Source organism: Leucoraja erinacea, chromosome 3, assembly GCF_028641065.1.
Source record: "Leucoraja erinacea ecotype New England chromosome 3, Leri_hhj_1, whole genome shotgun sequence".
NCBI classification, from domain to species: Eukaryota; Metazoa; Chordata; class Chondrichthyes; order Rajiformes; family Rajidae; genus Leucoraja; species Leucoraja erinaceus.
In genome coordinates, this window is record NC_073379.1 from 73722497 (window position 1) to 74299212 (window position 576716).

Sequence of the window (576716 nt, forward strand, 5' to 3'; positions counted from 1 at the left end):
CAACAGTGGTTCATAGATTAAGTACATACATTAATACATACATATAGCCCTCCCTCAGGTCCAGAAATGCTTGAGAGTAAAGATGAGTTTTAAGTCTCGACTTAAAAGAGTCGATGGAGGGGGCAGTTCTGATGGGAAGAGGGGATGCTGTTCCACAGTCTAGGAGCTGCAACCGCAAAGGCGCGGTCGCCCCTGAGCTTATGCCTAGACCGTGGGATGGTCAGTAACTCCAAGTCAGTCGATCTGAGGGACCTGGAAGTGGTGTGGTGGGTAAGCAGACTTTTGATGTAGGTGGGGGCAAGCCCATTAACGGCTTTGTAAACATAAAGAAGGATCTTGAAATTTATTCGGAACCGCACAGGGAGCCAGTGGACAGAGGCCATAATCGGGGAGTTGTGGTCCCTTTTTCGGGTGCCCGTCAGTGCCCGCCCGTTTTGGACCTGTTGCAGATGGAAGATTGGCCAGTGTGAAGGGAGTTGCAGTAATCAATGCGGGAGGAGATAAATGTGTGGATGATCTTTTCGAGGTCGTCAGACTGGAGGAATTATTTTATTTTAGCTATCGTCCGAAGCTGGAAGAAGCTAGCTTTTACCACGGCATTGACTTGTTTGTCAAATTTCAATGCTGAGTCAAATATCATGCCAAGGTTTTTGACGTGAGGTTTGAGTAATGGGGTAAGGCTTCCAAGGCTGCCCGCAATTGTTTTGATTGAGTCCAAGGGCCCTAGAAGGATGACCTCAGACTTACTCTCGTTTAGTTGGAGGAAATTCTGGGCCATCCAACACTTTATATCCTCGAGGCAGTGGATAAGGTTAAGCAGATTTGATCGGTTGTTGGGCTTCAGGGGGACATAGAGTTGTGTATCGTTTGCGTAGCAATGGAAAAAATGCCGTGCCTTTGAATGACTTGGCCTAAGGGGAGCATATACAGGGCGAAGGGAATGGGGCCAAGGATGGAACCTTGTGGAACCCCGCAGCAGAGGGTAGCTGGGGAGGAGAAAGAGTTGTCTATGCTAGTAGAGAAACTCCTTTGAGGTAGGAGATGAACCAGCTCAGGGCAGTGCCATTGATACCAACCCCGTACCGGAGACGGTCAATTAGGATGGTGTGGTCAACTGTATCAAATGCTGCGCTGAGGTCGAGATGGGGCAGGATTGCACAGTCGCCGGAGTCAATGGTGAGAAGTAGGTCATTATGTACCTTCAACAAGGTAGACACTGTGCTGTGGTGGGCCCTGAAACCTGATTGGAAAGTTTTCAAGATAGTATTTTGGTGAAGGTAAGGCATAATTTGACTTAAAATTACCTTTTCAAGGACTTTTGAAAGGAATGGCAATTTTGAAATAGGTCTGTAGTTGCTCGGCAAGGTGGGGTCAAGGTTAGGATTTTTCAGGAGGGCCTGGACCATCGCATGCTTGAAGCAGTTAGGAACAGTGTCAGTGGCCAGATAACTGATGACGATGATGCTGGGACCGGCTATAGTAATGACATCCTTCAGAAGATTAGTTCATTCTTCGTTAAATTTTCCTCAAATATATGTTAAATTAAAAACTAAACTATGGTAGCAATGCACAGTATTCATGTCTAAAGCTGGCACTTCTGCATCAATGTAGGTATGTATGCACTCAGGTCTCTCGCTTAACTTTTTCTCCCTGTTGCCAGCCGGGCAACCATGGCAGCTTTTTAGGTTGCCAAATGACAATTTAGGTGGTCATTTAAGATGGCTTGCATGACGCGTGCTCGGACGAAGTGCATAGTTACCAGTCAGAATTATGCTCAATGAAACATTCACATATTATTTGTGATTCAAATAAAGTCACAAACTAACATATTCACCAATCAAGACATGATATATACCACAACGACATGCAGCAAAATTATAATACAGTATCTCAACTCTTTTTACACATTGCAATTAATTCAATTTTTATTATTTCTTTCCACTTCCAAACAAAAATGTGGTTGGATTATTCAGTGTATGATCAACCTGTGTCAATAAATCCTGGACCTTGATAACATATATGCTTAACCATGCACACTACAGATTGATGCAAGCATGTTTTCCGTGAAGGACTGAAAATTATCATGACATGGCCATAGCATAGGTCGTTATTGCTATTGGTACAGAAACACTCTCGCTTCCCACATAATTTATCCACGTAATTTATCCAAGGAAATTTCTAAAGGCATTTTATGATAATAGCGGTTAAAACTGACTATACCCATCTGACAGGTTAAACATTACACTAACTAACAAGAGATGGCCAAAGGACATAAATGCAGCAAATGTTCTTTTGGCAATATATTGAAAGGTGTCAAAACGCCACATTACCGGACATTCAGATTAGATGTATGTGTTGTGAACAGCAATGAAGATACCCAGTTTGTAAGCAACAATTTAAAAAAAAATTGTTGATAAATGCTTATTCCATCATACCCACTTCAGAATCAATGTTAAATTGACCAAATTTGACCAAATTTGTGATGTATATGACTGACTGTAGAAGTAAAACCTGGATAAATCCAAGGCTATCATAACTACAGTACTGATACTCCATATTAAGAGCATTGATTTGTCATTAAAATGAATTTTGTAATAACGTGTCAACGGTAGCAGTGACAATCGAACACTGCAGTTTTAATGTTTCACGTGTTCACAATTTAATTAATCCATCTTTTTGGATTAAAACAAATAATAACATTGGGAATTAAAACATATTTGATTGAAATTCAATTTTATTGTCAACAGTACAGAGTCAATGTTAGCTCTGAAAACACAGGGCGTCGCATTTCCAGCACAATAGGTTGGGATGGGGAGGGGGGGGTCTTGCCCAAGGTGAATCAGTATGCTGATTTGAACCGGCTATAGACTCTTAGCCCATTGTGCTATCTGTCGGGGGGGGCTTGAAGAAGGCAATCGGTTCGGATTGAATGTATTGATCACAGCTGGAATTAGTGCGTGTTGGTTGGAGTAGGTAAAATTGAGAGGGGAGATTGGGTATTGTGACAGTGGGGATGAATTGCGTGTTGGTTGGGGGGATCTGTGAGAGCGCGGGGGATGACAGTGGGGGGGAATTGGGGGTGCTGTGCAGGATTGAGGGGATGAGCAGTGCAGGATGGATGGGAAAGGGGGGTCAGTACAGGATGAATTGGGGGACCAGTGTAGGATTGATGGGGAGTGCAGGAGAATCAATGCGAGGTGAATACGGAGATCAGTGCAGGATGAATATGGGGATGGGGGGGGGGGGGGGGGGGGGGGGGGGGGGGGGAGTAGATGAGGAGGGGAGCACAGGGGATGTCAGTGAGGACTGAATAGATGCAGGAATGGGGATCAGTGCAGGATGGAGAAGAGGGGTCTCAGGATAAGAGGATTGGAGGGGGGCGTACAAGAGAGAGAGAGAGAGAGGGGAAGGGGCAGAGGAGGTGGGAAGGAAGGCCAGCGCTCCTCGGACAACACCGGCATCATCGCTGCCTTGGCCGTCCCTGTCAGGCACAGAAATCGCTATCAAAATATGGAGGGGACCGGGGGACAGAATATCTTGGCAGCCGCGCGCGAATGCGCACACTCACACACACACGCGAGGCTTCTGAGGCCCTGTGAATGGTAATTTCAGCTCAATCCAGCGCTAAATGCAGCTCAACTCTGCCAGTCTCGCCCGGTCTCAATCCAGACAGGGCTGTAGGTTAACCTGGCGGGACAGGCAAAGCTGAGCTGGGCTAAGCGCTGCTTCTCTGCGCTGGCTGTGGGCCTGGAGGCACCACTCCCGCCTGACTCATGACGTCTCTGGCCACCCCCGGGGGGGGGGGGGGATGGTCCAGTGGCGGTTCGGCAGCGATTGTAGCGCCGGAGACCAGGATCGGTCCTGGCCAAAGATACTAGAAGAACTCGGCTCTATAATCTTTGATCTTGGCTGCGGTGAAGGTCTGCCGAGAGCGTTTTGGCACATCTCCCTTCTCCAATCACCGCGCTCTATCCTAAGTCATCCCCCCCCCTCCCCTCACTTCCGCCTCTGACCGACACCTCCCTCCTCCAAGGGTTTGTTTTGAAAGCACCGTTGGCGGAGTGGCAAGCCGCGGCCGTTATCAGGCCCGGCGGGGTGCGGGAGGAGGAGATGGAGCCACTGCCGCCACCACCGCTGCTTTCTCCAGAGATGCTGCCGGACCCGCGGAATTACTCTAGTTTTTTGTGTCTGTCTTCGGTATAAACCAGTATCTGCGTGCCAAGCCGGGCAAAATGACTCGGCGTTTAAGTTGCCCGGCGGCACTTTGGGTGGTCAGTGGCACCCGGGCAACCGCTAATTTCGAGCCCTGACACTACATTTCATGACACTAATATAGAATGAAAAAATATCTTGCCATGTGTTCATTGATATTTTATTCACAATATTATTAGGGCGGGAGAGAGGGAGAGGGAGGGGGGAGAGAGAAGGGAGAGAGGGAGAGAGAGAGAGAGAGAGAGTGTGTGGGTGGCGGGGACTCGAGCGAGGCATAGAGCGATCCGAGGAGCAAAGATGCAAAAGCGCTAACAGGCTTTTTGCTGAACTGCCAAAAGCAGTGGACGATCGTGGCTTCCGCCAGCGTTACAGACGTTCGGGCCGTGGACATGGAGAGGAGATGGTCCCCTGTGACGGAGAGAGAGAGGGGAGAGAGGGGGTGAGAAGAGGAGGGGGGGGAGTGGAGGAGATCCGGGCGGCAGCAGCCGTTATCATCGCACAGGGCATGCGATGAGAAGGTGGCCCTGGCGGCCATTACTCCCTCTGGATCTTTGGTCCGCAGCACAGCGGGAGGCGAAAAAATGACTGAGTGGGGGGGTGTGGAAAGGGGGGGGGGAGAGAGGGAGGTGGAAAGTGTGCCTGCGCGTTGAGAGCATCTGCTTTAATCGAGAGGGGGGGGGGAGGTGCCGCGAGCAAGGACATTGTAGCAGTTTGAAAAAATGTCCGTTTTGTGAACAACTTTATTAAAAATCTGGGGAAATAATTGATAATTGAGGAGTCGATTTCCGAAATAATAAGTTAAATCGCTACCGAAATATGTAAAAATCTCTGCGTTTTTGCATTTGGTTTTCGAGAAAATACGTTTCAAAGGCAAAATGACACACCCCCACACACATACACACACAGAGTTTACTTTGAAACAAATAATAGGATAGAGAAGAGATATTCTCTTTCCTTTCACTGGTTTCTGCATTGGCAACGATGTACAAAGGTCCAAAGGTTCAAAGGTTCTTCAAAGGTTCTTTATTAGTCACATACACCAATTGGTGTAGTGAAATGCCATTGCAATGTATAGCCATTGCAGCACATAAAAAAAAGAATACAACATAACATAAAGTCGGCACGGACTTGTGGGGCCGAGATGGCCTGTTTCCGTGCTGTAATTGTTATATGGTTATATGGTTATATGTTAATGAAGAAATTTAAACATAAAAAAACATCCCCCCACAATGATTCCCATTATGAGAGAAGGCACAATGTCCAGTCCCCATCACCATGTCCACCCATAGTCAGGCCTATTGAGGCCTCCGCAGTCGCCTTACGAAGTAGTACAAAACAAAGAAATGATTCATGTAACATTTCGTTCTTACTGTCTCATCCGTGTCGTGTCGAATACAAATTAGTCTTGTTGCAATAATCATGTGTCTTGTAGTCGTGTGGTAAGAAACTGCTGTCTTCACCATCCCTCAAGGCTAAAAACTAAACTCCCAATCTATGTGTCTGTGCTAGCCTCCTCAGATGTAGACATGCCCCTCTAATATCAAATCCTACCTACAAGCATACAAGATAAAACTGGAAATATCTAGACTTGGCTATAATATACTAACAGTAACTAACTAAGCATAAATGACTCCTACAGAAACATAGAACAAGTAGGTGCAGTAGGCCATTCGGCCCTTCGAGCCATTCAATATGATCATCTAAATTCAGTACCACGTTCCTGCTTTTCCCCATATCCCTTGATTATTTTATCCCTAAAAGCTAAATCTAACTCTCTCTTGAAAACATCCAGTGAATTGGCCTCCACTGCCTTCTGTGACAGAGAATTCCACAGATCCACAACTCTCTGGGTGAAAAGGTTTTTCCTTATCTCAGTCCTAAAAGGCCTACGCCTTATTTGTAAACTGTGACCCCTGGTTTTACCCAACATGGGGAACATTTTTCCTGCATCTAACCTGTCCAATCCTTTAAGAATGTTATATGTTTCTATAGGAACACCTCTCATCCTTCTAAATTCCAATGAATACAAGCCCAGTCAACCCATTCTTTCATCATATGTCAGTCCCACCCTCCTGGGAATTAACCTGGTGAACCTATGCTGCACTCACTTAATAGCAATACTGTCCTTCCTCAAATTAGGAGACCCAAATTGCACATAATACTCCAGGTGTGGTCTCACCAGGGTCCTGTGCAACTGCAGTAGGACTGAAAGAGTTTTAGAACTGAAAGGGCTAGGGGTGTATGGGCAGAGCAGCTCTTGCAAGAAATATGTGGAAACAGGATAAGATGCCCAATTACCAAGTAAAACTGCAGAGAAAAGCAAGTCTGTTCCAGGCACGAGAAGAACCTTTGCTTTAAACGTGCTGATAATGATGGAATGTAACCTCCCTACGGGCAGTGGCGGACTGCGTCTAAAAATATTGGTTGCCAGGAGATAAAGGGGGCCCACCCACAACTACAATGCTATCATTAGCAATGTTACAAAACTTTGAGATTTAAAAAATCAAGTCTGCAATTTATCCCATCAGATAAAGCATAAAAAGAAGTTTAATTTGACACCTAATTCACTTTCATATCTCAAGTAATAAAAAAGTTATGGCCATTTTCATACTCGGAAATTAGCATCTTGTTCCCTATTGATTTTCTATGGACATAACAAAAAAGCTGTGATCATGGACAGTCAAAAGCCCATAACCTTCTTAAAAATTAAGAGGACTGAATTAAATTTTCAGTTATCATAGACTGAACCATTCTGAAACAAATATAAAATAATCTTACTTGGATGACCTGAAATTAAAGCATATAATTAGTTAGTTACCCAATTGTAGCTAATTTCAAACTTCAATTACTAGATCTAAACATCTATCCATTTCTTAATAAATGATTAACATTTTTAAATAGCCTAAGTGTCCAAATAATATTCACAAATAATTCACAATAAAACATGATTTTTAAATCTCATTTACATCAATTTATAGGCCAAATGGAAGGAATTTAGTGTTCAATTGCTGTAAATTAAAGTCCATTTTAAATCAGCTTTCTAGTGGGTTCCTGTGAACGCGCTGGTTTAGAACGTTCACATTGCGCTGGATTTGTGCCCTCAAATGCCCAGAAAAATACTGCGGGATATAAAGAGCCCAAAATGAACTACTCGCTATAGTAAACTTTGTATAAAGGGGTCTTAAGAAGCCCCTTTTAATGTAAAAATAAGGTACATACCTTTAATTGTTTGCTTTATAAAACCCTGGGGCTGCGAGAGGTCGCGGGTTGAGAGAGTGATTTTAAAACTATTATAACTATTATTCGAGGCCTATAAAACTAATAATACCTTTTGCGACGGGGTCTTTCAGCGATTTTTCGTTAATGATTTACTAGGCTGAACATCTTCGATTGGAACAGCCTAGTAAAAATCGCGTTTTAAACCCGCCCCCTCTAAACAGCGCCAAAATCGCGCACACGGGCTGGGGCAGATTCTCAGCGACGATTCAGGTAGGTTTTGCAACATACCTACTATCATTTAACAGGTGCCCACTAGCCACCACTTGCTATCACTTCATCAGGGGCCCACTTGCTATCGGGCAAGCTGACACCCTGGCCAGTCCGGCACTGCCTACGGGTTTATAGGTATGGCTTTTGTATCGGACCTTTTAGTAGGACCGCGAGGGTCATCGAGTATGCAACCATACTCGGGGTTGATCTCCGACTCCCGCATGCGTAATAAAGAGGAATTGTTACCTTCTTAAAGTGACTAATGTGGTTTGTTGTCTGATAGCGCGGATAGAACTTTAACAGGACCTCCTTGCTCTTAGACTCAAATCCTCTCGCAATGAAGGCCAACATGCCATTACCTTTCTACACAGCCTGCTATACCTGCATGCTTACTTTCAGTGACTGATGTACAAGGACACCCAGGTCTCGTTGCACCTCCCCATTTCCTAATCTGACACCATTCAGGTAATAATCTGCTTTCCTGTTCTTGCCACCAAAGTGGATAACCTCACATTTATCCACATTATACTGCATCTGCCCACTCATCCAACCTATCCAAGTCGCCCTGCAACCTCATAGCATCCTCCTCACATCTCACACTGTACTCAGCTTTGTCATCCACAAACTTGGAGATGTTACATTTAATTCCCTTTTCTAAATCCTTAATATATATTGTAAATAACAAGGGTCCCCCAGCACTGAGCCTTGTGGCACCCCACTAGTCACTGCCTGCCATTCTGAAAAGGATTGTTAATTCCCACTCTTTGCTTCCTGCCTGCCAACCAGTTCTCTATCCATGTCAATTCCCTACCCCCAATACCATGTGCTCTAATTTTGCACTAATCTCTTGTGTGGGGCCTTGTCCAAGGCTTTTTGAAAGTTCAGATACACCAGATCCACTGGCTCTCTCTTAGCCATTCTACTTGTTACAATATCAAAGAATTCTGGAAGATTTGTCAAGCATTATTTCCCCTACATAAATCCATGCTGACTTTGGTAGAATTAAAGGGAAAGCGAGTACAGGAAAAGTTACAAAAGACTCCCAAATTAATAGGAAGGAAAGTTAGAGAAGGAATAGGAGAATAAAGTCAGGGCCAATAGTGACCGGTGTGAGAGAGGAGGTGAATTCCGAAGTTAAAGTGTTGTATATGAATGCGAAGTATAAGAAATAAAGTGGACTAGCTTGAGGCTCAGTTAGAAATTGGCAAGTATGATGTTATGGGAATCACAGAGACATGGCTGCATGAGGACCAGGGCTAGGAATTCAAGGGTATACATTGTATCGAAAAGACAGGCAGGTGGGCAGAGGTGGTAGGTTAGCTCTGTTGGTGAGGAATGAAATTCAGTCCCTTGCGGGGGGTGACATAGAATCAGGAGATGTAGAGTCCGTATGGATAGAACTGAGGAATTGTCTACAGGCCCCCAAACAGTAGCGTGGATATAGGGTGCAAATTGAATCAAGTTAAAATTGGCATGTCGTAAAGGTAATACTATTGTTGTTATGGTTGATTTCAACGCAGCTAAACTTGGTAAATCAGGTTGGTACTGGATCCCAAGAAAGGGAGTTTGTGGAGTGCCTCCTTGATGGATTCTCAGAGCAGCTTGCACTGGAGCCCACCAGGGAGAAGGCAATTCTGGATTTAGTGTTGTGTAATGAACTGGATTTGATAAGGGAACTTGAGGTTAAGGAGCCATTAGGAGGTAATGACCATAATATGATAAGTTTTAATCTACAATTTGAAAGGGAGAAGGGTAAATCGGAGATATCAGTATTACAGTTGAACAAAGGGGACTATGGAGCCATGAGGGAGGAGCTGGCCAAAGTTGACTGGAAAGATACCCTAGCAGGGATGACAGTGGAACGACAATGGCAGGTATTTCTGGGAATAATACAGAAGGTGCAGGATCAGTTCATTCCAAAGAGGAAGAAAGATTCCAACGGGAGTAAGGGGCGACCATGGCTGACAAGGGAAGTCAGGGACAGTATAAAAATAAAAGGGAAGTACAACATAGCAAAGATGAGTGGGAAGCCAGAGGATTGGATAATGTTTAAAGAACAACAGTAGATAACTATAAAGGCAATACAGGGAGAAAATATGAGGTACGAAGGTAAGCTAGCCAAGAATATAAAGGAGGATAGTAAAAGCTTCTGTCAGGTCTCGGGTTTGATCTAGTTTCTGTTTCTTATTGTTTTTTTTAGTATTAGAGTGTGCATTCTTGTTTTATTTTGGTGTCTCGCATCTCCTCTTGTTTCAGGTCCCATTTCCTATCAGGTCGTTTACCCTCATGTGATTATTGGCCCCGCCCTGATGTGTTTCACCTGTGTCTCGTTATCCCCTGCTAGTCTGTATTTAAGCCCTTTGTGTTTTAGTGCTCATTGCCAGTTCGTCGTGTATGCTACTTGGTATCACCTCGTTCCAGCTCTAGAAATCTTGTGACCTCGACCATTGCCTGTTTTTCGACTTCTGTTTTTTGCCTGCTCCTAGATTGTACTGTTGCCTCTGTTTTGCTTACCTGTGTACCGACTTGGACCGATTAAACTCTGAAGACTGATCTGCCCTGTGTCTGAGCCTGCATTTGTGTCCTCCTCCTTGTTCAGTTCTGATAGCTTCTTTAGGTATGTGAAGAGGAAAAAATTAGTTAAGACCAAGGTTGGACCCTTGAAGACTGAAAAGAGTGAATTTATGGGGAACAGCCTTCAGTAAGGAGGACACAAACAATCTTCCTGATGTACTAGTGGCCAAAGGATCTGGGGTGAAGGAGAAACTGAAGGATATCCACATTAGGCAGGGAATGGGGTTGGGTAAACTGATGGGACTGAAGACTGATAAATCCCCAGGGCCTGATGGTCTGCATCGCAGGATACTTAAAGAAGTGGCTCTAGAAATCGTGGATGCATTGGTGATCATTTTCCAATGTTCTATAGATTCAGGATCAGTTCCTGTGGATTAGAGGGTAGCTAATGTTATCCTGCTTTTTAAGAAAGGCGGGAGAGAGAAAACAGGGAATTATAGGCCAGTTAACCTGACATCGGTGGTGGGGAAGATGCTGGAGTCAATTATAAAAGATGATATAGCGATTTGGATATCAGTAACAGGATCGGTCCGAGTCAGCATGGATTTACGAAGAAATAATCATGCTTGACTAATTTTTTTGAATTTTTTAAGGATGTAACTAGGAAAAAGGACAAGTGAGAGCCAGTGGATGTTGTGTAGCTGGACTTTCAGAAAGCATTCGATAATGTTCCACATTGGAGATTAGTGGGCAAAATGAGGGCACATGGTATTAGGGGTAGAGTGCTGACGGATAAAAAACTGGTTGGCAGACAGGAAACAAAGAGTAGGGATCAACGTGTCCCTTTCAGAATGGCAGGCAGTGACCAGTGGGGTACCGTAAGGCTTGGTGCTGGGACTGCAGCTATTTACAATATATGTTAAGAATTTAGATGAAGGGATTACAGGTAGCATTAGCAAATTTGCAGATGACACAAAGCTGGGTGGCAGTGAGAACTGTGAGGAGGATGCTATGAGAATGCAGGGTGATTTGGACAGATTGGGTGAGTGGGCAGATGCATGGCAGACAGTTTAATGTGGATAAATGTGAGGTTATCCAATTTGGTAACAAAAACAGGAAGGCAGATTATTATCTAAATGGTGTCAAGTTAGGAAAAAGGGAAGTACAACGGGATCAGGGGGTCTTTGCTCATTAGTCAATGAAAGTAAGCATACACGTACAGCAGGCATGTTGGCGTTCACAACATAGAAACATAGAAAATAGGTGCAGGAGTAGGCCATTCGGTCCTTTGAGCCTGCACTGCCATTCAATATGATCATGGCTGATCATCCAACTCAGTATCCTGTACCTGCCTTCTCTCCATGCCCCCTGATCCCTTTAGCCACAAGGGGCACATCTAACTCCCTCTTAAATATAGCCAATTAACTGGCCTCAACTAATCAATCAATCAATCAATCAATCAATCAACCTTTATTGTCATCTTGCAAGCAACAAGTACAGTGCAAAATGAAAAGACGTTTCCCAGTGAATAGCGGAGCCTCGCACATGAAATTTAAAACACTTCTCACATAATAACACTAAAAAAAAACAATCCAGTCCCTGATGGAACAGAATAAATAGTTAAAATCAGGTAAAAAAAACACAATGTTAAAAACAGTAAACCAATCATAAAAAAATGTCCGGGGCCGCTGATTTGAGTGGCCAGTGCCAGTTATTAAAGTGTCCGTGCCAGCCGCAGAGTCAAGTCAAGTGACTGTGAGTGCAGAGTGACTGTTTAGCAGCCTCACAGCCTGTGGTAGGAAGCTGTTTAGCAGCCTCGTAGTCCGGGCTTTGATGCTTCGATATCTCTTGCCTGATGGCAAGAGATCCAGGTGTGTGTGGAGGGGGTGCAGTTTGTCCTTGGCAATTCTCTGTGCTTTCTTCAGACAGCGGCTCTGGAACAGTTCTTGTACCGAGGGTAGGGAGACGCCAATAATCCTCTCTGCTCCCCTCACTACCCTCTGCAGAGCCTTCCTGTCCGAGCAGTTGCAGGTGCAGTACCACGTATTGATGCAGTACGTGAGTACAGACTCCACCGTGCCCCTGTAGAAAGTCCTGAGGATGTTGGTGGGGAGTGAGGCCTGTTTTAGTTTCCTCAGGAAGTGCAGTCGCTGATGGGCCCGTTTGACGGTCCCAGTGGTGTTTCTGGACCAGGTGAGGTTGTCCGTTATCTGCACACCGAGGAACTTTATGCTCTCCACTCTCTCCACTGCAGTGCCACTAATGTTGAGCGGTGTATGCTCTGGCTGCGCCCTCCTGAAGTCGACAACCATCTCCTTAGTTTTTTCGACATTCAATTCCAGGTTATTTTTGCCGCACCAGTCCACCAGTTGTTCTACTTCCTCCCTGTACCTTGTTTCGTCATCTCCACTGATGAGTCCCACCACTGTAGTGTCGTCCGCGAACTTTATGATTTTATTGTCCCTGAATCTGGCAGCACAGTCATGTGTGAGCAGTGTGAACAACAGCGGGCTGAGCACACAGCCTTGAGGGGAGCCGGTGCTCAGCGTGATCGAGCCTGAAGTGTTCTTGCCAACACGGACTGACTGCGGTCTCTCTGTGAGAAAGTCCAAGATCCAGTGACACAGGGTGGTGTTGAGGCCCAGCAGGGTTAGTTTCTCCACAAGTCTCTGTGGGATGATGGTATTAAACGCTGAGCTAAAGTCAATGTACAGGATTCTGGCGTATGTGTTCTTGTGTTCCAGATGCGCGATTACTGTGTGCAGCGTGGTGGAGATGGCATCCTCTGTAGAGCGGTTGGGGCGATAGGCAAACTGTAGGGGGTCTAACGATGAGGGGAGGCTGGCAGTAATGTGGGGTTTCACCAGGCGTTCAAAACACTTCATTATTATTGGGGTCAAGGCGACAGGGCGGTAGTCATTTAGGCAGGCAACCACTGGTTTCTTCGCTATGGGGATTATCGTGGAAGTTTTGAGGCATGTGGGGACAATGGCCTGACTAAGGGAGATGTTAAAGATGTCTGTTAGCACATCTGCTAACTCCTCAGCACATTCCTTTAGCACACGTCCTGGGATGTTGTCGGGTCCGACTGCTTTCCACGGGTTGACCTTAGACAGGATTCTCCGTGTGTCCATTTTGTCTATGGTCAGGACTGGCTGGTCGGTTTGTAGGCAGGGGCTGGCTCTCCTCTTGGGTGTGGTGTTTGCTGCATACCTTCTGTGGCAGAGAATTCCACAGATTCACCACTCTCTGTGTAAAAAAATGTTTTCCTCATCTCAGTCCTAAAAGATTTCCACCTTATCCTTAAACTGTGACCCCTTGTTCTGGACTTCCCCAACATCGGGAACAATCTTCCTACATCTAGCCTGTCCAACCCCTTAACAAGATGAGTATAGGAACAAAGAGGTCCTTCTGCAGTTGTACAGGGCCCTAGTGAGACCACACCTGGGGTATTGTGTGCAGTTTTGGTCTCCGAATTTGAGGAAGGACATTCTTGCTATTGAGGGAGTGCAGGGTAGGTTCACAAGGTTAATTCTTTTGATGACGGCACTGTCATATGCTGAGAGAATGGAGCAGCTGGGCTTGTACACGCTGGAATTTAAAAGGTGAGAGGGGATCTTATTGAAACATATAAGATTATTGAGGGTTTGAACATGCTAGAGGCAGGAAACATGTTCCCGATGTTGGGGTAGTCCAGACCAAGGGCCACAGTTTAAGAATAAGTGGTAAGCCATTTAGAACGGAGATGAGGAAACATTTTTTCACACAGAGAGTTGTGAGTCTGTGGAATTCTCTGCCTTGGAGGGCAGGGGAGGCCGGTTCTCTGGATACTTTCACGAGAGAGTTAGATAGGGCTCTTAAAGATAACGGAGTCAGGGGATATGGGGAGAAGGCCGGAACGGGGTACTGATTGTGGATGATCTGCTATGATCACATTGATTGGCAGTGCTGACTCGAAGGGTCGAATGGCCTACACCTGCACCTATTGTCTATTGACCGATCCTGTCACTGCTTTCCTACTGCACTGCTATTACATCTTTAATAATTGACTCAAGCATCTTCTCCACTATCGATGTAAGGCTAAATGGTCTATAATTCCCGTTTTATCCCACCCTCCTTTCTTAAAAAGTGGAGTTAAGTTAGCCACTCTCCAGTCCACAGGAACTGATCCAGAGTCTATAGAACATTGGAAAATGATCACCAATGCATCCACGATTTCTCGCGCCACCTCCTTCAGTACTCTGAGATGCAGAGCATCAGGCCCTGGGGATTTATCAGCCTTCAGTCTCAGCAGTTTACCTAACACCATTTACTGACTAATATAGATTCCCTTCAGTTCCTCCCTTCCACTAGATCCTTGGTCCCCTAGTATTTCTTGGAGATCGTTTGTGTCTTCCTTAATGAAAACAGAACCAAAGTACTAATTTAACTGTTCTGGCATTTTCTAGTTTCCCATTATAAATTCACCTGTCGCTGATTGTAAGGGACCTACATTTATCTTCACAAATTGGCTATTAGATAGAAAAACAAAGAGTGTGAATAAATCTTTTTTCAGATTGGCATGCTGTGATTACACTGGGGTACCACTAAGAACTGGGGCCCAGTTATTTAAGAATTGTATCAATTATATTGCTGCGGGTATGAAATGTAATTCTTCCAAGTTTGCCGATGATGCCAATTTAGGTGGGATTGAGAATACAGAGGGGACATTGACAAACTAAGTGAATGTGCAGGAACATGGCAAATCAAATATAACATAGGAAATTGTGAGATCATCCACACAAGAGGAGTGCGGTTTTTAGTCGATGAGAAATTGGTAATGTTTATGTTCAAAAGGACCTGCGTATATGTTCACATGCCACTGATAGTCAGCTTGCAAGTCCAGCAAGCAATCAGGTGAGCAAGTAGTTAACCTTTATTACCAGAGAGGTTTTATTACAGGATTAAGGAAGTTTAGGGCTCAGTGAAAGCACACTGGGAGCAAGTGGACTATTTTGATCACCTTATTGAAGAAATTATGTGCTTGCTGGAAATGGAAGGCTTCAAAGAAGCACTAAATTGGTCCAAAGGGTGGCAGGCTTGCTATGTAAGAAGATATTAAATAAATCTTCAGCCCAATGTGCCCATGCCGACCAAGATGCCCCATCTACACTATTCCCACCTGCCCTTTATGGGTAATACCCTTTCCGATCCATGAACTTGTCCAAATGTCTTAAATGTTATCTCAACTCCCTCTTCTGGCAGATCATTCCATATACCCACCACCCAGGTGTGGGTATATGGTGGTACTGCTGACAGGTAAAACGAGGGATGAGGCAGAAAGAGTCCTGCAGATTGAGTTTAGGTACGAGGTTAAAAAGCATGAAATCTGGGATCATAATTTTAGGATTACTCCCTGTTCCTGCCATTAACTGTATACTATATATTGGAAGCATTACCTCAAAAATACACCTAATATCATTATCCTGGCCACATTGATCTCATTACTACTATCAGGAAGAAGATACAGGAGCTTAAAAACCATGTTCTCCAGGTTCAAAAACAGTTTCTTCTCCTCAGCCATCAGGTTCTTGAGCCATACTGCACAACCCTATCTCTGCAATGATATGCTGTCGACATGCTATATGTTGCAATGCATATTTTGGTTTGCACTAGTCAAGTCAAGTCAAGTCAAGTTTTATTTGTCACATACACATACGAGATGTGTGAAATGAAAGTGGCAATGCTCGCGGACTTTTGTGCAAAAGACAAACAACAAAACAACCAAACAAATTATAAACACAATCATAACACACATATTCTTTTACATAATAAATAATGGAAGGAAAAACGTTCTGTAGAGTTAGTCCCTGGTGAGATAGGCGTTTACAGTCCGAATTGCCTCTGGGAAGAAACTCCTTCTCAACCTCTCCGTTCTCACCGCATGGCAACGGAGGCGTTTGCCTGACCGTAGCAGCTGGAACAGTCCATTGCAGGGGTGGAAGGGGTCTCCCATGATTTTATTTGTTCTGGAGTTGCACCTCCTGTTGTATAGTTCCTGCAGGGGGGTGAGTGAAGTTCCCATAGTGCGTTCGGCCGAATGCACTACTCTCTGCAGAGCCTTCTTGTCCTTGGCAGAGCAATTCCCAAACCAGATGGTAATGTTCCCGGACAAGATGCTTTCCACCGCCGCTGCGTAGAAGCACTGGAGGATCCTCGGAGACACTCTGAATTTCCTCAATTGCCTGAGGTGGTAAAGGCGCTGCCTTGCCTTACTCACGAGTGCTGAGGCGTGTGATGCCCATGTCATATCCTCAGAGATGTGGACTCCCAGATATTTAAAACAGTTCACCCTATCCACAGGATCCCCATTTATCCTCAATGGAGTGTACGTCCTCGGATGATGTGCCCTCCTAAAGTCCATGATCAGCTCCTTCATTTTTTTGATGTTCAAGAGGAGGCTGTTATCCTGGCACCAGAGTGCTAGATCAGCCACCTCCTCCCGGTAGGCCTTCTCATCGTTGTCTGAGATCAGGCCCACCACCACAGTGTCATCAGCAAACTTAATTATTGAATTGGAGCTGAACCTAGCCACACAGTCATGTGTGTACAGGGAGTACAATAGGGGGCTGAGGACGCAACCCTGGGGCGATCCTGTGCTCAAGGTGATGGACTCCGATGTATTCCCTCCCATCATGACTACCTGGGGCCTGGCGGTGAGAAAGTCCAGGACCCAGGCACACAGGGAGGTGTTGAGCCTCAATTCCAGCAGCTTCTCGGCCAGTCTGGTGGGGACTATCGTGTTGAAGGCTGAACTGTAGTCTATGAACAGCATCCTCACGTAGCCCCCCTTCTGGCTGTCCAGATGGGAGAGAGCGGTGTGCAAGACCTGGGAGACCGCATCGTCCGTGGACCTGTTCGGACGGTATGCGAACTGCAATGGGTCCATGTTCTGAGGGAGGAAGGCGCAGATGTGATTCTTCACCAGCCTCTCAAAGCATTTCATGACTACCGAGGTAAGGGCCACCGGACGGTAGTCATTCAGACAGGCTGGGGAGGCATTTTTTGGTACCGGTACAATGATGGATTTTTTGAAGCAGGCAGGGACCACGGACTTGTAATGGTCTGCTTATCTTTTAATATTGATAATTTATAATTCATGATTGTATATTCATTTATTGTGTGTTCCATAAATGTGCCTGTAGAACTGCAGAGTAAGAATGGTATTGTTCTGTTGCTGGTGCAAGTGGCAATTAAATACTCATGTCTGTTGAGAGCCCTTATGTCTGACTGCCCAAAGTGCAAAACTACACTTGCTGAGATTAAAGTTATTTGCTATTTCTCCTCACATCTGTAACAGATCTATATCCTGCTGTATCCTTTCACAGCCATCTTCATTGTCTGCAACCCCACCAATTTGTGGTGTCATATCAACCAATATACATTTTCATCCAAGGTAGACAAAAATGCTAGAGAAACTCAGCGGGTGAGGTAGCATCTATGGAGCGAAGGAAATAGGCTACGTTTCGGGTCGAGACCTTCAGACTTTCCTTCGCTCCATAGATGCTGCCTCACCCGCTGAGTTTCTCCAGCATTTTTGTCTATCTTCGATTTTCCAGCATCTGCTGTTTCTTCTTAAACACATTTTCATCCGTCAGTTATACATGGATGGACAGAGATCTATGAAGACCAAAGGTTTTCCACTGTTTCCAGGGACAATGATAAACTAATGCCAACACCAATGATCCCAGATCTCCAGAGTAACCACAAAGGTATGATCTCAATAAATATAATTGGGAATGCAAACAAGCGCAAATAATGGCAGAGATCCCGTAGATTGTGAATTGCTCTATTCCTGTGTGATTTGCATTGATTCACCTTTAGCCTCAAAACAAAAAATCAATCTCATTGTTAAATGGTAATAGAATCGCACTCTTATGTTTGCTACCCTTAATCATGCTCAGAATGTGATAGCTGGTCAGTTTTTTAATTGTTTTTTTTTGAACACCAATGGAGGAGGTTTGTTGCAGGTTGACCATGTCTGGTGGGTCCGTCAATAATTTTCAAAATGTTTTTCTTGAATGTTAATTGTAGAGCTTGTGGTCGCTTAGTTAGGGCCGACTTCGGGAGCTCCAACCGCAGGAGCTTCGATCGCCGGCTGCGGGAGCTTCGATCGCCTTGACTGCGGATGGTTCAACTGCCCCGACCGCGGGAGAAAAGGAGAGAAGAAGATAATACATTATTGCCTTCCATCACAGTGTATTGTGGTGGATGTTTATGTTAATTTTTATGTAGTTGTGTGTCTTGTTGCTTTTTTGGTATGACTGTATGACAAATCAAATTTCTTGTATGTTTTTACTTACTTGGCTAATAAGTTACAATTACAATTATTATTTTTAGATAATTTTGGATTAACGTCAATAGTGGTAAACCAATCCCATCTGGAAAACTGCTCCTAGTCACTCGTCAGCAAAAGTAATGTCCGTCTTAAACTTCAGTTGCATTTAGAACTATTTTAAACACGGAGTAACCCACTATGAGAACTTGTTTCATGATATTAAGTACTGAATTGGGTGGGCTGTTCGCACCGTGCGCCTACGACAGCAGAACGAGGAGGAATGCATTTGATTTACACTTTGTATATCAATTCCAGTTTTCGTGTTTATATTTTCCGCGACCCTTTGACAGCAGAAACAACCTGCTGTAGCGCATCTCCATTGGGGACAAGGGGAGGTGACGGGCGCGATGACGCGGGGCGACGGTCCGCAGGTGCACGGTTCGGATCCGCCTTCACTCCGCATATATCCGCCACGGAGCGCGCTCGTCGTATCATCCGATACTGGCCTTCACCGCTGTTGCCCGCCCGCCCGTCAGCTGTGGTTCACTTTCTTTCCGGTGGCTGCCAGCTCCGATCCATTCTATCTAAGATTTGCTGTTCAAATAGATTTGGATTCGGTATAATTTCATTACATTTCTCTTACCTTTGGCCAGACCCCGTTGCCGAGCTTCCCCCGTTGCCGTTGGCGCCGCTGCCGGCGGCTGATGGTGGGCCTGGGCCTGGGCAGCGGGCGGCGCAGCGCGCGCTCCACGCCGCCGTTGCTGCTCGTGCTGCTGCTGGCGCTGAGTGCGTGCATGGCCTTCCTCGTCCTCACCTACTGGCTGTCGAGCGCGCGCAGCTCCGAGCTGCAGGCACGCGTCGCCGTCCTCAACACCGAGATGCGGCGCGTGGCGTCTGATGTCGGCGTCGCCGAGCTGGCCAAGTATCAGCTGCAGGTGCAGCTGCAGGGCCAGCGGGAGGAAGCGGAGCGGCAAGCGCAGCTGCACCAGCAGTATCTTCAGTCGGAGATCCGCGCTTGTCACGATGTAAAGGTGAGGCTCAAAAGGACATAAAGCGCCGGAGAAACTCAGTGGGTCAGGCAGCATAGAAGATAGATCCAAAGTGTTGGAGTAACTCGGCGGGTCAGGTAGCATCTCTGGAGAAAGGGAATTGGTGAAGTGTCGTGTCGAGACACTTCAGACCGCATTAGACAGCATTTCTGGAGAACATAAGTAAGCGATGTTTAGTGTCTTCCTCAGACTCTTGAAGCATCCCGACCCGAAATGTTGCCCGTTAATGTCCTTCAGAGGTGTTGCCTGACTCGCTGAGTTACTCCAACACTTTTGTGTTTTACGCAAGGCCCTTCATTGATTATTTGTGGGACTAAAGATTTGGAAGGAGAAAACTAAAGGGAAGAAGTAAACGTCACGTCACGAATGTTATTGAATGAAAACAGAAAATGAATAAAAGCAAACAATGTCCATCAGGCCAGGCAGCATCTGTGGAGAGAGAAACGGTCGAAATTTAAGTTTGATCAAAACAAAGTGCTGGAGTAATGCAGCATTTCATTCTTTCCTTTCGGTACATATCTCTATAATACTAAAACTCTTCATCTTGTTTGTGGATATGTGTGTCAATTGGGTTAATTTTCCTATTTTCCAATTTTCTTTCAAATGCTAGGCCACAGCTTTCCCATTTCACACATTCTATTCACATTTTTCACGTCAAGGCGATAAACATCTGCCCGTCGCATTCCTACCTGTATTTCTGAACTTTTTAATCATTTAAAGTTTTAAAACCAGCCCGAAAACTCACCCATTTCGGAAAAAACCTGAGTGATGTCACAATGCACTCGCAAGGCAGGACGGGACACTCCAGGAGGGAGAGGCACACCAGCGCTCGCGTGGCGGTGGCTGACGACGTTGACGGGAAGGGTGGTGCTGGAGCTGGAGTGAGGGCCGAGCCCGGGGTTTCGGTTGGGACCAGGGCCGAGAAAGAAGCCGCTGGTGGAAACAAGGATGAACTTGGGTCCAGGGTCAGGAACGGTGAAGTCAGAACCTGCACTGTAGCCCAGGCGACGGCCGAGCTGATGGCTGGAGGCTGCCGCTGGAACCAAGAACGAGCCTGGGTCTACAGTCAGGCCTGGGTCGAGTACGAGAACCAGGCCCAGTTCCAGGCCCTGGTGCTGCTCTACGACCTGGGTAGTTCCTGAGGGAGTGAGGGGAGGAGGATGGAGATGGGGTCGGGTCTCTACCCCCCTCCCTCTCTGCCCCTCTCCATCTCTACCCCCTCCCACTCTCTCTACTCCTCTCCCTCTACCCTCCCTCTCTACTCCCCTCCCTCTCTCTACCCCCTCCTCCTCCACCCCCTCCCTCCGTCTCTACCCCTATCCCTCTCTGCCTCCCCTCTCTCTACCCCTATCCCTCTCTGCCACCCCTCTCTCTACCCCCTCCCTCTCTAGGGAGTGGTGAGTGATGAAATATTGTGTTCGGGGACCAGCCCTCCCCTGTGACGCCGTGCTCCCCCCCCCCCCCCGGATTGGGGGACGATACAATTAAACGTTCGTGACATGTAATTGTGATTCTGGGTAAGTATAATTGTCCAGTTCCAATAAATAGAATTTGGCCTGAAATGATTACTCTGGTTCTCTTTCTGCAGATGCTGTCAAAAAGTGTTTCCAGGATTTAATGTTATTTATAAAACTTCAGAGTTTATCTTGCTGCAAATTATAGTTAACAAAATGGGCAGATTTTTGTGCATAATTTCAATATAATTTGCTAATGAAATCTCCACAAAATTTTGGATATTTAACTATTACTATTTATCGCCACTTGGATACAAAAAATATAATTGCCCTGACGTCAACTCAACTGTCCATCCTACCTTTGGGGAGTTAATCTGGAGTGCTAACCTTTTTGTTACTCATTAGTTAACTCTGGATAGTCAAAACATTTGCATCTTTTCCTTTTTGTACACAAATATATGTTGATGACATCCTAAAATGGCATTTTAGTACAATGTCTCGGTGAGTCATCATCTATTAATATTCATGTCTAACCTGATTTACAAATGATAGATATCTGATGGATAGTACTGTATTGTTATTGCTGGTGAAAGTATTTTTGTTGCTGTGTATCAATAAGAATAATGTATTATGATTTTTAAAAAAGTACACAAGTGCTGGAATAACTCTGCAGGTCGGGCAGCATCTCTGGAGGACATGGATAGGGACGTTTTTTGTCGAGGTCCTTCTGTTGACCCATTGCCCTAACCCGAAATGGTGCCTATTCATCCTAAAATGCTGCCTGATCTGCTGAGTAACTTCAGCATTTTGTTTTTTTTTTGTAAACGAGGATTAGACCTTGTGTCTAATGTGTCATATGAATGGCTTAATATACAAAATGCACCACACCCTGTAAAACAGTGATCTACGGATCTGTGGAATTCAGTGCGTAACTGAACGTAAATAGAGGGTTGGACTCGTTTTCCAGGCCACCTTCACAAAGTTGGTCTTTACTCGAGATGGCAATGTAACCGAAATAGTGCGCTAAAAATATATTTTAAACAAACTCACTTGATTGTACAATCCCATGACAGTCGAGAACAAGATAGTTAACCATTGCACAACTTCCTCTTGATTTCTATTTTTTTGCTCCCAGAACATCTTGAAAGCTTTTGTCAAGGAAGCAGTTAATAAATTTTGCCCTCAGAGAATTGGCATGCTGTTCTTCAGTACCAGTGGTGCTGTATATGTGGAGTTCACACGTCTTCCTGTGACTGGCTGGATTCTCTCTGGGTCTCCCATTTCCAAGGGGTTGAAGGGTTGGTAAGTTAATCGGCAACTCAGAATTGCACCCAATATATACGTGGTAGAACATGATACAAGAGCATAATAGATATATGTTGCATCTTTCTAATCTTGAAACCATCCTAAAGTGTACATAACCAACCAAATACATGCAAGATCCCTATGTTAGGACTGAGATGAGGAAACATTTTTTCACCCAGAGTTGTGAATCTGGAATTCTCTGCCACAAGGCAGTGGAGGCCAATTCACTGGATGTTTTCAAGAGAGTTAGATTTAGCTCTTAGGGCTAAGGGAATCGAGGGATATTGGGATAAAGCAGGAACGGGATACTGATTTTAGATGATCAGCCATGATCATATTGAATAGCGGTGCTGGCTCAGGCCTGTTTCTATGTCTGGTAATTATTGTAGTATGTTTCTATGTCTGGTAATTATTGTAGTACAAACAAGCAATTTTAGTTTAGTTTTGAGATATAGCGCGGAAACAGGCCCTTCGGCCCACCGAGTCCGCACCGCACATTAACACTATCCTACACACACTAGGGACAATTTACACTTATACCAAGCCAATTTACCTACATACCTGTATGTCTTTGGAGTCTTGGAGAAAACCCATGCGATCACTGTGAGAATGTACAAACTCCGTACAGACAGCACCCGCACTCAGAATCAAACCCAGGTCTCCGGTACTGCAAGCGCTGTAAGACAGCAACTACTTCTGCGCCACCATGCTGTCCTGTGCATGTGTGCATGCTTTCACTGTTGTTGACCCAAGGTTAGATGCTAATTAGAACAGCTGGAAATACTGGATTTCTATGATTATGTAATATTGAGAAAAAAGCCCCATCCAAATCCCAATCATAAAATGTGTACAAATATTTTCCTCAAATTGGGGGTTGAGCAGCACAATGGCATGGTACAGCTGTACCATCCAGCTCCAGCAACCCAGGTTTAATTCTGACTGTCTCAGTTTCCTCTGGACATTTTGGTTGCAGCCCATGTCAAAGATGTTTGGATTGGAAGATTTAATGGCCATTGTAGATTGTTTAGGATAGAAAACAAGGACAACTTACTGTTTAACGTTAAAAGAGGACTACAAAGAGCTAATTAGAGAGTCAGTATAGGGCCATTCTTTGGAAAGCTAACCAAAATGTCACACATGTGACCAGATGTCATCACATAAAGTAATGCATTAAAAATGATTGTAAGTGATTAATCTTATTCATTGCTATTTTCCTACCCACAGAACTATAATGTATGTCTTCTAAAGATATGAAAATTCTAGCTTTTTAAAATTCAGTTTGTAACATAAAACTGTTATGAAAGAAATGCTTCCGTGTGAAATCACACATGTGACCAGTCATATTTGACCTCTGGCCCGAAACAAACATTGTCAGCATAAAATAAAAAATTCACTTGATAAACTTTGAAAAAATATGAATCATATATACAGTACAAAACAATATACCTGTAATGCTTTCAGAATTAGGAGAGATGTATTCCACAATTTTTCATATATTTGGTCACACACATGACTAAGAATAGGGCCCATTGCTTTTTGCAGAGCAAATTGTGTCATGGGCACGAGAATTAGTTTGTTTTGAGGTGACCAAGATGATTGAGGGTAGTAGATGTTCTTTGCATGGACTTTAAGGCATTTGACAAAATACTTCATGCTAGGGTTTCAAACGTTTCAAAGGTCTTTTATTGTCACGTGTGATGAAGCCGAATTTTAGTTAAAAATATAAGAAGATATTAAATTGGCTTCTGGGCTAGCTTGCATCTTATATTTAGTCTCAAATTAGGTTTGCCTCGGGTTGCGGCGTGTGAGATAATAAATCTTATAACATTGTCTCCCAAGTGACAAGCAGAGAGGAGAAGCTAGAGAGATCCCTTTGATGTAAGATGTCATAAACCAAATGACCAATGTTTATGAGGGCGAAGTGACAGGAACCAGGGAAGTGGAAAGATAAGATGCCATAAACCAAAGCAAGTGACAGAGAGGAAGCAGCGAAAGAGCTAGGATGATCTCTTTGGAGATAAAATGACCTAAAACAAATGGCCAATGTTTTTAGTATATCTTGTACCATGTAAACAAAATGCCTTTGATGTGATGCATTCTGTGGAAACCTTTTCCTGTACCTCTGACCATGACTAATGTCTGTGGAATGTGCTAAGGGGACAAAAAAACCCTATTTAAGGCAATGTAATTCTGTTGTTCAGAGAAGGGGACCGAGGACAGTCGAGTGTCTACATTGGTCACTTAGCTGGAATTCTTGCTCCCTTCCATCGGCCGATGTTAAGTAAAGTTTTGAACTGGTCTACCAAACAGTTTGTGTGGTGTCTGTTTATTAAGAAGCGAACTGGTTTAGTAGTTAAGAAAAGTAGCTTTTTCATTGGCGTTTTTTTGGCAGGCCTCGCTGGGACCACATCAACGGCTGACTATGCAAGAGGTTGCAGAGGTTGCCGGGATTGGAGGGGAGATAACTGAGCTCTATCGGCCCCCTTGTAAGACCGACTCCCTAGAAACTCCCGGGAACGTCTGTGATCCTTCATCAGACATTGAATTGGTTCCCTGCCGAGGTTCTTAGAAACAGACAAAGGTAAGACCAGTTGGGCTTTATATTTTTTTTTTTAAGAAGGGATTGTGTATGTATTTTTAAGACGGAATTGTGTATGTATTTTTAAGAAGGAATTGTGTATATTTTTAAGGACTTGAGCGGTTTCTCTTTCTCTTTTTCTCTCTCTGTCTATCTCTCTTTTTCTCTCTACTAAGGGCTCATCAGCCTCGTTGAGCCATCCGTGATTTGTCGGGTTGAGATACGGGGGTTGAGATGTGCGTCTGGCTTATTGAGACATCCAAAGAGTTGTCGGATTCAGAAATAATTGGCAATGTATATTAAAGAATTAAGAAGTCTGCCAGGTTGAGAAACGGGGGTCCCGGTTAGCGGGTCTGCTTCGTTGAGATACTTGGGTCGTATATTAAAGAGTTAAAGTCAGCCAAATTGAGAAACTGGGGTCTCATTTAGTGGGTCAGCCTGGTTGAAATATTTGGAATTAAGAAGTCTGTTTTCTCTCTCTCTATCTATCTATGGGGAATGCTCTGGATACCAGTCCAATATATGTGTTATTTGAATCCTAAGTATAAGAAATTTAGAATGTTAAGTTGCAAGTTGACCAAACGGTTGGGGGATGAATCCTGGCCAGTAGGGGGCACATGGAATGTAGAGACATTTATATGGGAAAGGAAGGCAGGAAAGAAATGGAAGAAAGGAATTAAAACATGGAAAGCAGAAGCAGAGAAGAGAAGCATGAGGAGAGTTCGAAGTTGGATGGATACTGCGTGTAAACAAGGGATAGAGTTACGAAATAAGGATGGAACTATGAAAGGATGGAAAGTATTGCAACTAGAATGCCAGTGGGCAGAGGAACAAGAGAAAATAATTAAAAGACAGACAGGAGGTGATAAACAGGTGATGGTTAGTAAAAATAAACCCAGTACTGGTAAATCCTCTGGAGGAGACTTCATGTCTGGCTCGACGACCCTATTTGGTAATGAAGATGAGGAGTTAGATAATCTTGTGAGATGTCCACCTCCCTATGCCCTACCAATAGCAGTGGCATCCTTACCTGGGACAGTTCCGTCAGTAATATCCCTATTCCTTGAAGTTCTGACCTTACAAAGCTCCCCAGGATTGGGAGCACGGGAATGCCTTTCTGTGCGTAATTTGTTTAAGGCATTGATGCTACCAGAACAGCTGGTTATTATTAAATGTACTGCACACACTGGTGCTGGGGACCCTATAGCAAAAGGTAATGAATTTGCCGATAGTGTATCCAAACAGTGCAGCCTGTACATCCAAATGCGTAGTGACAGCAAATAGAACAGTCCTGCCAAACATGAGGGAGGTATGTACATTACAGAGGGACGCCTCTTATATATAATAATAACTATGGAAACAAGAGGGCTGTGCCATTGATACAGCACACCCCACTTGGACAAGTTGGTGTATACGATACATTTTTACCCGTCTTACCCATGCTGGTAAGGAGGGAATGATAGGATAACAAAGGAAATGTGGTGGCAGGCCTCTGAATGTAAAATTTGCCAATGAAGTAATCCAGGCAAACCAATTAAGATACACTCAGGGGTGACGCCAATGCCTTCACGATCGTTTGAATGCATACAGGTAGATTTTATTGAAATGCCAAGGGCCCAGTGTTATAAATATTGCTTAGTGATTTTAGATTTATTTAGCAGGTGGAGTGAAGCTCTACCAACCACTATTAATAAGGAAAAATGTGCACATTTTAATATCAGACAGCAATTCACTGTGTACACCACCCACAGGCATCTGGGATGGTGGAAAGAGTCAATGGGGATTGCAAAACAAAATTACCCCGGAGGTAAATCCTTTTTCTGACAAGCAACTATGTTATAAAAAAATTGGGGATGAAGGAAAATTCAATGGAGAAATGAGGATAGGGTAGGGAGACTGAAAAGTCAAGGGGAGTCTGACTATTCATGATCTGCATCAATGTCCAATTAGGGTTAGGTAACCAGGATTTTGGTAAACATAAGTCTTGTCAAAAAAAGGGAAAGTAAATTACAAAGAGATGTCTTTGAAGATGAAATATTATATACTGCTGGTAAACCAATGTTTTTGTATATGTACTGCTTGTAAAGCAATGTTTTTTGTATGTGGAATGTGTGAAATTCGAAGCAATGAGCAAAGTTGTGTGTCGCTTTAAGAAGTTTGTCCTTTAAAATGCAAATGGACAAAGTTTATGGTGTGCTCCATTAAGAAACAGGCATGAATGGGGGGGGCAGAGCTATACTCGAATGATAAAATGTGTTGGTTGATTATAAATCTTTTGAACCAAGTTTTAAAAAAAAAAAAAAAGACTCATCCCGATTAAAGTGTTAAATGAGATTGGAAATGTCAAAATTACAGAGAAAAAGAAAATGTATTATTGATTACTGATTCTGAGTGAGTTCTTTTGGGAAAGATTGTTTTGATATGATAACAGAGGTTGTCTTTTAAAATGCAAATGAAGCAAGATTACTGTTTTCAAGCAAACAAAAAGATGTTGAAACATGTGCTGTGTGAGGGAAATGAAGGTACCTGTACATGAAAAATTGTCTTATGACTTACAAAAGGGGGTTTGAGGGAACTTACAATGAGGGATGAAAGGTGAGAAGATAAAGTAGATTGGGGAAGAGAACATATTTGGAGAATTGAATATTCAGGTGGAGAGAGCCTCTTCGGATATAATCGGATTAAAGAATAAGTTCACAGGGAAGGGTTAGGAAGGAACTGGAGATACTGGAGGATCAAAGGTAGACAAAAGTGCTGGAGAAACTCAGCTGGTGAACAAGATTTACAACTTTTTATTGATGCAGGAAAAGCTGCTGTGTCCACCCCCTGGAGAGTGGGGGGAAGCCACCTACAGGCCCTGGGCAATTAACTAATTATGTATGGACGGCAATTAAACCATGTCTTGCCAGATCTACATTCCCAGGTTGGAGGAGCTTTGCTGGAAGCCATAAAAGCTATACGATGACGGGAGTGCTGGGACAAGAAGAAATTGAGATTGTGTTGAAAAGAACAACCAAGTGTTGCTAACAACATGAACTGCTGTAAAGATTGAAGATCATCGTCGCTGGATACATTTGATTGACAGTGAACAGTTTGTGGAAACAAGGACAATGGGCTATTGACGCTCCCTTTATTCTGGGGTGGCCCAGCCCACATGGACTGAACTTTCTTCAGAATGGCAAGCTTGCGGACTAACCCACATTTAAAGGATGGTACACACCTCCTTTTAAACAAGATTGAAGTCAAACATGAAAAGCGCAGCAAAGATACCCTGACTACAGTCTGTAAGAAGTCTGCAAAGGCCAGTTAAATCTACCTTTTTTTGCCACAACCAAGGCACTGGTGTATTTTTAGGAAACAGTATATTTGTGACAGGGCATTGTTATGTTGCAAATGCAGTGCCACACAAGAGAAGCATGAACCAGTTACACCAGTACACGGGGAATTCCAAGTGAAGCCGAATAAAGGCTGAGCAATTTTTATGATCCTTTTCCTGTCCTATGGTAGTATATTAGTGTCACATCCGGGGGAGGTTGGTGGCCATTTAAAATGTTTGGAGGGACTTGTGAAACGATTGTCCACTATGAATTGATTGTGTTTCTGGTGTACTATTAATTTGTCTGATGCGATGCTTATGGTCTTTCCTATGTACTCAGCAAGGACTGTAGTTATCAAAATTTTGATAAAAGGATGGAATGATGAAGCCGAATTTTAGTTAAAAATATGAGAAATTAAATTGGCTTCTGGGCTAGCTTACATCTTATATTTAGTCTCAAATTAGGTTTGCCTCGGGTTGCGGTGTGTGAGATAATAAATCCTATAATATTGTCTCCCAAGTGACAAGCAGAGAGGAGAAGCTAGAGAGATCCCTTTGATGTAAGATGTCATAAACTAAATGACCAATGCTTATGTGGGGCGAATTGACGAGAGAGGAACCAGGGAAGTGGAAAGATAAGATGCCATAAACCAAATGGCCTATGTTTATGAGGGACCAAGTGACAGAGAGGAAGCAGCGAAAGAGCTAGGATGATCTCTTTGGAGATAAAATGACCTAAAACAAATGGCCAATGTTTTTAGTATATCTTGTACCATGTAAACAAAATGCCTTTGATGTGATGCATTCTGTGGAAACCTTTTCCTGTACCTCTGACCATGACTAATGTCTGTGGAATGTGCTAAGGGGACAAAAAAACCCTATTTAAGGCAATGTGATTCCGTTGTTCAGAGAAGGGGACCGAGGACAGTCGAGTGTCTACATTGGTCATTTAGCTGGAATTCTTGCTCCCTTCCATCGGCCGATGTTAAGTAAAGTTTTGAACTGGTCTACCAAACAGTTTGTGTGGTGTTTAAGAAGGAACTGCAGATGCTGGAGAATCGAAGGTTACACAAGGTCTGAAGAAGGTTACACAATGTCTGAAAGTTACACAAGGTCTGAAAGTTACACAAGGTTACACAAGGTCTGAAGAAGGGTTTCGGCCCGAAACGTTGCCTATTTCCTTCGCTCCATAGATGCTGCTGCACCCGCTGAGTTTCTCCAGCTTGTTTGTGTGGTGTCTGTTTATTAAGAAGCGAACCTGGTTTAGTAGTTAAGAAAAGTAGCTTTTTCACGTGTACCAATTAAGGTTCAGTGACTAACCATATAATAACCATATAACCATATAACATGCATAGGATTGATGGTGACTTTGTAGTTCGTCTTCAGAACTGGCTTACCCATAGAAGTCAGAGGGTAGTGGTGGTAGTGTATTATTCAGTGGAGTTCCACAGGTATCTGTCCTGCAAACCTCTGTTTCTTGTGATATAAACAAATGACTTGAACATAAATGTAGATGAGTGGGTTAGTAGGTTTGCAATCGACACAAAAGTTAATGGCATTGTGGACAGTGAAGAAGGCTGTCAAAGGATACAGCAGGATATAGATCAGTTACAGATATGCCTGGAGAAATCGCAGATGGAGTTTAATCTGAGCAAGGGAGAGGTGTTGCACATTGAGAACTTAAATGTAAAGGGGTACTATACAGTTAGTGGCATCAGCCTTAGCAACTTTTTGGTACAAGGGGGCCTTGGAATTAAAGTCCATAGCTTCCTGAAAACTGCTACACTAGTAGATAAAATAGTAAACGAGTTGTATGGTACGCTCTCCCTCGTCAGTTTGGCCCCTGAATACAAGAGCCAGGAACTCATGTTTCAGCTTTATAGAATTTTGATGAGGCTTCATTTGGAGTATCGTGCGCAGTTCTGGTTGTCCATTTGCAGCAAGGATGTGGAAGCCTTGGAGTGTATACAGAAGAGCTTTACCACAATGCTGCCTGGATTAGCAAGGACTTGGACTTATTTTCTAATTGCATTTTGTGCTGATGTCTTATTTCAACAGTGTTTTCTGCTGTGTTTGATTTGTGTGTGATTTGTTTTGGGTGTTGTTTGAATCGATGTGCCTGTGTTGCTGCTACAAGTAGAATTTTCATTGTACTTATACCCCGCTAGACCCGTTCATGTGACAATAAACTGAACTTGACTTGAGATTGGGGAGATAAAAAAAGAGGAATTTATCAACACCGTAAATCAGATTTATTTGAAGCTTAAAGTGGTTTTCATTTGATTTTTATGGCCTATTGCTTTGTTTTATGTTCCTTCCTGCTCTGATGTCAGGTTATATTTATTTATCTTTTATTATTTGTGCTATAAGAATGACTGATTCTGAAATATACAGGACTAAATATAAAATAACACAGTCTATATCTATCTCCAGAGTTGAAAAGAAGCATGGAAGTAGATAAAGAAACTTAAGAACTGTTGTTCTCTGATGTTAATTTCATTATTTTCCTTACAAAAGGACATTAGCTAATTAATGTCTTTTATATGGAAAACGAAAAAGATCAGAGATGCAAGAAATTTGAAATGCTGGGAACACATGGCAAGTCTGGTAGCATTTGTGGAAAGAAACAGTAAATGGTTCAGGGTGAAGACAGAATATATTGTTTTTTGTTTCATTGGCTCGTGTTAGAGTCCGCTGTGGTTCAGATGGTATCATTGCTGGAATGGAGTCTGACTTGATTGTGGGTTCAAGTCTCGCAGTTTTCATTCTAGTACAATATTTATGAAATGGTGGTGCTACTGCCTTTGGATGAAATTTTAAACCAAGGCTGTGTCTGGACCACCATTTCTTCTTGACCCCCCCCCCGGTAAAATATCCCACGGCATCATGTCAAAAGGAGTAAGCAGAGTTCCTCCCCATGTCAAATTGCAGCCAAAAAAAAATATTTTGTTGATTAGTAAGTATGCAGATGATACTAAGATAGGTGGGGTTGCGGGTAATGAAGTAGAGTTTCAAAGTCTACAGAGAGATTTATGCCAGTTGGAAGAGTGGGCTGAAAGATGGCAGATGGAGTTTAATGCTGATAAGTGTGAGGTGCTACATCTTGGCAGGACAAATCAAAATAGGACGTACATGGTAAATGGTAGGGAATTGAAGAATGTAGGTGAACAGAGGGATCTGGGAATAACTGTGCACAGTTCCCTGAAAGTGGAATCTCGTGTAGATAGGGTGGTAAAGAAAGATTTTGGTGTGCTGGCCTTTATAAATCAGAGCATTGAGTATAGAAGTTGGGATGTAATGTTAAAATTGTACAAGGCATTGGTGAGGCCAATTCTGGAGTATGGTGTACAATTTTGGTCGCCTAATTATAGGAAGGATGTCAACAAAATAGAGAGAGTACAGAGGAGATTTACTAGAATGTTGCCTGGGTTTCAGCAACTAAGTTACAGAGAAAGGTTGAACAAGTTAGGGCTTTATTCTTTGGAGCGCAGAAGGTTAAGGGGGGGACGATAGAGGTTTTTAAAATGATGAGAGGGATAGACGGAGTTGACGTGGAAAAGCTTTTCCCACTGAGAGTAGGGAAGATTCAAACAAGGGGACATGACTTGAGAATTAAGGGACTGAAGTTTAGGGGTAACATGAGGGGGAACTTCTTTACTCAGAGAGTGGTAGCTGTGTGGAATGAGCTTCCAGTGAAGGTGGTGGAGGCAGGTTCATTTTTATCATTTAAAAATAAATTGGATAGTTATATGGATGGGAAGGGAATGGAGGGTTATGGTCTGAGCGCAGGTATATGGGACTAGGGGAGATTATGTGTTCGGCACGGACTAGAAGGGTTGAGATGGCCTGTTTCCGTGCTGTAATTGTTATATGGTTATATGATTGAAGGATATGTGTTTTGAACAAATTTGTTTCTGTGTTTCCCACAATATGTTTCAAATGTATTTAACTGGTCATAACGCAGTTAACAATTCGAGAATGCTAAATAGGTTGAGTAAAAGCAAGATTTTGGCGTATGTCAATGGAGGTGTTCACAGCACATATTCCAATGCATGGTGTTGTAAAAATGTTCAGAAGTAGTCATTCACGGTCTTGCAGAAGAAGAGATGGAGAGAATACAAGAAATGTCTGCAATAGAGTCGACATCAATTTGTCCAGGTGACACAATGTTTGGTGCTGGTTGAGGGTGGGGAATGATGCAAGTTAATTATCAATTGGGAGGCTTGTAAATAGAGGAAGATGAATGAATGAGGAGATTAAAGAAAAATGCTGGTACAGGTGCACAACCTTTAATCCGAATATCCAAATAACGAAAAGCTCCGAATAGCGGCCATTTTTTCAGTCCTTGAAGAAAGGTCCTTGAAGACGTTCACCGAGGGCGGCCTGCAGAGGTGACAGCGGAACCTCCCGTCGGTCCTCGAAGAAAGGGGAACTAAATCCCCATTAATAAAAGAGGTGAGGGTATATTGCGCGGGAGGGTTAATAATTGACAATCTGCTGCTGCCTGCCCGCTGAGTTTAAAAAGTTCCCACGGTAGACTCACGATACACAGTGTATCGTGAGTCTTGCGTGGGAACGTTTTAACTCTGAGGGCAGGCAGCAGCAGATTGTCGCTCCCTTCAGTTTCACCCCACCTACACCCCTCTGCTTCCCGGCCATGTGTGTGACCCCCTTCCATCCCCTCTCCAGTTCCCCGCCCATTGCACCGGCGCGGGGGCTTTGCACTGTCTTCACGTCGGCGATGCCAGCAGGTCAGTGCCAGTCACCGGAGGCGTCAGGACCAACGGGACACCGACCCCCAGGCCCACTGCAAGCACGGAGATCCCAGAGACCCACAGCCAGCAGCAGCCCAGCCCCGTTCCAATTCCAGAGGAACACGCTTCCCGTAGGGGCAGAAGCTGATGGTGTGCAAGGTACGCCTTGTTCTTGGGGTTGCAGATGAGGGGGCGCAGCTCGGGCTTTGACGTCTCCGGCCACCCTCCTGTACAGGAGCTGAGACTGGGAACTGTACCGCCCTTGCAGGTGAGTGGGGTTGTTTGCAGTTGCAGAGGGAGGGGGCAAGGGCGGTACAGTTCCCAGTCTCGGCTCCTGTCCAGGGGGGTGGCCGGAGACGTCAGGACCAACAGGAACCCCCTCCCCGATGGGCCGCTACAGCGACAAGTGGCAGTTCGCCACAGCCCGAGCTGCGCCCCCTCATCCGCAACTCTGGTTCCTCTGGAGTTGGAACGGGGCTGGGCTAGAGTTGCTGCTGTCTGTGAGTCTCCGTGATGTCCGTGCTTTCAGTCGGTGTCCCGTTGGTCCTGACGTCTCCGGCCACCCCCCTGGACAGGAGCTGAGACTGAACTGTACTGCCCTTGCCCCCTCCCTCTGCAACTGCAAACAACCCCACTCTCCTGCTCACCTGCAAGGGCGGTACAGTTCCCAGTCTCAGCTCCTGTACAGGGGGGTGGCCGAAGACGTCAGGACCATCAGAATCCGCTCCCCGATGGGCCGCTACGGCGACTAGTGGCAGTTCGCCCACATCCCGAGCTGCGCCCCCTCATCGGGACACCGACCCCCAGGTGCACTGCAAGCACGGAGATCCCAGATCAGCAACTCCAGCCCAGCCCCGCTCCAACTCCAGAGGAACACACTCCCCGTAGGGGCAGAAGCTGATGGTGTGCAAGGTACGTTTTGTTCTTGGGGTGGCGCAGCTCGGGCTGTGGGCGAACTGCCACTTGTCGCCGTAGCGTCCCATCGGGGAGCGGATTCCTCTGGAGTTGGAGGGACAGGGAGACACAGCGGCTTTTGAGAATGGTGGGCAATCACTTCCAAAGTTCTGCCCACACAGTCAGTACACCTCTCCTATACTTGTCTCCCGCACTAAGATTATCTCGCAGAGAATGATCCCAGCCTAACCCTCCCTATTCTCTCCTATTCTGCAAGAAAAAACTACATTGAAGACTCAAACTCGCGATCGAGTAACTGCCTGGATCGAGGCGCAAATTCGCGACCTTGCGGATATGAGCCGAGCACTCTACCACTGAGCCAGCCGTTAAAATCTACGCTAAAAATCTTCCAATCTGAAAGCCGAAACATTCCGAATTACGAAAAGTGTCTGGTCCCAAGGCTTTCGGATAAAAGGTTGTGCACCTGTACTGTGAAATGCAGAACACAGCAGCTGGTAATATTCATAAACCTGTTGGGTGGGGTGTCTTGGTTCTGTTCAGTATGTAGGGCAGCATTTCTCAACCTCTTTACCCTTGCGGAACTCTTGAAATAATTTTCATGTCTTAGGGAACCCCGGAGTTGGGGGTTGCCGGGCCCATTGCCATTTTGAGATCAACATTTTGACTCGCGTCACAATGGCAATCTTTGGCGCCACAATGGGGACCCGTCAGCCGCGCCTGTACTGTTGGGGGAGGATTGCCGGGCCGTGATCACAATTTTAACATCCAGCGTTGTGTATAGGTGAGTGCTACTGGGGGAATTTTGCTTTCGGGGAGGGGGACCCAACAGGTCCACGCTTGGTCTAGTTCAGGGGTGTCAAACTCATTTTAGGTCACTCATTTGGGCAAAATATGACCATGCGGGCCGGATCAGTTGTGCACGCGTACGTCCGTGCTCCCACAGTTTTTGTCACCTTCGTTTTTTCAATCTGCTCTCATGTGTCTCAGTCTCTGCTATAACTACAAAGTGTTTCACTTTATGAATTTTGTTTCTTATGAAGAAGATTGCCTAACAAGCATTACTTTTATGATTGATATTAACTTAGTCGTAGGCTACAAGAAAGTGGTGATGAGGGAGAGAAAAAACAATGCTATTTTGGCTAAGATTGTTTTGGGGGCCACAACCTTCCTATTAATAAACCATTTGAAATCGAACATTAGCAGACACAAATGTAGACCTAACAAAACAAATTGTTGTTTTGTTAGGTCTACTTCTCCATCACCATTTTAGTGCTGGCATCCAAGAGAGACTCCGGGTTGTGGCCTCTCCCGGTCAGTGTGGGTTTCTGGGACGATCGGGAGACTGGGAAGGGCCTAGAACAGAGACGTTTTGCGGTCGGCTGTGCTCTCTCCTCCGCCATGCTGATCCACACAGTGTAAAGAGAAAAGTATCCACCACACAGCCCGCACCGCAATAATGTTTGTTTTTCCTCACAGCATAAGCGAGTTCGGTATTCCGATAAACGCAAGGAATCGTGGGATTTGTCAAAGGTCATTTACCATGAAGAAAAAGCTAATGAAGCGCTAGCTGAAGAAACTGTATACATTCTTATCTTTATTCATAATTTGTGTAAAAATATATTTAATCTGAGGAACGGGGTGCCGTGTGGTCACATTATTGGAAAATTAATGTATTCCAGACTGGAACACAACAATGATAGTTTCTGAGTCGAATTTCAATATTCTGCTCATTTCAAGGCAATGGAATTCTTCAGCCAACCCCAACCGGGCCAACCGACAGCCCCGGACCAGCGGCCCCAGGCCTACAGCCAGCGCGGAGAAGAAGCGCTACTCCCGCCAGGCCAACCGACAGACACGGACCGACGACACCAGTGGCCCCAGGCCCACAGCCAGCGCAGGGAGGAAGTGCCAACTGAAGCCCAACCTCACTCCCCGACAGGCCGGGGACCGCCAGCCAACCCCCCCCCTCTATCTCGGCGCTGGTGAAAGCTGAGCACCATACACACAAAGTGCTGCAGCAACTCTGCCTTCTCCCGGCCCAACACCTCCTGCCGCCCCCCAGACGGACAGGCCACTCGGGAGGGGACGGGGACGGCCCAGCAGCAACTCAACAGCGTCCTCAGACCCGGGTCCGATCTCACTCACCAAAGCATAAAGTAATAAAGATGACAAAATAATCTTAGCTTTTATCAAAGGAACAATAATACAACTATTTCATAGTTTGAAAACAGTATTTACGTACCTAGAAGAATCAAAGGTGGAAAAAATGGAAGAAATGAAGGTGTATGTACATAGCTCCACTGCTTTCCAGCAATGTTTATGCATAGTGACTTTTGACCTGGGCATGCGCAGTCGGAATACCAAATTCGCTTATTCGAACCCAGCACCCAGCCGCTTTGCACCATGCAACCTAACCCCGCTCAGCGCCCGTCCCCTTCCTTCTCATTGGCCACAGCTGACTGCCCAGACGACAGTCCCTTCTTGTATTGGGCCAGCCTGGGGTCAGACGGCCAGCCCGTTTGTCTGGTTCTTGTTGCGTTCGGACCCGCCCCCCTGAGCGGCATCTGCGATTCGATTGGTTGAGTCCGGTGTCAGTCAAGGCGTCATCGCAATTCTGGCAGTGCGCAGCCACGGCCTCTCACGCCATATGAGGAGTGCGCGGCTGACTAGGGAGGCGGTCACACCCACGAGCAGCGGTTAGGGGAGCCCGGACGTCCCGGCACCGGGGGTATCTGCCGTCCGATCCGGCACGGCGGACAGCTGCAGCCCGTTCTGGCATTGGGGAAATCATCCCGTCGGCCAGATTGGACCCCTTCGCGGGCCGCATCCAGCTCGCGGGCCAGTAGTTTGACACAATAGACAATAGGTGCAGGAGTAGGCCATTTGGCCCTTTGAGCCAGCACCGCCATTCAATGTGATCATGGCTGATCATCCCCAATCAGTACCCCGTTCCTGTCTTCTCCCCATATCCCCTGACTCTGCTATTTTTAAGAGCCCTATCTAACTCTCATGAAAGCATCCAGAGAACCTGCCTCCACCGCCCTCCGAGGCAGAGAATTCCACAGACTCACCACTCTCTGTGAGAAAATGTGTATCCTAGTCTCTGTTCTAATTGGCTTACTTCTTATTCTTAAACTGTGGCCCCTGGTTCTGGACTCCCCCAACATCGGGAACATGTTTTCTGCCTCTAGTGTGTCCAAGCCCTTAACAATCTTATATGTTTCAATGAGATTCCCTCTCATCCTTCCAAACTCCAGAGTGTACAAGCCCAGCTGCTCCATTCTCTCAGCATCCCGGGAATTAACCTTGTAAACCTACGCTGCACTGCCTCAATAGCAAGAATGTCCTTCCTCAAATTAGGGGACCAAAACTGCACACAATACTCCAGGTGTGGTCTCACTAAGCTCTGTACAACTGCAGAAGGACCTCTTTGCTCCTATATTCGATTCCTCTTGTTATAAAGGCCAAAATGCCATTCGCTTTCTTCACTGCCTGCTGTACCTGCATGCTTATTTTCATAGACTGATGTACAAGGACCCACCAGATCCCGTTGTACTTCCCCTTTTCCCAACAACGCTATTTAGATAGTAGCCATTTCGACACTCCTGGTCTAGTTCATCACTATTTCTCGCGGGACCCCTAACGACCTCTTGCGGAACCCTGGCGTTCCGGGGAATCCAGGTTGAGAAATGCTGATGTAGAGCAACAGTGTTGCAGCAGATGCAATGACTCGGGTTCTTCCTGTCTTCCTGACTTACAGTGCTGTTTGTGTGGACTTTGTATGTTCTCACTGTGATCATGCTGTTTTTCTCAAAAGTGCTCCAGTTTCCTCCCATATCCCAAGATATGATGGTTGGAAAGTTAGACTTTTACTCTTTTTCAGACTTTAGAGATACAGTGTGGAAATAGGCTTTTTGGCCCACTGAATCCACGTCCAGTATTCAGTATTTCTTTAATATCATTTTCACTGAGTACTCGCATACACAGAGGAAACGAAAAAACGTTGCTCGATCAGTTTCCATTCGGTGTAGTTAATAAAAAAGGATAAATACATAGAGCTTTAAAAACAAATTAAAATTACCATGTCTAAAAACAGAAAGTAGGCCTAAAATGTACAATAGAATAAAAACAGACATTCCGACCGACAGCTTTACTTTGACAGGTGCCTAACTGTCAAAGTATGGACGAGGTTGAATGTGTTGGTGAACGATATTTGGGTAGGGGACAAAGTCCGTTAATCAGTCTTATTGCCTGTGGGAAGAAGCTGTGGAGCATCCTGCTGGTTTTGCAGCTGATGCTCCTGTATCTCTTCCCAGATGGCAGAATGGAGAAGATGTGGTGTGATGGGTGGTAGGGGTCCTGGATGATGGAGATGGCTCTACTGATGCTCTGCTTCTTGTATATCTCCAACAGTCCACCAGCGATCACCCCTTACACTAGCATTATCCTACACAGGAGGGACAATTTACAATTTTTATCAAAGCTAATTAACCTACAAACTTGTATGTCGATGGAATGTGGGAGAGAACTGGAGCACCCGGAGAGAAAACCCATGCGGTCACGGAAAATGTGCAAACTCTGTACAGACAGTACCTGTAGTCGGGATCAAACCAGGGTCTCTGGTGCTGTAATTCTGCAACTCTACCGCTAACCACGGTGCCACCCTGGCTACTGTAAATATTTGCCCCTGATGTGGGTGCGTGGTAGGAGAACTGGGGTGGAGATGATGGGTATGTTAGAGAATAGAATACGGAAATTTGATTGATGGGATTGTTTTGGTGACCAGCAGAGATTTGATGGGTGGAATATTGTCTTCCTCCCACTTCACAGTTTTAGCATGAGATCAGAATGAACATACTATTGTGTTAATTTAAATAACAAATAACAAATAGCAAATAGCATTTCAAATATCTAATTTTTTACTTTTTTTTAAAAAGGAGAATCTGAATAAGAACATTACGAGTAGCACAAAGATTATACAAACACTGCAAGGTAAATCTATTTCTTGTATGTAAATTATGAATGAGAAAGATAATGAAACAATTGGGGACAAAGTAATAACTTTATGGAAAAAATGTTCAGTTTGATTGAAGCTGATTTGAGTGCTGTCTGGCATTTAATTAGTAGTGTTAGGATTTTATGGTTGAAATACATTTTTAGGTTTATTTTAAATGGATTGTGTTGGTAGGTAGCAGCAAAGCTAATTAAGTAGGTGAACATCATGTACTTCAAAACACGAAAAATGCTCAAATTTAAGATGAGTAGATAAGCAATTTTACAAGAAATGTATGCAACAATACATCACTTTTTCAAAATGTCACCTTTTCTGATTTGTCACTGAGCTGCCCAATGAAAAGTTCTTTTATAGTCCGAGCTGCTTAATTTGATGTTGTTCTGTGTTCTTTTATTATACTGATTAAAGGAGTTTTATATTCAATGATTATGGCGCTAGGTGAAACACTTGTCATACATAGTTTGCAACAATTTCAAAAAGTTGGAAGTTTGTGATTTAGCTATTTTTTGGTAAACTTTGGCACTTTGACCAAGGAAGAAGTCTATGGCTTTGAGTTATCATTTGTACGTAAAGTTTGTAATTAATCATTCCTATCAGAACAGCTTTAAATAGGTCTGCTGCATAGTTTGAAATCAATATACATTAGTTGAAGTCCTTACTCAAGCAGTCATTGTGCCTTTATTAATATTGGATTAAGCTATCTACTATTTTATGATCCCATTGTTTACTTACATTTATGGATGTGTGCAAGAAAATGTACCTGTAAGGGGAACTGTTAACTCACTTTTGATAACTGTTTTTCATCCAAGAACAATTTCAACAATTGCAAAGGGGGTATGGCCAAATAAATCAAAAGTTGCAGGATCTGCAGAAAAAGTTAACCTATGATATGTAAGTATATAAATCCTCTTGCACAAAAAAATATTGTGATGAAGCAGCAAAATCAAAAACATTTGTGTACTACCTTCAGTATGGATAATATCCTGAATCTCTGTATAGAAAGCTGATGGGAAATTGATGTGCAACTTTAATCGGTCTTGTGTTTGCTCCTTTATTGATTTTGGTGCTTGCTATATGCTGCATTAAGCAGGCTAATGATGCACACGTAAAAAGCTCAGGCTAAGAAACCATTACCACGGTTTGTTCAAAATTATGGAATGATCCCCCAAACACTGAAGAAATATAAAATATAAAGCACCTTTGCAGATGTAGTCTTATGAAGAAAGACTGGATAGACTTGGTTTATACTCTCTAGAATTTAGAAGATTGAGAGGGGATCTTATAGAAACTTACAAAATTCTTAAAGGGTTGGACAGGCTAGATGCAGGAAGATTGTTCCCGATGTTAGGGAAGTCCAGGACAAGGGATCACAGCTTAAGGATAAAGGGGCAAATCCTTTAAAACAGAGATGAGAAGAACTTTTTTCACACAGAGAGTGGTGAATCTCTGGAACTCTCTGCCACAGAGGGTAGTTGAGGCCAGTTCATTGGCTATATTTAAGAGGGAGTTAGATGTGGCCCTTGTGGCTAAGGGGATCAGGGGGTATGGAGAGAAGGCAGGTACGGGATACTGAGTTGGATGATCAGCCATGATCATATTGAATGGCGGTGCAGGCTCGAAGGGCCGAATGGCCTACTCCTGCACCTAATTTCTATGTTTCTATGTACCACTCACTTTTACCCCCCGCCCTACCCAAAGTTATAAATGGTGCTTATTATCTTGGAAGTATGATGTATGGCCCAATGAAATTAGGGATTACTAGACTTGGTGGAACCCATCGGGTTCCAGTCACACGGGAGGCCTGGTCCTCCAACGTAACCCATTCCCAAACACAATATTCCATCACTCACCCGTTCCCCCAACACAACCGGTTCCCCAATGCAATATTCCACCACTCACCCATAGCCCCTAACTGCGTAGGAGCGGCTAATTTCTCCTCAGGGGGATGTGTGTGGGCGTGGGGTTGTAGGAGGAGGGGGGAAGAGGGTGTGAGGGAGGGGGGGGGGGGGGGTGTGGGAGCGTAAGCGTGAAAGGGGTTTGTGGGAGGAGACTTCTGTTCCCTCCGAAATTTGTGTCCGGTTGGAGACCTCTTCTGGCCATCCATAGTGTTCCTCAGCTCCAGTAAAGATGCGATGGCACAGGAAGGGGTGGACCGTTCCGGGGAGTTACAGGAGAAGGGACCAATCCACGCAGTGCTGACTGGCAGGAGAGGAGATCGATCTGTGCACGCACAGTTTTTAAGATTTTTAAACCTCGCTAACATACAAAATTCCACAAAACCTGTTGCACTTGCAGCACAGGCGAACGGTGAGTGAGCTTGCAAAAAATCGTAGCGCTATCTTGTACCGTTTTTGCGCAAATAGAAAAAACGCACAAACAGGAAGAGCAGAAGATCAGAGTTTTAATTATGTATAGATTTATTTCCAAGGGAATATATTACTTAAATAGAATTTGGTAATTACTACAAGTAAAATTAATGATTTTCTTTTTATTTGACCATTTAGTACTCAGTGCAGTAATCAGATAAATGATCAAAAAGAGTTGTATGAAGAACAGATTAAGGTGCTAAACAGGAGACTTGCTGATGCCACAAAGCTCCAGACTGGAAACAGAGACACTGAATCAACTGATCAGACCAAGTTATTGGTAAATACATCACTATATATCTTTTGACTATATCCTTGCCTATCTATGTTTTGGGGCAAGATGCAGAATGGTGGTTCTCTACATTTTCCTTACCTAACTGCTTTTTTGTAAATAAAGGGTAAAGTGGTAAACTGCAGAGTTATTACATAATCTAAGTTGAATTATAGTGGTATGTTTAGTGTCAAAAGATCTGTTGACACTACTGCTGAAAACTGAGGTGCCCATAAATGTTTTTATTAAAACATTGGGTGCTAGGTAGTGGTCTACTTTCCTGTAACTGTAAATACGCTCCTAAAGCTCCCTTAGTCTAGTTCAGATAAAACACTGAGTCAAGAACTGGAACAATTAAACTTTATTTTTGGTCGAACAACAAATCCCCCTAAATGATATCTAAACCACCGTGGGTTTGATCCTTGTCTCTGCCCTTCAGCCTTATGCAAGCAGACACTACCAAAACGTTATGCAGTCCCAAGCGCCTTTCCAGAAGATTGACACCAATCTAAATTGGGGCTACCTTTTATAGGTCAACTAACCTTGAGGGGCCGAACTATATAGGGGTGGTTCCCCTTACAAACTAATCATACATATCTATTGCATCAAAGTATTATTACAAAGAGTCCCAAACAATGTTTCTTACAGAATCTTCTGGAAGGAAGTCAGTTTAACTGACTAATGCAACATTTACCCTGGAACATAAACAATTCAGCCAGTGCTTCACACTCTGGCTAATCAACAAACAGCAGGATAACTGTCTTGCAACATTATTTACATTATTTACAATTCATTTGCAGTAATCCAATCAAACTCGTGCATTTACAATACCTTAGAGTTTCTCTCCAAAGTTCTCATACATACTATCAATTGCAAAGATATTTGGACATTCCTTATCTGTGGTATTGATCTCGGAACTAGACTTCCCGGCACCAGCTCGCAGCCTGTGGCTTCTTACACAGAAAGGGCTAACAGTCCTTGTAAATGCATGAATCCTCTGCATTATTTTGGCCAGGATTTACATAGCCTTCTGCAATTGTTTTGCCAGTCCCTCTTGATCACTTTTGGGATTGCAATGTGATAAGAAGCCAAGGCCCAGGTGAATTTTCTGTCCCATGTCAATGTTCTGTCAGAGATGCCAGGCACTACAATTTAGTACTAAGATTAAAGCAATATTCACCATGAGCAAGTTTATAATTATTAACTCTTCAGACTTGAACCGTTAACTGTGTGTACTTAATGGTTGCCCAGACTAATACCCAAATATTATTACTATTCCTGCAGTTTGGAGCAATTTTGATTTTCTTTCTAACCCTTTGCTAAGCAAATTAATAACCCTGATAAAAGGTTAGTTCATCTCATTCAGTTTTGTATTTGGAACTGAAGATTTTTTTTTTAAATCAATCTTTTTAATTTCGTTTTCAGGACATAAATAAAAAAACAACTTATGCTAACATATAACAAAACAACAACAATAAAAGAAAAATGAGATACCAAAAATAATAATCCCTCCCCAGTCACTGCCAGTGAGCATATGCAAATATCAGCCTGTCACAACAATAATCCAAGATAAATGAATGGGTAGACTGTTAAGCTGTTAAACTGTACTTGATGACCAAGCATTTATAAAGCCTGGAATGCATTTAAAAAAGCTCCCCGCGCTTTCTGAAACCTTCCATTTGAATGTTGAAGTGAGTACCTGATTTTCTCGAGCTTTAGGCAGGACATAATATCTGTCAGCCATTGAGTATGAGTGGGCGGGGTAGGTTCCGTCCACCTGAGCAGGATTGTTCCTCGAGCCAGAAGAGAAGCAAAAGATATAGTGTGGCGTTTATCTGCAGTTAATCTAATCTCACCAGTGACCCCAAAAAGAGCGATTAGAGGCTTTGGTTCCAATTTGATGTTTAACACCTGGGATAATGTATGAAAGACCTCTAGCCAGAACTTGTTAAGGCTGGGGCATGACCAATACATATGGATAAGAGAGGCTTCAGAAATTTTACATTTAACACAGAATGGACTAACCTCAGGGTAAAAAGTAGATAATTTGGCTTTTGAGATATGAGCCCTATGTACCACTTTGAATTGAATCAGACAGTGACGAGCACATAGAGAGATGGAATTAACCAGTTTAAGAATGGAACTCCATGTATCTTCTGAGAGAGAGAAGCCCAAGTCTTCCTCCCATGCTGCCTTGAGCTTGTCCATGGGGGCACGCCTTAGATCCAACATCCTGCCATATAAAGCTTAGACAAGTCTATTCTGAGATGGGTTTAAAGAAAGAACTGTATCAACAAGGGTTGTGTCTGTTGGTATAGAATAACTGGGCAGTTTATAGAACACATAATGTCTTGTTTGCAGGCATCAAAAAATATCTGACTTTGGAAGATTTAATTTGTTGCTTAATTGTTCAAATGATGCTACAGTGTTAACCATCCACAGGTCCTTGAAGCGCACAATACCCTTCCTATGCCATTCTTTAAAGGAAGGGTCCTGAGTTAAAATGGTTTAAAAAGATGGTTTGATGCAATAGGGCTCAGTAGAGAAAAGTTATGCAACCCAAAACATTTCCTGAATTGAACCCATATCCTCAAAAGAGTGTTTAACCACTGGATTTTTTACAGATTTAATTGAGGGGAGTGGAAGTGAGGAACCAAGTAGTGCAGGTATGGACATATTATCATCTGTGTGTAATTCCATGGCTACCCAGTCAGGGCAATTGGGCTGGCTGTGAAAGAAAGACCAAAATGCAAGGCAGTGCAGGTTAGCAGCCCAATAATAAAAGCATATTAAATGTTAATTGAAGAATGTTAAACAAGTCGTTAAAACTTGGCATATTGAGATGAAATCTCCAAAACTGGAAGTAGTCTCATTTTTTCCATGGGTGATGGTGAACAGTTGTAGGGAGAATAACAATGGAATTGGGGATCATTCAACAAATTATAAGCTGATGAGCCTCACATCAGCGGCAGGGAAGCTTTTGAAGAGGATTCTTAGGGATAAAATTTACTAATCAGAGATGGCAAGGCTTTGAGTGCGTTTGTTCATATTTTTCTAGTTTTTTGAGGAGCTGATGAAGGTGATTGCGCATATGGCTGTGTATGTTGTCTACATGAACTGTAAGGCATTTGACAAAATTCCTCAATGTTGGCTGATCCAGAAGATTAAGATGCATGGGATCCACATTAACTTGGTAGTTTGCATTCAGAATTGGCTTACTCATAGAAGATAGGGTGGTGGTGGAACAGTGTAATTCTGGTTGTAGGTCAGTAAACAGTGATGTTCCAAGGACTCATGATGCAGATGACACAACAATTGGTGGAATTGCATTCTATGAGGAAGGTTGTCAAACAATACAACAGAATATAGATCATTTGAAGAAATGGGCAGAGGAATGGCTGATTGAGTTTAATTCGGGCAATTATACACGTTGGGAGTTCAAATGTAAGAGGAAAGTATACTGTTAATGGCAGCACCCTTAAGTTGAGTTTATAGGACTTGATACTATAATTGGCACCTTCTTAATATCTTGAGTGGGGGTAGGGGTAAAGACTTAATTGGGGTCATCGGGTGGGCACCCTCCTTCCTTGGTGTTTTGTTGATAGGCCCATTACACCTCCAGAGTGCTCAACAGCAACACCTGGCATCCCAGGTGCGCTCCCCTCTGTTTTACCCCTCTTGCTGGTCATTTTGCAGCCCAGTTGGAGTCCTTCCTCTTCAGCCATAGCCAGTTGTTCCTTCGCTCGGCAGCCTCTGACAGCGACCTGACGGCTTGCCGGAAGGCCTGTCCTCGAACTCCCAGTCCATTCAGGAGTCTGGTTGTTGACATGGCCACAAACCCTCTACAACCAGCCTCTACAGGGAGCATCCGGGTATGCCAGCCGTGTTGTTCTGCCTCGGCTGCTAAGTCTGAATAGAAACTGAAAATATTTCAGAGGCCATTTCGAGTTTGCGCATTCAATATCATGGCTGATCATCCAACTCAGTATCCTGTACCTGCCTTCTCTCCATACCCCCTGTTCCCTTTAGCCACAAGGGCCACATGTACTCCCTCTTAAATATAGGGACATTTTCTGTGAGGGCTAAATCAACGATGTATTCAGAGACTTCTGTGAGGTCCACAAGATCAGGTCCGGCCTGAGATTAGTTGTGATGATCTCTGGTGGAAGGATGAGCTTCTGGTCTCGATCAGACTGCATTTTCCAGTCCCCGGGCAGCGTCTAGGAGGGTCGGTTCCTTCTTTGCAAATGGCTTTTCTGGAAGTTGTCCTGCCTTTATAAAAGGGATGGTGTTCGAGAAACCAGGCGTTGGGGAAGGTAGGGCATTGGTGGTAGTTCTCCTTCCTTCCAAGGTAATTACCAGTTGTCGCAGGACCTGATTGTGCCTCCAGGTGTAGCAGCCTTGTGAAAGACTGGTTTTGCAGCCAGTGAGGACATGCCTTAATGTTGCTGGGGTTTGACAGAGAGAACATGATGGATCTTCTCCAAGCCACTGGTTTAGGTTCTTGGGTGTGGGAAGAACATCGTAGGTGGCTCTGATGATGAAGCTAAGACGGCTTCCTTCCATCTCCCACAGATCCTTCCAGGTAAGCTTACGATGTTCCAGGTTTGCAGAATATAGACCAGTTGGGAGGTCAAATGTAAGAGGAAAGTATACTGTTAATGGCAGCACCCTTAAGAGCATTGCTGTACAAAGATACATTGGGGTCCAAGTCCATATTTCCCTGGAAGGATGCGGAGGCTTTGTGGCAGGTGCTGAAGCATTCTTCTAGGATGCTGCCCGGTAGAGGTTAGCTATAAGGAGAATCGGTAGTAAGGAAGGCAAACGCGATGCCAGCATTTATTTCGAGAGGGCTAGAATACAAAATTAGGGATGTAATGCTGAGGCTCTAAGGTGTTGGTCAGGCCGTATTTGGAGTATTGTGACCAATTTTGGGCACCATATCCCAGGAAGGATGTGCTGGCTCTGGAGAGTGTCCATAGGAGGTTTACAAGAATGATAAAGAATATCAAATAATAAAGGGCATAGCTTTAAGGTGGAGAGTTTAAATGGTTTATGTGGGGCGAGTTTGTTAACACCTAGTGTTAGGTGCCTGGAATATATTGCCAGGAGTGGTGGTGGAAGCATATACGATAATTAGATTTAAGAATCTTGTGTACAGTCTCAGAAATATGCAACAAATGGAGTGATATGGTTAATATCTAGGCAAAAAAAAAAGTTTCATTTGACACCATGTTCGGCACAGATATTGTGGGTCAAAGTGTCTGTCCAGTGCTTTGCTGCTCTATGTTCTGGAAATTAATTAATTGGAGTGAAGGTACATAAGATGTTGTACCTACTAAGAATTGACCATGAATTCTGGCTAGTATACCGTTGGCTAGTTTTCATTACTGATACTTGTTTGTACTTTTGCAGTGCTGTTCCAGCTTGTTGGTTCATGTCGAGTCAGGCTGAGAGGTAACATGATAGGGGTATATAACATTGAGAGGCATATACGTTCCCCTTGGTTGCAGATCACTAACGCTAGAGGGCATAAGTTTAATATGGGAGGGAGGATGTTTAAAGGGATTCAAAGGGGGAATTGATAGAGCAGTTGGCACTTGGAAAGAGATGTCAGATGAGATGGCAGAGGCCGGCACAGTAACATTTACAAGACAATTTAATAGTTACTTGCTTCCACATGGAGGGAAATGGAATTAATGTAGGCAAGTGGCGATTAATATAAATAGGCATGATGGTCAGCATAGATGTAGTAGACCAAAAGGCCTGTTTTTGTGCTGTACAACTTTGACTTCCTATGCTTACTAAACATCAGTGTGATCAGAATTGAAACTGGAACACAGCTTTAACTAAATGGCATAACGTGCCTGCTTTCATACTCTTGTAGAGCCAAGGACCCATATTCCACGTAATGGTTTTTCCAATGTGCCACACATTCTTGATGTTAGTGTGTGATTTTCAGAATGCATATATTTGTTATATTTCAGATTAATTTTCTTAAAGAAAACACCGTTAAAGTAATCCAAGTATTCCAAATTTCCAAGTAAAGTATTCCAAATTTGTATTCAGAATTTCAAAACATATTGATTTTGTGTAAATTATTGCATTGGCAATACTGTGTCATTATAAGATTTGGGCCTGTTTTCTAAGAATAGAACATTTCAAATTCTGCTTTCTCGTGACTTCTAATGTCTATAAAAAAGACTTCATGATACAATTGTGAAAGTTGCTGATTTCAATTAACCGTCTGATCTTCTTATTGTTAAGCCGAAAGAGTACAAGCCAACAGATAAACAAGAAACCAATGATCCACATCAAGAACTCCAGTCTCCAAAAGAAGATAATGATCCCACCAGTCAGTTAGAAGTTAAAACAAATGAAGTTGATATTATGACAAAGATTGTATCTGAAAAGGAAAATAAGCTACATGATTCAAGTAAGAATTTTCAAACGTGTTCAAATACCCCTTGATTCCATTTAATGCTGTAAAATTGCATGTTTAGATTATGTTGGATTGAAATGCATTGGCTTTGACTATATTTTAAAATATTGATTACAATGCTGTTGAGTGAAACTTTTGACTTTGTTTATTCCCCTGATTATTTGATCAGTTTACATAAAAGTGCAAGAAAAAACATTTTAAAAGTATCATGTGATAAAGTGCAATTCTCAAAACAGTTTTATGTATTTGGCGCACACTTGTCATGCAATGGGAACAGTTGTCAACACATCTGCTAATGAACGGGATTTCACTTTTCAGGTTAGTTGAGCCTTTCAGTTTTCCACATTACTGTATTTTAACTGATTTGGCACTGACAAATAAGTCTCTTTTCCTTCACAATAGTGATCATATTATAGCAAATTTGCATTTGTCGGCAAGTGTTGATAATTATGTTAACACTAGTCTCTTTTACAGATGCCCTTGAAGTGAATGGAACTATTGTTAAAAATGAAATAATCACCAAAGATGCAGGTTCAGTATAAGCATCCATTTTGTACAGTATTTGACCCAAATTCTGGATAAAATTACAATGAGGAAGTGACCATCTATTAGTAACTTTGTATTTATATATCTACACACACACACACACACACACACACACACACACACACACACACACACACACACACACACACACAAACACACACACACACACACACACACACAATAATGCCTTTCATACTGGTCAAGCCTCATTTTAATTTTAATTGGATGTATTTTTGAAATTATCAAGGCTTTTAGCAATGTCGCTTTTTACTCAGAAGGCTGTGGGTTTAGGCATACGGGTGTTTCCGTAAATAAGGGTAAATCACTGGATGGATTCAAGAGTTAGATAGAGATCTAGGGGCTAGTGGGATCAAGGGATATGGGGAGAAGGCAGGCACGGGTTATTGATTGGGGACGATCAGCCATGATCACAATTTATGGTGATGCTGGCTCGAAGGGCCGAATGGCCTCCTCCTCCACTTATTTTCTAACCTGTGACATGGGTGGACAAATTTGAAGTTACTAGATCTAAAACACAAATGGTTCATTATGAAGCTTAATGCGTATATTTCATGAAATCAATCGGGATTTAAGTTTGAATTCATGCTTTTCACTTTTTGAGTATCGTGCAATATGAACAACCATGGTTTATCGTGTAAGTGGAGAACCAAACTGAATCACTGTTGATAGGATAACATTTTGACAGAGTTATAACAATGCAAGGACTATTTTCGCAATGCTACAAGATGTCAATCAGAAAAAGCAACATCTAAAAAAACCTGCTTTAGACTCTTGTGGATATTACAGTCCTTGCGCGAATCGTTTTGTGATTATTTAGTGCAGAATCACACAAATTTGCTGTTCTTTTACGCTGTTTCTGTTTGGGAGCAATCACAAATGAAGGAGGTGGCAATCTCTGCTAGAAGCAACGTCATAAGTTCCTCCAGCACTCTGTTTTTTGTTTGGCTCTGGAGTTGAAGGTGGACGGGGGGGGGGTGCTGGGGTGGCTCAGTGGGACGGGCGGCGGCTCTGATGAGTGGGTGGCGTTTCGGGTCAAGACCCTTCTTCAGAAAATCACAAGTACTCTCACCGCCGAGAGTTCAGTTCAGTCTGAAGAAGGGCCTTCTCTCCAGAGTCGCTGCTCCAGCTTTATGTCTATCTTCAATTTCAGAGTTAAATAAAAAACAGTGCTGGAGGAATTCAGCGGGCTAGGCAGCATCTGTGGAGGGGATGAATTAGGAGTTGTTTCGGGCCAGGGTTCTTCTTTAATAGGAAGGAACTGTAGATCAGGCATGATATTCTTCTGATTTAAATCGGAATTCCTATTTGTTTTCCTATTTGTCAATTTTTTGTGCCCGATTATTTGGTGGCCAATCAACTGCTGTCTCCAAGGGGGTTACGTCCAATCGCCGACCAGCTTCCCTTAAAATTCCCGTCCAATCAACAAATCAGTCTCCTTCTGTCCAATCAGCCGCTGTCCAAGGGCATTGTGTCCAATAACAATGTGCTGGTCACTCGGCAGCCAATCAGACGCAGTCTCCAAGGGGCGTTGCGACCAATCACGGACCTGCTTTCCTCACCGAAGCAGACGATGGCTGTAGCCAACACAGAGAGAGAGAGAGAGAGAGGTGCAAGAAAGCAGCTATGACGTAATACACAATAAACTGTATTACAAATACACAATAAACAAATTATGCATTCTTGTACTCTTACATGGGTATGACCGCACATAATTTTTTTTCAGCAAAATTGCGCCGCGTAAAAATACTGAATTTCAGATACTAGAATACTGAAATGCTCTGACAAAACTTGGCAGCTCTGGTGCTTGTCTTCTCAATGGTAGTTGTCTCCCTCATCGCGGTTGTCTTCTCCATGGTAGAATCAGAATCAGAATCAATTTATTTGTTGTCGACCTCATCGTGGTTGGTCTCGAGCAAAAGGGAATTAATCTTGGGCAATGTTAAAATTAAATCTTCCTCGGCCACTGCTTATTTCTGAAACTTCTTGCGCCTTCAACGCATCACCGGTTCCTCGCTCCCCTCCATTGAGTCTGTCCAAAGCAAGCGCTGTCTGCGGAGGGCGCTCAGCATCGCCAAGGACTGCTCTCACCCCAACCATGGACTGTTTACCCTCCTACCATCCGGGAGGCGCTACAGATCTCTCCGTTGCCGAACCAGCAGGACGAGGAACAGCTTCTTTCCGGCGGCTGTCACTCTACTCAACAACGTACCTCGGTGACTGCCCCCCCCCCCCCCCGGACACTTATTATTATTTATTCAAATCGTTTGCTATGTCGCTCTTCAATGGAGATGCTAAATGCATTTCGTTGTCTCTGTACTGTACACTGACAATGACAATTAAAATTGAATCTGTATCTGAATCTGGACTTTCCGAAGCGGTTGTGAATAAATTGTATGTGGAATTATGACTGATTTGGGATGGATGTTCGCTCTGTGCTGATTAATTTAAACGCAGTACTTCATGATTGTCAGCTGAACCCTGAAATTGACTTTTAATCATTGTTGGGTATGTTTAACACGATATTCACTGTGAGTTAACCAGGTTTTATAATATATATTTTTTCTTTGATTTCGGCTCATCTGCATCGATGACTGTCCATTCTTCATGGTTTTCGGTGCAAAGACGATCAGGGGATGGTTAATGAAATAATTTAAAACATTTAAGAAACTTGTTTTATATATTGATACTGTGTGAAACAGTAGATGGGGGATAAGAACACATGTTACATGATACAAGAGAATATTAGTTGGTGGTTTAGTCTATAAAAATAAACATTGCCAATTTCTAATAAAAGTACTAATTTGATCTAATCTAGAAAAGCTTTAAGGACCTGTCCCACTTAGGTGATTTTTTTAGGTGACTGATGGTGACTGTCATAGTCATAGCAGGTCTCCGTAAAATCGGCGACTGGATCCTCCCCACGACAAAGTCTACGACAAGCTACAACAACCTACCACCTCGTTGACGTCAAGCTACGGCACGCAACCGGCGGCCCATTAGGACGTCCACCTACGACCGAAGTTAAACTACGTCCATCCACGACAAGCTACGACCCTGTCGGCGACAACTGAAGACAGCATCTATGCCAGGAGAAGTCAAGCAACGCTCATTGGCGTCAACCCACTGTCGCCAAAAATTTTGAACATGCTGAAAATCCAGCAGCAACCAGAAAGACGCTACGACTCTTTGGGCGACTGAGGAGACTACTCACGACCATACATGCGACGCCCCGTCGACCATGTGACGACAGCCTGGTCGCCTGTAGTCGCTTAAAAAATAGCCTAAGTGGGACAGGCCCATTACTCTCCTTGGTTATCTGCCATCCATTTTCCTTATATTCTGGGGAAAGAATTGCTCTGTTTATCTCCTAGAGTTGTCATAGAGGGATACAGCGTGGAAACAGGCTTTTCAGCACAATTTACCTTCTCCATGGTAGTTGTCTCCTTCATCCTGGCATTTTCCATTGTGGCTCTCCTTGTCATCATGATCATCTTATTCATCAGTAAGGTTGACTTCTTTCTAACCATCAACATACACGGAGTTGTTGCATGGTTGTCCATTTCCCTGTAGACAAGGGTCTCACACACACAGGTGAGAGTTCTTCTTTCTATCATGCCTCCTGTCACAGTTCTAAGTGTTTACCTGTCGTGTTCCTTTGATGGTCTTCACACCTGTTCATCCTCTCTTGGTCCACCTCCTCAATTGGCACAGAATGTGGTTCTGAGGAAAGATTCACAGCAGTGTCCAGGTTTTATGTCTCTAGTAAGGTTGTCTTTGGTGATTGTCCCTTTGATTTAACATTTGATGGAGTTCTCTCTGAGGAGTCCTCTCTGATGGACTTTTCTTTGAACGAGCATTGTTTGAATAAGACATTTGAGCTAATTCATGTACAATCAGATACATTAAATAAACATTTAAAAAAATAAGGAAAGATTTTTTTTCCCACAATGGTGACACTTGTTTCTCTTGTAGCTGATCTGTAACTGCAATCCCCGAGTGATTTTGTTATCTTTATTTTTTTAATATTATGAATGCTGGCCACTTTCTTCCTTTTTAAAAAATAAGAATTATAGCAAAAAATACCACAGCATTAATAATGGGCCTGCCTATGATCCTTTTGAGCTAAATTGGGATCAACATTTGACCAAAATTTTATACAAAGCTTGCTTTGAAAATCTGAAAAGGAACGAGAAATTAAAAACAAAATCTTTCTACATTTTTTTAATACATAGAAGAGTAAAAATATAGAAACATTTCATCAAATTTGATGTAAATTTACTAGAAATTTGCTTAAAACAAAAAGCATCTGTGTAGACAGGAGCATACTTTCAAAGATACATGGCATTATCTAGAACCCGATCACTTTTGATTCCCTTCACTACAGTGAACACACTTTACAACAACATAGCAACAAGCAATAAAAGTTTAAGGGAATTTAAATATTTCTATATTAGGGGTACTAAATTAAGGGTAAACAGGCGAGAAACTGCAAAATTTCAAGGTACAATTATCAAAAAAAATCTGCATAAAGGGGGTGCTGCCCCCTTTTACCCCTTGGAATCCTACTGGATCCCCATCTCTCTTTCTCTTTTTTCAGTTTTTTTGTTTAATCCCTTTTTATGTATAATTAGGCTGACAATTTGTTCAATCCCTTTTTGAGGAACCTATGGAATATTTTATCTTTACATGCACAATATCCAAAAATTTAAGGTACCGAACTTTATGAATAATGGATTTGTAGTTTCACGGTAAGAAGCTTTATGTATTATTCTAATAGCTCTTTTCTGGAGTTTAATTATAGGGTCTATATTGTTTTATAAACATTTCCCCAAACTTCAACACAATATGACATATATAGCATTATAAGCGAGCAACACAATGTATACAAACACTTCTTATTCAACAGATCCTTTGTTTTGTAAAGAATAGCAATGGATTTAGATAATTTCCATTTGATGTATTCTATATGTGGCTTCCAACAAAGTTTAGTATCTATAATCACCCCCAGGAATTTTGTTTGATATACTCTTTTAATTTCAACTCCACTTAAATTACATTTTATTTCACAATTAACCCTGTCACCACCAAATACCATAAATTTCATTTTATTTTCATTTAGGATTAATTTATTAATATCAAACCTTTTTTTTAGCACTATCAATTCTTTCGGCTGTTTTCAGTAGTTCTTTTATATCATTCCCTGAACAAAATACATTTGTATAATCTGCAAATGTAACAAACTTCAACGTATTGGATACTTTACAAATATAATTTAAATAAAGTATAAATAACTTAGGTCCCAATACCGAACCTTGTGGAACACCACAGGTCACTCTTCTAAGCTGTGATTCAGTATTTTTAATTTGACTGAAACCTATTACTTAAATAACTTCCCAAACAATTTTGGGTGACACCTCTTATACCATGACGTTCCAATTTCTGCAAAAGTAAGGAATGATCAATTGTATCAAATGCTTTACGTAAATCAATAAATACACCTACAGTGTGTAGTTTCTTATCTATTGCTGTTGCTATATTTTCTACAAAATCCATCGCGGCTAAAGATGTCGATCGATTACTCCTAAACCCATATTGATGATCACTCAATAACTCGTATTTCTCAATGAAATCATCGTCTATTCACAAATGGCTTGTCAAGCATTTTAGAAAATTGAGGTAGCAAAGACACAGGTCTATAATTTGATACAATATGTTTGTCACCATTTTTATAGATTGGAACCAGCTTAGCCATTTTCATTTTATTGGGAAAAACACCTTTTAGAAAGGATTTATTGCATATATAGATAAAGGGCTCGAGGACACAATCAATTACTTCTTTTATAAGTGACATATCAATGGTGTTGCCATCAGTTGATTTTTTTTTATCCTTAAACTTTCGGACTACTTCTAACACATCACTGTCACAAACTCCAACAAGGAACATTGAATTGCTGTTTGATTCAAAATCAAAATTGATGTTTTCATCTCTAGGCAGGTTAATTTCCTTTGCCAAATTTGGGCTTACATTAACAAAAAAATCATTCAACATTAGCAACGTTCTCTGTATTTTCAATAATTGAATTGTCATTTTTTACAAAATATGTTGAAAAATCAATTTTACTATTTTTAATTATATCAATAAGTACACTCCAAGTAGCCTTAATATTATTTTTATGTTTTTGCAACATTTGATCATAATAATCTTTTTTTTGTGATCTCATAATTAATGTCAGTCTGTTTTTATGTTTTTGTACTTGTCCTCCTTTTCCTTTGTTTGATATTTAATAAATTCCCTATAAAGCCTATTTTTCTTTTTACAAGCTTTTTCCAACCCCTTTGTTATCCATGGTTTCACCCTCCTTTTCGAATTGTGTCTATACTCTTTCAATAGACAATGTCGGTCATAAATTGTCAAGAATGTCTCTAAAAATGCTTCATATGATTCAAGAGGTGTGCCTTAAAAGCTACAATTGCCTCTGGTGATTTTATTCTAACCTATTTATTTTGTCCCTTTGTTCTTAATTTTGACATTGTTAACCTCCAACACTATAAAAACAGGCAAATGATCACATATCAGAAATATAATTCGAAAATTAAAATATACATTAGAAATACTTTTCCGAGTTAGGAATAAAAGCCTTTCTGTTAGTATTCAATAAAAAAAAATTAAGAGAAGGACATTATAATTTAAGAGGGTTGTGTATTTTTGAAACATGTAAAGTGAGAAGCAATGTAAAATATAGATGTGTCTCAGTTTTGGGAGTCAAATTATGGAACGGGCTCAGTGATGAGTTGACATTTTGTAGCTCTCTGAGTTTCAAAAAAGCCTTAATGTAAAATAATTAAGGATTATAATGTAAAATGATTCAAATGTAAAATAAGTAAGGATTACAATTTAGAATATTTGTTTTTTTTCTTTCCTTTGTAATAATAATATTCTGGATTATTTTATGGATTGTATAGGATAGGCAAAAATAAGTTGTGGCTTCAGCCTATTCCTTTTTCGGTCATTGATTATGTGAACGTTGTGTGAAATGGATACAGTGTTGGTTCATATTCACAGATTGTAAAGTTTTGTTCTTTTTAATGTATGACCGAAATAAACTCTTCATTCATTTATTAATTCATTCAATGTGCCCATCCTGTAAACAAATCTAGATAGATCCTGTAAACAAATCTAGATAGATTTTTCCAACTTTTAGAAACATTGAAATTAGGTGCAGGAGTAGGCCATTCGGCCCTTCGAGCCTGCACCGCCATTCAATATGATCATGGCTGATCATCCAACTCAGTATCCCGTACCTGCCTTCTCTCCATACCCCCTGATCCCCTTAGCCACAAGGGCCACATCTAACTCCCTCTTAAATATAGCCAATGAACTGGCCTCAACTACCCTCTGTGGCAGAGAGTTCCAGAGATTCGCCACTCTCTGTGTGAAAACAGTTCTTCTCATCTCGGTTTTAAAGGATTTCCCCCTTATCCTTAAGCTGTGACCGATTGTCCTGGACTTCCCTAACATCGGGAACAATCTTCCTGCATCTAGCCTGTCCAACCCCTTAAGAATTTTGTAAGTTTCTATAAGATCCCCTCTCAATCTCCTAAATGCTAGAGAGTATAAACCAAGTCTATCCAGTCTTTCTTCATAAGACAGTCCTGACATCCCAGGAATCAGTCTGGTGAACCTTCTCTGCACTCCCTCTATGGCAATAATGCCCTTCCTCAGATTTGGAGACCAAAACTGTACGCAATACTCCAGGTGTGGTCTCACCAAGATCCTGTACAACTGCAGTAGAACCTCCCTGCTCCTATACTCAAATCCTTTTGCAATGAAAGCTAACATACCATTCACTTTCTTTACTGCCTGCTGCACCTGCATGCCTACCTTCAATGACTGGTGTACCATGACACCCAGGTCTCGCTGCATCTCCCCCTTTCCCAATCGGCCACCATTTAGATAATAGTCTGCTTTCCCGTTTTTGCCACCAACATGGATAACCTCACATTTATCCACATTATACTGCATCTGCCAAACATTTGCCCACTCACCCAGCCTATCCAAGTCACCTTGCAGTCTCCTAGCATCCTCCTCACAGCTAACACTGCCCCCCAGCTTAGTGTCATCCCACAAACTTGGAGATATTGCCTTCAATTCCCTCATCCAGATCATTAATATATATTGTAAATAGCTGGGGTCCCAGCACTGAGCCTTGCGGTACCCCACTAGTCACTGCCTGCCATTGTGAAAAGGACCCGTTTACTCCTACTCTTTGCTTCCTGTTTGCCAGCCATTTCTCTATCCACATCAATACTGATTTTGGTTGTTTGTAAAGTGTACAAAGTTCCTTGTGTTGTGAGGGGGTTTTCAGTTCAGCCATTCTAAGAACCTTTCCATTTGCAGGAAGTAACTAAGGATTTATTCTTCCTTCCTGAATATTCTTGAATATAGTGCTTTTTAATATGTACACTGAATTAAGTAAAGTTATGCATGATTTAATCCTTTGCTTGTACTCTTATTGTGAATCTCCTTTCCATATTGACATTTAACTGTGAAAACGAGCTCGGAGGAAGATCAATCTCCAGAAGACTACATGGACAGATTAAACAGATAGAGTATGATGTTGAGAAGCATGAGGTTATGCATTTTGGTAGGAAAATAAAGTATTATTTAAACCGTGGGAAGCCAGCACAGAGTGGCCCATTGATAGGTTTTGTTGCACTACTTCATGAGAAGTGGCAAATAAAATGCAGGCACAGCAAGCACTTGGGAAATAAAATTGTTTGCTTTTATTGCAAGGCAGGAGCATTACACTGAAAGGAAATCACACTGATATTGTGCATGACTTTGGCAAGGCCTTATTTGGTATAATCAGCATTTAAAAAAAATATTTCTAAGAATATACTTGCAATAAGTTGATTGCAATTAATTCATGGGATTGATTCTGAAGATGTAGCAGAGCTGCAAAGTAGTACGGATTTTCCGTATTTTGTACGGAAATGCGATTAGAATATGGATGTACGGAGAGGATGGAAGGAGAGAGGGAGGAAGGGAATAGGAGGGAGAATAAGAGGGAGGGAGAAAAAAGGAAAAAGGAAGAAGGAGGGAGAGGGTGGGAGGGAGTGCGAGAGGGAGAGGGAGGCTTCCAAAATGGCTTCTACATCATCTGGTGCTAAAAGCAGCAGCTGTTCAAACAGCAGTATACAAAGAGATGGCAATGAATGCACTGTCAAGTAAGGTGCGTAGAAGACATGTCAATTGGTAGCAAAGTTATGCATTCTTGTACTCTTACATGGGTATGACCGCACATAAAAAATAAAATTTCTTTCAGCAAAATTGCATCACGTAAAAATACTGATTTCCTCAGCAAAATACTGATTTTCAAGTACTAGAATACTGAAATGCTCTGACAAAATTTGGCAGCTCTGATGTAGGGCTTGTTCTATGAGAAGGTTTAAAATTGATTGATTTTCAGCGGAAATTGATGAAAGATATATTGTCTGAGAGGATGGAGTAGATATTGAAGTTAGAGATTCTAGTGTCTGAGAGGATTGTGGTTAGATCTAAGAAATAGAGCAACATCTTTATGCAGAGAGTTGAATTGTTGGATTCCCTACCACAGAAGGTTGTGTGTGCTTCGACACACATAATATTGGATGATGGGTGCAGGCCCAAACCTTTTATGTTCCTATAGCTAACCTATTGCAATTTGATTGTGGTTCTGACATGGTATATTTACAATGTGTTCTGAACAAAGTTGCCCATGGATATAGCTTTTACCAGAATATACAGAAACTGTCCATTCTGCGTACACTCAATATTGTGGATCGATAGAGGAGTAGATTGTCTTATGTGGAGAAGATCGTATCTTCACAAGACCAGAAGAATGAGGTGATCTTATTGAAACATAATTCCTATAGGGCATGATGGGTAATGCAGGATAATGTTGCCAAATATCAGGTTGCCCAATGGAGGCACAGTTTCTGCTTGTATTCAGATGGAGATCAATAGATTGTTGGATATTAAGGGAATTGAGTAAGGCATAGTACAAGAAAGTAGGAATACATTTCAAGAGTTGAGAGTGAAATTGTCATAAGTACAGACAATAGAACAATTCAATTCTTACTTGTAGTAGCTAAACAGGCCCGTAAACACAATACACAGATAATATATAATAGTCAGAAAAACTCAATAAATTAGAAACCTTATTACAAGTGTAAAAACCTCTGTCCTTAGTACAACCAAAGACAGTCAATAACATTTCATAATTACCGAGGTTAGTGTAGTGTTTAAGAACCCGATGGCTGTTGGGAAGAAGCTATTCTTAAACCCGGTGTTCAAAAATGTTGGGCTCCTGTATTACCTCCTTGATGGTAGTAGCAAAATGAAAGTGGCCAGGGTGATGGGGGATTTTGATGATACTGCCTGTCTTTTTGAGGCAGTGCCTCCTTTGATGGTGGGGAGGTCAATCCCTGTGATTGAGCAGGCAATGTCCACACTCTCTGTGATCTCCTTTGTTCCTGGGTCAACCGGGTCATAGTACAACCAGTGTCTATGTGCAGCTGCTCTCTACTGTGCAACTGTAAATGTTTAATAAAATATTTGTCGTTGTCCTCAAATGTACTGAATCAGTTCAATCATCTGAGGAAGTGGCGGGGTTGATGAGCTTTCCTAGTTATTGCATCAAGGGCCTGTCCCACTTTCACGACCTCTGCCGAGTTTGCCCTTGACTCGTACTCGCAGCATGGTCGTCACGAGGTCATGATGCTAGTCGTAGGTACTCGTGGCATCAAGTAGGTCGAGGCTTTTTTCTAGCATGATGTATAATGTCCACAAGTAAAAAAGGTTGTGAAAGTGGGACAGGCCCTTCAGTTTGCTGGACCCAGTACACATCTTCAGATATATGCATAGTCAGCAACTTGAAGCTGTTGATTCTCATGACTGCCATCCCTTTGATGTAGACGGGTTCATGGATCCTCTGCTCCCCTCCTGGTCAACATTCAGCCGTTTCATCAGTCAGGTCTTTTTGATGATAAAACAGAGGAAAGAAAGTGCTGAATGATCTACCGCTTCAGTTTGAAGTGCAGTTCCTAGCAATAATAAACTTTATGTCCGAAGTATTTTATCAATTTGATATCTTGTCTTTAAATTAAATTTCAGTTTACATTTTCTCTTTGTCAAATTTAAGGTGTAGGTGAAAATAATCAACATCACTTGGATACATCGCAACAGGGAAACACTGATCACAGAAGGAATCCTGGTGAAGTTATGGAAGATGACAAGAAATAAATGGTACCTCATTAAAGGATTTTTTTTTTAAGTGCATAATATGAAATAATTCTCTATGAATAAGTACTGAGTAAATGTCTTCTCCAGACAATATTCGCCATTGGCATTGTTTGAGAACCACAGCTCATTCTCCTGTCACTAGTGGCTCTTCATGCCCTCAACATTCTTGTTGTCCTTAGAAGCTTATTATCTATCAATTGAATAGATGTAACTGTCTTAGCATATTTCCCATCCCACGTACTCCTTACCATAATTTGTTTTTATTTCACTATCAGCAGCCATGTTCTTAATTCCATATTGTTTTCCTTGGAGTTAATTCATTCCAAGTCTTCAGCTAACATTCTTGACTCTTGGCAATTTGGTCACAAGGTTGGTCAAAAAAATCAGTGTTGCCATATGTTGAATTCATATCCTCCAATTTGTCTTTTCCATTGGAAATCTATGACTTCCTGAATTAATCTCACCAAAACTCTTGATCAGCATATTGGCTAATTGGCTAATGGGAGTTTAAGTAGTCATCGGTAGAGCTGTCATTTGTAATATGACCTTGCTAAACGATTGCTCTTAAAGATAGTGGAGTCGGGGGATATGGGGAGAAGGCAGGAACGGGTACTGATTGGGGATGATCAGCCATGATCACATTGAATGGCGGTGCAGGCTCGAAGGGCCGAATGTGGTTTACATTAATGAAACCTGGAAACAAAATATAGTAAAAGAGATGCTTTAGAAAATGTGTTGCATTGTTTGTTTAATTTTATAATAGAACTGTAATTCCAAAGATAGAATAAGTGTAGGATGGGTGGAGAAGAGCAACCACATATTTTGACCGTTACTACATAATTTATCTTACGAATTCTTATTGAATGGTCTTGCTGATTTTTCTATTAACTATTCTGGTTGTTTTGTTAGTTTCCAGTTATAGTTTATATTAATCCTGTGTATTTTAAAAATTTAGTGGGACATAAAGAAGCTGAAAATATTTCTTGTGAAAAATGAAGATCAGAACATGAAACAAACACTGTTTACGAAACTGGTTGAAATAAGTGGATTGAGTAGCTTTATTTGTTGATATTGCACTTTCTTAGCTGACTACAGTGAGATTTAATCAGTATTGCTTGGAGCTATATATCAAGGACCATTAGTGGCCTGCAGTTTAAAAAGTATTGGGTACGAGCAATTTCTGATTCATTCAAAATTAAATGAACAATTGAGTAACTCTAACTTTAATTCATACTGGAAATTTCACTAAGTTCTATAATTGAAACTGGATGTTGTAATATTAGCTGTTTTAAATGCTGATTCTAATTGCATCTTAATGATTTCTTAAGTCAGACACTATTATCACACTTATAAGTAGCAGACTCTCTGTGGAATGCAATTGTTTATGCATATCTTTTTCAATTCTGCCGTTAATACAGACATTTAAGGAAGCTTATTTTTTAAAACTAAGTTCTGAAAGGTAAAGAAGAGGTGCCCAAAGTCTGTACTGATTTCCATTGAATTAGTGTGGTTAGTCTGTCTCTTTGTGTTAGTGGGTTTGAGGGAAAAAAACTTTTAATATATTTTTTTAATCCTTTACCTTAATAGCATATTTAACATGTAACAAAATATATAATTACACATTCTGAAAAGTGAAGTTAATGTAAACTGGATTTAGTTTTGATATGTCCCTCCATTCTGGTGTGCTGAAATATTACGTGAGATTGGGCATCTTCTGAATCGCCTCTACATCTGTACTCCAAATTAAATTTGTCATCTAAAATAAAAATGCAACTTAATTGCTTAGGCTGAATCTACTTGGCTAAAAAGGTTGCATTCTTTTATGTCCTCTGTCTAACCTTTCTCATTGAGAACTGTGTTTATTTCAAAATAAAATAATTATTGTTTCATTTGATATTTTTCACTTGTTTTAATTTTAAAAAATGGTGAGACAGCACACTGGCATTACAAAAGCCCAAAATATTATATTTTCCCCTCAGAAGCACATTTTCTGTTTTAAATACAAAAATGTATCAATTTCAAACATTGATTATACATTGATGGTGCAGGTGAATGAAACTTTTTGGTGCCAAGAATTGTTAAGACACATTTAAAAAGTTAGACTTTTATTCAGGTCACAGTATTAACACAGTACAGCAGCATATACAAAGAACGTGCCTCATGGCTCTGTATTATAACCTCTTTCCTGTATCTGGAACACTCAAGCCACAGCTGGAACAATACATCTCAATCAGTTCATGACACAGGAACCATTGGAGTTAGATTAACTAACTTGACCACAGGAAAATATTTGTGAACAGAAAAATCAAATTCTGGAGGAACCTGAAAATGAAAAAAAAGCCAACTTATTCCAATGTGAATTGTCATCGTTACATGTTCACACTCTAGAATTGCTTTGTATGCTTGGATTTCCTTTTTCACATCCTCTAGACTTCAGCCAATGCAACCCATTCATCATGTGGTGCTGCTTCAGTTACCTTGCTCACCTTTCTGCTATCCCACACCATTTTTAAATCTTCAGACTAAATCAAAGGCAGAATTCAGCAGGTCAGGCAGCATCTGGAGGGAATGGACAAGTGACATTTGGATCGGTCTGAAGAAGGGTTCCAACCCAAGGTTGCTGCCTGACTTGCTGAATTCCTTTTGTTTTACTCAAGATACTAGCATCTGCAGTTCCTTGGGTCTCCCATTAGATCACAGGCACTGATTTAAGGTAGACAAAAGTGCTGGAGAAACTCAGTGGGTGAGACTATCTATGGAGCGAAGGAAATAACCCAATGTTTCGGCCCGACACGTTGTCTATTTCCTTCGCTCCATGGATGGTGCCTCACCCGCTGAGTTTCTCCAGCACTTTTGTCTACCTTCGATTTTCCAGCATCTGCAGTTCCTTCTTCAACACTGATTAGCAATGAGGAACTGATTGATTATCTCAAACAACTGCTGTCTGTCTATTGTATGAGTCAGCCAGTTTGATGGCACTAGAGTTATCTATGTTCCTGCTGATTTTGATCTGGAAAAGGTGACCAGATAAAGGCAGCTGGTGTCATACCAAAAGGAGAAGAGTGAATGCTGTTTGACAATTACATAACTTAAGCCTTGTAGCACAAACTGCAATGGCTGAAACTGGAACCTGTTTTTAGATCTTCAATCTAGGGTCCTAGATTTAGTCCATTGATTTAGCCAGAACAATTTTGTTTACAAATACGGATTTTGGAATTAAAAAAACTCCTGTCTGCTGTACCCATGCATCAGTTTGTGTACAATTTATGTCTATTGCAATGGAAACCGCCTTGAGGGATTAGAATACATTTGTCCATTACGATTGCCACAAGTTGAGAAGAAAGTGTTTTCATGTTATATCCCGAAGTTGCTGTCTCTGTTCATCAGGACTAACCATTTTCCAGAAAAGTTGTTTTGGATGTGATCCTTGACAAATTTAGAACTATCCATGTCCAATGGGTACTGTGGACAGAAAAAACCTCCAGCCTGTCATTTCCACCCACAAGTCGCCTCTTGTTTAGCAAATATAGTAATGCAACATTAACTTTTTTCTCACAGGTTTCCAGTATGTCAGTGCGGCAACTTTGTTCACGCAAGAATTTTCTGATCAAGCGTGTATGAAAAGCTCACTAATTTCTGCATGTTCTTGGTCATTGTCCAACAAAATTTACAGATTCTAAATGAGTATCTAAATGCAGGGGATTCCCACTGGGATCACCAGCAAGCTCGATTTGGCCCATTGAAATCTCTCAATTCAGAGTTTGATGGAATTCAAATATTCAAGTTTGTTTAATTAATCTTAGTAATCTACAATGCATACTTTTCATTTTGAAATACTTTAAAATGTTATCACCTAAGCAGAGTCAATATACAACTGATAATATTGGCAATCTATGACTGATATACATGAAATGTTTTTATTATATGTACTTGCTTCTAATAAAAATATTAATTAAAAAAAAAAAATGTTATCTGACCTAACAAAAGCACCTCCTCACTCTCCCAGCACTTAAGGTTAAGATATATGGAAAACATTCTGAATCCAGACAATGAGCATAAGGCCAAAATTGCTAATCAGTTTATTAATAGCTGTTAATGCAGAGCTGCTGTTTTCATTCCTAACAATTCAATTTTCCCCATTTGGAATTCATTATCTTCGATGTTTGGAAGATGTGATGGTAACCAGGAGACAGCAGTGCTGCTATGGCATTCCAACCACAAGAATAACTATATGCTTGCATATATGCTTGCATATAGTGCTTAAAGAGTGCTTAGAGTTGTTTCTAAGGAAGATATGACCAAGTGAATCATATGCAAGAATCTGGTCTAGAACACCCTTCTAAGGCAGGACTTTGGTTGCCAAAGTCACATGCATAGCAGGAAGCTGACGGCAGTGGAACTGCCATTAGGTGTCACGCATGCAGGTACATTAAGGAAGACAAACATGATTTTGTTAGGGCAAGCAATTCCATCTGCTTGAGTTTTGTGACAGGCAGCAAAAAAACACCACTCGCTGCATTGACGGTTTCCCTCAGACCTTTGAGGCCTTTTGGTAAAAAAGTAATAGAACATAGGAATTGTGGCATGGTACTTTAAAGGCTGATTCTGTAATACACTGCTGGAATGAATTGGGAATCTTCTGATTTTTCTGCCTTTGTGCCTCCCTTTCAACACCATAAGGAAATCAAGGAAACAGCAAGACAAAACTGATCATGTCATGGTCACCTAATATGCATGGAACTGCTCAGAAAAGGATGAATTTTTCCTGCACGTACAGAAATTGGAATGGATACAGATGGCTGAAGATTGTGTATGACATCATTATATTGAGCATTTATAAAGTCTTTCAACTTGATAAACTTTAAGTCAAAAAGACAAAGATTAAGTGTTAAGTCAAACAACCTTAACAAACGGATCAATTCAAAACGAGTAAGCAATAAACAGTAAGATCTGATAAGTGATCAGGAATTCCACAATCTATACTTCACCAACCTTATGAGGGCCAAGGTCAATAGTAGCATCTCACCTTTCATACTACTTAAATAAATAATGCTGGCAGCATCTGTGGAAAGAGAAAAAAAGTTAAGGTTTCAGTTCAATGACTTTGACCTGAAACCTTACTTTTGTTTCTTTTCACAGATGCTGTTCGAATTGATGAGCGTTTCCAGACTTTTCTGTTTTTACTTAATTTTATTTTCCAGTTTTTTTTAAATCTCAACACAGCACAGAACATAAATCAATCCCTGAGACCAGCTGCAGTAATAATGTTGCTTCAATTTAAAGGGAATTTATGAAATTAATAAATAAATGTTTCTTTAAAGGTTTGACTAATTCTCTATGTCTTTATCATACTATTGTTCGTATTTACCTGAGATTCTTTCTTGTGCCCTCCTGCAAGCAACTTCATCACCACAATGTTAGGTTTTGCAACCGTTAGAATTTTTTTTACCTGAAAAGTAAAATTACGTAATCACATAAAAAAATAATCAAACATGGATGGAAGAATTAGCAGGCACAACCAACCAAAATGAAATATAAAATATGTTGAGCATTTGTAGCCCATATATCAAACAACAAGATAAACTGAGACATGAAGATAGACACAAAATTCTGGAATAACTCAGATAGAAGGAATGTGTGACACTTCGGGTCGAGGCCCTTCTTCAGACTGAGAGTCGGGAGAGGGAGGCAGATAAGGAAGGGCAAGGTGTTTAAAGGAGATGCGGTTCAAGGAAAATGTAGAATTGATCATTGTTAGCTAGGAGAAGCTGACAACAAAGCATACAGAGATATAATTTAATCGGGGACAGTCACACTGGTCGGAGAACTAGGAAGGGGGAGATCGGAAGATGTAGCTAGTGGTGGGATCCCGTTTGAGGGAAAGCAAGGGCATGAAGTTAATATTCATACCGCTGGCGTGTAAGCTGCCCAAACAAAATAGGAGGAGTTGTTCCTCCACTTTGCACTGGGAGTGGAGAAGGCCCAGGACAGAAAGGTCAGTATGGGAATGGGACAGGGAGTTAGAAGTGTTTAGCAACCGGTAGATCAGGTAGGGTTAGGCGGACTGAGGGGAGGCGTTCAGCGAAATGATCGCCAATATATAGGGAGTCCTCACGTGGAACAGCGGATACAGTAGGTGGGTGGAGGAAGTGCAAGTGAACCTCTGCCTCGCCTGAAAACACTGTCGGGGTTCTTGAACGGAGTCGAGGGAGGAGGTATGGGGACAGGTGTTGCATCTCCTGCGTTGCTGGGGAGGGACGAATTAACCAGGGAGTTTCAGAGGTCTCTGCGGAAAGTAGAAAGGGTTGGAGATCGGAAGATGTAGCTAGTTGTGGGATCCCGTTTGAGGTAGCGTAAATCATGGAGTATTATGTGCTGTTTTTTCAACGGCTGATGGGGTGAAAGGTGAGGACTAGGGCGACTGTCCCTATTGCAACGAGGGGAAGCAAGAGCAGAGCTGTGGGATAGAGGTGACCCTTGTGAGGGCCTCACCATCATGGCCTAGTGCAAATTGGAGGAACAGCAACTCATATTTCGCTAGGGCAGCTCACACACCAGTGGTATGAACATTGACTTCTCTAACTGAGTAACCCTTGCCTTTCCTCTCTCTTCATCCCTCCCCATTCCTAGTTCTCCGATCAGTCTGACTGTCCCCGATTAAATTTTATCACTGCTTCGTTGTCACCTTCTCCTAGCTAATGATAATCTATTCTACATTTTCCTTGATCCTCGCTCCTTTGATGTCAGAAGAAGGGCCTCGACCTGAAACGTCACCAATTCATTCTATCGAGAGATGCTGCCTGTCCCGCTGAGTTACTCCAGCATTTTGCGTCTACGGTGTAAACCTGCATCTGTAGTTCTTTCCTACACAAACGTAAGACTTTTTTTGCAGACTCTACAACATATTAATTTAGCAGTTAAACATATTTTACATTCAAAGCATCAATACCTCATTTAGAAAATATATTCCGCAGTGTCCCATACCTCATTGTCTGGATTCGGGATGTTTTCCAGTATCATCTTGGCCTGTTGGAAGTGTTTGCTGGCTGCTATGTACAAGTCAGAAGATTGAGGAGGTGGAGTGTATTTGTTTAGGTCAGACATTTCCTGTTTGATGTAATTTTACAATATTACATAATGAAGACAGGTTAATGAACATTAATCGTGTTAATCTTTACGATCTTAAGTTTGGTAGCCCCGGAAATTTGGAAGAGATGAAGTAAATATTTTTAAAATATTCATAAAACATACAGCCCTTGAATATTTTTGTTAATTAATTATTTTAATGAATAAATGTTGTTTTGCAATCAGACCAGATCAGAGGCATTCTAAAGTCTTACAATGCTTCATTCATGTCGATTGAAGGCAAGCTCTGCACCCCTCCCCTCTCCCTGACCCTGACCCAACCTGACCTCATGTCAGCATGTTCCAGGGGCAGAGCTACAGCAGTGGGTTGCTGTAGCCTAAATTAATGTTAAGGCATCACTACATGGCTCCAGGAGACTAACCGTGGGCCCATGTCCCCATACAAAGTTGTGAATAGAACCTGGGGATGAGGTGCATATATGAGCCACCATGCAGAAGATTACCCAAGATGAATTATATTCCGCCATCACATGTGCACCTTTTCATCACAGGAATCGTGAATGACATAGAGCAATAAAAGAACTATGAGGGATTAGAAAAAAAAAGAAAATCCACATAAAACGGTGGACAAAATTATTTATTTAAAAACCAAGTTAATTGAATTGAATAGATTTTACAGGCCAAGTATGTATAAATACAAGGAATTTGCCTTGCTGCTTTGCTCGCAAGCATAACACGATATACAATTAACAATTAAAAATAAAATATAATTTAAACATGCGAAGAATAAAATAAAATACCAGAGCAAAAGGAGGCTACAGACTTTTGGCAGTCGAGTAGAGCTACGGCTCATGGAAAAAAGCTGTTTTTATGTCTGGCTGTGGCAGCTATGACAGTCCGGAGTCGCCTCCCAGAGGGAAGTACAAAATAATGGGGCCAGGGTGAGAGAGTTCAGAGATTATTTTACTCGCTCGCTTCCTGGCCCTTGCAGTGTACAGTTCATCAATGGGGGGGGGCAGGTTGCAGCCAACAACCTTCTTGGCTGATCCAACGATGTGCTGCAGCCTCCGGATGTCATGCTTGGTGGCCGAGCCAAATCAGACCATGATGGAAACGTTGAGGACAGACTCTATGATGGCAGTATAAAACTGAACCATCATTGCCTGTGGCAGATTGTGTTTTCTCAGCTGCCGCAGGAAGTACATCCTCTGTTGGGCCTTTTTGACTGGAGTCGATGATGGCCTCCCATTTAAGGTCCCTGGAGATGATGGTCGAAGGAACTTAAATTACTATGGTGTCGCTGATGATGAGTAGGGACCTCTCCTAAAGTCTACAATCAATTCCACTGTCTTGAGAGCATTGAGCTCCACGTTGTTGCGAAGGCACCAGGACGCCAGCTGTGTCACTTCCTGTCTGTAGGCAGATTCCTCAAAGGTTCAAAGGTTCTTTATTAGTCATATACACCAATTGGTGCAGTGAAATGCTTATTGCCATTGCAGCACATAAAACAATACAGACATAACAATAATAAGAAATTCAAACATAAAAAACATCCCCCCACAATGGTTCCCATTATGAGGGAAGGCACAATGTCCAGTCCCCATCCCATGTCCACCCTATTTTGTCAGGCCTATTTTGGCCTCCGCAGCCGCCTTTACGATGGCCCGATGTTCCAGGCCTTTCTCGCCAGATGATGGTGCTCCGGCGTCGGGAGAATCCTCTCAGCAGCTTGGGATACTTGGAACGGCCGCTTCCTTACTCGAGACCGCGGCTTCTGAAGCCGACAGGCCGCACTGGATGGAGCTCCACCATTGGTGATCTCAGTGTGAGATCCCAGGCTCCAAATGTTAAGTTCAGCGCAGCCACCCACAGCTGGCCGTTCCACAAACCCACAGCTCCGCGATGTTTTTTACCGGCGGTCTCAGTTCACCGGAGTTCCAGCGCGGCGACCCAGGCAAGGCATCGCCCGGTCCACGATAGCGCCCCGGTGCTGTGCCGCCGCCGAAGACAAGGTTCTGGCCGGTCCCGTCAGGAAACGCCGCTCCAGGCCCGCTGGTAGGCCGCGAGGACAGGTCGAAGTTGCTGCCCGGAGAAAAGCCTCCTCTCCGACCAGGTAGGGACCCTGAAAAGCAGTTACCCCCTTCCCCCCACCCCCCACATAAAAAAGACTAGAGCTCCGAAACAAAACACTTTAGCTCACAATAAATAAAAATGAGATGAAAATAAGGACAGCTGCAGGCTGGGCAGCCATACCATACAGGACAACGCCCCACATCCTTGATCAGTCCAATCAGGGTTGTATTGTAGCAAACTTGAGAAGCTTGACAGAGGAGTCAGTGGAGGTGCAGTCGTTGGTGTAGAGAGAATAAAGACGTGGAGAGAATACGCCTTTGCTCCTATGCTGAGGGTCAGCAGGTCCAAGATGAGCTTTCCCAGCCTCACATGCTGTTTCCTGTCTGTCAGGAAGTTGGTGATCCACTGACAGAGGGGTTCAGGCACACAGCTTTAAAATTATATCTTTTAGTAGTGCTTCTTAATTAATAACTGAGCCAAACAATCTTATTTCCACAATTAAAATGCAGATTATGTAATAAACTACTGTGAAACTCTTAACTTTTGTACTCACCTTAAACTGTAGATAGTGCACTGGTGGTGGAGTAAGAACACCATTGAAAGGAGCAAATCTATGCTCATATCGAACCTGTTCACTATCTAGCTCAAATTTTGGCTTTCTCACTTTTCCATCCATATCAAAGGCTATCATTGTCTGCACAAAAAAGGAAAAATATAAATAATTACAATTCAAAATTGATATTGAACATAACCAATTGTCATAACTATAGAAAACAAGGGAAATAAATGACATATTGAATGCATTAATATGAGGTTCTGGGATCTGAGAGCTGAATCCTCAGCCCGTTCTTGGAGATTTCAGCTAAACTGGTACGAGTTTCGGAAATGGCCAGTTTCAGCAATCTCTTTCTGCAGCACTGAGTGACCAAAATTCAAACCAACTGTGTTAACAATGTTATAGCAAGACAGAACCATTGCCAATACTTTACCAGCTCAAGCTAAAGGTTGTCTCTAGCTATTCATATTCTGGCATTTGGTCCAACAGTTTCTATGGCAGAGCGATTGCCCTTGCTAATATTTTCAGGCAAGGAGGACTGTCGGAAATATTTTCTTCTCTTTATCGGTTCTTCTTGTTCTTTCTAATCTATATTTGTGTGACTCTTCTTGCTTTAGTGACCTTTAAAGCTTGGGGAATTCTGTTTGCTCTCTGTCATAGTAACCTAACATATGTAAAAAATGTCCTTACCTTATACATTCCAGCACACATATTATGATAAGCCTGGCTCAAAGTGATTTCTTTACTTAATGGTCGAACTGTATTTAAGACAAAGAAAGACCAATTAACAGTAATTAAAATGCAATTCTTCAGGTCTTATTCTCAGAAGTAAATTAAGCTTGCACTACTTTAACAAGCTTGCTACAAATGCCATTAAAATTATATTATTACCAAGATATTACCAATAAAGCCAAGCCCACCTTAGCATTAACCCACTGCAGTACTGTGCCCAAATGAAAGGCATAATTACAGTTTATTTTAAACACCTTTCTTCTTTTTCTTTGTCTTCTTGCTGCTCCTCCCTTTCTGTTGTTCTTCCATGATCCGTTCTTCTGCCATTTGAGAGGAATCAGCACGGCTCAGTGTGGATATTAACCAAGCATACAGGAATTCTGAAAGGTACCTGCAGAGCAGTATGAAACATTTTTAATATATATTTTATAAAAACAGGATGCATACTGGGAAGAACTTTTGGATATTTAGTCAAACTAAGCAACATTCAATGGATTTTCACAAAGTACTCAACAAAAAGATAAATGAGCAAATAAAAAATAGCAAATTGTACTAAATCAGCTAATATTGCGCATATTTTATATTTTTATTACCTATTATTTTTTTTTTTTATTTATTACATTACATGTCATTTGAACCTCAATGAGGCTCAAACGAAACTCCGTTTCCACAGCCATACAAGCAAAGACAATTTCCTACAGACATACACATAATTCAATTTACAAAAACATCCATCACAGTGAACCCACTGTGATGGAAGGCAAAGTCTTTTTTCTCTCCCCTGTTCTCCATTTCTCTCCCGATGTCGAAGCCCCAGGTGGGCGATGATAAGTCCCACGGTCATTTTTGAGCGATATACGGGGCGATATACGGCCCCGCTCCCGTTCTAAATGTCACGAAGTTGGAGCCCCCGGCGGGCGCTGAAATGTCCCACGGCCATGAAGCTGCGCTGGGCGATGTACGGTCCCGCTCCGGGTCGTTCCAACCCCGCAACATGGGCTAGAAAAGTCGCGTTGCGGGAGCTCCAGAAAACGGTCTCTCCACCTGGACCCGCGAGCTCCTGATGTCCCAGTCCACCGGACCTGCGGCTGCAGCTAGAGCCTCCGAGCTACGTGGTCGGGCCACAGCAGCGAGTCACCACCGCTCCCCACGCTCCGATACCGGCCAGCCCCACGATGGTAAGTCCGCAGCTCCAAAGGCTCCGTGACTGGAGCCTCCAGGTCGTTCAGGCTGGAGACCGCTCCACGGCGCTAGGCCCCAACGACAACGGAGACCTGACAGGAAAAAGGTCGGGTCTACCGTACAGGGAAGGGATTTTTACAAAGTTTCCCCCTCCCCCCCCCGCCCCCCCCACATATACACAGTCAAAAACACTATTAAAAAATACATTTAACTACATTTAACTAGACAAAAAAAAAAAGACAGACAGGCTGTAGGGGCCGCTGCAACAGTGAGTCGCGCCACCACCCGAAAATAGAAAATAGACTTTACTCAAGTCATAATAGCTGATAAAAATATAAAATATGCGCAATATTAGCTGATTTAGTACAATTTGCTATTTATGCGAGATACAAATTATGCGAGATACAAAAAGGACAAAAAGAACAAGTGGAAACTACAATTGACTGGAATGAATTTTGACCAAAATTCGGTGTTTATATTTCAATTTTGTAATCTTTGTTTACCTGTGCTTCGGTCATTATGGATATTGAATGCAAGAAATTTATTTTCCAAAATGTGATCAATGGGATCAACGTCAATTAAAATTTTTGATGAGATTTAGTTTAGTTTATAGGTACAGTGCAGACACATGTCCTACGGCCCACTGGGTTCTTGCCGATCAGCGATCCCCGCACATTAACGCTATCCTGCACATACCAGGGACAATTTATTTACATTTACCAAGCCAATTTACCTACATACCTGTACGTCTGAAGTGCGGGAGGAAACCGAAGATTTCAGAGAAAACCCACGTGGTCATGGGGAGGACACAAACTCTGTACAGACAGCACACATAGTCTGTATTGAACACCGGGTCGCGGCGCTGTAAGGCAGCAACTCTGCCACCGTGACGCCCAAGATATTTAAGAAAGTTATGGCATATTCCATGGCAGTGTACTGACTACTCTGTATCAACTGAAATATTGTAGACATTTATTCAAAACAAACTGGTTTGAATTGGGCATGCTTGGATTAAAAAGAAAAATAATGAAGGAGCATGTCCTTGGATCCTTCATACTGTTCTTCCATGTACATGAATGTAAGGGGAGCACAATGTTATACAATATGAAATATTCTGAAGGTTTAAAGCCATTATCAAATCTGTAGATAATAATCAGATTGTGTTTGCCAAATCCATCTTAGTTACCTGCATAAATTAGTTTGCACACATCTCAGTCCCTCAAAAAAACTTGAAACAGTTAAAGTAATTTATACAAACGACAGAGATTTTAAAATATTTATCATGCTTTTATTTTATATATAGTTCTCTGCCACATTTCACTCTTTAAGTCACATGAGGAATTTCAGAATCAAATTAACCATAGATTGTAATAGTAATTCTATTAAAACTTAAAAACATTTTACTTAAATAAAAATAATACTGAAACTGTACCATTGGAGCAAAATTCACCCCATTTTTCTTAATTGTGCAATGCAATATTTTACTACTTTAATTGTTCACAACTAAGCAGGGTGAAAATCAAATCTATAGCCATAAACATTTTTTATCTGAAGCTCTAAGTACCTCAAAGTAATTGTGCAAAATAAAAACACCTGCAATTATATACTTTGATGGTAGTTAATTTTTCATACCAGTACACATAGTAGTACTCATGCATGCTGTAAAGTTCCAATTCAAAGCCACTCAACAGGTATTGGATCATGATCCGAAGGTTATGGTAGAGAATCCAGGTGCCCAAACATGCAAGATGTTGCCTTTGTGGTTCCTGTTTCAGTAACATGCTATGGAGTGCTGCATCCACCTTCTCTGCCTGCAAGCAAGAGTAGATTTTCAAATTAAGTGATAAGTCGGTACCTTGACTGATATATTCCTCATTTTACATGATGTCATCACTAAGCCAATTCCCAAATATATCGGACAACCTAATAGAATCATAAAGTGATACAGTGGAAACAGGCCCTTCGGCCCAACATGCGCACACTGGCCAACATGTCCCCAGCTACACTAGTCCCACCTGCCTGCGCTTGGTCCATATCCCTCCAAACCCGTCCTGTCCATGTATCTATCTAACTCTTAAACGCTGGGATAGTCCCAGCCTCAACTACTTCATCTGGCAGCTTGTTCCATACACCCACCACCCTTTGTGTGAAATAGTTACCCCTCAGATTCCTCTAAAACCTTTTCCCCATCACCTTGAACCTATGTCCTCTGCTCCTTGATTCCCCTACTCTGGGCTAAAGAATCTGTGCATCTACCCAATTTATTCCTCTCATAATTTTATACACCTTTATAAGATCACTCCTCATCCTCCTGCGCTCTAAGGAATAGAGACCCAGCCTACTAGTCCTGGCAACATCTTCGTAAATCTTTTCTGAACCCTTTCAAGCTTGACAATATCTTTCCTATAACATGGTGCCCAGAACTGAACACAATATTCTAAATGCGGTCTCACCAACGTCTTATACAACTGCAACATGACCTCCCAACTTCTATTCTTAATGCTCTGACTGATGAAGGCCAATGTGCCAAAAGCCTTTTTGACCTCATCTACCTGCAACTTCAAGGAACCATGCACCTGCACTCCTAGATCCCTCTGCTCTACAACATTCCCCAGAGGTCTACCCTTCACTGTGTAGGTCCTGCCCTTGTTAGACGTCCCAAAATGCAACACCTCACACTTCTCTGTATTAAATTCCATCAACCGTTCCTCAGCCCACCTGACCAATCGATACAGATCCTGCTGCAATCTTTCACAACCATCTTCACTATCTGCAAAACCACCCACTTTTGTATCATCAGCAAACTTGTTAATCTTGCCCTGTATGTTATCCAAATCATTGATGTAGATGGTAAAAAGTAACGGGCCCAGCACCGAAGCCTGAGGCACACCACTAGTCACAGGCCCCCAGTCCGGGAAGCAACCTTCCACCATCACCCTCTACTTCCTTCCATGGAGCCAATTTGCTATCTATTCAGTTATCTCGCCTTGTGTCTATGATTATCGGAAAGAATTTTATTAGCTTATTAAAAAGCTTTTTCCCTTCTCTTAGCACTGTTCTACTTTCCCATCTGTTTTCTATATTCTCCATGTTTTTATATGTGAGGAGATTGTTTTCACTCTTGTTTGGTTAACAATTACATCTAATGTTTACGTGCTAAAGACACTAATTAGCACACCACATGAAAGTACTGCACAGTTCAGACAACTCTGAATGACTTTGGAAGTTTTACTATGTGATTACAATATTTCACAAATGTGTGTACTTTCAGATCCCTGCCCTGTGCTTCCTGTATTTGTAGCTTCTTAGGGTGGGGCCTTTCTGAGGTAGTGATCGAGACTGTCTTGGAATAGCAGAGGCAAATTTTAAATAAATAATTCTCACGTAAAAGTCAGCCTGTCTGTTCAGAAAGAGAGGTGAACCATTGATCTGTCTGGCTGGGTGTATGGTCCGGTCCCAGAAGTACGTCTGATCTTGCACCGAGTGGCTTATCACAAATATAGGGGCAAACATTGATAGGGCAATTGTCCTCTGCAAATAGAGTCAGACAGCATGGAAACAGGCCATTTGGCCCAAATCAAGATGCCCCATCTAAGCTAGTTGCCCATCCATTGGTCCATGATTGGGCCATATCCCTCTGCACTTAAAAACTCTGTCACCTTAACTATTCCCCTCATGATTTTATACACCTCTTTAAAATCGCCCATCAACTTCCTGCATTCCAAGGAACAAAGTCCTCGCCTGCCCAATATCTCCCTATAGTTCAGCCCCTCATATTCTGGCAACATCCTTGTAAATCTTCTTTACATTCTTTCCAGCTTAATGACTTCCTTCCTATAGCAGAGTGACCAAAACTAAACACTGTTCTCCAAGTGTGGCCTTACCAACGTCTTGCACAACTGTAACATAATGTCCCAACTTCTATACTCAAGAGAGAAACCAGGAACTGCAGGTGCTGGTTTATAAACAAAACCAACAACTGTAGCTCCTTGTTTCTCCATTTTACTGCTCCACTGCCAAATCTCCTCAAGATATCCCTACATTGAAGTTCTCCTCCTCTGACGAATTGTCCTGTCTCTACAGTTTGCTCTGAAATATCCAGAGGTCATAAAAGGTAACGAAAGACCTCTTAATTTTGTTTTTTGTGGATATTACCTCATCTTGGAGAGTGGCAAATTCCTCCAGAATGTGACCGAGTTTATCTCTTTGCCGAGCTCTGTTATGTCCATGAATCTGGATTAAACTGCAAAACGGCTGCAAACATATAAAAACAGTAAATAGTTTTACTGTTATAAAATCCTCAACTACTGGAATCAGTGCATTTGAGATTCCAGTAACCAGCAGAGGCTTTCTCTCTTAATCCACATTTTAAAAAAATATATATATATATAAATTATAATTGTACTTTTAGACTTTATACTCTGTTGATTAAATTTCTCTTCCTCCCAAAATCACCTCTATCCAAGAGATGGGAAGAACAAAAACCTGGAACTCCAATGATATAATCCAAGTGCAAGTCATTTTTTCTTCTTATTCAGTATAGCTTATTGTCTTATCTTTGTTTAGTTAATTGTAGCAAATGACAAATGAAAAATTGTTTTACTGAAAATCACAAGCAAGAACTAAAATGTGATTACTCTAACACAGAAGACAATGTAGCTTCTGTGGCAGAGAATTCCAGAGATTCACCACTCTCTGTTTGAAACATTTTTTACACAGAGAGTGGTGAATCTCTGGAATTCTCTGCCACAGAAGGTAGTCGAGGCCAGTTCATTGGCTATATTTAAGAGGGAGTTAGATGTGGCCCTTGTGGCTAAAGGGATCAGGGGGTATGGAGAGAAGGCGGGTACAGGATACCGAGTTGGATGATCAGCCATGATCATATTGAATGGCGGTGCAGGCTCGAAGGGCCGAATGGCCTACTCCTGCACCTATTTTCTATGTTTCTATGTAGCCTTCGGTTTTTGATGCAACGCTATTTGCCATCAAACAGGGTGCCTTGATTTCCAAAAGTACCAAACCAGTACTAATCTCTATATAAAAAACTCTTACATACAGATGTCAAGACAGAAAATAAAATTTGAGAATATTCTAATTTATAAAAATACTCATGAGACATTCCTATATTTTTGAATACCTATGTACATAAACATCATAATCTAGAAACAAAGCAACTCATATATATTCTCTTTCCATAGTAATACTAAAAAGTGTGTGTTTGATTTAACTGCTCATAAAAATTGATAATGTTCTGAAGAAAACAGATTTACCAAATGTTATTAAATGGAAATTGATTTTTTTTATGAAGAACACAAAATGCTGAAGTAACTAAGCAGGTCAGGCAGCATCTCTCAAGCACATGGGTAGGCGAAGTTTTGGGTCGAGATCCCTCTTCAGACTGATTTTTTTTGTTGGACTCTGTCAAACAATTTCACTCGATATTAATGCCACATGTTTTAAATGAAATAAAAATGACAGCTAACTAGGTTAGCTTTACAAGTTAATGCTGAGCACAGGTCAAATGTTTCAAACTTAATATCTGATCCATTCCAATTATATAATTCTATTCAGTCCAGCAGAATGGCCAGTTCCTGCTTCTCATACTTAGCTAGATTCCTACTGGAAAACCGTGTAAAATTTGGATTACAGAATGGGAGTGATTCTAACCTCCCACCACGCTCCTCTGTCCTTGCATATCAGACACATAAACAAACATGTGTGTGCTTGCCCGTACACTTGCCCAATAAAACAGTTCATTGACATTCATTTTTTAATCGTGTACATGAAGAAAGTTGCTTAGGCTGCTTAAGCAAAAGCCTGTCCATGTCCAAGAAATATTTAAGAAACAATTTGGAAGGAGACACCAGAAGCAACAGAAGGAATTTTTAATGATCATTGTGAACAGTATGAACTTAAAAAAAGTCTGTTACCACAATATTTGAAGAAAATGTATTATTAAACATTGAATGAAATGATTAATAAAGAACCATTCTCTAATAAAACCATTGATGATTACTTACCCTTACACAGTGAGTAACAAACGAGTCAATGTAATCTTTAGCTTGATGATTATTATAAAGGCAACACCTGAAATGACCAAAGATGAATGATTAGTGTCACTCTATTTTTACAATTCAAGATTCAAGTTCATATGGTAGTGGTTCAAAGTTCACAAACACCTTACTTGATGTGGTTGTTAAACTAACTATTATTTTCTTAATATAAAGTTACATATCCAAAAATAAAAAGCTGCTGGAAAATTCCAAAATGTAATCATTGCTGATATTGTATAGCTGATCTTTTAATATCCAAAGATAGTTGAGAAACATTGTCTTATATCATCTCACATCACATGTTAATAAACAAACAACAGTTGTCTTCTCAATTTAGATTTTGAATCAACAAAACGGTCTGACTAGCTAAATACTTCTTGAGTAGGGACTTGTTTGAACAGTGTATGTATACTATCAAGGTATTTGATGTGTACTATTGCTTTAGTAAAACACCACTTTATCATAATGAGAACCATTGTTCTATAATATAATAAAAAGCTTTCCCTTTCCTCTACTTGAAGATGATAACTGGTTGGGGCTTCAGTTGCGCAGTACCTCCAAGTTGGATTTGTCAAGTGGAAGTCCACACACCAAAGCCAATATGTTTTCTGGGGTGGATGACAAGAGGGTGGAGTTTCAAGCAAGTGTTACCAGGCTTTGGTAGGTTTGCTGGATGGATGTCAGTGCAATTGAAAGCATGGCTTCCAATTGGATAGGGAGCACCCTGTTAAGAGGCAAATGGACCAGATAGTTCTGGCGCATAATCTCAGGGTAGGGAGTGGTTCAAAGGTACAGGAGCTGGGTTTACTGTGCAGGGTGGGAAGAAGGATTCCGGCTCATCCTGGCTCACAAGGAATTCTATGAGGCACTTACCTTCTCCCCACATTGTTCTTGCCTCAATGCAGCTGCTGGCTTCCCCAAGGCCTAGGAAATTCTGCTGTGCACAGTAAATCTGCAATGCAGATCAAATCAGAGTCCTCCAACCTAATTAAATATAGTTAACATGCCAACTCATTATCTGAGAGTGCCCCCAACCACCCTCGCCATTACCACACCCTTGTTCCACCTCTATTGAATCAAAATTTCCAGGTTGAGCCCATCTTCTGGTCATGCCCAGATTCACTCATTTAATTCCAAATCAAACTCCACTTTCATTCTAAAACTCCAGCAGCTCCTTTCAGAGTTTGATAGCCCCTTCCATAACTGATGATGTCACTCCTGCACTCAACATAACCTCACATTTGGAAAGGTCTTGAATAAGGGCAATAAGTTATTCTCCTCCCTTGTTGTTGAGGAGGAACTCAGTGATTAATGACAGTTCCCCAGGTCCAGTCAGGTTAGCACAGTGGATTTTGAAGGTAGAGGGTCAATATTTGTGTCAGTGAATGGCAGGTTCTTAGCCCCAAGTACTATTTCTCTTTAGTGGACTAGGCTTATGCCTATTGGTAGAATTTCAAAATCTACTAATCATGCCAAATCTTTATACCAAGCATTAGTAATTAATGGGCAGCACGGTGGCGCTGCGGTAGAGTTGCTGCCTTACAGCAAATGCAGCGCCGGAGACCCAGGTTCGAGCCCGACTACGGGTGCTGTCTGTACGTTCTCTCCGTGACCTACATGGGTTTTCTCAGAGATCTTCAGTTTCCTCCCACAACTCCACAGACGTACAGGTGTGCAGGTTAATTGGCTTGGTAAATGTAAAAATTGTCCCTAGTAGGCGTAGGACAGGATTAATATGCGGGGATTGCTGGTCGGCGTGGACCTGGTGGGCCGAAGGGCCTGTTTCTGCGCTACATCTCTAAACTAAATTAAACTAATAGAAAATTAACAAATCCTGTTAGAAGAAAATGTCGGATTTAGTTGACTCCAGTGACTAGTTACATCAATACCTGGAACAATAATACTGCCCAGCTTGAGTAGCCTTGAACAATATCCTTATTACCTACTGCTATAGCAAATAAAACAATTGTGACAGAATCCAGCTGTGCAATCCAGTAATATACCAACGGCTGCTAACCATCAAATAAAATAGTGAAATATATATGAAGATAAAATTCTTCCAAGAATCAATCAAAATGTCACAAATAAAAAACTTAGCTATGCAGCAGAAAATTCACATTCTACACAAAATTCCAACAAATGCAGTGTTAAGAAATTTGTGTAGATATACATTTGTTTGCATATTTATATCCAGCTCTATTTAACCTTGGAAAATGATAAAAGGCAAAAAGGAATAGTATTACTAGAATGCATTCCAAGATAATATCATTACCAAGCTAGCTATGATTGGGCTTTCAACACTTAAAAAACATATGGTGTCACAATTTATATGTTAACACATCACGTATTCTAGTTGTTAGGAGGCAATATTGAAGTAATAATTTTCTCTGATGGAATTAGGAAAATGAAATATGAAAAATGGCGGCTTTGATGAAATTTTTTAACCCATATGGAAGAGATGCTAAGCAGAATGTCAAAAGCATATACTGGAAATATGAAAGAAAACCAGAAAATGCTGAAATAATCAGCAGCTCATGCATTATCTACAAAGAGAGTTTAATATTTAACTCAATAACCTATCATAAAACTAGCCAGAATTGAGAGTGAACCTGCCTGCATACCAAGGATCAAAATTAATCTGTTTTTTTAAATGTAAGACGACAAGCAAGAAATTAAAAATAACTGTAGATACTGGAAATATGAAAAAGCTAAGCATCCTGGCAAATCTTTCACCTAAAATGTTGAAAGATTTTCTTTCCACAAAAGCTTCTTGACCTGCTGTCAGGCACGTGCCATGAGTAATTACTCAGGGTAGGCAGTCAGCTGCTTTTAAAAAATCTTAAACCGCGTATGCGCAGATTGTTTTCCTCTCCATAAGCTGTCAGTCGACTTTTATAAAGTAATTTGTCTTCAAAAGCCATATCTCTTAATAAAGTACCGTATTTCCCGGCAATGAAGATGCACCTGCGTCGAAGACGCACCCCCATTTTGAGATGCTAAATTTTGATAAAAGGCTGGCGGGACATAGAATTTCTCACGCTCAAAAAAATAAATAAATAAAAATAAAGAAAGTAACAATTCAATTTGCCCAAGGCTTCCAAACCTCCTCCATTCTGAATTACTGAATGGGTGGGGGGGGGGGTGGAGGGTGACGGCAGGTGGAGGGAGATGGTGGGAAAAACGGGAGCACACCAGGACAAATTGAATCAGTTGTGATCTTATTGAATGACAATACTAGTTCAAGGGACCAATTGGGGGAGATTTCCTTTCACAGCGTGTGGGGTCTGGCCCAGTACAGCACGGGCAGGAGCGTTGAGAAGGAGGGGGTCAGGGATCATACCAACAACTCACTCACCGCTGCCGTGGTGCTCCGGGCGCGGAGCCACTGCATTGTGGCTGGGGTGGGAAGTCGCTCAGGTGGGTGCGAGCGGCCGCCGGGACCTCAGTGCCTTCTGCCGGCCCGCTCACCTCTGGCCGTGCTCTCTGTCTGAACACCTCTCTTGCCGCTCACCGGTCTCGCTCATGTCAGCCGCTTCTCGCAAATCCTTAAAATCCGACTGCCGCCGGGAGCAGGACATGGCCTCACTTGCCGCGCTGGGTGATACTGCATGGCATTCACTGCCCGGTTGGTCCGTGTCTTTCAATGTAGACCAGATCAAGAGCGGGTCAGCGGGCGATAGATAACAGGACAGCGGGTGATGGAGCTTACTCCTGTGTCAGCGCGATCAAAGGACCAATAGAGGTTACTCGCGCTGATACAGGAGTAAGCTCCATCGTCCGCTGACCAGCTCTTGAGCTGGTCCCCTCACTGTCCGGCCTACATTGGAAGACACGGACGGGGCATTGAATGCCATGCAGTATCATCCAGCGCAGCAAGTAAAGCCAGGTCCTGCTCCTGGCAGCAGTCGGAATTTAAGGATTTGTGGGAAGCGGCTGACATGAGCAAGGCTGGCGAGCGGCAGGAGAGAGGTTTTCAGACGGAGAGCACTGAGAGATGAGCGGGCCGGCAGAAGGCGCTGAGTTGGCGGCCGGTTCCGCTGTCCGGTCCCGGCGGCTACTCTCAGCCACCCCCCTCCCCGGCCACAATACTGTGAGTGCAGCGGCAAGTGAGTTGCTGGCATGATCCCTGATCCTCTCCTTCTCAACGCTCCTGCCCTCCATGCAACTTTACCTCTGGCCACTCCCCACACGCTCCCCCCCACCCCCCCTGCGGCACTGTCTGTTTACAGCCGCTTCCCACTTTACAGTCGCTTCCCATCAGCTGCCAGCAATGAGGGATAGACTTGGCTATTTCTCAGTACAGCAACATCGTTCTTGATGTTGCTGTACTAGGGGTTAGCCAAGTCTATCTTTCTTGGCTGACAACCTAACCTTCGACCTCCAAAGTAAATGCGGGTAAATTTTCATGCCTTATTTTTGGGTAAAAAAAATAACATCTTCATTGCCGGGAAATACGGTATTTATAAACATATAGCTCAAAGAAATTTACGTACCACATTTTTTGTACACAAATTCCATTCTTCTCTCTTTGTTTCTTTAGATACGCTTAAGATAATGACAATCCATGTTTGAAAAACCCGCCAAGAAACTTGCGCTGCGCGTGCACAGTAGGCTGCTGCGAAGCACATGCACGCAGTCCACGGTGCAAAGGCAGAATTTCAGCTGCCTTCTGCTTCGCTTGTGGTGAAGGCTTGAAGCAGCATCGATGGCACGCGAGCTGCACATACTTTCGCGTATTACATGTACTGCAGATGAAAGACACGGGAGATTTATGCCTACCCAAGAGATAGATCTCTTATGTAGGCATAATTCTCCCGTGCCTTTACTATTTATATTTAATAATTACCATTTTATAATTTTAGCCAGGGTAGGCACTGCCTACCTTGCCTACCCTGATGGCATGTGCCTGCCTGCTTTGCACTTCCAGCACTTTCTGGCTTCAAGTATAGATTATACAATAACGTATTGCATTTTTGAAATCAATCTGCGATGGAACAGTTTAATACAAAAAAGTATTTGTCCATAATGCAGCTCATGCTAGAAAATGGGAAGAATACTGCTCTTTAGAAAGGTTACTATATTTTATTTACTCACTTGGATGAAAGCACAGGAGGACTGACAAAGTATTTCAAAGCATCTTTTATCATGTCCTGCATCAAATGTGTACCAAATACCTTCTTATTATCCACCAAGAATGTTGCCTGTAAAATAAATATTGTGACTATACCCTCTCTGCTACTAACAACTATATCTATTCTTAGTTTTAAGGATGTTTATTCAAAATGAAAAATTTGCTTTGAAAATGTGCAAATAATCTAATAGTTTAAATGTATCTCAAATATGTCAAATGAAAACAGTTAAGTATTATATGCTTAACTTTTAACATTTAAAAAATATTAATATGCTTGTTTTTGATAATGGGTAATAAGCAACTATAAAGAATAAAATCATTAGGACAGTCCAAACTGAACAAAAGCATACATACATACCTGCAACAAAGATCTCGAGAGGACACAAGGTGACTGTTCACTAAATTCACAGAAGAAGTCCTACAAAATAAAGCTTTTTTTAAAAATTACTAACATCCTGATATAGTGTCCCTTTAAAAAAAAAACCCATCTTAATATATTAATAGCATAACTTTTATGGCATGTCTTTCTGAATATTGCAAAATTCTTAAAATAACTTTGGAGATATTATTTCCATTTGTTTTAAAACAGCATTGTTTATCAAACAAAATGTAGGGAAAATTGACGAGGTCATTCAGTAAATGTGAAGAGAAAAGTTATTAATTTAACAGTAAACATTCTTAAAGAGTGCAATTTAAACTAGCATTGGCTGTGTATCCAATCTATAATTACTATGTTGTTGTGCAGTCTGTGAACCACTATTACCAAATAAATGAAAAATAAATCGCAGTTATCTGAACATAATAGAAATCTTGCACTTACCAAAATATTATGCAAATTTGTCAAGTTCACAACCTCACAGACCATTTTTATTCGCTCTATAAGTTTAGCAAAATAGTTGACCATATCTTCCCGTTTTATAATTTTTGCATAGCGAGGAAACGTCGGAGGAAGCAATCTTTGATTGACTAGAGGTTCAAATCCCATCATTATCGGGTGATCTAGCAAACAAAAGTGTACGATCATTGTCTTAGCTTCATATATTCGTAGTTCGAAAACATAATTGAAAGCTTAAAACTGAAAATAGTAAGATATTATTCTCATGTACTAACCTAGGAAGCTTTAGGTAAACAGGAACACTTCACATTTAGGATCAACAGACCAAGATAAATGCACGTTCCAAACAGTCATTGAGTTCATTAGCCAAATTACACCATGATATGACACAGTACACACTGAGGAAGTAATTTTACACCCAAAATCATGAGCCAATAATTTGCCCCAAAAAAAGCAAATTAGTTGCATGTTTTGGATAATTTTCTTAAAGTAGCACAGTTTTATTATTCAGGTAATGAAAATGGGCATGATTGGTTCAATATTATTTCATTCTTGATATTGAAATACCTATCGAAAACAAAATAGAAAAAAAATAGCACTTTCCCTTCTCTTGATATGCTAGCATTTTCAACATCCTTTTTAGTCAAAGAGAAGAGTTCTTAAAAATATGATACACAATTATAGTGTGCAAAATATTTATTACCTCCTTTTGTAGTATCATTTTGGGCCTGAATACCATGGTGGATAGAATTTTGTATAGCAGGTAAAAGATCTGCAGCTTGGGTCATAAGTTTCTGAGCTTCACTCACCGCACTCATCTATTACATTAATAAAAAAACAAATGAACAAAATTCAGTTACAATCTTTATTTTCCTTTCAAGCGTTGCTTACGATACCACTGATCTTTCCGAAAAGAAACACCGTGCAATGCACCAACACCAATGAAAGACTATAGATTCTATCGGAATTCTCAATCCATGCTATCAAAGTTATTCTACCATGCTATTATGCAGCTAATTGGCAAGTAGTAAATTACACACAATGTGGGGGATCATTTTCCATCCTCTACATAGTCAAGACTCAAGAGTGTTTTATTGTCATGTATCCTGGACGGGACAATGAAATTCTTACTTGCTGCAGCACAACAGAATATGTGAATATGTAAACATTGTATATAACGGGGAAAAAAAGAAAATGTTCAATAAATAACAAATATAGTACAAATAATAATAGTCTTTTGCAGTTCAGAGCTCATAGCTTATTCGTTGTGTTTAATAGCATGATGGCTGTGGGGAATTAGCTGTTTCTGAACCTGGCATTATAGTCTTCAGGCTCCTGTACCTTCTTCCTGATGGCAGTGGTGAGATAAGTGTGTGGCCAGGATGGTGTTGTTCCTTGATGATTTTGGCTGCCTTTTTGAGGCAGCGAATACGATAGATCCTTTCGACGGTGCAGAGGTCAAAGCCGATGATGGACTGGGCAGTGGTCACAACCTTTTTAGTCTTTTTCGCTCCTGGAAGTCTTTTTTTTTTTCGCTCCTGGAAGTTCAAGTTGCCGAACCAGGCCACGATGCAACCGGTCAGAATGCTCTCTACCGTGCACCTGTAGAAGTTTGGGCAAATCCTCTTCGACATGCCGAATCTCCGTAATCTTCTCAAGAAGTAGAGTCGCTGATGTGCCTTCTTTATAATTGCATCGGTGTGCTGGGTCCAGGAAAGATCTTCTGATATATGCACGCCCGGGAATTTGAAGTTGTTGACCATCTCCACCATCGTCCCATTGATATAAACAGGATTGTGTTTCCTCATCATTCCCCAATAAAGTCCACAATCAGTTCCTTGGTCTTACTGATATTGAGAGCCAGGTTGTTGTGCTGGCACCATTTGGTCAGTCGGTCAATCTCACTTCTATAATCTGACTCGTCCCCATCTGTGATTCATCCAACCACTGTGGTGTCATCGGCGAACTTGGAGTTTGCACTATGACCGGCTACGCAGTTATGGGTATAGAGTGAGAAAAGCAGGGGGCTGAGCACACAGCCTTGAGGTGCTCCCTAATTGTTACTGAGGATGAAGTGGTTCCTCCTATTCGAACAGACTGTGGTCTGTGGATGAGGAAGTCGAGGATCCAATTGCAGAGGGATGCGCAGAGGCCCAGTTCCATGAGCTTGGCAACCAGCTTGGAAGGGAAGATGGTATTAAACGCCAAGCTGTAGTCTATTAACAACAGCCTGGCGTAGGTGTTTTTATTGTCCAAGCGGTCCAGCGCAAAGTGGAGAGCCTGTGAAATTGCATCTACCATTGACCTGTTGTGGCAGTATGCGTACTGTAATTGGTCGAGGTTCTTGTTGAGGTAGTAGTTGATGTGCACCATAACCAACCTCTCAAAGCACTTCATCACCACAGACATTAGTGCCACTGGTCGATAGTCATTGAGGCACGTCACCTTACTCTTGTTGGGCACTGGTATTATTGATGCCCTCTTAAAGCAGGTGGGAACCTCAGACCTCAGAAGTGAGAGGTTGAAAATGTCTGCAAAAACTCCCGCCAGTTGGTCTGCACAGGTCTTGAGAACTCGACCGGGTATATCAGGTCCAGGCGCTTTCCGAGGGTTCACCCCCCTGAAGGATCTTCAGAGGTCGGCCTCTGTGACTATGACTGTAACACCGTCAGGGTGAATAGGGGCTCAGGAAGGCACATAGAAACATAGACATAGAAACATAGAAAATAGGTGCAGGAGTAGGCCATTTGGCCCTTCGAGCCTGATCCGCCATTCAATATGATCATGGCTGATCATCCAACTCAGTATCCTGTACCTGCCTTCTCTCCATACCCCCTGATCCCTTTAGCCACAAGGGCCACATCTAACTCCCTCTTAAATATAGCCAATGAACTGGCCTAAACTACCTTCTGTGGCAGAGAATTCCAGAGATTCACCACTCTCTGTGTGAAAAATGTTTTCCTCATCTCGGTCCTAAAAGATTTCCCCCTTATCCTTAAACTATGATCTCTTGTTCTGGACTTCCCCAACATCGGGAACAATCTTCCTGCATCTAGCCTGTCCAACCCCTTAAGAATTTTGTAAGTTTCTATAACATCCCCCTAAATCTTCTAAATTCTAGCGAGTACAAGCCGAGTCAATCCAGTCTTTCTTCATATGAAAGTCCTGACATCCCAGGAATCAGTCTGGTGAACTTTCTCTGTACTCCCTCTATGGCAAGAATGTCTTTCCTCGGATTAGGAGACCAAAACTGTACGCAATACTCCAGGTATAGTCTCACCAAAACCCTGTACAACTGCTGTAGAACCTCCCTGCTCCTATACTCAAATCCTTTTGCTATGAATGCTAACATACCATTCGGTTTCTTCACTGCCTGCTGCACCTGCATGCCTACTTTTAATGACTGGTGTACCATGACACCCAGGTCTCCTTGCATCTCCCCTTTTCCTAATCGGCCACCATTCAGATAATAGTCTACTTTCCTGTTTTTGCCACCAAAGTGGATAACCTCACATTTATCCACATTATATTGCATCTGCCATGTATTTGCCCACTCACCCAGCCTATCCAAGTCACCTTGCAGCCTCCTAGCATCCTCCTCACAGCTAACACTGCCCCCCAGCTTCGTGTCATCTGCAAACTTGGAGATGTTGCATTCAATTCCCTCGTCCAAATCATTAATACATATTGTAAATAGCTGGGGTCCCAGCACTGAGCCTTGCCCCCACTAGTCACTGCCTGCCATTGTGAAAAGGACCCATTTACTCATACTCTTTGCGTCCTGTCAGCCAGCCAGTTTTCTATCCACATCATTACTGAACCCCCAATACCGTGTGCTTTAAGTTTGTATACTAATCTCTTATGTGGGAACTGTTGAAAGCCTTCTGAAAGTCCAGATATAACACATCCACTGGTTCTCCCTTATCCACTCTACTAGTTACATCCTCGAAAAATTCTATAAGATTCGTCAGACACGATTTACCTTTCATATTCCATGCTGACTTTGTCCAATGATTTCACCACTTTCCAAATGTGCTGCTATCCCATCTTTAATAACTGATTCTAGCAGTTTCTCCACTACCGATGTTAGTCTAACTGGTCTGTAATTCCCCGTTTTCTCTCTCCCTCTCTTTTTAAAAAGTGGGGTTACATTAGCTACCCTCCAATCCTCAGGAACTACTCCAGAATCTAAAGAGTTTTGAAAAATTATCACTGATGCATCCACTATTTCTGGGGCTACTTCCTTAAGTACTCTGGGATGCAGCCTATCTGGCCCTGGGGATTTATCGGCCTTTAATCCATTCAATTTACCTAACACCACTTCCCGGCTAACCTGGATTTCACTCAGTTCCTCCATCTCATTTGACCCCCGGTCCCCTGCTATTTCCGGCAGATTATTTATGTCTTCCTTAGTGAAGACAGAACCAAAGTAGTTATTCAATTGGTCTGCCATGTCCTTGTTCCCCATGATCAATTCACCTGTTTCTGACTGCAAGGGACCTACATTTGTTTTAACTAATCTTTTGCTCTTCACATATCTATAAAAACTTTTGCAGTCAGTTTTTATGTTCCCTGCCAGTTTTCTTTCATAATCTATTTTCTCTTTCCTAATTAAGCCCTTTGTCCACCTCTGCTGGACTCTGAATTTCTCCCAGTCCTTTGGTAGGCTGCTAGTAGTAGAATCCGTGTTCTCTCTATCAAACCGTGCATAGAACGCATTGAGCTCGTCAGGGAGTGATGCTTCGCTGTTGTTTGAGCCGCCTCCTGATTTTGCCTTGTAGGAGGTGATGGCACAGTTGCCCTGCCACAGTTTCTGAACATCCGTCTCATCCTCCAAAACAACACACAAACTTTTCATAAACTAACATAATGTTGAAACCAAATCGTACATCTCATAATATCCCAACTTCTATACTCAACAGCCTGATTGATGATTTCAATGTACCAAAGGCTACTTGATCACCCCATCCATGGCACCACTTTTAGGGTACTATTTACCTGCACTCCTAAACCCCTCTGCTTCACAACACTCCCCATGGCTCTGGCATTATTAATTAAGGTCTTGGCCTGGTTTGACTTCCCAAAATGCAACACCTCACACTTATCTGTATTAAACTCCATTAACCATTCCCCAGCCCCACTACTCAGCTGATCAAGATCCTACAATAATTTTTGATAACTATCTTTGCAATGTATCATCCCACCCACTTTAGTGTCATTTGCACATTTACTAGTCATGCCTTCTATATTCTCATCCAAACCATTGGTATAAACGACAAACAGCAATGGGCCCAGCACTGATCCCTGAGCATACTACTAGTCACAGGCCTCCAGTCAACCTTCCACAACCACCCTCTGCTTCCTTCCTTGAAGCAAATTCTCTACCCAGCGAGCTCTCTCTGGATCCCATACAATCTGACCTTCCAGGGCAGCCTACCACATGGAACCTTATCAAATGTCTTCCTGAAATCCATATAGACAATGTCTACAACTTTGCCATCGTCAACCTTCTTGGTTACTTAAAAAAACAATCAAGTTTTACTTGCATTTTCGAAATGTTCTAAAGCAAACACTGAATTTTGAAACAATTTGTATTATCTGTGTCATCAAATATTGATTATAACGTAAAATCTGCATCAAAATTTCCAAAGAAATCTTTCACTGCTACACAAACATGTCTTTGTCAATTTCAATAATATATTTCTTACTAATAACCAGCATTAATCTGGGAAAATCATGCTAGAAGCGGGTATTTTGTTCCTGTTGGTTATGTTGAATAACTTCAACAAGGGATGTATCTTACCTCTTTCTTTGTGAAAGCAATCAGAGCAGTCAGTAACAACCGAGTAAATTTCATTCTGCCGAACACTGCTGTGCACTGTTGATGCTGAAATATTAAACGGAAATGACATTACATTAGAAAGCAACAACAACAGTGTTTTATGTGGTACCTTCTTTTAAAAGTATACACTAAATTATAGTAAGCATGCAGGTACAGCAAGCAGTGAAGAAAGCTAATGGTATGTTGGCCTTCAAGGCAAAAGGATTTGAGTTTAGGAGCAAGGAGGTCCTCCTGTAGTTGTGAGACCGCACCTGGAGTATTGAGTGCAATTTTGGTCTCCTAATTTGAGGAAGGACATTATTTCTATCGAGGGAGTGCAGCGTAGGTTCACCATATTAATTCCCGAGATGGCGGGGCTGACATATGAGGAAAGAATGGGTTGACTGGGCTTGTATTCACTGGAATTTATAAGGATGAGAGGATATGTTATAGAAACATATATAATTCTTAAAGGATTGGACAGGCTAGATGCAGGAAAAATGTTCCCGATGTTGGGGGTGTCCAGAGTGAGGGGGTCACAGTTTAAGAATAAGGGGTAGGCCATATAGGACTGAGATGAGGAAAAACCTCTTTACCCAGAGAATTGTGAATCCGTGGAATTATCTGCCACAGAAGGCAGTGGAGGCCAATTCACTGCAGTTAGATTTAGCTCTTAGGGCTAAAGGAATCAAGGGACATAGGGAAAAGCAGGAACAGAGTACTGATTTTAGATGATCAGCCATGATCATATTGAATGGCTCGAAGGGCCGAATGGCCTACTCCTGCACCTATTTTTCTATGTTTTCTATTAATGAACAAGTTTGCAAGCAAATAATTATTTCATAGAACATACATCTAGAAGTAAAATTTGTACAATAGATTCTATGTCGATCTTCCAGGGAGATGCTAACTGCATTTCGTTGTCTCTGTACTGTACACTGACAATGACAATTAAAGTTGAATCTGAATCTGAATGAATCTTCTTTAAATTTCACCTTGAGTGGAATGCCTTTCAATTGGTTGTAAATCAATAAATCACAATGTAGCAAAACATGATTTCATTTTAAGAATGTGAAAGAACGGGCATTAGCTTGGTGATTAAAGTACTTTGGTTGCTTCTTAAATGTTATGAAAGTATACTGCCACCTTCAGGCAGCACATTCCTAGCTCCACCCACCCTCTGTGTGAAAAAAAAAATCCTCCTCAATCTTCTTCCCTTTCATCTTAAATACCTGCCCTTGTCTTAGACAACTCTACCACAGGAAAAATATTTCTATCTACTCTATCTATCCCCAGCATAATTTTACACATCTCCATCAGGTTACCTCTCAGATTCGAAAACAAAACACTTCTTATCCACTCTTTTCTTACAAGTGAGACACTCCATCCCAGGCAACATACTGGTTAATTTCCTCTGCACCATCTCCAGTACATCACAGCCTTCCTATAATGGGGTGACCACAACTGCAAAAAATACTCTAGGTGTGGCATAGTAAAAGCTGCAACATGAAGACACAGCTCTTATATTCTTCGCCACAATGAATGAAGGCCTCTCATTTACCCTCTTCATCACCTTAAACAACTGTTTCATCATTTTTGTGGATCAATGGACTTGCACCCCAAGTCCATCTGATCATCAATGCTCCCTTTTCCCATGTATGTCTTAGCCTTGTTTGTCCTCCGAAAATGCCTCAAGTCAAGTCAACTTTGTCACATACACATACAAGATGCACAGTGAAATGAAAGTGGCAATGCCTGCGGGATTGTGCAAAAAAACAACAGAACAGAACCAGTATTTACATTAAAAAAAGACACAACAATAATTACGCCCTGATGAGATCAGAGTTTACAGTCCTAATGGCCTGTGGGAAGAAACTCCGTCTCATCCTCTGTTTTCGCAGCGTGACAGCAGAGGCGCTTGCCTGACCTTAGCAGCAGGAACAGTCCGTTGCTTGGGTGGTAGGGGTCCTTCATGATCTTGTTGGCTCTGGGTCTGCATCACCTGGTGTGTAGGTCCTACCGGGGGGTGGGGAGTGTAGTTCCCATGGAGCGTTGAGTCAAACGCACTACTCTCTGCAGAGCCTGGGCAGAGCTTTTGCCAAACCAGATCAAGATGTTTCTGGTCAGGATGCTTTCTACTGCACCAGTAGAAAGATTGAAGGATCCTCCGAGAGACTCTGAATTTCCTCAGCTGCCTGAGGTGGTAAAGGCTCTGCCTTGCCTTTCTCACCAGTGCGGCAGTGCGTGTTCTCCATGTCAGATCCTCTGTGATGTGGTCTCCCAGGTATTTAAAGCTGCTCACCCTATCCACAGTAGTCCGATTTATCCCCAGTGGCGTGTATGTCCTCGGATGTTGTGCCCTTCTAAAGTCCACAATCAGCTCCTTAGTTTTAGTGACATTCAAGAGGAGGCTGTTGTTCTGACACCAGAGTGCCAGGTCAGCCATCTCCTCCAGGTAGGCCTTCTCATCGTTATCGGAGATCAGGCCCACCACCACAGTGTCATCAGCAAACTTGATGATGGAGTTGGAGCTGAACCTGGCCACACAGTCATGTGTGTACAGGGAGTACAGTAGGGGGCTGAGGACGCAACCCTAGGGGGATCCTGTGTTCAGGGTGAGAGGGATGGAGGTACGTCTCCCCATCTTGACCACCTGGGGCCTGGAGGTGTGAAAGTCCAGGACCCAGGCACACAGGGGAATGCACACATCAGGTACTTGGCAGGATTATATTTCATTTGCCATTGCTCCACCCAACTTTGTCATACTGTAGTGTTAGACAACCTTATTCATTATCTGTGACACCACCAATTTTTATATAATCCATAAATTAACTTATCATAATTCCTGTGTTCACATCCACATCATTAACAGATATCACAAACATGTTACTTGTCACAGTCTTTCATTTGGAAAAGCAATCCTCTACAACAACTCTCTGCTTCCTGCTGTTAAGAGATCCATCATGGCATTTGATTCTTGCTTCCATTCCAAAAGACAAATACATGGCTTTTCGTCCTTCTCACTGCCTGAAAAAGCCTTAATGGGAAAGCTTTGAAACGCTTTCCACTCACTCTCGGTGCCTGAAAAAAGTTCTAATATGTTTTAAGGAAGTGCTCCAGTATTTTCGTAAGTCAGTAATGATTTTGTTCACCATCAAGTCAAGGAAAATATTTTAAAAATTCTAAGGTTATGTGATCAGAAATTACAGAACATTTTGCTGCAAAAGCGCTCAAATTCTATGCAATGCCTTTCACTTGGTTATGATCCAGAATACTACCTGGTGCACAAAAATTATATATTGAATTTATCTTGACATATGCTTACTTCAAGTTCAACCTCTGGATTGCGCTCTTCTCCTTGTCGACTCCTAGTGCTCTAACAAAAAAAAACAGAAACATTAATTATAGTGCAAAACATGAGAAACCATTTTATAAAACATCTGTATCCCCAACAAAGGTGTCCCACAATTTCTGAAATCTGCCGTTTCAGAATATTATATTCTTCACCAAATTGTCATTATATTATGTTAAATCACAAATTTTGGATGTGGTTACACAATATTCTATTCTTAGAAAGTAGTTTATGTTGATGAGCACATTCTTAGATCAAATGTTACCAGTGGTTTTACATAAATATTTAATTATAGAAGAATTCACTTTTGAGATAAACGAACACATTAGATAGACAACTTCAATATTCAAATTTCCTGTGGTAGAATAGGCTGGTTGTGAGCACTACAATAGGTGCGGTTGATGGAATCTTAACTTCCAATTTCCCCATCCTTTCTGAAATACACAGTCTTCGTTCTGACCACCCCACCTGAGACATATTCTACAGAGTGCAATAGACAATAGACAATAGGTGCAGGCAGCACCGCCATTCAATGTGATCATGGCTGATCATCCCCAATCATTATCCCGTTCCTGCCTTCTCCCATATCGCCTGACCGCTATTTTTATGAACCCTATCTAACTCTCTTGAAAGCATCCAGAGAACCTGCCTCCACCGCGCTCTGAGGCAGAGAATTCCACAGACTCACCACTCTCTGTGAGAAAAAGTGTTTCCTCATCTCCGTTCCAAATGGCTTACTCCTTATTCTTGCACTGTGGCCCCTGGTTCTGGACGCCCCCAACATCGGGAACATGTTTCCTGCCTCTAACGTGTCCAAGCCCTTAACAATCTTATATGTTTCAATGAGGTACCCTCTCATCCTTCTAAACTCCAGAGTGTACAAGCCCAGCTGCTCCATTCTCTCAGCATATGACAGCCCCGCCATCCCGGAAATTAACCTTGCACATTATTAATTTTTGATATCCTTTGCCGATTTCTAAAACATTCACCATTCTGGATATTATTACTCTGCTTGGCAAAATTATTATTCTTTACTCTGTGATACCGATCTTTAATTTATTTTGGTCATCAACTGAATCATCTAATATGTTGAGATTTTATTTCACAATAAAATATATTTATTGAAAATTACAAATTATGCTTGCTTGCTTTAGCATTAATCATATTCTTAATCTACCCAATTATGTATTATATATGAATGTTGAATTAAAATGGATGCTTAACACACTGAAATGATAAATTACCTTCACTCTTCTTTGCAAATCATCTTCCACATCTTTCAACATGCCTAGAGATAGAATTTAATAAATGCTGAAAAATATTAGTTCATCCAATATATGAACAGACCAAAAAGCTTCAGTCACAAATTATGTATCAATAGTCCTACATGGATTGATGGCACCTTAAAAGTACTTTTTCCACATATATTTTGCCTCCTCTAGTTCATTAGTAGAGGCACATAACATATATCAATTTGTTTCAATAATTAATAATACAATTAAATTAATTGCTATGGTTTTATTTTCTAAATATTATACCTAGTTAGAGTAATTTCAAAACAGTTGGATCACATTGATTTTGCTGCCATTTCCAATACATATTGTACTCTTCTCCATTATATATTTACATTCATTAATCACTGTAAAAGCTGGTATAGGTGTGTTAAAAATATTTTTCTATGTCTTCTGCTTGTTCTATATTCTCTCTATTCTGTCTCACTTTGTAAATGTCATGATTATCCTCTTTTGATTTTCAAACCATTTCCAACTAAGGGTTTATCAGTCTTTTTGGTATTGGTTTATTTGTCTCAAGTACCAAGATGCGGTGAAAAACTTTGTTTGTGTTGTCCAGTCAAATCAGTACAATCAAGCCATACACAAGTACATGAGGCAGTGCAAAAATAAAAATACTAGAGTGCAAAATATGATAATAGTGTTACAGTTAGAAAAAGTGAAGATTGTTTTTTAAAAAGTGTAAGCTGATTTTCTTCAGAACAGCAAAAAAAATAATAATAGTGGATAATAAAATAGTTAGAGTTGAGAAATCTGAATTTTTCAGTGCATTTATAGAGTATTGGATATGCACCTAATCTAGCACAACCCTAACGTTAAAGATTAAAAACTAGGAAGTGAGATTAGGCAGGACACCTTTCTTGGACATGATGGACAAAACAGTCTCCTCTCCAGTAAAGTTCAAAGATTTTCATAGGTTAACATTGTACACAATTTAAAATATATTTAAAGGATCTTTAATTTGTTTAGCTATTGCAAATTAGTTATCAATCTAATTCCTTTGACAAAACAGGCATTAAGTAGGAAATACAAAACAAGTTGTAGAAATTATGCCAACAATATTTTAAAAACTCACCTGTAACCCTTAGATCTGTGACATTATTGGCCATTTTGAAACCATAAGTCATCGACTGAAAATCCTCCTGAAAATACAAATAAAGGTATAGCTCCAAGTGATTGATTCCAGCAATATGTATGGGTCTACTTTTCACCTCCTGTGGATTACTATCTTCACTACATTCTTCTCCCATCAGAGAGGATCCCTTCATGAGGGGGAAATCGCCACTTAATTAACTGTTAGAACAATAGAATAAAACCAGTAAATATAGAAAGCACTCAGCAGCAACTGTGGAAGTAAATAGTTTAATGTTGTTTCAAGTTAATTACCTCTCGTCAGAAATGGGAAAAGTAAGAAATAAAGGATGCTTTAATTTGCGTTATAAAAAGGGGAAGAATAAAAAGGGAGACCATGAGTGAGAGAATTACATAAGTGGTGGTGTTGACTAAAAGAGGGCAGTAAAGCCATGAATAACAAGAGTTATGTTTGTGGGAGGTATGAATATGAAAATAATTGAAATTACCAATAAAAAGAGGTAAAATAAAATTGAATAATACAAAATATACATGGTATATAACTACCTGAAATGTTTCAAATTTATGATGGGCTCATAAAGTAAGTTGCAATGTGCATGATTATAAGACGAGTTACAGATCCTTCATTGATCTAGGACGCCAAAGATAGAGATTAAACTAGGAATGGATTAGAAAACTAGAGAGATAGGTAATTGGAAGCTCAAGATCACTCCACATTCAGTGTGCAGTGATCTAAATTAATCTTCTATATCTTAATGGGGTGTGGGCGGGAAGATTGTTAAATACACGAAGAAAAGTTATTCCACCGACTTCAAATTAAACAAATAAACATGATAAGATTCAACGGGCAGTAGATATTTATAGACCAATAAGGTGTTTGTCACTGAAGGTGAACTTCTGGACAACCAGTTTTCAATTCATTGTGTTTCTGCTAGCATAATGCAAAGTTGTGTTGTTATTATAAAAAAAGAAAAACTAAAGTAATAACTTTGTCCAAAGTACATTAACATGGAATATGGTATTTTGTTAGAAAATATAGTGTAAGACACTTTATTCTGCTCACAAAACAAGATAGATTCACTTTCAAGATAAAGAGGAAAAATATACCACCAATTTATATTTATGTCACTAATGCCTAATCGTAAGAAAACATGCTCAAATGTTAATTATTGAATTAGCTCTTAACATGAAAAGAGCTGTGTCCTCTTTTGTAAACTTTTGTATCTATTGTAAACTTTTGTATCTTGTTTCTACATTTCTAACAATTCACACTTTATTTTCTTCCACTGGCCTGGAAAAGGCTTTATTGATATCAAAAGTCAACGGGCGAAGGAGAAAGAGAACCGATTCACTGTCTCTCACTACTATTTGTTCAACATGTTGGGCATACTCTAAAACAGGAAAACATAATGTGCCTGCTACTGAGAGATTACTGGCTACGAGAATGTGACATTTTATTGGATGTTGCTGTTTCTTCTGTCATTGCTTTCAATTTTCCGAGTAAATTAACCATTTGCGGTGCAAAAACCATAATTTAAAACCATCTATCATTTTCTTTTGATCTCCTGTTTATCAATTCCAGATTTTATACAAATATTATTTGTTGTATTTGTCGATATCCAGTATTAAAGTGACAAAGCAAACATATTTATTTTCATCTCAAAGTTTAAACTAATTTTTACCCATGGGCAAAAATCCATTTCAACGTGTGCTCAAATTAATGGCAAATATTTCTGCTCTTACCTCTTCAAAAACAGCTGCTTTATTAACTTTTTCTCTGGCAATGTCACAGATCTTTAAAATGCCGAGAGCAAAGGCTTTCATCGCCGAATCCTCAATTAAGTCTGGATTGTGAACGTAAAGGCACGTGAAGACTGTCTGGGCCAAAGAATGTCCTTCTAACCAAGTTATCTGTTAGAAGAAACTATGAGTTAAGATTTCAATTTTAACCGATATTTACTGCTTCCAACAATAAATAAAATTTCATAAAATAGATTCTATCCTTGTAGAAAAAGTAAACATCACATGCATAAAAATCACACTCGTCTTTCAAACCAATTGACCTGTGTAATATTCAACAAGTGATTGTCAAAGGAAAAGAACACAACTTCAAAAGTCCAAAATAAATACAGATCAATAAAAAGTATTCCTACCTCTGTCCCTTGAGCCCAATTCCAACAAGCTAAACATATGCGAATAAACCAAATACTGCTTTTTGAAAAAAATACTAGCTTATTGTGTAATAATTTATTGCCAATTTGATCAGCTTGAAGAGCACAATTGAAAATGCAAAGAACTTGGGAAAATTGTTGAAGACTTAAAAGCGTCAATATTAATTGGTTTGCAGAAATAGTAAAGATTTAGTACATATTTTGAGGAGCTAGACAAAGGCAATGCACCTCGTAACTACGTGGTTAGGAGTTAAAGCTCTACAAAGCAGGAAGGGGGGGTGGGGGACCCTAATTTTACATGTGTTTACTGTGAAGACCAGAGGAATAGGACAACTGATCCAGGAGTACCACCACAGAAGGAAGACTCCAAGTCTCGACCTGAAATGTCACCCATTCCTTCTGCAGAGATGCTGCCTGTCCCACTGCGTTACTCCAGCATTTTGTGTCTATCTTCGATTTAAACCAGCATCTGCAGTTCTTTCCTAAAGATTTTGTTTACTTCCAGTGGTCTTCTCTTGAGGTCCAAACTTGGAGTCTTCCTTCCATGGTGGTATTCCTGGATAGTTGCATCCACCATTTTGGGTCCACCACTGGAAGTAAGCTGGACAGTCCATATCAAGGTATGGTGTCAAGGTACAAACCATGAGTTTTGAGATGCAATGTAACAAGCAACAAGCTAGAATATTGAATTAAAGACAAAGTCAATAAGAGTTACACGATATAATTGAATGCCTGTACTTTGAATCCTATATTAATAAAGACTGAGTTGTAATAGAGTTTATTTTGTGTATTTCTTTGTCTGCCACATTAGTTAACAACCTGCAGTGAGATGCGTCAACAACCTTACTAAATGAAATCAGAGCAGCTGGTGAGCACTGGTGTTTAACTGCATTAATATAAAAGTAGGTGATTATGATACTTAATTTGGCTGCAGGTCATACTGTCTGCAGGTATAGGTAACATTTTATTTTTATGTTAGTTATGAAAGCAGATTTGAAAATTCTTTCATTGGTGGACTGAAAGCTAAGAAGAGAACGTTAAGAACAGAGAGACGCAAGGGCAGAGGCGCTTAGTTCCTTGAAAGCAGTGAAAACAGTGTGGTGAAGAAGGTGCCTTCATCAGTCAGGGTACTGAATGCAGGAATTAGGACATCATGTTGCAGCTATTCAAGTCAGCAGCTGAATATGCCTGCCCAGTCTGGAAACGCAGCATGCAGAACCATCTCTGGTTGCCCCAAACCCACACAAGTTGACGACCTGTACCCGGTGTTGACGACCTGTACCTCAAAAGTGGAACACACCAAGCAGGAGGATGACCCTTATCACCCACTCTTCCAACATGTCCAGGCACCAAAGAGGTTAAAATCCAGAAATTGCTTCCTACATGCAGTTCAATCCCTGAATGATAACCCCCGCACCTGTAGGATAGATGTTTGGGTGACAAACCTACAATCAAAACACCACACTGACAATATACCCTGAGGAGTCCCTTCCATTGGGAGCGAAAGAGACATGGCCAATCTGGCTCTGCCTCAATCACCTCAGAACATGGGTCGGATGGTGCAAAGTCCTCGTGCAGAAGTGGGGGTACAATAATGATGGACCAACCAAATGTGACTGCAGGGAGGCAACCCAAACTATGGAGCACTTACTTTCCTGCCCCCTCCTCCCAGAGCCCTGTAAACCAGAAGATCTCAAGGTCTTCTGTGCCATGTGCCAGAGCCCACACCATGCAGTGGCTTGGAAAAGTGTAGTGACACAACAAGAAAAAGCTGTACAAGTTGTTAATGTCCATATTTGGAATACAATGTACAGTTCCAGTCATCCTACTAACTGGAAAGGGCACAAAAAAGGTTGATGAAGATGTTACCAGGTCTGGAAGGATTAAGTTATAAGGAGATGCTAGATAGGCTGAGGAGTGACCTTATAGAGATTTATAAAAGTCCTGAGGGACATAGGCAATATGAATGGACAATCTTTTCCTCAGGATAGGAAAGTCTAAAACTAGAAGGCATGGGTTTAAGATAAAAGGGGAACGATTTAAAAGGGACCCAAGTGGCATCTTTTTCAAACAGAGGGCAATGTGTGTATGGAACAAACAACCAGGTGAAGTGTACAATTATGATATTTAAAAAGACACTTAGACAGGTACATGGATAGGAAAGATTCGGAAGGACTGGGCCGGGTGCAGGCATGGGGCATTAGCTTGGTTAGCATTGATGAGTTGAGCTGAAGGGCCTGTTTCTATGCCATATAGCCCTATGATTGAAACTTAAATTGATTGAAAATCTTAAAGATGTAGGTAAATTACTAGAATCCATTAGGTAGCAATAATGTAACTTATTTTCTATAAATCACAAATATTTAAAGGAATTAACTGTAAAAGAGAATAGAATAGTTACTTGAAAAATGTTAAAGGCATAGGACAAAAACAATTCCATTAAAACCATTAGACAAAAACCACAAACTCACCAAGCAACAGAAGCATGTGTCTATTATACCTATAAGTTCAGGCATGGTTAGACCCTTGATTGTAATAGTTCCATCCTTTAGAAAGAAACAAAAGTAAACATTACTACTCAAAAAACTCGGCATTTAAAAAATGGTGGATCAACAATATAAACTTCACCCATTGCAATAAGTACGATTTCAAGTTTTTAAATACAACCAGATTGAAATGGATGAACATTCAGTTTCAAAATTACTGAAGAAACGGTTACAGTTATTTACATGTTTATAATGTGCTAAAGAATTGAGAAGTGTGAGCATACAAGTTTAAACATTAATATCCTGGAGCAAATGGAACCATGGGTTGTGTAAAAATAAGCAACTGACTTTAATGGATTCTGCAAAGTGATAATGAGAAGAAGTGAGAAGAGAAGTTGGAAGGTGGAAATACAGATCAAGTAAGGAAATGCAATAAAATACTTACCCTGGCAGTTAAAAGTTACATTGTAGGAATTAACAATTAAAAAAAAATATAAAGCACACACAATCACAGTGCAAGTAACACAACATAATTTTCACCTGAACTGATTAGATGTTTCATTAAGCCATCATCATTTAAAATGGTCAATTTACAGGTCTGGAATGTTGCTAGAATTCAAATTTTTGTGGAAAAAAAGCTTTAAAAATATATTTTTCCATTCCTGTGAATTACATAAACTTAGTCTGATATTTCCTCTGATTTTAACCACATGTCCCTGCCACAACAAATTAATTACCCAAAATGTTCAAGTCACTTACAGGATTTAAAAAAAACCCCTTGATTTTTTAAAAATCTGCATCAATTCATATCCTTTACAGAAGTTTATTCAGACATAAATTTGAAACTCTTTTATACATCTTTATTTTTTTCTCATTTAGGTGAGCAGGTCTGATCTTTGTCAATAACAAACAGAAATCTTGCATCCAATTTGTATCTTGCTATCAGGAAGGAGGTGAAACGTGTATCATATAAATTGACAGTAGCAACTGTAAGAATGGCATAAAAACATAAAAATGCTGGAAATATGCAGGTTAGGTAGCATTTGTGGAAAAAAAATATCAGAATCAACATTTCCCCCTATCTATTGATCGGTTCCAGCATCTTACATGTAGTTATGGCAGATTGCTGGCATCTGCACTTAAAAAAAAAAAATCATTTACATGATAACTACATAAATTGTCTTGGCTAAAATTATGGATTTTTTAATTAAACAATGAATGTGCCAAACCTTGACTGCCTGTTCAAAGTTGAACACTTTACGGTTAACTTGATTACCAATCATTCCTGCATCCATCTTTGGGTCCATCATCTCGATCGCTGACATAGCTTCAAACAGACCAAAGCTGGAAGAATAATTTTAAATACATTAAATTACAATTTTGTACATCAATTACTGTCAACTACTTACACTACAGAGTAGGAGTAATTTCCAGTGAACGGGAGCAAGCAAAAAAGTATTTATAGAATTTTGAAAGCAATGTTATGACTGGAAGATTAACTGAGAAGTTCCAAAGAATTCAAATTATATCCAATGAAAACGCTGTCATACTCACAGTTTGTCATGAAGTAATTCACCCAGCTTAAGTTCTAAAATAAAACAGATTTGAAATTATTCTTTGTTACTATATCTCACTCATTGATCTAATATAGACAAGTTAAGCATAGCTTCACAAATATTACAATACATTATAAACATAATTACATAAATAACCACTTGCCAATACATTGTGATGTTAGTGCACATGATAATATTATGCTTAACATCAACCATTTATGTTGCTGCATAATCTAGCAATGTTACAACATTTTGAGATTTTAAAAATCTAGTCTGTAATTTATCCCATCAGATAAAGCATAAAAAGTTTAATTTGATACTTAATTCACTTTCATATCTTAGTATTAAAAAAGTTATGGCCATTTTCATACTCGGAAATTAGCATCTTGTTCACTATTGCTTTTCAAATGACTTAACACAAAAGATGTGATCGAGGAGTCAAACGCCCGTAACTTTTAAAAAAATTAAGAGAACTGAATTAAATTTTCAGTTATTATAGATTGAAGCATTCTGAAACAAATATGAGCCATCTTACTTGGATGACCTGAAATTAAAGCATATAATTAGTTAATTACCTAATTGTAGCTAATTACAAAATTGACCGTTGTGACGTAAATAGTAATAAACATCCAGACTGCCTTGAAAATTCAAAAATTTGATATTCTCAAGATCAGAACTTTAATATTATTGTATTATATGCTGCAAGTCCGTGACAGTTAGGTAAATAAATTACAATTTCAAGCAATAGACCAAGTCTTTATGGAGATGATCAGTTGCTAGCTGGTACATTGGCATATCATAATCAGTAGCATCATCATACTCCTCAGATTGTAACCAATAAGCAACTCTGTACACTTTGTTTTTCTTCAACTTTTCAATTTTGGCATTGTAAACTACAAGTTTTTGCTCTTCAAACCACACATGACATGCCTTTCTGCCCACTACTTTCCCATTAAGAATGTCCTGTAGACATCACATTTGGAGTAGTCCAAATTCGGATAATCTTTTCGAATGCTGTCCAAATCAGTCTCTTTTGCTGGGCATTTGAATGGACAATTTTGCATTTCTTCTTCGGAAAAATCTGTTTAAAATGTAAAGGAAAAAAAAGCACTGAACAGCATTAACAGAAACAAGTTATTATTTGTAGTTTTAGAAAAAAGGTAGAAATGATAAAGTTAAACGCTAAAACAAATAGTAAATACGCAACTAAAAATTCATATTCATCAGTTTCATCAAATCAATTAAATTCATCTAATCAATTAAATTCATATAAATTCAATTACTAGATCTAAACATTTCTTAAGAAAAGGTCTAAACATTTCTTAAGAAAAGAATATATATTTTTTAATAGCCTAAGTATCCAAATAACAAACTAATCCCATTCACACGAGAATTCATAATATAACATGATTTTTAAATCCCACTGTCATTAACTTATATGCCAGATGGAAGGAATTTAATGTTTAATTCCCATAAATTAATCTAGAAACATCCACTCTCAATATAATCAAAATTATTATTTTTTGCACAATACATGTGGCTAAAACTGTTGTGGATATTTAGTATAAAAATATTGACTATAGATAGAAAATTACACAAAATATAGACGATTTATGACATGATTGTCCAAAAAAAAGAGGATTTAAATCATCTTGCGAGTGGATGTTTCTGGAATGCGATCGATTGGAATGTTGCCGATGCCATGAATTTTAATGGCAGGAAACTGCTGGTTCGTATAGGGGACCAAATAACATTTTTGCGTCGTAAAATTAGATTAAAGCCACCCTAATAAGCAAGATTATGTGTGAAATAAATGACTTACCTTTTATTTTGTCCTGATATTACGATCCATCACATTGTAGGCGTTGAGGGCATTCGGTCGCTTTTTAACTTTAATCCAACTATTAAATTGTCCAGCGATTTTTTAATTAAAAAAAAATGGGAACGGAAGTCCGATCGATTTTTCTTCATCGACTAGCAGCCCGAGGAAATCCCTCTCCGACAAGCGATACAAACCTACATTTTAATCCCGCCCCCCCACCAAAGGCGCAAAGTCGTGCACACGGCCAGTGGCAGAACTGCAGCGCTGCTGAAGGTAGGTTTTGTAACATCGCTACATAATCAATGTAGAATCAACTGGTCTTACTTCACATAAATACTGTTATGGTGGTGTGAAATCAGCACAAATCCACTTTCAAGACCCATCCTGACACCAGAACAAGCAGAATGATGCTCAATATAGGCTTCTTAATCCGTCAGAAATGACTGTATTTAATAAAAGATTTTTGATATTCAAATTTAGCTTTGCCGTGAAGATTAATCAATTTTAGTTGACACAAAGCTTTGTGCAAAATGAATGCTAAGCGTAATATTTGCGCGTTATGAATGATAGGCTGACATTTTAACAGAAATCTCAAAGGAGATTTAACATTCAATTAGGTGGCCTTTCATTCTTCTAAATGTTAAAGAATAGAAACTCAATATAACCTACTCAATCTTCCCTCTTATGACACACTTGACATCTTGGATACAGTACATCTGTACTTTAAATGTGAAATTAACCTAATAATAAATTCAAAGTTGGAACTTTATCCTAATTGTATTTAAACAGTGATCAAATAAAAACTATTTAAGGTATCGTATTTCAAGACAGGACAAGAGTGTTTTATTGCCATATGTCCCGGACGGGACAATGAAATTCTTACTTGTTGCAGCACAACCAGAATATGCGAATATGTAAACATTGTATATAACGGAGGAAAAAAGGAAAAGTTCAATAAATAACAAATATAGTGCAAATGACAAATAATAACGTTTGCAGTTCAGAGCTCATGGCTTATTCGTTGTGTTTAATAGCCTGATGGCCGAGGGGAAGTAGCGGTTACTGAACCTGGCATTATAGTCTTCAGGCTCCTGTACCTTCTTCCTGATGGCAGTGGTTAGATAAGTGTGTGGCCAGGATGGTGTGGGTCCTTGATGCTTTTGGTTGCCTTTGAGGCAGCGACTACGATAGATCCCTTCGACGGTGGGGAGGTCAAAGCCGGTGATGGACTGCGCAGTGGTCACAACTTTTTGTAGTCTTTTTCGCTCCTGGATGGACAAGTTGCTGAACCAGGCCATGATGTACCCAGTCAGAATGCTCTCTACCGTGCACCTGTAGAGGTTTAGGAGAATCCTCTTCGACATGTCGAATCTCCGTAATCTTCTCAGGAAGTAGAGTCGCTGATGTGCCTTCTGTATAATTGCATCAGTGTGCTGGGTCCAGGAAAGATCTTGTGATCTTTCCTGGACCCAGGAATTTGAAGTTATTGAACCCTCTCCTCCATCATCCCGTTGATATAAACAGGATTGCGGGCCCTCATCCTTCCCCTACCAAAGTCCACAATCAGTTCCTTGGTCTCACTGATGTTGAGAGCCAGGTTGTGGTGCTGGCACCATTTGGTAAGTCGGTCACTCTCACTTCTATACTCTGACTCGTCCCCATCTGTGATTCGTCCAACCACAGTGGTGTCATCGGCGAACTTGATGATGGAGTTCGCACTATGACTAGCTACACAGTCATGGGTATAGAGTGAGTAAATCAGGGGGCTGAGCACGCAGCCTTGAGGTGCTCCCATACTAATTGTTACTGAGGATGAAGTGGTTCCTCCAATTTGAACAGACTGTGGTCTGTGGATGAGGAAGTCGAGGATCCAATTGCAGAGGGATGTGCAGAGGCCCAGTTCCGTGAGCTTGGTAACCAGCTTGGAAGGAACGATGGTATTAAACGCTGAGCTGTAGTCTATAAACAACAGCCTGACGTAGGTGTTTTTATTGTCCAAGTGGTCCAGTGCGGAGTGGAGAGCCAGTGAAATTGCATCTACCGTTGACCTGTTGTGCCGGTATGCGAACTGTAGTTGGTCGAGGTTCTTGTCGAGGTAGGAGTTGATGTGCACCATAACCAACCTCTCAAAGCACTTCATCACCACAGACGTTAATGCCGCCGGTCGATAGTAATTGAGACACATCACCATACTCTTCTTGGGCACCGGTATTATTGATGCCCTCTTAAAGCAGGTGGGAACCTCAGACCTCAGAAGTGAGAGGTTGAAAATGTCTGCAAAAAATCCCGCACAGGTTTTGAGAACTCGACCAGGTATGCCATCAGGTCCAGGCGCTTTCCGAGGGTTCATCCCCCTGAAGGATCTTCTGATGTTGGCCTCTATGACTATGACTAGTCAGGGCGAATAGGGGCTCGGGAAGGCACATCAGTGTTCTCCCTATCGAACCGTGCGTAGAATGCATTGAGCTCGTCAGGGAGTGATGCTTCGCTGTCGTTTGAGCCGCTTCTGATTTCGCCTTGGTGATGGCATTCAAGCTCTGTCACAGTTCCAGCTTGGAGCAGGTCCCTTTTGGCCTTTTTGATCGCCTTACCAAGGTCGTATCTGGACTTCTTATAGACCTCTGCATTGCCAGATGAATGCCCAGGTTCTGGACTTCAGAAGAGTGCGGATCTCATGGTTCATCCAAGGCTTCTGGTTAGGAAACACTCGGAAGGTTTTTGTGGGAACGCAGTCCTCCACACATTTCCTTATGAAGTCTGTAACGACTGTGAAGTATTCATTCAGGTCCGTTGCTGAGTCCCTGAACATTGCCCAGTCTAGACTCCAAGCAGTCCTGGAGTTGTTCCTCTGCCTCCCTAGCCACCGACCAGCTCTGTACCTCTGTGGGTGCTTTCTTCAGTTGTTGCTTGTATGTTGGAAGAAGCAGCATCGTCGAAGTGAGGGCAAGGGATAGAGCGATAGGCATCTTTGATGGTCGTGCAGCAGTGGTCAAGGGTGTTTGATCCTCAGGTTCTGCAGGAGACATGTTGGTGGAAGTTAGGGAGCGATTTCTTCAGGTTGGCTTTGTTGAAGTCCCCAGCTACGGTGGTAAATGCCTCGGGGTAAGCTGTCTGGTGCTCGTTGACCACGGTGTGCAGCTTCTCTATTGCGCAGACGGACATCTGCCTGGGCTGGGATGTAGACCACGGTCAGGATTATGGAGTTGAATTCCCTCGGTAGGTAGAAGGGGCGGCACTTCACCACCAGGTGTTCGAGGTGTGGAGAGCAGGAGTTGGATAGGACTGCCATGTATGAGCACCATGAAGAGTTGACCATGATGCAGACGCCCCATCCTCTCCCTTTCCCAGATGCCTGCGTATGGTCTATACGGTGGATGGAGAAACCTTCAGGCTGGACCGCCGAGTCTGGGGAGCTGGGGGTGAGCCATGTCTCTGTGAAACAGAACACAGAGCATTCCCTCGGCTCCTTTTGATAAAGCAGCTTTGACCTTAAGTCCTCCATTTTGTTTTCTAGTGACTGTACGTTGGCCAGTAGGATGGTAGGGAGAGGGGGCCGAAGTCCCCGACGCTTCAGTCTTACTTGTAGTCCTGCCCGATGACCACGTTTCCGTACTCTAGGCAGCCCTCGGTGTTTAAAGGTACAGTACTTGCGAGTCTTCGCGAGGTCGGGGATTCCCCTCCGATCGGGGATTCCCTTAGTCGCTATCTTCGGGAGTTCGCAGTAGAGCTAATGCATTTAAATGCATTAGCAGTTCGCTACTTACATCGTTGATTTCTGCAGATTCTTTGATACAGGTGAGCTCAGAAATACTATATTTGGAGATTTTCTGTTGTGCCGCTGGCAAAATGTCACCGCAGGTAGGCGCTATCTTAGGTACATGCTCGTAGGTACATGCTTGTTGGTACATGCTCGTTGGTACATGCTCAGCCATGCAACGGATTCTCTACACTATTGAACCTTCAAAGTGCAAAAGGGTGATTTTTCTGTGGATATGATTGATAACATCCCAATTTATCCAGTTGGAACTGTGCCCAAACTGGCCACAGATTTCAAGGAGCAATTGAACAATCGATGAGACAAGACTACTATCTTATTAAACTTTTAGTAATATTATAGCAATTTATCACAGGACCAGAGGCAAATTCATGTATATATTATTTTTAAAGTACTTTCAAAGCATCGTGCACACGTTAAAAGTAAGCCTTACCATATACATCTATGGGCAGATTTTAACAAAATGATTACACTCCTTTCTGAATACCAACATAATAAGAAAGTAGACTAAAAAGTTCTAGAAATTTATAACTGAACAAACTAATTTACCTATAAAAACCCAACAATGAGTGGGATTGCTTTTATCCTATGCTTTTTGAAAGAGGAAGGAGAAAAAACTAAATAAAATGAGACAGTCCAATATTTAATATCATGGCATCTAATCTTTCTGTATCATTATGCCTTTTTGCAAAAAGATGCAAGGCAATGTATTTATTTTGTAAATTAGAACTTTTGGTTGGACTAACAACACAGAAGATTGATAATGTTTTCGGAAAGAGGAATACTAAAATAGTGTTTTGTTACACTTTTCATATTACAGGAAACATTTACATTTTATTACAGGTCCCTTAAGCTAGAAGCACATTTTACCTTTACAGCAATCCTTGAATTCCTTTGTCACATCTACCCAGTTTGCATTACTCTTTTCCATCTTTTCTGAGATGCCAAGCCCCCAACCAACATCGTCTTCATCCAAAGATGCTTTTGTGACCATGGTAACCTGGAGATCAAATTATACAAAATGGTGTTCAAAAGACTTTGTTCCCATTTCCTCCGAATACCCCATTCAGTTGAAGATTAATTATTTGCATGCCAAGTGAAAAGTAGGACTTTTTTTAAGACTTCCAGACAGAGGCATTGTCAATTATGAAGATAAACAATATCATAATTTTATAAAAATAATAGCAAAATAAATAATATTTAATTGTAAATCTTTATGGAAGTGATGCAGGAAACCAGCACTATTCTTCCAAGTCCCGGCCATGGTTCTGAATCCAGGCTAGATGAGGTAGGAATAATAACAGAAAATACTGGGAACACTCAGCAGGCCAGGCAGTACCTATGGCGAAAGAATGGAGTTAATGTTTCAGGTCTGAAAACTTTCATCAGAACTGAAGAGAGAGGAAACAAGTTAATTGTCAGTAGTGCAGAAGATAGTCTCTGAAAGGTGGAGACCAAATTTTTTTTTTTGGCATTAGTATCAGATTATGGTTCTTTGTTTGAGTTATGTCTTCCTAATAACCAGGCTGCGGGAAATGCCCAGCAGTCCAAAAAATATTAATGGAAAGGGTAAATGGCGTCAATATACAAATTGATAGCTGGCAAAAAAAAGCCATTACAGATACTGACAGAAAGAGACAGCAAATTACCTAATGTTGGATAACTTAATATTGAGTCCAGAGGCTGCAATATGCCTAGACATAAGATATGTTGTTCTTCCTCAAGCTTCAATAGTCAATAGTCAATAGTCTATTTATTTGTCATTTGGACCCCTGGAGGTCCAAATGAAATGCCGTTTCTGCAGCCATACATTACACACAAATAGACCCCAGACACAACACAATTACATTTTACATAAACATCCATCACATAGCTGTGATGGAAGGCCAAAAAAACTTATCTCTCCACTGCACTCTCCCCCCCCCCGATGTCAGAGTCAAAGTCAAAGCCCCCGGCTGGCGATGGCGATTGTCCCGCGGCCATTAAAGCCACGCCGGGTGGTGCGAGGTCGCACACCGGGTCTTGGGTGTTAAAGACCCCGGCGTGCGCTCGCACAGTCCCGCGGCCGTTCCAAGCCGCGCGGGGCAGTGGTGCTAGGCCCCGCTCCAGGAGCTCTTCGACCCCACAACTCGGGCGGGGAGAAGTCGCCGTTGCAGGAGCCCCGAAAAGCGGGGTCTCCCTCCAGGGAGCCCGCGGGCTCCCGGGTGCCGCCGTCCGCAGACCCGCAGCAGCAGCCTCCCAATCTCCGGAGGTCGGGCAGCAGCAGCAGCAGCAAGCGGCAGCGCTCCTCCACCGCTCCACCCGCTCTGGTCTCGGCCAGCTCCGCGACAGTGAGGTGAGTCGGCACCTGAGTCCCCGGCTTTTCTTCCTGTTGGAGGCCGCTCCTCGTTGCGGCCTCAACGACAAACCGAGACCCGACGACGAGAAAAGGTCGGGTCTCCAGTGCTGGGAGAGATTTAAAAGTTTCCCCCCCCTCCCACCCCACCCCACCCCCGCCCCCCACACACACACACACCCCAACATAAAATAACAAAAACTACATTAAAACACAGACTAAAAATAATAAAAAACGCGGACAGGCTGCAGAGGCCGCTGCTGACCAGAGTCGCGCCGCCTACCGGAGTCTTTGGGTCTTTGTAACAGTGCTTTGGGTCTCGTAACAGTGCAGAAGACCACAGATGTGTCAGTATGGGAATAGGATGGGAAATTAAAGTGGCAGGTGACAGGAAACTGAAGATCATTGCTGTAGACTGAACAAAGATGATCTGCAAATAATCACCAATTTGCATTTGGTTTCCCAAATGCATAAAGATCACATACTAATTACAATACACTAAACTAGAAGTGCAAGTGAATCACTGCTTTTTGTGTAGACATTGTTTAGGTCCCTGAAACGTGGGAAGGGAAGAGGTCACCTGCAGCACAGAAGGATAATCTGATTCTAACAGCTATGTTGATTTATTTGGTTTTATTCTAATAGTGACATTCTTTTTATTCTAACCATCCCTCTCCATCTTCAATGCTCTCTTTTCCAGTGTTTTCTGTTTTCATTGCAGATTGGAAGCATTTACAGTATTTTAAAAAAAAAATTGTTGAGACCATTCCTAAATTCAAACATTTACTATGTGAAACAGAATGAGCTTTCTGAGGGCTCAATGATTGGTGCACTCAGCTGGGCAAGTAGGCTGAGGAATGGTTTATGGAGTTTAATGCAGATAAGTCTGAGGTTTTGCATTTTGTAAAGTCAAACCAGGACGGGACCTTTATAGTGAATGGCAGGGTCATGAGGAGTGTTGTAGAGCAGAGGGATCTAGGAGTGCATGTACAAAATTCTGGAAAATGGCGTCACTTTAGATAGGGGGTCAGGTGGTTTTTGGTATATTAGCCTTCATCAGTCAGGGTATTGAGTAATGCTGGATAACTCAACGGGACAGGCAGGATCTTTGGAGAGAAGGAATGGGTGACGTGGAGGTGGTGAAAATGTTGGAGGATTATATGCTGTATCCTCGATATCCCGCAGCTCCGTTCTTGCTCCCTCCCCCTCCCCGCATTCGTAACAAGGACAGAGTCCCCCTTGTCCTCACCTTCCACCCCCTCTGCCATGGCATACAGCATATAATTCTCCAACATTTTCACCACCTCCACGTCACCCATTCCTTCTCTCCAAAGACCCTGCCTGTCCCGTTGAGTTATCCAGCATTACTCAATACCCTGAATGATGAAGGCTAATATACCAAAAACCACCTGACCCCCTATCTAAAGTGACTCAATTTTCCAGAATTTTGTACATGCACTCCTAGATCCCTCTGCTCTACAACGGGATCCCACTGCTGGCCACATCTTCCCACCTCCACCCCTTTCTGCTTTCCGCAAAGACTGATCCCTCCGCAACTCCCTGGTGAACCCGTCCCTTCCCACCCAGACTACATCCTCCCCAGGTACTTTCCCCTGCAACCACAGAAGATGCAACACCTGCCCCTATACCTCCCCCCCTTGACTCCATCCAAGGACCCAGGCAGTCTTTTCATGCGAGGCAGAAGTTCACTTGCACCTCCTCCAACCTCATCTACTGTAAACGCTATTCCAGGTGTCAACTGCTTTGCATCGGCGAGACCAAGCGCAGGCTCGGCGATCGCTTCGCTGAACACTTATGCTCAGTCTGCTTTAACCCACTTCATATTTCACTTGGGTAGCTTAAACCCCAGCAGTATGAACATTGACTTCTCTAACTTCAAGTAGCCCTAGCTTTCCCTCTCTCTCCATCCCCTCCCCCTTCCCAGTCCTCCCACCAGTCTTAGTCTCCGACTACATTCTATCTGTGTCCCGCCGACTCCCCTGACATCAGTCTGAAGAAGGGTTTTGACCCGAAACGTTGCCCATTTCCTTCGCTCCATAGGTGCTGCCTCACCCGCTGAGATTCTCCAGCATTTTTGTCTACCCATTCCTTCTGTTGTCTGTCCCGCTGAGTTACTCCAGTATTTTGTGTCTACCTTCGATTTGAACCAGTATCTGCAGTTCTTTCCTACACATATTGAGTATAGAGGTTGGGATGTTCTGTTACAGTTGCACAAGATGTTGGTGCGACTGCATTTGGAGTATTGTGTTCAGTTTTGGTTACCCTACTGTATGAAGGATGCTGTTGAGCTGGAAAACGGGCAGAGAAGATTTACAAGAATATTGCTCACAATTGAGGGCCTGAGTTATAGGGAGAGATTCGACAGGCTAGAAATTTATTCCTTCGAACGCAACAGAATGAAGGTTGATCATATAGAAGATCATGGGGTGGGGGATTAGATAGGGTAAATGCACAGTCTTTTACCCAGAGTTAAGGGGAACTGAGAACTAGCAGTAACGGGCCTAGCACCGAACCCTCAGGCACACTACCAGTCACAGGCCTCCAGTCCGAGAAGCAACCTTCCATCATCATCCTCTGCTTCCTTCCATGGAGCCAATTTGCTATCCATTCAACTATCTCTCCTTGGATCCCATGCGATCTAACCTTCCAGAGCAGCCCCTCATGCGGAACCTTGTAGAATATCTTACTGAAATCCATGTACACAACATCTACAGCTCTGCCCTGATATAATAGTATGCAGTCCAAATTCTGAAACCACTCTAAGACTGCTTTGGGCGCCCGGGCGGGAGATGGCCAGCCCTGCTGGCAGTCTGTTCGTTTTTTTCATCTTTTGTTATTTTTAGTGTTTGATAAAAGTTTGATTTAATGTACTTTGGTTTGTTTTATGTGGGGGGGTGGGGATCGGGGGAATCTTTTTTTCAAGCTCTTACCTTCCCGGAGATGTGATCATTTTTCGGATCATATTCTCCGGGCTCTGCGGCCGACCATCGCTGGAGCTGGAAGCCGCCTCGGACTGTCGTGAACCCCACCGCGGGGCGCGGACTTAACCGGAGCGGATCCCTTGCCTGGGATCGCTCCCACCGCGGCCTGCGGACTTACCATCAAGGGCTCGCAGTCTCGGGAGAGTCAAGTCGGGAGCTGCAATGCCGCGGAAGGCTCGACCAGCACCTTCATAGAAATTGCAGCTGTGTTTATACATAGTTCCCCCACTTCAGGACACCATAATGTTTGGGACACAGGGCTTCATAGGCGTTTGCAATTGCTTAGGTGTGTTTAATTGCCTCCTTAATAAGAGAGCTATCAGCACCTAGTCTTTCATCCAGTCTTTCCATCACCTTTGGAAACTTTTAATGCTGTTTTTCAACATGAGAACCAAAGTTGTGCCAATGAATTTCAAAGAAGCCATTATGAGACTGGGAAACAAGAATACAACTGTTGGAGACATCAGGCAAACCTTAGGCTTACCAAAATCAACTGTTTGGAACATCATTATGAAGAAAGAGAGCACTGGTGAGCTTACAAATCGCTAAGGGACTGGCAAGCCAAGGAAGACCTACACAGCTGGTAGACAATAGACAATAGGTGCAGGAGTAGGCTATTTGGCCCTTCGAGTGATCATGGCTGATCATCCCCAATCAGGACCCCGTTCCTGCCTTCTCCCCATATTCCCTGACTCCGCTATTTATAAGAGCCCTATCTAGCTCCACCGCCCTCTGAGGCAGAGAATTCCACACTCACCACTCTCTGTGAGAAAAAGTGTTTCCTTGTCTCCGTTCTAAATGGCTTACTCCTTATTCTTAAACTGTGGGCCCTGGTTCTGGACTCCCCCAACATCGGGAACATATTTCCTGCCTCTAGCGTGTCCAAGCCCTTAACAATCTTATATGTTTCAATGAGATATCCTCTCAGGCTTCTAAACTCCAGAGTGTACAAGCCCAGCTGCTCCATTCTCTCAGCATATGACAATCCCACCATCCCGGGAATTAACCTTGTAAACCTACGTTGCACTCCCTCAATAGCAAGAATGTCCTTCCTCAAATTAGGGGACCAAAACTGCACACAATACTCCAGGTGTGGTCTCACTAGGGCTCTGTACAATTGCAGAAGAACCTCTTTGCTCCTATATTCGATTCCTCTTGTTAGAAAGGCCAACATGCCATTCACTTTCTTCACTGTCTGCTGTACCTGCATGCTTACTTTCATAGACTGATGTACAAGGACCCCCCAGATCCTGTTGTACGTCCCTTTTTCCCCAACTTCACGCCATTCAGATAGCCAAAGTGGATAACCTCACATTTATCCGCATTAAACTTCATCTGCTATGCATCTGCCCACTCCCCCAACCTGTCCAAGTCACCCTGCATTCTCATAGCATCCTCCTCACAGTTCACACTGACACCCAGCTTTGTGTCATCTGCAAATTTGCTACTGTTACTTTGAATCCCTTCATCCAAATCATTGATGTATATTGTAAATAACTGCGGTCCCAGCACCGAGCCTTGCGGTACCCCACTAGGCACTGCCTGCCATTCTGAAAGGGACGTGTTAATCCCTACTCTTTGTTTCCTGTCTGCCAACCACTTCTCTATCCATCTCAGCACTCTACCCCCAATACCATGTGCCCTAATTTTGCCCACTAATCTCCTTATCAAATGCTTTCTGAAAGTCCAGGTACACTACATCCACTGGCTCAACCGTGTCCATTTATCTGGTTACATCTTCAAAAAATACCAGAAGATTAGTAAAGCATGATTTCCCCTTCGTAAATCCATGCTGACTCGGACCGATCCTGTTACCGCCATCCAAATGTGCGGCTATCTCCTCATTCTGATGACAGAAGAATTCTTTGTATAATAAAGAAAAATCCCCACACACCTGTCCGACAGATCAGAAACGCTCTTCAGGAGTCAGGTGTGGATTTATCAATGACCCCTGCCGCAGAAGACTTCATGAACAGAAATACAGAGGCTACACTGCTAGATGCAAACAACTGGTTAACTGCAAAAATGGAATGGCCAGGTTAGTTTGCCAAGAAGTACTTAAAAGAGTAACCACAGTTTTGGAAAAAGGTCTTGTGGACAGATGAGACGAAGATTAACTTACATCAGAGTGATGGCAAGAGCAAAGTAGGAAGGAAGAGAGAAGGAACTGGCCAAGATCCAAAGCATCTGTGAAATATGGTGGTGAGGGTCAAGTCAAGTCAGATTTATTCGTCACGTGCACAATAAAGTGCAGTGAAATGAACTTGCCAGGAGCGGTACAATTAAAAAAAAACACACCATAAAAATGTAACACAAAAATCCACCACAGCATTCATCACTGTGGTGGAAGGCACAAAGTTTAGTCAGTCCTCCTCCATTTTCCCCCGTGGTCGGGACCACAACACCTCCGCAGTCGCTGTTGCGGGCGGCCAGATGTGCAGACAAGGTAAGTCCTGAATCGGCACTTCCCTACCGGAGACCGCGGCTTCAAGATGGTGTAGGCCGCAGGCTGGCGGTCGAAGAGCTAAAGTCCCCGACGCGCCACAGTTAGAAGCACCACAGACTGCAGGGCTGGCGGTCAGAGCTCTGCTCCAGGGATCCCCGGCGAGGGATCCTGCTCCCGATGCTAAGTCCCCGCCGCGCCCGCGGTTAGAAGTAGGCCACAGGCTGGCGGTTGGAACTCTTCTCCTCTGGGGTCCCCAACAAGGGATCCCAGGCTCCGGACGCCACGCCAGCTGGAGTTCCACAGACCTCGGCTTCAGGCTGCCACGGGCCAGCGAACGGAGTGCTCTCTTCTGGAGACCCCCGGCGAGTGGTCGCCCACTCCGCGATGAAAAAGTCTACGCTGGTGTTATGGATTGGGCATGTATGGCTTCTGAAGGAACTGGCTCATTTATCTTGATTGATGATATAACTGTTGATGCTAGTAGCATAATGAATTCTGAAGTGAATAGACACATCCTATCTCGTTCAAACAAATGCCTGAAAACTCATTGGTCGGCGGTTCATTCTACAGCAAGACAATGATCCAAAATATACTGCTAAAGCAACGAAGGAGTTTTACAAAGCTACAAAATGGTCAATTCTTAAGTGGCCGTCAATCACCCGATCTGAACCTAATTGAGTATGACTTTTATATGCTGAAGTGAAAACTGAAGGGGACTAGCCCCCAAAACAAGCATAAGCTAAAGATGGCTGCAATATATAGGCTATAGACTATGTATAAACGCTGCTGTAATTTTTACATGGTGAAACCAAAATGTATAAAAATGGCCTTTTAAATTCTGGCAATGTACACTTTAACCACATGTGATTTTTTCTATTACAAATCTCAAATTGTGGAGTACAGAGGCAAATAAATAAATGATAGGTCTTTGTCCCAAATATTATAGAGGGCACTGCATGCATGTGGCAGCCATTTCTTTATTTTCCTTTATAACTTCTCCTGTCTCTACTTCCAAAAGAACAATGTTTATATATGCAAATCCTCTCCTTTTTACACATTCATTAAATTATTTGACCTTACTCTCATTTGATTTTCTATCTCTATTTGAAATCTCTCATATCTCTTGGTCGTTATTTTTTAATTATAAAAAATTAATATCCTTGGCTTATTAGTCACTCTTGTATATTACACATTTGTTATGGTTGCATGATGTTTCTAATAGCATTTTATCTCTGATTGGTATCGTAGGCAAATGCATTTTTATCATAAAATGTTATGCTTAGAATATATTATACTTAAACTGAGGAATACACAAATGATTTGTTGTTTTCAAAGACAGGTAACTTACACAATATAATATTTGTATTGGTCCAATCATCGAGCGCAAGTCATAAAGCGTGAAAATAGGAACTTTGACCTAACTTGCCTATGTCAACCAACGTGCCCATCTGCGCCAGTCCCACTGTCTGCCTTTGGTCCATATCCATCTAAACCTATCCTATGCACCAGCAGGTCCTATAAACCTATCCATGTACCTGCTTAAATGTTTCTTAAACATTGCGATAGTACCTGCCTCAACGACCTCCTCCGGCAACTAGTTCCATACACCCACTGGATGTGGAGAGGATGCTTCCACGTGGGAGAGTCTTTTTTGGAAGGAGATGAGGAGAAATTCATTTAGTCAGATGGTAGTGAATCTGTGGAATTGTTTTGCCACAGAAGGCTGTGGAAGCCAAGTCAGTGGATATTTTTAAGGCAGAGATAGATAGATTCTTGATTAATACAGGTGTCACATCAGAGGTTATGGGGAGAAGGCAGGAGAATGGGGTTAGAATGGAGAGATAGATCAGCCATGATTGAATGGCGGAGTAGACTTGATGGGCCAAATTCTACTCCTATTCCTTATGACATAACCCTACCAAAAAAACGACCCCTCAAGTTTATATTAAATCTTTCCCCCTCACCTTAAACCTATGAATTCTATGTTATTACAAATGTTATTGCACTTGGGTATTGTGCACATTTTTGGTCACCTTACTCAAAGGAGTAGACTGCAGATTTGCCAGAAAATGGTTCCTGGAATAGCAACCAGGGTCACCTTTAAGAGTATAGAAGAAATAGGCATGCTCATTGATAGCTATAGGAGGATATTTCCATTGTCTCAAGAGTCTAGAACAATGGAGGACAAAAGTCGTGGGATTTTACAGATTCAAAGTAAGGTGCTGGTAAGAGGAGGAATGGAACAAGGAGAAGTGAGGTGTATTTACTGGAATGCTCCACTCCAGAGGCGGTTGTGAAAAATTCAGTGGTTGCATTCCGAACGGAGTTGATAGATTTCTGGATGTTAGAGAAATAAAGGGATAGGTGTGTAAGGCAAAGATTTGGACGTTGAGATTCACCCAATTTGTGTTGAATAATATTGTGTTGCAAGGTCAAGGTTCCTGTTCAAATACATTGATAAATTGATGAATCCAGAGGCAATCTTTTGATAAAACTGCGGTGCATGCTCATAAATGATGTTGTTACAGGCATATTATATTTGAAAATCATTAAGTGAAAGTTAGAACATTAAGCCATTTATAAGCGAAAATAGACCCAAAATGCTGGAGTAGCTCAGCGGGACAGGCAGCATCTGTGGAAAGGAATGGGTGACGTTTCGGGTCGAGACCCTCCACTACTTACATAGGCCTGAGAGTAAAGTTGCCGGCGATTGAGCAAATCACAAGCCAGTTAAATGTCCGTGCAGTGCACATCTCTCTCGGGAGAGATGGCTGAACAATTTCAAGCCGCACGCCAAAAACAGCCATTCAAACTGACATTACCTTCCAGTGAAGCAGCTTTCAGTTTAACAGCATGTACGATCAGCTGAAGCCATGTTGAGGTCAGCCCACCCCGTCCTGCGAGCGGCCGTGGCGCATTGTTTGCCGGGAACTGTAGTCTTCCACTGAGCATCGCTCCTTGTTCTCACATCCGGACAACACCAATTGAACTGCAAATCCCAGCAGCCCATTCAGTTGCCGGGAGTGCGCGGCGGCAATGATCGCGAGGTTTGAGCGGCCGGCTGGGTCGGGTCGGGTCGGCTATTGGGCTATAGGATGTTTGGTGCCGGGTGGGGGAGCCGGGCCAATGATCCTATTGCAGCTGCTTCCTGTGGCAACGGAAGGCGTTGCTGCAGAGAGGCGACGAGGTCGGTCAATATACACTCTATACTTCCTTTCAATGCCTTCTTTTATGTGGGAAATTGATGGAGACATTCTTCGTTGAGATACTTGTTCAATGGCATGACCGTGTGGGAAAAACAAACGGCGATTTTTATGGCCCCCCGGTGTCTTCTATAGGATCCTATAGGATCTTTGGTCTTCACAGCCGCGGATGTTTGCGATAACAGCAGCGGCTTGTGGTTTATCGACATGCGAGAGCCCACTACTGGGCTCCAGCTGCCAGGCATTATTTGTGCCTGACCATTGAAATAGTCTAGCCTCAACCCTGCTTTACTGTTGGTATTTGAGTCCCAAATACACTTTAAATGTTCATATGGCATTATTCACAGACCTACAAGTAGCAATATCCACAGGTAGCCGGTGTTATGAGCGGAAAGGAGGGACGATTTCCTTTGTTTTAGTGCTACCATTGACCTCTGTAACCTTTACATCGATACATAGAAAATAGGTGCAGGAGTAGGCCATTCGGCCCTTTGAGCCTGCACCGCTATTTAATATGATCATGGCTGATCATCCAACTCAGTATCCCGTACCAGCCTTCTCTCCATACCCCCTGATCCCTTTATCCACAAGGGCCACATCTAACTCCCTCTTAAATATAGTCAATGAATTGGCCTCAACTACCCTCTGTGACAGAGAGTTCCAGAGATTCACCACTCTCTGTGTGAAAAAAGTTTTTCTCATCTCGGTCTTAAAGGATTTCCCCCTTATCCTTAAGCTGTGACCACTTGTCCTGGACTTCCCCAACATCGGGAACAATTTTCCTGCATCTAGCCTTTCCAACCCCTTAAGAATTTTGTAAGTTGTAAGTTTAGTTATGCTATAATCGGTTACTGTTATATATCGGATCATAGAAGTATTGAAATGTATTGATCAGAAGGAGATAATTCAGCCCATTGTGTCGATTTGGAACTACGTTTATGTAATTCACTGATAATTGTTTTTAATACGAGACCTTTGGATATGATATATATCTAGTTTGTTGTCAAAATGCCTCTAGCCCATTCCGTGGCAAAGTGCTAGGGTTATATTGTGGGTCATGATATCTCTGCAGCAATGTAAATGTACCTATTTTTGTGAATATGCAATTTCTGAGTTCAATTAATATTGAACAGTACATTTTGATCTGTTGTGGCACTTCGTACAGTGTGGTCACCTTAGGTTGTAGAACAATGAGATCTTGTTTGTATTATTACAAAGGACCAAATGTAATGATTGATTATTTTACATAGTTACTCTTTTTTGAGAGCGAATACTGAGCCAGGAGGAAAATAACAACCATCGTAATCTGAAACAACATCTTAAATTTATGACAACTGCTTATATGAATTGTAGCTAAATTACAAGAACCCTATGGAAATCAATGCATCAAATACTTGCTGAAGTGCCAATGATGGATTACAATGTGTAACACAATATCTTCATCATTTAATCATGACAAATAATTAAACCGATCATATCAAGTAGTATGCGTTCTGCAGTAGTTAATTTAAAATATAGCTTAATTACCTTGATTAAATTTCAGGATAATGGAGATGCAAGGTACAGCAGGTGCATCCAAATATAGTGGATTATGGTTTTAGTAAGTCTTTTGATAAGGCCCCTCATGGTAGGCTTATCCCGAAGATTAAAATGTACGGGATTCACGATGACTTAGTTGGATGGATTCGGAACTTGCTTAATCATGGAAGACGGATGGTTGAGGTGGAAGGTAGATATTCTGGCTGGACGTCTGTTCCGCAGGGATCTGTGTTGGGACCTTTGGTGTCTGTGATATATATAAATGCATCACACTTAAATGTGGGGTGGGAGATTGCAACCTTCACATGGTCCGCCCTGTTTTGACAAATCCAATCAACCTTGCTTGCACAATCAGGTAAGATCAAATATCTTGAATTTTTTGAAGAGGTTACTAGGGAAATTGACGAGGGTAGAGCAATGGATGTTGTCTATATGGACTTTAGTAAGGCCTTTGACAAGGTTCCTCATGGAAGGTTGGTTAAGAAGGTTCAACTGTTGGGTATAAATGCAGGAATAGCATGATGGATTCAACAGTGGCTGCATGGGAGAAGCCAGAGGGTAATGGTGGATGGCTGTTTATCGGGTTGGAGGCAGGTGACTAGTGGGGTGCCTCAGGGATCTGTGTTGGGTTCTTTGTTGTTTGTCATGTACATCAATGATCTGGATGAAGGTGTGGTAAATTGGATTAGTAAGTATGCAGATGATACCAAGATAGGGGGTGTTGTGGATAATGAAGAGGATTTCCAAAGTCTACAGAGTGATTTAGGCCATTTGGAAAAATGGGCTGAAAGATGGCAGATGGAGTTTAATGCTGATAAATGTGAGGTGCTACACCTTGGCAGGACAAATCAAAATAGGACGTACATGGTAAATGGTAGGGCATTGAAGAATACAGTTGAACAGAGGGATCTGGGAATAACTGTGCATAGTTCCTTGAAGGTGGAATCTCATATAGATAGGGTGGTAAAGAAAGCTTTTGGTATGCTAGCCTTTATAAATCAGAGCATTGAGTATAGAAGCTGGGATGTAATGTTAAAATTGTACAAGGCATTGGTGAGACCAAATCTGGAGTATGGTGTACAATTTTGGTCGCCCAATTATAGGAAGGATGTCAACAAAATAGAGAGAGTACAGAGGAGATTTACTAGAATGTTGCCTGGGTTTCAACAACTAAGTTAGGTCTTTATTCTCTGGAGCGCAGAAGGTTAAGGGGGGACTTGATAGAGGTCTTTAAAATGATGAGAGGGATAGACAGAGTTGATGTGGACAAGCTTTTCCCTTTGAGAATGGGGAAGATTCAAACAAGGGGACATGACTTCAGAATTAAGGGACAGAAGTTTAGGGGTAACATGAGGGGGAACTTCTTTACTCAGAGTGGTAGCGGTGGGGAATGAGCTTCTAGTGGAAGTGGTGGCGGCAGGTTCGTTGGTATCATTTAAAAATAAATTGGATAGGTATATGGATGAGAAGGGAATGGAGGGTTATGGTATGAGTGCAGGCAGGTGGGACTAAGGGGAAAAACTTGTTCGGCACGGACTTGTAGGGCCGAGATGGCCTGTTTCCGTGCTGTAATTGTTATATGGTTATATGGTTAAATAGAACAAGTTGTCCTACAACTTTAGGCTGTGCACGCCATAGTCAAGAAGAAGAGATACTTAAATGTATATAGATGGGCTGGTGAGTAAGATTGCTGACAACACCAACATTGGAGGAGTTGAAGACAGTGAGGAATGAAGTCAGAAGATACTGCAGGATATAGATTAGCTGCAGACACAGGCGGAGAAATGACAGATAGATTTTAACCCCCGATCAAGTGTGAGATGTTGCACTTCGAGAGGGTGAATGTAAGAAGAGAGTAGTTAATAACATGACCTTTAACAACATTGATGTGCAGAGGGATCTTGGAGTCCAAGTTAATAGCTCACAAAAGGTGGCAACACAATGGTGGTCAAGAAGACATATGGAATGCTTGCCTTCATTGTTAGGGGCATTCAGTACAAGAGTTGGGAAGTCATGATGCAGCTCTATAGGACTTTGGTTAGACTGCATTTGGAATATTGCATGCAGTTCTGGTCGCCCCATTACAGGAAAGATGTGGAAGCTGTAGAGAGGGTGCGAAGGCAGTTTACCACAATGCTGCCTGCATTACTGAGTTTCATCTTCAGGGAGAGGTTGGATAAATTTGGATTGTTTCCTCCAGAACATCGGAGGTTGAGGGGAGACTTGATAGAAGTATACAAATTCATCCTATTAAATATTGTCACAAGCTCCATTTCCTGTGCATAGTCTTTACCATTCATCCTGTCAATTATATGAAGTTGAATGATTATTTGTAGTTGAATGACTATTTGTAATGTCTGTTTGTAATGGCATTATATTGACTCTGAGGTCAACTTCCAACTTTAAGCTTCATCAAAATCTTTACATTAATTTTTTTTAACTCGTGTTACTGATACAAATATAATCTCTGTGGCCTGATTGACGAGTTATCAATGGAAAGAATTTGGAAAGAATTGTCGAAACCTTTTTAAAAAAAAAGTCTGAATTCAAAAGAGAACATTTGCAGAATCTGAACGACTGCGTTTGAAAGTGTAAGGAAGGCACTTTCTTTCCACTGAGCAATTTTCAGAGGGTGAAACTAATGAATTAATAATAAGATGTAAGGAAATGGCAGAGTGTGTATTTTGCCTTTGACTTTCCATTGAAATAATAACGGTAAAACTTAGGCGAAATGAAGGGTGGAACTCAAAGAATTACTTTCAGAAAGGAAAGCAATACTTGGTAGCCTATGCAACTGAAGGCTGGCAAACGCACTGGAGCTAATGACCTGGATGCTGAAATGATTAAAAAAAAAAGAAGGGTTGCAGTGATGGTGGCTGTATTAATTGTGATCTTCCAAATTTTCCTAGGTTGCAGAACAGGAGTTCCTAGGAGTTCCAGCTTATTGGAAAACTGCAAATGTAGTTCTCCCAGTTACGGTTTCGGCATGTGCACACGGCAGTCACCCAACAGTCAATCGTCTTTTCCTTCCCTACTCACTTTCACTCAGTTTGTTGACTGTCCCACCAGGGATATGAAAACATTGGCATACAGCAGGTCCAATGTTAAAGAGGTATATCAGTGAGGGGAGGGAAGCTGAATACAGAGGTGTAGTCAATGACTTTGTTGAGTGGTGTGGGGTGAATCACCTGCAGCTCAACACCGACATGACGAAGGAGTTACACCTTAGGGGTAGAGGAACACCCCTGTCCCCATCAATGGTGTGGATGTGCAGTTTACCAAAGAGTTCAAGTTCCTTGGAGTTTACCTGGACAGTAAACTGGACTGGTCCAGGAACGCTGAGGCCTTGTACCAGAAGGAACAGAGCTGTCTGTATTCTGCTCCTTCAATGTCTGCAGTAAGATGCTGCGGATGTTCTACCAATCGGTGGTGGCCAGCGCCATCTTCTTCACTGTCGTGTGCCGGGGCTGCAGGGTGAAGGCCACGGATGCCAATAGGATTAACAAGCTCATCAAGAAGACTGGCTCCACCCTGGGGGTGGAGTTGGATTCATGGGAGGTGGTATTGGAGGAGAGGATGCTCCTCAAACTATGGAGCATCTTGGACAATGCAGTTCACCCCCTCCATGACATTGGTCAACCTGGACTGGTTCCACCAAGATGCAGTACAGAACGCCACAGGAGATCATTTTCCCCTGTGGCTATCAAACTGCACAACTCCTGCCCCTTCTGTTATGGTGTAGACTGACTCCCCTCTTCCTCCCCCCACCCCCAATCTTTGCACATCCCCAATCCTTTCAATTTTGTCACTTTAATTTCATGTATCTTGTTGTGTTTTATGACTGTTAGCAGGCCAATTTCCCTCCTGGGATAAATAAAGTTGGTTCGTATCGTAATGTACCTATTCAAGAATAGAACAAGACAGAAAGCAAGAAACTTTGGCCTAACTACTCTGACATTTGTGATTGGGAAAATGATGGAAACAATTATTATTTTTTAAGTGAAGCGGTGTCAGTGTAGCTTTGAATGGGAAATTACATTTGACCAATCTCTTAGTGTTTTTGAGGATATAACAATCGGAGGAGATAAAGAAGAAAGAATCTGTAATTCATTAAGATTGCTAGATGCCATTCATATTGCTAGATGCCTTTCATAATCATCATATCATATGATAATTACTGCATGATAGCTTATGGCTTTAGGAATAATATATCAGAACGGGTATGGGTTTAACTAACTAAAGAAAACAAAATTGGGATAACAAACAGAGTAACAGTTGGCAACTAACTAGTGGAATGTCACAGGCATCAGTGCTGGGACCTCAACTATTTATTATTTATATCAATGATTGAGATGTATTGTAGCATATTTGCTGATGATACAAGAATAGTCGGGAAGAAGTTGTGAGTGTCTGTCTTCTCCTTCTTGCATATGGCGTGGACAGCCTTAAATTGTAGGACAACTTGTTCTATTTGATCTTATTTGACTGCACGCCGGGTTGATTGCATTCGTCGAAACCAGGTGGACCACGTGAAGGTTGCAATCTCCCACCCCTGATTGTAAGAGGATACAACTAGGTTAAGCTACTGGGCAGATGAAGTATAATGTGATAAAATGTTAACTACTTTGTAGGAAGAATACAAAAGCAGATATTGTTTAAATAGAGGGAGTTATTACACAATGCTTAAGTGTGGAGATAACTGGGTGTCCTCGAACATGAAGCACAAAAAGTTAATGTGCAAGTAGAAGTAATTAGGAATACAAATACAACGTTGGCCTTTATTTTGATAGGGTGGTGTATGAAAGCAGAGGAGTTTTTAATTGTCATATATACCAGCTACAGCATAATGAAATTCTTACTTGCTGCAACTTTATAGGCCTATTAAGACAAAACACATATATAAATATACTAGACTAAGTGGGACCCATTGGGTCCCGGCATCACACGGGAGGGCTGGTCCCCCAACGCAATATTCCACCTCTCCACCAATTCCAATAAAGGTTGCCGGAGGGGGGTGGGAGCTTTCTGGTGCGCTAGTATGGGAGTTGTGGGCTGAAGGGATTGGTTTCCAGAGGGCTAGTATGGAGTTTGTGGGCCGAATGGATTCTTGGGCTGGCGGCTCAGTCACTCAACCCTGTTGTGCTGGCAGCTCACTCACTCACGGCTGGTAGGCTGGCTGTTGACTCACGGCTATTCCTTGAAATTCCATTTCAAGCAGGGTGCAAGGCCACCAAATTCAAGTGCAGTTTCATACCATTTCAAGCAGGGTGCAAGGCCACTAAAGACAGCGAGTCATAACCTCTCCCTCCTCCATCTTGCAGAGACTGAGCCACACCCACACTTCTGGGTTTTATAGTCCCTCCCTCCCTGCCACCAGAAGGGGCGTGGTCTTCATGGCGTGATTGACAGGAGAGAGAGTCTCAACATTTTTTTAAACACTAATAACTCTTATTTTTCATCGATGGGAAAAATCCTCGGCACCTGATGAGCGGACGGGTACTCTGAATAAGATGGTTAAAAATCACAGCCGTATGTGGTGGCGATTTTTCTAAAAATCAATATAAAGCGCAAACAGGAAGTAGTCAAGATCAGACTTTTAATTATATAGAAGGCAAGGCAACTTTAATTAGGCAACACAGCTTTAGCTTTTCTAAACCAAAGGCAACACAGCTGTAGCATTTCCAAACCAAAGGCAATGCAGCTTTAGCATTTCCAAACCAAAGGCAACACAGCTTTAGCATTTCCAAACTATATTTTCAAACCACATTAAGGGCACTGACAGGTCAGTAAAACCACTCACAGTTTAGTAGACATGTGTTCAGTGTTATTCACAGCTCAGACTGAGAGACGTGACCCTCTCGCTCCACCATCTTGCAGAGACTGACTGAGGCACTCAACACTTCCGGGTTTTATAGTCCCTCCGGAAGGGGCGTAGCCTTCAGGAGGGAGAATCTCAACATTTTTTAAACACTAATAACTCTTTTATTTTTCATAGATGGGAAAAATCCTCTTGTCCTGCGCAGCGGAGGGGGACTCTGAGTAAGATGGCCGAAAATCACAGCCGTAAGTGGCAGCGTATTTTCTAAAATAAATATACAGAACAACAGGAAGTGGTCAAGATCAGACTTAGTAATATAAATAATAATCAATAATACAAAAAATTAATAATCAGTAATACAAGGTAGCCAGAGCACAAAAGTGCAAACCTAAAGTACGGAATGCAACCAAAAAGCATAAAGTCCATAGAAGATCATAATTGCTGAGGTTAGTTGTGCATTATTCAAGAGTCTGATGGTGGCTGGGCAGAAGCTGTTTCTGAATCTGGAGATCAGTTTTCTGGCACCTGTACCTTCTTCACAATGGTAGTAGCAAAATGAGAGTGTGGCCTGGGTGGTGTGAATCTTTGATATTTTGATAACATTTTTTGAAGCAGCATCTCCAATAGATCCCTTTGATGGTGGGGAGGTCAGTATTCATGATGGGTGGGGCAATGTCCATTACTCTCTGCAACCTCGTTTGTTACTGGCCATTTGAGTTATCAAACCAGGCTGTGATGCAACCAGTCATGAGACTTCCTTCATGCAGCTGTAGCGATTCAGTAGAGTATTTGGCAATATACCAAATCTCCTCAATCTTTTATGGAAGTTGAAGCTTTGATGAGCTCTCTTTGTGATTGCATTGAATTGCTGGGCCAGGGTAGATTGGTTTCAGAGATATATATGCCCAGGAACTTGAAGCTGTTGACTCTCCATCGCTGTCCTGCCGATGAAGGCAGGTTCCTGGGTCCCTGGGCTACACTTCCTGAAGTCAACAATCAGTTCTTTGGTCTTGCTAACATTGAGAGCAAGATTGTTGTGGCAACATTCAATCAGATTATCAGCCTTCCTTCCATACTCTGACTTATCATTGTCTGGTATTCGTCCAACAACAGTGGTATTATCAGCGAATTTAAAGGCGGTGTTGGAGCTGTGTTAGGCTACATAGTCGTGGGTATAGAGAAAGTAGAGTTGAGCAGGAAGGAGTTCTTCCGTGTTGACGATTATCAAGGAGGAAGTGTTTTTGCCAATGAGGAAGTCGAGGATACAACTGCAAAGGGACGAGCAGAGAACCAGTTCTCTTAGTTTGATAAGTAGTGAGCGGATGATGGTATTGAACTGCTGCAAGAGTTGGCAAGATCATACTTGGAGTACTGCTTACAGTTTTGAAGAGGAAACTTTGAGCAAGTTGGGTCTATAATTGGAGTTTAAAAGATTAGAAGGTCCTCCACATGAAAATGAAGATTCTGAGACGGTTTGACAAGGTAAATGTGAAGAGCTGTTTCCCTCGTGAAGAGGGTACAATATCAGAAAAACGTATCACGCATTAGATGAGGAAATCTTTGGAAATCTCTAGCACAATCATCCTGTGGAATTTGAGTTGCAAGACCAAGACAAAGATTATTTTAAAGAGAGTTGAGGATTATCTGGATCAGGTGATCTTATTGACCTATTCTTACACCTTTCAAATTTTCCTAATCACCAAACTACCTCAGTCATGAATTTTGATCTGTGCATTATTACTACAATTCAATAAAGGCTTAGAAGTCTGCATTATCACAGTGCAAGATACTGCATTGGTTTTGCCTCTGATAAAGACCTGGCGTTTGGAACCCAATTTTACTTTTTCTAGACATGTAAGGAGCATAGCTTTCCAGTGGGTAATTTTAAGAGCATTTACATAAAAACTGACTTAAAAAAGTTGGAGTGTATCTAAATTCAATTCAAAATACTCCTCCAGTATTTTCCCACATACTGTTTAAGGTTCAGAAGGCTGCAATTCAGTCCACCATCTTCATGCTGGCTCCCAGTAGAGGGATCCCATTAGTCCCTTCCGCCTACCCTCTGCAATCAATGTTCATCGTTTCCTTTTTGTGGTTTGTTTTTCACTTGCACTAATTTACAATTGTCAACTAACTTTTTAGCTCATCTTTGGGATATGGGAGTAAATTGTAACACCAAATAGAAACCCAGGTGGTCATGAGGAGGATGTGTAAACTCGACACTGACAACATCTAAGATCAGGATCAAACTCGAGCTCATGGAAACGTGAACAGCAGTTCCAACTGCTGCACTGCCAAAGATAATGAAAAACAGTAAAATATTGGTTACAGCTGGTTATGTTACCATTGACTCGTGTTAATTCATCTTTGATTGAAATCTGTTTTGGCCTCTTTCTGGTACAATGATTTGGGTGGATACAGACATCTACTGCCTTCCCCTCGTTGCCTTTGAAATGATGATGTGGAATTGCCACCTGACAGTGCTACAGTTTTTTGGATGAATGCATTCTCACAGTGAGATTATGCAAGGAATTCTAGGAATCTGTCCTGTGATGATAAAGGAATAAAGATTTTGTGTCTGTTAGATTGGTTTATGTTTGGGCAGCATGGAGCCAGTGGTGTTCCTGGGACATTCCGTTAAATCAATTCTTGGAATAACATGGGGATAGGCAAAATTGAAGGGAAAATCCCTACTAGTACAATTTCCAAAGAATAAGATATACTGTAGATAATGCGGATCAATATATGGCAAATAATCTGGTATACAGGGGAGGGTTTCAGATGTGTGAAGAAAGTGGAGCCTTTCTGCCAGGCCAGGAAAGCTGGAATACCTGTGCAAGAGAAATGAGCTGGAGAGGAACCAAAATCCTCACAGAGAGGTTTGCTAGTGCTACTTGGGATGGTTTGATCTAAAGTATCAAGGAAGCCAGAGTTGCAGGGCAGCAAATGAAGTGACTGATCGGAAGTTAGGGATTATGACAAGTAAGTATGAAAGGAAGGACACACTGAGGTAGGTTAATAAACATGGTGAGACTGATGGGCTCAATTGATGCGCTACAATGCTGAGAGCTATATTCTGCACTCTGTACTTTCCCCTTTGCTCTATCTATAGAATTTGAGTTAACTTGATACCTTGGTATACTGGACATTAATAATAAACCTAAACCTGTGTTTATTTCAATGCAAGAAGTATTATAGATAAAGCAAATTAATGTTGAGCCTAGATCAGTGCATGGAACTATGATCTGTGCCATTCTGAAACGTGGTTGTGAGTGGGACAGGACTGACAGCTCAATGTTCCAAGGTTTTGATCTTTTAGACATAGAGAGGTAAAATTAATGGAGGAGTTCCATTACTAATCAGGGATAAAGTCATAGCTATACCGAGGAGATATTGGAGGGTTCACCCTCTGAGGCAATATGGTAGAACTCAGATAGTGCAGTCACTCTAATATGATAGGCCTCCCAATAACCAGTGAGAGATTATGGAAAGACGTAAAAGCAACCGGATAGTCGTAATGGATTACTTTACCTACCCCAATATAGGCACTCCCCTACTTGCGTAATAAGCGTCTTATGTAAACTAACTTACGTAAGCAATTCTTTAACCCCACTGATCTCCGCGTCGTAGCTCCCCCATGTTCTCCATGTCAGAGCTCCCCCATGGTCTCCATGTTGAATAGTGAATTTACGCATGTGCAATAATGTTTCTATTTCCTGCTTGCATAACATCTGATTTGTGCAAGGGTCCGTAGGACATAACCGTTGCGTAAGTCGGGGGGCATCAGCATTGATTGGACTTTCTTAATGCATGAGGCTTGGACAAGGAAGAATTTGTTAAGTGTATTCAAAAGCATTTCTTCAAACAGTATGTAGATCATTCATTAAAAGTGGGAAACAAGACTGATTGGTGACTGATGTTTCAATGGGAGAGCATTTTGGGAACAGTGGTCACAACTAGATCGGTTTTAAGGAGATGAGAAATTGCAGATGCTGGAATGTTGAACTAAAAGAAAAGTGCAGGAAGAACTCCGAGTCGTGCAACACCTGTGGAGGGAATGCTATGGTGGAAATCTACAGCCATGCCTGACCCACTTAGTTTCCCCCATCACCTTTTTTCTTTAAGTTTTATGTTAGTTGCAACTTGGCCACTCCTTAGATTCTGGAGTAGTTCCTGAGGATTGGAGGGTAGCTAATGTAACCCCACTTTTTAAAAAGGGAGGGAGAGAGAAAACAGGGAATTACAGACCAGTTAGTCTAACATCGGTAGTGGGGAAACTGCAAGAGTCAGTTATTAAAGATGGTATAGCAGCACATTTGGAAAGTGGTGAAATCATTGGACAAAGTCAGCATGGATTTACGAAAGGTAAATCACGTCTGACGAATCTTATAGAATTTTTCGAGGATGTAACTAGTAGAGTGGATAAGGGAGAACCAGTGGATGTGTTATATCTGGACTTTCAGAAGGCTTTCGACAAGGTCCCACATAAGAGATTAGTATACAAACTTAAAGCATACGGTATTGGGGGTTCAGTATTGATGTGGATAGAGAACTGGCTAGCAAAGAGTAGGAGTAAACTGGTCCTTTTCAGAATGGCAGGGAGTGACTAGCAAGGCTCAGTGCTGGGACTCCAGCTATTTACAATATATATTAATGATTTGGACGAGGGAATTGAATGCAACATCTCCAAGTTCGCGGATGACACGAAGCTGGGGGGCAGTGTTAGCTGTGAGGAGGATGCTAGGAGGCTGCAAGGTGACTTGGATAGGCTGGGTGAGTGGGCAAATGCATGGCAGATGCAGTATAATGTGGATAAATGTGAGGTTATCCACTTTGGTGGCAAAAACAGGAAAGTAGACTATTATCTGAATGGTGGATGATCAGCCATGATCATATTGAATGGCGGTGCAGGCTCGAAGGGCCGAATGGCCTACTCCTGTTTCTATGAGACCCTTCTTCAGAGTGATGTGAGGGTGGGGGGGGGGACACAAAAAATAGATGAGGAGGCAGAGAAAGTAGGTTGTGGGAGAGCTGGGAATGGGAGGGGGAGAAAGCAAGGACTACCTGAAATTAGATAAGCCAATGTTCATACCGCTGAGGTGTAAACTACCCAAGCAAATATGAGGTGCTGCTCCTCCAATATACGGTGGGCCTCACTCTGGCCATAGAGGAGGCCCCCAGACAGAAAGGTCGGATTCCGAATGGGAAGGGGAGTTGAAGTGCTGAGCCACTGGGAGATCAGGTTGGTTATTGCAAACTGAGTGGAGTTGTTGTGCGAAGTGATTGCCAAGCCTGCGCTTGGTCTCACCGAGGTCGATCATATGCTGAATAATCCAACCACATTTTTGTTTGGAAGTGGAAAGAAATAATAGAAATTGCATTCATTGCAACGTGTAAAAAGAGTTGAGATATTGTATTATAATTTTGCAGCATGTCATTGTGGTATATATCATGTCTTGATTGGTAAACATGTTTAGTTTGTGACTTTATTTGAAGCGGAAATAATATGTGAATGCTTCATTGAGCATAATTCCGACTGGTAACTTAGAAGGCAGTCGGTGCAGAATGGATGGATTGAGGCAGGTGAATTAGTACGTGTTGGTTGGAGTAGGTAAAATCGTGAGGTGAGAGCACGGGGGATATCAGTGGTGTTGAATGGGGGGGGGGGGGGGGTTCAGTACAGGATAGATACGGGATAGACAAAAGTGCTGGAGAAACTCAGCGGGTGAGGCAGCATCTATGGAGCGAAGGAAATAGGCAACGTTTCTTCGAGACCCTGTTCAGACCCCCCATTCTTCTTGAATGGGAGGATCAGTACAGGATGAATGGGAGTGGGGGGGTTAGTACAGTGTGGATTGGAGGGTCTGTGCAGGCTGAATTGGGGATCACTACAGGATGAATGAGGGGAAGGTACAGGGTAAATGGAGGGTGGGTCAGTACGGGATGAATGCGTGGATTAGTACAGGATGGATGGGGGATCAGTACAGGATGGATGGAGGAGAAGTGCAGGATGGATGGGAAAGGGGTAAGTACCAGGTGAATTGGGGAACCAGTGTAGGTAGGATGGGGGGGGGGGGGGGGGGGGGGGGGGTAGTAGGAGAATCAATGCGAGGTGGATAGAGTGATCAGCGCAGGATGAATAGGGGGGGGGGGGGGAGATGGGGAGGGGAGCACAGGGGATGTCAGTGAGGACTAAATAGAGGCGGGGAAGGGGGTCAGTGCGGGATGGAGAGGAGGGTCCCAGGATAAGGGGGGGGGGGGGGGGGGGGGGTGGAGGGGGCATACAAGAGAGAGAGAGAGAAGGGGGGCGAGGTATGGAGGAAGGAGGGTCAGCGCTCCTCGACCAATATCGCCCCGCTGCCTTGGCCGTTGGGAACTCCTCGCCACCGCCTCCCTCCTCCGCCAGCCAACGTGGCCGAGCGGTGCAGCTCAAAGATCCTATAGCTATAGGATCTTTGGTGCAGCTGCTTCAGAAGGGTCGGAGCGAATGACGGGCCCCACACAGCGGCTCCATCCCCTCCTCCTCCTCCCTGACAGCGGCCGCTGCTTGCAAATCCGCTAACGGCGCTTTCAAAACAAACCCTCCCGCACGCCGAGGCTGGGAGGAGGGAGGGAGGGGGAGGCCTCGGCATGCGGGGGGGTTTGTTTTGAAAACGCCGTTAGCGGATTTGCAAGCAGCGGCCGCTATCAGGGCGGGCGGGTGCGGGAGGAGCAGGAGATGGAACCGCTGTTCGGGGCCCGTCATTCGCTCCGACCCTTCCTCACCCCGCACCCAGTATCTTTCCCACGCAATACAGCCGTCACCGCCGACACAAAATGTCGCGTTCCTTTTCTCCAGAGATGCTGCCTGACCCGCGGAGTTACTCCAGTTTTTTATGTCTATCTTCGGTACAAACCAGTATCTGGTGGCAAAATGACTCCGTGTTTAGGTTGCCCGGCGGCGCTTTGAGTGGTCAGTGGCACCCGGGCAACCGCTAATTTCGAGCCCTGTTCCAGTAACTCGACACTAGCACTGGCAATAAATAAATAAATAAAAAGCGCCGCTATCCAGCCCTTTATCCCATTGGCTTTGCTCGGCTGCAAATCGGTGTCAATCTGGTCCGCCTCTAGTCGGGGGGTGGGGGATTGGGTGGGGCCTCACAATTGGAACAGTTTAGGGCTGCTCATCATCTAAATCCGGCCCTGTCAGCATCCCAAAGACATGTGGTTTGCCCTTTAATTGGCCTCTGTAAAATTGCTCCTAATGTGTATGGAGTGGATGCGAAAATGGGATAACATATGGGATAACTAGTGTGAACTGGCGAATCGGCCCACGCATGAAGAACTCGGTGGGATGAAGCGTCTGTTTCCATGCCATATATCTAGACTGTATACAATTATTACAAAGGGTCCATTTTTTATGGGGAGGGGCGTAATTAAATCCCGATAGTGCAATAGGGAGCATACAAACAGTGATCGTTGTGAGGAAGGGTTTTGTGAGGGGGCGATGAGCTTCGGTGGCCGTGAGGATTTTGACGCAGACGCGAGGTTGACGTTCAATTAGACAGAGCTGGGAGCGTTTGTATCAAAACAGCAGCGTTCCGTCGCATACGGTGCTGTGATACAACAACTGCTCGCTGGCCAGGCAGGCTGGCGGGGAAGGAGGCAGCAACCTTTCCTTTCGATGGACGGTAGGGATTTATTTAAACAGGTGGGTTTATTTAAACAGCTTTTTCCGTTGCTTGAAAGATTATTGACGTCCGCCTGAACTTGGCGAATAGTAACATGGGGAAGTGAACGTGGTCGAGTTAAGGTCAGATGGGAACTGACTCGAGTAGAACTCAAATGTTTGCATGGACTGATTATTTGAACGATTTTTTTCGCATTCAATATTTTGTGTAATATTGACAGCCCTCTTCTGCACATCGTTGGGCAATGTTTAGAAAATGCTGACTGGAGGTCAGTACCAGGCCCCGTTTTCTCCTTTTGAGTAGTGCCCGCTCACTTACCGGAACCTTGCTGTAATGCCACAGCCTAATCCCGAGTCAATCGCACTGTAATTTATTAGTTATTGCAATAACATTTAAAATGTACGTAAACGCTAGAGATAAACGTTAGAGCTAACGTGCAATCCAATCCCTAGCCTATTTGGCTTATATTTCACATTTGTCAAAATATGTTACTGTTTATACGTTTGTGGATCGCACTGCGGGAAAAGCGTAATTGGAGTTGTATCCTCTGGGGATTGCAAGCAAGTGTAATGTGCAAATACGAACAGGATCTTACTTATATAAAAAGACCAGACTCACTGCCATTAGTATTATTTTAGCCAATTAAACCGGCACATTAATTGAGAGGATTTTATTTTCTATGGCAACGGAACAGTCGGGTTCCAGACAATGTGAATGGCTCTACTATTCTCGTTTAAAAGCTAATAAATCATGATTGCTAATGTTAACTTAAATATTGGATTTGTATGAAAGATTGCAAATAAGGAATTCTCAATCAGTTCTAGTCACATAGGATGCCATTAGCATAGAAAACGTCAAAGTGATGATTGTAAAATATTTTAAGTAAATGTAATGGCCTTCGAATGTATTTTGTAATACAGTTTGAAAGGATTGTATGAAGATTGAATTTTTATTTAGAATGCAAAAATAGTCAGCGAAACCAGCTATTTCCACAGGCACTCCTAATAGATGAAATCTGCATCTTATTGTTTGGAATGAAGTTCAAAAAAATGTTTTCATATTGAGTCCAAGATGAGAAACTTAGACAATAATAGCAGACTATTGATCCAAGTTTCCAATATATAGATTCCAAGAATGTTCATCATAGAAAGCAGCTTCTCATTCTAGTGATGGTGTTTAGGCTCTGCTTCAGCATCTTTCCTTCAGTCACCCGCTCGCCTCAATTAAAAATGCTGAGATAAAGCAACAAAATCCATTTGGTCAACAAATATTTCAAATATCATATGCAGAGTATTTTCCCTGCAGTAAATGGAATGTGATATTAGGTTTTAATCAAAATTCATAGATCTTCGATACCCGCAAGATTCGATGATTCTTATGGAGTACAATAATAGATTCTTGAAATTAAATTATGGGCGCTGACAAAAATCTACTATATGTATTACAATAAAAGTGTAAACACCGATGAGGCTTATTTTGAATTAATTGATTTGCGATCTTTGCTTTCTATACTAATATTTATTTAGGAAGTTGACGCTTTAACTATATGTTTGGCAATATAGTACTTTTTGGAAATGCCGCTTTGAAAGTTAAATCGTTTAGGTAATTGTGCATTTATCTGCAGTTTTGTGAAAGTTGCACCTCATGCGAAAGCAAAATTGATCATGAACCCTGGTCTCTGAATTTAGATTGGTGCATAGCAAAGGTGAAGTAAGCAGAGGCATGGTTTCTCTGGAAATGATCTACTTAAAAATAAAAAAGGATGCTAGAGCTCTAAAATAAAACAGGAAATGATGTAGGCCATCATTTTATTCATAGCTCTGATGGTGCTACTTTTTGGAACACTTATAGCACAAGAAGCACGCCCTTAAGTGATTTACAAGAGCTTTATCAAACAAAAAAATGATGCAACTCCACATTAAGGCTTATAACCAAAAACATGATAAAGGTTGTTGGTCTATATAGGGTTTTAAGGCAGAAAAGAGAGTATGATATGTCATGAAAGAGAATTCCACAGCAGAGTGCTTTGGCAACAGTGACTTGTAGGGCTGGAGTACTCTGCGTAGAGATGTTCAAGAGATCAGAACTTGAACAGAGCAGGAATGTTGGAGGTATAGGGTTGGGGAAGTCTACAGAGATGGTGAGAATTAAAAGAGTAGCCCACCTTGAAAACAAAGATGATTTAAAATTGGTGGAATTGCTTAACCTGGAGCCATGCAGGACAACAAACGGAGCAATGATGGGTGATGTTGGCATAGGGTTAGCAGAATGTTGGTCAACATCAAGTTTAGGAAGTGTAAAACAAAGGAACATTGCAGCAGTGTAGACAATTCTGGAGAGAATACAGACAAGGATGAAAATGTCTCCAGCAGGCAGCTTGGAGACTGGTGTTGACTCATAAATGTGAAAATGGCTGAATTTTGGTCATGTTAATGTAAGATCAAATACTCAACTTTGGGTCTGCTAGGAAGAAGGGCCTTGACCTGAAACGTCACCTATTCCTTTTCTCCAGAGATGTGCCTGACCCACTGAGTTAATTCATTAGGCTATTCGGCCCATCAAGTCTCTGCTCTGCCGTTCAATTATGGCTGATCTATTTTTCCCTCCTAACCCCATTCTACTGCCTTCTCCCCATAACATCTGAAACCTGTACAAATCAAGAACTTATCTATCTCTGTCTTAAATATCCACTGACTTGGCCTCCACAGTCTTCTGTTCTCCTGTGCTGCGAGTGCAACAAGTTTCGTTCCGATCGGTAGTATGTTGTAAAAGTTAATGAAGCTTAAAAATTGTAAAAACAGCGCATGCGCAGATCGATCTCCTCTCCTGCCAGTCAGTGCCACGCGAATTGGTCTCTTCTCCTGTCACGCCCCGGGACGGTCTGCCCCTTCCTGCACCATCGAGAGTTTAACGGAGCTGAGGGACGCTGCGGGTGGCCGGCGGAAGTCTCCAACGATTTTTGGAGGGACTGGAAGCGGCTCAAGCGTGGAGTCAGAGATGTCACCAAACGGAAAGGGGCGAGTCTGATCCCAGCGGAGGAGAGCGCCCATAGCCCGCTGTGAGTCCCAAACGCATCTCCATCGCAATGCCCTGCAGCTCCATCCCCTTCCCCTATGGTCCCCCTCGCTGGCTCCTGCCCCCCTCCCCCGTCATACACACCCCCACTTCTCCCCCATGGCTCTTCCCCCAAGCTCTCCCCAATCCCCCACACCCCCCCCCCCCCCCAGCCCACATGCCGGCGCGGCCGTAGCGGCGGGTGCTGCCGGGCCGTCGAGGATCCGAGGCCTGGCTCTAAGGGCGCAGATAGCTGATGCTCCTCCAGGGCATGCAAGAACGGAGAGGAGCGACAACCTTGAGATCCTGGGGAGGTGAGGTGGGAGTGTGGGGCAGGAGAGGGGATAGAGAGAGAGGAGGGGAGGAGGGAAGGGAGAGGAGGGGGGGGGGGGGGAGGGAGTGACAGTGTAGGGGAGAGGAGGGAGTGATTGGTGGAGGGTAGGAGGAGAGGGAAAAGAAGAGGGAAGAGGTGAGGAGGGAGAGTGGGGGAATAGAGGGAGAGGATGGGGGAGTAGAGGAGGGGGGGAGGTAGGGAGTGGGGAATAGAAGGTGAGGGTAGTAGGGGAGGTGAGGAGGGATAGTAGGGGGGGCAATAGGGGGAGTGGGGGAGGTGAGGGATAGATGGATAGGAGGGGGTAGGGAGGGAGAGGAGTTACGGAGGGAGTGACTGAGGCCATCATTTTATTCATAGCTCTGATGGTGCTACTTTTTGGAACACTTATAGCACAAGAAGCACGCCCTTAAGTGATTTACAAGAGCTTTATCAAACAAAAAAATGATGCAACTCCACATTAAGGCCTATAAGGGAGGGATTGGGGAGGAGGAGAGGGGAAAGAAAAGGGAGGGTGATGATGAGGGGGGGGGGGGGAGAGGGCAAGGGTTGAGGGGAAGTGAGCTGTGCCTGTGCAGTTGGGGACTATGGGTGAGTGGCAGACTATTGTGTTGGGGGACCAAGCCTCCTATGTGACAGGGCCCCAAAGTGTCCTAGTGTCCTACCTAAAGAACGTCCTTTAATACTGAGGGACCTCTAGTGGGGAAAAGAGGCATCCAACCAAGACTATTCTGTATGAGTGGGGATGGGGGGAGGAGAGAGGGAGGGGAAAGAAAAGGGAGGGTGACTATCCTATTGCAAGGGTTCTAGTGCCTGTGCAGTTGGGGACTATGGGTGAGTGGCAGACTATTGTGTTGGGGGACCAAGCCTCCTATGTGACAGGGACCCAAAGTGTCCTAGTGTCCTACCTAAAGAACGTCCTTTAATTCTGAGGCTATGACCTCTAGTTCTAGACTCTCCCACTAGTGGAAACATCCTATGCGCATCCACTATCCAAGCCTTTCACTATTCTGTATGTTTCAATGAGGTCCCTCTCATTCTTGTAAACTCCAGTGAGATGTACCTTTACTATCTTCTACTATGACAATGTAGTTCAGTAAGAGGGAGATTCTGACGAAGAACATCGATGAACATTTCCGTTTTCCTAAGTAGTCAAGTCACTTTTATTTCTGTAGCACATTTAAAAAACAACTCTCGTTGGCCAAAGGGCTTTATATTGCTGGAGATACTAACGTTATATAACATTGGTTCATAGATTAAGTACATACATAAATACATACATATAGCCCTCCCTCGGAGGACGTCAAGAAAGGCTTGAGAGTAAAGATGAGTTTTAAGTCTCAACTTAAAGGAGTCGAAAGAGGGATGCTGTTCCACAGTCTAGGAGCTGCAACCGCAAAGGCACGGTTGCCCCTGAGCTTGTGCCTGGATAAAAACGGGTGAGGCAGCATCTAAGGGGAAAAGGAGTAGGTGACGTTTTGGGTCGAGACCCTACTTCAGGTAGTCCTTGCTTTCTCCTTCCTTCCCCTCCCTTCCTTCCCCTCCCTTTCCCAGCCTTCCCACAGCCTACTGTCTCCGCCTCTTCTCCCCCCCCCCACCTGACATCAGTCTGAGGAAGGGTCTTGACCCGAAACGTCGCCTATTCCTTCGCTCCATAGATGCTGCCTCACCAGCTGAGCTTTTCCAGCTTTATTTTGTCTACCTTAGAAAGTGATCTCTTTCACTTTCTGAATTCATCCACTGCTCTATTATTTTGCCTGCTAACTGGTTTGCCCAGTCTCTGTGTATAATTAATGACCTGCATGATTATTGTATTGTATTACCATTGCTACATGCAATGCGATTTTCCAGATTTATGTTACACACTGCATTACCATGACTGCTTGGGTACCTATACAGAACTATATCCCCAGCTATTTCATGGGATCGATCATCCAAGCTGATACTTCTACTTGATTTGCTGACCTAAAATCCTCTGTCTTTGTTTGTTTATCCCATTGTTTAATATTAGGGCTACCCCATATACTAATTGTGGCCAGATTTTGGTCACTTAGTGAATAATGTGATATAGTTGCAATGACACCATGTTTCTTTATTGCTTATTAATGACTCCTAGTTTTGCCCATCCTGCATTCAGATAAAATATCTTATCTTTTATCTTTGAACCAGTTCCTTCTGCTTTGACACTTTTATTGGAAATATGTTCTTGCATTTTCAAGTGTCCCAACATTTTTTTGTCGCTGCTGGATTTTGAAATGTTCAAAATCTTTTGGTGACACTGATATGCTAGGAGACTGCAAGATGACTTGGATAGGCTGGGTGAGTGGGCAAATGTTTGGCAGATGCAGTATAATGTGGATAAATGTGAGGTTATCCATTTTGGTGGCAAAAACGGGAAAGCAGACTATTATCTAAATGGTGGCCGATTGGGAAAGGAGGAGATGCAGCGAGACCTGGGTGTCATGGTACACCTGTCATTGAAGGTAGGCATGCAGGTGCAGCAGGCAGTAAAGAAAGCGAATGGTATGTTGGCTTTCATACCAAAAGGATTTGAGTATAGGAGCAGGGAGGTTCTACTGATCAGCCATGATCATATTGAATGGCAGTGCAGGCTCGAAGGGCCGAATGGCCTACTCCTGCACCTAATTTCTATGTTTCTATGTTTACTGCAGTTGTACAGGGTCTTGGTGAGACCACACCTGGATGTATTGCGTACAATTTTGGTCTCCAAATCTGAGGAAGGACATTATTGCCATAGAGGGAGTGCAGAGAAGGTTCACCAGACTGATTCCTGGGATGTCAGGACTGTCTTATGAAGAAAGACTGGATAGACTTGGTTTATACTCTCTAGAATTTAGGAGATTGAGAGGGGATCTTATAGAAACTTACAAAATTCTTAAGGGGTTGGACAGGCTAGATGCAGGAAGATTGTTCCCGATGTTGGGGAAGTCCAGGACAAGGGGTCACAGCTTAAGGATAAGGGGGAAATCCTTTAAAACCGAGATGAGAAGAACTTTTTTCACACACAGTGGTGAATCTCTGGAACTCTCTGCCACAGAGGGTAGTTGAGGCCAGTTCATTGGCTATATTTAAGAGGGAGTTAGATGTGGCCCTTGTGGCTAAGGGGATCAGAGGGTATGGAGAGAAGGCAAGTACGGGACACTGAGTTGGATGATCAGCCATGATCATATTGAATGGCGGTGCAGGCTCGAAGGGCCGAATGGCCTACTCCTGCACCTAATTTCTATGTTTCTATATGATGCCAGCAGTTGCTGAAAAAAAATTGGCAAGTGGGACAGGTCCTTAACTCGCTCTAATTTTCCTGAAACTCACCCATGTTTGGGGTGGTTGACAATAAACAATTCAATTTGTAGCTTGTTTGGATGTGGAGCACCATGGGGAAACCTACACAGTCACAGAGAAAAATTGCAAAAAGTACAGAGACAGCACCCAGAGTCTGGATCAGCCTGGCAAATTTACTGCTGACCATTTATATTAAGAGGACTGGAATACAAACACAGAGATGTAATGCTGAGGCTCCATAAGGTGCTGTTCAGGCTGAATTTGGAGTCCTTTCTCCCTTTTTTATTTTTATTTTTAGTCCTGTCCGTGGGAAATTTTAATTGGAAGTCTTCTTTTATGTGGTGGGTGGGGTGGGGGGGAAGGGGGAAACTGTTTTAATCCCAGTCCTACCTGGTAGGAGATGCGGCTTTCTTCCGAACCGCTTCTTCGTCCTCTCTGTGCGGCCTACCATCGAGCTGGAGCAGCGCTGGAGCGACGATTTCCTGCCGGGACTACAGCTTCGCCGGCGGTGCAGATGCTGGGACACCAACACCGACATGGAGAGGGCGATGCCTTACCGGGTCGCCTTCGGGTAAGCTCCGGGGCACTGGGAACGCTGACTGCAACTTCGCTGAGCTGCGGCTGCAGAGCGTCCAGCCGCGGGCGGGCGGCACTGGATTTCAACACCGCGGGGCCTGGTGTCCGAGTTCGCCAGTGTCAGAGGTCCGGCCAGCGCGGCCTGAGAACTTTGGACATTGCAGTCTTCAGGGAGGAAGCGGCCGCTTCAGTCCAGGCCGCTGAAGAATGTTCACCCGACGCCGATGATCCAGCTTCGCGGCAGAGGGCCTGAGAACATCGAGTTGGCTGAGGAGGCCACATATAGACCCCGACCTCGGGTGGACTATGAGGGGGAGAACTGGATATTTTTAGTGCCTTCCCTCACAGTGAATTCTGCTGTGGGGGGACGTTTCATGTTGATTTCTATAGTGTACTGTTCTGTGTCTTTTTTTCTTTTTTGTTTTGTATGGATATATTGACATTTGATCTGTTCAATTAATTTAATCAATCTCTGTAAAGCACTTTGGTTCAAATACTGGTTTTGTTGAAAAGTGCTATATAAATAAAGATTATTATTATTACTGTGAGTAAATCTGGGCTCCATATCTGAGGAAGGATGTGCTGGCTCTGGAGAGGGTCCAGAGGAGGTTTACAAGAATGATTCCAGGACTGAGTGGGTTAGCATATGATGAGCACTTGACAGCACTGGGCCTCGACTTGCTGGAGTTTAGGTTGAGGGGGGGACCTCATTGAAACTTACTGAATAATGAAAGGAATAGATAGAGTGGATGTGGAAAAGATGGGAGAGTCTCGGACCAGTGGTCATAGCCTCAGAATTAAAGGGCGCTCTTTTAGGAAGGAGGCGAGGAGGAACTTCTTTAGTCAGAGGGTAGTTAATCTGTGGAACTCATTGTCACAGAGGGCTGTGGAGGCCAAGGCAGACTCTGATTGTTATCACTCATTTTGCTATTCTGCACCTTTTTGTGCTGTTATCTCCCTTTAACGTTCTAAGTTTCTTCTCATTAGAACCCATCACACCTTCTCCATTTCCCTATTTAAACAAAATAGTTTATCTGATTCACTATGGGACTGGTTCCAGCCAACTTCTCAGCAAGATATCTCCTCTTTTTCCAGTACTTGTGACAGTAGCCCATAAATTGTAACTATACGATCTATCACACCAATATCTGAGCCACACATTTGGTTTTCTGAACATATTTACCCCATTCCAGCTTGTACATGACACTGGTGGCCATGTAGGAATTGTGGACTTGTGGATCTACTTTTTAATTTGGACCATAGATGCTCTGCACTTTTTCAGCAGAATCCCCTTTCCTTTCCTATTTCATTGGTTTGCAGTTGGACCAATACAGATTAATCTTTCCCCATAAACTCAATACAATACAATATTTATTGTCATTTGAACCTCAGTGAGGCTCAAACAAAACTCTGTTTCTACAGCCATACAAACAAAAACGATTCCTACTAGACACACAACCAATTCACACAAACATCCATCACAGTGAACCTCCTCCTCACTGTGATGGAAGGCAAAGTCTTTTCTCTCCCCTGCTCTCCATTTTTCTCCCGATGTTGAAGCCTGATGTTGAAGCCCCAGGCGGGCAATGGTAAGTCCCACGACCATTTTAGGTTGCGCCGGGCGACGGCCCCGCTCCACGACTAAATGTCACAGTTGGAGCCCCCGGAGGGCGCTGGAATGTCCTGTGGCCATTAAAGCTGCGCCGGGCGATGCACGGCCCCGCTCCGGGTCGTTCCAACCCCGCGACACGGGCGGGAGAAGTTGCGTTGCGGGAGCTCTGGAAAGCGGTCTCCACCCGGACCCGCGAGCTCCTGATATAACAGTCCACAGAAGCTGCGTTGGTGGAGCCTCCGAGCTCTGGAGTCGGGCCGCAGCAGCGAGCCACCACCACTCCCCACGCTCCGAGGCCAGCCAGCCCCATGATGGTGAGTAGTCCGCAGCTCAGCAGGCTCCGCGACTGGAGCCCCACAGGTCGTTCCAGCTGGAGGCCGCTCTACGGTGCTAGGCCCCAACGACAACGGAGACCCGACAGGGAAAAGGTCGGGTCTCCCGTGCAGGAGATTTAAAAAAGTTACCCCCTTTCTCCCCCCCCCCCCCCCCCCCCCCCCACCCACCCATATATACACAGTTAAAACAGTATTAAAAAAAAAACACACCAACTACATTTAACTAAACAAAAAAATAAAAAAAGACAGACAAGCTGTAGGGGCCGCTGCAACAGTGTCTCGCCGCCAACCGGAAAAACACTCCAAGCTCTTCTCCAGCCCATCTTTCACACCATAGCTTCTCAAATATATCAAAAGATTGGCCAGCAAACTGCATCAACTTTTGTTTTAAGAAAGCAAACTATTTTGAATTTTAGAAATCAGAAATAAAAGCACAGAGGGTTAGAGATAATCACAAGGACAGGCAGCATCTGTGGAAAAAGAAATAAAAATAGCATTTCACGTTTCATGTTATTGATCTTTTCAGATCCGGTAAAAAAATAGAGATACAAGTTTAATCTTCTATACATACATAACTAAAGCTCTGATCTTGTGCTCTTCCAGTTTGCACGTTTTTTCTATTTGTGGAAAAATGGTACATGATAGCGCTATGATTCTTAGCCATCTTATTGACCATTCTCCTGCGCTCTAGTGCGACAAGTGTTGTTCCGATCGATGGTATATTGTAAAATTTATTAAGATTTGAAAATCTTTAAAACCACGCATGTGCAGATTGGTCTCCTTTCCTGTCCGTCGATGGCGACGTCTCTTCCTGCACCATCGTCTGTTGAAGGAGTGGTGGCGGCTGGGTGCGGAGGGTAGTGCCGCGGGCCGAGCCCGGGGACTGGGCCTGGGCTGGAGCTGAGGTGAGGGCCGAGCCCGGGGCTTGGGATGGGGCCATGACCAGGGCCGAGAAAGAAGCCGCGGCCTGGGATGGAACCAAGGACGAACCTGGGTCCGAGGTCAGGGACGAGCCCTCACACTCCCTCCCTCCCCCACTTTTCCCCCCCCCCCACCCCCTCCCTCTCCCCCCCCCCCCCCCTCTCTCCCCCCATGCCACTTCTTCCATCCCCCCCTCTCTCGTCCCTCTCTCTCTCTCCCCCTCCCCCTTTTTTTTTCCCCCTCTCCCCCTCTTCCCCCTTTCCTTTTCCTTTTTCTCCTCCTCCTGTTCGTCTCTACCCCCCTCTCCCATCTCTACCTCCCGTCTCTCCCATCTCTACCTCCCGTCTCTCCCATCTCTACCTCCCGTCTCTCCCATCTCTACCTCCCATCTCTCCCTCTCTCCCTCCACTCCCGTCTCTCCCTCCCTCCCTCCACTCTCCCTCCCCCTCTTTCTTTCCATCCCTCTCTCTCTGCCTCGCTCCCTCCTTCCATATCTCCCTCCCTCCCTCTCCCTGTGTCCCAGGTGAAAGAAGAGGGAGTGTCTAGAGGAGGGGGACAGAGTGCTGAGGGATGAGGTGCATAGGAGAGATGGTGAGGTAATGGAAATACTAAATGCAAAGCTATTAACTTTAATTTACCTTCTGCCGTTAATGCGGGACCGTCAGCCGATCATTTGCAGTTGGGGGCTATGGGCGAGTGGTGGAACATTGCGTTGGGGCACCAGGCCTCCTGTGTGACCAAGGCACCCAATGGGTCCCACTTAGTCTAGTATAGAAATAAATCGGAAGGATTAGAAAGAGCAGAAGGTGATGGGGTGAATGATACAACGATTTGAAATTAGATTTATTAGACGATAAAAATTCAAAGCTGCTTGCAAAATATGAAGAATTTACGTAATTTTATAAAGCTGTTATAGGGTCTACCACATCTGGTAATCCAGGTAAAGGTGAAAAATATTCTTCACAGAAAACCCACACCTCTGGGCAGTTTCAAGCGACATGCGATTTTATGACCAGTTGCGGGCTAATTTCATATTTATTGACATGTCTCTGTTGCAACAGCGTCCCCCAGTTTGGTGTGCTAGAGTGCGAGATTACAGCTCAGTCCTTCATGATAAACTTCTGCTGTCCTATGTGCTTTCCTGTAGCTACTTATTTTACATAATATTCAAATAACATGCATTGTTTGAGATTATTTTCAGAAAAACAAAACAATCTTTTCTGGGCTTTCCTTAACTCTGTATGCTCACTTTTAAACTAAATCACAATTATAAATGTCAACAGGGCATTGCAATTTATTTCTGTGTTCTGCATATTCAAATGGCATTTTACGAGGTTAATGTTGCTTCTCTACACAGCATTATTCACCAAGGCAAAACCAGACAGCTCACTTGGCTAGTAGATTTTGTGTATATTTGACAATAGAAACATAGAAAATAGGTGCAGGAGTAGGCCATTCGACCCTTCGAGCCTGCACAGCCATTCAATATGATCATGGCTGATCATCCAACTCGGTATCCTGTTCCTGCTTTCTCTCCATACCCCCTGATCCCTTTAGCCACAAGGGCCACATCTAACTCCCTCTTAAATATAGCCAATGGCTCGGGAGACTGCGGAGCTGCGGATCTGCAGACTCACCATCGTCGGGGGTGGCCGGCCTCGGAGCGTGGGGAGCGGCGGTGACTCGCTGCTGCGACTCGACTCCTGGGGCTCGGAGGCTCCAGCAACGCAGCCGCAGGTCCGGTGGACTGGGACATCGGGAGCTCGCGGGTCTGGGAGGAGAGAGAGAGACCGCTTCCCGGAGCTCCCGCAACGCGACTTCTCCAGCCGGTGTCACGGGGTTGGAACAACCCGGACCGGGACAGTACATCACCCGGCACGGCTTCATGGCCGTGGGACTCACCATCGCCCGTGGGGGTTCCAACCTTGGACTTCAGACCGGGAGCGGGGCCGTAAATCGCCCCGCGCGGCCTAAAATGGCCGTGGGACTCATCATCGCCCGCCTGGGGCTTGGACATCGGGAGAGACACGGAGAACAGGGGAGAGAAAAGACTTGCCTTCCATCACAGTGGCTTCACTGTGATGGATGTTTGTGTGAATTTAATTATGTGTATGTCTGTAAGACAGTGTCTTTGTTTGTATGGCTGTGGAAACAACATTTCGTTTGAGTCTCACTGGGGCTCAAATGATAATAAATTTGTATTGTATTGTATTGAACTGGCCTCAACTACATTCTGTGGCAGAGAATTCCAGAGATTCACCACTCTCTGTGTAAACAATGTTTTTCTCATCTCGGTCCTAAAAGATTTCCCCTTTATCCTTAAACTGTGACCCCTTGTTAGGACTTCCCCCACATCGGGAACAATCTATCTGCATCTAGCCTGTCCAACCCCTTAAGGATTTTGTACGTTTCTATAAGATCCCCCCTCAATCTTCTAAATTCTAGCGAGTACAAGTCGAGTCTATCCAGTCTTTCGTCATATGAAAGTCCTGACATCCCAGGAATCAGTCTGGTGAACCTTCTCTGCACTCCCTCTATGGCAAGAATGTCCTTCCTCAGATTAGGAGACCAAAACTGTACGCAATACTCCAGGTGTGGTCTCACCAAGACCCTGTACAACTGCAGTAGAATCTCCCTGCTCCTTTACTCAAATCCTTTTGTTTTGAATGCTAACATACCATTCACTTTCTTCAGATTCAGATTCAATTTTAATTGTCATTGTCAGTGTACAGTACAGAGACAACGAAATGCATTCTTCACTGCATGCCTACTTTCAATGACTGGTGTACCATGACACCCAGGTCTCGTTGCATCTCCCCTTTTCTTAATCGGCCACCATTCAGATAAGTCTACTTTCCTGTTTTTGCCAATGGATAACCTCACATTTATCCACATTACTGCATCATGCCATGCATTTGCCCACTCACCCAGCCTATCCAAGTCACCTTGCAGCCTCCTAGCATTCTCCTCACAGCTATTCTGTCAGCAAAGATCACTCGTTGGTTGTCTCTTTCCAGGAAGAAAAGAGACCCACTATTTTACTACTCGCATTTCTTGTATTATCCTTCTAATTATTTTCTGCAACCATTACAATGCGTCTGACCAGATCTGTATCTGTTCATCAAATGTGACCTTAAATTTTTCTTATGGTGTCTTGTCTTTAACAACAAGCCCAAGTGGTTAGTGTGCTTGTTTTAAGTTTTAAACCTGCATTGCTGCTTATGATGATTTGCACATTTGTATGCTACAAACCTTTGTTTCTCTGTTCTAGGCTTGTATTTGCTACTAGACCAAGTGGGACCCGTGGGGTCCCATTGTCACACAGGAGGCCTGGTTCCCCCAATGCAATATTCCACCACTCACGCATTGCCCCCAACTGCGCTGGTGGGGTCCCATTGTGACTCCCCTGATCCTCTCTCCTCCCCTCACATCCCCACCCCCCCCCACTCCGCCCCTTGCCCTTCACTCCCCCCTGCACTCATTCCATCCTCCTCAACACCTCCCACCCATCCACTCTTAGCGGTTCAGCCATTACTGCCCATTGGGTTCCCATTGTGATGTAGAACACACAGGTATTACTGCGCAGACGCAGCTGATGGGTCCGGCAAGTGGAAAAGGGATTTATTAAAGCTTAAAATGTGAATAACTCTAAAAATACAACAACAATTTAAACATTAAAGGTGAGATTTATTTAGTTCAGTTCATTCTTGTTGCGTCTCTTGTTGCGTTCTGTCAGTCTGGGGCCAATGGTTGGGGGGGGGGGGGGGGGAAGCGTCCTGCAGCCGGGGGAGGGAGATGGGCTTCAGGCAGGGGCTGGTAGGGAGGGGGGGGGGAGCGTTGCTGTGGCCTGCCGCTGCCTATGGCTGTCATGGCCTGCTGATGCCGTGGCCTATCGCTGTTGTGGCCTACCGCTACCACTCCAGGCGGGGTCCGATGGGGAGCATCATGCAGCTGCGGATAAGGAAGGCTTCAGGCGGGGGCCGGTGAGGGGGGGAGCATCCTGCAGCGGGGAGGGGGACGACCGTGGACTGCCATTGCCGTGGACAACCGCTGCTACTGCCTATCGCTGCCGTGACCTAACGCTGCTGTGGCTTATCACAGCCGTAGCCTGTCGCTGCCACACCCCACCGGCTTCAGGCGGGGACCAGTGGGTAGGGGAGCATCCTGCAGGTGGGGACAGGGACGGTTTCAGGCGGGGGGTGTCCTGTAGCCGGGGGGAGAGGATGGATTCAGGTGGCAGGGGGGGGGGGGAGGGAGGCGGGGCTTCAGGCGGGGTGCTAGTGGCGGGGGATCTTTCTGGAGGACGAGTATGGGTGTTGGGGGCTGAAGGGACTGTTTTTCCGAACGGCTGTAGCCCAGGGGGGGGGGGGGGGGGGGGGGGGGGTGTGCGAGGGGATGGGGGGGGGTGTGGGCGATGGGGGGTGTGGACAACCAACGCCCTGCCCCGCCTGCGCCTGGCCCCGCCAGCGCCCGGCTCTCTCAATCCCCCCACTCTCTCTCCTCACTTCCCCAGGATCTCGAGGTTGCAGCAGTCGGCCAGACTCTGGGCCGTTCAGCACTCCAGCTGTTCCGCACTCCAGCCACAGTGATACACAAACTTTGCTCGCTCTGCTCCTTCAGCTTTGTTGTGACAGAGTAGCCGGCAAATCAGTGCGGTGATGGTGCGCCGGAAGGGGTGCGCCGTCTCAGCCTGGGCGTTACCATCCTGGGTGACTGACAGGAGAGAAGACCAATCTCCTGACAGAAGAGGAGACCAATCTGCGCATGCACGGTTTTTAAGATTTTTAAACCTCGATAACTTTTACAAGATACCACCGATCGAAACAAAACTTTTTGCACTTGCAGCACAGGAGAACGGTGAGTAATCTGGCGATAATTGTTGCGCTGTCTCGTATCGTTGTTGCGCAGATAAAAAAAACACACAAACCGGAAGAGCACAAGATCAGAGTTTTAGTTATGTATGGATAGATAGATTTGCCAAGTAATAGGTGATCTCCTCATATTTCTTGCCAAAATGTAATGTTGTACATTAAATTATCTGGAAATTTATTTGCTGGTTACATACCTTCTCTCTTAGAAATCCTTGCAGTTCTGCATTGAACAGCCGGCAGGTATCACTGAATCTGTGATGCCATGAGAATATGAAGTCCCTTTTTTTTGCTAGCAAGGAATTTCCCAACATAATCTGGCATTGCACTCCTCATGAAGGTGAATTTGCAGTAATTATTCAGGGGGAAACCTGCCTTTAATTCACTTGCTAATTGCCTTCAATTCAGTTGGCTCAGACTTTAATTGTTTGCATCATAGTGGGTCAGAGGCCTCAAAAGATAATCAAAGATGTTTTCAGGAGCTGCCTCTTGTGGAAAGCAGACATTGATAATTGTCAGGGTAGCCTTGTGTTTATATTAGGACAAAGATATTTAAGGATGAAGTCAGCAGACAGGCACAAAATTCATGGTCAATTGGGCGGCAACAATTTCTGAATTCCTATATGATTCTGAATATTGGACAGTCAAAAGCATGTATCCCGAGACACTGGAAATACTGCCAATTGTCTGCAAAATTCCACGATTGTTGGAAAGATAAATGAACCAATGTCAGTATCATCCCCAAGGCCAATATCCCAGGATTTTTCTGGATCAACGTACCCGGCATTAAGGTCGCAGTTATGGGCCTGCCCCACTTGGGCGATTTTTCAGGCGCCTGAAAAAGCGGCAACTGGAACAGCGACTGTCAGAGTGGAACACACACAAACACATCGCAGGCAGGGGACAGGGCAAATGGGGGGGGAGCGTTGTCTGAAATTCACATGGTGCAAAGCCAAGGTGATACAGACACACACCGCGATGAACAGGAAGGTTGGCGCTGTAATTAAGACAGCGAAAGCACCGTGTACGGTACGTCCTTTAAAAGAGGCGGGAGGTAGAGGGAGAAAGAGGGAAATGGAGTGGAGACAACTTTTAAGAAGCCAGACAACTTTTAAGAAGCCAGAGATACACAGCTGTGAAGCTCGGCGGACATTTAACTTTACCGGTCGGTTATCCTTGGTTCTGAAAACTAGTGCTTACGTTTTTTTCCCCCAATGAGCCAATGATATTCACCGGTCAGCACCGAATACAACCTACAAGAACCCACGAGAACCTTCGATCTTCTGGCAACCCACTGGGACCTCCTGGCGACCCATTTACGGCACGGGAATTCTCGCTACTCTCCATGGCGGCTTCATTCTAGTCGCCGCTAATTTTTCAACATGTTGAAAAATTTGCGGCGACCATAACGAGGCCGTGACTAGTTCCCAGAAAGCGGGAACTCCTCACAATCCTGAAGGCGACTCCCCGGCAACTACCCGTGAACATGTGGCGACCCTGCAGTCGCCTAAGTGGGACAGGCCCATTACTCTTAGTTGGACACATTGCACAAATACGATGCTAGATACCAAATACAGAGATTTTATAAGTATACTAGACGTTGGGTCCCTGTCACACGGGAGCCTGGTCCCCCAATGCAACCGTTCCCCAACGCAATATTCCACCACTTGCCCGTTCCCCCAACGTAACCCGTTTCCCCAAGGATTATTCTTAGTTTAGATGTATCATCTAGTTCTTCAAAATCAGGGGTTGCTAAACTGGTCACATTAGCTACACTCGAACTCACAAAATGGGATGGAACCTCATCAATTCCAAGGGACTGCTTGGAGAAGGTGGAGATTTATCAGATGCCTTTTGGAAATTTGGCTATTTGTATAATGTATTGTTTTCTCGCTCCATCTCTTCAAGTGGCTCAAATAAATTCTATGTTCTTTATTCAATATTTTATTTTAGATTCTGTTTTTTATTTCCACATCTTTTTTATGGGGGATTTATGTTGCCTTTCCTATCATCAATATTAACCTATCTTGTCTTGAGTTCTCACAATATTTTCCATCTTAAATTGTTTGCCAAATATTGAAGTGGGAAGATAAGGATTGCCAGGCCATTGAGGGAATTGGTCAAAGTTGAGGCATTGAGAAATGGTTAAAATAATGTAAAGATTTAGATTTCAAGTAAGAGATTATACTGTGTTATACCAATTCCAAACCCTTTTGCCACCTTAAAATTATAACGAGAAACATTATGTTTGAGGTAAAATATTTTATTGTAGCTGATAAATGATTAATTAGATTGCTTTCATTGATGATAACATGAGCATGTGATTGTCAAGTACTACAGTTAATTAATCACAAGTGCAGTCATGCTCTCTTGAACCAGATTATTTTGTTTTAAACTGTCATCTTATTGTAACTGTTTACTGGAAATGCATAACTGAAATAAGCACACAAATACAATCCATGTGTTGCATGTTTAGACTTTTAAAACACATTGTTCTGGTGCCTTGCTCCACTGAATGTACACTCATCAATATTGTAGTAAAGCGCACGGGTTGTACAGAAACGTTTGTGACTTTTTATGACTTGAGCTTTCTTATAATCACCTAGATGGTGGATAATGGAAAAATAAACATGATCAGATTTATAAATTACTAGACTAAGTGGGACCCGTTGGGTCCCATGTTCACACGGGAGAGCTGGTCCCCAGACGCAATATTCCACCTCTCCGCCAATCCCAATATTGGTGTCCAGTGGGGGGGGGGGGGGGCTTTCTGGAGCACTAGTATGGGTGTTGTTGGCTGCAGGGACTACTGGTCATCAAAGGGCTAGTATGGACATTGTGGGCCAAATGGATTATTGGGCTGGCAGCTCAGTCCCTCAAGCCTGATGTGCTGGCAGCTCACTCACGGCTATTTCTTGAAATTCCATTTCAAGCAGAGTGCAAGGCCACAAAATTCAAGTGCAGTTTAATACCTCTTCGAGCAGGGTGCAAGGGCACAAAATTCAAGTGCAGTTTCATATCACTTCTAGCAGGGTGCAAGGCCACCGAATTCAAGTGCAGTTTCCAACCACTTCAAGCAGGGTGCAAGGCCACCAAATTCAAATGCAGTTTCATACTATTTCAAGCAGGGTGAAACCACCAAAAAAACCCAATAAAACCACACAAAACACCACACTCACAGTTCAGTAGACATTCAGTGTGTTCAGTTGATTCACAGCTCAGACAGTCGTGACCTCTCCCTCCCCCATCATGCAGAGACTGAGCCATACCCACACTTCCGGGTTTTATAATCCCTCCCCCTCCCACCGGAAAAGGTGTGGCCTTCATGGCGTGACAGGAGAGAGATTCTCAACATTTTTTAAACGTTAATAACACTTTTGTTTTTCATTGATGGGAAGAATCCTCTGCACCTGATGAGCGGAGGGGGACTGAGTAAGATGGCCAAAAATCACAGCCATAAGTGGTAGCGTTTTATCTAAAATCAATATAGTGCAAACAGGAAGTTGTCAGGTTTAGACAAACAACCATTTGCAGGCAGTGTCTTTTCACTTCAACCCAAACCCCCCAAGCAACCATTTGCAGGCTGCCTTTTCACTTCAACCCAAACCCCCCAAGCAACCATTTACAGGCAGTGCCTTTTCACTTCAACCCAAACCTCCCAAGCAACCATTTACAGGCAGTGCCTTTTCGCTTCAACCCAAACCCCCCAAGCAACCATTTGTAGGCAGTGCCTTTTTACTTCAAACCTACCATATTTTCATTTTCAAACCACATTAAGGGCACTCACAGTTGAGGACATGTGTTCAGTGTTATTCAGACCTCAGAGAGACATGACCCTCTGGCTTCCTCCATCTTGCAGAGACTGAGTGAGGCACACCACTTCCTGGTTTTATAGTCCCTCCCCGTCCCTCCAGCAGGGGCAGCAGAGAGAATGGCAAATTATTTAAAAACATTAATATCTCTCTGATTTTTCATCGATGGGAAAAATCCTCTGGTCCAGGAAGGTCCACCTCTGAGCAAGGTGGCCAAAAATGACAGCCGTAGGTTGCGGCGTTCTCTCAGGAATCACACCACAGCGAGCCAAAAGCGGTCAAGATCAGACTTTTAGTAATAGATAGATAGATAGATAGATAGATAGATAGATAGATAGATAGATGTAGGAAGAATTGCGAATGGCCTTTCAGAAGTTTTGACCTTTTTGTTCAATTACAAAAGAAAAAAAACAAGTGAAATCTTGTTACGTTTACTGTTCATATTAAACCTGGGATTGAGCCTGGATTCAGTGCATTCCATAAATGTAAATAAGCTAGAGAGGGTGCAGGGAAGATTCACAAAGATAATGACTAGATTGGAAGACGTGAGTTATAAGGTGAGATGGGATAGGCTGGAACTGTTTTCTCTGGAGCTTTAGGGGCTGAGGGCCAATTTTACAGAGATTAATAATAAGATGAGGGGCATAGATCGAGTAGCTAATTGGTCATTTTCCTTGGCTAAACCTACAGGATATAAATGTATGATGAGAGGGGAAGGATTTAAAGGGGATTTAAGGAGCAAGGTTATTCAAACCGAAGGTGATGCATATTGAGGAACGAGCTGCCAGATAAAGTGGAAGAGGTGGATACCATTACAATGGCTAAACACAAATGGACAAGTAGATTAATAGGAAAGGTTTAGAGGCATTATGGGCCAAATGCAGGCAAATTAATTAGCTTAGTTTGGCATCTTGGCCTGTTTTTGTGAAGTACAACTCTGAATCTATAGACTGATTTGAAGCGAGCTATAATATGAGAATAGTTGATGATTGGGTACATGTCATGGGGATATGCCTGTACCTTTTGATGTTAAAAGCCCAGTTGCAGCTACACTAAACATCAAATTTATCATGCGTAAAATCAAATTTAGCGTGAACATAATAGTTATGAGCCAGCAACTTATTTACATGTTTTTTTATTTTGACTTGACTAAAGTAAACACCTGATGTTAATGCATTTTTATTTACTATCGTGTTATGAAGTCTAAATACCTTGACACAGGAATAATATTATTTAAATATACATTCCATGCTGGAAAAAAGCCCTAAACAATGTAGTCAGCAGTTGACATCCTTTTCACTGAGTATAGTTAATCTTTTGATTACTGCTATTTCATTTTTTTTGTGCAATACTAAGTATAGAAGTTTGTCAAGAAAAACAAGCCTTCTGCAGCGAGTTTCCTGAAACAATGAAAGTTTCGTAAATCAGTCTGAAGAAGGGTCTGTAACCGAAACGTCACAAATTCCTTCTCTCCATAGATGCTGCCTCACCAGCTGTGTTTCTCAAGATTCAAGATTCAAGATAGATTTAATTGTCACATGTGCCAGATGGCACAGTGAAATGAAATTCCCATACAGCCATACAATAAAAATAAAAATAAAGGACACAACACACAATAGAATTTAACATAAAACATCCCCACACAGCAGAATCAAAGTTCCCCACTGCGTGGGAAGGCACCAAAGTCAGTCTTCTTCCTCCACTGTTCCCCGTGGTCAGGGCCTCCCTGTGCCCTCCGCAGTTGCAGCTACACGCGGTCCGATGTCCAGGACCGCTCGCTGGGATGATACAAGTCCGACGTCAGGGCTGCGGGACGTCCTCAGCGGCGTGAACACAGAGTCTGCCCCCTCCTACCAGAGTCGGCGGCTTCCAAAGTCCGTAGGCTGCGCCGGGTGGAGACTGCTGTTGTAGACCCTCTGCAAGGCGCCCCAGGACTCCTCGATGTTGTTCAGCGCCACCCGCGTTGGAAGCTCTCCGCACCAGAGCTCCACGATGTTGGAGCAACGGCCCAATGCTCCGGAGCTCCAAACGGTGACCCAGGTACGCATTGCCCGCTCCGCGGTGACTCCAGCGCTGCGCCGCCGCTGTAGCAGCCCTGGTCCGGTTCCCGGTCCCCGGCAGTAAAGGCCGCTCCAATCCAGCTGGTAGGCCGCGAGGTGGGGAGCGAGGACGCGACTCGGAGAAATAGTCGCGTCCCCGCCAGGAAGAGACTGGGAAACGGTTTCCCCCTTACCCTGCCCCCCTCCCCCACATAGAAAAGTTAAACTTTCCCCCTTAAACAGACTTTGGACTAACTGAAAATTAAAAATAAAGATAGAAATGACAGACAGGCTGTAGGTAGAGGCTGCTGCCAGTGCAGTGCTCCAGCATTTTGTGTCTACCTTCGATTTTACCAGCATCTGCAATTCTTATAGAAACTTACAAAATTCTTAAGGGGTTGGACAGGCTAGATGCAGGAAGATTGTTCCCGATGTTGGGGAAGTCCAGGACAAGTGGTCACAGCTTAAGGATAAGGGGGAAATCCTTTAAAACCGAGATGAGAAAAACTTTTGTCACACAGAGAGTGGTGAATCTCTGGAACTCTCTGCCACAGAGGGTAGTTGAGGCCAGTTCATTGGCTATATTTAAGAGGGAGTTAGATATGGCCCTTGTGGCTATAGGGATCGGGGGGTATGGAGAGAAGGCAGGTACGGGATACTGAGTTGGATGATCAGCCATGATCATATTGAATGGCGGTGCAGGCTCGAAGGGCTGAATGGCCTCCTCCTGCACCTAATTTCTATGTTTCTTAAACTCTTAATCATAAATCTTTCTCCTTGTCTGCAATGGTTTGCGAAGTGGTCCCACATATTTGAAAATTCACTAAAAAAGAAAAGATAGCAAACAAAAACAGTCTGAGATTGAGTATCGGGGATAAAGTTGAGCTCGCATAAGCTGATATCGCTGAGGATTGCTTTGCTTTATAAGACCCAGGGTTGCAACAATGACATTGATAATATATTCATATATATTAAAAAATCTAAACATGTATCAGACCATCACAAGGCACAACAGGTTAATCTGCTCATCATCCTGTCCCTCCAGCACTGAAGAAGGGGATCACTGCTGAATGATTTGTATTGACAATACCAAATAATATTCCAAATCTAGTGTTACTTTTACTTTCTGAAGAGATCCAGTGATCCGTCAGCTAACAAGACTTCATTTGAACAGATTAGGGATTGATTCTACATTATCCCTTGCTTGAATTTGTGCCTTGAAATATATATATATATATATATATATTGATAATGTAAAATGGAACGTGTCCACCTGGAAAAATGTCAGTATGAAATGTTTAATTATTTCATTTTATCCATTCCTGACACAGTGCTGAGTTACTTCACCACTTTCTAGCATCTGCAGTTCCATGTGTCTCCTTAATTATATCTGTCATCTGGTTAATAATGTGGCCACATTTCACATTTGAGACCTTAGTCACAAATTGTCAGGTGCTTGAGGATCCACATGGCAACGTGACTCCATTGAAGATAAGAGCATTAACGGAAACTGTTCAGAGCTGACTGAGTGTACAGCATTCCCTACTACAATTTATGAAGCTCAGTAGCGTCTGGCTGGTCTGATTGATCTGAAACACTTGTACCCATTGAACTTATCTGTGGCAATTTAAATGTGCAATTGACCCCACTGGATTGGTTGGGAATAGGAAGAATGTGTGCTGGCCAGGGGTATGAAAATATGATTCGATTTTTGTTAGGTAATAGATGCAGATTGCAAAAAAAACTTTAAAAAAATAGAAGGCAGGATGACTTCTGGAAAAAAAAACGATTTATCTTAAGTATTTTTAATGGTGCTTAACTCCCTCCTCTAAGTATTTTTTGTCTCATGTCCATCTTAGACATCCGTATCTGTTTGAAATAAAAGGATACTGTAAATCATTATAGTGTTTTGGTGGTATAACCTTTGAATTTTAATCTGTCAATTTTGTTGTATTACTATATATTGTATCGGTTAGATCTTCCTGTGAGCCATTTATAGTATGGGACTTGTGTTCATCCTGTTCATCATATTATGAGCCTGCTGAAGGACAAACAAGTTTTCTTGCGAAATGCCAATCATAAGCACACTTTCTGAATTGTCGACTGGATACTTGTTTTTAGGAATTTAGATATATCTGTTGTAAAAAAAAAAAACAGGAAAAGGAAATACAGAATGTTTATTTGGTTACACCACCACATTTTTGCTTGGGGATCAATAATGTGTTTGGAAGCGGGCCTCCAAATGTGACTTCTGGATTGCAAACACAATGTAACTAAGAATCAAGTTGGTGAACTTTTGTAATGCAGGGAGGGAGACATAAAGTAGCAATGTTACAAAATTTTGAGATTTAAAAAATCAAGTCTGCAATTTATCCTATCAGATAAAGCATAACAATGTTTAATTTGACACCCAATTCACTTTCATATCTCAAGTAATAAAAAAGTTATGGCCATTTTCATACTCGGAAATTAGCATTTTGTTCCCTATTGATTTTCTATGGACATAACAAAAAAGCTGTGATTGGGGACAGTCAAAAGCCCATAACCTTCTTAAAAATTAAGAGAACTGAATGAAATTTTCAGTTATCATAGATTGAAGCATTCTGAAACAAATATAAAATAATCTTACTTGGATGACCTGAAATTAAAGCATATAATTAGTTAGTTACCCAATTGTAGCTAATTTCAAACTTCAATTACTAGATCTAAACATCTATCCATTTCTTAATAAATGATTAACATTTTTAAATAGCCCAAGTGTCCAAATAATATTCACAAATAATTCACAATAAAACATGATTTTTAATCTCATTTACATCAATTTATAGGCCAAATGGAAGGAATTTAGTGTTCAATTGCTGTAAATTAAAGTCAATTTAAATCGGCTTTCTAGTGGGTTCCTGTGAACGCGCTGGTTTAGAACGTTCACATTGCGCTGGATTTGTGCCCCCAAATGCCCAGAAAAATACTGCGGGATATAAAGAGCCCAAAATGAACTACTCGCTATAGAAAACTTTATAACAGGGTTATATACAAGCCCCATTTAATGTAAAAATAAGGTACATACCTTTAATTGTTTGCTTTATAAAACCCTGGGGCTGCGAGAGGTTGCGAGTTGAGAGAGTGATTTTTAAACTACTATAAATATTATACAAGGCCATAAAAACTAATAATACCTTTTGCGACGGGGTCTTTCAGCGATTTTCCGTTAATTATTTACTAGGCTGAACATTTTCGATTGGAACAGCCTAGTAAAAATCGAGTTTTAAACCCGCCCCCTCTAAACAGCGCCAAAATCGCGCACACGGGGTAGGGCAGATGCTCAGCCACGATTCAGGTAGGTTTTGTAACATACCTACATAAAGCAGGAACCTAATGGCTAGATATCTCAACCTGTCAAAAACTTAATAAAAACACTTTGCAGGATATTTTGGAAAAATATCAAGGTAATATAGAAAAGTCAACATAGATTTGTGAAAGGAAAATCATGTTAGACCAATTTATTGGGGTTCTTTAAGGAATTGAATCGTTCTGAATTAAGGTAAATGGATGGATATACTAAGATTTCCAGAAGATAAAAACTCATGGTATGTGAAATAATGCATTGATGTGCAGAGCAGATTGGCTGACTAACAGGAAATTGTGTGGGCATAAAATTATCTTTTCTTGGGTGGCAAGATGTAATATGTTTTGTGTATTATTGTGATCAGTTTTTTGGGCCTCCACTATCAACAGTTTCATATAAATTATTTTGACAAATGCACTAAGAATATGTTTGCTAAATTTATTAATTCTGAAAAAAGTAGGAAAGTAAGTTATAGGCTCCTTGTATCCTCTTCATAGAGCAATATGGATGGATTAAGTGAGCAGGCAAACATCTGGTAAATGGTGTATATATTGTGGGAAAACATAAGCAAAAAGCATATTGACTAAATGGCAAAAGGATGCAGAGGGATCTGTGTGCCCTACTACCTGATTAAGAAATGGCTATTGTACACATTCTGCAAATAAGGAGAATCACTAAACTTATTATTTATTACCAGGGAATTGAAGGGAGGCTATGCCTCAATTATCCTGAGGATGCAGAATCATGGGTGTCTTTCAAGGCCGGGCTGGTAGATTCTTTAATGTGAATGCAGAGTTGAGATTGCAAGTGGATCAGTTGTAATTTATGAAATGGTTGAGTGGCATATCCCTGCTCCTAATTTGTGTGTTCATAAGAACATGTCTTAAACTAAACTGAAGAAAGTTGTAATGAACTTAGGTTATTATTTTTTGTTCTGATTTCTGTTTTATGAAATGATTTTCAGATTGTTTGGAATGGCAAAGTGAAAGAGGAAGTTTAGTTAAGATGAACAAAGTCAAAGGTTCAACAGAAAAAGGGTAAGTAGATTTAAGATGGACACCAAGGAGAATTTTAATAACAAAATATTGTTTAATTTGTGCTTGTAAACTGACAATTTTATAATCTTCCTTGAATTTAAAATTCAAAGGCAACAATAAGGAAAAGATTGAAAATGGTTTATGTGCTATATAAAAAAAATAAAAATAAATAGAATTAGGTGGACAGGAATTTAGAACATAAAACAATACAGCATAGCAACAAGCCGACAACCATCATGTTGGTGCTGACCTTAATGCTAATCCAACATGCATATTGTGCCTGCACATGGTTTGTATCCCTCTAAATATATAGAATATAGATATGATAATATACAAATAATAATCAAAAGTATGAATTAATCGAACCATGAGAATTAAAATCTTGTACCAGATGGATTCTGCCTAGTAAACATTTGATAAATACATTATGAAAAGATGTAATGCTGGTGAACTGGTAGAAAGGTAACATTAAACCAATATTTAAGAAAACAAAAGGAACATGTCCAACGAATAAACTCGTCCAACAAATAAACTCCTTAACATTTAATCTCCTGATCTAATTGAACATCCCGAGGCCTCTTCAGGATTCTCCTAATCCGTCATCTTAATTGAAGAAAAACTCAGTACGTCATCATAGAAAGCTCAGATTGTGATTTTTGTTTTTTATTGATTGTCCACGACCATGTAAAATAAATAGGCATTAAATGTAAGGAAACAAATTGATTTTATTATTGCAAAATGTGTGGCCCTAAGCAATAGTCTGAAGATGTTTTGTGATGTAACTTTTCTTTGTGATGTCATAACAATGGAGATTTTTACACATTTCCATTGGTCTTATTTTTCCTCAGAAGTATGATAGCTGAATTATCCTAGTCCGTTTATCTGGGGAATACTGTTGGTAGATGGAGGGCAACAGGACATCACATGATGAGATGTACAGTAAAAATTGCAGATAAATGTTGTAATTGATAAGCATGGCAATCTTACAGTTCAAAATTATAATCACTATGACTATCACAATGGAAGGAAGCCAGGGCTCTTAAAGTTGTACATGATCTCTGCACCTGAAAACTGTGGTAAACTTCCTAAATGTGTAAATCTGTGTATGGCAGCTCAATAATGCAGAATTACAAAATTGTGAATCATTTCATTTGGTTCCTTTGGAATTGCTGATGTGAATTTTAATCTTTGACTGTGGATTTGAAAAGGAAGCACCTGAATATCATTGTCACTCAACTGTAAGATCTAGAGTGCAAATTAAATACTCTTAAAGATGGTATATGTTTAAAAGGTCCTAATAACCTACTTTTCAACAAATTATTTTTGCATTGTTCTCAGGAATTCACGCATCCTTGGTCTGCTAGCCCAGTTGGAGAAGCTGACTCTGGATGGGACAGCGCATGATGTGGAGAATGGGCGTTATGTTACTTCCAAACTTCTGCATCTGGCTCAGACTCAAGGTAATATTGTTGGACTATTAATTGTGTGCTTTCTAATTTTTAAATGCTGTGCATCTAATAACGTGAGAAATGGTGCCCTTTCATGGTAAAATGCAGATATATTGCATATATACAATATGTTAGAACGTGGAAGATATTGAAAGCTATTTCAGTCATTGTACTTTGTCACGTAGATATTTTGTAAAACTCCATTAATTTTGTAAGCGTGAAGCTTGGTCGTACTATATTTTCCAGAACAATTGATTTATTTTAATGTTCCAACATTTTATATACTTTTTAAAGAAAAGTTCTGCAGTAGAGTACAGGTGCACAACCTTTCATCCGAAAGCCTTGAGACCAGACACTTTTCGTAATTTGGAATTTTTCGGCTTTCGGATTGGAAGATTTTTAGCGTAGATTTTAACGGCTGGCACAGTGGTAGAGTGCTCGGCTCATATCCGCAAGGTCGCGAATTTGCGCCTCGATCCCGGCAGTTACTCGATCGCGAGTTTGAGTCTTCAATGTAGTTTTTTCTTGCAGAATAGGAGAGAGGTATTTTGGGTTAGGCTGGGATCATTTCTCTGAATGATAATCGTGTTTGATACAAGTATAGGAGAGGTGTTTCACTTTGTGGGCAGAACTTTTGGAAGTGTGCCCACTATTCTCAACCCCGATCTATGTTTGTCCCTGCAACTCATTTTTGAAGCACGCTCCCCGATGGGCCGCTATTACAGCAAGTTTTTCATGACTGTATTCCAGCTGCGCCACTAAGAACATTTAAATTTTGTACACCATCAGCTTCTGCCCCTCGGGGAAATTGTTCCTCTGGAGTTGGAGCGGGGCGGGGCTGGGCTGGAGTTGCTGATCTGGGATCTCCGTGCTTGCAGTGGGCCTGGGGGTCGGTGTCCCGATGAGGGGGCACATCTCGGGCTGTGGGCGAACTGCCACTTGTCGCCGTAGTGGCCCATCGGGGAGCGGCTTCTGGTGGTTGATAATTCTTCGGCCACCCCCTGAAAACAGGAGCTGAGACTGGGAACTGTACCGCCCTTGCAGGTGAGCAAGAGAGTGGGGTTGTTTGCAGTTGCAGAGGGAGGGGGCAAGGGCGGTACAGTTCCCAGTCTCAGCTCCTGTCCAGGGGGGTGGCCGGAGACGTCAGGACCAACAGGATCCCACTCCCCGATGGGCCGCTACAGCGACAAGTGGCAGTTCACCCACAGCCCGAGCTGCGCCCCCTCATCTGCAACCCGGGTTCCTCTGGAGTTGGAACGGGGCTGGGCTAGAGTTGCTGCTGGCTGTGAGTCCCCGGGATGTCCATGCTTGCAGTCGGTGTCCCGTTGGTCCTGACGCCTCCGGCCACCCCCCTGGGCAGGAGCTGAGACTGTGAACTGTACCGCCCTTGCCCCCTCCCTCTGCAACTGCAAACAACCCCACTCTCCTGCTCACCTGCAAGGGCGGTACATTTCCCAGTCTCAGCTCCTGTACAGGGGGGTGGCCGGAGACGTCACAGCCCGAGCTGCGCCCCCTCATCTGCAACCCCAAGAACAAGACGTACCTTGCACACCATCAGCTTCTGTCCCTACGGGAAGCGTGTTCCTCTGGAGTTAGAACGGGGCTGGGCTGCTGCTGGCTGTGGGTCTCTGGGATCTCTGTGCTTGCAGTGGGCCTGGGGGTCGGTGTCCCGTTGGTCCTGACGTCTCCGGTGACTGGCATTGTATGCTGGCATCGCCGACGTGAAGACAGTGCAAAGCCCCCGCGCCGGTGCAATGGGCGGGGAACTGGAGAGGGGAGGGAAGGGGTCACACACATGGCCGGGAAGCAGAGGGGTGTAGGTGGGGTGAAACTGAAGGGAGCGACAATCTGCTGCTGCCTGCCTGCTGAGTTAAAACGTGTATCGTGAGTCTACTGTGGGAACTTTTTAACTCAGCGGGCAGGCAGCAGCAGATTGTCAATTATTAACCCTCCCACGCAATATACCCTCACCTCTTTTATGAATGGGGATTTAGTTCCCCTTTCTTCGAGGACCGACCGGAGGTTCCACTGTCACCTCTGCGGGCCGCCCTCGGTAAACGTCTTCAAGGACCTTTCTTCAAGGACTGAAAAAATGTCCGCTATTCGGAGCTTTTCGTTATTTGGATCTTCGGACAAAAGGTTGTGCACCTGTAATACATTTTCTAGTGAACCCAGAAAGTTTTAAGGGAGTGGGGCAAAAAAGGCTATGATATGTTTAAAGGAAGCAGAGGAAACGGATCCAGGTGCATTTCGAGGTTTTACAGGAATCAAGGAGCATAAGAACCAGGATTTGTAATAAGTCTGACAGCAGTGTATTGAACTTTTATTACATAATAGCGTTGACTTCACAGGAAAGGCAGAGGTATTTTGGGGCAGGATTGGGAAGTATTTTCATGAATGATCGGTTTGATAAAATGTTTATTGTTTCATTTTCCCTGTGTAATTTGTGGCAGAGTGTGTGCTAGTCCAACCCTGATCTATGTTTAACCTTGCAATCATTTTTGTAGCACTATTATAATGACCAGATTACAGCAAGTTTTCCACGACTGTATTCCATTAGCCAATAATGAAATTTAAATTTTGTAAAAAATTGTTGAATCAAATTGATTACATTAAATTACACAGAAACTGCATCAAAGAAACAAACGCCACTGAAACCATTGTTCTTTTGAGTTAGTGGTTCTTTATACTGTGTGCAACCTATATTTCGTGCGGTTCCCCAGAATGTGGCCAAACGAGGGTGAGAAGAGGCAAGCTGGCAATTTTTTTTAATAGCTGTTATGAAATATAATGGAGATAATTTATAATTTGTTCCAACACTTGGCTGGAAAAATCTTATCATTAGAATCTTATTACATCTAACTGCGTAATATTTTTATTCAATTTATTCAATAAAATACAAATACATCTATTGATGCTCCTGAACACCTCATCAGTTAGGTAACCTGGGGTCATTGGGTGTTTCGAGTCTTTCAACATCAGACGCCCTCGCCCAGGCGACCCAGCCGTGGTTGATCAGACCACGACTTGTGTTCAGGTGGCATTCGCTCCTCCCCATAGACCTTCTCTCCTGATCCAGAGCCATCTCGAGGCTTTCTCCGCTGCTCAGTGCACTCAAGGCTTTGTAGAGCGATTTCTCTGCAAAACCTCCGCAGCCAACCTCGATGGGCATACACATTGCCTTCCAGCCCTGCTTACGGCAGTCTATGACCAGCTCTTCAAACTTGGTCAACTTCCTCTCGTGGGCCCCCTCCAGACGGTCCTCCCACGGCACTGTCAGTTCCAACAGGTTTACCGGCCCTGCCCAAGAGCCTTTGGGCAGCAGCTCAGGATGTGTTCCAACGTCCCCTTGCCTGAGCATTGCAGGCAATCTGGAGATTCCGCTTTGCCCCAGATGAAGAGGTTCGATGGGCTGGGCAGGATATCATACACTGCCTGGACCAGGAACTTGATGCGCTGTGGTTCAGCCTGCCAGAGCTCAGTCCATGTAACTTTTCGGTCCATGGTCTGCCCCACCTTGTCCGGGTTCCCTGCTGCCTCAGCCAACCGCTCTGGTACACCTCTCCTCCTCTACCACTGTCCTCACTTCCTCCTGGACCAGCCTGCGCCTCTCCTTTCCCTTGGCCTTGTCAACCTGCGGAGTTGGGAAGATTCCCAGGCCAGCTCTTCCCCGAGTCACTGCTCCCACCAGGACTCTATGGCGTATCCGAGACTCTGCTTGCAGCACGGCTTCGCCGGCTCTCCACTTCCTCCCAGTTTTCACCTCCACCCCTGCTTGAGCCACCTTGGGGTCGCTGGAGTCCCTGTACAGCATCACCTCTCTGGCCCGAGTCACCTTAAACTCCTCCAGGGAATTCAGGGGCAGCTGGAGCTTGGTGTTATTTCCGTAAAGGGCGATGCTGCTAAGGCTCCTGGGCAGTCCCAGACACCTTCTGAGAAAGCTGCTGACTTTCCTCTCCAATCTCTCCACGATGGAAATTGGGACTTCGTAGACAAGCGGTGACCAGAGTATCCTTGGCAGGATACCATGCTGGTAAATCCATGCCTTGAACTTGCCGACAAGCCCCGACCGGTCCACTGCTCTCAACCAACTCTCCAGCTCCTTACAGGTTGCCTGGACAGATGCTCTATCCTTCAGGCTGCTGTTAAACACCTTGCCAAGTCTCTTCACTGGCCTTTCGGAGACAGTTGGGATTGGTGCCCTTTGATGCTGAAGCGGAACCTGCCCATGACTTTGCCCTTCTTCAGCACCAGTGATCTTGATTTTCCTGGCTTAAACCTCATCCTTGCCCATCCAATCAGTTTCTCCAACCCCTGCAGGATCCACCTGCCTCCTGGCACTGACTCAGTGGTGACAGTCAGGTCGTCCATGAAGGCTCTGATTGGTGGTTGGCGCACTCCTGACTTGGTCCGAGGGCCCCGGCACTCTGGCTCAGCAGCCAAGGCAAAAAGGATCACAGAGATGGTACAGCCTGTGATGACCCCAACCTCCAGTCTGTGCCACTCTGATGTTACTGACCCTGATGAGACGCTCATGCTGAACTGGTTGTAATAGTCCAGGATGAGATTTGCCACTTGGCCCGGCACATGATGCTTGGTCATGACTGTCTGGATCAGCTTGTGCGGGATTTAGCCGTAGGCGTTGGCCAGGTGAAGCCAGAGCACTGTCAGGTTTCCCTTGTTCTCCCTGGCTTCTCTGATGAGCTGGGTCACCACTCCCATGTGCTCTAGACACCCCGGCACTCCAGACAAGCCTCCCTTTTGCACCGAGCTGTTGATGTAGCCATTGCTGGAGAGAAAGTTGGTCAGCCGCCTCGCTACTATGCTGAAGAAGATCTTGCCTTCAACATTTAGCAAGGAGATGATCCTGAACTGATCGATCTTCTTGGAATCTTCTTCCTTTGGGATCCAGTCTCCTTCACCACTGATGCACCACTTTCCCTCTCTTCCAGATGACTTTCAGGATCTTCCACAGCCGTTTCAGTAACAAGGGGCAGTTCTTGTAGACCCTGTAGGGAACTCTGCTCGGGCCGGGGGCTGAACTAGATCTTGCTCTCTTTACAACGTCCTGGACTTCTTTCAGGAGTGGCTCTCTACTATCAAACTCCCTGATGGGTGGAGGTGGTTTTATCAGGATGTTGCACTGGCCCAGCTCCTGCTACCTGGGTCGCTGTATGTAGTCTGGATGTGCCGGACGATCTCCTCCTTAGAGCAAGCCAAACTCCCACTGTGCTTCTGCCCTATCAGTTGTTTGGTGAAGCCGAAGGGGTTGTCTATGAAGGATGCTCGCTTCCTGGCTCTTTCCTTCGGTGCCACTCAGCTCTATGGAGGGTCATCAGCTTCGCCCTCAGGATGGTTCGCAGCTCAGCCAAGGGGGGAACGTTGCTCTTCACTGGCCTCTTTATACTGCTTCTTGAGGGACTTCAGCTCCTGCCGGATCTTGTGGATCTTTGTTGCTCATTGGTTCATGGTGAAAGGTGTTCTGGCCGGCTTCTTCTCCACTGCTCCAAACCTTTCCACAGCTAGGCCGGCGATGATTGTCGTCATCGTCTGCAGCCTTTGGCTCACGTATCTCTTCGCAGTTGCTTCTAGCACCTTGTCGACGTCCTCATCGAACTGATGCCAGACTGCCGTCTTGCAGGCCTGAGGCCATTTGACTCGAACCTTCTCCAGAGAACTGTTCCGAGAGACAAGTTGCGCCACATGGAGGCTTCGGGCTCTATGGGGTGATTCCGGGCCCGGCTCCTCCCCCCCCCCCCCCCCCCCCCCCCCCCCCCGGCGGGGGCGCACCCCTGAGGGTATTTTACCATGTGTATTTCTGTAGCGTGATTTGAGTCTGCGGTTTGGGCTGCCAACCCACCGCACCCCGGTTGCCGTCTTTCCGAGCTGTCCACTGTCTCTCCAGTCGTCACCACCCTATTTATTCTTGGTTGTCCTATACAGCGGTTATAAACGATATCAAGAGCTGTAATTGTCCTATCCTACCACTGGGTGGTGATATCTACATCACTTACGCTATGTGGATACAAGGAACTGCAGATGCTGGCTGTTTACAATATGCTTGCCTCTATTGGACATAGGGTTTAAACAGAGTGTATGGGAAGGGAGAGTGTATAATGTGAGGTATGAAGTGCAAGGAAAATTGATTGCTATCAATTCTCATTTTAACCGGCACCTCTTCAATCTCTGCTGCACCACATTTTCCCATTGCTTTCTGCGATTCTCTTCTGCTTCTGTTTTTCTTTCTTCCCCTCCTCTTTTCATCCTCTTCCTCTTGCATGTCTTTTTCCCTCAGTTTTTGGTCTTGTGTTTCTTGCCCTTAACATCAATCTATTTAGTATTGCTTGTTGCCTTCCTTCCACAGTTAGTCTCCGATGGCTTGGGTAGCATCCAGGTAGTTTTGGCTGGCTCAGATATTGTTCGCCTCATAACCAATAGTGAACCATTGAATTTTGAGTGTTGGGGTTCATCCTAAGCCGTAAGACGTGGAGTAGTGCATTAGTGAGCTATGCATTGAATGACTATTTTGCTGTGGTCACCACTAGATGGCCATTGCCACTCTAAAGCCTGGGAACTCAAATGCACACTACTCTGAGTTCATAAACATGTGCTTTTGATGTTTTTCTTCAGAAAGATTTCATTTGAATGTGTTGGCTTTCAAGTGAAATGTGCCTGGAGTTCTGCTTCCACATGACAAGATCAGTGCCAGAATAATCAAATTGGTACAAATGCCATCAGAAGTGTCTGTTTATCCACAAAAAAGATGCCAGGTTCAGTCTTGTAGTTTCCAGAGATCCTTTAGCGGCAGAACTCTGTCCTCAAGATATGTAACATGAATATTAAATTTGGAGGAATTTTGCTGGTGGATGTGAATTTGTTCCTCCTCTTAGAACATAGAAAAGTATAGCTTAGGGTCAGACTGACCTGGCAACCATGTTTGTGCAGGTCCTGACGTCAATCTATTCCCATCTGCCTGTGCATGCTCTATATCTCTCTTTTCTGCCTGTATCTGTCCACAGGTTTTTAATGTTATTGTATCATATGTTATTGTATCTGCACCTACCACCTCCCTTGGCAGTGCATAATAATAATAATAATAATAATAATATCTTATCATTGCACATAAGTGCAACGAGATTTGGTATGCAGCTTCCATCCGATGTCATAACTTAAATTACTAATTTAGATTTAGATACCCCGAGAAACATGGTTTGTAAAAAGAACATTACAACAGTAAAACAGTTCAAACAGACTAAAGTGCAGATGTGTCTGTGCGACGTGACCATCCGAGGGAGACAGTCCATGGGGGGTGGGGGGCACTCAGCAGGGCCGGTTCAGAGCCGCTATAGCTCTGGGAATGAAGCTGTTCCTGAGACTGGAGGTTCGGGCGTAGAAGGCCTTGTAATGTCTGCCGGAGGGAAGTAGTTCGAACAGTCCATTACAAGGGTGTGAGGAGTCTTTATGGATGCTGATGGCCTTCTTGAGGCACCGTGTGTGGTAGATGCCCTCCATGGCTGGTAGCAGTGTCCCAATGACCTTCTGCGCTCTGTGGATGACGCGCTGAAGAGCTCCCCTCTCCGCGTCCGTGCAGCTGAGATACCATACAGAGATGCCATACGTTAATATGCTCTCTGTGGTGCAGTGGTAGAAGGTTGACAGCAGCTGTTGGGGCAGACCAGTCTTTTTTAATGTTCTCAGGAAGAACAGTCGATGCTGAGTCTTTTTGACCAGCGCAGCAGTGTTGGTGGACCATGTGAGGTCCTCAGAAATGTGAGTGCCCAGAAACTTAAAGCTGGACACTCTCTCCACACTGTCCCTGTAGATGGAGATTGGGGCGTATCCTGCATTAGGTGACCTCCTGAAGTCAATAATCAGCTCCTTGGTCTTGGAGGTGTTTAGTGACAAGTTGTTACGTGCGCACCACTCCGCCAGGTTCTGCACCTCCGCCCTGTATTTTGTTTCATCACCGTTGTTGATCAGCCCAATCACTGTTGTGTCGTCTGCAAACTTGACGATGGTGTTGGTGTCGAATGCAGGAACACAATCGTGTGTGAAGAGGGAGTAGAGCATTGGACTTAGTACACAGCCCTGTGGTGTGCCGGTGCTCAGGGTGATAGTGGAGGACAGGTGCGGGCCCAGTCTCACAGCCTGCGGTCGTTCCGTCAGAAAATTCAGGATCCAATCGCATATCGGCGAGCTGAGGCCTAGCTGGTGGAGTTTGGTGGTGAGCTTGGTGGGGATGACCGTATTGAATGCAGAGCTGTGGTCAATGAAGAACATCCTCATGTACGTGCCCTGGCTTTCCAGGTGAGTCGGGCATCCTCTGTTGATCTATTTGCCCTGTATGCAAATTGATTAGAGTCCAGTGAGGCAGGGATGCTGGATTTGATGTGGGAGAGGACCAGCCTTTCAAAGCACTTCATTGGTATTGGAGTTAGGGCAACCGGGCGGAAGTCATTCAGGTTGGTGACTAGACTTTTTTGGCACCGGCACTATGGTAGCTGTCTTCAGGCACTTGGGTACCGTTGCCAGAGATAGAGACAGATTGAAGATCCTCGTGAATACCTCCGCCAGCTGTACAGCACAGTCCTTTAGTACCCTTCCCTGGACTCCATCCGGGCCTGCAGCCTTGCGTGGATTGATCCTACGCAGAGCGCACTGTACCTCCTGAGTGCTCAGTGATAAGGCCTGTCCCTTCAACATGGCCGGGGTTTTTCCACTCCTGATGGTGTTGCCAGTTTTGAAGCTGGCAAAGAAGGTGTTTAGTTCGTTGGCCGTTGCGATATCACCGTGGGGGCAGGCAGGGCTGCTCTTGGTGGTGAGCTTTTAAATATTGGGAGTCCACATCTCTCCACGGTATTGAGGTGGTCTTCCACCCTTTGCCTGTGGATGTCTTTGGCCTTATTTATGCCTTTGTTCAGGTTCGACCTGGCAGCACTGTAGGCAGAAGTGTCCCTGTATTTAAAGGCATTGTTGCGTGCCCTTAGCAGATTCTGAACCTCCTTGAGTCCAGGGTTTCCGAGGATCCTACTCCCAATTCTACGCTACGCGCATCGGTTCCCAGGAAAGCATTCATGTCCAGGGAACATTACCATCAGGGTTCGGGAATTGCTCTGCCACCATAGACAAGAAGGGCTATGCATAGCAACAGTAGTCCCCATCCCCGGCCGAACGCAACAAGGGCAGAGTCCCTCTCACTCGCCTTTCCCCTGCAGCCAGCTATACAACACATAAGGTCCGCAATTCCAGCCAGCAAACAAAATCATGAGACATCTTCCCATCTCCCCCCTGCAACGGACTTCCGCAAAGACCGCTACCCTCCGCAAACCTTGTCCGTTTCCCTTCCTTCCCGAACGGAGAGGTTGAGAAGGTAGTTTCCTTGCCCACCGAAGAAATGCAACACCTGTCCCTTCAAACCCCTTTGACTCACCAGGGACTAAGCAATCTCCAGGCGAACATTTTTCCTTCTATGCATCTCCTCCAACCTCATATATGTGTGCTTATGATTGCTGATTTACATTTGTTTGACTTGTTTTGTTGTTTGTCGTTTCGCCGAACAAAAGTCTGCAATAACCGCGACCTCCCATTGCTCCACTTTCATTTCCCAATCCGACCTCTCTGTATGGGTCCTGTGACAAATGAGCAATAGCGGACTTGACTTGCACTTGACTTGACTCTTGTAGGATGGCATGTCCCTGTGAATTCTCCCAACATGCTTACTGGTGTCCCCTTCGGTAATTGAGGTGGTCTCCCACCACCCTCCTATCCGCCCGCCCTCGGGCTCCTCCTTGGCCCTTTTTCCTTCCTTCCCCCCAGGTTCGACCCCATGGCTGAAGAACTGTAGGCCGAAAGTGTCCCTATTTCCTTTAAAGGCATAGTTGCTGCTGCCCCTAGCTGAGTTTCTGAACCTCCTTTTTGTGTACCTTCGATTTTTTTCTGCAGTTTTCTTGAACATCTTTATTTGCTTGTCGACTGTGACAGTCTCCACACAGCAGTTGATGTAGGAGAGCACAGTGGATGTGTACTCCTCCAAGTCTACCTCTGTACCACTGGTAGCCTGTTGTGCAAACAGGTCCCAGTCGGTGCGATCAAAGCAGTCCTGGAGTTGTATGGTGGCGTCCTCTGGCCATATTTTGACCGTCTTTATTGCAGGTATGGTCTTGCGGATGAGGGGTTTGTATGCAGGCAGTAGAAACAGTGAGAGGTGATCGGATTGTCCCAGGGATGGGCAGGGGAGAGCTCTGTATGCGTCCTTGATGTTGGTGTACACTTTATCCAGCGTGTTTGAGCCCCTGGTAGGGCACTGCACATGCTGGTGGAATTTGCGGAGTGCAGCTCGTAGGTCGACCTGATTAAAGTCCCCTGCAACAATGAAGGCAACGTCGGGGTGAGCATCCTGCGGCTTACTGATGGCCGAGTGCAGCTGTGCTAGCGCTAGGTTGGCATTAGCCTGTGGTGGGATGTATATGGCCATGATGATAACCACAGTAAACTTCCGAGGCAGGTAAAACGGCCTCCATTTAATCACTAGGTATTCCAGGTCTGGGGAACAGGAGCTCTCTACTGCAGTGTGGTTGGTGCACCAGTCATTGTTGATGTAGATGCAGAGCCCGCCACCCTTGCTCTTACCGGAGTCCTTTGTTCTATCAGCACGATGCAGGTCCACAGCCCCATCGGTAACAAGCATGCTGAGACAGGTCTCTGTGAAGATCAGCACACAGCAGTCTTTCAGGGATTGCTGGGTGTTGATCCAGAGCCTTACCTCATCTAGCTTGTTGGTGAGTGACCGGACATTCCCCAGAAAGACGCTTGGGCGCGATGATCTTTGTGGAGCCCTCCGTAGCCTGTCCTGCACCCCCGATCGCCTTCCACGTTTCTGTTTTCTCTCCCGGCGCTTGCTCTGTCTCCTCCCTCCGGAGTGGTGATCCAGTGATTCCGAGCACTTGCCACTCTCTGTGTGTAGTGGGGCGTGGGGAACGCCTCATATATTTCTTCTCTCATCTTAAACTTATGAATTTATGCCCTCCATTTTTGACTTCCACCCCAGGCAAACAGACTCTATCTTTCCTATTAATTAAGCCTTTCATAATGTTATATTCCGATGCTCCAGAGAAAACAATCCAAGTTTGGCAAATCTCTATTATAGCTAATGCTCCTCTACAAAGCTCTTTAAAATGATTTTCTGCATTTAAAATTGGTAAATAAATATAGGCTGTAGTAGTTAGAGAAAATACAAATATATTAATTATGAATGTAAGAAAATTGTTTGGAACTGTTAAACAATATAATTTTCTGTTCATGAAATAAATATATGAGTGCCAAATGAGTGGTAAAGATGTGGTGTGGTGCCGCCTAACGGCAGCGGCTCGACTGCAGTCCGTCTGTCTTTTTTAAAATTTTTGGCTTGTTAAATGGATGTTTGATTCTAGTTTTTTTTTAGCTGTGTATATGTGGAGGGTGGGGGTTGGAGAAACCGTTAATCCCTTCCCCGTTCGGGGACCCAACTTTCTTTCCCTGTTGGGTCTCCAGTGTCATTGGGCCTAACATCGTGGAGCCGGAACCAGCCTGAGGGCTCCAGTCGCGGAGCTGGCCGACTTCGCAGTGGGAGGAACTGTGGTGGCACGTGGCTGCAACCCGACTTCGGAGCTTCGGAGACTCCGGCTGCAGGTCTGTGGACGGTAACATCGCGAGCTCGCAGGTCCCTGGTGGGAGACCGCATGTCGGTGCTCCCGCAACGACAACTTCTCCCGCTGGAATCGCGGGGTTTAAATGACTTAGAGCGGGGCCTAACATCGCCCGGCACGGCTTAACAGCCACTGGACTTACCATCGCCACCGGGGGCTTTAACATCGTGAGCCCCAGTCGCCTCAACGTTGCAGTTGAACTGCTGGACCGCGGGAGAAGAACAAGGGGAAGAGATAAGACTTTTGCCTTCCATCACAGTGAGGAGGTGTTGGAGATTCACTGTGATGGATGTTTGTGTAAATTGTGTTAAATGTGGGTCTTGTTTTTTTTTGTAATTATTAAGACTAGAAAATGCAATTTTGTTCAAACCAAGCTGTTTGAATGACAGCAAAAGGCATTCTATTCTATTCTATTCCAATGGTGTTTAGGAATTATGTTAACAGAAATTATTGAAACTCTTTCACTTTTTGGGCTGGGAAGGGGAACATGTCTGAGAGCGTGTGAATGGCGTTGGGAAGAAAATACACTTTGCTTATGTTTATATTTGTTTCTGGGAATTATTTTGACTAAGAAAAGATTGAATGCGTTTAGGAATAAAACTGCCTTTCAATGGGAAGTTACTGTGGACCAACATCTCTGATTGCCACATATGTTAGAGAACAAGATTTATCAAAAATTATATGTATGGAGTAGAGTTGCATGTTGTAAGTTTGTAAATTCCCTCATCTAATTTTACTTCACTGGTTATTTGATAGTGGCATTAGTTTATAAGGAGCAGGCTTGGCCTTTCACTTAATCTTTTCACCTTCTGCTGTTCCTGTTTTTATTTCTGAATTTGCTGGGTCAGTTTACCACAACAGTTTTTTCAAGCCTTGGAGCACTGATTACTGAAAAGATATTTTCGATAAATGGCATCATGAATATGAATAATATTAATTATGTTTGTTAATGATAGTATATCAATTAATACCTTTTTTAAAGTCCTTTTTTCTCTGCTGTCCATTTTATTTCTTACTCTTGTCTTTCTCTTTTTTCTTTCCTGCTCTATCTCTTCCATTTCCTCTATGCAGTTTTTCCTTTTCCTTCTCCTTCTGTTTCCTCTGTTAATCCCTCGGTTCTTTAAATAATGATTTACACAAGATGGCAGATGCTGGAACCTTGAGCAAAAAATAAACTGCTGAAGGAACTCAGTGGGTCAGGCAGCAAGAGTAGATAGAAATGGACAGACTGCGTTTTAAGGCAGGACCTTCATTGGACCTTCACCTTTCACTGGTGCTGCCTGACCTGTTTAGTTCCTCCAGCAGTTTGAATTTTCTTTGTATTAATTGTTGTAAAACATTGTACTAAAATATTTCAAACTGTTTATCTACCTGGAATTGCGGAGATTTGGATTGGGCTTACTGAATAAGCCCAATACTGAATAATGAAATATTAAGTTATTTTCTGATAGTGTAATATAGCTCTAAGCTTAAACATAAAAGCTAGCATGCTTATCCATCTTTTACAAAAAAAAAGTTATCTTGAAGCTTGCAATTAATATCAAGAAATCCAAAGTGTGGCATTCACTGGATACCTTATCTTTCAGTAATCAATGACTTAGCTGAAGAGCCATACAGCATGGAAACAAGGCCCTTTGGACCAACGTCCATACCACCACAGATGCCCTGTCCAAGCTGGTTCCATTTGCTGCATTTTTCCCATATTCCTCGAAACATCTCGTATCCATGTACCTGTTCAAGTATATTTTAAAGATTGCCTCTTGCCTCAACTACCTCCTCTGGCTGCTCGTTCCAGAAACCTCCCACCCTCTGTGAGGATGTTGCCCCTTGGGTTCCTATTAAATCTTTCCTCTGTCACCGTGAATTCTGAGTCTTGATTTCCCTACCTTGGATAAAAGACTCATTTACTTATCTATTCCCCTCCTGATTTTATTTGTTTCAGTGATATCACACCTCAGCTTCCTGTCCTCCAAGGAATAAAGTCCTAGCCTGCCCAACCTCCCCCTATAACTCAGGCCCTCAAATACTAGCAACATCCTTGCACTCTTACTAGCTTAAAGACCTCCTTCCTATAGTAAAACAAAATACGTTTGCTGAGTGTATGTAATATGTCAAAGTATCTGAAGCAACATGCATTGCTGATATCAGAGTGACATAGAGTCCCAGAAGGGCATTGATGTTTAAAGAATATAACCAAAATGAAATTTTGAAAAGGGTTTGAAAACTTTGAAAACCCAAAATGTAAAGGGTTCTCGGATTGTACACTGGATTTCTAACTGACTACGCCATAGGAAATGGATGATTTAATTAATCTTTTAATTGAGCACCTGTGACTGTTGGAATATCAAGGATGTTAGATTCTTACTGTTTGAAGAGTACTTTACATAGAGCCTAAAATTGGTGAGGGCATGGTATTGGATGTTGCGAAGAAAATGCTATTTCCAAAGAGTTTGTTAGGCATGGCGTGACATGGCATTTAAGATAATAATAATAATAATAAATTTTATTTATGGGCGCCTTTCAAGAGTCTCGAGGACACCTTACAAAATTTAGCAAATAGAGGCGACACGTAAATGGAGTTTTTTTTGGAATATTTCTATACAAAATAAAGTAAGTCATAAGCAGGGAATAAGTAAATGTGGGGAGATAAAAGACTGCAGATGCTGGAGCAAAATATAAACTGCTGGAAGATCTCAGCTAGATCATTTTAGCAAGGCCAACTTTGGTATTAGATAAGAATTTGCAAAAGTCGATTGGTGTAGGTTGTTTGTGGGCAAAGGGAATCCAGAAAGTGGATGTATTTAAAAGGGAGTTGGGAGTTCTTGTTGGAGTGGCCTCTAAATAACTAGTGCATTTTGTAGATGGCACCCTGAACCAGATGCGACGGAAATGAACGGTTGATGGGTGCTAAATAACAGGCTACTTGTCCTGGCTAAGGTCAAGCTTCTTGAGGGTTGTTGGGACTGCAATAATCCAGGCAAGTGAAGAATACTGCATCCATTCCTGCCGTGCTTTTAAATGATGGAAGGCTGTGTGGTATCTGCAGGTGATTTGGATTTGGCACTATACTTGTGGCTGGTTAAGTTTCAGGTTGATGGTAGGAAAATGGGTGATGGGGGCTCAGAGATTCTAAAGCCAATTAATGTCTAGTGCAGTTATACAACACGGAATCTGACCCTTTCGGCCCAACTTGTCCATGCTGACCAAACTGCCTCATCTACGCCAGTTACACCTGCCCGCATTATCCTACTAAACATTTCCAATCCATGTAGGCGTGTCCAAATGTCTTTTGAATGTTGTTATAGTATGTGCCTCAACTACCTCTGCTGGCTACATCAAATTTCTGGTAAAACAAATTAACTTTTTGTTGGTTTGAATATCCTATTTGCCAAATGCAAACCATTTTGTCTGATAACACTAGTGGCTAATAGAACTAAATATCATTCTATACTTTTAAATTGTCTTTTCAGGTGCATTCTACTGATACACGATGTGTCTATGACTTTTAATTGTATATCCATTTATACAATATTGTCTGCTAAGTATGCAAACATTGTTAAACTGTTCATGATTGAGCAAGATCCCTTTTCTACCTTTGTAACTTGATCAACTGTCCTGTGTCTAAAGATATTGGCGACTGAATGCTTTGGCAGCAAATGAAACAAAGTTGCTTCAAAATATGAATGAGAAATATTCCTGTGAGCCATTGCCATTATTTTTGTTATAAATGTTTTATCGCTGTGCGTGCTTTCTCTGCTTGTCAGGGGTGACTTCAATTTTGAAGACTTTCTCATGTTGAATAAAATACATGTGGATTACCAGACTCGGGGCTGTTAATTACCATATCACATGTACTGTGTGTGTGTGTGTGTCATTTTCATTTGAGTGCGGTTGGCACCACGACATAAGATGCAACTTGGAAATAAAATATGTTGAGTCAAATGGTCATATACGTTACCGGGTCATCGTTATTTCCTCAACTTCGTAAATGTACCAACGTATTCTCAGGTGTCTGTTATGTTCACGGCAATCTATAAAACCAAGTGCTCAGCAATAACTAGTAGTGTGCATCTACAAAATTAATCGGACAGTCTGGAGCAGAGATGGCTAGTTATTTGGACAGAAAGTACACTTCTATACCCAGAGACCTGATCCATAGCTATAGCCCTCAGGAACGTAAGTCGTAATCGAAGGAGAGATCCTTCATAACTTGCAATTTTTATAATATGGTTTTAAAAAGCACAGATAATTGTGTGTTTGTAATTTAAATCATTTGTCTCAAGGTATCATGGATTAATGTCAAGAAAGTGGTAAATAATAAAGCAACACAAAAATGGTGCAAAACATTTAGAATGCAGTGTAGGAAGGAACTGCCGATGCTGATTTAAATCGAGAATAGTCAATAAAATGGAGTAATTCAGCGAGACAGGCAGCATCTCTGGAGAGGGAATGGGTGGCGTTTCGGGTCGAGACCCTTAATCAGACTGGAAGCAGACTTAGAATGCAGTGTTACTTATTTCTCTGTGGTTTTAGTAGGGACACAAGAAGTTTTCTTAATTTGGTGCGCACAATCACGTATTCATGTTGTAAAATGTAATAGTTATTAGTTATATATTTATCATTTTGGTTTCCTGTGATCAATATTGGAAAATTAATTTGATGTAACCAACAGTATTTTGACGTGTGAAGTCAGTGATTAATATGTCCTTTTCATATGACACTTGTTCCCTGTACTTTTCAAGCTCCTTTCTCTCATAGAATGTCAATTCCATGTTCACGGAACTGCTTATTCATTGTATTTGACCAGCTCATAATATATTTTTCTCCTTTTTGATTGCATGAAATTGAAAGTGCTCGATTTCAAGCACTGTATTTGATTCTTGTGGTCAACTGTAATCCATCAATGATACAGTTGGTGCTGTTCTTTAGCTTTTGAGTTATGAGTCGAACATTTTGTAGAACATGAGAATCAAAAATCTGCAGATACTGAAAATGTGAAGGAGAAATAGAAAATGTTGGGAACATTCAGCAGGTCAGGCAGCATCTCTGGAGAAAAGCAATAGGTGACAATTCGGGTCGAGACCCTTCTCTGGCGAAAAGTATTAGGTGACATTTCGATGGTTGACGTGGGCTCGGCGGGCCGAAGGTCTTGCTTCCATTCTGTAACTTTTAATCAATCAGTCAAATGTCAAAAATCTCTTGTTATGTCCAACATGATACTGCCTCAAAGGGGTGTTGGTTAGCTTTGTAGGATACTTGATTCGTTGATAGGTGCTCATTCAATCAAGGGTAGATATTTTAATGAATCGCTGCTTTATTCAGTTCAGTTACCCCTCCTTTGCTGCCTGACGGGATAATATTCATTGCATAAATGTTGCACCCTCGTTGGTTTATTGATTTCTGATTGTGGTAAATATGTAAATCTCCATGTTATCATTAGCAATGTTACGTAATTTTGAGATTATAAAAATCAAGTCTTTAATTTATCCCATCAGATAAAGCATAAAAAGAAGTTTAATTTGATACCTAATTCACTTTCATATCTTCAGTATTAAAGTTATGGCCATTTTCATACTCGGAAATTGGCATCTTGTTCCCTATTGCTTTTTCATTGACTTAACACAAAAGCTGTGATCGAGAACATTTAAAAGCCCATAACTTTCTTAAAATTTAAGAGAACTGAAATAAATGTTCAGTTATTGTAGATTGAAGCATTCTGAAACAAATATGAAACAATCTTACTTAGATGCCTTGAAATTAAAGCATATAGTTAGTTAGTTACCTAATTGTAGCTAATTACAAAATTCAATTACTAAATCTAAACATCTATCCATTTCTTAAGAATAGATTAACATTTTTAAATAGCCTAAGTGTCCAAATAACATTCACACAAGAATTCAGAATATAACATAATTTTAAAATCTCATTGTCATGGTTTTATAGGCCAAATGGAAGGAATTTAATGTTTAATACCTGTAAATTAATGGCCATTTAAATCAACTTGCCAGTGGGATTTTCTGGAACGCGACCATTTGGAACGTTGAGGTTGCGGTGATTTTAGTTCCCATATCGGCAGCAAATACACTGCTGGTTCTTTGGGGAAAAAAATCACTGTTTCGCAATTTAAAATGTGAATTAAATGCATCTTAAGAAACACTTTTATATACAAAAATAAACTACTTTCTTTTACCTGTCCCCTACATAAAATCCGGCCCCGTTGTCGGCATTGACAGCTTCAGAAGCTGATTTTAAAATCACTCCAGCGATTAACTTGTCGGGCGAATTTAAAAAAAAACCACACAGAACGGCAGTCGGAACGATTCTTTAGCAAAATCTTGCACTCCAATAAATATAATCCAGGACCAGGTCGGAAAAAAAATGCGTTTTAACCCTCTTTCCCCCCCCCCCCCCCTCCTCAAATGCGCCAAAATCGCGCACACGGCCAGTGGCAGAATTGCAGCGTCGCTGAAGGTAAGTATTGTAACATACCTATTATCATGTGATGCAAATACACATGTTACTTGTTGGTCTGTAATAAAGTACAGACCCAAGTTCTGAAGCTCCTGCTGTCTCAGAAGCATCAAAAAACTGTCTTTCAGACCATCTTCAAATATACCACCGCTGTGAATGAAGGTATTTACATTGTGATGAATATTAGCTCTAATCGGGGGAGATGGTGCTACTTTAATGAAACTTAAATTTCAAGGTCAGTTTATTGTCACATGTACCAATTAAGGCACAGTGAAATTCAGATTACCATACAGCCATACTAAAAAAAAAAAGCAACAAGACACATAACTACATAAAAGTTAACATAATCATCCACCACAGCGGATTCCCCATGTTCCTCACTGTGATGGAAGGCAATAAAGTCTAATCTTCTTCCTCTTTATTCTCCCGTGGTCGGGGCAGTTGAACCATCTGCAGTCTGGGCGATCGAAGCTCCCGCAGCTGGCGATCGCAGCCTTCGTGTTGGGGTGATCAATGCTCGTGCTTTGGGATGGCTGAAGCTCCTGCGGCTTGGAACTCCCAAAGTCGTTTTCTGACCAGAGACCACGAGCTCCATGATGTTAAAGTCTGCAGGTTGGAGCTCAGAGATCGATCCCTGGCAAAGGATCGCGGGCTCCACGATGGTAAGTTTTCAGGCGCACGCGGTGGAGCTCCCCAAGTCGGTCACCAGCAAAGGCCGCCAACTCCTCAATGTTAGGCCGCAGTGCGGACGGAGATACGATACGAAAAAATAATAGCATCTCTGTCAAGGGAAGAGATTAGGAAAAGTTTCCCTCACCCCCACATAAAACAAGCTAAAGAACACTGAAAACATACATTTAACACATACAAACAAACAACAAAAAGAAGGAAGGGACAGACTGACTTGGCGAGGCGGCTATTACTGGTGCCACCCGTTAGTACCTATTAAGCATTGAAGATCAATGCAACAGACCAAAGAACCTCAAAACTCAGTGGTTATAGAAGGAAAACTCTATTGACCAAGAAGTTCTAGGTATACAATGTCATACAACTCGAACAAACAGGAGCATGTTTAAACAAAGAATATGACTAATGGCTGCAGAATTAAATCCCAGGAAAAGTAAGGAAGAGAATTGTGAAACCTTAAGCAGCATTGGTACTCATTTGGGGAAACGGGAGAAAATTCCTGCTGAAACTCGGTCTACTTGGATCCCATAGGAATGTACCATCGTGCATCAGAGTTCCCTAACGACATGCACAGCAAGAATGGAATTTTTTTTTAAGCCGAGCAATATTTTCGAAGGAGTGGGTGATATTGGAAATGTGCAGGTACTGATTGCTTTTGGCACTGACCGCCTAGATGGCACCAGAGCATGGCGACTCCTTGCATGCCGGTCCCACAGGAGGATCTACTATCATCCGATACAATTACCCCACTCTTAAATTGTTTTTCCACTTGTATATCTATAATAATTCTCTGCATTCTGGTATCTTTCTCTTTGCTATGTTTTGTTTGTGTTAAGATTGATCACATTCATGTATAGTAGTATCTGAGTTGATTGGATAACACGCAGTCAAAAGCTTTTCAATGTACCTTGGCACATGCAATAATACCATACACGCGGACATGAGGAGAAAGAAAAAAAAGGAAATAAACAGAGAAGAAGAGACGGCGGGTTTCTTAAATGTGCATATTTTAATGCTAGGAGCATTGTAAGAAAGGTGGATGAGCTTAGAGTCTGGATAGACACCTGGAAGTATGATGTTGTGGCGATCAGTGAAACATGGTTGCAGGAGGGCTGTGATTGGAAACGAAATATTCCAGGATTTCGTTGCTTCAGGTGTGATAGAATTGGAGGGGCAAGAGCAGTGCTTTGGCAGGATAGATTGGAGGGCTCATCTAGGGAGGCTATTTGGGTGGAACTGAGAAGTAGGAAAGGTGTAGCAACACTTATAGGGGTATATTATAGACCGCCAAATGGGGAACGAGAATTGGAAGAGCAAATATGTAAGGAGATAGCAGATATTAGTAGTAAGCACAAGGTAGTGATTGTGGGAGATTTCAACTTTCCACACATAGACTGGGAAACACATTCTGTAAATGGGCTGGATGGTTTGGAGTTTGTAAAATGTGTGCAGGATAGTTTTTTGCAGCAATACATAGAGGTACCTACTAGAGGAGGGGCAGTGCTGGACTTCCTGTTAGGAAATGAGACGGGACAGGTGGCGGAGGTATGCGTTGGGGAGCACTTCGGGTCCAGTGATCACAATACCATTAGTTTCAATATAATTATGGAGAAGGTCAGAACTGGACCTAGGGTTGAGATTTTTGATTGGAGAAAGGCTAACTTTGATGAGATGCGGGATGATTTAAACGGAGTGAACTGGGACATTTTGTTTTATGGGAAAGATGTAGAAGAGAAATGGAGGACATTTAAAGGGGAAATTTTAAGAGTACAGAATCTTTATGTTCCTGTTCGGTTGAAAAGAAACAGTAAAAATTGGAAAGAGCCCTGGTTTTCAAGGGAAATTGGACATCTTGTTCGGAAAAAGAGGGAGATCTACAATAATTATAGGCAGCATGAAGTAAATGAGGTGCTTGTGGAGTATAAGGAATGTAAAAAGAATCTTAAGAAATAAATTAGAAAAGCTAAAAGAAGATATGAGGTTGCTTTGGCAAGTAAGGTGAAAGTAAATCCAAAGGGTTTCTACAGCTATATTAATAGCAAAAGGATAACGAGGGATAAAATTGGTCCATGGGAGAGACGGAGTGGGCAGCTACCTGCAGAGCCAAAAGAGATGGGGGAGATATTGAACAACTTATTTTCTTCAGTATTCACCAAGTAGAAGGATATTGAATTATGTGAGGTAAGGGAAACGAGTAGAGTAGCTATGGATACTGTGAGTAAAAAAAGTACTGACACTTTTGAAAAATATAAAAGTGGATAAGTCTCCAGGTCCTGACAGGATATTCCCTAAGACATTGAGGGAAGTTAGTGTAGAAATAGCCGGGGCTATGACAGAAATATTTCAAATGTCATTAGAAACGGGAATAGTCCCCGAGGATTGGCGTACTGCGCATGTTGTTCCATTGTTTAAAAAGGGTTCTAAGAGTAAACCTAGCAATTATAGACCTGTTAGTTTGACTTCAGTGGTGGGCAAATTAATGGAAAAGATACTTAGAGATAATATATATAAGCATCTGGATAAACAGGATCTGATTAGGAACAGTCAACATGGATTTGTGCCTGGAAGGTCATGTTTGACTAATCTTCTTGAATTTTTTGAAGAGGTTACTAGGGAAATTGACGAGGGTAAAGCAGTGGATGTTGTCTATATGGACTTTAGTAAGGCCTTTGACAAGGTTCCTCATGGAAGGTTGGTTAAGAAGGTTAAACTGTTGGGTATAAATGCAGGAATAGCAAGATGGATTCAACAGTGGCTGAATGGGAGAAGCCAGAGGGTAATGGTGAATGGCTGTTTGTCGGGTTGGAGGCAGGTGACTAGTGGGGTGCCTCAGGGATCTGTGTTGGGTCCTTTGTTGTTTGTCATGTACATCAATGATCTGGATGAAGGGGTGGTAAATTGAATTGGTAAGTATGCAGATGATACCACGATAGGGGGTGTTGGGGATAATGAAGAGGATTTCCAAAGTCTACAGAGTGATTTAGGCCATTTGGAAAAATAGGCTGAAAGATGGCAGATGGAGTTTAATGCTGATAAATGTGAGGTGTTACACCTTGGCAGGACAAATCAAAATAGGATGTACATGGTAAATGGTAGGGAATTGAAGAATACAGTTGAACAGAGGGATCAGGGAATAACCGTGCATAGTTCCTTGAAGGTTGAATCTCATATAGATAGGGTGGTAAAGAAAGCTTTTGGTATGCTAGCCTTTATAAATCAGAGCATTGAGTATAGAAGCTGGGATGTAATGTTAAAATTGTACAAGGCATTGGTGAGACCAAATCTGGAGTATGGTGTACAATTTTGGTCGCCCAATTATAGGAAGGATGTCAACAAAATAGAGAGAGTACAGAGGAGATTTACTAGAATGTTGCCTGGGTTTCAACAACTAAGTTACAGAGATAGGTTGAATAAGTTAGGTCTTTATTCTCTGGGAGCGCAGAAGGTTAAGGGCGGACTTGATAGAGGTCTTTAAAATGATGAGATGGATAGAGTTGATGTGGACAAGCTTTTCCCTTTGAGAATAGGGAAGATTCAAACAAGGACATGACTTCAGAATTAAGGGACAGAAGTTTAGGGGTAACATGAGGGGGAACTTCTTTACTCAGAGAGTGGTAGCGGTGTGGAATGAGCTTCCAGTGGAAGTGGTGGAGGCAGGTTCGTTGGTATCATTTAAAAATAAATTGGATAGGCATATGGATGAGGAGGGAATGGAGGGTTATGGTATGAGTGCAGGCAGGTGGGACTAAGGGAAAAAAGTTGTTCGGCACGGACTTATAGGGCTGAGATGGCCTGTTTCCATGCTGCAATTGTTATACGGTTATATGGTTAATAATAAACCGAAACCTATTGTAAGAGAGCATTAGCAGGTTATATTATTGGTGCTTACTAATCTGTTAGATCCATAAGAAACCAAACATGGTTCATTCACAGAACAGTTGCAGAATTTGGGGGATGATTTAAAAAAAAGAATTTCCCCCTAAACTACCAAAGAGTGTAGTCAAAGAGTGAGTAAGTAAAAACTTTTTAAAAAATAAATAAATAAATAAGAAGACAAAAACGAAAAGTAAGAATATTAATGATCTGGATGAGGGAATTGAAGGCAATATCTCCAAGTTTGCGGATGACACTAAGCTGGGGGGCAGTGTTAGGTGTGAGGAGGATGCTAGGAGACTGCAAGGTGACTTGGATAGGCTGGGTGAGTGGGCAAATGTTTGGCAGATGCAGTTTAATGTGGATAAATGTGAGGTTATCCATTTTGGTGGCAAAAACGGAAAAGTAGATTATTATCTAAACGGTGGCCGATTGGGAAAGGGGGAGATGCAGCGAGACCTGGGTGTCATGGTACACCAGTCATTGAAGGTAGGCATGCAGGTGCAGCAGGCAGTAAAGAAAGCGAATGGCATGTTGGCTTTCATAGCAAGAGGATTTGAGTATAGGAGCAGGGAGGTTCTACTGCAGTTGTATAGGGTCTTGGTGAGACCACACCTGGAGTATTGCGTGCAGTTTTGGTCTCCAAATCTGAGGAAGGACATTATTGCCATAGAGGGAGTGCAGAGAAGGTTCACCAGCCTGATTCCTGGGATGTCAGGACTGTCTTATGAAGAAAGACTGGATAGACTTGGTTTATACGCTCTAGAATTTAGGAGATTGAGAGGGAATCTTATAGAAACTTACAAAATTCTTAAGGGGTTGGACAGGCTAGATGCAGGAAGATTGTTCCCGATGTTGGGGAAGTCCAGGACAAGGGGTCACAGCTGAAGGATAAGGGGGAAATCCTTTAAAACCGAGATGAGGAGAACTTTTTTCACACGGAGAGTGGTGAATCTCTGGAACTCTCTGCCTCAGAGGGTAGTGAGGCCAGTTCATTGGCTATATTTAAGAGGGAGTTAATGTGGCCCTTGTGGCCAAATCAAGGGTATGGAGAGAAGGCAGGTACGGGATACTGAGTTGGATGATCAGCCATGATCATATTGAATGGCGGTGCAGGCTCGAAGGGCCGAATGGCCTACTCCTGCACCTAATTTCTGTTTCTATGTTAAGAAGCTGTTCCTGAACCTGCTGATCCGGCCACGGGGAGACCTGTAGCGCCTCCCGGATGGGAGGAGGGTAAACAGTCTGTTGCTGGGGTGAGAGCAGTCCTTGACGATGTTGCGCGCCCTTCGCAGACATCGCTTGCTCTGGACAGACTCAGTGGAGGGGAGCGAGGAACTGGTGATGCGTTGGGCAATTTTCACCACCCTCTGCAGTGCTTTCCAGTCGTAGACGGAGCAGTTGCCATACCATACTGTGATACAATTGGTAAGGATGCTCTCGATGGTGCAGCGGTAGATGTTCACCAGAAACTGAGGAGACAGATGGACCTTCTTTAGTCTCCTCAGGAAGAAGAGACGCTGGTGAGACTTCTTGACCAGTGTTGAGGGTTCAAGAGAGGTCATCAGAGATGTTGACCCCCAGAAACCTGAAACTGGAAACACGTTCCATCTCCGTCCCGTTAATATCGATGGGGGTGTGCGTGCCATCCCTAGACCTTCTGTCGTCCACAATTAGTTTCTTGGTGTTAAGGGCCAGGTTGTTGTCAGCGCACCATGCTGCTAGGAGCTGGACCTCCTCTCTATAGGCCGACTCATCGTTGTCGCTGATAAGGCCAATCACCGTTGTATAATCTGCATACTTGATGGTGGTGTTAGTACCATGTACAGGTGTGCAGTCGTAGGTGAATAGGGAGTAGAGGAGGGGGCTCAGCACACAGCCCTGTGGAACGCCGGTGTTCAGGGTGAGGGTTGAAGAGGTGTGGTTGTTTGACCTAACAGACTGGGGTCTGTTAGTTAGAAAGTCCAGTATCCAGTTGCAGAGGGAGGGGTCGATGCCCAGGTTACCGAGTTTGGTGATCAGTTTTGAGGGGATAGTGGTGTTAAATGCTGAGCTATAGTCGATGAACAGCATTCTCACGTAAGTGTCTCTGTTGTCGAGGTGGGAAAGGGCGGAGTGAAGCGCTGTTGAGATGGCATCTTCCGAACTCCTGTTCTTGCGATAGGCAAACTGATAGGGATCCAGTGTGGGAGGTAGGCAGCCTTTGAGGTGTGCCAGGACCAGCCTCTAGAAGCACTAAGTGATGATGGGAGTAAGAGCAACTGGGCGGAAGTCGTTGAAGATCGACGCAGTGGGGTGTTTTGACAACGGCACGATGGAGGTGGTTTTAAGGCACATGGGGACAACTGCTTGGGCAAGTGACAGGTTGAAGATGTCAGTCCAGACATCTGTCAGCTGCGCAGCACAGGCCCTGAGGACGTGCTCGGGGATGCCGTCAGGGCCAGCAGCCTTACGTGCATTAGTCCTACTCAGTGCCAAATACACGTCATAGGGGGTGAGTGTGAGGGGCTGGTGATTAGCAGGGAGCACAGCCTTGATGGCCATCTCTAGATTGTCCCTGTCGAAGCGGCCATAAAAGTGGTTAAGCTCCTCAAGGAAGGAGGCGTCGCTGGATGTGGGGGTGGTGTTGGTGGATCTATAGTCCGTGATGGCCTGGATGTCTTGCCACATGCGCGGGGGTCGGAGTTGTTATTGAAGTGCTCCTCAATCCTTAGCTTGTAGCTATGCTTGGCCTTCTTGATGCCCCTCTTCAGGTTAGCCCTGGATGAACTGTAGGCTCGAGCATCGCCTGACCTGAAAACGGTGTCCCATGCTTTTAGCAGTAGCCTGACCTCTCTGTTCATCCATGGCTTCTGATTCGGGAATGTGGTAATCCATTTGAGGGAGGTGACACTGTTGATGGTGGAGTTGATGAAGTGCAATACAGAGGATGTATAAGAGTCAATGTCCGTGTGGGAGTCAAGGGTGGCCTGAGCTGCAAACGCATTCCAGTCAGTGTTTCCAAAACGCTGCTGAAGTGTGGAGTCCGCCTCCTCTGACCAAACTTTAACTGTCCTCATACCTGTTTCATTTTTCACCACACCATCACCCTGTCCATAAACTGGTTTAATTCCAAAGTTGTGTTGCACCATACTATACTTGTATTGAATCAATAAAAGTAGACCATATTTTTGAATCTATTTCTATCCATAAAATTACAAGGATGCTACAAGGGATCATAGAGCAGGAGTAATAGACAGCCACCATATTGTTGCATTATCAATTTAACTGGTCAATCAACTTTGTATTCTTAGCTTGCATTGTAGGGTAAGCGTGAATGGTTGTGATGAACTGATTAGTTCCAGATTGGTTGACCCAAGTTGTAAAATTAATTTCTTAATTTTGAGGGTCAGAAAAAGACCAGGTGGTTAAAACTCAATTTGTTCACAACTCCGTCTAATCCTACAGATTGACCACTGTGGTTGACTATTTAGGAGCAATTGCACAATAAATGCGGGGTTTGCCAGCAACATGCAATTCCCCAAAAATGAATAATAAAATGATGGTGATTCCCAAGTCAAAGATAGTAGTGAATATTTCATTTCTGAAGAAAGATCAGCATCCCAGATGTGTTTGATGCAAATTCTTGTTACAAATGGAAGGGAAGCCATTTGCCAATGGTTCATTCTTTTAAGAAAGCTGAGTGCTATTTATATAAGAAAATGGATCCAATCTAAATCTGAATTAGGAATGGCTGACCAGAGACATGTTATTATGGAGCAGAAATGTGTTCAGCAGCAAAATATAGAGATGGAGTTTGCATAACTTTGAAGCCAATTTGGAGTGTTGCACTGCAAATAGCAGGAAGCAATAAGGTTATAAAATAAAAGTGAAGATCAGTAACCAGGTTGTAAAAATGAACATGATGGATTGTTCCATCATGGATAATAGCAGAAAATGTGGCCACATTTCTATATTTTGCTGCTGAACACATTTCTGCTCCATAATAACATGTATCTGGTCAGCCATTCCTAATTCAGATTTAGAATTGGATCTAGCTAGTTTCAAGACATACTTGGGTGAAGTGCTAAAGGTAGCAGGGACAAATATAGTACATTGCTTATGGTCGCAAATAATTAGAATTGCCTATAGGTGTAGCTTACTGCCCAGAGCAATTAACATTGACTGAGCAAAGTTGGGCTGTTCAGTTCACTGAGTCCACGCCAACCAGCGATCATCCCATACACAAACACTATCTTACACACTCGGGACAATTTACATTTTTTTACTGAAGCCAGTTAAGTTAAAAACCTGTACGTCTTTGGAGTGTGGGGAAAAAACCGGAGCACCCGGAGAAAACCCATGAGGCCACAAGGAGAATGTACAAACTCTGTACAGACAGCACCCATAGTCAGGAACGAACCTGGGTCTCCAGCACTGTAAAGCAGCAACTCTACCACTGGGCCACGATGCCACCTATGTTTTGATTGAGGTTGTGCAAATGCGGTTTATAACTTTTATATTTGGTCAAGGATGACTTCTCAGCTGCAGTAATCACAGAGAACTCGATAAAATATGCTTTTGAAATGCATTTAGTTTTGAATGCTGAATTTGTTGAAATGAATGGTCAAATATGTATCTGCAATCTTTTACAAAATTTCATGAACCCACTGGGGAAAATTAATCATCTTCAATTAACCTAGCAGATGGGTCTCATATGAGTTATATTCAAAATATACTGTCATTGTAAATGTTAAAGCTATTTCCAGAGGCTCTGTGTATTGACTAACGTGTAAAGGATTTATTCTCCTTGAGTAGCAGTAGTAGTAGTAGTAGTAGTAGTAGTAGTTTTTATTTTCAACATGTAAAACAAAAAAGCTAAAAACAAAGCAAAATAACAATAAAATGAAATTAATAATAAACATACACAACATTGAATAACTTCTCATTCTGCATCCCAAATTAAATCTTACATGTTCGAAAAGGTGTAGAAGTATACACTTATTCCTACTCGTCAATTAATTCACAAACTTTGAACTCATCTACATATATATATGTACACATACACAAACATATACATACATATATCCATACATAAACACATACATACATATATGCACGCACGCTAACATACATATATTAGTTTATAAACAATTATGCAACGTGAATTCTTAGGTCAGTTGAGTGAACATGAAAACTACAGGTGACACTCCCACAACTGTGAAGATGACCAAAATGACCATTTCAGAAATCCACATCACCTTTTAGTAGAAGAGAAAGTTCTTATTAAGTCTCATTCCAAATGGATTGAAAGTTGGATCATGTATGACAACAGCGTGTACAATTAGGATGATGAGATTGATTTTTGCAGCCTCTAAATTTACGGTTAAAACGTCTGTACACATTCTTGAGGAAGCCTTAAAGAGACCATTTTTACAAGATTGGTGAAACTGAGCCATGGATCATTGTTTGCCTAATTTAAGTACTGTGCAAAGCCCATTCTATCTAAGTATTCAATCCTATACAACTGTTGATGTGCTGTAGACTTCAAGTTAGCTTCACTTTCTTACAGCATAGCTTAGAGGATAGAATGAAGAGACAGCTGTTGAAACAAAATCTAAATTATTACTCATCCTAACAACTGTTTGGAAGAAGCAAAGAAGAGTCAGATGGGTGTCCAATGGTGCAGTTACTAAAGCCGCTGTCTTGGAGCACCAGAGACCCAGGTTCAATCCTGACCTCGAGTGCTCTCTGTGTGGAGTATGTGACTTCTGTGACTGTGGGTTTCCTCTGGGTGTTCCAGTTTGAGGGTTACTAGGTTAATTGCTGCTGGTGTGTACGTAATTCTGGGGAGAATGTTTGGCCATTTGCACTAGTCTTATTTGCATTTGTCCCATGCCCCTCTAAACCTTTCATAGAAACATAGAATCATAGAAAATAGGTGCAGGAGTAGGCCATTCGGCCCTTCGAGCCTGCACCGCCATTCAATATGATCATGGCTGATCATCCAACTCAGTATCCTGTATCTGCCTTCTCTCCATAGCCCCTGATCCCTTTAGTCACAAGGGCCACATCTAACTCCCTCTTAAATATAGCCAATGAACTGGCCTCAACTACCTTCTGTGGCAGAGAGTTCCAGAGATTCACCATTCTCTGTGTGAAAAATGCTTTTCTCATCTCGGTCCTAAAGGATTTCCCCTTTATCCTTAAACTGTGATCCCTTGTCCTGGACTTCCCCAACATCGGGAACAATCTTCCTGCATCTAGCCTGTCCAATCCCTTAAGAATTTTGTAAGTTTCTATAAGATCCCCCCTCAATCTCCTAAATTCTAGCGAGTACAAGCCGAGTCTATCCAGTCTTTCTTCATATGAAAGTCCTGACATCCCAGGAATCAGTCTGGTGAACTTTCTCTGTACTCCCTCTATGGCAAGAATGTCCTTCCTCAGATTTGGAGACCAAAACTGTACGCAATACTCCAGGTGTGGTCTCACCAAGACCCTGTACAACTGCAGTAGAACCTCCCTGCTCCTATACTCAAATCCTTTTGCTATGAATGCTAACATACCATTCGCTTTCTTCACTGCCTGCTGCACCTGCATGCCCACTTTCAATGACTGGTGTACCATGACACCCAGGTCTCGTTGCAGCTCCCCTTTTCCTAATCGGCCACCATTTAGATAATAGTCTAGTCATTTCCTAGTCATTTACCCATCCAAATTGTTTTAAAAGAGTTGTTATCATACCTGCCTTAACCACTTACCCGCTGCTTGTTCTATATACCCAGCATTCTTTTTGTGAAAAGCTGCCCCTCGAGTTCCAAATAGAACTTTCCCATGTCACCTTCAACGATTGCCTTCTAGTTCTTGATTTCCCCAACCCGAGGGAAAAGGCTGTATGCGTTCACCCTAAAAATTAAGAATGGGCAATAATGCAGGCTATGCCAGTGACATCCATCAGATCCTATCAATGAATAAAAGTAAATTCAGACATAAATTGCCGGAGTTACAGCAGATCAGGCAGCATCACTGGAGAACATGGATAGGTGACAATCGAGTAGGGACCCTTCAAATTGATCAGTCCTGATGGGTCCCGAGTCAAATCGTCACCTATCCATCTTCTCCAAACATGTTGCCTGACCTGCTGAGTTATTCCTGCACTTTTTGTCAATTTTTGTAAACCAGCATCTGCAATTCCTTGTTCCTAAAAGTAAATTCAGCGTGTTTAAAAATTAAATGTCCATTATTTCAGTAGTCACTGATTTAAATTTGTACATTTTGTATTTACAATTCCATATCCTGGAACCCGACTCCAATTCTGTCAAAATCTGCATCTGCCAAGTCAATGCCCCAGTTGGTCTATTAGGGTGACAAATTGGTGGGGCTGGAATAAGACGCTTCATAAAATCCAGAATCCAAGGCTAAGGTCAAATGGAGTAAAGTACTTTCTCCTTTGGCCTTTGCAAAATTTAATCTGGTAACCTTATTCGTTGTATATTTAATAATAATAATAATAAATTTTATTCATGGGCGCCTTTCAAGAGGCATTTTTGGAGGGCAGTGGCCTTGTGAGAAATATGAAATACAACCTGTGCATAGTTATTTTCATTTAATGTTTGGTGCACTGTTACTTCAACCATTTTACATACTTATTTGCTGTGGCGTAGGTTGGTCATTTTTATCCATTTGAAAGTATGCGCTTAAAGTGCAAATATCTGGAAGATAGTGATATCAGTACAGTTCCAGTTAAATCAGTGGCCTCTTTTTTCTTACATTCTTATTCTCTGGGGGGGAAAAATGTTGAACAAATTTCAAACTATGAAGCATGGTCTTCAAAGGTTTGATCAGTATATTTCCCCTATATCAGTCCTATCTGCATTGAAATTGATAATTCAAATTACTATAAGTCAATATATTCAGGGGGTGTTGCTTTCACACAAAGCAATGACAGTTTTTAATCTGCTTATGTTTTGTCCAGCAGAATTCCCTTTCTCAGTCCTACACGTGTCAGGTAGGATTCTGTTTTGGAATTAATTTTAGTGATTGCATAGCATCAATATTTTAGTACTAGCTGCTATAATAATTTCACTTTAATAATTTCTCAGACCTTTCCATCATTTTGAATTTAGGAATGAGAAAATCGAATTGGTGACATGCGGTGTATGATGTAAAATTTGAGATTAATTGCATTGGTGCAGGAAGAAAACATACAAAATGGAAATTGAACTGTTGAATGCCAGCCAGTTCAAAGGCAAAACAATTGTTATATTCAGTTCTCACAGAGTATATTGAATGCTCAGATTTTTAAAAAATGAACCAGACATGCCAAAAATATGAAACAAAAGCAGAAAATAATGTAAACTCTAAGGGATCAGCATTTACAAAAGGAATAGATGCATTTCAAGTTTTGAACTTTTCATCAAAACTATTTTTTAACCAAAAGGTAATGCACTAAATGTAAACATTGTTTCCATAAAATGTTTGCTTGGTGACTTCTTTGAGTACATGTGATCCCTGCTTAACAGGATGGTGTGCAATAGGGGAGGGTGGTCAGAGTTGTAACATCAGTGCATTTATCAAAAAAAATGTGAGGTCATAAAATGTTGTGCTTGTGTAATTTTTCCACACATTCTGTAAGAGTGAATTTTATTCAGATTTTCAGTTCGTTTTTGGTAGTGATTTGTTAATTCCACAAGGACAAATTTCTATTATCCTAATGGCCTAACACAGTGGTCGCCTGTACATTGTACTATGGCAACTCCCAGTTATTTTGTAACATTGCATAGCTCTCCTGTTATTGAACAGTCAGTAGGATTTAATGGTTCCACTTGGCTTTGTATGATGTATAATATAATGTCCATCTTCAAATCCAGTGTTAAAACACATTTGTACTCTCTGGCTTTTGACCATGCCTGAGGCTTTGCTTCTGTTTGTGGTGTTTTTGATGTTTCTTTATTTTGCATGTCTTTTCCTACTATTTCTTTTGATTGTTATTTTTGGTGTGTATTAACTTTTTTGTCAATGATTAGTGATGTACAGCACTTTGTTGCAGCTATGTTTGTTTTTAAAGTGCTCTTATAAATAATATTATTATTATTATAAATTGTTAATGTCATTAATCCACTTGATTTGAGTTTCCTACCAATGTGTTTTGAAACACTAGTCTTTCTAAAGGTAATATCACTGCATCTTAATAACACTCTTTATATTTTTACATGCAATTGCTAAGATTGGTTGTGATTAATATTGTCTTAAATTATGTATCCTGGGAATAATTAGAGTTTAACTTCAGCAACTGCAAAGTTATCTCATTAATGCTATTGTCTGTTTATGTTTTACTGTCATCACATGTTTCATGTACATTAACCCTGGTGTCATCCCTTGTTTATTTTAAATATGCTATTACACTTTAATTTAATGCAAAGAAAAGAAAATGTTGGATATGGGTTGGACTATTTTGGTTTAAAATATTTTCCTCCAAGGAGATGAGGGAACATAATTGGGATTAATTTTAGCCTCCTTCATATTCATTGATCCATGAGTAGAATCTGTAATTTGAATCCTTAAATATGTCAAGGTTTGAAACTGCCAGGGTTAGTCAATTTGTGGGAATTTCTAAACTGGTGGTTCAATTGTTTGCAATATAAGTAACAAGGGTTGGATCACTATGAACATCAAGTAAAATCCAACCTTTCCTACCTTGAACTGCTTTTGGGAGATGCTTTGAATAAAGCTATCTTATACCACACAAAGTGCCCAGAGTCACAAAAATGTAGAGTTCTCAAAGAACTGTAGAATTTGGAAAGAAAATGTTTTATTGTTTCGTCCTGTGGTTGAGGGACCACATTATGATGAATGACTGGGAGTGATGCAAGTTTGGGTACAGGCAGTAAGGTTTGGAGAAAATGTCAGGGTGGCCAAGGAGGTATTGGGAGAACAGGTTTTAAAATAGATGGTTGACATTTTCACTGGAAGAAAGGGCAATGCAGCAGCAGAAAGTAATTTTATTAATATTACAGAGAAAGTACACTCAGAAACTCTGTATGATAAATAGGTACAAAAAATGTGCCTATGGCGGATATGGAAGCATTACAACCATTAGAGGATTAATTGAGATTGTGGGGGCTTCAACATTCAATGGGGAGTTTTGGAATAGGAGCCAAAGGCTTGAAATTGGAGCTACTCCTATCAGGACACGGTTCAGAAATATTTGTACAGGCAAATGATGGCATCAGTTTGTCTGACCTGGCCAACTATCAAATGCTAAGTTATGTCTCAGAAAGTCAATGATGCTAGATTTAATTTCCTAACTCTATTTTTTGTGCTCCTGTTTCTGCTTTCATTTAAAGCTGAGGCTATTTTAATAAATTTTAATGTGAAGTGGAAAATCTGAATAATAGGCCATATCTTGCTATTGCTGGGTTATTCCCCACTATCAGCTAGAATTGTATTTGCTTGAAGAAAAAAGTTGTGATTGGAGATATAATAATGGCATAACGCTGGTTTTCACTGGCATTTATTTGTAAAACAGCGACTCCTGGCATTTCCATATACAGGGTACTGGACATAGTAAAAGTTGAAATGCAGAAGCAATTGTCACTGGCATTGTGCTGCTCTGCAGGAAGAAATATTGCAACCTTTGCAGCACGGAATCTGTGATTGACAGAGATTTCAACATTACACATTATATGTTGCTGATTTTAGTTTAAATATAAAAAAAGCTCAAAAAAGCTCCCTGGCCCTGAAAATCTAATTATGCATGCACAGATTGCCATTTCCTCACAATAGCATGTAAACCTAGTTATATTTTTAAAAACTGTTTTCAAAGTCAATGTTATTTTGGTTTTTGTTTCAACCATCACAATGAGCTTGATCTGTATTATGTTTCTGTAAAAAAAACTATAATGTTTTTTTTAACTGGTTATCATGAAGAAGGTTTGGAATTTTTTTTACGTATTTGCTGGTTTTGAAGAATGCGAGGTGATTTTATGGAAATATCATATTCTGAGGTTGGATGTGGAGAGGATGTTTTCTCTTGAGAGAATCTAGGACTAGGCTCATTGTTTAAATATTAACTACCCATATAAGAAAGAGATGAGGTAATATTTTCTCTCAGGATGTCAAGAGCCTTTGGAACTCTCGTCCAAGGCCATAGAAACACTGAATGTTTTGAAGGTAAACGTTGATAGATTCTCGGTGATGCAGAGTTGAGGTAACATTAAAATCACTCACGATCTAAGTGAACAGTGGAACAAGCATGAGCTGCTGACTGGCCTATTCCTGCTCCTAGTTTGTATATTGTTCTTGCTGATAGGCAACATCTTCATCATGATATATCAGTAGATGAATGTCACAGTTTCTCTGCAAATAACGGCAAGCCCTTTCTCCGTGCACGTTGCATTGGGAAAAGGCTTAATCTTTTGTGTATGAATTGAAGGCTGAGTAATGTTATTAGAACCTTCTTCAGGCTCAAGTTCAACTGTAGCTGCTGTTCAGTTCATGTTGTATCTTTTAAATAACATATAACCATATAACATATAACATTGAAAATTTAGGATGATTTCAAAAACAAGTTCAACTTTTAACTCTCATTTCAGTACTTACCTAGTAACTCAGTGTTTTACAGTTCAAGGTAATAAGTTTTCAGTTATTTGTTATGACATTGCACTTGGTCTTTCGTGGTTGTTTAATTGAATGTTTAACTATCTTCATTCAGCTTATTTAGAGGTGACTGCTGGTTAATATTCCTTTCAGAAATGAAAAATCAATATTATGTGCACCTTTCCGATGCCATTTTTCAATCAATGAGAATTAAAACTAAATTGATGTTCGACTTTTAAATTGTTCTTGTACGTTTCATAAAATCTACTTGATGTTTTTGAACCCTAATCACTTCATGATTTAAGTTTCTTAAATCATGGCCACAGACTTTGCCACAGGAGCCGTAGATGGAGATTGCCCAGGTTGTTTGAATTATTGCATGCCTTGTCTGTTATTTATGCTTGGCATCCACATGCTCGTCAGAGAGGCTCAAAGTGCTGAGTGCCCTTCTGGATGCTTTCTGCTAGTTTGAGCAGTCTTTGGCCAGAGGTTCCCCTGGTCAACAAAGATTTATGCATTTCAAGAAGGCTTTGAAGGTGCCCTTTAATCATTTTTGGATATGTCTGGATATGTTTTAGTCGTGGAGTTCAGCATAGACGGCTTGTTTCAGAAGTAAAATGTCAGGACAGTGTGTCGGGAACCGCAATGCTGATGATGGTGGCTTGTGAAAGGATCATCATTGATTTATTTATTCTGTTGGTGATTTTGGACTATTTTGTCGATGCAACATTAATTATATTTTTGAGGAGCTCTGAGATGATTACCTGATGTTTACTGTTTCTCCAGCACAGGAGGATGTGGGTGGTGCTGATTTGTAGATCATGAGCTTGGTCTCAGTTGGAGATGTTGTCGTTCAATTGCTTTATTCTGCATGTGATGACAGCTAAACTGCCAAGTTAGAAAAGCTCAGTTATTCATCTGGTGCTGAACCTAACTGGTTCTGATGGATTAAATATGTCTGTTAACCCAACAACTATGCAATGTGACAGATGCCACAGTTTCAGCCCAACCTTGGCAACTGTTTCAGTGTAATGGGCCTGTTCCACTTAGGCGATTTTTCGGGCGACTGGAACGACGACACATGCACACATCACTTCCATCACCAGCCCGATATGCAGGCGGAGGATAGGGCAAGCGTGGGTAGCAATGTCTGAGTGAAATTCACACGGTGCAAAGCCAATGTGATACAGACACACACCGCGAAGAACAGGAAGGTTAGCGCTGTAATTAAGACGGTGAAAGCACAGTGTACGGGAAGGGTCACGTAAGTCCTTTAAAAGCATGGGGAGAAGGAGTGGAGACAACTTTTAAGAAGCCAGAGATACACGGCTGTGAAGCTTGGCAGACATTAACATTACCATTCGGTTATCCTTGGTTCTGAAAACAACTGCTTACGTTTTGTTTCCCCCAATGAGCCAATGAAATTCACTGGTCAGCACAGGCTACAACCTACGAGAACCTACGACAACCTTCGATCTCCTGGCAACCCACTACCACTGCACCTATGACACGAGAATTCTCGCTACTCTCCATGGCAGCTTCATTCTGCTTGCCGATAATTTTTCAACATGACCATAATGAGGCCGCGACTAGTACCCAGAATGCGGGAACTCCTCACGACCATGAAGGAGACTACCCGGCAACCACCCGCAAACATGTGACGACCATGTGGCAACCGCATAGATTCCTGCAGTCGCCTAAAAAATCGCCTTAGTGGGACAGTCCCATAAGATAGACATAAAATGATGGAGTAACTCAGTGGGACAGGCAGCATCTCTGGATAGAAGGAATGGGTGACGTTTCGGGTTGAAGGGTCTTGACCCAAAACATCACCCATTCCTTCTATCCAGAGATGTTGCCCGCCCCGCTGAGTTACTCCAGCATTTTGTGTCAATCATTGGTTTAAAACAGCATTTGCAGTTCCTTACTAAAATGTTTCAGTGTGAGGCTGGTCGCTCCCTTGGTACTGTCCCTGCATTAACATAGTTGTTCCCTCTGAAGTGCCAGATCCAGTTCATCAGTAAAGCACCAGGAAGCTTTTACTGGATTTTAAAAATAAGTACTTGCAGCAAGTATGCCGCGGTAGGATGGCTTCTGTACTACAAAATTCTGCAGTTCCACTTCCATTGGAAACCCTCATAAATGATGGACCTAATACATTCATCAGTTTAATCAGAAGATGCATGGTTTAATTAAGATGCACAGACGACTTTTGATTCTGTTCATCATTTACTCAGATTGTGGTCTGGGTGCCTGGTTTCATAACCTTAACACAAAATTGCAGTTTTCAATTAACTCGTACTCAACATATTTTGTAGGGAAAATGGCCAGGTCATTTTTTTTCCTTCAGTTTTGTGCCATTTTTCATTTATCTTTCAACAATATCTCAACAATGAAGAAAAAAAAAGGCAATTTCCCAATGGTTTATCCAAACTGTCATAAAATTACAAAGGTTATTAAAGCAGGCTAAACTTTAGTGGAACGGAGTTGATTAACATTACTTAAGAGTTATAGAGTGAAGCCCAGAAATTGGAGTTGGGTCACATCAGCCACAATCTAATTAGTTCAAGGGGATAACTGATATCTACAGTAAAAACTGTTCAAATTACATCCCTTAAATACCAAAGTTTTTAATCTAAGGAAATGACGCACCACATTTTCTTGGAGAGCTTGTTTACCATTAATGTGACATGCCGCTAAAATGCCGTGAAAATTAAATGGATAGGAACTGCCAGTGACTGCAAATGTGCAGTTACGCATAAAACCTTAGTTAAATTAAAGTTCCTGTCCATTTTGCTACGAAACACCCGTATATTGCCAACAAATGTTTGGATTTGCAGTAATTACCCACTGGACATGTAGAAACACAGTTACTGTTAATACCATAGTCATGAGGATAGCATTTTGATTGTCAATTGTAATGTTTTAGTTTTTAGTTAAGTTTAGAGACACAGCGTAAAAACACGGCCTTTTGCCCACTGAGTCCATGCCAATCATTGATCACCCATACGCTAGTTTTGTATTTTCCCACTTTCATATCCTACACACTCGGTGCAATTTACAGATGCCAATTAATCTACAAATCTGCACGTCTTTCGAATGTGGGATGAAACGAACACCTGTAGAAAACCTACGTGGTCACAAGGTGAAAGTACAAACTGTATAGACAGCGTGCATAGTCGGGATCGAACCCTTATTTCTGGCGCTGTGAGGCAGCAGCTAGCTATACTGCAAGAATTGAATTTGTATTCTGCGATATTTTTTATCTATTTAGGTTGTTTTCCTTAGCTATCCTTATTCTTGATTATGCATGTTGTATTCTTTGCTTAAAGGTAAGAAATACAAATGTTGGGGTTTACTTTCCAAAGAACTATAATTAAATTCATTTTCAAGGTCAAACCAAAAATAAAATACAATGCCAGAATTTAATTTTCCTTTTTGTGTGGAGCTGCAGTGGGCAATTTGCGGATAAGGTGTGATTCCTTGTGTTTTATCATATTAATATATTGAATTTCGTTAAAGTAAACTCACCATCTGCAGTAAATTTCTGGTTTAAATTATTCGTCAGTTTATATTTAATGAGGAAACTAATTTCTTTGTAAATGCACCTAGCTGTTTTTTTTATCACAGCTTATAACACCAAAATGCTCTTCCTGTCTCCAATATGTTATTTATTTTAGAATATTTAATGATTGATTTGAATTTGCAGAAAGAACGAAGAAAGACATGACAGCCAAGGGGTCAACTGGGATGGAAATAATATTATCAACACTTGAGGTAAAAGTTTTTCCTATTCCTTCAAATACTTTTGTAAATAATCTTTACACGTTGGATTCTATTGTTGGAAAGAGTTTCACACTATCAAAAAAATAATTTGTTGTTCTGTTCCTACAGAGATGAATGTAAAAATTAGAACCCTCATTGCATCTATAACCCTCTGTGGAGGAATATGACTCGAACAGTAAATTAATGCCTTTGAATTTCAATTTAAATGGCTGACCCTAAGTTCTGAGGTCTTCAGATTGGGGAAACTACTGTCAGTTTCTCTCAAAATCAGATCTTTCAATGAAGACACCTCTCATTCTTCTAGACTGCAGAGAAAGTAGCCCAGTCCTACTCCATTTTCTTTGTCATGGGACAATATCCACATTTCAAGATTAAATTTGGTAACTTTGAGTCACTCCAATGCAACTTCTATCCTTCTTTGGATATAGAGATGCTAAGTGCACACAGTATTCCATGTGTGATCTTGCCAACCCAACAACCCCCCCCCCCCCCCTTCCCTCATACACACATATGAGCAAAAAACATTTTTTTTGTTTGCAAATGCCCTTGAAGTAATTACCCTGTACCAACATGTTAACTATCTGCACACTATCACATCTGAATCTCTCAGACATTTTAACATTATTCAAAAATAACTTTTTTCTATTTTTTCTAGCACATTTCAAATTGTTCACATTATGGCCTGCTGCATATTTGTGTAACTAAGACATCCTGTATGAATCCCTTTGAAACTCATGAATTCCTGTTCGTAATTCACTGCATTGTCCGCAATCAATGCACTAAACGCAATTCTTGCATCTTAATTGATCCTTCCAGTACCCCACTAATAACTGTCTGTAAATGTGAAAAAGTCTGTACTCCTCTAGTTTCCATCTTCTATCAATTTTCTACTCCTAATATTTTACCCTGATCTTGACAACACTATTTAGTGTCAATGTTTTCACATGGCTTTCGAAAGTACATAAGTGGTACACAATTTTTACCTGGTAATTTGTTGCCCAATAAAGTATATTAAATTGGTCTCTTATTCCCATATGTTTTTCTCGTGAGCCATGAAGAGATTATTTTATTGTCAAGTTTTTATTCCTCAAAGAAATATACATCTTTTCAAAATTATGAAATATTTATTTAAATTGTTATTTTAATTTCCCTGTAAATCTTTAAACTAATTTCCCAGTACACTGTAGCCTATTCCTTCTTCATACCTTTTTTTTGTTTTAAATTAAACTGTGCTGCACAATTTTATTTTAGTTTATCTCTAAACTAAACTAATTAACTAAAATTATTTTATATTGTGCCCTTCATTCCTCAAATTGTTAATGAAATTCTTTCCATGCTTCAGTGGTCTGGTTTTCTTTCTACAACCCATTCCCAATATAACTACAATGGGTTTAGAGAATTTGTCCTAATCTCGTGAGTTACTGAGATCACTCACGAGTTGCAGAAAGCGTGTTTATTTGGCCACAAGATGAACCTGCTACAGTTCTTGCAATGGAATAAAATCCATCCAAAAGATCTCGACTGTTTACTATTTCATTAAATCTCTTATCTTTTTTAATTAAATAGATTGTTTTTGTGCCAATATGGCAATGCAGTTATGCACTCAAATTCTGAAGTGCGGTTTTAATCCACAGGTTTCTGATTGAGACTTGTCTCTGGTATCATGCATTGTTTTTCTTTCAATATAATAATTGATCTTAAAATCAGAATATCTTAAATGAAGCAACATTGCAATTTACAATATCACTCCAGAGATTTCTCTCTGGTGGGTTGCTCCTACTTGACTTACCTTGAGAAGTTGATCTTACCATAGAGAAATCTACGGGCTGGAGGGCGCTGTGCAACCAGGGCAACACGGTGGCGCACCTGGTAGAACTGCTGCCTCTCAGCACCAGTTATCCAGGTTCAATTCTGACCTCGGGTGCTGTCCATGAGGAGTTTGCACGTTCTCACTGTAGGTTTCCCTCGGATGCTTCAGTTTTCTCCCAAATACCAAAAGATGTGCTAGTTAGTTGTTTAAATAGCCTCTGTAAATTGCCCTTAACGTGTAGGGAGTGAGTGTGAAAGTGTGATAATACAGAACTGGTGTGAGTGGGTGATTAATGATTGGCCACGCTGTATCTCAAAACTAAACCAAACAAAAGGAAAGGGAGCCACCAACTTTGAATGCATCCAATAGGAGATGATGAAAGTGATTGCAGGATCCAGACAATCTGTTAACACATGGACGAGTTGCTGCTGTCAGACCCCATCAGAGCCCCACAAGTTATTCTACCCAAGCTGCAGCCCTGAGCTCCACAAATCAGGTTGGAGCAGTCTCTACTCTCGCCCCACCCATCTAACAACAGTCCTCACACAGGCAGCAATTGCACACTGCCACAATAGTTTGCCCACACCAAACTCTGCAGTGATGTGACCATTGCTTCATTGCTGTTGGACCACCAATGAGAGGTCCATATCCTTGTCATGTTACTGGCACAGCTAAAATGTTCCTTTTTAAGCACAGGAGGTATCTAATTGTTATTCTTTGGATTCCAGTACTATAACATGTCCCTTTTCTGTGGGGCAGCACAAAGTGGGATGTTACTATATTTTACGTTAGAAATGCTGCTGTAATGTTAAGGAAATTATGGAAAGCTTAATGATGCTAGTACAATTTAAAGATATGACTACTGCCTCTCAAAGATGTGTTGTTGTCAAGGGTGACTTAGCTTGGTGTGTCAACATAATTGCTATAAGATTATTTATTTGCACTTGTTCTTGTTCTGAATCCCTCTCAACCTTCCATCCCAATAGCCATCAAGATGTATTCCTTAGCAGTCCTTCAATACAGGCATCTAATCTCCAGATTTAATTACTTTATCACCAATGGTCGTAATTTCTGCTGGTAAAGCCCTAAGCTTTGGAATTTCTCCCCTTAGTTCATAAATCATTGGAGCAGAATTAGGTCAATCGGTCCATTGAGTCTAATCTGCCATTCAATTATGGCTAATTTATCATCTCCTCTCAACCCCCTTCTCCTGCCTTCTCCCCATCTCCTTTGACACCCTTATTAATAAAGTATCTGTCAAGCTCCGCTTTAAAAATACCCAAAGACTTGGTCTCCATAGCAGTCTGCGGCAATGAATTCCACAGATTCACTACCCTCTGGCTAAATAAATTCCTCCTCATCTCCATTCTAAAGGTACATCCTCTTATTCTGAGGATGTATTCAGTGCCCTCTGGTCTTAGACACTTCCACTGGTGAACACATCTTCTCCACATCCACTCTATCCAGGTCTTTCATTATTCAGTAAAGCCCCTGTCCCACTTACGTGTCCTTGGCTCGCTAATTACGCGACCTCGTGGTCGCGTTGAGGCATGACTTGATGCGTCCGCACAGCCATCTGGAGTGAGTGACGTCATTTGAAGATGGACGCAAAATGCAGGAGTAAGTCATGCAGGAGTAAGTCAGCGGGACCGACAGCATCTCTGGAGAGAAGCAGTGGGTGATGTTTCGGGTCAAGACTCTTCTTCAGTCCGAAAGAAGGGTCTTGACCCGAAATGTCATCCATTCCTTCTCTCCAGAGATGCTGCCGGTCCCGCTGACTTACTCCTGCATTTTGTTTCTATCTTCAATTTTCTTGGCCCTGCTCTGGGAGTAGAAGTGGGGGCGGATCCGGACCGCAACGGCCGTGAGCCCCAGGCCAAGTTCGATGATCATTTGCCTGCTTTTGCTGCTGTTGAAGGCAAGTCGTTGCCTTGGGCCTGTCCCACTTTGGCTGCGATATCGCGCACAACTCCATACCCCTCCACGCTTCTCAGTGGGACCGGCTCCGCACAGCCGCACGATGCTAGTGCGCCTCAACGCGACGACGAGGTCGCGTAATTTGCGTGCCAAGGACAAGTAAGTGGGACAGGGCCTTAAGTTTCAACGAGATCACCCTTCTAAACTCCAGCAGGTACAGGCCCAGAGCCATCAAATACACATCATACATTATCATGGGTCTCTCTATCTCATTACTCTCACCCATTATTATTACTGTTGCTGAAAACCTATCACTTTAGATATCTGTTCTCTTTAAGATGTTCTTGTGGGGATTAATATCCAATTGCATTTGATAATGTTTGTGTGTACGCCTTGGAATATTTATACTATATTGAAGGTTTAACTTGTTCTCATCAAATATTTTAAATTAAAACAATTCTCTATGAATCAAATTATAAAAAAGTTAACTTTTTTTCAATGGTGATCTCCCATGGCAATATTATAGTGGAATAAAATTATGTCTTCATTGGTCTTTCATAGCATATTTAAGATCACTAAAAGACAGAATCTGCTCATACACAGTCAGATGCTTTTGACTGATGGTGAAGAAAAAATAATTTGTTTTTCAGAACTCTCGTGACCAACAAATGACATTGAATATTCTCAACATACTTAATGAATTGGTTTCAGTGGGTGAGTTTGTACAAAAATATATATATACATTTCTGAACTTTGAATTCTCCTTGTATACTATTGCATGGTTGCATTTCTAGCTGGGGTTTGAAAGTGAGAAAGAGAGCTCAATGAGAAAATTATTACCTTACAATAATTCCATATCATAGTGGACACTGCATTATCTACATGGAATGCATTATTTCCCCATCCTGGTTCTGAATATCAGAAGAAAATACAATTGGTTGGTTACTTAAGACATTGTCCAATATGTTAGCTTTAGATGCGGCTAATTACTTTATTTGTTTGATCAGTAAAAAGCAAGGGAATTCATCTTTACACATGTGATCTAGCTATGGATTTTCACATTGCAACAATATATTATTTTTTAATGGCTTCAAAAATTGGTAACTTAATGCAAAAGTTGCTTTTTAATTCTGCAATACTACTTAGTTTGCTTAAAAATACGTAAAATAGCTGAAAACGGCAGACCAAACTATTGAAACACCACTCTTCTTTTTTCATATCCATCTTCCGTGTTTCAAATGTTGACAACGCTGTCATCGTCTGTCCTGAAAAGGACGCAAGCTAATATTTTCAGACCACCAGCTGACATTATTGCCTCTGAAACAACTGCTTCAGCACACCAATGATCAATTGCTCTGCCAGGGTGCATCTTGGCAAACCAGGGGGCAATATTGATATACACAGAGAGCAGGGGTGGGTCTATTGTCAATGCATGAGTTTACACTTTGAGAAATCACACTGAAGAAATCAACGCACTACTAGATTAAAACGTAAGTGATACAGCATACGACTGTGTGAGTTGAAGCACACAAGTATTCCAAACTCAGTGAAAGGAAAAGAATACAAAATGTAGAAGTGATTTGTGGTGAAGCTATGTAATGCACCAGATGAAATTAGTTTGCTAATTTATGTAAATTGGTGCATGTAACTAAGATACCATCATGGTTAAACTTGTTAGTCAAGGGACATAAAGCACAGTACAGACCCTTTGACCCCCAATGTCTCTGCTTAACATAGGCCAAGCTAAACTAATCTCATCTGCCTGCATGTGATCCATACCCCTCTTTTCCCTGCATATCCATATGCCTATCTAAAAGCCTCTTAAACGCCACTATCACATCTGCCACTACCTACCTGGCAGTGCATTCCAGGCACCCACTGCCCTCTGTGTGTAACCAAAAATCATACAGTTTTAAGGTTTTTAAAATTTTAAAATTGCAATTTTGTATCAATCAAACATTGGAAGATGTCAGTTGTATTATTGAACATTCTGTAATCATTGACAAAATGGAGACTCCTGACGGGCACCCGAAAAAGGGACCACATCACCCCGATCCTCTCCACTGGCTCCCTGTGTGGTTCCGTATACATTTCAAGACCCTCCTCTATGTCTACAAAGCCCTCAATGGGCTTGCCCCCTCCTACATTAAAAGTCTTCTCGCCCACCACTCCACCTCCAGGTCCCTGAGATCGGCCGACTTGGGGCTGCTGAATATCCCGCGGTCTAGGCATAAGCTTAGGGGCCACCGCGCCTTTGCGGTTGCAGCTCCTAGACTGTGGAACAGCACCCCCTTCCCATCAGAACTGCCCCCTCCATCGACTCCTTTAAGTCAAGACCAAAAACGTATCTATAGTCCCAAGCCTTTCCTGATGTCCACTGAGCGAGGGCTATATGTATATATGTATGCAGTTTGTTTGTTTATACTATTCAATACTATTGTTATAAGTTATAACAAATGTAAAGCACTTTGGCCAACGAGAGTTGTTTTTTAAATGTGCTATATAAATACTTGTGACTTGACTTGACATGGAAACTCATGTTTCATGGAGAGAGGTAGATTTGAGTTGCTTGCGGTGGTAGGTACTAGATCAGGTGTGGGGAACCTTTTCATGTTGGAATGCCGCATTAAGTTAGCAGTAATCTAATAAGGCCGGATCCAAGGAACTTCAATTAGATATGCTTCAAAATGTACATTATTTTGCTAAAATAGCCCTCATGACTTACTAATGTTTTAATTGTGGCCGTCAGTCGGGGAGGATTATTTCGGTGAATCTTCTTTTACTCTTTGGTATTTTAAATACGTTCATTTTAAGATTAAAATTTAAATAATAAAAGACGTACAAAAACATATTAATAAAAATAAAAGGATTTGTTCTACTAAATTTGGATTCATTCAAAAGGCCGCACTTAATGGCCTAGAAGGCCGCAGGTTCCCCATCCCTGTACAAGATGATAATGAACAGATAGATGGTGAGCAGGAGTGAAAATGAGTCAGTAACTGCGGCAAAATTATTGATAAATTTCCTGTATCAAAAGCCCAAATGCCTTTTTCTCATTAAATGCACACAGTTTAAAGATATAATTAATGGCTTCCAATGTTTGATTGATGTAAAGTTGTTATTCTAATATGTATTAACAAATAAACTTTATCTTGATGTAAGTTTACAATTTCTTTAAGATTTGTTACAAATATTGTTAAGACTTTCTAGCTTATTTGTGCATTAATTTCTGTAGGAATAAACATAAAATAAACAGTATGTTCCAGATAATATAGAGCAAGCGTTTGGATTATTTTCTTCCCTTTTCTCTCATTTTTTTTTCTAGTTTCCATAATCTGAAATTCTGAAGCATCCTTAAATCTCCTATTAGCAGACCCATGCTACCTGATGTTTGAAAACAGTCAATTCAATATCTGTAAAATAAGTCCCATATTTACTGTTTATAAAAACCAACCAGTTAAATATTTCTATGCAAAACATCTATTTTAACTGTGAAGGAGTTCATAAAGTCACTGCTGATTCTGAAATAAATCCAAATCTTCTTGGGTATCCTCCCAGCAGGAATCTGCAAGGAAAAATGAGTCTAATTCCAGTTTCCCCATAACATTATTAAAAGGGAGTAGTTTGACAAAAATAAGATGAATAGAACGTGACAACATCCATGAAATGTTGCAAACTTTCTCAGAGCACCAGAACGGGTCAATGATGCCAAACATGATGTCTACCATTCTCATCCCATTGGCTTAAATTAGGTCTGTATCCTTCTATGCCTTTCCTATCCAATTGACCTTTGTAATTCTATCTGCCTCTACCACGTCTTCACAGTTTACAGTTTAAGGATAAGGGGGAAATCTTTTCGGACCGAGATGAGGAAAACATTTTTCACACAGAGAGTGGTGAATCTCTGGTATTCTCTGCCACAGAAGGTAGTTGAGGCCAGTTCATTGGCTATATTTAAGAGGGAGTTAGATGTGGCCCTTGTGGCTAAAGGGATCAGGGGGTATGGAGAGAAGGCAGGTACAGGATACTGAGTTGGATGATCAGCTATGATCCTATTGAATGGCGGTGCAGGCTCGAAGGGCCGAATGGCCTACTCCTGCACCTATTTTCTATGTTTCTGGTAGCTCATTCCAGATAATCACCACTCTCTATGTGGAAAAGCATACGCCTCAGAACTCCTTTAAATTTCTCCCCTCTCACTCTTAACCTGTACCCTCTATTTCTAGACTCCCCTGTTCTGGGAGAAAGACTATCCTATTGATGTCCTCATAATTTTATAAACCTCTCTGTCACCCCTCAGCTACCAATGTTCCAGAGAGAATAAACACAGCCTATCCAATTTTCCCTTATAAATATAGCCCTCCACACCAGGCAACATCCGGATGAATCTCTTCTGCAGTCTCTCTATTGTTACCATATCTTTCCTGTTGTGTGGCAACCTGAACCGTACACAATACTCCAAATCTGTCTTAATCAATGTATTGTAAAGCTGCAACTCTTGTACTCAATACCTCAAGCTTGCCAAGTTCCTTCTAGTTACTACCCTATCCACCTCTGTCACAGCTTTCAGGAAGCAATGGACTCGCACCCCAAGGTGTCCCTGTACTTCAACACTCCTGAGGTCCATGCCATTTGTTCTACATGTCCCACCAGAATGTATCTTTCTAAAGTGTATTACCTCACTTGCCTCAACAACATTCTACACTAATGATCTTGGAAGGCTGTTGCATCTAATAGCGGCATTCTAATAGTGTCATAGCTTTGAGTTAACAAAAAGGTGGGATAGGGATGGAAAGCAAAGATAAATATGTGTAGAATTAGAATTAGAATTACCTTTATTGTCAGCATCCGGGCCTCTGGCACAAAGACCGGTCCTGTTGCTCAGAAGGATAAGGAAAAGAAGAGGAGGGCAATTGTAATAGGAGACTCTATAGTCAGAGGGTCGGATAGGCGATTCTGTGGACGTAGACAGGAGACCCGGATGGTAGTTTGCCTCCCTGGTGCCAGGGTCAGGGAAGTGTCTGAACGTGTCCAAGAAATCCTGAAATGGAAGGGAGAGGAGCCTGAGGTTGTGGTGCATATAGGTACCAACGACATAGGTAAAAAAAGAGAAGAGGTCCTGAAAGAAGAATTTAGGGAGTTAGGTAGAGAGTTAAGGAGAAGGACTGCAAAGATAACAATCTCAGGATTACTGCCTGTGCCACGCGACAGTGAGAGTAGGAATGGAGCGAGGTGGAGAATAAATGCGTGGATGAGGGACTGGTGCAGTGGGTATGGATTCAAGTTTCTGGATCATTGGGACCTCTCTTGGGGAAGGTGCGACCTGTACAGAAAGGACGGGTTGCACTTGAACTCGAGGGGGACCAATATCCTGGTGGGGAGATTTGCAAAGGCTACTGGGGAGACTTTAAACTAGTATGGTTGGGGGGAGGGACTCGAATTGGGAAAGCTAGCAGTCAGTGTGTAAGGCAGGAGGCAGAGAATGGTAGCACTCTGACCCAAAATGTAGGGGAGAGAAGAAAAAGAAAATAAACAGAGAATAAGAGATGGTGCGTTTCTTAAATGTGTATATTTTAATGCTAGGAGCATTGTAAGAAAGGTGGATGAACTTAGAGCCTGGATTGACACCTGGAACACGAGGGGGAACTTCTTACTCAGGGAGTGGTGGCTGTGTGGAATGAGCTTTCAGTGAAGGTGGTGGAGGCAGGTTCGTTTTTATCATTTAAAAATAAATTGGATAGTTATACGGATGGGAAGGGAATGGAAGGTTATGGTCTGAGCGCAGGTATATGGGACTAGGGGAGAATATGTGTTCGGCACGGACTAGAAGGGTCGAGATGGCCTGTTTCCGTGCTGTAATTGTTATATGGTTATATGGGTGCCACAGGGATCTGTGTTGGGTCCACTGTTGTTTGTCATGTACATCAATGATCTGGATGATGGTGGGGTAAATTGGATTAGTAAGTATGCAGATGATACTAAGGTAGGTGGGGTTGTGGATAATAAAGTAGATTTTCAAAGTCTACAGAGAGATTTATGCCAGTTGGAAGAGTGGGCTGAAAGATGGCAGATGGAATTTAATGCTGATAAGTGTGAGATGCTACATCTTGGCAGGACAAATCAAAATAGGACGTACATGGTAAATGGTAGGGAATTGAAGAATGCAGGTGAACAGAGGGATCTGGGAATAACTGTGCACAGTTCCCTGAAAGTGGAATCTCATGTAGATAGGGTGGTAAAGAAAGCTTTTGGGGTGTGCTGGCCTTTATAAATCAGAGCATTGTATAGAAGTTGGGATGTAATGTTAAAATTGTACAAGGCATTGGTGAGGCCAATTTTGGAGTATGGTGTACAATTTTGGTCGCCTAATTATAGGAAGGATGTCAACAAAATAGAGAGAGTACAGAGGAGATTTACTAGAATGTTGCCTGGGTTTCAGCAACTACAGAGAAAGTTACAGTGAAAGGTTGAACAAGTTAGGGCTTTATTCTTTGGAGCGCAGAAGGTTAAGGGGGGACTTGATAGAGGTCTTTAAAATTATGAGAGGGATAGACAGAGTTGACGTGGATAAGCTTTTCCCACTGAGAGTAGGGAAGATTCAAACAACGGGACATGACTGACTTAAGAATTAAGGGTAACATGAGGGGGAACTTCTTTACTCAGAGAGTGGTGGCTGTGTGGAATGAGCTTCCAGTGAAGGTGGTGGAGGCAGGCTCGTTTTTATCATTTAAAAATAAATTGGATAGTTATATGGACGGGAAAGGTATGGAGGGTTATAGTCTGAACGCAGGTGTATGGGACTAGGGGAGAATACGTGTTCGGCATGGACTAGAAGGGTCGAGATGGCCTGTTTCCGTGCTGTAATTGTTATATGGTTATATGATTATAAGGGGGAATTCCCCCGAAGGGAGAGACAGCAAGCCCCGTTTCAACCCCCCACCCCCAAATAAACACAATTTAAAAATCAAAAACTTAACTAGACAAAGCGAAAAAAAAGCAACACAAAAAAGTAAAAACAAACGGACTGCAGGCGAGCCGCTGCTGCCAGGGCAGCGCTGCCACTTCTGGCATGTTAATTCACATTTGGCATTTGGCATTTCAATAAACTTCCACACACAATTTGTTTGATTGGAAAGGAGCGGCAGATAAAAGAGAATAAATTAATTCTTAATAACACCGAAGACACGTGGAACCGGCCCTTCCAGCTGCTGGAAAAAAATTAACAATGTTTATATAAATCATTGGCTAATCGACCGCCTCATTGACATCAAGGCTGCGTGGATGTCAAGTATCACTTTTAACACATGGCTGACAACACTATCGCTTGCGAGAAATTCACTCCACAATGATCACTGAATCTTTGTGGGATTACTCAGCAGATCAGGCAACATCTGTGAAAAAGGAAATAGCTGACATTTAAGGTTAATTAGAATGGGATTGAGAACAAGTTAGTTTAGGTGGAGGAGGATAATGGGTAAAAGAAAGGGAATATCTCTGATAGACCGAGTCTGGGTGACCTAATGTGGCAATTAAGGAGCTGTTAAGATAAAATTGAACTACTTTATTCATGTAAGGTATGGCTGTGGGAGATGCTGCAAGCTGACTATACCTAAAAGGAAAATTGATAAACTGAGCCAACAAAGAAATCCATTAATTCTGAGAGAAGTAGAAAGAAAGAGCAAATGATCTAACATTGGATAATTCGTTATTGATTCCTGCACATTGCATTACCAGACAGAAAATGAGGTATTGTTTCTAAAGTTTGCAATGGGGCCCCCTTGTTTCAATGCTGGCAACCATGGACAGAAAGGTCAGAGAGGTAGTAGCTCCTTTATTGTAGGGGAGACTACATGGTGAATACCAAAAGCAGGACACTAGGTTGAAAGAAGTGTGGGGGAATCACTATTTCATCCAGAAATCCTATTTGGATCTCTGGATGGTGGAAAAAGAAGGGGTGCAAGGACAAGTATTGCACCTCCTGCGATTACATGGGAACGTGCCATACAATGGGAAGTTGGAGGTGGGGAGGAAAGAAGTGGGCAATCCGTTTGAAATGCTGAACATGTAACATGTATTCAATATTCAGGAGGGATGGACAGAAAGGAAAAGGAGGCGGGGTAGCGTTGCTGGTTAGAGAAGAGATTAACTCAATAGAAAGGAAGGACATTAGCTTGGAGGATGTGGAGTCGATATGGGTAGAGCTGCGAAACACTAAGGGGCAGAAAACGCTAGTGGGAGTTGTGTACCGGCCACCTAACAGTGGTAGTGGAGTTGGGAATGGCATCAAACAGGAAATTTGAAATGCGTGCAACAAAGGTAAAACAATTATAATGGGTGACTTCAATCTACATATAGATTGGGTGAATCAAATTGGCAGGGGTGCTGAGGAAGAGGATTTCTTGGAATGTATACGGGATAGTTTTCTAAACCAACATGTAGAAGAACCAACGAGAGAGCAGGCTATTCTAGACTGGGTATTGAGTAATGAGGAAGGGTTAGTTAGCAGTCTTGTTGTGCGTGGCTCCTTGGGCAAGAGTGACCATAATATGGTTGAGTTCTTCATTAGGATGGAGAGTGACATTGTTAATTCAGAAACAAGGGTCCTGAACTTAAAGAAAGGTGACTTTGAGGGTATGAGGCGTGAATTGGCCAAGATAGACTGGCAAATGATTCTTAAAGGGTTGACGGTGGATATGCAATGGAAGGCATTTAAAAACTGCATGGATGAACTACAACAATTGTTCATCCTAGTTTGGCAAGAGAATAAATCAGGGAAGGTAGTGCATCCGTGGATAACAAGGGAAATCAGGGATAGTATCAAAATAAAAGATGAAGCGTACAAATTAGCCAGAAAAAGCAGCTTACCAGAGGACTGGGAGAAATTCAGAGTCCAGCAGAGGACGACAAAAGGCTTAATTAGGAAAGGGAAAATAGATTATGAAAGAAAACTGGCAGAGAACATAAAAACTGACTGCAAAAGTTTTTATAGATATGTGAAGAGGAAAAGATTAGTTAAAACAAATGTAGGTCCCTTGCAGTCAGAAACAGGCGAATTGATCATGGGGAACAAGGACATGGCAGACCAATTGAATAACTACTTTGGTTCTGTCTTCACTAAGGAAGACATAAATAATCTGCCGGGAATAGCAAGGGACCGGGGATTAAATGAGATGGAGGAACTGAGTGAAATCCAGGTTAGCCAGGAAGTGGTGTTGGGTAAATTGAATGGATTAAAGGCCGATAAATCCCCAGGGCCAGATAAGTTGCATCCCAGAGTACTTAAGGAAGTAGCCGCAGAAATAGTGGATGCATTAGTGATAATTTTTCAAAACTCTTTAGATTCTGGAGTAGTTCCTGAGGACTGGAGGGTAGCTAATGTAACCCCACTTTTTACAAAGGGAGGGAGAGAGAAAATGGGGAATTACAGACCAGTTAGTCTAACATCGGTAGTGTGGAATTCTGGAGTCAGTTATTAAAGATGAGATAGCAGCACATTTGGAAAGTGGTGAATTCATTGGAAAAATTCAACATGGATTTATGAAAGGTAAATCATGTTTTATGTCTGATAGAAGCAAAGAAACGTTTTGAAAAGTGATTTTGAAATGAAATCTAGGCTAATGTCCAGAAAGCTATATTCATCTGTACATAAAATCTGACGTTTACTTGGATTACATTTGCAAAGTAAAACAGTCAATTATATATTTTTTAAACAAGTAATTTTTATCTTTCCAGGTGGAGGACGCAGGGGTAGCATCTTGGTATCCAAAGGAGGGAGTCAGATTCTGCTTCAATTGCTATCTAGTGCCAGTAAAGATATACCACCAAATGAAGAGATTATGGTGCAACTACATTCCATTCTGGCAAAGATTGGACCAAAAGGTGTGTTTTTTTTAATTGAACTAAGCATGAAGATGCATTAGCTCAAAGAAAATATCTATTTGACCACCATGTTTCCATGTTAAGTATTGGGCATGATCTTTTAAAACACTATTTTCATAGAAACATAGAAAATAGGTGCAGGAGTAGGCCATTCGGCCCTTTGAGCCTGCACCGCCATTCAATATGATCATGGCTGATCATCCAACTCAATATCCTGTAACTGCCTTCTCTCCATACGCCCTGATCCCTTTAGCCCCAAGGGCCACATCTAACTCCCTCTTAAATATAGCCAATGAACTGGCCTCAACTACCTTCTGTGGCAGAGAATTCCAGAGATTCACCACTCTCTATGCGTGAAAAATGTTTTCCTTATCTCGGTCCTAAAAGATTCCCCCCTTATCCTTAAACTGTGACCCTTTGTTCTAGACTTCCCCAACATCGGGAACAATCTTCCTGCATCTAGCCTGTCCAACCCCTTAAGAATTTTGTAAGTTTCTATAAGATCTTCTAATCCTCAATCTTCTAAATTCTCTAATCCTTCTCTGTACTCCCTCTATGGCAAGATTGTCTTTCCCCAGAATGTCTTTCCTCGGATTTAATTCATGCAGTATGGCAGCAAACAAGAGGATAATTAATAAGTTTATTGGCTTCATGCTTATAAGCCCATGGAGTACCTTTTTGTGTTTCATGATGCAACAGGATCTCACAAATAGAACCAAATAGGTCATATTAAAGTAGTCTTAAGGTTATCTTACTTTGGCTGTTTTATGGCTGTGAAGCATGCCTTGAAGCTATCTGACCCAAAATCCATATCCTTCTATAGTTTCGAACATTTAAGCATGTTAAATTGCCATCTGCACCGGGAACAGGACAATGAATTTCTTTCTAGTTGCAGGTTTACAGACTCAATAATACGACAAACAAAGATGTATTATCAGTAATAGTAGGTAACCTGACTGTAAAAGTGCAAACAGTTGTAAGTATGCAACCAAAACAAAATATTATTTAAGATCATTGCTGAAGTTGAATTATGGCTGGAGTTGTGCATTGGGATTCAGGAGCTTGATGGTTGATTGGAAGAAGCTTTTCCTGAATGGTCATGGTTTATGGGTTTGTGTATCTTCCCCCCCCCCCCCCCCCAATGGTAGCAGTGAGATGAGAGCATGGCCAGGGTGGTGTGGGTCTATGACAGGCACGTGCCGTGAGTAATTACTCAGGGTAGGCAGTCAGTCGGCTTTAAAAAAAAAATCAAACCACGCATGCGCAGATTGTTCTCTCCTTAAAAATAAAAACAGTAACAATTTAATTTTCCCAAGGCTTCCTAGTCTCCTTTATTCTGAATTACTGAATGGGTGGGGGGTTTAGGGTGATGGCAGGTGAAGAGATGGTGGGAAAAACGGGAGCACAGGGACAAGTTGAATCAGTTGTCATCTAATTGAATGACAACACTTGTTCAAGGGACCAATTGGGGGGACAGTTCCTTTCACAGCGTGTGGAGAGTCTGTGCCAGGGGTAAAGTTGTGGGGAGGGCAGGAGTGTTGAGAAGGAAGGGGTCGGGGATAATGCCAGTAACTCACTCACTGCTGTCGCAGCTCTCCGGGCGCGAAGCCACCGCATTGTAGCCGGGGATAGAAGCAACTCAGGGAGCTGCGAATGGCCGCCGGGACCCGACATCAGAACTTGCCGCCACTTCAACGCCTTCTGCCGGCCCGCTCACCTCTGGCAGTGCTTTCCGTCTGAACACCTCTCACCTGCCGCTCGCTCATGTCATCTGCTTCCTGCAAATCCTTACATTAAATTCCCACAGCGGCAGGAGAGAGGTTTTTAGATGGAGAGCTGCCAGAGGTGAGCAGGGGCCAGCAGAAGGCGCTGAGGTGGCGGCCAGTTCCGCTGTCCGGCCGGCGGTGCTCTGCTCGCTCTTCCCCCCCCCCCCCCCCCCCCCCCCCCGGCCACAATGCGGTGACTCCGTGCAAGGGGCGTCGCAAATGGGTTACTGGTATAAACCAGATCCCCTCCTTCACAACGCCCCTACCCTTCCCGCAACTTTACTCCGGGCCAGACTCCCCAGACACTGTGAAAGGAGCTCTCCCCCCCCCCCCACACCCCGGGAAATACTGTATTTAAAAACATCACCAAGAAATGTACTTACCACATCATTGGTACACGAGCTCTCTCTGTTTCCTAAGATACACTTAAAATAATGCCAATCCATATTTGAAAACCCCGCCAAGAAACTAGCGCTGCGCATGGGCAGTAGGCTGCTGCGCATGCTCAGTGCTGCAAAGGCAGAATTTCAGCTGCCTTCAGCCCCGCTTGAAATTGATGGCTTCCAGCAGCGCTGACGGCACGTGGGCTGCACAGACCTTCAAGGGTTACAAGCGCTGCTGATGAAGGCACGGAGAATTATGTCTACCTAAGAGATCGATCTCTTAGATAGGCATAATTCTCCCATGCCTTTACTATTTATATTTAGTAATTACCATGTTATAATTTTAGTCAGGGTAGGCAGTGCTTACCTTGCCTACTCTGACGGCACGTGCCTGGTCTATGATAATATTGACTTCCATTTTGAGGCAGTACTTTCTGTTAATCATTTCAAAGGTGGGGAGTTCAATGCTCATGAGCAACCAGGCAATGCCCATCACCTTCTGCACCCTTCTTCGTTCTTGTGCATTCGAGTTAACAAACTAAGCTATGGTGCAACCAGTCTATATGCTCTTTAATGTACCCCTGTAGAAGTCTGATTATAGTATTTGGTGTACTACCAATTCTCCTCAGTCTTTGAAGGAAGTAGAGGCGTTGATGAGTTTTTTATGTCATTGTATCAATGTGCTGGGTCTAGGACAGATCTTCAGAGATATGTTTTCCTGGAACTTGAAACTGCTGACACTCTTCATTGCCATCCTTTCGATGAAGATGCTTTTCCTTCCTGAAATCTATAATTCGCTGTTTATCTGTGGTTCTGGGAGGCAAATTGTAGGGGGTCCATGTCCTGACTAATAAAGTAGGAGTTGGTGTGCATCATAACTAACCTCTGAAAGCAGTTCATTACAACAGACATGAGTGTCACTGAGGCATGTCACCAAGTTGGACCATTTAAGAATGATTTTTGGAATGTGGCCAGGTACACCATTAAGCCCACCCTTATGAAGGATGTGCCATTGGCCGCAGTAACTGAGATCACGGTGTAATCGGGATGGGGGGGGGGGTGCGGGCCTGTGAAGGAACATTGGTGTTCTCCCTTTCGAAGTGAGCAGGAAAGCATTGAGGAATGATGCATCATTGTTACTCAGACTCAGAGACAAGAAAGCAGGGCCTTCGGCCCAACATGCCCACATTGACCAACATGCCCCATCTACACCAGTCCCACCTGCTTGTGGATGACCCATATCCTTCTAAACCTAATGTTCAAGAAGGAACTGCAGATGCTGGAAAATCGAAGGTACACAAAAATGCTGGAGAAACTCAGCCGGGGGCAGCAGCATCTATGGAGCGAAGGAAATAGGTGACGTTTCGGGCTGGAACCCTTCTTCAGACTGATAGGGGGTGGCGGGGAGAAGGAAGGAAAAAGGGGAGGAGACTAAGCGGAGGTTGGGCTATTGTTTCGCTGAACACCTCCGTTCGGTCCGCAAGAACCTACCTGACCTCCCGGTGGCTCAGCAATTCAACTCCCCCTCCCATTCCCAATCCGACCTCTCTGTCCTGGGTCTCCTCCATTGCCAGAGTGAGCAACACTGGAAATTGGAGGACCAGCACCTCATATTTCACTTGGGGACCCTGCATCCGTGGGCATGAACATCGAATTCTCCCAATTTTGTTAGCCCTTGATGTCTCCTCCCCATCCTTAGCCCTCGAGCTGTCTCCTCCCATCCCCCCGCCCTCGGGCTCCTCCTTCTCCCCTTTTTCCTTCCTTCTCCCCGCCACCCCCTATCAGTCTGAAGAAGGGTTTTGGCCCGAAACGTTACCTATTTCCTTCGCTCCATAGATGCTGCTGCACCCGCTGAGTTTCTCCAGCTTTTTTGTGTACCTTCCTTCTAAACCTATCCTATTTAAATGTATATTTTAATTTCACATTTAATCCGTACATTTTAAACATTGTGATTATACCTGCCTCAACTACCTCCTCTGACAGTTCGTTCCATATACCCACCACCCTTTGTGTAAAGAATAAAGCTGCACCTCAGCTTCTTATTAAATTTCCCCCCCACTCAGCTTAAACCTATGTTCTCTTCTTGATTCAATTAATCTGGAAAAAAGACTGCATTTACCCTATCTGTTATTCTCATGATCATATACACCTTACAAGATCACCCCTCATTCCCTTGAGCTCCAGAGGATAAAGTCCTAGTCTGCGACCCTGTAGCTCAGGCCCTCAATCTCGTAAATCTTGTCTGCACCCTTTCCAGCTTCATCTTTCCTATAACATGGTGCCCAAAACTCAACATAATACTCCAAATGTGGCCTCATTGATGTCTTGTACAACTGTAACATACCCTCCCAACTTCTATACTCAATACTCTGACTGATGAAGGCCAATGTGACAAAACCCTTCTTGACCCGTCCTCGCGGCCTATCAGCGGGCTTGGAGCGCCGTTTCCTGGCGGGGACCGCCCAGCACCTCGGCCTCGGTGGCGGCACAGCGCTGGAGCGCTATCGTGGAGCGGAGCGGGCGATGCCTTGCCTGGGTCGCCGCGCTGGATCGACGCGCTGGAGCTCCGGTGAGCTGAGACCGCCGAGTTCAACACCTCCGGGCTGCGGGTCTGCGGAGCGGGCGGCGGCGCCGATTTCAACATCGGGAGCCTGGGAGCTCCAAACCGGCGCGGCCTTGTCGGCTTCAGAAGCCGCGGTCACCAGTCAGGAAGCGGCCGTTCCAGGTGGCCCAGCCGCTGAGTGGACTCTCCCGACGCCGGGGCAACACCACCCGGTGAGAACGGCCAGGAACATCGGGCCTCCGTAGAGGCAACTGCGGTGGCCTCAATAGGCCTGACTTTGGGTGAACTTCGGGTTGGGGACTGGACATTGTGCCTTCCCCCACAGTGGTATCCATTGTGGGGGGATGATTTTTTGTCTGTACGTAATCCTGTTAGTCTTTGTCCAAGATGGCTGCCATGAAGAGAGAGTGGACGCTGGCGCGCTTTAGCTGCCGCTGCTCTCTCTTCACATTGTGTTTTTGATTTTTTGTTTTTGGACTGAATTCTGTTTTTAATTTGTGTTTCTGTGATGTCTTTATTATTTATTTTATTCTGATTATATGTTTTTTTATTCCTGTTAATCTTTGTAAGGTGTCCTTGAGATGTCTGAAAGGTGCCCAAAACTAAAATTTATTATTATTATTATTATTTGTGATTGACCATTTTCAAAGAACTATATACCTGCACACTTAAATCCCTCTATTCTATAACACTCCCTAATTCCTAGCATTCACAGTGTAGACTTGCCCTGGTTAAAGCCCTGTCCCATGGTACGAGTTCATTCCAAGAGCTCTCCTGAGTTTAAAAAAAAATCAAACTCGTGGTAAGCACGGAGAATGAACATAGCGGGTATGTCAGAACTCGGGGACGTCTCTTAGCGGCTCGTAACACTAACGGCAGGTACTCGTGAAGACTCGTAAGCACGGGAAGACTCATGAAGATTTTTTAACATGTTGAAAAATGTCCACGATAGCCCCGAGTACCGACGAGTGGCCATTACCGTAAATCGTAATCTAAGTTCGAATCAGGGCAAACTCGGGAGAACTCTTGGAATGAACTCTTACCGTGAGACAGGGCTTTTAGACTTCCCAAAATGTAGCACCTTGCACTTATCTGTATTAAACTCCATTAATCCTGCTGCAACACCATCTTTGCAATCTGTAATACTACACACTTTAGTGTACTCTCCAAACTTACTAATTGTGCCTTGTATGTTCTCATCCAGATCATTGATAACAAACAGCAATGGTCCCAGTACTGAACCCTGATGCACACCACTAGTCACAGTCCTCCGGGCCGAAAAGCAACCTTCCACCATCATCCTCTGCTTCCTTCCATGAAGCTAATTTTCCATCCAGTCAGCTATCTCTCCTTGGATCCCATGCAATGTAACCTTCCAGAGCAGCCTATCATGCAGATCCTTGTCAAATATGTTTCTAATTTGCCTCAATTTCTCGACAATGCTGCTCTCCAGATCGATACTCATCTCCAGCACAACTTTGTTTGTTGTCACTTCATTCAGATCAGCACTTCCCACAATATTGATATGGACAAACCAATCACAAATGATAATACCTGTATTACATTTTTACTTTATCTACTTCTTGATTTCCAATAATTTCATCTGAAGAAGACTTTGGCCATTTTCTTTCAGTCTCTGGAATAATCTATACCTTTGCTATTGACTGCCATCATATTCCTGGGTCACTGACTTGGGCTGAATCAAACTATCTTCCACTGTGCTATTTTGTGCTGAGTTGAGCTTTTGCCTCCATTTTAGTTTTAAGCGACAGTTAGCATTAATTTCAACATAGGCTATCCTCACTTCTACTTCAGCAGATCAGCTGCTGAATCAATTTATGTTGTTAATTCTATCTTTTCCAAACCTTTGAATCTTCTATCTTCTGGAAACTAACTTCAAAACCTTCTAGGCTATTCAAAGTACCACGTATTTAATTCCGAAGTCTGTTTTGGCTGCTAGTTCCTTCATAGTTGTGCTGCATTCTCTCTAGGTCCTCAGCCATTCCCATCTCTGGAGCCTCTTCTCGCATCATACCATCTCCATATCTCCCACACACCCCTTCTTTCCACATCACTTGTTAAACTCTGCGTTCCTTTAACCCTGGTCTTTTTTTTGTAAACTCTTATTTTGCTTTATGTAGGCTTTTTTTCAACCATGTTAAGACCACGGTGGATTGTTGGTTTGAGTTATCTAAGTACATAATCCGATTCTGAACTGTCACAACATGATTTAATAAGTCGTTATATGCTTCTTTTAAGTGCAGTGCAAATGTTGTCATTGAAGAGATTTAAAATGTAACTTTAAAGATAAAATGAAGTAAATGCATTATTTCAGATGAAATGTTCAGTGATATTTGTGATATTATAAATGGGTCCAAACAGAAGATTACCCAAGTTCCCATCTTGCGTATTGTCTTAATATGATATGACTAAGTAAGCATTAGTGATTCTTTTGCAGATTCCGCTGAATCACCATGTCATTTCATTGAATTAGGGACAATTATGTCATTTTTGATTTTTTTTTAAATCACTGATATTCTTGTATTCTCCAGTTCTCGCTCCTGTTTATAACATATTTTAATCAGTTGAACTTTTGATGGTTTAATGACGTTATAAAAATAAACTTCTCCACAATCATCTGGCTCCCATCAAATTTTATTCATCTTTCCATGAATCCTCTTCATTTAAGCTCTAAATTGAGGCATGTTTCAAAGCGTATAATTAGCCTGTACATTGTTCGGGCATATTTTATACAAAATCCTGTGCTTGGTTCAGAGCACGGCTTTGTACATAAAAAGCACGTAATGAGGAATGTTGTGCTCATTTAGACCAGCTATTTAACTGACTTGTCACGCTATCCCATGGATTATTCAGCCAGACACATTTTCAATGTAGCCTCCTCATTTAATAAGACATTTTATTTTCTCTTTTATTTGCAATAAATGACTTTTATGCGTAAAAGATGTTTAAATCTAAGTTTATAGTCTGTTTTATGGAACTCATGAAATTTTGTTCATGAGGGTGTGTTTCTTTTAACAATTCGAGCATGTCTTTGAAAGAATTTGTAAAGGGGCATTAATGTATAAATCATATATTAGAGGTCAGCACATATTTTGTGCTGCTAAATATTTCAGTGAAATATGATGTTACTCATACAAAATGGAACATTGATTTTATAATTTTGGATAATGGTGATTCTGCAACTTAATGTACTTTTGGCTTATTTATGGCTTTATTACACATGATGTCAGTGGGAGGACTTTTCCTTGAAAATCAATATAATGAACCACATCCATGTAAATGTCAATCTATCGAGATTAAGGGAAATCAGCAAATAGTTTATCATAATTAAATCATGATGATATTTATTGCTAGGTCCCCAGATGGCTTAACTCGTTAAGATGCCCAACAGTTGTGCCACATAATCCGAGGCTTGATTTGATGGTTTACACTTGGCCTTAGTGTCCTTGTGTTTGTGAGGAAACATCGGTCTGAACTTTCACTGAAGATTTGTACATAAACTTTAGCTGAGGGCTAAGTGGACTTAGTCGTGATGATCCTGTATTTTGTTATTATAGGCACATAAACGAGCTGTTAATTGTGAACAATCCTGCAGCAGAAATATCAATTCCTACCAAAAACCAAATACAACAATGGACTGGAAAAGCTCATGAGATCCGTCATCCCTGCTATATCCTAGATCGGGATGCTCTCTGCATAAAATGGCTTGCCTTCATTCCGTAGTCGCGTCCACACCTGGGATTGGCTAAAAAAATTCACAGGGAAATTGCATCCTCTATTGATCTATTATGGCCGTAGGTAAATTGTAGTGGGTCCAGGTCTTTACTAGGGCAAGAATTGATGTGTGTCATAATTCATCTCTCAAAGCACATCATCACCGTGGACATTAATGGCACTGTTGAACATTGAAGTATATCTCAATGGGCACAGGTGCTATTGATGTCCTCTACCTTGATCTAGTTAGGTTGAAGATGCTGCAAAAACTTTAGGTGCAAAAACATTGTAGTGGGTCCATTCTGGTCTTTTACTAGGGCAAGAATTGATGTGTGTCATAATTCATCTCTCAAAGCACATAATCACCGTGGATATTAATGGCACTGTTGAACATTGAAGTATATCTCTTGACCTGGTTTGTTGCTTGTAAAATGTTGTCACTAGCATATTTTCCGTACCCTTTTGCAAACAAGGCCAACAATCTATGTGCCTCCTTTCTTGTTAACTCCTCCTGTGCAGGAATATTTAAACAATATTCTGTTTTCTTCCAAAGGGATAACTCCACATTTTCCATATTATATTCATTTGTCTTTCCATTTTATCTTCATACTAATATATTACTCTCAGTGTATCTCTTAATACAGATATTTGCAATAACGTTTGTGTGGCATTATATCAAAACCTTTCTGGAAATTGAGATATACTCATCGACAGATGGTTCTACTTTCCAGCTAATAGTTCAATAATTGATTCTGGAATTTTTCTAATGTCAAATGTTGGCTTAACTGGCCTGTAGTTTCTTGGTTCGTCTGCAAGAAGGTTACATTTGCAGTTTTTAGGTCTGCTTTAACCATTAGTGTGCTGAGATCTCTGGAATAGAACCAAGAGCGATGGCTGTGATTGGCCAGATCCAATAAGGATGGCAGACTTCCTTCCAAAAGCAGTTTACATTTTATGATCCAATAGCTTCATGCTCACATACTATTGGTATCAGTGTTTCATTTATAGTTTCTACATTTGGAAACTAGTATCTGAAGTGAAGGTACATGGGATTCTCACTAGGTCTTACAATTTTGTGGAATAGTCACACTAAAACCAATGAGACAAATTCATCACAGCCTGCTTTTAAGGTCGGTATGTGAAATGGGATAATGGTAGGGAGTACAATTTAAAGAAGCGAACAGCTTTAGTCGATGGTTATCATTTCAGTGAACTATGGCTGGAGAAAAAAAAATCAACTTTCTGAAATGTGACTGAGGGAAAAATAGGCTTTTGGAACTTTTGCACTACAAGAGCATTTTTTGAAAAACATGATCATTAGTATAAAGGGATCATGAGATATACCTAATTTTTTTTCAGTGACTTCATACCTATTTTAGACTGATGTATTATAGAAACAAAAATAATGTATCTTTTATGAATCCAATAAAAGTAACTTGGAGATGGTCATGGAAATTGATACAGGTGCACAACCTTTTATCCGGAGTTCCGGAAACCGAAAAGCTCCGAAAACCAGACATTTTTTCCCAGGATGTCGTCTACACACCAAAGCTCGCGTTTGGCGCCAAACTTGACCCGAAACGACCCACGGTCAACCCTGGTCTGTACTACTGTAGCGGCTGCCTCCTTAATCCAGCGCGGCCCGCGGCCGGCCACCCGCAGCCCCAGCTCCGCGATGTTGTGTGTCGGCGGCCACAGCGCTCCGGAGCTTACCACACGGCGACCCGGTAAGGCATTGCCCGCTCCCCACTGGTATCCCAGCGCTGTGGCCGCCGACTCCCAACATCGCGGAGCTGGGGCTGCGGGCGTCCGGCCGCGGGCGGCGCTGGATTTGGAGCGCCGCGCGGCCAGGGGTAGAGTTGCCGGGGTCGGAGCTCCAACCGGCGCCGCCCGCGGCCGGAAGCCCGCAGCCCCCAGCTCCGCGATGTTGAGAGTCGGCGGCCACAGCTCTCTGGAGCTTACTGCACGGCGACCCGGTAAGGCATTGCCAGCTCCCCCGCCTCTCCGACCAGGTAGGGGACTAAGAATTAAAGTTTCCCCCTTCACCCCCCCCCCCCCCACCACATAAAATCCCTCCAAACTAACTGACTAACATTTAAGCAATGATGTACAATGATTCCCCGGACTCCGGGGAGGAGGCAGCCGCTCCAGACTTTTCAAGCCGCCCCGCGCTACCTACTTAATCTACGCTAAAAATCTTCCATTCAGAAATCCGAAAAATTCCGAAATCCGAGAAGTGGCTGGTCCCAATTTCAGATAAAAGGTTGTGCACCTGTATTGATATTTTTAGGTCATTCAAGTGTATTCTGAAGACCATTGAAACGATTGTTCTATCTACCTCTAATTGTCGTGTTATTCATTTCTATGTTCATCAGGTTTCCCCCAAAGCCACATTAATCTTTGACTTTTGAAAGCTAATTCAAAATAATTCTCAACTATTACATCAGAAAGACAAATACTAGGAAATAGTGAAATGGTCAATTAATTTAAAAAAAGTTAGAAATCTTTCAAAAGATCTAGAAAAATCTCTGAGTACTGTTATGCATTGTTCAGGCAATTTTCATGTTGTTATGTCATTCTTTCTTTTTATTTTCTTGACCAGACAAAAAGTTTGGAGTCAAAGCCAGGATTAATGGAGCCTTGGGCATTACATTGAATTTAGTGAAACAAAACCTGCAGAACTTCAAACTCATTTTACCTTGTCTGCAACTGTTGCGAGTGTATTCCAACAATGGTAAGCATGGGGTATTGCACTTAGAAAAGACATTTCACTAACAGGTTCATTGACTTCAGAAGCATTTTTGGCTGCTTTGAGGAGTCAGTTGAATCCATCTCTTTAAAGTAATGAATGAATGTAAAGAAAAAATAATAAATTAAGGCAATTAAAATAATGACGGATAATTTTGAAAACCACTGCATTGTACTGGACTATTTGAGGGACAGGACTATTTGAATATTTGTCCTTTGCAATTTAGGTTTGCAAATGGTTCAGATGTAAGAAAATCATCAGTGCGAGTCCACTTTGATTTCAGTGTAGTTTACATGAAGTTACCAATTTGTTCCAGAATCACCGTTGAAAATACATTGTACACAGTTTTTCATGTTCACCTTTGAAACACTTCTGGAATTTGTTTGAGTCTTGTACCCAATGCATGATTTGTATTGATCATGTTTGCCACTTGTGCTTACAGCTGTCAATGCCATATCCTTGGGCAAAAATGGTGTTGTGGAACTTATGTTCAAGATTATTGGTCCTTTCAGTAGGAAGAATACAAGTCTTGTAAAGTAGGTACTATTCTTGTATTTTGTGTCTAGTTTCAGCATTAACAAACAAAAAATAGCAGTAATGTTTTAAAATGCTGTACTTTTTCATTTTTCCCGTGTTATAGGTTTTGAAAATGCCTTTTGTGCAGAAGATCACATTCAGCTTTGTTTATTGTCATATACACCAGGGTGCAATGCTATTAATTATTTGCATAAAGCTCATAGAGTACACAAAAAAGTATACAAATATAATAATATGACAAGAAATAAATGACCAGTGGAAAAAAAATGGATGCAAAGATTGTAGTGCAATTTGAAATAGTGCAAACAAAATTAAAGTATAATACATTGTATAATATAATACTTATAATACATGAGCTGTAATTGAGACTAGGGGCAGGGGTGTGATAGCTGTGATTTGCTCAGGAGCCTGAAAGCAGAGGGAAATAAGCTGTTCTTTTACATCAGGACATCGGGACCAAGAAGATCCTTCATCTTCTCCCAAGAGGTAGTAGAAATAAAAGGGAATGACCAGGGTGATAGGCATCCTTGACAATATTTTCCAGCCTTCCTGACGCCAAGCACCATGAAGATGGAGAGGATGGAAGCAAGTAATACATTTGTGATGTACTGGGCTGTGTCCACCACTCTCTCCAGGGTCAGGCGGTCAGCAGTTGCTATACCAGGCTGAGGTGCATCCAATAAGAATATTTCCAATTGCGTGTCTGCAGAAGTTAGTGAGAATCCTCATGGACGTCAAGTCAAGTTTATTTGTCACATACACATCCAAGATGTGCAGTGAAATGAAAGTGGCAATGCCTGCGGATTGTGCAAAAAGAACAGAACAATAGAACAGAACCAGTATTTACATTTTAGGAAAAAGAAATTGAAAAAAGACACAACACAACACAACAGTAAATTAGTAACTTAGTCCTTAGTGAGATAAAAGTTTACAGCCCTGGTGGCCTGTGGGAAGAAACTCAGTCTCACCCTCTCAGTTTTCACAGCTTGACAGCGGAGGTGCTTGCCTGACCGTAGCAGCTGGAACAGTCCGTTGCTGGGGTGGTCTGCACCTCCTGGTGTATAGGTCATGCAGGGGGGTGAGTGTTGTTCCCATAGTGCGTTCAGCCGAACGCACTATTCTCCGCAGAGCCTTCCTGTCCTGGGAGGAGCTGTTTCCAAACCAGATTGAGATGTTGCCGAACAAGATGCTTTCCACAGCCCCAGAGCAGAAGCACTGAAGGATCTTCAGAGAGACTCTGAATTTCCTCAGCTGCCTGAGGTGGTAAAGGCACTGCCTTGCCTTACTCACCAGCACGCAGTGTGTGTTGCCCATGTCTGATCCTCTGTTGTGTGGACTCCCAGGTATTTAAAGCTGCTCACCCTATCAACAGTAGTCCCATTTATTCCCAGTGACGTGTATGTCCTTGGTTACACAAAAAAGCTGGAGAAACGCAGCGGGTGCAGCAGCATCTATGGAGCGAAGGAAATAGGCAACGTTTCGGGCCGAAACCCTTCTTCAGACTGATCGGGGACGGGGGTGGGCGGGGACAAGAAAGGGAAAAGGAGGAGGAGCCCGAAGGCTGGGGGATGGGAGGAGACAGCAGGGGGGCTGAGGAGGGGGAGGAGACAGCAAGGACTAACAAAATTGGGAGAATTCGATGTTCATGCCCCCGGGATGCAGACTCCCCAAACGGAATATGAGGTGCTGTTCCTCCAGTTTCCGGTGCTGCTCGCTGTGGCCATGGAGGAGACCCAGGACAGAGAGGTCGGAGACGGAGTGGGAGGGGGAGTTGAAGTGCTAAGTGTATGTCCTTGGTTGTTGTGCCCTTCTAAAGTCCACAATCAGCTCCTTAGTATTTGGGACATTCAAGAGGAGGCTGTTGTTCTGACACCAGAGTGCCAGATCAGCCACCTCCTCCCGGTAGGCCTTCTCATCGTTATCGGAGATCAGGCCCACCACCACAGTGTCATCAGCAAACTTGATTATAGAGTTGGAGCTGAACCTGGCCACACATGTGTGTACAGGGAGTACAGTAGGGGGCTGAGGACGCAACCCTGGGGGGATCCTGTGTTCAGGGTGAGAGGGTTGTCTCCCCATCTTGACCACCTGGGGTCTGGCGGTGTGAAAGTCCAGGACCCAGGCACACAGGGGAACGTTCAGCCTCAGTTCCAGCAGCTTCTCAGCAAGTCTGGTGGGGACTATGGTATTGAAAGTTGAACTGAAATCAATGAACAGCATCCTCATATAGCCCCCTTCTGGCTGTCAAGGTGAGAGAGGGTGGTGTGCAGAACCTGGGAGACCGCATCATCCGTGGATCTGTTCAGACGGTATGCGAACAGCAGCGGGTCCATGGTGCGAGGGAGGAAGGCACAGATGTGATTCTTGATCAGCCTCTCGAAGCATTTCATGACTACCGAGGTGAGGGCCACCGGTCGGTGGTCATTCAAGCAAGCTGGAGAGGCATTCATTGGCACTGGTACAATGGTGGATCTTTTGAAGCAGGCAGGGACCACGGACTTGGCCAGGGATGCCAATTCTTCTCGCATACCTAAGAAAGTAAATAGCTAATGTGCTTTCTTGATCACTGCATGTGAAGGTATTTGTTTAGGTTGCTAGTGATATGGATGCCTAGGAACCTGAAGCTGTTGACCATCTCCACAGCAGTTTCTTGATGAGGACGGGTTGTTTACAGCCCCCACTTCCTTAAGTCAACAACCAGCTCTACCAGAGACCTTTTGGACAAGTACAATTTTCTTTTTCTGTGGACTACGAAAGATAATTCAGAGTATTCTCTAAATTTCAAGGAGCTAGATGCTGTGGTTGTGCATATCATTAAATGCTGATGTGCATATGCATAAAATACATATAAAACGTCAATTGGATGATGACCTAACATTGTAGGGGCTGGAGTGCAAAGGATGACAATTGTGCTCCAGCAATGCAGAAATATGATGTGACTATATGTAGAGTTATTTGTGCACTCCTGGGCAAAGTAAATCAGCAAATAATTAACTTTGGATTTCTTTTGAATACTGAATTCTTTTGAATTATTTTGAATACTGAAAGTTGGGTGATCAAATCAGAGTAATTGAATGAATTTTAGTGAGTATGTAATGAGGGAGCATAGGGTTATAATTAGAGCAGAAGAACTCTGGGAGGCTCTGTGACCTATTCCTGTTCCGCATTCCTACTTTGTAATGGGGGACACAGAGGAAGGGATGTAGTGTAGAGATGCAGCATGAAAAGGGCCCCTTCAGCTCACCGTGTCCACACTGACTGCAAATCACACATTCACATTAGTTCTATATTATCCTACTTTATCATTAACTCCCTGCACATCAGAGTCAATTTTACAGAGGCCTAATATGTACCAACCCCGCACGTCTTTGGGATGTGGAAGGATACCAGAGCACCTGGAGGAAACCCATGCGGTCACACGGTGAATGTGCAAACTCCGAACAGACAGCGCCCGAGAGAAGGATCGAATCCAGGTCTCTGGTGCTGTGAGACAGCAGCTCTACCAGCTGAGTCACTGTGCTGGCAAATAGGTAATAGTGTCAGTGTTGGTGATAGAATTATATTGTAAGAAATATATTGTTTTCACTCTGGATTTAGGGAGATAATCACAGAGTTTTGGACTGATGGCTTCAGCGGCAATGGTGGATTGATTTTTAAGATCAAGTGAGGTCAAGAGGACAGTATTGAAGGTACGCCGATTACTTGGAATATTGTAAGGCTGGGTGAAGTTCAAAGATTGCGTTGTAGGAGTATGGCGTGCAGGCCAAGTTGTGAATTGAAAATTATATGAATTACTGAGGGGGCAGCTGATTGTAGGTTAATGAATACAGGGCAATTGGGTAAATGGACTTGGTCTGAATTAAGACAAGGTCAGCAGAGTTTTTGGTTATTCAGGACAAGGGATCTGAGAGTGGATAGGGAAGGATCTCGTCCTGAAACGTAATCTATTCCTTTTCTCCAGAGACGCTGCCTGACCCGCTGAGTTACTGCAGCTCTTTTTGTCAAGCAAAATCTGAGAGGCCTGGTTGAAGAATATTATAATTGTCAGGTGGAAAGTGAATAAAGATATCAATAGATGGATTCCGATGAGGATTTTTGAGATGGATGTGGTTCAAAGTCTGGAGAAGCAAAGTACCAGCTTACTTTATCACCAAGCTCTCTTCCAAATTATGCACTGTGGACATTCTTGGACAGTTTCCTTCATTTTTTTGGATCAGAATCCTGGTCCATCAGTCCTGTAAGAAAGAGTACCTCCACTGTATTGGCTGTATGATAATTAATCTTGCTAATAACGCCAGCATTCAGAATAAACATCTTTCTGGCACAAGATAAGATTCTGGCATCTCATTAGCATAATTTTTCTTACTGAGTATTAGCATCAGTCATTGACAACTTGTACTTGAGTGGTGCTTTGGAATTTAGAAGACAAGTTTTGTCAATCACGCAGGCTCGGCGATCATTTCACCGAACACCTCTGCTCAGTCCATCTTAACCTACCTGATCTCTTGGTGGCTCAGCACTTCAACTCCCCCTCCCATTCCCAATCTGACCTTTCTGTCATCCTCCATTGTTAGTGTGAGGCCCAACGAAAATTGGAGGAACTGTGCCTCATATTTCGCTTGGGTAGTTTACACCCGAGCGGTATGAACATTGATTTCTCTAACTTCAGATAGTCCTTGCTTTCTCTCTCTATCCCCTTCCCAGTTCTTCCACCAGTCTTCAGGGCCTGTCCCACGAGCATGCGACTTCATGCGGCAAGCGCGACCTAACGTAGTCGCTTGAGCCGTACAACCTCGCGGGGCCTGTCCCACTTCGATCGCCGGAGCCGTATGGAGTTGTGCGGAGCTGGTCCCGACATCGCGCGGGGCTCTGAAAAACCTACACTGTCCAAAAATTCCACGCGCCAACCGCCTGCCGGCCTGCAACCGCATTGAGGCCGTGCGCACCGCCTCAACAGGCGTGCGCAGCGTCTAGACGGCGTACGCGGCGTCTTGACACCGTACGTCACGCGCAAACTTCCCATGGACTTCGCTCGAACTTCACGTCAACTCGTACGGGATCACTCGACCTCCGCGTGGCCCCCGCTTCCAGTTTGGTCGCGCTCGCCGCATGCAGTCGCATGCTCGTGGGACAGGCTCTCTACGGGGATCACTCGACCTCCACGAGGCCCCCGCTTCCAGTTTGGTCGCGCTTGCCGCATGCAGTCTATTAACATTTTGGTAAAAATCCATTGTTTTCATCAATTGTATTTCTCTATTACCAGCAACTTCTTTTCCCCATAATTGTATTATAATAGTTAGAAGTAATTAATATTTTGTCCTTTGCACATTTAGCCTGAGATTTAAGTGGATTGTTCTGGTTTTCTTCTGCATTTCACATGGGAGAAATCATTCATGTGCAAAAGATTAAGCAATTTTCAGTTCAAAATATTCCCGCGGTGCAGGTTTAAAATGTATCATATTGGAAGCTGGGTTCCCCCAAATTGAACCAAGATTCCCACACGGAATTTATCATCAGAACAGCTCTCTCCAAATTGCACCCTTTTATAGATCTACAAAATGCTCTTAAAATTAAGTTGTTTTTATACATAACATCATAAAAGGCATGTTTTGTTTTTTTTAATTTCGAAGAATTGACTGGTGTATATATCATAACTCCTAAGTGACACAATTTAAGTTTTTTTAGCATTTTAGTAATTTTAAATTGAGTTATTCATTTATACTGGAGCAGACAATCTTGTTTACAAATACTTTCTTTTATATGATAAATCTTTTTTCAGCAAAATAAAACTGTACCATACCACAGCTTTTCATTATGTCAAGAAAAATTATTATATTCCAAAATGTTTTCTTCAAAATTATATTCCCAAATAATGTCCATTTGGGTTGATCAATGACTGGTTTCATGTTCAGATAAGTGGAAATTTGAAAAGAAGAGCAGTTTCTCAAAGTTATCATCAATTGTTCACCAAAGTATTAATCCTTAGTCAAATGTTTTGTGGTCATGTTGAAGTGGCTAGTTTGGTAAAATTAAAAGGAGCACAGTTTAAAAAAAAAATACCGAAAAGATGTCCGAGTCGTTCAAGTTTATTTCTAGATGTATTGGTTCAAATCCAGATCCAATCACCGCCTCTATAACTTTTTACAGGGATGGATTCAGTGAGTGTAGACTGAACTCCCCCCTCCCCTCCACCCTCCTCTAACCCCCTCCCGCTCCCATCCCTCCTCCACTCCCCCTTACCCTTTCCCCCCCCTCCCCTCTCCTCTCCTCTCCCCCCTCCTTCCCTTCTCCCCACTCCACTCTTCTCCCCCTTCTCCACTCCCCCCACCTCCCTTCACATCCTTTTTCCCCCTAACCTCTCCCCCTCTCCCTCCCTTCTCCCATTCTCCAACCCCCCCCCCCCACTTTCCCCGATCCCCCCCCTTTGTTGGCCCAGTCTGTGAGCAGCGATCCCCCGCACACTATCCCACACACACTAGGGACAATTTATACAAACCTATGCGCCTTTGGAGTGCGGGAGGAAACCCTTGCCCTTGCCCTAACCCTAACCCTATCTGTAGGTTGATAGGCTTGGTATAAGTATAAATTGTCCCTACATGTGTTGGGTAGTGTGCGGGGGATCGCTGGTCGGTGCGCTGTATCTCTGAACTAAATGTGACACAGGGGCCCCAGGGGTTGTACTCGAACCCCCAAAGTTCTGCCTGCTCCTCATTGGAACTAAACTGTTGGCCACGAGTTGTCCCAGAGGCAGATGTACTTTATGATGTGTATTTATAGGTTTTCGGATTGTTACATGTTGAATTAGACTAAATCGCATTCAAGTTGAAGCTGCACACTTTTTAGATGTTGTACCATATGGTTTGTGTTTAAAGCATCATGTTGTCAATTTGTGTATTTATTATAATTCTTTAGTGCCTTTCCCATTTTCATGCCAGTGTGAACATTTGGATAAGCCATAGGGCTTGATTTTGAGCAAGGTCTGCAAGTTACAATTACCATTTTATTTAAACCTATTACATCAGGCCAGCATTAGAAAACAGCAACTTTCAACTTTATTTATCTTTGTTTTATTTTGTCATTCACCATGGACAAAATAGTAACTGATTAGTATTACTTGTGCTAAACAGGTTTAAAGGTAATATCAAATGGACTACAAAGTCAACTTCATTCATCAACTGAAATAAAATGTAAAGTTTATTGTAAAATAAGAAATATAATTTATTAATCTATCGATGTGTATTAGCTTCCTCTTTAACAGTTTAAATGTAAATTCTTTGATGAGATTTTGTCTATTTACTTTAGTCCCTGCTGCAGTTTGTTAATGGTTGCACCCTATGAACTGTGTTATTTCTTACAGGGTCTCATTAGACACACTGGCGGCATTGCTAAGATCGAGTAAGTGCTTTGGATGTCTGTATAACTTAATTGTTAAGAATGGGGATTTTCTTTCATGACAAATTAATTTTACAGTTTTTTCTTATTGTCCTTCATTTCCTGGATTCTGTTGGTCATAATTCTACAGTGACAATTACTCCATTGAACTCCACTCCACTCATACTGTTTCATTTCACCCATGCACTTCCACTCTTGATCACGCCGGATCCTATCACTTTTGACTTTTGCTCCAATTTGTTGATAATACTTCTATTTTCACATTGTGCCTTTTCCACGATGTAATTCAGATTTTGGGTCAGCCCTTACAGGACCTGACTGTCTCAGTGTTGAGTGAGCAGCTGAGAGGAGGAGCAGGGTGGTAGTTTTTAAAAGTAGTTGTTAGCGAAAACCCAGGTTAGTTTCATTGTAGGAAGGAACTGCAGATGCTGGTTTACACTGAAGATTGACACAAAATTCTGGAGTAATTCAGCAAGACAGGTAACATCTCTGTATAGAAGGAATGGGTGGCGTTTCGGGTCAAGAGTCTGAAGAAGGGTCTCAACCCGAAATGTCACCCATTCTTTCTTTCCAGAGATACTGCCTGTCCCGCTGAGTTACTCCAGCATTTTGTGTCTATCTTAGTTTCATTGTGGAATGAGCAGCTGAGAGGAGGAGCAGTGCGATAAATTAAAAAAGCAGCCAGTAGCATTTCAGAGTGACAGCTCCTAGTAATATATGAAAGGAAGGCAGACACTTGCAGAGCCGCCATGTTTGTGGTGAAGTACAAGTGCTTTGTTGAGGTTCAGTGCTCAGGCTTTGGTCCGTGTGGTTTCAATAAGGAAGCTGAGCGGAGGGTGATAGTAAGATAACGTAAGGTCTGTTATTTTTTGTGCAACTCCTCCTGGGTCTTAATGCCGTGGAGATGGCACTTAGTGCAGTTAGTGTGCTGGTATTCCCCTCTTGCAGTATGTTGGAAGGCAAAAAGACCTTGTGCCCCTGAGGATTACACCTGTGGGAAGTACGTCCAGCTGCAGCTCCTGACATGAGGGAACTAAAGCTGTGGCTGGACAACCTCGGGATCATCCGGGAGAATGAAATCGCCATAGATAAGAATTATAGTCAGGTGGTCACATCTAAGGTACATGCAAAAAGTACATGGTTGATCACCAGGAAATGGAGTGGGCAGAATGCAGAAATCCTCTATGGGCACTTCCCTCAAAAACTAGTATACACTTTGGGATACTGTTGGGTGTGGGGAATGACCATTCAGAGGAAAGGGGCAACAGCAACAGTTGGGTCTGTTGTAGCCGGCCTGGCTCTGAGGCTCAAAACGGGGTAGAATAAAACCATACTGGGCTATCGTAACAGGAGACTCATTCATCAGGACGACATATGGGAGCTCCCCAAAAAAGTTGAGCAAAATGGTTTTTAGTGAAGATGCTTCCTGTTTGTGAAGAAGGTCCCATTTTTTTTCCATAAAGATGGAGAAGATTTTGAAAATAAGGGTGAATATGTTTCTTTTTTAATTGCAGAAACCAATGCCAGGAGGTCAGTGGATAGGGGATACCTTCCTGTTCTTCTTACAATTTATATCGACTGGCACAGACATGACACAAGGCATCGGCATATGCTGATCCGCAAAGGAATTTTAACCTGCATCAAAAATATAACAAGTATTAAGTTGGGAAGGAAAGCATTTGTTGATGCTGAAGGAATGAAAGTCTTGTATAATACTTCTCAAGTAAGTACCTTAATTGGTGCTGAACTGATGCACAATTACGCAAGGAAAACCTTCACAATGTGTTGAAAATTCGATTGCATTTCTTTTAAAAATGTGTGTTGTAACTTAGATGGCATCTCCATTAAGATGAGCTACTGAATACAAGACTATATGTTGCATTTTAAACAGCTGCCACTACACTTACTAACATTGGTGTGAAGGTAATGCCTAACAGTCACATATTTTGGGTCGGAAAATGAAAGGTGCTAATTATCAGGCAATTTTAATTAGCTTAATTTAATACCTGCATGCTTTATAACTGTGCAAAAAAGCTAAATCACATATATGTAAAGTAATATCAAATTTGTTTAATAAATGGTCAACTTAAAATCTCTTATGCTGCCATAAAGAACTTTTTAGTGACAAAAGAACATTTTGGAAAGAAAATCTGTGGGATGTTTTCGATATCTCTACCAATATTCATCGATTTTAAAGCAAACTTGTAATTTTAGAAAGAAATAGCAGAGGCACTTTAATACATATTGAATTGTTTCTTTGCAAAAAATGTTTAGACCCATATCTGTCACATGTCTAATATGACACTGATGTTCCGAGAAGATGGCCAAGGGCCTAAGTACAGGAAATGTATTTATAGAAATAGAACAAAAATAATGGAATAACAGCCATTGGGGGAAAAACATCAATAACGTAGGAATAAAAAAAGCAATAATGAATAATCAGCTTGGATTCAAAGATCTAGTTTTACCAAACTCCAAGAGCATTCAGGGTAATGCAGTAGATGTAATTTATCCAGATTTCCAAAAGGACTTTTGATAAAGCACTTTCGGAATATGATAAGAGCATCTGAAGTAATGGGAGATGAATGGTGAAATGAATATCCAGCTGGCTGCAGGACAGAAAGCAGTGAACTGATGTTAAAGTATGTCAGAAGATGCCCAGTAAACTTACCAAAAGTTAATGTTGAGAACATTTTTCTTTGCACTTTATATTCACTGCTTAAGCATTTGAACAAACAAAAAGCACCTATTAAATCAGGATGATCCAAATTTGGAAATTGAAGAGTGGATATTGACAACCAAGGACATTTGCAGCAAATTGCATGAACATAGAAAGGGCATGTTAGAAAATTAAAATCATATAACATAATAAAGCATTCTGTGGAAGGTATGGTTGGAGCAAATGAATTAAAATTGGGTGATCATGATTTAGCAGTAATGATTTTTTCACTGCAAACATGTATTTCTTTCTATAACTAAGAATCATAGAGTAACATGGCACATTTCAACAATATCAACCAAACTGCCCGTGTAACTGCCCACTCTTTCTGGCAGCTTATTCCATATACCCACCACCCGCAAGATGTTGCTCCATGGGTCTCTTTCAAATATTTTCCCTCTCACCTTTAATCTAAAAGAGCCTTACCATTCACCGTAAACGTCCCAGCCTGGTTTACCTTCCCAAAATGCCATTTGCCATATACCTTGTCTTTCCAAATGCTGGTAGATTCTGTCCTTTGGAATCTTCTCAAATAACCTAATCCTTTTGATGTCTGGGTCACCATTCTGTAGTTTCCTGGCTTCTCCTGGCTGCCCTTCTTTTTCAACGTTAGTCACCCTCCAGTCTTCTGGAATGCAGAAAATACAGCAAATATCACTGCAAGGGCCTCTGCAATTTCTCCTCTAGCTTTCTACAAGATCCAAGGACGGACTTGGTCCAATTCTGGGGATGTATACCTCCTCTTTTGTAATTCTTATATGACCCAAGACATCACAATTCATTTTTGTTTGTTTCCTAGGCTAAATGGTCTTCTCCACTATACCCCCTATTTCGATAGTCACTTGCATTTGATGCAGGAAGTAGTGGAAATAGCACCTTTGATTTCTTTCCTGACTCCTCAGTGTTCACCAGTACAACTTTGTTTTTACTTTTATCACCGGTTTGTATTTGAACCATGTCCTCTGTGAGTTCGCCCACCCGTTCCAAATGGCTCTGCAGCTGTGCAGGGTCCTGGAATCATACCTGTAACTACAGAGGGAATAAATTGAGGAGCTTTGGTTTCTTTGTCAACTCTCCTCATCCCCAACCAATGTCTGAAATTTGCATATGATTCCTTGGATGGGAAGAGACATTCATATGTTCTTTATATGTCGCTTATCAGAGGAAATAGAATGGCTTTTCAGGTGGAGATGGGATCTATACCAAGTATTTCATACTATTTTCAACTGATAATCTCAAGTACAGTTACAGTGCCCTCCATAATGCTTGGGTCAAAGACCCATCATTTATTTATTTACCTCTATACTCCACAATTTAAGATTTGTAATAGAAAAAAATCACATGTGGTTAAAGTGCACATTGTCAGATTTTAATAAAGGCCATTTTTATACATTTCGGTTTCACCATGTAGAAATTACAGCAGTGTTTATACATAGTTTCCCCATTTCATGGACAGCATCAGTTGCTGGGTGTCTTCTCTGGTGATGCTCTGCCAGGCCTGTATTGCAGCCATCTTTAGTTTATGCTTGTTTTGGGGAGCTGGCCCCCTTCAGTGTTCTCTTCAGCATATAAAAGCTATGCTCAATTGGGTTCAGATCGGGTGATTGACTTGGCCACTCAAGAATTAACCATTTTTTAGCTTTGAAAAACTCCTTTGTTGCTTTAGCAGTATGTTTGGGATCATTGGCTTGCTGTAGAATGAACTGCCGGCCAATGCGCTTTGAGGCTTTGTTTGAACTTGAGCAGATAATATGTGTCTAACACTTCAGAATTCATTATGCTGCTACCATCAGCAGTTGTATCATCAATGAAGATAAGTGAGCCAGTACCTTCAGCAACCATACATACCCAGGCCATAACACCCCCACCATTGTGTTTCACAGATGAGGTGGTATGCTTTGGATCTTGAGCAGTTCCTTCTCTCCTCCATACTTTGCTGTTGCCATCACTGATATGTTACTTTTTTCCAGAACTGTGGTAGCTCTTTTAAGTACTTGACAAACTGTAACCTGGCCATCCTATGTTTGCAGCTAACCAGTGGTTTGCATCTTGCAGTGTAGCCTCTGTATTTCTGTTCATGAAGTCTTCTGCGGGCAGTGGTCATTGACAAATCCTCACCTGACTCCTGAAGAGTGTTTCACATCTGTCGGACAGGTGTTTGGGGATTTTTATTTATTATTATTATAGAGAGAATTATTTTGTCATCAGCTGTGGAGGTCTTCCTTGGCCTGCCAGTCCCTTTGCGATTAGTAAGTTCACCAGTGCTCTCTCTCTTCTTAATGATGTGCCAAACAGTTGAATTTGGTAAGCATAAGGTTTAGCTGATGTCTTTAACAGTTTTATTCTTGTTTCTCAGTCTCATAATGGCTTCTTTGACTCTCATTGGCACAACTTTGGTCCTCGTGTTGATAAACAGCAATAAAAGTTTCCAAAGGCGATGGAAAGACTGGAGGAAAGACTAGGTGCTGAGAGCTCTCTTATACCTGCATTAAGGAGGCAATTAAACACACCGGAGCAATTACAAACACCTGTGAAGCCATGTGTCCCAAACTTTATGATGCCCTGAAATGGGGGGACTATGAGTAAACACAGCTGTAATTTCTACATGGTGAAACCAAAATGTATATAAAAATGACCTTTAATAAAATCTGACAATGTTTACTTTAACCACGTGTGATTTTTTTTTTCTATTACAAATTTCAAATTGTGGAGTACAGAGGCAAATAAATAAATTATGGGTCTTTGTCCCAAACATTATGGAAGGCACTGTACAATTGATGTCCACTGGAAAGCAATCATCAGCTTGAACTCTGGCTAAATTTTTCATTCAGTTTTAATGAAGGCTTAACTTAATGCCGTCCGGCCTAGATTTCACTCTGCCAACTCAGCATATCCTTCAGGCTTTCCTCTCCATTAGTGCCATGCAAGAGTGCATTAACTGAGGCATCAGTTTAAAGGTTAAAGCCCCTGTCCCACTTTCACGACCTAATTGGCGACCTCTGACGAGTTTGCCCTTGACTCATACTCCCAGCATGGTCACCACAATGTCATAGGAGGTCTTCGTAACTCTTCCTCATGCTCGTGAGTGGTCTCCGCGTACTCGTGGCCTTAAATAGGTTGCGCTGTTTTTTCCTGCCTGATAAGAAATGTCCACGGGTAAAAAAAAAAGGTCGGCATGGAAAAAATTGATATAGTCGTAGGATGTCGTAGACATAGTTGTAGGAGGTCTTTTACTTTGGCGAGACAACAGGACTTTGACATTTTTTTCATGATTAGGTCGTCCAAGTGGGACAGGCCCTTAAGAAAATTGTAGATCAATGGAGAGCTGGTTATTGATAAGGCAGTTTCATACTGTATTATGCATTTGTTTATCTGTCGTAGTACTTGCTTATCACATTCCAATCTTACACAGATGTCTATTGCATGAACTTCATTTGAAAAGTAAAACCGTTTACAATTCAAGTGTTTTTTTTATTAGTTTAGCATTTTGGTTAATAATGCATTTGGCCAGCATTCTAAACAAGTATGTTTGCTTTGTCTGTCATAAACCATAATATAATAAGGGGTTGTAATGCTTTTATAGAGGGAGTTGACTTTTGCATTATTTTTTTTTTCAGGATTGTCTTTCGGTGAGAACCCTAGACCCTCTGGTCAATATCTCCAGCCTCATTATGAGAAAATGTTTCCCTAAAAATCGCCTTTCCATTCCAACTATTAAAAGTGTTTACCTGTTCCAGTTGCCAGTAATTCCAATAAGTGGTCCTGTAGCACAGATCTATAACTTAGCTCCTGAAGGTAGGTTTTCTGAACTTGCAATACCCTTCCTCAATCCTAAAATAAAAGTGAAAGTGCATTTGTTGGAAACTATATGCATTAGCATTCTCAACTGAAATCATGGGCTGTGCAGGATCTGTGGGAAATTAAATGTTTGACTCAAGAGAAAGCACAATATAATAGTCAATAGGTGTTTTAGTAACTGGAAGTGTTGGGATTCTAGGCTCCTTACTTTTTGTGGTATATGTCAATTAAATGATTTGAAATTAAATGTATGGGACATGATTAAGAAGTTTGCAGATGAGACTAAAATTTAACATTGGTGACGTTTCTGGTCGAGACACTTCTTCAGGCTGATGTGGGAGTGTACAATTGTACCCCCACATCAGTCTGAAGAAGGGTCTCGACCCGAAACATCACCTATTCCTTCGCTCCATAGATGCTGCCTCACCCGCTGAGTTTCTCCGGCATTTTTGTCTACCTTCGATTCATAAACATGTGGTAGATAGGGACGGTTTATAATGTATACAATTTATTCGTTCAGTGTGGCAGGCAATGAATAAACTTTTGTGAGCTGCATGAAAATATTAATGGACTGATTAAATAGGGGGCAAGTGACATTGCAATTCAGTCTGCAGAAGTATAAGGGAAGAGATAAGTAAGCTGGAGCAGATAATAAATGGCATTGCACGAAGTATGGAGAAACGGATCATGGAATGCATGCTCATACAGTGCATTCAGAAAGTATTCAGACTCCACCTTTTCCACATTTTGTTACATTACAGCCTTATTTTAAAATGGAATAAAATCTTTTTTTTAATAATCAATCTACACACAATACCCCAGAATGAAGACGTGAAAACAGGTGTTTAGAAATTTTTGCAAAGTAATTAAAAATAAATAACTGAAATATCACATTTACATAAGTATTCAGACCCTTTGCTATGACACTCAAAATTGAGATTAGGTGCATCTTGGTTTCATTGATTATCCTTGAGATGTTTCTACAACTTGATTGGAGTCCACCTGTGGTACATTAAATTGATTGTACATGATTTGGAAAGGCACACACCCGTCTATATAAGGCTCCACGGTTTGCAGTGCATGTCAGAGCAAAAACCAAGCCATGAAGACGAAGGAATTGTCCGTAGACCTCCGAGACAGGATTGTGTTGAAACCCAGATCTGGGGAAGGTATAAAACAATTTCTGCAGTATTGCAGTTCCCGAAGAGCATAGTGGCCTCCGTCATTCTTAAATGGAAGAACTTTGGAACCACCAGGACGTTTCATGGAGCTGGCCGCCTGACCAAACAGCAAACGGGAGAAGGGCCTTGGTCAGGGAGGTGACCACGAACCCGATGGCCACTCTGACAGAGCTCCAGAGTTCCTTTGTGGAGAGATCGGAAAACCTTCCAGAAAGATAACTATATCTGCTGCACTCCACCAATCAGCCTGTTTTTCCGCTGCAGGAGTTGGGAGACTAGTCAGGATCGAGGGAAAGATGAACGGAGCAAAGTACGGAGAGATCCTTGATGAAAACCTGCTCCAGAGCATTCTGGACCTCAGACTAGGCTGGAGATTCACCTTCCAACAGGACAACGATCCTACGCACACTGCCAAGACAATGCAGAAGTTGCTTTGTGACAAGTCTGTGAATGTTCTTGAGTGGCCCAGCCAGAGCCCGGACTTGAACTGATCGAACATCTCTGGAGGGACCTAAAAATAACTGCGTCGACGCTCCCCATCCAACTTGACAGAGCTTGAGAGGATCTGCAGGGAAGATTGGGAGAAAATGCCCAAATACAGGTGTGTAGCGTCAGACCCAAGAAGACTTGAGGCTGTAATCACTGCCAAAGGTGCCTAAACAAAGTACTGAGTAAAGGGTCTGAATAATTATGTAAATGTAATATTTCAGTTATTTACTTTTAATAACTTTGCAAAAATTTCTAAATACCTGTTTTTGCTTTTTATAATGGTGTAAGTCCAACTGGGACCCGTTGGTTCCCTGTCAGGTGAAGGATTGAGATTCCATTCAGGTGAAAACTTGGTGGAAGCACAGCGTGTTCCTGGATTGCAACTTTGTATGGAAGTTTGTTGCAAGCTGGGCCAGCAAGGATTTAGCAGTAAAAATCTTTTGAAAGTTGCCTTTTTTAAATCTTGAAATATCAATAATGTGAAATATTGCATCAAATCTGAAGGAAACTTAACAAGGGGGACGGCGGGAAAAAGCTGAGTAACTTGTGTAAATTTTTTAGCACTACTGTGTACTGTTTTGGCGTAGGTATGCTCACAATCACAGTCACACACACACTCACCTGTTGAGTCCCTGTCACGCAGGAGGCCTGGTCCCCAACGCAACCCGTTCCTCAACGCAATGTTGCACCAATAACCCGTAGCCCCCACGGGAGGCCTGGTCCCGCAACTCAACCCGTTGCCGAACGTAAGATTCCAGCACTCCCCTGGCTCCCCCAGCATTGGAATTAAAAAAAAAATCCAATTGCACTTCCCCAATTGTAATACCAAATCCCCCCTCCCCCTCCTGTCCAGCCAGGAACTGAAATATTGTATGATGGCAACATTGTTGCAAATGTCGGGTGGAGGACTGACAACCCATTCAGGTGAAAAGTTGGTGGAAGCACAGAGTGTTCCTGTATTGCAACTTTGTATAGAAGTTTGTTGGACCTGTGTTGCAACTTTGTATTGAAGTTTGTTGGAATGTGGCAAGAAGGATTTTAACAGTAAAAATCTTGTTAAAGTTAGCTTTTTAAAAACCTTTAAATAACAATAACGTGAAATATAACATCAAATCTGAAGGAAAGTTGACAAAATCGACGACGGGAAAAAGCTGAGTAAGGTAAAATTTTAGCGCTACCGTGTACCAATAGATAATAGGTGCAGGAGTAGACCCTTCGAGCCAGCACCGCCATTCAATGTGATTATGGCTGATCATCCCCAATCAATATCCCGTTCCTGCCTTCTCCCCATATCTGCTATCCCCTGACTCCGCTATTTGCGGTTTTGGCGTAGATACAACCGTTTTGGCGTAGACACAATCAGCCACACACACACACACACACACACACACACATATATATATATATAGAAACACGATGAGACTTTTAATAGTATACTAGACCAAGTGCAGACTCGTTGGGTCTGCTCCCCCAATGGTGTGATCCCCCAACCCAATATTCCACCATGCACCCGTCTCCTCCAATGGAACTGAAGCCGTTCCCAAATGTAAGATTCCAGCACTCACCTGCCTCCCTCAGCAGTGGATTTAAAAACAAATCCAATTGCACCTCCCTGCCTGCTGCAGCAGTGAAAAGTTCAGAGTGTTCCTGTCTTGCAACTTTGTTTCGAAGTGTGTTGGAAGCTGATAGGAAGGAGCAGCCGTCAACGAATCAAAAGGCAGAAAGACAGCCGGACGGCAGCCGGTCGGATGGCACGAGAGTTTTATATAAAAATAGAAATAGATAGATAGATTGTGTGCAGATTGATGATTATAAAAATAAATTTAATCCATTTTAGAATAAGGGTGTAATGTAACAAAATGTGGAAAATGTGAAGGGGTCAGAATACTTTCTGAATGCACTGTAGATCATGGGGGATGCAGAATAGTAGTACATATGATTAAGAAGTCATATGATACAGTTGCCTTTGTTTGGCATAGAACATAAGGGAAGAAGAGCAACACTGCTGCTAACATATTAGTGGAAATAATGCCAATCAAACAAGCAACTTGATAAAGCTTGAACATTCTTGCAGCTAAACCCCACTGACGAACTAAAATGGTGAAAACACTGGATGGTGATGAGTTGAGTCATTGGCTCAACTCATCTGTTACTGTTGGTTACTGTTTTTGCACCTTTTAAAATTAAATATGAATAGCTTCTAAATAACCAGCATTCTTGATTGAAAGTTTGTAACAATTCTCCTTATTTTAAGAGTTCAGATGACTTAAAAAAATTTGTTGTTTCTGTTTTAGTTGATGACGTTGTAGATGAAAGTGATGATACCGATGATACAGAAGTTGAAACTGACAATGACAATGAAAATGAAGAAGAAGAAAATGAAAACAAGAAGGTACCAGACCAACTTTTTTACAAATTGAACTAAATCTAAAAATTGATGCTAATGATAAGATGAATGGTAATAATGTTGAAGATGGTGATATTTGGAATATATCTTATTTATTAGAACTGTTTATTAAACAAACTATGTGAATGTTATAATAAAATGGATGGAGTGGGAGAGAATTATTTTCTTTGATTTCCAAACCAATTTTAATCTTTCTGAATCTAAGAGAATATTACTGAGGTGATGGAGAGATATGAAATGAAATAATAAAGCTGTGCTAATATTTTATGCCTTAGAACATCTAACTGAATGTTTGTTGCATACAGGACAGCCCCCCCCCCCACCTTTCCTGTGTGGTGTGTACCAATCTTCTATATATTACTAAAACTCTGTTCTTGACCGGTTTTGGCGATCTGAACGCGCCACCTACGGCCGTCATTTTTGACCACCTCGCTCAGAGCCCCCCTCCGCCGTATGTGTGCCGAGGATTTTTCCCGTCGATGAAATATGACAGAGATATTAATGATTTTACAAAATTCCCCATTCTCTCTGCTGCCCCCGCTGGCGGCAGGGGGGAGGGACTATAACAACCAGGAAGTGGTGTGCCCCAATCAGTCTCTACAAGATGGAGGTCTGAGCTCTGAATGACTGAACAAATGTCTACACAGCTGTGAGTAAGTACCCTTAATTTGGTTTGAAAATGAAAATATGGTTATGGTTAGTTTGAAGGAAAAAAGCACTGCCTGCAAATGGTTGTTTGGGGGGGTTTGGGTTGAAGTAACCCCCCCTCTCTCTCTCTCCCCCCCTTCCCCCCTCTCTCCTCTCCCCCCCCCCCCCCACTTTCCCTCCCCCCCCCACTTTCCCCCCCCCCCCACTCCTCTCCCCCCACTCTCCTCTCCCCCCCCCTCTCCTCTCCCCCCTTCTCATCTACCCCCTTCTCATCTACCCCCCTCTCCTCCTCTCCCCCTCCTCTCTTCATTGGATGTCTGACTCAAAGGCACTCTATCTCTCCCCCCCCCTTCTCCTCTCCTCTCCCCCCCTCTCCTCTCCCCCTCTCCACTCCCCCCCCTCCCTCTCCCCCCTCTCCTCTCCCCCCCTCTCCTCTCCCCCCCTCCCCTCTCCTCTCCTCCCCCCTCCCCTCCTCCCCCCCCCCCTCCCCTCTCCCCCCCCTCTCCTCCTTCCCCCCCTCCCCTCCCTCCCTCCTCCCCTCCCCCCCTCCTCTCCCCCCTCTCCTCTCCCCCCTCTCCTCTCCCCCCCCCCTCTCCCCCCCCCTCCTCTCTCCCCCCCCCCTCTCGCCCCCCCTCTCTCCCCTCTCCCTCCTCCCTCCCCCCCTCCTCTCTCCTCCTCCTCTCTCTCCCCCCCCTCCCCTCTCTTCCCCCCCTCTCTCTCTCTTCCCTCTCTCTCCTCTCTCTTCCCCTCTCCTCCTCTCCTCCCTCCCTCTCTCCTCTCTCCTCCCTCTCTCTCACGCCCTCTCTCTCCCCTCTATCTCCCCCCCTCTCTTTCCCTCTACCTCCTCCTCCCTACTCCTCTCCCCCCCCCTTCTCCCCTCCCCCCCCCTCCCCCCCCTCCCTCTCCCCCCCCTCTCCCCCCTCCCCCCCCCCCCCCCTCCTCCCCCCCCCCCCCCCCCCCCCCCTCTCCTCTCCTCCCCCCCCCCCTCCCCCCCCTCCCCCCCCCCCCCCCCTCCCCCCCTCCCCTCCTCTCTCCCCCCCCCCCCCTCCCCCCCCCTCTCCCTCCCTCTCTCTCCCCCTCCCTCTCCTCCCCCACCCCCCCTCCCCTCCCTCCCCCCCCTCTCTCCTCCTACCCCCCTCTCCTCTACCCCCCCCCTCCTCTCTCCCCCCTCCTCTCTTCAGTGGATGTGGTGTGCATGGACTTTAGTAAGGCATTTGGCAAGGTCCCAAATGGTTGACAGATCCAAAGGAGCAAATTAATAATATTAATATAATATCAAGGGGGGTAATTAGCGTGAGTGCGGGGGGCGGGGGGGGGGGGGATAGTTAGGGTGTGTGACGCTGCATGCCGCCTCTCCCCCCCACAACCGCACGTTGGGGGAACAGACCCAACGGGTCTGCACTTGGTCTAGTACAATATATATTTGTTTTGAATGTTTCAAATCCTAAAATGTAGTTGACAGTAATTCCTGTTTCTAGTTTTATCGCTTTATTTCAAAAATCTCATTCATTTTATGAGGTGGCTCGTGGTGCCATAGGATTGCCCTGTAAAGGTCATGTGGTTGTTGATGTGCAACAACTATGTCACAGTAAAATAAATAACACACAGGCGACTTTCACTCCTCAACTTCTCATTCCTCACTTTCTGCTGCAATGCTAATGGACTAGTCTTGATGTGAGATCACTCGTTATGCTCAGTTATATTTTTGGTACTGATTTGACTGAATTATCAGCACAGTGTACTCCCCCTTTTCCTCCCTTATTAAAAGTCAATTTTACCTTATAAATGTTATAATGTTCCCCGAAAGTCTTGAAGTGACCTGTAGTCATGTAGAATCCAGCAGTCTGAAGAAGGGTCCTGAACCGAAATGTCACTATCTTTTTTCTCCAGAGATGCTGGCTGACCCACTGAGTTACTCCAGCACCATGTGTTTATCTTTGGTATAAATAAGCATCTGCAGTTATTTGTTTCTACATTATTTCTGGGTTTCCTTAGCTGTAAAAACAAACTGTTATGACAAACTTTTCCTTTTTGCTCTGGTACCATACAAATGGCATGTTCACAACTGCTTCGGTTCTCTTCTGGCATCTGCAACTGTTTTACAATTCATTGTATATACGTATCTGTTTCCATTTCTTGTGTGGTCTAGCCTGCAGTGATGAGGTTTTTGGATTAAAAGCCTTCAAGTGAATTGTTTTGTTAAAACATAACCTTGAAGTACTAGTTTTCCATAGTTCTGGACAATTTTGAGTTTAATTGAAAGAAAGCAGTTTATTTTCCAATGTGAAATAGCACCCAGAGGATAGTTTAACGAATCTGTTCTAGGAATTTCTAAATTAAGTTATTTGCTCACATTCTTTTGAAATTTTAATTTTCAGTGGATAATTCTAATCGCATTCTTTAAACATTGCTTGTATAATTTGAAAACCTGCTGTGTACAAGTTCTGAAACATCTTGTTTTAACGACTCAAAATATTTAAAAAAACTAATAATTGTATTAAATATTTCCAGATCCATAGGTTAAGCAGGATGCATACCATGAGTGCAAAAGTACTTAAGTTAGTTGTAAAATTGAACTGCGGAAACAGTTTGGAACTCTATTAATATAAGAAATAAAACATTTTCTTTACATAGATGTTTCTTTTCAGAATGATGATATTGAAACTGACCTTAGCAAGTTAAAACCAGTGCAAGATTTGGGGCGGCCAGTAGAAGAATTGGAGATGTACAAGCAGTTTTTCCCAGAGCTCACAGAAGACTTCCAGGTAAAAATAATCCCTCCTTCTGAGGGCACTTCCATATCAAACACTTCAGAACTGTACGGCATACAGATGTTAGTTAGTGTTTTCCATTAGAGCTGTCAATTGCACCTGCTGCATCTTATTCAGAAGTTGCAATGTGTTAGATTCTATACTAAATGATGTGGCAGAGAGAAGTAAAATGAGCAGAAAAATGTTCGAGTACACCTTGCGGTGCAAACTAAAGGTAAAATATTCAGAAAGTACTAAAACGGATTTTGTAAACCTTAGCAGTTTTACGCTAGTTGCACGTGGCACACATTTCAGGAACCAGGGACTTTTGCACAGGGGTTAGACGATGGGGAAACGACTTTATACTTGTGCGGCTGGTTCCTTCAGCAGGCGTCTCGGTTGATGCCAATCCAAAGAAAATCTTGAGACATGCTGCCATGTCTGTCCACCAGCATTTAATGAATACTGGACGAAGTGCAGAGCCGTTGCTCCCCCAACGCGAGATTCCACCACTCACCCGTTCCCCCAATGCAAGTCGTTCCCCCAACACAATATTGGACCACTCGCGCATGACCACCAACTGCACAGTTGGGGGTTATTTCTCCTCATCCCCCAGCACTCCCTCCTCCTCTTCACCCTCCCTTTTCAATCCGTAGGGAGGGGGGGGGTGGGGAGGGAGAGGGAGAGGAGGTGAGTAGAGAGGGAGGGGAAGGAGAGGGGCAGAGAGGGAGGGGTAGAGAGAGGGAAGGGGTAGAGGGAGAGTGGGGGAGGGAGGGTAAAGAGGGTGAGGGAGAGAGAGGTGGGGGGTAGAGAGGGTAGGAGTGAGGGTAGATAGGGAGGGGGAATCGCCCTGCTCCACCCCTCCCAATCTCCCTCCTCCACACCCCCACACCCCCCCATCTCCCTCTAATACCCGATTCCCCATCTCCCTCCTAATTCGATCATCCTCCTCCGTTCACTCCCATTCCCTGCCCCAGGACCTACCCAGGTCGAAGAGCAGCGCCAAGACGTGCAACTCGGCCTCGGTTGCAGACTCCATCCGTCAGCTCGGCTGCTGCCTGGGCTCCAGTGGGCTCGCCTCTGACCCCCGACCTAGACTTCTTTGTCGGCCCCAGTCACGGCCCCATCCCAAGCCCCTTGCTCGGCCCTCACTCCAGCTCCAGCACCAGGCTGGGCTCCAGCTCAGGCCCGTCCCCAGGCCCAGTCCCCGGGCTCGGCCCGCGGCACCACCCTCCCCACCAGGTAATTGGATGTCGGGCACTGGCAGCCGCCACCACTCCTCGTTCACTGCGAGCGCTGGAGTGCCGCTCCCTCCCGGAGTGTCCCGTCCTGCCTCGCGAGTGCATTGTGATGTCACTCGCGGGTTTTTACCCGAAATGGGTGAGTTTTGGGCTGTTTTTAAAATTTAAAGGATTAATAACCTCTGAAATATAGGTGGGAATGCGACGTGAGGATGTTTATCGCCGTGAGGGAAAAAATGTGAGTAGGATATGTGAAAATGGGAAAGCTGTGGCCTAACATTTGGAAGAAGATAGGAAAAGCAGATTGCCACATCGTGGGCTCACACACACAAACAAGACAAGACTTTTAGTTATATAGAGATAACAATTATATTGGGCTCCTTATGAGGCTTGAGTTTTAAAACTGACATTATAAATGCTTCAACAGTGAAATAATCAATATAACTTCACAACAGCTGGGATTGTGGAATTGGATCATGTCCCAAGGGATCCCAGCTCTATGATGATATTCTGTACTCCAGAACTAGGTGTATTCCTAGCTAAAGAGGTTTGATATGCTACCATACTGAAATCTACAATATGGAAAGTTATGTGAGTGGCCTGCTACCGAAAGCAAGATAATTCCACTCCAAGCCAAGTTGGCAGCCAAAGTTCAACCGTTTCCATTTTGAAATGTATATACTTAACAAACATATTTAGTGAAGTTAAGTCAAATGATGATGCGACATCCACCACCTTTTTGGGTTTAGTCACCCGAATATTTGATACAAATTCCAAGGGTTCATGTTTCCCATCATGATACCCTTTGTAATTAGTCTCACCAGTTCAGCTTGTCCCTCTCGTTTCTTTAACGGAGAGGGGAAAATGCCCTCTGGGGTAAATGTTGAACTGGTGGCAATTTTTCTAGTATGAGTTGTATTTTGTATCCACTAAAGCCATTGAGTATATACTGATCACTCGTGATAGACTCCCGTGCTTCTTAAAACAGGTGTAATCTCCCCCCTGTTAGTATTAAGCCCCTATTTTCTATACGTTGGTAGGAACCAGACCCACCTACCTCCATGATTATGGGTATTCTTCTGTTTCCTGCCGGTCCAACGAGTCTTGCACGTTGTCTGACGTGGCAGTGATGTTGGGGGGTGGCGCATTTTCCATGGGGCCTGCTCTGGGCCCTGGCCTGAAAGGCTCACGGGATTGGCATGCAGGCCCCGAGCTTTCACCAGTACCCTGAGGTAGACCCTCCTGGTGGACGCGTTAGAGGTACTGCTGACTGGTTTACGTGCTCATTCCAGACCCTGCCATCTTGCGCCGATATTTTGGACACTTTGTCCAGTTTTTTAGGCTTGGTTTGGTAACTTAGCCAGATAGCAGGATCTGTGGTTGTGAGGTCGGCGTTCTCACAGTCCTGTAAAATTTTTTGAGTTGAGGGCAGGTTTTATAACTTCCTGAGAAGTTGCGGAGCACTGCGAACAGTAGGGTCAGGTGTTTTGCCATGCTACCCTGACCCTCTGGAAAGAGCATGCGAAAATGATAACCGACGTCAGGGATATCAAATTCATTTTAAGATATTTGGGTTTTTAAAAGCGATGCTCAATGTACCCCCCAATAACGGTGGGCACTTTGAGTAAATGCAATTTAGGGGAGGCGTGATGAAATCCAACACCTCATGACTACCTGTCTTGGAGAGGTTTTTTGAAAAGAACAGGTAGTAAGCTGGCCGTCAGTTGAGACTGAAAAGCCATCTCCCTAGTGGTGGAGCCACATAGCGGCCACACCCAGCAGCTCTTCCTGATCCTGTACCTCAAGCATACTCCTGATGTTGTTCAGCCAGTGACCCCTCTTCTTGACCAGCCCAGCTCTGGTTCCCATCAATCCCTCGACAAGGGAGATGGCCAGTGCTGTTAGGCACTGGAGTGGGAGTGTTAGCTGCCTTGGCGGACTTGCCCCTGCTCCTGAGGCAGTCTCGCTGGAGTTTTTAGCTCCATGACCTTCCTCTGGCTTGGAGAAACAGACATTCTTGTTCTTGTTTGAAGTGCTGATCCCATCTTCCGTGTCTGTCTCCAGCCTGAGGTTGGTCCTGACCTTGCTGATAGAGGCTGTCTGCCGTTTTCGGGCAGCATTTCAGCGGTTCTCGGGCGGCGAGTCTCCTTGTCGGGAGTCTACAGGGGTGCCGGCCGGTTTTTAAATTTCCCTCCAGTCCGCTGCTGTTGGTCAGACAGCTGTTTTAGCGGACTGGACATCAGCGCAGCACCCGTGTCTGTGGACCGCAGCGTGTGCAGTCCCGTTGCCGCCTCTTCCCCCTCCATTGTCGGCTCCTTCCCTGGAGTCGAACGGGGGCCGCTTCCCTCTGCTGCTTTGCTCCCCCTGGAGCAAAAACAAACGCAAAGACCGACTACTCTGAAGGTAAGTACTTACCAAACGTTCCTTTCCTTCAGGCTCGTAGCGGGAGCGCCCGACTCCCGCTGGGCCGCTGTTGCACTGCTGGCGTTAATGCCGTGCATGCGTGCTGAGCGGGTTCTTCACGGAATCACTCACGTGACTCCGAAGTAAAATCATGTTGACCATTCTTGCTGAATGCTTTTGGCCCTCAAGTTTATGGGCCAGGTGATGTAATGTGAATAGGTCCAGGTTTATGCATGGTGCTCTTGTTAACCTGTTTTGATGTAGTGATTGCTGATGTGAAGTTTAGTGTTTAGCCTTCCAGACATTTATGATTGGCTCCCAGAGGGAATATTTTATGTTTGTGCATTTTGATTTTTATATTTCTTACACTTTACCCCAGTAGGCTCAAAAAATAATTTAGGACAAAATAATCTCCTCTCAAAGAAATATGATCTGCAAAAATGATTTTAACCATAATAAATAAAAGACCAAGTGTACAATGGTGCACTCTTTAATAAACTTTCACTTTCCATATAGTTGTTAAAGGGCCTGTCCCACTTGAGCGTCATTTGCGCATCACGCACGTGGCGCGCGGGGATTTTGAGAATCCCAAAATCCTGGGGCACCGCGCGCTACCGCGCATCACTGCTTACGCCACTGCCCGCACAATGCATGCCATGAATCATGCATCGTGACGCGTGAATGATGTCGAGTAAATGACGTGCAAATGATGCCCAAGTTGGACAGGCCCTTTAGAATAAAGTGAACTGAGATCCTTGAGAGAGGCAACGCAAACATTCTGATTGACCACTATTGTTTTCTTTATGCTTGATTATCTCTGGCATCAAATTATTTCATGTAGGTTGAAGTTTAGAGTACCATTACTGTCTAACATTCTTTGTGGTGGTTGCAAAGTAAATTTATGGCAAGGATCTATGATGGTTTACACGAGTTTATAAAATTGCATTGCATGAGCAGATTAGTTTCCTTAGAGACCCATCAGGATTCTTGCAGTCCCATTTTATCTGAAAGAAATCAGTGGAGAAATAGTTCAATGCAAAACAAATTCAGGCTAGCAGAAGAGGAGCATTTCCATGTTCTGAGTCTATGACTGATAGTGGAGGGAACCTGATTTTGAGTTAGATCAAGAAAAAGCAAAACCCAAGCAAACGTGTTAAATGTGTCATTGTAGACAGAAAAATGATTTGTTGGCATCTGGAGTCTAAATATTTGGCGATAATATATTTGGATATATCAGTAATGTACTGATCCAATATTCAGGCCATCTTGCCTTCAAAGCACCTATTAACATTCACATATTTGTCAACATGCTATGTGGAAAAAATGGATTGGGTACCTGATGATTAATGTAACTAAAGTCAGTCTTGAAGCCAGAGGTATTGTGTCGAGCAGAAAGATGAAGGCACGTTAGTGAAATTTCCATTTAACTTCTGTAGATCTGAGGAGAATTTGGGGTGAGCATGGCAGGGTGAATGGCAGTGGCAAGCCCAGCTCATACCAATGCAAATGTCAGGTAGTCGGTGAGGCAATTATTTTCTATATATTTGATTTCCACTGTAGAGGTGATTGGCCCCTGAATGGAAGATCTGGTGCATGTGACTTATAGGATCTATCCTATAGGAAAAATGGTTTGGATAAATTGCACTGGCTTCAGTTTCTAAATCTACACCCTGCAAAAATTTGCCTCTCCTCATGCTTCATTCCTTAGCCTATAAACGCCTCATGCGCACCGCTGCCATACAGCTTATTCCAACTTCTATATAATGAACCCATAGTCAAAAAACTGCCCTACTTGAAATATGGCTTCACCAACTTCTTGTACAACTGTAACATGACAAACCAAATTCTATACTCAACTAGACCAAATGGGACCCGCTGGGTCCCGTCCCCTTTTGATTCCTCTAGCCTCCACATACGAACCCCCCCCCCCCCTTCACACACACACACACTACCCCCCCCCCAGGGAAATTAATATATTAATTTGCTCCTTTTACCCCATCGCCTGCCCTAAACGTGCTGCAGGCTTTAACAGGGAGGGGTGTAGAGAGGGAGAGGGAGGGGGAAGAAGTGGAGGGGGGGGGAGGGGGGGCACGCAAGTTCCAGCGAGAAGTACAGAAGGAGAAGGAGGGGGGCCATCGAAGGGGGGTGATGTCACTCGCAGCGCAAGCAGAGAAAGGCAGTCACATCCATTGTGACGTCATCAGAGAGACCATCTTGTTTATTTATTTGAGATATGTGAACATTTTCATAAATAATCGAGAAATAATGCAATTTTTGATTTCACAGAATAAATCTCTACCGGAATATGTAAAAATGTTCCCATTAGCACGTAATTTCTTCGAGTAGATGTGATCGCACACAAACAAATAAACCACAAGCACGCGCGCGCGCACACACACTTTATATGGATAGCACTTTCAGGGAAATAAGTATCTGCACTTCCAGATTCCTCTGCTCTACTACACCTGTCCTGGTTTGACTTCCCAAGATGCAACACCTCACACTTATCTGCATTAAACTCCATTAGTCATTCCTCAGCCCACTTGCCCATCTGATCAAGATGCTACTGTACATTTTGATAACCATCTTCAATATGTTTTTGATACCACCTACTTTTGTGTAATTTGCAAACTTACTAATCATGTCCTGTACATTCTCATTTAATTTGTGGATACTAGTCATAATGGGCCCATCACCAAACCGTGCGGCACACCGCTTGTCACAGACCTCCATTCCGAAAAGCACCCTTCCTCCACTAGTGTCTATATTCCATGAAGCCAATTCTGTATCCATTTAGCTAACTCTCCCTGGTCTCATGCACTACAGGGCCTGTCCCATTTGGGCGTCATTTGCACGTCATTTACGCAACATCCTAACAATTGGTTGGCGCATCGCGACGCGCACATAACGCGCGGTGAGGCGTGGTGGCTAATGCAGTGACTTGCGGTAGCGCGCGGCTCCCCAGGATTTTGGGATGCTCCAAATCCTCGTGTGCGTGACTCGCGAATGACGCCCAAGTGAGACAGGCCCTTAACCTTCCAGAGCTATCTACCATGTGGAGCCTTATCAAAGTCTTATTAAAGGGTTTGCTGGTCCATATAGTTAATGTCTACGGCCTTGCCCATGCCAACCTCCATAGTTCAATGCTTTGCATTACAGAAAATCGTTCCCCCACCGGCTATACCAAAGTTTGTACCACTTGAACTGAACCTACAGTATGTATTCTATTGTAAGTCATTAAAAGACGGTCAGTGCAAGTGCTAACAGTTAACAGAAATACTGCAAAATGCAGAATTATTGGAGATTCTCCATTTTGGAGGAATCAAATTAAATCCATCTCTGTTTTCTGAACTGACATATTATTTATTTGGGCATGATTTGAGGAAGAACATAGTTTCCCTGGAATTCTAGCCATCAATACAACCACAATTCGTATGAATTGACAGCATTTCCTCCTCGATAATCATCAGCACAGGGGCACCTCAAGGCTGTGTGCTGTCCCCTACTCTACTTGCTCTATGCCCATGACTGTGTTGCCAGACACAGTTCCAACAAATTACGCACAATGATGAGTCACAGTATAGGAGGGAGATCGATCGTCCGATTGAATGGTGCCAGAACAACTTCAATAAGCCCAAGGAGCTGATTGTTGACTTTAGAAGAAGGTGAGGATCCACAAACCTGCCTTCTGCAATGGGTGGGAGATGGAAAGAATCAACAACTTCAAGTTTCTGAGCATGCATATCTCTGAAGATCTGTCCTGGACCCAGCACAATCAATGGCAATCATAAAGAAAGCCTATCGACGCCTCTAGAGGATTGAGGTGATTCGGTATATCAATGAATAGTTTCTTGAACTTCTATAGGTATGCAGTTGGGTGTATATTGACTTGTTGCATCAAAGCCTGATTCAGCAATTTGAATGCCCTTTAACGAAGGAGATTACAAAAAGTGGTGAACACTGCCCGGTTCATTACGGGTACTGACTTCCCCACCATCGACAGGATCTATAAGAGGCGCTGTCTCAAATAGGCAGCCAGCATCATCAAGGACTCACAAGGACCCAGCATCATCAAGGACTTGGCAACACTTTCACTCCCCTTCTGCCAGTGGGAAGAAGATATAGGATTCTAAGCACTCTAATGCTCTAGGTACAGGAACAGCTTCTTTCCAACAAGCATCAGGCTATTAAGCAGTACGAACTCCAACAAAATGCAAACAATGAACTCCTGGGCTTTTTTTTTGTTTTTGAACGATATTGTTTTATTTCAATTTATGTAACTTATTTTGTTTGTTGTGTTATCTACTGAGTTTCCAAACCTGTTGTGCTCCTGCTGCAAGTAAGAATTTCATTGTTCCATTTCAGGACATATGACAATAAAACACTCGACTCTTCTTGAACGTAATTATCAGTAATTAGTTTCATTTGCCTATTCAGGAAGCTTATTCTACAGATTGGTTGCTGGAATAGGCTGAAAAATTAAATCGAACTTCAAAAGGAATTTGTTGGAATGTAAAGCACCTTGGGAAATTCAGGGAATTTTAGAGGTTCTGTAAATTCATATTGTTACTTTCCTTAAAATCAAATAAAGACTCCTTAGTTTAGTGCCCATAATCTTTCCCTTTTGCCTCTTTCCAGCTGGTACTCTAGCACTCAAAGATGACAATGAATTAGAAAGACTGGTTGAAAGGAGATTTTGTTTTAAGCGCCTCCTTCCAGACTCCACCTGGCTGTTGGAGGTCTGGGCATCCGTTCTGGGAGGTCAGAATTTTTCATGCACTTGTCATACTTTTATCTAACTCTTTCCTCTCTCTAGATGAAACCTACCCTGCTGAGTTGACCCCATTTTTTTCTGTTTCACCAGTGTGCGTAAGAACATTTGAATCCCTTTGGAAACATTTTTATTAATTAAATATTTTGATATGAAAAGTGTGGGGAATCTAATCAATTGTCCATAATGCATCCCAGATGCATCTTTCTGTCAACATCGGGAATTGTACTTAAAGAGGACATCTTTGGAGTCAAGGACTATCATCTAAAGAGAGGTCTGCAGAGTTTAGATAAATGAAGAGTACAAATGATTATGGAGTCTGACAGGATGGATGCAGGGATGATGTTTCCCCTGACTCACATATCTGAAACTGCTTCAGACTGAAAAGTGTTCTCAATTCAGGATTGTCTTAGAGTCCCCTTCGGCCTAACTTACCCACACCGACCAACATGTCCCAGCTACAATAGTCCCACCTGCCCGAGTTTGGTCCATATTCTTCCAAACCCGTCCTTTCCATGTACCTGTCTAACTGTTTCTTAAATGTTGGGATAGTCGCTGCCTCAACTACCTCCTCTGGCAGCTTGTTCCATACACCCACCACCCTTTGTGTGATTGTGATGAGAAAAATGTTCTCAACCCAGAGGAGATGAATCTTTGAAATAGTCTTCATGGATGGATGGTGAATACTCAGTCACTGAGTATAGTCACGACAGACTTTTAGGTATGTGAGTTTGGCGCAGCAAAGTGAAACTGGGATAAATGTTCAGCCATGGTTTATTGAAGGACAAAGCAGGCAAGGGGGGACAAATCACCTATTACTGCTTCGATAACAGCATAAAGTATCCTGTCCTTTAATTCTACATTACAGCTCTGTACCACTCAATTTGATAGCCCAGTGACAGAGCAAGATGTTACTTACATTAAGTGGCAGTCAGTTGAACTGACTAGCCAGGAAGAGGTAACAAACATTTTCCATGGAAAAACTGGCCGCATGTAAGCATGATCTGGTCCAATAAATGAAAGATCTACAGCGTGTTGAAGGGAAATTGTACATATGGTTTACATTTAAAGCAATATTTAATTATGGATTTGGCCAATTTTTCTCTGCGTAAAAATGTCTTGGTTTCGGTTAATTCGCATGCTGTTCCCATCCCTTTGTTGAATTTTGGTCTAATTCATTTGCAGAATCCTCTTATTTTAAAACAAACATTCAAACCGTGAATATCTGGGAAGTATTTTAGAACAAAACGCGAGTTAAATAATTTCATCTATTTCACAGTCATTCAGTGACTATATTCAATACAGATTGGCAGTAGTTCAGTTACTCAGTGACCCAGATAACCCTTAGTCTTTGCTGAGACAATTAAATTGTGGGTGGGTGTAATCATCAACCTTATTTTTCCTGGAGGAATTGAGTATTTCCAGGTGCAATCTAACAACATGTGTATAAAGTTTATGTCTGTCCGGACTGGGCATTCACAGGATTTTATATGACAGCCAGCCTGCTGACATACACTTCTGAAGTTCATGGGTGAATAATAATGAACTGGACAAGATGGCAGGTGTAGCCATTAGGTGAAAAACCAGCAAAAGTGGAAACAAAATGTTGAGACTTCATCGTCCATTTAGATTGATTTGTCAAAGATGTGGCCTGAATTGCCTCCACATACGGGCTCAGATGTCTTTGAGGCTGTAAACGGTGAGAGAGAGAACGGTTCTTGCTGTAAACGGTGAGAGAGAGAATTAGAAATCCATGTTTACCACTGATAACCTTTCGGTAATGTATGCGTTTAAAAATAGATTAACGTGAAGCTATTAATGTTCAGTCGGACTTGCTCCAGTCACAGGCATTATAGTTTGCAAATTTATATGGAAACAATTATCCAATTCAGTTGCCTCAACATTAATCTTTTGTTTATTCTATACTTTTTTTGTTCCAGGCATATAATTTTACTGAAAGTGGCAACACAAGTCCATCAAGATCTGATGTTCAGCGGACGGGACCCATTATTGTGCCCACAGCAGAAGAGCTGTCTTCAAAAAGTAATACGATAAGAGCAAGTGTTAAAGACAATAATCCACAAAGCCAGCAGATTCTACCGAATGTTTATCAAGGAGCTGGACAGGACCATAAACAAGTAACACACATGGATCTGCAGAATACAGAGAAGAGCAAAAACAATGTTAACTATCAGTATTCCAAACAAAATGGACATACACCGACACAGTGCCTGAACAATGAAATTACAAAAGGTTTAGGCAGTATGTCCCTACACTGTAATAATGCCTCTGAAGATGTTAAATGTTGGAAACCTGGGTGTGAGAGTGGAGTTGAGAATAAGCCCAGATTTTTGACATTAGGAGAAACATGCAGCAAAACGTGTCAGCAGATCTCTGGCTGTGGAAAGTCTTTATTTGTTTCATCATTTGGTCAGCCTCCATCTTGGCAACAGGTTGGTACCCAGCTAGGTCAATTGTGCTGTACTGGCATTGACACTGATGCCGAGGATGAGTCCTCTTTAAGTTCTGAAGAACCAGGATTTTCAGACTTACCGGAGCCAGGTGTCTTGCAACCACTTCATGACCCTGACCTTTATGTTGAAATTGTTAAAACGACTAAATCTGTTCCCGAATATGGTGAAGTGGCTTATCCTGATTATTTTGGCCATATTCCACCTCCATTCAAGGAACCTCTCATAGAAAGAACCTACGGTGTTCAAAGGTGAGCATGCAAGTGATTGCTATCTGAAAGCATTACATTGAGAGGAGAAAGCACTACCAGAACTGAGAAAAATGATAAAGCAAAACATCTCAATGCGAAAGTTACATTCATAAGCCTTTATACTGTAAGAGGGGAAGACTGAATTGGAAATAATGTACAGTAATCGGTAACATTACATTTTGCTCTATTTTTCGATGAGTTAATTTGCTTGTACAGGTATTTTCACATTGATCTGGAAGAATAGAAAATATTCTGAAATTGTGCCATTTTAACAGATTTTGTATGATGTAATCCACAAGAATTCCTTGTAACTCATTTTTTTAGTTTACAATTTATAAAGATCAATTATTTTGAATTATTTATACAATTTATAGATCATAGGAAGACAAATTATTTACATTTTAGAATTATTATATTGGTTGTAAGGTACAGAGATGTGAGAACAAATCTTTTATCTTTACAAAATTATAGTGGAAATCAATTTTTTATTTTACTATTTACAGATCATAGGAAGGCAAAATATTTTAGAATTATTATATTTGGACCCTGTAGCAAGGATCCAAAAATAAAATTGTAATCCATTCAACTTTTATTTGTTAATTTCTGTGAACTGCTATACTTATTGATATGTATGATAAAGAAATGTCTAATAAGGGGTAAGGATATGTTTAAACCTCAAACCAAATCAATGAATTAGATTCATGAGTTGTTTATGGAAATATGTTGTTGGTGTTGTTTGAATAATTTACTTTCCCTACTATATTTTAAGCTGTGAGTAGCCAATTAAAACAATACACTGTTTTCAAAATACATACTTAACATGTATATGCAAAAACTGCATTTATGGGCATTATTTTTTTCTACCACAGAACAAAAATATTCCAAGATATTGAGAGACTAATTCATGCAAATGACATTATTGACAAAACTATATATGATCTTGATTGTCTCAGGTGAGTTATATAAAGATTCTCAGTTTTCAGCTTTTTAGCTGAATGTTCAACTTGGATGTTGCTAACTGGATACTGTTTTATCCTCCTTTCTCACTCAGCTATCCTGTATCCGAAGATGGAGAAACGTTGAGGTTCAATTCGCAGTTTGAATCTGGAAATCTTCGAAAAGCAATTCAAATTAGAAAGTAAGATTGATGAGATTTTTTGGGAGGGGGGGCAGAAATCCTGAATATTGAATACCTGACTTTATTAGCTAGTCTTAAACAATTGTTCCGCAATAAAGAATTGCAGATTTTAGTTTGGGGGTGGAGGAATTGCTCTGAGAAATTATATCTTGCTATTAGTGACTGATATTTGAATGACTGTCTTGAAGGCAGTTCCTTTCTCGTTGTCTCCATTTCCTTTAACATCAGCTACGAGCACTGATCCAAATTACTCCACTGAGTTACTCCAGCATTTTTTGTCCACCCAGCACTGATTCAAATATTGGAAATTGAGTGACAATACTAAATTGCTCGACATAACGCGCTATGATTAATTTAGTTGTAAATTTTAGCCAATTTGTTTTCCATTCCCAATGAAATTCAACAACTTTGAAGTTTATTTAATACATTTCTATGGAAATTTGTCAAAAGCTGTATATAATGTGTAATAATATAAAGTGATAGCATCATGCAGCATGGAAACAGGTCCTTCGGCCCAACTTGCCCATACCAATGAAGATGCCCCATCTACACTGATCCCACCTGCCTGCTTTTGACACATATCCTTCTAATTCTTTCCTCTAATCCTTTCTTATCCATGTACCTGACCAACATCATGGTGTCTACTTTCTTGCCCAGTCCCCATTTTCTTTGATTCACATTTTGTACATATTCTCATTGTGTTGTCACTTAGCCAAATAAAGTTTAATCAAAGGTACACAAAATTGCTGGAGAAACTCAGCAGGTGCAGCAGCATCTATGGGGCGAAGAAAATAGGCGACGTTTCGGGCCGAAACCCTTCTTCAGACTGATCCAATCAAACTGATTTCCTACTTGTACACTATTTTATTAAATTAAATTAAAGACATTTATTAAATTCTTGTTTGCTAGTTCTGATGTAAAGTGAACCTACTGACCACTTTGTGTCAGCTTCTCTGTAGTAATAAACAAGTTAACAGTGACTATTTTTAAAGCTTGTACTATATACACTCAACAAAAGTTGAGACAGCACCAAAAGATATTAAGGCAAATTCTAAAGCTGAGACCAAGCTATTATCAAGGGTAAGACTGGATGGGGTATGTGGCATTAATTGTGGAGCAACGATTAGGGAAATTCAATATCTTAGAGTAATAAAGTCATACAACATGGAAACGGGCCCTTTGGCTGAACTCGTCCATACCACCCAAGCTGTCCCATCCCAGCTAGTCCCATTTGCTCTCAATTGGTCCAAATCCTCAATCTTTCCTATCCATGTACCAGTCTATACAACTTTTAGATGTTCTATTGTACCTTAATAAGTCAACTACTACGTCTGGCAACTCGTTCCATATACCAACCATTATCTGAAAACATTGCCGCACGGGTTCCTATTTTTTTCCCCTCTCAGCTTAAACCTATTTCATTCTAATTCTTGATTTCCCCTGTCCAGTGAAAAAGACTGTATTAACCATCTCTATGCCACTCATGATTTTCAACATCTCTACAAAGTCATCCCTCCATCTCCTGCACTTCAAGGAATAAAGTCCAATCCTGCCCAACCTCTTCTCTGCACTTTTTCCACATTAATGAGATTTTTCCAAGAGCAAGGTGACCAAACCTGAACACAATACTCCAAGTATAACCTCACCGGCCTTTTGTACAACCTTCGGCATTTAGTGTAACATAACACCCCAATTTCTCTGTTTAGTTGCCTGTCTGATGAAGGGGCCAGCGTGCCACAAGCTGCCTTCACCACCCTATCTACCTACGATACCATTTTTCGGAAACTATGTACTCCTAGATCCTTCCGCTCTAACATTTCCCAAGGCCCTACTGTTCACTGAGAAGGTCCTTTCTTGGTTTGACTTGCTAAAATGTAATATCTTACACTTATCTCACCATTCCTCTGCCTAATTGCTGTAGTTCCTAATAACCATCTTCAGTATCTACTATACCGCCTATTTTCGTGCCTTCTGTAACTTCTTAACTATACCATGTATATTTTCTTCCAAATTGTTGATATAGATGACAACAGCAAGTGCACAACTGATGCACACCACTAGTCACAGGCCTTCAGTCTGAAAGGCAACCTTCCACCATCACCCTCTACTTCATACTGTGAAGCCAATTCTGTATCCAGTTAGCTAACTCTCCCTGGATCCTATCCCATCTTACTTTATCATAGGCCTTACTGAAACTAAAAAACTATAATTACGACCCTGATACTCATAAACCTCCTTCGTTATTTTTTCAAAATACTCAATCAAATTAGTGAGATACAAAACTATTTCTAATCAATCCTTGTCTTTCCAAATGCATGTATATCGTTTCCCTCTGAATTCTCTCCTGTAATTTGCCTACCACAGATGTTAGGCCTACTGGTCTATAATTACCAGTACTTTATTTGCACCTTTCTTAAATAGAGACATCACATTATCCATCGTCCAGTCTTCTGACACTCCAGTATGGATAATGACAATTTATAAATCTTTGCCAAATCTCTACTGTCAATTTTTTTTTTTTTTTTAAGTGTGAAAATCCAGTTTTTATCTTTTTAGAGATGCTTGGACGTACTGTCACAAAGCAACACTGCCAATCCCTGCAAGGTGATACAATACAATACAATACCTTTTATTTGTCATTTGAACCTCACATGAGGTTCAAACAAAATGTAGTTTCATTCCCTTATTATTTCTCTGCTGCACCCATATAGCCTTACCTGATTATCCCTCAGTAATATCACCTTGGACTGCTGCCATAATGTTCTCCTTAATCAGTAAAGCAACACCTCACCCTCTCCTCTCTTAATCCCACTCTATCTTGCTTGTAGCACCTGTAACCGGGAACATTAAATAGCCAGGTTTCAGTAATGGTTATGTCTCAGTCGCATGTACCTATCCACGCCCTGAGTTAACATATAACATATAACATATAACAATTACAGCACGGAAACAGGCCATCTCGGCCCTACAAGTCCATGCCGAACAAATTTTTTTTTTTTTTCCCCTTAGTCCCACCTGCCTGCACTCGTACCATAACCCTCCATTCCCTTCTCATCCATATGCCTATCCAATTTATTTTTAAATGATACCAATGAACCTGCCTCCACCACTTCCACTGGGAGCTCATTCCACACCGCCACCACTCTCTGCGTAAAGAAGTCCCCCTCATATTACCCCTAAACTTCTGTCCCTTAATTCTGAAGTCATGTCCTCTTGTTTGAATCTTCCCTATTCTCAAAGGGAAAAGCTTGTCCACATCAACTCTGTCTATCCCTCTCATCATTTTAAAGACCTCTATCAGGTCCCCCCTTAACCTTCTGCGCTCCAGAGAATAAAGACCTAACTTATTCAACCTATCTCTGTAACTTAGTTGTTGAAACCCAGGCAACATTCTAGTAAATCTCCTCTGTACTCTCTCTATTTTGTTGACATCCTTCCTATAATTTGGCGACCAAAATTGTACCCCATACTCCAGATTTGGTCTCACCAATGCCTTGTACAATTTTAACATTACATCCCAGCTTCTATACTCAATGCTCTGATTTATAAAGGCTAGCATACCAAAAGCTTTCTTTACCACCCTATCTATATGATATTCCACCTTCAAGGAACTATGCACGGTATATACCCAGATCCCTCTGTTCAACTGTATTCTTCAATTCCCTACCATTTACCATGTACGTCCTATTTTGATTTGTCCTGCCAAGGTGTAGCACCTCACATTTATCAGCATTAAACTCCATCTGCCATCTTTCAGCCCATTTTTCCAAATGGCCTAAATCACTCTGTAGACTTTGGAAATCCTCTTCATTATCCACAACACCCCCTATCTTGGTATCATCTGCATACTTACTAATCCAATTTACCACACCTTCATCCAGATCATTGATGTACATGACAAACAACAAAGGGCCCAACACAGATCCCTGAGGCACCCCACTAGTCACCTGCCTCCAACCCGATAAACAGCCATCCACCATTACCCTCTGGCTTCTCCCATTCAGCCACTGTTGAATCCATCTTGCTATTCCTGCATTTATACCCAACAGTTGAACCTTCTTAACCAACCTTCCATGAGGAACCTTGTCAAAGGCCTTACTAAAGTCCATATAGACAACATCCACTGCTTTACCCTCGTCAATTTCCCTAGTAACCTCTTCAAAAAATTCAAGAAGATTAGTCAAACATGACCTTCCAGGCACAAATCCATGTTGACTGTTCCTAATCAGACCCTGTTTATCTAGATGCTTATATATATTGTCTCTAAGTATCTTTTCCATTAATTTGCCCACCACTGAAGTCAAACTAACAGGTCTATAATTGCTAGGTTTACTCTTAGAACCCTTTTTAAACAATGGAAAAACATGCGCAGTACGCCAATCCTCGGGGACTATTCCCGTTTCTAATGACATTTGAAATATTTCTGTCATAGCCCCGGCTATTTCTACACTAACTTCCCTCAATGTCCTAGGGAATATCCTGTCAGGACCTGGAGACTTATCCACTTTTATATTTTTTCAAAAGTGTCAGTACTTTCTTTTACTATGAACCTCATAGTATCCATAGCTACTCTACTAGTTTCCCTTACCTCACATAATTCAATATCCTTCTCCTTGGTGAATACCGAAGAAAAAAAATTGTGCAATATCTCCCCCATCTCTTTTGGCTCTGCAGATAGCTGTCCACTCTGTCTCTCCAATGGACCAATTTTATCCCTCGTTATCCTTTGCTATTTGCTATTAGTTCATCCGCCATACCCATTAGACCTCTTGTTTTGAAATGTATGCAATTTAATCCAATCATTTTTCCTTGTTTCCTGTCATGCTCTTGCATGTTCTGTCTATAAAATTTGCTGTCATTGACCTCTGTATCAAATTGCAGCTTCCCACCTGCTTCACTACTGTTTTGGATGACACCCCACTGCTATTCTAGTTTAAACCCTTTCTAGTGGCATTTGCAAACGGATTCCCCACCAGTTCAGGTGCAATCCGTCCCTCTAGTACAAGCCAACTCTGACAGAAGAGATCCCAATGGTCCAATAATCGGAATTCCTGCCTCCTACATCACTCCTCAGCTATTCATACAACTGTCCGATCTTCCTATTCCTCCGCTCAGTAGCACGTGATCCAACGGTTTCTTTTTAAATCTCCTGTGTTGCCCCTCATTGGCTGTATCCTTGCTGCTGAAACCGTAGCAAACTTCCTTTCATATTTGCAGTTGAGGGACATCCTTGTGCTTATTTCTCCCCCATCTCCCTACTCACCTCTGATTGCTACAGTGCCAAATTTTCTTTCATCTATTTCCAATGTAGATTCGCCATTGGTGAGATAAACCTTAATATTTGAACTCAAGATCTAGCACAAATATTTTAGGTAATACAGCATTCAGAATTAACATCTGAAGTGGTTACACATGCCTCTGCTCGAACCTGACCATAGGTTTCTCCTTCATTTAATCCAGACACCTGTTCTTGCAAGCCCTAAGATCTTTGAATCCCATCTGCCCAGAGTCCCCTTCCACCATTAGCTGTTATCACACCATTATCTCCACATCAATTCCTAATTCTTTCCATTATGTTTGCAAACCATCCACCATTGGCATCATACTCACTGAAACTCCTTGAATCAAAGAATTCAACATAAAAAAGAGAGATCTATATTACACAGTGACTTTTGTGGCTCAAGATATTCGTACATATTTATCAGTAAAATATATTTTGAAGTATTTTTCCCAATTAATCTGGGAATTGGAAACAATGTGACAATCAATGTAAAGGTGTTTTTTATAGTGAACATTTCATAATACAATACAATAAGGGCTGTTTGCACTTTGGATTGACCTGAGGCTGGTCGTGGGATGACCAATCATGCATTTGCTATGAGGTTTCGTTTGATGGCCAGTGTCAGGCTAGGTCAGTGGCTGAAGTGGGAGACATTCTAGCATCTCCTGCTAAGAGGTGAACAAACCATTGCTTCTTAAAGGATGTGAAGTCAGAATATTTTTGTGAGTCCAGGTCAGACTGAAGCGCAGGGGACTGACTCCCTCTCCGTACCATCCTACTAGCCAATGTAAATAAAGTGGAGGACTTAAGGGCATGGCTGCTTTACTAAAGGGAGCTGAGGGAATGCTCTGTGTTCTGTTTCACAGAGACATGGCTCAACCCCAGCTCCCCAGACTCAGCAGTCCAGCCTGAAGGTTTCTCCATCCATTGCATGGACCGTACACTGGCATCTGGGAAAGTGAGAGGAGGGGGTGGCTGCCTCATGGTCAACTTTGCGTGCTGCTCACACGTGGCAGTCCTATCCAACTCCTGCTCTCCACACCTCGAACATCTGGCGGTGAAGTGCTGTCCCTTCTACCTTCTGAGGGAATTCACCTCCATCATCCTGACCACAGTCTACATCACACCCCAGGCAGACGTACATCTGGCACTGGGGGAGCTGCACGCCATGGTCAACAAGCACCAGACGGCTTACCCTGGGTTTACCACCGTAGCTGGGGACTTCAACAAAGCCAACCTGAAGAAATCGCTCCCTAACTTCCACCATCATGTCTCCTGCAGCACCAGAGGACCAAACCCCCTCGACCACTGCTACACGACCGTCAAGGATGCCTATCGCTCTGTCCCTCGCCCTCACTTCGGTAAATTCAACCATACTGCGGTGCTGCTTCTTCCTGCCTACAGGCAGCAATTGAAGAGAGCACCACCAGAGGTGAGGTCTGCACAGAGCTGGTCGGGGGAGGCAGAGGAACAATTCCAGGACTGCCTGAAGTCTGTAGACTGGGCAATGTTCAAGGACTCGGCAACAGACCTGAATGAATACGCCACAGTCGTTTCAGACTTCATAAGGAAGTGTGGGGAGAACTGCATCCCAACAAAAACCTTCCGAGTGTTTCTCAACCAGAAGCCTTGGATGAACCATGAGATCCGCATTCTTCTGAAGACCAGATCCTGGACATTCAGGTATGGAGATGCAGAGGTCTACAAGAAGTCCAGATACGACCTTGGTAAGGCCATCAAAAAGGCTCAAAGGGACTTCTGCTCCAAGCTGGAGGATGAGACGGATGTTCGGCAACTGTGGCGGGGCTTGAATGCCATCACCTCCTACAAGGCAAAATCAGGAGGCAGCTCAAATGTCAGCGAAACATCACTCCCTGACGAGCTCAATGTGTTCTATGCACACGTTAATAGGGAGAACATGATGTGCCTTCACGAGCCCCCATTCGCCGTGATGGTATTTCAGTCACAGTCACAGAGGTAGACGTCAGAAGATCCTTCAGAGGGGTGAACCCTTGGAAAGTGCCTTGACCTGATGGTATATCCAGTCGTGTCTGAAAACCTGTGCCGACCAACTGGCTGCAGTTTTTACAGACATTTTCAACCTCTCACTTCTGAGGTCTGAGGTTCCCACCTGTTTTAAAAGGGCATCAATAATGCCGGTGCCCAAGAAGAGCAAGGTGACGTGCCTCAATGACTATCGACCAGTGGCACTAACGTCTGTGGTGATTAAGTGCTTTGAGAGGTTGATTATGGCACATATCAACTCCTACCTCGACAAGAACCTTGACCCACTGCAGTTCGCTTACCGCCACAACAGGTCAACGGTGGATGCGACCTCACTGGCTCTCCAATCCGCTCTGGAACACTTGGACAACAAAAACTCGTATGTCAGGCTGTTGTTCATAGACTACAGCTCAGCGTTCAATACCATCATCCCCTCCAAGCTGGTTACCAAGCTCTCAGATCTGGGTCTCTGCGCATTCCTCTGCAATTGGATCCTCGAATTCCTCATTCACAGACCACAGTCTGTCCGTATTGGTCAAAATGTGTCATCCTCGATAACAATCAGCACGGGAGCACCTCAAGGCTGCGTGCTCAGCCCCCTGCTGTACTCACTCTATACACATGACTATGTAGCTGGAAATAGTGCGAACTCCATCATTGAGTTTGCCGACGGCACCACTGTTGTGGGACGAATCACTGATGGTGATGAGTCAGAGTATAGAAGTGAGATCGACCGATTGACCAAATGGTGCCAGCACAATAACCTGGCTCTCAATACCAGCAAAACCAAGGAACTGGTGTGGACTTTGGAAGGTGTAGGATAGTCACCCGCAATCCCGTTTATATCATTGGGACGATGGTGGAAAGGGTAAAACATTTCAAATTCCTGGGCATGCATATTTCCGAAGATTTTTCCTGGTCCCAGCACACTGATGCAATTATAAAGAATTAATGCCTCTACTTCCTGAGAAGATTACGGAGAGTCGGTATGTCAAGGTGAACTCGCTCGAACTTCTACAGGTGCACTGTAGAGAGCATATTGACTAGCTGTATCGTGGCTTGGATCGGCAACTTGAACGTCCAGGAGCGGGAAAAAATGCAGAAAGTTGTTACCACTGCCCAGTCCATCATCGCTCCCCACTATCGAAGGGATCAATCGCAGTCACTGCCTCAAAAATGCTGCCAACATCATAAAAGACCCACACCATCCTGGCCACACACTCATCTCTCCGTTGCCATCGGGAAGAAGGTACAGGAGCTTGAAATCTGGAACATCCAGGTTCAGGAACAGCTCCTTCCCCACAGCCATCAGGCTATTAAACACAACATCAAACAAGCTCTGAACAATAACAGTCTATTATTACTATTGCACTTTATCTGTTTATTTATTGTGTATATATATGGTCTATGGTATACAGACACACTGAACTTTTATCTCCTGTTCTCTGTATTATGTTTACATATTCAGTTGTGCTGCAGCAAGCAAGAATTTCATTGTCCTATCTGGGACACATGACAATAAAACTCTCTTGACTCTTGAATGCTGCTCAATAGTAAATCCTTACTCAAATTATATTAATGTGCTTGTCTTGTGATAAATATTACATCAGGAAACCAAGGTAGTATTGCTACCTTAACCAACCAACCAATCATGAGTCCATCAATAATTACAGTATGTGTTTCATAAGAAACAAATTAATTTCCGTCAGGTTGTTGCTACATGAGCCATGGGCTGATGGGCTGAAAATGCCTCCTATGTCATAAGGAAGTATGAAACAAAATACAGGAAAAAAAAGTCAAAGGTGCTGTACACAGATCGTACAATTCGTACAAAAGGGGAGGATTGCACCTTAACAGGTGCGGGTCCAGCATTCTGGCAGGCAGGTTTGCCACTGCTTTATGATTGGAAAGGGATCCTAGCAGGTGGTTTTAAACTAAATAGGGGGGGGGGGGGTTGTCAAATGGGATAGTCAAGGATGGAGTTAAAGGGAAAGAGAGTAAAGGGATAGTTAATGACCCCAGAATTAACGGGAAAGAAAGCTCACAAAGGGATAGGAGAGTATGGCCAAGTGTAATAGGGATCGATGTGAAAGGTGAGATGCATAAGGAATTAAAAGTATTGTATATGAATGCGCGAAGCATAAGAAGTAAAGTAGATAAGCTTGAGGCTCAGTTAGAGGTTGGTAGATATGACATTGTGAGGATTACTGAGACGTGGCTGCAGGAGAATCGGGCCTGGGAACTTAATAATCAGGGTTATACATCCTATTGAAAGGACAGGGCGAGGAGGGGGGGGGGGGTAGCTTTGCTGGTAGGGATGAAATTCAGTCCCTTGCGAGGGAAGACATAGGGATTGATGAGGTAGAGTCACTGTGGATTGAGTTGAGGAATTGTAAAGGTAAGAAGACACTAATTGGTGTTATCTACAGACCCCCAAATAGTAGCCCGGATGTAAGGTGTAAGTTGCAGCAGGAGTTAAAACTGGCATGTAACAAAGGTAATGCCACTGTGGTGATGGGGGATTTCAATATGCAGGTAGACTGGGAAAATCAGGTTGGTTCAGGACCCCAAGAAAGAGAGTTTGTAGAATGCCTCTGAGGTGGATTCTTAGAGCAGCTTGTAATGGAGCCGACCAGAGAAAAGGCAATTCTGGATTTAGTGTTGTCTAATGAACCAGATTTGATAAGAGAACTCGAGGTAAAGGAACCGCTTGGAGGTAGTGATCATAATATGATTAGTTTTAGTCTGCAATTTGAGAAGGAGAAGGTTTAATCGGAAGTGGAGGTGATGCAGTTAAACAAAGGGGACTGACTATGAAGGCATGAGCGAGGAGCTGGCCAAGGTAGATTGGAAAGGGATCCTAGCAGGAATGACGGTGGAACAGCAATGGCAGGAAATTCTGGGCATAACCCGGAAGACGCAGGATCATTTCATTCCAAAAAGGAAGAAAGATTCTAAGGGGATTAGGAGGCAACCGTGACTGACATGAGAAGTTAGGGATAGAATAAAACTGAAAGAAAAGGTGTATAACACAGCAAAGAGTAGCCGGAAGCCAGAGGATTGGGAAACTTTCAAAGGACAACAGAAGGAAACAAAACGGGCAATACGGGCTGAAAAGATGAAGTACGAGGGGAAGCTGGCCAGGAATATAAAGAAGGACAGCACAAGCTTCTTTAGAGATGTTAAGGGAAAAAGAGTAGCAAAGTCAAATGTGGGTCCCTTGAAGGCAGACACGGGTGAAATTATTATGGGTAACAAGGAAATGGCAGAAGAGTTGAACAGGTACTTTGGATCGGTCTTCACTAAGGAAGACACAATCTCCCAGATGTACTGGAGGACAGAGGATCTAAGGGGGTAGAGGAACTGAAATAAATTTTCAGTAGGCGAGAAAACGTATTGGGTAGGCTAATGGGACTGAAGGATGATAAATCCCCTTGGCTGGATGGTCTGCATCCTAGGGTACTCAGGGAGGTGGCTCTAGAAATAGTGGATGCGATGGTGATCATTCTCCAATGTTCAATAGATTCAGGATCAGTTCCTGTGGATTGGAGGATAGCTAATGTTATCCCACTTTTCAAGAAAGGAGCAAGAGAGAAAACTGGGAATTACAGACCAGTTAACCTGACTTCGGTGGTGGGAAAGATGCTGGTCAATTATTAAAGAGGTAATAATGGGGCATTTGGATAGCAGTAGAATGATTAGTCCAAGTCAGCATGGATTTATGAAAGGGAAATCATGCTTGACTAATCTTCTGGAATTTTTTTGAGGATGTGACAAGTAAAATGGATGAAGGGGAGCCAGTAGATGTAATGTATCTAGACTTGCAGAAAGCCTTCGATAAGTTCCCGCACGGGAGACTGGTGACTAAAATTAGAGCACATAGTATTGGGGATAGGGTGTTGACATGGATAGAAAATTGGTTGGCAGAAGGAAGCAAAGAGTAGGAGTGAACGGGTCCTTTTCAGAATGGCAGGCAGTGGCAAGTGGAGTGCCGCTAGGCTTGATGTTGGGGCCGCAACTGTTTACCATATATATTCATGATTTGGAAGAGGGGAATTAGGAGCAACAGCAGCAAGTATGTGGATGACACAAAGCTGGGTGGCAGTGTGAACTGTGAAGAGGATGTTAGGAGGTTGCAGGTTGAGTGAGTGGGCAGATGCAGTATGATATAGATAAATGTGAGGATATCCACTTTGGCGGCAAAAACAAGGGGGCAGATTATTATCTCAATGGGGTTAGGTTAGGTAAGGAGGAGGTGCAGCGAGACCTGGGCGTCCTTGTACACCAGTCACTGAAAGTTGGCGTGCAGCTACAGCAGGCAGTGAAGAAAGCTAATGGAATGTTGGCCTTCATAACAAGAGGATTTCAGTACAGGAGTAAAGAGGTTCTTCTGCAGTTGTATAGGGCTCTGGTGAGACCACACCTGGAGTATTGTGTACAGTTTTGGTCTCCTAATTTGAGGAAGGACATCCTTGTGTTTGAGGCAGTGCAGCGTAGATTCATGAGATTGATCCCTGGGATGGCGGGACTGTCATATGAGGAAAGATTGAAAAGACTAGACTTGTATTCACTGGAGTTCAGAAGGATGAGGGGGAATCTTATAGAAACTTATAAAAGGACTGGACAAGCTCGATGCTGGAAAAATGTTCTCAATGTTGGGCGAGACCAGAACCAGGGTCCACAGTCTTAGAATAAAGGGGAGGCCATTTAAGACTGAGGTGAGAAAAAAACGTTTTCACCCTGAGAGTTGTGAATTTGTGGAATTCCCTGCCATAGAGGGCAGTGGAGGCCAAATCACTGGATGGATTTAAGAGAGAGTTAGATAGAGTTCTATGAGCTAGTTCTGCTTCTTCGAGTCCGTTGCAATCTCAGATGTCGTTCTGCCAGTATCTGGCGCAGGTCACAGCTGGTCGGGTCGGTTCAGCCAGGTCCTGGGGGCTGCACTGGGGGGCGTTGTCACACTCCAGTAGGTGGGACATTGTCTGTACCGCTCCACAGCTGCATGTGTCTTCTGCCTGGTAGTTCCATGCTTTTATAAGTGCTTTGCACCTCCCCTGCCCCACTCGTAATCTGTTGAGGGTCTTCCAGGTTGGCCATGGGAGGTCGTGCCCGCTGGCGAGGCATTCAGTCGGAGTGATTCCTCTCTCCATCCAGTCGTGGGCTCGTGATGGGCTAGTGGAATCAAGGGATAAGGGGAGAAGGCAGGTACGGGTTATTGATTGGGGACGATCAGCCATGATCACAATGAATGGCGGTGCTGGCTTGAAGGGCCGAATGGCCTCTTGCTGCACCTATTTTTTATGTTTCTACGTATAATGGGCAGTTGAGATGTTAATGGTAGTTTTGCCATATTGGTGGTTTCTCTCCCTTGCTGTTTTTCCTTTGCCTGTAGCTTACTAAGCAAATGTATCCAATTGCCTTTATCTTTTTCTAGGCTTGAATACGATCTGATTCTTAATTCTGATATAAACAGCAATCATCATCACCAATGGTTTTACTTTGAAGTGAGTGGAATGAGGAATGCTGTTCCTTATCGATTCAATATTATCAACTGTGAAAAGTCTAATAGTCAATTTAATTATGGTAAGATATTACATTTACCTTTAAGTATTGGTTGCTTATTAATTTCTATCGAGCCAAAGCACAGACAGTAAATTTGAAAAATATTATTTTTTTCTCACACCAATCATTGTCTGTGTCGAAGAGGTGATTACGTTTATAATGAGACTTTTTCCTTGTGAAAAGTGAACAAGCAATTTCTTAATCACTGTATAATCACCATACTTGTGACTGATTTTTGCAATTCACATTTTAAACACTTATTTTTCATTTGAGATTAAACAGCAGTTATGCATTCTTGGGGCCTATCATTTATCTATTTGAAAATCAGTTGTGGAGAGGGCTGATGGTGAGAAGTGAGCAAAGTAATGGAGACCACAAACTCTTATCCCATATTCCTATATTAGATCATTGGGACTTCTCTTCCTTCCATCATGGACATGGGGTACAAGCGCTGTCTGATTAGAGCTAAGGGCATTACCAGAGCCCCCACACACCCACAATTTGGACTGTTTATACTGCTAAACTCTGGGAGGAGGTACCGCAGCATGAAGAGCGGGACAACCAGGTTCTGCAACAGCTTCATCCCCCAGGCCATAAGATTACTGAACAATCAACAAAACCGAGGCTAGAACTTTTTAAATATCGACACTTTTAAAAAACTTTTTATATATATTTATTTTACAGAACCATGCACATGAGGCATTTTTATGGACGCACCTAGCACATTTTACTATTACCTGATTTTGGAGAGTCAAATGCAACAAAATTTCGTTCAAGGTGCACTGTGTCTAGGTGTATATCTGAATGACAATAAAGTTTTCATTCATTCATTCATTCAATCATAGAGCACTTCATTTAGGAGAATTATCAGACAAAATCATATTGAAGAGATGAGGAGGAATAGATAACTAAGTAGAGGTTTTAAAACTCTTTGAGACAAAAATAGTTAGAGTCTCTGGAAATTAATGTACAGTTGTTGTAACATGCTCGATAGCAGATGTATTTGGTTGGAGGTCTGGAGAAGATTACAAAGGATAGTAGACCAGGAAATGGGATTTGAAAGAAAAGAGAATTTAAAACAAACTGTACCTGCTTCTGCCTGCCACAGAGAAAGTTATCATTAGGATTCCCTGCATCAGGGCTGCCAACTCTCACGCATTGAGCGTGAAACTCACGCATTTCAATACATTGTCTCACGCTGATCACGGAATTTCTCACTCTCAAAATTATGTTTTTAAATAAATAAATAAAGTCACGAACAATTCAATTTGCCCAAGGCTTCCAGATCTCCTCCACACTCACCAATGAGAATAGTTTTCTGTCAGCGAATTTCCCGTAAAGAACGAGCAATTTGATTGTCTTAAACCCATTGCATACTATTTAAAATGGCAATCTAACTGCATTACTAATGATTCCATTTGACATTCATGGAACCAAATTCTGCAGGTGCTGGAAGTTCAAAATAAAGCAAAAGTTGTTTTAGAGGTAAGTAAAAACCATGAGGGGAATATATAAGATCTTTTTCCCGGGATATGTGATTAAAGAACGAGAGGGCATTGGTTTAAAGCAGGGGTGTCAAACAACCGGCCCGCGAAGGGGTCCAATCCGGCCCACGGCATGATTTGGGGGGAGAATAAAATCCCGTGCAGATGGTGTGATAGGTGAGACACGGGTGGTCCCAGCACCGACCCCTGAGGCACCGCTCACACCTCCCACCCTAAACTCCGGCGGCTGCTCCGTCCACACCCCATGGAGTTTTAACCCCAGCTCAGAGCCAGGAGCGGACCGGGTGAGTGGGCATCTGTGCCGCCTCCGGTGCCGCCAGGATGAATCTCGGTATAAGGCTCCGCTCCGATGCCCGACTCCCTCCAGGGTCACTGACCCTCGCCTCCCCCGGACCCCAGCTGTACACAGAGCACCTGGGCAGGCCCGCATTCCCGGGGGTGGGGGGGGGTGGAAGAGGGGAAGGGAGTGAGGGAAACGCTCCCCAGACATCACCGTCTCCGAATGTCCGATCACTCTGGGTGTTGTCGCCGCTTCACTGACACTCACTCTCACACACAACCTGACACACACCCTTACACACACTGGCACACACACTCTCACACACCCTCATACATACAGGCACACACCCTCACACATACATTCTCACACACAATCTTACACCCTCACACACACTCTCACAAACACACACACCCTCACACACTCTCAAACACACACTCACTGACGCACCCTCACACACACACTCATACACACACACACACACTGACACATACACACACACTCACACACACACCCTCACACACACTGACACACTCTCACACACACACTGACACATACACTCTCACACACACTGACACACACACACACATTGACACAGATGCTCACACACCCTCACATATCCTCACACACACCCTCACACACTCTCACACCTTCACTCACACCCTCACTTCAATCAAATTAGAGACTAACTGTGTTCATTATCTGAATTTGATTGCTGGAAGCAGGTTAATAAAAATTAGGTGCAGTTGTGCAAATTTACAATCTGTTTTGTTAGGTCTACGTTTGTGTCTGCTATTGTTCGATTTCAAATGGTTTATTAATGCAAAGGGTGCATTCGCGTGTGCACAACTGATCCGCCCCGCATGAAGTCGCATTTTGCCCAATCTGGTCCGTGACCTAAAATGTGTTTGACACCCCTGAGAGAGGAACGAGCTGCCAGGGGAAGTAGGCAGGTAAAATAGCATGTAAAAGACATTTGGACAGGTCTGGGGACAGGAAAGGTTTAAAGGGATATCGGCCAAATGTGGATAAAATGGGACAAGTTTAGATGGGGCATCTTGATCTGCATGAACAAGTTGGGATGAAGGGCCTGTTTCCATGCTGTAAGACTATGACACATTGTCGAAAGGGTGCAATTGCTCTAGACGTGATTCAGGGGCGATTTATGAAGAGGCAGGGCTGGATTTTTTTTTCTCTTTGAAGAAAGATTTGTAGTAGTATCGTAGTAGTATATCTTTATTGTCATTTTCCTGAGTACTCACATACCCAGAGGAAACAAAAAAACGTTGCTCAACCAATGTCCATTCAGTGTGCAGTAAAAAATAAATAGAAATAAAAATACATAGAAACATAGAAACATAGAAATTAGGTGCAGGAGTAGGCCATTCGGCCCTTCGAGCCTGCACCGCCATTCAATATGATCATGGCTGATCATCCAACTCAGTATCCCGTACCTGCCTTCTCTCCATACCCTCTGATCCCCTTAGCCACAAAGGCCACATCTAACTCCCTCTTAAATATATCATGAACAAATTAAACACTCTACTCTCTACTAAACATCAACAGGCGTTCCGATCGGCAGCGGCACGACAGTGGCTCTGCTGCCGTATGTCCTGGGATTCTGGGATTGCAACGGAGGTGAAGAAAAGATTTAGTTGAGGTGGATAATATTATGAGAATATGACCTGTTTTGCTTAACATAGTGTGTAGGAAGGAACTACAGATCCTGGTTTAAACTGAAGATAGAGACAAAAAGCTGGAATAACTCAGCGGGATAGGCAGCATCTCTGGAAAGAAAGAATGGATGATGTTTTGGGTCGAGACCTTCAGACTGAAGAGGTTGAAAAACAGCTATCTAGATGTAAAACACAATGACTGGAGATGTTTGTTATCCAACTAAGGGCAGAAATCAGAATCATGTGATCATCTTTATTGACGTGACACCATAATAAATATTACAGAATAAATAAGTTAATGAGGTGGCACGGTGGCGCAGCGGTAGAGTTGCAGCCTTACAGCACCACAGACTCAGATTCGATCCTGACTACGGATGCTGTCTGTACAGAATTTGTACATTCTCCCTTTGACCACATTTTCTCCGGTTATTCCAGTTTCTCCCACATCCAAAAAAAGTGCAGGTTTGTAGGCGTCTGTAAATTGTCCTTGGTGGGCCAAAGGGCCTGTTTCCATATATATGTTCTACATATATATCTTAATTTAATTGAACCATTTACTTGGTTGAATATGTGGCATTATTTTCGTCTTGTTTCTAGAGTCAAAGGGTAAGGTTGATTAATTTATTTGTTCAGAATAGTGTTTAGAAGTCTGACTCCCCTTGCTTTTTTATATATATGCATAACATAGCAATGTTACAAAATTTTGAGATTTAAAAAATCAAGTCTTTAATTTATCCCATCAGATAAAGCATAAAAAGAAGTTTAATTTGACACCTAATTCACTTTCATATCTTCAGTATTAAAAAAGTTATGGCCATTTTCAAACTCGGAAATTGGCACCTTGTTCCCTATTGCTTTTTCATTGACTTAACAGAAAAGCTGTGATCGAGAACATTTAAAAATCCATAACTTTCTTAAAATTTAAGAGAACTGAAATAAATGTTCAGTTATTGTAGATTGAAGAATTCTGAAACAAATATGAAACAATCTTACTTCGATTACTTGAAATTGAAGCATATAATTAGTTAGTTACCTAATTGTAGCTAATTACAAAATTAAATTACTAAATCTAAACATCTATCCATTTCTTAAGAATAGATTAACATTTTTAAATAGCCTAAGTGTCCAAATAACATTCACACAAGAATTCAGAATATAACATAATTTTAAAATCTCATTGTCATGGGTTTATAGGCCAAATGGAAGGAATTTAATGTTTAATACCTGTAAATTAATGGCCATTTAAATCAGCTTACGAGTGGGGTTTTCTGGACCGCGACCATTTGGAACGTTGAGGATGCGGTGATTTTCGTCCCCCATATCGGCAGCAAATACACTGCCGGTTTTTCGGGGAAAAAATAATCGTTTTGCAACTTAAAATGTGAATTAAGTGCATCTTAAGAAACACTTCTATACACTCCAACAAAATATAATCCAGGATCAGGTCAGAAAAAAACGCGTTTTAACCCCGCCTCCCCCTCAAATGCGCCAAAATCGCGCACACGGCCAGTGGCAGAATTGCAGCACCGCTGAAGGTAAGTATTGTAACATACCTACATAACAGCATGAATTATAATCTGATTTCCATATATGAATATACTAAGGTCATTCATGTGCCGCACCTGTTGATCAGTACCTGGCTACTGTGGAATATAATCAGGAATGTAATTTAGCCTAACCTTATTTATACCCAATCCAATTTAAAGCATAAATGTTGCATTCAAGTTAAGTTAAAAGACTCGCTACCATATGCACCAGATTGCACAATTTCAAGTTGAAAAATGAAAAAGCTCCCTATCGTGGGAGTGGGTACAGCCCCTTCCCCCCTCACCCTCCCATAAATATGTCAATTCAATTATTTTTTTTAAAGAAAAAGCAACTTCCAACATTTTTACAACCTATTATTTCACATTTGGACAGATGTATTTTCAAATTTTCATCATATATTTCATATTATCAGTAGTTGTTATGTTATACAGCGAAAGTGACTGACAAATTAGATTATAATCAGCTTCCATTTATTTAGTATATTGCCTGATTTTAAATTAGCTAGAATACCTATTATCTGTCACCTAAAATGTATGATTAACTTTCAGTAATGTTATGTTCATGTAAGATGTTAAACCATTTGTCTCAGTACTCAGAGATAGTTAAATCATTACTAGTTTTCAAATTGAAGCTTGACTCTGTTATTTGTCTTTGTGTGGATAGTAATGCCAAATGCTGTATAATGGTATTCAACAAGTTGTCACAACATTTATAGCCTCTCTGAATGATTTTGTTGACTAGAAATGCCTTGGAAGTAATTGCGTTGAAATTGTTGATCTCCTTTTTTGTCCTTTTTTTTGGGGGGGAAGGGGGTTCTAAACAGAAGAATAGCTATTTTACGGTAGACAAAAGTGTTGGAGAAACTCAGCGAGTGCAGCAGCATCTATGGAGCGAAGGAAATAGGCAACGTTTCGAGCCGAAACCCTTCTTCAGACAATTTTACAATTGTTCTCAAAGTGCGATTCTCACTCCATTTATAACCACAGCAAAATAAACATGCCAGGTTTTATAAAGCATGTAGGACCCAGTGTTTTCATACAAAAACATCATTGTCAACTTCACAGCAACTTGATGTTAATATCTATTGTATTTATTGAAACTAACCAACTGTAGTCAAATTCATGCTTGTTACCTTGTCATGCATTTACCAAATCAAGCTTGTCACAACAAAATGCTGTACCAGAGGTAGTGTCTCATGACGCCTCTTCTGGACCTTTTCTGACTTGCATCTACCAGTGCATTTAAGAAGTAATATAGTTGTCCCATATTTTTCATATCGCATTAAGCCATGTTAGTATAAAATTGTAGAATTCCTGGTTATAATCACGCGCGTGTCATATGAATAAAATGAAGGAAGTTCAACATAACCTCCCTGCTTTTATGTTCTTTATGATGCATTACAAACTCAGCCCTCAATGTATCTTGCTAATTTCAAATGCACTTGCACACACCCAGGTTTAACTGTGTCCCTGCACACCATTCAGAACTGTGCCACTTAAACGATATTGACACTTGATCTTCCTGTAAAGCTGTCTCACTTCATACTTCTCTCGATTAAATTTCAACTACCACTTGCCTGCCACTTCTGCATGCCATTCAATCTATAAGTATCCTATTTGTGGCTTGCAATACCTCCAAGATCTGTGTCGTCCGCAAATTTTTAAATTTTACCCTGCACAACCCATATCCAAGTTTTTTTTTTTTTTTTTTTCCCAACTGAAATCTTATTACTTGTCCTTGGGAACCAACATCATCCAGAAGGAAAAGCAGTTGTTTACACTTTGAGAAGAATTGTAAAAATTGTCTGAAGAAGGGTTTTGGCTCGAAACGTTGCCTATTTCCTTCGCTCCATAGATGCTGCCGCACCCGCTGAGTTTCTCCAACACTTTTGTCTACGGTAAAATTGCTATTCTTCTGTTAAGAACCCCACTTCTAGCAATGTTACAAAATTTTGCGATTTAAAAAATCAAGTCTGCAATTTATCCCATCAGATAAAGCATAACAATAAGTTTAATTTGACACCTAATTCACTTTCATATCTCAAGTTATAAAAAAGTTATGGCCATTTTCATACTCGGAAATTAGTATCTTGCTCCCTATTGATTTTCTATGGACATAACAAAAAAGCTGTGATCGTGGACAGTCAAAAGCCCATAACCTTCTTAAAAATTAAGAGAACTGAATGAAATTTTCAGTTATCATAGATTGAAGCATTCTGAAACAAATATAAAATAATCTTACTTGGATGACCTGAAATTAAAGCATATAATTAGTTAGTTACCCAATTGTAGCTAATTTCAAACTTCAATTACTAGATCTAAACATCTATCCATTTCTTAATAAATGATTAACATTTTTAAATAGCCCAAGTGTCCAAATAATATTCACAAATAATTCACAATAAAACATGATTTTTAAATCTCATTTACATCAATTTATAGGCCAAATGGAAGGAATTTAGTGTTCATTTGCTGTAAATTAAAGTCAATTTAAATCAGCTTTCTAGTGGGTTCCTGTGAACGCGCTGGTTTAGAACGTTCACATTGCGCTGGATTTGTGCCCTCAAGTGCCCAGAAAAATACTGCGGGATATAAAGAGCCCAAAATGAACTACTCGCTATAGAAAACTTTATAAACAGGGTTATATACAAGCCCCATTTAATGTAAAAATAAGGTACATACCTTTAATTGTTTGCTTTATAAAACCCTGGGGCTGCGAGAGGTTGCGGAGTGAGAGAGTGATTTTTAAACTACTATAAATATTATACAAGGCCATAAAAACTAATAATACCTTTTGCGACGGGGTCTTTCAGCGATTTTCCATTAATGATTTACTAGGCTGAACATTTTCGATTGGAACAGCCTAGTAAAAATCGCGTTTTAAACCCGCCCCCTCTAAACAGCGCCAAAATCACACACAAGGGGTGGGGCAGATGCTCAGCCACGATTCAGGTAGGTTTTGTAACATACCTACCACTTCCCCCCCCAAAAAAAGGACAAAAAAGGAGATCAACAGTTTCAAAGCAATTACTTCCAAGGCATTTCTAATCAACAAAATCATTCAGAAAGGCTATAAATGTTGTGACAACTTGTTGAATACCTTTATACAGCATTAAGCATTACAATACTTGAGCCAATTCCATGTCCCTCCACCTTTAATCTCTGGTCTTAAATTTTGCGGGCTAGCTTTTCAATCTGCTCAATTATCACATAAAAAGCTGGATAGTTAAACACAATTTGCCCTTCACAAATCTGTCAGACTCTCATCTATTTACTCAAGGTTTTCCACTTTTTCCCTGAATGTTGTTTCTAAGAACTTACCCACCGTCAAATTAAAGTGACCAGTCTATAGTTGCAGGCTTTTTGATCGGGTGTCACAGTTGTTGGCTGACATTTCCCTACATCTAAGGAGGAGTGAAAGAGAATGACAAGTCCTTCTGCAATTTCCACCAAGAAACACATTCCGCAATTTCCACACTTCCTTCAGTACCCTATAAAAGAATTGTCAACCGATCTAGTATCTCCCCCCTTATAATTTTTCATGCTATCTCTGATTATAACGGTATTCCAATCTGCCGAGATCTTGGCAAAGTTTGCTTCTTTGGTGAAAACCATTACAAAGCGCTCATAAGTGCCCATAACCATTATAAAGTGCTCATACAGCAATGCTCTGTCGCAATCTCTGCTTTTACTATGCACTTGTTGTTTACAGGCCAATGCAACACTATTGATTTCCTTTTTATGTTAATTGTCTTTCTGTACTGTCTTATTATTGTTTTTGCCTTGCTTCTTGGCCAATTTATAGATTATTTAGTTGTTCATTTGACGTGTCATTCATACCACCTAATTCTTGTTCTTTGCCATCACCTGAACTCTGACTTTGTGTCCTGTAACCTATCTTTATGGGATTGTAATTACCGTAGTCTGTACTTGAAACATCCCTTTAAGGTCAACTATGGCTGCGAGCGGCCTCGGAACCGGACAGCAGAACTCGACGCCACCTCAGTACCTTCTGCCGGCCCGCTCACTTCTGGCAGTGCTCTCCGTCTGAACATCTCTCACTGCTGCTCGCCGGCTTCGCTCTTGTCAGCCGCTTCCCACAAATCCTTAAATTCAACAGCCGAGTAACCTCAATTGGTCCCTTGATCGCGCTGTCGGAATTTAAGGATTTGCGGGAAGCGGCTGACATGAGTGAGGCCGGCGAGCGGCAGGAGAGAGGTTTTCAGACGGAGAGCACTGCCAGAGGTGAGCAGGGGCCAGCAGAAGGAGCTGAGGTGGCGGCTGCTCGCAGCCACCCAAGATACTTCTCCCCCCGGCCACAATGCGGTGGCTCTGCACCCGGAGCGTCTGGGCAAGTGAGTTGCTGGCATGATCCCCGACCCCCTCCTTCTCAACGCTCCTGCCCTCCCCACAACTTTACCCCGGGCTAGACTCCCCACACGCCGTGAAAGGAACTCTCCCCTCCTCAGCGGCGCTGTCCTTTTACAGCCGCTTCCCATCAGCTGCCAGCAATGAGGGATAGACTTGGTTATCCCTCAGTACCTCAACATCGTTCTTGATGTTGCTGTACTGAGGGACAGGGGTGGAAATCCGGGGTGGTACAGGGGGACACACGTTTCCCCCCCCCCCTCCCCCCTGCTTTGAGAGGTGGGGGACGAATCCGCCCATGTTTTGTAATTCTGACTTAATCAGCTGCTTTCTAAGGGTTGAAACGGCCCGTTCGCGGGGCCTTTCAGGGCTCGGCGCGGCTTGAAAACAAGCTGCTACATCGAGGCGATCGAGGCTCCCGATGTTAAAGCCCCCGCCGGCCGATGAAAGACCCCGTGAACAGGCCGATTCAAGCCCCACGATTCAGGGCTGACAAAGCTGCTGTTGCCCTCGGCCGAAGCCTCGCGTGGGTGCGCATGCGCGTGTCCGCCAAGAAAATGTGTCCCCCGTATGTTTTGACAGCGATTTCCGTGCCTGCTGAGGGATAGCCAATCTTTCTTGGCTAACGGCCTTCCAATTTTGGCTTCCAAGACACATGTAAATTTTCATGCCTTATTTTTGGGTAAAAAATAGCGTCTTCATTGCCGGGAAATACGGTATTTAAAAACATATAGCACCACAAAATTTACGTACCACATCAATTGAACACGAACTCCATTCTTCTTTCTATGTTTCTTAAGATACTCTTAAGATAATGGCAATCCATGTTTGAAAAATCCGCCAAGAAACTTGCGCTGCGCATGCTCAGTACACTGCTGCGCATGCGCAGTACTGCAAAGGAAGAATTTCAGCTGCCTTCGGTCCCCTGGAAATTGACGGCTTGAAGCAGCATCGACGGCACGTCTGCTGCACAGACCTTCACATGTTACGTGTACTGCGGATGAAAGGCACGGAGAATTATACCTATTAGGCATTATTCTCCCATGCCTTTACTATTTATATTTAATAATTACCATTTTATTATAATAGAGTAGGCAGTGCCTACCTTGCCTACCCTGACGGCACGTGCCTGCTAAGTATATTCCCATTTGCATTCATTTTCCCTCATTCCTTGGAACCAGATCCAGAGTCTTTATTGCTGGGCCAAAAACACTCTGTTCATGGAGGCTGCCCTGAACACAATTCGGAAATGTCTCCCCTTGAAGTTTTTCTTACTGTTAATACAAAATCCAATGGAATCGAAAGTATAGAAAGATGTTGCATCTTTCAAGTTCAAGAAATGCACTGAAGGGCAATGCAATTTATACTTGACTTTACATTTTTATTCTTAAGTACACTAGAATCACATACCCTTGCTATTTTCTTTTGAAAGGTATGCATCCCATAATGTATTCCGTACAAGAAGCTATGCTTGGAAGACCACGGTGGGTTCGAACTGGAACAGATATCTGTTATTACAAGTAAGCATTGTGATTATATTGGTGCAAGAATATATTTATTTGTTACTGGACTAAGTGGGACCCGTTGGGTCCCCAAATGCAATATTCCACCTCTCCACCAATTCCAATATTGCTGGCCAGTGAGGGGGGGGGGGGGGCTTTCTGGAGCACTAGCATGGTGTTGTGGGCCGAATGGATTCTTGGGCTGGCAGCTCAGACACTGAGACCATTTACACTCACACTCACACACACACACTCACTCTCACTATCACACAGACACTCACACTCACAGACACTCACACTCACAGACACTCACACTCACAGACACACTCACACAGACACACACTCACACACACACACACACATGCACACACTCACTCACTGACTCACACGCTATATATATGGCAGTAAACTTTCTTGAATACTCACACGGCTTAGCGCGGCCTCTCCACTTTGGGGCTTCAGCAGTCAGATCCACAATCAGCGTGATCTCTGCACTCACCGGAAATTATGCAATCAGCGGGAGCTCTGCACTAACCGGAAATTACGCAATCAGCGCGACCTGTCCACTAAGCGGAAGTCACAAAATGAGCAGGACTTTTGAACCAAACTCAGTCGGACCTAATAAAGCATTTATTCCTTCCAAACACAGTCAGACCTAATAAAGCATTGCAGTTTCAAGCACAGGCAGGGCAGCAGGCCAAACAACTCATGGCATTGTCATTAAGGGCTAACAAATCATTTATTACAAGTACATTGCAGACTCACAATTCAGTTGTTTCTCAGCTAAGAATGAGAGTCTTGGCCTCTCCCTCACGATCTTGCAGAGTGACTGAGTCACGTCCAGGCATCCTGAGTTTTTTTTTTTGTCCTGCCCCCCACCCCGTAAGGGGCGGTACCTTCATCGCTGCGAGTGATAAGCGAGAGGAAAAATCCTCGTGGCCTGCTCAGTGGAGGAGGACTGTGAATAAAATGGCCAAAAATCATAGCGATATATGGTAGCGCTTTTTCTAAAATCAATATACAACGCAGACCGGAAGTGGTCAAGATGAAAAATTTTAATTATATATATTTCTATTTATTCGGTTTATTATGCATAAAAAACTGAAATATGTTATTGTCCTACCATGAAATTATTGTTTTTTTAAAGAAGAAACAATGTTTATTTATTTAGTTTCATCTAGCCATACTCACAGATGAAGTCATGTATTTTATTTGTTGTTTAATAGAGTCGTAGAGTCATACAGGATGGCAACGGGCTCTAAACCATCTTATTCCATATACCTGACCAAACTTCTTTTAAATGTTGTTATAGTACCTGCCTTAACTACCTGCTCTGGCAGCTTGTTCCATATACCCACCATCTTCTGTGTGGAAAAAGTTGCCCTTCAGGTTCCAATTAAATCTTTCTCCTTTCATCTTAAACCTATGTCCTCATGTTCTTGATTCACTTACTCTAGGTAAAAGACTCTGTGTGTTCACCATTTCGATTCTCATCAAGACCTTATGCACCTCTATAAGATTATCTCTCAGCCTCCTGCACACCAGCTTTCCCAACCTCAATATATTTGAAGCCCTGGCAATATCCTTGAAAATCTTCTTGAATTTCTTCCTGCTTAATTACATTCTTGCTATAGCAGGACGACCAAAACTAAACACAATAATTGAAGTGTGGCCTCACCAATGTATTAATACCCTGACTGATGAAGGCCAATCTATCAAAAGCCTTCTTTACCAATCTGTCTATCTGTGGCACCAGATTCAGAACACAATGTACCTGCCCTCCTAGATACATCTGCTTTACAACAATTGCCAGGGCACTGCCATTCATTGTGAAGTTCCTGCCCTGGTTTAACTTCATAAAATGCAAGACCATGTACTTATCTGCATTAACCTCCATATAACTATCCTCTGCCCATTTCTCCAACTGATCAAGATCCTGCTGTAACTTTAGGTAATTATCATTGCTGTGCACAGTACCACCCATTTCAATGTCATCTACAAACTTACTAATCATGCCTTGTACATTTTCTTGGTGGAGAACAATGTGTTATCTTACAACCGGAGTCATTGTCGGGTCTTCGGAGTATTGATATTTACATTACTAATTAATCTCAGGTTTATCGTGCATTTTTGTGAAGTTTCGGGATATCAGCAAAACTGTAGGATCTTCGGAGTTCTTAGAAAATACACACCTTGCATTTAATTTTATATGATAAGACCATCACGCAAACCAACTTCCCTTCTATCTACATTTCACGGTGTCTCAGCAAGGCTGCCAGTATAATCAAGGACCAGTCTCACCCTGGTCACTCTTCTTCTTCTTTCGTGTGGCGTGCACAGCCTAAAGTTGTTGGATAACTTGTTCTATTTGATCTTCCGTTTGTGCACGTCAAGTCGATTGCATTAGTTGAAACAGGGCGGACCACATGAAGGTTGCAATCTTCCACCCACCCTGGTCCACTCCTTCTCTCCTCTCTCATCAGTCAAGAGGAGCAGATGTTTGAAAAAGCATACCACCAGATTCGGGGACAGTTTCTTCCCAGCTGTTATCGGCAGCACAGTGGCACAGTGCCTTACAGCGCCAGGGAACCAAGTTTGATTCTGACTATGGGTGCTGTCTGTACGGAGTTTGGACATTCCCCCTGTGACTGTGGGTTTTCTCCAGATGCTCCAGTTCCCTCCCACAGTGCAATAATGTACAGGTTTGCAGGTTAATTGGCATAGATAAAATTGTAAAATTGTCCTCATTGTGCGTAGGATAGTGTTAGTAGACTGGTGATTGCAGGACGGTGGGCCGAAGGGCTTGGAATGTTGCAAAAGAAAAAAAAGCTTGAATGTCTCGTGAGGTAGCAGAAATTGATGCCAGACTGGCACGCTTAAGATTATGACTGTTTAATTAATGGTATTGAATCTCAAGAGTCCACCGTCCTCAATATAGATGATAACAGAATAGTATTTCCCTTTCTAGCTAACTACAAGTCATCAATGAGTCAAATTCCAAAGATTTAAGGTTCATAAATACCTGTAGACTTAGCTGCTCTCTTGAGTATTCACTTTTTCTAAGGAAATATACTTGCATTAGAATATTTTCACTTTCAATAATCAAGTTGATTTAAATTGAGATATTAAGGAGCAGCAGAAAAAAGGTAAAATGCAAGTGAGAATGTCTGAGAGCAGATCAGGCAACTTCTGTGCATGGGGAAACAGTTAGTACTTGGGACCTTAATCTCTAGTCAGAAAGGATCTTTCTTCCTATACTTGTTATTTCAAGGTATCTTTGATTTTAAAATATAAAGGCTTGTAGTTAATTAGCTCGTTTATTTTTAAAGAACTACCCAGTGTTTCGATCTTCAGCTACCCTATAACTCTCATAACATTGTTCCATTTGTTTATAAATTTCCAGTTAAACTCAAATTAGAGCTAATACTTAACAGCACAAGTATTTTTAGTTAGACTTCTGTTCCTCCATTGCCAATCAGCTGCTACAGTCTAGAGGCAACAATTTAAACTGCGGCATCACACTCCTTGAGGTGATTGATTGTTGTTACTGTATTAAAGTATTTTCTTATTTTTCCTTCGTCTCTGTTTTCTTTCTTAATCTGTTTTTTCTTTACCTGTCTTTTTCTGTATCTGAGTTAAATTGAATTCAGCTTCTAGATGGCAATGTCCAATAGAGATCTTTTCAATATGGTACAACCTATATTTAATGGGGGGGTGGCTATACAACATTAACATCATAACTTTAATCTTCTGTTAATAACAACAAATCACAGGAGGTTTATAGTCCAAAATAACCTTGGGAACAGCATTTTCCAATTGGCAAGTTACTCCAGGTGCAGTTGTACAGGGCCCTGGTGAGACCGCACCTGGAATTCTGTGTGCAATTTTGGTATCCTAATTTGAGGAAAGACTTTATTGCTATTGATGGAGTGCAGTGTATATTCACCAGGTTAGTTCCCAGGATGGCAGGACTTACATGATGAATGAGTCGATTGGGCTTGTATTCGCTGGAATTTAGAAGGATGGGATGAGATATGATAGAAACATATAACATTCAGAAATATTTGTGGAATTCCTTGCCACAGAGGGCAGTGGAGGCCAAATCACTGGATGGATTTAAGAGCGAGTTAGATAGACTGGACTATTGCAACTCACTTCTCCTTGGCATCAGCTCCACCTACATCAACTGACTCCAACTGGTCCAGAACGCTGCCGCCCGACTCATCACCCACACCAAATCCAGGCATCACATCACTCCAGTCCTCAAACAACTTCACTGGCTTCCCATCTCCCACCGGATCACCTACAAAATCCTTATCCTCACCTACAAAGCCCTCCACCATCTGGCCCCCCCATATCTCACTGACCTCCTCTCCCCCTACCAACCCTCACGGTCCCTCAGATCCACATCAGCCGGTCTCCTCTCCATCCACATGTCCAACCTCCGCAGTTTTGGGGACAGAGCCTTCTCCAGGGCAGCTCCCAGGCTCTGGAACTCCCTCCCCCAACTGATCCGCAATTACGTGTGCCTCACCATCTTCCAGTCCCGCCTCAAGACCCATCACTTCACCTCTGCCTAGCCTTAGCCCCACGTCCCCCTCCCTTTTCATCTGTGCATTAATTGCCTCATATTGTGTTTTGAATTGAATACTGTCTTTACTTTGTGTACCAGTCATGTCTCTACTATTTATTTCATTCCCCTTACATGTTTTTCCTTTACCTGCTATATTTTTGTAAGGTGTCCTTGAGACTCTTGAAAGGCGCCCATAAATAAAATGTATTATTATTATTATTATTATAGCGCTCTAGGGGCTAGTGGAATCAAGGGATATGGGGAGAAGGCAGGCACGGGTTATTGATTGGGGACGATCAGCCATGATCGCAATGAATCGAAGGGTGCTGGCTCGAAGGGCCGAATGGCCTCCTCCTGCACCTATTTTCTATGTTTCTATATCTGAAACAAAGCATTGAATACATCATAAATTGCTTGTGGTTTGCATTTACCAATGTAGCACAATTAGTTATATTTGCTTGCTTTTAACCGCTTCTTCTGCAGGTATATTCTGAACATTCATGGCATTGGTAATGATACAACTAGAGAAAGTATATTAATTGACTCTGTACAATTTATTTTGCTTTTCCTATACTCCACATTCTAGTATATATGGTCTACAGACACACTGAACTTTTATCTTCTGTTTTGTATTATGTTTACAAATTCTGTTGTGCTGCGGCACGTAAGAATTTCATTGTCCTATCTGGGACACATAACAATAAAAAAACCCTCTCTGTCTCTCTCTGTCTCTCTCTGTCTCTCTCTGTCTGTCTCTCTCTGTCTCTCTCTGTCTCTCTCTGTCTGTCTCTGTCTGTCTCTGTCTCTGTCTGTCTCTGTCTGTCTCTGTCTCTGTCTCGTCTCTGTCTCTGTCTCTGCCTCTCTCTGCCTCTCTCTCAATTTTTTCAATTCAATTCAATTTAAAAACTTTATTGGCATGATAAAAAAAAAACATTGTTATATTGCCAAAGTATAAAACATGGCATACATGTTTGAAATGCACAAGTATAAATACAAGTATACAGTGCATGGATAGATTTGCCCCTGTACATAAACTTGCAATAGGCCGATAGCCCTTTATTGATTGCTACACGTTCTTGTAGCTGTAAGCAGTACAACACAATAGCAAGTTTAGCAATTCATTATTAATTTCTTAGTGTTGGTTAATGTTGATTAGTGTGTGCGTACATATGTGCATGTTGGTCATTCACCGTCTCTCAGGTTATGGCATGCTGTTGTGTATTGTGCACCAAGATGTGCCGTATTTCCTTCACTTAGGATTATTCTTAGTTTTGTTGTATCATCTGTTGTAAAATCAAGGGTTGCCACACTGAGTTTGTCAAAGTCTGCTTTCCTTGTTTTGTCAATTTTCTTGCATTTAGGAGGAAGTGCACCTCTGTTTCAACCTCATCTGTTAAACAGTGGCCGCATATTCTGTTTTCTCTTGGTTGCCAGAATCTCTTCTGTCTTCCTTTTTCAACTGCCAAATAGTGGTCACTTAACCTGTATTTGGTGAGGGTCTATCTCTGCTTTATGTCTCTAACAGTTGAGAGATAGTCTGCCAATTTATAGTCTCTTTTTAGGGAGCGGTAGCATTCTAATCTGCTTTGGCTTTTGGTTTCTTTATCCCAATGTTCCAAGTACGTTTCTTTACATTGTTTGATAATTTGGTTCACTCTAACTGGTGATTGGGGGCCAATATTGATCTGGGGCCAGTCAGGGTTTAACTGGATAGGGTTTAACTGAATAGGGGTAGTAAGTCTCAGTACCAACTGACACAGGGAACTCTTTTCTGGGTTCCCCTCTTGTGTTTGAAGGGCTTTAAACTGGAGGGTATCTGGGGCGCTAGATTTAAGGTGATTCCAAAAATGTTGTGCTCTTTTCTGGATATTTATTATCAGTGGGTATCTGCCTAGTTCCGCCCTACATGCGTTTGTTGGTGTTTTCCTTTGGATACGGAGGATGTTCCGACAAAATTCCGCATGCAGGGCCTCCGTTGTATGTTTTTCCCATTTACTATAACTATGGTAACTGAGCGGACCCCATACTTCACTACCATAAAGCACAATAGGCTGGATTACACTGTCAAATATTTTAAGCCAGATTTTAATTGGGATTTGGATGTTGTAGAATCTTCTTTTTATTGCATACAGAGCTCTTCGAGCTTTCTCTTTTAGTGCATTCACTGCCATATTGAAGTTCCCTGATGCTGAAATAGTTAGACCAAGGTAAGTATAGCTCATAGTGTGTTTGATAATAGTATCATTGAGAGTAAATTTGTATTTATCTTCCTGGCATCTGCGTCGTTTCTGAAAAATCATGATGTTGGTTTTCTTTAGATTTACGGCCAGGGCCCAATTTTGGCAGTACTCATCAAGTAGGTCCAACTGTTGCTGCAGTCCCTGTTCTGTGGGGGACAGCAGAACCAAGTCATCCGCATAAAACAGGAATTTTACCTCTCCGCCCAGAAGACAGAGGCCCGGCGCTGTGCTCTGGTCCAACTTTACTGCCAAATCGTTGATATATACATTAAACAGTGTCGGGCTCAGATTGCAGCCTTGCCGGACGCCTCTTCTCTGGGCAAAGAAATCAGTGCATTTGTCCCCAATTTTAACGCCACATTTATTATTCAGATACATTGATTTGATAAGGTTATATACCTTTCCTCCTATACCACAGCCGAGGAGTTTGTAATAGAGCCCTTCATGCCAAATAGAGTCAAATGCTCTCTTTCTCTCTCATATTTTTGAAGTGGGAAGATTTAATCCCTGTGTTCTAGCCAGATAACTGATTACCACGTTGAAATTTGTCAACCTTGTTGTGTGAAAATTGGCTGTAGCATTTTCTTGATTACAAGTGACTTTACTTCACAGTTATTTGTAAATTCTTTGCATCATCTTGAAGCTATGGAAAATGCAATAGCAACACAAGTTGTCATTCTTTAAATTACTTGGGAATTGTCTCTAAATTTATTACGAATGTTTACACTTCCACTCTGTAGTTTCCAGCTTCTCATAGGATGCAGAGGATATTTGCAAGGACGTTGTCAGGATTGGAAAGGTTTGGATATTGGTTAACCTGGGTTGTTTTCTTTGGTACAGAGAAGATTAAAGAGCTTTCCTTTAAAGACAAAACACCAGCATGTTTCTATATTATCTTATTTCTAAATGCCTTAGCCAATTTATAAAATAAGCATACATTCATTTTCAAGATTTCAAGACAAGCAGGAAAGGTCAACTTTTACTGGTTTCACTAAGCAGGGGGAACACCAAACGGAGCAAGCGATTCATTTACTACAAGGTGTTAATCAGGAAATTGAAGCTGCTCCATGCAAATTAGATTTCAACCTGGTACATCTGAGTTGATTATCTGATCCATTTCAATTGAAGCAGCTTGTTGTCCTAAAATGGTGTCAATGACCTAGCTATCTGCAATCAATACACTGAAAATAGCAAATTATGAACTGAGATATTTTAACATCATTATCCCTTTCCTTTGTAGGAATCATTTTTCCAGAAGTTCAATTGCAGCTGGGGGTCTGAAAGGAAAATCATATTACACTCTGACATTTACAATGACTTTTACTCATAAGGATGATGTGTGTTATTTTGCTTATCACTATCCATATACATACTCTACCTTGCAGGTAATGTACACAAAATACTGAGTAGGAATAACGAATTTGAAACTGGATAATGCTTGCACATTCTATCGTGGTGTTTAAACACTGTTGTCTTCAAAATATAATTTCTGTTTTAAGAAGCAAGATGTTGAGAGTTTATTTTTAGTTTTGTGTTGATTTGCACGTAGACATTTTGAAATGTACTTGTCTATTGTCTAAGGTAGACAACAATGCTGGAGAAACTCAGCGGGTGAGGCAGCTTCTCATAGATACTGCCTCACCCGCTGAGTTTCTCCAGCACTTTTGTCTACCTTCGATTTTTCCAGCATCTGCAGTTCATTCTTAAACATGTTTATTGACCAAGATCAGTTAAGATTTTCAGATTCTGAGATTTTGATTATTTTATAACAAACAAAAGAAAGAGGAACAACCTTCAGGCCCCTCAAGCCTACTCTAACATTCAATAAGATCATAATTAAACAAATCTTTGGCACTCTGCTCCACTTTCTGATTCTGTTTATGATTCACCATCACCCATGTCAGTTTCAGTCTTTCATATAATTATTTACACCCATGAATTAGTCTGAAGAAGGGTCTCGACCTGAAACGTCACCCATTCCTTATTTCCAGTGATGCTGCCTGTCCCGCTGAGTTATTCCAGCATTTTGTGTCTATCTGGTTTATACCCATGATCTTGGTGCATAGAATTTAAGAGATTCACAATCGTCTCAAGGAAGGATTCACTCTTCATTGCCATTTTGAAAGGTTGACTCATCCTATCACTCTGAACTCCTTCACAAGGAGAAAGATTTTATAGCCACCGGGTCACTCAAAATCCTATGCTTCAGTAACTCCCACATTCTTCTAAACTCTAGAAAGCATGCGTCACATCTAGATTTGATACCGTTTCAGCATTTTTCATATAATTATTTGTCAACACATATATCAGTATTTATGTTGAAGAATGGAAAGGGAAATGGAGCAAGCTATTCAAGATGGCTGCTCAACTTGTTCAAGATCTTTTTTGTAGAAAACTGTAATTGTTACATCTACAGACAGTCTGTCCGATGTGCACAAGGTCAGCACTAAGAATTGAAAATCAGAATATAAACATAATGTTAATGGGTTAAATAACTTTTAAGATTTTTCTTTCCCCTTTTTAAGATGCATATCCAAAAATTGGAGGCACTACATGATCCTCAGCAGATTTATTTTCGAAGGGATTCAATTTGTGAGACATTGGGAGGGAACCCTTGCCCTGTACTGACCATTACATCCATGCCCGAGTCCAAGTCCTGGGAGAACCTACACCAGTTCAGTAAGTAATTGATATGTTAATCTCAAATTCATCTTGACAGTTCATTTCCTTTTACTGTGAATACATTTTGAATTTGATCTCAAGTCACTTGTCTTATTATTTTAAGCAAACGTATGGGAAGATCCATCCACTGGTACTATTTGGTATCTCACTCAAGTGCCAATTTTTAATATGAAACCTTGTCAGTGTTCGGTGATAGATTCCTTAAATTGATGTGGCCAAGTCCAGCTCTGTTACCTCTTTAGCATTTGCATATTCCAACAATGATTATTGCAAAAACAATGAATGATAATGGGATTAATGCTTCTGTCCTTCAATGTATCTTAGATCAACTAACTGAGTATATACAGGGTGGCACAGTGGCAAAGCTAGCAGAGCTGCCGCCTCCCAACTGCAGCCTCAAATCTCCAGTGACCTGAGTTCAACCCGACCTATGTTTGCACATTCTCCCTGCGACCATGTGGGTTTCCTCCCACGTCCCATAGACATTTAAGTTGACCGAATAATTGGCCACTAATTTGCTCTTGATATGCAGATAGAATGATAGCATCTGGGGAGAGTTGATGGGAACATGAGAATAATAAAATGGGTTAAAGTAGGATTAAGGATGGTGGCTTGAAGCTTAGCATAGACTCACTGGGCAAAAAGCCTCAGATCAGCGCTGAGTTAAATGTTCTTTATAGTGGTGGATTTGCTGGCACTGCCAACCCTATATTATTACTAGCCTTAACCATAGTCCCTCATTGCATTAAAAAGTGAAGCCAAACTCAGGCCGAAAATGATTTTTATATGTATAGTCCATTCATAATAGATGGTCTCCACCTCTCTGGAGTATTGAACCGTACACCATGGTTCCTATCCTCCAGCTCTGCCTCAGTACATTACTCTCTCCGTGATATAATTGGGCTAAGTAGATTAGGAAGTATTTTAAATGGAAAAACAAAATTTAAGTAACAATTACCCTGGTGACCTTTGGTTTAAGTCAAGTCAAATCACTTTTATTTATATAGCACATTTAAAAAACAACTCTCGTTGGCCAAAGTGCTTTACATTGGTATAAGAATAGTATAACAAACAACAGTGGTTCATAGATTAAATACAAACATCACTACATACACATAGCCCTCGCTCAGAGGACGTCAGGAAAGGCTTGGGAGTGGAGATGAATTTTTAGTCTCGACTTAAAGGAGTCGATAGAGAGGGCAGTTCTGATGGGAAGGGGGATGCTGTTCCACAGTCTAGGAACTGCAACCGCAAAGGCGCGGTCGCCCCTGAGCTTATGCCTAGATCGCGGGATGTTCAGCAACCCCAAGTCGGCCGATCTGAGGGACCTGGTGGTGGTGTGGTGGGTAAGCAGACTTTTAATGTAGGTGGGGGCAAGCCCATTGAGGGCTTTGTAGACATAAAGGAGGATCTTGAAATTGATCTTGAAGTTTAAACCAGCATCTGCAGTTCTTTCCTACACAAGTATCTTATTTTCTACATTTGGTACTTGGATTCTTTATTTGACTATTGAACATACACATTGAGTGGAATGCCCTCCATATGTTTGGGACAAAGACCCATCATTAATTTATTTGCCTCTGTACTCCACAATTTGAGATTTGTAGTAGAAAAAAAATCACATGTGGTTAAAGTGCACATTGTCAGATTTTATTAAAGGGTATTTTTATACATTTTGGTTTTACCATGTAGACATTACAGCTGTGTTTATACATAACCCCCTCCTGGAATGCTAGGAAATATTATTTAAAAAAATAAGGCAAGGCTATGTTTTACTTGCATTATCAACCATTTTATCAAATTATCAAAAAGATTAAACAGAAAGCCTCTGCAGACTGATCACCTCTAAAATGGGATTAGGATTTAATTATACTGGTTAATGACCAGTTTCCAATTTACTAGTATCCTGCTTTAATGTCAAGTGCTTGTAAAGGTAAAGCTTCCAGAAAAATATTATTGGTACTAGATGGTCGGTGGGGGGCGCTGCGAGCCGGCTGCCCTGCCAGCAGCGTGTTAGTTAGTTCTACTTTTTTTGTTTTTTTAGGATGTCCCAATGTGTGTTTTTAATGTTTCTCGGTAAGGGGGAAACCGCTTCGGTCACCTCCTCCACGGAGAGGCGACTTTTTCCATGTCGCCTCCCTCGCGGCCTAACACAAAGAATCGATGCAGCCTTTCCCGGAGTCGGGCCCGGGGCTTCAGCAGCGGGCGCAGCGTAGGTTTTTTCATCGCGGGTTGCTGGAAGGGAGCGCTCCGTTCGCTGGCCTGCGGCAGCCTGAAGCCGCGGACTGCGGTGCTTCCAACTGGCGCGGTGTCCGGAGCCTGGGATCCCTCGTTAGGGTCCCCGGAAGAGAAGAGCTCCGACCGTCAGCCCGCGGCCTACTTCTAACTGCGGGCGCGGCGGGGACTTACTATCCGCAGCGGGATCCCTCGCCGGGGATCCCTGGAGAAGAGCTCCGACCGCCGGCCCTGCGGTCTGCGGTGCTTCTAACCGCGACGCGGCGGGGACTTTAGATCATCAACTGCCGGCCTGCAGCCTACACCATCTTAAAGCCGCGGTCTCCGGTAGGGAAGCATCGATTCAGGACTTACCTTGTCTGCACATCTGGCCGCCTGCAACGGGGACTGCGGAGGGTTGTGATCCCGACCATGGGGGAGAATGGAGGAGGACTGACTAAACTTTGTGCCTTCCACCACAGTGAGGAATGCTGTGGTGGTTGTTTGTGTTCAATTTTTATTGTGTATTATGTGTTTTTTGATTGTACCGCTGCTGGCAAGTTCATTTCACTGCACTTTATTGAGCACGTGATGAATAAATCTGACTTGACTTGACTACTGTTATGTTCTGACTTCATTGTGGTGCATATTACTGTCATATAATTTCATGGTTCCTGGTCACCTCAAATTTTCCCTAAATGATCGTAAATCAAGGCTACCGAGGGAGGCTGAATGTTTTGTATGGACCCTTTTTTTGTCTTGTCATGCTATATGATTATAGATAAGTAAAGCTGTGGTTCAAATATATAACATACGTTAAAAAAAATGTTTGCAGGAAATCGGCCTTACATTTTCTTAACATCTCGTGTCCATCCTGGAGAGAGCAACTCCAGCTGGGTGATGAAAGGAACTTTGGAATTTTTAATGAGCAATATTTTGACAGCTCAAAGCTTGCGGGACTCGTATATTTTTAAAATAGTCCCGATGCTGAACCCAGATGGAGTCATTAATGGAAGGTGAGATAATATTTTCTATATATTAAGTTTAGAATATTACTGGTTGATGGTTAAATTGGGGTCAATCATCATGATGAAATATGTTCCTAATATTCCCTTTTTATATTTTTTAGAATTCAGCTGGTAATTTTCTGTCATATTCCCTTCTCTAATCACCTCTCTGAGCTCCCAGTTTACTTGTTTGCAATCACACAAATGTGTACACGTGTGTAGATAATGATGAACAAGGAAAGCTCCTGAAGATATTATCTGAAAATCCTTCGCAGGACAGGCTGCATTGTGAGAAGGAAAATAAGAACTAACATTTCAGGTCTCAACATTTTCTGATAAACCTGAACTGTTCTTTAGCCTGAACTGTTAGTTCTGTTTCTCTTCTCACAGATGAGCCTGGCGAAATGATCATCAGAGACAGGAGAATCCAGATTAAAAACAGGCATTGTATTTGTCTTTACTTTAGACAACAAGTAAATATTTCAGAAATACAGGAAACCAATGTTTTTAAGAAAGCTCCTGGACTGGATAAAAAACGTCATCTGTGGAAAAAGAAGCGGGTTAATGTTTCAGGTTGAAAATTGTTTACCATTAATGTTAAACAACTGCATATGAATATTTCTGCCTATTTATTTTGGATTTCTGTTTTCCTTTTTTTTCTGGCCATTATAGTTTGCATTCTGGGATTCTAAAATAAAACTTAAGAAATGGAGTCAGGAGCAGGGTACTCCACCCTTCATCCTGCTTTGCCATTAAATCATGACTGATTTAGTACCTCAGCATTACTTTAACGCTCTTTGCTTCCTCACTATCTAAAAATCTATTGTTCACTGTCTTGAATATGTTCATGGATTGACCTTCTGCAACGTTCTTGAATGGGGAATTCCAAAGGTTCACTCGCCATCTCTTCCTATGTGGTTGATTCCTTATCTTGGGACTGTGAACTCCCAGCCAGTGGAAACATTATCCCTATGTTTACCCTGTCAAGCCCTTTAAGAATTTTGCACTTGCATTAGGAACGTGGCACCTCTACTCAAGCAAGTAGAGGGATGATACAGGGGTCTTTTATATCAAGAAAGAATTGAGAGATTAAGGTAAGCACTGGATATTAGACTGCTGAACCACCGAAGATTGTTCTAAAATATTTATCCAGTAAACAATGGATGTTGTAGTTGAGAAGAAAGATGTTGGAGAGTTATTAAGCCTCCCCCTTTTCCAGCTTTACTCTCTCTCTTCCCCCCCCCCCCCCCCCCCCCCCCCCCCAAAAAAAAAAACTATATTGTGCCTTTCCAAAAGCATCCTCAATGCCACAATTGTATCTGCCTCCACCATTATCTCTGGCATGCGTTCCAGGCCCCACCACTCTCTGTAAAAAAAAAAAAAACTTCCTCGCACAGCTCCGATAAACTTCCTCCTCCCTAAGATTTAAAATGATGTTGCCAGGATTAGAGAGTCTGAGCTATAGGGAGGTTGAGTAGGCTGGGGCTCTATTACTTGGAGCACAGGAGGATGAGGGGTGATCTTACAGAGGTGTATAAAATCATGAGGAATAAATTGGGTAGATGTGCAAAATCTCATGCCCAGGCTAAGGGAATCGAGGACCAGAGGACACAGGTTCAAGGTGAAGGAGAAACGATTTAATAGGAATCTGAGAGGTAACTTTTTCACACAAAGGATGGTGGGTGTTTGGAACAAGCTGCCAGAGGAGGTAGTTGAGGCTGGGACTATCCCAATGTTTCAGAAACAGTTCGACAGGCACATGGATAGGACAAGTTTGGAGGGATATGGACCAAACGCCGTCAGGTGTGATGAGTGTAGCTGGGACATGTTGGCCGGTGTGGACAAGTTTGGCTGAAGAGCCTCTTTCCACACTATCACTCTATGACTCTATCAATCCTACCTTATAGCTATGTTCTCTTGTTTGGACATAACAACCCTGGAAAAAAAGTTCTGACTGCCCTATCTATGCCTCTCATAATTTTATATACTTCTATCAAGTAATCTCAACCTTCAGCCATATGATTATACATGGGATTGAGATTGATATTTATGCCAATATGTTCCATATTTTTCTTGTAGAATCAGCAAAATACTTAATGCAGATGAGAGGTGAAGAAATAAATGCTAAACCTAAGAAGGAATAGTTGCTGAAAAGTATTTTCATACTTCTGTTTTTTTTGTAGCCATCGCTGCTCACTAAGTGGAGAAGATCTCAACCGTCAATGGTTAACCCCTCACCCTGAACTTCATCCAACGATTTACCATACCAAGGGCTTGCTGCAGTACCTTGCCAGTATACAACGTACCCCCCTGGTATGTAGCCAAGGAATACGATAGAATTCTATAAATGCAGTCAGAAACAATATTGGATTTGCCTTATTTCACATCTTAAGTGCATCCAGAAAAAAAAAATCCTGTTGGTGGGGTAAATGAAACTGTGTAGCACCACCATTTAAGCACTCACAACTTCTGTGTTTTTTTTTAAATGTTGGTACAGTTGAGTCAGAAAGCCCCCTTTTTGCTTTTGCTATGAATCACACTCATTTGTGTGCAATTTCATATGGAGTTTTAAATGGAGCATTTGTTTCCTGCAGTTAAAGCTTTTTTTAAATAACATCTTACAACATTGATTGGAAATTCCGTCGATATGATTTTCATACTGTTACATCTTGGGTATAATCCATAATTTTCCTTAATGCCAATACTTTTGAAACAAACTTTTAGAAATATTGAGGTAGAAATAGAATTGAAATAGAATTCTATCCAATTGTTTGCCTAAGTATTTTTAAACCATTCAAACAGAAGTATAGTTTTTTAAACAATCTAATTTAAAAATGGTTGAAATACCATAATGAAATTATTCATAACCAAATTAATATGAGCATTATATCCATTAAGTGTTTGTATATATGTAGCAGGACCTGTGACCATATTATAATGGGTGAAAAAATGGGTATCATTTGGTATAATTGCATGTGCATTTTAGCATACTATATTCTTTCCTTATATATTTAGATCATGGATTGTTGCATCGGTGTTTACTTGCTACCAAAATGTGTATTTTTACCAGTCTTATGAATAAACCCATATATTTAAAGATGGGAGAAAGAAAGTTAGGGTCAATAACATTGTAAAATTCTTGTGATAAATAAAAATGTAAATTTGATGACTGCAATATATGCCCAGAAATTTCACATTTGAAGGCTGACGCACAATTCATTAATTGGTGAATAGATGTCAATTCAGAGGCTGGGTTCAGAAGGCAGCAACCAAAAGCTTAAACCAGCTTAAAGCTGTAGCGATGAGTAGGGGTAACATTCGTGGAGGTTAGAATCGGGGGAGGAAAATTGGAATGCTGGCATTAACATTGGCGTGTAAGGGAAATTTGGATTCTGGTGTTCATATTGGGGTGGTGCAGAGGAAGACTGGGATATCAGCTGATTATTAGAGAGACTGTCGATTGAGAGATGATGGTACCAGGTCAAGTGGTGCCACCCTCTTGTAATTAGCACAAAATGCCCAGATACCACAAAATATATAAAATTCTTAAAGGATTGAACAGGCTAGATGCAGGAAAAATGTTCCCGATGTTGGGGGAGTCCAGAACCAGGGGTTACAGTTTAAGAATAAAGGGTAGGCTATTTAGGACTGAGATGAGGAAAATCTTCTCCACCCAGAGAGTTGTGAAACTGGGATTCTCTGCCACAGAAAGCAGTAGAGGCCAATTCACTGGATGTGTTCAAGAGAGAGTTAGATTTAGCTCTTTAGGGCTAAAGGAATCAAAGGATATGGGGTAAAATCAGGAACGGGATACTGATTTTAGATGATCAGCCATGATCATATTGAATGGCTCGAAGGGCCGAATGGCCTGCTCCTGCACCTATTTTTCTGTTCCAATGTTTAAAATACACTTTGCATTATACTATTCCCGATGACAGTGAAGCACACTTGCTGCTACTCTTGCAATTAATTGTCAAATCATTAATAGGCAAGGTTGGCTTTATTTCAGTATTGAGATGTTCGAAAGCTGCAAAGCGTGAGTTTTAATTGACCAGAACCCAAATTTAATATGATTTTTTTAATCTTAATTTTTTTTCAGTGCATGTTGAAAACAACTAACCATAAACTGTTGTCACTTTTTGCCATTTTTCTTTAAATCTTTAGGATTTGTACCAAAATGTAATATCTAGATACATGTATATGCATGTTATAACTTTATATGGATGAAAGGCTAGTGGGATGGTATTTTATTTGCAGTTAAAATTGTGAAGCAATTATTTCATATGCATATGCATACCATAGGTGAAAAACATTTATAAAGGTGTACTATTTTTAATACATTGTTTTAATAAATGTAACAATGATATTAATTGTGAAATGGAAAAGGTAACCAGTTGTAGGTCATAATGTAATTATTGTAAGTTGCATGTATGTGGCTGTTTACTTAATGCATTGACAGACTGAGCAGTGAAGGGTCATTTAAAGTAATGAATGAGATGTCCATTGATTTCTGATTCTGGGAACAGGGTTGATCTGTTATGAGGAAAGTGCTAGAAATTTTAATGCAATCAAATTTTTACTTGATTTTCCTAATTATGTCAAAATTAATATTATTGAGAGGTCAAGGCAGGAAAGAACTGGAACCTGTGGTGGGTGTGATTGGAGGAATTGTTTCTGTCGATAAGCCAAGGTTGTGGTTTATTTAGTTTTAACTGAAGTCTGAGATGGCAGTGTTTGTACTTTATAATAGACATGAGTTGGAGCTTGGGTCGTTCGTGTTATTTATGTACCCTGGTAAAATGTCAAAGGATGGAGTTTTGACTATTGTAGTGATGTTTAGCAGTATTTAGGCTATGGAAGGGAAGGCTCAGTCGTGCACTTGTCAGGAAGATTGAGCCATTGTTTGATGTTTTATTATTTGTACAATAAAACTAAAATATCAGACAATTGCTGTACTGAAGAAAACTTTCATGTTCCTCGTGTTCAATATTAGTTCTTCGATAGATCAGTGGAGAAAACCACCTTGGAATAAACAAATATTATGCATAGATCAACCATTTGTAGAATAATTAAACAATTACTTGGAGTACTTTACATCTGACTTCCAAAGCTTCTGGCATCTTGAGATTCATAAGTAGTGAACACCTACATTTTAGAGAAACATCATTGTCATTAAGAAAAAGCTGAGTATTTCTACACATTTTAGTCAAGTCTTCAAGAATTGCCTTTGGTCAATCAAACTTATCTTGCATCCATGTGGTGCACAGGAAAAGAAGGGGGGAAAGGGAGGTGTCTATAAAAATGGGGAAGTCAATGTTCATATTGTTGAGTTGTAAGCTACCCACAGGGAATATGAGGTATTGTTCCTCCAGTTTTCATGTGGCCTCACTCTGGCAATTGAGAAGGCCAGAATGGGAAGGGGAGTTAAAATGGTTAGCAACCAGTGGATTCATTTCACATCTTCACATTATTGGGCAGGGTAAATGGAGTTTTACTCTGCGTGTCACTGTATTAACGTTCTTGGGAATACCCAATGCTAACACAAACTTATCCCTATTTCAAAACTTTCATTCCTCAGCTAGGTAGAATATTCATCAGAAAAACGTGCCATTGGTTTGATAAAGTATTATATTGGGGGGAAAAAGTGAACTTAATAAAAACTAATTCTGCTTCCTCTTATGAGTTAATTCTTCATAAAATTCCATTGATCTGAATTGCCAGCACCGATCTCTTTGCTTTGGATGATTCATTGGAAACATTCATTTTTCCTGCATATGTCAAGGACAATGCAACTAGGTGACCCTGGCACACTCAGTGATAATATTTCACTATAATTGTTAAAAATAACTCAAATTCGTTCCTTCTAATTCTTTGGCCCCTCGTCTTATTAGTGACATATATTTTGATGGTAAAGTTTCTCCTTTTAACATTATCAGACTTGCTGAGCTGAGGAAAACTGTAAGCAGACAGGGTACGGGGGAAAGAGTGTTAGTGGCCAGGTCTCAATCGATTCCTTGAAGTTTCATCACTGGCCTCCAACTGCCAGCATAAAGATGGACATGAAAATATGACAAATTATGACAAAAGATCAATAAATAGAAATGATTGTAGTCGTTGTTTGTGATGGAGCAATCGGGAGCTGGCGGTCTGGTATGTTCACAGGCTGAGAAGTCATTGGATGAATTGGTTGACCTCATGGTCAACTCTTCATGGTGCTCAGATGTGGCAGTCCTATCCAATTCCTGCTCTCCACACCTTGAACACATGGTGGTGAAGTGCCATCCCTTCTACCTACCGAGGGAATTCACCTCCATCATCCTGACCGAGGTCAACATCACACCCCAGGCAGATGTCCATCTGGCACTGGGGGAGCTACACGCCATGGTCAACAAGCGCCCGAAGGCTTACTCCGAGGCGTTTACCACCATAGCCAGGGATTTCAACAAAGCCAACCTAAAGAAATCGCTCCTTAACTTCCACCAACATGTCTCCTGCAGCACCAGAGGACCAAACGCCCTCGACCACAGCTACACGACCAGCAAGGATGCCTATCGCTCTATCCCTCGCCCTCACTTCGGTAAATCCGACCACACTGCTTCTTCCTGACTACAGGCAGCAATTGAAGAGAGCATCCCCAGACGTGAGGACTGTACAGAGCTGGTCCGGGGGGTGGGGGGGGGGGGGGGGGGGGGGGGCAGAGGAACAACTCCAGGACTGTTTGGAGTCTGTAGACTGGGCAATGTTCAGGGACTCGGCACCGGACCTGAATGAATACGCCACAGTCGTTACAGACTTCACAAAGAAATGTGTGGAGGACTGCATCCTAACAAAAACCTTCCGAGTGTTTCCTAACCAGAAGCCTTGGATGAACCATGAGATCCAACTCTTCTGAAGACCAGACCCCAGGCATTCAGGTCTGGAGATACAGAGGTCTACAAGAAGTCCAGATACGACCTTGGTAAGGCTATCAAAACGGCTCAAAGGGACTTCTGCTCCAAACTGGAGGATGAGACGGATGTTCGGCAACTGTGGCGGGGCTTGAATGCCATCACCTCCTACAAGGCAAAATCAGGAGGCAGCTCAAATATCAGCGAAACATCACTCCCTGACGAGCTCAATGCATTTCACACACGCTTTGATAGGGAGAACACTGATGCCTTCCCGAGCCCCATTCGCTGTGATAGTATTTCAGTCATAGTCACAGAGGCCGACATCAGGAGATCCTTCAGGGGCGTGAACCCTTGGAAAGCGCCTCGACCTAATGGTGTACTCGGTTGTGTTCTAAATACCTGTGCAGACCGGCTGGAGTTTTTATGGACATTTTCAACCTCTCACTTCTGAGGTCTGAAGTTCCCACCTGCTTTAAAAGGGCATCAATAATACCGGTGCCCAAGAAGAGCAAGGTGACGTGCCTCAATGACTATCGACCAGTGGCACTAACGTCTGTGGTGATGAAGTGCTTTGAGAGGTTGATTATGGCGCATATCAACTCCTACCTCAATAAGAACCTTGACCCACTGCAGTTTGCTTACCGCCACAACAAATCAATGGTGGATGCATTGATCACTGGCTCTCCACTCCGCTCTGGACCACTTGGACAACAAAAAGTCATATGTCAGCCTGTTATTCATTGACTACAGCTCGGCATTTAATACCATCATCGCCTCCAAGCTGGATACCAAGCTCTCAGATCTGGGTCTCTGCGCGTCCCTCTGCAATTGGATCCTCAACTTCCTCATCCACAGACCACAGTCTGTCCGTATTGGTGGAAAGGTGTCATCCTCATTAACAATCAGCATGTAAGCGCGTCAAGACTGCGTGCTCTGCCCCCTGCTGTACTCACTCTATACTCATGACTGCGTAGCCGGACATAGTGCGAACTCCATCATCAAGTTCACCGATGACACCACTGTTGTGGGACGAATCACTGATGGGGACGAGTCAAAGTGTAGAAATGAGATCGACTGATTGACCAAATGGTGCCAGCACAACAACCTGGCCCTCAACACCAGCAAAACCAAGGAATTGATTGTGGACTTTTGAAGGGGTAGGATAGGGACACACAATCCCGTTTATATCATTGGGACGATGGTGGAACGGGTAAAAAACTTCAAATTCCTGGGCGTGCATATTTCTGAAGATCTTTCCTGATCCCAGCACACTGATGCAATCATAAAGAAAGAACATCAGCGCCTCTACTTCCTGAGAAGATTACGGAGAGTGTCAAGGAGGACTCTCTCGAACTTCTACAGGTGCACAATAGAGAGCATGCTGACTGGTTGCATCGTGGCTTGGTTCGGCAACTTGAACGTCCAGGAGCGGAAAAGGATGCAGAAGGTTGTGTTCACTGCCCAGTCCATCATCGGCACTGATCTCCCCACCGATGAAGGGATCTTTCGTAGTCGCTGCCTCAAAAAGGCTGCCAACATCGTCAAAGGCCCACACCATCCTGGCTACACACTCATCTCTCTGTTGCCATGAGGCACAGGAGCCTAAAATCTGGTACATCCAGGTTCAGGAACAGGTTCTTCCCCACAGCAATCAGGCTAATAAATATGATATCAAACAAACTCTGAACTATAACAGCCTATTACACTTTATCTGTTTATTGATGTGTATATATATGGTCTATGGTGTACAGCCACATTGAACTTTTATCTCCTGTTCTGTATTATGTTTACATATTCTGTTGTGCTGCAGCAAGCAAGAATTTCATTGTCCTATCTGAGACACATGATGATAAAACTCTCTTGACTCTTGAATGCTGCTCTATAGTAAATTTTTACTCAAGTTATTTTAATGGACACACTGATCTGTTCTGTATTATGCCTACAATATTCTGTTGTGCTGCAACAAGCAAGAATTACGTTGTGCTATCTGGGACACATGGCAATAAACTCTCTTAACTTGACGTGACTTGACTTGAATTAGTTGAGCCAACACCCAGGATGTGGCCGAATGACCAAGTGAAAAGCATGGGAGTGGCTGAGGAGGATGGACAAATAAACAATTAACAAGCTAAAGCAAAAAATGTATTTAACTAAATAAAACAAATGAATTCCAGACAAAATAGTTTTTAAAATGATCAAGTTGGTTTCAGAACTTGGGAAATAAACTTGCAGTTGAGAAATTGGCTGGCAGCCACCCAGTGGTTTAATTATGTAATGACAGTGTCATGGTTCAGGTTGGTCTTCCCATCGTAAGCACGGGTATTAATGTAGTACGATACATTAACAAAAACTGTGAAATGGTTTTGTCAAACAAATGGGTGGTGTATATGGATGTAATTAATTTTCATGTAAATGAAAGAGATTAATAATTATTTTGCCCATTGTTTCAACAGGTTTTTTGTGACTATCATGGTCATTCGCGCAAGAAAAATGTCTTCATGTATGGCTGCAGCATTAAGGAGACAATGTGGCAAACTGATGTTAGTGCTTCTTCGTGTGACCTTCAGGAAGACCTTGGGTATAGGGTGCGTATGTGCTTGGCTGTCCTTCCAATTTAAATGTTATTTTTCTAAATTTACAAGAACAAGTAATTATTTTTGCTCATGGCAGTATAGTAGCTAAAACTGCTGCTTTATTCAGTCAAAGAAGGCAGCTTATTCGATAAGAATTGCTCGCATTTATATTATTTTACTATAATGCTGGAATACTTTCATTTATTACAAGGTGCTTTACTGATTATTGTTATTTTATGTGTTCCAAGAAAAAGGCTTTCAGAACTGCCTTAAGTATGGTTTATTAGCAACTCCCTTTAACTTGGCCTATCCATCACGTCTCAAAACTTCCAATCATTCCTTTATTAAATCTAGACTTGCCACTTCCACTGCACACTTGATCAACCTTCCTTGAAGTACTCACTTAAAAAAAAAATCTGTCATCCAAAAGCCTTGCTGCCTATATCTTGGCTTGCATTAAGTTCTGTTCACCCATTACCTTTGTGCTTGTTGACCATGGCTGACACTTGATAAAGAAGAACACTAATGTCTGTTTCGGGCTTTCAATTATTTAATTCTACTTTATTGTCACATGTACCTTGGTATAGTGAAATGCTTTATTTGCATACAACCCAATAAAATAATTTTGTAGACCTCATCTAAACAGCACACAAAAGTCGCCACGTTTCTGGCACCGACAAAGTTACAAAAGTTCACCAAACGGTCCTATCTTCTGCCCGCAGCCGCACGTGGCAGCTGATGGCTCCCTGCCGTGCCCCCTTCGTTCTTGGTGGCTCCCCACCTTGTAGCTCTTGGCGGCTCTCCTACTCGGAGGCACGAGGCCCCTACCCTCTCAGTAATCCCCCTATGGTTTAAGCGGTCTCTCAACGGTTCCCACTCACTCTCGACGGTACCCCTACATTCTCGGAGGTTGCTCGCGGTGGCCCTCCCCGTTCTTGGCGGTGCAGGTCCCGTCGATGTCAGTGGTTCTGGACCGAGTTTGGAGTCCCCAGTGGGTGAGCCAGACCTATCACACAGGTCTCCCATCCTTGGCGAGCCGGGCCTGCTGGTGGGCTTGGCTGTGGTTTGCTGGGATACTCTCAGCGCTTGACTTGTGCCCTGCTCCTCATGATGAATTTAATGATTCCACTGTTAACATTGCTCGCATTCTGAAATTTGTACCCTGAACATTTTCCTTTTTGAAGCCAAGCTCTCTCACCAATCATTTATCACCTTCCTTTATTCAAAGGATTTGGTTGTTGCTGATAAATGTGTATTTACCGCTCATTCTAGATTTCCTCTGATGTTTTGAGAGGGCATTTAAGAGTGAACGATTTTGGTGGGTCTGGACTCACAAATAGGCAAAGTAAGAATGGCCATATACTTATCCAAAACACCTTTAACATCATTATCACAGTCACCATTGCTGACACTTGATTTTTGTTTCGGATTTTTTTACCAAATTTTAAATTCTATATCTGTGGTGTAATTTGAAGAAGTGTCTTCAGATCATTTTTCTTTACTTTAGATGCTAGTTCAGAAACAAAAACACAATACTACCACATCTGATGTGGCTTGCTGTTGCCACCATTGGTGCCTTCCCTGTACTGACTACAATTGCATTTATTAGCAAATAGATGCAAATACAGGCTCTGTGTGAATCTGTCATATGCATTCATTAGCCATTCAGGTTCAAATGATGCCAGTGGTAGATAACCCAGGCTAAATAAATTAACAAACATGATGCTCTACTTTTTGGTGATACTAAATTACATGATACCTTATATTTTTGCAGAGATGAAAATGTATTCAAAGAGACTATACTTTCTTGCAATATAGGGCGGCTGAATTGCAAATATTGCTTAATGAGGACAAGTGTAGAAAAATATTGTGGCAGTACAATTAATAGATATAGCAATCATCTAGGTGAGGCCAGAGGCATTGACCTTTCTAAGGAATCTCCAGAAAATTCAAATGACAGATTGCAATTCATAATCTTTTAAAAAATGCAATGTAAACTACATAGTTACAGCTTTTATCTTCTATATCACAAGAGCATCAATCTGATTATTGCTTATTATTGTATAACGTTGAAAAAAAATTTGCACTACATTTTTATTAGGCATGACTAGGGTTTGATAAAATATTTTTTTTTTCTTCAACTTTCAAGGAAAACAGCAAAATATATCTCAGACATGAGTTGCTTATACATTAAAATATATATATATTGGTTAATCGTATTGCAAATTGGTTGGAATATTAATTAATTCCTTGTCTTTTAGTTAAATGTACACTTTCATTTTATGGTTGTCAGAACTAAAATTTGGAGAAACATAGCATTACAAATTTGAGCCACATCAGTCTCACTGAACAGTTTTGGCCAACACTTTTGATCAAGTGTTTGACTTGATACTCTTTTGATTTAATACCCTCTTTTCAGTATCCCCTAAAACAGTCAACTTTTCTCAGCTGTTGTTGTGAAGAGAACCTTGCCCCAGATTGGGAAAATGGTCCTGAGTCAGTAGTGAAGCTTGAGTCCATAGTTCATTATGGTTTCTCTGCATAGTCAGCATATTGTCAAAATTGTTGTAATACTTTAAATACTTGAAATGTAACATTATGCTTATATCTGAAAGTATTGTTAGATATTTGGGCTTGACTTTTTTTTTCTCCATTGCCACAAAATGGCAGTACATTCAAATGTATCTTTAGAATTCAATTTACACATGGAAACGTTCAGTAAATCTAATTTTTAATTATCTTTTCCTGATATCTGGTCATCTAGACTCTGCCAAAGGTGTTGAACCAAATTGCACCGGCATTCTGCATGAGCAGCTGCAGTTTTGTGGTGGAGAAGTCCAAGGAATCCACAGCGCGGGTTGTTGTGTGGCGTGAAGTTGGTGTGGCGAGGAGCTATACAATGGAAAGCACATACTGTGGCTGCGATCAGGGAAAATACAAGGTGAAAGAGAAAATTGCATTTCATGCCTATATTATGCTAAAAATATATTGCTTCAGTTTAAATTTTGATGCCCAATCTCTCACAAATTGTAGAACCTGCTCATTTTTCATCCTAGTGATTCCTTGTGATCTTGTTTACCTCTTTTGGCATTCAAATACTAAAATTCAATATGATCCCCGAAACCTTTTGTTTAAGAAGGAACTGCTGATGCTGGAAAATCGAAGGTAGACAAAAATGTTGGAGAAACTCGGAGGGTGAGGCAGCATCAATGGAGCGAAGGAAATAGGCGACGTTTCGGATCAAGACCCTTCTTCAGACTGATGTGGGGGAGGGTGGGAAGAAGAAAGGAAGAGGCAGAGACAATGGGCTGTGGGAGAGCTGGGAAGGGGAGGAGAAAGAGGGAGAAAGCAGGGACTTCCTGAAATTGGAGAAGACAATGTTCATACCTTCTGTTTAAGGATCTCCGGTTTCCTCCCACACTCCAAAGATGTACAGGTTTGTAGGTTAATTGGCCTGTTATAATTGTAAATTGTCCTTAGTATGATAGGATAGTGTTAATGTGTGGGGATCGCTGGTCAGCAAGGACTCGGAGGGCTGCGTTTGCTCATTGTATCTAAATTAGCTAAATTATACCTTAGGTTTACTTAAATTCAAAATCCCCCATATAGAAATGATTTTGTGTAATCATTTGAGACATTCATAATAATCAATTGGTGTTTGCGTATGTTTGAATTCACGGAATTATGTTCAGATCAGACATGATGGAAAGAGAATATATTAATCAATGCAAACACTATTTCTACATTGAAAAAGCTGGAATGGATGCCAGGGAACAGATGAAATTGAAGGATAAGACACCAAAACTACTTTTATTCAAAAATAAAATCACCAAACTCTGAAAACATATGTCATGCAGCATTCATGAAAGCAAAAACATTTTAGATCTTTGTTAACTAAAATATTAGATGTATCTGTACATCTGAGCATTAAAAAAAACATGCATTTTACAATGGAATGATTTTCACTAAATGTTTCCATGTGTTGCGATATGTTTTATCTTGGTTTAATTTGTAACTTTATATATAACTAAACGCGCGGTTGCGGGGGGGGGGGGGGTGTCCTGCACACACACACACACACACACACACACACACACACACACACACACACACACACACACACACACACACACACACCACACACACACACACACACACACACACACACACACACACACTCCACACACACACACACATACTAACTAACCGCCCCCCACACACACACACACACACACTAACCCCTCCCCCTTGAGGTGGAGGGGAGGGCGGGGAAGGGGAGGGGTAGTGAGGGAGGGGGGTAGATTAGAGATGGTTTGCTTCTTCTTTCCCCCATCCCGCCCTATCCACTCGCGCATAGCCCCCAACTGTGCATTGGGCATGGTAAAGAGGCAGAGTGGAGGGGGGGAGTATAAGAGGGGGGAGGAAGGTGGGGGGTAGTGTGAGAGGTGGGGGGGGTAGTGAGCCACTCGGGTGCGGGGAGGGGGTGGAAGGGGAGCCGAGCTATTGTAGTGAAAGCTGGGGAGGATGCTAGAGAGGAGAGATGGTGGGTGGCTGCCTTCTTGAGATGCAGTGGGGGGATAGAGTGCGAGTGGCAAAAACGGTGAATAACCCGGGGGCGGGGGAGTGTGAATAATGCAGGGGGGAGTGTGAATAATTGGCTTTCATAGCAAGAGGGGTATAGGAGCAGGGGGTTCTACTGCAGTTGTAACCTGGTGAGACCACACCTGGGGGCAGTTTTGGGGGAAGGACATTATTGTGAATAATCCAGACTGAGTCCTGGTGTGTGACTGGATAATATACCCGAGGAGGGGGGATCTTATAGAAAACAAAATTCTTAAGGGGTTGGACAGGCTAGATTGGGTTGGGGGGGGGAGTAAGGTGAATAAAACCGAGATGAGGAGAACTTTTTTCACACAGAGAGTGGGGGGGGGGGGGGGGTTAGATGTGGCCTTGTGGCCAAGTGGATCAGAGGGAAGAAAAGGCAGGTACGAGATACGGCTGATCAGCCGAGCTATGAATGGCGGTGCAGGCTCGTCATCAGTGCACCTTGTTTCGTTTTATGGTCGTTTTAATTCAAAGTCTTTTGATGTTTTTAAAATTCTTACTTTTAATCAGTGATAAGTCGAGAAATAAAGCATAAAATGTTCAGATAAGGTGATCTCGGCTAGAGGGGAAATATGTCAATCAAAATATGTAAAAATGTTATCGTTACCGCATAGTGTTTTTGCGAAGATGTCAAGACAACAAGATCAGACTTTTAATGAGTATATGATGATATATTTTTTACAGGAAAACAAGTTGTTCACTAATGGTAATTTGTATTTCTAAGTTTTTATTTATTTCTCTTTCCTCATTCCTCACACTATTCCCACAATATAGAAATCATCAGTGTATATAACTATTCAAGATGTTAAATATTTGATGTTTTGGATGAAATGTAATTTGTTCTCAAATTTTCTAATCTTTGATATTTTTAATCATTTTATATGTTGATGCCATCTGTTAGCAGATATTCGAAGCAAGCAATTAGTTGTATCCTACATATGATCTGATTATAAATTATTTGTACGTTCCATTCATGCTGTCTTCTGGGGTGGTTATTGCTGTACTAGTCTCAGCCCATAACCTATCTTCATTCATATAGTGTTCCGTATAGGTATAATATATACATAATTATGTTATTTTAGTTTGTTAGAAAGACATTGTATTGTCGATTCATTTTACTAGGGTAAAATAATTATTTAGGTAGGTAAAATAATCATTACCTAATACTTGGGTAATATTTATTTAAAATGTTCAAAGTCAAGAGTCAGGTGAGTCAAGAGTGTTTAATTATCATATTTACCCATACCAGAACAATGACATACTTTCTTTCAACAGCTTAACCGTAATCACAATAACACACATAAATATATAATAATCAAGAGGACAATAAATTAATAACTGTAATATAAGGTAATGAAATAGTACAAAACTGATCTAATGCAACTAAAGACACAGACTATAGAAGACCATAGTTGCTGAGGTTAGTGTTGTGTACTGTTGCTGGAAATAAGCTATTCTTTCACCTGGTGATCATAGTTTTCGGGCAGCTGCATTGTAAGTACATTACATTTTAATACTTTATTGCCTTAAAAATTAAATTATCCAAAGTGCAAATCAATCCTCAGGATCTTTAACTTTGGTACCTTGTGTAATAGCCCTACCTGGGCTGTTAAGTAATGGAAATGAATAACTAAAATGTCCCAGAGCTACTATCCAGATACACAGCTCATTAATTTTGAAATGAGAACCTGTTTCCATGACAAAATGTCACTGTTCTTAAAAAGCCCATAGTTATCATTATTTCTTCACCTGAGCAGATGTAGGTTGTTACTGGTCTAGCATTGTTGTGAGAGAGAAGTACTTATTTATGCATCAGAAAAACATTTTCCAACATCTGGTCATTTACAATGGTTATAGCAGCACAAGGAATTGACTTGCATTTCCATCTGTAATAGAATATCTGCAGATGTTTAGTCCACAATAAATTAACTGTGCTATCTGTTCATTGTATTTGCAATTGCCCAAAACCACCTTGTAGAGTTTTTATTGCGATTTGTAGCTTATAAATATCTCAAAGGCATCACAAACCCTTTCCCCCCACTCCTCCCTCACTAGTGGTGTCATTGTGAACAACCAGTCAGCATGAAGAATCCAAACGAGGATACAACCCCCAAAATCCAGAAGAGTAAGTCGAAATATTAAATTCAATGCTAACTCCTTAGTAGCTGAGAGCACTGCCACCTTCAACATTGTTTCATGAGAAAAATCAGAGCTAGTATATTTTCCAAGATTGCAGCCAGAACAAACAACTCTGACCTAGTTTATTTAGTGCCTATAAACATTTTGGTTTGAAAATTAAGAACCACTGTCTCTTCAAAAAACTCAGCTATTTTACTATATTCATTATAACCATATAACAATTACAGCACGGAAACAGGCCATCTCGGCCCTTCAAGTCCTTGCTGAACACTTATTTTCCCCTAGTCCCATCTACCTGCACTCAGACCATAACCCTCCATTCCTTTTCCGTCCATATACCTATCCAATTTATTTTTTAATGATAAAATCGAACCTGCCTCCACCTCTTCCACTGGAAGCTCATTCCACACAGCTACCACTCTCTGAGTAAAGAAGTTCCCCCTCGTATTACCCCTAAACTTCTGTCCCTTAATTCTCAAGTCATGTCCTCTTGTTTGAATCTTCCCTACTCTCAATGAGAAAAGCTTATCCACGTCAACTCTGTCTATCCCTCTCATCATTTTAAAGACCTCTATCAAGTCCCCCCTTAACCTTCTGCGCTCCAAAGAATAAAGACCTAACTTGTTCAACCTTTCTCTGTAACATAGTTGCTGAAACCCAGGCAACATTCTAGTAAATCTCCTCTGTACACTCTCTATTTTGTTGACGTCCTTCCTATAATAAGGCGACCTAAATTGTGGATGGAAGTCAGTTGTCCTTGCTTGGACGGGCTTAGATGTGACTATCACTTATGTGTTTACTCTTCACTGCTCCGAAGTGGCCTAACAACCTAATCAATTGCTTCAAACATTGATACCATGAATCAAGAAAAAAGTCTACTATTATCTATCTAGGGCAACTAAGAATGAGCAATATGTTACAACCTACCTCAAAATACTACCATTACTGCTTTAATGTGTTTCTGTGTACTTGACAAGCTAAATCTTAAATACATTTTGCAGCTTCCACAAGTTAAGTTAAAACAACCCCAAATTGCAAATTGTATCCCCATGAATTGAAACTATCTTGAATAATCCAAACTAATAGAGATTAGCATTTAAATGATTTATAAATAACTAAATCATCTGCTTTTTTCCTTTACATGTGGAAAATTTCTCTAGTTTTATTTGCAATGCGATTCTGAAGAAGAATATCTTAAGATTATAAAATAGAATAAATTTAACAGGAAGACATTACTTCTGTGATTAAAACAGTGTTTATTATTTTTGGTGTCAAGCTTAATCCCTTTCCTATCCTTCAATTCTGCCTGTTCCTTGGCACCAAGATATTGCATCCATACCAGCAATTTTCAAGGTAGAATTTGAGTTGATATGTCTGGTTAATATGTTATTGCCTGGATAGTAATAAGGCAAAATATAATTTTCATTGGGTTTGTCCCTTTCTCTGAAAGAAATTACCCCAATTTGGACTATCAACATTTTGGTTTCTGTAACTAAGTCATTGATTTTGTGTCTCCGATCACAGCATTCATGAACAACATAATTTTGTACCCCTCCTCCTCTACGATGTTAAATGTTTAAGATTTCTAACGTATGAATCCTGATGAAATTGTTTTTACTGTCTCCTGATCTGTTTCTATTTCATATATCCAACACCTGTGTTGGATATATGAAATTATATTGATAATCTGAAATTATATTGATAATCTGAAATTATATTCGTATGAAATTATATTAATCTGAGCTCCACACCTGGGTACTTAGCTGCTTCCGGTGAATTCCATGATAATTGCTCCAGGACAGATCAAGCGAAGAAGAACATTGACAATGTATCAAAAAAACCACGATGTAACAAAATATTTCAGGCATTCACACGCTAAAATCTGCAGGAATTTTTTACTCATTAATTCTAATACATACCAAACTAAAACGCATGAAAAAAATACTCAAATTGAAATATAACTATGAACATTACACCAGCAACAATGCATCTGGTAACACATTCTGTGCATTTTTCTCATGTTTTCTGAAGGGACAACAAATAGGGACAAGACAGTTAGAAGAGATGGGGGCTAAATTCTGCATTAGTCTTCTGCGTCTGAAGAGGATGACGTCGGTGGAATGTCGGCTGCCTCCCAGCCTCCTGGACGTCGAAAATGATTTAATTGACACTAGATGCAACTTAACCAGGTAGGATTTCACCTAATTTGATGATGGACTGCAGAGTGGTATATTAATTCAAACTCAATTTGGTTTTGTAAGCATCTGCTTTGAAACACTGAAGCTTTTTTGATAGTAAGTGGTGCAATCAATGAAATAATTCCAAGCCTCGAGAATTTAAAAAAAATATGCAAAAAAAAACCCAAAACTAAATTGTTACCCTAAATTTTTTTTACAATATATATTATTTATGTCTGGTTTGGTAATAATTATTCAAAAAAGAAAATTTATATATGCCCTCTCTATCAGAATCTTAATTAAGGTAGGAAACTTGTGGGGAGGGGTGTGACGGGTGGTGTCCTACAGGGAGTGGTGCTGTACTTTGTCACACACATTAATGACTTTAATATGACTGTAGAAGGTATAAATAGTAATTTTACAAATGACACACTTTTACTGAAACCAATACAGCAAAATCTGCACGCAGAAACTCAAATAATAATTCCAGGTACAGGAAATCACTCTGACACAAATATTATATTTGTTTACTATAGACATTCGGTGCAGGAGTTGGCCATTCGGCCCTTCAAGCCAGCACCACCATTCAATGTGATCATGGCTGGTCATCCACTATCAGTACCCCATTCCTGCCTTCTCCCCCTATCCCCTGACTCCACTGTCAACAAGAGCCCTATCTAGCTCTCTCTTGAAAGTATCCAGAGAACTGGCCTCCACCGCCCTCTGAGGCAGAGAATTCCACAGACTCACAACTGTGTGAAAAAGTATTTCCTCATCTCCGTTCTAAATGGATTACCCTTTATTCTTAAACTGTGGCCCCTGGTTCTGGACTCCCCCAACATCGGGAACTTGTTTCCTGCCTCGAGTGTGTCCAAACCCTTAATAATCTTATATGTTTCAATAAGATACCCTCTCATCCTTCTAAATTTTTACAGTATACAAGACCATCCGCTCCATTCTCTCAGCATATGATAGTCCCGCCATCCCGTGAATTAACCTTGTGAACCTACGCTGCACTCCCTCAATAGCACGAATGTCCTTCCTAAAATTTGGAGATCAAAACTGCACACAATGCTCCAGGTGTGATCTCACTAGGGCCCTGTACAACTGCAGAAGGACCTCTTTGCTCCTATCCTATATGAAGGCGAACATGCCATTCGCTTTCTGCACTGCCTGCTGTACCTGCATGCTTACTTTCATTGACTGATGAACAAGGACCACCAGATAGAACATAGAAACATAGAAAATAGGTGCAGGAGGAGGCCATTCAGCCCTTCGAGCCAGCACCGCCATTCATTGTGATCATGGCTGATCGTACCCAATTAATAACCTGTGCCTGCCTTCTCCCCATATCCCTTGACTCCACTAGCCCCTAGAGCTCTATCTAACTCTCTCTTAAATCCATCCAGTCATGTGGCCTCCACTGCCTCTGTGGCAGGGAATTGCACAAATTCACAACTCTCTGTGTGAAAAAGTTTTTTTTTCTCACCTCAGTCTTAAATGACCTCCCCTTTATTCTAAGACTGTGGTCCCTGGTTCTGGACTCGCCCAACATTGGGAACATTTTTCTTGCATCTAGCTTGTCCACTCTTTTTAAAATTTTATATGTTTCTATAAGATTGCCCCTCATCCTTCTAAACTCCAGTGAATACAAGCCTTGTCTTTTCAATCTTTCCTCATATGACAGTCCCGCCATCCCAGGGATCAATCTCGTGAACCTACCCTGCACTGCCTCAATCACAAGCATGACCTTCCTCAAATTAGGAGACCAAAACTGTACACAATACTCCAGATGTGGTCTCACCAGAGCCCTATACAACTGCAGAAGAACCTCTTTACTCCTATACTGAAATCCTCTTGTTATGAAGGAAAACATTCCATTAGCTTTCTTCACTGCCTGCTGTACCTGCACGCCAACTTTCAGTGATTGGTGTACAAGGACACCCAGGTATTGCTGTACCTCCCCCTTACCTAACCTAACCCCATTGAGATAATAATCTGCCCTCTTGTTTTTGCCACCAAAATGGATAACCTCACATTTATCTATATTATACTGCATCTGCCACGTATCTGCCCACTCATTCAACCTGTCCAGGTCACCCTGCAACCTCCTAACATCCTCTTCACAGTTCACATTGCCACCCAGCTTTGTGTCATCCGCAAACTTGCTAGTGTTGCTCCTAATTCCCTCTTCCAAATCATTAATATATATGGTAAACAGTTGCGGCCCCAACACCGAGCCTTGCGGCACTCCACTCGCCACTGCCTGCCATTCTGAAAAGGACTCATTCACTCCTACTCTTTGCTTCCTGTCTGCCAACCAATTTTCTATCCATGTCAACACCTACCATGTGCTCTAATTTTAGTCACCAGTCTCCTGTGTGGGACCTTGTCAAAGGCTTTCTGAAAATCTAGTCACATCCTCAAAAAATTCCAGAAGATTAGTCAAGCATGATTTCCCTTTCATAAATCCATGTTGACGGACTAATTATTTTACTGCTATCCAAATGCCCCATTATTACCTCTTTAATAATTGACTCCAGCATCTTTCCCTTCACCGAAGTCAGGCTAACTGGTCTGTAATTCCCCGTTTTTTCTCTCACTCCTTTCTTGAAAAGTGGGATAACATTAGCTATCCTCCAATCCAGAGGAACTGATCCTGAATCTATTGAACATTGGAAAATGATCACCAATGCGTCCACTATTTCTCGAGCCACCTCCCTAAGGACCCTGGGATGCAGACCATCAGGCCCTGGGGATTTATCAGCCTTCAGTCCCATCAGTCTACCCAACACCATTTCCTGCCGAATGTGGATTTCCTTCAATTTCTCCGTCACCCCAGATCCTCTGGCTAGTACATCAGGAAGATTGTTTGTGTCCACCTTAGTGAAGACAAATATAAAAAGTACCAGTTCAACTCATCTGCCATTTCCTTGTTCCCCGTAATAAATTCACCCTTTTCAGTCTTCAAGGGTCCAAGCCAAGTCAAGAGAGTTTATTGTCATGTCCTAGATAGGGCAATGAAATTCGTCTTAACTAATGTTTTCCTCTTCACATACCTAAAGAAGCTTTCACTATCCTCCTTTATATTCTTGGCTAGCTTACCTTCGTACCTCATCTTTTCTCCCCGTATTGCCTTGTTAGTTATCTTCTGTTGCTCTTTAAACGTTACCCAATCCTCTGGCTTCCTGCTCATCTTTGCTATTTTGTACTTCTTCTCTTTTATTTTTATACTGTCCCTAACTCACCTTGTCAGCCACAGTTGCCCCCTACACCCCTTGGAATCTTTCTTCCTCTTTGGAATGAACTGATCCTGCATCTTCTGTATTATCCCCAGAAATACCTGCCATTGTTGTTCCACTGTCACCCCTGCTAGGGTATCTTTCCAGTCAGCGTTGGCCAGCTCCTCCCTCATGGCTCCATAGTCCCCTTTGTTCAAACCCAAACCCCAAAGAAAATTGTTTGCTAATGGGGCCCCAAAGAAGTTCCTTCATAGAAGCTATACTGGTATCTGCTTGTGTTGAAAATGAACGATAAAAGAAATAGAGACAAAAAACTGCAGATGCTGGAATCTTGAACAAAAAACACAAAATGCTGGAGTAACTCAGCAGTTTCCAACTTCCTCATCTACAGAACACAATCGGTACAAATTAACACCAACTCGTCCTCCTCGATAACCATCAGCACATCAAGGCTGTGTCCTCAGCCCTCTACTCAACTCACTCTATAGCCATGATTTTTTAGCCAGATACAGTTCCAATTCCATGTTTACATTTGTGATGATATCACTGCTGTTGGGTGAATTACGGAGAATTATGTCAAAGTATAGAAGGGAGATCAATTGTCTGATCGAATGGTACTAAAACAACAACCTTGCTCTCAACGTCAGTAAATCCAAGGAACTGATTGTTGACCTTAGAAGTGGATGACCAAGGAACCACAAACCTGACTTCCTGACTTCATCGATGGGTCAGTGGTGAAGAGAGCCAACAGCTTCAAGTTCCTGGATGTACGTTTCTCTGAAGAGCTGTCCTGGATCCAGCAATCATAAAGAAAGCCCATCAACACCTCTACTTAGAAAACTGAGGAGATTTGGCATGTTGATGAATACTCGCCTGAACATCTACAGATGTACGGTGAAGAGCATATTGACTGGTTGCAACACAGCCTGGTTTGGCAACTCGAGTGTCAAGGACAAATGAGATTACAAAGAGTGGAAAATACTGAGAAGTATTCTATTACAAATCTCAAATTACAAATTGTGGAGCATAGAGGCAAATAAATAAATATCGGGTCTTTGTCTCAAACATTTTGGAGGGCATAATTTGTCCTCCATCAGTCTGAAAGAAGGTCTCGACTCTTAACGTTGTCTATCCGTGTCTCCAGAGATGCTGTCTGGCACACTGAGTTATTCCAGCACTCTGCATTTTTCTGAAAAATGCATGTTATTCCACTTTGTAGCTGACAAGCACACTCGTAAATACTGGCAAGTTTGGAATTTTCCTGACATTTCTGTAAACCATTTTGCACTGTACTTTGCAAGGCCATGCTGACATTGCTAATTAAGCAGTACAATACCAACAGGTCCCAAATCTGTGAGTGTGGAAATGTTTAAAAAAAGAACTGACCTCTTAAACAATGATGTTTTAATCAGCCTTTAATGTTTTTGCACGCTTATCATTTATGAACCTCTTCACTTTTATGTGCCAGAATCCCGTTTCTTATCCAGCACCAGGGTACTCAAGGATAGTAAGATAAGTTTCCTGCATCCAGATAAGAATAATGTGGGTGGAAGGACTATCTCTATAAAATCGTGCCTATTTACTTAAATGCTAGTATTCATCAAGACAGAATGCTGGTTAAATGATGGGGAAATTTATCTGGAAAATACCTGTTGTGCAGTAATGATATGGGAACGAGTATATATTTTCCAGTTGTCCTGATTCTCTTTGGCGATCAGTACATATTTATGTCAAACTTTTCCTGAGAGAATCAAAAGCAGCTGAAGTTCATTCTTGGGTTAAATGTGCAATGTGAGTGGGAAAAGGATCATACATTTTGTTTTAAGGAATAACAACAGTTTGAATTTGCTTAGCATCCATTGTGTTGGAAAGATAACCTCGATCATTTTGAATGTTGGAAAATTAAGTAGACAATTGATGAGAATGAAGTAGGAGGAAATCATTAGATGAATAAATCCGCAGGCATTTAATGGTGTGAAATGGTCAGATGAGATGCAGATAATTTGAAGGAAAGTAAGCTGAAAGTGTGTGGAATTCTTTACTAGTCAATCACCGGATTTCACCCTATAATTGAAATGTGTCAAAAATACCAAATCAACATAAAACTTTATTCAATGGTGTTAAAAGATGGTAATACTGGAATACTTTGGGTAGTGAGCAGAATAAACATTCCTGAGACACCATGATACGTTTCCTCAGGAAGTATTTGGATTTGCACCATTGCTTTCAATGATTCCTTTTCCCATAATTGCATGTTATTCAAGAGCAATTATTTAAAATTTTTAAGTGGGCAAGTGTATTCTGCTTTCACGGTGTAAGAGTATGAATGTTAAAAGAGTATTCAGTTCATCAAAATCTGTCAGCTCTGTCTCTGAACGACTGTGATTCAGTTATACATTTGATCGTTTTTCCATCAATAAAATCTCTGAAATTATTACTTCAAATGAAGTGGATTCTGACAGTGGAGAGCAGGAGTATTGCCAATATTAGCTATATTGACTCGGATGTTTAAATTCCATAACATGGTGTAAGAACATTCAGAATAACATTGTTTGTACTACTCATGGTCCAAAGTGTTCGGTTTTATCATCCCATTGGATAAAAAATGTATTTTGATTTTATGATTTCTGAAATATTTCAAACACATCTTTGGCTGTGACCAAATTTACACCCACGTTCTATTTATTCTATAGTACATTGGTGGGATTTTTTCTTGTGCGTAAACTGCCCTTCCATCTGTATCTTATTATTCATAGGGCATGCTCGAGTGACATGAACTGTTGAATATTGAATATCATTTTGTTCAATTACTTTCAATTTAGTATCTTGGTGTTGAAATGCTAATTTTGAATGTTATTTTTATGCATTGCTCCTTCATGTTTACTGTAGGAGCCATTTATGTTAATTGTTGGCATATCATATTATTTTGCTTAGATATATCTTGCAATATTATTTTGGACACTTGGGGGCGGTCATTAGATGTACAGGGTGGTATATATGTAAGGGCACAGGGAGGGAAGCGCATACAGTTCTCACCAGACCAGGGACAGAGCAACCAGCTACAACTTGCATGCAGAATTAGGAAAACCTAGTACGTTCATTCCTTTGTTTGTACAACTACCTCAATAAACAACCAACTAAACTGGAAATAACGACGGGAAGATCTGTTCTATTGGGTCTGCGTAAAATCACTCCTACTGTACCTGTGAAGTAATGGCAACTGGAAAGGAGGACACTGAGAAAGTTGAAAATTTGCCATTACATTTACAATATAGCAACGCAAATCTATAAAAATTTGTGTAAAACACGAGAAAGGGAAGTATTAGAACAGCAAAACTATGATTGAAACATGACGAAAATAAAAAGCCCAGCAAAAGTTGCAATTTTTTCTATTTGAATTGACGAAATGATCCCTTGCTGTTAACAAATAATTTGAATTACAGTGGCTTCCAAGTGAAGGGTCTTGATCCCACCGTTATTGACTCCCAATTTCCTGACCCGCTGAGTTTCTCCAGCATTTTTGTTTTGCACTAGAATTAGTTTTGTTTTCTATAAGCTAATCCATGATACTTATTGTATGACAATGAGAATAACTTGCCCATTTGAGGCTCCTGCATAGTTTTAGCAGTAAAGCTAAGGAATTTGTAAAATTTTACATGTTTTGAAGAAATGCTGTCAAATCTCCAACTAACTTTAGAACTCCATTATTGGCAATGATGTGCATAATTGAAAGCAGGTTAGGATTTGATAGGTTTTAATTAACCAATTTGCAAAATTATATTAGCCTGTTTAAGACAGATGTTGGAGATTGCATAGCATGTCAACTATTAACCTGCAAATTATGTAATGATACAGCTGCTTTCCTGAGCAAATGTTCTCTTTGTTATTTCAGTTCTCTTGAAGCCCCTGATTGTATGTTTTAATTCAGTTCCTTAATACTGATATTAGAATCAATGTATGTGATGTTGAATAAAAATCTTGCAATTTTCCAGAAATTCTTCACCTTGGGTAAAATTTAAATGCTATTTAATCACAAAATGATTTCAGTTGGCCATATTCCTGCCCAGTCACTTTCCCACAGTAGGTGAATTGAGGACTAGAGGACCTAGGTTTAAGGTGAATGGGAAAAGATTTAATAGGAATCTGACGGATAACTTTTTCACACAAAGGATGGTGGGAGTATGGAACAAGCAACCAGAGGAGGTAGTTGAGGCAGGCACTATCCCAACGTTTAAGAAACAGTTAGACAGGTGCATGGATGGGGCAAGTTTAGAGGGATATGTGCCAATTTCAGGCAGGTGGGACTAGTGTAGCTGAGACATATTGGTTGGTGTAGGCAATTTGGGCCAAAGGGCCTGTTTCCATGCTGTACCACTCTGACTATCAGCAACCGTATGTCATAGCAAAAATAAATCTCTAAAAATAGGTGAAATACCATAACTATTGCAGATATATCTGCCATGTTTGCAGATTTTTTGCATGATTTAGTCTATAAGTAGGCAATGCAATTTATAGTATGAATACCAACATAATTTTAGTTTTTAATATATTTTAAAAATAAATTGATAGATGCTAATAATTTAACCTACAGAATATAACAAGATGCTTCAGTTGATGGCAGGACGAATGCTGCAACCAATATCAGTTTCTACTGTTGAGTTTCATATGTGGGGAGAGGTGGGGAGTGGGGGGAAGAGGTGTACCTGTCAATCAAAGATCTTCTAGTGTATCATATTAAATTGTGTCTTCTCCGAGTCAATATTCCAGCCAGCTTTCAATGGTTTATTTTTTGCCTGTCAAGAATGTTTGTTGTATATTGATGTTACTTTGGAAATCAACAAATGAAGGAAGCATAGATCACAGAATTGCACCTATTCCCAGTGATGTTTCTCCTTACAAGGGCGGCACAGCCTGCAGAGCGCCGCTGCCTCACAGTGCCAGTGACCCGACCTTGATCCTGATCTCTGGTGCTGTCTGTGTGGAGTTTGCACATTCTCCCTGTGACCGCGTTGGTTTCCTCCACATGCTCCAGTTTCTTCCCACATCCCAAAGACGTGCAGGTTTGTCGGTTAATTGCCCTCTGTAAATATTCCCCTAGTGTTTATGTAGTGGATGAGAAGGTGAGATAACATAGAACTAATGTGGATAGGTGATCAATGGTAGACTTGGACTTGGTGGGCTGAAAGCCCTGTTTGCATGCTGTATCTACTAAATTTATGATTTGTAGATTTTGAAGATTATTGTTTAAAAGTCTCAGCTTAACACCTTGAATAAATGTTGGAGGAAAATAGTTATATCAGTTATTCAGTATGAAAATAAAGGTTATCTCCTTGTCAGTTTTAAATTATGTTATGTAATAAGCTGTTTAGCCATTTCCTCCTCACCTAAATTAGCTGATCTTTTCACCACATCCTTTGTATATTTATCTCATCATATTGCAACTACAGTAGCAAACTACCATCGTGTAATGCAGCACATCTTTCATATGTAATCAGTTATTAAATTGTTTGCTGTTCCAAATATTAATATTTGTTGATCAGCTCTGGGTTCCATGAGCTTAAAACAAAAATGCCGTTCTTCAAAAGAGCAGGAAGTCAAATGCTATTTTATTTGTTGGCTGCAACATTGTTTAGTTATAAGAAGCAAACTGCGCAAGATCTTTTCATTCTTTGTGTTCCCTGCAGCACAGAAACAATCCATATTCCAAATCTTAATTCTTTTAAAGCACGAAGGAGCTAATTTTACAGACCAGATCTTCTCAGGCTGTCCTTTGTGATCAAGGATGACTTCAGTTTTGTGAGTTATGAGGTGATTTAGGAGACAATTGTGGGAACAGCTGTATCTTGCAAAGGTGGGTGCCTGAAGGAAGGGGCAGATGGGCAGTTTATGAAGCAGTTCATTCCCATCAGCTATACGTGCAAGTGTTCTGTGTGCTCAGCTACACGAGCTCGACACTCAAAACAACATCCCAACTTCACCCTTTGACTGATTAAGGGGCCATGGATACCTAATGCCTCTGTCCCACTTTGGTGATTTTTTAGGCGACTACATGCGACTAGGCTGTCGTCACTGGGATGTCACCTATATAGTCTCCTCAGTCGCCTAAAGAACCGTAACGTTTTTCTGGTCGCTGCTGGATTTTGAAATGTTCAAAACTTTTCAATGGCAGTCGGTGACCATGGGCTTGTCGTAGCTTGACTTCTCCTGACGTAGGTGCTATCATAGGTTGTCGCCAGGATGACGTAGGTTGTCGCCGGTGCTGACCGGTGAATTCCATTGGCCACTACCTACGTCAACCGGCGACAGGTACCAGCGACTGAATTGCCTTACCTTGTCGTAGCTTGTCGCGGGTGGACGTAGGTTATCATAGTTGTGGTCATAGGCGGACGTCCTATGGGTCGCCGGCTGGCGGTAGCTTGATGTCGACAAGATGGTAGGTTGTTATAGACATTGTCGTAGGGGGGCCGGCTACGACTATGACAGTCGCCGAAAAAATCGCCTGTGGGATTTTACATTTGTTAAAGGAGGCTTTGACGCATCCTTGAATGTTGCAAATTCTCACAGATCAGATAAACAATCCATTGCAACACCATAAACCACTTTCACTGAAAATCCCACATATGATCAAGTAGACAATGCTCTCCATTTTGATTTTAAAGGTATTACTTCTACCATGTGCAGATTCTCTGATCTGGATCCGACTCTCGGTGGTTCAGTGGAAAATGGATGGTGTAATAATTTTAATTGATCATCAATTAAATTGAGTGGGGATTGACACTGATACAGCACTAAGGGAATTTCACCATCCAGATTGCACAGCAGTGGTCAAACACCATTCAGCCAAACTGATAAAGTAATCATTTGCAATTCAGCTATTTGAAAACTGTTGAGAACAATATAATCAATATTTATTGACCTTGACAGAGTGCTTCATCACCCTAAATTGTAACCAAAGATCTTATTTAAACAAATGTCAATCAGAGCTTGGCTATTATCGTATTGACCAGAGCATTCAGTTAAGGAGAATATCAATAGCAATAGCTTTGGAGTCAGTTGCTAAGTTTTTTGATGTTCTGTTTCTATATGTAAGATGCCAAATTAAATTTTAAAGCAAAGGCAAAGACTCCTCAACCATAGGAAATGCTATTAAACGAGGAAGATGAATTCGTAAGATTTAGTATAAACATAAAACAAAATCTAGAGACATAAGGAACCGCAGTTTCTGGAAGGTAGACAAAAAATGCTGGAGAAACTCAGCGGGTGAGGCAGCATCTATGGTGAGAAGGAATAGGCAACGTTTCGGGTCGAGACCCTTCTTCAGACTGATCTCTGCAAAACACAAAGTGCTGGAGGAACTCTGTGGGGGTCCAGCAGCATCTGTGGAAGGAATGGTTAGGCGAAGTTTTGGGTCAGGACCCTTTAAACGGATTCGATGATGGAATCTGAAAAAGAGGGGTGGAGACAGGACAAAGCCTGGATCGTGATAGGTAGATACAGGTGACGGGGGGGGCTTTGATTAGTAAGTGACAAACAGGTGAAAAGGAGACAAAAGGGTGTAAGATAAAAAGAAAGGAGAGTGAGATGTAAAGCCAGAGGGAGAGAGAGAGTTTAGTTTATTGTCACGTGTACCGAGGTGCAGTGAAAAGCATTTTGGTGTGTACTGAAAAACTACAATCGATCACAATCGAGCCATCCACATTGGACAGATAGAGGGGGTGGGGAGGGGGGATAAAAGAGAATTATATATGGGACACAGAATGGGAGATGAGTGCACTAACAAGGGGAAAGGATCAGGGTGACTGGGGCAGTGTAAGAAGGAACTGCAGATGCTGATTTAAACTGAAGATAGACATAAAAAGCTGGTGTAACTCAGAGGGACAAGCAGTATCTCTGGAAAGAAGGAATGGGTGATGTTTCAGTTCGAGACGGGAATGGAAGAAGTGATTGCTCACCGGGATGCAGAGGACACGGGTAAGAGGAGGAAGTGGTGGGGTATTACTTGAAATTGTGGAATTCATTGGTCTGTGTTGTAAGCTAACCATATGAGGTGCTGTTCCTTCAGCTTGCCCAGGCCAGAAAGGTAGCGATAGGAATGGAAATGGGAGTTTAAATGATTGGCATCAGGGAAGTCCAGCAGGCTTTGGCAGCGGGACAACCGTCATGCCTTTAACTAAAAGTCTGGACATTTGAAGATCAGTGATGTGTAAACAAATTAATTTTCTTCTGCTGCTATTCGTGTGTGTGTGTGTGTGTGTGTGTGTGTGTGTGTGTGTGTGTGTGTGTGTGTGTGTGTGTGTGTGTGTGTGTGTGTGTGTGCGCGCAAATACTAACTAATACTACTAATTCAGAAAAGAAAGAAATTGAAATTAAAGTGCTGTTCGTCTCCTCAAACTTGTAGGTTTCCTTTTGAAGGTCTGTACTAGTGTTCAAATGCAACACCAATTTTCCAGACAGAAAGAGAGACACCAAGTGCTGGAATAACTCAGCAGGTCAGTGAGCATTTTTGGAGAAAATGGAAGGGTGACGCTTCAGGTCGGGACCCTTTTTAAGACTGGTTCCTCCAGCAGCTTGTGTTTACTCAAGATTCCAGCATCTGCAGTCTCTTGTGTCTACATAATTTCCACTTGTGCAATAAGATAAATAATTAAGTTTCCTTGCTCTTAGATGGAAATGCTCTCAGAAGCTTCTTAAAACATATTAAGTACTGATGTGCCTTGAAGGGCACTAAACATAATTCCATTATGTGGCAAGCATGACTGTGTGAAGGCTCTTCTCCATAAGAAGGCTTAATGAAGTTCAATTGTTGCTTCAGTCTACTACAGATAAGTTAAGATGCAATAATTCCACTTTAAGAAAGCATTTAGATTCCCTCAGTATTTCAATTATGCTACCTAATTAAAAAAAGTCTGTATAAATGCAATCATGCCTGAGTCTTAGTGTATGGAATAATGTTGAATTGCACAAGCCATACGTGAGAAGTGCCTGTGCAGGAGTGATGTTAATCATTATCTAATGCCCATTTAATGTCACTTGGATAACTGACAAAGAAAGATCCTGCTCGGACTGGAAAGCAGTCTCCTTCAGAAGAAAGTATGTACACTAAATTGCTGCTAAAAGGAGCAGCTCTTGCAATTGTTCTTGATAGGAAGACTGTAAAAGAACAAATATGATCCCAACTTGGATAGTCTTTTTCATATATAAGAGCTTGTACCTGATAGGAGAATCGATATCTTATTCAAAAGTATCGTGCAGCCATTTTAATCCAGCAGCCTCAGAAATCTAAATCCCTCCTAAATTATGGGGGGGGGGGGAATTGGATAGGCATATGGATGAGAAGGGAATGGAGGGTTATGGTATGAGTGCAGGCAGGTGGGACTAAGGGAGAAAAAAGTTGTTCGGCACAGACTTGTAGGGCCGAGATGGCCTGTTTCCGTGCTGTAATTGTTATGTTATATATGTTATGTTAAATGTACTAATTACGTCTGATCCCAATACCACCGCTGGTGGAGAGTTCTAGATATCAACCATCGTTTTTCAAAAACAATTCCACCCAAATCCGGGTCTCTATCCATTTTGCTCCACAGATGCCGCTTGAACTGCTGAGGTCTTGCTCTGTTTTTTGTTAAAGATTCCAGCACCTGCAGTCTCTTATTTCAGAGTGACTAGGTGATGCCAATATTCATTGCTGTAAAGTCTAACAAGCCACTCCAACCTAATGATGACTCTGGGCTCACTGTCTAATGCAAAGATTTAGATGCAGGGGTGGTTGGGACAAAGTCAATAACAACTTGTCCTGTGTGTTTGACCATGCAAACCAGTGCTCCTAGTTGGGGAATACTTGTCCACACACATGAACTGCACTTGCAGGTCCCTAAGATCTCCTACAATGACGGATACATTCTTCACTGTCTCGGTAATCAACACAATGTATTGATTGCTATGGCAACTGAGGAAGAGTACTTGAGAGTGCATGAAGAGGTAACAAACAGTCTTAAAGCAGCAATTGCTCTTTTGCATCAAATGCGACATTTAATGACTTTCAAAAATAAATGGGTAATGTGATTTATATGTCACAAAGATTTTTATATGTCCTTTGCTTTAAAAAGTAGATTTGATGCTATAGTTAATATTTTTGACCAAAAATCATGTCCATTTTAAAAAACAAATATGTCACATTTTCTGTTGTCTCATTTCCCATGTTAGATCCTTGACTTCCCTATTATTTTAAACTAATTATAATTGTATGTATTTACTTGCAGACTTTATCCAGTAAAATTGTCTGGAAGCAAAACTGCTTTATTCTGGAAATATGCCAGAATTTATGAAAGCAGTTTCCCATTACTCCTCTAACTGTTTTTATTTGTTGGTGAGATTGAGAGAAAAGAGACTTTTGTAATTTACTTTTGTGTAGATTAGATTATAATTTCTCTTGCTTGACTGATAAACGGCAGTCCTTATGTCAAGGGTGTCAGTTTCCTCCTAGCTCTTTTGTTAGGTTTCTTAGAGGGTCTGTTCAGTGGGTTGCTGCTGACTTTAAGATAAAGGCAATAATTGCTTACGTTCATGGAAATAATGCAGTCGGCAATATTTATTTCAAACTAGTTTGAAACCAAATATAAATCTCATCCTTTTTTTTGCGAAATATTTTTTTGATATGCTGCATTTGTATTTTGTTTAATCCATATATTTAATCTGGTATTTCTTTTGAATTTGTGGTATATTTAAAGATGTGTATGCTGATCAAGAATAGTAAGAGATTTGTTGAGTCCAAAGGCTTTTGAGTAAACAGATACGTCATGGTAATTTTGTGCCCAAATGAAGATTTCATATAATTATGGTTGCAAAATGTTGGATTTTGTCACATTGTTACTTGAAGTTGTACCTTGTTGTATCAGGAGAAGAAATGGGTTTTTGACTTTCAAATATTTTCCTTCATACAATGATTGACATACACAAAAATCACATTTTATGTGAAATATCCTATGTAATTTTGAACATTGTTAATTTAAAATGTATGGTCACTATATTGAAATTTAAAATTCAGTTCCGCCAGAAAATTTGAAAAGGCATGAAATTTTAATCACTGCAGAAAGATAGACATTTACACCTCCTCAATTTCATCCACACTTCTTTGTGCTGTCTTTTTTTCATCAATCTTGAGTCGATGTACATTTGAACTGAAATCTGACTCCAACTTTACGCATGTATGAGACGAGGCCTTGCACCTGGGCCCATGTAGATGGGTCAAAGTTCAGCTCTTCAGCCGCCACTTATGTGTAGTCAATCTGCAATATTCTTTCATAATTTTTCACAACTATAACAACAGATGAAACAAAAATGGAAAAGCCAGTTATCCAAAGAAAGCATTGTGCTGATTTTCTAATTTCCTCACTGGGGCAGAGGGTTGTCTAATTCATGAGTCTTATTTATAATAAAATTGCTCTGCTTTGGATTTGAGCTGCTTTCAAAATTAATGCTAATCTGGTTTCATTTGAATATAATGAAAATCTGAGAAGTTGTAGACCTTGCTGATTGTAGACTTATGCTGTATTTTGAACTACTGTACTTGTCTAATGAAATATTAAAAACCACTTAGTGTTGTCAAGCAATATCTTTGGCTGGTCCCTGGAGGCACCAGTGAAACCAAGGGTGGGATGCTTGTTTTATTTAAAATTTGTCCCTAGAAGCTCAGGGTGTCTTGACAGGAATCTTGTTTCTCAAGCCTCTACATTTTCACTAATGGCTGATAATTAGTTTAGGTCCTTTAAAAGTGTGTTATCACTTTGCTGGAAGAAATAATTAGAATGCCTCTGAGCCATTACATGCTTCTGAATTACCTTGCTGCCTCGGAGACACATAAAAGAAAATTGAGTTTCCTTGGTCTGAGATATTAGGAGCTAAAATTTGATGTTGTTGTCTTTGTTGTGAATAGCCTTGACATTATTGCCAAGATTGTGCATGGAAATAGCAGTTACACAAAGCACAACCTGCCTTACAAAGGTTGAGAAAATCAGTAAATTACACATATTTTCACCTGTATTTCTTTGACGGCACAGAGTCTGAGAATCGGCAAATAAAATAGAAAGTCAAGTCAAGTTTATTTGTCACATACACATACGAGATGTGCAGTGAAATGAAAGTGGCAATGCTCGCGGACTTTTGTGCAAAAGACAAACAACAAAACAACCAAACAAATTATAAACACAATCATAACACACATATTCTTTTACATAATAAATAATGGAAGGAAAAATGTTCATTGAAATTTAGTTAGAAAGGTGAGATAGGCGAATTTTTACAGTCCGAATTGCCTCTGGGAAGAAACTCCTTCTCAACCTCTCCGTTCTCACATGTTTAACGGAGGCGTTTGCCTGAGAAGATAGCTGGAACAGTCCAGTTTATCTTGGTGGAAGGGTCATTGTGATTTAAGTTTTAAAATTGCTCTGGAGGTTGCACCTCCTGTTGTGTTCCTGCAGGGGGGTGTTTGAAGTTTGCACAAATATACTCTCTGCAGAAACAGCGTTCCTTGGCAGAGCAATCCCAAACCAGATGGTACTGACAAAGGTGGACAAGATGCTATCCACCGTTTGTAGACCAGGAATGACTGGAAGATCCTCGGAGACACTCTGAATGTCTCCTGAAATTGCCTTGAGGTGGCAAAGGCGCTCCCTGTGGCCTGAAACCAAGGGTCACGAGTGCTAAAATTTGTATAACCATGTCTTGACAGGAATATCCTCACCATGTAAACTCTAAGATATTTATCACTTTGCTGAAGTTTAGAACCCTATCCACAGGATCTGTATTTATCCTCAATGGATTTCAAGGTCCTCGGATTTGATGTTGTGTTTCCTAAAGTCAACAAGAGACAGGCCCATAAAGCCAGGCTGACCAACAATTGAAAATCATATACAACTGAAACCCTGTATTTCTATACTCATTTGCAACATTTGTGCCCATATCTATATTGACCTTTCCCATAGGAATAGGGAACATTCTCTGTACTGTACAACTTTATGACGATGGAATTATATAGAAAAGGTTAATATGCGGTTAATTGCAAGTAATTTGGAAAACTAACAATGCTACTGTTTATTTGGGGGAATTAAAGTGAGAAGATAGTTATACTTCAGTATCTTGAGACATTGGTGGACATTGTATTTAAGGAATGGTGTAAATGTGTTGTCAACGGTTCAGAGGAAGTTTATTGCACAAATATGTGGAATAAACAGCGTTCCTTATGACCCATACACAATTATCAGGACTGACAAAGGTGTTTTTTGTTATCCAGGTGTTCCAGGGATGAGTGAAGAGCTAGATCCTGATGGGTCTTGACAGTCGATGAGGAAAGGATGTTTCCTCTTGTGGGTGAATTAGAAGTCACTGTATAAAATTAAGGGTCACCATTAAAAACTAAGATGAGGTGAATTTATTTCTCGAGAATTGTGATTGTTTCCAACTATTTCAAGGCCAGTTGAAGCAGAGGTTTAATATGTTTAATGCGAAGAGAAATCCTAGATAAACAAGGAGATAGAATTGAAATTGCAATCATGTTGACCATTATCTTATTCAATGGTGAATAAAACTTCAGGGCTCATACGGTGTACTCCTGCTTCTACTTGTGTTTGTATCACTTAAGTTGAAGGTGTTATATGATATGTAGAGCACAGGTTTGGAGTAACTCAGCAGGTCAAGCAGCATTTCTGGAGGACATGGTTAGGCGACATTTTGGGTTGGGACCCTTCTTCAGATTGAGGACTGAAGAAGGGTCGTGAACCAAAACATCACCAATCCATGTCTTCCAGTGCTGCCTGGCACGCCGAATTACTCCTGCACTTTGAGTTCTGCGCAATATTCCAGCATCTGCAGCTCCTTGTGTCTCCGTAGTATGTAATGTCTTCTGATGCTGTGGAATCCCATGTTTTTATATGAAACACGAGGGACAGGCAGCATCTCTGGATAGAAGGAATGGGTGACGTTTCAGGTCGAGACCCTTCTTCAGACTGATATCAGGGGAGTGGGTGGGACAGAGATAGAATGTAGTCGGAGACAGTAAGACTGGTGGGAGAACTGGGAAGGGGGAGGGGATGGAAAGTGAAGGAAAGCAAGGGCAGTTTGAAGTTAGAGAAGTCAATGTTCATACCGCTGGGGTGTAAGCTTCTCAAGCGAAATATGAAGTGCTGTTCCTCCAATTTGTGCTGGGCCTCACTCTGACAATGGAGGAGGCCCAGGGCAAAAATGGGAATTGGAGGGGGAGTTAAAGTGCTGGGAGATCAGGTAGGTTAAGGCGGACTCAGCGGAGGTGTTCAGAGAAATGATCTCCGAGCCTGTGCTTGGTCTTGCCGATGTACAGTGTTGACACCTGGAACAGCTGGTACAGTAGATGAGGTTGGAGGAGGTGCAAGTGAACCTCTGCCTCACCTGGAAAGACTGTTGGGGAAGATGTGTAACAGGATCCCACTACTGACCACATCCAATGGGATCCTACTACTGGCCACATCTTCCCATCTCCACCCCACTGTTCCCTCCACAACTCCCTGGTCAACTCATCCCTTCCCATCCAAACCATCCCCTCCCCAGGTACTTACCCCTGCAACCGCAGGAGATGCAACACCTGTCTCTTTACCTCCCCCTCGACTCCATCCAAGGACCCCAACAGTCCAGGTGAGGCAAAGGTTCACTTGCACCTCCTCCAACCTCATCAACTGTATCTGCTGTTCCAGGTGTCAACTTCTGCAAACAGGTGAGACCAAGCGCAGGCTCAGTGATCATTTCGCTGAACATCTCCGCTCAGTCCGCCTTAACCTACCTGATCTCCCGGTTGCTCAGCACTTTATCTCCCCCTCCCATTCCCAAATGGTTGATAAGCCCACTAGAGACAGAAATATACTTGGCTTGTGTTTTGTCAGCAATCCCTCCTTTGTAGAAAGTTGTGATGTGACATCAGTCTCTGCACTCCCTCTAACCAATAATGTCTTTTCCTCGGAGCCAGGAGACAGCCAAAGCAGTTACGCTCATACCCTCCAGAGAATGTGATTTCACCTGTGTGAAAAAGACCATCTGTAAAAAGGCAGTTGTCCTCTTCTAACATGGGAAACTCCGTATCAAATCCCTAAGAATTTTGCACATGGGGGGTGGGGGGGGGTTATCCAGTCTTTCTTCACTGCCTGCTGCACCTGGAACCGTCTCTGATAATAATTTTTTGGCCTTCCATACGCAACACCCAGGTGTGCTGGATCTGTTTATGTAAATTATGTGTGTCTGCTGGTTTATTGTCCAGCCAGGTAATGTATGGCAGCAGAAAGCAGTTTAGACCACCGAGAATGAAGATTTTCCTCTATAAAAAGGCAGATTTATCTTCGATAGATGAACTCGTATCAAAATGTAATGAGAAATTAACAGGCGATTATGTGGCAGCAACAGACATAAACACGCTGTGGTTAGATTTTAAACACGTTCTTGTCAGGATCATGGACAGTTTTATTCCATCAAAAGTGTGTTATACCAGATATAATTTACCGTGGGTAAATTTATTAATTAGGAGTGCAATTAAGAAAAAACAAAGGCTTTATAACAGAGCAAGAAAATCTGGGTCAACTTCCACATGGACACATTTCAAGAAATGTTGGCATTCAATTGACAGACAGATCAGGAAAGCCTATCAAGAATACACCATGATGTGATAGGGGAAAGTTTAAAATCAGAAGACACAGAGCCTTTCTGGATTTACATCAAGAAAATGAGCCAAGAAGTATTTGTAATCTCAAGCCTTACATCGATGGGGCGGACAGTATCTTTGGCAGCAGACAAGGCCGAAGTGTTAAACCAGCAGTTTTGTTCGGTTTTTACTGAAGAAAACCTAGATGGATTCCCGTCATTGAACTCACAACAATCTACAAAAATTGCAGATCTTAAGGTAACAACGAATGGGGTGCAGAAATTATTGGAAGAAATAAAACCAAAAAAGACATCAGGGCCAGACCAGACACCAGCCAGAGTTTTAAAGAATTGTACAGCAAGCTTAGCTCCAGTCTTCCAAAAGATTTTTCAGAAGTCTGTGGCTAGTGGGGAGCTCCCAGAATATTGGCTGAATGCTAATTATACTGTTCCAACTATAAAAAAAAGAGATAGGATAAATCCTGCAAATTATGGCCCAGTTTCACTGACCTCTATACCATGCAAGATTCTCGAGCATGTAATCCACCGACATATTATGGACCATATTGACTTCCACAAGGTACTAACCAACCACCAACATGGCTTTAGACAGGGTTGATCATGTGCAACCCAACTGGCGGGACTCATCGATGATCACTCGATACCAAGGGTCAGACTGACCTGATTATATTAGACTTCAGTAAGGCTTTTGATAAGGTTCCACATAAGTAGCTCCTGTATAACTTCAACCATGTAGGAATAGACGGCAACCTCTTAAAATGGATTGAGATCTTCTTGACAAGAAGACACTAGTGAGTTCTCTTGGAGGGAGAGACGTCTATTGAAACTTCTGTGACATCAGGTGTACCACAGGGGACTGTCATGGGTCCATTGTTCTTCCTACTGTATATCAATGACATTCCAAATGCAGTTTTGTCCAGAGTTCGACTTCGCAGATGATGCCACAATATATCGAGAGATTAAAATACCAAAAGACAGCTTGTCCTTTCAGAAGGATCTGGATGCTCTGTGAGTGGGGAAAAACCTGGCAGATGTCATTCAATACAACCTAATGTCATAGCATGCATGTCTCACACAAGATCAAACCACTTTTATCAGACTACAACATGAGTAGCCATACGTTGCTTGCTGCTGACCATCACCTATATCTAGGAGTCGAATTAAGCAAAGATTTAAGTTGGGCGACGCATATTAATCAAGTGTCTAACAAGGCAAATAGAACTCTCGGCCTTCTCAAGATAAATTTTCACGCATGTAGTACATCCGTAAAAGAGAACGCCTACAAGTCCTTGGTCAGGCCCAAATTGGAGTATTGTGGAACCGTATGGGATCCTTTCAACAAAAACAACAAGATCACCCTGTAGAAAGTACAACGCCGAGCAGCCCGCTTTGTATGTAATGACTACAAGCGCAAATCAAGCGTGAATAATATGCTGACTCCTCTCGGATGGGATACCCTAGAGCTCCGCAGAATCACGCTAAGACATTGCAATTTACAAGGAGATTCACGAAATCACGCCATCAAATCTCCTGTCATCCCAGAGCACCAACTGCCATGAAACAAGACAAAATAACCGTCCCTACATCATCAACTCGCTAAATTTCAGTAAACTTTGCTACCAATATTCCCTTGACCCATGGACGATAAGGGAATGGAATGTTACCATCCAACACACATGCTGCTCCCGATGTTAAGTCATTTAAAAGGGGATTGAGCAACTAGATCTCCTCAACTTGGTCAAAAAGGCCCACTTCAAAATGTAATCGCTACTCTACTCACTCCGACCTGCGCGAGATAACCACTGATGAGGTGTTTGCGCAGTAATCAACCAGAACCAATCTGACCTTGTCAGAGTGAGGCCCAGTGCAAATTGGAGGAACAGCATCTCATATTTTGCTTGGGTAGCTTACACCCCAGCGATATGAACATTGACTTCTTTAACAAATAGCCCTTGCTTTCCCCTCTCTCTCTCCATCCCCTCCCCCTTCCCAGTTCTCCCACCAGTCTTACGGGCCTATCCCACGTGCATGCGACCTGCATGCGGCAAGCGCGACCAAACCGGAAGCTGGGGCCGCGCGGAGGTCGAGTGATCCCCGTACAGGGCCGGTTCCACCAGCATGCGACTGCATGCGGCGAGCGCGACCAAACCGGAAGCGGGGGCCGCGCAGAGGTCGAGTGAGTGATGTGAAGTTCGAGCCTGACGTACGGCGTCAAGACGCTGCGCACGCCCGTCGAGGCGGTGCGTATGGCGTCGAGGCGGCTGCGGGCCGGCAGGCCATTGCCACGTGGAATTCTTTAACACAGTCGTACCCGCTCCGCACAACTCCATACGGCTCCGGCAATCGAAGCGGGACCGGCCCCGCGAGGCCGTACGGCTCAAGCGACCACGTTAGGTCACGCTTGCCGCATGGAGTCGCATGCTCGTGGGACAGGCCTTTTACTGTCTCCGATTACATTCTATCTGCCCCGCCCACTCCCATGACATAATTCTGAAGAAGGGTCCTGAAACGTCACCCATTCCTTCTCTCCAGAGATGCTGCCTGTCCCGCTGAATTACTCCAGCATTTTATGTCTATCTTCAATTTAAACCAGCATCTGCAGTTCTTCCCTACACACTTTATATGAGACAACTTCTACAGCCGCATGCATTTGTGTACGAAAGCCATACAGTGCAGCTTATCAGCTGGTTCCTTGTGCCTCCTAGAGATAGTTGTAGCTCATTTCTCTTAAATGCCTATGAAGGGTCATGTGTATATTGATGATTTTTTTTTAAAGAAAGGTTTGAATTATGCACTATCCTCTGGGTTGTGGCATTTTACTCTAGCAAGCGAAGCAAGCTTTATTTTGCAGTACTACTAGTGATATTCTGTAACAAAGGCTTGGGTTTCTGCTTTAAAAAATTATGAAGGTCGCCAATTATTGTATAATGCATTCCACGAGACCGCACATTTCTCTTCATTTTAGAGAATTACTTTATTGGAAACATTGCTTTTGATTTATTTTTAATCAAAAAATTCACTATTTTTGTGAAATATCTTTTAACTAACATGGAAATCCTAAACATTCTGTGTTAATCGTTACCTCGTCTTTTAATGAAACAGAATTTTTTGATTCCGTGGTGCTTTAGAACCTTGGTATCCAAGTGGAACATCTTCTGTGACAAACAAATGATAAAATATTTACTGATATGGAATGTCTCTGGATACTTCAGTCAGTTCTTTTTGTTTAAGTATGTGTCCATGCAATGAATAGGACAAGAATATTTGGGCTGTTGGCTGATGTTCCGCCTTTGGCTTTTTAACAATGCCTATCAGGTTTGTTCTGTTTTAACGTGAGATAACATCAGGATCTGGAGTGTTTATAAAAGATGGTGATCAGGTGAAATTTACTAGCAAAAAAAAATATTTTACATTTTAGCATGAACCACAATCAAGTCCATATTTTGTTGGAGGTTGCGTGTTTCAGCCACTCTTTCTGACTGCTGTTTAAACATTGTTTTCCTCTCCGCAGTCCGACCACACATGTCCTAGATGAGGATGAACCGCGTTGCCTTGAAGAGGTGGATTACAGTGCTGAGAGCAGTGACGAGCAGGACATTGATCTGAATGAAACAGCAGACTTTGACCCCCAATACTTTGACGCAAGTACACAGGAGGAGCAACTTTCTGATTCTGACATCCCAAAGAGAGACTGTTTTCTTTAAGTTATAATTCACCACAAAGGCTGAGAAAAAAAATATTATAGTCAATCAAAGAAAACAAATCAGGGTTAAAATGGTCTGCATTGAGTAAGAGTGATAGCTACTCAGGCACATTGGCTAAATTAATAATAAATATACTGCTGGTAATATAGAAACATTGAATTGTGTGTTATTTAACATTAACTTCAGGTGCATTTGTATTAGCGAGGAGATGTTCCTCCACTGCTTTTACTTCTGAAGGAGAAAGCTGCATGGCTAAAAGTTTGCTCCCACTCAGTTTGAATGCAGTTTTATTTTATTTTTCCCATCCCTTCATTGTGTTTATCTGTATGCACAATCTGTTGTAAGGTATGTACCGGTAATAATTTGAGTACTCTTAATATGTTGTGGTGAGGTTGGATTTAATTTGTCTGCTGCGACTTCAAAAGATGTCTGTATTTATTTCCCTTTTTTATTGTATCAGAAATGATTCCAGAATTGCTTGAAAGAAAGTGTGCTGCTTCAGCTACAATGTTGAGTGTGATACTGTTATTGTTACATTGAGCTGAATTGTGTCGAACTTGCTGAAAAAATATGTTGCACTTTGCTGTGGATTATATAAAAAGTAATAGCTATATTAACTCCTTAATATCTTTAAATAGTACATAATCCATATTATCAACAATGTTGACTTGCAGCCTCTATGTACAGTGTATGGTTAGTGGCTTCTCATGAATAATGAAACAATGTAATTTTGATTTTCAGATATGAATTAAAAGTTTTGTATTGTGATAGTGAATGTGCATGTGCCTGTTGGTACTTTTGCATCCTTGGAACACAAATATCAATGACATTATTAAAGTTCAAATATACACTACCATCAGGAGGGGAGTCAATGTACATTCTGCAGTGTAGACTACAGATTTCAGGCACTAACGATCGAGCCTAACAAATCACAGTAGCTCATTACGTGCATGACTGAATTGAAGAACAACCACAAGCAAACTGTTAAATCTAATATCCATAAACAAAATCTTGTCCATAAAAGCACATTGTGGGTATTATTTAAACCAGATATCCAAAAATGGTCATTAGACAAGCCTCAACAATAAGGCATACAATAAAACCTGAAATGTGTAAAGCAATTAGAAATGATCTCAAAACTGTTTAGTCCTAACTCTGGAAGTAATATGCTTGGAACTAGTTACAGTGTGGCTCAGAGGGATGGAGGGGAGCATCAGGAGACTGTTCACTGATTTACTAGAGTTCTCTTAGAATCGTGACTCCAAAGACGTACAGGTTTGTAGGTTAATTGGCTTGGTATAAATGTAATATTTGTCTCAGATGTAGGATAGTGTTAATGTGCGGGGATCGCTGGCCAGTGTGAACTTGGTGGGATGAAGTGCCTATTTCCACGCTGTATCTCTAAACTAAACTAAATTAAATATTCAGCACCAAAGATATCTGACAACAGTCTACATAATAACAGTATTGGCCAGATCTTCTGCCGTAATGCTTCCTTTTCTACATGAAACTGTAATCATTTATTACCATATGTTTGGGATTTCAGTTCAAAGACTAGTCTAAAACATTTGAAAATGAAGAAGAATGCCAGTGAGGGTGAAGAAGTAAGTATCTTCCATAATTGTATTCATTAAAATGCCATTAATTTAAATATATCTCATCTACCTGCACAGGATCCATATCCCTCTTGTTCCTGCATATGTATGAGCCTTTCTAAAAGCCTCTTAAATGCCACTATCATTTGGGTGGCATGGTGGCGCAGCGGTAGGGTTGCTGCCCTACAGCGCTTACAGAGCCCGAGACCCTGGTTCGATCCTGACTACAGGTGCTGTCTGTACGGAGTTTGTACGTTTGCTCCGTGACCACATAGGTTTTCTCCAAGATCTTCGGTTTCCTCCCACACTCCAAAGACGCACAGGTTTGTAGGTTAATTGGCTTGGTATAAATGTAAAATTGTCGCAAGTTTGTGTAGGGTAGTGTTAACGTTCGGTTATCACTGGTCGGTACGGACTCGGTGGGCCGAAGGGCCTGTTACCGCTCTGTATCTCTAAACGAACCTAAAATAATTTCTATCTCCGCGACCACTCTTAATTTGTAGTGTAGTTGGGAATGCCAAGGACACCAACACTTAAATGTAGACAAAAAATGCTGGAGAAATTCAGCGGGGGAGGCAGCATCTATGGAGAGAAGGAATAGGTGACTTTGGGTCGAAACCTTTCTTTCAGACTGAAGAAGGGCCTCCTTCAACACTTAAAGTTGTCCCTCCAAATTGCACCCAGTTTTGACTTAAATCTATCACAGTCAGTGCTGGGTCCACATGCTGCAACCACCTCTGCAACAACGCTTTGGCAATATTTTCATCAGACGAACTGTAGCAGTTTATGAAGATGGCTCACCGGAATGCTGCCTGGATCAGAGGGTATTAGCTATAAGGAGTGGTTGGACAAACTTGGATTGTTTTGTTTGGAGCACTGGAAGCTGAGGAGAGTCCTGATAGAAGTATATAACATTATGAGACCGAGACATTTTACACAGGCTGCAAATTTTAGATTAAAGGGCATATTGTTAAGATGTGAGTGGCAACGTTCAAAGGAGATGTGTGGGGCAAGTGTTTTAGAGAGTGGTTGGTGGCTGGAATATGCTGCTAGTGTTTTTGTTGGAGGCAGGCATGAAAGTGGCATTTTAGAGGGTTTTAAATGGACACAAGATATGCAGCGAAAGAAGGGATATGGATCATTGCAGCAGAGAACATTAGTTTAACTTGGCATCATGGGCCATTGTTGGTCGAAGGGCCTGATCCTGTGCTGTACTGTTCTATATTCTTAAGGCATCTAGAAATGGGCAATAAATGCTGGCCTTGCTGGCAATAACCATGTCCCAAAAAATTCAAGGAAATGCTTACAATTATTCAAATTCTTTGTCAGCGAATAACCTGGAGGCCTGACTTAATTAGTATTGAGTGAAGAGTGGTAGCTGCCTATTTGTGTTGGGATCCTGAGATCAATTAGAAGCTTTAAATGAGGAAGTTCATGCTTGAAAACTCATGAGATAAGAGAGGTATGGAGGGCAAACAATAGTAAGCAGTTAGCCACTCTGGGAAAATCCAGGCCTTTATGTTGGAAATTAATTAGATACAACTGGTGAGTTCAGAAGGGCATCGGAAGATACCCGGGCATCGGAAATGTCCTCATTCGTCAGGGAACGAGGGTACCCCTCCCCTACTATAGATGAGGCTCTCACCAGGGTCTCTTCCATACCCCGTAATACTGCTCTCTCTCCCCATCCCCCCCACTCGTAGCAACCGCAAGAGGTGTTACACCTGTCGCTTTACCTCCCTCCTCGACTCCATTCAAGGACCCAAGCAGCCGTTCCAGGTGCGACAGAGGTTCGCCTGCATCTCCTCCAACCTCATCTATTGCATCTGCTGCTCTAGATGCCAGCTGATCTACATCGGTGAGACCAAGCGTAGGCTTGGCGATCGTTTCGCTGAACACCTCCACTCAGTCCACATTAACCAGCCTGATCTTCCGGTGGCTCAGCACTTTAACTCCCCCTCATATTCAGAATCCGACCTCTCTGTCCTGGGCCTCCTCTATGGCCAGAGTGAGCACCACCGGAAATTGGAGGAACTGCACCTCATATTCCGCTGGGCAGTCTGCACCCTAGCGGCATAAACATTGAATTCACCAATTTCTGCTAGCCCTTGCTGTCTCCTCCCCTTCTCAGCTCTCCCTCAGGTCTTTCTTTTTCCTTTCTTCTCCCCACCCCCCCACCCTACATCAGTCTGAAGAAGGGTTTTGGCCTGAAACGTTGCCTATTTCCTTCGCTCCTTAGATGCTGCTGCTGCACCCGCTGAGTTTCTCCAGCACTTTTGTCTACCTGGTGGTTCAGAATGTATTTATCTTGTAAATGCAGCAACTTTTGTATTTAATCATTAAACAAATTATATATAATCAATGTTTCAGTGGTAATCTAGTTTTACATAGCTAGTTGCTGGCGGAGATAACAGCTTTGAGGTTAATCAGAGGTTAATTGTGCAGTAATTCCTTGCCCTATGTACTATTTACATGCTAATTATGGCAAGCTCTGCTAATTACTTTTAAGTGTCCATTCATTGTTATTTTAACAGGGACTTATGGAGTTTCTGTTCTCCAGGAGAACTCCCTTGTATTTCATGATAATGCCCTGGGATATTTGTATGTACCCCGGTGAAAGATTAAGATTCTAAATAGAACATGATGCAGTGAATATCAAATACATTTGGTGAGTGTTTTTTGACAGACTGTGCTACATGTTGAAATTTAATTAAACACAATTTTGTTGTATTTTCAATTTGACATGAAGAGCTACATTTCTCCACCCGCAAATTGGATTCACAATCAAGTGAATAGCTGGGACTTGTGCCACAGATTTATTCATTCTGTTTACATTAATTGTGCACAGCATTATACATAAATTTCATTTATGTAATATTACTCTTCATACATGGCCCATTCTTGCATCATTAAGCATGTACATAATATTGTCCAATTACTTGGTTAACCTCAGCAAATATGAATGTATATCGCACTACTTAATTTTGCAGTTGTAAAACATCGTGATCTTCTTTCGATACATTGCATTAGGCAACTTGTTGAAGAAACTAAACCTCCATTGTTCATCTTTTTTTATAGCATGGGAAAGCACCCATTTTCCAAATTGTGCCCTGCAGCAATAAGTACCGTAAAATATTTAAAATCTACAGAAAGCATCAATATTCCGAGGGTAGCATGATGTGTAGAGGTTGAATTAAATGAATAATGTTCAACGTTATTGCTTAACAATTAATAGCGAAATTGGTACCCTTATTTAAAACATTATGCAGGGTGGACTTCTTATAAAGTTTAAATTGTCATTTTTTCAAGAAAAAATTTGTGATGTATCGATGGGTTGATTAATGTTCTATTTAAGGCGTATTCATAATTTGCATTCCCACCATAGAGATTGTAAATCTGTAACAGTATTTTATATATATATTAGACCAAGTGGAACCCATTGGATCCCTGTCAGATGGGAGGCCTGGACCCACAATGCAATCCGTTCTCCCAACGCAATATTCCACCACTCACCCATAGCCCCCACGGGAGGCCTAGTCCCCAAAGCAATCAATTGCTCAAGGCAATATTCCACCACTCACCCATAACCCACAACTGTGCAGAAGCAGTTCATTTCACCTTTTTCACCCTCCGGTCTTTGTGGTCTTTGCGGAAAGCAGACGGGGGAGATGGGAAGATGTGGCGAGTGGTGGGGTCACATTGGAGGTGGCGAAAATGACGGAGGATTATTTGTTATATGTGACGGCTAGTGGGGTGAAAGGTGAGGACTAGGGGGAGTCTGCCCTTGTTATGAGTGGAGGGATGGGGAAAGAGAGCAGTGTTACGGGGTATTGAAGAGACCCTGGTGAGAGCCTCATCTATAGTAGGGGAGGGGAACCCCCGTTCCCTGAAGAATGAGGACATTTCCGATGCCCTGGTGTGGAACACCTCATCCTGGGAGCAGATGCGGCGTAGACGGAGGAATTGGGAGTAGGGGATGGAGTCCTTACAGGAAGCAGGGTGTGACGAAGAGTAGTCTAGATAGCCATGGGAATCAGTGGGTTTATAGTGGATGTCGGTCAGAAGTCTATCACCTGCGATGGAGATAGTGAGGTCAAGAAATGGTAGGGAAGTGTCGGAAATGGTCCAGGTGTATTAGAGTGCTGGATGGAAGTTAGTGGTGAAGTGGATGAAGTCAGTGAGTTGCGTGTGGGTGCAGGAGGTAGCACCAATGCAGTCGTCGATGTAGCAGAGGTAGAGGTTGGGATAAGGCCCTGGTACGTCTTGAACAAGGATGGTTCGATGTACCCTACAAAGAGGCAGGCATAGCTAGGGCCCTTGCGCGTGCCCATAGCTACGCCTTGTATTTGGAGGAAATGAGAGTAGTCAAACGAAAAGTTATTAAGGGTAAGGCTAGGCGGAGGAGAGTATCTGTAGAAGGGGATTGGTTGGTTCTCCGGTCGAGGAAGAACCAGAGGACTTTGAGACCCTCCTGGTGGGGGATGGAGGTGTAGAGTGACTGGACGTCCATGGTGAAGATGGGGGCTAGAGAATGGAATGCCCAGAGACGACGGAGAGTGTCTGAGGTGTCTTGAACATAGGTAGGGAGGGATTTAACAAGGGGGGGTAGATGGAGTCGAGGTATGTGGAAATAAGTTCTTTATCAAATTGGGGTTTTGTAAATTAAAAAATATTAATAACTTGTAAAATATAACATCAATCTGAAGGAAACTTGATACATTACACAACAAGCCAATTGTGAGTAAGTTGGTACAGTAATTGTAGCACTTGTGTACCGTTTGGGCGTAGTTCAGATCATAAAAAGCTGGCAGACAAACAAATACGCTCACTCACAGACAAGATAACGAGTTGAAAACTGTTCACTGTTTTAATGGCTCATTGAATATTTCTGGAACTATAATTTTAATACTTATTTTTTATATGTATATGTGTGTGTGTGTATACATGTATATGTGTATATATACATGTATATATGTGTGTATATATATAATATATATATAATATAATATATTATTTATATAATTATATTATATTATATATTTTATATCTATATATATATATATATATATATATATATATATATATGGCACGTGCCGTCAGGGTAGGCAAGGTACGCAGTGCCTACCCTGACTAAAATTATAAAATGGTCATAAAACATATAAATGGTCATAAATAGTAAAGGCACGTTAGAATTATGCTTCCCAAAGAGAATGATCTCTTAGGGAGGCATAATTCTCCCATGCCTTTCATCCACAGCACGTTTAAAACGCAGATATATGTGCTACACACGTGCCATCGACGATGCTTCAAGCCATCAGTGGGAACGGTCCGTAAAGGCAGCTGAAATTCTGGCTTTACACCGTGGGCTGCTTGCATATGCTGCACTGCGCTGCACTGCGCTGCACTGCGCATGCGCTCCAGCCTACTGCGCATGCGCACACGCAAGTTTCTTGGCGGGTTTTTCAAAGATGGATAGTGATTACCTGAAGAATTTCTTGAAGCAAACTTACGTGGAAAAGACCAAAATAATTAAAACCAACGCCAGAACTTAAAGAACTTCAACAGCCCAAATGAACAAAAAATAATTAGAACATTTAAAACAGCTTGGTACAACAGGAACGTGTATTTCAACAAATACACTGTTTTGTTTCCCGTGCCTGTTATTTTCTGTATCTAGTGGAACTGTATGGGTAGCAGATGGATACAGTGATTTAAATAATTTGCCTAATGCTTTAAACAAGCACGAGAAATCTGCTGCGCATTATGAAAGCCAAATAGCATTGAAGATATTTGGGTCTACACGGATCGACGCTCATAGATAAGCAGAAGCAACTTAGCATCGATATTCACAATGAAAAAGTTAAGGAGAACAGAGAGATACTAAAAAAGTTTATATGTGCTACTTGCTTTTTGATCAGACAAGAACTTGCTTTTCGTGGTGATAATGAAAACAGAATCGCTGAATCGTGGAAACTATATTGAGTTACTCAAATATACAGCAAAATTTGATGAAAAATTGGCACATCATTTACAGAGTTCATCCTTCTTTTCTGGCATTTCTAACAAGATACAAAATTACTTGATTGAAGCAGTAGGCACAGTTGTAAAACATAATATTAAAGAAGAGATTGCAAAAACCCCATTAATTGCCATAGAAGTGGATGAATCCACTGATATTTCAAATACAGCTCAGTGCTCTACAGTATTACGGTATATATTGGACTCTGAAATTAAAGAAGCATTCATAGGCTTTGACAAACTTAAGGACAGAACTGCTACTAGTGCAACAGAATGCATATTCAATAACTTACACAAATATACTTGTGCTGAGAAACTTGTAGCACAGACATACGATGGAGCAATGGTAATGGCATCAAACGGTGTTCCAGCTAAAGTAAGAGAAAAGGCACCATCAGCTTTATTTACCCACTGCTATGCTCATGTTGAATCTTGTTCTGTCTCAGTCAGCTAAATTCATACCTGAATGTACAGGCCTTTTCAAGACCATTGACGCTCTTGCCTAATTTTTTAGTAATTCTACAAAACGAACGTAATTTCTTGATGAAATAGTGCAGAAACGCATTCCAAAGGCAGCACCAACCAGATGGACTTCAAACTCAAAGCAAATCCAAACTATTTTGCAATATCATGGAGACCTCTGTAAACCTTTTGACAACATTAACAGCAATCCTTTATTGTGGGATCCTGAAACTTTGGTGAGGAGCAATGGGCTTTATGCTTGGCTAACGGAAGATTCTACATACTTTCTTCTCATGACATTTTCATTAAAACTGACACTCTCTACAACATTTTGCAAACTAAAATTATAGATATTCCTTATTGCATTGAAAGAATCAATGAAACAATACATTCACTTGAGGATCTGCGCCAATATTTTGATGACTCATGAAAAGTATGAAGAATATTGCAAAGAAAATGACCTGACTGAATCAAAATCTCGTTCAAAACGTCCAATTACAGAAGAGAGAGCACGAATATTTGATCTGATATTGGTCGATATATTGAAGCATATGGAAGCAAGATACAGCGACTTCAAAAAAGTACAATTCATTTCCTTAGTTGATGGAAACAAGTTTCAAAAACTTACTTGTCAAATTGATCAGGAAGTAATAGAAAATTTAGAAAGAAACTACGGTAACTTCTTTGATGTCATAAGACTGAAAGCGGATCGAGCTGGAATTTATAATGCACAAGTGTTTCGGGATAAATCATTTAAAGATTTACTTGTTTTTATATTTCAAAATGGACTGGAACAAACGTTCCCTGAAGCCGTGAAGCTGCTACAATTAATTTTAACAATTCCTGCTACAACAGTTCCTGTTGAGAGATCGTTTTCAACTTTGAAAAGAATTAAAAACTTCACCAGGAATAGAATGTCCAATGAAAGGCTTTCATCACTTGCTTTAATTTCTATCAAAAAGGAAAGATTTACTCAGATGGAGACAAGTCCCACTGCTAATTTCTATGAAAAAGTTATGGATATTTTTGCTGCAAACAAAGAGAGAAGAATGGATTTCATGTACAAATAATATGGTAAGTAAATTTCTTTGAGCTATCTGTTTTTAAATACTTTATTAAGAGATAGGACCTATTGAAGACAAATTACTCGATAGATGAGAGAACAATCTGCCGACTGACAGCTCGCCAGGGAGAGAATAATCTGCGAATGCGCGGTTTTCAAGATTTTTAAAAGCCACTGCCTGCCCTGACTAATTACTCATGGCATGTGCCTGATATATATATATATATAGATAGATATATATATATTTTAAACTCGATGTGTGTGTGTGTGTGTGTGTGGTGTATGTCATTTTGCCTTTGAAACGTATCTCCTCGAAAACCAGACGCAAAAACACGGAGATTTTTACAATTTCGGTAGAGATTTAACTTACAATTTCATAAATGCACTCCTCTCTAAATTCAGTCAATTATTTCCCCAAATTTTGAATAAAGTTGTTCACAAAACTCACTTTTTAAAATATAATCGCCGCTTGCCAGCTGCAGACGTCACAATGCCCACATGCCCGCCAATCAAGGCCCACCTGCCTCCTGGCCCCCGCCCCCCCACCGGCCTCCTGGCCCTGCCTCCTGGCCTTGCCCCCCCCCCGCTGCGGACGAAAGCATTGTTTATTTCATTTTATCAAAACCATTGAATTTTATTTGTTTCTCCGTGTCCCCCCCATTGTCCCCCTCCCCATACCCCCAGCCCAGCTCCAGATTAAACATCAGTTGTTTTGCACGAGTTAAGTCACCCAACCCCTACCCCTGTCCCCCCCCGTCCCCCGTCCCCCCGTCCTCCGTCCTCCCTCCTCCGTCCCCTCCCCCAGCATGAGCGAACTTCTTTTGTGGGAGTCCAGCTGCGGGAAGTGTGACGCGTACTTAGTAACATCAAGTCCGCTCGTGCTTTGGTTCCGCCTCTAGAACATTGCGGCGGCGGCCTCAACTGTTCGCAGTCGGCCCGCAGGCTCACTCGGGCCCACGCCTGCCCGCACACTCCACAGCCCCCCCCCCCCCCCCCCCTTCCCCTCCCCCTCTCCCCATACTCGGGGTCTGAAGCATTCTGGAATAAGTCCTCTGTGACAACCCAGAGATCACCGACTGGCTCCGGGGGTACAGAGAGAAAGCGCCGAGGATGCGAGGCCAAGGGGCTGAGGCTGACTCTGAGGCCGACGGCTGCTGGGTGGTCCTACCCCCCCTCTCCTCCCCCCCCTCCCTCCCCCCCCCTCTCTCTCTCTCTCCCTCTCTCCCTCTCTCTCTCCCTCTCCTCTCTCTCCCTCTCCTCTCTCTCTCCCCCTCTTTCTCTCCACCCCTCTCTCTCTCCACCCCTCTCTCTCTCTCTCTCCCCCTTCTCTCTCTCCCCACTTCCTCTCCCCCAGCCCCTGTCCTCCCCCCCCTCCCTCGCTTAAACCCCCTTCACCCCACCCCTTCCTCCCCCATCCCCCCCCCCCCTTCCCCCTCTCAGCCCCTTCTCTCTCCCCCTCTCTCCCTCTCATTCCCCCTCTCTCTCTCCAATCTCTCTCACCCCCCCCCCTCACCCATCCCCCCTCACCCATCCTCCCTCTCCTCCTCCCCTCCACCCCCTCTCCCTCTTTCTCTTGCCTTTCTGTCTCTGCCCATTTCTCTCAGTCTCTCTCCATTCTCTTTCTGCCCTCACTCTCTACCCGCCCCCCTCTCTATTTGTGCCTGCGAGTTGGGGGCTATGTGTCAGTCGATAGGGTGGTTATGGGGTAAAAGGAGCAAATTAATAATATTAATATAATATCAAGGGGGGTAGTCAGTGTTTGTGTGGGGGGGGAGTAGTTAGTGCGTGTGAAAACCGCATGCAGCCCCCTCCCCCCAGCCCACCCCACAACCACACGTTGGGGGAACAGACCCAACGGGCCTGCATCTGGTCTAGTATACTTAAAAAACTCTGATCTTGGATGTGTGTGTATAATCACACTAGTCGAAAAATCGACGCGCCAACGGTAAAAAATTCACATATTCCTGTAGTTATATCAAAAATTCATGCATTATTTCTTGAGTTATTATTCAAAATGTTCAAATATCTGAAGAAACTTGGAAAAAAAATAACTGCCATTTCCCTGTGCTTACAGCTGTGATGTCACAATGGAATTGCAGCCCTGCTCGCAACATTGTTGCTCTCCAAGTACACTGAGTCCTGCTAGCCATAGCAGGTGCAAATGCTTTTATTTTAAAGTCACAGTACACTGAGTTCTGCTAGCTAGCAAGTGCAATTGCATTTTTTTAAAGTTTAAAAATGAAGGATGGTGCATAAGGCAAAATGAGCAGCTCATGCGCAGTTGTCGGCTCTGGGTGAGTGGTGGAATATTGTGTTGGGGAACGGGTTGAGTTGGAGGACCAGGCCTCCCGTGGTGGCTATGGGTGAGTGGTAGAATATTGCCTTGGGGAACGGGTTGCAAAGAAAATAGCAAAAGCAATGGCTAGAACGCTGAAGAAAATTTGAAAGATGTTAAATTCTTTTAGTAGATTCCTTATTTAATCTATATAATTAAAAGTCTCGTCTTGACCACTTCCTGTCTGCGCTGTATATTGATCTTAGAAAAAACGCTACCCTGTATCTATTTTACTCAGTCCTCCTCCGCTGAGCCAGTCACAAGGATTTTTCCCATTGATGAAAAATAAAAAAGTTATGAGTCTTTAAAAAAAAAACCTTGAGATCAGCTGATTGGTCCTCTTGCCTGTCAATCACCGCAATGAAGGGTAACACCCCCTTCTGGGGGGGGGTGGGGGGGGGGGGGGGGGGGGGGGTGGGGGGGGGGTGTGGGTAGGGTTATAAAACCCCGGATGCCTGGACATTAGTCAGTCACTCTGCAAGACCGCGAGGGAGAGGCCACGACTGTCATTCTAAGATGTGAATCAACTGAACTATGAGTCTGCAATGTACTTACAATAAATGATGTGTTAGCCCTTAATGACAATGCCATGAGTTGTTTGGCCTGCTACCCTGTCTGTGCTTGAAAATGCAATGCTTGATTGGAAATGAAATGAAATGACAATGCCATGAGTTGTTTGGCCTGCTGCCCTACCTGTGCTTGAAACTGCAATGCTTTATTAGGTCTGACTGTTTGGAATGAATAAATGCTTTATTAGGTCTGACTGTGTTTGGAAGGAATAAATGCTTTATTAGGTCCGACTGTGTTTAGTCCAAAAGTCCCGCTCATTTTGTGACTTCCGCTTAGTGGACAGGTCGCACTGATTGCGTAATTTCCGGTGAGTGCTGAGGTCATGCTGATTGCGAAAGTGCCGCTGACTGAGGAAGCCCCACAGTGGAGAGGCCGCGCTCAGCTGTGTGAGTAGATTCAAGAAAGTTTACTGTCATATATATGGTATGTGATTCAGTATGTGTTAGTGTGTCTGAGTGTGAGCGTGTGTGTGTGTGTGTGTGTGTATTTGTGTGTGTCTGTGTGTGTGTGCGCGTGTCTGAGTGTGTGTGAGTGTATGTGTGTGCGTGTGTGTGTATATATATATGTGTGTGTGTATGTATGTGTGTGTGTGTATGTGTGTGTGTATGTGTGTGTGTGTGTATGTGTGTATGTGTGTGTATGTGTATGTGAGTGTATGTGTGTGAGTTTATGTATGTGTGTGTGTGAGGTGGGGGTGTGTGTGTGACACTGTGTGTGTGTGCATATGTGTGTGTATATTGGAATTGGTGGAGAGCTGGAATATTGCGTTGGGGACCAGCCCTCCCGTGTGAAGCTGGGACCCAACGGGTCCCACCTAGTATCACTTAAAGGCATCACAGCCCTGGAATTCTGGAACAAAAAGCCACCTTTTCCTTCATGTCAAAATGCATTTTTATGTTTATAAAAATTCTAAAATGGATAATTGATCTGAAACAATAACCATGTGCATCTCCTCACAGATGGTGCCTGATTTGCAGGGCAGTTCAAAATCATTTTATTTTAAATCATATAAATTAAATTAAGATATACATGCATTTTGATACACAGAGATTGATTAGTGATAGCAGGAATTTGTGTCTCACGGATTTGTGTCTCATGAATTTGATTGACTTTTTTGAAGAAGTAACGGTGAAGGTTGATGGTGTTGGGGGCTTGCCAACTTGTCTATGTCAACTTTAGCACGGTCTTTGATACAGCTCTGCATGGAAGGCTGCTCTGGAAGGTTAGATCACAGGGAAGAGTTAGCAAACTGGATACAGAAATGGTTTCATGGTAGGAATGATGAGGGTGGTGGTGGAAGGTTGTTTTCCAGACTTGAAAAGAAGTGAAAAGAGTCGGCTAAGAATGGAGCTTTGTGAAATTGCTGCCATCCCCACACAGGACGAGTGTTAGTTTCAGTTTAGTTTATTGTTACATGTGCTGAGGTACAGACAAAAGCTTTTATTGCATGCTAACCAGTCAGCAGAAAGACAATACATGATTACAATCGATCCATTTACATATAGATACATAATTAGAAACATAGATTTTGGTGCATGAGTAGGCCATTCGGCCCTTTGAGCCAGCACCGACATTCAATATGATCATGGCTGATCATCCAAAATCAGAACCCTGTTCTTGCTTTCTCTCCATATCCCTTGACTCTCTCTTGAATACATCCGGTGAATTGGCCTCCAAGGCCTTCTGTGGCAGAGAATCCTACAGATACACAAATCTCTGGTGAAAACATTTTTCCTCATCCCAGTCCTAAATGGCGAATCCCTTATTAAACTGTGACCCCTGGTTCTTCCCCATCATCATGAACATTTTTCCTGCATCTAGCCTGTCCAATCCCTTAAAAAATGTATGTGTTTCTATAAGAACCCCTCTCATCCTTTTAAATTCCAGTGTATATAAACCCAGTCTATCCATTATTTCATCATATGTCAGTCCTGCCATCCTGGGAATGAACCTCGTGAACCTACGCTGGACTCCCTCAATGGCAAGAATGTCCTTCCTCAAATTAGGAGATCAAAACTGAACACAATACTCCGGGGGTGGTCTCATCAGGGCCCTTGCATCTGCATTAGGACCTCCTTGTTCCTATGCTCAAATCCTCTTGCTATAAAGGCCAACATGCCATCTGCTTTCTTCACTGCCTGCTGTACCTGCATGCTTACTTTCAGTACTTTCACCTCCCCTTAACTTAATATGACTGCCTTCTTCCTCTTGCCACAAGTGGGCAACCTCACATTTATCCACATTTTACTGCATCTGCCCACTCACCCAACCTATCCAAGTCACCCTGCAGCCTCATAGCATCCTCCTCGCAGCACACGCTGTCACCTAGCTTTGTGTCATCTGCAAATTTGAAGATGTTACATTTAATTCCTTTGTCTAAATTGTTAATATATATTGTTAATAAATGGGGTCCCAGCACTGAGTCTTGCGGCAACCCGCTAGTCACTGCCTGCCATTCCGAAAAGAACCCATTAATTTTCCTACATTTGCTTCCTGTCTGCCAACCAGTTCTCTATCCGTATCGATACCCTACCCCCAATACCATTTTGCACACTAATCTCTTGTGTGGGACCTTGTACACCACGTCCACTGGTTCTCCCTTATCCATTCTACTTGTTACATTCTCAAAAAATTCCAGAAGAATAGTCAAGCATGATTTTCCCCTTCATAAATCCATGCCGACTTTGACCGATCCTGTCACTGCTTTCCAAATGCGCTGCTATTCCATCTTTTATTTGTGTGCATTTGCATTGTGCTTGCATTTATGTGAATAACACATGGTGCACGGACGTTGTTAAGATTGGTAGTCACTGCTCTGCTGACCTGGAATACCTGATGTTAAAGTGCAGGCCCTTCTATTTGCCCAGGGAATTCACATCGACTGTTATCACTGCAGTCTATGTTCCCCCGGACGCTAATGACAGGCTAGCAATGGAAGAGCTGCAAGTTGCTATCAGCAAACATCTATCTGCTCACCCAGAGGGGGCATTTATTGTTGTGGGTGATTTCAACCACTCCGACCTTTATGGCTATTTTTCACGGGGCGACTTGACGCAAGATGTAGCCAGAGTGGAGTGGTCGTGGTCTAGCACGATATCACACGATATAACGGGGGTAGAGTAAAGAGTTCCCACGGTACTCGGCAATTCTGTCATTTGTGCGAGTGACTTGTCCGTCTCCCGATCTTTCCCGTTAATCGTGAATTAACATCGTGGACTGTAGTGTAGTTAATCACGTGGCACAAATGATGTTACTTTGTTGTCACACACTAAATTGGTTTTTTTCACCCGAGCTCTTTAATGAGCTGAAGAATAATCTGTGTTTTTTTAGACAAATGTTGTTTGGTGTGATGCACCTTCTCTCAATATGTGCAAGAAGTCGTCTTTTTATTTTGTCAAATATGAATAAACACTGTATCTCACATTGACCGTGATGATTGTGTTATTTTATGATCTACTGAGAGGTGAAACTTTCAGTCTGAAGAAGGCTCTCGACCCGAAACGCCACCCGTTCCTTCTCTCCAGAGATGCTGCCTGTCCCGCTGAGTTGCTCCAAGCAACTGGTGTCTATCTTCAAAAAGGACTGACCAGGACTGCTTCTCTCTCTCTCTCTCTCTCTCTCTCTCTCTCTCTCTCCCTCTCTCTCACACAGGCATGAATGGATGAACTCCGCGGGCCAGGCAGCATCTACGGAGGGAAATGGACAGGCGACCCATTCTTCAGGCTCCCTCACCCTCTCCCCTCCCCCCGCCCCCCCCCCCCCCACCCACACACGTGAATGCTCCCACCCACAAACACGAATGCTGGAGAAATTCAGCGGGTGCAGCGGGGCTGAAACGTTGTCTATTTCCTTCGTTCCATATCCCAACTCCAGGCCCGTCCCGACCCCCTGGGAAACTGAAGGTTTCCCGCTGTAATTAAAGAGTTCCCACGGTAGACTGTAAAACTGGGACCCTGGTTCTGGACTCCCCCCAACACCGGGAACATTCTTCCTCCATCTAGCCCGTAGATACGATTAGACAGGTTATTTAATTCAATTAATGATTTCTATCGCCCAGCCTCTCATCTTTCAATCAGGTTCGGTCAGGAAGGAACTGCAGATGCTGGATTAAAACGAAGATAGACACAACATGTAGCTCAGCGGGACAAGCAGCATATCAGAAGGGTCTCGACCCGAAATGTCACCCATTCCTTCTCCCCAAAGATGCTGCCTGCCGTCGAACTCATTCTCTTTAAACCGGCATCTGCTGTTCCTTCCGACACATACACAAGAAATAAGCAACTTTTCGGGCCGAAACGTTGCCTATTTCCTTTGTTCCATAGATGCTGCTGCACCCGCTGAGTTTCTCCAGCATTTGTGTGTGTGGGTGGGAGTTGGGGGGGTAGAGAGATAAGGCAGCCTGAGGAAAGGCTCGCCTGTCAATTTCCCTCCGTAGATGCTGCCTGGCCCGCGGAGTTCCTCCAGTTAGAAACTGCTTTCAGACAAAAAAAGACGCACTGACATTAATGAAATGCTTGTTAGCTAGTTTTATTAGATTTGTATGTAAATAGCAAACTGGCTGGATTCACTCTATCCAACTTCCGGGTTCACCGTCCGCAGGAGTCCCCACAGTGACCGCAAGAGTTACTACGGATATCGTACTGGCCACTACGTTCATAAAATGTTGCAATGCTCAACCACAAGTGTACAAGTCACTCTTGGACAAATTCAAACATGTTTGAATTTTCTCCCGAGTACCCAAGTTACACGATTACCTGCCGTTAGCGCCACGGTGGTCCACGAATGCCGTACTGTTACCGCACGAGGTTCCCACGATGTTAAACTCTGGTTACCTCTTGCGTCAAGTCGCCCCATGAAAAGGGGGTTTAAAACTGTACTCCCCAGGTTCCATCAGCATGTTTCCTGCCCAACCAGAGGAAACAATGTTCTGGACTTAGTTTACACTAATATTACTGAAGCCTACAAAGATCTCCCCCTCCTCCACCTTGGACAGTCTGACCACCTCTCCCTGTTCCTGCTCCCCAAATACACACCTCTGATCAGACGTGTGAAACCTACCATGAGGACAGTGAAGGTTTGGCCTGAGGGGGCTGTCTCTGATTTACAGGAGCAGTTTCAGCAGACAGACTGGAGTCTCTTTGCTACTCAGTCCACCTTCAATTCACAAGTGGACATCAACTCGTACACCTCAACAGTTCTGGACTATATAAAATTCTGTACCGATAATGTCACTACCCACAAGGAGATAAAGACCTTCCCTAACCAGAAGCCGTGGATGAGCAGGGAGGTCAGACTCCTACTGAAGGCTCGCGATGCCGCTTTCAGATCTGGCGATGCTGAGGGATACAGCTCATCCAGGGCCAATCTGAAAATGGGAATTAGGACTGCTAAACTCAATCATAAACGGCGGATTGAGGAGCATTTCCATAACAACTCTGACCCCGGGCGCATGTGGCAAGGAATCAAATCCCTTGCCGATTACCAGAAAGTTAACACCCCTCCCCCAGACAATGCCACCCTCCCTGACGAGCTAAACCACTTCTATGCTCGCTTTGACCGGGACAACAAAACCCCAGCCATTAAAGTTGCTCCACCCCCGAATGAACAACCTCTCAGCCTCTCCACCTCTGCTGTACAAGATGCACTGAGCAAGGTGAATGAGCGCAAAGCTGCCGGCCCCGATGGCATCCCTGGCCGGGTGCTTAGGGCATGTGCTGGACAACTATCCCCAGTCCTCGCCGACATTTTCAATCTCTCACTGGCCCAGGGTGTTGTCCCCACTTGCCTCAAGACATCAACCATTGTGCCAGTGCCCAAACAGTCAGCTACAGGGAGTCTCAACGATTTCCGCCCAGTGGCACTCACCCCTGTCATTGCAAAGTGCTTTGAGCGGCTGATCTTGGCTCACCTCAAAGCCTGCCTCCCCCCCACACTGGACCCCATCAGTTTGCCTACCGGGCCAACAGGTCTACAGAGGACTCCATATCGGCAGCCCTACACTCTGCCCTGACCCACCTGGACAGCAATAACACCTACATCAGGCTGCTGTTCATTGATTTCAGCTCTGCCTTTAACACCGTCATCCCAGCCAGCTTGATCACCAAACTCAGTGGACTTGGCATCTCCATCTCCCTCTGCAACTGGACATCGGACTTCCTCACTAACAGACCACAGTCTGTTAGGGTCAACAACCTCACCTCCTCCACTATAACACTGAACACCGGACTGCCACAGGGCTGTGTGCTCAGCCCTCTCCTCTACTCCCTCTTCACCCACGACTGCATCCCAAAGTACGGATCCAACGCCATTATTAAGTTTGCTGACGATACCACGGTAGTAGGACTGATCAGCGACAACGATGAGTCAGCCTACAGGGAGGAGATCCAGCACCTGACAACCTGGTGTGCCAACAATAACCTCGTCCTCAACTCCAAGAAGACGAAGGAGATTATTGTCGACTTCAGGCAGACCAGAGGAGGCAGTCATACCGCCATCCATATAAACGGGACTGAGGTGGAGCGCGTCTCCAGCTATAAATTCCTCGGAGTACATATCTCGGAGGATTTGTCCTGGTCCCTCAACACCTCCAAGCTGATCAAATAGGCACAGCAGCGCCTTTACTTCCTGAGGAGGCTCAAAAAAGCCCACCTGTCCCCCCGGATCCTGACCAACTTTTACCGCTGTACCATAGAGAGTATCCTGACCACCTGCTTCACGGTATGGTACAGCAGTTGCACCGTAGCGGACAGGAAGGCACTGCAACGGGTGGTGAAAACCGCGCAGCACATCATCGGTGCCCCGCTCCCTGCCATGGATGCCCTCCACAGAAAACGGTATCTGAGACAGGCTGGGAAGATCATCAAAGACCCCTCACACCCCAACCATGGACTGTTTGCCCTCCTCCCATCAGGGAGGCGGTACAGGAGCCTCAGGTCACGTACTAGTAGGATGAGGAACAGCTTCTACAATAATACCATCACATTGCTGAACTCGGAGTCCCGCCGATAGATTTCTCCGTTCCCTCCGTCCCCATTGTTTAATTACTCTGTATTTTTTGATTATTCTGTATCTTCTCTCTTTCTTTTTTTTAAATTTCTTTATTCACAACTACTACGGACTGACGCAAAACTGCATTTCGTTGTACTCATACTTGTATTTGTGCGATGACATTAAAGTTGAATTGAATTTAATCATCGACGCCAGCATCTTCCCCACTAAGGGAAGGTAGAACCAGTAAATTCTGATCAAGGATAGTCCAAGGGTCATCAAAGAGGTACATGGTAGTTCAACACAGTTCTCTGGTTGTGGTAGGATGATTCAGTTGGTATCATTGCTGATGTCTTGTTTTGATATCACCTTGCAATTTAAGCGATTTATATTTGAGGTTTTGAAGATTTATGCTTTTACATTTAGCAAATATTTTGGTTAAGTGCAGAATGCATTTGGCGACAAGCATCTTAGCATTCTTTCATGGCTAGAGTTTCATGATTTTGCCTTTTAACAATATGATGTTTTCTTCCAAGCCACAATCTTGAGCTGTGTTAATGTCTCCTGATATCAGGCAGCAGGAGGTAATGTAAAAGTTCTTGAAGGCCTGATCCATTGTGAGAGATGACCCTTACCTACTTACGGCACCAAATCATTTGGTGGGATTCACATCCATGTGAACAGGGGATTAGTCCTGTCGCAGTTTCCCTGTAACTTGGTATTGTTGGTACTGAATACTCATTGGTGTTATCTCATCGATGGACGATGTAAGTGGAATAAATCAACAAGCCCATTGATTTGACCATCTTTGTCTGAAATCTTGCTGTTTGCTGGAAGTCTACAATATTCCTTCAAAAAGTTGAAAAGTGTTGTGAGGGGCGATCTCTTCCCACCACTATATCAACACATTAGTCTGTAATCCTTTCAAGGGAGTGTCATCCTGTAATCATCACACATGCATGTTTGGATGGGAAAATGTATTTTGAACAGCTGATGAATGGGTTTCCATTCCAGCATTAATATTTCCAAAAGGACTCAAAGTGCTGGAGTAACTCAGCGGGTCACGGTGCATCCCTGCAGAAAATGGATAGGCAAGGTTTTGGGTCGAGACCTAAATCTATTGTGTGGCAGATTCATTTTAACATTTCCAAAGGTGTTTGAGTGTGAATCCAGCTGGTAGAAAAGTGGTTGCTGCTTTCAGTGGATTTGTAAATCTTTCTATGATAGAGAGATGGATCACAGGGTTTCTGAGAAAAAAAACCACACAGTTGAATCCCCGCAAGAACGTGGTCTGATTACTCACCACCCTGAATTCTACTCTGAATGGATAGATCCTCCAGCATTTCCTTCAACTCAAAGCCTCTTTTAAAGGTTCATTTTAAAGCACATCAAGTTGGAATATGTACTTTTTCGATTTTAACGTGTGAAGTCACAAAACTGGCTTTACACTACAGCCCCCGACCCTTTTATTGGTTAGTTTAGTTTAAGTTAAATAAATAGGCATTTGTAGATTTGGCTGCACGTGTCCATTCCTATATGACTTGCATTCTAATTTCTCAGTAAAGGTGTGAATTTCAAATAAAATCCTGCTCTTCTTGCTGAACAAAGATCTCTAGTGTTAACCTTAACTACTTCCTCTTGCCATCATTTTTGTGTCAGCAACCAAAACGCAGTGATCAACTGGATCCCAACCAGCTCATGAGACACGCAAGGATTTACCTCAATTATCATCACCCAGTTCAGCAATTGCTGTCAAATGAGATTTGATATTTTGTGTGCCTTCACCCGTTTCACTTTGCCCTTCTTTTGATTCCCATAATACATACTGAATTATATCAAGATCACATCACCTGAGCTCTGTCTTCAAGCACAATGTCAGAGCCAAATTTCCTAACATATTTTTCCGTGTTCAAAGAAATGTCAGTCAGAAACATCAGTGCAGAAACAAGAAACTGCAGATGACTGGTTTACAAAATAAAGACACAAAGTGCTGGAGTAACTCAGTGGGTCAAGCACCATCTCTGGAGACCATGGATAGGTAACATTTTGAGTCAGGACCTTTCTTCAGATTTCTTCCATTCCATTTCTTGCATAAAAATGTACATTTGCCCCAAAGCATCTCAAGCTATATTTCAGCCCTCTGAAGCCAGCTCCTTTTGGACATCTCCTATTTCTGCTTCCTCTATGATTGGGGTTAATACAATGATCTAAACCACCCTGCAACACTACTTCCATACACCATCTTATCATACTCATGACGATTCATTTTGCTCACCTTGGGATTTGCACAAATTCATTTGTTTGAAATGAAACCATTTTAGCATCTTTGATACAATGCAGCCAATACCAGAGGGCTGGCCTTTTCCACGGTGTACAGTGATACAAATACCCCAACCCACACATAATTCCTCACCATCACCTCATTTTCTACTCATTCTTGTGGTTAATGTGGATTCATTCTACTGGCTTGAAGTTTTCTGCCAATTCTTCCTGCAATTTGAGTCCCTATACTTATTTAAACACGCATATATGTCTGAGTTACTTCCTCTTACCATCTTTCACTTAGTAGAGAAACTGATACATACTAGTATTCTTATTGGTCTCTGTGTCATTAACCAGATTGGTGAACCCCTGGTGTATGTTAAATACTTCATCTAATATTCATCATTATTATTGGCAACACCTAATCGCATTTCTTTTCGACAACTCATCCAGTTCTTAGCTCAGATTTTATTTAAGGATCCTAATCATGTGCTCTTCAATTCCAGTGTACACCAGGTTTATGATTAAATTAAAAAAATATATATAACCATATAACAATTACAGCACGGAAACAGGCCATCTCGGCCCTTCTAGTCCGTGCCGAACACTTACTCTCACCTAGTCTCATCTACCTGCACTCAGACCATAACCCTCCATTCCTTTCCCGTACATATCCAATTTATTTTTTAATTATAAAATCGAACCTGCCTCCACCACTTCCACTGGAAGCTCATTCCACACAGCTACCACTCTCTGAGTAAAGAAGTTCCCCCTCATGTTACCCCTAAACTTTTGTCCTTTAATTCTCAAATCATGTCCTCTTGTTTGAATCTTCCCTACTCTCAATGGAAAAAGCTAATCCACGTCAACTCTGTCTATCCCTCTAATAATATTAAAGATCACTATCAAGTCCCCCCTTAACCTTCTGCGCTCAAAGAATAAAGACCTATCTTGTTCAACCTTTCTCTGTAACTTAGGTGCTGAAACCCAGGCAACATTCTAATACATCTCCTCTGTACTCTCTCTATTTTGTTGACATCTTTCCTATAATTTGGCAACCAAAATTGTACACCATATTCCAGAATTGGCCTCACCAATGCCCTGTACAATTTTAACATTACATCTCAACTTCTATACTCAATGCTCTGATTTATGAAGGCCAGCACACCAAAAGCTTTCTTTACCACCCTATCTACATGAGATTCCACCTTCAGGGGACTATGCACAGTTATTCATAAATCACTCTGTTCTACTGCATTCCTCAATTCGCTACCATTTACCATGTTCATCCTATTTTGATTTGTCCTACCAAGATGTATCACCTCACACTTAACAGCATTAAACCCCATCTGCCATGTTTCAGCCCATTCTTCCAAATGGCCTAAATCTCTCTGTAGACTTTGGAAATCTACTTCATTATCCACAACACCACCTATCTTAGTATCATCTGCATACTTACTAATCCAATTTACCACACCATCATCCAGATCATTGATGTACATGACAAACAACAATGGAACCAACACAGATCCCTGAGGCACCCCATTCATTACCAGCCTCCAACCTGACAAACAGTTATCCACCATTACTCACTGGTATCTCCCATTCAGCCACTGTTGAATCCATCTTGCTACTCCACTATTAATACCCAACAATTGAACCTTCTTAACCAACCTTCCATGTGGAACCTTGTCAAAGGCCTTACTGAAGTCCATATAGACACCATCCACCGCTTTACCCTCATCAATTTCCCTAGTAACCTCTTCAAAAAATTCAAGAAGGTTAGTCAAACATGACCTTCCAGGCACAAATCCATGTTGACTGTTCCTAATCAGACCCTGTTTATCCAGATGATTATATATATTATCTCTAAGTATCCTTTCCATTAATTTGCCCACCACTGATGTCAAACTAACAGGTCTATAATTGCTAGGTTTACTCTAGAACCCTTTTGAAACAATGGAACAACATGCGCAGTACGCCAATCCTCCGGCACCATTCCAATTTCTAATGACATTTGAAATATTTCTGTCATAGCCCCTGCTATTTCTACAGTAACTTCCCTCAATGTTCCAGGGAATATCCTGTCAGGATCTGGAGACTTATCCACTTTTATATTTTTCAAAAGTGTCAGTACTTCCTCTTTTTTGATCCTCATAGTTTCCATAGCTACCCTACTTGTTTCCATTTCCTCACATAATTCAATATCCTTCTCCTTGGTGAATACCGAAGAAAAGAAATTGTTCAATATCTCCCCCATCTCTTTTGGCTCTACACATAGCTGTCCACTCTGATTCTCTAATGGACCAATTTTATCCCTCGTTATCCTTTTGCTATTAATATAGCTGTAGAAACCCTTTGGATTTGCCTTCACCTTACTTGCCAAAGCAACCTCATATCTTCTTTTAGCTTTTCTAATTTATTTCTTAAGATTCTTTTTACATTCTTTATACTGCTCGGGCACCTCATTTACTCCATGCTGCCTATAATTATTGTAGATCTCTTTTTCCGAACCAAGTGTCCAATTTCCCTTGAAAACCATGGCTCTTTCCAATTATTATTCTTTCCTTTCAACCGTACAGGGTCAACCGAACAGGGACATAAAGATTCTGTACTCTTAAAATGTCACCTTTAAATGTCCTCCATTTCTCTACTACATCCTTCCCATAAAACAAAATGTCCAAACTCACTTCTTTTAAATCCTTTCACATCTCCTCAAAGTTAGCCTTTCTCCAATCAAAAATCTCAACCCTTGGTCCAGTTCTGACCTTCTCCATAATTATATTGAAACTAATGGCATTGTGATCACTGGACCCGAAGTGCTCCCCAACACATACCTCCGACACATACCTCTAGTAGGTACCTCTATGTATTGTTGCAAAACACTATCCTGCACACATTTTACAAACTCCAAACCATCCAGCCCTTTTACAGAATGTGTTTCCCAGTCCATGTGTGGATAATTGAAATTTTCCCACAATCACTACCTTGTGCTTACTACTAATATCTGCTATCTCCTTACATATTTGCTCTTCCAATTCTTGCTCCCCATTAGGCGGTCTATAATACACTCCTACAAGTGTTGCTACACCTTTCCCATTTCTCAGTTCCACCCAAATAACCTCCCTAGACGAGCCCTCTAATCTATCCTGCCAAAGCACTGCTGTAATACCTTCCCTGAGAAGCAATGCAACACCTCCACCTCTTGCCCCTTCAATTCTATCACACCTGAAGCAACAAAATCCTGGAATATTTAGTTTCCAATCACAACCATCCTGCAACCATGTTTCACTAATCGCCTGAACATTTTGTGTCATTTCCCTTCCCAGTCTTGTCATCTTCATTGTCTGTCCTGATCTTTAATACAATACAATACAATGCAATTTATTTGTCATTTGAACCCCATTGAGGTTCAAACGAAATGTTGTTTCTGCAGTCATACACACAAAAAAGAACCAAGACACAACACAATTTACACAAACATCCATCACAGCGCATCTCCTCCTCGCTGTGATGGAAGGCAAAGACTTATCTCTCCCCTGCACATCCCATTCCCCTCCTGATGTCAGAGTCAAAGCCCCCGGTGGGCGATGGTAATTGTCCCGCGGCCATTTACACCGCGCCGGGTGATGCAAGGCCACGCTCCGGGTCTTGGTGTTGGAGCCCCCGGCGGGCGCTAGCAAAGTCCCGCAGCCATTCAAAGCCATGCCGGGCGATGATGTAAGGCCCTGCTCCAGGTACTCTTCAACCCTGTAACTCGGGCGGGAGAAGTCGCCGTTGTGGAAGCCCCGAAAAGCGGTCTCCCAGCCTTTCATAGAGTATCTTTCATAGAGTATCATTCGGGAAGGAGGAAATTCTTCCATCAATTGGTAAACTTTCAGACCAAACAGCATTCCCACGCTGAGGAATCTATACACATTACCATGGGCTTTCTGATCTTCAGATCTGCCACTAACTTGTTTTTCTCCTTTATGGGTCTGGATCATGTATGATAACCTTGGCAAAAATACTGCACATGCTCCTTCCGAAGAGGCCAGCCCACTGCAATCACCTACTCCTCTTTCTTTTGCATTAGAAAACAATGCACCTCATCCCTCGTCATAATTAGAGTAACCTTTCCCTTTGGGTTGTAGGCATCATTCATTTATTGTTGACACAAGAAACTGCAGATGCTGGAATTGTGAACAGAAAACTAGTGCTGGAAGCAGGTCAGGCAGTATCTGCGGAGGGAATGGACAGACAATGTTTTGGGCTGGGACTCTTCCTTCGACTGATGGAGGAGAATGCTGGAAAAGAAGGGAGGGGTAGCAGATGTCAGATGGGTTGAGTAAGTGACAAAGGCTATGTGAAAGGGAGACAAAAGAGTATTTGATAGAGGAAAATGGGTGGAATGGGACAGGGGGAGGTGAAAGAGGGAGGGTAAAAGCAAAATATAGCAAAGAGAGAGAGTGTTGTGGGGATATTGAACGTGGAGAATTCAATGTTCCTAGGTTATAAATTACCTTTGTGCACTATGAGATGCTGTTCCTCCACTTTGCGTGTGGTCTCAATCTGGCAGGAGGCCAAGGACAGAAAGATCAGAATTGGAAGGGGAGTTAGAATGGTTAACAAACAGGAGGTCCAGCAGAACTTGGCCGAAAGAGCGTTTATTTCACGAAACAGGTTCCTCACTCTACGCTTGATCTCGCTGATATAAAAGATAATTTCAGGAGCACCAACTGCAATAGTCGAGCATGGAGGAGGTTTCAGTCGAATCTCTGTCACCTTGAAGGGTTGCTGGGGTCCCTGGATTGAAGTGAGAGTGGAGATGCTGTTGCAGGGGAAAGTACCTGGGGAATGGGTGGGTTAAGGGGAAAGGGAGGAGCGAACCAAGGAGTAGCAGAGAGATATATTCAAGAGAGAGTTAGATATGGAATCAAGGGATATGGCGAGAAAGCAGGAACGGGGTACTGATTTTTGGATGATCATATTGAATGACGGTGCAGGCTCGAAGGTCTGAATGTCCTACTCCTGCACCTATTTTCTATGTTTCTATGATATTCATTTTTCCATTTATTATCCTTAAACATCATCCTTTGCCTTACTTCAACTTGAGGCATCCATCGGACCCTGCAACTATCGCCCCCTTTTCTAAGACCTAAGTATTGAATCCATCTTCTATATATCCAAGATATCACTCATTCTCATTGTCTCCACCATTTTGTTTCTCCTCCCCTTCTACCTTCTCTAGGATCCCAGGATCCCGTTTTACAGCCCCACTCTTTGATTGTGCAGCTGCATTCCCGTTTTCTTCCCATTTATCTTTCTGTTGATGTGAGCCTTTACTACGTTAATGAAGAAGCCATGCCTCTCTTCATTCCCCACCCCCCACCCCTCCACCCCCACGCTTTGCAGCAATCTCCTCTGTGTAGACCCAGATATGATTGTCTTCCCATCCACTGATCACAGATTGCCAAAAACTCCATCAATTAATTAGAAACAAACATGGAAACATGAACACATGGTGATGGGAACCTAATTGGGTTGGAAAAAACATTTGTGGTTTCAGTCACTTCCACTAACTCTGTATTCAGATGATTCAGGAAATTCAGTGGCATTTCACGAGCTAATCCTAAATTCCACAACCCATCTGCTTTTCTCCCTTTTCAAAATAACCTGATATAACTGCAAAAAACATTTCTCCTCTTCTTGTAGTCCTCCTTCTGTTCCCCATATCCGTTCAACGGGACATTGATTTTGCTTTCCTCATGTTCGCTACAAGGGTCTGAAGATTCAATCCTTCCACCTTAAGATCACAGCATGATCTGTCTGCTGATAGTTCTTTCTATATTTCTCCCATCTTTCAATAATCTGCTTGGAATTTATTTCCAAACCTTATTCTTAAATTCACTGGAGTGGTTCCCATAAATGCAGCATCTTGTTCAGTCACTCAATTGACAGATGTCCTTCATATGATGAATATACTTTCTCTGCTGGGGTTAATCTCTGTGATGGGTTCACCGCTGTTCTAAATTTCCCATGGGATAGATGTAACAAATTACATATAAACCTGTTTCTGTACCAAAGATGCGACTGTTTATAATGTTTCCTTGAGTGTGTGTTCTGACCGTCCTTATGCAAGGCTTCCATAACAATTCATACAAAGAGCAAGCATGATCCTGAATAAATATAAGCAAAATACCATCAGTCCTAAATCTGATCTGAAAGTGATACATCCTCTGACATCCGTAACTCTTGTGCTGCTTTCGTTTGTCTGTTATCTATAACGCTTCTCCTGCTTTCTTTGTGAACCTCAAATTCTACCCGCCTTTTTCCTCTTTTACACATTGTTATATCATGTTAGATATAAAATCTTCTCCAATAACACCTTGTAATTCCTCAGCCATCTCTGAACAGTAACAAGCCTGGAGAACTCTTATTGGAACATAGCCCATTATTACCGATGGAGTAATACCAGGGTCGTGTGACTAAAACATTCATTTCCACTGCCGCTCTTTGAAGGTGAAGGTCTGAAGAAGGGTCTAGACCTGAAACATTACCTAGTCCTTTTCTCCAAAGTTGCTGCCTGACTCGCTGCATCTTTTTATGTCTGGAGGCCTTTCCTGGAGACAGAAGGGTGCTCCAAGCCGCTCCAAGTTTCAACCACCCCGACGTGGGAGTTTCGATCACCCCAACAGGGGCTTCGATGGTCGGCTGCAGGGGCTTTGAATGCCCCGATTGCGGATGATTTGACTGCCCTGACCGCGAGAGAACAAAGAGGAAGAAATTTGAACTGTATTGCCTTCCATCACAGTGAGGAATGTGGAATCCATTGTGGTGGATGTTTATGTTAAATTTTATGTTCTTCCCCAAATCAATCTTCACACTCAACATGAAAAAAACACTGACTATTATTCATGCTGCACTCTTCCATTCTGCCCACCTTGAAACTTTTACTATCACCCACCTTGAAACTTTTACTATCACCCACCTTGAACTTTTACTACCCACCTTGAACTTTTACTATCAGTGCTGATTACTTACTTATTTTAAAACCTAGTTTTGAACATTGTTTTTAAATTGTGTCCTGTGTTTTTATCTTTGTATATTATGCACCAATGGAGTGGCAACAACAATTTCGTTGTATGCAGTGCTTACAATGACAAGTAAAGGCATTTCATTTCATTTCATGTGGGTGTGTATCTTATTACTTTTCATTTAGTATGGCTGTATGGTAACTCAAATTTCACTGAACCTTAATTGGTACATGTGACAATAAACTGACCTTGAAACCTTGAACTAATACAACAGTGACTATTATGGAAGGCACAAAATATTATTGTTTAATACTTATAATCAATTATTATGCTCCTTCATTCATATGGTTTATTTTACAAATAATTAATTTATCTGCGTCAGTTTCTTGATGTGCAAAGAACTTTATATTAAATCGCTTTTGACTTTTTTGGGAAAATTGTATATTGTGAAATGTTATCCCACTTTTCAAGAAAGGAGCAAGAGAGAAAACGGGGAATTATAGACCAGTTAGCCTGACATCAGTGGAGGGGAAGATGCTGGAGTCAATTCTTAAAGAAGTAATAACGGCGCATTTGGATAACAGTAAACAGATTGGTCCAAGTCAGCATGGATTTATGAAGGGGAAATCCTGCTTGACTAATCTTCTGGAATGTTTTGAGGATGTGACAAGTAAAATGGATGAAGGCGAGCCAGTGGATGTAGTGTATCTGGACTTTCAGGAAACCTTTGATAAGGTCCCACAGCAAATAAGTGGGCAAAATTAGAGCACATGGCATTGGGGGTAGGGTATTGACATGGATAGAGAATTGGTTGGCAGGCAGGAAACAGAGTAGGAATAAATGGGTCCCTGTCAGAATGGCAGGCAGTGACGAGTGGAGTGCCGCAAGGCTCGGTGCTGGGGCCGTAACTATTTACAATATATATTAATGATTTAGATAATGGGATTAAAACTAACACTAGAAAATTTGCTGATGACACAAAGCTGGGTGGCAGTGTGAACTGCGAAGAGGATGCTAGGAGGTTGCAGGATGACCTGGAAGGTTGAGTGAGTGGGCAGATGCATGGCAGATGCAGTATAAGGTACATAAATGTGAGGTTATCTACTTTGGCAGCAAGAACAAGGAGGCAGATTATTATCTCAATGGTGTGTAAGAAAGAACTGCAGATGCTGGTAAAATCGAAGGTAGACACAAAATGTTAGAGTAACTCAGCGGGTAAGGCAGCATCTATGGAGAGAAGGAATGGGCGACGTTTCGGATCGATACCTTTCTTCAGACTGATGTCGGGGAGGGGGTGGGACAAAGATAGAATGTAGGTGAAGACAGTGGGACCAATGGGAGAACTGGGAAGGGGAAGGAGAGAGAAAGCAAGGGCTATCTGAAGTTAGAGAAGTCAATGTTCATACCGCCGTGGTGTAAACTATCCAAGCAAAAAAAGAGGTGCTGTTCCTCCAATTTGCACTGGGCCTCACCCTGATAATGGAGGAGGCCCAGGACAGAAAGGTCAGATTGGGAATGGGAGGGGGAGTTAAAGTGCTGAGCCACCGGGAGATCTGGTTGGGTAAGACAGACTGAGTGGAGGTGTTCAGCGAAACGATCGCCGAGCCTGCACTTGTTCTCGCCGATGTAGAGAAGTTGACACCTGGAACAGCGGATACAGTAGATGAGGTTGGAGGAGTGTCAAGTGAACCTCTGCCTCACCTGGAAAGACTGTTTAGGTCCTTGAATGGTGTCAAGGGGGGGAGGTAAAGGGACAGGTGTTGCATCCCTGTGGGGAGGGGGTGGTTTGGGTGGGAAGAGACGAGTTGACCAGGGAATTATGGTGAGAACGGTCTCTGTGAAAAGCGAAACGGTGTGGCCAGTAGTGGGATCCCGTTGGAGGTGGTGGAAATGTTTGAGGATTATATATATATATATGTTTTGTTTATAGGGACAGTGCATATTAATTAACATTTGCATGTAAATATGCGAGATTGTAGCCAATCAGTAGCTAATTTCCGTCTCTAGTCCCAGGCAAAGGTAGGTGAAGTGTCTTGCCCAAGGACACAACCAAAGATCTTATAGCGAAGCAAGATAGGCTACTCCTGCTAAATGCAATGGACTGACGTGTAGTACGCTATGGAGGGGATCATGGGCATTTTTCCACGCCCATTTTAGCAACCTGAGCCTACTTAACCCGACCGACTCGCACTGTAATCAATGTTGCGGGGCAACAGTTTGTGTGGGTCAGATTCATAAATCTGTCAGTTCAAACTTCTTGTCAAGAATAAAATTTGATTCTGGTAATTGTCTTTTTTAATGTTTTTTAAATCATTTCTTTTTAAATGGCTCACAAACAGTGTTTGAGTTGATTTTGTAGTAACCGGAACCGACCCAACTCGCAGGGTGATTGACAGGGGGGGGACGTTTTGTGCGTGATTATAGGGTTAGATTCATAATTCGGTTAGTTCATAATTCTGTTGATTCTTGTTAAGGAATAAAATGTTTATAAACACACATACATTAAAATTATATAAATGTATATAACACACACAATTATATTTCTTCTAATCCAATAATGAACTTTATTTCAGACTAGACAAGGGACATTAAATAAGAAACATTGTCTTGGGGCACTCTCTCTCCTCACTGCCCCGGGCCCCGCACTCCTTCTCCCCGCTCCCCGCTGCCCCGGGCCCCGCACTCTCTCTCCTCGCTGCCCCGGGCCCCGCACACTCTCTCCTCGCTGCCCCGGCCCCCCGCACTCTCTCTCCCCGCTGCCCCGGGCCCCGCACTCTCCCACCTCGCTGCCCCGGACCCCGCACTCTCTCTCTCCTCGCTGCCCCGGACCCCCGCACTCTCTCTCCCCCGCTGCCCCGGACCCCCGCACTCCCTCTCTCCCGGGGCCCCCGCACTCCTTCTCCCCCGCTGCCCCGCACTCCTTCTCCCCCGCTGCCCCGCACTCTCTCTCCCCGCTGCCCCGGGGCCTCACACTCTCTCTCCCCGCTGCCCCGGGCCCCGCACTCTCTCTCCCCGCTGCCCCGCACTCCCTCTCCCTCTCCCCCTGCCCCGGGCCCCCGCACTCCCTCTCCCCCTGCCCCGGGCCCCGCACCCCTTCTCCCCGCTGCCCCGCACTCTCTCTCCCCGCTGCCCCGGACCCCGCACTCCCTCTCCCCGCTGCCCCGGGCCCCGCACTCCTTCTCCCCGCTGCGGATCCAATCTTTGGCCGGAAGCAAGAAGGCGGGAGCAAGAAAGCGGAACAAGATGGCGGAACAAGATGGCGGAGTCAGGTTGCTAAAATGTGTCCTATAATCACCCATGAATCCGCCCATGAGCGTACCTCACGTTTGTGTGAGAGTAATCCATCTTGCTTCGCTATAAGATCTTTGGACACAACGACAGTACACACTCCAAGCAGGATTTGAACCGGCCACCTTCAGATTGCCAGCCGAACACTTAGCCCATTGCGCCATCTGTCGTCCCATATGTTGTATATGACGGCTGATGGGGTGGAAGGTGAGGACAAGGGGGACTCTGTCCTTGTTAAAATGGGGGGAAGGGGAGTAAGAGCAGAGCTGCGGGGTATCGAGGAGACTCTAGTGAGATCCTCATCTATAATGGAAGAGGGGAACCTACTGACACTCCCATAGCTATCTTGACTACACTTCTTCCCATCCTGCTTCCTTTAAAGACTCTATCCCCTGCTCCCAATTCCTCCGTCTACATCGCATCTGCGCCCAGGATGAGGTATTCCATACTAGAGCATCGGAGATGTCCTCATTCTTTAGGGAACGGGGGTTCCCCTCTTCCATTATAGATGAGGCTTTCACTAGGGTCTCCTTGATATCCCGCAGCTCCGCACTTACTCCCCCTCTCCCATTCACAACAAGGACAGAGTCTCCCTTGTCCTCACCTTCCACCCCATCAGCTGTCGTATATAGCATTGTCGCCACCTCCAACGGGACTCCGCTACTGGCCACATGTTCCCATCTCCACCCCTTTCTGCTTTGCGCAGAGACTGTTCCCTCCGTTAGTCCCTGGATAACACATCCCTTCCCACCCAAACCACCCCCTCCCCAGGCACTTTCCCCTGCAACCGCAGGAGATGCAACACTTTACTTCCCCCCTTGACTCCATCCAAGGACCTAAACTGTCTTTCCAGGTTCACTTGCACCTCCCCCAACCTCATGTACTGTATCTGCTGTTCCAGGTGTCAACTTCTCTACATCGGTGAGACCAGGCGCAAACTCGGTGAATGTTTTGCTGAACACCTCCGCTCAGTCCGTCTTAACCTATCTGAATTCCCAGTGGCCCAGCACTTCAACTCCCCCTCCCATTACCAATCTGACCTTTAATAGGTTTTGTGCTTACAAATACTAATCTGTTATTCTGTTTAATACGTTGTTCCATTAGACTTCAAACATTACTCAAATGTACACCATTCACCCTTGCGAGAAAGCAAAGAAGTCTGATGACTTCTACACAGGATATCAATCCTCTTCTTTGTTTTCTTGCAAATTTTTAATCTTTGCCCTGTGCACTCCTGTTGTGCAAACATTGCACCAGTCATTATTGTTGTGACAATTATCATGCAAACATCTTTAAAAGGGAAGTCTCCAGGTTTATCAGCAATTTGTGAGGTTGGTGAATGGGTACCACTCTAGCATTGACATTTCCAAACACATTCAGGGATAAATCCAGCTCTTGGAACCATGGTTGTAATTCTTCTGTGCACATCTTATTTGCAACTGGACCAGAATGATTGAGACAAGAAAGCAGTAGATTACATTCTGGTTAATTTGCAGAAACCCACATAAGGAAATATACAGTTTAAACAGCAGCTGATAATCACTGGGATGTTCTAATATTTCTGTTTTCAGATATTATTGGATCGTAATGTTTTTGAAGGAAAGCCCTTGGTAAAGTACTTGCTCCTCTCCTACCCCAGTAGATGCCTGATGACATCATGGAGTGCTCCAACTAGGACGTTGGAGCTATCCTGTGGATTCCAGGAGACTACCTGCAGCCATACTCTATCATTTTCCCTTCTCAACTTCCAGGCAAAGCAGTGATTCACTTGCACTTCACCCAGTCCAGTGTACGGTGTTTGTTGTCAACAGTGTGTTCTGCTCTTCACTGGAGAAACCAAACACCAAATGGTTTGCAGAGCAACTGTGATCAGTCCGCAGGATAAACCTGGAACTTCCTGTTGCCTGTCCCTTAAATCACTATCCACCAGTCCCACTCTGACCTACTAGTCTGAGGCCTCCTGAACTGTTACAATGATGCCCAACATAAGCTTGAGGAACAGCATTTCATCTTCAGTCTGGGCTCGTTGAATTCTATAACTTGATTTATCTTTCTGCATCAGTCATGAATCTGTAATATTAGCTTAGCTTTGTATTTTTTTTTTTTTTTTTGTCTTTTGCAGGACATGTCCTGCCTGACCTGTTGGGCATATCTTGCTAATCAGCAGTACCCACATTCTTTTGTCTGTATTTTCACTTTCTATCTGGTTCCATTCACTCATTGACCAGATAATCGTCTTTATAGCTTGCCCCCATGGTCAGCCTGGTTTTACCTAATCAAATACATTCCCCCATCCACCATCCCATCCACTCTCCAGCTCAATAAACTACTTTTCTCTACTTCCCAGTTCTGACTAAATCTGAAACATTCATTCTTCCCACAGATGATGTTTGCGTGGTTGAGTATAGCCTTTTCTGTTTTTATTGTATTTTAGCAGAGCAGAGAAGCCCTTCCGTTCATGATGGCATGTTACCATGCTACCTATATTTTCATTTACATTTATCTATTAGATGCAATTTGTAACTACATGAATTCAGTATTCATGAATCCTCATGCACCCTCTCTAATCGTTGACGTCTCACCCCCACCCCCTCCCCCCACCAATCCTTTCCCCTATTTTGGAAACTGCTGTCCTAATTTACGACTTTGAAATTCAGCTCAATGGTTAATGGAATTTGCCATTAGAAACGTAGAAACAAATAAAATGGCACCAGTTAAATGAACTGCTATCAAGGATTTGGCAGTGACAGATTCATCTCATGAACTCTACTTTTTCGTTTCCTAATCCAAAGCGTGGATTTGGAAACCACCCAAATCTCACACAGCAGCATCAAGTTTTCCGAACTGCTCCAATTATGTTAAAAGCCTCCGAGGTGCCATGGCAACAGTAGTTGTGCAAGATAGTAATCATTCTACTTTAAATGAGTGTCTGTCAGACCTCCAGTTATAGCAAAGCACTGTGAGAGGAATTGGATCAGAGCAAGGGTCTTTTTTTTCATTCTCGGTACTGTCATTCATTTTACTTGTATATCAGAATTAATCAATTCAATTGAAACATTACCACGTCAAAATGATTACTTCCCTAAATTCTGAATACAATCTTATTCATTTCTATGTTGACAATTTTATGTTTGATGGATGCCATACACCTCCCCGTCCATTGCAATTATCCAAATAGAAAATAACATCATGAGGAAATACTTTTCATTCATAGTATTCAATGCCAATGCAGAAGCATATACAGTACATCAACATTTTCATGCACATTTTTTAAATAATGTGGCATTTCACTAAACCAACACAGACTTCTCATTGTAGTCCTTCTGTTTGCTCTGCACAAAGAAGGTCAAAGAGAAAGTGTAGTCACCTGCCCATCACTTGGAACAGATGTTTGTTTGGATGTCGTTCCTCTCAGGATGTTAACTATAGTTTTTACCTATTATGTGCAGTAGGGAATGGAATGTTAAAGCAATTTGCAAATGTTTCTGCACTATAATATCAGAAGTATGGTGATTAAGTTACCAGACTAGCATACTGTCTGTACTGTTGATGCAAAGATATGTGCCCATCCCACAATGGTAACATCCCATCTACAATGGAATTTAAATTTAGATAATTAAACAGGTATAGATTAAAACATTAGCATCCGTAATGTACTGGGTTGTTGTAAAAATCCAACTGGGTTATTAATGGGCTGTGTTATTTGTCTGTCTACATGTGATTCTTGACTCATAACAATATGGTTGACAATGAACTAAGATCTGAATTGGACTTGGCAGCTCATTCAGGGTTCATTAAGGGGTGGCTTGTCTTGCCAATACCATCCCTGTCCTCCTATCATATAAAAAAAAACCAGCAATCAGAATATATAGGATAAATGTTATATCCAGATAATCTGACACAAAGATGGAGATTTGAACATTTATCATTAATATAGTCAAACATGGAGAATGTTAAAAAGGACTCAACCTGTTTGATCTCTTCAGGGACTGGCTGTTACTTCAGCCTGATCCCAGGGCAGCAAGGTATTGAGGCAGGAACACTGATTATTCCATGGGGTAAAGTGCAGAGCTTAGAGTGCAAAGTATTTCACAGACTAAAAGGCAAAACTGGACCTTTTGTGTTAGCGGAGTAATTATAAAAACTCGGGAGTGAATGGAAGCATTAGTAAAAAAGGCAAGAAATATTTTTATATTTAAACCAGGGGAGATATCATTGGTGTTGACATATTAATGCTTAACATATTTGTCAGACATTCGTTCCTCTACTATTTAGCTGGTGATAACCACTTTAAATACATAAGTTAATGCTTCAGTTAAAATAACGAACAGAGGAATGCTATATGAACACATTAAGCATTTATCCACTAATATAGTCTGCAGGCATGTTTAACCTTAAATGGATATTTTGACATCTGTGAACAAAAGAATTATTGTGCAGAATTAGACTTTGAAAGAACGCACCCCTAGTCTCTCCTCCTTTAAGCATATCCATAAAGTTATCCATTAAAGTTGGATGATGAGGAGAAGCTTGTTTCCTTAAGAATGACGCAGTTTCAGCTTAAACCAACCTTCTCTGTATTTCAGAGAAACGAGGAACTGCAGATAGCGGAATCCTGAACAAAACATAGTGTTGGAATAACAACTGTTCAGGCAGCATTTCTGGAGGACAAGGACAGGCAGCATCTCTGGAGGACATGGATGTTTTGGGTCGATACCCTTCTTTAGACTGAATCTGTCTGAGGAAGGGTCACGACCTGAAATGGCGCCTATCCAAGTCCTTCAGAGATGCAGCCTGACCCACTGACTTATTCCAGCATTTTGTATTTAACTTTGTGTTTCATTGTATAAAATAAGCTCACATTTCTGTTCAATTAGACCTCGTGAATCTTGAACAGAAATTATCTTGATTAGTTGTAAATCAGCTCCACTATTATTTAAACAGGGTGCATGGGATTCTATTTGGTGCATTAGCTAACAGAAATGAGAATACTTCATTCAACTAACGAAAACACAGTGGAACAGATGTTGTTCTTCCAGTTAACCCAGCTTTGACCGGAACCTATGGAGGGGAGATATGGATGGTGATTGGCAAATCCTCCATGAACATTGCAACTTTCCAGATTTGCTCATGAATTCATATTTGATGTGAATGGTCTAGAAGTTGCTTATTACCAGTGCAGATTGGTCTGAAGGGCCTGTCCCACTTAGGTGATATTTTTTGGCGACTGCCAGCGACTGTCACAGTCGTAGCAGGTCGCCGAAAAAGTATCGACTGGACCCCCCCTACAACAATGTCTACGACAAGCTACGACAACTTACCACCTAGTCGACGTCAAGCTACGGCAAGCTACTGACAACCGACAACCCATTAGGACATCCACCTCCGACCACACTTACAACAACCTACGACAACCAAAGTCAACCTACGTCCACTCGCGGCAAGCTACGACAAGCAACGACCCTGTCGGCGACAACTGAAGACAATTCAGTCGCCGGTACCTGTCGCTGGTTGACGAAGTTTGACGTAGGTAGTCACCAATGGAATTCACCAAATTCAGCACCGGCGCCAACCAATGTCACCTAGCAACAACTTGCGTCATCCTGACGACAACCTACGACAGCACCTACGACAGGAGAAGATTAGCTATGTTAAGCCCACAGTCGACAAAATGTTTTGAACATTTCAAAATCCAGCGGCGACCAGAAAAACGTTACGTCTCTTTAGGCGACTTGAGGAGACGACTCACGACCATACAGGCGTCACCCCGCGACCATGTGGCGAAAGCCTAGTCGCCTAAAATCACCGAAAAATTTGCCTAAGTGGGTCTGCGGCTTGAGGTTCCTCAGTAATGTACCTCAGACACCATTTGTGCCACAGGATACAAAAATACAAGCAAAAAAATGCAAGACAAACAGAGTCGTCAGTTAGAAGGTTCAAGTCTCTCACAATTCCAGTGCAGAGTTTCACCTTTTCCGGCAAGGTCTACTCACATATTTAACATCCAAATGGAGATACATTGTTTTTATTTTAATTTTTTTTAATTTTTTTTTTATTAGCAGTACAGTTGGAGATACATTGTTTTTCTTGCATTAGATAATATGCATCAAGGAAAATGAAGCAAAAGATAAATGTTGTGCTACAGATCAACCACAATATTAAATGTCCGAGGAGGCCCTGGAACTGATTGGTCAAATTGCCATGTTCTCTTAAATTAGTAAGTTTATTTGTTCCTGTGCTTCACCTCTTAAATAGCCTAACACTCTGTTAGCACATTGCAGATATTGATTTAGACCTGTATTGGATTGGGACTGGAAAAAATATTTATTTTATTGTCATCGGTAAAGCTGCGGTGAGCCACTTCGCTCAGTGTGGCAAAGATATTTCCACAGGTGAGGCGTTCCATGGATTTGAACCATTGACAGTGAAGAAATAGCAACAAGTTAGGGCAGTGAGTGACTTGAAGAGGAGCTTGGGACATTCTGTAACCTGCTGCTCTAATAGATTGGTGGTAGATTTAGAAAATGCTGCCACGAAAGACCTTGTGAGTTGTACACACTTCAGTCCCGGTGCATTGGTGGTTGTGTGAGAAGACATCTTGATTGGAGGTGGACACAAAATACTAGAGTAACTCAGCGGGACAGGTAGAATCTGGCGAGAAGAAATGGGTGACGTTTCGCATCAAGTCCCTTCTTCAGACTGAAAGTCACGGAAAAGGGAAACGAGAGATATAGAGAGATATGGAACAAATTAATGAAAGTTATGCAAGAAAGTAACAATGATAAAGGAAACAGGTCATTGTTAACTGTAGCTAGGTGAGAACAAAAGCTGGTGTGACTTGGGTGGTGGGATGGAGGAAGAGGGATTACTTGAAGTTAGAGTAATCAATATTCATACCCCTGGGTTGAACTCTACCCAAGTGAAATATGAGATGCTGTTCCTCTATTTGCATTTAGCCTCACTCTGACAATGGAGGAGGCCTAGGACAGAAAGGTCAGTGTGGGAATAGGAAATGGAATTAAAGTGTTTAGCAACCGGGAGATCAGGTAGGTCCAGGCGGACTGAGCGAAGGTGTTCAGCGAAACGATTGCCCAGTCTATATTTGGTCTCACCGATGTATAAGAGTCCACATCTTGAACAACGGATACAGTAGATGAGGTTGGGGGAGGTGTAAGTGAACCTCTGCCTAACCTGAAAGGTCTGTAGGGGTCCCTGGACAGAATCGAGGGAGGAGGTAAAGGTACAGGTGTTGCATCTCCTGCGGTTGCAGAGGAAGGTGACTGGGGAGGGGGTGGTTTGGGTGGGAAGGGATTAATTAACCAGGGAGTTGGGGAGGGAACAGTCTCTGCGGAAGGTACGTCCAGTGGAGTGTTTAATCTAAATGTTATGCTTCTTAGGTGTTAATCTGGATTTATCCAGGCATATGGAGAGTATTCCATCAACAAGTTCTTGTTTCTGCCTTGAGTCCTTTGGAGATGTATTTAGTGGGAAGGAATGTTTTTCTCCTTCTATTAGATTAACATTAATATGGCAATTAATCTAAGAAATGAAATATAAAGGTTACTCGTTCTGCTTTTAGCTTCTATTCCAATGTTTAATGGGGTGTTATTGATTGCTGCAACACTGACATGATAGTTGGAAATACTTGATGCATGCCACATCTTGAATGACTAAACTGGATTTGTTTAAGAAAGAACTGCAGATGCTAGAAAATCGAAGGTAGACAAAAAAGCTGGAGAAACTCAACTAGATTTGTGATTATTTGTGATTTGTGATTATTCTGTATATTTAGCAATCAAACTACCATCCATTATGTTAACCATTTTTTGTACGTTTTAAAGAACTGCCTTGATTTGAATGTTTTTGCTTTGCTTAGTTCCACATCTTACAATGGTCAATTATGTATTTAGTCAATGTATTCATTAATTTATCTGTCAAAAGGAAGTACCAGCTGACAGTAGATAGGGTATTATCATTTCCAAGAAGGCCCATAAGCAGTAAGGATTTCCCTAGAATTATTGTGCAGGATGCATCTAACCCTGTACACCCCCCTCGGTCATGACTGACCATGGGTGATGCATCCTAGTTGTTGGCTGCTTGCTCCAAACCTCGGCTAGAGCAGCAGGTGATGTGTGCTCAGATGCAAGCCTGGGCGATGTCATATGGAGGACAGGCTGTTGCCCATGCAGCCGTCCCCCCTCTCCATGCCGCTGATCGATCCAAAGGAACAGCCGGGCCATTACAGTTTGGCACCAGCGCTGTTGCAGGAGCTGCCAGAGTGAGGTTGTAGACAATGACAAACTGCCTTAGGGGCCCCGACTCTTGATTTTCTTGAGGTTTACTCCTGGAGTCTTTTCCATGACTGGATACGGCCACAAGGCAGTGGAGGTTTTAAATCAGAGTTTTCCCTCTCCTAGATGGACTGCCTTCCCAGGCTGACGAGCCCCATCTGCCCGAGATTCATGGGGGCGGGAGCGTCTACCTTCCCGTGCAGGTCTATAGCACCTGCCCCCTGCCCTAGATACATGTGGACTATAGCTCCTGCCCACACCATCTAACCTTGATCCACACAAATAAACATTATGTCCACCATGACCAGTTTATTCACACGATCACACACATAGTGCTGGCAACTCTTGCATATTCTCTGAGACGATCCCATTCAGAAAATCCTCAAATGCAGGAGGATATAAAGATAGTGGGCCATATATCTCAGCAAGAACTAAAATTCCACTCTCCATTGAGATACTTAAGCCAGGATTTTGCTGAGCAGCCTGTTCAATATTCAATGGATATTTTTATGGCAGAGATAGATTCCTGATTTAACTTTTTTTTTGCCTTCCATCACAGTGAGGAATGTGGGGGAAACGTCACCCATTCCTTATCTCCAGAGATGCTGACTGTCCCGCTGAGTTACTCCAGCATTTTGTGTCCATCTTTTGTGTAAAGGATTGCTTTCTACACATCCTTAGCATCCTAGTCCAGCATTATATGTAGAATGGTGAAAAGCTAGCAGGGACTGGTATTTTCTCCTTCTAGCAGGTATGCATCAACCTTTAAAATGTACTCTGTTTGTTTGGAGCAATATCATTTTATTGAGGATTTAATCTGCTGTCAATAGACAATAGGCAATAGACAATAGGTGCAGGAGTAGGCCATTCAGCCCTTCGAGCCAGCACCGCCATTCAATGTGATCATGGCTGATCATCCCCAATCAGTACCTGATCATCCCCAATCTAGCTCTCTCTTGAAGGCATCCAGAGAACCTGTCTCCACCGCCCTCTGAGGCAGAGAATTCCACAGACTCACAACACTCTGTGAGAAAAAGTGTTTCCTCGTCTCCGTTCTAAATGGCTTACTCCTTATTCTTAAACTGTGGCCCCTGGTTCTGGACTCCCCCAACATCGGGAGCGTGTTTCCTGCCTCTAGCGTGTCCAAACCCTTAACAATCTTATATGTTTCAATGAGATACCCTCTCATCCTTCTAATCCCCAGAGTGTACAAGCCCAGCTGCTCCATTCTCTCAGCGTATGACAGTCCCGCCATCCCGGGAATCAACCTTGTAAACCTACACTGCACTCCCTCAATAGCAAGAATGTCTCTGTAGGCAATGTTTAGATAACTTTCCTGAAGGTGCATTGGATGTGTTTGTTTTTTCATCTTCAGTAGGAATAGCTTGACATACATCATTGATGATCTTTGTTTGAAAGGCTGAGAGGGATCTGGGTCAAATGCGGGCAAATAGAAATGAGTGCAGATAGGCATCCTGGTCAGCATAAGTGAGTTGGGATGAAGGGCTGTATGACTCTAACACCGGGGAAACCATCAGCAACAGTGGATGATGCAGGCTGTGCAATGGTATCAAAGGAATGGATGGTTCTTGTTTAAAGCTTTGGTTTAATGGTGCTCCATTACTAGATATTTATATGCTGAGCATCTTGAAGCCACCAACTGCTTCATCAGGCTGAATGGTGGATAAGCCATGAGCTGCAGCAGCAGGATGTTGCTACAGATGTTATCAAATCATGTGATTCTTTAGTTGAAATACATAACATACCAAGCTCAACATATCAATAGTCAAACAGCACAGTGGCACAGCAGAGTAGTGTGACTGCCTTATCCTGGCTACAGTGCTCTCCCTGTAGAGTTGAAATCGTATTGTGTGCGTCTGAGGAAACGTTGGCATAGAATGGTTATCAAGAGGCTGTTCTGAAAAACTACTGATGAATTGGGTTTCCAATGCATTAGAACAATAAACAATAAGTAGAGGAACAGGCCTGTCAGCCCACAGTGTCCATGCTCAACATGTTGCCAAGTTAAACTAATCTCATCTACCTGCCTGTGATCAATTTCCCTCCATTCCCAGCATATCCATATGCCTATTGAAAACTCATTTACTGTAAATGCCACTAAACCTAACTTTTACATTTTATACTTAAACTCCACTATTTCATATCTACCTCCACCACCAGCCCTGGCAATGCATTCCAGGCACCTACTACTCGTTGGTTTAAAATAAACTTGCCCCGCACATCTCCTTTAAACTTTGCCCCTCTAACCTTAAAGCTAAGTCCTTGAGTCTTTGATATTTAGTCTTAGCATACCCTATCTATGCCTCTCATACTTCTATCAAGTCTCCCCTCAGCCTCTGACACTCCAGAGAAACTTTCCAAGTTTGCCCAATCTCTCCTTGTAGCTAATACACTCTAATAAAGGCAGCATTCTGTTAAATGTCTGCACTTTCTCCAAAGCCCCTACATCAAGGTCCTATAAAGATGCATGTTCTCGTTGTGACCACTTAGGTTTCCCTCAGGTATTCTAGGTTCCCTCTGCTTCCCAAAAGTGTGAAGAGTCAGGCAATAGTTATAATTTGGGATTTTTCAAGACAAATTGTGTAAATTTTGTGATAAATATGGGTAGTTTAACTATTGAATATAATTCAAGGAGAAAACATCAAATTATAGGGTTCATATAGTAGGTATGTTACAAAACTTACCTTCAGTGGCGCTGTAATTCTGCCACTGGCCGTGTGCGGGATTTTGGCGTGTTTGGGGGGGGGGGGGGGGGGGGGGGGGGGGGGGGGGGGTTAAAACAGGGTTTTTTCCCGACCTGGTCCTGAATTATATTTGTTGGAGTGCAAGATTTTGCTAAAGAATCGTTCCTACGGCCGTTCTGTGTGTGTTTTTTTTTTTAATTCACCCGACAACTTAATCGCTGGAATGATTTTAAAAGCAGCTTCTGAAGCCGTCAATGCCGACAACTGGGACGGATTTTATGGAGGACCAGGTAAAAGAAAGTTGTTTATTTTTATGTATAAAAGTGTTTCTTAAGATGTATTTAATTCACATTTTAAGTTGCGAAACGGTGATATTCCCCCCCGAAGAACCGGCAGTGTATTTGCTGCAGATATGGGGGTATAAATTCACCGCAACCTCAACGTTCTAAATGGTCCCGTTCCAGAAAATCCCACTCGCAAGCTGATTTAAATGGCCATTAATTTACAGGTATTAAACATTAAATATTCCATTTGGCATATAAACCCATGACAATGAGATTTAAAAATTATGTTATATTCTGAATTCTTGTGTGAATGTTATTTGGACCCTTAGGCTATTTAAAAATGTTAATCTATTCTTAAGAAATGGATAGATGTTTAGATCTAGTAATTAAATTTTGTAATTAGCTACAATTAGGTAACTAACTAATTATATGCTTTAATTTCAAGTCATCTAAGTAAGATTGTTTCATATTTGTTTCAGAATGCTTCAATCTATAATAACTGAAAATTTCTTTCAGTTCTCTTAAATTTTAAGAAAGTTATCGGCATTTAAATGTTCTCGATCACAGCTTTTGGGTTAAGTCAATGAAAAAGCAATAGGGAACAAGATGCCAATTTCCGAGTATGAAAATGGCCATAACGTTTTTAACACTGAAGATATGAAAGTGAATTAGGTGTCAAATTAAACTTATTTTTATGCTTTATCTGATGGGATAAATTAAAGACTTGATTTTTTAAATCTCAAAATGTTGTAACATTGCTACATATAGGGTCCACCCCACTGACCCAATGTTCTCAACACTGTCTCTCTGGCTGGAAGAGTTGGCTTCCTCATTGTTAGCTAATTGGCTAGCATCTGAGTATGCTCTCATTCGGGCTGCATTGTGCATCATTAGCTCCAATATTAAATCAATTATGTATAGCAAATCCAGTCAAAATGCATTGCATAGTTCATCATAAATTGAGCCAAATGCGCATAGAGTCATGGAGTGATAATTGGCCCACCTTGCCCACACCGGCCAACATGTCCCAGCTACACTAGTCCCACCTGCCCATGTTTGGTCCATATCCCTCCAAACCTGTCTTATCCATCTAACTGTCTAACTGTTTCTTAAACATTGGGATAGTCCCTACCTCAACTACCTCCTCTGGCAGCTTGTTCCATACACCCACCACCCTTTGTAAGGAAAAGGTTACCCCTCAGATTCCTATTAAATCTTTTCCCCGTCACTTTAAACCTATGTCCTCTGGTCCTCGATTCACCTACTCTGGGCAAGAGACTCTGTGCATCTACCTGATCTATTCCTCTCACGATTTTATAAGATCGCCCCTCATCCTCATGCATTCCATGGAATAGAGTCCCAGTATACTCAAGTTATTTTTCTATTAATTATTTTCGGAATTATTATTGGAATCCGAATATACTAAATAATACCGTAATGGGCTGATTTGTCAGAGGGAGAATGTACAAATTCTACGCAGATAAGACCCGGGGTCAGGATCCAACCAGAGTCTCTGATGCTGTGAGGCAGCAGCTGTGCCACTGTGCCACCCACTGCGTTGCCTATTGGAACTGGATTTAAAAGGACTTAAGCTCAAGTTAGGTGGCAGTGAGTTAAAGGGTAAATGAGGACTTAGTGTTATATAAATGGAACTTTCAGAGATGTTTTAACGTTAGATTTTAGAGATACAGTGTGGAAACAGGCCCTTTGGCCCACCATACATGTCGACCTGCTATCACACCATACACTTGCACTCTCCTTCCTACACATTAGGGTCCATTTACAATTTATAGAAACCAATTAACATACAAACCTGTACATCTTTGGAGTGTTGGAGGAAAACAGAGCACCTGGGGAAAGCCCATTTGTTCAAAAGGTGAATGTACAAACTCTGTACAAACAGCACCCATAGTCAGGATTGAACCCGGTTCTCTGGCGCTGCAAGGCCAGACTATACCGATGTAACACTGTGCTGGCCTCAGAGGGTAGTTGAGGCCAGTTCATTGGCTATATTTAAGAGGGAGTTAGATGTGGCCCTTGTGGCTAAGGGGATCAGGGGGTATGGAGAGAAGGCAGACGGGATACTGAGTTGGATGATCAGCCATGATCATATTGATGGCGGTGCAGGCTCGAAGGGCCGAATGGCCTACTCCTGCACCTAATTTCTATGGATGTTTCTATATAATTCAGATGTTAGCAGAATTAAAACCATGATTAAAGAAGCAACATGGATATCAAATTAATGTAGTGTAGGAAGAGCTTAGTGTTGTGATTATTTAAAGGGTTTTCAGAGAGGGGTGCACAATGGGGTTGACCAAATTTCACTTTAAGAAATATTGCCGCTTTTGAATGACTTGGACTTGCAGGTGCTGAGACAGTTTCAAAATTTGCAGATGGCACGAAGCTTGGAAAGAGCAAACAGTGAAGGTGGTTGCAAAAGACATGGGCAGGGGAAACAGTGGACATATGGCAGAAATTAAGTGCAGGCAAGTATGTGGTAGTATATTTTGGTAAAAAGAAAAATAACAGATTGGCACACATGTGCACGCACACATGCAAACATGTTTCAGAACTGTCTACCTCACCTCACAAAGTTAGCCAAAGGAGAGGGAGCAATTTGATGGCTAAATGTTTAGCTATTAATAGAATCAAGGGATGAGTGTAGGAGAGGGATCTGTGGTAAAAGATTATCCGTGAGGGGAAGGCACAGTGTTGCAGCAGTGCTGCCGCATCACAGCTCCAAGAAATGCATCTAGTTCTGACCTTGGTGTTCCCATCCAGTGTTTACATTGTTCCACTGCTGTTGCCCCCCCCCCCCCCCCCCCCCCCCCCCCCCCCCCCCCCCGGGATACACACCAACCATCAGTCATCCCGCACACTAATTTCAAGTTATCCAACTTTCACACCCCACACACAATGGCAATATACAGAAGCCAATTCATCTAAGAACATGCACGTCTTTGGAATGTAGGGGGAAACCCAAATGGTCACAGGGAGAGCGTACAAACTCCACACAGACAGCATCTGTAGTCAGGATCGAACCTTGGTCTCTGGTGTCGTTAGGCAGCAGCTCTACTGCTGTGCCACCCCAATTGGTTGTTGGTTATGACTTAGACCATGTGCATCGCATAGAATGGAATCGATCACAAACTGAGCTTGTACCTCCATTTAAAGCATCTACATGAAGTGCTGCATCAAAAAGATGGCATCTATCATCAAGGATCCCCACCATGCCCTCTTCTGACTGCAACCATCAGACAGGAGATACAGAAGACAGAAATCACGCACCACCAGGCTCAGGATTAGTTATTTTTCCACAACGATCAGGTTCTTAAATCAACCTGCACAGCTCTAATACTACAGTGGAGTTCAAACCCTAACCCTAACCCTAACCCTAATACTAGGTTGTCAACAGAACACCATGAACCACCTCTTGCAATACTGTTGACATATTTTTCTTCTAATTGTGCTTTGCACTAAAATCTGTTTATTTTTGCTCCATCTTTCTTTGAGAAACGTTACGTGTAATTTATGTTTTAGTGTGTTTGTCTGGGTTTAAGTGCCGGTTATGCTGTTGCAAGCAAGTGTTTCATTACGCATGCCCCTCACTGTACTTGACAATAAACTTGATCAAAGGATGTTAAACATCAGTTACTAATGCAGGCCTGTTATTTATCACTTATACAAAAATGAGTACTCCCAGATTAGGATTCTGCTCTGTTAAATAGGCACCTTTGGATGGGATCTGACTTTGTCTAAAGCCTGGCAAATTTCCACTGCAAGGTCTCCTATCTAGAATTTATGTGTAATCTGTGTAACATAGAACATTGATCAGTGCAGCACTGGAAAAGCTGTTTGGCTCACAATGTTCGTACTGAATATGATGCGGTTAAACTAATCTCCTCTGCCTGGAAACATAGAAACATAGAAACATAGAAAATATGTGCAGGAGTAGGCCATTCGGCCCTTTGAGCCTGCACACCCATTCAATATGATCATGGTTGATCATCCAACTCAGTATCCTGTACCTGCCTTCTCTCCATACCCCCTGATCCCTTTAGCCACAAGGACCACATCTAACTCCCTCTTAAATATAGCCAATGAACTGGCTTCAACTACCTTCTGTGGCATCCCTCCATCCCTCCATCCCCTGCATATCTACATGCCTATCTCAAACCCTCAATGCCACCATCCACCACTATTCAGAGAAGGTGATGAAGGGTCTCTGACATTGCCTCTGTTTCTTTTCTCATATCTTTTACCCCAGAGTCCCTTTGCTGTACTCGCCCCACTAATCCCCAGATTCACATAACAGCTAAAAATCTATCAATCTTCTAAATTTACTCAGCCTCTACAAGTGTCTTGGTTTGAGAATTTTAAGGATTCACTGCATGAATTTTAAGGATTTTAAGGATTCACTGCATGTTCCCTCCAGGTTATGACAGGGTTCCGTTCCGGAGAATGGTTCATAACTTGAACAATGACGTCCAGCCAAAGGCAATATATTAAAATAAAAACATAGGCCAACCAATGGCAGCTTAGTTGAAACAAGACGTTTAACTCAATCATCCAGATTTCTCAGCCAGATGTGATGATATTGCAGCAAACAATGTTCCCACCTGCTTGGACAATTAACGGGAAGCAATGAGTCAGAATACTGGAGAGAGATTGATAATCTGAACAAATGATGCCAAAACTACAATCTTGCTCTTAATGCAGCAAAATAACTAACTGTTGACTCTAAGGTACACAAAAATGCTGGAGAAACTCATCGGGTGCAGCAGCATCTATGGAGCGAAGGAAATAGGTAACGTTTCGGGCCGAAAACCTTCTTCAGACTGTTGACTCTAGCAGGGGATTGCTGAGCACCCACAAACATGTCTTAATCAGCAGTAAAGAATGGGAACATCTTCGTTTGTGGGCATACATATCTCTGAAGATCTGTCCTGAGCTCAGCAGATTGCTGCAATCACAAAGAAAGTTCAATAACGCCTCTTCTGCCTTTGAAGATTGAGGAGATTTGATATGTCAACAAACATGCTATCAAACATCTATAGGTGTACGAAGGTACACAAAAATGCTGGGGAAACTCAGCGGGTGCAGCAGCATCTGTGGAGTGAAGGAAATAGGCGACGTTTCGGGCCGAAACCCTTCTTTTCTGAAGAAGGGTTTTGGCCCGAAACGTCGCCTATTTCCTTCGCTCCATGGATGCTGCTGCACCCGCTGAGTTTCTCCAGCATTTTTGTGTACCTTCGATCTTCCAGCATCTGCAGTTCCTGCTTGAACACATCTATAGGTGTACATTGAGAGCACATTGGGAAGAATCTCAAACAAAGAGACTTGGTTCCAACATGCTGAGGCAGTCGTTCAAAACAATGGTGTTTCAGAACTTATTGCAGAAAACTTCTTGCAGCGATAAATCTTTGGAATTTTGTACTCCAGGGTTGAAGAGGCTCGATCACTGAGGATGATTTTTGTTTGGAAGATCAGGTTGCTGGCACAGAAGAGGAGATGAGAACTTGGGCGGATCAGCTATGCATATAATCAATGTCGGATCAGGCTTGAAAGGCTAAGTGGCCTAACCCTGCCCTATTTTCTTATGTTCCATTGGAAACACTTCACTGACACTTCCATGGGCCTGGAAACCCTTGCACATGTGTTGGAATTATCTCACGATATGCACATTGGAGCACCAAGGAAAATGCAGACAGTTCCAATTTGCAGTGTCTCCAGGCTAACATTTTAATTTTCATTGTGATGGAAACATGACTCATAATAAATGTGGCTCGAAGCAGGTTGCCTTTCTGAGCAATGTTCGAAGCATGTTGTTAACTGGGTGCTTGTGGATGTGATCATTAAGATTACTTGAAACAATTGGAGAAATTGCAGGACCATTTACAGGAATAATACAAGAACTGGACGTTTATGGTGCCTCGTAAATCTCCAACAAGCTTGTCTCATTTTCTCTAGAAAGGAGAAAATCTGAAGGATAAGTTTAATACTTTAAAGTGGACCATTATGGAATGACATGGACCCACAGATACCTTCCACCGAGCACTACAATGCGGTGGTAATGGAAATTATTGCTCACCCTTTTGGCGACAAACATGGCAAGGGAAGCATGAAGATTTCAATCTTATTGTTGCTTCTACAATGTTCCTGATTAACAAGACAGAATGGAGGGCATAGGTCCAGATGAAAAAGAATCTATTTAGCTCACAAAACCAACTCCACCGAGGTCCATGGATATTCGTTCATTGCGGTTGCTTTCTTACACACGGTCTATTACTTCCCTACATTTAAGGAAGCATTATATTCAATCTCTCATTATAAATTTTGAGCATTAACTTTGGTGGAAAAATAAGCTGACATAATTCAAGGAGAGAATAATATTAACATCTACAATTGAGTACAACAAATAAATAAAACATTAAATATGTTATTTGAATATTCTGTGGTAGATTATAGGTTACTGAAAGCAATAAATGTGAACTTGTGCTCTGATCCCTTGTATCTGAAGAGAATTAAAACATTTACTAATCGTGTCTAACAATGACAATATCTGCCTAACAGCTCCATGTCTCCTTGTGAGTCATATGGCATCTTCATCCAGGTCTTTATTTGAATGTCCTAAAAAAGTAAAAGATAAAGTCAAGATCGATTAAATAGCAAAAGAATAAGCTAACATGATAATAAATGCAGGTCAGGCTGCATCTGTGGAGAGAGCTGCGGTTATCATTTCCGAATGATTGAAAGTTTCACACCCAAAATGTTTGCTTGAAGGTTCTTGCTAGAGATATGCCCATCTTACAGAGTTTTCCTTTCACAGTTCTAGCAGAGTTCTTATTTCAGAAGAGCCTCTGGATTGCAAAGCCTTTGTAGGCTAATTCCTTACACCCCTGTCCCACTTAGGAAACCTGAACAGAAACCTCTGGAGACTTTGCGCCCCACCCAAGGTTTCCGTGCGGTTCCCGGAGGTTGCAGGTGGTTGCCGGAAGTTGCAGGTAGTGGAAGCAGGTAGGGAGACTGACAAAAACCTCCGGGAACTGTACGGAAACCTTTGGTGGGGCGCAAAGTCTCCAGAGGTTTCCGTTCAGGTTTCCTAAGTGGGACAGAGGCATAAAATAACAGAATGAAGCTTCTGATATCCCTTTATATGTCACAGATGCCTTATTGAAGTATCAGTCACACAAAATTGTTCTCTTTGCTGCAACGTTTGATACACCCAATTTGTTTAGAGGGGTTTCCTCTATCTTGCTGGGCTCAAAAGAATGAAGGTGGGAGATAGCTGAAAGATAATAGTTTTATCTAAGGTGTCACTCGACCTGTAAGATTTCCCATAGCTCTTCTAAGCTACAACTTCCAATGGAAAGCTCAGATGTACTATAATATACCAACACTTTCTTGAACTGAGGCCACCTATATCGTATATTGCATGTGCGTAATCTTACACAATGGATTGGATGTCTTGAATTTATGCAGAGGTAAAGGATCAACCCAATATTTGTCTGTAGATTATACAGTAAACATGTCTGTGGACGATAGACACAAAAAGCTAGAATAACTCAGCGGGACAGGCAGCATCTCTGGAGAGATGGGTGATGTTTCAGGTCGAGACCCTTCGTGAAGGGGTGGAGGGAAGAAATATTCCTTTGATCATCTCTGGTTTAATTTTCTTCCATTATGCCATTCCTGAGTTGATTGATTGAGAAAGCTTCTCAATATAAATACTTGGTGAACAAATTTAATAAAATTGCACCTATTCATAGTGCAGCAGCTGGAATTACCTTTCTCTTTGATATGTTGCACTATCCAGTTGATCAATAAAGCTATTTTTATATTTTCCTTATGCTTGGGTTACAATTTACAACTGATTCTTTTCTTAATTTGGCAGCCCCAGTTGTATTGGCAGCCCAGTTGAGCCATTCTTTATTGTATCCTCCCTTCTCCTGCCCTTCTCCTCTGACAAATCACTCACTATTCCAATAACAAGCGCAGAAGCCTATTTAAACCATCATAAGTCATGAGGGTGGAATCTGCATTGGGCCAGTCTGCAGGCACGAAATTGATTCAGGGAGCAATTCCTTTTCCTAGGAAGGCAATAATTTTGCATCAAGACCTCGTCTATATATTCAGGGGCATTCGTGCCAGCAGAAGCACTGTAGAGCATAATAAAGCATCCCTGATGACAGCGAAACATATTGAGAATAAATTAATTTCCTTTTATGATCATTTTTTTTCTTTTCAGCATTGGTCATGCCCATGTCCTAAAAGCTTGAGCAAAGCAATGTAAAGATCTGAAGAAGGGTCCAGACCCAAAACACCACATACCCATGTTCTTCAGGGATGCTGGCTGTCCTGCTGAGTTACTACAACGCTTAATGTCGTGTTTGGTAATCCAGCATCTGCAGTTCCTTGTTTTCTCAGAGCAAGCAAGCATTTTGTAAGGTTCTTGGATCAGACATTGAACCTTTATTATCCAAATGCCAGATTTAAATGGCTATCATGGGCACTTGGAAACGGTCTGGACCCACTTTAGGATTGGCCATCTACCAGATTTCCATTGGCTTCAAGATACTTGCCCTTTTTATGCTTATTTTCTGTCTATGATAGGAGGAGGATAAGGACTAATTCCTCCCCTATGGGACTTTGGCAGAAGTTCTGGCCAGTATAACTGGCCACCTCAGCCATTTAGTATTTACATTTACTGGTTTAGCATCAATATTATTTATTAGCTTGAATTTCATTTACATTTTTTTATATCACTTTGGTTACATATTTTGACTTCCATATTTTAGCCCAACTCACGAATGAATGCCAATTAGTTATACCTTCAAGGGAATCTGTATTGGTAATAATAATTCTCGCCTAATGCAAATTTCTTTCAGTTCCACTCTCTCCCTAGATATTCTGTCCTCTCGTACATCCGGGACATCGTTTGTGTCTTCCTTAATGAAGACAGAACCAAAGTACCTGTTCAACTCTTCTGCCATTTCCTTGTTCCCCATAATAATTTCACCTGTTTCTGCTTTCAAGGGACCCACATTTGTCTTTACTAATCTTCTTCTCTTAACATACCTAAAGAAGCTTTTACTATCCTTCTTTATATTCTTGGCCAGTTTTACCCTTGTACTTCATCTTTTATTCATCCTAATATATTTTTCATGCTAACTTTCTACCTAACAAACACCATACCCTATTAAAAAACAGTAATGTTGATAGCCACCATCAGCCACGAATCACCATATACCAAGGTAAAAAGGCTGGAACTGATTACAAAAGTTGGAACGTTAGGTTACCGTTGTACAAGAAGTTGGTGAGGAAGGAGTATTGTATTAAGTCTGGGTGTATAAAATCATAAGGGAAATAGACTGGGTGAATGCACAAATTCTTTTTCCAGGATATGGGAATCAAGAATTGATTTAAGATGAGAGGGGAAAGATAGGAACTAGAGGGGCAACTCCAGATAGAGGGTGATTGGTATATATAATGTGCTGCTAGGGTAAGTAGTTAAGGCAGGTATAATAGCACGATTTAAAAGACATTTGGACAGGTATGTGGATAGGAAAGGTTTGCAGGGATATGGGGCACACTTGGGCAATTGGGACTAGCTTAGATGGGGACCTTGCTTGGCATGGACGAGTTAGGCCGAAGGGCCAGATTCCATGCTGTATGACTATGACTCCTGCATTTCCATTGGGGAATCAGTTGAAATACACTGCAAGCCAAGTTAGCCAGTATTTTATTCCTTCTATATAGGTTTTATGAATTAGTGTTCAACAAATTCATCGTGGCTTAATCCTGAACTTCAGTCATGGTTGGGCATAATGATTTGATCTTAAACATTGCTTTGAACTGAAGTTAAACGCCAATGCTTTCTCTTCATGAAGAGTGATGATCAGCACTTTCCAGATGCCCAGTTGACCAGACTTTCAGGTTGAGATGTTAAATGCAATATCCTCTGTTAAAACTCCTCCGAGTCAAAGAGCAAAATTCACTACATAGTATATTACAAAATTGGCTATCTTAATTTCTCCACTTAAGAAGCCTATTTCATCACCTCTCCATCCCGGATGCCCACCAGCTAGTTTTCTTGTACCAATGGAGTAGCCTCACCAGAGTATATAAAATTCAGGCTCAGCATTAAATGTTCCAATCAAAAAAAGCATGAGTTAATTTTAACAGGTCTAATGTCAAGACAAAAGGAGAAATGGGAATTATCGCTTTGGAAAAAGTCTAAGCATGGAAAAGCAAAGAACTTGTGGAAAATATATTCAGAATACTGCCAGTGATTTGAAATTGAGAGTGAAAATGACTGCCTGGAATCTAGGGCCCAGTCACCAATAAACATTGTGTAACATCAGTAAACATGCTCTGTTTTAATCTGAGTTACGGCTTTAGAGTTCCAGGTCTAATGCCATGTCCCTCTGAGAGCAGAAGGAGGTGCTGTTGTTACAGATCACCAAGCAGATTACTGGATAATTACCAAAGATAATACACAAATGCAAAGACACTGTGTTCTTCTGGCTTCTTTTGGTTCTCAGCCAGGTTCACTTAACATTCATTTTAATTATTCAGCAAATATTGACAATTTTAATTTTTTAAGAAACTGTCTTTAATATAGTCCAGCCACAAACCACTACCTCTTAACAACCACAATTTTTTTTCAATCTTAGTATTGTCTGGTTACTTGCGCGTTGTTTTTATTTGTATAATATCCCAATAAACATTCACTATTGATAGGTTGCTGTAAATTATTGATCTGTTAAGTAGTGAAACTTGCTAATAACAGTGAGGCTGCAGTGAGGAATTATTGCCATTGGGAGGTTTTTCAATTTTAATATGATCCTAGTGTAAGTAGTTGTAAGAAATTTTGCTTTACACATGTGGGGACAATTATTTTATTTTAGTTTTGGGATATGGGTTACATTGGCTTGGCCAATTGTCCTCAAGAATGAGGTGGCGAACCGCATACTTGACCCACGACAGTCCCTCTAGTGAATGTACTCCACCAATGCCGCTGGGTTGAGAACGACGAGCAGCAAGGAGGGAAAGATAATTGGGGTAGGCAGGAACATGAAGTTGAGGCAGTAATCATATTAGCCATTTGTAGGAAGGAACTGCAGATGCTGTTTTAAACTGAAGATAGACACAAAATGCTGGAGTAACTCAGCGGGATAGGCGGCATCTCTGGAGAGAAGGAATGGGTGACTCTTTTTCAGTCTGAAGAAGGGTCTCGACCTGAAACGTCACCCATTCCTTCTCTCCAGTGATGCTGTCTGTCCCGCTGAGTTATTCCAGCATTTTGTGTCTATCATATCAGCCATGATCTTGTCTTCAAGCTTTCAAGATGGCAGCGGTTGTGGATGGAGGTAAGGAATGGTACCAGTGAGTGGGCTGGAGGCTCATCTCCCATGTCCTTGGAGGCCCTCTGGGTGTTCCGAGGATGGGAGTAAGAGGTGTCCCAGGTTACGGAGGCTACACAGAGGCTGTGTGAGGATTACGTGTTCACAGGTCGACATGTCTAGATTGATGTATTGGTGGAATGACCCACTGGAAGCCATGGAGCAAGCTGGGGCTCAACTAGATCAGGCGCTGCTCCAAGAGGTCAACTGTGCAGATCGGATGTGGCCTGCAATGGCACAAAGTGGGGAGCAATGGTGGAGGACACCCACGACATCGTCTGGCCAGGATGACCCATACAACTCCAACACAGTGCTACCGCCAGGACTATGGGATTTTACTTCGGAGTCACGTGAGTGACTACGTGAAGAACCCCGCCAGGACGCATGTGTGTCATATCGCTACACGCATTGCGAAACGTCAGGCGGGGTGGAACGACGTTCCCCCACAGCGGCAGTTTTAAAAAGCCGGAACCAGCAGGTAAGAGTTACTTTGCGATCTTTTTGTGTGTTTCTTATACCAACTTACAGGTGGGAAACATGGACAAGTCTAAGAAAGCAACAAGGGCTGCAACAAAGCTGGTGGGGGAGGACCGTGGAGTAGCGGGCAGCCAGCAGCGGCCAGCGGCACTTCAATCACCGATAATGGGATCAGCTGTGCCCGATGTCGCCTCCGCACCGGCCAGATCCACTCCGCGGCCGGGCGGTAAGACAAGACAAAAAACCAACAAAGTCGTGGACTCAGATGAGTCCGACTTTGAGCAGCTGTGGGCGGCCAGCGACCGTGAGCGCTGGAGCTGGATGGAGCGGTGTGAGGAGCATTTGCTCCAACGTGACAGGCTCCGGGAGATGGAGTCGAGTCACTGTGGGCTCTATGGAAAACCCACAGCAGCACAGTGCTTCTCCCTCATCAGAAGGGAGCACTGGGGGTCAGTACTGGGCTGATCCTGTAGAGCGGTTCGCAGAAGAAAAAATAAGTGTGCAGGGGATGCAGGAACGAGAAAATCTGCTGGACATGGTGTCCAACTTCATACAGAACTAAATCCCATCCATAAAAGAGAAGGTGAGGGTATATTGACCAGACTGGTAGGCAGCCAAAATCCTGGAGCATGTGTGTGACCCCTTCCCTCCCCTCTCCAGCTCCCCGCTCATTGCACCGGCGCGGGGGCTTTGCACTGCTGCGGAGACAGTATAGACTATATGTCTTTTAACCAGCTACAAGAACAGGCTGTATTGGACACCACGTCAAGACACCTGGCACCGGGCAACTGTATATCCCTGAATGTTCCAGTAGTCAATACTTGTATATGGAAACATATTGGAATAGGAGTTAGAGGCATGGATGTCAAACTTCAAAAGGTATTAAAACTCCTAACAGCAGGGATAACAGCATCCACCCGCACAGTGGATGAGAAGGACATGTCCCAGGACCAACAGGATGCACTGGCACTGCTTTGCAACACTCAATACGAGATAATTAGCATCAGGAAGAATGCCACCCGACCCACTTTAAATCCGAAATTCGCGGGTCTGTGCAAACCTGGGAACATAAAACCACCAATACTATTATTTGGAGGTAACTTATCGAAGCAAGTCAAGGAGCTCAATGAGGAAGCAAAAACCCTGGGACTCATAAAAGAGACTTCAACAAAAACCCACTACAGCCACAGACAGCATCCCTACGCACCCACCAGTAGAACAAGGCCGACTGGTGAAAGCTCGAAGGTCCGGTACACCAAACATGAGTCTTTTTTAGGCCATGGCCCAGGCCGGCCTTCTTGGAAGATACGCAAACCTCCAACATCAACCAAACCGCAAACCCAGACACCGACGCCTCAACATCAACAAAGAATTTACAAAAAGAAGTAAACCTACCACTGGTAACTATGGAGGTAGGTGGGTCTGGTTCCCTACAAATTGCAGGGAGCATGGAGGTTGGGGGGAGATTACTCTCCTTTCTGGATGCATGGAGTATGTTAACTACCGATACATATTTTAAGCAGAATCCAGGGATATACAATAGAATTTATACACAAGTACAGCCCTCCAGTTCAACATATACTGAACCGAATGTTCGTACTTTCTGGTAAAGAGAAATCAGAAGCGCATGCTGAACTGGAGCGGCTTTACGCAAAAGGGGTAATTGAAAAATCCCAACACGAACCGCTAGAATTCGTGTCCAATATCTTTACCAAAAACAAAAAAGATGGTGGTTGTTGCATCATCATAGATCTGACCAAATTGAATACATTTGTACAATATATTCATTTTAAAATGGAAACCTTTGTTACTGCTAAACAATTGATTTCCAAAGGTTACTTCATGGCTAGCATCGATTTAAAAGATGCTTACTATTCAGTGCCTATACGAGGTGACCACAGATGTTTCTTAAAATTCAACTGGATGGGACAGCACTGGCAGTATAGAGCGCTGCCAAATGGGTTAACATCAGCCCCCAGGCTGTTCACAAAAATTTTGAAACCAGCCCTAGCGTTTCTACGGAAACGAAAACACATGGTCATGGCATATCTAGATGACATACTTATTGTGGGCAAAACTTTGGAATTGGCCAAACAAACTGTAACAGCCACAAAACAGTTATTTGAAAAACTGGGGTTTATTATCCATCCAGTTAAATCTAAATTAACGCCTTCCACTACAAAGGACTATTTGGGGTTCACCATTGACTCAGTTCACATGTCGGTGACTTTGCCAAAGGGTAAGGCTATAGACTTAATAGAGGCTTGCAATAACCTCATTGACATCAGTAACTATCCATCCGATTGGAAGCAAAAGTAATTGGCAAAATGGTGGCTGCCTTTCCAGCAACACAATTTCGACCTTTACAATACCAAAATTTACAGAGAGCAAAAATACAAGCACTCAAAATCAATGCTGGTCATTTTGACAGACCAATGAAGCTACCAATCAAAGCTATAATGGAACTAAAATGGTGGATAGATAACATTTGGCTTTGCTTCAATCCAATCATTATCGGCAACCCTTCAATGGTGCTACAAACTGATGCCAGTGCACTTGGTTGGGGTGCCACCAATTCCATCTCCAGCTTTGGAGGTAGATGGACTGCTCAGGAGGCATCATTATTACTCACGCTGGGCATAAACTACCTGGAAATGTTGGGTGCATTCTATGGCCTAAAGTCATATTGTATTGGGTCATATCACCAGCATGTTAGACTACAGATTGACAATACCACCGTGGTAGCATATATCAACCACATGGGTGGAAACAAATCGACATCATGTGACAATCTGGCTAATACAATTTGGCAGTGGTGTATCCAGAGAGATATTTGGATATCAGCTACTTACCTACCAGGTAAACTAAATTTAGTGGCAGACACCAGGTCACGCAAATTTAATGAAAACACCGAATGGATGTTGAATAAAAAAGTATTTGCTGATATTACAGCACGATATGGAACACCAGATATCGATCTATTCGCATCCTGGCTTAATCACCAGTTATCAAATTATGTTTCATGGGAACCAGACCCTGGGGCAACGGCGACAGATGCATTTTCGCTGCATTGGGGGAAATTGTTTATTTATGCATTCTCTCCTTTCTGCCTCATCAATCGGGTATTAAGGAAAATACAGCAGGACTCTGCGTCTGGTATTTTGGTAGTACCCGATTGGCCTACTCAACCATGGTTCCCAGTGATACTGAACATGGTATTAGAACCATGTATCACCATCCCGAATAGACCAGACTTGTTGGTTCATCCCATAACAAGGGATAGCCACCCATGCCATAACTATTTGAATTTATTAATTTGTAGCTTTAAAAAATACCTCTACTACAGCTGGGACTGACGGATTGAACAGTGAACATGATTTCGGCGGCCCACAGACAGTCCACCAAAAAACAGTATCTGGTCTATATCAGGAAGTGGGAGATGTATTGTAACAAAAACAGCATCACCTACAGAGATATGAACATCCCTTCTGTTCTGGAATACCTGGCAGGCCTCCATTATGATGAGGGGCTCAGTTATAGTGCCATCAACTGCGCCAGAAGTGCCCTATCAACTTATCTATGGCAAGGAACAGAGCGTCACTCTGTTGGAACTCACCCACTGGTAACAAAACTTATGAGGGAAATTTTTAATACCAATCCCCCAAGAACCTGGTATTCCCAAATATGGGATGTGATTATTGTCCTGAAGATGCTCAGGAATTGGTCTCCAGCAACAGCTCTGTCCCTACATAGACTGACATTAAAAACAGTCATGCTAATGGCATTGGTCACGGCACAAAGGGTACAGTCATTACATAAATTAAGACTGGACAACATGACTTCTTCATCTGAAAATATTACGTTTCATATTTATGAATTAGTAAAGCAGAACAGACAGGGATCAGCGGGCCTCAATATAGAATTTAGGTCTTACCCAACAGATGATCGTCTCTGTATAGTAAGACATTTGTCGTTATACATGGAGAAAACGAAAATCATCAGAGGCAATGAGAAGGCACTTTTAGTCAGCCATAAGCAACCACACAAAAGAGTGACGGTCCAGACCATCTCAAGATGGCTGAAACAGGTTCTAACACAGGCTGGGGTGGATACTACTATTTTAAAATCTCATTCCACCAGGGCTGCAGCTACATCGGCAGCTATGCAGTTGGATGTACCAATGGACCAAATCCTCAAGGCAGCAGGATGGTCAGGGGAAAAAACATTCCAACTATTTTATCATAAACCAGTCATGAAACCTGGAACGTTTGCAGAAACAATTTTAAGTTCTGTAATTTAATTTACCCCATAAATAGGGGTTATAATTTGTGTTAATAAATTTCATGGATTTTAATGTCGGATTCATGTCTAAATTATGTTGACACAATTCCTCCTACAGTCATTAAGGCAGATGTGATGCATGAACTCGTTTCCATGGCGTGAAATCACAGAGTTTTGAAATCTTCACATAGTCACTCACATGACTCCGAAGTAAAATAGTAAGATTAAACGAGAACTTACCAGTTCGAAGTTTGATCATTATTTTATGAGGAGTACGTTGAGGGAATACGTGCCCTCCGCTCCCACACTTGATCATATACTCAACTGGTATTTCTTTCTCTAATCTTACTATGTTTAAGTCATTACAGTTATCTGTGATTTCACACCGCTGCTTTGAAGAATGACACGCCTGCGTCCTGGCGGGGTTCTTCACGTATTCCCTCAACGTATTCCTGATAAAATAATGATCAAACTTCGAACTGGTAAGTTCTCGTTTAATCTTACTATTTTATGGCCATGTTAAGAATATTCATGTTTTAACAACTCTGAGCTTGAAGATGGAGCCAGAAACATGGCGACACTTCAGATTCAGATTCAGATTCAACTTTAACTGTCATTGTCAGTGTACAGTACAGAGACAACGATATGCAGTTAGCATCTCCCTGGATGAGCGACATAGAATATGATTTCAATAAATAAATCTATTTACATGCATGTGTACTTGTGTACTGCCTCAGTGTAATCTACTATTCACATACTCCTGTATTTAAGTATGATTGTGCTTATGTATGTTAAGATTTTTTCTGAACTGTATGCAAAAAGGTACTGCGGTACACCAAAAATATGCGACAATTAAGTACCATGGAACCATTGAAATAGTTGGGTGACCTACTCCTCTTAATATGTATGTTCATATGATGCACACTTCAACTATAATGTGATGGTAGTGGAGAGTATAAACATTGAAAGTAGGCATGCGGGTGCAGCAGGCGAATGGCATGTTAGCATTCATAGCAAAAGGATTTGAGTATAGGAGCAGGGAGGTTCTACTGCAGTTGTACATGGTCTTGGTGAGACCACACCTGGAGTATTGCGTACAGTTTTGGTCTCCTAATCTGAGGAAAGACATTCTTGCCAAAGAGGGAGTACAGAGAAGGTTCACCAGACTGATTCCTGGGATGTCAGGACTTTCACATGAAGAAAGACTGGATAGACTGGACTTGTACTCGCTAGAATTTAGAAGTTGAGGGGGGATCTTATAGAAACTTACAAAATTCTTAAGGGGTTGGACAGGCTAGATGCAGGAAGATTGTTCCCGATGTTGAGGAAGTCTAGAACAAGGGGTCACAGTTTAAGGATAATGGGGAAATCTTTTAGGACCGAGATGAGAAAAACATTTTTCACACAGAGAGTGGTGAATCTCTGGAATTCTGTGCCACAGAAGGTTGTTGAGGCCAGTTCATTGGCTATATTTAAGAGGGGTTAGATGTGGCCCTTGTGGCTAAAGGTATCAGGGGGTATGGAGAGAAGGCAGGTACAGGATACAGAGTTGGATGATCAGCCATGATCATATTGAATGGCGGTGCAGGCTCGAAGGGTTGAATGGCCTACTCCTGCACCTATTTTCTACGTTTCTATGTTTCTAAGAAAGACTGGATAGACTCGGCTTGTACTCGCTAGAATTTAGAAGATTGAGGGGGGATCTTATAGAAACTTACAAAATTCTTAAGGGGTTGGACAGGCTAGATGCAGGAAGATTGTTCCCGATGTTGGGGAAGTCCAGAACAAGGGGTCACAGTTTAAGGTTAAGGGGGAAAGTTAAGTCCTCTTCCTCTGTGAAACAGTGAAATAATTATTGAGTCGCCAGATTTGGCACCCTATCCAAAGTTCTGAAGTCTGATCTGCGCGCTAGTTCTTATGGAGCGGTGCCTGGTCCTGATGAGCTTCAGGCTTCTGAAGAGCCTCCAGCCATTGCCTTTGTCTGGATTTTTCAATGAACAACGAGCAGAGGTTGATGGGCATGTGGGAGAAAATAAGTTACTAGGAAATAAGTGGAGGAATGGGATTGATGAAATTACTTTGATCGGCTGATTGGTCTTGGACTAGAGAACAATTATTATTGATAAACTAGACTAAATGCAGACTTAGGGTCTGCTCTCCCAACGCAATATTCCACCACTCACCCACAGCCCCCAACTGCGCAGGCGCGGCTCATTTCCCCTCATCCCCCAGCATTCCCTCCCTCTCTTCTTCACCCTCCCTCTTCATTCCCCTCTCCTTCTCCCCTTCCCAATCCCTCCCACACTCCTCACCTCCCCTATCCCCCCACTGTTCCCCACTCCCTACCTCCCCCTCCCCCTCATCTCCATCTATTCCCCTCCTCCACTCTCCCTCCTCACCTTAACTTTCCCCCCTCTCCCTCCCTACCCCCTCCTCCCCCTCCATTCCCCCCTCTTCAACCACTCTCCCTCCTCACCTCCTCCACTTCCCCGTACCCCCTCCTCTCCATTCCCCCTCTTCAACCCACTCTCCCTCCTCCCTCCACTTTCCCCCCTCCATCCCTACCCCTCCTTTCCCTCAATCCCCCCTCTCTCCCTCCTCACCTCCCCAGGATCTTGAGGTTGCAGCCATTGGCCTCCTCACCTCCCCTACCCCCCCCACTCAGAGCCAGCCTCAGTGCCCAGGCCCCAGATCATCGGCGCCCGCAGATGCAGCCCCACCTGCTCTCTACCCGGCGGAGCGTTAGTGAGGCACACTCTGCTCACACCACTCTGCTCACACCACTCTGCTTCTTTATTCTCCTCGCCGGGCGAGGCAGGCACCACCAGTTACTGACAGCAGATGCAGCCAATCAGTGCAGCGATGGTGCAGCAAGGGGCGTCGCCATCCTGGCCATGGCGGTGACTGACAGGAGAGGAGACCAATCTGTGTGGCGGTGACTGACAGGAGAGGAGACCAATCTGCGCATGCGCGGTTTTAAAGATTTTGAAACCTTAATAACTTTTAAAATACACCATCTCTCAAAACAGCACAGGAGAATGGTGAGCAAGGTGGCGAAAAACAGTAGTGCTATTGTGTACCGTTTTTGCGCAAATAGAAAAACCACGCAAGCCGGAAGATAAAAAGATCATAGTTATATATACTAGACCAACTGGGACCCGTTGGGTACTTGTCACATGGGTGGCCTGGTCCCCCAATGCAACCCATTCCCCAATTCAATATTGCACCACTAACTAGTAGCCCCCACGGGAGGCGTTGTCCCCCAACTAAAGCCGTTGCCGAACATAAAATTTCAGTACTCTCCTGCCTCCCCCAGCATTGGACTTCCCCAATTGCAATACCAATTGACCCTCCCCATCCAGTCCTGTCAGGAGTTATGATGGCAACATTGTTGCAAATGTCAGATGGAGAGCTGTGATATCCCATTCAGGTGAAAAGTTGGTGCAAGCACAGAGTGTTTGTGTCTTGCAACTTTGTATCGAAGTTTGTGGGAAGCTGGCAGGAAGGAGTTTAACACTAAAAATCTTGTTAAAGTTGGCTTTTTTTAAACTTTAATTATCAATAATATGAAATATAGGATGAAATCTTAACCTGATTATGATTTGAGGGGGAAAATGTGAGTAAGAATTTGAAAAAAGGTAAGCGCTAGCATGTAGCATTTTGAGGATGATACAAAAACATACAGACATATATAAAAACAGTACACATACAAGATGAGACTTTTATAGGTATATAGATCGAAATAGATATTTTAACATTAGTTGCGGTTACCTTATAAACCTGCAGGGAGATTTTTTTGGATGGGAAAGAGAAGCAAAGGAGTAAACTGAGCTACTTTCATTTTACTTAAAGTATATGCGACTTCCAACACAATGCCGGAGGGCTGCTTTGGAAAGATAGAAACATAGAAACATAGAAAATAGATGCAATGGGAGGCCATTCGGCCCTTCGAGCCAGCATCACCATTCATTGTGATCATGGCTGATCATCCCAAATCAATAACCCGTGCCCACCTGGTCCCCATATCCCTTGATTCCACTAGCCCCTAGAGCTCTATCTAACTCTCTCTTAAATCCATCCATCCAATGATTTGGCCTCCACTGCCCTCTGTGGCAGGGAATTCCACAAATTCACAACTCTCTGGGTGAAAAAGTTTTTTCTCACCTCAGTCTTAATTGACCTCCCCTTTATTCTAAGACTGTGGCCCCTGGTTCTGGACTCACCCAACATTGGGAACATTTTTCCTGCATCTAGCTTGTCCAGTCCTTTTATAATTTTATATGTTTCTATAAGATCTCCCCTCATCCTTCTAAACTCCAGTGAATACAAGCCTAGTCTTTTCAATCTTTCCTCATATGACAGTCCCGCCATCCCAGGGATCAATCTCGTGAACCTACGCTGCACTGCCTCAATCACAAGGATGTCCTTCCTCAAATTAGGAGACCAAAACTCAACACAATACTACGGAGGTGGTCTTACCAGAGCCCTATACAACTGCTGAAGAACCTCTTTACTCCTATACTGAAATCCTCTTGTTATGAAGGCCAACATTCTATTAGCTTTCTTCACTGCCTGCTATACCTGCATGCCAACTTTCAGTGACCGGTGTACAAGGATACCCAGGTCTTGCTGCACCTCCCCCTTACCTAACCTAACCCAATTGAGATAATAATCTGCCCCCTTGTTTTTGCCACCAAAGTGGGACAGCAGCTATTTACAATATACATCAATGATTTGGATGAAGGGATTCAATGTAACATTAGCAAATTTGCAGATGACACAAAGCTGGGTGGCAGTGTGAACTGTGAGGAGGATGCTATGATAATGCAGGGTGACTTGGACAGGTTGGGGGAATGGACAGATGCATGGCAGATGAAGTTTAATGCGGATAAACGTGAGGTTATCCACTGGTAGCAAAAACAGGAAGATAGCAGATTACTATCTAAATGGCGTCAAGTTGGGAAAAGGGGAAGTATAACGGGATCTGGGGGTCTATGAAAGTAGGCATGCAGGTACAGCAGGCAGTGAAGAAAGCGAATGGCATGTTGGCCTTTATAACAAGAGGAATTGGATATTGGAACAAAGTGGTCCTTCTGCAGTTGTACAGAGCCCTAGTGAGACCACACCTGGAGTATTGTGTGCAGTTTTGGTCGCCTAATCTGAGGAAGGACATTCTTGCTATTGAGGGAGTGCAGCGTAGGTTTACAAGGTTAATTCCAGGGTGATGGGACTGTCATATGCTGAGAGAATGGAGCAGCTGGGCTTGTACACTCTGGAGTTTAGAAGGATGAGAAGGGATCTCATTGAAATGTATAAGATTGTTAAGGGCTTGGACACGCTAGAGGCAGGAAACATGTTTCCGATTTTGGGGAAGTCCAGAACCAGGGGTCACAGTTTAAGAATAAGGAGTAAGCCATTTAGAAAGGAGATGAGGAAACCCTTTTTCTCACAGAGAGGTGTGAGTGTGGAATTCTCTGCCTCAGAGGGCAGTGGAGGCAGGTTCTATGGATGCTTTCAAGAGAGAGCTAGATAAGGCTCTTAAAAATAGCGGAGTCGGGGGATATGGGGAGAAGGCAGGAACGGGGTGCTGATTGGAGATGATCAGCCATGATCACATCGAATGGCGGTGCTGGCTCGATGGGCCAAATGGCCTACTCCTGCACCTATTGTCTATTAATAACCTCACATTTATCTATATTATCCTGCATCTGCCACGCATCTGCCCACTCACTCAACCTGTCCAGGTCACCCTGCAGCCTCCTAACATCCTCTTCACAGTTCACACTGCCACCCAGCTTTGTGTCATCTGCAAACCTGCTAGTGTTGCTCCTAATTCCCTCTTCCAAATCATTAATATATATGGTAAAAAGTTGCGGCCCCAACACCGAGCCTTGCAGCACTCCACTCGCCACTGCATGCCATTCTGAAAAGGACCCGTTCACTCCTACTCTTTGCTTCCTGTCTGCCAACCAATTTTCAACCCATGTCAACACCCTATCCCCAATACCATGTGCTCTAGTTTTAGTCTCCATTCTCCTGTGCGGGTCCTTTCTGAATGTCTAGATACACTACATCCACTGGCTCCCCTTCATCCATTTTACTTGTCACACCCTAAAAAAATTCCAGAAGATTAGTCAAGCATGATTTCCCTTTCATAAATCCATGTTTACTTAGTCTAATCCTTTTACTGCTATCCAAATGCCCCATTATTACCTCTTTAATAATTGACTCCAGCATCTTTCCTACCACCGGTCAAGCTAACTGGTCTGTAATTCCCCGTTTTCACCCTCGCTCCTTTCTTGAAAAGTGGGATAACATTAGCTATCTTCCAATCCACTGGAACTGATCCTGAACCTATTGAAGATTGGAAAATGATCACCAATGCGTCCACTATTTCTAGAGCCACCTCCCTGAGGACCCTGGGATGCAGACCATCAGGCCCAGGGGATTTATCATCCTTCAGTCCCATTAGCATACCCTATACTATTTCTTGCCTAATGAAAATTTATTTCATTTCCTCTACCCCCTTAGATCCTCTGTCCTCCAGTACATCTGGGAGATTTATTATGTACATTACTACAAATACCAGACTATTGGCAAACCGGCACTGGATTGTAGTAAAATGCTGTCCAAATTTGGTATAATAGAAGTTATAATTCATGAATATAAATAATGCAGGAAGGAGAAGGTTCCAAATAGTACTTTGACTTGTTTTCATTTGTCCGCAGTGACCTAAAGGACAGTTTACCTGCTGATAACGTTAGGCTGGTGTAATTTACACAGAGGAGCTCAGGAAAGCTAATGTGAGTTCTTAGGATGAGAGGCAATCATGTGGCATTGAATCTGTCAGGACATGTTTTTCCACCCATATTTGTATTTTTTATACAGCGCTGAGTTTTTTGCAGTAATAGCGAAAGAGATTAGTGATGGCTCGAAGATTGCATTCCCAGATCTAAAATTTCTAAGCTTTGCCATGAATGGATTTATTTAACAACTAAGACCGAGTCCAAGAAAATGTGCACAACAACTGTTTTTATCTGAAGGTTAGCATCTCTTTTATCACACTGTAGCTTAAGGGTTATTGTTTTTGGACTATTAATGCTTGGGATGAAGATCAAAAGAAGACCGAATAATTACATGAACCAGTTATAGAGAATCCATTGTGATTACAAAGACAACATACAGGAAATCAATTTGTTTCCTTATAATTATTGTAATAAAGGCGTCCATATGAGGAGAAGACTGGTCAGTGTTGTTTGTAAATACCGTAGAAATATCTAACCTGCATGGAGACATTTTCAGTAGTCCTATTCTTTTAATTCCCTGCATAAGTACAATTCTACAGTTAGTATGATTGATCATAAAAGGAGTTCTAGGTTAGGGGTACGCACCTTACAGTACTACCTTAAGTCACTGGATCTCTGTGTAATGTTAGTAACTCGTCCTTAAACCTGACAACACTGTATCATTTTCCAAATCATTCCCCTTAGGCCAGTTCCAAGTAAGTGCAATGCCTGCAAATCCTTAGTCATTACTATTGTGGGAATGTCATACAGGTTATTATAGCCGTCAAAAACCAGACTGCCTTTTAACGATATCCTGGTAATAAAAGAGCCTTCTGTAGAGAAATTGAATCAAATTTTAGGAAAAAAAAATCAGGGAAACAATTTAAAATGCTAACATCTGTGAATTTAATTTTCATTAGTAAGTTTGTCACCCTTAGACTTTTTAACATTACTTTTTCTCATTGCTTTGTTTTTCCTAAGACAGAAGAGCTGACTCCCGTGCGCATGGCACACATTGATCCCATTCCTTCCTCCATTCTGCACTCTTTAAGACTGATTGATTTTTGTCTCACTTTCTCCTCCTGTCTGAGATTTCAGTGAGCTAAGCACAGGGTCCCATAAATGCAGAAGCCTCCTTCAACATCTAGGTTTTTGATATATACTTTCCTTTGTACCTTACAATGAAGATGTGATTTATTTAGGTATAACTGTTTACGTGCGACATGAGTGCAGCTTTCTTTCTCGGATCAATGATTCTATGCTTCTTAGCAGTACTGGAAACCTCCTGAAACTATAAAATCTGGCTATATTTGATGTCCAGGGACTGACTGCTAGAGCAAAATCCTGACCATTATCTGATTAAGGATTTCACATGAATTTTAGTATTATGTAATGATACTGCAATGATTTCTGACATAAGTATCTCAATATTGAACATTTAAACGGTGACATTTTTTCTTCTTTCAAATGTTAATATCTTGAATCTTGTGCTCATTGTGCACTATCATTGTTGGCTTTTTATGTGTATGTACGTATATACACACACACTGACCTTTTTTTATATATTGTTTACAGTGTACTATGTTTGCATATTTTGTTGTGCTGCTGCTGGTAAGAATTGCGCTGTTCTATCTAGGACATATGACAATAAAATACTCTTGATTAAATTGAATTAAGAGTTAGATGGAGCTCTAGGGGCTAGTGGTATCAAGGGATATGGGGAGAAGGCAGGCATGGGTTATTGATTGGGGACGATCAGCCATGATCGCAATGAATGGCGGTGCTGGCTCAAAGGGCCGAATGGCCTCCTCCTGCACCTACTTTCTATGTTTCTATGTTTCTTGATTCATTGTTACTGGCCTGAATTTTCTTCACTATCGAAAGGATGAAAATTATTGTTACGAATAAATAGCTAACAGTCGTATAAAATTCTTTGCCGTGAATTTAATAGATACTTGAACAAATTTATTTTTGTTAAAGTAACACAAGGGAATTTTTATATGCAAAATAGCATCGTAATAATTTCAATTGATCATCATACTTTCTTGCCCTGAAATTGCACCACGTGACATTAATATGCAAGTGGATAACATATCTGCTTGGAATCCCTCGCTGTTATTTTAGCAGAAGGATTATAGGCCTGTCCCACTTAGGCAACATTTTAGGCAACTGCAGGAGACTATGCAGTCACCACATGGTCGCCACATGTTCGCGGGTGGTTGCCGGGGAGTCGCCTTCATGGTCGTAAGGAGTTCCCGCATTCTGGGAACTAGTCGCGGTCTCATTATGGTCGCCGCGAATTTTGCAACATGTTGAAAAATTAGCGGCGACTAGAATGAAGCCGTCATGGAGAGTAGCAAAAACTCTCATGCTGTAGGTGGGTCGGCAGGAGGTCGAAGGTTCTCGAAGGTTCTCGTAGGTTGTAACCGATGCTGACCAGTGAATTTCATTGGCTCATTGGGAAAAAAAACATAAGTAGTAGTTTTTTCAGAACCCAGGATAACCGACTGGTAATGTTAAATGTCCACCGAGCTTCACAGCCGTGTATTTCTGGCTTCTTAACAGTTATCTCCACTCCTTCTCCTCCTTCTCTTCCCTCTCCCCCCTCCTCTACCCCCCCCCTGCCTCTCCCTCCCTCTTTGAAAGGACTTACCATACACTGTGCCGTCTTAATTACAGCGCCAACCTTCCTATTCATCGCGATATCACATTGGCTTTGCACCGTGTGAATTTCACTCAGACAGTGCTCCCCCCTGCTTGCCCTGCATAACGGGGTGATGAAGGAAGCGATGTGTTTGTGTGTGTTCCACTCTGACAGTCGCCGTTTCAGTTGCTGGTTTTTCAGGCAACTGCCGGCAATTTGACAGTCGCCGGCAGTCGCCTGAAAAATCGCCTAAGTGGGACAGGCCCATTAGTTTGTTGAAAAAGCATTAGTGTTTCTTAATATTATGAGTCTGAAAAATATTTTGTGGCCTCGTAAACTTGTTCTTCCTGCGTGCATTCACCCATTTGCCTCCAATTTCCCCAACGGGAGAGCAGCCAAAATCAGGACCTGATGAAATAATGAGTTTCTTATCACTTATTGAAGCTTCGGACTCAAATTTCATTGAGCCTCAGGCTTCCTGGTTCAGGCAACCAGTGTGTCATTAATTAACTTTCACCCCATAATCATTTGTCTATCTACCCAGCAAATCTCGGTGGATCCAATTTGCTTTCATGCACACATGTATTTCTTTAAGCAATAGAAGTTTGGCTTTTATAATAAAAAAAACATTTTATTACAAATCAGGCCATTAATGTTTGGAATCATTCAGTTTACTGTTGGAATCCTTTCCATTGTACACTCTTCTGGTAATGTCACGAAGCTAAGGTGCTTTAAACAATCAGTGCTTCCGTTTAAAATGTCAAATATTTCAATGGAATTCTTTCAAAGCTTTTAAGTCCCAGGGTACTCCTTTGAAACTCACTTGAGTGTTCTTTCTTCCTGAGGTGGCTGTCTTCTGCAACGTCCTTCAGCGAACAGATGTGAACAACTTATGTATACAGCTGTTTGCTGGTAGTCTGAAACAAGTGAATCCACTGCATAACTGCTTGCTTCTCTCATTTAGGTAACATTTTTATTTTCACTTTAAGTTTGAGTAATGCTAATTAATGACATTTCATGATATTAAATGGAGGCATAAATTAGAATATTGGACCCAGCAATTTAAAATATTATAATGTAATAAAAGTTACATGAGTCTGAAGAAGGGATCTGCCCCAAAACGTCATCTATCCATTACACCAGAGATGCATCCTGACCCACTGACCCAACATTTTGTGACTATCTTAATATAAAATATTAATTAGGTTTCCAAAAGAGTCATTTGCCAACAATAAAGTCATTTTACTTCGGACTCACGTGAGTGACTACGTGAAGAACCCCGCCAGGACGCATGAGTGTCATATATCGCTTTCACGCTTGCGAAACGACAGGCGGGGTGGAGCGTTCCCCCGCAGCGGTAAGGTTGAAACCGCGACCTGCAGGTAAGTGATTTACTCTGCGGTAGTTGTTTGTCACCGCGCTGTTTTTTACACGGGGGGGAAGCTGGACAAAATGGTGTCCACAAGTGCTGCGAGTAAAGCTGGCAGGGGAGGACCGCGAAGTTGCGGGAGCCAGCAGCAGCTGAAGGCACAAGCCCCATAAGGGATCAGCTGTGCCGACTTTTGGTCCCGCGCCGGCCAGAACACCACGGCCGGGCGGGAGACTATTCAGAATGGGGCCGTCGACTTTTGACAAGTCGAAAATGGCAGGAGGCGGGGTGGAACGACGTTCCCCCGTAGCGACAATTTAAACCAGGACCTGCAGGTAAGAGTACTCTGCGGTCTTTTTGTGTTTTCCCATGCTGATTACAGGTAGGGAGCATGGAAAAGTCGAAGAAACCAACGAGGGCTGCAACAAAGTTGGTGGGCCAGCAGCGGCCAGCGGCACTTGAATCACCTATAATGGGATCAGCTGTGCCCGATGTCGCCTCCGCACCGGCCTGATCCACTCCGCGGCCGGGCAGTAAGGCAAGACAAAAAACCATCAAAGTCGTGGACTCAGATGAGTCTGACTTTGAGCATCCGCGGGCGGCCAGCGAACGTGAGCACTGGAGCCGGATGGAGCGGTGTGTGGAGCATTTGCTCCAACGTGACAGGCTCCGGGAGATGGAGTCGAGTCACTGTGGGCTCTATGTAAAACCCACAGCAGCACGTCTTGTTGGGCTGCACAGTGCTTCTCCCTCGTCAGAGGGGAGTACTGGGGGTCAGTTCTGGGCTGATCCTGAAGAGGGGTTTGCAGAACAGAAATCAAGTGTGCAGGGGGTGCAGGAACGTGAAAATCTACAGGACATGGTGTCCAACTTCATACAGCTAGACCAGACTGGCCAAAACCTGGAGGACACCTGACACTGGGTAACTGTATATCCCTGAATGTTCCTGTAGTAAATAATTGTATATGGAACCTCCTAATGGTGGGGATAACAGCTTTCACCCGCACAGTGGATGAGAAGGACATGTCGCAGGACCAACAGGATGTACTGGCACTGCTTTGCAACACACGGCCATAGACAGCACCCTTACGCACCCACCAGTAGAACAAGACCGACTGGTGAAAGCTCGAAGGTCCGGTACGCCAAACATGAGTCTTTCTTAGGCCATGGCCCAGACCGGCCTTCTTGGAAGATACGCAAACCTCCAACATCAACCAAACCACAAACCCAGACACCGACGCCTCAACATCAACGAAGGATTTACAAAAAGAAGTAAACCTGCCACTGGTAACTCTGGAGGTAGGTGGGTCTGGTTCCCTACAAATTGCAGGGAGCATGGAGGTTGGGCTGAGATTACTCTCCTTTCTGTATGCATGGAGTATGTTAACTACCGATACTTATATTTAAGCAGTATCCAGGGATATACAATAGAATTATAATTGTAATTGTTAGGGCTTTATTCTTTGGAGCGCAGAAGGTTAAGGGGGGACTTAATAGAGGTCTTTAAAATGATGAGAGGGATAGACAGAGTTGACGTGGATAAACTTTTCCCACTGAGAGTAGGGAAGATTCAAACAAGGGGACATGACTTGAGAATTAAGGGACAGAAGTTTAGGGGTAACATGAGGGGGAACTTCTTTACTCAGAGAGTGGTGGCTGTGTGGAATGAGCTTCCAGTGAAGGTGGTGGAGGCAGGTTCGTTTTTATCATTTAAAAATAAATTGGATAGTTATATGGACGGGAAAGGTATGGAGTTTTTCTCACCTCACCAGCTGCAGGACTGTTTCGACAGGACCAACTGGGAGGTGTTTGAACACCGGGACCTGGAGGTGTTCACAGACAGTGTACTGTGCTACATAAAAAACTGCATGGACACGGTCACAGTGGACAAACAGATCCGGGTCTACCCCAACCAGAAGCCCTGGATGACCCGGGAGGTCCAGCGGCTGTTGAAAGAGAGGAACACCGCTTTTAGGTCTGGCGATAGGGCTTTATACAGCACGGCCCGAGCTAAGCTGAAGAGAGGCATCAGAGAGGCCAAATCAAATTACAGGAGGAAGATAGAGGACCACCTGGACAGTAATAACAGCAGGCAGGTGTGGCAGGGGATCCAGTATCTCACCAACTATAAGACCAACCTTGGAGCTGTTGAAGGTGACGCCTCGCTGTCAGAGGAGCTGAACCACTTCTTTGCTCGCTTTGAAGTGGAGCCACCCGAGACAGCCACATCACAGCACATGGTCCACAGCAGCCTACCCCTCAAGATAGAGGAGATTGAGGTGAGGCGCACTCTGCGGGCCATCAATCCAAGGAAGGCCACTGGTCCGGACGGTGTATCTGGACGCGTGTTGAAGGACTGAGCAGACCAGCTGGGTGGAGTCCTTACAAGGATTTTTAACCAGTCTCTGGCCCAGTCCACTGTCCCACCCTGTCTGAAGTCCTCCACCATAGTCCCCTTGCCCAAAAAAACCAACATCTCCAGCCTCAACGACTACCGGCCAGTCGCACTCACACCAGTGGTGATGAAGTGTTTTGAAAAACTGGTCCGGGGTCATATCACATCACTTCTGCCCCGAAGCTTTGACCCCCACCAGTTTGCGTACAGAGCAAATAGATCCACAGAGGACGCTGTAGCCACAGCTCTCCATGCTGCACTGTCTCACCTGGAGCAGCGGGGGAGCTACGTGCGGATGCTCTTTGTGGACTACAGCTCTGCTTTTAATACTATCCTTCCCCACAAACTGGTGGACAAACTGGGGGACTTGGGACTTCCACACTCCACCTGTACGTGGATAAATAGCTTCCTGTCGGGTCGAAGCCAGAGAGTCAGAGTGGGCCATCACACATCCACGGCCCTCAGCCTCAGTACCGGCTCTCCACAGGGCTGCGTACTGAGCCCCCTGCTCTACACCATCTACACACATGACTGCACCCCCGCCCACCACAGCAACACCATTGTCAAATTTGCGGATGACACTACAGTGGTGGGACTCATCTCCGGGGGGGACGAGTACGCCTACCGGGATGAGGTGGAGCAGCTGACAGTGTGGTGCGAAGAAAATAACCTGCTCCTCAACACCTCAAAGACGAAGGAGGTAATAATAGACTTCAGGAAAAACAAAACGGACATGGTACCACTGACCATCAGAGGGGACTGTGTAGAGAGGGTGGCGGATTTCCGCTTCCTGGGAATCCACATTGAGGAGGACCTGACGTGGAGCGTGAACACCACTGCGCTGCTGAAAAAGGTCCAGCAGAGACTGCACTTCCTGAGGGTGCTCAGGAAGAACAACATCACTCAGAGGCTGCTGCTGTCCTTTTATCGGTGCTCCATTGAGAGCATACTAACATACTGTGTATGCGTGTGGTACACCAGCTGCACAGCGGCTCAGAGGAAAGCGCTCCAGAGGGCCATTGACAACGCCCAGAGGATTGTCGGCTGCCCTCTCCTTACCTTGGAGGACCTACACAGTTCCCGCTGCACCAAAAAAACCCAGAATATAATAAAGGACATCTCCCACCCCAGACAATCCCTGTTTGAACTGTTGCCGTCAGGCAGACGGTACAGATCCACAAGGACAAGGACAAATAGACTAAAAAACAGTTTTTACCCCACTGCTATAAAAGCACTAAATGTAGCCGCCAATGAACGCAGGGGCGATACAGACTAAGGGACTGTGGTAACGGTGAAATCGACAGAAGGATGGAGGGTTGGGTGTGTATGCGTGCTTTGTCTGTGATATTTATTTATTTGCTTATCTTTATTATTTTACCGTGGATGTTGCACTGACTGGCTGACATTTTAAATTTCGTTGTACATGGCCCATGTTACAATGACAATAAAGAAACTATTCTATTCTATTCTGGAGGGTTATGGTCTGAACGCAGGTGTATGGGACTAGGGGAGAATACGTGTTCGGCACGGACTAGAAGGATCGAGATGGCCTGTTTCCGTGATGTAATTGTTATATGGTTATATGGTTATATACACAAGTACAGCCCTCCAGTTCAACATATACCGAACCGAATGTTCGTACTTTCCGGTAAAGAAAAATCAGAAGCGCAGGCTGAACTGGAGCGGCCTTACGCAAAAGGGGTAATTGAAAAATCCCAACACAAACCGCTAGAATTCGTGTCCAATATCTTTACCAAAATTTTAAAAAAAAGAAAAAAAAAAAAGGTGGTTGTCGCATCATCATAGCTCTGACCAAATTGAATACATTTGTACAATATATTCATTTTAAAATGGAAACCAAAAAATGCTTACTATTCAGTGCCTATACGACCACAGATGTTACTTAAAATTCAACTGGATGGGACAGCACTGGTAATATAGAGCGCTGCCAAATGGGTTAACATCAGGCTGTTCACTAAAATTTTGAAACCAGCCCTAGCGTTTCTACGGAAACGAAAACACATGGTCATGGCATATCTAGATGATATACTTATTGAGGGCAAAACTTTGGAATTGGCCAAACAAACTGTAACAGCCACAAAACAGTTATTTGAAAAACTGGGGTTTATTATCCATCCAGTTAAATCTAAATTAACGCCTTCCACTACTATGGACTATTTGGGATTCACCATTGACTCAGTTCACATGTCGGTGACTTTGCCAAAGGGAAAGGCTATAGATTTAATAGAGGCTTGCAATAACCTCATTGACATCAGTAACTGTCCATCAGATTGGTAGCAAAAGTAATTGGCAAAATGGTGGCTGCTTTTCCAGCCACACAATTTGGACCTTTACATTACCAACATTTACAGAGAGCAAAAATACAAGCACTCAAAATCAATGCTGGTCATTTTGACAGACCAATGAAGCTACCAATCACAGCTATAATGGAACTAAAATGGTGGATAGATAACATTCGGCTTTGTTTCAATCCAATCATTATCAGCAACCCTTCTATGGTGCTACAAACTGATGCCAGTGCACTTGGTTGGGGTGCCACCAATTCCATCTCCAGCTGTGGAGGTAGATGGACTGCTCAGGAAGCATCATTATTACTAACACTGGGCATAAACTACCTGGAAATGTTGGGTGCATTCTATGGCCTAAAGTCATGTTTTACTGGGTCATGTCACCAGCATGTTAGACTACAGATTGACAATACCACCGTGGTAGCATCTATCAACCACATGGGTGGAAACAAATCGACATCATGTGACAATCTGGCTAATACAATTTGGCAGTGGTGTATTTTGGTAGTACCCAATTGGCCTACTCAACCATGGTTCCCAGTGATAATGAACATGGTATTAGAACCGTGTATCACCTTCCCGAATAGACCAGACTTGTTGGGTCATCCCGTAACAAGGGATAGCCACCCATGCCATAAATATTTGAATTTATTAATTTGTAGAGTTTAAAAATACCACTACTACAGCTGGGACTGACGGACCGAACGGTGAATATGATTTCGGCGGCCCAAAGACAGTCCACCAAAAAACAGTATCTGGTCTATATCAGGAAGTGGGAGATGTATTGTAACAAAAACAACATCACCTACAGAGATATGAAAACCCGTCTGTTCTGGAATACCTGGCAGGCCTCCATTATGATGAGGGGCTCAGTTATAGTGCCATCAACTGCGCCAGAAGAGCCTTATCGACTTATCTATGGCAAGGAACATAGCGTCACTCTGTTGGGACTCACCCTCTGGTAACAAAACCTATGAGGGGAATTTTTAATACCAATCCCCCAAGAACCAGGTACTCCCAAATATGGGATGTGAGTATTGTCCTGAAGATGCACAGGAATTGGTCTCCAGCAACAGCTCTGTCCCTACATAGACTGACATTAAAAACAGTCATGCTAATGGCATTGGTCACGGCACAAAGGGTACAGTCATTACATAAATTAAGACTGGACAACATGACTTCTTCATCTGAAAACATTACGTTTCATATTTATGAATTAGTGAAACAGAACAGACAGGGATCAGCGGGCCTCAATATCGAATTTAGATACAGATGATAGTATCTGTATTGTAAAACATTTGTCGGTATATATGGAGAAAACGAAAATCATCAGAGGCAATGAGAAGGCACTCTTAGTCAGCCATAAGCAACCACACAAAAAAGTGTCGGTCCAGACCATCTCAAGATAGCTGAAACAGGTTCTAACACAGGCTGGGGTGAATACTAATATTTTAAATCTCATTCCACCAGGGCTGCAGCTACATCGGCAGCTATGCAGTTGGATGTACCAATGGACCAAATCCTCAAGGCAGCAGGTTGGTCAGGGGAAAAAACATTCCAACTATTTTATCATAAACCAGTCATTAAACCTGGAACATTTGCAGAAACAATTTCAGTTCTGTAATTTAATTACCCCATAAATAGGGGCTATAATTTGTGTTAATCAATTCATGGATTTCAATGTCGGATTCATGTCTAAAATATGTTGACACAATTCCTCCTACAGTCATTAAGGCAGATGTGATGCATGGACTCGTTTCCACAGCATGAAATCACAGAGCTTTGAAATCTTCACGTAGTCACTCACGTGACTCCGAAGTAAAATAGTAAGATTAAACGTGAACTTACCAGTTCGAAGTTTGATCATTATTTTATGAGGAGTACGTTGAGGGAATACGTGCCCTCCGCTCCCACCCATGATCATATACTCAACTGGTATTTCTTTCTGTAATCTTACTATGTTTAAGTCATTGCTTCTGTGAACCAGTACAAAAGATTCCACAAATCAACAGTTGTGAAATAAAACATCAACCAAGTTGGTTCGTTCAATGAGTCCAGCACAGACTTCAATGCGAGAGAGACATTTCTGATCAATTTATTAAAGCATCCACATAATAAGATATCCATGGCATAACTTAAGTGGGGGCTACCATCGACTCCACAGTCAAAAAGGCACAACAGAGGATGCACTTCCTACGGCAGCTGAGGAAGCACAATCTGCCACAGGCAATGATGATCCAATTCTACACGGCCATCATATAGTTTGTTCTCACCTTTTCCATCATGGTCTGGTTTGGCTCAGCCACCAAGCACGACACCTGGAGGCTGCAGCGAATTGTCTGATCAGCTGAGAAGGTTATTGGCTGCATCCTTCCCTCTATTGATGAACTGTACACTGCAAGGGCCAGGAAGCGAGCAGGCAAGATCATATCTGACCCCTCACACCCTGGCCGCAAACTCATTGAATCACTTCCCTCTGGAAGGCGACTCCGGACTGTCAAAGCTGACACAGCCAGCCATAAAAATAGCTTTTTCCACGAGTAGTTGCTCTATTCAAGCCAGCCAACGATCACCCGTACACTACTTCAATCCTACACACTATGGTCAATTTACAGAATGTGGGAGGAAACAGAAGCACCCGGAGAAAACCCACATGGTCACAGAGAGAATGTACAAACTACGTACAGACAGCATGTATAGCCAGGATCGAGCCTGGGTCACTGGCGCTGTAAGGCAGCAACACTACTGCTGCGCCACTGTGCTGCCCCGTAATTAGGTATTTCACACAGAATATTTGTAATCACTTTATAATTGACCGTAACTGGATGCTTCTTTGCATTTCCAACCAAACAGAATGAAAATAGTCCACATGAAAATGCAGCAAGGTCTTTCCCACTGAATCTTGATACCAGTTAGTTTGCTGACATTCCTCAGTTCTTCAGTGTTTTGAGCAGAATTAAAATACACTTAATAAATAACGTTTTGGTCGTTAAATTTTGCAATAACATTGTCTTTGCCAAATTTTTCTTTGTTCTTAGACCAAAATAGCTGCTCTTTCACAGAACTTTCACTGTTATAGGCTTTTTATTTGAATCCATTTTTTCAGCACAGGCTTGCCCTATTGCTTTTTCATTTACATGAATCTCTGTTATTATGGTTCTGGTGTTATAGCGGTTTGCCCTCAAGCTGATGACTATTTCCCTATGATGAAAAATTCCTGTCTTGGAGATCTTTTTTCTCTCATTAAACAAACTAACTAATCCCTGGGCAGACGGCAATATTTTAGTAGTGAAAGCAGGTAGAATTAAATTTTGGCATGTATAAATTATGAGATTTGGTAGTAGATGCAAGATAATGGAGCACACTTTTACTGGTAACATTTCTTAGGTAGCAGAATAGGAAATGTTTTAATAGATGTATCTTTAAAACTGTCAATTCACCATGAGGAGCCTGTTATAAAAAATAAAACGTATGGACCTATGAATGGACCAGGTGAAAATGCAATTGTGGAACAGTGCCGGTCTGGCCTCTTTATTACAGAAATTAAACAAGAAGGCAGATGGGGACCACAGAAATGAATGATGAGTGGAATCTGGTAATGCTGAAATTTACTCGGCTGAAATGGATGAATCTTCATATGGTATTTAAATTTAACATAATCATGGAGAAATTAGAACCAACATTTTTTTGTTGTTAACCTCATGAAATTAAACCAATTTACGAGCAAAATGAAATGACACTATCAATTCTCAGTAGGATGTGAATCATACTTCGAGCAAAACCGGTGCGACGAAAAAAACATTGAAATGATTGTTAAAGAAGGTCGAATTGGGAAAGCCAGGTTGATGCCAATGGAAGTGGCCATTGAGCTTTAGACTCTTCTGTGGCTGCTGATGAAATAATGAGATGATAGGGAAATCACAGAGCAGGCGAGAAAAATACAAAATGGGCTTCATGTCAAAGCAGAGTATGAATGTTTAGCCATCAAGTGGAGAGTGACAAAACTGTGGGAGAAGCTGAGAACAATCTGACAGCGAAACATCTGGAATTAAAAGGGGAGCTAGTCTTTATTCCACCTGAATTTTGGGTTGAACAAACAATACCAATTTCAACAGCCTGAACCACACACGTAACAAGGTGGTAGTAATCAATGAGTGTAGAATTTGAGCATCAAGGCAAGTCTCATCAAGTTAAATTCATTGTTTTTTGTCAAATATGAAAGGCACGAATAGAATGAAAATCTCGCTTGCAGCAGCGTCATTGGCACATACACTCGGACTGCACCCAATACATAAACTATACAAGGCACTGAAAAGAAATAAGACTGTGTTCAATATCAAGAACAAGAAGTTGGTGAAAACAAAATCAGCTAAAAAATCCATGGTAGTGCAAATAGTGTTCCCTTATTGAGGTAGAATTAGGGTCGTGTAGGACAGTTTAAGAACCTTTTGTTTGTAGGAAAGTAGCTGTTTCTGAACGTGGTGTGGGATTTCAGGCTTCTGTACTTCCTGCCTGGTGGTAGCAGCAAGATTGGTAAGTGTGGAAAATCAATTAAGAGAGGGAAAGCTGCTTTGAATGCTGCATTCATTTTGGTTCAGGCATAACTATTTAATTTCTGTCTAACATTTGTTGTAAATTTAGGATTTCTCTTCAAGCTTATAAAATACATAAGCCTTACTAGAGTAGTGTGGATTACTTAATTAGTTAAAGCGAGGTAAAGAGAGGTTAAAGAGAGGTAAAGCGAAGAGACAACCAATTATTAGAAACCTACCTTAGTTGAGCATATAAATGGAAAGTTGATCAGAATGTCAACTCAGGTGATGTGTTACAACATGTGGGGGTGAAGATGGGTGAGATCGCCATGAAACATGCTTGCGGTAGGTGTTTGTATCTTGGAGAAATTAGCTCATGGGTTTTGAGGGGAGTCTGTGTTGCAGATGTTGTGAAGCATACAGGAGGGATGGAACATGTGGATGTGATTTTCCTCCTCCATTCTGTTCCAGCTTCAACAGGAAAGAAGGAAGATTGAGAGCCAAGTGAGATAGCTTTAGCATTATCACTACTAATTGTATTAACTGCCGGAAATTATTTTGTGCCTTTGTTAAATTTTCTTCCTTTTTTGTGAAAACACCAGTTTTAAGCTGTTAAGTAAATTCATTTATCAATAGAATGTAGGCCAATAAATAACTGATAGATGTGGTAACAGTAGGAATCCAACCAGAAAGGATGATAATAAGCCATGCTATATATTTCTATCTTTTATATATAGAGAGTTTGTTGTATTTTTAAATTCTTCAGCTTCTTAAAGATAGAAACATAAAAAATAGGTGTAGGAGGAGGTCATTTGGCCCTTCGAGCCTGCACTGCCATTTATTGTGATCAAGGCTGCTCATCCGCAATCAGTAACCCGTGCCTGCCTTCTCCCCATATCCCTTGATTCCGCTAGCCCCTAGAGATCTATCTAACTCTCTTTAAATTCATCCACTGAATTGGCCTCTACTGCCTTCTGTGGCAGAGAATTCGACAAATTCACAACTCTCTGCGTGAAAATGTTTTTCTCATCTCAGTTGAGAAAAGGCTTCCCCTTTATTCTTAGACTGTGGCCCCCTGATTCTGGACTCCCCCAACATTGGGAAACTCACTCAACCTGTCCAAGTCATCCTGCAACCTCCTAGCATTCTCTTCGCAGTTCACTCTACCACCCAGCTTTGTGTCATCTGCAAATTTGCTAGTGTTACTTTTAATCCCATCATTTAAATCATTAATATATATTGTAAATAGTTGCGGCCTCAGCACCGAACCTTGCGGCACTCCACTCGCCACTGCCTGCTATTCTGACAGGGACCTGTTTATTCCTACACTTTGTTTCCTGTCTGCCAACCAATTTTACTTCGGAGTCACGTGAGTGACTACGTGAAGAACCCGCTCAGTGCGCAGGCGCGGCATTACGCCAGCAGTGCAACAGCGGCGGCAGCTAGAGTCAGGCTCTCCAGCTGCGCTTTAAAACGGACCGTCAGGTAAGTAGACGGTGCGTTGGGACTTAACGGAGGAGAGTGGCGTTAGTGTTTTGCAGAGTGCAAGAATGTCTCAACGCAGAAAGCTCTCGAATAGAACTGCCCGCGCTTTAACTCCACCAGAGGAGCGTCCAATTCCAGCGGGGCAGCAACCGGCGGCAGCGGCGCTCTCTGAGCGGTTCGCTCTCCCCGAGACCGAGCCTGACCCAGTCACGCCAGAGCCTGCACGGCGGACTGGGAAAGCGTCCAGAAAGACCAATTGGCCAGTCGAATCCGACTCGTCGGAGGGGGAAATGTCCTCCCCAAAACGGAGGAGAGACAGCCGCCTAAGCTGCATTCAGCAGCTCCTGGAGGAGATGGTCCACCGGGAACAGAGGCGCTTCCGGGGAGACAGGACAGGTACCTCCTCCATAGTGTCGTGTCAGGCACTGCCCTTTGCTACCTCATACCACGGGATGGAACAGGAGGCTAGCATTGGTGACCAGGGCAGGGCTGGTCTGGAACAGGGGCAGGCGGAAGAAATCAGGAGTATGCATGGGGTGCAGGAACAGGAACAGCTGTTGGGTGTGGTGGACCGTTTCGTAGCAACCCCACGGGCTGGAGCACCTCTGGAGCCAAAAATGGCAGCCAGTGTCAATCATCTGTCCAACAAGCCTCTACAGGAAAAGGTGCTCGCTGAGGTGCTGGAAGAACATACAGCACCAGCCAACTGTGAGGCCCTTAAGGTTAAAAGTCTCAACAGCCAAATCTGGGGAAGTGTGGGGGCCCCTATTCGGGCACAAGCACTAAAGCTACAGCGGATCCTAAGGCTCCTGACGTCAGCTATCACAGCCTTTGCTCGTTCTGTGGAGACAACGGAGATGAATACACACCAGCAGGATGTGCTGGCATTGATGTGTACCACTCAATTCGAACTGAACAATCTCCGGAGGGAAAATATAAGACCTGCCCTCAATCCCAAATTTGCTGGCTTGTGCAAAGCCCCAGCTGCGGAGGCTGACTCATTGCTGTTTGGGAGAGACCTGAACAAAAAGCTGAAGGACATGGAAGAGGCATCCAAAACCTTCGGCCTCATGAGGGCAGGCCCCGGGACGAGCAAACCACGACCTCTGATACCCAAGCAGCAGCACCCCACGGCATCCACCAGTCGACGTCTGGAATATGGGACTGGTGAAAGCTTGGGGCCGCATTATCCCCAAAGATCTTTTTTAGATCAGGGCCCGCCGCGGACCCCCTGGAAAATGCGCCTCCCCCCAACATCGCCAGCACGTCGACAGAACAAAACACAAAGAAAACAGAAAAGACAAAATCGCCAATAACCATGGATCTGGTTCCTACCAGCATATAGAGAATAAGGGTGCTATACTAACAGGGGGGAGGTTACACTTGTTTAAGAAAGCATGGGGAATGATCACCAGTGATAAGTATATACTCAACAGCATTGGAGGATATAAAATTCAGTTTATATCAGAAACAACACCGCCAGTTCAACATTGGCCCGAAAGGGTATTTTCTCCCTCCAAAAAGAGCAACGGGAGGGACAAGCTGAATTGGTGAGACTTATAAACAAGGGGGTCATAGAAAAGACCAAACATGAACCCTTGGAATTTGTATCCAATATATTTACCAAAACCAAAAAAGATGGTGGATGCCGCATCATCATTGACTTAACATCCCTAAACAAGTTTGTTAAGTATATACATTTCAAAATGGAAACATTTGTGACTGCTAGACAACTGATTTCCAAAGGATACTATATGGCAAGCATTGACCTCAAGGATACTTACTATCTGGTACCCATACATAAGGATTATAGCAGATACCTAAAATTTATCTGGATGAGGCAGCTGTGGCAGTACAAAGCATTGCCTAATGGGCTCACGTCAGCCCCAAGATTATTCACAAAAATATTAAAGAGTGCCATGGCAATATTATGGAAACAAAAACATAGTCTTTTAGATTAGATTAGATTAGATTTGTTTATTGTCATTCAGACCTTTCGGTCTGAACGAAATTTTGTTTTCCTGCAGACATACATATAATTAAAAATGACTAAAAACACACAAATTTAACATCCACCACAGTGAGTTCACCAAACACCTCCTCACTGTGGTGGAAGGCAAAATCTTAAAGTCTCTGTCTCTTCCCTCTTTTTTCTCCCTCTGCGCCGAGGCGATCCAGGCTCCAGATGTTGTGACCGCACCGGGTGATGGTAAATCCCGCGGCTCAACCGTGCTCCGCGAACGGGCTGGTTCAAACTCCGCGGGTGGTCGCTGCCGCTGCTACAGCTCCGGGCCCGAGTCGGGTCTCTGCTGCCGCCGCCACGGTTCTGAACAAAAGGGGAGTAGTCATGGCATATTTGGATGACATCCTCATAGTAGGAAAAACTATGGAATTAGCTGTGGCAGCAGTATCAGCTACAAAACAGCTCCTTGAAACTCTGGGATTCGTCCTACATTCAGATAAATCCAAGTTAAATCCATCCTCTATCATGGACTACCTGGGGTTCACAATTAACTCAGTCCAGATGACTATTACCCTGCCAAGGGAAAAGATGATTGCATTAGCACAATCATGCAATAATTTAATAGTCAACAAAAGACCAACTATTCGACAAGTAGCAACAGTAATTGGTAAAATGGTAGCAGCATTTCCGGCTATACAATTTGGACCTTTGCATTATCAAAATTTACAAAGAGCAAAGGTGCAGGCACTAAAACAACATAAAGGTCACTATGATCGGGTCATGATGTTACCCACTGAAGCAATATCAGAGCTACAGTGGTGGACACAAAATATTTGGCATAGTTGTAGTCCTATTATCATTACTAATCCTACTTTAGTTCTTCAAACAGATGCCAGTGTTCAAGGCTGGGTAGCAACTAACTCCATATCCAGCACAGGTGGTAGATGGACTAACTCAGAATCATCATTACTATCTACACTGGGCATTAACTATTTAGAAATGTTGGGCGCCTTTTATGGTTTAAAAGCATATGCATCAAATATGCAGCACTTGCATGTTCGATTACAAATAGATTATACTACGGTGGTGGCTTATATTAACCATATGGGCGGCATAAAATCTTTATCGTGCGACAAATTGGTCAATATGATTTGGCAATGGTGTGTCGAAAGACATATTTGGCTTTCAGCTACCTATCTACCAGGTAAGCTAAACACAGTGGCAGACACGAGGTCAAGCAAATTCAATGACAACATCGAATGGATGTTAAATCCTAAAGCATTTGCTAAAATTGTCAAGCAATATGGAATGCCAGATATCGATTTATTTGCATCAAGACTAAATCACCAGTTAACTATGTATGTCGCTTGGGAACCAGATCCAGAGGCAGCAGCGGTAGATGCTTTCACGCTGGATTGGGGAAAGTTCTTTTTCTATGCCTTTCCTCCCTTCTGCCTCATCAGTCGGGTACTTTGCAAAATCCAGATGGACTCGGCTTCTGGTATTTTGGTGGTACCCGACTGGCCTACACAGCCATGGTTCCCAGTACTACATGACATGGTGGTGGAATCACCAATGTTGTTTCCCAGTCATCCAGGACTATTGATTCACCCAGTGTCAGGCATAAGCCACCCATGCCATCAAGACATTAAATTCCTGGGTTGCAGATTCTGAACAGACCCTACCTGGACCTGGGATTATCCGAACAAACCATCACCACCATGTCAGCATCCCTGCGAACATCTACCAAGAGGCAGTACTTAACCAGCATCAAAAAATGGGAGAAGTACTGCCAAGAAACAGGGACTTCGTATGAAACAGCCACAGTAGCCAACGTATTGGAGTTCCTGGCCTACCTACACCATCATGAAGGGATCAGCTACAGTGTCATCAACACGGCACGTAGTGCCCTCTCCGCTTACCTCAAACCAGCAGGACATCAGCCTATGGGATCCCATCCACTGGTGGTTAAACTGATGAGGGGCATTTATAACATCAAGCCCCCCAAGCCCAGGTATACTCATATTTGGGACATCAGTGTCGTACTGACATACCTCCGGGAATGGCCACCAGCTAGATCCCTCAGCCTCGAGCAATCAACACTGAAGACACTCATGCTGATGGCACTGGTATCTGCTCAGAGGGTCCAGTTGCTACACAAATTGAGACTGGACAACATGAAAACAACGCCAGACCAGATAACATTCATTCTACAAGGTCTGGTAAAACAAAGCAGGCCAGGAACATCCAATTCACTAGTGGTATTCCGGGCCTACCCACCAGAGCCACGGCTGTGTGTGGTGACCCACCTAATACAGTATATCGACACAACCCACAACATCAGAGGGAGTGAACAAGCCTTATGGGTCAGCCACAAAAAACCTCATGGCCGGGTCTAACAAGCCAGACCATCTCAAGATGGCTAAAACAGGTATTGGAAGCTGCTGGGATAGATATTAACACTTTTAAATCTCATTCCACCAGGGCAGCCTCCACATCAACGGCAGCTAGGATGGATGTACCTATTGACCTCATCCTGAATACAGCAGGATGGTCGAGGGAATCAACATTCAGAACATTTTATAATAAGCCATTGAGGAAGCCTGATTTGTTTGCAGCAAAAATATTAGAAGCTGCAAATATTTAATTTAAGCCCGGGGGAGCAATTTTGTTTTTTGTTATTGTTAATAAATACCTTTTTGTTTTTCTTGAAAAACAGATTCATTGGTTAATTACGATAACACTTCCTTCCTCAAGAGATTTTGGCAGTGAGTGAGTAAAACTGTTACACGGTTTGAAACCACAGAGCTTTGAAATCTTCACGTAGTCACTCACGTGACTCCGAAGTAAAATAGTAAGATTAAACGAGAACTTACCAGTTTGAAGTTTGATCTGTATTTTATGAGGAGTTACGATGAGGGGTTACGTGCCCTCCGCTTCCACCCCCATTATATGGATCAAACTGATAAATTGATGTCTCTTTTTCTTTACTATGTTACTTCAAATACTTGTGTCTATCTGTGATTCCACACCGCTGCTTGGAAGTATGCCGCGCCTGCGCACTGAGCGGGTTCTTCACGTAATCCCTCATCGTAACTCCTCATAAAATACAGATCAAACTTCAAACTGGTAAGTTCTCGTTTAATCTTACTATTCTCTATCCATGTCAATACCCTACCCCCAATGCCTTGTGCTCTAAATTTGCCCATGAATCCCCTGTGGGACCTTATCAAAGGCTTTCTGAAAGTCCAGATACAATATATCTACTGGCTCTCCTTCATCCATTTTACTTGTCACATCATCAAAAAAATCCAGAAGTTTAGTCAAGCAGGATTTCCCCTTCATAAATCCATGCTGACTCGGACCAATCCTTTTACTGCTATCCAAATGCGTCATTATTACTTCGTTAATAATTGACACCAGCATCTTTCCCACCACCGATGTCAGGCTAACTGGTCTATAATTCCCCTTTTCCTCCCTCGCTCCTTTCTTGAAAAGTGGGAGAACATTAGCTACCCTCCAATCCATAGGAACTGATCCTGAATCTATGGAACATTGGAAAATAATCATCAATGCATCCACAATTTCTAGAGCCACCTCATTGAGTACCCTGGGATGCAGGCCATCAGGCCCTGGGGATTTATCAGTCTTCTGTCGTATCAGTCCACCCAATACTACCAAAGACCAAAGACTTTTGCCTCCATCACAGTGAGGAGATGCTGGGTGGACTCACTGTGGTGGATGTTAATATGTGTTTATTATTGTTTTATTGTATGGTATTATATGTATGACTGCTGCAATTTCGTTCAGACTTCGGTCTGAATGACAATAAAAGGCTATCTATCTACTATCTTTTGCCTCATGCAAATTTCGTTCAGTTCCTCTGTCTCCCTAGATCCTCTATCCTCTAGTACATCTGGGAGATTGTTTGTGTCTTCCTTAGTGAAGACAGAACCAAAATACCCATTCAACTCTTCTGCCCTTTCCTTGTTCTCCATAATAATTTCACCTGTTTCTGCCTTCAAGGGACCCACATTTGACTTTACTAATCTTTTTCGCTTAACATATCCAAAGAATCTTTTACTATCTTTCTTTATATTCTTGGCCAGCTTACCCTCGTACTTGTGTAAGAAAGAACTGCGGATGCTGGTAGGTAGACACAAATTGAAGGTAGACACAAAATACTGGAGTAACTCGGGGTGAGGCATCATCTGTAGAGAGAAGGAATGTAGTACAGTTGTACAGAGCCCTAGTGAGACCACACCTGGAGTATTGTGTGCAGTTTTGGTCCCCTAATATGAGGAAGGACATTCTTGCTATTGAGGGAGTGCAGCGTAGGTTTACAAGGTTAATTCCCGGGATGGCGGGACTGTCATATGCTGAGAGAATGGAGCAGCTGGGCACTCTGGAGTTTAGAAGGATGAGAGGATATCTCATTGAAACATATAAGATTGTTAAGGGATTGGACACACTAGAGGTAGGAAACATGTTCCCGATGTTGGGGAAGTCCAGAACCAGGGGCCACAGTTTAAGAATAAGGAGTAAGCCATTTAGAATGGAGACTAGGAAACACTTTTTTCTCACAGAGAGTGGTGAGTCTGTGGAATTCTCTGCCTCAGAGGGCGGTGGAGGCAGGTTCTCTGGAAGCTTTCAAGAGAGAGCTAGATAGGGCTCTTAAAAATAGCGGAGTCAGGAGATATGGGGAGAAGGCAGGAATGGGGTACTGATTGGGGATGATTAGCCATGATCACATTGAATGGCGGTGCTGGCTCGAAGGGCCAAATGGCCTACTCCTGCACCTATTGTCTATTGTCTATTCAATGTGTGATGCTTCAGGTCGAGGCTGAAGGAAGGTTCGACCCGAAACATCGCCCATACCTTCTCTCCAGAGATGCTGCCTCAGCCGCTGAGTTACTCCAGCATTTTGTGTCTACCTTACCCTCGTACTTCATCTTTTCAACCCATATTGCCCTTTTTGTTACCTTCTGTTGTCCTTTGAAAGTTCCCCAATCCTCTTCATCCCGCTACTCTTTGCTATGTTGTACACCTTTTCTTTAGTTTTATTCCATCCCTAACTTCCCTTGTTAGCCATGGTTGCCTCTTACTCCCCTTAGAATCTTTCTTCCTCTTTGGAATGAAATGATCCTGCATCTCGATTATGTCCAGAAATCCCTGCCATTGCTGTTCCACCATCATTTCTGCTAGGATCCTTTTCCAGTCGACCTTGGCCAGGTCCTCTCTCATGCCTTCATAGTCCCCTTTGTTCAACTGTGCCTTGTGGTTATGCAAATTATGGTGGTGTTGACATTGTACAAAGAGACAGTGAGGTAATTTCGAGGCCAGCAACAGTTTAAGTAGGTGTCAGTAGCAGCAGGTGATTATGAGCCATCATTTTATTTGCCCATACAAAATTAATGAACATTGATATTAAAACAGTAGTTATAAATGTTGAAACAGCTACTAAGCCATATTACCTAATTCAGCATTGGACTGGGAATACTTGCATTTATCAGGTTGAAGGTGATTGTAAGTATCAAGGTCCAGTCCAGCAGGACTTCATCTTTCTTAGACTCCATCCCACAACAATCCTTCTCGAAGCCACCAGATTGTTCTCAACCATCAAAACTCAGCAATTTTACCATAACAATGTATTTGTGTTTTACTCTGAAATAACGAAATATTTTTCTTACAAGAGCTTCCAATTTAGTTTTTATTTGCACCAGGACAGTCTTCATATTACTTTATTTTGTATCTTTGACATGAAGACATTTATTTACCAGTATTTATTCAGCATGGAAACAGGTCCTCCAGCCCAACTTGCCCACACTGACCAACTTGTCCCATCTACACTAGTTCCACCTGCATGTGCTTGGCCCATATTCCTCCAAACCTATCTATCCATGAACCTGTCTAAATGTTTCTTAAGCATTGTGATAATCAACTACCTCCTCCAGCATCTTTTCCAGCAGCATGGTCCAAACATCCACCACCCTTTGTGTAAAAAAGTTACTCAGGTTTCTAGTAACGCGGGGGGGCCTCGGGGATCGCCCTCGGATCGGGGTCGGGCAAGGGGGGCGGGGGGCCCGGCTCGGCGGCCGGGCCCGTCGGCGTATCAGGTTTCTAGTAAAACGGCCCCTCGCCCCCCCCCCCCCCCCCCCCCCCCCCCTCACTTTTAACCTCTGTTCTCTGGTTTCTGATTTCCCTGTTCTAGTTCATGTAGAATCAGCATTTTCCCATGGATGGTATTCATGGCATTTCAACTCAAACTTTTTTCCTGGCTTTTCATTTCAGCTTCTTCATTTTATGATTACAGGACTTTACTTAATTCAATTTATCTGCCAGGGCCCTCACAAGAAACTCAAGATTATTAAATCAGTGAATATCATTTGCAGTTCGAGAGTTAAGATTATTTAGTTGTCATATGTACCAAAGACAGAACAATAAAATTCTTACTTGCAGCTTGAGTTATTGTCACAAAAACAGGCATTTAAATAGGAAAGGCAAAGATAGACACAGATCTAATGCAAGCAACGAGGATTAGTGTTGATTGGCAACGCGGAAGTAAGTAAGTAAGTAAATAAGTAAGTACGTTTATTGGCCAAGTATTTACATACAAGGAATTTGCCTTGGTGCTCCGCCCACAAGTAACAACATGACATACAGTGACAGTTACGAATGACTCAGAAAACACTAAACATTAATAATAATAAAACATTAATGATAAAACACCATTGATCAAGCATGTGAACCAACAAAATACCAGATCAAAGGGAGGCTACAGATTTTTGGCTGTTGAGTAAAACTGTTTTTATGTCTGGCTGTGGCAGCTTTGACAGTCAGGAGTCGCCTTCCAGAGGGAAGTGATTCAAAGAGTTTGGGGCCAGGGTGAGAGGGGTCAGAGATGATCTTGCCCGCTCGCTTCCTGGCCCTTGCAGTTTACAGTTCATCAATGGAGGGAAGGTTGCAGCCAATAATCTTCTCTGCTGATCGGACGATTCGCTGCAGCCTCCAGGTGTCGTGCTTGGTGGCTGAGCCAAACCAGACCATGATGGAGAAGGTGAGAACAGACTCTACAATGGCCGTGTAGAATTGGACCATCATTGCCTGTGGCAGATTGTGCTTCCTCAGCTGCCACAGGAAGTACATCCTCTGTTGTGCCTTTTTGACTGTGGAGTCGATGGTAGCCCCCGACTTAAGGTCCTTGGAGATGATGGTTCCCAGGAACTTAAAAGACTCCACAGATGTGACTGTGGTGTTGTTGATGGTGAGTGGGGTGAGTGGAGGGGGAGCTCCCCTAAAGTCTACAATCAATTCCATTGTCTTAAGAGCATTGAGCTCTAGGTTGTTGCTACGGCAACAGGATGCCAGCTGTGACACTTCCTGTCTGGGAAGTGGGCTCAAGGCAACATTTCTTTGCTGTGCCATGAATGGTACAAGGGCGTGGGTGGAAGGCACGTGCTAGCCATCTGGCCTTCTTTGTCAAATTTCAAAGGTGCTATTGAACTTAACAGCCACTGGACTGATCTTTGTGAAAGAAAAATGACATAGTAAATGTAAGGTAGACATTTGTGCTGGAGAAACTCAGCAGGTGAGGCAGCATTTATGGAGCGAAGGAAATAGGCAACGTTTTGGGTCGAAACCCTTCTTCAGACTGATGTGAGGGTGGGGGGGAGGGGAGGGGGGATGCAGGAAGAAGAAAGGAAGAGACGGAGACAGTGGGCTGAAGGAGAGATGGGAAGGGGAGGAGAAAGCCGGGACTACCTGAAATTGGAGAAGTCAATGTCCATACAGCTGGGGTGTAAATTTCCCAAATGAAATATGAGGTGCTGCTCCTCCAATTTATGGTGGGCCTCACTTTGGCCATGGAGGAGGCCCAGGACAGAAAGGTCGGATTTGGAATAGGAGGGGGAGTTGAAGTGCTGAGCCACCGGGAGATCAGGTTGGTTATTGTGAACCAAGCGGAGGTGTTGGGCGAAGTGATCACCAAGCCTACACTTGGTCTCACCAAGAACAGCGGATGCAATAGATGAGGTTGGCGGAGGTGCAGGTGAACCTCTACCGCACCTGGAAAGACTGCTTGAGTCCTTGGATGGAGTCAACGGGGGAGGTAAAGTGACAAGTGTAGCATTTCCTGTGGTTTGCAAGGGGAAATGCCAGGAGAGAGGGTGGTTTGGGTGGGAAGGTACAAATTGACCAGGGAGTTACGGAGGGAGCAGTCTCTGTGGAAAGCAGACAGGGGAGGAGATGGGAAGATGTGGCCAGTGGTGGGATCACGTTGGAGGTGGCGTAAATGTCGGAGGATTATTTGTTGCATGTGACGGCTGGTAGGGTGGAACGTGAGGACTAGGGGGACTCTGCCCTTGTTATGAGTGGGAGGATGGGGAGTGAGAGCAGTGTTACGGGGTATAGAATAGACCCTGGTGAGAGCCTCATCTATAGTAGAAGAGGGGAACCCCGTTCCCTGACGAATGAGGACATCTCTGATGCCCTGGTGTGGGACACCTCATCCTGGGTGCAGATGCCGCGTAGTCGGAGCAATTGGGAGTAGGGGATGGAATCCTTACAGGAAGCAGGGTGGGAAGAAGTGAAGCCCAGATAGCCATGGGAGTCAGTGGATTTATAGTGGATGTCGGTAAGTAGTCTATCCCCTGCGATGGAGATAGTGAGGTCTAGAAATGGTAGGGAAATTTCGGAAATGGTCCAGGTGTATATGAGTGCCGGATGGAAGTTAGTGGTGAAATGGAAGAAATCAGTGAGTTGTGTGTGGGTGCAGGAAGTAGCACCAATTGTAATCATTGTTAAGGTATCTGTTACCCTGAAGCCACCTGAAACGTCATCTATCCATGCCGTCTACTGATGCTGGCTTAAGTTACTCCAGCAATTTGGATTTTGCTCAATATTCCAATATCTTTAGTTCCTTGTGTCTCCTTTTTCCTTCTTGTGTTTGTTTATTGTTATTCGTTCTGATTTACACGCAGTAGTTATGGCATCATTGGATTGTTTTACTCATGTGGAATCTATTTATTTCACAAAGACCAGTAGTGATTTCTGTTGAAGAACCACATTAATTGACAGGGATAACTGAATAAAGCTAAATTGAGTAAAAAAGGATGGTAAATTGACCCTGAACATAATGCTACAGAATATAGACTGACAAAAAAACACTCAAAAAGTAAAAAAAGGAAGTTGAGAAAATCGAGGCAAAAATGCAAAATACTCTGGAGACCAGTGCTGCTGAATGAGTAACCCATTAGTTCCAACTTCATTCACCGAGTTTTAGTGAACCCAATCCTGTCCCAAAAGGCAGCCCCTTTGCTAATGATGCTTAGGGAATGGAGAATATCTGCTGCAGAGAAGTTCTGAAACACAAAATGGGCAACAAAAGGTAAATGTTGTTATTGAGGAAATCAAGCTAGAGCAGGAAGGGAAAACATCTTCAGAAATAAACAAAAGGGGTAATGAGAGGGGAATGCAAAGGTTGCTTTAAGTTGGACAGATCAGTATTCATACCCTTGGGTTGTAAGCAGCCCATACGGAGTGTAGGGGGCTGTTCCTCCAATTTGCATTTGGCCACACTCTGACAATGGAGGAGGCCCAGGATAGAGGGGTCAGAATGGGAATGGGATTCTATATCTCTCGTTTCCTTCCCCCCTGACTCTCAGGCTGAGGAAGGGTCTCGACCGGAAACGTCACACATTCCTTCTCTCCAGAGATGCTGTCTGTCCTGCTGAGTTGCTCCAACATTTTGTGTCTACCCTAAACATTTACTATTACAGCTGAGCCAAGATATTACAAAATGACTAAATTAGATGCATGTAACAATGTTCAACTGTTTACAGTTTTTTTTGTGAAACAATATATATGCTCAAAGAACACACATAACTTAAGCATATGGAAGTAATTTGGTATAATGCCCGTAGTCCAAACTTGGGCTGGTGTGCTTTATGTACTAGGGCCAATTTTTACTCTGTCCCTTATAGGTAGGTGGGACATGATTTGTTCCTCAAATCATCACACCATGCTCAGAACTGCAACTCTTTCCCTCCCTAACATACTCAGGCCAATCTTCTGATTCCAAAGCTAGGCATCAGCAAACCATTATCTTTAGATTTACTTATCCTGCTCTATAGACTAGTTCTATGGATTGTTCTGCAGCTGGTCTCAACCGTTAAAGAAATTATGTCCCACAGAATTGATCCTCGAGGTCACCAGGATCACAAAATAATCAATGAATTTACATTGGTATTACAATGGGAAAGACACAGAACCCGTCCATATATTGGTACACGCAGCAATAATCCTGGTTCCCACGGTGACTCTTAATTCTACTTTTACATTTCAGAAGGACGAGGTTCAAGGTAATGACACGGAGAGACAGAAGCGGAGAGACACAGAGCAGTAAGGTTTACAATGCTGGCGCTGAAACAAGGTTAACCTCATGAATTATACATTGTTAATTCCCAGCACTGATTGGTTCACCATGGAAGCTCACTTGCAACGGCAGGCCAGGAAATAGCTGCAATTACAGCTCTTAAAGTCGAGAGCTATGATTTACAGGGCTTGCTTAATTCTTTTTGGGCCTAGACCTGGAAATGACTGGTCAAAGATGCCAAATATTTCTATTTTTTAATGCAGTTTTTCTATTTTATGTGAAACACTCTAGTCTGGGGCCTCAGAAACGCATCTTTCCAGCATCTGTAGCACCATTGCTGCCAACATAGTGGTCAGTTGTCAGAGGGTGCGGGTGCAAAAAAAAATGTTTAATACTGCAGTATTTCACTGTGGTAATGTGGAACAATTTTTCATTATTTCCCCACATTATGACAGTGAAAACATTTCAAATGCCCTTTACTAACTGCATGGGATGGGGTTTGAGTGTATGTCGTTCGTCTGTCTGGTTTTTCTTCCTTTCTTCTTTCCTTCCTATCTTCATCCTTACCAAAAAAAAAGAGACAAGCATTACCTATATCCTGATACCCTGGAATCCTGGACCCACCATCCCGATTCCCTTTAACAAGCAAAAGGATTTCAAGGGCTTCTCTTCTTCTTCTTCTTCTTCTTGCGTATGGTGTGCACAGCCTAAAGTTGTAGGACAACTTGTTCTATTTGATCTTGGGGTCCAGTACCAACCTGATTTCCCAGTCCACCTGCATGTTGAAATCTCCCATAACCACCATAGCATTACTTTTGCTACATGCTAATTTTAACTTCTGATGCAACTTGCACCCTATCTCCAGGCTACTGTTGGAGCACCCGGAGAAATCCCACGTAGTTACGGGGAGAACGTACAAACTCCGTATAGACGGCACCCGTAGCCAGAATTGAACCGGGGTCCCTGGTTCTGTCAGGCAGCAACTCTACCACTAGGAACGGGGTACTGATCGTGGATGATCAGCCATGATCACATTGAATGGCGGTGCTGGCTTGACGGGCCGAATGGCCTACTCCTGCACCTATTGTCTATTGTCTATTGAAACGTTTGGTTAGTTCACACAGCCAGGGGAGGCTTGGCTGCAAAGTCCCAATAGTTATGCAGATGGATTGGCATTCACAACCAGAGGAAGTAGTCAGACAAATATAGTTTCAAAAAGCAAGGTAAGTGAGGGCCACAAGAAGGAAGAGGAGACAACAGCACAATGGTACAGCTGGTCAAGCCGCTGTCTCTCAATGCCAGAAACCGCGATTCAATCCGGAACTTGGCTGTTGTCTGCGAGGAGTTTGCACATTCTCCCTGTGACCACGTGGGTTTCCTTCAGGGGTGCTCTGATTTTCTCCCACTTCAAAAAGACGTGTGGGCGTGCACATGAATTGGCCCCATAAATTGCTCCTAGTGTGTAGAGAGTGGACGATAAAGTGGGATAATGTAAAGCTAATGTAAATGGGTAATTGTGGTGGGTGTGGACTCGGTGTGCTGAAGGGCCTGTTTCCATGCTGTATCTCTAAAACCAAAACTATAGGTCTCTACACAGGCCTCGCTGTTGATCAAGGGGCCTTAGGATCATTAGTGCTAGATGGCCCTTGTGTCAACTTACACATGAGGATCTGAGAAGCAATAACAATATGCATGGATGGGAAATAAATGTATCCGGGGTTCGTCCCCCTTTCACCCACACCAATCATTGTTTGCTAGTGGCAGAAACTGAAGTAAAGTTGGTCATGAAGAGAGTGAGAGGAAAAAAAAACGCAGGAAGAACTGCTCGCACGCACAGGATTTTCTGCAGCCATCATCTCGCTGGAGAACCTTGCTGTAATTGTCCATTCTCCGGTTTGAATTTGTAATAATGTCGTGCTCTCAATGCACTTGGGTGGACATCGTACTGCTGCCAGCGTTCTGGTGATTGACTCCATCAAATAAAATGGCTTCTTATACACAGTGGCAAACGTTTAAATGTTGAAATTTGAGTGCTGTTTTCATTATCAATGAATTCAGTGGTGCCATTACAATAATTGGTAATAAGAAGGAATGAAGGGCAAGAGAAAACTTGTCAGAGATATGAATTGTTCGTCTTTCATAAAATTCTGGGCATTTCTCTCTGGACCTGTGGACATGTGTGTGAGGCCCTCCTGAATTTCACAGATTTTAGTTTCTCGCGCAAGTATCTGTTGTGTGTTGCAATCGTGAAGTCAAGAGGTCTCAACTTGTATTTTTGATCTGTCAATCGTCTAATCAAGTCAGGGCGGCATCCACAGAGAGGATGAGATATTCTTTCACTGCAGATGACATTACAAAGGGGGAGATAGTCATTTTGTTCTCCTCTAAAGATGTTATAAGATTCCAGTTGTTGAAAATCCTTGCTGAGTTAAGCAAAACGAAAAAGATAATTGGAGGAACAGCACCTCATATTCTGCTTAGGTAGCTTACAACCCAATGGTATGAACATTGAATGAGCCAAGTTCAATTAATATTCCTCTTCCCTCGCTTTCCTGTGCCCACCCTCCATCAATGGTGTGCACCCATTTCTCCTACCCTTCACCTCCTCCCATCGACATTACCCTCCTTCATACCTTCATCTCCACCCCCAAGTCCCACATTTTATATTTATCACCCATGTCTCCCCACCCCCCTGGCTCTTCTACCTATAATCCCTTCAACTGGTTTTACATTTCACTCCTCTTCTCTCATTATCTGATGCTATTTTGTCTCCTTTTCAACTCTAGTCTTTGTCACTTACTCCACATCTAGAAACATAGAAACATAGAAAATAGACGCAGGAGGAGGCCATTCGGCCCTTCGAGCCAGCACCGCCATTCATTGTGATCATGGCTGATCGTCCCCAATCAATATCCCGTGCCTGCCTTCTCCCCATATCCCTTGATTCCACCAACTCTCTCTTAAATCCATCCAGTGATTTGGCCTCCACTGCCCTCTGCGGCAGGGAATTCCACAAATTCACAACTCTCTGGGTGAAAACATTTTTTCTGACCTCAATCTTAAATGGCCTCCCCTTTATTCTAAGACTGTGGCCCCTGGTTCTGGACTCGCCCAACATTGGGAATTTTTTTCCTGCATCTAGCTTGTCCAGTCATTTTATAATTGTATATGTTTCTATAAGACCCCCCCCCCCCCCACATCTTTCTAAACTCCAGTGAATACAAGCCTCATCTTTTCAATCTTTCCTCATATGACAGTCCCGCCATCCCAGGGATCAATCTCGTGAACCTACGCTGCACTGCCTCAATCACAAGGATGTCCTTCCTCAAATTAGGAGACCAAAAGTGCACACGATACTCCAGAAGTGGTCTTACCAGAGCCCTATACAACTGCAGAAGAATCTCTCTACTCCTACACTGAAACCCTCTTGTTATGATGGCCAACATTCCATTAGCTTTCTTCACTGCCTGTTCTGAAGAAAGCTAATGGTCTTGCTGCATCTCCTCCTTACCTAACCTAACCCCATTGAGATAATAATCTGCCCCCTTGTTTTTGCCACCAAAGTGGATAACCTCACATTTATCTATATTATACTGCATCTGCCACGCATCTGCCCACACAGTCAACCTGTCCAGGTCACCCTGCAACCTCCTAACATCCTCTTCACAGTTCACACTGCCACCCAGCTTTGTGTCATCTGCAAACTTGCTAGTGTTGCTCCTAATTCCCTCTTCCAAATCATTAATATACAAGGTAAACAGTTGCGGCCCCAACACCAAGCCTTACGGCACTCCACTCGCCACTGCCTGCCATTCTGAAAAGGACCTGTTCACTTCATCTCTTTGTTTCCTGTCTGCCAACCAATTTTCTATCCACGTCAACACCCCCTATCCCTAACACCATGTGCTCTAATTTTAGTCACCATTCTCCCATGCGGGACCTTATCAAAGGCTTTCTGAAAGTCTAGAAACATTACATCCACTGGCTCTCCTTCATCCATTTTGCTTGTTACATCCTGAAAAAATTCCAGAAGATTAGTCAAGCATGATTTCCCTTTCAAAAATCCATGCTGACTTGGACTAATCCTTTTACTGCTATCCAAATGCCCCATTATTACCTCTTTAATGATTGACTCCAGCATCTTTCCCACCACCAAAGTCAGGCTAACAGGTCTGTAACTCCCTGTTTTCTCTCTCACTCCTTTCTTGAAAAGTGGGATAACATTAACTATCCTCCAATCCACCGGAACTGATCCTGAATCTATTGAACATTGGGAAATGATCACCAGTGCGTCAACTATTCATAGAGTCACCTCCCTGAGGACCCTGGGATGCAGACAATCAGGCCCAGGGGATTTATCATCCTTCAGTCCCATTAGCCTACCCAATACTATTTCTTGCCTAATGATAATTTTTTTCAGTTCCTCTACCCCCATTGATCCTCTGTCCTCCGGTACTTCTGGGAGATTGTTTGTGTCTTCCTTAGTGAAGACAGATCCAAAGTACCTGTTCATCTGCCAATTAAACCCCCCTCATCTGTATCCAAATATCTCTTGCCCGGATTTGTCCCACCCCATCTCTTCTATCCAGCTTTCAAACCCTCGACTCAGTCTGAAAAAGGGTCCCGACCTGATACAATGCCTGTCTATTCCCTTCACAGATGCTGCTTGACCCGTTGAATTCCTCCAACACTTTGTGTTTTGCTCAAGATTCCAGCATCTGCAGTTACTTGTGCCTCCAACTCATTTGAAGAGATGGTTAAATTAATTCAATATTACAAGTGCCATGTCCCTTTATCCCTTTAACATCAGCCTCTAGATGAAACTGTTGTCGATTTTATCACCAATCTGGGATAGATATTTAAACACTATAAATGTAGAGGATAGACACAAAATGCTGGAGTATCAAAGCAGGACAGGCTGCATCTCTGGAGAGAAGGAATGGATAACATTTTGGGTCGAGACCTTCAGACTAGTGATTTACTGCAGACTGTTACTCCAGCATTTTGTGTCAGCTAGTCTGAAGAAAGGTCTCGACCCGAAACATCACCCATTCCTTCTCTCCAGAGATACTGCCTGTGTCGCTGAGTTACTCCAGCATTTTGTGTCTATTTTCGGTTTAAACCAGCATCTGCAGTTCCTTCGTTCACATGCTTAGAGGAGATGTTTCTACATTGGACTCTTTCTGGAATCCACAATGTACATTGTCAAAGGACACTGTTCAGTAAGAAAAAACTGAATTCAAAGTTTGGTGTTGCATAGAAAATAGGCATCCTTCAGGACTTGCATGGATAGAAGGCATATAATTATCCAGTCTTTTGAAGCAAAACCTGTTGAAATGTAAACTACAATCAGTAATCAGTTTTGAAAATACGTTCAGCTTTATATGTTGGAATCATTTACATGAGCGTTAACTTCTCGATTCGCAATAACTTGTCAGACAAGGAGAACAGTCAAGCAAGGGACTCTTTTATAGACTCAAAACATGCAGCCTTTCTGAAGAAGGGTTTCGACCTGAAACGTTGCCTACTTCCTTCGCTCCATAAATGTTGCCTCGCTCGCTGAGTTTCTCCAGCATTTTTGTCTACCTTTGATTTTCCAGCATCTGCAGTTCCTTCTTAAACATTAAGCCTTTTTATATTGTGTCTGATATAAAATATGTGGGAAATATGTGCAGTGGGTCACATACATTAGTTCACATGGTTGGGTAATGTGAACCAGTATTCTGTCCTTCCCTTAGCAGCAAAGCCTTATCATAAAATACAAAACGAGACATGCAGGAGTCCAAGTTGTTGACAGTGGGTTAGTATAACCTGACATGTTTTGCCGAGGACAGAAGGGAGATTTTACTGGATTAACGCTCAATTCCCACAGTACGAAGTGCTGCCATTGATCATGACTACATGGAAGAACACAGACACAAAATGCTGGAGTAACTCAGCGGGACAGGCAGCATCTCTGGAGAGATGGAATGGGTGATGTTTTGGGTTGAGACCCTTCTTTAGTCAGGTCTCAACCTGAAACGTCACCCATTCCTGAAAGGGCATCCATGCTGCCTGTCCCGCTGAGTTACTCCAGCATTTTTATGTCTATCTTCGGTGTAAACCAGCATCTGCAGCTCCTTCCTATACAAGATGGAAGAACAGTTGAGTTCCCACGATTCCCACATAGAAACAGTGCTGTCTACGGATGTATCTCGCACTGCTGTGCCACAGTGTGGACATAAACTGGCCTGAACATGAGACATTCTCATATGCATTAGCCAAACATAAGACAATGGAGTATGTTAATTGGCACACATCAAAATCAGGCATCAGACACCTTTGGTTAAGTTATTTTGCATCAACATGATAGAGATCAAGGACTACTCAGCACATCAAACATGGTCATTAGCATATTTGCCCTGTCTAACAATAATTGGGATATTTTAGTACTCAGAGAGTCAGCCCTTACAAGTCTAATTTTGCTTGCCAGTGCTCACTGTCATCAGAAGCTCTTAGACTCTCCATATGAATGACTGCCCCAGCCAGGGTGTTCAGATTCAGAGGTAGTCAGGTACAGCATGTTCTCATTGTAAATATGTAATTCATACGAACCATTTGTCAGGCTCAAAATATTGAAGTAAACATTGTAATTGTAGCTATTAAAATGGCATTGAATTATCTACTGTTATCTTTATTTTTAAGTATAAAAACTTTGATATACCTGTACTTTGATTTATGCTCTCCTTTTACCCTACTGATTACCCTCTTAAGTGTACTCTTACATTTCTTATGTGGAGGATTGTTTTGACCCCGACTGCTTAAATCTGATATACGCCTTCTTTATTTCATATCCAGAAACCCAACATCTCCTATCAACCAGATATCCCTAAACTTGCCAGCCCTGCCCTTCACCCTCACAGGAACAGGATACCCTGTATTCTCGATAACTCACTTGCCAGTTGTCTTCATGCCTGCAAACAGACTCCCCAATCTATAAATTCCTACCCAATCCCCCCGATATCAGACCTGCCCCCAATTTAGGACCTTAACTTGTGGGGCAGTCCAATCCTTCTCCATAAGAACTTTTAAACTAATAGAAGTATGGGCATTGGCCCCAATGTGCTCTCCCTCCCCCCATCCCCCCAACCCTTTAGTTAGTTGCCCCACTTTGTTCCCTATGTGGAGGCCCTGTGTTGCACCTGCAGCATCTGTTACCTGGGACCTTAAGCTGCCAATCCTGCCCTTATCTCAACCATGTTTCCATTATGGCTACAATATCCCAGTCCCCCAAGCCAATTCACATCCTCAATTCATTCCCTTTACCTGGTGTATTGAAATTGTAGTGACCTCCCGTGAATACTTCTACATTCCAAAGTTGAGAATAGTCTTCATCACACTTGGTCTCCCACAGTTTCTTCTGATGGGCAATGGAAGAAACTTCGCTACCGCTAAATTGGCTCAATAACTCCGAAGGATTGGAGTCAATCATAGATGAACAGCTCCTTACCACCCAGCCTGCAAAAACCAAACCAGAGATATTGACACAAAAGTTATATGTTTCTTATTTTGCTACGGAAATATATACATATTATTACAGGACGGACAGCTGCAGAGCTATTAATGCTCAGACATGTCAGATTACATCTGGATTTGGTGAAGCCAGAGATTAAGCTGACTGCCTGTTCCACATAAGTGTGCAGAAGGAAGAACATGATGCCAGAGTGCATGCTTACTATTTCAAGTAGATGAGTATTTGTTGGATTCAGAAGGTTTTTCATTGATTGAAACTGACATAACAAAGGAGGACACACCTTACACTGAGACGTTTCCAGCTTCTAGTGGTGTTTCAGCACAAACTGAACTGCGCTGCTCGCAACAAACAAAATCAAACAACAGATAGATGGAATTTGTAATAGTGATACAACCATTTAACTCAAGGTTTCAAGGTCAGTTTATTGTCACATGTACCATTTAAGGTACAGTGAAATTCAGATTGCCATACAGTCGTACCAATAAAGAGCAACAAGATACCTAAATAAAATTTTAACATGAACATCCACCACAGTGACTCCCCCACATTCCTCACTGTGATGGAAGGAAAACAAAGTTTAATCTTCTTCCCTTCTTTGTTCTCCCATGGACGGGGCACTCGAACCTTCCATTGCCGGGGCGATTTTAGCTCCCGCAACCGGCAGTCGAGCCCTCCATATCGGGGCAATCAAGTTCCCGCATCGGGGGATCTCAGCGCCCCGCGCCGGGTGATCGGACTCCTGAGTCGGGGTTGGTCGATCCTCCTACAGCTTGGAGCTTCCCGACGTCAGTCTCTATCCGAGACTGCGAGTTCCTCGATGTTGAAATCCGCAGGCCGCGGTTGGAACGTCGATCCCAGGCAAGGGATCGCAGGCTCTGATTGTAGGTCCATGGCCCCGCAGTGGGGCTCAAGGTCAGTCTCGAGCAAGGCCTCCAGCTCCATGATGTTAGGCCGCAGAGTGATCGGAGATACGATCTGGCAAAATATCGCACCTCCGGCAAGGTATGAGATTGAAAAAAAGTTTCCCGACCTCCCCCCCACGCCCCTGATAAAACAAATGAGTGAACATTAACACATACTTTTTAAAACACACTAAAAATAACAAAAAAGTCGAGAAGACAGACAGACTGTAGGTGAGGCTGCCATCTCTGACGGTGCCACCTCTTATTGAGCAAGTAGCATAAAATGCTGGATCGGGCAGCATCTGGAGGACATGGATAGGTGATATTTTGAGTCTGGATTCTTCTTTAGAATCTGAAGAAGGGTCCCGACCTGAAACTTTGCCTATCCACTGGTATGTATCCGTTATGGCTATAATATCCCAGTCCCCCAAGCTAATTCCCACCCTCAGTTAAACCCCCTTACTTGTTAAGCCTCCAGTATTGAAATTGGATTCATAGAAACATAGAAAATAGGTGCAGGAGGAGGCTATTCGGCCCTTCGAGCCAGCACCGCCATTAATTGTGATCATGGCTGATCGTCCCAAACCAATAATCCGTGCCTGCCTTCTCCCCATATCCCTTGATTCCACTAGCTCCTAGAGCTCTCTCTTTTAAATACACCCAGTGATTTGGCCTCCATTGCCCTCTGTGGCAGGGAATTCCACAAATTTACAACTCTCTGGGTGAAAAGGTTTATTCTCACCTCAGTCTTAAATGGCCTCCCCTTCATTCTAAGACTGTGGCCCCTGGTTCTGGACTTGCCCAACATTGGGAACATTTTTCCTGCATCTAGCTTGTTCAGTCCTTTTACTATTTTATATGTTTCTATAAGATGCCCACTCATCCTTCTAAACTCCAGTGAATACCAGCCTAGTCTTTTCAATCTTTCCTCATATGACAGTCCTGCCATCCCAGGGATCAATCTCGTGAAACTACGCTGCACTGCCTCAATCACAAGGATGTCCTTCCTCAAATTCCTCAGATTCTGAAGAAAGATCCTGATTCGAAATGTCACCAATCCACGTCCTCCAGAGATGCTGCATATCTGGTGAGTTCCTCCATTATTTTGTGTTTTTTGCTCGATTTCAGCATTTATAGCTTCTTATGTCTATATTTAACTTTGTCCTGTATTTTATCCACAGTGATATCTAAATTGTGAGAAAAGCTATGTAAGAAGCCTATATTTTGTAAGACCCCGTGGTCTTAATGTTATCAATGCTCTCTATTAAAAGAGTGCAACATTTAAAGATGTTCTCACACTCATGAGCTTTATATTTACTTCACATTTAAATATATTGAACATTCCAGTAACAAAAAGGAATTTTAATGAAATTCAATTTAAAATTGCCTTGATAGCTTTGACTTTTTGATTTGGTGATTTATTTATTTAGCTTGTATTTATTGTCCATAGACGTGCAGCACGTTGCATCAAATAACATTTTATTTTGTGTCTACTGCTGTGGGTATTATCTTAATTTTGATATAGTCTTTAATTACTTGAAGTTGTGGTCAGGCAGGCATGATATTAACTTGCATGTCTATATCTAATACTAGACTAAGTGGGACCCGTTGGGTCTCAGCATCACACAGGAGGGCTGGTCATCCAACGCAATATTCCACCTCTCCACCAATTCTAATATTGGTGGCCAGTTGGGGGGGGGGGGGGGGGGGGGCTGGTGTCTCAGTCAATCAAGCCTGTTGTGCTGGCAACTCACTCACTCATGGCTGGTGGGCTGGTAGTTGACTCGTGGCTAATCCTTGAAATTCTATTTCAAGCAGGGTATAAGGCCACCAAATTCAAGTGCAGTTTCTTACCACTTCTAGCAGGGTGCAAGGCCACCAAATTCAAGTGCAGTTTCATACCATTTGAAGTAGGGTGCAAAGCCACTAAAGACAGCAAGTCATGACCTCTCCCTCCTCCAAGTTGCAGAGACTGAGCCACACCCACATTTCCGGGTTTTATCACCCCTCCCCCCCTCCCCCCCCCACCGGAAAAGGTGTAGCCTTCAATTGAGAGATTGACAGGAGAGAGATCTCAACATTTTTTAAAGAACTAATAACACTTTTATTTTTCATTGATGGGAAGAATTCTCTGCACCTGCTCAGCGGAGGGGGACTGAGTAAGATGGCCAAAAATCACAGCCGCAAGTGGTAGCGTTTTATCTAAAATCAATATACAGTGCAAACAGGAAGTAAGTGCATTTACAGTAGTGTCTTTCAACTTCAAGCCATTGCACCCAAGCCACAATTTGCAGTAAGTAGTGCCTTTTAACTTCAAGCCATTGCATCCAAGCCACCATTTGCAGTAAGTAGTGGCTTTCAACTTCAAACCACACCCAAGCCACACCCAAGCCACCATTACCAGTAAGAGGTGCCTTTCAACTTCAAGTCAAAGCTCCCAAGCCACCGTTTGCAGTAAGTAGTGCCTTTCAACTTCAAGCCAAAGCAACCAATCCACCAAGCTTAACTTCAAGCCAAAGGAACCAAGCCACAATTTGCAGTAAGTAGTGCCTTTCAACTTCATGCCACCATATGCAGTAAGTAGTGCCTTTCAATTTCAAGACACACCCAAGCCAAGCCAACCAGGGGAGGGGGACGACACACTTTCTGGAGCGCTAGTATGAACCATTTTAGAACCAAAAGACATTTTCTTTGCAAGCTTTAGAACCAATCGAGACTTTTTGCAAGTTTTAGAACCAATATACATTTTTTTGCAGGCTTTAGAACCAATAGACATTTTTGGCAAGCTTTAGAACCAGTAGACATTTTTTGCAAGCTTTAGAACCAATAGTCATTTTTTTTGCAAACTTTAGAACCAATAGAGACAGTTTTTGCAAGCTTTAGAACCAATAGAGACATTATTTTTGCAAGCTTTAGAACCAATAGTCATTTTTTTGCAAGCTTTAGAACCAATAGACATTTTTTGCAAGCTTTAGAACCAATAGACATTTTTTTTGCAAGCTTAGAGAACCAATAGAGACATTTTTTGCAAGCTTTAGGACCAATAGAGACACTTTTTGCAAGCTTTAGAAACAATAGACATTTTTTGAAAGCTTTAGAACCAATAGACATTTTTTTGTAAGCTTTAGAACCAATAGACATTTTTTGCAAGCTCTAGAACCAATAGACACATTCTGCAAGCATTTTAGAACCACTAAGGACACTTACATTTGAGTAGACATGTGTTCAGTGTTATTCACAGCTCAGAGAAACGTGACCCTCTGCCTTCCTCCATCTTGAAGAGACTGTGTGGCACACCACTTCCTGGTTTTATAGTCCTGCCGCCAACGGGGGCAGCAGAGAGAATGAGGAATTTCGTAAAAACATTAATATCACTGTCATTTTTAATCGACGGGAAAAATCCTCAATAACATTAGTGAGGCAAGATTTTCCCCACAGAAAGATTGGCTTCACTTTTTCTCTTCAGCTCAACTTTCAACTGAACATAAATCTTGTCATTTAATTTTGTTTTTATTATTGTCACACGAGCTGAGGTACAGTGTAAAGATTTTGTTTGCATGCAATCCAGTCAAAGAAAAGACTATACATGAATAAATCAAGCCACCCATAGTGCACAGATAAAAAATTAAAAGGTATAACATTTCGTGCAAGATAAAGTCCAATAAAGTTTGATTAAACATAGTTCAAAGGTCTCCAATGAGGTAGGTGGGAGGTCAGGACCACATTCCAGCTGATGATAGGAAAAAATTCACTTGCTTTATTATAGCTGGGGGAAGAAACTAACCCTGAATCTGGAGGAACATATTTTCAAACATCTGTACCTCATGCCTGATGGTTGAGGGGAGATGAGGGAGTGACCGGGGTGATACTGGTCCTTGGTTATATTGCTGACCTTGCTGAGGCGTCGTGAAGTGTATATCCTTTCAGATTTATAAAAATAATTCCACACATGTAAGGCTCACCAGCATACATGGCCTATCCCTCGTTTCTTCTTAACTAAAGGTGTTACATTAGATCTAGATCTGAGAGTTTTTTAAAGATCTATTTTGGAAAATAGAGAGGTTCATATTTTCCCAGTGAATCCCTGTTGGTTCACCATTCTGCTAATTTTACCACTTAAAATGTAACACATAGAAATGAATTTCAACTTATTGTTGGGTATCCGGTTTCCATGCGGTTCAGTAAAACTGTTCACTGATGATTAAAGTAGCAAAGAACGTGAGAGGAATTAATTATAAGATCCTTGTTCAACAATGTAGAAATTCACTTCTACGTGTAATATTTTAAGTGGTAAAATTAGCAGAATGACATGAATCATCAAAGATCTTTGCCCTGTGACCAAAGTGGTTTGTAACTTTAGAAATGAGTAGAGGAAAAAGTAAAATTCCATATTTAGGATTGGGGTTTGGTCTTTTGTTCAATGGCCAAGTGTGATCATCTGCCCTAATGATACTAGGTAACACATTGACCTCACACCTCAGTCTCCAAAGTTGATGTCAGAAGGTGAGCATCAGAAAGCATCCAGGCCTGATGGTGCACTTGGCCACCTTCTCAAATCCCGCTGCCTGGAATGCTTGTGGACAACTTCAATCTCTCACTACTGCACTCAGAGATCCCCACCAGCTTTAAAATGACACCAATAATACCAAGAAAACCAAGGGAACATGCTTCATGACTGATTGACCAGTGGCACAAGGAAGGTTGGGAGGGATATGGGCCAGAGGCAAGCCAATGGGACAAGCTCAGTTAGGTAACTTTATTAGAATGGGCAAGTTGGGCCGAAGGGCCTGTTCCAAGATGTGTATCTCTATCAATCTATCACTGATCCTGTGACCCCATTACACTGCTGCCAGTCTTTGATTGTATTCTACCTCTCCATTTAAGACAAATGAGAAGTGTTAACATTGCAAACAGTGTGCATGTAATGCCTATCATAGTTGAATACCTGAAAACACGTGTCTGTGTGAATATTGGTGTGGTGGTTGGGATTTAAATGCTGCACTGCAGTTAGGTTTTGCAGCTCTATCCGTCTGCTAAACCACACCTCCTGGTGCTAAGAGTGGCTCACCCAAAAAGATCCTTCCTGAGCCAGTGGAGTCCTACTCCCAATGCACGCTGCCCTCTGCTATGGAGAGGAGACAGATGCCCACCTTTTTGCAGTGAATTTGCGAAGAGAGTCTGGAGAAGGATGTAAGGGTCCTCGAGCAGCTGTGTAACAGAATATTTCCTGATTTATGGGGTTCCTATAGAAACACGGAGATGGGCATCAAGTGTAGCTGAAAACTGTTGATCTTCTAGCACAATCAAATGTCCATAAGGGAATATTGCTGACTGGCCCATTCCTAACAGCAAGAGGGTATGCTGAGGGATGCAACAAAGCTCAGTGCAACCAATGCTAAGACTCTGTGCAGAAGGACCACAGACTAGGGTCCTTCCACTGCTGGGCGTTGAGAGGCTGAGTGCAGTGGGGACATGCCTCAAGCAAGGGAAGGGATATCACTTTGATAAGGTCCCACATAGGAGATTAGTGGGTAAAATTAAAGCCCATGGTATTGGGGTAGGGTACTGACATGGATAGAAAATTGGTTGCCAGACATAAAACAAAGAGTAGGGATTAACCGGTCCCTTTCAGAATGGGCAGGCAGTGACTAGTGGGGTACCGCAAGGCTCGATGCTGGGACTGCAACTATTTACAATATAAATTAATGATTTAGATGAAGGGATTAAAAGTAACATTAGCAAATTTGCAGATGACACAAAGCTGGATGGCATTGTGAAGAACTGTGCCACCCATGGATGCTACGAGGATGCTACGAGGATGCAGGGTGACTTGGACAGGTTGGGTGAGTGGGCAGATGCATGGTAGATGCAGTTTAATGTGGATAAATGTGAGGGTATCCACTTTGGTGGCAAGAACAGGAAGGTAGATTATTATCTGAATGGTGTCAATTTAGGAAAAGGGGAAGTACAACGAGATCTGGGCGACCTTGTTCATCAAAGTAAGCAGGCAATGAAGAAAGGGAGGGGGAGGGGGCCTAGTGAGAGAGGGGGTAGAGTGGGAGGGGTTGGGGGAGGGGGTAGACACGGGCACAGACGGGCGTGGACTCAAGGACTCGAGGACTGCGACTTGGCCAGGCAAAGGGGGATTGGGGAATTCTGAAAATTCCAGCATGGTGCCCCCCCCCCCCACCCCCCCCCCACGAAGAGCCAGAGTGCATTGGGATGTAATTCGTTTTTTTGGGGGCAAAACGGTTGAGTGTGTGATGTGTTTAAAATTTCAATTATCAATAACTTTTATCAATAACCGGGAATATAGGTGGAAATGCGACGGGAATATATTTCTCATCTCCACAGGAAAAAAAGTGAGTAGAATGTGTGAAATGCTGTGGCCTTGCATTTGTAAGGAAATGAGAATCAATTTTCATTACAGGGGGTAGAGAGGGAGGGGGAGGGGGATAGAGAGGGCGAGGGAGGGGGGGTAGAGAGGGCGAGGGAAGGGGGGGGTAGAGAGGGAGGGGAAGGGGAGTAGAGAGGGAGGGGGAGGGTGATAGAGGGAGAGGGGCAGAGAGGGAGAGGCTTAGAGACCCTACCCCATCTCTTCATTTCCCTCATCCATTCCCTGCCCCAGGACCTACCCAGGTCGTAGAGCAGCGCCAGGGCCTGGAACTCGACCTGATTCTCTGGCTGTAGACCCAGGATCATCCTTAGTTCCAGCGGCAGGCTCCAGTTGCCTAGGCTCCAGTCCAGGCCCAGGCTCGTCGTCCTTGGTTCCAATGGCAGCCTCCAGCCGCCAGCTCAGCCGCCGCTTGGGCCCCGGTGCAGGTTCTAACCTCACCGTCCCTGACGCCAGGCTCATCCTTGGTTCCAGCAGCGGCTAATTTATTGGTCCCAGTCACGGCCCCATCCCAAGCCCTGGGCTCGGCTCTAGCCATGGCCAACGGCTCCACCCTCGCCACCAGGTGTTGGGCCCTGGCAGCCACCGCACGAGCGCTGGAGTGTCCAGTCCTGCCTTGCCAGTCCATTGTGATGCCACTCGGGTGTTTTTTTCCAAAATGGGTGAATTTCCGGGCTGTTTTTAAAACTTCAAAGGGTTAAAAAGTTCGGAAATATAGGTGGGAATGCGACGGGAAGATGTTAATCGCCTCAAAGGGAAAATGTGAGTAGAATGTGTGAAAATGGGGAAGGCTGTGGCCTAGAGTTTGTAAGGAAATAAGAATCAAGCAGATTGTGCCCAGATGACACACACACACACACATACATACACACAAACAAGATGAGAGTTTTAGTTATATAATAAGATAGATATTCATTTATTTCTATGAACTATCATACACACACACACACATATATCTGTGATATTTTCTTTATTTGGCACAAGTTATAAACTTTATTTAGGAAAAAAATTCTGAATAATGTTAATGTTTGAAATTAAAAAAACACATGAGATGATTAAACCTTTGGCAACACAATCCTGGGGCATCATAGTGGATGCCTCTCCCATTCGTGCTTCATTTCTGCCCTTGGGGTCTTCCAGAGCCATCAGGCTTGCAGCATTTCCCTGCAGGTGTCTCCCTCTCTCCGTAGTCTGCATCTGTGAGACAGCGTTTCCGCTCCAAAGCATGTGCTGTCGGTGCCCTTTTTGTGCTCCCAGCAACAGTTGATTATATTTCCTTTAAGAGATGCAGGTGCGGTGTTGGTCGGATTTGCCAGTATTAACAGGTACACATGATTCGGAAATCACTTGTGCCAAACAAGCATCGATGATGAAACTGTCACAATTGGTGTGTATCCAAAATGCTCTTTACATGAGGTGTGTGCAGGAAAATCTCACGCTAACTTCACCATTACAAATTGGCATGGATCCCCCGGGCAGGGTTATTTCAGTGCGTGTTTTTATGGATTTTCAGCCTAAGGGCACTAGCCTGTTTTTAAAACTATCTGTTATACCCTTGAGTAACCATATAATTTAAATTACTTGGATGAAGATGGTTGAATAGCAATTCATTTCCCTTGAGATCTTTCTCAAATGGACTTCATATGATACCAGCTCTTTGACCTGAGTCCACTGGGACATTACAAGGTTGCTGCAGATCTCATATTCTGTGCTGTAAAACCCTCGACCTTTCATTGTTCCAGTGGATGCTGCAGCATGGAAAATGTGAAATTATGTTAAATTCAGTTCTTTCCAATTATTCAAAAATGCTTTGGATAATTTTTTAAATAATATCTATAAGACCCCAATCAACGATAGTATTTGCTTATTTAGTATTCTTCAATATATTGAGGGTCATTTTATCACCCCTCCCTTCCCCCACCATCTGAATATGTAGAATGGTGGCCAATCTGTTGCCATCAGCCTGAGGTAAAACTCGTACTACAGTTTCTCGTTGTGCACCCAAGAAAATGATGTTACGGAAAACGACCGTTCCAATAGTCTCATCAGTGTTGTAAACAGAAGAACATCTGTCTACCATTACAAAACAAATGGTAAAATAGCCAGGGGAGGATTACTTAAATCAGGAGCTATCACTCACAGGGACTTGGCAATATAATGGCTGCTGCTGTACCAAATACACTGCAACAGAGTGAACATTTTAAGAGTAGGTGGATCCACATTTAGGTCAGTATTGGACTCGGGTTCAGATTTACATTCGGATTCAGTTAAATTTATTTCCTTTTACACCTGGGTGCAATAACATTTCTTGTTTGTGTGAAGCTCATAATGTAAATGGTAGACATAATAACGATAGATACCACAATAAATAAAATGACTAATGCAAAATAACAGAATGGTGCAAAAATTGTATTACAACCTGTAGTAGTGCAAAAAATAAATACTGAAGTGCAATAATGAAATAAGTAAATAGGAAGAGTTAAGAGTAAGCATGCATGATAACAGCATTGGGAACAGGTTGTGAAGGGGGTGATTGATTTAGGAGTCTGATGGCATTGGGGAAGAAGCATTTCTTAAGTCTTTAAGTTCAGGCTTTCAAGGTCCTATACCTTCTTCCTGGAGTTAGAAAAGAGAAAATGAAATGCCAGGGAGACATCCTTGATGATATATCCAGCCTTCCTGAAGATGCACCATGAAGAAAGATTGGATGGAAGGTTATGACGAGCTTTTGGTGAACTGGGTTTAGTTTAGTTTACTTTCGAGATACAGCGCGGAAACAGGTCCTTCGGTCCACTGAGTTTGCATTGACCAGCGATCGCCCCGTATACTAGCACTATCCGACACTAGGGACAATTTGCAGTCGTTACCAAAGCTAATTAACTTACAAACCTGTATGTCTTTGGAGTGTGGGAGGAAGCTGATGCACCCTGGGAAAACCCGCACGATAACGGGGAGAACATAAAAAATCCGTACCAACAGCACCCGTAGTCAGGATCAAACACGGGTCTGGCGCTGTAAGGCAACAACTCCATGGCTGCGCCACTGTGTCGCATCAGGTTATGTTCACCCTGAAGTCTGTAGAGGTTAGTGAGAGCCCACATCGCCATGCTAAATATACTAATGTTCTTTCTTCATGTTCACTTCAATGTGCAGGGTTAGTTTGCTGGTGATATGGACGACTTTGAACTTGAAAGTGTTAACCATCTCTACAGCAGCTCTGCTGATGAGGACGGGGTTGTGTTCACCCTACCCTGCTTCCTTCAGTCCATGAGCAATTCTTTCATCTTGCAGACATTAGGAGCTAGGTTAGAAACAAAGTGCTGGAGTAACTCAACGGGTCGGGCAGCATCTCTGGAAAAAAAGGATGGGTCAGGACAGGTCCTGGCTAGTTTGTTGTTCTGATTCCGTGCCAGAAGGATCCTGATCTCTCCTGCTCTGTCTGATCATTGGTTGTTGATCTAGCCGACAACGGTGGTATCATCATCAAACTTAAAAATTAAGTTGGCACTTTACATGAATAAAAGTCAAGTGTGTATAGGGAGAAGAACAGGGGACTGAGCACAAAACTTTGAGTAGTATAACCATATATATAACCATATAAAAATGACAGAACGGAAACAGGCCATCTCGGCCCTTCTAGTCCGTGCCGAACACTTAAGGGCCTGTCCCACTAGCATGCGATTGCATGCGTCTAGAGTGACCAAACGTGGTGGCTTGAGGCGTACGGCCTCGCGGCGCTGGTCCCAATTCCAACCGTGGAGGAGTATGGAGTTGTGCGGGGCTGGTCCCGACATTATACTCACCAATCAGCTGGGCAGGAGGTTGGCCGACTGAATTTGGATGTCGCACGGCGTCGGGTGGTGACATCGTCATGCAACGGCACGCCGGGCGGTGACGTCATCACGTAACATCATGCGTATGCCATCAAGACGCTGCGTACGACGTCGAGACGCTGAGTACGCCCATCGAGGCATGCGTACGGCCTCAATGCGGCTGCTGCTGTCGGACAGTGCAAGATTTTTGGAGCCTCGCACGATGTCGGGACCAGCCCCGCACAACTCCATACGCCTCCGCCAATCGAAGTGGGACCGGCCCCGCGAGGCCGTACACCTCAAGCGACCACGTTTGGTCATGCTAGACGCATGCTATCACATGCTGGTGGGACAGGCCCTTTACTCTCACCTAGTCCCATCCACCTGCACTCAGACCAAAACCCCCCATTTCTCTCCCGTCCATATGCCTATCCAATTTATTTTTAAATGATAAAATCGAACCTGCCTCCACCACCTTCACTGGAAGCTCATTCCACACAGCTACCTCTCTCTGAGTAAAGAAGTTCCCCCTCATGTTGCCCCTAAACTCTCAAATCATGTCCTCTTGTTTGAATCTTCCCTACTCTCAATGGAAAAAGCTTATCCACGTCAACTCTGTCTATCCCTCTCATCACTTTAAAGAGCTCTATCAAGTCCCCCCTTAACCTTCTGCGCTCCAAAGAATAAAGACCTATCTTGCTCAACCTTTCTCTGTAACTTAGGTGCTGAAACCCAGGCAACATTCTAACAAATCTTCTCTGTACTCTCTCTTTTTTTTGACATCTTTCCTATAATTTGGTGACCAGAATTGTACACCATATTCCAGAATTGGCCTCACCAATGCCTTGTACAATTTTAACATTACATCCCAACTTCTATACTCAATGCTCTGATTTATAAAGGCCAGCACACCAAAAGCTTTATTTACCACCCTATCTACATGAGATTCCACCTTCAGGGAACTATGCTATAATAGTTATTCCTAGATCCCTCTGTTCAACTGCATTCCTCAATTCGCTACCATTTACCATGTATGTCCTATTTTGATTTGTCCTGCTAAGATGTAGCACCTCACACTTATCAGCCTAAAACTCCATCTGCCATCTTTCAGCCCACTCTTCCAAATGGCCTAAATCCCTCTGTAGACTTTGTAAATCTACTTCATTATCCACAACACCACCTATCTTAGTATCATACTGCATCTATCTATCTATCTATCTATCTATCTATCTATCTATCTATCTATCTATCTATCTATCTATCTATCTATCTATCTATCTATCTATCTATCTGTCTGTCTGTCTGTCTGTCTGTCTATCTATCTATCTATCTATCTATCTATCTATCTATCTATCTATCTATCTATCTATCTATCTATCTATCCTTACTAATCCAATTTACCACACCATCATCCAGACCATTGATGTATATGACAAACAACAGTGGACCCAACACAGATCTCTGAGGCGCCCCACCTGCCTCCAACCTGACAAACAGTTATCCACCATTACTCTCTGGTATCTCCCATTCAGCCACTGTTGAATCCATCTTACTACTCCACTATTAATACCCAACAATTGAACCTTCTTAACCAACCTTCCATGTGGAACCTTGTCAAAGGCCTTACTGAAGTCCATATAGACAACATCCACCGCTTTACCCTCATCAATTTCCCTCGTAACCTCTTCAAAAAATTCAAGAAGATTAGTCAAACATGACATTCTAGGCACAAATCCATGTTGACTGTTCCTAATCAGACCCTGTTTATCCAGATGATTATATATATTATCTCTAAGTATCCTTTTCATTAATTTGCCCACCACTGATGTCAAACTAACGTCTATAATTGCTAGGTTTACTCTTAGAAACCTTTTTAAACATTGGAACAACATGCGCAGTACGCCAATCCTCCGGCACCATTCCCATTTCTAATGACATTTGAAATATTTCTATCATAGCCCCTGCTATTTCTACCCTAACTTCCCTGAATGTCCTAGGGAGTATCCTGTTAGGACCTGGAGACTTATCCACTTTTATATTTTTCAAAAGTGTTAGTACTTCCTTTTTTTTGATCTTCATAGTTTCCATAGCTAACCTACTTGTTTCCCTTACCTCACATAATTCAATATCCTTCTCCTTGGTGAATACCGAAGAAAATAAATTGTTCAATATCTCCACCATCTCTTTTGGCTCTGCACATAGCTGTCCACTCTGACTCTCTAATGGACCAATTTTATCCCTCGTTATTGTTTTGCTATTAATATAGGTGTAGAAACCCTTTGGATTTACTTTCACCTTACTTGCCAAAGCAACCTCATATCTTCTTTTAGCTTTTCTAATTTCTTGCTTAAGATTCTTTTTACATTCTTTATACTCCTCAAGCACCTCATTTACTCCATGCTGCCTATAATTATTGTAGATCTCTCTCTTTTTCCACACCAAGTGTCCAATTTCCCTTGAAAACCATGGCTCTTTCCAATTATTACTCTTTCCTTTCAACCGAACAGGGACATAAAGATTCTGTACTCTTAAAATGTCACTTTTAAATGTCCTCCATTTCTCTACTACATTCTTCCCATAAAACAAAATGTCCCAGGTTACACAAAAAAGCTGGAGAAACTCAGCGGGTGCAGCAGCATCTATGGAGCGAAGGAAATAGGCAACGTTTCGGGCCGAAACCCTTCTTCAGACTGTTTGTGTAACCTTCGATTCTCCAGCATCTGCAGTTCCTTCTTAAACAAAATGTCCCAATTCACTCCTTTTAAATCCTTTCGCATCTCATCAAAGTTAGCCTTTCTCCAATCAAAAATCTCAACCCTTTGGTCCAGTGCTGAACTTCTCCATAATTATATTGAAACTAATGGCATTGTGATCACTGGACCCGAAGTGCTCCCCAACACATACCTCCGTCACCTGACCTGTCTCATTTCCTAATAGGAGGTCCAGCACTGCCCCTTCTCTAGTAGGTACCTCTATGTATTGCTGCAAAAAACTATCCTACACACATTTTACAAACTCCAAACAATCCAGCCCTTTTACACAATGTGTTTCCCAGTCCCACAATCACTACCTTGTGCTTACTACTAATATCTGCTATCTCCTTACATATTTGCTCTTTCAATTCTCACTCCCCATTGGGCGGTCTATAATACATCCCTATTAGTGTTGCTACACCTTTCTCATTTCTCAGTTCCATCCAAATAGCCTCCCTAGATGAGCCCTCTAATCTATCCTGCCAAAGCACTGCTGTAATATATTTCCTGACAAGCAATGCAACACCTCCACCTCTTGCCCCTCCAATTCTATCACACCTGAAACAACAAAATCCTGGAATATTTAGTTTCCAATCACAGCCCTCCTGCAACCATGTTTCACTAATCGCCACAACATCACACTTCCAGGTGTCAATCCAGGCTCTAAGCTCATCCACCTTTTGTACAATGCTCCTAGCATTAAAGTATACACATTTAAGAAACCCACCACCTCTTATTCTCTGTTTATTATCTTTTTCTTCTTTCTCCCCTACATGTTGGGTCTGAGTGCTTCCCTTCTCTGCCTCCTGCCTCACACACTGTCTACTAGCTTTCTCTATTTGAGTCCTTCTCCCAACCATTCTAGTTTAAAGTCTCCCTAGTAGCCTTTGCAAATCTACGTGCCAGGATATTGGTTGCCCTCGAGTTCAAGTGCAACCCGTCCTTTTTGTACAGGTCACACCTTCCCCAAAAGAGGTCCCAATGATCCAGAAACTTGAATCCCTGCCCTCTGCACCAGTCCCTCAGCCACGCATTTATCCTCCACCTCATTCCATTCCTACTCTCACTGTCGCGTGGCACAGGCAGTAATCCTGAGATTGTTACTTTTGCGGTCCTTTTCCTTAACTCTCTTCCTAACTCCCTAAATTCTCCTTTCAGGACCTCTTCTCTTTTTCTACCTATGTCATTGGTACCAATATGTTCCACGACGTCTGGCTCCTCTCCCTCCCATTTCAGGATATCTTGGACACGTTCAGATACATCCCAGACCCTGGCACCAGGGAGACAAATTACCATCTGGGTCTCCTGACCGCGTTCACAGAATCGCCTATCTGACCCTCTAACTATAGAGTCGCCTATTACTATTGCCCTCCTCTTCTTTTCTTTTCTTCTCTTCCTTCTACCCTTCTGAGCAACTCTGTACTGGAGGCCTGGTTGCTGTCACTACCGCTAGGTAGGCAGTCCCCCCAACAGTACTCAAACATGAGTACTAGAGAAACATAGAAACATAGAAACATAGAAATTAGGTGCAGGAGTAGGCCATTCGGCCCTTCGAGCCTGCACCGCCATTCAATATGATCATGGCTGATCATCCAACTCAGTATCCCGTACCTGCCTTCTCTCCATACCCCCTGATCCCCTTAGCCACAAGGGCCACATCTAACTCCCTCTTAAATATAGCCAATGAACTGGCCTCAACTACCCTCTGTGGCAGAGAGTTCCAGAGATTCACCACTCTCTGCGTGAAAAAAAGTTCTTCTCATCTTCGTTTTAAAGGATTTCCCCCTTATCCTTAAGCTGTGACCCCTTGTCCTGGACTTCCCCAACATCGGGAACAATCTTCCTGCATCTAGCCTGTCTAACCCCTTAAGAATTTTGTAAATTTCTATACGATCCCCTCTCAATCTTCTAAATTCTAGAGAGTATAAACCAAGTCTATCCAGTCTTTCTTCATAAGACAGTCCTGACATCCCAGGAATCAGTCTGGTGAACCGTCTCTGCACTCCCTCTATGGCAATAATGTCCTTCCTCAGATTTGGAGACCAAAACTGTACGCAATACTCCAGGTGTGGTCTCACCAAGACCCTGTACAACTGCAGTAGAACCTCTCTGCTCCTATACTCAAATCCTTTTGCAATGAAAGCTAACATACCATTCGCTTTCTTTACTGCCTGCTGCACCTGCATGCCTACCTTCAATGACTGGTGTACCATGACACCCAGGTCTCGCTGCATCTCCCCCTTTCCCAATCGGCCACCATTTAGATAATAGTCTGCTTTCCTGTTTTTTCCACCAAAATGGATAACCTCACATTTATCCACATTATACTGCATCTGCCAAACATTTGCCCACTCACCCAGCCTATCCAAGTCACCCTGCAGTCTCCTAGCAGCTAACACTGCCCCCCAGCTTAGTGTCATCCGCATTTGCCCCTCTCTGCCTGAAAGCCTTGTCCGAAAAATTCCCCAGCCAGTCTCTATCCACTTAACCCCCAATTATTTTAAGCTTCTTATTTTGACCTTCTCGTCCTTCGTGTCCTTCCTTCTCTCCCCTTCTTTCTCTTCCCTTTCTCTTTTCCCTCTTCTTCTCTGTTCTTCCTTCTCCTTTTCTTCTTCTTCTTTTTTTTCTCCCTTCCTTTTCTTTTTTTCTCTTTCCCCTTCTCCCTTTCCCCCCCTTCCCTCTTCTCTCTTCCTCCTCTTATTCTCCTCCCTTCTCCTTTTCTTCTTTCCTCCTTCTTTCTCTTCCTCTTTTTCCCTTCTGCTCTCTTCTTCTCCTCTCCTTGTCTTTTCTTTTCTTCTTCGTTCTCTCCTTCTCTCCTCTCTCTCCCCCTTTTTGTCCCCCCTCTTTCCTTCCTTTCTTTCCCTTCCTCCTCTTCTTTTCCCCCTCTTCATCTCTCCTCTTTCCCTCTCCTTCTCTCCTTTTCCTTCTCCTCTCTCCTCCCCAACATCTCTCCCTCCTCCAACCTCTTTCTTTTTTTCTCTTTTTCCTGTTTTTTTCCTTTCCCCTCCTCCCCCCCTCTTCTTTCCTCTCCTTCTCCCTTCTCCTCTCCCTCACTCTTTTCCCTCCCTTTCCCTCTTCTCTCCCTCTCTCTCTCTTTCCCCTTCCTCCTCTCTTTTCCCTTTCTCTCTCCTTCTTTCTCCTTCTTCTCTTCTCTCCTCTCCTCTCTTCGTTCTTCCTCCTTCTTCTCTCGCCTCTCCCTCCCTCTTTTCTCTCTTTTTTCTTCTTTCTCTCTTCTTCCTCCTCTTTCTCTTCCTTCTCCTTTGTCTTCCTTCTCTTTCCTCTTTCTTTCTCTTCTCCTCTCCTCTTCCCTCTTCCTTCTCACCTTTTCTCCTCTTTCTTTCTTCTTCTCCTCGCTCTCCCTTCTTCCTTCCCCTTTTCTTTTTCTTCCTTCTTCTCTCCCCTCTTCTTTCTCCCCTTTCTTCCCTCTCCCTTCTTCTTCTTCTCTCTTCTCTCTTCTCTTCCCCCCCTTTCTTTCTCTTCTCTTCTTTCTTTCCCCTTGAAACTTTTTTCGTCTCCTTTCCCCTTTCTTCTTCCTCTTCTCCTTCTTTCTTCTCTTTTTTCCTTTCCTCTCTCCTTCTTCCTTCCTTCTCTTCCCCTTCTTTCTTTCGCCCCCCTTTCCCCTCTTTCTTCCCTTTTCCTTCCTCCTTTCTCTTCCCTTCTCTCTTTCTTTCTTCCTTTTTTTCCCCTTTGCCTTTCTCCTTTTCTCTTTTCTTCTTCTCCTCTCTTTCTCTCTTTTTCTTCTTCTCTTTCTCCTTCCTCTTTCTCCTCCCCCTTCCTCTTTCCCCTCTTCCCTCTTTCTCCTCCTCTCTTCTTCTTCTCCTTCTCCCTCTCTTTTTTTTCTCCTCTCTCTCTTCTCCTCTCCTCTTTTCTCCCCCCTCTCCTCTCTCTTCCTTTTTTCTCCTGTTCTTCTCCTCCCCTCTCTCTCTTTCTTCCTCCCCCTCTCGTTTCCCCTTTCCCTCTTCTCCTTCTTTTCTCTCTTTCCCTCTCTCTTTTCTTCCCCTCTTTCTCTTTCTTCTCTTTCCCTCTTCTCTTCTCCTCTTCCCCCTCCCTCTCCTCTCCTCTCTTCTTCCCCTTCCTCGTTCTTCCCCTCTCTCTCTTCTTTCTCTCTCCCCTCCTTCTCCCCTTTTTCCTTCCCTCTCTCCCTCCCCCTCTCTCCTTTCTTCCCTCTACCCTTTCTTTTCTTCTTCTCCCCTCTCTCCTCTTTTCCTCTTCTCTCCTTTCTTCTTCCCTCTTTTCTCCTCTTTCCTCTCTCTTCCTTCCCTCTCCTTTTCTCTTCCCTCTTTCTTCTTCCCTTTCTCCTTTTCTCCTCCCTCTTCTCTTTCTCCTTTCTTTCTCTTCTCTTTTCTTCTCCTCCCTTCCTTCTTTCTTCCCTTCTTCTTCCTCGGCTGTTTTTTCCTCCTCCCTCTCCTCTTCTTTCCCTCGCTCTCCTCCTCCCTCTCTCTCTTTTCTTGGTTCCTTTTTTCTTTCTCCTCTTCCTCTTTTCTTTTTCTCCTTCCTCTCTTCTTTCTCCTTTCCCTCTTTTTCCCCCACTTCCTTTCTTTCCCCTTCCCTTTCCCCTTCTTCCTTCTTCTTTTTCTCTTTCTCTTCTTTTTCTTTTCTTCTTTCCTTCTACCCTTCCTTTCCTTCTCGTCCTTTTCTCCTTTTCCTCTTCTTTCTTTTTCTTCTTCTTCCTCTTCTTCTTTTCCCTAGACATTTCTTTCTCTCCTCCTCTCTTCCTTTCCTTTTCTCTTCCCTCTTTCTTCCTTCTCTTCCCCTCCTCTTTCTTCTCTTCCCTCTCCCTTCTTATCTTCCCTTCTTCTCCCCCTTCCTACCTTTCTTCAGGGGTCTTCCTCTCGCTTTCCCTTTCTCTTTCCGAGGAGGGGAGAAGGGTACTCTCTTTTCTCCCCCCTCTTCTCCTCTCTTCTTCAGTCTTCGCAAGCCAGTTTTCTTATCCTTCCTTTCTCGGACCTCGTTCTCCCTTCTTCCTTCCTTTCCTTCTTTCTTCCCCTTTTCTCATGCTCTTTTCCCCTTTGTCTTTTTCTCCTTTTCTCCCCCTTTTCTTTTTCTTCCACGGTTCTTTTTTGTACTAGACTCTGTCTTCTTCCCCTTCTATTGGGTTCTCTCCTTGTCTTCTTCTTTCCTTTTCAGTTTCTGGAAGTCCAGAATAAACTTCACATCCACTGGTTCTCCCCTATCCACGCTACTAGTTACATCCTCGAAAAATTCTATAAGATTCGTCAGACATGATTTACCTTTCGTAAATCCATGCTGACTTTGTCCAATGATTTCACCACTTTCCAAATGTGCTGCTATCCCATCTTTAATAACTGACTCTAGCAGTTTCCCCACTACCGATGTTAGACTAACTGGTCTGTAATTCCCCGTTTTCTCTCTCCCTCCCTTCTTAAAAAGTAGGGTTACGTTTGCTACCCGCCAATCTTCAGGAACTACTCCAGAATCTAAAGAGTTTTGAAAGATTATTACTAATGCATCCACTATTTCTGGAGCTACTTCCTTAAGTACTCTGGGATGCAGCCTATCTGGCCCTGGGGATTTATCGGCCTTTAATCCATTCAATTTACCCAACACCACTTCCCGGCTAACCTGGATTTCACTCAATTCCTCCAACTCCTTTGACCCGCGGTCCCCTGCTATTTCCGGCAAATTATTTATGTCTTCCTTAGTGAAGACGGAACCAAAGTAGTTATTCAATTGGTCCGCCATATCCTTGTTCCCCATGATCAACTCCCCTGTTTCTGACTGCAAGGGACCTACATTTGTTTTAACTAATCTCTTTCTTTTCACATATCTATAAAAACTTTTGCAGTCAGTTTTTATGTTCCCTGCCAGTTTTCTTTCATATTCTATTTTTCCTTTCCTAATTAAGCCCTTTGTCCTCCTCTGCTGGTCTTTGAATTTCTCCCAGTCCTCCGGTATGCTGCTTTTTCTGGCTAATTTGTACGCAGCATCGTTCGCTTTGATACTATCCCTGATTTCCCTTGTTATCCATGGATGTACTACCTTCCCTGATTTATTCTTTTGCCAAACTGGGATGAACAATTGTTGTAGTTCATCCATGCAGTCTTCCATTGCATATCCACCGTCAACCCTTTTAGAATTAATTGCCAGTCAATCTTGGCCAATTCACTCATACCCTCAAAGTTACCTTTCTTTAAGTTCAGATCCATCGTTTCTGAATTAACAATGTCACTCTCCATCCTAATGAAGAACTCAACCATATTATGGTCACTCTTGCCCAAGGGGGCACGTACAACAAGATTGCTAACTAACCCTTCCTCATCACTCAATACCCAGTCTAAAATAGCCTGCTCTCTCGTTGGTTCCTCTACATGTTGATTTAGATAACTATCCCGCATACATTCCAAGAAATCCTCTTCCTCAGCACCCCTGCCAATTTGATTCACCCAATCTATATGTAGATTGAAGTCACCCATTATAACCGTTTTGCCTTTGTCGCACGCATTTCTAATTTCCTGTTTGATACCATCTCCAACTTCACTACTACTGTTAGGTGACCTGTACACAACACCCACCAGCGTTTTCTGCCCCTTAGTGTTTTGCAGCTCTACCCATACCGATTCCACATCCTCCAAACTAATGTCCTTCCTTTCCATTGCATTAATCCCCTCTCTAATCAGTAACGCTACCCCACCTCCTTTTCCTTTCTCTCTATCCCTCCTGAATATTGAATATCCCTGGATGTTCAGCTCCCAGCCTTGGTCACCCTGGAGCCATGTCTCCGTGATCCCAACTATATCATAGTCATTAATAGCTATCTGCACATTCAACTCATCCACCTTATTACGAATGCTCCTTGCATTGAGACACAAAGCCTTCAGGCTTGTTTTTACAACACTCTTACCCCTTATACAATTATGTTGAAAAGTGGCCCTTTTTGATTTTTGCCCTGGTTTTGTCTGCCTGCCACTTTTACTTTTCACCTTGCTACCTATTTCTTCTGCCCTCATTTTACACCCTTCGGTCTCTACGCTCACACATTTAAGAAACCCTTTCCCTTTAACTCCATCCTCCACTATCCCATTCAACACCCCACCCCCCTTATTCAGTTTAAAGCCACCCGTGTAGCAGTGGCAAACCTGCCTGCCAGAATGCTGGTCCCACACCTGTTAAGATGCAATCCGTCCCTTTTGTACAGTTCCCCCTTACCCCAAAACAGATCCCAGTGATCTAAGAATCTAAATCCCTGCCCCGTGCACCAGTTCCTCAGCCACACGTTCAGGTCCCGTATCTCCCTGTTCCTGCTCTCGCCAGCACGGGGAACTGGAAGCAAACCGGAGATAACAACCCTGGAGGTCCTGCTTTTCAACATTTTTCCGAGCTCTCTAAAGTCACGCTGCAGAATATTCATCCCCTTCTTTCCGACATCGTTTGTGCCGACATGCACTACCACTTCCGGATGTTCACCTTCGCCCTTGAGGATTTTCTGCACTCTGTCCGTGACATCCTGGATCCTGGCACCAGGAAGGCAGCACACCATCCTCGCATCCCGTCTGTTGCCGCAGAAACCCCTGTCCGTACCTCTCACGATGGAGTCTCCCACTACAATGGCCTTGCCTGCCTTAGGCCTTTTTGGTTTTGGCTCAACAGCCCTATTCGCATCACAGGCCAGTCCGCCGCTCACGTCTTCTGTCCCAACAACTTCTAAGCGGATGAACCTGTTTACAAGAGGTACATCACCCGGGGACGTTGGCATTCCATGCTTCCCTCCCTTTCTCACTGTCTCCCACCTTCTCTCTTCCAGTACCTTAGGTGTAACAATCGTACTGTAGGACTTGTCGAGGAACGACTCCGTTTCTCGTACGAACCGGAGGTCATCCACTTGCTTCTCCAGTTCCCCAACACGGCCCTTCAGGAGCTCTACCTGGATGCATTTTTCGCATTTGTAGCAGCCAGAGGCACCAGCGGTGTCCTTGACCTCCCACATACTGCAAGCATCGCACTGAATCAGCTTGCCTGACATCTCCTTCTTTCGTCTCCCTCTCAAGCGTATTGCATGGTCTCCTCTCCTCAGCCTCCTCTCCGAAGACTCTCGAGCCAAAGACTCACACTTTTCTCACAGAGCACTTCCCTCACAAGGCCGCTCACTCACTGCCGCTCGCAAAGAGCTGTCCTGCTTAAATTGACTGATAAATTGCCTGATTTACCAATTTACAGAGCAAATTCCTCAGTTTTTGAGCTCAGCCAAGGTGTACAGCCACCGGGGTACTCTCTAGTCCCTGCCTCTGCCCCTTGCCCCTCCTAACTGTGACCCACTTGTCTGCCTCCCGTGGTCTTGGAGTGACCACCTCTCTATAACTCGTCACTATGACTTCACTCTTCCTGACCGGACAGAGGTCATCGAGCTGCTGTTCCAGGTTCCTAATACGGTCCCTTAGGAGCCCCATCTCGACGCACCTGGCGCAGATGTGGACGTCTGGAAGGTTATCAGACTCCATGACTTCCCACATCTGACATCCAGAACAGTAAACTGCCCTGACACTCATACTCCCCCCTTACCTTAATTAAGGGGGAGTGCAGGGAGTGCAAAAAAGAACTGCAGATGCTGAACCCCGGAAAAAATACAAAGTGCTGGAAGAATCAGGAGGGCCGGCAGTATCTGGGGTTACTCCTGTAGTCCGCTTCCACCAATCAGCGGATTCCTCTAGACCACTTGTTTTGTGGTCTAGAGGAAATGTGATGGACCACTGCAGAGTGGGCACTCCAACCGCTCCTGGGCCTCTGTGGAACAAAGCCCCGCGCTCGGTTTTTAAACTCACCAAGTAACAGTAATGAAGGTCACAATGGAGAAAATGTTATGACCAATTCTAACTTATTAAGATCAATTGGTCAGAAAGTCCAGAAACTAGTTGCAGATGGAGGCTCCAAGGCCAAGATCCAGAAGTTTTACGATGAGCTTATTCGGTGATGTTGATGTTATGATGTTGAAGGCTAAGCTTTTGTCAATGTTTTTAGTTTAGAGAAACAGGCCCTTTGGCCCACTGAATCCATGCCGACCAGCAATCCTCACTCACTAACACTATCCTACACAGACTAAGGACAATCTACAATTATACCACTATACAAAGCCAATTAGCCTACAAACCTGTATGATTTTGGAATGTGGGAGGAAACCAGAGATCCCGGAGAAAACCCATGCAGGTCAATAGGTAATAGACAATAGACAATAGGTGCAGGAGTAGGTCAATTCGGCCCTTCTCCCCATATCTCCTGACTCTGCTATCTTTAAGAGCTCTAACTCTCTCTTGAAAAGCATCCAGAGAATTGGCCCCCACTGCCTTCTGAGGCAGAGAATTCCACAGATTCACAACCGTTGGCAGGTACACAATGGTCGCAAACATTTAATAATAAGAAAGGTGGAGCCATTATGTATCACAGTACCCCAAAGTCCACCAAACCAACTGTACGGCCACCAGTTCCCGGTTTTCTCACCGTATCCATGCATGTCACTGCCAACCTTACGGATCTTTTTAAGTTCTTGGGAAATGTGGGTAGCAAGGTGAGTGATATTAGAGGATTCATCAGGGATATAGGTACAACACTCATGTTCTATTGTAGCACAGGTGCCCCCTTTTTCTGCCAAGATAAAATCCAAAGTCAACCGATTCTGCAGGGCTACAGTGTGAAGTGCAACAATTTCAGTTGTTAAGGATGAGAGGGCCTTTTGCGTGTAGGTAAAGGTAGTGGGGAAACTGCTAGAGTCAGTTATTAAAGATGGGATAGCAGCACATTTGGAAAGTGGTGAAATCATTGGACAAAGTCAGCATGGATTTACGAAAGGTAAATCATGTCTGACGAATCTTATAGAATTTTTCGAGGATGTAACTAGTAGCGTGGATAGGGGAGAACCAGTGGATGTGGTGTATCTGGACTTCCAGAAGGCTTTCGACAAGGTCCCACATAAGAGATTAATATACAAACTTAAAGCACAAGGCATTGGGGGTTCAGTATTGATGTGGATAGAGAACTGGCTGGCAAACAGGAAGCAAAGAGTAGGAGTAAACGGGTCCTTTTCACAATGGCAGGCAGTGACTAGTGGGGTACCCCAAGGCTCAGTACTGGGACCCCAGCTATTTACAATATATATTAATGATCTGGATGAGAGAATTGAAGGCAATATCTCCAAGTTTGCGGATGACACTAAGCTGGGGGGCAGTGTTAGCTGTGAGGAGGATGCTAGGAGACTGCAGGGTGACTTGGATAGGCTGGGTGAGTGGGCAAATGTTTGGCAGATGCAGTATAATGTGGATAAATGATAAATGTGAGGTTATCCATTTTGGTGGAAAAAACAGGAAAGCAGACTATTATCTTAATGGTGGCCGATTGGGAAAGGGGGAGATGCAGCGAGACCTGGGTGTCATGGTACACCAGTCATTGAAGGTAGGCATGCAGGTGCAGCAGGCAGTAAAGAAAGCGAATGGTATGTTAGCTTTCATTGCAAAAGGATTTGAGTATAGGAGCAGAGAGGTTCTACTGCAGTTGTACAGGGTCTTGGTGAGACCACACCTGGAGTATTGCGTACAGTTTTGGTCTCCAAATCTGAGGAAGGACATTATTGCCATAGAGGGAGTGCAGAGACGGTTCACCAGACTGATTCCTGGGATGTCAGGACTGTCTTATGAAGAAAGACTGGATAGACTTGGTTTATACTCTCTAGAATTTAGAAGATTGAGAAGGGATCTTATAGAAACTTACAAAATTCTTAAGGGGTTGGACAGGCTAGATGCAGGAAGATTGTTCCCGATGTTAGGGAAGTCCAGGACAAGAGGTCACAGCTTAAGGATAAAGGGGAAATCCTTTAAAACCGAGATGAGAAGAACTTTTTTCACACAGAGAGTGGTGAATCTCTGGAACTCTCTGCCACAGAGGGTAGTTGAGGCCAGTTCATTGGCTATGTTTAAGAGGGAGTTAGATGTGGCCCTTGTGGCTAAGGGGATCAGGGGTTATGGAGAGAAGGCAGGTACGGGATACTGAGTTGGATGATCAGCCATGATCATATTGAATGGCGGTGCAGGCTCGAAGGGCCGAATGGCCTACTCCTGCACCTAATTTCTATGTTTCTATGTTCCTATGTAAAGGTGAACGCAGTTTCATTAGCCCATTTCTCCAATCCGGAGGCCATATTAATCAATTCCCGTGATTGGCGGGCTGTTCTGTAGAGTGGGAAGACGATCATCCAGAATCGCTCTGACTCCGATATACTCGATTAGCCCTCATGGGGATATACAATTCAGTTAGATGTTGCACAGATCACATGTAAGGGACAACACAGGCCAAATAACAGCATCCCCTTCATTTGTGTTTTTTTACTGGTTAACCTTACCCAGTTCTTCTTATTCCCAGGTGGCAAACCAGGTATCCATGGGTACGCCCAGGATCCGCAAACAAAATATGTCCCATTTACTTTCCATCCTGACTTAAAAGGGGGCATATACCATCCCTTATATATGGGTTCGTCCTCGAGTTTGCTGTACTGAAAGCACCCACTAGTTGCTGTTTTATTGCAAAAGCAACATAAAGCCAGAATCTCAAAAAGATTAAGGGGTATTATCAAGAGGGGTATTCCTCCTCCACCATTATATGGGATGTGCATACACACCCATATACACTTATTATCACGAACGCTGAATTTAAAACTCATAGACAGAAACAAATTATTTCCCCAAGTCAAGCCCATCTGTGCCAACCCCAGGATGGAGGGTCAATCGCCCCTTTCTTGGTTCTCCGATCCGTTTTACAGTCAATCAGATGTATCCAACGGGGGGTGATCTTCAATCTTCATGGCGGTTCGTGTCATTGGTAGCACCTGGTACAATCCCTTCCAACACAGTCGTAATTTTTTCCGATCCCGGTTCCTTATCAGTACAAAGTAAGCATGCAGGTACAGTAGGCAGTGAAGAAAGCGAATGGCATGTTAGGCTTTATAACAAGAGGAATCAAATATAGGACCAAAGAGGTCCTTCTGCAGTTGTACAGAGTCCTAGTGAGACCACACCTGGAGTATGGTGTGCAGTTTTGGTCCCCTAATTTGAGGAAGGATATTCTTGCTATTGAGGGAGTGCAGATAGGTTTACAAGGTTAATTCCCGGGATGGCGGGACTGTCATATGCTGAGATAATGGAGCAGCTGGGATGTACACTCTGGAGTTTAGAAGGATGAGAGGGAATCTCATTGAAACATATAAGATTATTAAGGGCTTGGACATGCTAGAGGCAGGAAACATGTTCCCAATGTTGGGGGAGTCCAGAACCAGGGGCCACAGTTTAAAAATAAGGGGTAAGCCATTTAGAACGGAGACGAGGAAATACTTTTTCTCACAGAGAGTGGTGAGTCTGTGGAATTCTCTGCCTCAGAGGGTGGTGGAGGCAGGTTCTCTGGATGCTTTCAAGAGAGAGCTAGATAGGGCTCTTAAAAATAGCGGAGTCAGGGGATATGGGGTTGAAGGCAGGAACGGGGTATTGATTGGGGATGATCAGCCATGATCACATTGAATGGCGGTGCTGGCTTGAAGCACCTATTGTCTATTGTCTATTGTAAATAGTCTCCCGGTAGTATGGACTGCCCCTGTGTTCAACTGGTGGTGTACCTCTCGTACCTGGGAATACAGGCCTGGCAAGGCATGGTCTAATTGCCGTGCATACGTAATTAATTCTTGGCTGAGGGCCTGTACACTCTAGTTGCACTCCAGGGGGTACGTTGCGGCTGCCTGTATAGTTTCGTAGCTCCGTATGGGGTCACCCTTATTTCAATGAGGGCCATCTTCTGGTAGGTTCATAGCTTGTTCTGTTATCAGTTCAAAATGTGTTAACCCTGTCTCTAGCTGGGGTTGTTCTGAACCATCACAATGGCTGGGAATACCTTAACCAATTAATGTCCAGTCTCGGTCAAGGCTTAAACTCTTTCGTGTCTTATTCATTCGCTCCACTAATCCGGAACTCTGCGGGTGGTGGGGGATGTGAGATCACTCTTTAACTACTTAGAAGGCAGACCCTTTAAAAATAGATCATTATTAAGAAAAAAAACAATTAAAAAATTATTCCCATTGTGCTAATCTATCTCCTCAAATTCACAATTTCAAATTAACATTTTTTTCTGAAATTATAGGCATTTCCAGCTCATCTAACACTTTAACCAGGATTCCACGTGGCCAACTATCTTTTTGAACTCAATTCAAAATGTAAGAAAGGAAGAATACAAACTACATATTTGCATCTCCTCCTTTGAAAGTTAAGAGAAAACAAAGTTAATTTCCACATAGATTGTTAATGCATATCCAAAGACCAAAGGAAAATAAAATAACTGTGTGGCTCCATCCCCACACAACTAATACAACTTCTTAAAGAGAAACTACCTCTTAAAACACATGAAACTCTGCAAAAAATTATCATGTAAAAGAGCAAACTCATCCAATGACATCCTATTTCATCAGAATTATAGGATTAATTCAACATTCACCCAGATCCAGTTCCACAAACAAGTGGCAATCTTTAAACTCCTAAACCCTTTTTTTTGGTGACATACGCTCACAAATGTCAACACCTCATGCAATATAATGAATCTCAGATATTCACACAATTTAAAGCAATAAAATTCTCACTCAAAAGTAAAACATAGTTATACACACCTCAAGGAAATCATGTAAACTCTAATACACCCAAATGCGTCATGCTTTGTTCATAAATACAACACATACTGAAGAACTGTTTCGACCCAAAACACACCTTTACACATCCCTTGCATCCCACTCGGCACTCTCTCTCTCTCTCCACTGCTGCTGCTGCTGCTCCCCCCTCTTAGACATGGGTCATTTCATAAAAGCTTCAAAGTGTAAGCTACATTCCACATTCCCTTCCCTTTTTACCATCATGCATAAGGGAGTGTATATACTGTAAAAGTATGGGCAGGAATGCATCAGGTACATAAACCTTTCCAAGAGGCATGAGCCAGAGGCCCGTCAAAGAATCAACGGCGCCGCCCTCTCATTTCCAAAAATCATTTTGCGTGGCAGAGGCGTCCCTCTGCATTAACTTTACATCTCCGATGTCTGGCAGAGCCGTTCTGTCTACTAGATTCTTTGGTTCTGTGGGGACCAATTTGCAGAATTCGCAAGCTGCCATGTGGGCAGTAATGCCAGGTAGGGCATTTCTCTGGGAGACTTTGTCGCTGCTACTCGTATGGGCATTGTCTGCATATCTCAAACCTAACATCACGAACCTGGGGATTAAAGTGGACCCTGAGCTTAGATTTGACTGTCAGGTGAAGGCTGTTGTTAAATCTGTTTTTTTCCATCTGAGGCAGCTGGCAAAAATAAAGCCGATTTTGTCAAGGCAGCACTTTGAGACGGTAATCCATGCCTTTGTTACCACCCGGCTGGATTACTGCAATGCACTGTATCTGGGGGTTAGTCGGTCCTCCATCGCCCGTCTCCAGATGGTACAGAATGCAGCTCTTCGTTTCTTGACTGGCACACAAAAGCATGATCATGTTTCACACCTTTTGGCCTCTCTTCACTGGCTGCCTATTCAGTATAGGATTCGTTTTAAAATTCTTTTATTTACTTTTAAATCCCTAAGTGGTCTTGCCCCGTCCTACCTATCTGAGCTTCTTCACCCTTATTCGCCCTCCCGCTCTCTCAGGTCAGATGATCAGCTGCTCCTGATTGAGCCAAAGACTAAGCGGAAGCTCAGAGGGGACCGTGCCTTTGCTGTGTCGGCTCCGAGATTGTGGAATGAATTGCCTCTGCACGTTAAACAGGCCCCTTCTCTAGCTGTTTTTAAGTCACTCCTGAAGACATATCTATTCTCCGTGGCCTTTGTAGACCAGTGAGGTGTTGAATTGTTTATTAACTTTATTTGCTTGGTTTTGCTGCGTTGTTCGTACTCGTGTTTTATGTTTTTTAATTTATTGTTTGGATTTTCGTATGTAATTTATGCGCCTCGTGTTAGCTGTATGTTCTGTTGTTCTGCCTGTTTTATGATGTCTTGCTTGTTTTCTTTTTTTCTGTACAGCACTTTGGTCAGCTTTGGTTGTTTTTAAGGTGCTTAACAAATAATTATTATTATTATTATTATTATTATTATTGTACTTAAAAATGGCCAGGTGGACTGGGAGGGCTAAGTCTTGCAGTGGCTGGTGCAGTGGCCAGCACTGTTTTTAAATTGCGAAAGTCTTCTCCTTGTTGGAGTGAGAGAGTGAATTGCTGTGGTGCCTTGGCAGAGGCAAGGGGCGACAGTAGTTTAGTGTATCCACTGCCGGCAGAAATTATCCAAGCCTAGAAAAGCCCTCATCTGTTTAGGGGTGGTTGGGCTGGTGTGGTTCACAATGGGATCCACCTGGGTGGGTATCAAAGCTAGTATCAATGCCCAAACCAAAAATTGTAATTGCATCTGCCCCTGGATTACCTTTTGTTTGGGTAGAATGTAACCCCTGCAGTGGAAGACTTTTATTACCTTATATGTATCCTCAGCATTCTCCTTTGACCCTGTACTTGGAAGCAGATTGTACTCTTTGAGTATAGAAGCTGGGATGTAATGTTAAAATTGTACAAGGCATTGGTGAGACCAAATCTGGAGTATGGTGTACAATTTTGGTCGCCCAATTATAGGAAGGATGTCAACAAAATAGAGAGAGTACAGAGGAGATTTACTAGAATGTTGCCTGGGTTTCAACAACTAAGTTACAGAGAAAGGTTGAACAAGTTAGGTCTTTATTCTCTGGAGCGCAGAAGGTTAAGGGGGGACTTGATAGAGGTCTTTAAAATGATGAGAGGGATAGACAGAGTTGATGTGGACAAGCTTTTCCCTTTGAGAATAGGGAAGATTCAAACAAGAGGACATGACTTCAGAATTAAGGGACAGAAGTTTAGGGGTAATATGAGGGGGAACTTCTTTACGCAGAGAGTGGTAGCGGTGTGGAATGAGCTTCCAGTGGAAGTGGTGGAGGCAGGTTCATTGGTATCATTTAAGAATAAATTGGATAGGCATATGGATGAGCAGGGAATGGAGGGTTATGGTATGAGTGCAGGCAGGTGGGACTAAGGGGATAAAAAGTTGTTCGGCACAGACTTGTAGGGCCGAGATGGCCTGTTTCCGTGCTGTAATTGTTATATGGTTATATGGTTATTGTCGTCAACATACTGTGTTGCCGCTGAGCCGTGGGGCAGCCTTAGGGTCTGGAGTTGTATCAAGATTGTTTTAAACTGTGCAGACTGTTGGTTGTGGTTAAAGTTCTCGTCTCCTGTATAAGTGTGATACGTTGTCGTAATTCTTCCCCAGAAATCATGCGCTGATTCCTTGGGTAAGGGTCTGCATTCAATTACTTTGCCCATATCAATAGGTCGTTTCAGGCATTGAGTCAGGGCGGTGAGCACAGCGTCAATTCTTGCGGGCTCGTTAGGGTACAGTGCCTTGAGAGCCACCCAAGTTGCAGGATTTAGAATGGCGGTCGTTAGGGCAAACACACACCCCTTGCAGCTGCCTCAAACATGGTCAGCGTTGACTATATACAATTCACAAATCCTGCAGGGTCTTTAATTCGCCTGGGGCATTTTTAAAGATCAATGCATTACTGCTGGCGGATCATTTGGTCCGGGCTCAGCCAATGGATTTGGCATTGCTCTCATCGGCATCATGCGTTTTCCCTTTTCAGTCTTATTTGATTTATTGATATCCTGTCTCTCTGGTGCTCTTCATTTAATTACTGCGTTCAATTACTGCTCCTCCTTCCTATTCTGCCTCAGCCCTTTCCCTTCTTCTTTCTCATCTTCCTTTTCAGTTTCCGAGTCGCTATCAGTATCATCTTCTTCTGGGGGTGCACTTCCCTGTAACGGTGTCAGAGCCCTCCCCCTCCCCACAGGATCTTGGTGGGGTAGCTTCTATTGCTAGGGACTAGTGGCCAGGTCATATGGGGGAGGTGATCTACACCAATCCCAAATTTGTTCCTCATTCCCCTCGAATTTGTTCCTCATCCCCCTCTTTTATAAATAGGGCCGCAATGCCAGACAAGGGGACCCTGGGGATATTTTGCTCAGGTTTCTGTTTTTTAATTACCATTTGTTACTATCAATACCATTTATTTATTACCTTTTCCAGCGCTTAATCTTTCTCGAAAATATCCTGACCAACAAAAATAACTTGACCAATCGAAAATATCCTGACCAAACGAAAATGACCAAACAAAAATATCTTGACCAAACGAATATACCAAATGAAAATGCCAAATGATCCTGACCAAACAAAAATACCAAACAAAAATATCCCACAGATATTATTAAGTGTGTACTACTTAAAACAATATATATAATCTCTGCTCAACCAAAAGTCACGAAAAATCATCTTACCTTACGTTGGCTATATAAAGGAACTCGGCAGAGAACCAGATCAACCGCAAACGAGGGACCACGATGTTCCCGGGAACTTGTTGGGGGTTCAGATTCAAAGGATCCGATAGTGATCCCTCGAGGTCCCGGTCAGACTGTAGCCGCTTACTCAGTCATCAGAGAATTCCCAAGCGATCCTGCCGACTACTCCAATGTTAAAGTTTTTTTCACCTTCACAGCCAACAGACAAAACAAGTTGTAAAGCAAAGACTTCTTTATTGTAATGCAAGCGGGAGTGGGCAGAAGCTCTACAGCTCCTTGTGGCCCCACTCAAAGAAACAATGTACAGGCATCGTAAATATACCAGTATCTTATCAGTATAAACTCCAACCATGTCAATAATCAGTAAAACGAAAGTTTTACTTCTTCAGATATCAGCGAAACTATGCCCATATAAGACTTTTCCAATAAAGAGTTATTCCTTATCTCTACAGTTTAACGGGGTTTCTACAGCTTTGCGGGGTTATGCTTCTACTAACCTTGAGGGGATCTGGAATCAGTGTCAGTACTTTTCCATGTACCAAGTATGCGTTCTACAAACAGTTTCCATTTTGTGTACTACTTAAAACACCAGCAGCGCATCCATTTTGAAACCCACTTGACTTTTAGTTACTTTAACTCTTTCATTAACATCCTCCTCATAGTTCACACTGCTAGCCAGCTTTGTGTCATCTGCAAATTTGCTAATGTTACTTTTAATCCCTCATCTAACTCAATAATGTACATTGTAAATAGCTGCGGTCCCAACACCGAGCCTTGAGGTACCCCACTAGTCACAGCCTGCCATTCTGAATGGGACCCGTTAATCCCTACTCTTTGTTCCCTGTCTACCAACCAATTTTCTATCCATGTCACTACCCTACCCCCAATACCATTTGCTCTAATTTTGCCCACTAATCTCCTATGTGGGACCTTATCAAATGCTTTCTGAAAGTCGAGGTACACTGCATCCACTGGCTCTCCCTTGTCCATTTTCCTAGTTACATTCCCACCACCAATGTCAGGCTAACTGGTCTATAATTCACTGTTTTCTCTCTTCCGTGTTTCTTAAAAAGTGGGATAACATTAACTATCCTCCAATACACAGGAACTGATCCTGAATCTATAGAACATTGGAAAATGATCAATGCATCCACGATTTGTAGAGCCATTTCCTTAAGTGCCCTGGGATGCAGACCATCAGGCCCTGGAGATTTATCAGCCTTCAGCCCCATCTGTCTACCCAACACAATTTCCTGCCTAATGTGAATTTCCTTCAGTTCCTCCATCAGTACATCAAGGAGATTGATTGTGTCTTCGTTAGTGAAGTCGGATCCAAAGTACATGTTCAACTTGTCTGCCTTTTCCTTGTTCCCCATAATAAATTCACCTGTTTCAGTCCTCAAGGGTCCAACTTTGGTCTTAACTGATTTTTTTCCACTTTACATACCTAAAGAAGCTTTTACTAGCCTCCTTTACATTATTGGCTAGATTACCTTCATGGTACATAGAAATTAGGTGCAGGAGTAGGCCATTCGGCCCTTCGACCTGCACCGCCATTCAATATGATCATGGCTGACTCAGTATCCCGTACCTGCCTTCTCTCCATATACCCCTGATCCCTTTAGCCACAAGGGCCACATCTAACTCCCTCTTAAAACGCCAATGAATGAAAAAACACTCAGCAGAAAGTTCCAGATTCACCACTCTGTGTGAAAAAAGGCTCATCGCGGTTTTAAAGGAAAGCCATCCTGCTGTGACCCCTTGTCCTGGACTTCCCTAACACTAGCCTGTCCAACCCCTTAAGAATCGTACCTGGACGTTGCTTTGAAGGACGAGATGCCAAAGCGAAGAAGTGGAAGCCAATTAAACGAATGAAAACAACGGCGAAAAGCCAACTCACCGAAAGGGCGGATCGCGGAAAAGCCAAATAACAGACATGACGTCGCCAGGGGCCGGAACTTGGCAGCGATTGGTCCAGACCCCCACGTCCATCACATCACTGGCCGGGGCAGACGGGAGGGTGGGGCTAATTTTCAATTTTCCTTCGCCACTTTTGGACTTTCCTGAATATAAAATAAAACCCCGTGTGATTGGAACTTTCGGTTGAATTAGCAAAATATTAATCCAAATTAGTTCCATTGATATTTACACCAACTGTTTTGACTACCACAATACATTTACATACACTACCGTGCATCTTGAAGACCAGTGGTCCTTTTGGATGTGAATCGAGAAATCAGTAAGAAAAAAAAAGATTTTTTAAAAAGAATATCTCAGATCCCTGTGTTTAAGAAGGAACTGTGGATGCTGGAAAATCAAAGGTAGACATAATTGCTGGAGAAATGCAATGGGTGAGGCAGCATCTATGGAGGGAAGGAAATGGCAACGTTTCGAGTCGAGACCCTTCTTCAGACTGATGTGCGTATGGGGGGGGCGGGAAGAAGAAGAAGAGGCGGAGACAGTGGGTAGAGGGGGAACTGAGAAGGGGAGGAGAAAGCAGGGACTACCTGAAATTAGAGAAGCCAATGATCATACCGCTGGAGTGTAAACTGCCCAAGCGAAATATGAGGTGCTGCTCGTCCAATTTACGGTGGGCCTCACTCTGACTATGGAGGAGGCCCAGGACAGAAAGGTCGGATTCGGAATGGGAGGAGGACTTGAAGTTATTGATCAGGTTGGTAATTGCGAAATGAGTGGAGGTGTTGGGCGAAGCGATCGCCAAGCCTACGCTTGGTCTCACTGACGTAGAGCAGCGGACAGCTAGAGCAGCGGATGCAATAGATGAGGTTGGAGGAGGTGCAGGTGAACCTCTGCCGCACCTGGAAAGACGGCATGGGTCCTTGAATGGAGTCAAGGGGGGAGGTAAAGCGACAAGTGTAGGATTTCCTGCAGTTGTAAGGGAAAGTGCCAGGAAAGGGGTGGTTTGGGTGGGAAGGGACGAATTGACCAGGGAGTTATGGAGGGAGCGGTCTCTGCGGCAAGCAGACAGGGAGGAGATGGGAAGATGTGGCCAGTGGTGGGATCCCATTGGATGTGGTGAAAATGTCGGAGGATTATTTGTTGTGTGTGATGGCTGGTAGGGTGGAAGGTGAGGACAAGGGGGACTCTGCCCTTGTTACGAGTGGGGGGATGGGGAGTTAGAGCAGAGTTACGTGGTATAGAAGAGATCCTGGTGAGAGCCTCATCTATAGTAGAAGAGGGGAGCCTCGGTTCCCTGAAGAATGAGGATACATCTCTGATGAGTCCTCATCTGAGCGGAGCTCTATGATCTTTGGTTTTGCCGCGCTCACTGTGCGCATGTTCTGAGATTCTGGATGTCGGAGGTCCTCTGAAGAAGAGAAATATACGCCTGCGGGCCGGAAAATTTTGGGTTATGAAGCATGTCTCGCCAAAAAAGTGGAGGGGCTGCAGCCCCCTCGGTTCAGCGGCCCATGTGAGTAAGTGTAAATCGGCGTGAGTTAGTGTTAGCGTGCACGCCTGAGAGATGGGAAGTGTCCGCTCTGCGCTGTCTCAGGTCTTTATTCCCAGTAAGCAGAATTCTTCCAACTTCCGTGGACCCCCAGCTGAGGTGGAAAACTGCACACAATTCTCCAGGTGTGGTCTCACTAGGGCCCTATACAAGTGCAGGAAAGGACCTCTTTGCTCATATACTCTTGTTATGAAGGCCAACATGCCATTCGCTTTCTTCACTGCCTGCTGTACCTGCATGCTTACTTTAATTAACTGATGAACAAGGATCCCCAGATCCCATTGTACTTCCCCTTTTCCCAATTTGACACCATTTAGATAATAATCTGCATTTCTGTTTTTGCTACCAAAGTGGATAACCTCACATTTATCCACATTAAACTCCATCTGCCATGCATCTGCCCACTCACTCAACCTGTCCAAGTCACCCTGCATTCTCATAGCATGCCACTCGTTCTCACAGTTCACACTGCCACCCAGCGTTGTGTCATCTGCAAATTTGCTGATGTTACTTTGAATTCCTTCATCTAAATCACTGATGTATATTGTAAATAGCTGCAGTCCCACACCGAGCCTTGCGGTACCCCACTAGTCACTGCCTGCCATTCTGAAAGGGACCAGTTATTTCCTACTCTTTGGTTCCTGTCTGCCAACCAATTTTCTATCCATGTCAGCACTCTACCGCCAATACCATGTGCCCTAATTTTGCCCACTAATCTCCGATGTGGGACCTTATCAAATGCTTTCTGAAAGTCCAGGTACACTACATCCACTGGCTCGCCCTTGTCCATTTTCCTAGTTACATCCTCAAACAATTCCAGAAGATTAGTCAAGCATGATTTCCCCTTCGTAAATCCATGCTGACTCGGACCGATCCTGATGCCGCTATCCAAATGTGCCGCTATTCATCTTTTATAATTGACTCCAGCATCTTCCCCACCACCAATGTCAGGGTAACTGGTCTATAATTCCCTGTTTTCTCTCTCCCGCCTTTCTTAAAAAGTGGGATAACATTAGCTATCCTCCAATCCACAGGAACTGATCCTGAATCTATGGACCATTGGAAAATTATCACTGTAGATTGGTTCATGCATGAGAATCAATCATAGTAGAACAGCATCACTCACCCCACCTTACTGTACGATTTATACTAACACCCACTTCCTGTACTGGTCAGTCTTGGAAGCGGTCATGATGTTCTAACAACTAACAACCTGCCGTACCGCTACAGTTTGAATATTGATTAAAGATGATCTTGGATTTCAGATTGTATTATTTAGTCATTTACCATCACCAATGCACCCACAATTTCTAGAGCCACTTCCTTAAGTACCCTGGGATGCAGAATATCAGGCCCTGGGGATTTATCAGCCTTCAGTCCCATCAGTTTATCCAACACCATTTCCTGCCTAATACGGATTTCCTTCAGTTCCTCTGTCACCCCAGATCCTCTGGCCGCTAGTACATCAGGAAGATTGTTTGTGTCCTCCTTAGTGAAGACGGATCCAAAGTACCTGTTCAACTCATCTACTATTTCGTTGTTCCCCATAATAAATTCACCTTTTTCAGTCTTCAAGGGTCCAACTTTGGTCTTAACTAATTTTTTCCTCTTCATATACCTAAAGAAGCTTTTATAATCCATCTTTATATTCCTGGCTAGCTTACCTTCGTATCTCATCTGTTCTCCCGGTATTGCCTTTTTAGTTAACTTCTGTTGCTCATTAAATGTTACCCAATCCTCTTGCTTCCCGCTCATCTTTGCTACGTTATACTGCTTCTCTTTTATTTTTATACTGTCCCTGACATCCCTTGCCAGCTACAGTCGCCCTTTACTCCCCTTAGAATCTTTATTCCTCTTTAGAATGAACTGATCCTGCACCTTCTGTATTATTCCCAGAAATACCTGCCATTGTTGTTCCACTGTCATCCCTGCTTGGGTATCTTTCCAGTCAACTTTGGCCAGCTCCTCCCTCATGGCTCCATAGTTCCCTTTATTCAACTGTAACACTGACACCTCTGATTTACCCTTGTCCCTCTCCACTTGTAAATTAAACCTGATCACATTATGGTCACTACCTCCTAATGGCTCATTAACTTCAAGTTCCTTTATCAAATCTGATTCATTACATAACACTAAATCCAGAATTGCCTTCTCCCTGGTAGGCTCCAATACAAGCTGCTCTAAGAATCCATCACAAAGGCACTTCACAACTCCCTACTGGGGTCCAGTACCAACCTGATTTTTCCAGTCTACCTACATATTAAAATCTCCCATAACAACCGTAGCATTACCTTTATTACATGCCAATTTTAACTCCTGATTTAACTTGCACCCCATATCCAGGCTACTGTTTGTGGGCCTGTAAATGTCCTATGATGGTATTTTTACCCTTACAATGCCTTAGTTCTATCTATACTGACTCCACATCTCCTATTTCAATGCCACCCCTTGCAAGGGACTGAATCTCATTCCTCACCAACAGAGTTACCCCACCCCCTCTGCCCACATGTCTGTCTTTTCGATAGGAGGTATACCCTTGAATATTCAGTTCCTGTAGATTCCCACGTCATGGGAAAAACGTACACACCCCGTGCAGTCAGCATCAGGGTCTCTGGTGCTGTAAGGTGGAACTCTACTGCTGTGTTACTGTGCCAATGAATAGCATCCTTTCTCAGTGTTTATATTGTCAAAATGATCCAGAGTTGAGTGTTCAGCAAGGAAGAGGGTGTCCTTCATAAACCTATTTTTCCTGTACTCCAATTACAAGGGATCTAGAATGTCCAGAAGACTGGCCCAAATGTGGGCAAGAGTCAAGAGTCTACCCTTGTGAAAGCAGATCTGACCTGCCATCAAGATTTTTAGGGCTGATCCAGTGGGGGATGGGAGGCATGCCTTGAACTTGGTGTGCCTGTTCAAAACTGTTGTTAAAATCATTGATCTCTTCCAATATTGATTACCTAATTGTCAGCGATCACCTCTAATTTCAGCTTGTATGTCTGCTGCAGTCACCTATCATCTGCTTGATTGAATTGAGCCTCTGACTTGTTCTGAAATTCTCCCCTGGCCTTCTTGTACAGTATGGAGTCATCTTTCTTGCAAACCTTGGGTCTGGACTTTTGCAGAGAGTTAGTCTTCCTGTTCATCCAAGGTTTAGGACACTCTAATTGTCTGAGCAATTAATAATCGATTAACAAATCATTTATTGGTTCTCCAGAACCAATTTTCACCTGGAGATTTTCACATTGTTTTCTGAAAAAATACTGTTTATGTGTGTGAAACAGGCATATCAAGGGAAATTTAAATCTCCTTAATGTTGGTTTGTGGTAATGTAAGTTTCCTCATTGATAATGCACATGGAACATAAAGAAATATATAGGTAAAATACTGAAATGCAGGCTAGAAAACAGTGTATATTTTACAAAAATAAACAATTAACAGACAATTTGTTTTTGTTAATTCGTATAGAAGTTGGTGCAAAAGTACCACTACAAAAGAAACTGAACTCTTTCACTCCATAGTTAGAGCAAAATTCAGCGATCACGTTGATTCAATGTATAATTCTGGAAATTAATTTATCCTTGTGCTGTCTTTCAAAATGTGCTGCCTCTTCTGCATGTGTCTCCTCTGGGGAATACATTGTTCGAGAATACTGCATCATTGGCAAGGATGTGCGCTTGACTGTATTTGGGGCCTAATTTTCACTTCAAGATGCGAGTCTAATCTAATTTAGTTTTCACTGCGTCAAGAATTCACTGAAACCACAATACTCCAATCACGTTTCATTTACAATTATTTACAATCCCAGCTGCAGACTCATGAGGATCTAAGGATAGCATATTTGATAAAGGAGAGATACTGCTTTGCCAAATTTAAAGAGATGTGAAAGAATAAAGGATATGTCAAAAGCAAAGGGGGATTTCAAATAGCTTCAAGACAGTATTAAAATGAATTTCACTCCAACAATCACCCCAAGGTTGGAGGAGAGGAGAGGAAGGAACTGTCAAAGAGGAAATGTTTTGGCAGATATATGTTTCCAGTTTAACTAACTGACATTGGTGCAATCATAATAAATCATCCAGATGAACTTTCCACACTATTATTATGATTATCAACAAATCATTGTAATAAAGGGAGATGAGCCCTGATTTTGCTCTGTCTTGGTGAGTTGGATTATAACATATATTCTTTACAATTCTGTGGCATTTCTCAGCAGGGAATATAACACATCTACTTAGAAAAGAGAACAAAGTATAGGATAGTGATAGGCCCTTCAGCCCACAATATCTGTGCTAAACATGATGCCAAGCTAAACTGATCTCATCTGCCTGCACATGATCCATATCCCACCAGTGTCTGCATTTCCGTTCTATCTAAAAACCACCTAAATGCTACATTTTATCTGCCTCCACCACCACTCCTTGCAAAACCATCCAGGCACCAACCACCCTCGGTGGTAAAAAAATGTGCCTCACACATCTCCTTTAAACATTGCCCCTTTCATCTTAAAGTTATGGGCCCTATGCTTTGAAATTTCCATCCTGGTAAAAAAGGTTCTGACTGTCTACCCTATCTATGTTCCTCATAATTATATCAGGTCCACTTTGTTAGAAGAGTCACAAGATTCGCTAAGTTGACGAATACCCCCTTGAGCTTCTGCAGGTGTATGAGGGACAGCATATTGACCGGTTGCATTATCGTCTGAATCGGCAAATTGAGTGCCCAGGCATGTAGGAGATCACAAAATGTTGTGGACACTGTCTGGTCCATCACAGGTACTGACAACCCAACCATCGGTCTGAGGAACGGTCTCGACCCAAAACGTCACCCATTCCTTCTCTCCAGAGATGCTGCCTGACCCACTGAGATACTCCAGCTTTTTGTGTCTATCCCCACCATCGAAGTTATCTATCAGAGGTGCTGTCTCAAAAAGTCAGCCAGCATCATCAAGGACCCACACTACCATGGTCCCATTTTCATTTAACTTCTGCCATAGGGAAGCAGGTGTAGGCATAGGAGTCTCAAACTGCAATGTCCAGGTCTGTGAAAAGAGTGTAAGAACTGTCTAGCCGTAGCCGATGCCTCGAGACTCAAGCATGACTGGGTGTTGCAGCCACTGCCGGATCTAGATGAAGAGAGGCCCTAGGCTGTTCCACTTGTGAGGCCCCTCCCAATCCCCCACTAGAGGAAGATGGAAGAGTGTTTTAAATAATCTGAGTAAACCAAGGATGATGACGGCTGTTTAAAATTCCACAATTCGCAATTCCTTCTCTAAAGGACATAAAATGTTATTGTTAAATACCATAGTGATTGAAAAAAAATGCATAAATGTTAAAATTAACACTGTGAAAAACTATATTGCTATAACCGAACTTTGTAAACATTTTGTGGAATAAGCAGGAACTTTTAGGAAAATAATATTTTCCTCAAGTTAGGTTAGGTAAGGGGGAGGTGCAGCAAGACCTGGGTGTCCTTGTACACCAGTCACTGAAAGTTGACTTACAGGTACAGCAGGCAGTGAAGAAAGCTAATGGAATGTTGGCCTTCATAGCACAAGGATTTCAGTATAGGAGTAAAGAGGTTCTTCTGCAGTTGTATAGGGTTCTGGTGAGACCACATCTACAGTAATGTGTACTGTTTTGGTCTCTTAATCTGAGGAAGGACATCCTTGTGATTGTGGCAGTGCAGCCTAGGTTCACGAGATTGATCCCTGGGATGGCGGGACTGTCATATGAGGAACGATTGAAAAGACTAGGCTTGTATTCACTGGAGTTTATAAGGATGAGGGGATATCTTATAGAAACATATAAAATTATAAAAGGACTGGACAAGCTAGATGCAGGAAAAATGTTCCCAATGTTGGGCGAGTCCAGAACCAGGGGCCACAGTCTTAGAATAAAGGGGAGGTCATTTAAGACTGAGGTGAGAAAAAAACTTTTTCACCCAGAGAGTTGTGAATTTATGGAATTCCCTGCCACAGAGGGCAATGGAGGCCAAGTCACTGGATGGATTTAAGAGAGTTAGATAGAGCTCTAGGGGCTAGTTGAGTCAAGGGATATGGGGAGAAGACAGGCACGGGTTATTGATAGGGGACGATCAGCCATGATCACAATGAATGGCGGTGCTGGCTCGAAGGGCCAAATGGCCTCCTCCTGCACCTATTTTCTATGTTTCTATGTCTAATATTGTAAGTTTACTGTTATACTAAAAAAAAACAAAAACAAAAACAACAAAAAAAACACACACAAAAAAAAAACACGAGCTTAAAATTGTTATTGCCTGGGGAGTGTTAATAAGATGACCATGTCTATCTGACAGTCACAGTGTGACACGTTTAGATCCTATTGTATGTTGTCATTAAACAGTTGGTTTTAAAATACATATTGAAAAATAAAGAAACTAAAAGTAACAGGCCCTCTTCGGTCATGATTGACCATGGTTGATGCATCCTAGTTTGCAGGTGATGTGTGGTCGGATGCAAACCTGGGCGATGTCCTATGGAGGACAGGCTGTAGACAACGACGAACTACCTTAGGGGCTCCGACTCTGGATTTTCTTGAGGTTTACTCCTCGAGCCTTTTCCATGACTGGATATGGCCACAAGACAGTGGAGGTTTTAAATCAGAGTTTTCTCTCTCCTAGGTGGACTGTCTTCCCAGTCTGACGAGCCCCATCTGCTCATTTAATCTACAATTGGAGAGGGAGAAGAGTAGATCGGAGGTGTCAGTGTTGCAGTTGAATAAAGGGGACTATGAGGCCATGAGGGAGGAGCTGGCCAAGGTTGACTGGAAAGATACACTAGCAGGGATGACAGTGGAACAAAAATGGCAGGTGTTTCTAGCAATAATACAGAAGGTGCAGGATCAATTCATTCCTAGGAGGAAGAAAGATTCCAAGGGGAGAAAGGGACGACTATGGCTGACAAAGGAAATCAGGGGCAGTATAAAAATTAAAGCAAAGAAGTACAACGTAGCAAAGATGAGAGGGAAGCAAGAGGATTGGGTAATGTTTAAAGAACAACAGAAAATAACCAAAAAGACAATACGGGGAGAAAAGATGAGGTATGAAGGTAAGCTAGCCAAGAATGTAAAGCAGGATAGTGAAAGCTTCTTTAGGTATGTGAAGAGGAAAAAATTAGTTAAGACCAAAGTTGGACCCTTGAAGACCGAAAAAGGTGAATTTATCATGGGGAACAAGGAAATGGCAGATGAGTTGAACAGGTACTTTGGATCTGTCTTCACTAAGGAGGACAAAAACAATCTTACTGATATAGTAGTGGCCAGAGGATCTGAGGTGATGGATAGACTGATGGGACTGAAGGCTGATAAATCCCCAGGGCCTGATGGTCTGCATCCAAGGGTACTTAAGGAAGTGGCTCTGGAAATCGTGGTGATCATTGGTGATAATTTTCCAATGTTCTATAGACTCAGGATCAGTTCCTGTGTATTGGAGGGTAGCTAATGCTATTCCACTTTTTAAGAAAGGCGGGAGAGAGAAAACAGGGAATTATAGACCAGTTAGGGAGTGCCAGTGAACGTAGTGTACCTGGACTTTCAGAAAGCATTTGATAATGTCCCACATAGGAGATTAGTGAATTGGATGAAGGGATTCAAAGAAACATTAGCAAATTTGCAGATGACGCAAAGCTGGGTGGCAGTGTGAACTATGAGGAGTATTTTATGAGAATGCAGGGTGCTTGGACAGTCAAGTCAAGTCAAGTTTATTTGTCACATACACATACGAGATGTGCAGTGAAATGAAAGTGGCAATGCTCGCGGACTTTTGTGCAAAAGACAAACAACAAAACAACCAAACAAATTATAAACACAATCATAACACACATATTCTTTTACATAATAAATAATGGAAGGAAAAACGTTCTGTAGAGTTAGTCCCTGGTGAGATAGGCATTTACAGTCCTATTGCCTCTGGGAAGAAACTTCTTCTCAACCTCTCCGTTCTCACTGCATGGCAACGGAGGCGTTTGCCTGACCGTAGCAGCTGGAACAGTCCGTTGCAGGGGTGGAAGGGGTCTCTCATGATTTTGTTTGATCTGGAGTTGCACCTCCTGTTGTATAGTTCCTGCAGGGGGGTGAGTGAAGTTCCCATAGTGCGTTCGGCCGAACGCACTACTCTCTGCAGAGCCTTCTTGTCCTTGGCAGACCTCCCAAACCAGATGGTAATGTTCCCGGACAAGATGCTTTCCACCGCCGCTGCGTAGAAGCAGGTTGGAGGAGTGGGCGGATGCATGGCAGATGAAGTTTAATGTGGATAAATGTGAGGTTATCCACTTTGGTAACAAAAACAGGAAGGCAGATTACTAACTAAATGGCGTCGTTGGGAAAAGGGGATGTACAACGGGATCTGGGGGTCTTTGTACATCAGTCTATGAAAGTAAGCATGCAGGTACAGCAGACAGTGACGAAAGCGAATCGCATGTTGGCCTTTAAAACAAGAGGAGTCGAATATAGGAGCAAAGAGGTCCTTCTGCAGTTGTACAGTCCTATTGAGACCACACCTGGAGTATTGTGTGCAGTTTTGGTCCCCTAATTTGTGGAAGGACATTCTTGCTATTGAGGGAGTGCAGCGTAGGTTTACAAGGTTAATTCCCGGGATGGCGGGACTGTCATATGCTGAGAGAATGGAGCAGCTGGGCTTGAACATTCTGGAGTTTAGAAAGATGAGAGGGAATCTCATTGAAACATATACGATTGTTAAGGGTTGGGACACGCTAGAGGCAGGAAACATGTTTCCGATGTTGGGGGAGTCCAGAACCAGGGGCCACAGTTTAAGAATAAGGAGTCATCCATTTAGAACGGAGACGAGGAAACACTTTTTCTCACAGAGAGTGGTGAGTCTGTGGAATTATCTGGTGAAGGCAGGTTCTCTGGATGCTTTCAAGAGAGAACTAGTCAAGTCAAGTCAAGTCAAGTTTATTCGTCACATACACATACGAGATGTGCAGTGAAATGAAATTTGGCAACTAGATAGGGTTCTTAAAAATAGCGGGGTCAGGGGATATGGGGAGAAGGCAGAAACGGGGTACTGATTGGGGATGGTCAGCTATGATCACATTGAATGGCGGTGCTGGCTCGAAGGGCCAAAAGGCCTAATCCTGCACCTATTGTCTATTGTCTATTGTCCGAGACTCATGGGGCAGGAGCGTCTACCTTCCCGTGCAGGTCTATAGCACCTGCCCACAATCATCAAATACACTAAGACTAAAAAAGTTTTTTTCCAGCCTTCCTCATTGCAAAATCATCCAGAAGTTCATCAAAATTTGTTTAACTAAGTCTGTCACTCTCAATGCACAGAATGCTCAGTGCAGCCAACCTCTCTTGAGACATTGTGGCCCTTAATTCATTTTTAATTCTTTTGAGTTTTGAAAAAAACCTCTCTCCCAAGCAGTTAGTGACCATTAAGCTAAGAAACAGTCGCAAGATTGCTTTCATATTAGGGAAGGCCATCTGAATTGTTATTTTTTCCTTGTATATAATTTGATAAAATTCTGTATGAGACAGAGAGTGCTCTTCTGTAGGCCTATGGCTTTGTCTCACAAACAAGTGAAAGTGCAAAAGTTCATCAGTAAGTTTCAGGTCAACATCTTCTGGGTATGCTTCCATTAACAGTTCAATACCTTGCTGAATTTCTTGCTTAGATGCGGTCAGATTAGCAAGTAAGGAAAACATTTGTGCAACATCACTGTACACAGTACACAGTAGCTCTTCTTCTTAAATTGGTTTCAAGTGAATCTAGTAAACTAGCACAAGTACTCAATAACAGTTTTGATTTCTGAATGGCTTTGTTGACCTTGTGAAAATGACCTAACACACGGGTCCAAAAATGCAGCATAAACACAAATTCCAGTTCTTCCATTTTCTGCAAAAGATTGTTAATGTATCACCCTTCACATTAACATCAGAGTACAAATGACTAAGGGCATCAGTGATAGCGCTGTAACTTTCCAAAATAGCTTCTGTGGCTTCTGCATGTGCCTCTCACCTAGTGTCTGACAAATATTTAGGCACTTTTGGCAGGTTGCAAAAATGATTTTAGAACTGCCTACCTCTTTGTGGATGATGAAAAGAAAGTATAAATTTCATTGATAATTCCAAAACAGTTCACTGCATCAAGGCAGCAATCAACAGCCGAACGGCCCACCAAATTTAATGAGTGACCAGCGCATGGAATAAATCTTGCAAATTTGTATTTTTCAATGATTTTTTGCTTCATACCCTTGTACCTACCAGCCATGTTGGCAGCATTGTCATACGACTGCCCTCGGCATTTTCTAAAGTCAATTTCAAGCTCAGTAGTGCGATAGCTAAACACTAAATCAGCCATGCTTTCTCCTGAGTGGTCTTTTAGCTCAAGGAAAGTTAAAAATCTCTCACTTGGTAAACTGTCTTCAGGTGATACATATCTGATAATTAAAGTCAACTGATCAGTATGTGAAATGTCAGGGATGGAATTCACTGACAAGCTGAAATATCCCGCCTTTTACAAGTCAACCAGAATTGCATCCTTAACTTTTTTTGCCATAAGTTGAATCATTTCCTCACATACAGTTTTTGACAAATAAGAGGGATTTCACATTAATGACGGTGATGTGGAGTTGGTCAGTAGCACTAAGTTCCTGGGGGTGCAGATCACTAACAGTCTGACCTGGTCAAATAAGATCACATCATTAGTTAAGAGAGTACAGCAGCGGTTGCACTTTCTGCGCCGGATGAGAAGAGATCACCTCCCCCATCCCGTCCTCACCACTTTCTACAGGGGAACCATAGAGAGCATTCTGACCAGCTGCATCTCTGTCTGGTTTGGGGACTGTAAAGCCTCCGACTGGAAGTCCGTGCAGAGAGTGGTGAGGACGGCTGAAAAAATCATCGGGACTTCTCTCCCCTCAATCGTGGACATTGCGAGCAAACATTGCTTGTCTAAGGCCAGCAGTATTATAAAGGACCCCACACGTCTCCATCATCGACTGTTCACTCTGCTGCCCTCGGGCAAAATATATCATAGCCATAAGGAGCAGAACGGCCAGGTTTTGCAACAGCTTCTTCCCCCGAGCCATCAGACTCTTGAATGCCGTGTAATGGGCCGCCACCATTATCTATTTTTATTTTTTTTTCCATTTTATCATTTTATCCATTTTATCCTTCTGTTATTTTTGTGTTGCACGGGGAGCCAGATGCAACACACTTTTGTTTAGAATTGCATTTATTGATGTATTTCTGAATGACAATAAAGTTTTGATTGATTGATTGATTGATTCCTGATCCGGAGTTTCCATACCGATTGATATGAGCCAATAAAAATGGATCAAATTTTGCATCTAGCTCTAAAAGACCAAGATAATTGCCGTTATTTGGAGATCCAATTTGTTAATTGTCTCCCCTGAATGGCAAGCCTCGTTCAGTAAGCGTGCATATTACAGCGATAATTCTCTCCGTGACATGCCACTAGTACTGCTGTTCTGCATTTATTTGTTCCTCTACCTTTGAAGTTAACGTATGCCCTCACTATCTAGGTTAACATGGCATTCCTGTGCTTCTCTGTTTTGTGATAATTCTGTCCACAAACCAATGTCTGTTACAGTAGATCTATGTTTGGCATCATCTACATCTGTCTGGAATACCTTGGACTTGGCGTACCTTACCAGGTTTTAGCTGAAAATTCTGACTATCCACATTATTTTCTTGTCATTCTTTGGCCTCTCCCTGTACATTAAGTGACTCCTGAATTAGTTTTGTATTTTCATTTTGAGCCGGCATCATGGCTGCTTTCTCATATCAGCTTGCTGTTCCATGTCCTGTATCGCTGTTTTATTTTCTGGGAGGTTTTCTTCTGTTTGAATGCTAGTAGTTGGCTGGATAGCTCCACCACACTGATTTCCTTGTGTTAGTATCAATGTATCTGCTTCACCGCTGGCACTTGTTACCTCTGTCAGTTTATGATCCAAGAAAGCATTGATGTCTTAATTTCTTTACCGTATTATTTTCAAGTCTCTTTCTCTTACGCTTGCTAGCACCACTTTCAAATCTTTTAGTCATGCTCAGATTAGAATCTGAAAATAAAAAGTAAAATTAATCTCCAACAGCTATTAGAAAGGAAAACATAAATGGGCGTTCTCACAAAATGGGATCCACGAGTGAAGACTTTTTTTCTGTATAATATTTGGGAAATATTTCTTAAAGAATTGTTCCTTATTAAAAATTATATTGCAAAATCTGTATCAAATTTGAATCAAATCTGCTTCCAAAAACCGTTTACAAAACGAGTCTGCTGTTGTATAGGGCTCTGGTGAGACCACATCTAGAGTATTGTGTACAGTTTTGGTCTCCTAATTTGAGGCAGTGCAGCGTAGGTTCACGAGATTGATCCCTGGGATGGCGGGACTGTCGTATGAGGAAAGATTGAAAAGACTAGGCGTTTATTCACTGGAGTTTAGAAGGATGAGGGGAGATCTTATAGAAACATATAAAATTGTAAAAGGACTGGACCAGCTAGATGCAGGAAAAATGTTCCTAATGTTGGGTGAGTCCAGAACCAGGGGCCACAGTCTTAGAATAAAGGGGAGGTCATTTAAGACTGAGATGAGAAAAAACTTTTGCTCCCAGAGAGTTGTGAATTTATAGAATTCAACACTTAAGTTTGAAGTAGTTTGATGAGTGTTGTTTTGATCGGCTCACAGACCAACTCCTGCTCCTGTCGGTGAAAATCAAAAATAAACTGCAAGTTCTGGAAATCTAAAATAAAGCAAAGGGTCTTTGCTGAAACATTAATGTGGTGGCATGGTCACACAGCATTAGAGTTGCTGCCTTCCAGCACCAGAGAACCGGATTCAATCCTGACTATGGGTGCAGTCTGTATGGAGTTTGTACATTCTCCCTGTGTCTGCATTGGTTTTCTCCAGGTGCTCTGGTTTCCTCCCACACTCAAAGACGTAGATGCAGGCTAGATGCAGGAAGATTGTTCCCGATGTTGGGGAAGTCCAGGACAAGGGGTCACAGCTTAAGGATAAGGGGGAAACCCTTTAAAACCGAGATGAGAAGAACTTTTTTCACACAGAGAGTGGTGAATCTCTGGAACTCTCTGCCACAGAGGGTAGTTGAGGCCAGTTCATTGGCTATATTTAAGAGGGAGTTAGATGTGGCCCTTGTGGCTAAGGGGATCAGAGGGTATGGAGAGAAGGCAGGTACGGGATACTGAGTTGGATGATCAGCCATGATCATATTGAATGGCGGTGCAGGCTCGAAGGGCCGAATGGCCTACTCCTGCACCTAATTTCTATGTTTCTATGTTTCTATGTACAGGTTTGTAGATTAATTTTCTTGTCTAAAAATTGTAAATTGTTCCTAGTGTGTAGTGTACGGGGTGATTGCTGGTCGGCACAACCTCGGTGAGTTGAAGGGCCTGTACCTCTAAAGTCTGGAGCCTAAAGTCTAAAGCTGGGTATTTGCATTATTTTCTTCTTTTTTTTTCTCCTGTACCTGATATTTTGTCATGCCCACAGCCTCCTGATTCTGCCTTGGCATTCCTGCATCTCCAGCATACTGAAATTCTTTCCCTCATGTAATTTCTGATGCAAACTAATTATTCTAATATTTGTCCTGTTCTTTCTTTGTCATAATAAGTAATATCTGAGTTCTCTGTCTATTTAGGGTCACATTTTCCATTGATCATCAACTTTAACAATGAAATTGTAATTTTTTTGCTGAATGTGATATTCTTTGCAAGTTTGTTTTCATTGTTTCTTCTGGCAACATAATTACTATTTACTGTAGTTATTTGCATTTTCTCCTTGTTTCTTAGCCTTGTACTTGTTTTTGCTTTTTGTTTATGTTTTAATGCAGCCATTGATTTATTTTGTTGTCGCTGGCTGTTTTTATTGACGAGTGGTAGTTGAGGTGTTGAGTCTTTTTCCAGTTTGTAAGTGAAGATTACACCACGAGTTTGCCCCCTCGTGGTGTAAGCTGATTATGAAGTGCGTTGGAATAATCTTTGCGATAGTAACAGAAATAGGGTATTTCATTGTTTTCAACCGTAAAATTGGTTGCAACCAAGACTTCAGCACTTGTGCAGTTTAATGCAACATTCCCAAAGCTGCTATTGATGAAGCAGAGCACCCCTACTGACTGCGCAGTTAGCAGCCTTATTCACCAATGCTACAAGACGTCAGCTGAACTGCTATGAATTTAAACTATTTATGAACTTGTCGCACTGTAGAACACTCTAAATGCCTTACCCTTTGCCGTTTAAGATGTTAGTTCATTTAGATTCCCTGCTAATACATGATCATTGTGTGACAACTGCCCTAAAACTCAAATATGCTTTGTGATCCCTTTGCAAGAATATTTCAAATATAAAGGAATTCTATTTTTAAATGATAAGATAAATGTTATCTTAATCATGTGCATGCTTCATTCTTTATTGTGCATTTCAGAAAAGGCATTATTTAAAATCGTATTATTTGCTTCCTACTCTGCTGGTATTAAGAATCCTTTGAAAGGATTTTCTTCTACCATCTCCTACCACCATCATTACGCTGTATCTTTCCCTTTCTCCACACGCTCATCTCCCATCCCTGAATCCTATATCTCCCTCTTATCCTACCTCTGTCCACTCCCCCTGTCACTTTCAACCCATAATCCTCCTTCTGGCCTTACATTTCTTTCCTTACCTGACAACTTTTTGTCTTATTTTCACCTCTTGATTTATATATATATATCACTATTTCCACCCATCTGCCAATTGCCCCTCCTCACCTGTATATCTGCCTATCACTTGCCAGAGCTTGTCCCCGCTTTTCTTTTCCAGCTTTCTCCTCCCATTTCATCAGTCTGAAGAAGTGTCCCAACACAAAACGTCATCTGTCCATTCCCTCCACAGAAGCTGCCTGGCCTGTTGAGTTCTTCGAGCACTTTGGTTTTGGCTTTAAAATGATTGGCAGTTAAGCCAACTTGCTTGCATCACATCAGCCAGAAATTTGGACTCCCATTAAACTGATATTTGACAACAATAAGAACTGATGCAGAGGAAGTTCTTGCATAAAGATTATTAGATTATGGGACATATTATTTGAAGGCATGACAAACATTCTGGGTCATTCCACTGGTGTTTGAACATCTTCCACTAGCGATCTTTTAGTTTATCTATTGTCAGACTAGCCTAATTTGATGTGAAATTTCTAATTAATTATATTGGAAATAGATTTGCTTATTTTAAGAATTCTATGTTTCCTCCTTTTTCCCACTGAACAAAATCATTATTGCTATTACTACTTGATCATCTTCCATCTCTTTTCACCATTAACACCATTAATCCTCATTACAAATCTAATATCTCCTGCACACTTTTTGGTTTTTAGACAGATTGTTGTAGAAGATTGTCCTGAACCCCTCACAAAAATTCCTTGCTTGTCAGAAAAGTGAGTCTGTTCAAAATAATCTAAATGAAAGTTAAGATCCTCAATTAAAATCACATATTTTCTTCAGTCACTTGATCACCTGGTTATCCATGTGTCAACTTTGTATGCCAAATTCAAAGTGCTGTGAATTTTGTAATTCTGAAAGAATAAAACGTTGGAATTCTGCTGTGTGTCAGCCTACAACAGTGGATCAGAGATAATATTTCACATTACACTCAAGCAGCGGAATGCTGAAATTGCAGGTTGTTGAAGCCCCACCCTACATAGGTCTGAAGAAGGGTTTTGGCCCGAAACGTTGCCTATATCTTTCGCTCCATAGATGCTGCCTCACCCGCTGAGTTTCTCCAATAACATCACCTGTTCATTCATAGACAATAGGTGCAGGGGTAGGCCATTCAACCTTTCAAGCCAGCACCGCCATTCAATATGATCATGGCTGATCATCCAAAATCAGTACCCCATTCCTGCTTTCTCCCCATATCCTTTGATTCCGTTATGCATAAGAGCTCTCTCTTGAATACATCCAGTGAATTGGCCTCCACTGCCTTATGTGGCAGAGAATTCCACAAATTCACCACTCTCTGGGTGAAAAGTTTTTCGTTATCTCAACCCTAAATGGCTTACATCTTATTCTTAAACTGTGACCCCTGGTTCTGGACTCCCTCAACATCGGGAATTTTTTTTCTGCATCTAGCCTGTCCAATCCCTTAAGAATCATATGTTTCAATGAGATTCCCTCTCATCCTTCTAAAGATAGACAACAGACAATAAAAAATAGGTGCAGGAGTAATCTTCGAGCCAGCACCGCCATTCAATGTGATCATGGCCGATCAACCCCAATCAGTACCGCGTTCCTGCCTTCTCCCCATATCCCCTGACTCCGCTATCTTTAAGAGCCCTATCAAGCTCTCTCTTGAAAGTATCCAGAGAACCGGCCTCCACCACCTTCTGAGGCTGAAAATTCCACAGACTCACAACTCTCTGTGTGAAAAAGTGTTTCCTCATCTCCGTTCGAAATGGCTTACCCCTTACTCTTAAACTGTGGCCCCTGGTTCTGGACTCCCCCAACATCGGGAACATGTTTCCTGTCTCTAACGTGTCCAAACCCTTGATAATCTTATATGTTTGATCTCACATATATGATCTCTCATATAATCTTATATGAATGATCTCACATTCTTCTATTCCAGTGAATACAAGCCCATTCGATCCATTCTTTCATCATATGTCTATCCCACCATCCTGGGAATTAACCTGTTGAACCTACGCTGCACTCCCTCACCTATGCTCTGCACTCTCTCCACATATGCTATCTGCTACACTGAGTTCCTCCAGCATTTTCTTTTTATCTGAAACTTTAACTTGGCGACAATTTCCAGCATTTTCCCTTTCAATTTGGCTCTGTTAATTATTGAGAGAATTAAAGAGTTGTTCATTATTACCCTTAAATTCAGATTGGTTGGATTCATTTAGCAAAGTTTGAATGCCTGATAATGGAACTGCTAACTGTAGCAGTCTGGTATATGCCGGCATTCTCATCTTCGCTGTGGGTTTTAGCAATCAGTGCTGATTTGAGCTCTTAACAAATATAATGGAGTGTAAGTACTTATTTGCATTTTTGATAACTGCACAGAGTAGGTCTGGCCCAAAAAGCTCAATGCCCATGTTAATAAAATGTTAGTTATTTTAAAACGCAGGAACTATTTGATTGCTCTGCATTTAAAGCTGGCTTTCCTGCTTCAATCACAACTACGAATCATAAACAAACAGACTGTATGCAAGAAGACAGATTTCACAATAGTCACATTTATTTTCTCTAGACCATTAAAATAAAATGTTTGCCGGAAGATATTACCTAAGCATTAAATGCTGCACTTTACAAGGTGTGAAATCCAACTTCAAAAATCTGGTTGTAACATGAAAGAATTCCAACTGCATTAATCACATTGCAGGTTGAACATGTGTGGACTAAAGGTCTGAGCTGGGTATTGTAACATTGATGTTCATTATCCTATGAAAGTCCATAAAAGATTTGATTCATGCAAAACATCACCCTTACTAAGATGTGTAGCGAGTAGTGATGAAGGGAATTGTAAATCTATTGTAAACTGATGCTTCACTTATTGATTTTTAGTGCTCTCAGCATCTTGTTCCATATCACAAAGGTAATTTCCAAGCTTGTGACTGCTGCGCTCAAATTTGAATATTGAACCTTTTTGTTTTGTTAACTATGGCTATGCAGCTGGTGCTATTTTGAAGGGAACAGGGAAGATGCTGAAGACATTCCACAGGTCAGACAGCATCTATGAAAGAAAAAGCACGAGCTAACATAATCAGGTCAAAGACCCTTTGTTGGTGCATTTGAAAGACAATACATGATTATAATCTAGCCATTACAGTGTATAGATAGATACATTATAAGGGAATAACGTTTAGTGCAAGGTTAAGTGAGTAAAGTTCGATCAAGGAGAGTCCGAGGGTCACCAATGAGGGAGATAATAATTCAGCACTGCTCGCTAGTCTTTCTGCTGATGGGTTAGCACACAACAAAAGCTTTTCACTGTACCTCGGTACATGTGACAATAAACTAAACAGAAACTTCTGTCCAATGGTTTTAACCAGAAACATTGGATCTCTGTCCCGAAATGCTATCTGACCCACTGACTGTTTCCGACATTTTAAAAAAAAATCAGATATCCAGCATCTGCTGTTTTTTTTAAAAACATCCATTATGGAAAGAGTTTACAGCTGACTTTCCACACCTGTTACTTGAGGGTAGGTCTTTTTTTTAATGTTTTCCAGACCATGGAACCACAACTGCCTCATTAATTCGGAAATAGTCTGAAGGACCAAATTTTTATATGTGGATGAGGTCAGACAAAAGTACACTTGTTATTGCAGGTCTTCCCCAGGCTACATGGATAGATACATGGAATAATGATATCCGTGCCGAACATGATGCCTGATGATGCCAGACCAGACGGATTCCTGGGATGTCAGGACTTTCACTTGCACTTTTAACTTTTGCACTTTTTATAATGCATTTTTAATTTTGCTTTTCTTTTCTTTTAGTTCTATTTTATTTCATTTTATTATTTCATTTTATTGTATGACATGTTTTTATGTGAAGCACTTTGAGTCTGCCTCGTGTATGAAATGTGCTATATAAATAAAGTTGCCTTGCCTTGCCTTTCATATGAAGAAAGACTGGATAGACTCGGCTTGTACTCGCTAGAATTTAGAAGATTGAGGGGGGATCTTATAGAAACTTACAAAATTCTTAAGGGGTTGGACAGGCTAGATGCAGGAAGATTGTTCCTGATGTTGGGGAAGTCCAGGCAAGGGGTCACAGTTTAAGGATAAAGGGGAAATCCTTTACGACCGAGATGAGAAAAACATTTTTCACACAGAGAGTGGTGAATCTCTGGAACTCCCTGCCACAGAAGGTAGTTGAGGCCAGTTCATCGCCTATATTTAAGAGGGAGATAGATGTGGCCCTTGTGGCTAAAGGGATAAGGGGGTATGGAGAGAGGGCAGGTACAGGATACTGAGTTGGATCATCAGCCATGATCATATTGAATGGCGGTGCATGCTCGAAGGGCCGAATGGCTCACTCCTGCACCTATTTTCTATGTTTCTATGCTGTTAAACTAAGCCCTTAATTTGTTTAGGTGTTCGTGACCTCCAGGTTATAAATGCATGATTTATGTACCATTCATACATATGAATTAGCGTTTAGCAGACTGGTGGGATGGATCTGCTCGTTGCTGTGGGGCCACAGATATTATCTGCCATGTGGAAATTTGGTCCACACCACTATCTGAATGATTAAGATAAATCCTTTAGTTTAACTACAAGTTGCCCTTGGATTGTTGTAAAACTGTTAGGGGGTTTATGCATTTGGAGCGCCGAAGGTTCGGGGAGGACTTGCTTAGAGGGTTTTAAAATGTTGACTGAGAGGGATAGACAGAGTTGACCTGGAAAAGCTTTTCCCCTGAGAGTAGGGAAGACTGCCCCGTCCACAGGGGACATGACATGAGAATTAGGGGGACTGAAGCTTTTCAGGGGTAACATGAGGGGGAGCCCTTCTTTCACTCAGAGAGTGGTAGCTGTGTGGAATGAGAATCCAGTGAAGGTGGTGGAGGCCCCTGGAGGTTTTTATCATTTAAAAATAAATTGGATAGTACAGATGGATGGGCAAGGCAGTGGAGGGTTTATCCCTGAGCGCAGGTATATGGGACTAGGGGAGTGATTAAGTGTCCGGCACGGACTAGAAGGGTCGAGATGGGCCTGGCCCCGCCTGTAATTGTTAGCATTGTTACTATGTTCTCCTGAATGCCCCTAAGACCTTGCTGGGGGTGCTGCATTTCTGATTACCGACTGTTGAGTTTGCAAACTGCTATTCAAGACCAGCTCCCTCCATAACTTGTTGATGACTGCAGTGATATAATGTACCAACCCGTTCCCGGCCAGGATTTCCCTGTGCATTCATGACTGCCCCTGTCCACATTTTGCCTTCTACCCAGGGGCACTGCAGCTTGATATCAGTGGCTCACATTTAAACCCTAAAGAGCCCTGCAGCTCACCAGCTCAGTGTTAACCTTGGGTCAATGTTCAATCATTCATATGGTGCCCCTGGAGGTAGCTCACCCATTACAAATGCTGCAATTACAGAGTCTCATGGCAATGGCAGTCACGTTAAATCCTGGTGGGGAGAAAGCTCGATTGGGTCCTGAAAAGTGTCCATTTTAAAAGATCAAGACCTCACAACTTGGAAGAAAGAGAAGAAGCTGGGTTGGGAATGTGTATTTCGACTTGAGCTAAATTCCCAGGTCGGCTGCCCCTCGAGAGCCTGCTGACATACTGCATTGCAGCATGGTATAGGCTGCTGAGTTGCCAGCAGGGAGAGGCTTCAGACGGTAACCAGGACAGCGCAGAGGATAAGTTGGTTACCAACCTCCTTTCCCCGGGACATGTACCCCTCCCGCTGCCCTAGCAGGGCTAAGAAGATCACAAAGACAGATCCTGCGTTTGGACTGTTGGACCTGCTGCCAAAAAAAAAGGCGCTATATGCATCAAATCCAGAGGAGGGAGACTGCGGTTACTGTTTTTACCTCCGCAGATAAGGGGCCTAATATCAGTTTCACGGATGTTTGAGCCAGCATGTAAACCGCATTGACAGCACTCATATTATACCACGGTGCTGGCTGGTGGGGAGACATTGGCTCTTATTGTGTCCATTATTTTGTTTCTCCAAAAATCTGCTGACAGGGCAGAAGAAAGAGAAGAAGCTGGGAAGAGAATGTGTATTTAAACTTGAGCTAATTCCCAGGTCAACTTCTGGTGCCTTTTGGAGACACACCTCAAGCTGAGCTGGCAAAAAAACACATAAGGAAAAGGTATTACAGCTGTGCTCATGTGAACTCGTTTAAAGGTTTCCAGCATTGTGTTTGAATTCACATCAATGTTAAAACCTGAAATGTGAAGTCATATAATAAAATAAAACCTCAGGAACATTAATCTGTCAGGTTGTCTAATCAAAGAATGCAGTCACAGAAGCTGTGATAATGGTGGTGAATTTAGTCTCCACAGTTCAGTTCATTTTTTCCTGCACCCATACACAACTCACTGACTTCCATTTCATCACTAACTTCCGTCCGGCACTCAAATACACCTGGACCATTTCCGACATTTCCCTACCATTTCTAGACCTCACCATCTCCATCGCAGGTGATAGACTACTGACCGACATCCACTATAAACCCACTGACTCCCATGGCTATCTGGACCACACTTCTTTCCACCCTGCTTCCTGTAAGGACTCCATCCCCTATTCACAATTCTTCCGTCTACTCCGCATCTACACCCAGGATGAGGTGTTCCACACCAGGGCATCGGAGATGTTCTCATTCTTCAGGGAACGGGGTTCCCCATTTCTACTATAGATGAGGCTCTCACCAGGGTCTCTTCTATACCCTGTAACTATGCTCTCAGTCCCCATCCCCCCCACTAGTAACAAGGGCAGAGACCCCCTTGTCCTCACCTTCCACCCTACCAGCCGTCACATACAACAAATAATCCTCCGACATTTTCGGCACTTCCAATGGGATCCCACCATGGCCACATCTTCCCATCTCCTCCCCGGTCTGCTTTCCGTAGAGACCGCTCCCTCCGTAACTCCCTGGTCAATTTGTCCCTTCAAACCCAAACCACCCCCTCCCCTGGTACTTTCCCTTGCAACCGCAGGAAATGCTACACTTGTCGCTTTACCTCCCTTCTTGACTCCATTCAAGGACCCAAGCAGTCTTTCCAGGTGTGGCAGAGGTGCACCTGCATCTCCTCCAACCTCATCTATTGCATCCACTGCTATAGGTGTCAGCTGCTCTACATCGATGAGGCCAAGTGTAGGCTTGGCGATCGCTTCGCCCAACACCTCCGCTTGGTTCGCAATAACCAACCTGATCTCCCGGTGGCTCAGCACTTCAACTCCCCCTCCCATTCCGAATCCGACCTTTCTGTCCTGGGCCTCCTCCATGGCCAGAGTGAGGACCACCGTAAATTGTAGGAGCAGCACCTCATATTTTGCTTGGACAGTTTACACCCCAGCGGTATGAACATTGACTTCTCTAATTTCAGGTAGTCCCTGCTTTCTCCACCCCTTCTCAGCTCTCCCTTAGCCCACTGTCTCCGCCTCTTCCTTTCTTCTTCTCGCCCCCCCCCCCCCCCAACCACTCTCACATCAGTCTGAAGAAGGGTCTCAACATGAAATGTTGCCTATTTTCTTCGCTCCATAGATGCTGCATCACCCACTGAGTTTCTCCAGCATTTTTGTCTACCTTCGATTTTCCAGCATCTGCAGTTCCTTCTTATACAACTTCTTAATGTTATCTCTATCGATACTGCAAAGAAACTGATAGTGTAAGTAACTTACTGAGCTTGATTTTTAACTAGGATTGCTTCATGTGGAATGTGAACTGTAAAAGAGTGGATGGGTTATTATTTTAGCATCACATAGCTCACGAGCCCAGGCATCATGCACATTAGTAATACTTTTTAGATTTAATGCTTGTAGCAGATCACCACACAAAGAACAGTAAAGCATCGGATCAGGTCCTTCAGCCATGCTGCCCTTCGAAAATTATGTCAAATTAAATTAATCGCTTCTGCCTGCACATGATCCATATTCCTCCATTCTCTGTGTCTATCTAAAAGCCTCTCAAATTCCACTTTCAAATCTGCTTTTTTCCCAACACCCTTGGCAATGTGTTCCAGGCAACTACCACTCTTTGAATAAATAAAGGCCGCACATTTCCTTTAATCTTTCTTCATCTCACTTTATGTTCTCCAGTATTTGACATTTCCACCTAGGATAAAAGGTTCTGGCGGTTTACTCAATCTCTGCATCTCATAATTTTATAAACTGCTACCAGGTCTCCCTTCAGCCTCTGACACTTACAGAAATCATCCCAAATTTGTCCAACTTCTCCTTATAGCTAATCCAGGCTGTATCCTAGTAAATCCAGGCTGTATCCTCTTCTGCACCCTCCACACCCATCTTATAATGGTGACCAGAACACAATGCTTTAAATATAACGTAAACAAGTTTTAGTAAGAAGACAAAGAGAGCTGGAGTAGCGTAGTGGGTCAGGCAGCTTCTCAGGAGAACGTCCCTATCCATGTTCTCCTGAGATGCTGCCTGACTTGCTGAGCTACTCCAGCACTCTGTGTCTTCTTTTGTAAATCAGCATCTGCAGTTCCTTATATGAAGCTGTTTTATAAAGCTGTTTTTGATGATTAATGCAAATGCCTTGACTGATGAAGACAAGCTTTCTTTACCATTTCATCTTCTTTCAGGCATCTGTGGACTTGGACCCCAAGATCATTCTGTACATCAATGCTGTTATGGATACTTCCAATAACAGTATACTTTTCTCTTACATTTGACTTCCTAAAGTGCAACACCTCACACTTGCCCAGATTAAGCTCCATCTGTGACATAACCATATAACCATATAACCATATAACAATTACAGCACGGAAACAGGCCATCTCAACCCTTCTAGTCCATGCCAAACACATAATCTCCCCTAGTCCCATATACCTGCGCTCAGACCATAACCCTCCATTCCCTTCCCATCCATATAACTATCCAATTTATTTTTAAATGATAAAAACGAACCTGCCTCCACCACCTTCACTGGAAGCTCATTCCACACAGCTACACTCTCTGAGTAAAGAAGTTCCCCTCATGTTACCCCTAAACTTCAGTCCCTTAATTCTCATGTCATGTCCCCTTGTTTGAATCTTCCCTACTCTCAGTGGGAAAAGCTTTTCCACGTCAACTCTGTCTATCCCTCTCATCATTTTAAAGACCTCTATCAAGTCCCCCCTTAACCTTCTGCGCTCCAAAGAATAAAGCCCTAACTTGTTCAACCTTTCTCTGTAACTTAGTTGCTGAAACCCAGGCAACATTCTAGTAAATCTCCTCGGTACTCTCTCTATTTTGTTGACTTCACTTATATCTGTTACTAAAATATATCTTGCTGCATTCTTTGACAACCTTCTTTACTGTCTGTAATTCAAACACCTTTTGTGTCATCTGCAAACCTACTAATCAACCCATCTACATTTTTGTCCAGTCCATTTGCATACATCACAACAAATAAATATTCCAGCACCGATCCCTGCAGAACACCACTGGTCACAGACAACCAACTCTCATCAAACACCTTCGTCACCTCCTCAAAAGACCGTAAGACTTGCATAATTAGCCCATTCTCAATCAATTGTGAATAAATCCTATCCCTCCACTCTATCAGAAATGTCATTTTGTTAAATGATACAGCATGGAAACAGGCCCTTCGGCCCACCGTGTCCATGCTGACCATTGATTACCCGTTCACACTTGTCCTATGTTATCCCATTTATGCATCTCATGCCTTACACACTAGGGGCAATTTACTATGGCCAATTAACCTACAAACCCACATGTTTGGGATGTGGGAGGAAACCGGAGCTCCTGGAGGATACCTACATGCTCACAGGGAGAATGTGTAAAATTCGCACAGAAGCACACGAGGTCAGGATTGGACCCAGGTCTCTGACGCTGTGAGGCAGCAGCTCCACCAGCTGCACCGCTGTGTCGCCCATTGTTTGCTGTGTTTTCTCCATCATGTCCCTCTCTACAAATGTAAACGCCCTTATTCCAGGAAAACAATAGTCTGGGGGATCTGAACAGGTCAAGCAGCATCTGTGGGTGGAAACGAATTGTTGACGTTTTGGATTGAAACACTACATTTCCAGTTCTGATGAAGGGTCATCGCCCTGAAACATTAACTCTTTCCTCTCTTCATAAATGCCACTTGATCTTGTTGGTATATTCGGTATTTTCAGTTTTCAGTTTTTAATTCCCATTATTTTGCTTGGTGCTGAAAAACAGTCATAAGATGTCTGCAGATTCATGAGACATTTTAATAATACATTCTCTGATTTTGGAAATTAAGCTAAGCATTTTGTTTTAAACTGGAATTGTTTTCTGACAGTACAACGCTCTGCATAGATTCTGTTTTTTGTGAGAAGATGGCTTGGCTGCCAATGTTCTTTTATCCATCCAGGGGATAGGAAGAATTAATCTGGCCTGCTGTGAAATTAGCAGTTATTGAGCAAGTATATCCTGCACGGAGATGACAATAAGAACCATTATTAAAAAACTAACCACAGTGATCAAGTTCATTTATTGCAGATTTAAATACCAATTGTACCCTTTCTGAAGCACAGAGTAACTCTTGAGGTCAAATTACACATAAATCATGTGTGCTTTGAAAAATGTGCGTGCATTTTATTTGCTCTCAAGCTGCCTAACGATACATGGACACCATTTTGAAGCTGCACATTGGTTGTAAACAAACATTAAAATTCTGAGCATACGCACATAGCTTACAAGCACCCTCTAACACAGCTGCAGTCTCCAATTCAACAGATGGTGTTTAATAATAGTCATCTTTGTGGTAGAGGTGCGTTCATTTTGCACCCCGGAATTCTATAAAGCTGTTTTTATCAAATTGCTTGCAATTATATGAATGGTTAGAGGTGACCCCTTGAACAGGTTACCATGGTAATGCTGATCTTTTATTTCCTAATAGCAGCAACAGAAACAGAAAATATATTTGTTTAAATCTGTCTCACTTGTCTTGCATCTATTCACATAGATTTGATAGATTTTCTTTTAACAGCATAATTAACTTGCCTTCTTCATGTAAATTCACTAGTTGAATGTTGATAATATACTCTTTGAGAAAGATATTCTATTTTTTTAGCATTATGTAATTAATGTAACTCGCATTTCCCCAAATCATTCTTTCTGGACATAAAATCCTTTTCTAATCAAAAAAGGATTGGATTCATGAGGCATGAGTTTGTTGTTGAACTGAAATAGTAGCTCAATTTTATTTTAGAGCTGGATACAAAAGAATAAAGCTCGGAATAAAAGATGGAAATGGAAGCAGAGAAATCAGCCAGATAAATGTCACCAGCCAAACTTCTACTCGCTTAAAACTGATTGACTTCAAATCTATGGCAGCGAACAAGTCGAATCTTATCTTCAGATTTGGGGAAGGTATTTTCAAATATCCTTTCTTGTTCCAAAATATGATTGGTATGGTCTATTTACAGTGTCAAGTTTACATGGATGTTATAGAATGTAATGTGCATTCAGTAGCTCGGCTTTGTACCAAGATAACTGGAATAAATATTTGTCCCTATTCAATAGACAGGGGATGCCCCGCCTTGTTAAAATGGTAAGTGGTGGTAAATGGTTTTTGATTTTCTTCATTTTACTTTGTGGTTTTAATTAATTACTATTTCATTATTTTATAAAGTAAATGTATTACTTTAATTATTTTAATTTTTATTTGCAGTATTTGATCCTATTTAAGCAGGCATGGTATTGTTAAGGGCATTGCTGATACACGGTGAACACCCAACATAAGTGAGTGGAGCAGGAGGATGTCGTCACCAGAGTGGAATAATGAGCTGAGGTGAATACTCTCATTTTTGTACTCGGTGTTTTCAGGCTTTCCTGATTTCTTCATCTACCAAATGTCCCTAGATACGGGGGAATTTGGAGACATTCCCTTTCTGATATTGGGTGACTGGGAGAAACATACAGAGGGGAAGAAGAACAGGTAAAGCTGCAGGAAGGAAATGGGAAGGGGCAGAAGAGGAGGATGGAAGATTTCTCAGCAGGGTGTGTTCAAGGGGCAATTATTCTACCCACACCACAGTGAGGAACAATGAGCTGGGTCAGTGCTCAAAGAGGTCTTTCCTCAATTGATCCTGCTAATCATTGCAGCCACAATTTTAATCTCAGAAACTCAGACATTGTGTAGGTTTATCTTTATTATTGTCACGTGTCCCAAGGTACAGCGGAACACTTTTCTTTGTGTGCTGTCCAATCAAATCAGATAATACTATACTTGAATACAACCAAACCAAATACAGGTACAGCAGGTAGAGTGAAGAGAAAAATGCCAGAGTGCAGAATATAGTTCTCAGGAATTGCAGTGTAACAGTTCCAGAGAAAAAGTCCAACGCCTATAATGAGGTAGGTTGAAAAATCAGTATTGTGCCTGAGCTCATGGATGGGCCATTCATAAATCTGATAACATAGGGGAAGAAGCTGTGCCTGAGTCTGGTGGTGCGCACTTACACGCTTCTCTATTTTTTGCCCCACAGGAGGTCACTGATACCTTCTATTCATAGATCTGTCTGCGGTTCCCATTATATTGTCATAGAGCTGCAGGTGGAGTGAGCTCGGGAATATCAAATAAATGGAAAGATATTGCGTGGTGTGAATGATCAGGGGGACATAAGTGTTTACATCCACAGATCCTTAAAGGTAGCAGGACGGGTCAAAAAGGTGGCTAAAAGGGAAACAAGATGATTTCCTTCATTAGCTGAAAAGCAGAATATAAGAGCAGGATTGTTTATCTAGAAGTAACATTAACATTGGTCATGACTTGTGTGCTATGTGGTTCAGAATACAATATTATGGGAAAGATATAACGACACGGAAAAGATGGCAGAGGATATTTCAAAGCTGCTGGCTGGATCAGAAACTTATGGGACAAGACAGACCAGCTGAGGATGTGGGAAGACTTCATTTAGGTGGTATACAAAAATAATGAAAAAGGAACCTTTTATTTGTCGATGGCAGGGCAGTCAAATGCAGATGGGCCTAGATCTAATGTAATTGGTAGAAAGGATTAGACTGGAAACGAGGAAGAAGAATTAACTCAGGTGATCATAGGGACCTGGAACTCACGGCTTGATAGGATGATGGAATCAGAAACCCTTATTAAATTTAAAGATATGTTGGATGCGGATTTGAACAATCATAATGTGCAAGGATCGGACCTGAGTACTGGAAGGTGAGGTTGTTTGGGTAACACTTTTCCATCTGCAACAGATATCATAGGCGTAGTAGCCATTTGCACTGAGGTACATCTTCCATGATTCCATGCAACTTTGCAAGGTTTACAGCCTTCCCCATGGATCAGGATATTGATGATAGCATGCACTTTGTGAACTTTTTGATTGGATGGAATCTGCTAATTTTGCCCTGTATCTGAATTGAAAGGGATTCCATCCCTTCAAAATCCACCATTGACTGTGAGTCACCGACCAATGGCAGGTATCTTGGTTGCAGTCACAGTACATTAGTTTAGTTTAGTTTAGAGATACAGCAGGCGACAGGCCCTTCGGCCCACTGAGTCCACACCGACCAGCGATTCCCACACACTAACACTATCCTACACTAGGGACAGTTTACATTTATACCAAGCCAATTAACCTACAAACATGTACATCTTTGCAGTGTGGGAGGAAACCGAAGATCTCGGAGAAAACCCACACAGGTCACGGGGGGAACTTACAAACTCCGTATAGACAAGCACCATAGTCAGGATCAAACACGGGTCTCTGGTGCTGTAAGGCAGTAGCTCTACCACTACGTCACTGTGCCACCCTGTATTAGCTATAAACGTGCTTAGGGACTTCCTGAAAGAGTTGTGAAAACTGAACTAAGTGGAAATTTTCTTTTATTTTCTCATTATTTGCTCATTATGCTTTAATCTCTGATAGCCCACCTTGACAGTGGTATAATCTGAGGTAGGCTACTGTAAACAAGGTTATCATCTGATTGCATGGCACCATGGTAGATTTGCTGCCTTGCAAGTCCTGAGACCCAGGTTCAATCCTGATTACGGGTGCTTATCTATACGGAGTTTGTACGTTCTCCCCGTGCCCTACAAGGGTTTTCCCCGAGAACTTTGGTTTCCTCCCACACTCCAAAGACGTACAGGTTTGTAGTTAATTGGCTTGGTATAAATGTAAATTGTCCCTGGTGTGTATTGGATAGTGTTAATGTACGGTGATTGCTGGTCGGCACGGTAAACTAGGTGGGTCGAAGGGTCCGTTTCCGCGCTGAATCTCCAAACTAAACTAAAGTGTTTTTTCATGTCTGCTAATGCCAAAGCCAGTCATGCACATTCAACTCAACTGACAACTGAAAAGTCGAGGGCAGAGCCTTACTAGCCTAATCCATCTGTTACAGGGCCAGTGACATGGACTGACTGATCAGTTGTGAGCTGGCCTCACAATGGAAGACTACCTGGGATCAATGTGCAATTGCAGGGTGGTCCAAGGGCAGACAGTTCACTGGTCTGCAAATATATAGCCCTTCATGTAAGGAAGGCTCAGCTTTTTAAATGTAATTTTTTTTCTGAACTTTGATTTTTGCTAGCAAGGTTAGCATCTATTCTCCAACCTTAATTAGCCTTGAAAAGGTGATGGTGAGCCACCGTCTTAAGCCATGGCAGTTCAGATGAAGGTAATTCTAGAGTACCATGCAGGAGGGCATTTCTGGATCTAGATCCAGTAATGATGAAGGAACAATAAAATATATTTCCAAGTTAGGATGCAACCTGGAGAGGAACAATACCGATCAAATCGACTTAACCTTATCCACTGCCTCAAGGATATAAAATGTTGGATGACCCAGAACTGCCTCCAACTAAACGAGAGTAAGTCGGAGGTCATCCTTCTCGGCCCCTCGGATTCAATCAAAACAATAGCAGGCAGCCTTGGAAGCCTTACCCCATTACTCAAACCTCACGACAAAAATCTTGGCGTGATATTTGACTCAGCATTGAAATTTGACAAACAAGTCAATGCTGTGGTAAAAGCTAGCTTCTTCCAGCTTCGGACGATAGCTAAAATAAAACAATTCCTCCAGTTTGACGACCTCGAAAACATCATCCATACATTTATCTCATCCCGCCTCGATTACTGCAACTCCCTTTACACTGGCATTAGCCAAAATAGGCAACAGACAATAGAGAATAGACAATAGGTGCAGGAGTAAGCCATTTGGCTCCTCGAAACAGCACCACCATTCACTGTGATCATGGCTGATCATCTACAATCAGTACCCCGTTCCTGCCTTCTCCCCATATCCCCTGACTCCGCTATCTTTAAGAGCTCTATCTAACTCTCTCTTGAAAGCATCCAGAGAATTGGCCTCCACTGCCTTCTGAGACATAGAATTCCACAGATTAACAACTCTCTGGGTGAAAAAGTTTTTCCTCATCCCCGTTCTAAATGGCCTACGCCTTATTGTGAAAATGTGGCCCCTGGTTCTGGACTCCCCCAACATCGGGAACATGTTTCCTGCCTCAAGCTTGTCCAATCCCTTATGACATAATCTTATATGTTTCAATAAGATTCCCTCTCATCCTTCTATATTCCAGAGTATACAAGCCTAGTCGCTCCATTCTATCAATATATGACAGTCCCGCCATCCCGGGAATTAATCTTGTGAAACTACGCTGCACTCCCTTGAGAGCAAGAATGTCCTTCCTCAAATTTGGAGACCAAATCTGCACACAATACTCCAGGTGTGGTCTCACTAGGGCTCTGTACAACTGCAGAAGGACCTTTTTGTTCCAATTCTCAACTCCTCTTGTTCTGAAGGCCAACATGCCATTAGCTTTCTTCACTGCCTGCTAAACCTGCATGCTTACTTTCAGTGACCGATGAACAAGGATCCCCAGATCTTGTTGTATTTCCCCTTTTCCTAATTTGACACCATTCAGATAATAATCTGCCTTACACAAAAAAGCTGGAGAAACTCAGCGGGTGCAGCAGCATCTATGGAGCGAAGGAAATAGGCAACGTTTCGGGCCGAAACCCTTCTTCAGACTGATCGGGGGCGGGGGTGGGTGGGGACAAGAAAGGGAAAAGGAGGAGGAGCCCGAAGGCTGGGGGATGGGAGGAGACAGCAGGGGGGCTGAGGAAGGGGAGGAGACAGCAAGGACTAACAAAATTGGGAGAATTCGATGTTCATGCCCCCGGGGTGCAGACTCCCCAAACGGAATATGAGGTGCTGTATTTGGAAATGAGTTCGGTGGGGCACGAACAGGCAGAGACAATGGGTCTTCCGGGACAGTCAGGTTTGTGGATTTTAGGGAGAAGGTAAAATCGGGCTGTGCGGGGCTGGGGAATGATGAGGTTATTTGGAAATGAGTTCGGTGGGGCACGAACAGGCGGAGACAATGGGTCTACCGGGACAGTCAGGTTTGTGGATTTTAGGGAGAAGGTAAAATCGGGCTGTGCGGGGCTGGGGAACGATGAGGTGTACCTGTTCAACTCGCCTGCCATTTCTTTGTTCCCCGTAATCTGCCTTCTTGTTCTTGCCACCAAAGTGGATAACCTCACCTTTATTCACATTAAACTGCATCTGCCATGCATCTGCCCGCTCACCCAACCTGTCCAAGTCACCCAACATCCTAATGGCATCCTCCTCATAGTTCACACTGCCACCCAGCTTTGTGTCATCTACAAATTTGCTAATGTTACCTATAATCCATTCATCTAAATCATTAATGCATATTGTAAATAACTGCGGTCCCAGCACCGAGCCTTGTGGTACCCCACTAGTCACTGCCTGCCATTCTGAAAGGGACCCGTTAATCCCTACTCTTTGTTTCTTGTCTGCCAACCAATTTTCTATCCATGTCAGTACCCTATCCCCCATACCATGCGCTCTAATTTTGTCCAATAATCTCTGTTGTGGGACCTTATCAAAGGCTTTCTGAAAGTCCAGGTACATCAACTGGCTCTCTCATGTCCATTTTCCTAGTTACACCCTCAAAAAAATTCCAGAAGATTAGTCAAGTATGATTCCCCTTTCGTAAATCCTAGCTGACTCGGACCGATCCTGTTACTGCTATCCAAATGTGCCGCTATTACATCTTTTATAATTGACTCCAGCATCTTCCCCACCACTGACGTCAGGCTAACTGGTCTATAATTCCCTATTTTCTCTCTCCCGCCTTTCTTAAAAAGTGGGATAACATTAGCTACCCTCCAATCCACAGAAACTTATCCTGAATCTATAGAACGTTGGAAAATGTTCTAGAGTCACTTCCTTAAGTACCCTGGGATGCGGACAATCAACCTTCAGTCCCAGACTATCAGCCTTCAGTCCCAGCTGTCTACCCCACACCATTTCCTGCCTAATGTGAATTTCCTTCAGTTCCTCCGTCACCCTAGGTCCTCTGGCCACTAGTACATCTGGCAGATTGTTTGTGTCTTCCTTAGTGAAGACAGATCCAAAGTACCTGTTCAACTCGCCTGCCATTTCTTTGTTCCCCATAATAAATTCACCTGTTTCTCTCTTCAAGGGTCCAACTTTGGTCTTAACTAATTTTTTCCTCTTCACATACCCAAATAAGCTTTTACTATCCTCCTTTATATTCTTGGCTAGCTTTGGTACCTCATCTTTTCTCCCTGTATTGCCTTTTTAGTTATCTTTTGTTGCTCTTTAAACGTTACCCAATCCTCTGGCTCCCTGCTCATCTTTGCTACATTAAACTTCTTCTCTTTTACTTTTATACTGTCCTTGACTTCCCTTGTCAGCCACAGATTCTTACTCCCCTTAGAATCTTTTTACCTCTTGGAATGAACTGCTCCTGTCATCCCTGCTTTCCATTCAACTTTGGCCAGCTCCTCCCTCATGGCTCCATAGTCCCCTTTGCTCAACTGTAATACTGACCCTTCCGATTTTCTCTTCCTCTCAAATTGTAAATGAAAACTTTTCATATTATGGTCACTACCTCCTAACGGCTCCTTTACCTCAAGTTCCCTTATCAAATAAAAATAAGTATAAATTAATTATTAGTAAAATGCCCTCCTTTGAAACTAGCCATTCTTTTAACACTTACATAAACCACTCAAGCATTTTACAGACTTCTTTGTTACCTTACTAACTGAAATAAACTCATTGTCTTTGAATGTTCCATCATAAATAGTGAAAAGTCCAGGTCAGGCTAAAAGGATCTGAAATGGTCACCTTTCCTGTGCATAACAAGAAGTTCTCAGCTGTTATCAGGTAAATAAATCATCCCACCACAACCAGAGAGCAGCGCTGAACTACTATCTACCTCATTGGTGACCCTCGTACTATCCTTGATCGGACTTTGCTGGCTTTACCTTGCATGAAACGTTATTCCCTTATCATGTACCCATACATTGTAAGTGGCTCGATTCTAATCATATATTGCCGTCTTGGCGCTGACTGGATAACACGCAACAAAAGCTTTTCACTGTACCTCTGTTCACTGTGACAATGAACTAAACTAAACTAAACACTGGATAGCTAAACAGTTCTTTCAATGCATCACAAAAGAAAACTTTACCGAAAGAAAAACACTGAAATAAAAGCATCATCATTCTGAAATGCCAGCTCTATTTATTTCTCCGCAAATGCTACCTGATCTGTTGAGCATTTTTGCATATTTCATATTTTTATTTTAATTGGTCCATTTTTCCATACAGGTAATTACAGACATTACTGAAAAAAATTACCTTTATGATACTGTCCCAAAGTTTAGTTTACTTTAGTTAGTTTATCGTTACATGTACTAAGTTTACAGTGAAAAACCTTTTGTTGTGTGCTATCTAGTCAGCGGAAAGACTATAGATGATTACAATCAAGCCATCCACAGTGTACAGATACAGGATAAAGGGAGTAACGTTCAGTAAGATAAAGTCCAGTATAGTACAATTAAAGGATCCGAGGATCTCCAATGAGGTAGACGGTAGGCCAGGACCGCGCTCTAATTGGTGATAGAATTGTTCAGTTGCCTGATAAACGCAGGGAAGAAACTATCCCGGAATCTGGAGTTCCCTTAAGCTATGTTAAGCACCACTAAAACATGAATGTACAACTTGGCTTGCTGCACATCTATTGTTTAACATCTCATGGGTTAATTCCCGGGATGGCGGGAATAAGAATAAGGAGTAAGCCATTTAGAACGGAGATGAGGAAACACTTTTTCTCACAGAGAGTGCTGAGTCTGTGGAATTCTCTGCCTCAGAGGGTGGTGGAGGCAGGTTCTCTGGATGCTTTCAAGTGAGAGCTAGATAGGGCTCTTAAAAATAGAGGAGTCAGGGGATATGGGGAGAAGGCAGGAACGGGGTACTGATTGGGGATGATCAGCCATGATCACATTGAATGGCGGTGCTGACTCGAAGGGCCGAATAGCCTACTCCTGCACCTATTGTCTATTGTTTGGCCAGCTTTCTTGCACATCTTTCAATAAAAGACTCCAGTCATGATAACATTGGTACTAAACAAAGACAAATACAATATCCACTGACCAAACGCAACTATAGAAGCTAAAGTCACCACGGCAATTTATTTCATGCAGAACAATTCCGGGATTGTTACTGATAGATTGAGTGCAAACATACTAACTAAGGCCTGCTCTATATGCCAATGGTACTGAATGAAACACTTGGTTTTAGTTATTTAAATGCATGTAATTCCAGGGCTTTCTGACACGTCTTGCTAAACTTACAAATTTGAATCTGATCGACCACTGATGTGGACCACAGATAGACAGAACATGCTGGAGAAACTCAGCGAGTCAGGCAGAATCTCAGGAGAAAATGCATAGGTGACATTTCGGATCGGGTCCCTATAAGAGTCTATCTTTGGTATAAACCAGCATCTGCAGTTCCTTTTTATTCCATGTGGACCACAGCAGCTGAGGCACAGCTCACAGCAAATCCCCAACATTATGAATCATTTCTCTGATGTAGCACAGGCTCACGATTGTCATTGGATCTGCAACCACATTCATTTCAATGGGGGAAATGGCATGTTGTTAATATAAAACAAAGGGAAGTTCATTTTTTTTAGTTTAATGTTTTAAATTATTCATGTATTTTGCAGTGTTTAGAATTGTGATATTTTTTCTCTTAAAGCTGTCAGAAGCATATAAAAAAACAGCAAAGTAGGCATCTGGAATTGTAGCAACAGAGAACTGCAGATGGTGGTTTGTACCAAAGATAGGCACAAAGTGCTGGAGTAGCTCAACGGGTCAGGCAGAATCTCTGGAGAGAAAGGATAGGTGATTGCTGGCTGACAAAATCATCATGGGCATTTCATCATGGGAGTTTTCTTTGGAGGCCTCACCACACAACTGTAGACCAGGAAGCTTTGAGCCAAATAGGTAGGTCTTGCACCTGTAGACCTGGTCTGCACAGATCCTGGTTGGCAACTCCAGGTGGTGAGTCTTGACCAGTAGGATTCAGCCCACATTGCACGTGTCGAGTGATAGGTGAAGAAATGCTATTAAATTTTTAGTTCTGTTTCAGTTCAGCCTTTGGCCCCACCGCTAACTACAGATAGTTGTCACCAAGTCTATTCTTCTTCTTGGCCATTATTTGAAATATTAACCAGGTGTGCCTTCTTTATATTTGTTTTTATCTTAATAGTCCTGATTGCTGCTTACTGAAATGTATTGATTCAAGATTCAAGAGAGTTTATTGTCATGTCAGGAATAGCTACTTCTCCACAGCCATCAGGCTATTAAACCTGGTTCAGACAAAACTCTGATTGTTAATAACCCATTTTCTATTATTTGCATTTTATCAGTTTATTTATTCATGTGTGTATATATTTATATCATGGTATATGGACACACTTATCTGTTTTGTAGTAAATGCCTACTATGTTCTGTGTGCTGAAGCAAAGCAAGAATTCCATTGTCCTATACAGGGACACATGACAATAAACTCACTTGGACATGAACTTGAACTTGTGGCCCAGATAGGACAATTAAATTCTTGATTTGCTTCAGCACAACAGAATATAGTAGGCATGAATACAGAACAGATCAGTGTGTCCATATACCATTATATAAATATATACACACATGAATAAATAAACAGATAATGTGCAAATAACCAGATAATGGTCTATTAATGTTCAGAGTTTTGTTTGAGTTGCGTTTAATAGCCTGATGGCTGTGAGGAAGTAGCTATTTCTGAACCTGGACGTTGCAGTCTTCAGGCTCCTGTACCTTCTACCTGAAGGTAGTGGGGAGATGAGTGTGTGGCCAGGATGGTGTGGGTCCTTGATGATAATGCCAGCCTTTTTGAGGCAGCGACTGCGATAAATCCCCTCAATGGTAGGGAGGTCAGAGCCGATGATGGACTGGGCAGTGTTTACTACTTTTTGTAGTCTTTTCCGCTCCTGGGAGCTCAAGTTGCCGAACCAAGCCACGATGCATCTGGTCAGCATGCTCTCTACTGTGAACCTGTAGAAATTAGAGAGAGTCCTCCTTGACATACCGACTTTCCGTAATCTTCTCAGGAAGTAGAGGCGCTGACGTACTTTCTTTATAATTGCATCAGTGTTCTCGGACAAGGAGAGATCTTCAGAGATGTGCACGCCCAGGAATTTGAAGCTCTTGACCCTTTCCACCATCGACCCATTGATATAAACGGGACTGTGGGTCCCCACCCTACCCCTTCCAAAGTCCACAATCAGTTCCTTAGTTTTGCTGGTATTGAGGGCCAGGTTATTGTGCTGGCACCATTTGGCCAGTCGGTCGATCTCTCTTCTATACTCTGACTCGTCCCCATCAGTGATACATTCCATAACAGTGGTGTCGTCAGCGAACTTGATGATGGAGTTCATACTATGACTGGCTACGCATCATGAGTATAGAGTGGGTACAGCAGGGGGCTGAGCATGCAGCCTTGAGGTGCTCCTGTGCTGATTGTTATCGAGGCTGACACATTTCCACCAATACGAACAGTCTGTGGTCTGTGACTGAGGAAGTCGAGGATCCAATTGCAGAGGGATGCGCAGACCCAGTTCTGCGAGTTTGGTAACCAGCTTGGAGGAGATGATTGTATTAAATGCCGAGCTGTAATCAATGAGTAACAGCCTGACATATGAGTTTTGGCATAATGAGTTTGGGCATAAAAATTCAAGCAAATGAGCATGTAAATGCTCTCATAGTGCAAAGTTTAGAAATAATGGAACCATACAACTTTTATAAAGCAAAATAAAATGATTCTGAAGAAAGATCATTAATTTGAAATGTTATTTTTTCCTCTTTATAAATGCCACCGAAACATTTCTAGCATGTGCTGCTTTTATTTCAGATTTTCAGCCTCTGCGGCATTTTGCTTTCAAATTTACATATTGCTTTCAGGTGAGTTCTTGCTTAGATTACCCAGATGGGATATCAATTTTACTCATTGATGGACTGGTAATGTAGTCGATTGACTGCTAATTGATAACAATAAAATTCACCCAAACGAGATAAATAATCTTGAACGAGAGCAGTAAGATTTACTATGTCAAGCATGTTGAAGGCAAAGAATGGATAAATAATGCAATATTGAACAAACTACCTCTGAATAGGATTGTGTGGATGTCCTACTGTCTGTGAGATATATAATAACCAGCAAATTCTACAATGACTAAATGTTCATTTAGAAACATACCTTGCAACAGATTATAATAGCACTGATAAAATCAGTATAATTTGTTTATGCTTTTAATTTTATTCCTAATAACTTTTATTTTGCAAACATAATAGTTTTTGCAACACGTCCACGTTATAACATTTGGTGTTTGTTTAGTATTCTAGTGAAGAATTCGACTACATATCCAAAATGCACTGCACAGAACAAATACATTCGATTGGAATTATTTTTAAAGCCATCAAAAAAAGCACTCGTGAAATCTAAATTCCACCACTCTTTTTCATCCGTTGTCATGGCAGACTTGACGTGCAAGCCTAGGCAACAAAGCACTGAGATAGGAGGCTGATTTATTTTTTGCCATTTTGCGTAAATGTGGCAGGCAATAGTTATTAGGGAGGCAGTCAGTGGAGACCAATGCTTTTGTCTTCCATTTCAGACCTTTCATTAGCGCTGCCTGTCACTTCACTTTCCTAACTGCAGTCCTAGTCAGATAATGTATGCCTCACATCACCTCCAGTGAGGAGAACCAAGTAAAGAACTGCACAACATAGCCTTGGAATCTCTTCAACACAACTAAACGCTGCTCGTTGTTACATTTTATCACCTTGAATTCGGGCAGAAGCTTAAATCTCAGTCTCCCAATTTGAGATGATGTTTCTTCAGGTTTGTGCAGTCATCTGAAAACACATTTTCTGATGCACCATATTGATTTCTGTTTCCACTTTGTTCCTTACACAGCTGCACTAGCAGCTCCTCAAGTTTGCATTCAAGGACAGTCAGAGACAAACAGAGCTAATTATTGTACTGCTGAGGTTAACAGGCTGACAGATTTTTCTTCTTGAGGAAAGAATGGTTGATTTTTAAATGCAGCCTGTTATTATCAGCATTTTAACTCTGTCATCAGCGGTATAAAGGCTGTTGTTGTAAACTCAATCGAGATTTTTTACATTAAAATATAATAAATGTGTACGCATTCAAATAATTATTTGTGTTTGGCTGTCCAATGAAAATTTAGCTTTAGTAAAGTAACAGTTTTTAAAATTGTCATGTCAATAGATTGACATAAAATATTATGCAATATTATGCAATTTTTTTTTTAACTGCATCAATTGCTGGAAAATATGATTCTTTTATGTTTCCAGTGTTCCTTTATTTTCTTACTCTGTGTTTGTCTTCTTTTGTGCTAGAACAGAATGTTAATTTCTGGCGGTGCAGGCTCGAAGGGCCAAATGGCCTACTCCTGCACCTATTGTCTATTGTCTATAGTCTAATTCGGAATTCAACGGAGATTTTGGTTACACTGAAAAATACAACAAGAAATCAACACAAACCTATAATTGTCAGTACAAGAAGAGGACACTGGGTATTTTCAGTCACTCATTGACAACTGTGACGACTGTGCAGTTAAATCTATGGGTTGTTTTCATCATTTATCACCACTGGGGGCAGACAGCCACACAATTATAAACTGTTACAAGCAAATGAGATTTTCTCAATTAACAAAGAAGCCCAATAAAATTCAGCAACAGAACGCCATTACATTTACATTGCTTGTTTTCCTGCATTCAGGGGTTTAGCTGGTAGCAATGAACAGAAAAAAATGATTTTAAGTAAAATTTACTTGTGGCATTTCCAACGGTTTTTACATCATCACAAGATGTTTGTATGATTGATCTGGGATAGTTTCAGAGACTTTGTTTGGCTTGATGTGGCTTCTTTAACTAAAGCTACACCAAGAATAATATTGTTACAATGTAACTGCAGTTTAACAGAACATCTTTAAATGCTGCTCTGGGTTGGTGCAAACTGATTGTATCTGACTCCCAAACAAGGGAAGATAAGCATGAGTTCCAACGTTTCTGGTCCTTCCAAATGGTTTGCACTGATAGGTTGACATTTCCCAGGTTTACTGGAACATTGGACTCCCAATTGTGAAATTCCTTTTAAGAACTGAGAAAAAGCTGATAGACTTTGGTGCATCTCCTAATTTCCTGTTTAATTATACTGGAATATTTTCAAGTATGAAATATACTTGGAAATTCATGTATTTTTCATTTTATAAACAGATATGGAACCATTTGATAGCAGAAGAAATATTGTGTGGCATTTATTTCTGCTCATAGCATTGCTTAATAAACACCAGCAAACCCTGTTTATAATTGTGAGTGAAGACTTAGCTCAGTCACATATAGAATTTCATTTCTGGTGCTCTTTCTGGATAGATTAAATTATAGTGTGATTGATATGAACTCTGTGATTGGCTAGCAAATTGCTGAAATTCCCTTGGTAGAGTCACTGAAGGTTGCATTAGTGAAGGTAATGCAGCACTTTAAAATCTTTAACTAGACAAGGCATTGTTCTGGCAATTACCTATGCCTGAGATGTTGCCCTTGTAAAATACTACATGCGATACTAGACTGAGCATTCTGCATGTGTCCATCTCATTTTCCTCATGATATCTCAATAATTGCTTTATGATCACATCAATTTCCTCTTGTGATAGTGGGAGGGGCTGGAAATTCTTCCCCTTTGATAGGTCTTTGTTGGGCTAAGTAGTCTTTTATATCTATATTGACAGAATGAAAAATAATACTGTACCTCCCTGCAAAACCTGCAAATTCATATCCCAATCATAAATGTAACAATTACTCATGGATCGTCCGGTGTTATATGAATGTAAATATTGTACTATGATTTCTTGTATAGTTTGATTCACATCTTTTTATTCATTATTATGGGTGGATTTTTCAATGTGATTTTTGGTGTTACTTGTTTTTCGATTGTATGGATTGGAAATTCCAAAGAGCACAGACATGCATCAAAGATATGCTGTGCAGAAGGCTTTGATGCCAAATCCAGCGCTTCAATTGTCTACCATGCATCAGTCAGTGGGCTGAGCCATGCTGAACTTTGCTGAGTTCATATAACTAAGCTTTCTGCAGAGATGACCACGAATGCACGAGCAGGGGTTTTGAATAAGTGAAGAGAATGCTTGAAGAGTTGTTTGAACTGCAATGTGATTCAGAGTGGTGAAATGATTGAGGACTGCTGAAGAGATGATTGGTGGGCTGAGATGTGACTTAGGGCGCTGAGATGGTAATCAGAAGTGTGAGCACATGGTTAAGGTTGTTCAGAGATGATGAGGATTGGGAAGATGAACATGCTGTAGATGCAAGGAGAAATCTGAGGTGCCTGAGGACTTCAACATGGATGGGCAAGTGATTACTAGGGGAAGAAAGAGAACGAACCTCAGGATAGAATAACATTTAGACTCCACAATAGAATGCCAGTTAGGAATTGCACCACTATCCTATTCTTGAGAATTGGGCACTAACTGACCTTCCCACACACAGCCAGTGCTACAGACATGAGTGCATCTTACACCTGGAGGGCCTAGAGAGAAGATAGATGTGCAATGCCTATGCACAAAATCTAGGTACGTTACAAAACTTCCCTTCAGCGGCGCTGCAGTTCTGCCAATGGCCGTGTGCGCGACTTTGGCGCCTTTGAGGGGGGTGGAGGGGGGGGGGTTAAAATGCAGTTTTCTCCTGCCTGTCCTGGATATATTTTCTCGGAGTGCCACCTTATGCTGAAGAATGGTTCCGACCGCCGGTTTGTGATTTTTTTTTTAAATCGCTGGACAATTTCAGCGCTGGAGTAAAATAAAAATTAGCTTCTAATGCCGTCAACGCTAACAACGGGGACGGATTTCAGGTACGGGACAGCTAAAGGAAAGCCGTTTATTTTACATATAAACGTGCTTCTTAGGGTTACCTTAATCCAAATTTTACGTTGCGAAAAGGTGATTTGGATCCCATACGAACCGGCAGTATTTTTCCTGCCGATATAGGGTTTAAATTCACCGCAACCGCAACGTTCCAAACGATCGCATTCCACAAAATCCCACACAAGATGATTTAAATGTCCATTAATTTGCAGGAATTAAACACTAAATTCCTTCCATTTGGCCTATAAATCCATGACAATGAGATTTAAAAATCATGTTATATTTTGAATTCTTGTGTGAATGTTATTTGGATTCTTAGGCTATTTAAAAATGTTAATCTTTTCTTAAGAAATGGATAGATATTTAGATCTAGTAATTGAATTTTGTAATTAACTACAATTGGGTAACTAACTAATTATATGCTTTAACTTCAGGTCATCCAAGTAAGATTGTTTCATATTTGTTTCAGAATGATTCAATCTATAATAACTGAAAATTTCTTCCAGTTCTCTTAATTTTTAAGAAAGTTATGGGCTTTTGACTGTCCTCGATCACAGCTTTTGTGTTAAGTCAATGGAAAAGCACTAGGGAACAAAATGCTAATTTCCGAGAATGAAAATGGCTATAACTTTTTTAATACTGATGATATGAAAGTGAATTAGGTCAAATTAAATTTCTTTTTATGCTTTGTTTGATGGGATAAATTGCAGACTTGATTTTTAAAATCTCAAAATTTTGTAACATTGCTACGAAATCCCGAACAGCATTAAGCTCCATGCACAAGATGCACCTATGTGTGCAAAATCCACTGGTCATCTTTCTTCATCAGCAGTCCCAAAGTGAGGACTGTAGACACTTCTGTGGATGGATGAGGCGGAGGCTGAAGGAGTGTTTGTGGGATGGTGTGCTCCATCTTCATTTACGCAGGGCTTGTGAGCACTCGTAATGCATGACCTCAAGGTTCTCAATAAGGTCCCAAGTGCTCCTTCTCCATTTCAATAATTTATGGGCCAGCAATCCCCAGGAGTCAGTTGGTGGCACAGAGAAGAAGCTAATGGAACTGATGGCTCGCAGTGCCAGCAGTTTGGTTTTAACACTGTCGTCTAGTGTTGCATGAAATTAGCATTTTCTCACCCTGCCTGCTCCAGTTTCCTCTGGATGCTTCAGTTTCCATTCATGTACCAAAGATATGAGTGCTAGAATCGGAGGGATTTGTGGGAAATGTGGAGGGAATAGATTACAGAGAGAATTAAAGGAGGAAATGTGCAGGAAATAATCTGAAGAAGGGACTCTACATGAAACGTCACCTATTCCTTCTCTCCAGAGATGTTGCCTGGCCCGCTGAGTTTCTCCAGCAATTTGTGTCTAATTTTTTTTTAAATTTAATTGAATTTAATTTTTTTAATTAGAAGTACAATATGTTACAGTAATACATACCACATATATCTTATTACATTTGTTGTACCCCTTCATTTTTTGAGCTTTAAGAAAGATAGAAATAAAAGAAGTAAGGAAAGTGAGAAAAAGTCGTGAAAGTGCAGGAAAGTGTTGGAAAAAGAGAGACCATTAGAGGGAGAGTTAGAGAAGAAAGTTAAGAAATAGACCCTAGAAAAGAAAGAAAGAAAGAGAAACAATCGCTCTATTATAAAAAAACTCTGCAAAAAGGGATATACCAGCCATATTTTTCATCCCCCGTTACCAGACCCTGGCACCATTTATTTTTTAAATTACTATTGCACCTTATGCTTCTAGTAAGCTCATAAATGCAGACCACGTCTTTTGGAAGTGGTCTGCTTTGCCTGCGAGGAGGAATCTCATATCTTCCAGGTGTAATGTTTCGAACATGTTTGAAATCCACATTTTTATTGTTGGTATAGGAGCGTTTTTCCAGAATTTGAGTATAAGCTTTTTTCCCGTTATTAGCCCGTAATTAAATAAATTCTTTTGAAACACGTTTAATTCAGGGCTACCTTCCGTTATTCCAAAAATAATCCATTCTGCTTTTGGTATCAGTTTTATTTTAAATTGTTTTGTGAAAATTTCAAATATTTCGTTCCAGAATTTTTGGATTTTTATTCAAAAAACAAAAGAGTGCGCTATGGTAGCTTCTTGAGACTGACATTTATCACAAATGGGTGAGACGTTAGGGAAAAGTTGATTTATTTTGGTTTTTGAATAGTATAGTCTATGTAATGTTTTGAATTGAATTAGAGTATGTCTTACGTTGATCGATCATTTATGCACATATAGTAAGTGTTTATCCCAGCTCTCTTTTGAAATTTTTATAGCTAGTTCTTGTTCCGAGTCTTTTCTAATACCATCAGTTGTAGGTATTTTTATATTTAAAATAGTGTTATATAAGTATGATATTAGATTTGCTGATTCGGCCTTTGTCTTCATTGCTTCGTCCAGTAAGTCTGGAGGCATGTTGTGATAGTCTTTTGTGTATTTTTTCAGATAGTCACACATTTGAAGATATTTAAAATATTGATTATTTCTCAAATTATATTTCAGTTGTAATTGTTGAAGATAATAATTTTCCAAATTCATACAAGTCTCCGAGCGTTTTGATTCCTATTCTTTCTCATTGTGTAAATGATTTATCTATGGTAGAAGGTTTAAATGGCGGATTATTGACTATTGGCGATAAAAGAGATAGATTTCTTAATATTAGATTCTGTTTTATTTGTTTCCAAGTTCTAATTGTGCTATGTATAATTGGATTTTTATTGTAATTTTTGTTATTCAGATTCATTGGTGAGAGGAGAGTCGCTCCTGTATTATACGGAGAGCAATCCTCCTTCTCCATTACAATCCAGTCCACCTGCTGGGCAGAGTTGTCCATCAGTTGAATCATATTTTTAATATTTACTGCCCAATTATAGTACATAAAGTTAGAGAGTGCTAGACCACCCAGCTCTTCGGGTTTACTCAGGTGTGTTCCTTGTATTCTGTGGGATTTATAGTCCCATATAAAATTTGTAATATCCGAGTCCAGTTTTTTGAAAAACTTTTATGGAAGATATATAGGGATTGATTGAAATAGATATAGGATTTGTGGTAGAAAGATCATTTTTATAGCATTTATTCTATTAAAGACATCGGGAGCGTTTTCCAGAATTTGATTAGAGTATTTAGTTTCTTAAGTAAGGGACCATAATTGGCATTAAACATAGCATGATAGTTTCTAGCAATTTAAATTCCCAAATATTTAAAATTTTCTGTGGTTATTTTAAAGGGGAATTTTAAGGTGTTAAATCTTTTGGTTTTATCGACATAATTTCACTTTTGTTCCAATTTATTCTGTATCCTGAGAAAGATCCAAAGTCCTCAATTAGATTTAGTATGTTTGGTATACTACAAGATACAAGACACATTTAATTGTCATTTGGACCCCTTGCGGTCCAAACGAAATGCCGTTTCTGCAGCCATACATTACAAACACATGTAAACAGTAAATAAACTTATCTCGTCTGTCAGAGTCAAAGTCAAAGATATCCCGCGGCCTTGTCCGCGGCCATTTGGTGCGAGGTCGAGGTCGCACACCGGGTCTTGGTGTTAGAGCCCCCGGTGTGCGCTCGCAGAGTCCCGCGTCCATTCCAAGCCGCGCGGGGCAATGATGTAGGCCCCGCTCCAGGACCGTCGAAATATCGCCGTTGCGGTGAAAAGCGGTTCTGATTCTTTCGGCAGCAGCAGCAGCAGCAAAGGCTTCAATTCGGCCAGCCCCAGAGCGACGGTGAATAACAGCGGTGATAATGAACGAGAGAAAATCCTCCCGTGTCTAGTTTTTCCCACCACCACCCCCCCCCCCCCCCACACACACACCCCAACCCTTGATAATAAAACGCGGGAAGAGGCCGCTCTGACCAGATAGTATATTATTAGTTGAAATTTTGTATTCTAGCCGTGTGTGTTCTGATTCTTTTGTTCAATTTATAACATATAATAATTTGTCTATCCATGCGTAGATAGAAGTTCTCTCCCAGGTTTGTTTGAAATTTTTTGCAATTTGAAATTTTTAATCATATAATCAGTTGGTGGCACAGAGAAGAAGCTAATGGAACTGATGGCTCGCAGTGCCAGCAGTTTGGTTTTAACACTGTCGTCCAGTGTTGTATGAAATTAACATTTTCTCACCCTGCCTGCTCCAGTTTCCTCTGGATGCTTCAGTTTCCATTCATGTACCAAAGATATGAGTGCTAGAATCGGATGGATTTGAGGGAAATGTGGAGGGAATAGATTACAGAGAGAATTAAAGGAGGAAATATGCAGGAAATAATCTGAAGAAAGGTCTCGACACGAAACGTCACCTATTCCTTCACTCCAGATGTTGCCTGTCCCACTGAGTTTCTCCAGCATTTTGTGTCTAGCTTCAAATTAAAGGAGGAATTGAATTGCACTGGTAGGTGGCATGGACGTGATGTTGTTCATTTGTGCCATATGGGAGTATGGAAAGTTACACAAAAATACAAGTAAATAGGGACAGCAGTGACCACCAGTCCCCTCACATTGCCCTGCCATTCAATGTGGCTGATCCATGCTGGTCTCACCACCTCTTCTGCACTAGTTCCCCATAACCCTCAATTCTTCAATCTTTAGAATAGTTTTCTATCTGGGTATTAAAAATATATCGTGATCTGGCCTGCACCATTCTCGGGGGCATAAAATTCCAGAAATTTGTTGCTCTCTGAAAGAATAAAATCCTAATAACAGATTTTAAGTGACTAGGCCCTTATTTTGTAGCCTTGTCCCCATTTTTGTGACTCTCTAGCTGATGAAAAATCTCAACATCTACCCTGTCAAGCCCCTTTGGGGTTTTATATATTTGAATCAGATCAATCCCATTCTTCTAAATTCCAATTCCTTCGCAATAACGCCCAACATTCCAATTGCCTTCTTAACTGCTTGTTGGACCTGCCTACCAACCTTTTCGAGTTTCATGCACTCAATCACCTAGATCCCTCTGTACTTCATTGGTTTGCAGTCTCTTGCCATTTATATAATAATCCACCTTTCGATTCCTCTTACTGAAGTGCATACCGAAGACTTTACATTCACCAGCCTTAAACTCCATTTGTTAGGTTTTCACCCAGTCACATTCTATTTATACACCATTGCAAAATCACTATGTCCTTATCCCAACTTGCTCTTCCACCTATTCTCATATCATCAGCAAACTTGGAAACCAACATTTTGTTCCCTCCTCAAGGTCACTAATATAAATATAAAACAATTGAAGGCTAAGAACCAATCGCTGAGATACTCTACGACTTATATAACTCTATACTTATATACCAACTCTCTGCTTTCTAGGTGACAGCCAATTTTCATCCACTAATACCCTTTGTTTGGTATCTTGAGCTCTTAATTTATGCACCAGCCTCTGATGTGGCATCTTGCCAAATGCTTTTTGGAAATCAAAATACACGACATGATCACTTATCCTACCAGTTAATTTTGAGGAATTTGCAGACAACTTTGTTGGTAGCTTTCAAGTGCCTAGCTGTGTCTGCAGTAGGAAGTCTAGCTCTAAAGCATATAGGAAGCCAAGGATTTCTGCTTCATGGTAGATCAGATATCATTTATGTTGGTAGGTCTTGATCTCTTTCCATATAACAATTACAGCACGGAAACAGGCCATCCCGGCCCTTCTAGTCCATGCCGAACACTTATTCTCCCCTAGTCCCATCTACCTGCACTCAGACCATAACCCTCCATTTATTCAATCTATCAAAGACTTTCCTTCAATCTATCAAAGTCTATGTTGATGCTTGAAGGTGGTGGTGGTGCACTGCATCATCAATGTCTCTCTTCACTGAAAGGTGGCTGATATCTTCGAGGAACTTGGCTTGAACTGTTATTATTGGACAGCAGTGGGGTGCAGAATGGGTATGTTTGTCTTGCAAATCTTGAGTGCAAACCCTGTGTTCTTGCACGTTCCACTGAGTGACCCAATGATACATGGGAATGCAACACTTTATTCTGTAGCTTTTCATAAAGTGTTAAATCTGAAATGATCTGAATTGTGGAACTTTTCTCAGTCAATTTTATTTTCCAGAACACTGCCTGCCAATTTCTTTGTAGTTTATTCCTTGGTAGTAGATGACCACATGTGCTTTACTTCTAATGACTGCAAGGCTGTCAGTTAACACTCCATCTCTTTAACAATAATCCATATGGAATCGCTGAATGGACTTAATGACCATTTTCACACCTGGCATAGTACTTTAGGAAGTTGCAACTACTATATATCTGCTGGTTAAGCTGTCTATATATTTATTCATACCATTAGAGCCCTATGCCCATTGCTTTTACATTCATTATACCCAAGTGTTCTGCATGGCATTCTTCCATAGTCTTACTTTGCAATCCTTTGTTATCTCTCTCTAACGTCCCATATTATGCAGCTTTGGTTGGTCAACAATTCAGTTACAATGAAATAGCTTGTAGTCTTTATTCAGACCTATATGTTAATCAATCTATTCTCTTAACGCTCTTCGTCCATTTGCCTCACTGTGATTTATTTTTACAAAACTCTAATTACTTTGGCTGCCATCATAGGGGCAATCAGCTTCTGCTTTCTGCAGAGGAAACTTTTCAACTTCTATGCTGTGACTTCACAATAAGATAAAGTGCTCATCATGACATTTGTTTAGCTACTCTGTAGTTTGTGTCAAAGTTATATTAGGACATTAGAATTGCCTTTCTCTGTCATTACGGGAATAGTGAATGCCCCAACATGGTCAGCTAAGTCTTGTGATCAGTAATAAGTGGGAACGGATCTTTAGTAAGAGTTGGTGAAACCTTTTAAATCCAAAGCATCCTTCTGCATGTACTCATTGTTTTCATTTTTGGTCAGAATGGATGATGTGCAAGCAATTGTGGTCGCCATGCATGATGTAGCTAATCTCTGCCCAGATCTGTGGTTACAAGCATTGTAAGCAAATCTTAACACATGGTTGGTAGCGCAGTGCATCAAGAAGGACTCACCAATGAGAATTTTCTTGCACATACCATATATTTTTTGCAGATATGTTCTCCAATCACTCCTTCATCTTTCTTCATTAGATGATGATGTGGAGACACTAATCTAACTCTGTTGTTAGATCAGGTAGAAATCTAGCTATTGGATCATGGAGACATAAGAAACTGCAGAGGCTGGAATCTTGAGCAAAAAACTTGAGGAACTCAGCACATTAGGCAGCATCTGTGGAGAGAATGGACAGAGAGTTAGATTCTATCTGCCATTCCTTGACCCATTTCCCTTGTTCACTCAGATCCGTTTGTAAACTGAGATAACCTTCCTAGTTTTCCACTATATCACCAATTTTGGTTTCATCTGAAAATTTACCATGCACAATCTTGTCAAAGGCCTTCCTAAAGTCCATTTAGGCAATGTGTTTAACATCTACGGAGCAAAGGAAATAGGCAAAGGTTCGGGCCGAAACCCTTCTTCAGACTAATGGGAGGTGGCGGGGAGAAGAAAGGCTAAAGGAGGAGGAGCCCGAGGGTTGAGGGATGGGAGGAGGAGCCCGAGGGCTGGGGAAGTGGAGGAGGCAGCAAGGGCTAACAAAATTGGGAGAATTCAATGTTCATGCCCGCAGGATGCAGACTCCCCAAGCGGCAAGCGACATTAGGCAATGTCCACTGTCCTGCCCTTGTTAATTCTCTTGGTGACCTCTTCAAAAAACTCTATCAAATTGGTGAGACATGAATCACACACTAAATTGTTCTGACTATACCTAACCGGTTTCTACCTATCCAATTGCTGGTAAATCCTGTTGTCCCAACCCCCAATCCCCTCCAGTAAGTTACCCACTACTGATGTCAGGCTCACTGGTCTATAATTCATTGGCTTCTTCTTGCAGCTCTTCTTAAATAAAGGCATAACATTAACTTCTTCCGGTCTTCCAGTACCTCACCCATGGCTAATTATGTTTCAAATGTCTGTCACGGTCCCAGCAATGTCTTCCTTTGCTTTCCATAATGTCTGAGGATTCAATTAGCTGGGGGGCAAAGATGGGATAGCAGCACATTTGGAAAGTGGTGAAATCATTGGACAAAGTCAGCATGGATTTACGAAAGGTAAATCATGTCTGACAAATCTTATAGAATTTTTCGAGGATGTAACTAGTAGCGTGGATAGGGGAGAACCAGTGGATGTGGTGTATCTGGACTTCCAGAAGGCTTTCGACAAGGTCCCACATAAGAGATTAGTATACAAACTTAAAGCACAAGGCATTGGGGGTTCAATATTGATGTGGATAGAGAACTGGCTGGCAAACAGGAAGCAAAGAGTAGGAGTAAACAGGTCCTTTTCACAATGGCAGGCAGTGACTAGTGGGGTACCGCAAGGCTCAGTACTGGGACCCCAGCTATTTACAATATATATTAATGATCTGGATGAGGGAATTGAAGAAAATATCTCCAAGTTTGCGGATGACACTAAGCTGGGGGGCAGTGTTAGCTGTGAGGAGGATGCTAGGAGACTGCAGGTTGACTTGGATAGGCTGGGTGAGTGGGCAAATGTTTGGCAGATGCAGTATAATGTGGAAAAATGTGAGGTTATCCATTTTGGTGGCAAAAACAGGAAAGCAGACTATTATCTAAAAGGTGGCCGATTGGGAAAGGGGGAGATGCAGCGAGACCTGGGTGTCATGGTCCACCAGTCATGGATGATAGGCATGGGGGGGCAGCAGGCAGTAAAGAAAGCGAAGGGTATGTTAGCTTTCATTGCAAAAGGATTTGAGTATAGGAGCAGAGAGGTTCTACTGCAGTTGTACAGGGTCTTGGTGAGACCACACCTGGAGTATTGCGTACAGTTTTGGTCTCCAAATCTGAGGAAGGACATTATTGCCATAGAGGGAGTGCAGAGACGGTTCACCAGACTGATTCCTGGGATGTCAGGACTGTCTTATGAGAAAGACTGGATAGACTTGGTTTATACTCTCTAGAATTTAGAAGATTGAGAGGGGATCTTATAGAAACTTACAAAATTCTTAAGGGGTTGGACAGGCTAGATGCAGGAAGATTGTTCCCGATGTTGGGGAAGTCCAGGACCAGGGGTCACAGCTTAAGGATAAAGGGGAAATCCTTTAAAACCGAGATGAGAAGAACTTTTTTCACACAGAGAGTGGTGAATCTCTGGAACTCTCTGCCACAGAGGGTAGTTGAGGCCAGTTCATTGGCTATATTTAAGAGGGAGTTAGATGTGGTCCTTGTGGCTAAGGGGATCAGGGGGTATGGAGAGAAGGCAGGTACGGGATACTGAGTTGGATGATCAGCCATGATCATATTGAATGGCGGTGCAGGCTCGAAGGGCCGAATGGCCTACTCCTTCACCTAATTTCTATGTTTCTATGTTTCTAATTGCTCAGGCCCTGGGAATTTATCCACCTTAACAGTCATTTAGACTGCAAGCACCTGCTTTATGGTAATTCAGACATGGTCCAACATATCAGTGTACATGTTGCTCAATTCCTTTCCATTCACAACCTTCTCTCAGTAAATACAGATGCGTTTTCCTTTAACACCTGGCTCATATCCTTTAACGTGGTCCAGTCCTATTTTTTTCCATAACTGTTTTAAAACTAATAGAATTATGATCACTGGTGCTAAAATATTCTCCTATTCAGTCACTTGCTTTGCCTCGTTCCCTAAGATGAAGTCTGGTGTTGTTGCCTTCTCTAATATGGCCCTCTGGAGATTGTTTAAGAAAACATTCCTAGACAAACATTAGTGTGAAGCTAGAGGTTCGAAAAGCTTTTAAAGAACAACAGAGGGTAACTAAAAAGGCAATACGCAAGAAACGATGAAATATGAAGGTAAGCTAGCCAATAATATAAAAGGGGATAGCAAGTGTTTCTTCAGTTATATAAAGAGCAAGAAAGAGGCAATTGGACCACTGGAGAATGATGCAGGTGAAGTAATAATGGGGAATGAAGAAATGGCAGAGGAGTTGGATAACTTGTTTGCATCAGTCTTCACAGTGGAAGACACCAGCAACATACCTGAAATTCAAGAGAGTTGGGGGGTGGAAGTTAGTGGAGTGGCTGTTACCAGGGAGAAGGTACTTGGGAAGCTGAAATGGCAGAAGGTGGATGTCACCTGGGCCAGATGGACTACACCCTAGGGTTCTGAAAGATGTGGCTTTAGAGATTATGGAGGCATTGATAGTGATATTTCAGGAATCACTAGAGTCAGGAGTGGTCCCAGATGATTGGAAACTTGCCAATATTACCCTGCTGCAGAAAAAGAGAGGAAGGCAGAATAGTGGGAACTATAGTGATGTATCTGGACTTCCAGAAGGCTTTCGACACTGGATGTGGTGTATCTGGACTTCCAGAAGGCTTTCGACAAGGTCATGCATAAGAGATTAGTATACAAACTTAAAGCACAAGGCATTGGGGGTTCAGTATTGATGTGGATAGAGAACTGGCTGGCAAACAGGAAGCAAAAGAGTAGGAGTAAACGGGTCCTTTTCACAATGGCAGGCAGTGACTAGTGGGGTACCCCAAGGCTCAGTACTGGGACCCCAGCTATTTACAATATATATTAATGATCTGGATGAGGGAATTGAAGGGCAATATCTCCAAGTTTGCGGATGACACTAAGCTGGGGGGCAGTGTTAGCTGTGAGGAGGATGCTAGGAGACTGCAAGGTGACTTGGATAGGCTGGGTGATGTGAGGTTATCCATTTTGGTGGCAAAAACGGGAAAGCAGACTATTATCTAAATGGTGGCCGATTGGGAAAGGGGGAGATGCAGCGAGACCTGGGTGTCATGGGACACCAGTCATTGAAGGTAGGCATGCAGGTACAGCAGGCAGTAAAGAAAGCGAATGGTATGTTAGCTTTCATAGCAAAAGGATTTGAGTATAGGAGCAGGGAGGTTCTACTGCAGTTGTACAGGGTCTTGGTGAGACCACACCTGGAGTATTGCGTACAGTTTTGGTCTCCAAATCTGAGGAAGGACATTATTGCCATAGAGGTAGCAGAGACGGTTGACCAGACTGATTCCCGGGATGTCAGGACTGTCTTATGAAGAAAAACTGGATAGACTTGGTTTATACTCTCTAGAATTTAGGTGATTGAAGGGGGATCTTATAGAAACTTACAAAATTCTTAAGGGGTTGGACAGGCTAGATGCAGGAAGATTGTTCCCGATGTTGGGGAAGTCCAGGACAAGGGGTCACAGCTTAAGGATAAGGGGAAAATCCTTTAAAACCGAGATGAGAAGAACTTTTTTCACACAGAGAGTGGTGAATCTCTGGAACTCTCTGCCACAGAGGGTAGTTGAGGCCAGTTCATTGGCTATATTTAAGAGGGAGTTAGATGTGGCCCTTGTGGCTAAGGGGGTCAGGGGGTATGGAGAGAAGGCAGGTACGGGATACTGAGTTGGATGATCAGCCATGATCATATTGAATGGCGGTGCAGGCTCGAAGGGCCGAATGGCCTACTCCTGCACCTAATTTCTATGTTTCTATGTTTCTATAGGCTGACTTTAGTGGTTGGTAAGATTTTAGAGTCCATCATAAAGGATGAAGTTATGGATGACTTAGAAGTTCACAATAAAATAGGTCGAAATCAGCATTGCTTTGTGAAGGGGAGGTCTTGTTTGACAAATTTGCTGGAATACTTTGAAGAAGTAAATAGCAGGACAGGCAAAAAAAAAGTCAGTAGATGTTGTTTACTTACATTTTCAGAAAGCCTTTGATAAAGTGCCACACGTTAGGCTGCTTCGGAAAATGAGAGTGCACGGTATCAAAGGGCAGTTCCTAGCATGGATAGCAGATTGGCTGGATGGCTGGCACAAAAGACAGAGTGGCAATAAAGGGGGATTTTTCTGGTTGGCTGCCAGAAACTAGTGGAGTTCTGCAAAGGATGGTGCTGGTTCCGCTACTCTTCACGTTGTATATTAATGATTTGGGTGAGGGGATTGAAGGCTTTGTGGAAAGGTTTGCGGATAATACGAAAATAGGTGGAGGGTCAGGTAGTGTAGAGAAAGCAGGCGTTCTGCAGAAGGACTTGGACAGGTTGGGAGAGTGGGCAGAGAAGTGACAGATGGAATATAGTGCGGCAAAGTGTGGAGTCATGCATTTTGATAGTAGGAATAAAGACATACACCATTTTCTAAATGGGGTGAGAATCCAGAAATCGGAGGTGCAAAGGGACTTGGGAGTGCTGGTGCAGGATTCCCAAACTGTTAATCTGCAAATCGAATCAGTAGTTAAAAAAGCAAACTCAATGCTGGCATTTATTTCAAGAGGGCTTGTATACAAAAACAGGAATGCAATGTTAAGGCTCTAAAAGGTGCTGGTCAGGCCGCATTTGGTATATTGAGAGCAATTTTGGGCACCATATCTGCGGAAGGATGTGCTGGCTCTGGAGAGGGTCCAGAGGAGGTTTAGGAGAGTGATCCCAGGAATGCGTAGGTTAACCTATGATGAGCGTTTGTCGGCACTGGGCCTGTACTCGCTGGAGTTTAGAAGAATGAGGAGGGACCTCATTGAATGGTGCAGATCCCACAACCTCACTCTCAATGTGGAAAAAACCAAGGAGATGGTGATCGACTTCAGGAGGGCGGGAAAACAACATCACACTCTGCTGCATATTGATGGAGCTGCTGTGGAGAGGGTCAGCAGTGTGAAGTTCCTAGGACTCCATGTGGTGGATGACCTGACCTCTACGACCAACACCACAGCAGTGGTCAAAAGAGCTCAGCAGCGGCTCCACCCTCTCCGGAGACTAAGGAAAGCAGGTCTCCCTACTGCTCATTTAAGGACCTTCTAGAGGGGCACCATTGAAAGCATAATGACCTACGGCATCACTTCCTGGTTCGGGAGCTGCAAGGCTTACGAACAATATCAACTCAACAGGATAGTGAAGACCGCCAGCTGGATGATTGGTGCCCCACTCCCTTTCCTGTTGGAGATTTACAAGAAGAGGAGCATCAGTAGAGCCATCTCCATCATCAAGGACCCCTACCACCCATCACACCACATCTTCTCCATTCTGCCATCTGGGAAGAGATACAGGAGTATCAGCTGCAAAACCAGCAGGATGCTCCACAGCTTCTCCCCACAGGCAATAAGACTGATTAACGGACTTTGTCCCCTCCCCAAATATCGTTCACCAACACATTCAACCTCGTCCATACTTTGACAGTTAGGCACCTGTCAAAGTAAAGCCACTGTAAAGCCACTGTCGGTCGGAATGTCTGTTTTTATTCTATTGTAAATTTTAGGCCTACTTTCTGTTTTTAGACATGGTAATTTTAACTTGTTTTTAAAGCTCTATGTATTTATCCTTTTTTATTAACTACACTGAATGGAAACTGATCGAGCAACGTTTTTTCGTTTCCTCTGTGTATGCGAGTACTCAGTGAAAATGATATTAAAGAAATACTGAATACTGAAACATACAGAATAGTGAAAGGTTTGGATAGAGTGGATGTGGAGAGGTGGAGAGTGGGAGAGTTTAGGACTAGAGGTCATAGACTCCGAATTAAAGGACATTTATTTATGAAGCAGATGAGGAAAAATGTATTTCATCAGAGGGTGGTGAATTTGTGGAAATCTGTGCCACAAAGGCTGCGGAGGCCATGTCATTGGTTATTTTTAAGGCAGAGATAGATAGATTCTTGATTAGTACAGATGTCAGAGGTTATGGGGAGAAGGCAGGAAATGGGGTTAGGAGGGAGAGATAGATCAGCCATGATTGAATGGCGGAGTAGACTTGATGGGCCAAATGTCCTATCCCTTATGACCTTATGACATACCTAAGAAATTCGGAACAATCCAAGCCCATTGCACGTTACGGCAGGCGCGGGCACACCGCGACGCCCTGTGTCTCCCTTTCAAGGGAGATACTAAAAATGCATTTCGTTGTCTCTGTACTGTACACTGACAATGACAATAAATTGAATCATTTTCATTTTTTTTTTTTTTTTTGCACTATAGGATTCCTAGTCAATATAAGGGAAGTTAATGTTGTCTACTTTTGCGACTCCATTACTCTTACAGCCATCTACAATCTCCGTATATACTTGCTCCTCAAATTTCCATTGATTATTGAGGGGCCTATAGTAAAATCCTATCAATATGATCATCCTCTTCTTATTTCTAAATGACATCGATATTCATCCTTCTTTGGAACATCCACGTCAATATACTTATCAATGGCTAGATTATTAATCTTTAATGCTGAATTCACTGATTTTTATTTTATTACTATTAGCAACATATTTGCTACTTTAAATGCTCTCCTTGCATTCCTCATCCTTCTTAACTTTAAAGTAAACTTCCTTTCTGCGGTTTTCTCCTGTAATTGTTTCCCTTCCATTGGGTCACTGCTTCATCACTACCACTTTAGCTTGCAGTGTTCTGCTTAGACCAGAATACAGAGGGCCTCTGCTCTTTTTTCTGCAATTAATACATCTTGTTGCTCTGAAATGATTCGTATTGCAACATGGTCAGATCCCTGCTGGGCTCACATTTTTGCTACCATTTTTGCCACCAATGCTCATGTGACCTGGATTTTATTTCAAAAATCCTGCCAATGCACCTTTTCTTGGTCCATATACCATCATGAACATTAATGTCTGTGCCAACTGAATATCCTTTTCATTTTTAAAACGTGCTCTGTGGATGAAGCTATCCTACATGCCCATAAGAATGGTAGATCTGATGTGACAACATTCGTGGACCAAATACTTTCATCAGATTATCCACGCAAACACACCAAGAGTCAGGAGTGTTTAATTGCGGGTATGCACCGGGAATGGAAAAATGAATTTATTTTTTGCTGCAGCTTTACAGACACTTTAAATGCAACAAAACAGAAAATAAATATACACTAAACAATAATCCAATCAATTATCAGTTATACTGGGTAACAAGTGCTCAATCCAAGAACATATTGGAGATGCAATGCGTCAACAGTTCTTGAAGAATGGTTATATAATTGCTAATCATCTCTCTTGACATCTAATTAATGAGCTATAAGCTTTTAGATCTGTAAAGCTCATTCCCTGAATGCTTAATGAATGTGTGAATGACATCTTGGAGCTGGGAACATCATTGAATGCATACACAATAATTGTTCTACTGCAGTGAACATGATATAGGTTGAACAATTTGTAATTCTCCTGTAGTTTACCTCTAGTTGTGCAGAAAATTTGTTGAAGAGGTGCATCATTGCAGCAAGACAGGTCACAGCCTTCCTTGACACAGATTTGCATGTTGGTTCCATGCTAGAGTGAGCTGGTGAATTTTAAAGTAATCACTCATCCCACAGGGAATTGCAGAGACCACAGACCAACTCATTCTTGATGGCATAGAAACAAGGAACTGGCCTGAAGAAGGGACCCGACCTGAAACGTCACCCATTACTTCTCTCCAGAGATGCTGCCTGTCCCTCTGAGTTACTTCAGCATTTTGTGTCTACCAAGGAACTGCAGATGCTGGTTCTTCTGAAGTAGGGACCAATCCAAAACGTCACCTATCCACATTCTCCAGAGATACTGCCTGACCCATTGAATTACTCCAGCACTTTGTGTCATATTTGATGGCACAGCTCACTTCATGAAAATAGTTTTACTTTTCTGGTTTGTTCTCACGGAAGAAGATGTAGCCACCATCTTGCTATTTGAGCTGGAAATCTCCTGCCACTTGATAGGCGAGCAACGTTCTGGCTTCTCATTGTTGGACTGTCCATGAGAATCCTGACATTCCATATCCTGAATGTCACATCATTGAGTGGAAGATGCTTACATGTAATTTATTTTCTGTGGGGCAGCCATTGTACAGTAGCTAGCACACAGGATTGACAGAGTGTCGCCTTAATCCAATGGCAGAGCAATTCAAAACCAGGCTCTAAAACACAACCCAGAAATATAGGAGCAGAAGGAGACAACATTCCCATGAAGCCTTCCCCGGCCTTCAATTCTGGCTGATCTGCCCCAGGCCTCAACACTTCTTATGTGCCTATTCCACAGAGTGCTCAATTCACTGACCTTTCAAATGTAGAAAATGTTCATATGCATCTCAGCTTTGAATGAGAATTGCCTGACCTTGTAAATATGTCCCTCAATTGAGACACTTAAACTATTGGATATTTCTCAACATTTCTCAGGGCTGAAGATCAAGGTAAAGGGAAAGGGGGGAGGGAGAGAAAACAATGAGGAGGGTGGTGAGGTGACAGCAGGAGGAAAAGGTGAGAGAGGCTGGGAAGGAAGGATGGAGCCAAATGGCTGAATGGGAAAGAGGGAGGGAGGGTGTGTAAGGGTTAGGGAGGGGATCTGAAGGAGGACAGAGATCAGGAAACATTAGGGACCCTGAAGGAAAAGAGGAATGTGTTTGGGAAAATTTGGCGTTGAGAGAGGTCACCTCTGCCCATTATTTACGTTAGACCTTGTCTATGGAACCATCAGCAATGCAATGTTGAGAACTATATTCTGCACTACGTATCTTCCCCTTTTCTCTATCTATTATACGAGGTTGATTTGAATGTATTTATGTATTGCATTATCTGATCTGATTGGATAGCATACACAACAAAGCTTTTCACTATATCTCGATACATGTAACAATAACATAATGTACATGTAACAATGTAATTGCCCTATTAATGTCCATGCAGAAGCCAAGAGTAAAGGATGATCTTATTGAAACATATATGACCCTAAAGGGACTATCCTCCTCCTGTCACCTCACCACCCTCCTCATTTTTTTCCTCCTCCCCCCCCCCCCCCCCCCCCCCCCCCCCCCCCCCCCTCTCCTCCCTCCTCTCCCTCTCCTACCTTGATCTTCAGCCCTGTGTGATATGTGAATTGAATTGAATTATGTGAGGTAAGGGAAACAAGTAGAGTAGCTATGGAAACTATGAGATTCAAAGAAGAGGAAGTACTGACACTTTTGAGAAATATAAAAGTGGATAAGTCTCCAGGTCCGGACAGGATATTCCCTAGGACATTGAGGGAAGTTAGTGTAGAAATAGCAGGGGCTATGACAGAAATATTTCAAATGTCATTAGAAACGGGAATAGTGCCGGAGGATTGGCGTACTGCGCATGTTGTTCCATTGTTTAAAAAGGGGTCCAAGAGTAAACCTAGCAATTATAGACGTGTTAGTTTGACGTCAGTGCTGGGCAAATTAATGGAAAGGATACTTAGAGAAATATATATAAGCATCTGGATAAACAGGGTCTGATTAGGAACAGTCAACATGGATTTGTGCCTGGAAGGTCATGTTTGACTAATCTTCTTGAATTTTTTGAAGATGTTACTTGGGAAATTGATGAGGGTAAAGCAGTGAATGTTGTATATATGGGCTTCAGTAAGGCCTTTGACAAGGTTCCTCATGGAAGGTTGGTTAAGAAGGTTCAATGGTTGGGTATTAATGGTGGAGTAGCAAGATTGATTCAACAGTGGCTGAATGGGAGATGCCAGAGAGTAATGGTGGATGGCTGTTTGTCAGGTTGGAGGCCAGTAACTAGTGGGGTGCCACAGGGATCTGTGTTGGGTCCACTGTTGTTTGTCAAGTACATCAATGATCTGAATGATGGTGTGGTAAATTGGATTAGTAAGTATGCAGATGATAGGTGAGGTTGTGGAGAATGAAGTAGATTTTCAAAGTCTACAGAGAGATTTATGCCAGTTGGAAGAGTGGGCTGAAAGATGGCAGATGGAGTTTAATGCTGATAAGTGTGAGGTGCTACATCTTGGCAGGACAAATCAAAATAGGACGTACATGGTAAATGGTAGGGAATTGAAGAATGCAGGTGAACAGAGGGATCTGGGAATAACTGTGCATAGTTCCCTGAAAGTGGAATCTCATGTAGATAGGGTGGTAAAGAAAGCTTTTGGTGTGCTGGCCTTTATAAATCAGAGCATTGAGTATAGAAGTTGGGATGTAATGTTAAAATTGTACAAGGCATTGGTGAGGCCAATTCTGGAGTATGTTGTACAATTTTGGTCGCCTAATTATAGGAAGGATGTCAACGAAATAGAGAGAGTACAGAGGAGATTTACTAGAATGTTGCCTGGGTTTCAGCAACTAAGTTACAGAGAAAGGTATAACAAGTTAGGGCTTTATTTTTTGGAGCGCAGAACGTTAAGGGGGGACTTGATAGAGGTCTTTAAAATGATGAGAGGGTAGACAGAGTTGACGTGGATAAGCTTTTCCCACTGAGAGTAGGGAAGATTCAAACAAGGGGACATGACTTGAGAATTAAGGGACAGAAGTTTAGGGGTAACATGAGGGGGAACTTCTTTACTCAGAGAGTGGTGGCTGTGTGGAATGAGCTTCCAGTGAAGGTGGTGGAGGCAGGTTCGTTTTTATCATTTAAAAATAAATTGGATAGTTATATGGACGGGAAAAGAATGGAGGGTTATGGTGTGAGCGCAGGTATATGGGACTAGGGGAGAATACATGTTCGGCATGGACTAGAAGGGTCGAGATGGCCTGTTTCCGTGCTGTAATTGTTATATTATATTATTTATATCTATATAGAAACATAGAAATTAGGTGCAGGAGTAGGCCATTCGGCCCTTCGAGCCTGCACCGCCATTCAATATGATCATGGCTGATCATCGAACTCAGTATCAGTATATTACTAAAAGTTTGTTCTTGACCGGTTTTGGCCATCTGTGCTGCGATTTCCGAGAGATGCTGTCATTTTTGGCCACATTGCTCAGAACCCCCCTCTGCCACATGTGTGCCGAGGACTGTTCCCGTCGATTAAAAATGACAGAGATATTAATGTTTTTACAAAATTCCCCATTCTCTCTGCTGCCCCCGCTGGTGGGGACTAAAAAACCAGGAAGTGGTGTGCCTCACTCACTCTTCAAGATGGAGGAAGGCAGAGGGTCATGTTTCACTGAGCTGTGAATAACACTGAACACATGTCTACTCAAATGTAAATGCCCTTAGTGGTTCTAAAATGCTTGCAGAATGTGTCTATTGGTTCTAAAGCTTGCAAAATAAATGTCTATTGGTTCTAAAACTTGCAAAAAATGTCTATTGGTTCTAAAGCTTGCTAAAAAAAAATTGTCTATTGGTTCTAAAACTTGCAAAAAATGTCTATTGGTTCTAAAATGGTTCATACTAGCGTTTCAGAAAGCCTCTCCCCTGGTTGGCTTGGCTTCCCCCCTGGTTGGCACTGGCTTGGGTGTGTCTTGAAGTTGAAAGGCACTACTTACTGCAAATGGTGGCTTGGGTGTGGCTTGAAGTTGAAAGGCACTACTTACTGCAAATGGGGGCGTGGGTGCATTGGCTTGAAGTTGAAAGACATTACTTACTGCGAATGGTGGCATGAAGTTGAAAGGCATTACTTACAGCAAATGATGGCTTGGGTGTGGCTTGGGTGTGGCTTGAAGTTGAAAGACCCCACTTTCTGCAAATGGTGGCTGGGTGCATGTAGCTTGAAGTTGAAAGGCACTACTTACTGCAAAGGTGGCATGAAGTTGAAAGGCACTTACTGCGAATGGTGGCTTGAAGTTGAAAGGCACTACTTTGCGAATGGTGGCATGGTTGCTTTGGCTTGAAGAGGGGGGGGAAGAGGGGGGAGCTTGGGGGGGAGGGGGGGGGGGAGAGGGGGGGGGGGGGGGAGGGGGAGAGGGAGAGGGAGGGGGGAGGAGGGGGGGGGGGGGAGAGAGGGAGGGGGGGGGTGGGGAGGGGGAGAGCTCTTTCAGTGGGTCTATTGAGGTTACTCCCCTGATGGTGGAGGGTAGAGACGCTCTGGGTGTTGTCAGTGGTCGGGTACTCTGGGTGAAGTGGGGATCGGTGCTGTTTCCGTTCGTGACCCTCCTTCAGATTCCGGGGGTGTCTCCCACCACGGGCCCTGGGGGTGCCTTTTGGTTTTTCTTCCCCAGGCCCAGACGGTGGGGGTGGGGGGGAGGGGGGTGAGGGGAGAGTGCAGGAGCCTGGCCTTTCACCGGACAGCTCGTTGCTGTCAGGGGTATCGGGACCCTCCCTCGGCATTGATCCTGGGGGTGGTGTCATGCTGGAGGAGGGGGAGAGTGATGGGGCCGGCTTGTGCAGTGGGGTGGGCGAGCTGACAGCTAGCTGTAGTCCTTCGAACTCTGACAATGACCTTGAGCGCAGTACAGGGGAGGATGGTGCTCCAGGTGTGAGTGGGTTGGTGGATTGCCCGGATTCCAGTGCTGAGCTCGAGGGGTTGTTATCTTCGAGCCTTTCAAGTAGCAATGTTACAAAATTTTGAGATTTAAAAAATCAAGTCTGCAATTTATCCCATCAGATAAAGCATAACAATAAGTTTAATTTGACACCAAATTCACTTTCATATCTCAAGTATTAAAAAAGTTATGACCATTTTCATACTCGGAAATTAGCATCTTGTTCCCTATTGATTTTCAATGGACATTACAAAAAAGCTGTGATCTTGGATAGTCAAACGCCCATTTCTTAAGGAAAGATTAACATTTTTAAATAGCCTAAGTGTCCAAAGATTATTCACAAATAATTCACAATATAACATGATTTTTATATCTAATTTACATTAATTTATAGGCCAAATGGAAGGAATTTAGTGTTCAATTGCTGTAAATAAATGCCCATTTAAATCGGCTTTCTAGTGGGTTCATGTGGAACGCGCTGGTTTAGAACATTGACATAGCGCTGGATTAGTGCCCTCAAATGCCGAGAAAAATACTGCGGGATATAAAAAGCCCAAAATGAACTATTCGTTATAGATAACTTGATATATAGGGTTATATATATGCCCCATTTAATGTAAAAATAAGGTACATACCTTTAATTGTTTGCTTTATAAAACCCTGGGGCTGCTAGAGGTTGCGAAATCAGAGAGTAATTTTAAAACTATTATAACTATATTATCGAGGCCTATAAAACTAATAATACCTTTTGCGACCGGGTCTTGCAGCGATTTTTCGTTAATGATTTACTAGGCTGAACATGTGCGATTAGTACAGCCTAGTAAAAATCGCGTTTTAAACCCGCCCCCTCCAAACAGCGCCAAAATCGCCGACATGGCTGAGGGCAGATTCCCAATGACGATTCAGGTAGGTTTTGTAACATACCTATTTCAAGCCTCTAGAACAAGAGTTCTAAAACTAAAATTGAAGTGGCAGGGGGACGCTGGACGGATCTGCCCGGATTTATTAAGACACATGATGTTATCTTTGGCAGCGAAGACAGTGGTCTTCCCGAGTCTGAGAAGCGTCAGTATGGGGAATTTTTTTGAAGTTCCTAAGAGATAGGGTCCCCGCTCCCATGACGAGTGTGAGGAAACAACTCTAGTGTGCTTGCACATTCACAATTGCCAGTCTAAACCTAAATGGCGGTAGGGGGGACTTTCGTAGATTTCATCATCTATCATTTCTCAGAGAGGGGAAATATGCAGTGAGTTTTCTGCAAGAGACGCATACTGTTGTTAGTGATTAACCCACCTGGCGACTGGAGTGGGAAGGTGGTGGGTCCACATGAGCCACCTCAGCACAAATTCGAGTGGGGTGGCTTTTCTGTTCGCCCCGACTTTCCAGCCAGAGATCCTGAAGGTTCAGGAAGTTGTGCCAGGTCTTTGCTCTATCTGGCCGTGAGACTGGACGGCATGCCGTTACATTCCATTAACGTGTACATCCCCAGCACCGGCACAATGCAGGCCTGCCTACTTTAGGGGGTGACTGCTCTGTTGAGCACTATCGATAGCGGATAAGAAAACGTTCCCAATGTTGGGCGAGTCCAGAACCAGGGGCCACAGTCATAGAATAAAGGGGAGGTCATTTTAGACTGAGGTGAGAAAAAACTTTTTCACCCAGTGAGTTGTGAATTTATGGAATTCCCTGTCACAGAGGGCAGTGGAGGCCAAATCACTGGATGGATTTACGAGAGTTAGATAGAGTTCTAGGGGCTAGTGGAGTCAAGGGATGTGGGGAGAAGGCAGGCACGATGTTATTGATAAGGGACGATCAGCCATGATCACAATGAATGGCGGTGCTGGCTCGAAGGGCTGAATGGCCTCCTCCTGCACCTATTTTCTATGTTTCTATGTTTCTATGCAGAGTGCGTCTTCCTTGGGGGGGATTTCAATTGCACACTTGAGGTGCGAGATCGCTCTGGTACTCAGTGTGCCCCTGCTGTAGCGATTGATTCTTTTGAGTTGGTTGATGCATGGCGGAACCTCCACCCTGATTCCAGCGCTTTTTTGCAGAGGTCTGAGAGGGGTGGTTCCCGCATCGATCGCATGTACATTTCCAGTGTGCATGTCTCCCATGTCTTGGCGGTCTCAATGTGGCTGGTGCCATGCTCGGACCACTGTCTGGTGCAAGTAGACTTTAATCCGGCGTGCACACGGGCTTGGTCTGCGTACTGGCACTTTAATAACCGGCTGCTAGAGGATCGGTGTTTCCAGGAGTCATTCAGTCGGTTTTGGGTGAAGTGGATAGAGAGGCAAAGGAGCTTCCCTTCTCTTAAGCAGTGGTGGGATATGGGGAAAGCTTACATCCGTTTCTTTTGCCAGGAATACACGTGGGGGTCGACCGGAATGCAGGACTCGGCAGTCGAGAGGCTCGAGAAGGAGTTACTTGACGCAGAGACTCACCTGGGTCGGATTGATGAGGACTCCTGTGAGTGGGGAGAGTATCAGGAGAGAAAGGGAGCGCTGAGGGACCTGCTGCATGAGCGGTCCCAAGGTGCTTACGTGAGGTCGTGGGCCCAGATGCTGCACGATCTGGACCGTGTGTGTGTCACTTTTCCTTGTCTCTCTGGAGGAAGGGCGGGGAGCCCGCAAACAGCTCGTTGAGCTGCTCGCGGATGATGGCTCCTCTGTCACAGACCCAGAGAGGATCAGTGCTTTAGTCCAGTCCTTTTATGGGTCCCTGTTCTCCGCAGATGGATTCAGCAGGGAGGCTCAGTGGGACCTGTGGGAGGGTTTACTGACTGTAGATAGGGAGGTGTCCGATCTTCTTGATGACCCCTTATCATTGGAGGAGTTGACTCGTGCCCTGCACCAGCTCAGGAGGGGCAAGTCCCCTGGGTTGGATGGGTTGACAGTAGAATTTGTTAGAGCCTTCTGGGATATCCTGGGGGGTGATTACATGAAGGACCTGGGGGAGAGCCTGGCATCCGGGGAGATGCCCCTCTCGTGGCGTAGGGCAGTCATTGTCCTGCTGACCAAGAAGGGCAAACAGTTGAAGAACTGGCACCCGGTCTCTCTCCTCTGTATAGAATACAACGTTTTTTGCACGGGTGATGGCAAATCACCTGATCCACCCTGATCAGTCCTATACAGTCCCTGGCCGGTCCATTCAGGATAACATCCACCTGGTTAGGGACCTATTTCATCTATCTCGGGGTTCTGGTCAATCAGCTGCTTTTCTGTCTCTTGGTCAGGAGGCTTTTGACAGGGTAGAGCATGACTACCTCTTCGGGACGTTGCAAGCGTTCGGATTTGGACCGCATTTTGTAGCCCAGGTCTGGCTTTTGTATGTAACAGTGGAGTGTCTCGTGAAGGATAATGATGTGATGTTGGCTCCCATTCACTTTAGGAGGGGGGTTCGTCTGGGGTGTCCCATGTCTGGTCAATTGTACTTCGGTCTGTGAGGAGCCGTTCCTGTGTCTTCTTCGGAGGCAGTTGACAGGCCTGGCTCTACCAGGACCGGGGTGGAGGTGGTTCTTTCGGCTTATGCCAATGATGTACTTATGTTCACTGACCCTGGTGACCTGTGGAGGATGTAGTGATTGCTCGGTTTTCTCGACTGCATCATCTGCCAGGATTAACCTCCCTGTCGGTTTGCTCCTGGGCCTGGCCATGATGGCCATTTGTGGGTCCAGGCAGCGGGCGGTCGATGGTCATGCCAGAGTCGGCTGCCTGCCCCTCTGCCGGGCCTACATATGTGCTTGCGTGTCCCTGGAGAGGAAACATGCGGTGTCCACTCTGGAGGCCTTTTGTGAGTACTGGGGGGTCGAGAGCATTGTAAACAATAACTGCATCATTGTATTATAATGATTGCTTGAGGTATTGTAACCTCTGCATGTGTTTGATGTGATGTACTATGCATTTTTGCTGAATAAAGTCCTTGAAAAAGAAAAAAAAAAGAGAGAGAGAGAGCACTATCCTGGGGGATAGAACAATTATCCCTCCTTCCCAATACTTCCCTTGATAAATGATCTGGCAAAGGTGATTTTCATTAAAATATTCAAATGAATCGGCATTTATTGCGTTATGGTAGTAATCCAGATTTTGTTATATTTTTTCCAGCAGTTGCGCAAAACACTACTCGCATCTCTCAGCTTAAGTCCATATAACCATATAACAATTACAGCACGGAAACAGGCCATCTCGACCCTTCTAGTCCGTGCTGAACACGTATTCTCCCCTAGTCCCATACACCTGTGTTCAGACCATAACCCTCCATACCTTTCCCGTCCATATAACTATCCAATTTATTTTTAAATGATAAAAGCCCCAATAGGTCCTGGTCTCCAGCAAAAACAAGTCCCAAATTTTGTATTTGAGCTCTGTCATCCACTTCCTCACTGCATTCTGATGCTGGAACCTATGATGTGAAGTCCATTGGCTAAGTAATATCTCAATGGGATTCCCCAGAATGGCCAGAGGCCTGGTGGTTACCTGATGGAGGTATATAGTCATAGGCAGGTAGAACCTTTTGTCCTGGGTGGAAATGCCAACGACTAGAGGGCATAGCTTTAAGGCGAGAGGGGAAAAATTTAAAGGAGATGTCTTTTTACAACAGTGCCTGGAATCACTGCCGGATTTAGATGAAGAGAGACCCTAGGCTATTCCACTTGTGAGGCCCATCCCAATCCCCCACCCCCATGACGAGAGGAAGATGGAAGAGTCCACCAGATTGACACCGATGTGCAGCCGAGCGTGGCCAATGAGATAAGGGCTGGAAAGCTGCGCTTTTTTATTTATTGCCAGTGCTAGTGTCGAGTTATCGGCTTAAAGCACTATTATTCTGAAATGGAGGGCAAGGAAAATTACTGAAGTGTTGTTTAGAGACTGCAGTGCGTTGTGACAGCATATGTAAGAAAGGCCTATGACAGTGTCAAAAATATTATACACCAGGCCCATATGAAGCTTTTCAAAAAGTGGGTGGCATGGCAGGATTACAAAAAGTTATGTGAAATAAGTGCATGCAGTGCATATCACAAGTGTAAAGCTCAAAGACCCTTGTGGAGGGGTCCATGGCCCACTTAAGGGCCCTGGAAGCTCTGGGGTTTTAGATGCTCTCTGGTGCATTCTGAACCTTATTTAGGAGCATTTTTGCACCAAATTTATGACCAATATTTCAGAAATAATTTTGGTTGAGTCAAAAGTAACGAGTGTTTGGAATGGGATGATTGGGATCATTGTTGTATATATATTTTTAAATCAAGAATTGAAGCTGACCTTGTTTTAATAATCAAGTTGTACTGTGAAATGTTACGTAAAATGTTATAAATATGGTTATAAAGGAGCATGCAAACACTGCAAATAAAATACTGTAAGTTTTTGCAGTAAATAAAAACTTATTTGCCATCTCTCCCCTTTCCCTCTCCCTCTCTCCCCCCCTCTGTTGCAAACCAGCCCTTCGAGCCTGCACCCCATTCTTTCCCCCCTCAGTATCACATCCATACCCCTGATCCCTCAAGGGCCTCCCACTCTTAAATATAGCAATGGCTGGCCGACTTCTGCGCCAGAGAATTCCAGAGATTCACCACAATTTTTTCCCCACCCCATTTCCCCCCCCCCTTGGACCGGAGAAACTGGCACCTCCCCTTTCCCCCCTCTCACATCCCCCCTCTCTCTCCCACGTAGCAAGGCTCCGACTCTGCGCCGCAGACACCACAGCCCCCACCCCACGCCCCCCCGGACCGGAGAAACGGGCACTCCCGCCACGCAATATTCCACTACTTACCTGGAGTAGACACCTCGGACCTTTGGTACACGAGGCATTGAGGTGATTGTGTGTGTGGAGTGCAAATGGAGATCTGAACCCGCCCGGGCGCACTGCGCATGCGTGGAGAGACAGCATCATTTTGCGTCGCTACTGCGTCACATGCTTCCCCCAACTGCGCAGGCGTGGGTGGTCGCAATTTTATTCCCCAAAACTTCCAGCGGGCCGGAACCAGAATTTCGGGTAATTTCCGTCAAAGTGGAAACGCTGATTGCGCTCCAATTTATTTTTTCTCGGGACTTTTTTTACTCTGTGTAAAAAAACACCTTGGCCGAAATAGATTTTGAAGCCCTAGGCTTCAGCCTTTGAAGCCTATAGGTAAATCTGGCTCTGCCGAGGCCCCCATAGACCTCGAGGCCCTAAGCTTGTGAAGCTTATACATAAATCCGGCCCTGCCTGGAATCCACTGTTAGGTGTGGTGGTGGAGACAGATATGGTAGTGGCGTCTAAGAGGCTTTTAGATAAGTACTTGGATATGCAGGGAATGGAGGGATATGGATCAGATTCAACCCGATGAAATTAGTTTAGCTTGGCATAAAGTTTGGCACAGACATTGTGGGCAGAAGGGCCTATTGCTGTGCTGTTCTTTTCCATGTTCAATGTGCTATGTACTCTGGGGAATCTGCTGTTCACTGCCCCCTAGGTTCAGCAAACATTCATTTAACTGTAGGTCTGCGATGATGGGGGAAGAACGAGCTAGTATATGTTTATTTAATTATTTGTATTGTACTTTATGCCTTTTAGACATTGAAAATAATTTCTGTTTTACACTTTAGACTTTACTTTAGACTTTAGAGGCTTTAGGACTTTAGTTGTCTGCTTTCCCGAGGCCATGTGAAATGTACAGGTAGTTGGAACAGGTGAAGGTAGGCTGGTTTGCTTTGATAGACTGGGCTGTGTTCATAACTCTCTGCAATTTCTTGCAGTCTTGGGCATACTAAGCTGTGATGCATCCCAAGAGAATGCTTTCCATGGTGCTAATGGTTAGAGTCCTTGGGACATGCCAAATTTCCTTAGTCATCTGAGGAGTGAGATGCATTAGTGCATCTTTTTGGCCAGATCATCAATGTCATAAGGTCATAAGGAATAGGAGTAGAATTAGGCCATTCAGCCCATCAAGGAATAACTGTGCACAGTTCCCTGAAGGTGGAATCTCATGTAAACAGGGTGGTAAAGAAAGCTTTTGGTGTGCTGGCCTTTATAAATCAGAGCATTGAGTATAGAAGTTGGGATGTAATGTTAAAATTGTACAAGGCATTGGTGAGGCCAATTCTGGAGTATGGTGTACAATTTTGGTCGCCTAATTATAGGAAGGACTAGACTAAGTGGGACCCGTTGGGTCCCATGTTCACACGTGAGGGCTGGTCCCCCGATGCAATATTCCACCTCTCCACCAATTCCAATATTGGTAGCCAATAAGGGGGCTTTCTGGAGTGCTGGTATGGGTTCTTGGGGGTGGTAGCTCAGTCCCTCAAGCCCGATCTGCTGGCAGCTCACTCACGGCTGGTGGGCTGGCAGTTGACTCATGACTATTCCTTGAAATTCCTTTTCAAGCAGGGTGCATGGCCACCAAATTCAAATCCATGTTCCTACCATTTCAAGCAGGGTGCAAGGCCACCGAATTCAAGTGCAGTTTCCTACCACTTCAAGCAGGGTGCATGGCCACCGAATTCAAGTGCAGTTTCCTACCACTTCAAGCAGGGTGCAAGGCCACCAAATTCAGTGCAGTTTCATACCACTTCAAGCAGGATGCAATGCCGCAAAATTCAAGTGCAGTTTCATTCCACTTCAAGCAGGGTGCAAGGCCACCAAATTTAAATGCAGCTTACCATTTCATGCAGGGTGAAACCACCATAAAACCACACAAAACACCAAACTAACACTTCAGTAGACATTCAGTGTGTTCAGTTGATTCACAGACAGAGTCATGACCTCTCCCTCCCCCATCATGCAGAGACTGAGCCACACCCACACTTCCGGGTTTTATAACCCATTTGCAGTAAGTAGTGCTTTCAACTTCAAGCCAAAGCACCCAAGCCACCATTTGCAGCAAGTAGTGCCTTTAAACTTCATTCCACCATTTGCAGTAAGTGATGACTTTCAACTTCAAGCCATTGCACCCAAGCCACAATTTGCAGTAAGTAGTGCCTTTCAACTTCAAGCCAAAGCACCCAAGCCACCATTTGCAGTAAGTAGTGCCTTTCAACTTCATGCCACCATTTGCAGTAAGTGGTGCCTTTCAACTTCAAGCCAATGCACCCATGCCACCATTTGCAGTAAGTAGTGCCTTTCACCATTTGCTTCAAACCAAAGCTCCCAAGCCACCATTTGCAGTTAGTGCTTTCAACTTCAAGCCACCATTTGCAGTAAGTAATGTCTTTCAACTTCAAGCCATTGCACCCAAGTCACCATTTGCAGTAAGTACTGCCTATCAACTGCAAGCCAAAACACCCAAGCCACCATTTGCAGTGAGTAGTGCCTTTCAACATCATGCCACCATTTGCAGTAAGTAGTGCCTTTCAACTGCAAGCTAATGCACCCACGCCCCCATTTGCAGTAAGTAGTGCCTTTTAACTTCAAGGCATTGCACCAAAGCCACCATTTGCAGTAAGTAGTGCCTTTCAACTTCAAGCCACACCCAAGCCACACCCAAGCCATAATTTGCAGGAAGTAGTGCCTTTAAACTTCATTCCACCATTTGCAGTAAGTGATGACTTTCAACTTCAAGCCACACCCAAGCCACCATTTGCAGTAAGTAGTGCCTTTCAACTTCAAGCCAAAGCAACCAAGCCACCATTTGCAGTAATAGTGCCTTTCAACTTCAAGCCAAAGCACCCAAGCCACCATTTTCAGTAAGTAGTGCCTTTCAACTTCATGCCATCATTTGCAGTAAGTAATGCCTTTCAACTTCAAGCCATTGCACCCAAGCCCCCATTTGCAGTAAGTAGTGCCTATTAAATTCAAGCCATTGTACCCAAGCCACCATTTGCAGTAAGTAGTGCCTTTCAACTTCAAGCCACACCCAAGCCACCATTCGCAGTAATAGTGCCTTGCAACTTCAAGCCAAAGCTCCCAAGCCACCATTTGCAGTAAGTAGTGCCTTTCAACTTCAAGCCAAAGCTCCCAAGCCACCATTTGCAGTCAGTAGTGCTTTCAACTTCAAGCCAAAGCACCCAAGCCACCATTTGCAGTAAGTAATGCCTTTCAACTTCATGCCACCATTTGCAATAAGTAATGCCTTTCAACTTCAAGCCATTGCACCCAAGCCACCATTTGCAGTAAGTAGTTCCTTTCAACTTCAAGCCAATGCACCCACACCCCCATTTGCAGTAAGTAATGCCTTTTAACTTCAAGCCATTGCACCCAAGCCACCATTTGCAGTAAGTAGTGCCTTTCAACTTCAAGCAACACCCAAGCCACACCTAAGCCATCATTTGCAGGAAGTAGTGCCTTTCAACTTCAAGTCAAAGCAACCAAGCCACCATTTGCAGTATGTAGTGTCTTTCAACTTCATGCCACCATTTGCAGTAAGTGGTGTCTTTCAACTTCAAGCAACACCCAAGCCACACCCAAGCCACCATTTGCAGTAAGTAGTGCCTTTCAACTTCAAGCCAAAGCAACCAAGCCACCATTTTATCACTGAAATATTATTTTCTTTCAATCAATTATTTCTTTGCAATCCATGCAATTTTATCTGAAGCTATTTGATGATTTAACTTTTTTTTAAATCTTCTCATGGTCAATTTATTCTTAAATTACTATTGTATGAATCGTGATTCAACCTAAATCCATCTTCGCATATGTATTTGATATTTATCCACCAATCTCAGAAGTTATTTTCCACATGTAGCCATTTGATGAAGTACATTAACCTGAAGCTGGTACTTCGGCCTAGACATATATGTGTTTTGGAATATAACTGTGGAATGTTGCGTTTGAATTGGCTTATGTTTTACTTTCTGTAGTGATTGCACATCTGCATTTTGAACGATTCTGATGAGCTTAATCTCCTCACCTAAGGTTATTTTCCATCGTTGTTTTTCCGGTTCCCAATATATACACAAGCTGAATGTGGCCACACATCACTGTCAAGTAAGTAATTGAAAGGAGCTGAGGAATGAACAAGAAAAAATCCATATATTATCATGCTTGCTCTCAAATGGAACTTTATCTTATCTAACATACTTAAGTGGACTAGACTGTACTGATTGATCTGCCAACCTCATGTATATTTAAAGTCTGCTTACAAGCCATTCTTGATGACAAACCTGGTCCTTCCATTTTAGATTTTATCACTGAAATACTATTTTCTTTCAATCAATTAAAATAGTTAAAGTCAAATCTTTGCTTTACAGCTGTTTTATTGCTCAGTTTCTTTCAGCAATCCCTGCAGTTATATCTGAAGCTATTTGATGATTTGACGTTTTAAAATCTCTTCTCATGGTCAATTTATTCATAAATCTTCAAGAAACATGTTTTCTTCTCGTAGTTCATTTCAAAGCTTAATATTTATAATATTTATAGTTTCTGTAAACCTGAATAGAACCTAAATAGAAGTTACTTCAGTGATAATCACAGAACAGTTCATGTGATTGTGTGATATTCTTCGAGCTGTTATCAATCCTTTATCAAAGTGCCAACAACTGCATTAACCAGGAATATCATATCAGTAGACTTACTCTGAAATCACAAACAGTATTTGCTAGGCTTGCATGTTGGTGACTGAGCAAATGTAATTATGTTTAAATTGGTTGTCAATTGCCTCTGGGCATAAACAAGATGCAGGAAACTATCTCAATAGGCCTAAACTTCTGCAATTTGTGCCATTGTGTTACCTACTGCTATGATCAGGTTGGGCTCAAGATAAGATGAATAGGCCAAAAGAGGAAACTGAATGTGATTTGGCAGTGGACTTTAATTCCAGAGTGAACCTGAGCTCTCTTTGCTGGAGTAACTCGACGGGTCAGGCAGCATCTCCGGCGGACATGGATACATGACGTTTCGGATCAGGACCCTTTTTCTTCTAGAGATGCTGCCTGACCTGCTGAGTTACTCCAGCACGTTGTGTTCTACACAGGATTCCAGCATCTGCAGCCTCTTGTGCGTCTAAGGAATATCCTTCTTGATCAACATTCCAGAGGGTAGTTTTGGGGAAAATGCACCTTGTGTGTCCTTTATGATGTTGTTGGTGGAGCAATGGAGAAAAAATGCCAAGAAGATTGGCTAATTCTATATACAATATTAATTTAGTTATAAATGAAGAATAACATCCAGTCTTCCATTTTAGGAACCATATTTTAGAATGGTCATGAAGAATTTGGAAAGAGCACTGAAAATATCTAAAATGCTGCCATTGGGAATAACAGTTACGGTTACAGATTGACAAAAATAGAAACTTGCTTCTTGGAACAAAGAAAATGTAGTTAACTTACTCTGAGTAAAGATAAATTATTTCTGGTGGGTGAGGTCAATAACCAAAGGGCACAATGCTCCTTTAAATCTAATTGTCTGCCTTCTTAAAACCCCTGTTTTCCTTTCAGAATCAGCAAAGATTTATTGAGTGAACATTCTCACTTGGCACCTTACAAATGTGAACAACAGCCCTGGATGTTTACACTTAATGATTAAACATTATAATGTCTGTCTAAAGAAAATTCTACCTTAATTTTCATAAAATTCCATAGAGCCACTAAACATGCTTCTCATCATTTCTGTTTTCTAAAAAAGTAAATCAGAGAGTTTTCTTAGATAAATAAAAAAATGGTCAAGCTCCAATTATAAAGACATAATTATTTAACTTTACATCTATAGCGTTATTGAATATTGTTGTATATTTCATGTACAACCACACATAACATTTTTAATCTAGTAAACCATACTGCACTGCCAATTAAGCTAAACATTGGGGTTTCAATTCCATAATAGTATTGGGAATTTAAGTGGTTTATTCTCTGGAACTTTATTTGTCACGTGTACTCGAGGCACAGTGAAATCCTTTTTTTGTATACAGTTCAATACAAGTATCACTATACATAAGCACAGATAATCTTAGACAAGTGTTAATGATTAAAACATCAAATTGGATGGACACTGCACTGATTCACTGACCCGGAATGTCTTTTTTTTGTAAACCAGCATCTGCAGTTCATTATTTTTACAAATTGACAGGTGTGTTCTTTACACCACAAAAAAGGGTCAGGCCTTAGAACTTGTAGGGAACTGTAGATGGGATTGATCCTTTGTGCACATGAGAACAGACTCCTGCAAGCAATTGCTAGATGAGTGATGTTTAAAATCAACAGGAGTTGGAGAACTAAACATGTGAGTAATATTTAAAGGGAAAGATTTGTTAAGGGGAATAGCAAAATAATATTTGTTTAGAATTTGTAAATACAATAAACTATTAAAGGACCATAGAGTTATACTGCCTTGTGACCCTTGTAAAGTTTCACACACCTGGATTTGTTTAGTACAAATTTGGCACTGATAATATCAGAGGAGGCAATATCTATGGAACCCTATGACTTTTTATGGTACTGAACGATTTGATTTCCAAATGATAAAATGAGCACCTCTGGCATTTATGTATATTGTATTGGGGGCTGTAGTATTGTTTGAACTGGAAGGGAGATTACTGTAAATATAAAGATAGAATTCTAATCGTAATTGCCAAAGTAAGCTACGGTGATGTCAATTTGAAATGATGGAATCCATTTATGGTCAAATGATTCAATTACTTAATATGATCATATTACAAAAACATTTGTTTGCTACTCGGTAAAGTCATGAAATAACTGTTGGCTCTTCTTGGCCATTTCTCTTCACAAAATGCAGAAGATTATTTTAATTGTTTATTCAGATGAACTATGTATATATATATATGACTATATTTCCAAAACGTTTTAATATTTATAACAAGAGGAATCAAATATAGGAGCAAAGAGGTCCATCTGCAGTTGTACAGAGCCCTAGTGAGACCACACCTGGAGTATTGTGTGCAGTTTTGGTCCCCTCATTTGAGGAAGGATATTCTTGCCATTGAGGGAGTGCAGCATAGGTTTACAAGGTTAATTCCCGGGATGGCGGGACTGTCATATGCTGAGAGAATGGAGCAGCTGGGCTTGTACACTCTTGAGTTTAGAAGGATGAGAGGCAATCTCATTGAAACATATAAGATTGTTAAGGGTTCGGACACGCTAGAGGCAGGAATCATGTTCCCGATGTTGGGGGAGTCCAGAACCACGGGCCACAGTTTAAGAATAAGGAGTAAGCCATTTAGAACAGAGATGAGGAAACACTTTTTCTCACAGAGAGTGGTGAGTCTGTGGAATTCTCTGCCTTAGAGGGCTGTGGAGGCAGGTTCTCTGGATGCTTTCAAGAGAGAGCTAGATAGGGCTCTTAAAAATAGCAGTCAGGGGATATGGGGAAAAGGCAGGAACGGGGAACTGATTGGGGATGATCAGCCATGAACACATTGATGGCTCGAAGGGTCAAATGGCCTACTCCTGCATCTATCTATTGTCTATTGTCTATTGTCTATTGTCTATTTATCTTTATTCTTTACTAGTCTGTATAGTGCTAGTCCTGTGCAATGCTTAGACAAAGAGGGTAATGTTTTCCAGTAAATATAACTAGTCCTGTGCACTGTTTGCATGTAGCATTTGGGAGTACAGGTGCACAACCTTTTATCCGAAGTTCCAAATAACGAAAACCTCCGAATAGCGACATTTTTTCAGTCCTTGAAGAAAGGTCCTTGAAAACGTTCACCGTGGGCGGCCCGCAAAGGTGATAGCGGAACCTCCGGTCGGTCCTCGAAGAAAGGGGAACTAAATCCCCATTCATAAAAGAGAAGGTGAGGGTATATTGCGCGAGGGTTAATAATTGACAATGTGCTGCTACCTGCCCGCTGAGTTAAAAAAGTTCCCACAGTAGACTCACGATACACAGTGTATCGTGAGTCTTGCATGAGAACTTTTTAACTCAGCGGGCAGGTAGCAGCAGATTGTCGCTTCCTTAAGTTTCACCCCACCTACACCCCTCTGCTTCCAGGCCATGTGTGTGACCCCCTCCCTCCCCTCTCCAGCTCCTTTTTGAGAATGGTGGGCAATCACTTCCAAAGTTCTGCCCACACAGTCAGTACACCTCTCCTACACTTGTCTCCCGCACTAAGATTATCTCGCAGAGAATGATCCCAGCCTAACCCTCCCTATTCTCTCCTATTCTGCAAGAAAAAACTACATTGAAGACTCAAACTCGCGATCGAGTAACTGCCGGGATCGAGGCGCAAACTCGCGACCTTGCGGATATGAGCCGAGCACTCTACCACTGAGCCAGCCGTTAAAATCTACGCTAAAAATCTTCCATTCCGAAAGCCGAAAAATTCTGAATTACGAAAAGTGTCTGGTCCCAAGGCTTTCGGATAAAAGGTTGTGCACCTGTATTATTTAAGCATTGAGCCTTCTATGTGCATTTGATTTCATGTGATCAGAAAATAGGTCTGGACTATTTATCGTCTATTAATCGTGGCCCAATTCACTAATCATGGTAATCTCTGATGCTGTCAAAGTTCTAATCATCATTATTTTGATGTACATCTGCTCATTGTATTTCACATTGGGCTGTACTGTGTAGTTTTTATTTCCACAGTCATGGAAACCTGTTCTAGTCTGTAGAATACCGTATCAATGGCTTTCATTTTAATAGTCAATGGTGTGGTTAATAAACTGGTAGCACTGACAAAAAAACATTTCACAGCAAAGGACAACAATTTTTTCACGTTGATTTCTCATCATTTGATCTTTTGTTGTTATTATAATATTTCAGTCTTAGGTTTGGGTAATGGGTAACTAAATGAAGGATCCAAATGAACCTTACAGTACATGCCAAAAACTACCCACACATCATTGAAAGAAACAAATTATATGGGTCTAAAGCTTAGGCGATTTTTCAGCGGACTGCCGGCGACTGTCAAGTTTGAAGCAGTCGCCTGAAAAACAGTGAACTGGAACAGCGACAGTCAGAGTGGAACTCACACACATCGCAAATGCGGGGGCCATGGAAAGCGGGGTGCATCGCTGTCTGAAATTCACATGGTGCAAAGCCAAGGTGATACAGACACACACCACGATGAACAGGAAGGCTGAAGGGCCTGTCCCACTGTGGTGACCTAATTCGCAAGTTTAGAAGAGTTTGCCCTCCACTCATACTCGCAGCATGGTCGACATGAGGTCCTAGGAGGTCTTTAAACTCTCCTTCATGCTAAAGAGATGTCCCCGCACACTCGAGACATCAGCTCGGTCGCGGCATTCTTTTCAACATGCTGAAGAATGTCCGCGAGTAAAAAAAAGGTTGCCCCTCCTTCCCCTCCCCTTCTCTCCCCTACTTTCCCCTCTCCCCTTCTCCCCCCCTCTCCCCCCTCCCCTAAAGGACTTACCGTAACTGTGCCAGCTGCCTTTTAGCTCCCTGTTCACCGTGGGTGTGAATTTCAGACAACGCTTCCCCGCTTTCCCTGGCCCCCGCCATTGCGATGTGTGTGTGTGTGTGCGTGTGTGTGTGTGCACGTGCAGACGGTCAATCCGGCTTGTGGTTTCATCGCGGACGGTCGATCCAGCTCGAGGTTTTTCAGCGGAGTGCCCTTGAGCTTGAAGTTCAAAGACAGTCGCTGAAAAGTCGCGTTAGTGGGACAGGCCCTTAAGACAGCTAGCACAGTGTACGGTAAGTCCTTTTAAAAGGGGGGGTGGGAGGGGAGAAGGGCGGAGAAGGGGGGGGGGGGTGGGGGGGGGGGGCGAGAAGGGGTTGAGACTTTTAAGAAGCCAGCCAACTGTTAATAAGCCAGAGATACACAGCTGTGAAGTTTGGCAGGCATTCAACATTACCGGTCGGTTATCCTTAGTTCTGAAAATTCGTGCTTAGGTTTTTTTCCCACAATGAGCCAATGAAAATGACCGGTCAGCAAAGGTGATTAACTAACACTACCCACCCCTAACTCGACTACCCATAACTACATGGCGACCCCACTACAACTGCACCTAAATGACAGGATTATCGATTTTCTCCATTTCAACATGTTGAACATTTTGCAGTGACCATACTGAGGCCGCGACTTGTTCCCAAAATGCGGGAACTCCTCGTGACCATGAAGGAGACTCACCAGAGACCACTAGGGAACATGTGGCGATCATGTGGAGGGTGCAGAGTCTCCTGCACTCGCCTCAAAAGTCGCCTAAGTGGGACAGGCCATTTACAGTCATAGAGCTATACAACATGGAAACAGACTCTTCAGTCCACCTTGGTCAACCAAGTCATCAGTCTGGACTAGTCCCATTTGCCTGCATTTGGCCTCCAGCCCTCTAAACCCTTCGTTTCCATGTATATCCACATGTCTTTTCAATGACATTATTGTATCCACTATTATACTCCTCTTGCAGCTTGCTCCAGATATGGGTTACCCTCTGAGTGAAAAAGTTGCTGTTAATATGTCTCATATCTCTACCCTCACACCTTAAGCCATTGACCTTTAGTTCGAGAATCCTCTAAAATGTGAAAAAGCCTATGAGCATTTATTACATCCAAGCCCCTCATGATCTTGTACTATTCAATGAGGTCAACCCTCAGCCTCCTACACTTCAAAGAAGAAAGTTACAGCTTATTCAACCTCTCTCTATAATACAGTACAAGCCTGCAAACCATGGTAATATATTGGTGAATCTCTTCTGCATCCTTTCCAACTTAATGACATCCTTTCTATAGCGGGCAATCATAACTACACATAATACTCCAAATGTGTCTCATCAATAACTGTACAGCCTTCATTGGGTAGGGCATTGGATACTGTGTAGTTGTTCTGGTTGCCTGCTGTAGTAAGGATGTCATTAAGTTGGAAGGGGTGCAAAAGAGATTCACTTGGATGTTACCTGGGCTTGCAGGCTTGTGTTATAGATTTGTACAGCTGCATCATGATGTGCCAATGTTTATACGCAACATCCTTCCCAATGAAGGCAAGATTACTTTCTTCAGCACACTGCTCACTTAACTCCCCACTTTCAGGGAACCATGCATCTGTACTCCAGATAAAACTGTTCTGCAACACTGTCTAGGGCTCTACAAGTCACCATGTGAGTCATACCCTGGTTTGATATACCAAAGTGCAACATCTCACTTGTTAGATGTTGCAAAATGAATGAAAGTTTGCAAAATGTGATAACATTTTGGTTCAGATTTGAAAATAATATATTTTTTAAATTTAGCTTAATTTAGTGATATAGCATGGAAACAGGCCCTACGGCCCACTGAGTCTGCATCGACCAATGATCCCCACACATTAACACTTTCCTACACACACCAGGGACAATTTACATTTATACCAAGCCAATTAACCTACAAACCAGTACGTTTTTGAAGTGTTGGTGGAAACCGAAGATCTCGGAGAAAACCCACTTGGTCACGGGGAAAACGTACAAACTCCGTACAGACGTGACCCATAGTCAGCATCGAACACGGGTCTCTGGAGCTGTAAGGCAGCAACTCTACCGCTATGCCGCAATGCCGCCCACAACAGCTAACTAGATTAGTTGCTGGTTGCACTATTTGTTGCTGTCCCTAAAGAATGTAACAAAATGATTCTTGAACTCATTTGCACAGGTTATCAAAATTATGTTTTGTCTAACCTTTCCCTATAGTTTTTATAAAATCCCATTTTGTTCAAATGAGTTCTCAGTTCTTCGAACCTTGATTTAAAACTGGTTCATTTGGGAGTTATCCAAAATTAAACAAATTTACAAGATGTAAATGTGGTTGCATTTTAACAAATGTACACATGAAACTATTTTTGTTTCTGTAAAGAGCAATGAATGCACTTTTGAAAGTGTAAAATAGAGATTCATTCAAATTTCCACATCTAACTCAAAGGGTGGCACAGCGGCGCATCTGGTAGAGCTGCTGCCTCATAGCACCAATGACCTGGGTTCAATCCTGATTTTGGGTGCTGTCTGCGCAGAGTTTGCACCCTTTCCCTATGACTGAGTGGGCTTCATCTAAGTGCTCTGCATATCTCCAATATCCCAAAGATGTGCAGGGTTGCAGATTAATTGGGCACTGTTACTGTAAATTTGCTCCTAGTTTGTAGAGCATGGGTGAGAAGGTGTGGTAACATAGAATGAGTGTGAACAGGTGATCAATGGTCAGCATAGACTTGGTTACTCCATTAACAAACTCATGTTTTTACCTCTAATTTTCCTTTAAATTTTCAAGGAAATATACAAATACTACCTTTTCGGCGTCATTCCATTTTCTATTCAGTCTTGATGTAAAAATGTTTGTCATGAGTTCTTGATTGGATTTAACAGTAACTCTTATATATTAATGGCCCTGATTTTGGTGCTTGCTACATTTCCAAATAGATAAACTTTTCATTTTTAAAGGCCTCTATTAGGTCACTACTTGGCCTCTCCTTTCCCTGAGATAAGAGATCCAGTCCATCTATATTTGAACTTTCTCCAGTTCTTTCATATCCTCTTTTATGTTCAAGTATTGTCTGAATCAACTTTCTGCTTCATCCTGTTCCTCGGACTCCTTTTCAAATAAGGTAGGCACAGATTCAAAATTGTTAGTGTTTCATTCCATAATTTTATGTTGGTAAAGCAATATTTTTATTTGATCCTCGTGGTATGTTAGATATGCCTGTAGTTTTTAATATATATATATATATATACAATTTTCCATTCCCAATGTTTACAATTGACTTATTCTGATAAACTGATTGAATGGTGCCAGAACCCCAATTAGCTCACAACATTAGCAAGACCAAGGAGCTGATTGTTAACTTCAGAAGGGGAAAGCCTTGGATCCACAAATCTATCTTCATCGACAGGATGGAGGGAGTCAACAAATTCAAGTTCCTGGGTGTGTATATCTCAGGAGATCTGTCCTGGACCCAGCACATTGATTCAGTCACAAAGAAAGCTCATCAACACCTCCACTTCCTTAGAAGATTTATGTGATTCATTATGTGGCTGAATACTATATCAATGCTTTATCTTCAACATGCTGACTGTTTACATCATGGCCTTCTTCGGTAACCAGGAACAAAGGATGTTGCAGAAAGTTGTAGATATTGTCTGGCCCATCATGGGTCCTTAACCCCTCCAGAATTGTATAGATCCACGGGATGCATGACGTTGAAAAGACAGCTAACATCATCAAAGACCCTCACCACCGTGACTTTCATCTCACTATTGCCATTGGGAAGAAGGTACAGGAGCCTGAAAACCTTGTCATCAAAGTTCAAGAAAAGCTTGTTCCCAGCTATCACCAAGCTCTTGAACATTACCTATGACTGCGTTAGACTAATCACTACCCCAGCAAGTATGATTTACTACACAATTTGTTTTGCTTGCACTATGGACTTTAGCCTTACACTATTATGATTTAGAATTACTGATTACTAATTTATTGTATTATTGATTATTGTATATATATTTGTGTGCTTTGTGAGAATTGGTAAAGCTGCAGCAGGCACATATGACAATGAAATACTCTTCACTCTACAGTTACATAACTCAGGTGGGGCTCAGGTGAATCATTAAATTCAAAGTGTTACTGTGAATTGACAGAGCTGTTGTGATTTTTATTCAATCTTTAAAACAGTGAAATGTTGCATCTTTCTGCAACCAAAATAATGATCAGATTGAATGGCTTAAATTTAAAATGATAAGACATCTGAAAAATGCTCAACAAGCATTTTTGTTGAGTTATCCTTGATCTTGACACATTGATCCTTGTCATCCTTGTGCTTAAAGATAAATATATGGAGTGGGCAATACAAGCTGAATGGCCTCCTCCCACACCCTATGGTAAGTTTATTGGATTCTGTGCAAAGTACTATTGATACAGAGTCATTATATATCATAACAAGTACTTTAATTAGAGTACATACAGAGACCATCGACATGAGTACTGTAGGCTCTGAGTCGTAAGTAGGCTCCACATCGCAATTTTCCACTTTTAGGTTATGATTTCTGCAAAGATATGGGACTGGTCACCTTCAGCAAGGCTGTGCATCAACTAACTCCAGTTCCGGATTCTACACAGCGTATTCTCATGGATTACCACGAGTTACCAATAAGTTACTCCATGTCTTTAGACCTGGAGGTGCGACCTGTGTTTCGTCCTGCTCAGCGTGCACCTATTGCCATGAGAGACAGAGTCAAAGCCGAACTGGACAGGATGGTGGCATTGGGAGTCATCAAGTTTGTTTCAGAACCCACGGACTGGGTGTCCTCAATGGTGGCTGCTACAAAGAAGAACAAACAGGAGATTTGTATATGTATTAATCTGAGGGACCTGAATACCTCACTCAAAAGGCCCCATCACCCCATGCGTACCATGGAGGAGGTAGCTACCCACATGGGTAAGCCAACAGTATTCTCTGTATTAGACGCCAAGAGCTCCATCTGGCAGATTCCCCTGGATCCTGCATCCTCTATGGTAACACCTTCAGTACTGCTTTCGGCTGCTACACATTTTTGCGCATGCCGTTTGGTATCAGTTCAGCCAGTGAAGTGTTTCAGTGCTCCATGGAGTAACTGTTTGATGGATACCCTTGTGCTATCATCGTGGATAATATCATTGTTAGTGGCAAAGACATGGAATAACATGATGCCAACTTGAAGAAGTTACTCAAGCATGCTAGGGAAGTGAACTTAAAACTAAATCCCCAATAATGTTCGTTCCGTGTTAACAAGGTGAGCTACGTGGGGCAAATTTTCATGGCTGATGGTCTCAAGGCGGACCCTTCTAAGACTGTGGCAGATAGCAAAATGTCCACACCCACTGATGTTGCAGGCCTGCAGAGATTTCTGGGTATGGTTAATTACCTCGGAAAATTATTTCCCAACTTCAGCGAGATCTCTGCTCCCTTGCGGCAGCTTACTCACAAGGACACTGCCTGGACATGGCACGAACAGCAGCAACATGCTTTTGACACTTTAAAACATCCGATGTCCTGCCCACCTACCCTGGCTTATTACGATGTCAATAAACCTGTTACTTCGACCTGTGACGCATTCCAGTACGGCCTTGGTGCAGCATGTCCGCAGGATGAGCAGCCTGTTGCTTATGCTTCCGGGACGATAACAGACACAGAGACAAGGTATGGTCAGATCAAGAAGGAATTATTGGCAGTGGTCTTTGCATGTGTTAAGTTCAACGATTACATTTTTTGACAAGGCTGTTGCCGTAGAGACCGACCACCAACCTTTGATTACCATTTTAAACAAACCTATACATGCTGCTCTGGCGTGGCTGCAGAGAATGATGCTGCAGCTCCAGAAGTATGATATCTCTCTTACTTACAAGCAGGGTAAGCACATGTATCTGGCTAACATCTTATCCCGTGCTCCCAGGAGGTCGAGCGCCCAGCACACGTCAGAAATAGACACTTGACGTTATGGAAATTGATTTCACTCATCCTTCACATCTGGATATTTTGGCGGTTGGCACGGCAGAAGATGCCACCCTGCAGATGCTCGCCTCAGTCATCAATCACGGATGGCCTGGCAATCAGCATTCGCTTCCGCTTGCTGTTCGGCCTTACTTTTCTGTCTGAGATGAACTGGCCATTGAAGGCGGGGTTATCAAAAAGGGCCACAAGGCAATGATCCCGGCTTCACTCCAACAGAAGTACATTGACGCCATACACAGAGGTCATCCTGGTTCTGAATCTACGGTGCAAGAGCAAAGAGCATGTTTTTCTGGCCTGCCATGTCAGGTTCTATACGCCAGAGGGTGTAGTCCTGCACTGTGTGCAACAGCATGTCTCCATATCAACAGAAAGAGCCCCTGTTGGATTTGCCCGATAGCAGCATGGGCAAGAGGCCATAGGTCGATGGAATCGTTCTGCAGGCACATTCTATTATCACACAAAATGTGCAGAATAGTGTGCTAATGGCCACCGTAACATTAAACAATAAAGTGATTGAGATGAAAATCGACACTGCAGCGAAATGCAATGTTTTGTCTCGGGAACAGTTTAATCATGTGATGAAGGCAGAGCTATTAAAACCCAGCAATGTTACTCTTCTCGCTTACGGGGGAAGCAAGGTCGGCATTGTGAAGCTGCAGTGCAACCTAGGATCAACCATACAGGTTGCAATTCTATGTCGTCGACCACAATGTTATCCAACTTCTGACACCATGTGCAAAGTACTATTGATACAGAGTCGTTAAATATCATAACAAGCACTTTAATTAGAATACATACAGAGACTATTGACATGAGTACTCTAGGCTCCGAGTTGTAAGTAGAACTAACTAGCATGGCTGCCCGCATACCACCAGTTGGTGGTGTGGAAAACCTGACAAGGATTATGGATCAGGTCATCTGCAGCAAAACCAGACATGGATCAAATCAGCAATACTGTTTGATCTACAGATTCCGTGAGAAGCATCCAGGCACTGATGCCAGTAGCAGGGAGTCTGATATGAAGGGCAATTATGTTGCTATTGGGGACTCAAAGTTCCATGATGATGAGCAATGGTTTGCTGAAACATTTGCATTAGCATTTGCTAAAGCAGTTGAGTCTATGAATAGGAAAGGGGAGAAGCCCGGGGCATAAAAAGCCTAGAATATACTAACAAGACATTCGTGCTTTTTTTGATGCGCCCAGGAAGTCCAAAAAAGAAACTCACATATCTTGGCTTCTGGTGGCTGAAAAATGGTGGCTCTATTGTCATCTTAGCTACCATCACGCCAATCTCAGCCGTGCACACATTCTATGTATAAAACACCAATGCCTCTGTGAACCAAAATACCTTTAGAAATTTCCATACAATGCGGAAACAAGCCCTTCGGGCCACCAAATCCATGCCGACCAGGAATCATCCCATAATCTAACACTAGGTATATTAACACTAGATACACACTAGGGACAATTTTACAATTTTTACTGAAGCCAATTAACCTACAAGCCTATACATCTTTGGAGTGTGGGAGGAACCTAGACCACCTGGAGAAAACTCATGCTGTCACAAGATGAACATACAAACTCCATACAGACCACACCTGTCGTCAGGATCGAACCCGGGTCTCTGGCGCTGCAAGGCGGCAACTATATCGCTGCTTCAGGCAGGACAGTGTGCCTTTCACTGAAGTAATCATCTTTCAGCAGCACTTGATGTTTGTCGGGGTGTGCACATGCACCTGACATGCTGAATTGCTCCATCAGGTGGTGCCATCGAGTGTGGCAGCCTCACCAGCAGTTGGCTGTCCTTTCACCCTTTAAAACATTTTTTTAGTATCACCAAGTATGTTTTAAAGGTTTCTTGGTCTTTTTTTATGTGGGGGAGGAAAAGGGGGAAACCGTTTCCCAGTCACTTACCTGGTCGAGATGTGTCTTTTCTATGTCACATCTTCACGGCTGACCAACTGGATGGCGCGGCCAGAGTCTGGCCAGAACTTCAACAGTGGCGCAGCATTGAAATCCATCATGGAGCAGGCTTATTGGAGCTCCGAAGTTTTGGGCCTGCTGATTAACACTGTGGAGCTGTGGTTTGCGGAGCTTTCAGCCACCGGTGGCACGGACTTTAACTTTGCGGAGTCTTGGGATCTTTTGCTGAGGGTCGCCAGTGTTGAATCTCCGCCTAGCGCGGCCTGTGGACTTTGGAAGCCGCGGTCTCCGGTAAGAAGCAGCTGATTCGGAAACTCCAAGCCGATGAGTGTGTTTTTCCGTTCCAATGCCAGAACTACGATCATCCCGGCGAGAGGGCCTGAACATTGGGCCGCCCTAGCGACGACAGCAGAGGGCTCAAAGGCCTCGACCACAGGTGAACAGAGAGGAAGATGACTGAACTTTATTGCCTTCCCTCGTTGGTTCCACTGTGTGGGGATGTTTATGTTAAATCCTATCGTGCATTGTGTTCTTTTTATTCATATGGCTGTATGGTAACTCAAATCTCACTGTACCAATTGATGCATGTGACAATAAATGTAACTTGAGCATGAACTTATATCTTCTTTTTTCTCCTTACTTGATTTGAAGGTCATGAACCGGAAGCATTAATCTATTTCTCTTCTCCAGCATTTTCTATTTTTTCCAATTTCCGGCATCTCAGTTTTTGTTTACTTCTATTTGCCTTTCTCACTCATCTGATGTTGGGTATGTGAATGACAAGGTCTGCCCACTAGAGCTGATTATGTGTAAGTCACTCCACAGTGCTGGGATATGTGCCCAGGGACAAGATGCTGACAATGGTTATCTTGCCTTGTGTTATTCACACCCACGATGAACAGGAAGGTAAAAGACGGCTGCACAGTGTATGGCAAGTCCTCTTGAAAGCGCGGGGGTGGGGGGGGGGGGGGGGGGGGGGGGGGGAGGGGGGGGGGGAAGGGGGGGGGGGGGGGTGGAGGGGGAGGGGGAGGGGGGTAGAAAGGGGGGGGGCATGAAGGAAAGTTCCGATGACCTCATAGGACCTCCTAGGACCACGTGTCAACCATGCTGTGAGGACAAACTGTTCTAAACTCGCAGATTAGGTTGTGGCAATGGGACAGGCCCTTAAGAAGAAAACATAATATTTGTGGGCAGGAGAGATTAACAGTCAAAAACTTAACACCAGAGAGTTATGGTGGCAGAGACATTCAATCTCGACATTAGCGGACATTTGAGAAAGTGAGAAGGTGATGTTGGGGCCAAGATTGGATCAGACATAGTGTTATTGAACGACATACAGTCTCTTGAAGCAGACGTCCTACTTCTGCTCCTGTTGTTTTTGTTCTCATATCATTATGAGACAAGAGAGAAAAACTGCCCCAAAGAATTTATAAATGGAAATAGCCAATTTTAGTTCGGAGTCACGTGAGTCGCATTACGCCAGCAGTGCAACAAGCGGCTACAGTGGGAGTCGGGTGCTCCCGCTGCAATTTAAAAGACGGACCGTCAGGTGAGTGAACTGAGGTCGGCTTTACTTACCAAAGAAGAGCCGGCTGATTTATCTTTCAGAAATGTCTACACCAAAGACAAGACTCTCAAAGAAATCTGTCCCCCGTTCGACTCCACCAGAGGAGCGTTCCATCAAGGGGGGGAGGGGGCAGCAACAGGCGGTAGGAACGCTAACCGAACGCTCCGCTATCCCCGACACCGTGCCGAGCCCAGCTCTGCTAGCGCCTGAGCAGCGGGCTGGAGGGAAAGCTACCAGGAAGAACGTCCGGCCGGTGGTTTCCGACACGTCGGACGGGGACGTCTCTCCACCCAGGCGGGGGAGAGACAGCTGCCTGAGCCGCATGGAGCGGCTCTTGGAGCAGGTGCTCCAGCGAGGTGCACCCCAGGAGGGGCGCTCTCGCAGAGGGAGGTCAGGCACTCCCTCCACAGTGCCTTGTGCACTGTCCATTGCTTCCTCCTCTCCAGAGGATAGCTTTGGTGACCAGGACTGGGCTGGTCAAGAAGAGGAGACAATGACTGAAGATCTCGGGAGTATGCAAGGGGTGCAGGAACAGGAAGAGCTGCTTGGTGTAGTGGACCGCTACGTGGCAACCCCACGTGCAGGGAAACCGTTAGAAGCAAAACTATCGGCCAGCATCAACCACCTCTCCAACAGGGCTCAACAGGAGCAGGTGGTCAATGATGCTTTGGAAACTTATACAGTGCCGGAGAACTGTGAGTCCCTCAAAGTGCAGCTGTAAACAGCCAAATCTGGGGGCACGTTGGGCTAAACATCCGACACCACGAGCTAAAACTGCAGCGGATCCTCAGGCTCCTGACGTCGGCCATCACTTCGTTTGCTCGTTCCGTGGACAACACCGAGATGACCACCACTCAACAGGATACTCTCGCGCTGTTGTGTAATACGCAATTTGAGATTAATAACCTGCGTAAAGACATCATAAAACCTGCCATCAATCCTAAGTTTGCGGGGCTGTGCAAAACCCCAGCCTCTGAGCCAGACATACTGCGCTTTGGCAAAGACCTACCTAAGCGAATGAAGGATATGGCCGAGGACTCAAAAACTCATGGTCTCATGAAGGCAGGGCATGGGACGAGCAAACCTAGACCACTAAACACCAAGTGGCAGCACCCCGTCACGTCCACCAGTCGACATCCACCATATAGGACTGGTGAAAGCTCGAGGTCCGCATTTTATCACCGTAAGTCTTTTTTTAGACCAGGGCCCAGAGCGGACCCCATGGAAAATGCGTCACCCCCCAACGTCAACGCCACATCAGACAACATGCAAGCCTCGTCGGACCGGCGGGAACCAGAGGAAATACCCATAACCATGGAGGTAGGTGGGTCTGGCTCCTACCAGCATATAGAAAGAAGGGGCTTAATACTAACGGGGGGAGATTACACCAGTTTAAAGCAGCATGGGAGTCTATCACGAGTGATCAGTATATACTCAATGGCATTAGTGGATACAAAATACAATTCATAACAGGTAAATTGCCACCAGTTCAACATTTACCCCAAAGGGTATTTTCCCTCTCAGTGAAAGAACAACGAGAGGGACAAGTTGAACTGATGAGACTAATTACAAAGGGTATCATTGAAAAAACAAAACATGAACCCTTGGAATTTATATTCACTAAAACCCAAAAAGATGGTGGATGTCGCATCATCATTGACTTAACATCACTAAATATGTTTGTTAAGTATATACATTTCAAAATGGAAACGTTTGTTACTGCCAAACAACTAATTTCCAAAGGATACTACATGGCAAGCATTGATCTTAAAGATGCTTACTATTCAGTACATATTGACAAGGATCATCGCAGATACCTGAAGTTTACCTGGATGGGGCAATAATGGCAGTTTAAAGCGTTACCCAATGGGTTAACATCAGCCCCAAGATTATTCACCAAGATACTAAAACCAGCCTTGGCAATATTAAGAAGGCAAAAACATATTGTCATGGCATATCTTGATGATATCTTAATAGTAGGCAAAACCATGGAATTGACTATGTCAGCTGTATCAGCTACCAAACAGTTGTTCGAAACCTTGGGATTTGTCTTACATTCAGATAAATCTAAGTTGAAGCCATCCACAACTATGGACTACTTGGGCTTCACAATTAATTCAGCCCATATGACTGTAACTTTGCCAAGAGACAAAACAGTTGCATTGGCACAATCATGCAATGATCTAATGGTCAACAAATGACCAACAATTCGACTAGTAGCAAGAGTAATTGGGAAAATGGTAGCAGCATTTCCGGCTACAAAACTCGGACCTTTGCACTATCAAAACTTACAAAGAGCAAAGGTACAGGCACTAAAACGACATGCAGGTCATTATGATCGTGTCATGAAGTTACCCACTGAAGCAATATCAGAACTACCCTGGTGGGCAGAAAACGTTTGGCATAGTTTCAGCCCTATTATCATCACTAACCCAACGCTAGTTATCCAAACAGATGCCAGTGCTCAAGGCTGGGGATCAACTAATGCCATATCCAGCACAGGTGGTAGATGGACTAACCCTGAGTAGTCATTACTACTTACATTGGGCATAAATTATCCAGAGATGTTGCATGCCTTCTATGGTTTAAAAGCATATGCATCAAATATGCATCACTTGCATGTTCGGTTACAAATAGATAATACTACGGTGGTGGCCTACATTAACCATATGGGCGGCATAAAATCGTTATCATGCGACAAGTTGGTTAACACAATTTGGCAATGGTGTGTCGAAAGACATATTTGGCTATCAGCAACTTACCTATCAGGTAAGCTAAATACAGTGGCAGACACCAGGTCACACAAATTTAATGACAATATCGAATGGATGTTAAACCCCAAAATATTTGCAAAAATTGTCAAGCAATATGGCATGCCAGATATCGATTTATTCGCATCAAGGCTAAATCACCAGGTACCTATGTATGTCGCTTGGGAACCAGACCCTGAGGCAGCAGCGGTAGATGCGTTCGCGCTGGATTGGGGAAATTTCTTCTTCTATGCATTTCCTCCCTTCTGCCTCATTAGTCGGGTACTACACAAAATACAAATGGACTCTGCTTCAGGTATTTTGATAGTACCCGACTGGCCTATGCAGCCATGGTTCCCGATACTCCATGACATGGTTGTTGGAACTCCGATGACATTTCCCAGTGACCCAGAATTATTACAACACCCAGTGTCTGGCATAAGCCACCCATGCCATGAAAAAATCAAACTCCTGGGTTGCAGATTCTGAACAGACCATTGCTGGGACTGGGATTATCGGAACAAACTGTCGACACCATGTCAGCATCCATCCGAACATCCACCAAAAAACAGTACTTGACCAATATCAAAAAATGGGAAAAGTACTGCCTGGATACAGGGACCACCTACACAACTGCATCAGTCATCAACGTACTGGAATTCCTGGCCAAACTTCACTACGAAGAAGGACTCAGCTACAGTGCCATCAACACAGCGAGAAGTGCCCTGTCTGCCTACTTAACACTAGCACCAGGACAACAGGCCTTGGGATCTCACCCGCTGGTGGTAAAATTAATGAAAGGCATTTACAATACCAACCCCCCTAGACCAAGGTACACCCATATATGGATGTCAGAGAAGTCCTGACTTACCTCAGTGGGTGGCCACCAGCCAGATCCCTCAGCCTGGAACAATTGACACTCAAAACGCTCATGTTAATGGCACTTGTATCCGCACAGAGGGTCCAGTCTCTACATCGGTTACGCCTGGACCATATGATTACAGCTCCAGACCAGATCTTGTTCATGATCTAGGGACTGATCAAACAGAGCAGGCCAGGAACACCTAGTCCAGTCGTGATATTCCGGGCTTACCCACCAGAACCACGGTTATGTGTAGTGACCCACCTACTATCTTATATAGACACAACTAACAATATTCGAGGGAGTGAAAACGCCTTGTGGGTCAGTCATAAAAAACCTCATGGTTGGGTGACGAGCCAAACCATTTTGAGATGGCTCAAGCAGGTGCTAAAAGCTGCCGGGATTGACACTAACTTGTATAAATCTCACTCCACCAGGGCAGCATCCACGTCAACGGCGGAAAGAATGAACCAATGGACCACATCCTGGCTACAGCAGGATGGGCAAGGGAAACCACGTTCAGGACTTTTTTTTATCATAAGCTGTTGGCAAAACCTGTGTTATATGCTGAAACAATTTTACAGTCTGCAAATATTTAATTTAAGCCCGGGGGAGCAAATGTTTTTGTTGTTATTGTTAGTAAATACTGTTTTTGTTTTTCATAAAACAGATTCATTGGTTGATTACGATAACACACTTCCTCCCTCAAAGACTTCGGCAGTGATGTAGTAATAACTGTTACACGGTTTGAAATCACAGAGCTTTGAAATCTTCATGGAATCACTCACGTGACTCAGAAGTAAAATAGTAAGATTAAACGAGAACTTACCAGTTTGAAGTTTGATCTGTATTTTAAGAGGAGTTACGATGAGGGATTATGTGCCCTCCGCTCCCACCCTCAATAATATGGGTCAAACTGATGTCTCCTTGTCTTTACTATGTTTACTTCAATAACTGTGTCTATCTGTGATTCCACACCGCTGCTTTGAAGTATGCCGCGCATGCCTGCTGAGTGGGTTCTTCACGTAATCCCTCATCGTAACGCCTCATAAAATACAGATCAAACTTCAAACTGGTAAGTTCTCGTTTAATCTTACTATTCTATCCAGCACGTTGAAGTAAATGTTGGGGTAGGAAGGATGCAGTTTGGCTAAGGTTCAGTTACTTGAGCTTCATTTGGAATAGTGTAGGAAGACAAAGCCAGAGAGATTGGAATGTGTTTGAGGGAAAGAAAAACATGGAGCTCTGATCTTAGCAAAAGTCCTTCACAGGGTTCTCATACGATGGTTCACTCAAACATGCTCTTTGCAGCCTTCGATTAAGCATTTGTGATATGCCAGGGCCCAACTTCCATCAAATTAAAAAAAAAATTAAAATTGTTTATACACCCATTAGTGTTTCAATCATGTAATAAAAGCCAAAACTGATACAGAGCATTGAACTATCCACTTTGTCTTCTAGGAGCTCATGTTGCACAGTCTAAATTTGAGAAAAATACACAATGTTTTGCGCACTGAAATATTTAAGTAACAAAGGATTGTGGATTGACCAACATTGACCGATTTGGCATGCGAGTGAACTAAATTAGTTAATTAAGGATGTAATTAATTATATTTAGTTAATTAAAAATGTATAAGATCCATCCAACAGGTAAAGTCTGAAATGAAAGGACATAATGTGTGGCGTACCTTGCTGGTACTGATGTAGGCTCTTCAAAGGTTATATGAGTCCATCTTCCTCTTGGCGGTTATGTGCACTCTTCTGTTTAAAATGCAGTTACTGCATTATTGATTTCCAGGATATGTTTTTAAAAGCATTTAGCATCAGCCAATTAGTTACTTCTTAATGTAGAATGTCAAAACAGAGCTATTGATCCAATAATTGATCAATTGAATTCATCATGTTTTCAATCCCAGAAGCGGGGCTGAAGTTAAGAAGAAAAGCACATTGTGAAGTCTTGCACTTTGTGACAATTTCTGATGGAAAATTGATGAAGCAGAAGATAGGTCTAGAAAATCACTATGTAAGTTACATTGTAGGAAGTGCATGTGCTTGATCGTCCACATTCCCCCATTCCCTGTCTCAACACTAAGACTGTGTGGGGCATTCTCGGCCTCGCCATTTAGAAACATGATTGCTTCAGGCAGCAAGTGTTTTAGTTTAGTTAAGTGATGCAGTATGGAAACAGACCCTTCAGCCCATTTCGACCATCAATCACCCATTCACATTAGTTCTAGTCCTACTGTATGTTATCCAACTTTCACCTCCACTCGCATACACATTACGGACGATGAACAGAGACCAGCTAACATACAAACCTGCACGTCTTTGGCACATGGAAGGAAACTGGAACATCTGGAGAAAACCCACGCAGTCACAGGGAGAATTTACAAACCACACAGACAGCGCCCGAGATCAGGATTAAACCTGGGTCTCTAACGCTGTGATGCAGCAGCTATGCCACTGTGTGGCCAACATTCTTCTATCCAAAGAAATTAATTTTGTAGCTGGCTCATATGTCAACAATAGCTTATCACTGTCAGACAGTTCTGGCTAAAATAATCTGTATAACCCAGAAGCAGAGTAAAGCATTCTGGTGCTAATATTGTTCTTAAAGATAAGGATTGGCATGACATCTCAGCAAATTCCTTTTCTGAACTCAACACACCTAAGTGATAAACATTAACTGCACTTTAAAACATTGACGTTAGATTGATGATCACAATCACTGAGAAGTTAGAGCAGTACAGGACACGAACAGGTCCTTTGGCCCACAATGTCTGTGCTGAACATCATGCCAAGACAAACTAATGTCATTTGCCTGTGCATGGTCCACATCATTCCATGCCTTGTATCTCCCTGTGCCTATCTAAAAACCTCTTAAATGCCAATATCGTATCTGCCTCCACCACCAGTCCAGCAGTGCATTCCAAGCACCCACTAGATGATTAAACTTCCTCCCCTTAAGGTAATGCCCTCCAGTCTTTGGCATTTCCACCCTGTGTACCCTATCTATGCTTCACATAATGTTATATTCTTGTATCAGGTCTCTGTTCAACCTTTGGCATTACAGAAAAAAACAATCCAAGATTGCCCAACTTCTCATCACTAATACCCCCTAATATAGGCAGCATTCTGGAAAACTCCTTCTGCATCCTCTACAAAGCCTCCAATTCTTCCTGTAATGGCATGAATGGAACAACATGTAATACTAACCAATGGGACTATGTTTCCTAACCAAAGTTTTATATAGTTACATATTGATTTCCTAACCATTACATTCAATGCCCAACCAATGAAGGCAAGCATTCCACAAATCTTCTTTACCACTCCATCTACTTACTTTGCCACTTTCAGGGAGTAATGAACTTGGACCCTGTAAAGGAGTGGAGTCTGACACACTGTAACCTTTACTGAGTCTTTAATTACGGCACTAAGGACACCGCTTTCAGGTCAGGCGATGCTCGAGCCTACAGTTCATCCAGGGCTAACCTGAAGAGAGGCATCAGGAAGGCCAAGCACTGCCATAAGCTCAGGATTGAGGAGCACTTCAACAACAACTCCGACCCCCGACGCATGTGGCAAGGCATCCAGGCCATCACGGACTACAGACCCTCCAACATCACCCCCACATCCAGCGACGCCTCCTTCCTTGAGGAGCTTAATCACTTCTATGGCCGCTTCGACAGGGACAATCTAGAGACAGCCATCAAGGCTGTGCTACCTGCCGATCACCAACCCCTCACACTCACCCCCTACGACGTATATGTGGCACTGAGTAGGACTAATGCACGTAAAGCTGCTGGCCCTGACGGCATCCCCGGGCGCGTGCTCAGGGCCTGTGCTGCGCAGCTGACAGACGTCTGGACTGACATCTTCAACCTGTCACTTGCCCAAGCAGTTGTCCCCACTTGCCTTAAAACCACCTCCATCGTGCCAGTGCCAAAACACTCCACTGCGGCAAGCCTCAACGACTTCCGCCCAGTTGCACTTACCCCCATCATCACCAAGTGCTTCGAGAGGCTGGTCCTGGCACACCTCAAAAGCTGCCTACCCCCCACACTGGATCCCTATCAGTTTGCCTACCGCAAGAACAGGAGTACGGAGGATGCCATCTCAACGGCACTTCACTCCGCCCTCTCCCACCTCGACAACAGAGACACTTACGTAAGAATGCTGTTCATCGATTACAGCTCAACATTCAACACCATTATACCATCAAAACTGATCACCAAACTCAGTAACCTGGGCATCCACCCCTCCCTCTGCAACTGGATACTGGACTTTCTAACCAACAGACCCCAGTCTGTGAGGTTAGACAAGCACACCTCTTCAACCCTCACCCTGAACACCGGCGTTCCACAGGGCTGTGTGCTGAGCCCCCTCCTCTACTCCCTCTTCACCTATGACTGCACACCTGTACATGGTACTAACATCATCATCAAGTATGCAGATGATACAACGGTGATTGGCCTTATCAGCAACAACGATGAGCTGGCCTACAGGGAGGAGGTCCAGCACTTAGCAGCATGGTGCGCTGACAACAACCTGGCCCTTAACTCCAAGAAGACCAAGGAGCTCAGTGTAGACTTCAGGTAGTCCAGAGGCGGCACGCACACCCCCATCCACATTAACGGGACGGAGGTGGAACGTGTGTCTAGCTTCAGGTTCCTGGGAGTCAATATCTCCGATGACCTCTCTTGGACCCACAATACCTCTACTCTGATCAAGAAGGCTCATCAGCGTCTCTTCTTCCTGAGGAGACTGAAGAAGGTCCATTTGTCTCCTCAGATCCTGGTGAACTTCTACCGCTGCACCATCGAGAGCATCCTTACCAACTGCATCACAGTATGGTATGGCAACTGCTCTGTCTCCGACCGGAAGGCATTGCAGAGGGTGGTGAAAATTGCCCAACGCATCACCGGTTCCTCGCTCCCCTCCATTGAGTCTGTCCAAAGCAAGCGCTGTCTGCGGAGGGCACACAGCATCGCCAAGGACTACTCTCACCCCAACCATGGACTGTTTACCCTCTTACCATCCGGGAGGCGCTACAGGTCTCTCCGTTGCCGAACCAGCAGGTCGAGGAACAGCTTCTTTCCGGCGGCTGTCACTCTACTCAACAACGTACCTCGGTGACTGCCAATCACCACCCCCCCCCGGACACTTATTATTATTTATTCAAATCGTTTGCTATGTCGCCCTTCCAGGGAGATGCTAAATGCATTTCGTTGTCTCTGTACTGTACACTGACAATGACAATTAAAATTGAATCTGAATCTGAATCTGAATCTGAATCTTGTCACACACGTCCCAGTACTGACTGCATCTAGTCTTCGGGCGTACTGGAACAAACAGGGAGGAACAAGGGGAGGATATCACAGTTATACTGATATGGCTGGGCGTGGTTAGTGGTATTGAGGTAGCTACATTATAGGTTGCATGCATAAACCATCTACATCCTTTCCCTTGGAAATTTAAAATGGAAGTTATAACAGTGGCAGGGTGGTTATACAACCCCTGCAAATCTAAACAAAATCACCGTAACGGACAGGAGGTTTGGCAACCCAACCCGAGCGGGTGCGCATGGCACCCTCACCCTCCCCACCCGAAAGAAGAGGAGGAGGCGCAATATCAGCCGGGAAGGAGAAAGCCGGCGGAGACCCAACCGGGAATGCGGAAGGAGACCCGACCGGCACAGGCAAGCCAAGGGGATGGAGACGGGGGGAGAAGGAGGAGAAGGAGAGCGGGCAGGGGAGCAGAACCCCAGAAGGGCAGAGGGAGGAGAACGCGGCAAGCGGACTGACTGGGGCATGCAGGGAACTGAGGGGTAGTTAGTAGTGGGAGGCAATGGAGGAGCATAGGGGGCCGCAGGAGGAGGCTGAGGCTCGTTGACGGCCAAGAGGTGCTGGCGACTACGGCGGTAGATAGTTCCTTCAAAGTCCACCAAGTAGGATCTCGGTGAATTGTCCACCCCAACCACGGTTGTGAGTCGGGAGAATCCGGTGGCTGTCTGCATGCGGACGACCTGGCCAGGCAGTAGTGGTGAGAGCGGGCGGCAGGACTTGTCGTGAGAGCGGCGCTGTACTTCATGCCTTTGAGCAATCCGTTGCTGGACGGCAGCAGGCTGGAGGACCTTGGGCACTAGGGATTGCTGGGCGATCGGCATCGGTGGGCAAAGAACGCGGGACATCAGACATTGGGCAGGGGATCGCATGGTAGTGTCCCTGGAAATGTTACGAAGGTTTAGCAGACCCTGGTAGAAGTCACCATTAGAGAGACGAGACTGCTCGAGCAAATTCTTTGCACTGCGGACTGCTCGTTCGGCCAGGCCGTTGCTCTGCGGGTATTCAGGGCTGCTGGTGTAGTGAGTGAAGTTCCACTTCACAGCGAAAGCTTTGAATTCTGCACTGGTGAATTGACGGCCGTTGTCGGTCTGCAAGCGGACCGGGGACCCAAAAGTGGCGAAGTGTCGGCGCAGCTTACTGATGACCATTTCAGAGGTGATAGCAGGGAGAAGGTCTACCTCGAACCAGTTCGAGTAGGAGTCGACCAACACTAGGTATTGCTTACCACGCCATTTGAATAAGTCGGCAGCCAGCGATGACCAGGGCATAGCAGGGGCGGGCTGCTGCAGAAGTGGCTGGCGCTGCTGATGTGGGGCAAGAGTGTTACAATCAGGACAGGAGGCTACTCGGGCCTTAATGTACTTTGCCATGCCGGGCCAATAGTATTGTTCTTGGGCATGTGAGACAGTGGCATCGGCTCCGGGATGCCCCATGTGGGCAGCGTTGTAGTACAAGTTGTACAGGTAAGCAGGGACGACCACCTTGTGCCCCTTGATGATGATCCCCTCCCGGAGCACTAGATCATCTCGAACCAGAAAGAAAGGGTGGACACCAGCAGGCAGCGAGGTGCGTTTGCTTGGTCACCCCCACTGGATGACAGCTGCGAGCTGTTGCAGGTCGGGGTCATTGGCAGTGTGCTCAACCAGGCACTGCAGCTGCTTAGAGGGAACAAAGTTGACATTGAGTACCTGCAGATCCTCCTGTTCGTAGGGATGTCTGTCGCAGGAGCACACACTGGACAGCGCGTCAGCCACATGCATCTCAGTGCCTCTCTTGTAAACGATCTGAAAGTCAAACCGCTGGAGCTGTAGCATCATTCGCTGTAGTCTGGCTGGAGCGATGTGGATAGATTTATTGAGGATTGTCACCAAGGGTTGGTGATCCGTATCGACGGTGAACTTGGTACTGAAAAGGAAGTCCTTGAACTTGGAGCAGGCGAACACAACCGCAAGAAGCTCCTTCTCGATTTGTGCATAGCGCTACTCAGTGTCCGTCATGGTTCGCGAGGCATAAGAAATGGGCTGCAACGAGCCATCATCATAGAGCTGCAGGCAGGCAGCACCTAGTCCGAAACGGGAAGCATCACACGTTACCACAATTGGACGCTGCAGATCGAAAAACGTGAGAGTCAGCGTGCTGATCAGCTTTGTTTTGAGGAAGTCGAAAACCTGCTGGTGTTGGGGAAACCAGGACCAGGCAATGTCTTTTTTCGTCAGTTGCCTCAGGGGTGCGCTCAACTCGCTGAGGTCGGGGATAAACTTCCCCAAATAGTTGACCATGCCCAGGAAACACTGCAGGCTGGTAACATCTGTCGGGGCAGGCAGCTCGGAGATAGCGTTGGTCTTCTGCGGATCAGGTTTCAGCCCGTGGGCTGTGAAGATGTGGCCAACATAGGGTACTTCAGCTACACGGAACCTGCACTTTGACGGGTTAAGCTTTAAGTTGATCTGGCGAGCGCGGTCTAGAATCCGTTGGAGATGGTGGTCATGCTCAGTAGCATCTTTCCCATAGACCAGGATATCATCCACAATAATGGCACATGGCAGACCAGCAAACAGTTGCTCCATGGAGCGTTGAAACACTTCGCTAGCGGAGTTGATGCCGAATGGCATCCGCAAAAATTTGAACCTTCCGAAGGGTGTGCCAAAAGTGGTTAAGTCTGAGGAGCGTTTGTCTAGGGGTATTTGCCAGAACGAGCTCCTGGCATCGAGAACAGAAAACACCGTGGCCTGACCGACCTGGGCAGCAACATCTTCTACAGTCCTCATAGGGTAGTGGGGACGTTTTATTGCCAGATTCAAATCTTTGGGGTTTATGCACACCCGTATTTCGTTCTTACCCTTCTTCATGGTGGCGACCATGGTGGAGACCCACTCGGTGGGATCGCTGACGGCTGCAAGCACCCCCATGTCAACCATGTTCTTCAGCATGGCTTCGACCTTGCCCTTAATGGCAAATGACACCCTGTGTGGAGCATGGATCACTGGCACGACCGATGGGTCAGTTGCGATCTTGTATACAACTGGCAGCTTCCCCAGGTTATCATCGAAGAGGTCAGGGTACTCGGAGAGTGGATTCAGCATCACACGCACTTCGTGGACCGTACGGTCGAAAGACACCAGACCGAGATCCTGACAGGCCTGATTGCTCAACAGAGTCACACAGTCACAGTCAAGAATGAAAAACGACAGGTCACGGGATGATTTCTGCATCACACAGTGGAAGGTGGCCCTCCCCACAGGTGTTAGCTCCTCTCCCCCATAAGCACGCAATATGGAGCGATCAGCAGTCAACAGCTCATTATTTCTTATCTGTTTGAATAGGGATGTTGACATAACATTCACCTTTGCCCCCGTGTCGGGCTTAGCAGTGAAGGACTTGTTGTTGACAGTAATGAGCACAGAAGGATCGGGGAGGCGAGATCGGCCATGAAGGAGAGCGTGAACACTGGCATCTCCTATGGAATAGCTGGGCTCTGAGTCGAGGACAGTGTCGACAGAAGACTGGTTGTTCTGTCAACACTGCTGGTTGTTTAAAACTTGTCTAGGAGCTGAGGGAACGTTCCCACGGGAGCGACAGGCAGCTGAAAAATGGTTCATCTTCCTACTGAAATTGCAAGCTTTGCCAAATGCTGGGCACTGCGACTGCATGGAGTGGATATAATTGCAGTTGGGGCACTTCTTGACAAGCGGGATCCGAGGGGCATAAGTTGGCCGCGGCGTAGGGCGAAAGTTGCCTTGTTTGCGATGGGGCATAGCAACACCAGTCAGATTAATAGCCTGATTGTCAGTTGCATGCATAAACCATCTACAGACCCTAAGACCCTCTATAAACATAAATGCTGTTAAATGGCTTAACTGCATACTTTAACTTTTTCAAAGTGATATACTGAACATAACATTCAACATTAAAAAAACTCTGTATTCTTAATACAAACACAGAGATATTTAGTGGTGAGTGTTTTACTAAGTCCAGGGTTACACAAGCATTAGACACCGAAAGCTGCTGATAGGAAGCTTTCATTTGCTTTAGTAAAGCTGTGCTTGTGAAGCATGTATTGTCAGTGGATGGCACCTGAATCAACAGATTAAATCCAACTTTGAAATCACTCCTCTTTGTTGCTTATGATTTATAATAGGCAGTAATGCTTATCTGACCAAATGTCTTAGTCTTTGGCCGGAAACTGGAGATGAGGATGTAATATCTTGGAGCGGTTTTGTGTCAGCAAGTATTTTACTTTTGCTTTTTTTTTAAAGCACTTTGAGGTTCTTGTAGGACTGGATAAAATGCTTCTCCTTTCCCTGGTTTGGGTGATGAAAGCTGGATTAACAGACAGCAGGTAATGAATATTATTTCCTTTTGATTCAGCTAGCAGAGCATGATATTTTTCACACACTTTTGGTCTTCACCACCGATGAAACAGTTAGGTTATAATTGTGTAAAGCGAGGTCAGTCTGTTTCTTAAAGAACAATTACAAGTTTACAGAGAACCAAGCTAAGGAATGCCCCGGATATATTTACTTGCTGTGAAAATTAGATACCAAAATGAGACACATTTATGTTCTGCATATGTATCATAATTGTGGTAAGGCAATGCCATGCCCTGGTGTTGGTGGGAGAGCAATATGTGTCAGTGGGTTGCTACTGGGAGTGGGTGATACAGCTGCATCCAGATGAAGCCTTCGACGCACCAAGACAAAGTCCAGGCGGTTTATCCAAATGCTAGAATGTTGTAACCTTGTTCTACTGTTTGAAAATTTAACAGGAAAGAAAGATCAATGCAATTAGATACGAGGTTTCGCGAAGTAAGGATCAGCAGAGACGACGATTATGTTTTTCTCAACTCAAATTGACGTGATATGAATTTTTTAATATCATAATGTATATGATATACTGGTCAGTAAATATCAAAGATGTACATTATACATCATGCTATTGTATTCTGCTCAATTTATCATCGGTTTCCTTTATCTAAAGTTCAATTTTATCGGATTTCAATGAAGAAAATCTTAAACCTAAGGAATTCTGGCAGTTTGGACAGTCCAAATTTAATAAAATATAATTGATATATGTTTGTATATATGAAAACCTGATTGTTCCAATTGTAGATCTCTGCTTGTTAGCAAGATGGGTATTGGCAACACATATAGTAAGATGCCTGGCTGACAATTGTGGCGTTTAATCTGTTCGTTTCCTCAAGTGGACAAGAATGAGTGGGAAGGAACTGCAGATGCTAGTTATACATCAAACATAGACGTAAAATGCTGAAGTAGCTCAGCAGGACAGGCAGTATCTCTGGAGGGAAGGAATGAGTAATGTTTTGGGTCAAGACCCTTCCTCAGACTGAGAGTCGGGGAGAGGGAGTTTAGAGATATGGAAGGGTAAGGCGTGAAAACGACAAAAGCAGACAATGATAAGGAAATGTAGAATGGTTCATTGTTACCTGAGGGGAAGCTGAAAAGGAGGAGTACAATCAGTAAAATTAATTAGGAGGACAGTGAAACTAGTCAGAGACCAAGGGTGGGGGACAGGCAGAGAGAGAGAGGGAAAGCGAGGGTTATGGTTGGAGAAAAATGGAAAAGAAAAAAATAGAAAATGTTCTTTGTTTTCCTCATTGATATAGAGGGAGAGCTGCAGTCATTTTTTTCCTTGATGATAACTGGAAGCTCCATGGGGATGCTGCTGAAGGATGTGGCATTCTTGCCTCCAAGTATTGCCTGCCTCATGATTATGAAGGCAACAGAACTCTTTCCATCCTTCCTCAAATGATCTATTTTTAAAAGCAGATGAATTGTGGATGCACTCAATTTTGCATCCTGCTCTGTCATTAAAATTCTATATTCCTAAATTCCTTCTTGACTTTGCCTCTCCATGATTCTGTGAATCCTACAGCCCTTCTATTGTCTCAGAAAGAGAGAGAGAAAGGAACAGAGAGTTTACAAAAACAAGACACATAGGACTAACTCAGCAGGGTCAGGCAGATCTCTGGAGCATGAATAGGTGTTTACGAAAAAACAAGACGTCACATAGAATGACAATTGCTCGACTAACGTTCAGCAGGCTATTACATTCTACGTTTCTTAGTTCTTGATCCTTTCAATCTCTAACCAGGAGAACATGAATAGGTGCCATGTTATGGGCCATTCAAAACCCTGATCTTCAGCCCCAGATCCCGTCTGCCTCTCTCATATCTCCTTAGAAGGGACAATTATAGCCTGAACTGGCCTCTCTACCCTCTGTGGACCATCACGTTACTCTTGCGTGGTTCTTCTTTTGGCTATTACATTTATTCTACGTTTCTTAGTTCTTGATCCTTTCAAATGGGACCAGTTTCATAATTTAACTTCAGATAATTAGTTCATAAGTATTTCAATTTCAATTTGCAATACATGAGCAGTGCGTTCTGAAGATGAATTTAGAGTATCCCCAAAAGAATTATAGCCCAGGAAAATTCAGTGAAGTTTCTTCTACTGTTCCTTAATAAGGGCACATGGATTTTATTTTAACAGTGACTGGTTATGCTTTGGAATACAGAATCAAGTACACAGGACAAGATGTTAAGAAGTCCCTTGTGCCAATAGGTGGGGAGCATTTCACGACATTCGTTGATTGTTGAGAGTGGTAGACGCTCAACATCGGTGGGGGGCGGGGGGGGGGGATACGTATATCTTGGCCTGGGTAACCTTCAGGACAGTTGGGCACAGGACACATCATCAGTAGTGTACCCTTGCATCACTGGGTGTTTCGGCCTTTTAACACTATACACCCTCCACAAGGGCGGCCCGCTGCAGGATGATCAGCCCTCAGCGCGTGTCCCGTGTCAAACCGTCCCAAAGATTCACCCTGACGTACTTGGGGCCCAGCATGGGTCTTTCCGCTTGAGCCAAATCCACCGGCTGCTTCTTTCAGCCGCCTCTGAGAGTGATCTTATGGTCTTCCGCAGAGCCTGACCGTGGATTCCAAGCTCCTTCAGCAGTCTGATGGTAGATGACGCAACAAATCCTCTGCATCCCACTTCAGCTGGATAGACTTTGGTGTTCCAGCCACGCTGCGTTGCCTCTGCTGCAAGCTCTGCGTAGCGCAGCTTCTTACGCTCATAGGCCTCCTCAACAGAGTTCTCCCATGGAACTGTGAGCTCTATGATGTAAGCAGTCTTCTGTGAAGGGGACCAGAACACCTGTGAAGGGGACCAGAACATTCAGATAATTAGTTCATAAGTATTTCAATTTCAATTTGCAATACATGAGCAGTGCGTTCTGAAGATGAATTTAGAGTATCCCCAAAAGAATTATAGCCCAGGAAAATTCAGAGTGAAGTTTCTTCTACTGTTCCTTAATAAGGGCACATGGATTTTATTTTAACAGTGACTGGTTATGCTTTGGAATACAATATAGGGTTAGTAATGGGCCTGTCCCAGTTAGGCGACTTTTTAGGCGACTGCATGAGACTATGCACTTGCCACATGTTCATGGGTGGTTGCCGGGGAGTCGCCTCCATTCCCTCATTATGGTCGCCGCAAATTGTTCAACATGAAGAGTAGCAAAATTTCTCGTGCCGTAGGTGGGTTGCCAGGAGGTCCTAGTGGGTTGCAAGGAGGTGCAAGGTTCTCAAAGGTTCTCGTGGGTTGTAGCCGGTGTTGACCGGTGAATGTCTGGGAAATCAAATGTAAGCAGTGGTTTTCAGAACCAAGGATAACCGACAGGTATTGTTAAATGTCTGCCGAGCTTCACAGCCGTGTATCTCTGGCCTTTTAAATGTTGTCTCCACTCCTTCTCCCCCCATCTCCCTCTGCCCCCCTCCCCCTCTCCTCCCTCTGCAGTTGCCTGAAAATTCATCCAAGTGGGACATAATGGAGGCAGTTTTAAAATGTAGGGTTTAAAAAGGAGCAAAGTATCTAAAAAGAAAAACATTTGTAGGTTCTAACTGGATTACTCTTACCAGACCCAGGATGGGCGAGTTAGACTGAATAGCTTCCTTCTGTGCTCTAGCCTTTCTGTCATTCTTTAAAGAGAGCAATATTTAGTCAATATCAAGGACCAATTGAAGAAACTTTGCTCTGAATATGCCGGAGCTATAATTCCTTTAGGAATACAGTGAGCTCATCTTCTGAGCACTATGGGATTGCACGAGTAATTAAAATTGAAAGACTCGTAACTGAAAATTATGAAGTTAAATTATGCTCTTTCAGAAATCAGCAAAACAATCATAAATTAGCACAGGTGAAAACTTTCAACTATTTTCAGGTCGGCCGTCGCTCACTCCACTGAATCAAACGGATGAATTCTATTTTACAGGAAGCTATTGATCTTTCCACTGTTGGTTACATTTGTTCAGTCAGCTCGGTCCCCTGGAGCAGCAATCATCTCATAGAGTTATGGAGTCATAAAGCATGGATTCCGGTCGTTGTCCATGTCAACTGAAAAACTCATCTACGCTAATTCTCTTTTCCTGCATTTAACTCGTAACCCGTTATTTCATTCCTATCTACACACCTGCCCAAGTGCTTATAAAATGCTGTAATTGTACCTGTCTCTACCATCTTATCTGGCAACTTATTCCATATACCCAATCACCTCTGTGTGAAAAACATGCTCATCGGATCTCCTTTAAATATTTATCCACTTACTTCAAATCTATGAACTCTAGGTTTACACTTTCCTACCTTTGGAAGAAGACTGTGACTATCAATGCCCCCATAATTTATAAATCCTCTATGTAGTCACCCCTTAGCCTCCAATGCACCAATGAGAACAACCTCAGCCTATCCAATCTCTCTTTGTAACTAAAGCCCACCATTCCAGGCACTTTAGCACTACCACATCCTTATGGAAACATAGAAACATAGAAAATAGGTGCAGGAGTAGGCCATTCGGCCCTTCGAGCCAGCACCGCCATTCAATGTGATCATGGCTGATCATCCAACTCAGTATCCCGTACCTGCCTTCTCTCCATACCCCCTGATCCCTTTAGCGCGGTGACCAAAACCACACACAATATTTCAAGTGTGACCTTGTCAATGTTTTGTACAGCAACAACATGATGTCCCTACTCTTATATTCATTACCCCTATCTATGAAGGCAAGCAATCTGAAAGCCTTTTTCATAACCTTTCCATTTTCAGGGAACTCTGAACTTGCACCCCAAGGTCCCTCCATACATCAATGCCTCTAAGATATCTTCTGTTTACTGTACTAGATTATTGCCAGTATTAGATGACACAAAATGTATTTGCCCACACTTGTCTAGATTATCATCCATCTACCACCACTTTGTCCAATACTTCAGTTGATCTATGTACTTCTGTATCTATTGGCAACGATCCTCGCTATCTATAACTACCTACTCTTCGTGTCATTGGCAAACCTACTCATCAGGCCAAAGACATTCACATTAAAGTATTTTAATAATGAACACCAGATCAGTCCAGTACTGATCCCTATGGTACACTTTGAGGATCAGTCTGAGGAAAGGTCCTGCTCTGAAACATAGTCTGGCCATTCCATATACAGATGCTGCATGACCCGCTGAGTTGCTCCTGCACTTTATTTCTGTCCTACAGTACACTATCGGCTACCTACTTGCTTCTTCCTCCACACATCCCCTCCCCATCCCCTCCCCATCCTGGCTCAATCTAGTACAGTAAACACTTTGGTCGTGCTACTGGAGGAAAAGTGCTTTAAGCTGGAAATAGTTCTGTGAAGAATTATGAGAATGTCTCCAGCATTCAAGGGTCTTAGCCTTAGAGAGAGCTTTGGCAGATGGAGACTTTATTCCTTGGAGCACTGGAAGCTGAAGGGGTGTATAGAATGATGAAGGACATAGATAGAGTGAATGTACTGAGTCCTTTTCCCATGGTAGGGGAATCAAGAACTAGAGGGCATAGGTTTAAGGTGAGAGGGGAAGATTTAACAGGAACCTGAGAGGTTCCTCAGAGGGGCAACTTTTTCAGATTAAATATGGTGGGTATAAGCAACAAGTTGCTAGATGAAGTTGGTTGCCAGAGTCAAGGGTCAAATATTGGTTAACTTGTGTTTATTGAGTTCATTGTTTAGTTAGATATTTTTGGTCTCAAAGAGCTGGAGTAACTCAGCAGGTCAGGTTACTCAGCATTCTGGGGAACATATATAGGTGACATTTTAGGTCTCGTCCATTTTTCAGTCCGGTCCTGTCATTTTACCTTTGCCCTGGTGAGCACCTTTAGGACCTTAAGTCTAAATCAGATCACCACTCATTCTTCTAAACTCCAAGGAATACAAACCCAAACTGTCTAGCCTCTCTTGGTAGGACAATCCTCTCATCCCTGGAATTAACCTGGCAAATCTGTGTTGGACTGTCTATAATGTTAATGTATCCTTTACAAGATGAAGGGACCAAAAACGTGCACAGTATTTCAAATGTGCCCTCACCATCATCCTATACAACTATAATAAAATCTCTTTATTTTTAAACTCCAAACCCTTTGGTATAATAGCATCGGTCTTCTTATCTATTTGTTTGATTGGCCTGTTAACCTTTTAAGATTCATGCATTCCAACTCTTGGATTCCTCTGAAGACACAAGGAACTGCAAGTGCTCGAATCTTGAATAGAACACAAAATGCTGAAGTAACTCAGCAGGTTGGGCAGTATCTCTGGAGGACACAGATAGGTGATGTTTTGGTTCGGGACCCTTCTTCAGACTAATTATAGGGTGGAAGAAGCCAGAAAAGAGGTGGGCACAGGACAAAATGGAAAGTGAAAGGTGGATACAGGTGAGAGATGGATACAGGTGGCATGGATTTTTATTGACAGGTGGGTGGACAAAGGTTAGGGATGAAAATGGCAAAAGAGTGATAAAGTATGACAAAAGGGATTAAAGAAGACAAAAAGGAGACAACATGACGACGATCAGCAGTGAAGAGATTCAAAAGAGCAGTGAAAGGTAAAGCCATAGGGGGGGAATATAGATGGCCGGGGACAGAGCCAGGCTGGTGGGCTAGTGATAGAATGGATATTTTGTTCGGCATGGACTTGTAGGGCCGAGATGGCCTGTTTCCGTGCTGTAATTGTTATATGTTATATGGTTATATGGTTATATGCACCAGGGGCAAGAAAGAGGGGGGGGATAAAGAGTGGGGTGTTACCTAAAATTGGAGGATCGAAGTTCCCTTACTTTCACTCTCTCTTCATTTAAATAACAATCAGCCTTTTGATTCCTCTACTTATACATGAACTCACATTTTCCCAACATTAACTTCCATTTGCCCAGTCATTCTATCTATATGCCATTACAAATCTCCATGTTCTCATCACAAAAATTCCCTCCTTAACCCCCCCCCCACCCCCACCTTTCTTTCCTTTAAAGCACTTCCTAAAGTCTATCTTCCTGTAATATATTTTCATATGGCTTGGTGTCAAATGTACTGGTTAAGCCCCTTGAGGTGTAATAAAACATTGACATTGCTATATAAAGGATGTCATTTGCCATTAAGAAAGTTCAATAAATATATTTTTATGTACTCTAAAATATTTGGTACTGTTAACAAATAATCAGCACATAACTCCATATCATCTTCAGAAGACAAATATGGTAGTAAAATAATATCTAAAATAAGAGCTATTTATTTTTGCATGCAGAAATCATACATGTGACAATTTTTTATTAAGATTTTACTTTTACTCAGATAAAGATAACATTTTATTATACATTTTATATTGATTAAAAATGTTGTAGATGTCAACTGAGTTTGAAAAAGTACAGAGGTAAGAGAACGGGAAAATAATGTTATAGTTTCATTTTTATCAGAATGATTCACAAAAATACTGATAGTTATAGTGATAGAAAATGGATCTCTACAGGAGGACCTTGTTTTCATCTAGAATGTAATTATGTTTTCAGATGAAAGTGTTTTGAATGAGTTGGTTTTATCAATGCGTAATGCAGAATCTTGTTTAACAATATCTAATGTTTACATTGTCTCCGACCCTGCTTCACCACTGAGCTTCATATTAACTGCTAAGTGAACAGTTGTGATAATGGGCTGCTCTCCACAGTGTGAGAGAGTGCATTGTACTCACTCACTGGAGAACTGCTTCTCCTAGACTCTGATTGTTAAACATCTCAACTTCAGTTATGACAAATTCAGACAGAGAAAATCTCAAAGAGCCAAACAAAATAAAAGCAAATAATTTACTCATCAAACGAGAGAGCAGACTGAAGGGGACATTCACTCGTGCTTAGTATAATAAATAACAGAAATAGTCATTTTCTTTTTATTCATACTTTTAAATTATTTATAGCTTTAGTAAATCATTATTAATACACCTTTATTTGTTGTTGATCCTTCTGAGTAGCGTTGCCTGTAAGCTAATAAGGCATTACTGTTTTATTTTGCAATTTTTTGATGGCTTATTTATTGAGTGCATGCGCTTATGTAATTGAATGTCCAGCCAACACCACTGGATCTCACAAGATTTGTTAATATGTTAATTTAAGTAGGTTCCCTAAGGTCTCATTACATTTTTCACACAAGCTGTGCTCTGTCAGTTGGGTGTGTGGTGGATCCAAGGTGCTGCAGCTCTTTAAGGGCACTGTATGTAAAGGCTGCCAGCATTTATTTTCCTGAATTCCAACTTTTCAGGAAGTGAGGATGTCCGGGAGTCTGTCAACAACAGCTACCTTCACTGTTGGAGGAGTG

General features: G+C 42.7%; 3 protein-coding genes across 9 annotated transcripts; 2 read left to right on the top strand and 1 right to left on the bottom strand.

Moving 5' to 3' along the window:
* Positions 1–18970: 18970 nt before the first annotated feature.
* LOC129695729 (Golgi membrane protein 1-like) lies at positions 18971–61738 on the top strand. Of its 2 annotated transcripts, XM_055632941.1 has the most exons (8): positions 18972–19563; positions 38841–38895; positions 39727–39808; positions 41422–41563; positions 47822–47990; positions 48471–48527; positions 59747–59850; positions 60803–61738. In XM_055632941.1, the coding sequence occupies exons 1-7, from the start codon at positions 19237–19239 to the stop codon at positions 59845–59847; spliced, it is 933 nt and encodes a 310-aa protein (XP_055488916.1). In that variant the 5' UTR covers positions 18972–19236; the 3' UTR covers positions 59848–59850; positions 60803–61738. The 2 variants fall into 2 exon arrangements, with proteins under 2 accessions (XP_055488917.1, XP_055488916.1); XM_055632942.1 differs by lacking the exon at positions 48471–48527 and having other exon boundaries at positions 18971–19563.
* A 197-nt stretch (positions 61739–61935) lies between these two features.
* naa35 (N-alpha-acetyltransferase 35, NatC auxiliary subunit) lies at positions 61936–117584 on the bottom strand. Of its 2 annotated transcripts, none has more exons than XM_055632940.1 (23): positions 117468–117584; positions 107733–107862; positions 101264–101297; positions 100939–101053; positions 99695–99769; positions 96796–96963; positions 95036–95102; positions 93913–93956; positions 92642–92692; positions 89299–89382; positions 84199–84313; positions 83481–83659; positions 83019–83078; positions 82624–82730; positions 77497–77563; positions 75632–75730; positions 73109–73287; positions 70549–70685; positions 70253–70320; positions 69560–69700; positions 66829–66954; positions 65216–65294; positions 61936–62169 (listed from the first exon to the last, which is right to left on the bottom strand). In XM_055632940.1, exons 2-22 carry the CDS (start codon positions 107854–107856, stop codon positions 65265–65267), a joined length of 2070 nt encoding a protein of 689 aa, XP_055488915.1. In that variant the 5' UTR covers positions 107857–107862; positions 117468–117584; the 3' UTR covers positions 61936–62169; positions 65216–65264. The 2 variants fall into 2 exon arrangements, with proteins under 2 accessions (XP_055488915.1, XP_055488914.1); XM_055632939.1 differs by having other exon boundaries at positions 65216–65296; positions 66832–66954; positions 117468–117583.
* A 121-nt stretch (positions 117585–117705) lies between these two features.
* On the top strand, positions 117706–335416 carry agtpbp1 (ATP/GTP binding carboxypeptidase 1). 5 transcript variants are annotated; one of them, XM_055632933.1, is made up of 28 exons: positions 117706–117832; positions 125383–125450; positions 158037–158109; positions 159448–159569; positions 190227–190259; positions 197559–197626; positions 202013–202076; positions 211095–211241; positions 222291–222422; positions 222880–222973; positions 230332–230369; positions 231881–232089; positions 236703–236880; positions 240848–240945; positions 244257–244373; positions 254714–255495; positions 256365–256448; positions 256547–256633; positions 269353–269501; positions 280286–280373; positions 288409–288553; positions 289694–289847; positions 292900–293080; positions 295255–295384; positions 302415–302546; positions 305299–305475; positions 311310–311467; positions 333884–335415. In XM_055632933.1, the coding sequence occupies exons 1-28, from the start codon at positions 117741–117743 to the stop codon at positions 334074–334076; spliced, it is 3993 nt and encodes a 1330-aa protein (XP_055488908.1). In that variant the 5' UTR covers positions 117706–117740; the 3' UTR covers positions 334077–335415. The 5 variants fall into 5 exon arrangements, with proteins under 5 accessions (XP_055488908.1, XP_055488909.1, XP_055488910.1 ...); XM_055632934.1 differs by having other exon boundaries at positions 190230–190259; XM_055632935.1 differs by lacking the exon at positions 190227–190259 and having other exon boundaries at positions 333884–335411.
* The last annotated feature ends 241300 nt before the right edge of the window (positions 335417–576716 follow it).

What these genes read in the sequence shown, in the direction of transcription:
- LOC129695729 (XM_055632941.1), top strand. Translation starts at nt 19,237, where the DNA reads ATGGTGGGCCTGGGCCTGGGCAGCGGGCGGCGCAGCGCGCGCTCCACG. An exon ending in GCGCTTGTCACGATGTAAAG is followed by an intron (nt 19,564 to 38,840) that starts GTGAGGCTCAAA and finishes TTTTTTAAAAAG; the next exon opens with GAGAATCTGAATAAGAACAT. An exon ending in AAAAAGTTAACCTATGATAT is followed by an intron (nt 39,809 to 41,421) that starts GTAAGTATATAA and finishes TTGACCATTTAG; the next exon opens with TACTCAGTGCAGTAATCAGA.
- naa35 (XM_055632939.1), bottom strand. Translation starts at nt 107,856, where the DNA reads ATGGTCACAAAAGCATCTTTGGATGAAGACGATGTTGGTTGGGGGCTT. An exon ending in ACTTTGAACAGGCAGTCAAG is followed by an intron (nt 99,770 to 100,938) that starts GTTTGGCACATT and finishes TTCTTTCTAAAG; the next exon opens with GATGGAACTATTACAATCAA. An exon ending in TTGCCACTCTCCAAGATGAG is followed by an intron (nt 73,288 to 75,631) that starts GTAATATCCACA and finishes TCTTGCTTGCAG; the next exon opens with GCAGAGAAGGTGGATGCAGC.
- agtpbp1 (XM_055632933.1), top strand. Translation starts at nt 117,741, where the DNA reads ATGTTTGGTGCCGGGTGGGGGAGCCGGGCCAATGATCCTATTGCAGCT. An exon ending in GCATCTGGCTCAGACTCAAG is followed by an intron (nt 159,570 to 190,226) that starts GTAATATTGTTG and finishes TGTTTTGTCCAG; the next exon opens with CAGAATTCCCTTTCTCAGTC. An exon ending in ACAGATATCTGTTATTACAA is followed by an intron (nt 280,374 to 288,408) that starts GTAAGCATTGTG and finishes TTTCCTTTGTAG; the next exon opens with GAATCATTTTTCCAGAAGTT.